General features: G+C 42.0%; 1 protein-coding gene, 2 long non-coding RNA genes and 2 pseudogenes across 5 annotated transcripts; 2 read left to right on the forward strand and 3 right to left on the reverse strand.

Moving 5' to 3' along the window:
- Positions 1-108,350: 108,350 nt before the first annotated feature.
- Positions 108,351-114,914, forward strand: LOC141133948 (uncharacterized; annotated as a pseudogene).
- Positions 114,915-167,905: 52,991 nt separating this feature from the next.
- ADAMTS20 (ADAM metallopeptidase with thrombospondin type 1 motif 20) lies at positions 167,906-431,528 on the reverse strand. Its single transcript, XM_073619942.1, has 39 exons — positions 431,045-431,528; positions 395,238-395,593; positions 389,638-389,803; positions 356,281-356,543; positions 329,794-329,877; positions 324,103-324,227; positions 311,763-311,803; positions 311,449-311,554; positions 309,830-309,976; positions 301,592-301,733; positions 289,356-289,460; positions 288,741-288,883; positions 287,893-288,074; positions 287,658-287,794; positions 284,553-284,670; positions 280,514-280,609; positions 279,883-280,049; positions 273,843-273,972; positions 269,075-269,201; positions 264,878-265,088; positions 260,267-260,431; positions 251,405-251,569; positions 250,912-251,031; positions 249,932-250,039; positions 247,797-247,961; positions 247,414-247,707; positions 246,851-247,012; positions 242,470-242,646; positions 199,824-199,988; positions 198,053-198,226; positions 194,026-194,196; positions 183,640-183,840; positions 182,435-182,564; positions 179,765-179,856; positions 178,092-178,186; positions 176,081-176,214; positions 175,425-175,516; positions 173,000-173,104; positions 167,906-171,582 (listed from the first exon to the last, which is right to left on the reverse strand). Exons 1-39 carry the CDS (start codon positions 431,133-431,135, stop codon positions 171,487-171,489), a joined length of 5,748 nt encoding a protein of 1,915 aa, XP_073476043.1. The 5' UTR covers positions 431,136-431,528; the 3' UTR covers positions 167,906-171,486.
- On the forward strand, positions 205,211-288,895 carry LOC141132008 (uncharacterized). 3 transcript variants are annotated; one of them, XR_012242848.1, is made up of 6 exons: positions 205,213-205,312; positions 216,309-216,328; positions 216,423-216,570; positions 234,994-235,033; positions 239,165-239,314; positions 288,789-288,895. It is a non-coding gene; the product is annotated as an uncharacterized lncRNA (long non-coding RNA). The 3 variants fall into 3 exon arrangements; XR_012242849.1 differs by lacking the exon at positions 288,789-288,895 and adding an exon at positions 247,799-248,029; XR_012242850.1 differs by lacking the exon at positions 216,309-216,328 and having other exon boundaries at positions 205,211-205,312.
- Positions 431,529-450,771: 19,243 nt separating the features above from the next.
- Positions 450,772-460,976, reverse strand: LOC141134511 (uncharacterized). Its single transcript, XR_012243181.1, has 3 exons — positions 460,614-460,976; positions 455,954-456,017; positions 450,772-452,807 (listed from the first exon to the last, which is right to left on the reverse strand). It is a non-coding gene; the product is annotated as an uncharacterized lncRNA (long non-coding RNA).
- Positions 460,977-576,254: 115,278 nt separating this feature from the next.
- LOC141135849 (U2 spliceosomal RNA) lies at positions 576,255-576,387 on the reverse strand (annotated as a pseudogene).
- Between the last annotated feature and the right edge of the window lie 329 nt (positions 576,388-576,716).

A 576,716-nucleotide genomic window follows, 5' to 3' on the forward strand; every position in this document is an offset into this window, starting at 1 on the left:
TATCTCCTAAACGTTCACCATTTAGGAGATATTCACCCTGAATGCAGCCTGTTATGTCGCCGGCGCTGTGAAGGTATGCCAGACTTTCAGAGCTTCATCCCGGAACTGAGAACGTCATCGGTAGCTCCAGCCAATTACATAGCTGAAGCACGCGAACCCGGAAGAAAGACGAGGAAACATGTCAGCCCTGTTTGCGGTAACAATACAGCACTGGAGGGCTTCGTTCCAAAGTGAGTATTTCATAACGTGCTAGTATGCAATGCATACTAGTGCATTATAATATTGCCTTTCAGGTGGGTTTTTTTTCACAAGCCACACAGCTACGGTTTACAACCGCTTTAAGAATCGAGAATATCATGCCATATAAAATAATGCCAGTCTGTCAGTTTCATGGGGGAAATTGAGATCATAAATTAAGTTGTAACATTATCTGAATTATGTGCTGCCTCCTTTGCATACCCCTGGACAACCTCCTTTGTCTTTTCTTTTGTGGTTTTCCTTTTGTTCACTGACCCATACCATCCTGTATTAATCTTACTCATCTCTTCACCCTTTAGCATCTTCACTGGCAACCAAACACTCTTCCTAGCAGTAATCGCTGCATTGGCGGTGCCTACTACAGTGATTTTCCATTTCCACTGAGATTCTACAGACATGGCATATACTGTACATACGGACATTGGTCCAAGCTAGACCAATGTAACTATGCCAGCATTTCTTGGAACCTGGAATTCATCTTTAAACATATTATCAAAAGACATTTTGTAATATATGTGTGATACATGCCTTGTAATGTGTTGTGAGCTGAAAATGCTGCACTGAAATCTCAGACAATGTTATCAACTCTGCCAACCCAACCAAGTGACCCACAGAACACCTCCTCCTATGTTATAGATCTGATGAGACAGTGAGGTGTTCTGTAGCCCAAATCAGGAGTAGGCAGGTTAAGGTAATCAAAGCTGCTCCTCCACAGAATTACTACAGTCAGAAAGCATTGTCACCCCTAGAAAGGAAGTGTGTTACTGGTGAAAAAAAAAGTGGAAAAAAAAAGTATGGTAATTGAAAGCTAATATAGCAACCACATCAATGGACTGGTCAACAGCAATATATTAGACATTTGTTCTTGAGTTTAGATACACTTTAAAAACATCGGTCCTGTATGCAGCCCACCAGGAACATTTTAAAAGTGCTGTCTTGGCAGAGCAGACCCACTTTGACTATTCAGCAGATAAACAAATTTAAACTAAACTACTGTTATGCATTCAATGGAATATCAGAAAAGGTAATAATTTCCAGATACATGTTTGGCCCCTGCAAGTATTTAAATATAGCTTAAAATTTGAATTCCATGCCGCTGTTTTGGCACACACCACACAAACATGGGTATCATCAGAAGCACAATTTCCACTGTAAAGGATCTACTTTGACCTACTGTTCACTGTACATATGTGTGCATCTTAAGATTCTTCATGTATTTATTCAAAAATTATTTTTATTGGATTATAACAATGTGTTAGAGCTAGAGCTAGTTAGAGGTAGAGCTCATTTTTATTTGAAGCTAACAAATACCATCTGCTTTCAATTTAAAAAGAATGAAATGCTTCATATATACAAATATCCTTTGCTGTAACCTAGAAACCCATCTTTGTAGTTCAAAAGGTTCTGATCCTCAATAGAAGAGTTTGAAATAATACATATATATATATATATATCAAGTAGTTTCTGTGAACATTCCATACAACTGAACACCACACATTAAAACCAGATCTGTATTTTTTAAGTATATATTAAAACACATAAAAACATATTCAGTTTCAAGTTTCTCTTTAAATATAAACTGAAATGTTTGGTAAAGAGTGAATACTAAATTACGAGCTTGAAGAGGCAGTATCACATATAATACACTGATACATTTTGTGGTGCCACCACAGGCTTCATTAAAGTGGTATTAAAGCTTTCTTTTGTTTTTTAATAACAAACATGTTATACTTACCTGCTCTGTGTAGTGGTTTTGCACAGAACAGCTACAATTCTCTTCTTTTTGGGTCCCCGCCAGCATTCCTGGCTCCTCCCCCTTGAGCAGTGTCCCCAGAGAAAACCGCTTGCCATGGGGGCACCGCTGCTCCCATACATTTCTTTCATTTTTCTACGTCACATGATTTTTTTGTTTTAGGAGTAAACAATATGTAAAGACATGTCTTCATTCTCTGCATGGCTGGTTTCACAAGTCCTATTTAGTTACCAAAAAAACTACTATAGTAGCCACAGTAAGGCTACTTTCACACTGAGGTGCTTTACAGGCGCTATAGCGCTAAAAATATCGACTGCATAGCGCCTGTAAAGAGCCTCTCCTGTCTCTCCAGTGTGAAAGCCCAAGTGCTTTCACACTGGAGCGGTGGGCTTGCAGGACGGTAAAAAAAGTCCTGCAAGCAGCATCTTTGCAGTGCTGTAGGAGCAGTGTATACACCGCTCCTAAAGCGCCCCTGCCCATTGAAATGAATGGGGCAGCGCCGGCGAGCTGTCGGCAAATTGCCGCTGCAGTGGCATTTGCGGGCATTTTTAACCCTTTTTCGGCCACTAGCGGGGGTTAAAAGCATCCCGCTAGCGGCCAAATAGCGCCGCTAAAATGACGATAAAGCGCCGCTAAGACGCCCGCCCGCCCCAGTGTGAAAGTAGCCTTACAAGGGTTGACTTTGGTAATGTAAACCTGGCAGAAGGCCTCTTTAATTCAGAGCCATTCAGCTTGTACTATCTAGCAGTCTGTGTCTCTCTCCCAGCTGTAATAGGATAGTGTGCCATAAAAAAGAAGAAAAGTGATTAGCCCCATTCGACTTTAGCTCTGCTCCACTCAAGCTACAAGCAGGGAGCGACAAAGAAGAGAGAAGGATGTATATTTGCAGTAACAGCTGGACTGCCCACAGGGCTGGCAGGTAAGGAAAGAATGTAAAAGTGTTACAAGGTAGTAATGGGCAAAAGACCTTAGCCACTCAGGGAGAGGGCCAAGGGTAATACGCACAGAAACAGAGAGGGTTGGCCATGAAAAAGTATTCATAGGAGGGTGTGGCCGTGCCATGAGAGCGTGAGGATGCGTCTCAGCAGAGCTCCCGCCGGCCCCCTTCTGTAATCCTCTTCTGTGGCAGCTTAAAGAGAGGACATACACCCGCACTGAGATGCTGCCGAAGCGGAAACTATCCCCACCACCGCAGCTGACAATACAGCTTTGTTCCAGCTCCCTGGACATCTATTTCTTGGGCGGCAGCAGACGCCGCAACTGGACCTGCGAATCCAAGATGGCGCTGGGTGAATGCTCCACAGCCACATGTGCAGTCTCCCCGAATCCTACCCCACAGCTACACTCAGCTTCACCTCCTCCCCCCTCCTCACCTGGCTCCTCACAGGGCTCAGTCAGGGACCTTGGCCTGGGAGAAGCCCTGGGGGAAAGAGACTTACGGCTGCACATTCTGTCCCTCCCCACAAAGGCTGATCTGGACAGTTTTGCAGCTAGGATGGAGAAAGTTCTGAGGCAGGATATTGAAGCCCTGCAAGCTGACACAGCCCACCTAGGGGGTAGAGTAGAAGCTCTTCCGACCTCTGTGGAGGACATCACACCCACCCTACAAGCCCTGCAGACACACTGTAAAACACAGGATCAGCATATTGACTCCCTGCTTGACCATCTAGATCAGGGGTCTCAAACTGGCGGCCCTCCAGCTGTTGCGAAACTACAAGTCCCATGAGGCATTGCAAGGCTGACAGTGACAAATATGACTCCCACAGGCAGAGGCATGATGGGACTTGTAGTTTTGCAACAGCTGGAGGGCCGCCAGTTGGAGACCTCTGATCTAGATGATGTTGAAAACCACAGCCGCAAGTATATTATTTGCATTAGAGGCCTGCCAGAAGCTACTGCACACAAGGACATAGTCCCTACCCTCCAAGGTATCTTTAAGCACATCCTGGGCAGCGAGGCGCCGGATCATATTGAAATTGATCATGCTCATAAAGCCTTAAGACCTCCCTTGGAAGACCCAGATAAGCCAAGGGACATCACTTGCAAACTCCACAAGTATTCGTTTTAAGGAGCACATCATGTCTCATGTCAGAGGTGGACTTTGATGGAGCCAAATTGTCCCTATTCCCAGACCTCTTCTGATGCACCTTGATGCAACGCAGGGCATTCAAGCCACTCTTAGAGGCCCTCCAAGATGCCCACTTAACCTACCGCTGGGGCTTCCCCTTCAGCCTTTCGATCACTAAAGATGATCGCCAGGTCACCTTGCACAAAATAAATCTGATCTGATTCTTTCTTGCCTTGGATTGCCTTCAATGGACATTCCAGATTGGTGCACCTCCCCGGAGAACCCTGTTCCTGCTCGCCCACAACCCTGGCAACCTGTTTGTCACAGGGGCCGGAACAAACCTCGCAATGGTCCAACTTGCATGGATGGCTCATCGCCATCTTCATCAGTGGTCCCCTGAGTGACTGTCTTAATCTTTAATGAACTCTCCCTTTCACATAGTGATGTTGTTTTTGCTGCTGCTGCAAATCACTTGCACACACACGCAGAACCTGGGTGTGCCTTTTCGCTGAAGCGGGCCCACCTGCTGGGCTCGCACCTGAAGTCTCCCCACCCACCCGCAATAGATTAACTCTCATGAGTTATGTTTCCTGGCTGGGGAAAACTGCGGCCCACTGATCGCCACCTCCTATTTGGCCAGGGAGCCAGGGGGCGATCTTTGTGCCGTCGTTACTGGTATTCTTTGATCGCCTGCCAGGCATTCTGTTTAGTGTATGTTATGTTTATTTGTTGTTTTTTATGCTTTTACTTGTCTTTTTTGTCTTCCCAGCACTCCTTCTTTCATGGTTCAGGCTGCTGCAGGTCTCTCTCCACCGTTCCTGATGATTTTAACAGATTTCCACATACGGGCTCCTCATGGCTTCCCTGAAAATTGTGTCTACAATGTCCGTGGCTTGGGCTCTCCGCATGAACGCAGTAAGCTGTGGCTTGAGACAAAGAGACTGGGGCACACATCCTTTTTTTGCAGGAAACACATTTTCGTACTGACTCGGTCCCCTGCCTTCCCACGCACCTGTATGATCAATGGCACCTTAGCAACTCACGTCGGTCAAAATCGAGTGGCGTGACAATAGCCATACATAAAAGCTGCCCCTTTATTCTCCTAGATCATTACGCTGACCCAGAGGGTAGGTTTGTCTTTCTAAAAGACACCCTATTTGAATGCAAAATTACCCTTGCCACGGTGTACGCACCAAAAAACCGGGCAACTTACATTCTTGGACAAGGTTCTGGAGTCTCTTTCCTCGTTTCGGGAGGGGCAACTGGTATTAGGGGGAGATTTCAACGTAAGCCCTGACCTACAGCTAAATACCTCCTCTGGCCACTCAGTACATTCCTTTGCATTTCTTAAACACTTTCGGAAGTCCCTGCATGCTTATCATCTGGTTGACTACTGCAAAATTCTTCATCCCACTGTTAAAGTTTTTAGCTAGCACTCTGCCACTCATATAGTATATACACCCATAGATCTTTTGCTAGTGGATCAACATTTCCTAGAGTTACTGTCCGGTGCATCCATTGGGTCTCTTACCATTTCTGACCATGCCCCTATCTCTATCACCTTAGCTTCGCTATCCCCAGAATCCAAACAATGGTCCTGGTGTTTAAATGAGAATCTGTTAGATGATGTGATGGCCCTGAAACGAGTCTCTAACACAATATTTCGCTGAAAAACAGGTGAAACGGGGGTGTCAACAGTGTGGGAGGGGCACAAGGCGGTGGTTCGGGGGGAATTAATTTCCCAGGGCTCCAGGCTAAAAAAAGCACGTAATGGGGAACTGCAGTGCTTACTGGCTAAACTTCGGGCTGCAGAACTTAGGCACAAGCATAGCATGAACCAGGCATTGGCGACGAAACTCCAATCCCTTAGGGAGGAGCTTTCTACTCTTTTAGAGACCCGAATGTATCCCATAAATTCTACGAGTTCTGGAACAAATCCGGGAGCCTCCTGCCCAGGGCTCTTAGACATCAGAACATGTTCGGTTATGTCCACAAGCTCCACACCACCACCCCAGGCCCACCGACCGTTTTTAACTCTAAGATAGCAGATGCTTTCAGGGACTATTATGCCCAACTCTACCAACTCCCTGATACCCTCTCCGGGTTGACGTCCACACAGAAATCGGAACTTCTCTTGCAGTATTTAGACGAGACGCTGTTTCCCCAGCTTACAACACAAATCAGTGAGCAGTTAGATGCACCCATTACTCTAGCGGAGATAGAGTTGTTATTAAGAACTTGCCAAAGGGCAAGAGCCCGGGACCTGATGGCTTCACCAATGCCTACTACTGCAAATTCCTCCCCCTCCTCTCTAGCCTCATGTGTGAATACTTTAATGTCTTGGCCTCGGGAATGATCGACTCCAAGGAAGCTCTGATGGCTCACATAACGGTCCTCCCTAAGGAAGGTGAAAGAGCCTACTGCCCCTAGTAATTAAAGGCCAATCTCACTACTGAACACCAATATCAAGATATTGGAGCACTTGGAGAATCGACTGAAGCCCATCTTGCCAACCATAGTACATCCTGACCAAACAGGGTTCATAGCAGGGCAACAGGGCTGATGCTATGTTATGCTATAACAAGATGCTAGTCCACCCTGTCTTTTCTATCTACTGATGCCGAAAAGGCATTTGATAGGGTGGACTGGGCATACCTACAAGCTGTGCTGGCTAGGCTGGGTCTCGGTCACAAAATGCTTAAATGGATAGGGGCCTTATATAGCCACCCGGAAGCTTGAGTCAAGGTGAGTGGAACTCTCTCTGGCTCCTTCCCTATTTGGAATGGGACAAGGCAGGAATGCCGCCTATCCCCACTCATATTTGCTCTTAGCCTCAAGCCATTGTTGAATATGATTCGCTTAAATCCTAACATTAGGGGACTTAGTGTGGGGACTACGGAGCACAAACTGTCAGCTTATACTGATGATGTTCTATTTTATGTGGCAGAATCGCTGATCACCCTTCCTAATATTATGGCTGAGCTACAGAGATTCCACTCACTTTAAAATTTCAAAATTAACTATAGCAAGTCGGAGATTCTCCACCTTGCCATTCCCCCTGAAATGTGTACTCCATTACAAGCCTCCTTTTCCTTCACTTGGTGTCGCTCTTCCCTAAAATATCTAGGAATTCATCTTCTGGCCCAATTCTCTCAACTATACACTAATAATTATGTCCCCTTGCTTTCAACGATTCGGTCAGACTTGCTAAAATGGAACCGTACCACTTTCTCATGGATGGGCCGAGTCAGTATCTTTAAAATGAATGTGTTGCCATGGATTCTTTTCTACCTACAGATGGTGCCTATATCATTGCCCAGGTCCTTCTTCTCAGCCTTCAACAGCCTGTTTCTAAAATTTATCTGGCAAGGGTCTGCAATGCCCTAAGAGATGGGGGGGATTGGGGGTTTCATCCCTCTGTAGATATTATGAAGCAATTGCCTTGCAGCAGATATTAAGCTGGCACCATAATGTACACACTAAATTATGGGTCCCCTTAGAGAAATTCCTGGCTGGATGCAACTTATCCCACTCCCCTTGGCCCTCCAGAGAACATTGTGGTCTTTCAGATTCTGTGTCCCATCCATCCATGCTCTGAAAATATGAGACACTCTCAATGCACAGGGGCTATTGTCTCCTCCTGTCTCCCCACTTGCTCCTTTAGGAGGCTTCCCCCGGTTCATTCCTGGGGAATATCTCTCCTATTTTCATACATGGGCAAGGGACGGAGAGGTGCGTTGTGGTAGATTCATACAAGAACAGGGTCTGGTATCCCTGGACTGGCTCTGTGACCAATTTGGTCACTTCCCCCTGGATGATTGACGCTACAGACAGTTGCATCATTTTATCCTCAGCTTGCCTCAGGGTATCAGACCCCCATCCTCCCTCACTTAATTTTAGAAGCTATGTATATCGGCAGCCCCCATTCCCCACTCAATCTCAGTCTTGTATGAGATGCTGCAATCGGCAGGGTCTAGGGGTAAGCTGGTCTGTATATGGGAGTGGGAGAGAGACTTGCAACATAGGTTTAGAGACTCAGTTGGACCACCTGTATCGCCTTACCCATGCAAGTTCTGTAGACACAAAGATGCAGGAAAATTGCTTCAAACTATTGACCTGTTGGTATAGAGTACCTGCTAACCTGGCTAGGATTTTTTCAACAGTCAAAAAAATAAGAAAAAAAAAAAAGTAAAAGTATTCACACCCCTTGACATTTTCCACATTTTGACATGTTACAACCAAAAACGTAAATGTATTTTATTGGGATTTTATGTGATAGACCAGCCTAAAGTGGCACATAATTGTGAAGTGGAAGAAAAATGATAAATGGTTTTCAACATTTTTTTACAAATAAATATAGTGTGGCGTGCATTTGTATTCAGCCCCCTTTACTCTGATAACCCTAACTAAAATCTAGTGGAACTAATTGCCTACAGAAGTCACCTAATTAGTAAATAGAGTCCACCTGTATGTAATTTAATCTTAGTATAAATACAGCTGTTCTGTGAAGCCCTCAGAGGTTTGTTAGAGAACCTTAGTGAACAAACAGCACCATGAAGGCCAAGGAACACACCAGACAGGTCAGGGATAAAGTTGTGGAGAAGTTTAAAGCATGGTTAGGTTATAAAAAAATATCCCAAGCTTTGAACATCTCAAGGAGCATTGTTAAATCCATTATCTGAAAATGGAAAGAGTATCCCTGCTAACCGGAGATTTGCAGAGATTTGAGCCGTCTATGACAGGTTTAAGAATCTCAGAATTCACCCTGTGTTTCATGTATCTTAATTGAAACAGACTGTATCCTATCCCTTCCCTGATCAGGAGCCAGGGACTCCAGCTCCACTGTTCGTTGAAGGGAATAAAGACCATTCTGGAATGCAGAAAGCAGGAGATCAGACTCAGTTCCTCATTAAACGGATAGGGCTACGGTCTGGAGGATAATTCCTGGGAGCATCCTCTAATGTTCATGCTCTACAGTTGGTGCAAGCTTATCTCTGACTTCACCCTAAAAACAGGCTCTGGTGGACATCCAGAGGCTGCCCTTAACAGGTGGGGGAAATGTCAGGGAATTCCTGTGAGCAGACTGGCTTGGAGACATGCTCATGAGCATGGTACCGCAAAAGAACAATGATCAGGTCCAAGTACATCCACAATCAATGTTGGCACCAGGTGGCATCATTAAAGGATGCTTTGTTCCAGTATCAGTGCAGACTGGTGTTCAGCTGTGTATTGAACCTTGTTTGTGTCCTGTGTATAACTTCTGTTTCTGATCCAGCCTGCCTCTGACCTGATCCTGGATTCTGCTTATACCTCTGCTGACCTAATACTGTTCTTGGCTCTTCATACAACTTTGATCCTGCTTATGTAGCTGTACCTCACTGACCTAACTGCTACTGACCTTGGCTATCCTTGTGACCACTTTTCTGTCTCTGATTCAGCTTTACGTTACTACAGAGTGCCTGCACTGGCTGTCATCTGCATCTTCTCCAGCCACCACTTTGTGTACCTAGCTGATCTGTCCTGCAGTGCTTCTGTTCCTGACCTAATGCCCTACCGGACCTTTGGGGCCTGCATCTCCAGCTCCAAGTTCTGCTATCAACATCTGCCAGCACTTAACTTCCTCCTGTCTCTAGGCACTGCCTGTATCCTTCCTTTTGGTGCCTGGGCTGAAGATACAAGAGAGACCAATCTCATCACTTCAGTTTCCTATCAGGTATGTAACACATACAGAGTGACCATCCAGACCCTGCGTGGAGACAGGTTTTCTCCACCTGTGGTTGCAGGTTTTCCACCTCTTTGGGTGACCACAACCTCAGCAGATGCAAGTCTACTCTTATCTCTCCTCTTCCCACTGTGGAATCTCTTTCCATTGTTTATACCTCCATTTTTGAAGCAATATATCCTGTTTTTGTATAAATCAACTACACCATAAGGGCTATCCCATCTCCCTCATTTCCGTTTTGGTAGTCACCCTGACCTATACCAGAAATCCCTGGCCAGCTCTTCAAGATCCTTCAGGCCATGCTTAACCACCACATCTTAGACCCTACACATTTCACATAAACCCATCGCTGGAAAACCTTAGTGCAAATCTGTATTGTAAGGATGCCTCTTCAGGGTATACTGTTTTTCATATACTCTTCTTCTAAAAAAAGAACAAAAATAGAGTTTTGTGTAACTTCACACAAGCTAGTATAAGTATATCAGTAAGTTGTCGAGCCTTACAGCTACAGAAATAGTAGTCAATATGTTTGTAGCCTGAGGCTTCTAGTATGGCTTATGTAAAAAGGTAAAGGTTGTGGTTGGGTGGCTGATCAAACCTATTGTTTGTCTTAACTTCTAATAATTAATAATAATAAGTTATAATAATTACTGACTGATTCTCTCTTTCACACTGGAAAGATGAAAGAGAACATCTCATATGTTGTTGGCATGAGCAAGAACCATTTTTCCTTCAGACACTAGTATTCATTATGGTACATTATGTCATAATTTTCCCTGTAGTCTGCTTTTACAACTATGGAATTCAGAGGAACAACCAACTGTACTAAGGCTAGTGGCTAAGGAGCTTACATTTTTTTTTTGTATTTTATTTACATTTTTTTTATTTTTACACTGTCTCTACATTTTTTTTAAACATTTTTTATTTTTTATGGAGAGAGCTCTCCTCTGCCCTTAAAAGATTCTGATAACACCAAGATCAGTATGATTAGATGCATTTTTCAAAAATGACTTGTTTACATGCTGGGGAAACAGTAAGGGAATTACTACCTCTTCATTGGCCTACCTTTCCGCAAGCTATCCCCTCTTCACTCTGTCATGAATGCCGCAGCCAGACTCATCCACCTTACCAACCGTTTAGTGTCTGCCACTCCTCTCTGCCAATCCCTCCACTGGCTTCCCATTGCCCAAGGAATAAAGTTCAAAACACCAACAATAATATACAAAGCCATTTACATGCCCTGCCCTGAGCTACATCCCCACTCTTATCTCCAAATCTCACCCAAACTGTCCTTTCCGCTCCTCCCAAGGCCTTCTGCTCTCTAGCTCCCTTGTCTCCTGATCCCATGCTCATCTCCAGGACTTCTCCAGAACCTCTCCCATCCTCTGGAACTCACTAACCCACTCTGTCCGGTTATCTCCTACTCTGTGCACTTTTAGGCGATCCCTGAAAACTCATCTCTTCAGGGAGGCCTATCCTACCTCCAGCTAAGAACTGAATCTTCTGCTTCCCTCATCAGTTCATCCCTCAGAGTCAATACCTTTCGTTTCACCAGCCCCTCCCTCTTAGATTGTAAGCTCGCAGGAGGAGGGCTCTTCTAACCCTCTTGTTTTTTTTTTAAAGATATGTTTATTGAGTTTTAAAGACATAAAAACACAAAACAGAACAGCAATGGAAACCCTGTGCCTGATCTGAAAAAATCACTTGTAAGATCAATTACAAGTAATAAACATTATTCGCTCAGCTGTCTCACATGTCTCTTGTGATCATTTGTCAGAATATGCAATCACACAAATATTACAGTGTCAGTGAATACAATAACTACCAGAGAGTAGTATGTACCAGCTAATAACACAGTCAAAACTCAGTTAGCGGTATAGGAGTCAGTGTCAAGGAACTCGCTATCCACTTGCCCCAAATCTTGTTAAATGTCTTGACTCTTTTACGTAGCTCGAAGGTGAGTTTATACAGGGGAAAAGAAGACATTAACCAGTTTCAGCCATTGGAACCATGTAGGTGACCCTGGTCCTTTCCAGGACAGCAAAAGGGACTTTCTCGCATAGAAATATAGAATACGAAGCAGTCTCTTGACATGAGAGGGAATTGTCAATTGCCTAGGATGCTCAAGAGGCAGTTTTTGGGATTTACTATATTAAGTGGACCCAGGGCGGAGGAGATAAAATAGTTTATGTCCACCCAGAAGTCATGAACCACGGGGCCGGTCCAGAAACAGTGCATAAAGTCAGCAATCTGGCCACAGCATCTGAAGCACTCATCTGAGGGGTATAAGCCCATCTTATGTAGGCAGGCGTAAGGTGGGATTTGTGGAAGATTTTAAGTTGAATAATACGGTCCATGGATGAAATAACAGAGGTCTTATAGGTACCACTAAATTCAGTCCAGTCTGCTTCTGTAAGGGGTATGTCTAGGGATGCCCATTTCCCTTGAGCAGTTTGGAATCTGGGATTAGACTCAGTCATAAGGGCAGAGTAGTAGGCAGAGATAAGTTTAGTGGGGTCTGATTGCCTCAGTAATTTCTCCAAAGGAGATACCTGGATAGGGTTGTCCAGGGACCTAAATTGTGCACGTACAGCATGTCGGAGTTGATAAAAGTAAATTAAGTAAGGAGTAGTAAAATAAGTAAGTACGGGGCAGATCAAAGTCCACACGTAATTGATAGAACGTTTTAAACCCCTGCGCATTAAAGAGGCGGCATAAATATTTAACACCTTTGGCAGACCACCTTTGTGGGTCAGGAGGGAATATAGTTCTGGAAGGCTAGGATTAAACCACAAAGGGTTATTGGGGGATGCTAGCCATGAATCAGTGGAGATGTTGGCCACAATGAACTTAAATAGGGATAGGGAGGTATGTAGAAGTGCTGTACCTGGGCGGGCTGGAACATAGCCTGTATAGATAATATTGTGAAGGGTCTCTAGGGAGGAGACAATGGCTGCCTCCGTAATAGTGCAAGCATTGGTGGAGGCTGGATGCAACCAGTCATGGATATAGACTAATTGAGAGGCCAAATAATATAAGTAAAAGTTAGGATGTCAAGCAAGCCATGTGGGTCGGGAGTCGTAAGGTTTCAAGTGCTTTCCCAAGAGGGTGGCCATTCCATAGAAACACCAGGCATATGGTGTTAATGCATTTGAAAATTGATTTAGGTATTCTGCATGGGGAGTTTGCCATGACATAAAGCATCATTTTAATAACATTTGCCCTCCCCATTAGATCTAGAGAAAGCTCCATCCATCGCCTAGTTTGAAGTTGTAATTGGGACAATAAAGGCCATAGATTGTTAGCTATATATGAAGACAGTGGTAATTGAACCGTAATACCCAGGTATCTAAATGATGAAACAACTTGATGAGTATGGCAAGGGGTTCCATGGCTAAGGCGAACAGGAAGGGCGACAAAGGGAAGCCCTGCCTGGTGCCTCTATGTATTGGAAAATCATCCGTGATATGGGAATTAACTCTGATGTGTGCCACTAGGGCAGTATAAAGGAGGTGTATCCATGCCACCATATGAGGACCAAAACCATAGAGTTGCAGAATTTGGAATAGGTAGGGTCATTTAACACTATTAAAAGCTTTACACATGTCAAGCGAGGCAATGACACAGGTAAGAGGGCAATCGTGTGGATATTGCATATTATGGAACAGCCTACGGATATTCATTCTGGTAGAACGACCGAGTATAAAGCCACGCTAATCACTGTGCACTCATTTTGCAACTACCGTGTTCAGACGATTGGCCAGTACTTTGGCTAAAGTCTTAACATCCGCATTAATTAGGGAGATTGGGCAGTAAGAGTCACATTTAAGGGGATCTTTATGAGGTTTCAATAACAAAATGATCAGTGCTTCATGCATTGTAGGTGGAAGGATTCCAACCTCTAAGGCTTTGTTAAATGTATGGAGAAGAAATGGGCATAATAACTGGTGGAAATGGGCATACCATTCGGTCGGAAAACCGTCTAGGCCAGGTGTCTTGTGCGCTGGTAGCTGCGAAATAGCTAGGGAAATTTCCTCAATGGAGAGAGGCACATCCAGTTCCACTCTCATGTGAGCTGAGAGGGAAGGAAGAGGAACCTGAGCCAGGTATTCACTTAATTGATTGTCCGAGTACTAAACTCTGGTATCATAAAGGTCTCTGTAAAAGGACTGGAAAGTCTCAACAATTTCAGTGGGTACGTCACTAACATGACCCTTGTGAGTCAAGATCCTAGGAATAGATATAGGAGGATGGTCAGGTCTAGGTAAATAGACAAGCAGATGACCAGCCTTGTTACCATGTTCAAATGTTTTTTGAGAGATATAAAGCATTTTTTTCTTGGTGAGATCCAGTAGGTGGGTCTCATATTCCCTACTGCTATGCAGCCATAAATCCCAGGCACTGGGAGTGGGGTCCGTTGCATAGGCAGATTCAGCTGCCAACATGCCAACATTACACAGAATGCCAGTGATAGCCATAAAAGTGCCCCGCAACGTAGTCTTAAAACCTTCCCACTCTGTAGAGTGGTCAGCAGTGCCCAAGTTCGTGTTCCAATAGGATGTAATCCCCTGTCTACTGTACCACCTCGTCCTCCAACCATTGGGAGTTTAGGCGCCACATCATGGAACTTGTATATGGGAGGAGGAGGAGGTCCACAGTAAAGGGTGCAAGGTCAGAAATGCCTCTAGTTAGATAAGATACATCAGAAACAAAGGGGGCAAAAGCCAAGTCTATGCAAGGCATGGTGCGGAAGCAGTCGGAGTGACAGGAAAAATGGCACACACCTGCATCCCATCAATAAAGGAGGGATAGGGCCTACCACAACCCCCTAAGCGGTCCACAGCGGGATCTAAGACAGCATTAAAGTCCCCTACATACAGCAGATTATCATCAAGTCTAAATAGGAGCAGAAGGGATCATTAAGACAGTAACTCAGGAGTAAAGGGGGGGACATAAATGTTCACCAGAGTTAAAAGCCACAGTGGCAATCTGCATGGTGAGTATAAATCGCCCCTCTGGGTCAGTCTTGACTATTAGGACCTACACTGGGAGGGATTTAGCTAGTAAAACAGAGACCCCGCAGGAATAGGGGGTATGGGTGGCATGAAAAGACTTAGCCAACCATGGGCAATTTTGTATTAGTAAGGTGAGTTTCCTGAAGACAGATTATATGGGGCTTATATTTTTTCAGGAAAGAAAAGGCCAAGGACCGCTTCTGGGGTAAATTCAACCCTCTGGCATTCCAAGAAATAATTTGCAATGGCTTAGACCTAGTAAATCAGTTAGTACATAACAAAACAGAATTAGAGTGGTAAATATGAGCATGACAACACAAGTAATACCACGCATGACAGTCAAGATTAGAGGCATGCGAGACAGTAAATAAGAAATGGACCAGAGCAACAAAAAAAAACTAAAACAATGAGAGTGTCCCACTGTCCAACCATATTCAGCAGAAGTAAAAAAAGAGGCCAAAAAGGAAAACCCAAAAACCAACCTACCCTGTTTAACTATCCCAATCACAGCAAGCTTGGATCCTGAAATGTAACAAAAGAACACTCAACTAAGGCTAAAAAGTCCTGAGGCCTCGCCACAAACCGGTGTGGGGGGTGTACTGAAGTCGGTAAGGCTCAATGGAGTGGAGGGATAGTCTACGTAGGGTAGAAAGTACATTTCCAGGAAAGGCACAGGGTATAGTAGGCACTTAGGTTGTAACCAGAGGTGGCCTATGAATGAGAGGAGGTAAGGTGGAGTCATTTCTGTTTCTAGACAAAATGTAGTAGTGGCCCATAATAGCTAGGGAAAGTTAGACGTATCCACCATAACATATACATAATAAACAGAAACTTACATGAGGCTTCTGGCTGGTATTCCCCTGTGGCAGAAAAGGCATCAGGAACAATTGTGCACAAAACAAAAAACCCCAAGAACAACCCTCCCAGAGGGAGGGAATGGAGAAATCAGCAACAAACAGGATCAGTTACATCTGCTTCAAACTTGTCATCCAGCCAGGCCATGGCATCCTTTGGGGTAGTGTAGAAGTGAGCTTTACCATCATGGATAATCCACAGCATAGCAGGGAAGAGCATAGCATAGCGTCTGTGCACTGAAATCCTTCTGTGCGCAGATGATGCTTCACAGCTGCGAAGCATGGGCTTTGACGTTGAACTTCAGCTGAAATGTCAGGGTAGATAGAGAAAGTATTGCCATTGTAGCAGAGCGGACCTCTCTCTCTAGCGAGGCGAAGGACAATGACCTTGTCTTGAAAGTTAAGGATTCGTGCAATTAAAGATCTCGGAGGGGCTCCTGCAGGGGGAGGGTGTGGGGGGGGGTACGGTGTACACACTCAATAACCATGCGGAAAACTCCTCTGCCCTTAATGTATCCTGCAACCAGGAACGAAGGAACCGTTCGGGGCAAATTCTCTCAGAATGTTTAGGGAACCCCACAAAGCGTAGATTGCACCTGTGGGAACGGTTTTCTAAATCATCTAATTTAGCTTTGAGAGCCACCATTTCATCCGTGGCCATGCGTACTTTGGCAGATAAAGGGTGGAGGGTGTCCTCTATAGAACTAATATGTTCCTTGGTTGCCCCCCGTTCTTTCAGGCAAATTTTGCACATCTTGCTTTAACAGAGAGAAATCAATACGGATTGTTTCCATATGTGTAGGAAGAAAGGCTTTGCAATCTTGTATGGCAACCATGATCTGTGCCAGTGTAGGTTCTGCCTGGTGTATGGTAGGATCATGGTCAGGCTCTTGGTTAGAAGGGATGTCCTGGCTGTCCTGGGGGGATAGAGGATTTGTTGGGGTAGAAAAGACATCAGAGACAGCGTCACTCACCCAGGCTGAGGAGGCATGTGCTGCAGAGACAGGAGGCTGCTGCGTGGTTGCACGCAGGTCTGTGGAGCCAGCGCCATCTCGCTTCCTAAAACAAGCCAGCTGCTCTTCCATGGATGGGGGCACCTGTGGCCCAAATTTCACCATTATGCCAGTGCCGGGAGGTGCCCACCGCTATTGGGGAGGACACAGTGCCGCTGAGCTGTACAGTGCAGGATGCCATTCAGGATGAAGGATATGAGCCAGAGCCACTGGATCAAGCAGCTGCTAGGTCCAACATCAAGCCACGCCCGTCAACTGTACTGTTGGTGTATTGTCTCCCTTTATATCCTTTATATTGTAAAGCGATGCGCAAACTGTTGGTGCTATGTACATCATGTATAATAATAATAATAATAATACTCATCTCTTTTAGTCTATAAAGCCATAGAGATGATCAGGGAAGGTCTGGTCCCTGATCACCGCTATGGTAAGCCAGGCTCCCCACCAGGACCAGAAAGCCTGGAGAAGCACCGGAGGGTCGCTAGGATTGCTTTTACATAAAACAAGAATCGGCTACTAAAAGAACAACACCGGGATGATGGCTGTAGGCATCATCCAGGTAGGACCTTCCAAACTGGCAATGTATTTTTACATTAGTCAATCTTCAATTGTTTTTAGGGGAATTTTTTTTCTTTTTTACAGAGCAGATCATCAGATGTCATCTATCACTGAAAAGTATTGCTAGCTATACTCAGGAATATACTGAAGGATGGGAGTTGAACAAAATGCCTTGTATGCCCTGGCCTTAATCTTTCATTGTATTACATATTTACTCTAAAACGTGTTAAATTTATCCTCAACCCAGATCAGTAAGTTCTTGTGTGTGTGCTGTATATTGATTGTTTTTAGAATTCATTGCACAGATCATATGCCAAGACAGCTAGAAAAAGATTTTTCGCATATGGGAACAGATTGGAGTGAACACTGATGATGGAAAGGCTGAGAGAACATTTGAGATGAATAATGAAAAAAATGAACATATGTAGGTGGATTTGGCGCAGTTGATGTTTGGAAGAAAACTGTAAAATATTTTGGGAGATAGCAAAAATGATGGAATAAGATATCTATGAAAAACAATAAGCTTACCTATAGGAAAGGAATAATTGAGGCAATCAAAGGAATGTGAAATTTAAATAGGGAAACAGAAGAATGTTAATGCAGACAGACCACTACACACTTTTATAATGTCCATTCTTTATTTATTAAAGTCGTTGTAGCAGGATATATTAGCTAAGCCGGAGCAGACTGTTTATAGTTTAAGTCTGCATAGGAATGGTTTTACAAATATGTTGCCTGCCAAGAAAGAAAATTCAAAACACATTTTCTAAAACATACAGACAAGTCTTAATGTTGTTATTATCTTAAATGGACAAGTGTTCACATTGTTCTTTGGTTTTTCCATTAAAACTTTACTAGGTCAGAGACAAGCAAATGGCAAACAGCTAAGTAAATTGAATGACTGTTCTACCTGTCCACATTAGGTTTGTCATATTAATAAGGTGGAAGGCCCCATTACCACCTGGTACAGCAACATCAACATTCTGCCTAGTCAGTTCATTTAGCAAATGCCCACTGGGCACTGGAAAAAGGCCAACATTGCACCTGCACAAGAAAACACATTGTTGCAGCCATTGTGTCAATTTTCCAAAAAACAATGCAGAACCAGATGGAACTATGCAATCAAAACCATGGAGCCTTGGATTAATAAGCTGCCCCCTAATGCATCTGGACTGCTGACAACCGATAAAGAAAGGCATTTCCCCAGCATTCTAAATGGAAATAGCTTTACTTGCAATAAAGTCTTAAAGACTAACTCCTGTGTTGTTAAGAAAGCAACAATCCCCTCCTTGAAAACTATGTATATTGCAAGCATATTAACAACCCTTTTTCTGATTCATATATTTCTCTGCTCTGAAGAAAATGCCATTTGTGGTAATGTAATTTAACCACATCCTTTCTAAAACTGGATTTGATTTCAGAGCGGGAGGGTCTGAGATCATTATAATCACCTGTATTCAAATAAAAAAAATCTGTATCATATGTATGACCTTTAGGTGAGGTTGTATCTACTGTGACTGTCCCTTTACACAATCAAGGCAAAGTAACAGGGCCAGCTGTCGTCCCACTGATACTTACCTTTGCTACACTCTCCTACTGCTTCATTGCTCCATTGGAACATGTGACCTCCTCCTTGGATCTATTAGTTGGGCTTGAGTGGCCAAGCCCAAACACTGTCACATGAGAACCATGAACTCATCAACCCTGAGTAAACGCTAACTCTATATGACACATAGTTTACACAGGGTATAACACCTGACTGTGATGGGGAATGAAAAGGCATGGAAGTTAGTACAGAAGGTGGACTTTCAAGAGATTTTGTAACTTTGCTCCAAAGCCACATTATACACACTAAGGCAAGGTAAAACACAACATTTACATTGCATTAGGTTGCACATTTCAACATGTGTACTCCAGCGCACATTATTACACAGATACTTTGAATGGCACCTTAACACACATATACAGTACGCCACAAAGAATCTGCATTTTAGTGCACACAATACACAGATGGAAACATGTCCATTTGAAGACCAGGCTTTTTCTGGCACTTTTTGTTTACATGTAATAATTTTTTTTTTTTGCTAAAAAATTACTTAGAACCCCCAAACATTATATAGTTTTTAAAGCAGAGACCATAGAGAATAATATGGTGGGTTTTACCATTTTTATGTTACTTGTTTTTGTGCAGCGGTTCTTCAAACGCAATTTTTGGGAAAAATACACTACAATTACAAAATACAATTTTAATGTAAAAAAACACAATACATAACCCAATTTTTTATAAAATATATAAGATGATGTTTCACCAAGTAAATAGATCGTTCAACGGTGACAAACAACATTTTTACTTTAAAAGCCTTTTTTTTTTTTTTTTTCCCATTACAATTTTTATTGAAAACGTTATTAAGATACAAACAGAACAAGGATGTGCGTTAATATGAAGAACAGAAGCACATGTGGTATAAAGTTTAAAGTAATGACATAAACTTGTGGATAAAGCGGTATCATGCCCCGTACACACGACTGGACATTGATCGGACAATCCGACAACAAAATCCATGGATTTTTCCGATGGATGTTGGCTAAAAATTTGTCTTGCATACACATGGTCACACAAAGTTGTTGGAATTTCCGAACGTCAAGAACACGGTGACGCGGATAACAAGTACGACGAGCCGAGAAAAATGAAGTTCAATAGCCAGTCTGGCTCTTCTGCTTGATTCCGAGCATGCGTGGCACTTCATACGTCGGAATTGTGTACACACGATCGGAATTTGCGCAAACGGATTTTATTGTTGGAAAATTTGAGAACCAGATCTCAAATTTTGTGCGACGAAATTCCGATGGAAACTGTCCGATAGAGCCTACACAGGGTCGAAATTTCCGACAACAAGCTCCGATCGCACATTTTGCTTCGGAAAATCCGACTGTGTGTACGCGAGTAGTATGGTATTACAGCGTTGGTAATAGCTTTAAAAGCCTTTAGAGGTTACCACATTAGATTTACAGAGGAGGTCTAGTGCTAGAATTGTTGCTCATGATCTGACATTCGTGTCAGTACCTCACATGTGTGGGACAATCGCTGTATGTGTGTGTGTGGGACTGACGCGCGCGTTTGCCTTTGCGTGCTAGCATGAGGGGACGGTGGTACTTTATTTTTTTTTCTTAATTATTTATTTATTTATTTTTTTTTTATTTTTACACTGTTGCTTTGAATATTTTTTTTCGTATTACTTTTATTGTGGTATTACTTTTATTGAGTTAGGTTAACATCCTTTGTGACAGCAATAGGCACGTAACAGGTACTGCAAGGTTTAGGAGATATTGACCTGACGCTGACAGCGCATGCGATCTGCAGGTCCGGCGTATCCTGACGGAACTTAATGGAACAAAGGGCTCCCGCGAGCATACACTCCAACCACTCACAGCGCTGGAGCCAGTGATCCCAGAAAAAACACAGAGGGAACATGTCAGCTCCCTCAGCAGTGACCGGGGCCACTGCAGGAGCTTCGTTCTAAGGTAAGTATTTCATAATGTGATAATATGTGATGCATATTTTTGTCAGCGGTTTACTACCGCTTTAATGAATGTCATGTAGATAGCAAGACGTTGTGCATTTAATGCCCTGTACATACGACCAGTTTTGCCGTCAGAACAAAATCTGAAGGTTTTTCCAACGGAATTCCGCTCAAGCTGTCTTGCATACACACAGTCACACCAAAGTCCGACCGTCCAGAATCAATCTCCTCACGCTGCTCACTGAATTCTTCTCGATACACACCTTGAAAACCAAAAACCTGCTGGTACTTGGGGATTTTAACCTGTGGGAAAACTCTGCCCAAGACCCCACCGCAACCGCCTGCGTCAACCAAATGGAAGAACTTGGCCTTCAACAACTGATAAACTCTCCCACGCATGGTTCAGGACACACTCTAGATCTCATCTTCAAACAGAATATGGACATCAACGTATTTGACAACACTCCGCTACCATGGACGGACCACCATGCTATCAAATTTAAAATCACCACTAACACCATCCTCCAAAAACAGAAACACGTAACAGCAACACACTGGAATAGATCTCAGAAGAAACTTCACTCTGATCTCTTCAAAACTACATTATCGAGAAAAATTCTTTTGCTAAACTCAAACCTCTCAACAGAGCAAAGGCTCAACTCCCTAAACAATGTATTACTACAAACAGCAGACTTCGTGGCGCCAAAACGTAGAACACTCATCCGCAAAAAAACTCAAGTTGGTTCAAAGGTACTCTCACCCTACTCAAGCAAGAACGTAGAAGAGCTGAAAGAGCATGGAGAAGAAATCCTACCAAGGAAAACCATGCTAACTACAAAGCACTCACGGGGAAATACCACAAGGCAATCTTCAAAGCCAAAAAAGAACATTTCTCAGACACCATCTCATCCGCCTTAAACCGTCCGCGGGAACTTTTCAAAATAGTGGCTCAGTCTATGAACTCGACCTGCTTAGAGCCCCCAGGAAACGATACTCAAGAATTCTGCAATGAGTTATCAGATTTCTTCATCGACAAAATCGACAACATTCGGAAATCAATCCATCAGAAAACAACTATCACCCTCACTGAACCAAAGCAAAAAGAGGATATCGACACAAACATCACTCAACCACCAAATTTCTTTTTGTCCCCAATCACCATAGACACAACTAAAAACATCATCAGAAGCCTTCGAGACAGCACATCACCGAACGACATCATCCCCACTAAACTGCTTAAAGAATGTTCCGACATCTTGGCCCCTATCCTAACACAGCTCATAAATCAATCATTCAAAGAAGGGACTGTGCCAACCTCCCTCAAGCAAGGCATCGTCAAACCTCTGCTAAAGAAAGCCAATCTCGACCCTAAGGACCCCAACTGCCGCAGACCAATAACTAGCCTCAACGCCATTTCCAAGATCATGGAAAAAGCAGTAGTACAGCAGCTACAACACCACCTGGACACACACCTCCTCCTGGACCCTCTGCAATCAGTCTTCCGCCCAGGCCATGGCACAGAAACAGCACTTCTCAAAATATGGGACGACGCCCTTGAAGCAGCAGACGACGGAGAACAGAGTCTCCTGGTACTGTTAGACCTCAGCGCAGCATTCGATACAGTGGACCACAATACTTTACTTGTCCGCCTCGCTGAAGTAGCAGGAGCTACAGGTTCTGCTCTAAAATGGTTTCATCCTTCTTAGAGAATCGCTCCCAGACAGTGAAACTAGGAACATTCACCTCGGAAACCCGGGCAGTCTCCTGCGGAGTCCCTCAAGGATCACCCTTGTCACCAGTACTATTCAACATATACATCCGCCCACTTCTCAATATCATCAGGAAAACCGATCTTTGCTTCCATTCATACGCTGACGACACCCAACTCTACCTTCGCATCAATGGACAAAAAGACCTTCATCAGCAATTACAGAAATGCCTCACCTTAATAGATGACTGGATGACCACTAGCTCCCTCAAACTTAACGGATCAAAAACAGAGCTTCTTCTCCTACATGCCAACAAAAATTCCAAAATAAAGACTCCGTGGACACCTCCCACCATCCTTGGACAGACCATCTCCCCAAGCACCAAAGCCAAGAGTCTCGGAGTAATTTTTGACTCAGGAATGACAATGGATGCACAAATAGGATCAGTGGTGAGCGGATCCCACCATCTCCTCCGCCAACTACGTAGACTCATCCCCTTCATCCCAGAAGAGGACAAAGCGGCAGTTGTGGGAACAATCATCAATTCCCGACTCGACTACGCAAATTCGCTCTACGTAGGACTACCCCAATATCAGCTTGCGCGCTTACATCTCATCCAAAACACGGCGGCAAGACTGTTAACAGGAAAAAAACCCTGGGAATCCATCTCCCCCTCCCTAAAGAGCCTACACTGGCTAACCGTGAAGAATCGGATCACATTCAAGACCCTCTGCCTCACCCACAAATGCGTACAAGGAAACGCCCCACCATATCTCCGCGAGAAAATAAAACACTACACACCGAATCGCAGTCTTCGATCAGCTAACCAAAACCTCCTTACCATCCCCAAATACCGCTACAAAGCAAAGGGAGAACGAAGATTCGCAGTCCAAGGACCTCGACTATGGAATGCTCTTCCAACTAACATCCGCATGGAAGAAAACCACCAGGCCTTCAGAAAAAAACTAAAGACCTTCCTTTTCTGAGAAGCTGACATCAGAGAATGCATCCAGCGCCTTGAGGCGATTCAGTTCGCATTTGCAGCGCTTTACAAATCATTCATTCATTCATTCATTCATTCATTCAGAACGCAGTGACGTACAGCACGTACGACGGGACTAGAAAACAGAAGTTCAATAGCCAGTAGCCAATAGCTTCCATCTCGTACTTGCTTCAGAGCATGCGTCGTTTTTGGTGCTTCGGAACAGCATACAGCGTTTTTTCCTTCGGAAAAATATAGAGCGTGTTCTCTATCTAAGTCGGTCTGAATTTTCAACAAAAAAAGTCCAATGGGGCATACACACGGTCGGAATATACGATGAAAAGCTCCCATATGACTCTTTCTGTTGGAAATGTGTAAGCGGCTGAGGGTTGAGAGAGCTGAGGGTTGAGAGATGGTTAAATTTTTCTTATTTTAATACATTTGAATGCTGCTACAGACTCTTTGCAGATTGTTCTTGTCCACATACACAGCAGTGATACCACAGGCCCTATTTCTGAAAAGCTTATCATTTCCTTTGACCGCATGTGACAGGGTAATTTACAGGCAGGAGATTGTGGGAGACAGAGATGGAATGTTGTCACTCCATAATGCCAAGTGCCCAAACAAGGACCTTTATATCAATATCACCAGCAGTTTTTTTTTTTTTGAAAGCTAGCGATAAAAAAAAAAAAAAATGTGATACTACCATATTAAAGCTTATACTGCATGAGATTTAGTAGTTGGGTTTAAATTTAGTTAAAAAGTGCAGACAAGTTTCTCTGCACCAAAGCTCCCCTTTTTCTCCTCCACTCCACAGTACTGTCAGGTGCAAGCCCCAGTAGCTTTTACTCCACGCCACCTGCAAATAGAAAGAATGGGGCATGCACCAATGACATCCTGACAATCTGGTTAATTTATTCATTAGGCTTGACATACCAACAAACATATGCCTCAAAGTGGGAGGTATGCAGTGTATTATCTGTTGGTATGTGTTGGTATGTCATTCTAGCCCACTGAATAAACTAAAAATATTGTAAGCATGACATTGGTGTGTGTCTCATTCTTTCTGGGTTCAGATCTACTTTAACAAACTATTCTTGAGTTCTTTGAATTACAGTGCTGGGCTACATTTTCCTATGTGTCCTGCCTTTGTGCACAGTTCTGTACACCTATTAATTCCTTAATTCCACCTATTAATTCCACCTATTAATTCCTATGAATTCCTGTAAACCCTTGTGTTTTTTCACCTTAATGCATCCTATGCATTAAGATTAAAAAAAAAAACCTGACAGTCATGGCCCCCCAGTCCCCCCGTTTTACTTACCTGAGCCTCTTCATCTCTTTGGCAGGGACGCGCTGTCCCTGTCTCCACGGGGTTTCGGCTCTTGATTGGATATATTGATAGCAGCCATTGGCTCCCTCTGCTGTCAATCAAATCCAATGACGTGGGCGCCGGGGTGAGGCCGTGTTCCGGTATTCGTGTCTGTGAGCTTATACAGCGGTTTCCCCAGGAACTGGTCTCCGGTTTTCAATGTAAATTGCTTGCTGCAGGCACCCTGGGTGCTGGGTGCTGGTTATGTTTGTTATGTGCTCTCTCATGCCTGTTGTCACTCCTGTTTCTGGAGGATACTGTATCCTTTAGGGATGGCCTGGAGAGAAAAATTGATACTGACTTCAAGCGGATCTACATTACAGCAGGTATGACCTGCAAACCATCTCTAGCTCTCATAGCTCTATCTAAAGCGATGGACCTCAGAAAAAGCCAAGATTTTCTAAGTGGGATCTTCCCCTTGTCCTGGATTTCTTCTCAGGAAGAGAGTTGGAACATACAGCTCAGTCCTCTATTAAGGAACTTTCTCTAAATGTTTCCCTTCTGGTGGCTATAACATTGGCCAAGAAGGTCTACGAAATCAGCTCTCTGGGATACAAGGAGTCATTTCTAACCTTTTTTCCAGATCGAGTAGTTTTGATTCCTATGTTGGGTTCAAACCCCAAAGTTTCATCTGTGTTTCAAGACAATCATGAAATTGCTCTTCCAACGTTTAGATCTACCGGAGATTCCAGTGTTCATCCCCTAGATGTCGGGAAAGCTCTGAGTCAGTATCTAGAAGCTACAGCTCCGTTCCGTCAGTCCTATCACCTGTTTGTTCTTCTTCATTGAAAGAATAAGGGAATGTGTGCCTCTTCCAGATCTATTGCAGCATGGATTGTTCAGGCCATTCAGTGGGCCTATAAAGCTAATGGCTTGGCGCCTCCAGAAGCGGTGACCGCTCACTCAACCAGAAGCGTGTCTACATCATGGGCGGCTTCACATCACGTGGCTCCAGAAGTTATTTGCAAAGCGGCCTTGTGGTCTTCAAATAACACGTTTATGGAGCAATACTGCGTATAGCCAGCCTTGTTATCTTCTGTTAAATTTGGTTTACGTATCTTGTCTGTTGATGCTGCCAATTAAACCTTTTTTCTTTTGTCCACCCGGGTGTGTGTGGCTAGTTATTTCCCACACGTAGGCTGCCATGGAGTCTGTCAGGAAAACGGAAAATTTCTATCAAATACTTACCGTAATTTTCCTTTCCTGATGGACTCAGTGGCAGCAGGCGTTCCCTCCCAGTGGCTGGAGTAGGCTAAATTATGGCATACGGCCTCTGGCCTGAAACAAAGATTTATGGGAGAAGGGTCCTATGAGATATGAGGGGGCGGGATTAAGCCACACGTAGGCTGCCATGGAGTCCACCAGGAAAGGAAAATTACGGTAAGTATTTGATAGAAATTTTCCTTTTTTTTAAGATTATAACTTTAAGCTTGGAGTAAGTAAAGCACATCCACAATTATTGCTGACACTTGACCCAAGAGCTGCCTTTTTTCACAACACCTCACTGCATCCTTTGAAAAATAAAAAAAATTAAAAACTGTGCACTCAAAACACCACACCTTCACCCTAGTTGCACCACAACTTCCTTCTATATCATACAATACATTGTTAAAAAAATTAATAAACAAAGGCAGGGCACTATGTAAGTTGCTCAAATAGGTTAAAATGTTTTAACACAAGCCAGCAAAAAGCCAGCAAAAAAGGAAAGAGAAGAAGGAAGAAATCTCCCAGGATGTGAAAATGTTGGCAACAGTGCCAGCAACAGTGAGAATAATAGGGAAATGGATTTGATTTTTTTCATAGATTAATGTATATAAAATAAATGTATTGAATTTATTAGTAACATCTGCAGTGAGTGTTTGGTAGTCCTTTCTGATCTGGGTCTGCTTCCCAGACATTGTACATGCAGCAGGGCAGACCAATATTTTGAGTGCATATCTGGCCACCTCCATGTAGTGGTACATTCTTGAGACCCAGCGGTCAAGCTCCCACAAACAAAACACAACTTTAACCACTTGAAGACCAGGCATTTTCTGGCACTTTTTGTTTACAAGTTTAAGTCAGTATTTTTTGCTAGAAAATTACTTACAGCCCCCAAAACATTGCACATTTTTTTAGCAGAGACCCTGGGGAATAGAATGGCGATCATTGCAATTTTTTATGTCACACGGTATTTGCGCAGCGGTTTTGCAAACACAATTTTGTGGGGGAAAAACACTTTAATGAATTAAAAAAACAAAACAAAACACAATATTTACCCCAATTTGTTTGTAAAGTGTGAAAGATGATGTTACGCAGAGTAAATAGATACCTAATATGTCACGCTTTTAAAGTTGCGCACGCCCGTGGAATGGCGACAAACTACATTATTAAAAAATCTCCATAGGCAATGCTTTAAACGCCTTTACAGGTTACATGTTTAGAGTTACAGAAGAGGTCGAGCACTAGAATTATTGCTTTTACTCTAATGTTCTTGGCGATAACTCACATGTGTGGTGCTAACACCGTTTACATATGCATGCGCGACCCTAAGTATGAGTTCAATTCTGTGCACAAGCACGGAGGGATGGGATGCTTTAATTTTTTTTTAATCTTATTTATTTTACTTTTTATTTTTACACTGTCCCTTGAATTTTTTTTGTTATCACTTTTATTCCTATCATGTACACATTCCTTGTAATAGAAATAAGGATGACAGGTCCTCTTTATGCAGAGATCTTCGGTCAAAAAGACCCCATATCTCCCCTTTACCTTTTAAAAGCAAAAGTTTTTTGATCTTTTGCTTAAAAAAAAAAAAAACTTGTCTAATTCCAACCTGGGCTCCAAGTCCATAGAGGCGATCAAAGCAGATCTACCAGCTGCACTGTCAGATCAATTCTTGGGTGAACTGGCAGAAATGATAAGCCCGAGAAATACCAGCGAGGGGAGGTCCCCCCCACTGCTCCTGAGAGCATTTCAGGGGCTCATGAGCCGCTCTGAACACTTTCATGAGAAAGCCATCTGCTGGCTGAGAAAAACAATACCGGGGTTAACCACTTACAAACCGCACCGTATATATATTGTACGTATTGCCGGTCGGCAAGTGGTTAAGTTGTTGATTTTTTACATATTTAAATTGCTGTCCTTGCAAGAAAAAATAAAATACATATAATTAAAGTGGTTGTAAACCTCAGTCTTGGAATTTGTGCAAAGCATATACAGTACATATGTAGTGTTTACTTATCTCTCTCCAAAGCTCTAAGTATCGTTTCTTTCTGGTGCTTCATTCCTCTGTTATCAGCATGAGTCACTTCTGAGAAGTTTTCCCGACACATGAGATAAATTTGTGTCAGGGGGGAGGGGGAAGAGAGCTCAAAACGGAGCTTGTCTATTCGCAACACAGTTCTTCTGCTGTGTGAGGGGGGGGGTGTGTGTTCCTTTCCTCCTATCAGATCTCACACACTGTAACTGGAGTCTCTACGCCCTCTCCTCTGTGCTGCTGACAGATGAAGGGTGTAGAAAGTAGAATACTGCAGATAAACAAGTAACACCTATGTAGGAGGATTTGTTTCATCTCTATGTATCATCTGAGGCTGTTCACTTCACTGGGTATATTTGAGGGTTTAAACCACTTTAAATTAAAACATGGTAAAAAGTAAATCATGAAAATATTTTTTAGAAAAAGTAAATGGTTGGAATATGTTCATGTAGAACCATTCAGGTCAGGAACTTTGCATTAAATGTGGGAAGAGTTTCAGAAAGAGTTGCTTTTTCTGTAAGTGATCCCATCTACTAGGCCCTGTAGCATGTGCTCAAGGGGAACACAAGCTGGATTGTGTCACTAATCCCTGCCTCATTACAGCTAAAAAGGGGCCAAAATGGTGCTAGAGGAATTGGTGGCGGAAGCTGTATAAACTTACCTAATCAAACGGCTCCCCGGTCTGGTCATGTGATCAACTCTCAACTCCAGAGAAAAAAGGGATAGCGGATGGGTGATGGGTGATGTCACCGCTCAGGCACTGCAGTCATTGTCTGCAGTGCCTGAGCGGTGACATCACTCATCACCCATCACCCATACGCTTTCCCTTTTTCCTCTGGAGTTGAGAGTTGATTACATGACCAGACCGGGGAGCCGTTTGATCAGGTAAGTTTATACAGCCTCCGCCACCAATTCCTCCAGCAAGTTCTCTCCTCTCCCATGAAGCTGGCCGCTGGGGAGATCACATGACCTGACTGGAGCACACTTACATTAGATAAGTATACACATCTTTTCTTTACAGGGTAGTTAGTATAGGGCTTAGAATGGGTACAGGTTTAAGCTTAGATAGGTAGACTTTGCCTTCAGTGCCCTGACTATAATTAAATAAATTATTATAAAAAAGCCCTACTGCCTGATGAGTGCCTAGGAAAAGAAAGTTTATGCTGGTAAAGCAGAGGAATTGTAGGCATGGCTGGCCTCTCCTGTGTACAACTCAAACCAATAGATTCACAAAACAAATAAAAACAAAAAATATAAATGCATATCGAAATAAAAGAAATTGTAGCTGAGAATCTGCCATTCTGAGTCAACCCAGGCCAGGAAATTTCCATTAGATTTCATGCGATGGGTTAGAGCACAAAGAGCTTGGACAAAGTTTTGCTAAGGCTGCCAGGCTTTCTGTTGGTCATAATGTAGCTTTTTATTGGCAGCTTCAGATGGCAGCTCATGCCGCTGCCATTTGGAGCTTCACTGTACAGCCACTGTACATTATTTGTGGTTATTATCTATCAAATAATACACTCTAAAATCTATTTCAAATTAAAACCTGGTTTGTCTCTTCCTCCCATTTTTTTTTTCCATAATGATTTTATTCAGTATAAAGAAAGCATGGAAACAGTTCACAACAAATGACACAGTAAGACATTTACCAAACTGGGTATAAGAGCAGAAAATACAGGATACAACTCGTGTAAGCCATAGTAATAAAATAACCGGAGACAAAACCAGGTATACAAATTGTGATAGAAGTGGGGTGGAGGCTCATTTTTCATTTCTCTTCTCCCCGCCCTGAGTGGTGGAACCCAACTAAGGAAAGGAGGTGGCAGATATGGTTGGTCCCAGTTAAAACATCATGAATGAGGTATCCTAGAGGGTGGGTAGTTAGGGCGTAGGTGAGTTGTGATTGTTAGGGTCAGCCATCAAGAAGGCAACCAAAAAAGGGGGAGTAAAAGCAGAGGGTGGGAGGGGAGAAGGAAAAGGTAGGGGAAAGGAGGGCAAGTTAGGAAATGCAGGAGAGAAAGGGAGAAAAGGAAGAAAAGGAGGGGGGGTGAAAAAGGGGAAGGGGTTGGGGAAAGGGAGGAATGAGCGGGTGTCATGATGGACACCCCTCAGAGGGCCCACTCCCCACCACCCCCCGCCGCCCGAGGAGAATCCACGATTAGGGCTGATGGTCATGTGCCAACTTTTACGAGACATATTGGCGATAACGTTCAGTGGTAGTGAAATGGGTCCAGCACACCCAGGTGAATGAGAATTTGTGCGTTCTTTCCTGGGATATATGGATCAATTCTTCTATTTCTTTTATTTTGGATAGTCTCCCGAACCATTCTCTGATCGTTGGAGTGTGTGTGGAGCACCAGTGGATTGGGATGCAGAGTATATGTAGTGACGTGTGAAATGACTTTACTGACTTCTTTCCAAAAGGGTTGAAGGCGTTCACAGTCCCACCAAATGTGGAGCATAGTTCCTTCCTGTTTTCCGCATCTCCAACATGTGTTAGAAATGGAAGGGGAAAATTTATGGAGCCGAGAGGGGGTCCTATACCACCTTGTGGCAATTTTGTAGCCATTTTCTTGAATGGCCAAATTTAGAGAGCATTTATGGGCATATTTATGGGCATATTCATAGATGGTATCCCACGCTTCTGCGGAGAGGGGCTTTTGAAAGTCCCTGTCTCAAGACACCTGTGAAGAAGCTGGAGGGGGAGTCAGCACAGCTGAAAGGAGAGCATATAGAAGGGATATCAAGTGTCTTTGCGATGTTTTGCAGTGACAAAGGGTTTCGAAAGGAGTGAGTTGCCTGGTCCAGCAAGACTGGTGCGAATGGGTCGAGAGAAAATGTCGAATTTGTCTATATGACCAAAAGGAAAATGAGGCAGTTTTAGAAATGTTCGCCAGGTTCTCAAAGGGGAGAGAGGATCCCTTTGAGAAAAAGTGGAGAGCTAGAATGTTATTGCGTGGCCATTTGTGGAGCAAGAAGGAGCGGGAATCCCTGGGAAAAAGGAAAGCTGGGTTTTCTCTTAATGTTGTTAAGGGTCCCGGGACCGAGACAGATAACCCAGACCTCGTTGCTCCACCAAAGGCCAGAAGGGAGGGGTGAATGAGCGGGTGTGTTGAGATCGCCTGTGGCCAGTGTTTAGGAGATAACCAGGGGAGTAGATATAAAGGACCCGGTATAAGTGATTTTTCCAGGGCTACCCAGGTCTTTCCAATCCACTATCCTAGTCTGGTGGCATGCCAGGTAGTATCTGTATAAATCTGGAAGACCGATGCCCCCACTGTTTTTCTGCAACGTAAGGTGGGCATATTTTATATGAGGTGGAGAGTTTCTCCAGATAAAGGCAGAGCAAGCTTTCCGGTAGGCTGAGATAAAGGCTGGGGGGAGGTGGATAGGGATGGTTTGCATTAGATAAAAGTATTCTTGGCAGAATGATCATTTTAATCAATGCAGAGCGGCCGAACCACGAGACGTTCAGGCCCATCCACTCCTTGAGGTGGTTTTGAACTGTGGTAAGGGCTATGTGGAAATTAGACATATAGAGGTCTGACAGTCGGGTGGTAATTCTAATTCCCAAATATGTGATTGCCTCCTTCTCCCACCGAAATTCGAAGGCTTCTTGACAGTGAAGTACTTCCTGAATAGGAAGAGTTATATTCAGGGTATGTGATTTTAAATGGTTAATCTTGAGGTTGGAAAGACTGCCAAAGAACTCAAGGTCTTTCAGCAAATTGGGCAGGGAGGTGAGGGGCGATTTCAGGGACAGTAGGATGTCATCTGCAAAAGCTGCAACTCTCCCTCCCATTTTTGCTATTTTGGGAATAATTGTAGTTATGGTAATGGGAGAGGGTTTAGGGAATGGGCAGATTTGATTTTAAAGTGCTTTGTGCACTCTGTTTTGATATTTTCTTAAAACTATCTGTTGTAAAAATTTTAAATGATCACATTTCTTTTCATATTGAATTTCAATTTATTCTAGCCTTCTCTTTTTAATTTGAATGATCTTGACGTTTATAAGCACAAGAATCACATATAGCAGGCATGAAGATACCATTTGATATGTAGTCCTTAGAAATCAAATGTAATCAGCAGAGGAGAAGCTTCAAAGCATGCAGAAATTCAGGAAGTTAATGAAAGTGATGACCAGCAGACAGACAGCAAATGGAAGGAAACTTTTCAAATAAGCTTATATTGAATTGTCAAAATAACTATTGTTTGTGTTGCTGATGTTTACAACACTGATGTTATAAAATGAAAATGTATGTTGTGAATATAGATCTTTACACTTTAAAAACAATACAGCGTGGCACTGTGAAAAAAAAAGAAGCTCATAAACTGTTGTGACACTCTATAATTTTATAAAAGTGAGGACTTTAGCTTTATCTGTTTAGGAGTAAACCCAGTGGCCACTATTTTCACTGTTCAATTCAAAACTATTACCAATTAATAAACAAAAGCATGTGTCAATGCCAAAACTACCTAAAAATACTTTTTTAGATAAGATAAATTGAATCAGATTGGGGTGTGCTGCTGCTGTTGCTGCTGCATTTACACCAAGCTAAATATAAACATATTAAAAGTATTAAAATAAATGACATATCCAAAAAGATTTATAACCTAGTGTCAATGACCTTGTCTGTGAAAATTGTACTGTACCATAACACAAAATACAACTTAAAGGCATCTCCCAAGCATGTAATTTAAGGACTGGTATTTTTTTCCATATCATCTATGGAGTTGCATTAAACGGATGAGCTTGCAGCTGTACAGTATCTTTAAAAAATATTTTTTTTATTCCCGAATTTCCCTCATGGCAATGCCTAGCTCCCCATGTTTTTTTTAACAATAACTTGTCTATTAGCCTTGAAAATGTACAGAATTTGGTATCAAGATTTACCTCAACAGACTTCAATAGGATTTTCTGCTAGGTTTGTGTTTCAAACAGCATTTGATGACCCCCCTTCATCTCTCCTGTAAGAGAATCAATCTTTTTCTCAAGTTGAAGTAGAAGGCTGCTTTAAAGGCCCTAGATATGTGAATAGCCAAATGCTTTCAGCAATCAAGGCATGTAGAACACATCACTCGCAGGACTAAACAATTGTCAGTGGAGTTGATATTGTAAAAGGCCATATATAGAAATCTGGGGCAGACTCATATCTCTAAAGCAGTATATTTCTGACCTTGAAGACAGATTTGTCTCTCACCTCTCATTTATTAGTGATCCATAAAGGCAACTAAAAAAAAAAAAAGTTTTTAAAATCAATGGATACAGACAATAGATTATGTATAAATAGCTTTATTCAGATCCCTCTGAATTTCATCTGCACAACCTTAACCCTTAAACCTCAGAGATAGAAGTCTTACCTTGTCTGAGACCCATAAAAAGGCAGAAAATAACTATGAGGAGTTTCTGTATTATGTTTTTTTTCACATTTCTCAAAAGTTCAGGCAAAAAAGCCATTAATTTCTGGATGTACAAGGATGTCTCTCTGATAAAGGGAATACATAAAGTAGGCTTTCCCCCTCCTTTATGAAATCATTGGTTAGACACTGCTGGTTGATTGCTGAAGTTATATCACTATGGTTGGGAATCTTTCCCTTAAAAGCCACACCTAGTAGCTATTTCTGTGACCCTTTTCCTTTCCCTTACAAGTTACCTTATAGAACTTTGTATTTTTATTGCTAGATTGGAATCCTATCTCCTACCTTATCAGCCAAGCACCGTCAGCATAACTAGCTCCAAATATCTGTTATGCATGTATTGGCATACCTGTTACTTACCAGTTCAAGAGTATACATAATGGTTTAAGGTCACATATATTTAGAGCTGCTTTATGTACTTGAAACTTGAAGCTATATTATCCACTACAATTTGACTGGTTTTATTAAAGTGATTGTAAAGTCTTGTTTTTTTTAAATTAAAATAACAAACATGTTATACCTACCTGCTCTGTGTAGTGGTTTTGCAAGAGAGCAGCCTGGATCCCCTTCTTCTCGGGTCCCTTTTCACTGCTCCTGGCCCCTCCCTCCTGTTGAGTGCCCCCAGAGCAAACAGCTTGCTATGGGCACCCGAGCTGAGCTGCAGCTCTGTGTGTCCATTCAGACACAGAGCTGTGGTTCTGCCCCGCCCCCTCTCTTCCCTGAATGGCTAACTGAGTTTGTTTGATAGCAGCGGGAGCCAATGGCGCTGCTGCTGTGTCTCAGCCAATCAGCAGAGAGTCCCGGACTGTCGAGGCATTTGTGGACATCCCTGGATAGAGAGGGGGCTCAGGTAAGTATTCGGAGGGCTGAAGGGGACTGCTACACACAGAAGGCTTTTTGTCTTAATGCATAGAATGCATTAAGATAAAAACCTTCTGCCTTTACAACCCCTTTAAGCCAAGCCATGTTCATATGGATGACTTTGGTTTGAGTATGCAAAGCTGCTACAGCCTGTAAAGCTTGGTTTACGAAGCTGCAGGGTGTTGTATGGGGTTGTGTTTATACCCTTCAAGTTTTTTGATCCATAAAATTTTGTAACTTTTTATGCACGTGCCTTTGGAAACTTTGGAGCTTCTAGTTCAATCTAAATCCAGGTTCTGACCAAATTTAGCTTGCTGCTTGTATACTTTTTTTGTGAATGAGTAGGAGTATTATGGACCCCTTAATCATTTATATGGGGAGACACAAACTGAAATCAAGCAGAATAAAAAATGTGTATTTTCAAATTAGTGGCATATCTTTAGCATTCATGACCCTTGGTTCCTATTTCCATAATTACTGCCCCATACAAATTGTTTTACTGCAGTTAATGTGACTAAATATAGTAATGTTTGTTTGTGGTGTTGAGCTTCCATGTGGCAGCATGATAGAAATCATACTTCCACTGCAGTTGGATATTTGTTAGCTACCCATCATTGATAAAGTATATGCAGACTTTTAAAGAATGGCACAGAATCCCACAACCCCAGTATTGTTAGGCTATTGCTGTTGTAGTACCTTACATTGAAAAATGCAATGACTCCTTAACTGCCTGTAAATATCTCCAAGGAAAATAAATCACTGGGCATAGTTACCCAACTGCTCTGCTATACTACGTTGTAAAACAAACCGGTCCCAAATTCCTTTCTGACCATAACCTTAAATGGCAGATCTGGAGTATACCTTTATGATGCTTACCTAATAAACTGCAACAGTATTCAGTGTCAGAAAGCACCTAATGCAAAACTACTCAAACTTACAACAGCATACATCTGAAATTTCAGTGTTCAGTCAGGGGCTATTATCCACAAGCAACAGTCCAAATACAAAAAAATGCACAATCAAATGTGTTCTTAATTGAAATGTACTTTAGATCCAAATAAAAAAAGGCAGCCAACAGAGCCTCTGTGAATTTTTCTTGTCAGTGAAATGAATCCGATGCCCTGTCGGTTGTCGTTTCCACTTGTTTTTTTCTAATAAATTTTAATAAAGAGCCAGTCACCAAGTGCAGTATTTATATTGTATCAGGATCAGCATGGAACTTCTGGTCAGGGTCAAGGAAGTTGGAAGCCTCTTGGACGTGATGTATGGTCACTTAGGGCAAAAACATTTGGTAACTACAGGCAACACCAAATATTAAGACAAGGTTTAAGAGGTAGAGATGGTAGCTAGCCAGAACAGAGGTCAGAGCCAAGACTTCAGCAATCTGAGTCAAGAGATCAGTGTAAAATCAGGCAATGAAAAAACAAGTGCAAGTGATAGAACACATCTTTGCCTCTATTGCATGTGGAAAGGCAAACCACAAAGTGCAGGATATAAGGGGGAATTATATTTTTACAGAGCATTTAGTGTTGAAAATAGATTTAAGCTAAAAGGCACTCCCATTCTGTGTACCTCATGTTTGTCTTGTCAATGAGAGTAAGTGAAGGACATGCAATACAGAAAGTGAAAACAAAGAACAGAATTTAGGCTATATTACACAACCGGGGAATATAAAGGGTTAACAGAAAAAGCCAGGTGAAAACAGAATGGTGTGAGAGTAAATAGTAGTGCAGAGACAGGAAACCACAATCAAACAAACATTGGACTGCTGGGAAAAAGAGACAAGTAAGATATTTAGCTAGATAAATAGCTAAGGCAATGAAAAAAAAAAATACTGGGTAAGGATCGCAAGCAAAATCACCAAACTCATGCAAAGGTAAAACCAATCCAAGACAAGATTCACAGTAGGGTGGGACAATAAAACGAAGGGATAAGGCAGGTGCCAAGAGCGCAGATTTAAAAAGGAACAATTGATCTGCCAATAATCAAAGCAACCTTTTACATGGCATGCTTAAAAATGCTACACAAAGAGCAATCATGTTACTTATAGGCTAGACAAAGATGACAGTATCTATGGCTAACAGGTGCATTATGGATGTTGGACAATTTGTGTTTGTTAACCCCCCCAGACAGACTTAAGTGACTGAAGGCTGTTGTATTATATTTGCAAGTCTAAATACCTTCAGATATAAATGGGCAACTTATGGCCATTGTTGATTAGTAGTAAACCAAAGACAACTTGAGACACATGGAATCTAATAAATGGAAAGCAACACACCACTTACTTCTTCGTTCAATGAGCGTTATTGTAAAAGTGTCAGGGACACTCCTACCAGTTGCTCTTCTTTTTCTATTTGGGCTAAATCTTGCCAGCCGTTCCATAAACTTAATTAAATGAAGACGTGTGGTCTTACATTTTTCTGATTGCTGGGAATAGGAATGATATGTGGAGTTTGACTGGTACCACAACTGATGCCTTCAGCTTGGAATGGTGTTGTGGAGTTCAGTAATTACATGGGACACATACTGCATATGAAAAAGCATATAACACTTATACCCTGTACACACGACCGGTTTAGCCGTCGGAATAAACTCCGAAGGTTTCTCCGACGGAACTCCGACGGAATTCCATTCAAGCGGTCTTGCCTACACACGGTCAAACCAAAGTCCGACCAAAGTCCGACCGTCCCGAACGAGGTGACGTACAGCACGTACGACGGGACTAGAAAAAGGAAGTTCAATAGCCAGTAGCCAATAGCTTCCGTCACGTACTTGCTTCAGAGCATGCGTCGTTTTTGGTCTGTCAGAACAGCATACAGACGAGCGGTTTTCCCGAAAGGAATTGGTTCCGTCGGAAATATTTAAAACATGTTCTATTTCTAGGTCCATCAGAATTTTCGAAAAAAAAGTCCGATGAGGCATACACACGATCAGAATATGCAATGAAAAACTTCCGTCTGACTTTTTCTGTCGGACATTCCGCTTGTGTGTACGCGGCTTTAGAGTTCATAAGTAGAGACACCAGGTATTATAGAATAAAATATAATTTGTCACAACTACTACTTACAAAACAACAATTGATCTCTATAGCTCTGAATTAAAACATATGTCAGGTCAAAATAAAAACATATTTTGTACATCTCTGCAATACGTGTACATTTCCCAATGTTTATTGCTTTAAACACTCAAAATAACCATTGATGTGCCATAAAAATACTGCGCCCCTATTTTCCTCTTTGACATGACAACACAATGTTTTGGCTCTGAATTCCAAAGTGCATGTTGTCAGCCCTGCCTACATAGAACATAGACCTTACCTCAGTGCGGCCCGTTCATAAGGGGCGCCGCCCCCCTAATCCATGCTTCCGGCCCCTAATCTACATGCAGGGTGCCGGATGCATGGATTCCAATGTGTGTGTTTTTTTTAGAAGCATGTGATTAGAGCCAGAGACTCTAATTAGCTTCAAAAAAGGGTGGGCTGGGGGCAAAGAGCATTGCCCCCCAAGACCACCCAGTTGTGTGATAATAGCAAATTAATATTCGCTATTGTCTTCCTTATTCTCCTCCCGGCCAATCAGGAAATGGATCCTGAGACCCGATTGCCCAAGAGGAGAAACGATCATTTTGGCTGCCGAGGAGGAGAAGGTGTAGGGGAAGCCGCCCTGATGCAGAGAAGGAGGAGACGCAGGGTGAAGCAGATGAGGAGGAAGCACTGCACACAACCTAGATGGGGTAAGGGTGGGGCTGGTGGGCTGACGATCGAGCGACGGGAGGGGACTGACCTACTGCCGTGGTGGGCAGTTTTGTTGCCCCCCAAAAAATTGAAGAACAGCTGTCACTGCCTCACCTCATCTTATGCCCCCCTCCTCATCTCCATAAGCCCTCCTTGTGCACAGGCAGAAAGATCAGGGAGTTATCAGCTCACAAGATTTCTGCAGGATCAATTGGAATGTTCTTCACATATCGAACAGATATAACAAAAAAACATCTATGTTTGATTCAGCAGACCAAAAGGGAGCAAGTTCACTGTTAGGGTTTACCTATACATATGTGTGACAGGGTACTGTTTACCAAACTTTTAGGCATGGAGTAACTTTTAACAAATTTGAGCTAGGTAACAAAATCTCTGAAATTTAGAAAAGTGTGCAAGTATATGTACTGCGTAAAAAGGGACTTCTGATTTCATTCTCAGATAAAAAAGAAAATTTGAGCCCACCCGGGATGCCTTTGACTTACAATAATATTGCAGCAATTGTTGGTATCTGAGAATTCATTCCAGTTTCTAACCCTTCTAACCCAGAATATAGCTATTTATCATAGAAAGGTCCATTTGTATTTTATTAGTAAAATAGGTAAAACAATATTCACAAAGGTAGTAGATACACAAGCTTGAGATAAATGCTATGTCCACAGTATCTTTAACCTCTATGACCAGGGAGACCTTTGCACAAAACATTGCAGGAATGCTAATGCTTTCAAGGGATATACAGTAAAACCTCGGATTGTGAGTAACGCGATTTACAAAGCCTCTGGGGTGTGCAGTACCGCATGTGGCCAGAGATGGGGGCGTGCCAGAGACACTCAGAGACCACTCGGAGATGCTCTGAGACACGCAGAGACGCTCGGTGACACTCAGAAACATTCATAAACACTTGGTTCCCGAGTGTCTCTGAGCGTCTCCGAGTGTTTCCGAGTGTCTCCGGTGCCCCCCCCACCTCTGGCCACATGTGGTACTGCATACACTAGCAGTGACACTGGAACAAATTATCTGAGTTTCCATTGATTCCTATGGGGAAACTCGCTTTGATATACGAGTGCTTTTACATTACAAGCATGCTTTTGGAACAAATTATGCTCGTAATCCAAGGTACTACTGTACATTCTTTTTCAGAGCTATTGACCCAGTCACTAAAATTAGTCAATAAGGGGATCCTAAGCACCTGGCAGAGTTCTCTCCAATTTATCTGCTCATGTTCCTGCAGTGGAAAGAAACACTACAGCTAGTCTTATAGAAAGGGTTTATGGAAACTTTTTTTTTTTTTTTTAAAGAACATATAAAATAACATTGCTTCTAAGAATTCTATATTGCATAAAACTTTCAATGTGGATTTGAATATATATACATATATCGTACATCGAAAGCAGTCCGCCATCCTATTTTGAGTTCTTCAAGAAACACTAAAATATGTTAACTCAAACACAGACATATTTTAACAGCATTTGATGTCCCTTTGATCATAATTATGTCTACTCTAATATTCTCTTTCCAAGCACTCCAGCTGATCTCATGGGATGGTAAAAAAATGGCTGTGCTTTGATACATGTTACAGAGCCAAGGCACATATCACTAGTCACTTCCTTTGCTACCACACCCTTTGAACACTTCTGGTTTCCTCACTAACAATCTAAACGGCCTTGGCAAAATTTAAATATGAAAGATATGTTTTATCCCAAACCAATTTAAGGAATTACATGTGATTCTCCTGAAGGACATAAAACGTACACTGTATCATTGTGAATATCTGCATTTATTAAATAGCTAAGCATGCAAATATTTTTCTGTAAAATTTTTATAAGGTGAATTGTTTTGCTCTGGTGGCTTACACTGCATAATTTGAGTCTTCTTTTTCGCAAACAAGTTTTAGGAATAAAATAAAAAACATATCTTACTATCAGCAAAAAAATGTATGTCAAAAATGTATCACCATGCATTAAAGTAACAAAAATGTATTGAAAACAAGATTTAACCCCTTCCCGCCGACCGTACGCAGATATGCGTACTTGGCTTTCCGGGGTTATACCGGGATGATGCCCGCAGCTGCAGCTGCAGGTACCGTTGTTCACAGCGGGCGATCGGCTACCCGAGTATAACAACCGATGCGGCTAAAAGCCGCTCAGGTGTTATACCGGAGGAGCGGGAGGGGACATCCCCCCCTCCCGCCGCCTCCCGCCGCTCTTACCGGGCCTCCCGTTCGATCGGGAGGCCCGGTGTCCAATCCTGTGCCTTCGGCGGCTGGGGGTGTGCTGGAACAAAGCCGTGGGCGGCTTCGTTCCAGCCTTCTCGTTGTAAACGCAGAAGCGACGTCATGACGTCATTTCCCGTTTACTCGGCTGCCAATGGCGCCGAATTTAAAAAAAAAATACAGTATTCAGAATCGCCGTTTTCGGCGATCTGAATACTTTGAAGTGCAAAGGAGGGATCGGGGGTCTTTTAGACCCCCGATCCCTGCATAAAGAGTACTTGTCATCACCTATTACTGTCACAAGGGATGTTTACATTCCTTGTGACAGCAATAAAAGTAAAAAAAAAAAAAAAAATTTTTTAAACACAATTTATAAAGTAAAAAAATAAATAAAATAAATTAAAAAAAAAAAATTTTTTTTAAAGCGCCCCCGTCCCCGCGAGCTCGCGCAACGAAGAAAACGCATACGGAAGTCGCACCCGCATATGTAAACGGTGTTCAAATCACACATGTGAGGTATCACCGCGATCGTCAGAGCGAGAGCAATAATTCTAGCCCTAGACCTCCTCTGTAACTCTAACCTGGTAACCATAAAAAAAAAAAATTTAAAGCGTCGCCTATGGAAATTCATAGGTACCGTAGTTTGTCGCCATTCCACGAGTGCGTGCAATTATAAAGGGTGACATGTTTGGTATCTATTTACTCGGCATAACATCATCTTTCACATTATACAAAAAAATTGGGGTAACTTTACTGTTTGGATTTTTTTAAATTCATGAAAGTGTCCCTTTTCCAAAAATTTGCGTTTAAAACACCGCTGCACAAATACCGTGTGATATAAACTATTGCAACAATCTCCATTTTATTTTCTAGATTCTCTGCTAAAAAAATATATATAATGTTTGTGGGTTCTAAGTAATTTTCTAGCAAAAAATACGGATTTTAACTTGTAAACACCAAATTTCAAAAATAGGCTTAGTCATGAAAGGGTTAACACTGTAATGCTGGTTTTGCCAACCATTATAGGTTCTTTTAAAAGAGGATATAAAACAGATTTTTTTTTTTTTTTTTGTTAAATCTGTCTTTCTGTAATTGAAAGTTTGACAGATACAAACAGGACAGGAAGAGAGGGGAAGAGTTACTCCCCTGATCATTGAGCTGTGTGTGAATTATGAGCTTCAGTGATTCAGCTCAGTAAACAAATCTTTCAGTAAAACAATTTAAGCGGCATTAAACCTAAACACAAAAAGGTAATATATTGCAGCTTACCAATCATTAGATGTGGTGGCTGCATTCATTTTCTATTTCCTGTTTTTTTTTTCCCTTTACTTCACCATCCAGCCAGTAACACACTTCCTGTCTGGGTGTCTGCGTTGAGTAAAGGACACCTTAGGACATTGGCATTGTCAGTCTGGGAATAAAGGAGAGGTTCATGTTAGACCAGCAGATTAAGATGGATTTAAAAGATATGTATTGTGTTTTTTTTTAGAATCATGCTTACCTAGGTCTGATGCTGCATCTGTCCCCTGGCGCCTCTAACACGGAGAACCGAGCGATCGAACACCGCTAATCGCTCAGTTCTCACGGCTTCCCGAGCAGAGAGCTGTTGTCAGTCAGCAGCTCTCTGCTCTGTTTCCCCACCTGTGCTTACTGGAGCGCTGGGCTGTGAAGGGGGCGGGAGTGGCCGGTGCAGGCTCTCAGCATTTTGCTGAGAGGCTGAGCCGGGTGCCAGTCCTTCATTGTCGCAATCTTGCCTGAGCCCGGACCGCCTCTGTGTCGTCAGACGACAGCGGGCTTCAGCCTGATGAAAACAGGTCACAGGAGTGCAGAATGAACTGCACTCCTGTGATCCCCAGGAGAAGTACAGCCTAACGAGCTTTGGCTGTACTTATCATTTAATCAATCATTTAATCAACTAATTGAAGTTAAACTCTGGCTAATACAGCAAACTGTTTTTTCCTTTTGTTATAAGGGTTTTACATAAATGGTGTGGGTGGAGCCCCACATGGCCACGCTGATTTTAAAAATTGACAACTAGTATGGGAAACTTCTTCCAGTACTGCTGCTACAGATTTGGAGGGGGGGGGGATAACGGTCAGTGGCTGAAACATTGGGAACATGCTACATGTTCCACCCTAAAAGCGGGTGGAACATGTAACATGTTTCCAAAGCTGAATTTATCCTTTAAATGATTTATCTTAAACCTCTAACTTCTACTTTTCCTGGGCAGCTTGGTCTGTTAAAATAAGTTGAAAAATAACAGACTTACTGCTTGGATCACCAGGAAAAAAGTAAAAACAATCTAAAAAGAAAACTAATGCATCCACCACATACAAAAAATGTTGAACTGAAATTTAATATGTTTTTGTTTTTGGACTTAATACCACTTTAACCTCCCAGGTGGTATGATTATGTAAGATGTTTGAATGTCAAAGCGGTACATTGTTTTGCATGGAAAGTTGGCGTTTTATATTGTAGGCCTGTAATTCTTAGGAATAACTCACAGCCAGATTTAAATCTGTCCAAACAAGAGTCTAGTAGACATCCCGGGTATGATAAAGTTTGAAACATGAAATCATAAATTATAATATAATAAATAACTATAAATAATTATAAAAAATAATAATACATTTTATTTAGTAATGTAATCAAATCAAAAACACTGAAATTTGTCCAAACAAGGGTGCAATATTACTAGTCACTGTAATGCTGGACACTGCATATTGGTTAAGTAAACATCCTGGGTATGAAACATTTCGAAATATGTCACAATCAGGACAATGGAAGGCGCCCCTCTATGTCAAAAGTAGGTTTAGGACTAGCTAGAAAACAGCGATAGTGAATTAGAATCACTTGCAGAATTGAGCGATAGTGATTTGTGGAGAAATTCGTCATCAAACACTAAAAGTGAAGACAGCAACAATTCTTCAAATGAGCTCAGTGCTGCGTGATCCATACCACAGTCAATAGAGGACCACGTTTGCACATCACTGAGCTCAGTGGCAGAATTGTTACTGTTGTCACTTTGTGTTTGATGACGAATTTCCCCACTAATCACTATCGCTCAATTCTGCAAGTGATTCTAATTTACGACCGCTGTTTTCTAGCTGGTCTAAAACCGCTTTTGATGTAGAGGGACGCTTTTTGGATGCCATGGACAATCTCAAGTTTCCAGGAAGAAAGAACGGTATATATAATATAAAAGTGCATGCAGGGTACTGGACAAAGCTCTAGGGACAAAATTGAGGTGAAATGATTTCATACAGTAATGTAATTTACTGATTACAATGTATTGTGTGTGTTATGTTTTTTGTATAGGGAACGGAGCCCGGAATACTGATACATCGGGCAGAGGATCCAGCCGGAGGATACAGCGGGAGGACATTGCAGGATCCTGAGGACAAGGTAAGTAACTGTATCTGGATACTGCGATGCAAGTGTGGCTCGGGGTTACCGCTATTGGTACTGAAAATTAACCCAGAGTCACACACGGGATTACCGCTAGTAAGGTTAAAGTTAACCAGGTAACCTCTGGTGGAGCATTCAGTTCTGCCTGCTAGCTGGAAACAGCATATTTATCTGACAAAAAAAATTATATGCAACACAGAATGAAAAAAGGTAATGCTTAAATGAGCTATGTAGAAACCTTGTCCACCAGTGATCGTGGAATTTTTGCAGATATCATGAACAAAGGCCAATTTCTATATTTTGCTGCTCATGTATTCAACCCCTTAAACAGGAGCCTTCAGTAGTACAAAGTAGTATTGCTTTATAAATGTGTTTTCAGTTTAATATCTATGAATCTGTTTTTGACTTCTTATATTGAGTTATTCGGATGACTGAACCAAGCAAACTATTAAATGCATAGTCACTATTGTGTGCACAGTCTACTGCTAAGTCAGTGTGAGGTGTGAACAAGACAAAAAGGTCTTCTCAACAACTTGGCAGAAGTTCTTTGAATAAAAGACTGAATAACACAATATTATAGGCCACCTGACCAGTTTGGTGATTTAAGACAAAAGTGTCATTGTGAATAGTTAATAACTAAAATAAAGCAACATACAATAGACGGGAGATACAGGCACTCTGCTGGGAAGGAAGGCCATAAAAAATAATGAGCAGCTTTTTACTTCCTCCTTTTTATTAACTTTCTGCACAAGACAACCTAGCACTTTATGTCTCAATGCTGTCACTACTCTGCGGCACTTTAATAGACTGATGGCAAAATGTCACACAGTCTTCTGTTTATTATTTGGAGTATAGCATTGTACATACACAGGTGGCTACAAGTGTGTAGTCTGGGACTGCATAATAGAAATCTATGTAAACATTACAGTTTAATTCATACGATAAACCGAACACAGCAAAAAAAAAAAAAAAAATTTTACCATGATATTACCCTATTATTTAACTTACATGTTGTGTTTAGTGCAGAGGTCAGCAACACGTCTATTGCATTCTACTTGTCGATCACGAGCAGTTGACGGGTAGATCACGTCCCTTCCTTGCCAATCCCCAGATAGAGCTATTCCTGGTTATTCTGTCTGGACAGCTGAGGTTGCAGAGATAGAGATCGAGGAATGTGTTCTTAATCTCCTTTCTCTTTCTCAACAGTGAGGCATCAGGGGTCTATTTAGACCACTGATATTTCACCAAAGCCCAACAGGGCTGATAAAAGATTGTAAAAAAATGAATAATAAGATTGTAAACTCTTAGCCTGTGAGATTTATGGAGATATACCTTGAATTTGATTTGTGTCTCATTCAGAATAACTTGGTGACCCTTTAGAAGCACCTATAGAGCCAAATTCATTTTGAGTCCAACTACGGGTCGGCCTTGGTCATTGTGGTAGCTTGATTTTGTCCCGTTTTCTAATGTTATGCTTTTTCTGTTATGTGACATGACTTGCCAAGGATCTGGCTATTGTACTGTTTGTTCTCAAAGTTTTATAATAAAAAAGATTGAAAGTAAAAACTAACATTGTAAAGAAAAGTGAGAAAAATAAAAATTAAAAACTACTGGCACCCTGCCTTACTAACCCCATCCACGGCTCTACTGACATCACCCTCTGCCCTACTGACAAACTATACTGCTCTACAACCAGACTCCATCCATTGTTCTACTGACTGACACCATCCATTGCCCTACTGACACCAACCTCTGCCCTACTGGCACGTCCCCTGCCCTACTGACAGCATCCACTGCTCTACTGACACCATCCTCTGACCTACTGACACCAACCTCTGCCCTACTGGCAAGTCCACTGCCCTACTGACACCATCCACTGCTCTACTGACACCATCCTCTGCCCTATTGACACCAACCTCTGCCCTACTGGCACATCCACTGCCCTACTGACACTGTCCACTGCCATACAGACACCATCCACTGCTCTACTGACACCATCCACTACTCTACAGACACCATCCACTGCTGTACTGACACCATCTTCTGCCCTACTAACACCATCCACTGCCATACTGAGACTGTCCACACACCGTCCAGTGCCCTACTGACACTGTCCACTGTTCTACTGACTGACATTGTCTACTGTTAAGGTAAGCTACATTTATATTTTTACAATGACATTTGTTTTATTATACTTTTCTAAGTTTTCCATACTATTTAGTAGGCCTTGATAGTTAATGGGTGCCAAACCCCAGTGATCTTTAATTTCTTTCATGTTGTTCAGGTAGATCTCCATCTCTCCAAGGTTGCCTACCACTGGTTTAGTGTATGCTTCTGAAATGTATAACAGGGAAATTTGGTACACCTATCTGGAAGGAAAAAAAAATCTTAACCTGCCTCCCTATCCTGGCATAGAACCCACCATATTAACCGCTTCAGCCATGGAAGATTTTATCCCCTTCCTGACCAGAGCACTTTTTGCAATTCGGCACTGCGTTACTTTAACTGACAATTGCGCGGTCTTGTGACGTTACGCCAAAACAAAATTGATGTCCTTTTTTTTCCACAAATAGAGCTTTCTTTTGGTGGTATTTGATCACCTCTGTGGTTTTTATTTTTTGCGCTATAAACAAAAAAAGAGCGACAATTTTGAAAAAAAAAACAATATTTTTTACTTTTTGCTATAATAAATACTCCCCAAAAATATATAAAAAAGCATTTTTTTCCTCAGTTTAGGCCGATATGTATTCTTCTACATATTTTTGGTAAAAAAAATCGCAATAAGCATATATTGATTGGTTTGCGCAAAAGTTATAGCGTCTACAAAATAGGGGATCATTTTATGGCATTTTTATTATTAATTTTTTTTTACTAGTAATGGCGGTGATCTGCAATTTTTATCGGGACTGCGACATTATGGCGGACACATTGGACAATTTTAACACATTTTTGGGACCATTGGTATTTATACAGCGATCAGTGCTATAAAAATGCATTGATTACTGTAAAAATGTCACTGCCAGGGAAGGAGTTAACACTAGGGGGCGATCAAGGGGTTAATGGTGTTCCCTAGTGTGTGTTCTAACTGAATCTGGGGGTGCCAGCTGTCAGAATACAATAGTTGTAATTGCACATTCCTTCATCCACATTGTTTAGCATATATGGAGAAATCTAGAGAAATCTTAACAAGTATGGCCAGCTTTACTTTTCAGGATAATGTTCCTTAAATTTTCCTTGTGAGCCTACCAGCAACACATTTTATGTACTAGGATGGCAATGCTCCCACAACATACTGTATATATGGAGGAGAAATGTTGTCGTTGGTATGACTACAGAGCACTTCCCCTTTTCCTTTTCTCCAGAAAATTGATGGGAGTTTTGCAGTTTATGGGGAATGCTAGCTGATAACAGTCAACAGAGGCAGAAAGCAAGAAAAGTATCAGCTCAGAAGAATCCTGGCAAGATCAACAAGTATTTTTTTGCATTTATCAAACAGCTAACAAAATGTTTTCGATGGTATATTTGAAGTACCAAAATTAAGCAAATAAGAGAAGTTTATTGTTAAGGTTTACACGCACTTTGGTGTCCTTTTATGAAACTGAGATCAGCAGCGATCCCGAGTCTCACCGCTGATCTCAGCTCATAACCAGTTTATGAAACTGAGATAATCAGTGGAGAACATGTTCTCCGCTGATTATCTCAGCACAGTGAGAATTTGTAACTGACTTCACAGAAACGGCCAGTTTATGAAGGTGCGATCTCAGCACCTCACTGGCGATCTGTGACAGAATTCTCACTTTCTGATTCACCATTTCAGAAGTGGAGAATCAGAGTGAGAAGCCTGAAACTGGTGAAATTTATAGTGTGTATATATATATATATATATATCTCTATATAGATATAGATATCTATATCTATATAGAGATATATATATATATATATCTATATATATCTATATAGATAGATATATGTATATCTATCTATATAGATATATATATATATATATATATAGATATATATATATATATAGATATATATATATATCTATATATATATATATCTCTATATATATATATGTGTGTGTGTGTGTGTGTATATATATATATATATATGTAGGAAGGCCAGTATGGTGGCCTGAATTTATGGGAGGAGCCCGGGGGGTACTTAAGCAGCCCGCTCACCTGTGGTGCTTGTCGGTTTCCTGTGCGCGATATACGTCACTAGGCCGACTATTCGATATACCAGCGTCCGCAAGTTCTTGCCTCGCAAGTTCCCGTATTCGATATTTCGTACTCAAAACCTTCGAAGTCCGCGTTTTTCGTTCGTATTTCGTACCACGCGTCTGGCTTGGCTGTCGCAGGTAAGGTCCCGTCGGACTTTTCGTTTTCATATCATGTCACTAAACCGTGATTTCAAATGTTCGTTTCACTCGCATTTCACAAACTGCAATGTATATCGCTCGTACGTTCGATATGTTACCATTTCGACAGCACCGCGACGCAGACGTCGCTTCATTTCTAGCATGTCGGTATTCAAAAAACGAAAAAAAAAATAAATATATATATGCGTCGGTAGACAGCCATAGCGAGTCGCAATTTGCAATTTATCAAGTCAGTTCGATAACAACCATTTCTCATTTCTGAAACATTTCTAAAAACTCATTTCTGACATTTCAAATCATTTCTCATTTCAGTCACTTACCGCGCTCCGATTCGAATCCAGTCGCACCAAAAGGTGCGCCGATTCGTTCCGGTGTGCCCCAGTTATTACGGCCTCATTTCTATACATGCTCCAGAGTTACGTTATCTTCAGTTATTTGTACCTCTGTCATGGTTATCATTTCATTTCCACGTATTCACGTTCCGACATGAATCCAGTCGCATGGAAATGCACCGATTCGTCTCGGCGTGTCCCAGGATTGGCCTCATTTCTATACATGCTCCAGAGTTACGTTATTGTCAGTCATTTGTACCTCTGTCATGGTTATCATTTCATTTCCACGTATCACGTTCCGACATGAATCCAGTCGCATGGAAATGCACCGATTCGTCTCGGCGTGCCCCAGGATTGGCCTCATTTCTATACATGCTCCAGAGTTACGTTTGATCAGTCATACGTACCTCTGTCATGGTTATCATTTCATTTCCACGTATCACGTTCCGACATGAATCCAGTCGCATGGAAATGCACTGATTCGTCTCGGCGTGCCCCAGGATTGGCCTCATTTCTATACATGCTCCAGAGTTACGTTATCATCAGTCATTCGTACCTCTGTCATGGTTATCATTTCATTTCCACGTGTCACGTTCCGACATGAATTCTGTCGCATGGAAATGCACCGATTCATTACGGCGTGCCCCAGGGCTCGGCCTCATTTCTGATACATGCTCCAGAGTCCGGTTCATAGCTAATAGCAGACATCGGGGGATTGATCCATATCTCTGTCATGCAATTTCTACCATTTCACTCCCACAACGCATCACCGTTCCGAAACCAGTCGCATCTGACATGCACCGATTCGGCACGGAATGTCTCGCTGGTTCCGATCGCATTTCATACCTATACCAGAGCTCGGTTGGTTGCCAGTCGCATACACGGCACAACCAATTCGAGCCTCGGTCAAAATAATCATTTCTCTCATTTCATTTCATATTGCGCTCCGATTCGAATCCAGATGCATCAAACAGGCACCGATTCGTCCCGGGTGCACCAATGTTTTCAGTTGCCTCATTTCAATACATGCTCCAGAGCCCGGTTCACGGTCGAATAAATCATGACGACCAGGCCGGACCTCTGTCATGGAGTTCATTCATTTCATAATCAAGGCAAACATTTCGAATCATTTCATTGTCACAAGATTGCAAGCACCATACAAATCGTTGCTTCAAGTTAGTTAGCAATCCCTTCACGAATTGTCACCTTTTCATTTTCCTCAGGTCAGTCAAAGTTCAGTAGGTCCACCCTGCACCAGGTTGGACGATATCCCCCCAGGTAAAAAAAAGAAAAAAAAAAAAGGGGGAATGGGAGAATAAGTCGGGTAAGTATGACTCAGCGGATCAAAAGAAAATCTTGAAATTCATGTCACCCCAATAGGTTACAGTCAACCAGGAAATAAAGCTCGAGAGATCCTCACCAGAGCAACCATGTCCCAGGCCGGCAGCGAAGACTTCACGGCCCCTCTGTCACCCTCTCCGGTTTCAGAAAGCGGCAGCGTGCAATCCCTCAGGGGATGGACTATCCCCAAACTGACGGCAGAGCTCAGACGCAGAGGTGTGCCCTTTCCCGCCACAGCGAGGAAAGGCGAGCTCTTCAAACTCCTCTTTCCCCCACCAGCAGCAGGACCCAGTACCCAACAGGCATCCCTCCAGTCCATATCATTGGCCATCTCGCAATTACACACGATGGTGTCATCTCTATCCACCTCTGTTGCAGACGTCCAAACCAGGGTTGCACTTCTGGAGGCCCGACCGGCCACGGCTGTCCCCGACCCAACTGCAACTCAAACCTTGACACCTCTTCCTGCAGGTACCTTAGGCTCGAGCGCCATTGTCTACCCCTCCCATCTGGTCCCAACCAGTATCAGGAAGGACATTTTGGACGGCAAGGACGTCAACCTGGCCTCTCTCCTTATTTCAGTGCATGATTTGGCAGAAAATAAGGCCTACTCCTGGGGCGACATATCGGTGGTCCTTAAAGCCAAAGACCCCAGGTTGAACCGCAAGCTATCAGTCCCAGAGTTTACCTTGGCCTTTGGCATGCTCAGAGATGTCCTGTGCTCAGCCACCCCTAGCAGGCGGGAAGAGCTGGACTTGTATCTCCATACTGTGGTAGACTTGGGCCACAAGTATGGAGGTTTTGCCTTTTAGATTATCATCGTTCCTTTTCAGCCAAGGCCGCCGCCAGATTCATACAATTCCAGACTACGACAGATTGGAGTCTCATGGACACAGAGCTCTTCTGCCGCCACTTTGCCGGCTTACGCTCACCTCTGTGTGCGATTTGCCAGTCTTCCACCCACACTGCCACCTGGTGCGCCAATACGGCGATCAGACGGCCCTTCGAGTTCCCCTCTACCTCAGGTACAGTACAGGGTCAGTCGATCCCTGAACCAACGCCTCAGGTGGACAAACTCGGACGCCCAGTCCGAACCGTGGGAGGGGCAGCCATCTGTAACAACTTCAACTATGGGTCCTGCAACTTCAGCCAGTGCCGTCTACTTCACATCTGCACCTTATGCCAAAGAGCACACCCTAGGAATTTGTGTGAAGTCAAGCAACACAAGAGGGCATGACTAAGCCGGATCAACCTCTTATGGTTACGACTGTATCTCACTTCACATCCCACCCCTTCCCTGGCCACCTACCTTATCCAAGGCTTCACAGCAGGCTTTCACACCGGCCTCATTTCACTACCCCACAGTACTCACGAATGTGCCAATCTTCGTTCGGCAGCCATTGACGAACAAGTCATAGATCAGCTCTTACAGGCAGAGGTAGATCGAGACTACGTGATAGGCCCTTTCACTTGCCCCCCTTTCAGCACATGGAGAGTCAGCCCTATTGGGCTTGTCAAGGGCAAGTTCTCAAATAAATTGCGTTTGGTGTACGACCTGTCTGCGCCTCATTCTTCCCACATACCCAGTCTCAATTCCCTTATCCCCTCCGAAGAGTTTTCCCTGAAATATTCCTCCGTGGACATGGCAATACAAGCGATCATCAAAGCAGGCACAGGTGCCTGGCTCTCCAAAGCCGACATCTCGGATGCTTTCAAGCTCCTGCCCATCCACCCATCCCTTTGGTGCTGGCATGGCATCAAATGGAAGGAAGCATATTATTTTGCTACAAAACTCACCTTCGGTTCGAAGAGTAGCCCGTGGCTCTTCGACACGTTCGCCCACTCCCTCGTTTGGATACTATTACATAAGGGTCAATGCCATGAAGTCATCCATTATCTGGATGACTTCCTACTGATAGAACCGCCCAGCAAGCCCCCAGGAGATCTCGACAAACTTAGAGTAATTTTTGGAAACCTCAATGTTCCTATCGCCGAGCACAAAGTCGATGGCCCAGCAAACATCATCACTTTTCTCGGGGTCAGCTTGGATACCTGCGCAATGCAAGCCAGTCTCCCCCCCGACAAATTAACACGCATTAGGGCAGTCCTTCACGAGTTTACACACACCAAGGGCTGTACCAAAAAACAGTTGCAGTCTCTCCTCGGTATGCTCAACTTCGCCATGCGAATTATCCCACAAGGCCGCACATTTGTATCACGCCTGCTCAGATTTCTGTCAGAAACTCAAGACCCTGATCAGATTTTGAATTTAGACTCCGCAGCTATAGCGGACCTATCTACGTGGGAGGAATTCTTGTCCGCCTGGAATGGCATATCTCTATTTATACCTATGGTTTCGGTCCATTCACCCCAGGTGGTGACGGACGCTGCAGCCTCCACAGGTTTCGCGGCAATTTTTGGCCATCATTGGTTTTCAGGACCCTGGCCTCAACAGATACTATTGATACCCGGCTTTTCCCAAACATCTGCCCTCTTTGAGCTTTATCCCATAGTGGCAGCCGCACAACTCTGGGGCCACCACTGGACAGGACAAACCGTAGTCTTCACCACCGACAACCAGGCCACGGCAGACATCATCAACAGAGGCAGGTCCAAGTCCCTAGCAGTCATGTCCTTCCTGCGCAGGTTGGTACAACTGTCCTTACAGCAGCAGTTCAATATACACTGTGCATTTATTCCCGGCAGATACAACTCAGCAGCTGACGCACTGTCACGTTTCAATTATCCCTCCTTTTTCAAACAGGTTCCCGATGCCGATCCAATGTCGGCCCCTATCCCTGCCTGGTCACAACTGACCCTGGACTAGTTCAACATCTACACGGAGCTACGCAACTCATAAATCATTCCCTCTCCTACAACACACTTAAAGCCTACCAGACAGCTTGGAAGGCCTTCAATAAATTCCTCACGTCCTGCCGTAAAGGACCTACAGATATCAAACAGGTACTGGATATGTATATATCTATATCTATATATATATATATATATATAGATAGATAAATAGATATTTATTGATATATATAGACTATATCTATCTATAGATATATCTATATATAGATACATCTATTATATATATTTTTACATATATATATATATAATATATATATATAGATAGATATATATATATCTATCTATATATATATATATATAGATAGATATATATAGATATATGTATATTTTTTTTTTAGATGTTCACGTCTCTGGCTGGGTTCACACTTGTGCAATGCGTGAACCAGCGTGATTCCTAAGTGGGTTTTCACATCGCACCTACATTGACATCTGCGCACCACTGCGGGTGTCAATGTAAAGTTAATGACACCCCCAGATCATTTCACAGATCGCAGTGCGAACTATGTAATGGTGCAGGAATCGGATCGCATGGGTGTTCACACCCATGCGATCCGATTCCAGTGCGGACCAAATAAAGGGTCCTGTACCATTTTGGTGCAAATGCAATATGATTTAGGGCCAGTTCCCACTGCTGCGGTGTCCGAGATCGGATGTGATTCGCACCGCACTGCAGTGCAAAATCACATCCGATCTCTGTGCAATGCGATTTCAGCCATACAGATAGTATTGCTAAATTTGCATTGCACTCGGACAAAACTCTTACAGGACCCTTTTTTTGGTCCACAGCAGAATCGGATCGCATGGGTGTTCACACCCATGCGATTCGATTACTGTCCGAGTTTGCAGATCACACTGCGATATGCGAACTGATTTGGGGGTGTTAACTTTTAGGCCCAGTTCACACTTGTGCGATGCCGGACATCGCACAGGCATCGCATGTAATTCGCAGCACACTGCCATTCACATTACATGCGATGTCTGTGCGTTGCGATATCAGCTGTACAGGTAGTATGGCTGATATCGCACCGCATTCGGTGCAAACGCGCACAGGACCCTTTTTTCTGTTCGGACCAGAATCGGATCGCATGTCCGGACTGTCAGTTCGCAGTGCGATATGCAAGCTGAACTGGGGGTGTCCTTAACAATGTATTGACACTCCCCAGCGATTCGCATATGGCAGTGTGAACTGACATGCGAGTCGGTGCGATGCGGGAACCCGCAGTGGATTCGCAGTGTTCTCGCATTGCACCAGTTTATCAATTTTTATGTTTATCAATTATGAAATATATTTTTTTTTAACTTATTAATAAATATTTATACTTGTATACTTTATTAAAATTATTTTTTAAATGATTATAAATGTATTTTGCATTTATATGAATGGTGTATAGCTGCATTACATATGTGCATTACATTAATTTACTATACACCATTCACATTTAAATAGGGACATGTATGATCTTTAAATATTGATAAAAACAATGTTTTTTTTATAATTAGGTTAATGTATATTGTGTAGGGGGAATTTAACTTTATTATTTTATTAATATGTTGGGGAATAATGTGTGCTGATTTGTGTTACACTTTGTATTTTATGGTTCCTCATACTGTAATCCCGCTATATCACGCGAGATTACAGTGAGAGGAGCCGTTCTCAGAAGTTCCCGGCGTTTGTAGATCGCTCCTCAACTCAACATGAGAAGCGATCTACATACTTTCATAAACAGGCACTCAGAGGAGAGCGATCTCCTCTGAGAATGCCTGAGAACTGAAAAGCGGTATTTTACCGCACTTTCATAAAAGGACACCTTTAAGCATTAAAACCATTCTAATAGGCAGGACTTCTTCGTCATTTTTTCCTTATGCTATCTTCATTCTTAAAAGCAAAATCCCAATGGATTATCAACGTGACAGGTTCATCTGTCAGTTAACACTTGGTGAATATACATGCTTACATATGGAAGTAAGAGATTCATTAAAGAACTTTGATCTAATCAAAAACCTTTCCATGGTTTCTAATAACTGTTAGATTTGTACATGTAGGCTATTAACAACTGTATCTCAATGTCTGCCAATATGATATAAGATATGTATTGTTTTAAATCAGATATCCAGAATTATTTGTTGCTTTTAAAATACCCATAGACATGAGATGACATTTTTGGGAGTGATCTACTTAGATTTTCTGCTCTGGGGAACTCGATTGGAAATCATTGTCTAATGTCTAAGGGCAGCCTATAGTTATTGGGAGTCAGTGGGAGTAATGGAGCATGGCCATTCGCACAATTGATGGTTATGATAATCTGAAGAGTAGTAGATGCACAGAATTACTATTTTTTCTTAAGTCACATTGATATCTGATTTTTCTACAAAATACGAGACTGTTTATTACCATTTATACTAAATCTTCACTAGGGTCATGTCATTCATTCAGTATAAATGTGGAGAATGCTTAGTTGAGCTCTTCTTTAATAACATGCAGAGTCATGACATAAATACTCTTGAGTCTCCTAACCTGTGTTTGCAAGTTTTTATTGAAATCCCCGGTAAGACTCTTGTTGATAATATAACATGATAATTAAGAGTGTAAGCATTTTTTTCAGTGTTTGTGCTGCAGGCATTTCAAATGTTTCCGAAACCTGTACAAAGGTTATATAAATCATTCTATCAACAATGTCTTCTAATACACACAACCCTTTTTATACACTATACTTAAAGTGTATGTAACATACTGGTCTGTTAAATATACAGTCGAAAGCATTTTGTTATATCTGTTTGAAAAATGGAACAAAATACTCTTAGGGCTCTTTCACACAGGGCGGATCAGTGATGATCCGCCCCGTGAACACCCGCTTGCTCAGCGGGGATCGCTCCGCCGATCCCCGCTGAGCAGAAAGATGACAGGTCCATCGATGCACACTGTGCAGCGACGGACCTGTCAGAGCGCCGCTCTCCCCTATGGGGGATCGGATGATGATGGACCGTAGAGTCCGTCGTCACCCGATCCGAAAATGGATGGAAAAGTAGGGTTTTCCTCCGTTACACTTTTCGGATCGGAGCAGGTCGGATGTCAGCGGACATGTCACCGCTGACATCCGACGCTCCATAGGAATACATGTATGTCCGTTTTTCATCCAAAACTGGAAGGATGAAAAACGGACATACGGATCGTCAGTGTGAAAGAGCCCTTAGATTTTGTCATAAACTCAGACCAGTCCTGTGTTATCTCAGAGAGGGTAGTAAGTCCTACCAGTTCTCACCTAGGACTACAGAACAATTATTTCCTATATTGATGAAAATAGTTGGATGGATTCATAGTTTAGCAAAAGACAATTAGGCAGGGCTAACACTATTCAGTCCACAAAAATGTTGAATGAAAGAAAAAGAAATTAGGAATGGAATTACAAAGGGTTACAGCATTGCAACATGTGCATGCATTGCAGAGATGCACTTCAAACTCACTTTAACTACTTGCCTACTGGGCACTTTCACCCCCTTCCTGCCCAGGCCAATTTTGAGCTTTCAGTGCTGTTGCACTTTGAATGACAATTGCGGGGTCATTTAAAACCCTGTACCCAAACAACATTTTTATAATTTTTTTTGAGACAGATAGAACTTTCTTTTGATGGTATTTAATCACCACTGTTTTTTTGTTGGTTTTTTTTGGCAAACAAACAAAAAAAGACAGAATATTTTGAAAAAAAAAAATTAGTTTCCATTATAAAATTTTGTACATAAGTAAATTTTCTCCTTCACTGATGTGTGCAGATGAGGCACTGATGGGCACTGATAGGCACCACTGAAGGGCACTGTTGAGGTGGCACTGATGAGGCAACACTGATGAGGCTGCACTGATATGCGGCACTGATGGGCACTGATGTGCTCATGGGCAATAATGGGCACTGAAAGGTGGCACTGATGGGCACTTATAGGCAGCACTGATAGGCGACAATGATAGGTGGCGCTGATAGGTATCACTGATAGGCACTGACAGACATCACTGATGTGCAGTGCACTGACAGGCAGCACTGATTGGCAGCACTGGTGGGCACTGTTGGTGCTGGACTGATAATCAGGACACTCTGTGAAGATGTCCCCGGTGTGCATTGCCGCTTATCTGCTCTCCTCTCCTCACGTTCTGTCAGTGTCTCCTGTTTACACTGTTATCAGCTGTGATTGGACACAGCGATCTCAGATCACTGCCGATACACACCGCAGGGGGCAGCGGGAAGTGCGATCATGGGAGGACATCATATGTCACCCTTCCGACAATGTGCGACCGCCCTGTAAAGCCATCAATCAGTGCAGCTGTGATGAGGTTAAGCACATTTATCTTAAAGTATATCTAAAGTAAAAATGTTATTTCTTTATTTTAGATAGAGTAGGAAATGGTTAAAACCCCTGCCAGTTTCCTGCAGACACAGTGGGAAGTGAGAGGATAGCTCTCTAAAGTGAGGGAAATTCCCTCCTTGAAGGTACTTTTCTCTCTTCTTGTTTAAATGTTGGTTCTTCCCTCACTTTTTCTGCCTGTGTCAGTTGCCACCATTGCAAATGGAGAGGGGAATATCCCTAACAGGGACACAAACACCAAACACCAGGGATACAAAAACCAATATAAATTTTACAGGGTCTCTAACTGCTCCCTACTAGTTTTGGCTTTAGAAACACAATACGTAGTTACATTTGTGTATCTGTAAAACACAATTAAAGAAGTACAATGCATAACCTCGGTTGGTGTAAAGGATGCCCCCAGAAATATAATGTGTGATTGACTCACTAATTCTCTCAGATGTCTGCACTACAAGTAAAATTTTGAGCATCTAATGCTATAGAACTTTCATTTTTGGTGAGATACTCCCTAAGGGTTAAAGCTGTAATAAATCCAAAATTAAAAACATACTGTAATATCTTGCAGCTTACTAATCATTAGATGTGGTGGTTGCATTCGTTTTCCTATTTTAGCCTTTTTAACAATACAAAAATTTATTAAAGGTTTTTTTAGAGTACAATGTATCATAACATGTCGGCTATTGCCACAGTTTAAGTATAAAATATAAGCACAATATAGATATGGAAGTGCATAGTCTGTATTAGCCTCGCAAAAATATAATTCAGAGACAAAAATGTTGGGGGCAATAAAGTGCCAGAATGTACTACTATAGAACAAGTTAAATAAGTTAAAAGAAAAGGGGGGGTGGCGGAAGGAGGAAGATGAGGGAACAAGGTTGAGGTAGGGTGGTGTGGAAGGGAGGGGGTCAAATGGAATCCATCCATGCAGACCAGATTTTTTCATATTTAGTTGGGCAGCCTCTATTCGTTTCCATTATATTTTATTAAGGAAATTCAAATAAGTGTACAGAGATGGCTGGATATAGAATACCAGAATTTACATGGGCCCAACGATCTAAAGATATAAATGCATAACATAACCATAACAGTGGTTAATCGTTTACTCCAAATATAACAACAAAAAGTTGTATAGCAACATTATAATGCACTTAAAGAAATACAGAAGAGTAGTAAAAGTTGTATGGTGAGTATTAAAGAACTATGTAACTCATAGGCCCGAAGGGACCTATTTTTAAGGAAGTCAAATCTGTGTTGGAGTTAACTGTGTTGTGAAGTAAACTGGTTTCTTCAGAGGGAAGCCTCTATTCATATACTGTAGGTCAATTAATACATTGGAAGTGCGTATTTAACAGCTGAACACCAATCAATGTAAGAGGATGTGGCAGCAAGTTTTGATTCAAGTAGGATTTCTCTCCTGGCATATTAGGATATGCAGAACAACACCTATTTTAGGCTTTGATGCTGGAATGAGACCAGCAGCTGCCATGGAACAGGAGCATTATAAGCTCCTGACACCATCACATTTAGGAATTGGTAAGCTGAAATATAATAAAAGTTTGCTTTTGGGTTTAATACAGCTTTAACTACTTCAAAAGGGATGCATACACTGCAGATTTCCTCATTAGAATGGTAAAAGTGGTGTTTTTGTTTACTTTAACCGGTTCAATACAGGGCATTTTCACCCCCTTCCTTCCCTGGTCAATTTTTAGTTTTCAGCGCTGTCGTACTTTAAACGACAATTGCGCAGTCCTGCAACGTTGTACCCAAAAAAAATTGACATCCTTTTTTCCCCACAAATAGAGCTTTCTTTTGGTGGTATTTGATCGCCTCTGCGGTTTTTATTTTTTGCGCTATAAACAAAAGAAGAGCGACAATTTTGAAAAAAACACAATATTTTTTACTTTTTGCTATAATAAATATCCCAATTTTTTTTTAAAGAAACAAATTTTTTCCTCAGTTTCGGCCGATACGTATTCTTCTACATATTTTTGGTAAAAAAAAATCGCAATAAGCGTATGTTGATTGGTTTGCGCAAAAGTTATAGCGTCTACAAAATACGGGATAGATTTATGGCATTTTAAAAAAAATATATTTATTTTTTTTTTAGCGGCGATCGCGATTTTTTTTCGTGACTGCGACATTATGGCGGACACATCGGACACTTTTGACACAAAAAGTGTGCGCGCCCCCGACGGCGCGCGCGCGCCCCCGACGGCGGCCGGGAATCCCAGGACGTCATGTGACGTCCACCCAGGATGGGAGATCCCATCCCAGGACGTCATATGTCTATGGCTGGGTAGGGAAGTGGTTAAACAGAATAATTACTGTGTAGTCCAACTTGCGTACTTTATTCTATGATTCCCCCGATACTTACTGGACCCAACAGACCCCTAACACCGTGATATTATTCCTGCTATAAATGTGAACAAAATAATTTTCTTAAATTTCAAGTTGACCACCATGGGACTGAATGCTACAATCTTCACCCTTTCTTTTTTCCTTTTTGCTTTCCCTTTACACCAGGGTCCTTTTCATGTAGTATTTAAAGTATTTCCTTATTACTCCTTTCTATAGTCTATGATGGCTACCATTCTTCAATAAATTTAAAGGGCTTAAATACTATCTGTAAGTTTACAACATATAAGGCAGATGAGCTACTAGTGCTGGAGATGCACCCTTTTCTCAGGTAAATAACATTATTTAGAAAACCTTCATTACCCAGTCTTACCTTGTTGTAGCAGTATTGCTACACATTGCTTTGCATTTCAAATTAAAGCCTCATACATCAGGGGAAAGTATGTACTTCTTAAAGGTCAATTGGTTCACACTTATCAGTTCCTAGATAAAGTTGACTTTTAACAGAACCCTAGCATCCATTAGGAGGAGAATTTAAACTTGAAATGTTTCCATCCTGTAATAGGACCTCTTTAGTTATAATGGCTCTATTTTATAATACTAAATAATCAGACAAACATTTAGAGACGTACTAAAAAGTACACTCCAGTCAAATTTTAATAATAAACCCTGACATATAGGCATATTAATGATGGCATATAGCATACCAGGGACGTGCAGTCAGGTGGTATAGGGCAGGTTAGGGTAGTATTGGACAGGTTAGGGTAATATAGGGCAGTTTGGGGTGGTATAAGGCAGGTTAGGGTGGTTTATTGGCAGGTTAGCACTCTATGTGGTCACAGTGTGCAGTAATTTACTTCACCTGGAGGTGAAGTAATCGGGCTGCTGTGTCCTCGCCTCTTTCTCCTCCTCCAGCCGTGGGATTAGCCAGAGTGAAGGAGTCTGTGGGAGGAGTGGAGGAGGCAGCCACACCCCCAGCTTACACTTGTAATTGCTCTCCCTCGTTTTCATGTCAGCTGCCGTTCCATGCGTTGCACTCAGGATACTCCTCACCGTTTCTCTACCACAGCTTGCTCCCAATTCCTCCTCCCATTTTTTAATAAATGGTGGTGGTTCCAGCCCCACTCTTCTCATCAAAATTTTATATATTTCAGAAATATTCCTCTTTGCTGAATCCCTACAAAATAATTTCTCTATCATTCTATAATCCGCTTCCTCCCTTAAGGGGCCAGGAAGACTTCTAACAAAGTGCGTGAGTTGGTTATAACGCCACCCATTTAGTAACATTAAATCCCCTTGTGATTCCAATTCCTGTAGTGTTCGAATTTTCCCTCTATTTATAATATCCCTTAATTGTGCTTCCCTGTTCAATATCCAATTTCCTCCCACTTTCTCCATCCCTGGGGGGAAAAACATATTATCTTTTAGAAAAATCAAGGGAGAATTATACTCCCACTTAATAATTTGGTGAATCTGGTCCCAGATTTTAAATGTAAGGTGTGTTATATAGTGCGTTACCTAAGCTCCTATAAAGCAGGGGATTCCATATCATGTGAATTAAATGTGCATTACTTAACCCTGTTTCTAAATTAACCCACCTTTTATTTTTACTACTCTTTCCCCACTTCCCGTGATATAACAATCGCTTTGTAATAGTTTCTGAAATCGGGGATAGCTACCCCCCCCCCCCTTTTTCTCTACTCAACACTGTGTACGCTATCCTAGGCTTCTTTTTATCCCATACGTATCTACTAATTAATTCTGTCAAAATTCTGAAAAAATCTTGCGGTATGGGAATGGGGAGCAGCTGCATCTTGTATAACACCTTGGGTGCTAATGCAATGCATTTTTATAGCACTGATCACTGTATAAATGACAATGGCCCCAAAATAGTGTCAAAAGTGTCCGATCTGTCTGCCATAATGTTGCAGTCCCGATACAATTCTCAGATCCATTACTAATAAAAAAAATTAAAAATAAAAATGCCATAAAACTATCCCCTATTTTGTAGACGCTATAAATTTTGCGCAAACCAATCAATATACGCTTGTTGCGTGTTTTTTTTACCAAGAATTTGTAGAAGAATACATATCGGCCTAAACAGAGGAAAAACTTTCTTTTATATATTTTTGGGGGGTATTTATTATAGCAAAAAGTAAAAAATATTGAGTTCTTTTTTGTTTATAGCGCAAAAAATAAAAACCGCAGAGGCGATCAAATACCACCAAAAGAATGCTCTATTTGTGGGAAAAAATGGACATCAATTTTGTTTGGGTACAACGTCGCACGACCGTGCAATTGTCCTTCCGGGGCTGAAGTGGTTAAGCCACCTGCTTGAGTACAGTTTTTGAAAATATAGTAAATTACCTTAAAAACAATATATAATAATTATTTGTATATAAATTACTTATGGTAATTAACCACTTGCCACCCAGGCCAATTCTGACACTTCTCTTCTACATGTAAAAATCATCATTTTTTTGCTAGAAAATTACTCAGAAACCCCAAACATTATATACATATATATATATTTTTAGTAGACACCCTAGGGAACAAAATAGTGGTTGTTGCAACTTTTTATGTTACATGGTATTTGTGCAGAAATTTTTCAAACGCGTTTTTTTTTTTTTCTGGAAAAAAACTGTTTCATGAATAATAAAAAAAAAAAAAAACACACTAAAGTTAGCCCGAATTTTTTGTTTAATGTGAACATATCATGCTTTAAAATTGCGCACACTTGTGGAATGGCGCCAAACTTCAGTACTTAAAAATCTCCATAGGCAATACTTTAACATATTTTACAGGTTACATGTTTATAGTTACAGAGGAGGTCTAGTGCTAGAATTATTGCTCTCGCTCTAACGTTTGCGGCGTATGTAATCTGTGTGTATCTGGGTCTGATACTAGCCAGTGCCTCACCTGCCACTGACCTCACTGCACGACCCTGTAGCATACCTAAACAGTAGTGATGAGCCAAACATACCTGGGTTCAGTTTGGGGAGGGTTGGCTTAACTTTACTAAAGTCCAGGTGCCTAATCTAAACCTCACTGAAGTCTATGGGGGCTGAATCTTGGAAACCAGTAATGGCCATTATTTAGTCTAATAGGCAATGGATTATCAAACAAATAGAGGCATGGGGGGCTGGGCACTGGCCTAGGGAAATGTACCAAAGCAAAAAAATTTTTTTTTTTGAGAGCAGTGATTTGAATAATGCTTAAAGTAAAACATTAAAAATGCACAATTCCTTTTAATAACATACCTGGGGGATGCCCTTAACCTGTCTGTGAAGTGAGGAATGATGGATACAACCTACTACAGAAAATCTGACACAAAAAATGCTATTTAAATTGCTGATAAATGACTCTTGATTGCTTTTATATCAGATCCTTATCCTAGGTCTTGGTCTGGTATAGAGGTTAATAGGGACCCCATGCCGAAAAGAAAAAACAGTGTGAGAGTCAACTAAAAAATACATACCATATCTCCCCAACTCTTTATGACTTGCCGAAAAAAAAAATCTGATGACTGTGACATCATTGACCATGATGGTCATGTCCATATTTGGTCAATGGCATCACCTGTCAGGGCCTGGGATCAGGCTTGGGGGCCAGTGGCTGTAGCAGTAGAGAGTTTCACGAGTAATCAGCTGGAAATATACAAGCAGATCCCCTAGCGGATGATGCGGCCTCTTCTGAGGTGTAGTGTCTAAACACTAGCCAGACTTCACCAGAGCTCCTTATGGTGGAAATGAGTTTCACTGCATGGTAATTATTATTATTATACAGGATTTATATAGTGCCAACAGTTTACGTAGCGCTTTACAATGCCAGCTCATCACTATCATCACTCTCTGGATTGCCAAGCAGGGAAAGAGCAAGCAGGGGTATGGTAAGCAAAATAAAAAATGAAGCAGATAAGGAATAAGCAGAAGCATAGTCGATCAAGCCAAAAGGTCAGTAATAATAGTGGCTGGATGGGATCAGACAGAAGCACAGTCAATGAACAAGCCAAGGTTCGATAACAGGTAGTAGTGAAGTTAAGGACAGCAGCAGTTATGCAAAGAGCAAGATATTGGCTGCAGAAATCACAATAGTATGGCAAACATTAAGTGCATAAAAATAGCTTAAATCATGAGGTTCATGGGAGGAGAAGAGTGTTCACTGTTCACCAAAAATTAGATACAAGGCAAGGTTTCCAAGGGAGGACAGTTACAGAATTCTTAGTCCATTCCAGCAGATGCTTCCACTTCCTTAATTGCCAGCAACTCCTTATTTTCAATGTCATGATTCTTTTGAATATATTAACTAAAAGAAATAAGCACATGGATGAAGCTGCATCTTTTCTCCAATTCGCATAGAAAGGATAACTCCCACAGCAGAATCCAAAGAATCAACTTCTATGATGAAAGGTAATTCTGCAACAGGATGTGCCAGTATTGGTGCAGAGGTGAAAAGAGTCTTTAGCTTACTAAAGGCCACCTAAGTCTTGTGTAACAAAAAAAGGGCATCCCCTTCTTCGTCTACTGCGTAATTGGAGCAAATACCTTGGAGAAATTCCTTATGAATCTTCTTTAAAAGTTGGTAAATCCAACAAATCATTGTATTTCCTTATTGTTTTCAGGGGAAAGCAAATCCACCCCTTTTTTGATCTTATCAGGATCCATGCTCACTCTGTCTAGAAAAACGATTTATTCAAGGAACTGGATCTGACTTTATTCAAACGAACACTTCTACAGTTTGATGTAAAGTCGATTGCTTTAATCTTTCGAAGACAGCGCAGACTTGATTGAGATGCTCCTCCAAGATGTAAAAAAAAAATTAGAATATCATCGAGACATTTTATCACAAACTGGTCGAACAGATTTCACAAAACATCATTAATTACATGTTGAAAAGTTGTGGGAGCGTTGCAAAGGCCAAAATACATGACCAGACACTAGAAATGTCCATATCTGGTATTAAACGCAATTTTTTATTCTTCGCCAGGATGAATATGGACAAGCTTGTATGCCCCCGTAAATCTAATTTGGTAAAGACTTTGGTAGAGCAGAGTCTTTGCAGCATTTCTGGTTCTTGTTCAAATCCCTGTAGTCAATACATAGACTGCGGGTGGAGTCCTTCTTCTCAACAAAGATTAAGGCTGTCCCAGTAGGAGAGGTTAAGTTTCTGATAAAGGCCTTCACTAAATTCTCACCAAGATACTCCCTGAGCACCTTTAGTTCAGAATCTGATAGAGAATAAATATGGCCAAAGTTTATTTCTGTGCCTGGAAGCAATTCCATTGAAAAGTCATATGGGCAATAACTATCAGGGTAAATGATCAGTCACCAAGAACTCGTGGCGCTTTGTCGTATGACGGGGTAATTACCACAACTACTTGTGAATCACTGGTCAGTGGAGGATTTGTTCGGTAAAATTCTTTACAATGTTCTTTGCTTTGTTTGGTGCTTAAAATGTATGGTCTGTGTACCCCAGTTGATGAAGGGATTTAGACAGAGAATCAAAGAATGCCCAGGATGATAAGGAACTCGGGTGATGTGATAAACCGAAGGCTTATAAAGTCTCATGATGGTCAGCCTTAATTTGAAGTTCGGGCGGGGCAGTCTCCTGGTAACAGGCCCTGAAGTTTAAGGGGAGCAATCCACAGTTTCCATGGCAATAGGGGCACGTTTACCCTATTTCTCAGTTGAAATTTTATTGTCTTAGGCAAATTCAATGTCCATAAAATTTCCCCCATCCCCAGAGTCCAGCATAGCAGAGCAAGGGATGTCATGGCTTTCAATGATAAGTTAATAAAAACAAAATGAGATGACAAAGAATAAACTTTATTTACTTCATGAATCAAGGTAGAGACAGCCCGAGAAATTAAGTTTATTTGTTCAAACACTGTAATGTCTGTTGCCACAATTGTCCACAATTGTCCTTTTAAATTTATTGGGGCAAATAACTGAGTAATGTCCAGAGTCTCCACAATAAATACATAAGTTCTCTGAACGTCCTCTTTTTTTCACCTGAGTAGAAATAGATCTTTTAATAACATCTACCTTCATAGGTTCAGGAGTGTCGGAATCAGGGAGAACTTTTGGACCCTTCTGAGCGAGCTGACTAGAATTTCCAGTCTCTCCTTCCTCCGCTCCGTAAGTCTCTGATCAATTTGAAGGCATAATTTAATAAAAGCTTCAAGATCATCAGGAGTTTCTACATTGTACTCTGGCAAGTTTATCTTTAACTTGTTCAGAGAGCCCTTGACAGAACTGACTTTTTTGCGCTGCTGAGTTCCAACTGGTATCTGAAATCCAACGTTGGAATTCAGTTGTGTACTCAGCAGCTGAGCATTTACGTTGTGCAACTTCACTTTGGCAGTAGCACGGTAGCTAGGATTATTAAAAAATTTCATCCATAGCAGTCACAAAAGAATTTAAATCATCCAGGATAGTATTATCATGCTCCACAGGGTAGGGTAGGCCCACACTAAGGCTTCCACAGTCAAAAGGTTTATAATAAACAGCAACTTATTCCTCTCAAATGTAAGTGCAGCAGGTTGTATCTGAAAGTATATAGCATTGATTAAGGAAACCTCTGTAATAACAACGATCTCCACTGAACTTGAATGATAGAGGCATATATACCTTGGAATCTACAGCAGTAGTATCTTGGGAAGATAATTCACAAAATTGTCTATGCAGATCACATATGTTCTCTTGTAGCCCTTTCAATTTGTAATTCATACATTTTTTCCTGGTAGTTAACACCAAAGGTTTGCAACTTGATTGCTGTTTGAGAGGAGCCACAGCAGCTGCTACAATGGCCTCCATGTTTTGGACTAGATTATTCTGTAATGGTCTGGGATCAGGCTCGGGGGCTAGTGGATGTAGCGGTAGAGAGGTTCATGAGTATTCAGGGAACCCACACTTTTTTTTTTTTTTACACATCATTTTCATGAAGTGCTGAGCTATATACATCCCAAAATGGGTCAAAAAGTAATGTTAAATTTAACATTCTGCCTGTATTTCTATCTCTGCCTCATTCAGAACCCTGAATAACAACAAAATACCAAAGAGGGTTGCTTCAGGTCATCCTTATCCTTGCTTTACTTATTCCTTATTTAGTGAGTCACTGACTTAAGCTAGTCATACACTGTTGGAATTTGCAAAGACTTTAAATATATTATCTACATTCTACAGTACATAATATCATCAAAAGATTCCAAGAATCTGGAGAAATCTCTGCGCAAGGAACAAGGCTGAAACTGAGTATTGGATGCCCATGATCTTCGGGCACTCAGACGGCACTGCTGTAAAAAGAGACATGATTTTGTGATGGAAGTCACTGCATGGGCTCAGGAATACTTCCAAAAATCACTGTCTGTGAACATAGTTCATTGTGCCATCCAAAAACACAAATTAAAGCTCCATCATGCAAAGAAGAAGCCATATTGAACATGATCAGAGAAACGCTGCCTGGGCCAATACTCATTTAAAATGGTCTGTTGCAGAGTGGTAAACTGCTCTGTGGTAGACAAATCGAAATGTAACAGTCTTTTTGCCAACCTTTTGCCTTGTTATCAGTTCTCAGTTCAAAAGCCTGTATCTCTGATGGCATGGGTGCACATCTGGAAAGGCAATATCAACGCTGAAAAATAAATATAGGTTTTAGAGCACTATATGCTCCTATCCAGAAAATTTTTCTTTTTCAGGGAAAGCCTTGGATATTTCAGCAGGGCAAAGCTAAACTGCGTACTGCATCCATTACAACAGCATTGTTTTTATAGTAAAAGAGTCTTGGTGCTTAACGGGCCTGCTTGTAGTCAAGACCTTTCACCAGTAGAAAATTTTGGGCACATCTTGAAACGAAAAAAATACAACAAAAGGCCCAGAACTGTTGAGCAGATAGAATCCTATATCCAGGGCCGATCCTAGGGTCACAGACGCCTGGGTGCAGAAATATTTCTGGCGCCCCCACGTGGGTGTGGTCATCTTACCAACTCCTCCCCTTTACAAATGTTACTATGGCAACGACTCAAACACAGAGATGCTCCCCTAAGAAGTCTTCATTACCCTAGGATCTTCCCATGATCTTTTAACAATAAAGAAAATACAGGAAGAGAGTACACTAATGAGACCTGGAGGGGAGTCTCTCTGATGCACACACAGAGGGCTGTCTGTTAGAAAGAGCCCCCAGACATAGTACAGGAGACGGTCAGAGACTGTAGACATGATACAAGAGACGGTCAGAGACTGCAATCATAGTACAGGAGATGGTCAGAGACTGCAGACATACTACAGGAGATGGTCAGAGACTGGAGATATAATACTGGAGATGGTCAGAGACTGCAGACATAGTACAGGAGACAGTCAGAGAATGCCGACATGATACAAGAGATGGTCAGAGACTGCAGACATGATACAGGAGATGATCAGAGACTGCAGACATAGTACAGGAGATGATAAGAGACTGCAGTTCCTATGGACATTAGTAGATAATGGGTGATCGTCCCTCTCACCTGAACCAGCGATACAGCAACAATGGTTCCTCTGATCAGGAGTCAGCTCACACTGAATTGCCCGTGGCGAGTCCGCTGAGTAGCACCCACATCTGTATTCTGGCAATGACTCCATTCCTTTCTCCACCAGGGATGGCGCCAGGCTGTGTGGCTTTCCCTCTGGTGGCACAGGTCAGCGGGGTTCTCTCTCTGATGGTGTTCCCTCAGCACTGTCCTCTCCCTCTGGAGTCCTGGGTGTACTTCCCTGAAAGCTTTCCCGGACTCCTGGCTCTCTCTCTCTCTCTCTCCCATTCAGCTGAGCATGCTGTGTGGGCTGCAGTTTCCGTGTTAAAGTGGGGCTGCCAGTCCTCGGGACTACATGTCCCACAATCCTCCTCTTTGCTCCTTTTTTTTTTCTTCCCTGGCCGATATGAAGGCGGGGGAAGAAACATAGTGCGCCTCTCACTAGTACAGCAGCGCGCGCGAAGAGGAGAGGGAGAGGGGTGTCACCCAGTGTGGTAAAACATGGTATCACCGCCCCTCCACCAACTATAGTCGCCCCTCAGTACAGATCCCCCTCCACTAAGTATAGACCCCCCTCCGTCAGTGCAGACCCCCATCAGTATAGACCCCCCCAGAACAAAACACCCCCCTCTATCAGTATAGACCCCCCTCAGGACAAACCAACCACCCCTCCATTAGTACAGACCCCCCTCAGGACAAACCAACCACCCCTCCATTAGTACAGACCCCCCTCAGGACAACCCACCCCCCCTCCATAAGTACAGACCCCCCAGAACAAACCACCCCCCTACATTAGTACAGAACCACCCCTCCTCCATTAGTACAGACCCCTCCTGAACAAACCACCCCCCTCCATTAGTGCAGACCCCCCTCAGGACAAACCTACCCCCTCCATTAGTACAGAACCATCCGACTCCATTAGTACAGACCCCCCAAAACAAACCACCCCCCTCCATTAGTACAGACCCCTCTAAAACAAACCACCCCCCCTCCATTAGTACAGACCCCCCAGAACAAACCACCCCCTACATTAGTACAGACCCCTGGGACAAACCACCCCCTCTCCATTAGTACAGACCCCCCCGGGATAAACCACCCCCCTCCATTAGTACAGAACCCCCTGGACAAACCACCCCCCTACATTAGTACAGACCCCCCCAGAACAAACCACCCCCCCTCCATTAGTACAGACCCCCCAGGACAAACCACCCCCCTACATTAGTACAGACCCCCCAGAACAAACCACCCCCCTCCATTAGTATAGACCCCCCAGGACAACCCCCCCTTCATTAGTATAGACCCCCCAGGACAACCCCCCCTTCATTAGAATAGACCCCCCCAGGACAACCCTCCCCTTAATTAGAATAGACCCCCCAGGACAACCCTCCCCTTCATTAGAATAGACCCCCCCTCCATTAGTATAGACCCCTGACAAAGCAGCCCCCCCTCCATTGAGCTAATTAAAAAACACCCGGGCGGCAGCTGGAGAGGAGAGGACGATGTGCAGCTGCGCCGCCCGGGTGGAGAGCAGAGCGTGTCAGGCTTGGGCAGCAGGCAGGAGTTACACAGGAGGAGGAGAGCTGGAACACGTCGGGAACGGACCGCCCCCCCTGTGATGTCACTGCGCGGCTGGTCTCTCTGCACACAGAGACACAGCCGCTACGATCTATGGCTGGTTCTGCTCTCCTCCTCTGACAGGAGGAGGGAGGGGGGGATAGCTGGGCTTCGGCAAGAGACACAGCGACGGCGGCTGCGGTGACTGGCAAAAAGAGCCACCTACAGACATGGAGAGGAGGAGGAGGGAGGGGAGCACTCTGGCGCTTCAGCGCCCCCACCTCTGTGGCGCCCGGGTGCACTGCACCCCGTGCACCCTGGCCAGGACCGGCCCTGCCTATATCAGGCAAGAATGGGACAATATTCCTCTCTCAAAACTCCAGCGACTGGTTCTCTCAGTTCCCAGATGTTTACAGAGTGTTGTTAAAAGAAGAAGGGATGGTACACCATTGTAAATATGGCCCTGTCCCAACTTTTTCTGAGACATGTTGCTGCCATCGATTTCAAAATGACCTTATTTTTTTGTTAAAATGGTACATTTTCTCAGTTTAAACATTTTATATGTTTTCTATTTTTTACTGTGAAAAAATATGGGTTTATAAGATTTGCAAATCATTGCATTTGTTCCCTTTATCCAAAAATGCCTCCGAATGTATGGATATATGTCAAAATTATCCTGCTTTCTGACAAAATGTCCATTCTTTAACAAACATTTATTCTTGTTACTAGGATAAGTCATCATCCAGGAGAGATGTTGTTTTCTGTCCCTAAGCACAGTCTGATATATTGATACTGAACAGAAATGTCATGCAGTAAGCCAAACGGAAATACGAGTGGGTAAGAGAAGCAGGAACTCAGAGCTGGGTGCATTTAAGGTAACTTTGTAAGCAGTCATATAAAATGGATAAAGATTATAATGAGTACAGGTATGTTTCCTGAGCAAGCTTTTAAAGCAAATGTTCTATAAAAAACATCTTTTTATATGTTGTTAAGGAAAGTCCGTAGTGTTATAAGTTACAAAATTACTTCGGCCATACCAGTAAATTCATTAACTCTGACAAACAGCATATGGCTTGAATTAAACATTTGTTTAATTTCGATTAGCATTTTTCAGAAAACAGAATAAAAAAACTTATGCCAGGGTTTTTTTCTGTTTCTCTGGCAACAAGATCAAAGGCACAATAAACACTGTTTGGAAGCCAGAGTACCATCTTACTCAATTGTTTAATTTATGCCACTCTTTGCCTTTGATATAAAATGCTATACGTTTTACATTTTTTATTTACAAGTTGTATATTTATATATGTGGTTTTAAAGATTTACTGTACTATTGATATTCACATTCTTTTGTATGGTTCATCTTGTTTCAATGATACACATAGTCAAATGTTATTGCAAAACCAACCATCAGAGGAAAGGAGACAAGAAGGAAGAAGTACACAAACTGCATTGTCAAAAAATCGACAGGAAAGGGACTCCAAGAACTCCTGCTACTTTCTGCAGTATCACTCATCCTGGCTAGCGAGAAGTATTTTACTACACCTTATCTCTGTAGAACTGCCTGATAAAACAGAACTCTGCCCAGAAAATAGTTTTCTATTTTAGATGGAACTAGCAAAATGGTACCCTTTCCTTCCAAGGGAATATGCAATAAAAATGTAATTCAGATGTATATTTAAGCAACAGAAATGTCTGTGTTAACTTCAAAATTAAGTGGTTTATTATGACTACTATAGCATAAGACTAAGATCTGGCCAGAATTGACTCAGCAATGGCAGAATTTGGAACCGGTTGCTGGGTTATTACTAGAGTCACTGAAACGCTGTATCACTCTTTGTTGTATGTGTGATGGCACTCACTGGCATGCAGAGCTGCCAGTACCGCGTATGCCGTTATGCGGCTGGGCTATGGTTGAGGAGGGAGGAGTCAGAGAGGAGTAAAGAGACTGGTGCACAAGGTTGCTGCCCACATGACTTCATGACCTTGGAATGCCTGGTGCCTGGAGCCTGGAATCTGGAATCATCAATGAAGGTGAAGCTCAGGAGCAACCTCAGGTCAGATGCAGTACCAGAGTGCATTTCCCAGAGTGAGGTGCTGGGAGGCAAATCTCTGCTGCTGTGAAATTTATTTTATTTTACAATTTTTTCATTTATATATACATATGATATTCTCCTTAGTATTCTCATTAGTAGGGTAAGTCTGTTGTAGCTTATAAAATAGTATTTTTTATATTGATTTATATTTCACTGAAGAGTCCACACCCTACCTATAAGCTCCTGGCACTTTTAGCCCAATTATCCACACCTCAAATTTGTTCCTCTCAGAATTTCCACTTCCACTGTTCCTCTCACAATTTAATGAATCACAATATTCAAAAGTTCCCAGGTATGTAATGTGGCAGAGAGCTGCTCTGCCAGGGTCTAGAAAGAGGTTATGTTTCAGAATTCTCAACCAGGCGGATTGAGGGGATCCAGGGAGCTTGTGTCATGAAGAGGAAACTGGCATTTCAGTTTTCTCAGTGCTTGGTAAAGTCCGTTTTGGGACCTGGAGCCTGGAGATTTTAAAGTGATCCAAGTAGGATGAAATCTCCAATTCTGGGTCCAGGTTTTTAGAACCTCCAGAACGCTAATTGGTCAGGTGTGTGCTGGGCTATTAGTAGTGACCTGACCTTGGTTCTGGGCTCCACTCTAGCAGACAGGAGGTTGTTGCCCAGGAGTCAGGATGGCTTCACCTAGGAGAGAGGTGAGAGAGGAATCAGAGCAGCTGGGGCTGCTAGCTGTGTGTACAGAATTGTGTAAGAAGATGGTCTGCGGGAGACAAAGGCCTAAAGGGTAAGGCCAGAGCAGGAGTGTTGCAGGAGGCTGCATGTTTGTTTGCTTTGATGGAAGATAAATGCTGAAAACCCCTGTGAGGGAAAACTCTTGTGTTTTCTGGATTTCTCTTTTAATAAAATTGGGCAAGAAAAGCTCTTAAAATGAAGAAGAAATCAAGTGGCTTAAGAGAGTCCTTAAAGCTCCACTGTTAATGCTAGACGACCCGCACCCATCCAGGACAGGTGGAGGTGTGGGTCATCCCAGGAGCTCTATGCAGTACTTTTCATATAGTGGATATCCAGTGGGGACCTTTATTACATCAAGGGACAGGGAGTCCCCATCTCCTTGTATGCAAGTAGCTGCTGTGGATTGGGACGCGTGGAAGGATACTGGCACCCATATAACCGGAGAGACAGGATTAACATCATACGCTCGTACCCCTGCAGGGGTGGAGTGCTCCGGTGAGTGTAACCACATTGGGGGGTGATTACCAGTGATTACAGCACGGTTCTTGACCACCAAAGAAGAAGTTTCTGCACAATTTCTACAGGGTTTTGCTGCATGGCACATTATACTACTGTTATGAACATTTTGCAACAAACAGTATATGGGATTATCTTTGATACATTGTTGCGGTTTTTACACATTATTAATGATTTACTATTTTAAATGGTTTTTTGCACATCAATGCACAATGGTTTGATAACCACAGTTTTTGGCACTTGTCACTTTATATTTATTAATTAGTAGATTTATATATGTTATACAATGATGATGATTTAAAATTTGTGTTGTTGTTTACACATATAGTAGCAAATTCCCTTCAGCACTAAATAAGGATTTTTCACTAATATAGGGATACATTGATTTTTGGGAGTTTTGTATTATAACAAATTTCTTCACTTTTAACAAGCAATTATATTACACATTTGAGCACTTGTTTAATTTACAGCCACACCCTTTGCTCTAACACAGCGCCACTCCCTATATTTTGACTTTCAATTTGTTTGGGGGATCACTTAGGTGTCCCCTTCTTACATAGGGGGGCTGCAGGTGTAAATCAGTCTGTAAGCGCGGATCTGTCGTTATATTTATACCTTATACGAATGACCGCTGCCTCTGTCTCTTCACTAAGTGAACTGGAACTGAGAGGGCTTCTTCTTCCCTCAGTTCCCCAGACTCAAGCAGTCTCCGCCTCTGATCCCCATTCTCCGATTCCCTCTTCCAGGGATCCAAATCGGTACTCGAATCTGGGTGACCCCACATCAATGATCCCTGCCTCCTCCTCACTGGATGAACTGGAGGACTTCAGCTTCTGGATCCATTGAAGCCCCTCTGCCTCTTTAAGAGTTAGACTTTCTGGTGCTGTGACTGCAACCAATGCACCCTGTGACTGCTGCCCATCCTTCACAACTTGTGTGCATTTCACCTCTGAAATGTGGGTCTCCCTTGTTTGGCAGATGGTTGTGCAGGTCTGCACCACTGGTCCCGGCACCAGCGATGTTCTCGGCATTCCCCGTCCTCTTCCAAAAGGAATAACCACTACAGGTGTTAGCAGTTAAGAAGTGGTCCCTACCTCCTAGTTTACATATTATCTTTTGGGCTGACAATCACTCGGCCCCACGCTCGCAGCCACATGAATACATTCTGGCATCTGCCACATACCACTCTAAGATCTTCCTTATGCCCTTCACTGCACAATGCCAGACTTCCTTTGGGCATTAATCAGACTCCTGTCCCTAACAGGGTAGGATTCTGCATCTCAGTCCTCTCTGCAGGCTCTCCGCCAACACAAGCGAAAGCCTCTGCATTCCAGCTTCCTCCGGTACCCGCCATCTGTCTGCTCTGCAGCTACACCCGATGGTGGAAGTGATGTCACAACTCCCTTCCTCCATTCGTATTAGCGGCCTGCGGACAACGACCCCCACCTACAACCCCAGAGTAGCTGACTCTCTGGTAGTGGCTCCTCCTGCTAAGCAGATCTCTTTGGTGCACTCTCTCCCGCACAGTACAGTAACCCCTTCGCTGCTGCCATAACACTGCTTAGCCTGCACGAATGGTACTGCAATGCAGATTGTGTTCCCTGCCACAGACGCACATACATCTGCCTCTTCTGCCTTTACTTGAGCTCTGGTTACACTTTCTTTTTCACATATCTACCGAACTCCCTCAGAGCTGCTGGAAACTGTTTTGCTGTTACTGACTGTTACTGACTGCACGGCAGACATTTTTTTCTACAGCACATGTACTGACACAACCACTGACGTGCCGATCCCTGCGTCCCGGGTTACTGCTTTCCTGAACACAACTTGAAAGCACACTTGCACTGATTACTGTGCAGCAAACATTACTTTCTTCTACAGTGCAACACATCCTTTCTTCACTGACACTCCAGCACTTTACATAAGAAGACATGGCATTTCTTGGGTATCTATCTGGCCGCTGCCGGTAGCAACCACTACCGTAGCTCAGAGGAAAACCCCGGATGACGCCCCCAAATGTAGCACTGTCCCCGTAGGGCTTGCTATATGTTGACTTCTTAGGCCTCCCTATGATTACATGCAGACATTTGCTTGGGGTTTTTCACATATCCCCCTTACTCCCATTTGCTCGTTACTCAATAAACAGTCCAGGGTATTTGGATTTTGTGATATTTATTGTGGAACTTGGGGTGGGAGAAGGGAATAGTGGGATACTCCAACTGAACTATTCATAATAGATAAGGACAACTTTCGCTCGGTCTCACCAGAATACTTTTGGAAGCAGACACACTGCTTTTATCATACTGCCACAGGTATGGAAAAATTCATTTTTCTTACTCTCTCTGGCAGCAGACTTGATGCAACTACTTTATCTTCAGGACACTATTTAGCTTTCCTTTGACTGACACCCATCCATTGACTCTTCTAGTTGAAGGGGTGGCCCTCACAGGACAGGCCCTGTGGCACAGATCTGTACTCACAGTAGACAAAATCAGATCCTTGCTGGTGTCTCCCTTCCAGTAAGCTCTGCAGGACCTCTAGGTTCAGCTTCTCTCTGACTTTCAGGCCCTTAGGTTAACTACCCAAGACTGCATGTCAACTTCTACAGAGGAGGGACAGCCGCCCCCTCCCTCTGGGACCCCGCTCTCCAGCTAAAGACCCCGAGCACATGCACCCTTGGCATTTATACAGTCACCCAACATGCAACAAGGCACTGTGCCCTTACTTGTTAAGTTTCCACCTACTGTCCAATATGCCTCCCTATTGGACCAGTGTGAAACATTCAGACAAGCTGAGCTGCACCTGAGCACCATGAGCAGACCTCAATAGATCCTGCTTCCTGGTAGGCAGAGAGCATTCAAAATTTTCCTAACAATCCCCCTGCTAGGCAGAAAGATCCAAAACTATACTCTATTCTAGAACCTATCCTTGATCCCACCTCCTCTTCTGCAGATCCCACCAGTATTCTCCACTCCTCCTTCCTGCGGATGGCCCAATAGCAAGCCCTGTGCTGAGGTGGCATCCATGCAGGCGCACTCCTGATCCGGGCTGCGTGCATCCATAAACACACACAGTGCTGGTAACCCTGGTAATACCCCTTCCCTCTCCTCACAGGAGTTTGACTGACAGCAGCATGAGCCTATGACTCCCATTGCTGCCTGTGTCTCCCATTAGACCGGGAAACGGGGAGAGCGTGGCTGCAGCCCAGAGAACATTGGATCATGAGAGGAGACAAGTGTAAGAGTTTAGGAATGTGGAAGAGCAAGTAGTGGTAGTAGTAGATTTTTTTACTTTAATGCAGTGAAAGCATGAAGGTAAAAAAACTTTTTGAGTTTAGAACCACTTTAAGGATAATAGTACAGCTTTCAATAAAGATTTTAATTAACCGCTTGCTGACCGGCTCACACCGATATACGTCGGCAGAAGGGCACGTACAGGCATACTAACGTACCTGTACGTTTCCTTTTTAGGGAGCGGTTTGCAGGTGCGCGCCGTGAGCTCCGTGAGTGTGATCACGGGTCCCACAGAAACTATGTCCGCGGGGATACCCGTGATCATCTCACGGAGAGGAAGAATGGGGAAATGCTGATGTAAACAAGGACACTGATCACAGCAAACCAATCAATAAATGCTTATTGCAATTTTTTTTACCAAAAATATGTAGAAGCATACGTATTGGCCTAAACTGAGGAAAAAAATGTTTTTTTTATATATTTTTTGGGGATATTTATTATAGCAAAAAGTAAAAAATAATGCGTTTTTTTTTCAAAATTGTCGCTATTTGTTCATAGCGCAAAAAAATAAAAACCGCAGAGGTGATCAAATGCCACCAAAAGAAAGCTCTATTTGTGGGAAAAAAAGGATGCCATTTTTGTTTCGGAGCCACGTTGCACGACCACGCAATTGTCAGTTAAAGCGACGCAGTGCCGAATCGCAAAAAGTGCTCTGGTCTTTTGCCAGCCAAATGGTCTTAAGTGGTTAACATACATGTAATGATATAATCATTTCTATCTTGCAAAAATTGCTTTAAATGTCTAGTCTGATTTATAAATAATTATTTTAACTGGAAAAAGCAGATCAGTGTTGGTGGTAAACACTGCAAATAGATTGTCCAGTGAATGTTCATTTGAAACTATTGAATATATGATTGACTGACTAATCTTTTTTAATGTATATGGCCAGCAATGACATACAGTATCTTTAGTGGTGCATATTTTGGTGGGACTGTCTTGAATTTAGATCTCTGTAAGGGCGGGATGTGCATGGACACACACAATGGGGTTGATTTAATAAAGGGAAATTGACAGTTCATTTTGCAAGGAAAGCTACACTTTGAAAGGGAATTTTCCCCAGCGCATAGTAAATGAGTTGAAGCTCTGCTGACTCCCATCATTGACTCATATGTAAACACAAATCCTTTTATTTTATGTGATTGGGTATTTTTTGCAGTGTGAAATTTCATCTCATTCACTCTCTGAGATCTGGGGAAAATTCTCCTGCTAAATAAACAGTCTATTTACTTTAGTAAATCAACCCCAATGTGTTTGCTGTTGACCAAATACCTGGGCAGAACTAAAAGTGTAAAATATGCTTGTAAAAAAATTCTTAACCCCCCCAGCCCCCAAATACTTAGATCTGGGCCCCTCTCCTGTAGAACTTTACCTACAATATCTAATGGCTGTTGCTTCTCATTCTGTCTGGAGCCAGGCTGCCTTTGCAGTAACATCCCATAGACTTGAATGCGACCTGTGTACATGTGCGGCAGGTGGGGCATTGGTGTTGTTGTTTGTCATGTTCTCCATGTTTTCTCATAAATTCGTTGGATGCCAAGTGCTGGGTCACATGGAAGGCCTACCCCACATGTGTTCTTCTGGGCTACATTAGGCACTAGGTTACAGGGTCACTTTACACACACACACACACACACACACACACACACACACACATTTAGTACCTTATCTTCGTGCCATCTTCACTAATGCTTTGGGGCAAGGCTGAGGCTGCTATTGGGGAATACTCAACCTTAAGGCAAACCTCTCCACTTAAATATGAACGTACACCATGTACACTGACACTGAAACTATTCTGTAGTTAACTCTCAGTTCACCATGACAATGTACACCTTCACCAGAACTTGCATTTTGGAGGGACACGCTGAGTCAATGTTCACAACCACCTGTCCAGCATTTTCCACTGCTACTCCCCAGTAGTGGAGTGGGCTCCGCTTTGCACTCTGCGTGGGCTCCACATGTGCACTCAACTTGACTCTTGAACCTTCTGTACCTCTGTACAGGATGGGGAACATCTGCAGTGAAATCCACTCTCGTTACTATTGGAGACAAACTGCTTGTGGAAGGAATGCCGGTATTATCTCCCTCACTGCTAGAGGCCATGCCCCCTATAACAGGTACACGCTATCGACATGCTGCTTGTTACACTTCCATTACTCTTGACAGCTACTTATGTCTTTGTCAGAAACCATGAATCAGACTGAGACAGAAGTACAGTTAAATCCCACTTGTTTAACCAGTTGCCGACCGCCGCACGCGATGTACGTCGGCACAATGGCACGGGCAGGCATAAGGGCCTACCTGTACATCCCTGCCTGCCCGCAGGCGAGGGGTTCAATCGGACCCCCCCGGTGCCTGCGGCGGTTGGATTAGCGTCAGGAGCGATCCGAGCTGAGGGGGAGGCCACTGATTCATGGCCACCCCCTCGCGATCGCTCCTGGCGAATGACAAGCTTCCTTGGCTTCTGTAATGTAAACAGAAGCGGAGGAAGTTATGTCATCGCTCCTCGTGAAGAATTTTCGTTACGGCTTCCAAGGAGAGAAGACATCAAGTAAGTTTGCACCAAACACTACACTTCCAGTAGAACAAGCAGGCACACTTTTCACCCCCCAATCACCCCCCTGTACCCCCTGTCACAGTGACACCAATAGCAGTTTTTTTTTTTCTGATTATTGCATTGGTGTCATTTGTGACAGTTATAAGTGGTAGGGCAGTTAGTGGTAGGCCCCTTTAGGTCTAGGGTACCCCCCTAACCCCCCCCAATAAAGTTTTAACCCCTTGATCACCCCCAGTGTCACTAAGCGATCGTTTATCTGATCGCTGTATTAGTGTCACAGATGACGCTAGTTAGGCAGGTAAGTATTTAGGTTCGCCGTCAGGTGTTTATAGTGTCAGGTACCTCCATATACTACCTAGTAAAGGTTTTAACCCCCTGATTGCCATCTAGTTAACCCTTCCACCAGTGATCACCGTATAACTGTTACGGGTGACGCTGGTTAGTTAGTTTTTTATAGTGTCAGGGCACCCGCCGTTTATTACCTAATAAAGGTTTAACCCCCTAATCGCCCGGCGGGTGATATAAGTTAGGTTTTAGGATCAAATAGGGTCTGCGTCGCCCCAAGCAGCGTCAGTTTAGTGCCAGTACCGCTAACACCCAGGCACGCAGCATACACCTCCCTTAGTGGTATAGTATCTGAACGGATCAATATCTGATCCAATCAGATCTATACTAGCGTCCCCAGCAGTTTAGGGTTCCCAAAAACGCAGTGTTAGCAGGATCAGCCCAAATACCTGCTAGCACCTGCGTTTTGCCCCTCCGCTCAGCCCAGCCCACCCAAGTGCAGTATTGATCGATCACTGTCACTTACAAAACACTAAACACATAACGGCAGCGTTCGCAGAGTCAGGCCTGATCCCTGCGATCGCTAACAGTTTTTTGGTAGCGTTTTGATACAGTCGCTAACAGTCAGGAGCTTTTTTACCTGTGAGTCACACTACTGTACCACTAAATTTAGAGCCCAAAATGGCAAATCGAAGGTACAGTAGTGAAGAGGCCTACATGTTTCTGAGCATGACAGATAGTGAAGAGGAAGTCACTCATCTGTCAGATTCAGGCTCAGAATACAAACCTGTAGACAGCAGCGGCTCCATGACAGATAGCTCTGAAGACGGAGTTGTGGTCCCTGCCAAGGTCAGGCGTACCAGACCTCAATCTTCTTCTTCTGCTGTTGAGGTGCAAGAACCGCAGAGAAGAGCAGAGAAGTACTAGCACCGCTATTTCTTCTGGTGAACTGGCAAGCACCAGCGGCCTAGTACACTCTGGTCGTACATCCAGCACTGCAGTAACACTTGATGACGTGGCGAGTCCCATAAGTGCAGTTCAAGCTGGCGAGGTGGCAAGCACAAGTAGTGTCCCGCTGCCACCAAGAAGACAAACACAGGCCTGTCATGCCCATAGTGCCCTTCCTGCTGCATTCGCCAATCCTAATTGGGAACCCACCACTTCTGCAGCACCCGTACTTCCCCCATTCACTGGCCAACCCGGCATTCAGGTGAAAACAGTTGATTTTACGTCACTTGATTTTTATTCGCTGTTTTTCACCGAAGATCTCTATAGATATATTGTGGATCAAAGCATTTAGTACGCTGGTCAACACATCACCACTATTCCTCAGTCCTCCCTTGCCAGAGATTGGAAACCAATCACGGTTTCTGAATTTAAGATCTTTCGGGGCCTATCCCTCCTCATGAGCATAACCAAAAAGAGTGAGTTGCGGTCATTTTGGTCCACTGACCCAATTCACCATATGCCCGTGTTCTCTGCCTCCATGGCCAGGGCACGATACAAGCAGATTTTGCGGTTCATGCACTTCAACAACAATGAACTCTGTCGTCCTCCACTTCAACCAACGTTTTGCAGACTTGTTTACTCCCCATCAAGTTGTCTGCGTTGATGAGTCCCTGATTAAGTTTTCTGGCCGCTTGTCATTCAAACAGTACCTTCCCAGCAAGCGTGCCAGATACGGGGTCAAGATGTATAAGCTCAGTACAGGGCCACAGGCTATACATGTAGTTTTATGGTTTACGAGGGAAGAGATAGTCACGTAGAGCCGACAAACTGCCCTGACTACATAGGAAGCGCTGGCAAGATTGTGTGGGACTTGGTGTCACCCTTATTCGGAAAGTGGTACCACTTGTACGTGGACAATTATTACACGAGCGTGCCACTTTTTAGTCACTTGTTTGATCATCAGATTGGAGCATGTGGCACCGTGCGATCTAATCGCCGGGGCTTTCCCCAGCGGCTTGTATTTATTTATTATTTATTTCAGGTACTTATATAGCGCCATCAATTTACGCAGCGCTTTTACATATACATTGTACATTCACATCAGTCCCTACCCTCAAGGAGCTTACAATCTAAGGTCCCTAACTCACATTCATACATACTAGGGACAATTTAGACAGGATCCAATTAACCTACCAGCATGTCTTTGGAGTGTGGGAGGAAACCGGAGTACCCGGAGGAAACCCACGCAGGCACAGTAGATTCCTTAGGCTGGGGGAGAGAGCCTGCTTGAAGTGTAATAACTTGGTCGCTAGGAAGTGGAGGGATAATAAGAATGTTTTCGTTCTTACCTCCCTTCACGCAGACACGACTGTCCAAATTACTACAGCGACTGGTGTTGTGGAGAAACCCCTCTGTGTCCACGAATATAACCAAAATTTGGGAGGGGTGGACCTGAACGACCAGTTGTTGGCGCCGTACCTAGTTGCCCGTAAAGCCAGAAGCTGGTATAAAAAAGTGTCTGTATACTTATTTCAATTGGCTTTGCTGAACACTCATGTCCTAGACAGAGCTTCAGGACAGACTGGATCCTTCCTTAAATTCCAGGAAGAGATCGTCAGAGCCCTTCTGTTTCCAGATGGTGCTCAACCTCACCTTCTCCAACCAAATGCAGTAAGCCGGCTGCATGAGAGGCATTTTCTTTATGTCCTTCTGAGTACCCTACCCAACGAGCCCCCCAAAGAAAATGTTGTGTCTGTAGAAAACACGGATATAGGCGTGACACCCGCTATTATTGTCCCTCCTGTCCTGACAATCCTGGTCTTTGCATTGGTGAATGTTTTGAGCACTACCATACACTAGTTGAGTTTTAGCATAGGGTACAACATTGCACAGACTAGGCGCAATTTCACAGGGTCTCCCAAGATGCCATCGCATTTTGAGAGACCTGAACCTGGAACCGGTTACAGTTACAAAAGTTACAGTTACAAAAAAAAAAAAATAAAAATCCACAAAAAAATATAAAATAAAAAAAAACAAAAATAGTTGTTTTATTGTTCTTTCTCTTTCTATTCTCTCTCTATTGTTCTGCTCTTTTTTACTGTATTCTATTCTGCAATGTTTTGTTGTTAGTATGTTTTATCATGTTTGCTTTTCAGGTATGTAATTTTTTTATACTTTATTGTTTACTGTGTTTTATTGTTAACCATTTTTTTGCTTTCAGGTACGGCATTCAGCTGCAGCGCGGATTTATTTATCTTGACAGCAACAGCGTTTGCTCCCACGATACATAAAGCCATGACTCTAGTGCTGTCGGAGGTGATTTCACCACCACAGTTAAAAAAAAGAGCATATATGCCAAGCATGGGGGCAGCAGGGGTGGAGGAGTGATTTGCTCCTACCTTTTGTGGGTGGATGCCCCCATGCTTCGGCATATATATATTTTAGGCACAGGTTGCGTTAAAAAATGTTTTATTTTTTACTATTTTTTTTGTATTTGCTTTTCGGGTATGGTAAGTCTTACTGTTATACTGTAATGTTACTTTGTTTTATTGTTAGCCATCATTTGCTTAGCAGGTACACCATTCAGTTGCAGCGCGGATTTATTCATCTTGACAGCAACAGCGTTTGCTCCCACGATACATCGATACATAAAGCAGTGACTCCAGCGCTGTCAGAGGTGATTTCACCACCACAGTTAAAAAAAAGAGCATATATGCCAAGCATGGGGGCAGCAGGGGTGGAGGAGTGATTTGCTCCTACCTTTTGTGGGTGGATGCCCCCATGCTTCGGCATATATATATTTTAGGCACAGGTTGCGTTAAAAAATGTTTTATTTTTTAATTTTTTTTTTGTATTTGCTTTTCGGGTATGGTAAGTCTTACTGTTATACTGTAATGTTACTTTGTTTTATTGTTAGCCATCATTTGCTTAGCAGGTACACCATTCAGTTGCAGCGCGGATTTATTCATCTTGACAGCAACAGCGTTTGCTCCCACGATACATCGATACATAAAGCCGTGACTCCAGCGCTGTCAGAGGTGATTTCACCACCACAGTTAAAAAAAAGAGCATATATGCCGAAGCATGGGGCAGCAGGGGCTCTTACCTATTGCGGGTGGATGCCCGCCTGCTTCGGCATATATATATTTTAGGCACAGGTTGCGTTAAAAAATGTTTTATTGAGGGCGTGGCTTAGCAATGGCTGGGTAAAGACGTGTGCTGAAAGAGCTCCCGGCCCGACCCGATCTTTACCGGTCGAACAAACAACCTGCACTACAGGTAGACACGGCATGAGCACCTCCAAACGTTACAGGACAAGAGCGACAACAAGAGGGACACGAACCCCAACCACACAGCTTGGTATTCAGCGATACCTCAGAGGCAGGCAGGATCTACAACCGGGCGCCATTGTATCCGCACCACGTGCACATCGCACTGAGAGCGGATCTACAATGTCGCAAACACCCCCCCTACACCCCCTACGGATGCAGATCCACACATGGGGACCCCTGCGGCGTTTCGATCTGGGTCAGCGGGCCCCTCACAGAGCCAAAGCCACATGGATGACGACTTCCGCACTATGCTGCAGGCCCTCCCCACGAGGGCAGACATTGAAGCCTTAATCCAGCGGGTGGAGGAAGCACACAGCAGGGACATGCAGGAGGTCAAAACAGAACTTCACACGATCAATCAACGTGTCACTGCCGGTGAGAATCTGACCTCCGCCCTGGAATCCAGGGTACAATCACTGGAGCAGGCACATGAAACTCACAATATGGAAATTCAAGAGATGCAGCTCCACCTAGAAGAAATAGAAGACCGTAGCCGCCGCAACAACCTGTGGCTGCGGGGGATCCCAGAGGCCACGGGATCTGAGGATCTGGCGGAGACGGTTACAGCCATAATTCATAGACTTCTGGAGACCCCACCGCCCACCCTGGAAATTGACAGGGTACATTGTACTTTAGGCCCAAAGTCTACAGACCCAGCAAGACCCCACAATGTACTATGTCGTCTGCACCGATATGCCGAAAAAGAGATCATCTTACGCAGCGCCTGGGAAAATGGCGACATTGAATTTGACGGAGCACACATACACATACTCCCAGATATCTCCAGAGCCACATTGAAACGCTGTGCTCTGTTGAGACCGGCATTGAAAGCAGCTAGACAACATGGCTGCAGATACAGATGGGGGTACCCCCTGGCGGTTATATTCCGCTCCAATCAATCCTCATTCACACTACGTACGCCAGCAGACCTTCCTGCCTTCTTCACCTTTCTGGGGTAGGACCCAATTCAAGTACCAAACTGACTGATGAAGATACCGAGACCGACGGGCCGTACAGGCTCGCTTACGAACAGACCCAACCAGCCTGCCCGCTCTCAGAGAAAACGGGGACGCTCTCGGGCCCCCACTGTTAACAGGTCACGTGAGTCATAACCACTTTACTTTTCAAGTTACTGGAGCGTGAATTGCAGGCATTGACATCATGTTATTTTCAGTGTTAAACCCCACAGACTGATACCCTTCTGATGTCTGTCAGTCCCGGATTGCCAGCCTACCCCTCACATGGTCCGATGTCAGGACCCGACGGAAGACGAGTGTCTACATACTTTGACCTGGCGAGGAACACCCCGCCACTCGACGGATACCTCCCCTCTGGCTCTACTATATGGAACCACTGTGCCGTTATTTGTAGTAAGCTGCAGTTTCCTAATTTATCGCCCGGAAACCCTGGATACAGAGGGGCCTTGTTACTGTTGCTATCCGGTTTTAGCGATGCTTTTGTTGTTCAGTTGCCCTGTGCTGTTTCTCGTGGAGAGACGTAGTTGTGTATGAAATGGCTGCTATGCTCCTTCCACCCAGCAGGACATGGTCGGAAGTGCCTCGGAGGCTTTCACATCCCGATCACAGTGCCTACACATAACTCTTGGGAAGCTTGCTGCTACCCCACCATAGGCTGCATGTCTGTATGGTCATATCGAGCAAACACTGACTTACTGGAAAATGCCTCCATATGATGCACGATAAACGGCTGTATACTGGGAACTTAACTTTTATCTTCCCGCAACTTGACTATTACTACAATTACGGTCCGCGCACCACCCAGACGGTTGGTAAGGATGCTTGGTCTTTGATACCACCGGGTGAACACAGTCATGTGATTCTTAACATATAATACACTCAAGTGTTTTGTTTGGCTGGGATGTACAGTGGTATATTGCGAGGAGGGAACTTTTACATACAGAATCCCTGGGTGTGCAGCCGCGCTGTGTTTCCGGGGGGGCGGGGCGTGACCTTGGAGGGGGACGTTGACCATGGTGGGAGCGGCTTGGGGGCTGTGGGGTGGGGAGGAGAGGGTGCGCGGGGGAAGCGTCCTTGGTGTCATGTCCCTCCTCCCGCCGCCGATCCCTAAACCGCAGCTTGGCCTTCGCCATCTGTTGAGGGGTAGTATAGGAGAAATGCCGACTTAGCTCTGGAAGGCAATGCTGGAAGTGGTAACTTATAGGGGGGATGTTTCAGTTGAAATAAATGTGGTAGATTACTAGCACAATCCTTACAAGCCCAAAAGTTAGCATCCTATATACCACATGTAACCTCCCCTACAGGCCAAAAAATTACTCTACCCCAACAAATTACAAATGAATTTAAATCTTACTACGAGAAACTATATAACCTTCCCACGACACAACTGATAGCAGAGCATATGACGGAATACTTGACTAATTCCTTAGTGCCCACCCTATCCACTGAAACACGTGACCTTTTAGAAGAACCTATAACATTGCCTGAGGTGCAACTGGCAATAGGCAATACCAAACCAGGGAAGGCCCCAGGCCCAGACGGCCTAACAATTTAATATTATAAACCATTACTACCATCCCTAGGGAATCACTTGTTGAAGCTATTTAACAGCCACACGGAGGGGAGTATGTTCCATGGCTCCACGTTGCAAGCCCAGATATCAGTCATTCCAAAAGAAGGGAAGGACCTGACCCAGTGCGGGAGCTAACGCCCAATCTCCCTGCTCAATACGGATCTCAAACTGTTCACCAAAATAATAGCCTCCAGACTACAAATACACCTTCCCCACTTAATACATTTGGATCAGGTAGGCTTCGTGCCAACCAGGGAAGCAAGGGACAACACCATTAAGGTCCTGAACCTGCTCCAAGCAGCCAACCTCACAAAAACACTGACGCTGAAAAAGCGTAAACTGGTCTTTCATGTTCGAAACGCTTCGACACGTGGGAGTGGGTAACAACATGCTAAGATGGATAATGACAGTTTATACTACATCGACGGCTAGAGTCAGGGCAAATGGGGTGACATCAGACATGTTCTCAATCACCAACGGAACGAGGCAGGGGTGCCCTCTCTCACTCCTCCTCTTTGCACTTTCTCTTGAACTTTTTCTGTGCCACGTTAGACTGAACCCCAACATCTCGGGAGTTGCGATAAACCGAACTCAATATAAGGTGTCTGCATACGCGGACGACCTTATGTTCTCAATTACGAACCCAACAATATCCCTCCCGGACCTACTTAAAGAGTTTGACCTATACGGAACCCTATCCAATTTGAAGATTAACTTCACCAAATCAGAAGCCATGGGGGTGGGAATCCCAAACTCACAGCTAGTACATCTCCAATCCAGCTTTAATCTGAAATGGACTAATATAGCTCTGAAGTATCTAGGTACACAAATTCCCCAAACACTATCACGGCTCTATGAGTTAAATTTCCCACCACTACTAAAAGCAGTCCAATCACTTCTAAACAACTGGGGCACGGGACTACACTCCTGGTTAGGACGTTGCAACATACTAAAAATGTCCATACTCCCAAAATTCCTTTACCTTACGCAGGCTCTGCCTGTAAACATACCGGCAGCCTATTTCAGGAAGGTGCAGTCGACATTTACGGAATTCATATGGGCCAAACAGAGACCGCGACTCACAAACAAAATACTGGTCCTTCCTAAACAATCCGGTGGCCTAGCACTTCCAGATGTCCATGCCTACTACTAGGCAGTACATCTGGGGAGGTTAATAGACTGGCGCCGTCACCAAGAAACCAAACTGTGGACCCATTTAGAACAAAATCAAAGTACAGTTCCTCTTCAGAGGGCTCCATGGTGCTACTCAGCTGTCCCGATAGGGATTAAACGACATCCACTAATAGGAAACACTATACAAATCTGTGCTCGACTTCTCTCTCGGGTAACCCTGTCCTAACCAAACTCCCCTCTATATCCCATATTGGGGAACCCATTGTTTACACCAGGCTTGCGGGATGCAGTCTTAGGAGGTCTGGTTGAGTCGGGTCTGTACCAAGCCTCCCATTTTAGCTCTGGAGGACGATGGAAAACAACCACAGAACTTACTGACCCCATGGGCCCGTTCAGACTGGACTTCTTGAGGGCGCTTCAGCTGAGCCATTTCCTTAAAACCATCCAACCTCCCATGAATGTACAAATACTCACCACATTTGAAGACATATGTTCGACCCCGGGGATACTACCACACACACACTCTCTCTGACCTATAGCCTTCTGAATACACCCCCACCATATTTTATCCCACCTGGCATACTTAAATGGGAAAAAGTACTAGATTGTGGTTTTAACATAACCAAGAAACAACAAATACTTAGATTTACAAATCCTCTATATGTGCCAAGACTCAGGAGACAAATTACAAAATTCTATCACACTGGTACAGAACCCCGGCACTGCTGCACAAATTCTTCCCGACGACATCTGACTTCTGTTGGAGATGCCAAACAGAAAAAGGGACACTACTGCATGTTTTCTGGTCGTGTCCTAGACTAACGAATTTTTGGCAAACAATACGGAGGACGGTGTAGAAATTCGCCGACTATGACATTAAGGATGACGCAGCTTTCTTTCTCTTACATGCATCAAATATTCCCACAAGGACATATAAAAAGTCTGTGATCCGACATCTTCTGGATGCAGCTAAAGCCTGCATCCCACTGCATTGGAAGTCCCCAATTCCACCAACCATAGATCTATGGATCAAAAAAGTAGAAGAAATTAAAGAATGGAAGACCTCATACATACTGCACAAAACAGACAGGAAAAATTCTCTAAAACATGGCAATTGTGGAACATGTTCATATACTCAAGCGAGGGCCAGGCTCTACGTGAAACCTCATCAGCTCATTGAACATCCACAAGGCAAATTCAATTCCTAAAATCTGTATACAGGATAGATAGTATCACAGTTGCATCTTAGCAACTACTCCAACTACCCCATGATCGCGGGGAACATTCCCCTCACCCCCTTCTCCCCCATCCCGCTCTTCTCCTCCTTCCACTCTTTCTCTCTTCCTAGTTATAGGACACTCCTACAACTCTTTGGAAAAAAGGAAAAAGATGGGAGGGAGCTCATGGGACCGTACTAACTTAACTCACCACAACTGGTAGAAACACATGGGTCTTCCACAAAAGTGAAAAGTTCCCTGTCATTAACATGCACACATCCCGTTGGTAACCTCAGTAATGCTGCACAGTAAATGAGAATGATCTTTGACAACTATATAACTGTGCATATCAAGATGTATATATTTACCTTTCAATCACTAGGCTTATTGTAACATATAGATGTGTTATGTAACTCTGTTGGATGAAGATCTACTGTATATTGTATTGTGTCGTTCCATGTGGGCCCCCTTGCCTGTTATAAATAAAAAATTAAAAAAAAAAATGTTTTATTTTTTACTATTTTTTTTGTATTTGCTTTGCAGGTATGGTAAGTCTTACTGTTATACTGTAATGTTACTTTGTTTTATTGTTAACCATCATTTGCTTAGTAGGTACAACATTCAGTTGCAGCGCTGATTTATTTATCTTGACAGCAACAGCATTTGCTCCCACGATACATAAAGCCGTGACTGCAGCGCTGTCGGAGGTAATTTCACCACCACAGTTAAATAAAGAGCATATATGCTGAAGCATGGGGGCAGTAGGGGCGGAGAAGCGATTTGCTCTTACCTATTGCGAGTGGATGCCCGCCTTCTTCGGCATATATATATTTTAGGCACAGGTTGCGTTAAAAAATGTTTTATTTTTTACTATGGTTTTTTTGTATTTGCTTTGCAGGTATGGTTGCGCCTCAGCGTGCACCTCAAATCATGGCGCAAACGGTTCGTAAATCAGCCCCCGTGTATGGGGAAATGAATTGCTCAGACAAATGAGTGTATTTAAAGGTCATCCAATCAGATTGCACAGTGTATGGGGAAATGAACTGTCCAGAATGCACAATACACAGACATGTATTGAAAAGATGTTTTCATGGAAGTTTCGGCTCCACCAAAGATTATAGATTATCCCCATAAAATGCACAATTACAAGTCCAAGGAACATCCGCACAGTTGTTGATAGGAGGAAGATCTCTAGAATGATTATTGAGTTGTTTCAAAAAGAAGTGAATGAATGGAATAAAACTGGAAGCAATATTCTCCATGTGATAAGGAAAAGCTCATTAACATGATTAGAACTACAATGAGGAAGTGCCCAATGTATAAGCAGTTGTGCACGCTGGAGAACGCAGATGCGCCTGTGTGCAACACACATATTTAACAAGCTAAAGCGTGTGCGCCCTGTCAGGCGAGGATGAAATGGTGAGCTTTGACAATGAGCATGTGCAGTTGAGTAAGCTGAAAGAAGGGTGTAAAAAGGCTTGATTAGTTGTACGACAGATCTACATGTTCTGGACAGAATTTGTGCATTTAAACAATATTATATACATACTTTAGCCTGGTAATAGAAGATGGTAAACTGTAGTAAAGTTATCCACAGTATTCAGACAAAAATGTAGAAGATTACATTGGCTGCGCTTGCTAATGGTAGGCGCGAAGGATTGCGCAAGTGTGCAATAGCGCTTCCTATGTATATATGGCTTGGTGCATGTAAGTGCACCATAATTTTTGATAAATGTCTTGAGTCCCGTTTTTTGTGCAATTGCTCCATTTTCTCCACTGTACCACAGGCGCAGGTCTTTAGTAAATCACCCCCCTAGGGCCTAATAGACCCCAATTTTTTCAAAAAAGAGTACCTGTCACTACCTATTGCTATCATAGGGGATATTTACATTCCCTGAGATAACAATAAAAATGATTAAAAAAAAAGAAAGGAACAGTTTAAAAATAAGATAAAAAAGCAAAAAAAAAAAAAGCACCCCTGTCCCTCCCTGCTCTCACGCAAAGGCGAACGCAAGCGTCGGTCTGGTGTCAAATGTAAACTGCAATTGCACCATGCATGTGAGGTATCACCACGAAGGTCAGATTGAGGGCAGTAATTTTAGCAGAAGACCTCCTCTATAAATCTAAAGTAACCTGTAAAGGCTTTTAAAAATGTATGTAGTTTGTCGCCACTGCACGTTTGTGCACAATTTTAAAGCATGTCGTGTTTGGTATCCATGTACTTGGCCTAAGATCATTTTTTTTATTTCATCAAACATTTGGGCACTTTTAAAAAAGTGTGTGTTTTTCCCAAAAAAATGCGTTTGAAAAATTGCTGCGCAAATACTGTGTGAAAAAAAAAATGAAACACCCACCATTTTAATCTGTAGGGCCTTTGCTTTAAAAAATATATAATGTTTGGGGGTTCAAAGTAATTTTCTTGCAAAAAAAAAAAATGTTTTCATGTAAACAAAAAGGGCTTTGTCTTCAAGTGGTTAGAAGAGTGGGTGATGCGTGACATAAGCTTCTAAATGTTGTGCATAAAATGCCAGGACAGTTCAAAACCCCCCCAAATTACCCCATTTTGGAAAGTAGATACCCCAAGCTATTTGCTGAGAGGCATGTTGAGTCCATGGAATATTTTATATTGTGACACAAACGTGCCATGGGCATGACACAAACATGCCCATGGCATGTTTGAGCAATATATCATTTAGTGATAACTTTGTGCAAAAAAAAAAGTTTGTCATTTTCCCGCAACTTGTGGCAAAATATAAAATATTCCATGGACTCGACATGCCTCTCAGCAAATAGCTTGGGGTGTCTACTTTCCAAAATGGGGTCATTTGGGGGGGGGGGGTTGTGCCACCTTGGCGTTTTATGGCCTTCAAAACTGTGATAGGTAGTGAGAAGTGAAATCAAAAATTAACGCCCTTAGAAATCCTGAAGAGGGTGATTGGTTTTTGGGGGCCCCGTACGCGGCTAGGCTCCCAAAAAGTCCCACACATGTGGTATCCCCATACTCAGGAGAAGCAGCAAAATGTATTTTGGGGTGCAATTCCGCATATAACCATGGCATGTGTGAGGAATATATCATTTAGTGACAACTTTTTGTAAATTTTTTTTTTTTTTGTCATTATTCAATCACTTGGGACAAAAAAATAAAATATTCAATGGGCTCAACATGCCTCTTAGCAATTTCCTTGGGGTGTCTACTTTCCAAAATGGGGTCATTTGGGGGGGGGGGGGTTGTGCTGCCCTGCCATTTTAGCACCTCAAGAAATGAGATAGGCAGTCATAAACTAAAAGCTGTGTAAATTCGAGAAAATGTACCATAGTTTGTAGACACTATAACTTTTGCGCAAACCAATAAATATACGCTTATTGACTTTTTTTTACCAAAGACATGTGGCTGAATACATTTTGGCCTAAATGTATGACTAAAATTGAGTTTATTGGATTTTTTTTATAACAAAAAGTAGAAAATATCTTTTTTTTTTCAAAATTTTTGGTCTTTTTCCGTTTATAGCGCAAAAAATAAAAACCGCAGAGGTAATCAAATACCATCAAAAGAAAGCTCTATTTGTGGGAAAAAAGGACGCAAATTTCATTTGGGTACAACATTGCATGACCGCGCAATTAGCAGTTAAAACGACGCAGTGCCAAATTGTAAAAAGTAGTCTGGTCAGGAATGGGGTAAAACCTTCCGGGGCTGAAGTGATTAATAATAAAAGTAAATCAAACAAATGTAGACAAAACATAGCCATAGTTCAGTAACCGGAACGGATAGTCAGACAAGCCACAAAGTCAGGAAGCCAGGAATCAGCGTAGTGGAACAGCAAGCAGGGTCTGGAGCCAGGAGGAATGTCAGCCAAGCAAGTCTTTAACAGGAGCGCAGGAGAAAATCTCTGTGATGTTGACCAAGGTGAAGGCAGAGATCATCTGGGCTGGACGGCTTAAGGAAGCAGGACTGACGAGCAGGGTATCATCAACAGGTGAGTCACTGTGGAGAGATAGGAGATGGAAATTAGCCGACAGACTGAACGACCAGCTCAGAGAAGGAAGGCCTGAGCCCAGCCCTGACATTACCCCCTCCTCAACGACCCCTCCCCCTTGGAGAACCACCAGGCTTGAGGGGAAAACGTCTATGGAAATCACGGAGGAGGACAGAGACATGTATGTCCAAGGGTGAGACCCCAGAGCATTCCTCCGGGCCGTACCCTTTCCAATGCACCAGGTACTGTGTGCACCCATGGAACCTACAGGAGTCAACAATGGACTCATGGTTCTCAACCTGTACAGGGTGAGGGTGTGGGGCCGAGGTGGTAAAGCGGTTGCAGACCAAAGGTTTTAATAAGGAGACATAAAATACATTTGAGATACGCATATTAGAAGGAAGGTCTAACACGTAAGCCACTGGGTTAATCCTAAGGAGAATACGTAAAGGCCCAATAAACCGAGGTGCAAACTTCACAGAGGGAACACGAAGTCGGAGGTTGTGAATTGACAGCCAGACCCTGTCCCCAGCCTGGTAGGAAGTTGCAAGCAGGGGTCTGCGGTCAGCATGGAGTCTGTACCTATCATTAGCATGTCGCAAAGCCTCCTGGACTTGTGCCCAAGTGGAACGAAGACCACGGAGATGCTCCGCTAACGCAGAAGTACTCTCCGGAACAAATGAGTCAGCCAACATGGAAGGTTGGAAACCATAGTTCGTTATAAACGGGGACAATCAAGAAGCAGAATTCAAGGCACTATTGTAAGCAAACTCTGCCCATGGTAAGAGGTCTGACCAGTTGTTATGATGGTCAGAAATATAGCAACGTAGGAACTGCTCCAAGGACTGATTGGCCCGATCTGCAGCCCCATTAGACTGCGGTCCCATTAGACTGCGGGTGATACACAGAAGAAAAAGCAAGCTGAATTCCCAACTGTGCACAAAAGGCTCGCCAGAACCGGGACACAAACTAACTACCCTTGTCCGAGATGATCACTTTGGGTAGGCCATGTAAGGGAAAGATCTCCTAAGCAAAAATGGAAGCCAGTTCGTTAGAAGAGGGCAACTTCTTAAGTGGAATACAATGAGATATTTTTGAGAACTGGTCAACCACCATAAGGATAACTGTGTTGCCCTGGGAGTTTGGTAACTCCACAATCAAATCCATAGACAGGTGGGTCCAGGGCCTCTCTCCATTGGGTATGGGTTGTAGGAGGCCCACTGGAAGGTGTCATGGAGTCTTACTCTGAGCACACAGGGAACAGGCAGCTACAAAGGCGATTACATCAGCACGTAGACTAGGCCACCAGAATTGTTGGGAAATGGCCCAAAAGAGTTGATTCTTCCCAGGGTGGCCAGCAGCCTTAGGAGAATGGTAAGTCTGGAGCACGGCAGTACAGAGACTCCCTGGGACAAAGCAATGGTCACAAGGTTTCCCAGGAGAAGCATGGACCTGAGCGGCAAGAATTTTTTTTCTCAAAGGAGAAGTGAGACCGGTGCAAACCGTAGCCAGAATACGATCAGGAGGAATCACAGGAACTGGAACTGACGCCATCTTGGAAGTGGAGGAAAATTGTAACAAAGCATCAGCCCTTACATTCTTAGTACTGGGTAAAAATGAGACAATGTAATTGAAACTTGACAAGAAAAGAGCCTATCACGCTCTTCTGGGAGAGAGGCGTTTAGCCTCAGACAAGAATGTGAGATTCTTATGGTCAGTAAGATTGAGAACCAGCACAGTGGTACCCTCGAGGAGATGTCTCCATTCTTTCAGGGCTAAAATGATCGCTAACAGCTCTCTGTCCCCAATCTCGTAATTGCACTCCGCAGGTGACAATTTCTTGGAAAAGTGGCCACAAGGATGCATAGTGCTCTCAGAGGTAGGACGTTGAGACAGAAGGGCACCAACTCCAGCCTCAGAAGCATCATCCTCAAGGATAAAAAGTAACGTAGGATCAGGATGTGCCAACACAGGAGCAGAAACAAAGACAGCCTTGAGACTCTCAAAGGCTTTAATGGACTCCGGAGACCAACTCTGTTGGTTACCGTCCTTTCTGGTCATATCAGTCAGGGGCTTGACCAGAGACGAGTAGTTATGAATAAACTTCCGATAATAGTTGGCAAAGCCAAGAAAACGCTGCAGAGGACGTAAACCTACAGATCGGAACCACTGTAGGACTGCTGAAAGTTTCCCTGGGTCCATCGAAAAACCAGCAGTGGAAATGACATAACACAGGAATTGAACCTGTTTATGTTGGAATTAGCACCTCTCCAATTTACAATAGAGATTGTTCTCTCTTAGTTTCTGAAGCACACAACAGACATCTGTGTGGTGGCTCTCCAGGGACTTGGAAAATATGAGGATATTGTCGAGATAAACTACCACACATAACTGCAACAAATCTTGGAGGACATTGTTAATAAATTCCTGGAAAACTGCCGGAGAGTTAAAAAGGCTAAATGGCATTACGAGGTACTCATAAAGGTCTGTTCTGGTATTAAACGCAGTTTTCCACACGTCGCCCTCCTTAAACCCCACGGGATTGTCTGTTGCTCCCTTGAGGCAGTAAAATAACTCCGTAATCAATGGAATCGGATAAGCATTCTTAATCATGAAATGATTGAGACCCCTATAATCAATACAAGGTCTCAGTTCACCAGTCTTCTTCTTCACAAAGAAGAAACCAGCACCAGCAGGAGACAAGGATTTGCAAATGAAACATTGAGAAAGTGCGTCTGCAACATACTCCTCCATGGCCCTATCCTCCAAGACTGACAAAGGTTAAACCTGGCCAAAAGGGGGTATGGCACCAGGTTGAAGTTCAATTGCGCAATCATACAACCGGTGTGGAGGCAAATTACCGGCTTGACTTTTGTCAAAGACATCGCTAAAATCGCAGTACTCCTCCGGCAGAGAGGAGAGTGAAGAGGTACACAGGACCTTGGCTACCTTCTGGAAACATGTCTTACTGCATTGTCGTGACCAGGAGAGAACCTCAGCACGGAGCCAATCAAAAGAGGGGTTGTGCCTGTGTAACCAAGGATTACCAATAACCAGCGGAAACTTAGGTGAGGAAATAACTTGGAATTGGATTATCTCATGGTGAAGAGCCTCTACGGCCATGGACAACGGAACAGTCTCATGAGTCACATGGGCAGGCTGTAGAGGAAGTGCCTCAATGGCAAGTGGAGTGACACGCATCTGCAGCAGAATCTAGTGCTTCAATACAAAGGCAGCATCAATGAACAGGCCAGCAGCCCCAGAGTCGATTTGAGCCTGTATCTCGACAGACAACTCAGCCCAAGAAAGGGTAACCGGAACCAGGGCCACCTAAGGTCTATCCATGACAGGACCTCAAGGTTCTTGCGTTTCCTGGACAGGTAGGACAAGAATTCAAAAAGTGACCTGCCTGGCCATAATAAAGGCACAATCTCTTCCTCCTCCTAAGGACTCTCTCATCCGCAGAGAGACGTGTGAAGCCCAAGTGCATGGGTTCACCTTCACTGACAGACTTGGTACCAGGAAGCATGGGAGGTGAGGGACTGCAAAGCTTGGAGCCAAAGGTACAGGAGACTTCCGCAAGCACTCCTTAAATGAAGGTCTCTCTCAGAGTCTGGAGTCAATAAGCATGGCAAATGAGATCAATCTCTCCAGCTCAGTGGGTATGTCTCGGGCTCCTATCTCATCTTTGATGTTATCCGAGAGAAAAAGCAGCCGGAAGGGCCTCTTTGTTCCACGCAACCTCTGCTGCCAGGGTATGAAAGCCAATGGCGTAATTGGCAACAGTTCTCGTACCCTGCTTGATGGACATGAGGCTTTTGGCAGCAGAAATGGAACTTGTGGGAACGTCAAATACCCTTTTAAAGGAAGCCACAAAGTCTGGGTAACTCAAGACAACAGGTTTTTGCGTCTCCCATAGAGGGTTTGCCCAGGCCAGGGCTCTCTCAGAAAGTAAAGATATCACGAAACCTACTTTGCTTCTGTCTGTGGGAAATGCTTGAGGCAGCATCTCAAAGTATATCTCAACCTTTTTTTTGAGAAACCCTCTGCATTGAACTGGATCGCCCCCAAATCGCTGGGGAAGGGGAGGGAAACCAGACATACCTCTTATAGAGGTAATACTCGAGGCGGGTGCCTGCACAGAGACTGGGGCAACAGCAGGGTCAGCCTGCAACACAGGTTTTACCGGAGCGGCCACAGTGGGAGATTCCAGGTGAGCCGTGTGACTCAGGAGCGTCTGTATCACCATGGCAAACTGATCCATGCAGTGATCCTGGTCATACAATCTGGAAAAAATATTACCAACAAGTGGATTAACTGCATCTTCTGATTTCATGGCCTTCGCCTACTGTCAGAAACCATGAATCAGACGGAGACAGAAGTACAGTTAAATCACACTTGTTTAATAATAAAAGTAAATAGAACAGACGTAGTCTAAACATAGTCAAAGTTCGGTAATGGATAGTCAGACAAGCCAGAAAGTCAGGAAGCCAGGAATCAGCATAGTGGAACAGCAAGCAGGATCTGGAGCCAGAAGGAATGTCAGCCAAGGAAGTCTTTAACAGGAGCACAGGAGAATGTCTCTGTGATGTTGACTAAGGCGAAGGCAGAGATCATCTGGGCTGGATGGCTTAAGTAAGCAGGCCTGACGAGCAGGATATCATCAACAGGTGAGTCACTGTGGAGAGATATGAGCTGGCAATTAGCCGACAGCTGAGCGGCCAGCTCAGAGAAGGAAGGGCTGAGCCCAGCCCTGACAGTCTTCGCATTATTCCATTCCACATGAATATACCTCGATGTGTAAGATGTGTTTGCCAGTTATTTGCAATACACCTCTTTAATAACGTCAGACCAGGCAGGGACAATGTTTCAATACTTTACTTTTAAACAGTGCAAAAATAGACATTTCACAGTCCAGCAGGCAAGACATGATACTTTCCTAATTCCTAACTATAGCTACAGACTTGTGTGCTGCCCTGGCATAACTGCAAAGGTGTAGTCCAGTAATCATAGTCCTTCAGAGGCACTCTCCAGGGCAAACCCCAAGTTAAAATGTTCTATGTCTGTGCAGTAGTAAGCGTCATCCTCCTGCTCCTACGGATCTCATTGCCCATCTCCTTCCCCTGCGGGTCTCGCTGCGCTGGAACTCTCTTGAAACTCTCCAGGGATTCTCTCTTCCCCAACTAGCTCTGGGGGAAGACCACGACTACTGTCCCTATCCCTGTCCCTATTTTTATAATACAGGACAAGTGGGCTGGATCCAGAGCAGAACCCACCAAAAAGACCAAGAAACCAGAAATGAAATTAACTCTCAACTCCCTGGGACAGCACTACCTAACTGGTTCAACCTGCTCACTTACAGGAGCAGTATATCATTCAAGTCCATGAGAAGTTAGTGGCACATACATAACAGTAGGCCGCTCCCCTCGGATAAGGTTAGTCAGGTCCTGTTGTAGGGAAATCCTGATCTATTAAGTGAACATGTAAATTTTAAATCTCCTGTTTGGAACTGACTTTGGAGATATAAAATTGTATTGGAAGCACACATATTAGACAAAATTCAATAAAATGTGTAAAAATGTATCTTTTTCTTAAAACCTTACCAAGGAGGTGTTATACACTATAAATGGGAAGGTTTACTTCTTTATCTCACATTTATATTCTTTGTTTACTCCCTACCTATTGTTGTGATATTCCAAAATTAGATGAAAACTCCTCCATATAATAAAAAAAACATATATACTGTATATATAGCTTTCTGGGTGGCAGCGTACAAGAAATGTGTTTTGCATCGTAAAAGATTTTCACTGTAAAAGAAGCAGTGATAGAAAATTATATTACACAATTGTTATTTCCTAGTGCTTAATGCATGCAGCACTTGTTTAGAAAATGACACATTTTGAAGCAGATGTAAAATTGTATTATGCATAAAATCCACTGTAGTGTTAGGGATAATTTAATATATTTTTGTTTTTTCCCCTACCAGCTGTTTCCAGCATTTCTTATTGCATACATTTTTTTTTTGGAGGGGGTGTCACTACGGCTTAATACAGTACGGTACATAATAAATACATTTTATATTATCTTAGTGCCCCCTAGTGTACACATAAAGTTGTTAATATTTTCTGCTTTGAAATAACTCCCATAAAATGGGAGAACTTAATTATTTAACATTTACTTAATATTTCATATATAATCATCATTTCTTCAACGCATTTGGATTAAAGCAAAGAGCTAGATGCAAAGTGCAGTAAAGATTGATCAAACTGTGGAATTAAACTATAGCCAGTTAGAATTTGACTATGTGAACTTTGATTCTTTGCCCATGGGTCACTGTACTTTATACATTGCTACAGTCTTTTGCATGATAACCATTTTACAATTAGCTTTCAGCCAGTGTATAGCAACAAAACATTTTAACTGTAAAAAAATAAAAAAAATAAAAAATTAGTATTAGACTCAATAACCCACATTCCAATGTTTTTCTAATTGTTACTATAAATAGTGCATATCCGACCAGATGGTAAAAATGCTTTTGACTTCTTAATGTTAGATTAACGCTGGTTATAAGTTATGAGAATGTGTGTGTGTGGTTTGTGTTTCTGTTACTATGTCCTCAGTCCAATAAAGAAGGCTTTGAGCAACTCCAACAGCTTTAGAGTATCTGCGGAAGTTATTAGAGGCTACATTGGTGGTCCCCAAGTTTAATCTGACTTTATACCTAATAGAAGAAAAACATGCAAAAATATTTTAGTGTACCTTGAAGACCGCAAAATATTCCAATAACATGAATATAGACTGTATTTTTCTGCTTGTAGAATATATTCACATGTTCATGATTAATTTTATGTTAGTATACCCTAGAACAGATCGAGTTTTGAAATTCATGTGTCAACATCATTTTTTTCTGTATTCTGTAACTGCATAACTTTATAAGACACTGGCATGAACAGGGCCCCAACTATGCCTTTTATCAAAATATTTATGGTCTGTATAAACATATTAAACTATCCCTGGCAGAAAACAGACAGTGAAAAGAGCTTTGCTGTGCTGGAAGATGGCAGCATAGCGTTAGGTACAGTAATTATGATCTAAGAATGCAGACTTTTCTGCTCCCTCCAATCACATTTAAACCAATTTTAGTATGAAAATGAATGTAGATGTACACATAAATATAGGAATAATGCTATGTAAAGTATAATCTTTTGTCATCACAACACTGATAAGAGGTGCGGAGGAGCCCAGTTTTGAGGAAAGATTATATGAACTGAATTTATTCTCTCTTAAGAAGAGGCGATTAAAGGGGAATATGATCAACATGTATAAATACATAAGTGGTCCATATAATGAATTTGATGTTTAGTAATTCACTTTCAGGTCATTACAGAGGACAAGGGGGCACTTTTTATGTCTGGAGGAAAAGAGATTTAACTTTCACATAAAAGGTTTCTGCACAGTAAGACCCCTTTCACACTGGGGCCGCGGCAGCGCTTTAGCGCTGTTTAAGCGGTGCTTTTCAGCCGCTAGTGGGGTGCTTTTAACCCCAAAAAGGGGTTAAAAACTCCCATCTTGTGTCGCTTTGAAAGCACTTTTAAGGTGCTTTGAAAGCGCTGCCCATTTATTCCAATGGGCAGGGGTGTTTTGGGAGCGCTGTATACAGCGCTCCCAACCCACCCCAAAGATGCTGCTTGCAGGACTTTTTTTCCCGTCCCGCAAGCGCACCGCCCCAGTGTGAAAAGTCACATTAGAATGAATGAGAGGAGGTTTGCAGGTGCTTAGCAAAGGCTGTTTTCAGCACTAAAGAGCCTGAAAACCGCCCCAGTGTGAAAGGGGTCTTAGAGCTGTGAAAATGTTTAATACACTGCCTCAAGAAATACTGTAGTTCTGGCCCATTCAGTATATTATTTTTAAAAAGAGCTGGATACATTCCTAAATGCACAAAATATATCTGGATAGTAACATTATAGGTAATAATGCTAGGGTTAGTAGATCCAAGGAAGATGTGATTACCTCTTGGGGGATCAAGAAGATATTTTTTTCCCTGCTGGAGCTCATCATTCTTGCACCAAAATGATCACACCTTTCTTCTTGCCAACGCTGATGTTAAGAAAAGGGGGGTGGCAGTCCTTATATCTAAACAAACCCCTTTCACACACTCACACACTATTAAAGATAAGGAAGGGATATATATCCTAGTTAAGGGACACATTAATGGTGAGCTGTATACGTTGCCAACCGAGGACAAGCATCCTTTTTCTCCTGTATGCTCTCTGCACTATCCCCCTACCTCGAGGGGTGGGTGATAGTTGGAGGAGATTCAAATATAGCCTTTGATTGCCTCCTGGACAAATCAAGACTAGGCCTCCCCCATCTACGGAGGCCCCCCAAACAAAGCCTTCGTATTGCCCGGCTCCTTCACTCCCTGGGTCTTATAGAATCATGGAGAGAACATAACCCGTCCACAAAAGATTATACCCATTTCTCAGCCCCACATAAGACCTATTCCAGAATTGATCACATTTTTATTCACTCATCTGACATCCACCTGACCTCTGGGGCCACGATCTGCGCGATCCCTTGGTCGGATCATTCTCTGGTCACTATTCGGATTGAGGTTTCCGTGACTCTGGTAGGCCCCCATCAGTGGCTCCTCAATGAATCCCTCCTTTCCAACCCTGTACACTGCACCCTGATTGAAAAAGATATCAAGGAATTTTTCTGTTTGAACGACTCGGAGGAGATCTCCCCGAGCTCGTTATGGGGGGCACACAAGGCAGTACTAGGGGGAAATTTATCCAACTAGCTTCCCGTTTGAAGAGGGAAAAACAAATGGATCTCATCACTTAGAAAAGACTTTTCAATCCCTTAGTAAGACCCACAAATGCAAACTTACACCTAATTCTCTTGCCAAACTAGAAGCAGCCAGACTAGAACTAAACCTGGCCCTCACTTCCAGTGCTGAAAAAAACCTATGGTGGACGAAGGGCAGATTCTATCCATTCAGACAAAGTAGGCCCTCAACTAGCTTCCAAACTTTCACTCAAACACAGAACGTATACTTTACCCAAAATAAGATCACTATCTGGCTCCCTGACCCAGAACCCGGAACGGATCCTTGAGACCTTCCACTCATTCTACTCTAAACTGTACTCTGGAACTGCTTACAACCCCCAAACTGACTTGAATACCTTCCTGAATGATGTCCCCCTTTCCAAACTATCAGACTCTCACAGATCTGCGTTGGAATCTCCCATTACTCAAGCTGAGGTCAGGGCGGTCGTCAAGGGCCTCAAAAAGGGGTCAGCCGCAGGCCCTGATGGCTTCTCTTCACATTATTATAAGACCTTCCTTGAGGTTCTCTCTCCTTACCTGGTGCGACTCTTTAATTCCCTTAGGCAGGGCTCCCCCCGTAACCAGCGGCAAATATAGCGTACATATTTGTTATCCCTAGACCGGGCAGAGATCCGAGTGAAGTTTGTAACTATAGACCCATCTCTCTCATTAATAATGATTTGAAGATTATGACAAAAATTTTGTCCAAAAGATTAGCCTTCTTTGTAGGAGGTTACGTTCATAGAGACCAGGTGGGATTTATTCCGGGGCAACAGGGGTCAGATCAGGTAAGGAGAGCTGTGGATGTTATCTCCCTCCTCAATTCAGGCTGGGACGGAGGCCCTTCCCAAGAAGGTTTTCTCCTTTTTATAGACCTCCAAAAGGCCTTTGACACTGTGACCTGGCCTTACTCATTTACCACCCTAGAAAAATGGGGATTTGGGACCAGCTTCCTTAATATATTGAAAGCCTTATACTCCTAATCAAAAGCCCAGGTTAGGATTCAAGGGCACCTCTCTGACCCGCTCCCAATCACACGAGGTACGAGACTGGGTTGCCCCCTATCCCCTCTCCTTTTCGCTATAGCAATGGAGACACTAGCGATTGCCATTCGAGGTTACCCAGACATCCATGGTGTCAAATGCAGTCAGTTATCCCACAAATGTGCGCTCTTTGAAGATGCTGTTCTCCTGTTCATTACCTCCCCACTCATTACCATCCCTAACATTCTTCAAATGCTAACCAAATTTGGTCAGGTTTCCAGCCTATAAGTCAACATGTCCAAATCTGTCGCCCTCAATATTTTGACCCCCCAGACATTATTAGACAGACTGAAAAACCACTTCCCATTCACTTGGAGTGACAATTCCATACCATATCTTGGCATAAATCTAACGAACAATATAAATCGGCTCTATAACAGAAACTACCCACCCATGTACAAAAAACTTAAAGAAGACTTGGAACAATGGTCCCTGTATAGGATGTCATGGTTGGGGAGAGTCAATGCAATCAAAATGACCCTCTTACCAAGAATCCTCCACCTTTTTCGCTCCCTTCCCATACCTGTTACTAAACTTCACATAGACAATCTCCAATCAGTCATAATCCGATTTATCTGGGGGAAAACTAACCACCGCCTTGCAAAAACAGTCCTCTTCAGACCTAGAAAGAAAGGGGGCTTAGGGCTACCTAACCACTAGTGGTATTACCAGGCGGCCCAATTTAGCCAATTATCAATTATCTACTCCAAGATCTCTAAATCAGACTGGGTGGGGATGGAATGACAAGCTGTCCCGAACTTTACTTTAGAATTCTTACTCTGGCAACCCTCCAATAGTAGGCCCTCAATCCTCTCCCCTACTCTATCCCACTCAGTAGTGTGGTGTGACTCTCTTCATAAAAGGAACCCCCTGACATCTAAGTGGCATCCCTTGGCTCACATCTTTCACAATCCCCTGTTCCCCAATGGGATGGACATTAAAGCCTTCCAATGGTGGCTAGATAAAGGCCTCTACCGTATAGGACACTTTTTCAACCCTAATGGCCCTCTCACACCTAGCTTCTGCACTTCAAAACTAGAGATGCCATCATCTGAGAAATTTCACTTTTCTCAAATTTCACATTTCCTTCACTCCATCTTAGCTCAACACTCACGCCCCCTTTCTGTCACCCCTTTTGAACAATGGTGCTCATCAGCCACGGATATGAAGGGGGGGAATTTCCTTGATTTACTCGGCCCTAGCTGAGCCAACGGAGAAAGCGACATACATGCTGAGATGGGAACGTGCGCTTACAAGGGGATGCTAAATATATCCTTAATAGAAGCTAATCTCAAGGTCATGTCCCTCTGGTACCTGGTCCCCATATGACTTGCAAAATATTACCCGCAATCATTACCTTTCTGCTTCAGGGGCTGTGGCCACTTAGGTACTGTTCTACATACATGGTGGCAATGCCCCGAATTAGAGGCTATTGCAACAAAGTTTTTCACTTGATTCAGAGGATCATGGACATTGCAGTCAACCAAGACTCGGCTATAGCACTCCTCAATCATAAGATCCCCATAATCCTCATATCCATAAGATCCATAAGATCCCCTCTATTCCTACTCAGATTCTGATCCATTTTATTCTCCTTGGAGCCAAAATCACAATGCCACAGGCCTGGAAATCTCCTTCTGTTTCCTTCCTTGCTACTAAGCAAAAAATCTCGTGGATTATGACCCAGGAGAGGATTTCCAATACCAAACCCGACTCCATGGAGAAATTCAAACGCATATGGGACCCCTGGGCTCGTTACATTGGGTATTATTATAGACCCGAGTCCTCTCATCAGGTCTTGGGCCCCGAGTGCACTTAGGCATCTTGCCCCCCATCTCTTATCTGTGTGGCCATCACCTCCAACTCCCTCCCCTCCTCCTTTCTCTTTTTTTTAATGCTCCTTCTATCTCTCCTTTGCCTCTCAATCTCCTCTATCTATTCTTGTTTTATCTATAAAGCAAACGTTTGCAAACAGTCATTATTGAAATACAAGCACTATTCGTATTCTCTTCTGTAGTAATAGATTTGAGAATTTCCTTGTTCTGATAATTTTGGTTAGGATGCATTGCCTTGGACAACCATGACCTGATTTTACAATGTTGATCTCACAGGTGGTTATAGATTGCCTTACCTTTCACATGTTTCTTTTTTTCCTAAGTAGCCTTTTTTTTTTTTGTTTTGTGTAAGGTTTTAGGCCAAGGGACCTGACTGCCCATCGCACAGCTTGATCTCATATGGGGTGCGGTGGGCAGCGGAGTAGCTCGCAGACACTAAAAAATGCATGCTACTTGTTCTCATCGTTCAATATTATTGGTTTTTCCTAATTGAACACCCTCAACTCTGTATTCTGGTCAATGATCTCATATTTGTATTCTTGCATATACTTAAAGCAGAGTTCCACACAAAAATGTAACTTCCGCTTTTCGGAACCCTCCCCCCCTCTGGTGTCACATTTGGCACCTCTCAGGGGGGAGGGGGGTGCAGATACCTGTCTAAGACAGGTATTTGCACCCACTTCCGGCATAGACTCCCATGAGAGTCTATGCCTCTTTCCGTCCCGACCGCGCTGTCTGCTGGGAACACACAGCTCCCAGGAGAGAGCGGGGACCACTAGGGACGCGCAGCGCGACTCGCGCGTGCGCAGTAGGGAACCGGGAAGTGAAGCCGCAACGCTTCACTTCCTGATTCCCTCACCTAGGATGGCGGCGGCAGCTGCCGAGAACCCAGCGGGTTCTCGGCGTCCCCTGCCGACATCGCTGGACCCTGGGACAGGTGAGTGGGCATGTATTAAAAGTCAGCAGCTGCAGTATTTGTAGCTGCTGGCTTTTAATATTTTTTTTTTTTTTGGCGGTGTGGGTGAACCCCCGCTTTAATAAAAACAATTTAAAAAAAAAAAAGAAAAAAGTCTTCTATCAACATTTGAAAGCATGTCATTAGAAAAAGTTAACCAAAACCTAGGGGAGGTTCAAGCAGAACACAGATTTACAGCACTTTTGGCATGAAGTACATGGTATCACCGTTACATTTTCTGCGTACACTCTAGAGTACACACCAGCCCAGTACCTCCTCTACTACTCATCTTATCTTGATCGGCCCTACTGTAAATCACTAGCTATGTACATGATTAATGCTGTCAGAATGTTTGGCAATCCAAACAAACCCCAACTATACAGGAGTGGTTTACTAGACTTAATAAAATAGTAGAGAAGAAAGAACTGATCCACGTAAGCCAGGCTTGCTAAGCTCACCCCCCTACCCTTAGGTCACATCCCAATCTGCCCTCTTTGCCCCCACTCCCAATCTATCCATCTTCTTTTTTTGCTTCCACAAATTTACCCTGCTCTATGTGCACACCCTTTATCCTGCTTGACAATCTATACTTTGGCCTCCACCCCATCCTCTTTCATAATACTAAGCATTTGTTAAACTCAACCTTGCTCCAATAACTTTGGAAAAGAGAAGTAATTCATTCTCTGCCACAGATTTACAAAGCTTCTGTGAGGGCACAATTGCATGCACACAAAATGCGTTGGGTAGGGCCTACACACTGACGTAATTTCTGCCGTGTCCTTATGCTGGGAGCTGTGGTCATCTTTCAATTACTTGGGTTCCTGCGTGTGAGCATTATTTTGCACAGTGCCAGTCTCCCATGAGGTTTACCCTGCTGTCTACAACTCTGGATAGAATGTCACCAGGCTCCAGGATATTGATACAAGGCTCATAATGGCATAGAATGGTGAAGGGATACCACAGCTAAGGAGCACTATGTAATACTCTGGATCTTCAATTTTTGAATCAAATGCTGGTTTATATTCACTGTCTGGTGAGTGTTTTGGCGAAATTCACTGCCACAGTTGATCTTTGGAACCTTTTACGGATTATTAGGGACTTTCTGCTGAATAGGATTGATTACACCTGGAACTATAACTAGATCTATTTCTTGCCTTGAACCATTCTGAGAAGAATATCAGAGCTACATTATATTGTTAAAAGTATTGGGACACCTGCCTTTACACGCACATGAACTTTAATGGCATCCCAGTCTTAGTCCATAGGGTTCAATATAGAGTCGGCCTATTTCCACCTAACTTTCCCTTGAAGACAAATATAATGAGCCTGATGTGGTGAAAAACTGTGTGGACCTGAGCATTGATTGTGCGCAGCTATCTGAATTGTATCCTCATAGTATTAACTATGCACCTGTAAAGCACCTGAATATGTAATCATATGTCATAGTAAACATATGGTGAATGTACTATGGAGTGTATGCTCCAGTATGCAAACATATGTCAGCTAAGCAGTGGCATGTCTACATTAAAACTGTGAATTTTCTAATGTTTTCGGGCCTATCTGAATTGCAATAGGAACAAGGGACACGTATTAGCAAAAGCATGTAGGCATAGGACACCCCCCCTGCCACACCCCCTTAAAGGAGAATTGTACAAAAAAAATGATTAGTTAAATCAACAAGAGCTTTTCTTACCGCTACTATTTCTTTATACTGGCTTTTGAAATTTACAAATGCAGCAATTTAGAAATTGGATGAAAGGTTTAGCACTGGGTAGCACTTTTTGAATGATAAATAGTACATTTTATATACAACTATATAGATCAGACCAAAATGAGGGACAAATGAGGTGCAACGAGGGACAGAGGGACATTGCTCCAAATCTGGGACAGTTCCTAGAAATCAGGGATAGTTGGGAGCTATGAGTACAGGACTTATTGTAGCTATGCCAACATGTTTCTAGTGTTTCAGTACAGCACTGATTATGGCTCTGCTGACATGTTTTTGTTGTCTCTGTACAGTACTGATTGTGGTTGTGTGGACATGTTTTTGTTGTGTCAGTACAGTACTAATTGTGGTTGTGTGGACATGTTTTTGTTGTGTCAGTACAGTACTAATTGTGGTTGTGTGGACATGTTTTTGTTGTGTTAGTACAGTACTAATTGTGGTTGTGTGGACATGTTTTTGTTGTGTCAGTACAGTACTAATTGTGGTTGTGTGGACATGTTTTTGTTGTGTTAGTACAGTACTAATTGTGGTTGTGTGGACATGTTTCTGGTGTGTCAGTACAGCACTGATTGTCATTATCTGAACATGTTTCTGATGTGTCAATACAGTACTGATTGTCGTTATGTGAACATGTTTCTGGTGTCAGTACAGTACTGATTGTGGCTATGTAGACATGTTTCTGGTGTGTCAGTACAGAATTGATTGTGGGCATGTAAACGTGTTTGTCGTGTCACTACAGTACTAATTGTGGCTATGTGGACATGTTTCTGGTGTGTCAGTACAGTACTGATTGTAGCTATGCAGAAATGTTTCGGGTGTGTCAGTACAGTACTAATTGTAGCTGTGCAAATATCTTTCTGGTGTGTCAGTACAGTACTGATTGTGACTCATGTGGACATGTTTCTGGTGTATTAGTATGGTACTGATTGTGGCTCTGCTGACATGTTATCAGTATGTCATTAGGGTACTGATTGTGGTTTCGCAGAGAGATGGAAGTAGATGGAAGACCTGTGATTAGCCGATGCGCATCTAGAAGGGAGGAGCTGATAGTCACGTCCAGCCAGGCACTGTGTATGTGGACACGGTGGTGTTACTCTGGAGGTCCTGAACTCATGGAATCTTGAGCCAAGCTGGGAGATGATCCGCTTCTTTGGATATTAATGAGCTGAGTTACCATTAAGAAAAGAGCCATCTGGATTACCCACCATTGATTGGGAAGAGGAAGTGAGAGCAAAGATCTCGTGGGGAGATCCGCATATGAGTTTAGACTCATCTGGGAGGTGAGCATGCATTTTTACTGGTGGTGGTGTGCACTCCTTTTGAGGACGAACAATCACTGTGGTGGAATTGTGTGGATACACTGATCACAAGAAGAGTTTTTCATGTTTTATTTCTTCATTTTTTCATTTTATAGACTATTCATTTATATGTAGGATTTATTTATTTTAGAGATTTGCACTTTATATTTATAATTTTACACATAGCGCTACATTTATTTATTTACTATCCATTTTGAAATTAGTGTGGTGTACCACTTGGAATGTTTAGCAGCTGTGCACGTTTATTATTCGGTTATCTTATTTAAACATCACAACATTTTTTTACTTGGACACTGATTGTTTCATCCCATAATTAGTATCGACTATAGCCTTTAGGGGTGTCTCTGCTTCACAGCTAGGACATTGAGAACCACTTGTATCTATCCAAGCCATTTGGTCCTTATGGGGTACCCTCTGCTCGGTCTTGTAGGATTGTTGATTCAATTCAGCTTCATCTACTTGCTGCTATTGGGTTAGAGGCTTAGCCCCCACAAGGAACGAGATTGCGGTCTTCCCTACTCCTCCCCTCTCCGCATTACTACCTATGGGCAGTAGATGCTAGAGCCTTTTTAAAGGCTATGAAAAGAGCGAAGACGTCAAGGAACCAGAAGGAAGCTGCCTAAGAACACCTGAAGCGTTATCCAACTCCTCGACGATGGGGAAGAGCGACAAGAAGACCAGCAAGGCAAAGAAGAACCCTGTTCCAGCCACTTCCTCCGAAGGGCCCAAGAATGCTGCTTCCTCAACCATCACCCCTACCCCGGCCAGTGCCAACCAAACGAGACCAGCCAAGCCAGACCTACCTGCAGATGGGCTCCCAACCCTGGAGCCTTGGATGAAGCAGACGGTCGTGCTGCAGCTGAAGGAGGTGGACGGAAGAGTCCCCGACATGTCCCCGGAGATCTTCGGAAAGAAGATGATCTTGGAGCAGGGGTTCAGCAAAGCGGAAACGCTTTCCGTGCAGACCTTCACAAAAGGTATTTTCTTCATAACATTTGTGTCTCTTCAGGTCTGCAGAAGATACTGGGAGATGGTGAAGACCAGTGGCCCTGAATCCCCTTTCCGTAAGTTTGTTGCGAACTGCCCTATAACGTGACGAAAGGCGGGTGACGGTGGCCATGAGGAACCCCCATACCCAAGGAAAGGACATAGCCACCTACCTCCAGAGGTTTTGCACCGTGGTAAAGGACCCAGTCCGAATCCTCGATGTCAACGGCTTCTGGATAGGTAAGTGGTCTGTGCTTTGCAAACTTAGGAAAGACCCTTCAGGGGACATTCAGCACCTGCAGCTGTACTTCTTCCTGGAATCATCTGCAGGAATCCTATTCTACTCCGGCATGCCCCACAACTGTAACAGATGTGGCCATCCGGGACACATAGGTAAGGATTGTACAGAGTTTGCTTGCAGGTTCTGTAGGGTTTCAGGCCACGAGACCAAGGACTGTCCGAAGCCTGCAACCTTTGCGGATTGGCAGAGCATGTCTTCAGACACTGCCCCCAGAGGACCCGGACCTATGCTGGAGCCCTGATCCAGGGTAAGCCATCCTCCAGCACCGGGAGGAAGCCGCCAGAAAACAAGCCAAAGGAGCCTCGAAAGGCCACAGGTAAGTCCACTCCCGCCCCCCCTGCCCCAACCCTTGCCTGCAGCACACCCCCACCTCTCCCCCTCCCCTGCCCCTTTTAAACCTATCCTCCCTGGAGGACTTCCCTGCCCTCCCACCTCCCACCACCCCCACCAGTGGCCCAACAGGAAGCCGGAAACGGAAGCAAGAGAGCCCAACAGCAGAGGAACCCCCAACCTCCACCAAACTGCCCAACAGGGTCCAGCGTGACAGCGATGGACCAGAGCGAGTAGTGGAGGATCTAGAGTCTGCAGGGGATGAGGAGGAGGTGGAGGAGGAGATCACGGCCGAGCCTAACCTCAACCTCAACATCAACCAGAAGATGATGGATGCTGTCCTTGAGGAGCTGGGTCTAACCCAGAACACAGGACAGGCAGAGGATGCAATAGAAGAGTCACCCCCCCTCCGGAGAGGTAAGTTCGGCCCCTTGCTGACTAGACCTCATACCCTTTTTCATTATGGCTGAGATCTCCATCTTTTCCATTAATGTGAGGAGTATCAAGGATACATCTAGAAGGCAAGCGGTGCTGACCTTTCTTTCTACTCAGCAGAGTGATGTATACATGCTTCAGGAGTGCGCCCTTCCTCCCTTGAGGAGGTACACTCATCTGACCTCCCAGTGGACCCTTGGTCCCTCCTACTGGTCCGGGGGTGGCGATTGTAAGTCTGCAGGGGTAGCCATTGTTGTCAGGGGTGGGCGCTTTACAGTTGACTCCATCCATGAGCTAGTCTGTGGCCATCTATTGGTCATAGATGGCTCGTGGGTGGAAGAGCCAGTTAGGTTCATCAACGTGTATGCCCCCCAGATAAGAATGCACGGCTGAAACTTTTCCAGACCCTGCGGACCCAATTTTCACCACCAGAACAGTAATGATCGGCGGTGATTTTAACTGTCCGATCCAGGAGGATGGGCGCAGCTCCAGCATGTACACAAAACTTGATGCTACTTCTAGGCTGCTCAAGGAGATGATCTTGGAGGCCTCCTTGCAGGACGCCATGGGATCCATAAGGAAAGGTACCGTGAACTATTCATGGTGCCAACCCGACAGATCTGTGTGTTTCAGGATTGACTTCGTGCTCACTTCAAGAATAGTCAAGCATCGTGAGTTCTCCATGTTTCCCTGCTTTTTCTCTGACCACAGGGCTATTCACTTTCGGGGTGACCTGGGCGAGGCTTTGCCCACAGACTGGGTTCCTGGTAGCTGAATAGTACCCTGCTGGAAAATGAGGAATTTATCGGGGAACTCTGGGAGGATTATGCCACCTGGACGAAGGAAAAGATATTCTTCGGAAGGGTAAGTGATTGGTGGGAATTTGTGAAAGTTAAGCTGCGCAGCTTCTTTCAGGCAAGGGGATGCCAGCAAGTGTGTGCCAGGAAGAGGGAACTCAGTTGCAGTCCCTGCAGGACCTTCATTACTGCGGCTGGGATGTTAGACAGGACCTGGAGGACACCAAGAAGAGCCTGAAAGGGCACTTCAAGGAAGAATCCAGGCACATTGTCTTCCGTGTCAAGGTGGAGAATCTTGAGAAAGGTGAGAAGTGTAATTCTTTCTTTTTCAGGAAACTTCACTCAGGACACACACCCTTGTCAGAGCTGCGTGACGAGACTGGAACACTCCAAAAGGGGAAGGAGGCTGTGATGCAAGTGGTCAGCGACTACTACACCAACCTCTACTCCCCGAAAGAAACAGACACACAGGTGGCTGACAGGTTCCTGTCAGGTATCTCTAACCAAATTGATCCTGCAGGTTCATCAGCCATCAACGCCCCCTTGGTGTTGGAGGAGCTGCACTCTGCCGCTAAATCCTTTAGACGGGGCTGGACCCCGGACTGCGATGGTCTCCCAGTTGAGCCCTATGTAGCACTGTGGGATCTCATGGGCCCGGACCTGCTCGAGCTGTATGAGGAGATGGTGGTGGAGGGAAGAATGCCTCCGTCACTGAGGGAGGGGATAATCACGATTTTGTATAAATGGAAGGGGGAGAGATCGGATTTGAAAAATTGGCGTCCGATCTCTCTTCTGAACGTGGACTACAAAATCCTTGCCAAGGTTTTAGCCAAGAGGCTGAAGTCTGTCATCGGACAGATCATCCACCTGGATCAGACTTGTGGCATTCCTGGTCTCAGGATTGCGGACAGCCTTGCGCTTGTCCGGGACACGGTCCAGTACATTCATGGCCACCGTGGCACGTGGCCCTGGTCAGTCTTGACCAGGAGAAGGCCTTTGACCGAGTCTCCCACAAGTTTATGTGCAGAGCTCTGCGCAGGTTTGGTCTTGGGAAAATGTTTTGTTTGTACGTGAATGTAATGTATAATGACATTTGTAGTTTGGTGTTGGTAAATGGCTGGAAAACGGACCCCTTTCCAATTCGGTCTGGGGTCAGACAAAGCTGCCCTCTCTCACCTCTCACCTCTTTTGTTTGTTGTATAGAGCTCTTCACCCAAAGCATCAGACGGAACCCAGAGATCAGAGGGATCACCGCACCAGAACCGGACAGACGGGAGGACAAGTGCTCACTCTACATGGATGATGTGACAGTGTTCTGTGCTGATCGGCGCTCCATCGACATACTCGCCCAGACCTGTGAGGACTTCGGCCAAGTTTCAGGGGCAAAGGTCAACTGCAGGAAGTCAGAGGTCATGCTCTTCGGAAAGTGGTTCCTGCCTTCTTCTGCACCCATCCCTTTCAGCATCAAAGTGGACTATATCAAAATCCTTGGGGTCTGGTTTGGAGCTGAGGGCGCAGCCCTGAAATCCTGGGAGGAAAGACTGGCAAAGATGCAACAAAAGTTTGTACTTTAGAGCCTCAGAGAACTCACCATCGAAGGTAAAACACTGTTACTCTGCAGCGAGATTCTCCCTGTGTTGCAGTACCTCGCCCAGGCCTGGCCCCCCGGGTCAACACCTGCAAGGCCATCACCAGGGCGGTGTTTCACTTCATCTGGAGCTCCAAAATGGACAGAGTGAAGCAGGTGGTTATGTTCAAGGAACCTCTCAAGGGCGGTAAGGGCGTGCCTGAAATCGCCACACTACTGAGGGTGTGCTTTGCTTGTAACTGCATCCGCAGAACTGTGGACTCTGGCAGTAACTCCATGTCCTGTTTTTTCCTCCTGCCTCTTTGGAGGTCCCTTGGATGGGACAAATTGGACAGTTCCATCCCCTATAACTGGGACACACCTTGGTATTACTTGGATACTTTTAAGTTTATCAAGGAGCAGGGGCTGCAGGGAGTGAAGCCCAACTTGTGGCAGCCAAAAACTATCCACAAGTTGATTAGAGCATCAGACATTATTGAGACTGTCCCAGGCCTCCCTTCATCCACTTGCAAAGTGGTATGAAGGAATGTTTCTTCAAAGAGACCCACCAACAGGCACAAAGATCTGGCATGGATGGCAATCCAAGGGGGGTTGCCACTCAGGACATTCATGCATGCCAGAAACCTGTGCAGATATAGGCACTGCCCCTTTTGCATCATCCAGGAGGAAACTGCTTTTCATGTTTTCTGGGAGTGCCCCTTTGCACAGGGCCTGTTGAGGGCCTTGGAACCTGAACTGAAAGACTTTGTACCACAGACTGCTATCACGCACTTTGGTGTGTTGAACAAACTCTTCTGTGGAACTCATTCACAGGAGGACATTGAGTGTGCCTGGCAGGTGCTGTGCTGCTTTAAGGGTGCTTTATGGTGCTCCAGAAAGTGCCTCATCCACCAGCGGTAGAGGATGTCCATCGAGGACTGTCGCAGACTGGTCCACAGTCTGCTCAGAGACTATAACTTGATGGACTTTAAGGATTAAGAGGAGGTCTGAAGATTTCCCCTTCCCCCCTCCTTCCCCCCCATGTGTATCCTTTGGCAGTTCAATAAAGCTTCGGGCCTGTGAACTCTTTTTTTCCTCCCCTACCCCACCTCCTCCACTCCCCATCACACCCGTTGCCCATTTGAATGCTATTTGACATGTTTTCTGAAGTAATGCTTTCAGGGTAATGCGGCGTCATGCATGATGTGATGTTTCGGGGTACTATTACTCTGCGCAACACATCAGGCATCATACCGCAGGATGAATGTAATTTAGTTGTATGCTTGGAACTGTATTATGTAGTATATTTATGCGATGCGTCGCAGTACAGAGTGGAATGTACCCTGTTGAAGTATTTGTTTTTTGTATATTTTCTTGCAAAATAAAGTATACATTTTCAACCAAAAAAAGTCAGGGGCACAATAAAAAAGTTCCAACGCATTTATGTGAATAGAGTGAAGTGAACTAGACCTTAATGGTAATTTTTTACAGTGTGATTGCAAGCAGATGCTGTCCTCTGACACAGAGAACACACATGGGTTGGCATATCGCTGGCCACAAAACTTCCTGTGCTCAAAAACCTTACAGAAATGTCTGGTAGTCTTAGAAGGGTGGGCAAGCAACTTTGTCTGACTCATTATGCTGACCCTAAGCTGGCAGGCTTAACATAAAACCATATTTCCCACCTGTTTATCAATTCCTGGCCACCAGACCTTTTCATGGAACTGGTGCATGGTGTTTATAACATCTTGATATTCCTTATGCAGGGGTGGAGCATGTGGGGGGCAAGCATCAGAAAGTTTTCCCCCATGCACCTCCACCCATACTCTGATTATTTAAGGTTACGTAAGAAAAATCCACCCTAAATTTCTGGCAGGTTTGGTTAAGAGTGAGGAGAGTATATCACCTCTAATGGATTTTGATCCATCACAAATCACAATCAAGTCATAAAGATATGTTGGAATCATTTTGATTCCTAAACAACAGCTAAAACCCCTTTTACAGCCTGGGTGCATCATTTCTCTGCATTAGTAGGTTTTCCAAAATTATATAGGTAGGTCATCCCCAGCAGGTTGTTTCTGAACTAGGGTGGCACCTAAACCCACAGAAAGTTTGGAGTGGTGCAGCCCAATCAAAATATTCCCTTCTTAGGGCTTACTAGATTTCTACTAGCAGAAATGCTTTGATTTTACTGTTAGCCCGTCCAATTCCTTTTTATCTGACTGGACATGAAGGAAAATCTTTTTATCTACTTGAAGCTTGCTAGATATTGTAACCTGGTCATATAATCGTCAATATTTTTCCCACTTTGTGTGCAACTTGTCTAAACATTTACTTTCATAAGTACTCATTGGGTCTTGTTTATAGTTTTGTCCTAATCTGAAACTTCCTCTGTTCCTCCCACGGTTTCCGAAATGACAAAATTTCATATCCCACCCAGTTCAGAAGAGATCTCTTAAAGTGTCTGCAGGTGCGCTCAATCCAGTTGCTGCAATATAAAAATTAAATTCTTTTTTTTTTTTTTTAACTTGTTTCAGCACTGTAAAAAAATAAGTAGAATCTCACAAAAAACATGTGGAACAGTTGCTGGCAGATCTAATAAATTCACCATTCTTGCAGCTAATATGCAGTTTATGAAACAGGTAATTAAGTCATACAAATAACGTTTCTTGCTTTATTCTCCATCCAGGCAACACGTTAACACTTTACAGAAACTGGGATGAGTCAGGTGAATGTAACAATTCTGTTTCTTTCCCAAAGTGTACATCAGTGCCTAATCGTTTTGCCAAGAAAACAAATTAAAGTAGAGTTAAACCTAAAAAATAAGAAAGTGCTACCCTGTTTCCCTGAAAATAAGACCTAGCGTGATAGTCGGTGATGGCTGCAATATAAGCCCTACCCCCCAAATAAGCCCTAGTTAAAGTCCTTGTAGGTCTTATTTTCAGGGTAGGGCTTAGTTTCGGGGGAAACAGGGTAGGGCTTATTTGGAGGTAGGGCTTATATTGCAGCCATCACTGACAATCACACTAGGTCTTATTTTCAGGGAAACAGGGTAGAAAGTAGATTATTTTTTGCAGAAGAGACAAGCAAGGTCTCTCTTCCAAAAAAAAAAAAAAGAAGCTTTGTCTCATCGTCTCCCTTCTAGCATTTTTGTATTTTCTGTGTACACTGTATGGTGCATGGACCGTCCATTGTATACTGGGGCTCATTACTCCGTAGGCTTTGAGCTGCTGTTCCAGTACTGTTACGATGAGACGGCCGCCTCCCTTCCCCTTTTCCTGTTAACTAGCCAATAGCAATTGGCTTTCGCCCTACTCAGTCCTAATTGTTTTTTTTCTGAATGTGTATATATATCATTCTCATTGTGTGGGGCGGGTTTGCCTGATGAATGAGGCGGGGCCTCAGAAACATGTTGCGGCCTGCCCCCCCACCTGTTCTACCAGCCTGTGGACACACTGTTAGAGCTCCAGACACACTTGGCATGTGCTATTGTGGCTATTCTCCAGCCCATTAAGACCGCTGCTCCATTCTACCAGCCCTGTGTGCAGTATACAGTGTTTTTAGCAGTGGCAGATGGTGTTTCTTTTTGGGGGGTGGCCAGTGCTGTGTTTTGGCGTAGGCCGACAAGGCCCAGGCCTAGGATAGCACTTTGCGGGGGACGGCAAAAAAGCCGCCCCCCGCACGAAAAAAAGCCTCCACACCCATCCTCTCGAGTGCCGCCTCCCACACTTATATTGTCCCCAACCACCGTTGTTCTGTCAAAAGTTCCGTACATGGCCGAGGGGGGCAGCGCCTGGCGCCCCCACAATGCGGCTGGTAACTGGCTACGCATTATTCCTTCAGCGGAGGCTCCGCCTACCTTCCTCCGTGCGGCCATTGCATCTTCACCCTGCCCAGGGGCGGGGCCTGTTAGTGATGATAGGAGAGAGAGAGAGGAGGATGAGGACGGTGGGAACCCCCAGGTGGCGGCCAGGACAGCAAGTACAATTAATACTTATGCCATGTCAGTCTGTTAAATTTGTAGCACAGATCACTGTATTGCTATATGGTCATTGACAGATCATATTGCAATACAGCGATTCGTGCTACAAACTCATTAAACAGTCCACATTAAGTGGAATTTCATGTACTGCAGTGTTCCATGCTGAAATCAATGCAAACTTTGTAGTACATGAATTTTCACTGAATGTGGACTGTTTGGTAAGTTTGTATTGATTTGTGCATGTGCAAAGTGCTTCATGGTGAAAGCAATGCAAAAACATTAATCCTAGGTTCACACTTGTACGATGCGTCGCATCTTTCCTGCAGGCAGTTCACACTGCCCTCTGCGAACCGCTGCAGGTGTCATTACAATGTTAAGTTCTTCAGATCCGTGCTATAGTCGAATGACGGCTACAGCGTGGACCTACTTTGCTGGGAGTACGTCAATAGGCATCCTCCCGTGCCTGAGCGGCCTGCGCGCGCCCTGAAGGGTGTGCGCGGCGCGCTCTGTGATCAGCGAGTCTATGAGACTTGGCTGATCATAGATTGGAGTAAGGGGGCAATCCCGACCCCCTACCACATGATCAGCTGTCAGCCAATGACAGAGTAATCGGCTATTTTTTCTCCTCACGCTATCAGCAGAAAAAAGAAGCCGATCACCGGCGGCTCTCAGAGGGACATCGGTCCCGATCAAGGAGAGCTCCTGCCACCTCATCTGTGCCCACCTGTGCCACCTGCCAGTGCACAACAGTGCTGCCTATCAGTGCCCACCAGCTCCACCTACCAGTGCCCACAGTGCCACCCATCAGTGCCCACAGTGCCACCTATCTCTGCCCACAGTGCCACCTATCAGTGTCACAAATCAGTGCCTCATCAACAGTGCTGCCCATCAGTGTCACCTTCCAGTGCCCATCAGTGTTACCTACCAGTGCCCATCAGTGCCACCTATCAGTACCCATCAGTGCCACCCATCAGTGTCCACAGTGTCACCCATCAGTGCCCACAGTTCCACCTATCACTGCCCACAGTGCCACCTCTCAGTGTCACCAATCAGTGCCTCATCAACAGTGCTGCCTGTCAGTGTCACCTATCAGTGCCCATCAGTGTCACCTACCAGTGCCCATCAGTGCCATCTATCAGTGCCCATCAGTGCCATCTATCAGTGGTACCTATCAGTAACACCTATCAGTGCCCATCAGTGCCTCCTATCAGTGCCACCCATCAGGGCCCATCAGTACCATCTTATCAGTGGCCATCAGTGCTGCCTTATCTGTGCCCATCAGTACCACCTTATCTGTCCCCATCAGTGCTGCCTTATCTGTGCCTATCAGTGTCGCTTATCTGTGCCTATTAGTGCCCATCAGTGCAGCCTATCAGTGCCCACCAGTGCAGCCTATCAGTGCCCACCAGTGCATATCAATGAAGGAGAAAAATTACCTGTTTGCAAAATTTTATAACAAACTATGAAACATGATTTTTTTTTTTGTTCAACATTTTCCATCTTTTTTTGTTTGTTTAGCAAGAAATAAAAAACCCACCTGTGATTAAATACCACCAAAAGAAAGCTCTATTTGTTTGAAAAAATGATAAAAATTTCATTTGGGTACAGTGTTGTATGACCGCACAATTGCCATTCAAAGTGCGTCAGTGCTGAAAGCTGAAAATTGGTCTGGGCAGGAGGGGGGTTTAAGTGCCCGGTAAGCAAGTGGTTAATGACACCCCCAGATCTGTTCACAGATTGCAGTGGGAACTGTGAAATCGCACAGGAATCGTATCGCATAGATGAGAACACCCATGCGATTCGATTTCAGTGCGGGGAAAAAAGTCCCTTTGCTTTCTTTTCCTGCAAAACGAATACGAGTTCAGCCATACAACGTATGGCTGAACTCGCATCTCACAGATAGGGCTGCACTGATTTGCTACACTGATGGGCAATGATAGGCTGCACTGGTTGGCACTGATAGGCTGCACTGATGCCCACTATTTAGGCGGCACTCTTAAGCTGCACTGATAAGGCAGCACTGAAATGCTGCACTGATGGGCACTGATATGCTGCAATGGTGGCCCCTGAGGAGGCCGCACTGATGGCCACTGATAGATGGACCATGATGAGGCTGCACTGGTGGGGCTGCACTGATATGGGCACTGATAGGCTGCAATGGTGGCCCCTGATGAGGCCGCACTGATGGGGCTGCATTGATAGGCTGCACTGATGGGACTGTACTGATGGGCACTGATGCCCACTAATGAGGCAGCACTCTTAAACTGCACTGATAAGGCAGCGCTGATGGGCACTGATATGCTGCAATGGTGGCCCCTGATGAGGCCGCACTGATGGCCACTGATAGGTGGCCCATGATGAGGCTGCACTGGTGAGCACTGATAAATCTGCACTGATATGGGCACTGATGGGGCTGCACTAATGTACAGAGGTGGAGCTCTAAGAGGAAAAGGTTGAGCCTAAAGAGGAAGGAGTGTGGTTTACAGATGGCAGGGCGGGTCTTAAACAGGAAGGAATGTGGCCTTGACTGGAAAGGGTGGGTCATAAAATTAGGGGTGCGTGAGTTTAGTCAGACCTAGGGAAGCACCAAAACTAAATATACCACTGGGGGAGGCAAACAACAACCCTCCCAGGGGCCGGCGGCACCTTAAACCCCCCAGCCCCCATGCTTGCTGTCTTACCCTATCTAGTGGTGGGTATTGGCCAGCGGGCATCAGCAGCGGGATTGGGCATCAGCAGCGGGATCGGGCATCAGCAGCAGGATGGAGCATCGGGCATCTCCTCCATTCCTTCACCTCGGCGGCCGTGCGTCTCCTCCCCTTCTCCTAGGCGTCCAAAAGGATTGCCTGTCCTTTCAGCAAATCGGATGACGGGTCTCACGACTCGCTTCCTGATTGGCCAGGAGGAGGATCAGTGTTTTAATAGCGAATATTCATTCGCTATTGTAACACATCGGGTGGGCTCCGTTCGCATTCTCTGCGCCCTGAGACCACCCTATTTTGAAGCCTATTAGAGCCTCTGGCTCTAATCAGGTGTTTCAAAAAAAACACTCACCCCCCATTGGAATCCATGCATCCGGCGTCCTGAAAGGGGCCTGACACATGGATGGGGGGACGGCGCCCGTGCGCTCTTAATGGACGGGCCTCCCCTGGTTTTTATATGTAAGTGTTTTCAGAATAAATTGCAGTTTATGTTTGACATATATCGATCTGGCACCTTCCTTTATGTTTAGATGTCTTGAGGGGACCCCATACCCATCGAGGAGCTGCTGGTGACTGCACATGTCTTTTCTCCTATCAAGCTTTCCACCCTCCTGCATGTTTTCTATGGATCTTAAATGACTATTTGTCTGCTAATTTAGTGAGTGATTTGTGTTAATTTACAGGATAAGTTCACCTTTTGAAGCACACATTACACTCATATTTAAGGTAGAAAGCTGAAGGGGGAGTGTGCAGGAACCAAAAATAGAAAAAATAAAAAAATAAATGACCAAAAACACACTGAAGAGTAAACTACACAATAATTTATTAGCTATAATAGGCAAAATACAAAAATATAATTCACAACCACCCCTTAAAAGATTTGGTGGGTATACCCAAGGCAATGGGACCCCACCAAACTATCTAACCCTCCCTGTAAACAGTATAATCTTACATGGATAAATGGAGAAGCCTGCAGTAAGGGAGCCCTCCCTTCCCCAATATATAGCACCCCCTAAGACACCTGTAATACCCCCAGCTACCAACGGGTGGAGGCTGAACTGTGAGATTCCAGAAGGAACAGCATGATTTTGCCAATGCAAAAATAATTCACGCTGTTTCCATAAACAAATATCTCAGTGGCTAGCCATACCTGCAGTCAGTCAGTCAGTCAAAAAAATGATGAGGAGTGAAGGACAAAAAAAAAAAAAAGTGTGCAGGAGCCTGACATTGCACCCACGATCTACTGACTGTGGGTGCAATGCTCTGCAGGATTCTGTGGGGAAAAAATTCACATTTTTCCCTACAAAAATATGTGCATGTATTTTTTTTCAAAAAGGTGAACTTATCCTGCAAAGCAAAACTCCAGCCAGCAATAACAAGACAACAAAAATAGCCCATTAAAAAATATTATAACAAAACCAACCTTTGCTGCAATATTCACATTCAATCCAAAGATTTCCTCTGCACATTTTTTTTTCTGCCACTAGATATTCTCAATCTGATGGTTAGTGTCAACAGTAAGACAAAAAAATAGTTAATTAAAAGATAAAATAACAAAACCAGCCTATATATTTACCTTCAATCCAGAGATTTCCTCCACACTATTTTTTTCTAAATAAATGATGCCTGCATCATTTGCTCACTTCCACTGAAGGCAGATCACCTTGACCCACTCACCATTCTCAGTAGTGGCAGGAAGGCACCACACACATTCCCACTGATCCCAAGGAGTGCTGCAGCTGCAGGAAGCGGGTGGAAATGACATCACCCGCTGTCACAGTGTGACCACTTCTGCTCTCCCTGCCAGTAGCATGGAAGCACACAGAAAGGCAGGGGGCGTGGTCATTGGCACAGTTGCGCCAAGGACCCATTCACTTATGCCATAAGCACCATCTGCCACCTATGCCATCAACACCAAGTTAGCAGAAAGGGTTAAAGACCATAATCAGGCAGAAGGGAAGGTCCACATACAAGAAAGAAAGAAAGAAAGAAAGAAAGAAAGAAAGAAAGAAAGAAAGAAAGAAAGAAAGAAAGAAAGAAAGAAAGAAAGAAAGAAGAAAGAAAGAAAGAAAGAAAGAAAGAAAGAAAGAAAGAAAGAAAGAAAGAAAGAAAGAAAGAGAAAGAAAGAAAGAAATATGGGGCGCATAATACCTGAAAGTGGACACCACCGTACCCAGAAAATGCAGCATCATAATGTAACATCAATGCAAATAATAATAGTACCATAAAATAATTTTACAAAAAAAGTTTTTTTTACAGCGTAAAAAAATATATACTGTATAATGATAAAGCAAATGTGTGGACAAAATGGGAATCCCTTAATTGAGCAAAAAATGTTGAATTTATTTAAAACTGATGAGGCCTGGAGCTTTTGTAGATTAATGTCACCTCCTGTTTCCGAACTGGTAGCATGGTCCAAAGCAAAAAATCTGATGACCGAACTGTCAAATCTATGATGTAGACCAGTATGTCTACAGTATGTATACTCACAATTCTAATCATCTTGCCATTGTCTCTTGGTTTGCCATTGTCTCTTGGTTTTTCCTATGTAAAAGACATTGCAATGACAACAAAATATACAACTACTGTTTGGCAGTTGATATTAGTTGTGTGTCGATGTTTGGACGTAAGATTCACTGCAGTACTCTATTATGATATTGAGCAGGCTGTCTAGAAATCTTGGCAATTTGGCTGTATGGTAAATAGTCCTTCAGAACTATCTCTTGTATATGAAATTCCTGGTCTAGGCCCCAAATATTTTGACACTATAGAATCTTCTATAGGTAAGCGCCAGTGTCTTTTAAGACGTATTTGTAGTTTAGCATTTTGTTGAAAGAAACAAGTAATAATTTGTGTTTAATGGTGAAGTAGATTCCTGTTTCTGAGAATAAATCTTTGCTATAGCCTCTATTGAGCAGTCAGTCGAGCAAATCCTTAGACCGCATATGGAAATCTTCCTCCCTCATGCAGTTTCTCTTCAGCTGTAAGTATTGTCCATAAGGAATGCTATTCACAAGTGGGCTAGGGTGGGCACTAGATGCATGCAAAATAATATTAGCTGGTGAAGTTTTTTGAAAAATCTGATAATAAATGATCACCATATTGTGGATATCCTAAAAAGTGACCTTTTTCTAAATTTCAAGTTGTAATTATTTTGTCCAAGTTTAATCATGAATATATCGCATGCCAGTCCAGATCATAAATAGGTCGTTGATGTATGTTACATAGTTACATAGTAGTTGAGGTTAAAAAACATTGTTTATCCCTGTATGTTGTGGTCGTTCAGCTGCTTATCTAACAGTTTTTGGAAACTATCGATGCCCCCCACTGAGACCACCGCCTGTGGAAGGGAATTCCACATCCTTGTCGCTCTTACAGTAAAGAACCCTCTACTAGATTAAATCTCTTTTCTTCTAATTTTAACGAGTGGCCACGTGTCTTGTTAAACTCCCTTTCACGAAAAAGTTTATTCACTATTGTGGGGACACCAGTACGGTATTTGTAAATTGAAATCATATCCCCTCTCAAGCGTCTTTTCTCCAGAGAGAATACGTTCAGTGCTCGCAACCTTTCTTCATAACTAATATCCCCCAGACCCTTTGTTAGCTTTGTTGCCCTTCTTTTTTACTCACTCCATTTCCAGTACATCCTTCCTGAGGACTGTCGCCCAGAACTGGACAGCATACTCCAGGTGCGGCCGGACCAGAGTCTTGTAGAGTGGGAGAATTATCGCTTTATCCCTGGAGTTAATCCCTTTTTTAATGCATGCCAATATTCTGTTTTCTTTGTTAGCAGAAGCTTGCCATGCCATTGTTGAACCTATCATCTACTAGGACCCCCAGGTCCTTTTCCACCCTAGATTTCCCCAATGTATAGATTGCATTCATATTTTTGCCACCCAACTGCATTATTTTACATTTTTCAACATTAAACCTCATTTGCCATGTAGTTGCCCACCCCAATAATTTGTTCAGCTCTTCTTGCAAGGTTTCCACATCCTGTGGAGAAGTTATTGCCCTGCTTAGCTATGTATCAAATACAGAGATTGAATTGTTTACATCCTCCAGGTTGTTTATGAACAAATTTAATAGGATTGGTCCCAGCACAGAACCCTGTGGGACCCCACTACCCACCCCTGAATATTCCCATTCCGAGTATTCCCCATTTATCACCACCCTCTGAACTCGCCGTTGTAGCCAGTTTTCAATTCATGTACTCACCCTATGGTCCATGCCAACGGACCTTATTTTGTACAGTAAATTTTTATGGGGAACTGTGTCAAATGCTTTTGCAAAATCCAGATACACCACGTCTACGGGCTTTCCTTTAGCTAGATGGCAACTCACCTCCTCATAGAAGGTTAATAGATTGATTTGGCAAGAATGATTCTTCATGAATCCATGCTGATTACTGCTAATAATACCTTTTCAATACGTTTTCATTGCTAAAATCTTGTATATAGTCCCTTATCATCCCCTAGAAGAGCTTGCATACTATTGATGTTAGGCTAACTGATCTGTAATTCCCAATATGGTTTGTCCTCCCTTTTTTACTGTTTACATACTTAAAGAATTTCTTGGCTTTTTTTTTGCTCTCCTCCACTTTGTGTCTTTCGTGTTCTATCTTAACCACCCTAATTGCACTCTTACATTTCTTGTTGCATTCTTTATAAAGTCTGAATGCTGATGATGATCCCTCAACCCTGTATTTTTTGAAGGCCTTCTCTTTTGCTTTTTTATGCATTTTTACATTGGAGTTAAGCCATCTAGGACTTTTGTTTGCTATTTTAAATTGCTCTTAAAGCGAACCCATTTCTTCTCCGTGTTCTTTGTTTCTAAGATTTTATTCCAATTTATGTGTGTCATGATAAGATGGGGCACAGGTCCATCGATGACTTCTGACTAGAGATGAGCCTGATGTTCAAATCGAATGTAAGTTCGACTCGAACATCAGGTGTTCGCCGTTTGCCGAATACTGAACATTATGGGGCAAGGAAAAAAAACTGAAAAACTCTGCCTCGATGGGAGGCGTCCTGTGACTGCAAGTAAACAAACAAATAGCGCAGGTTACATGGTTAATGTCATATGCAGATGTTGCTATAGAAATGTCCTTTTGAGCGTTGCGCTCTTTGTGAGATGCAAACAGCTTCTAGATAGGGCAGCCTTTAGATGGGAGGTGAAGCCACTCCAGATATGCAAAGAAAAAACAACAGGGAAGGCGCCTCTTAGTAAAACTGTATATTTAATGTAATATATGCATTAAAAACACTCACATTAAAAACTTAGATAGTCCGGCATGGGGAGTTCAGTAAAGCCAAACAGGATTGCGTCCTCCTATGTCCACAGTCTTATTCCTCTATTGCTGACGGCTGGTCCGTGTGGTAGAAGCTTCCGGTATCAGTAAAGATCCACAACGAGGCTTGGGCACCGCCGAGTAGTCAATTGGGAGGCTGGGACGCTGGAACGCACATCCAGAGTATGTGCTGTACTGCCGTAAGGCGACGCGTTTCAGAGCATGCGCACTCGGGCGCGCTCCTTTCTCAAGCTCTTGAGAAAGGAGCGCGCCCGAGTGCGCATGCTCTGAAACGCGTCGCCTTACGGCAGTACAGCACATACTCTGGATGTGCGTTCCAGCGTCCCAGCCTCCCAATTGACTACTCGGCGGTGCCCAAGCCTCGTTGTGGATCTTTACTGATACCGGAAGCTTCTACCACACGGACCAGCCGTCAGCAATAGAGGAATAAGACTGTGGACATAGGAGGACGCAATCCTGTTTGGCTTTACTGAACTCCCCATGCCGGACTATCTAAGTTTTTAATGTGAGTGTTTTTAATGCATATATTACATTAAATATACAGTTTTACTAAGAGGCGCCTTCCCTGTTGTTTTGTCCTGTGACTGCAGGCTTTTTGCAACGACAGCTGTTATATAGCTGAGGGCGGGGCCACCTGGTGACGTAAACGGGTGACCCCACCCCCCTCTGACGTTACGTGATGTCACCTGGGGGCAGGGGCACCCGTTTACATCAACAGGTGACCTCGCCCTCAGCTATATAACAGCTGTCATTGCAAAAAGCCTGAAGTCGCGGGATGCCTCCCATGGAGGCAGAGTTTTTCCTATTTTTTTTTCATCGAAGATGAAGTTACACTTTTTTTTTTTAATAAAGGACTTGTCTACTGTCATTTTTACCATTTTGACACATTTTTTGGTGAATTTGTAGGGGTACAATGTACCCGATACCCATTCACATGGGGGGGCAGGATCTTGGGGTCCCCTTGTTAAAGAGGCTTCCAGATTCTGATAAGCCCCCCCGCCTGGAGACCCCAAAACACCCTCCCCATGTTGAGGGCATGGGGACTGGTACGATTCAGGAGGGGGGGCGCTCCCTCATCCCCCCTCTTTCCCTGTGGCCTGCCAGGTTGCGTGCTCAGATAAGGGTCTGGTATGGATATTGTGGGACCCCCCCACCTGGAGGGCCTGGTATATATTTTGGGGGACACCCACGCAATTTTTTTTTTCACATTTTGGTGCGGGGTTCCCCTTAATATCCATACCAGACCCAAAGGGCCTGGATTGGACGGAGGGGGGGACCCATGCCGTTTTTTTCAATGATTTTTATCTATATTGCAGGGATCCGAAAATTCATTAGAGCCGTGAGCAGTTTTAAATTACAATTTTTCCTTTAGAAATGTAATTTTGCTGTGGTACTGTTCTAAACACGGGAAAGATGTACTACTTTACAGGCATACTAAGGACTCCCCCCGGGCATGACATTTAAAGGGATATTTCATTTTTATTGTTTCACTTTAAGCATTATTAACCACTTCAATACTGGGCCATAGTCATATGACGTCTGCAGATGGGATCCCCCATCCTGGGCTGGCATATGAGGTCATATGAGGTCATATGAGGTGTGTCCCTCGGACACAGCCCATCCTAGATCCGTGTAAAGAGCCAATAAAAAATGGCTCTTTACCATGTGACCGGCTGTGTCCAATCACAGCCGGTCACATGTACTGTCCACATGCACTGCGCCCCTAGGGTGCGCACAGAGTGGCGATCGGGGACGAGGCTTGTCACCCTGAAACAGCCCAACCCCGATCGCAGTAAAGAGCCAATGAAATTGGCTCTTTACCACGTGACTGGCTGTGTCCAATCACAGCCGGTCACAGAATGTCAACAAACTGCGGTAACAAGATGTTACCGGGTTCTCCTCCTCACACTGATCCTGTGTGAGAAGGAGATTGAGGTAACATCTCGTTACCGCTTACAGTGTACACCAACCACACTGATTGCCCCCCTAATAAACAGGACCTGTCACCAGCCATCAAAGTACCTGTCACCAGCCATCAAAGTACCTGTCACCACACATTAAAGTACCTGTCACAGTTCATCTGAGTACTCGAGTGCCTGAGTACCTGTCACAGCCCATCTGAGTACCCGAGTACCTGTCACAGTTCATCTGAGTACCCGAGTACCTGGGTATCTGTCACAGTCCATCTGAGTACCTGAGTACCTGTCACAGTTCATCTGAGTACCTGAGTACCTGTCACAGCTCATCTGAGTACCCAAGTACCTGAGTACATGTCACAGCCCATCTGAGTACCCGAGTACCTGAGTACCTGTCACAGTTCATCTGAGTACCCAAGTACCTATCACAGTCCATCTGAGTACCCGAGTACCTGTCACAGTCCATTTGAGTACCTGAGTACCTGTCACAGTCCCTTTGAGTACCCGAGTACCTGTCACAGTTCATCTGAGTACATGAGTACCTAAGCACCTGTCACAGCCCATCTGAGTATCTGTCACAGTTCATCTGAGCACCTGAGTACCTGTCACAGTCCATCTGAGTACCTGTCACAGCCCATCTGAGTACCTGAGTACCTGTCACCGCCCATCTGAGTACCTGTCACCGCCCATCAGAGTACCCGAGTACCAGTCACCAGCCCATCAAAGTACCCGAGTACCTATCTGTAGCCCATCAGAGTACCCGAGTATCTGTCACCAGGCCATCAGAGTACCCGAGTACCTGTCACCAGGCCATCAGAGTACCCGAGTACCTGTCACCAGCCCATCAGAGTAACCGAGTACCTGTCACCAGCCCATCGGAGTAACCGAGTACCTGTCTCCAGCCTATCAGAGTACCCGAGTACCTATCTGCAGCCCATGCCTCATAGTATATACGTTGGGGTGTTTGCTTTCCAAAATGGGGTAATTTTGTGGGTAATTATACTGCCCTGGTGCTCAAGGACCTTCAAAAGTGTGATAGGTAGGAATGAAATGAGATGTGTAATTTATGCTCCTAGAACGCCTGAAGGTACTACTTCAATGTTGGGCCTCTGTATGTGGCCAGGCAGTGTAAAAGTCTCACACGTGGTATTGCCATACTTAGGAGGAGTAGCAGAATGTGTTTTGGGGTGTGATTTTTGCTATATACATGCTACGTGTTAGAAATATCTTATAAATTGACAACTTTGTGTAAAAAAAAAAAAAAGATTTTAATTTTCTTTCCACGTTTTCTGAAGACTTGTGTAAAAAATTAACCTTTCAAAAGACTCACAATGCCTCATAGAATGTACGTTGGGGTGTTTGTTTTCCAAATTGGGGTCATTTTGTGGGTAATTCCATTGTCCTGATGCTCCAGGGCCTTCAAAAGTGTAATAGGTCGTTAGGAAATTAGAGGTGTAGTGTAGTGCTCCTAGAACCTGTGATGGTGCTCCCTGCATGTTGGACCTCTCTGTGTGGCCAGGCTGTGTAAAAGTCACACACATCTGGTATCGCCATACTCAGGAGGAGTAGCAGAATGTATTTTGGGGTGTAACTGGAATTATGCATATGCTGTGTGTGAGAAATAACTTGTTATTATGACAATTTTGTGAAAAAAAAAATCTTAATTTTCCCAAGAATTGTGGGAAAAAATTACAACTTCAAAAAACTCACCATGCCTCTTACTAAATACCTTTGACTGTCTACTTTTCAAAAAGGGGTCATTTGGGGGGTATTTGTACTTTCCTGACATTTCAGAGCCTCAAGAAATGAGATAGGCCACCAGTGCATCAGGTGTGATCAGGTGTGATCAATTTTCAATGATTTGCATTATAGCTTGTAGACTCTATAACTTTCACAGAGACTAAATAATATCCACTAATTTGAGTTATTTTTACCAAAGAGATGTAGCAGTATACATTTTGGCCCAAATTTATGAACAAAAATGATTATTTGCAAAATTTTCTCATAGAAACTAAAAAGAAGTGTTTTTTTTCAAAATTTTTGCTCTTTTTTTACTTATGTTGCAAAAAATAAAAAACCCAGTGGTGATTAAATACCACCAAAAGAAAGCTCTATTTGTATGAAAAAAAATTATAAAAATATTGTTTGGGTAAAGTGTTGCATGACTGAGTAATTGGCATTCAAAGTGTGAGAGCGCTGAAAGCTAAAAATTGGTCTGGGCAGGAAGGGTGTATAAATGCCCTGTATTGAAGTGGTTAAAATCACTGCTCCTGAAAAAACAGCTGTTTTTAAAACTTTTTTTTGCATTTATACATGTCCCCTGGGGCAGGACCTGGGGCCCCAAACATTTTTTATGGCAATAAAATGCATATAAGCCTTTAAAATGAGCGCCTTTGATTTTTCATGTTTGTGTCCCATAGACTTTAACGGTGTTTGTGTGTTCGCACAAATTTTTTACCTGTTCACAAGTTCAAGGGGGTGTTCAGCTCATCCCTATTCCTGACCAAAAAATAAGTTGCTCTTCCAACCCCCCAGGTACAGGTTGGAGTATGATGGAGCACACCAAGTCCACATGGCCATCCCCTGAACCTGAAGAAAGTGGAAGCCCTTAAACATGAACACATTCCAAGACAGAATGTATTGAATAGTTCCAAAATGAAGGCATTGTAAGGCCAAGCAGACTGTTGTTTTTCTGTCAAAAATTCAGCTACCCCTATACTGGGCAGTCCAGAATTTGAAAAAGGCCTCCGGAACCCTCACTTCCAAAGTTGGCTTCCTCCATCTCTGGGATTTTGTGGGATCTGATGGCCAGCTCTCCTCTACTGTCTGTTCGACTGCCACTGACACTCTTCTGGATTTCTGGAGCGCTCTCCAGATCCGTAATTTTCTTTGTCAGTGCTCTCAATCTCCGGGTATCTTTCAAAAGGAAAGCATCGGTCATAGGAGTGAACCGACCCGTCACTGCCTTTCAACTATCTATGCCTCTCTGATTCGCCCAGCGACAGGGTTTGTTCCTGCATTCCTTTCCAAATGAGAATCTGACCTTGATACCCATTTCGCTGATGCGCAGAAAGAGAAAATCCTCCACTTTGCACATATGTCTTCCATCGCCACCAACGTACAAGGGACCAGTTATAAGATTTCAACTAGATGGTACAAGGTGCCTACCACCATGCATTGTCTCTTTCCTCAGGTCCCAGTACATGTTGGCAGTGTGGCGCTGAAGGAGGTATGATGTTACATATATTTTGAGATTGCCCCAAACTCAGACCTTTCCAAGAGGTGATCTGTACAATCAAACATTTGACCAATGTTGATTTAGAGGTAAATCCTGCAGCATGCCTGCTACATCTCTCTGAGCGACCTCTTAGGAAATATAAGGCCTCTCTTACAATCCAGCTTTTAAACACGGCTAAGGATGCCATTGAGGATCTCACGGCTACCCCGAACAACCGGGAGGAGACCTTTCATGACACCTGGAGGCCCTGGCAATACTTTGTCTATACCGAGGCCTACCTGTAACCTGGTTGACTCCCTGGACTTATCCTAAGTACCCTGGGTGAGAGACTCTGCCTTTCTTACTTCTCCTTTGTGTTCCCCTTGTGTCCGGGACACATGGTTCCCTCCTTCGCCCCATCTCTGACTGTTCCCCCCCCCTCGCATATTTGGCCCAATTCTGGGGCATTGTGCCATGCAGGGATTTGATCCTCTATAATTTTTATTGACTCCATGTCCCTTTTTTGGGCTGTACTGGCCACGAGATGTCACTTGCACTCCGGTACACTGTTTTATGTATATATAGTTGCACTTTTTAAGCTCATGAGTGTGTCTTGGAGGTTTCTCTTGATGCTACTCTATACCTTGTTTTACCATGCCTTCATGCATTTGATCTAACTGTGAGACTGTCCTTGTTACATGTTTATGTTTTGGTTTACGCACATCTATAAACCAAAACTTCTTTGAAAATAAAGGAATTACAAAGAAAAAAAAAAAACTACCACCACAATGCCGTGTTGGGGTGGAATAGAGCTATATAAAGCTTCTGTATCAATAGTCACTAGCCATGCTCCCTGTGGGATTTTTAAATCCTGTTATTCACAACAAATCTCTCATATCTTGGGAATACAATGGCAGAGATAAAAATAAAATGTCTAAAATAATATTCAATAACCATGTTCGGAACTAATCGGTACTAATAATGTTCGGAAATACAACCTATTCCTGACACTATGGGGCCCTATGGAGGCTTTATGAACTTTTGGCAACACATAAAATGTGGGGGTGACTGGATGTTTAAAATTTAGAAATTCCCAAGTATCTGTCTCTATACGTCTACTGTAAACTGTGCTATTAATAATGTTTCTAAATTTTGCATTAAACGTTACTAGTTTGCCCCCTGTAATAAGCCTGTACCAATCTTGATTAGACAATATTTTATGGCACATAATAACATAGTGCTGTTGATCCAGGATCACCACATTTCTTTAAAAATAACATACATGTCATACTTACCTGCCATGTGTAGTGCTGTTGCACAGGGCAGCCCGAATCCTCCTCTTCTCAGGTTCCTCTTCGGGGCTCCTGGCCCCTCCCTCCTGTTGTGTGCCCCCACAGCAAGCAGCTTGTTATGGGGGCACCAGAACTGTGCCTCATTCATTCAGACATGGAGCCACGGCCCAACCCTGCCCCCTTTCTCTCCCCATTGGCTGACTGACTTTGATTGACAGCAGCCGGAGCCAATGATGCTGCGCTGCTGTCCCAGCCAATGAGGAAGGAAGTCCCGGGCAGCCGAGACACTGCTGCAACATTGCTGAATCTGGATGGGGCTCAGGTAAGTATTAGGGGGACAGAGGGGGGCTGCTGCACACAGAAGGCTTTTTATCTTAATGCATTAGAATGCATTAGGATAAAAAAAAACTTCTGCCTTTACAACCGCTTTAGTAACCTCAAAATGATCAATTTTCTAGTAAGGGCAAAAGCTCAGACCTAAACGCAATATCTTCTCCTCCTCTATAGACAGTTTGTAAGAGGAAAAATTAATGATCTATAAGTAATATTTTCCAATGGGACACTAGTTCTGGTGACCCTGGTGAAAAACAGGGATTCCCTCAATTTGGACAGATTTCCTTTCACTTCCTGTTTTGGCGATGGAACATACAATGAAGGGAAGTCTCCCCAGAAGGACACAGATGGCAAAAACAGGGGTTAAAACCCTCCTTTACTCTTTCCAAAGAAAAATGTTTGCCTTTAGTTCTACTTTTCGAGTCATGTAAAATATTTATTTTAGGTAAACATGACCTCTTTCCCTTTAATGCAAACACTGGAATATTCACTTCACTTTCTGTGGATTGTGATGATATTGTTGTAGTTTTCTTTGGGGCCAACACTAAGGTGCACAAACCAGGAACTTCACGCAGAAGATTAGAGAAAAGGGGCTGCAACGGTGATTAGGATTTTTAAATTATATTATCTTCAGTTCAGATTCATGTTGCATTGACTTTAATACTAGCAGAAGCTGAGGATTCTTTGAAAACCTGTTTCAGATGCAAAGAAAAAAAAACACTAAAATGTACTCATCTACATCAGCTAGATTTTGATTAAACTCTCATCATTTTTGTGATAGAGCTGCATTAATAAAAAAAAAAGTAGACAATGTTACCATGATTTTTTTTTAATTGTTGAAAGAATTGTATTCTTAAAAAGGTTAGACTTGAACACCGAAGTTCTTTTTCCTTGCAGCAGATAGCTTTCTGCAGGCACAGCTGCTTGTGTTTAAGCATTCCTTACAGACATAAATACTGTATGGCTTGATCTCCATGTTTGTACAGGGTTACATTTATCAGAAACAGAACACAACTATGGCTATTAAAGCCAACATAAACAAAACCAAGAGAAGATTATCCAGCCAGAAGTTCATGAAATGTGAACGTACACATAAAATAAAGTCTACGTTGTAATGCTAAGTAGTTAAACTTGCTGCTGTAATAATAAAAAAATATATTCAAACATTTTAGTAGTTATATTATGTACATTAATGAGGGCCTGAACACCTAAGAAAGCCTAAACAAAAATTACTTTTCCAACCTATGAGTATGGGAGGGTAATACACAAATACGTACAGGAAAAAAAAATAATTGACTGTGCATGTTCTACTTGTGGGACCTTTCATGAAATTTCAACCCACAATTCCAAAAAACAAACAAAAAAAAAACATATACGTTAGTGGAACCTAAAGCAAAATTATCTTCAGTACTTTTTCCCCAAATGTTTTTTTTACACACTGTCTAGCAAGAGGCATGTAATATGACATGCCCTAATAAATATGATATCCTAGACAAAAATAATATAAAAATTGCAAAACAGTATATTTAAATAAACATAACTTTATACCCCATGCAGCAAAAGGTTGTTGCTTGGCCGCCAGCTGCCTAAGTCCAATCTTTCTAGACCCCATACAGTATCTCACAAAAGTGAGTATACCCCTCACATTTTTTGTAATTTTTTATTATATCTTTTCATGTGACAACACTGAAGAAATAACTCAACACACAGCCATTATCGTTTAAACCGCTGGCAACAAATGTGAGTACACCCCTAATTAAAAATGTCCAAATTTGGCCCAATTAGCCATTTTCTCCGGTGTCATGTGACTCGTTAGTGCTACAAGGTCTCAGGGGTGAATGGGGAGCAGGTGTGTTAAATTTGGTGTTATTACTCTCACTCTCTCATACTGGTCACTGGAACTTCAACATAGCACCTCATGGCAAAGAACTCTCTGAGGATCTGAAAAAAAGAATTGTTGCTCTACATAAAGATGGCCTAGGCTATAAGAAGATTGCCAAGACCCTGAAACTGAGCTGCAGCACGATGGCCAAGACCATACAGCAGTTTAACAGGACAGGTTCCCCTCAGAACAGGCCTCACCGTGGTCGATCAAAGAAGTTGAGTGCATGTGCTCAGCATCATATCCAGAGGTTGTCTTTGGGAAATAAACGTATGAGTGCTGCCAGCATTGCTGCAGAGGTTGAAGGGGTGGGGGTCAGTTTGTCAGTGCTCAGATCATACACCGCACACTGCATCAAATTGCTCTGCATGGCTGTCGCCCCAGAAGGAAGCCTCTTCTAAAGATGTTGCACAAGAAAGCCATGGATTACTGGAACCATGTCCTGTTGTCTGATGAGACCCAAATAAACGTATTTGGTTCAGATGATGTCAAGTGTGTGTGGCGGCAACCAGGTGAGGAGTACAAAGACAAGTGTGTCTTGCCTACAGACAAGCAAGGTGGTGGGAGTGTCATGGTCTGGGGCTGCATGAGTGCTGCCAGCACTAGGGAGCTACAGTTCATTGAGGGAACCATGAAGGCCAACATGTACTGTGACATCAGTGAAGCAGGGACTGGGCCACAGGGCAGTATTCCAACATGATAACGACCCAAACACACCTCCAAGATGACCACTGCCTAAAGAAGCTGAGGGTAAAGGTGATGGTCTAGCCAAGCATGTCTCCAGACCTAAACCCTATTGAGCATCTGTGGGGCATCCTCAAACGGAAGGTGGAGGAGTGCAAGGTCTCTAACATCCACCAGCTCTGTGATGTTACCATGGAGGAATGAAAGAGAACTCCAGTAGCAACCTGTGAAGCTCTGGTGAACTCCATGCCCAAAAGGGTTAAGGCAGTGCTGAAAAATAATGGTGGCTACAAAAAATATTGACACTTTGGGCCCATTTTGGACATTTTCACCTAGGGGTGTACTCACTTTTGTTGCCAGTGGTTTAGACATTAATGGCTGTGTGTTGAGTTATTTTGAGGGGACAGCAAATGTACACTGTTATACAAGCTGTACACTCACTACTTTACATTGTAGAAAAGTAGCATTTCTTCAGTGTTGTCACATGAAAAGATAGCATAAAATGTTTACAAAAAAGTGAGGGGTGTACTCAGTTTTGTGAGATACTGTACATGATGTGTGTGCAAAGTCTTTTTGGCCATGTAATATGGAAAACCTTTTCATTGCAGGCCAGGAAAAACAAACATTTGGCAGTGACATTATTTTTACCCTTTATAAAAAATTGTGATTTTTATCGTCTGTTATGGCTAAGGGTCTGTTTACAAAAAAATTATGTTTTTGCCTTACTGCACTATGCTCCTAATTTATATGATTTTGTAAGTACATTTTTTTTTCTTACATATTTATAATGTTTCAAAATAGAAAAGTTGCTAGTACAAAGTTATATATACAGAGCAGGGCAATTAAAGAAGCAAACTAAAAAGAAATATTATCACCCAGAGGAAAAATGATAATAATTATAGTAATAAAAAATATGACTCCAGATCTACAATATTAAAAAGTTTTTTTTTGCAAAAATGAGAGGTGGCATCCTTTGTCAGTTCACAAGAATGCAAGCAGGTTTGATAAGAACCTTCACTTTAAAATCCTTTTTAAAAAATGCACTCTTTTTTGCAACCACAAATTGTGTATAGGACTTACAAGAAATCTCCTTGCCCAAGTAACTGTAAATGTCACCTCTTTTCCTAAAAGTCTGTTTCGAGCTTGAATTAAAATTTCAGGCATTCCTAGCAGTTCATTGAGGTTTACTGCATTAAGTCTTATCTCTGAAATATTCGTCAAGGTTGCTGCACATCATTTTGTGATTATAGAAGGCAGACCCTCCCCTATAATACTCACTTTCAGAATGTGCAATGGGATAACCCATCTCAATATCTCCAGAACAGAAGATAAAATCTGCAGTTACGGTAAATTGGCAAAAATTATTGCAATGAGTATAACTGAATTACAGAGGATTGCTTTTTACATCAGTAAGGCATTTTAAAAATAGCATTTCTTTTTCACTAATGTCGTGCACCAGCACAGAAGTCATATTGGGAGCAGTGGCTGTGTCCATGCAGCCGCTGTATTCCACTTGACACAAATTTGACTACCGACACAGGGATGCATGCAACACCTGGTAAAACATGGCCCTGCATGGAGCATGGAATGAACACCCTGTGTGAATGAAGCCTATAAGGTCATATCACAAGGATGCTGAGTTTACAGCATGCATATTAGGTTATACAGTATCTCACAAAAGTGAGTACACCACTCACATTTTTGTAAATATTTTATTATATCTTTTCATGTGACAACACTGAAGAAATTACACTTTGCTACAATGTAAAGTAGTGAGTGTACAGCTTGTATAACAGTGTAAATTAGCTGTCCCCTCAAAATAACTCAACACACAGCCATTAATGTCTAAACTGCTTGCAAAAAAAGTGAGTACACCCCTAAGTGAAAATGTCCAAATTGAGCCCAAAGTGTCAATATTTTGTGTGGCCACCATTATTTTCCAGCACTGCCTTAATCCTCTTGGGCATGGAGTTCACCAGAGCTTCACAGGTTGCCACTGGAGTCCTCTTCCACTCCTCCATGATAACATCACGGAGCTGGTGGATGTTAGAGACCTTGCGCTCCTCCACCTTCTGTTTGTGGATGCCCCACAGATGCTCAATAGGGTTTAGGTTTGGAGACATGCTTGGCCAATCCATCACCTTTACCCTCAGCTTCTTTAGCAAGGCAGTGGTCGTCTTGGAGGTGTGTTTAGGGTCCTTATCATGTTGGAATACTGTCCTGCGGCCCAGTCTCCAAAGGGAGGGGATCATGCTCTGCTTCAGTATGTCACAGTACATGTTGGCATTCATGGTTACCTCAATGAACTGTAGCTCCCCATGACACTCCCACCACCATCCTTGACTTTAGGCAAGACACGCTTGTCCTCTTACTCCTCACTTTGTTGCCATCACACATGCTTGACACCATCTGAAGAAGATAAGTTTATTTTGGTCTCATCAGACCACAGGACATGGTTCCAGTAATCCATGTCCTTAGTCTGCTTGCCTTCAGCAAACTGTTTGTGGGCTTTCTTGTGCATCATCTTTAGAAGAGGCTTCCTTCTGGGACGACAGCCATGCAGACCAATTTGATGCTGTGTGCAGCGTATGGTCTGAGCACTGACAGGCTGACCCCCCACCCCTTCAACCTCTGCAGAAATGCTGGCAGTACTCATACATCTATTTTCCAAAAACAACTTTGGATATGATACTAAGCATGTGCACTCAACTTCTTTGTTCAACCATGGCCAGGCCTGTTCTGAGTGGAACCTGTCCTGTTAAACCACTGTATGGTCTTGCCCACCATGCTGCAGCTCAGTTTCAGGGTCATGGAAATCTTCTTATAGCCTAGGCCATCTTTATATAAAGCAACAATTCTTTTTTTCAGATCCTCAGAGAGTTCTTTGCTATGAGGTGCCATGTTGAACTTCCAGTGACCAGTATGAGAGAGTGAGAGCGATCACACCAAATTTAACACACCTGCTCCCCATTCACACCTGAGACCTTGTAACACTAACGAGTCACATGACAATCTGCAAGGTCTGTGACAGCTCTGTGTGTAAGGATGATTTTACACACAGAGTTTTCACAGATCCCCCCCCATACACAGAACACCAAGCATCACTGTCCCTGTCCCCATACACGTGTCACAGTACCCCCACAAAAATCTGTACCAGTGCACAAAACATCTGTCAGTGTCCCATCATATCTGTACCAGTGCACATAACATCTGTCAGTGTCCCCATCACATCTGTACCAGTGCACAAAACATCTGTCAGTGCCCTCATCACATATGTACCAGTGCACAAAACGTCTGTGAGTGTCCCATCACATCTGTACCGGTGTACAAAACATATGTCACAGTGCCCCATCACATCTATACCAGTGCACAAAACATCTGTCAGTGTCCCATCACATATGTACCAGTGCACAAAACATCTGTCAGTGTCCCATACCATCTGTATGTCAGGGCTGGGCTTAGCCCTTCCTTCTCTGAGCTAGCCGCTCAACTGTCGGCTATATGCCAGCTCCTATCTCTCCACAGTGACTCACCTGTTGATGATGTCCTGCTTGTCAGGCCTGTTTACTTAAGCCGTCCAGCCCAGATGATCTCTGCCTTCGCCTTGGTCAACATCACAGAGATTTTCTCCTGCGCTCCTGTTAAAGACTTGCTTGGCTAACATTCCTTCTGGCTCCAGATCCTGCTTGCTGTTCCACTACACTGATTCCTGGCTTCCTGACTTTCTGGTTTGTCTGACTATCCGTTCCGGTTACCGAACTTTGGCTATGTTTTGACTACGTTTGTTCTATTTACTTTTATTGTTAAACAAGTGAGATTTAACTGTACTTCTGTCTCGCTCTGATTCATGATTTCTGACAGTAGGCGAAGGCCATGAATTCAGAAGATGCAGTCAGTCCACTTGTTGGCAATATTTTTTCCAGATTGGATGAGCAGGATCACCGCATAGATCAGTTTGCCATGGCGTTACAAATGCTCCTGAGTCACACGGCTCACCTGGAATCTACCACTGTGGCTGCTCTGGTACAACCTGTGTTGCAGGCCGTCCCTGCTGCTGCTCCAGTCTCTGTGCAGGCACCCGCCTTGAATATTACCTCTATAAGCGGTATTTCTGGTTCCGCTCCGCTTCCCCATCGATTTGGGGGTGATCCAGTCCAATGCAGAGGGTTTCTTAACCAGGTTGAGATATACTTTGAGATGCTGCCCCAGGGGTTTCCCACGGACAGAAGCAAAGTAGGTTTTGTGATACCTGTGCTTTGTGAGAGAGCTTTGGCCTGGGCAAACCCTCTATGAGAGAAGCAAAAACCCATTGTCCTGAGTTACCTTTAAAAGGGTATTTGACGTTCCCGGACGCTCCGTTTCTGCTGCTAAGTGCCTCATGTCCATCAAACAGAGTACGATAGCTGTTGCCGATTATGCCATTGAATTCCGTACTCTGGCATGGAACAAAGAGGCCCTTCCGGCTGTTTTTTCTCATGGTCTCTCGGATACCATCAAGGATGAGATAGCAGCCTGAGATATACCCACTGAGCTGGAGAAGTTGATCACGTTTGCCATCCTCATTGACTCCAGACTCAGAGAAAGACTGTCTTTTAAGGAGCGCTTGCGGAAACCTACTGTACATTTGTCTCCGAGCTTTGCAGTCCCATCCTTGCCTCCCTCACCTCCCATGCCTTCTGGCACAGAGTCGGTCAGTGAAGGTGAACCCTGAGGTCCACACCTTAGGTGGCGTTGTTTCATCCCCAGTTATCCAGAAGCATAAGCCCCTGGTTCCAGTTACCCTTTCTTGGGCTGAGTCGTCTGTCGAGGTACAGGCTTTAATCGACTCTGGGGCTGCTGTTCATTAACGCTAGTATCGAAGCACTCAATTCCGTGCCGCTACACTTGCCATTGAGGCTCTTGACGGGAGACCTCTACAGCCTGCCCATGTGACTCATGAAACTGTTTCGTCGTCCATGGCCATAGGGGCTCTTCACCATGAGATAATCCAATTCCAAGTTATGTTCTAACCTAAGTTTCCACTGATTATTGGTTATCCTTGGTTACAGAGGCACAATCTCTCTTTTGTTTGGCTCTGTGCTGAGGTTCTCTCCTGGTTGCCACAGTGCAGTAAGACATGTTTCCAGAAGGTAGCCAAGGCCCTGTGCACCTCTTCACTCTCCTCTCTGCCAGAGGAGTACCGCGATTTTAGCGGTGTCTTTGATAAAGTTCAAGCCGGTAGTTTGCCTCCACACTGGTCGTATGATTGTGCAATTGACCTTCAACCTAGTGCCATACCCCCTCGTGGCCGGGTTTCCCCTTTGTCAGTCTTGAAAGATAAGGCCATGGAGGAGTATGTTGCAAACACACTTTCTCGAGGTTTCATCCACAAATCCTCGTCTCCTGCTGGTGCTGGTTTCTTCTTTGTGAAGAGGAAGAGTGGTAAACTGAGACCTTGTATTGATTATAGGGGTCTCAATCATTTCACGATTAAGAATGCTTTTCCGATTCCATTGATTACAGAGATATTTGACCGCCTCAAGGGAGCAACGGTTTTCACAAAGCTTGATTTGAGAGGGGCATACAATCTCTTGAGGATTAACCCCTTCCCAACTGGCGCACGCCGATATACGTTGGCAGAATGGCATGGCTGGGCAAATGGACTTACAGGTCATTTGAATTCCCCGCCATGCCATTGCGTGTGCGCCGCGCCGACCGGGAGCTCCGTGAGTCGGGTCGCGGGTCCCACGTACTCGATCATTGCGGGGATACCCGCGATCGCCTCATGGAGAGGACGAACGGGGAGATGCTGATGTAAACAGCATCTCCCTGTTCTGCCTAGTGACAAGTGTCACTGATCACAGCTCCCTGTCATCGGGAGCAGCGATCAGAGTAATGACACTGCTAGCCCATCCCCCTACAGTTAGTAATCACTCCCCTAGGACATACTTAACCCCTCCCCGCCCCCTAGTGATTAACCCCTTCACTGCCAGTGTCATATACGCAGTATTCAGTGCATTTTTAATCGCACTGATCGCTGTATAAATGACAATGGTCCCAAAAATGTGTCAAAAATGTCCGACATGTCTGCCATAACGTCGCAGTCACAATAAAAATCGCTGATCGCCGCCATTACTAGTAAAAAAAAATTATTAATAAAAATGCCATAAAACTATCCCCTATTTTGTAAACGCTATAACTTTTGCGCAAACCAATCAATAAAAGGCTTATTGCAATTTTTTTCTACCAAAAATATGTAGAAGAATACGATCGGCCTAAACTGAGGAAAAAAAATGTTTTTTTATATATTTTTGGGGGATATTTATTATAGCAAAATGTAAAAGATAATGTGTTTTTTTCAAAATTGTCACTCTTATTTTGTTTATAGCGCAAAAAACAAAAATCGCAGAGGCGATCAAATACCACTCAAAAGAAAGCTCTATTCGTGGGGAAAAAAGGAAATCAATTTTGTTTGGGAGACACGTCGCACGACCGCGCAATTGTCAGTTAAAGTGACGCAGTGCCGAATCGCAAAAAACGCTCTGGTCAGGAAGGGGGTAAAATCTTCCGGGGCTGAAGCGGTTAAGGAGGGCGATGAGTGGAAAACTGCATTTAATATCAGAACAGGCCATTAGGAGTACCTCGTAATGCCATTTGGCCTTTGTAATGCTCCAGCAGTTTTCGAGGAATTTATTAAAGATATCTTCCGAGATTTGTTGCAGTTATGTGTGGTGGTTTATCTCGACAATATCCTCATATTTTCCAAGTCCCTGGAGAGCCACCACACAGATGTCTGTCATGTGATTCAGAAAATAAGTCTCACTTCTCCTTTGGGTTACAAAATTCTTGCCGCTCAGATCCATGCGCCTCCTGAGAAACATTGTGACTGCTGCTTTGTCCCAGAAAGTCTCCGTACTGCCCTGCTCCAGACTTGGGTTTTTTTCATGTCAAGTTTCAATTACATTGTCTCATTTTTACTAATTGTACTAAGAATGGAAGGGCTAATGCTTTGTCACGACAATTTTCCTCCACTTCCAAGATGGAGTTGGTTCCGGTTCCTATGATTCCTCCTGATCGTATTCTGGCTACGGTTTGCACCAGTCTCACTTGTCCTTTGGGTAACAAAATTCTTGATGCTCAGGTCCATGCTTCTCCTGAGAAACCTTGTGACCACTGCTTTGTCCCAGAGAGTCTCCGTACTGCCATGCTCCACTCCAGACTTACAATTCTCCCAAGGCTGCTGGCCACCCTGGGAAGAATCAACTCTTTTGGACCATTTCCCAACAATTCTGGTGGCCTAGTCTACGTGCTGATGTAACCGCTTTTGTAGCTGCCTGTTCCGTGTGTGCTCAGAGTAAGACTCCACGACACCTTCCAGTGGGCCTCCTGCAACCCATACCCAATGGAGAGAGGCCCTGGACTCACCTGTCTATGGATTTCATTGTGGAGTTACCCAACTCCCAGGGCAACACAGTTATCCTTATGGTGGTTGACCGGTTCTCGAAAATGTCTCATTGTATTCCACTTAAGAAGTTGCCCACTTCTAAGGAACTGGTTTCCATTTTTGCTCGGGAGATCTTTCGCTTACATGGGCTACCCAAGGTGATCAACTCGGACAGGGGTTTTCAGTTTGTGTCCCGGTTCTGGCGAGCCTTTTGTGCACAGTTGGGAATTCAGCTTGCTTTCTCCTCTGTGTATCACCCGCAGTTTAATGGGGCCGCAGAAGGAGCCAATCAGTCCTAGGAGTAGTTCCTATATTGCTATATTTCTGTCCATCATAACAACTGGTCAGACCTCTTACCGTGGGCAGAGTTTGCTCACAATAGTGCCTTGAATTCTGCTTCCCGAATGTTCCTGTTTATGGCGAACTATGGTTTCCAACCTTCCATGTTGCCTGACTCATTTGTTCCGCAGAGTATTCCTGCGTTAGAGGAGCATCTCCGTGGTCTTTGTTCCACTTGGGCACAAGTCCAGGGGGCTTTGTGACATGCTAATAATAGGTACAGACTCCATGCTAACCGCAGACGCCTGCCTGCGCCTTCCTACCAGGCTGGGGACAGGGTCTGGCTGTCATCTTGCAACCTCCGACTTCACGTTCCCCCTCTGAAGTTTGCACCTCGTTTTATTGGGCCTTTCAGTATTCTCCACAGGATTAACCCAGTGGCTTATGCATTAGACCTTCCTTCTAACAGGTGAGTGACTCACCTGTTGATGATATCCTGCCTGTCAGTCCTGCTTACTTAAGCCGTCCAGCCCAGATGATCTCTGCCTTCGCCTTGGTCAACATCATAGAGACTTTCTCCTGCGCTCCTGTTAAAGACTTGCTTGGCTAACATTCCTTCTGGCTCCAGATCCTGCTTGCTGTTCCAATACGCTGATTCCTGGCTTCCTGACTTTCTTGCTTTTCTGACTATCCATTCCGGTTACCAAACTTTGGCTATGTTTTGACTACGTTTGTTCTATTTACTTTTATTATTAACCACTTGCTTACTGGGCACTTAAACCCCCCTCCTGCCCAGACCAATTTTCAGCTTTCAGTGCTCTCACACTTTGAATGACAATTACTCAGTCATGCAACACTGTACCCAAATGATTTTTTTGTCCTTTTTTCATACAAATAGAGCTTTCATTTGGTGGTATTTGATCACCTCTGGGTTTTTTTTATTCTTTGCGCTATAAATGAAAAAATAAACATTTTGAAAAAAAATGCTTTTTTCTTTGTTTCTGTGATAAAATTTTGCAAATTAGCAATTTTTCTTCATAAATGTTGGCCACAATTTATACTGCTACATATCTTTGGTAAAAATAACCCAAATTAGTGGATATTATGTGGTCTGTGTGAAATGTATAGAGTCTACAAGCTATGGTGCAAATCATAAAAAAATTATCACATCTGATGTACTGAGACACATCTCATTTCTTGAGACCCTAACAAGCCAGGAAAGTAGAAATGCCCCCCAAATGACCCCTTTTTGGAAAGTAGACATTCCAGGGTATTTAGTATGAGGCATGGTGAGTTATTTGAAGTTGTCATTCTTTCCCACAATTCTTTGCAAATTAAGATTTTATTTTATTTTTTATATTTCTTTCAGAAAATTGTCATTGTAATAGCTTATTTCTCTCACATGGAATGTGCAAACCACAGATGACACCCCAAAATACATTCGGCTACTCCTCCTGAGTATTACAATTCCACATGTGTGGGACTTTTTCACTAACTGGCCACATACAGAGGCCCAACATGCAGGGAGCATCATCAGGTGTTCAAGGAGCATAAATTACCCATCTAACTTGTTGACTACCTATTACACTTTTGAAGGCCCTAGAGCACCAGGACAATGGAAACGCCCACAAAATGACCCCATTTTGGAAAGCTAACACCCCAACGTATAATCTATGAGGCATAATGAGTCTTTTGAGCGGTTCATTTTTTTCCAGAAGTTTTTGGAAAATGTGGAAAAAAATAAAAACTTTACACAAAGTTCTCCGTTTATAAGATATTTCCAACACATAGCATTTACATAGCAAAAATAACACCCGAAATACATTCTGCTACTCCTCCTGAGTAAAACAATACCACATGTGTGAGAATTTTACACAGCCTGACCACATACAGAGGCCTAACATTGAAGTAGCACCTTCAGGCGTTCTACGAGCATAAATTACACATTTCATTTCTCACCAACCTATTACACTTTTGAAGGCCCTGGAGCACCAGGACAATGGAAACGCCCAAAAAATGACCCCATTTTGGAAAGCACACACCCCAACGTATAATCTATGAGGCATAATGAGTCTTTTGAATGGTTTATTTTTTTCCAAAAGTTTTTGGAATATGTGGAAAAAAATGAAAACGCATTTTTTTTACACAAAGTTGTCCGTTTATAAGATATTTCCAACACATAGCATTTACATAGCAAAAATAACACCCCAAAATACATTCTGCTACTCCTCCGGAGTATAACGATACCACAAGTGTGAGACTTTTACACAGCCTGACCACATACAGAGGCCTAATATTGAAGTAGCACCTTCAGGCGTTCTACGAGCATAAATTACACATCTCATTTCTCACCCATCTATTACACTTTTGAAGGCCCTGGAGCACCAGGACAATAGAAACGCTCACAAAATGACCCCATTTTGGAAAGCTAACACCCCAACGTATAATCTATGAGGCATAATGAGTCTTTTGAACGGTTCATTTTTTTCCAGAAGTTTTTGGAAAATGTGGAAAAAAATGAAAACACATTTTTTTTTTTTTACACAAAGTTGTCCATTTATAAGATATTTCCAACACATAGCATTTACATAGCAAAAATGGCACCCCAAAATACAGTCTGCCACTCATTCTGAGTATGGCAATACCACATGTGTGAGACCTTTACACAGCCTGGCCACATACAGAGATCCAACATGGAAGGAACACCGTCAGGTGTTCCAGGGACACATAGCATGCGCATACCAAGAATTAGACCCCAAAATACATTATGCTGAGCAAAGGGTAAACAAAAGATTACCTGTTGTTTTAGTAGCACAGTTGTCCACAGGAGGATAGCACTGGTCCAAGCAGCAGGCAGGGACTTGGTCAGCAACAGCGAATGCAGGCAGGAATACTGTCCATAGTCAGTACAGGCAGCAGGCAGGGATACTGTCCATATACAGTCCAGGGTCAGTGCAGGCAGAGATTGTCAGCAGTGCCAAAATATTGGTCTTGGTAGTAGGCAGGAACATGGTCCATGTGCTGTGGTCAGTGCGACAAACAGAGGCATGATGGCAGTAAGTCCTACAGGCAGCAGGCAGAAGTAGGGCCTCTTTCAGGACAGAATGGGGACAGGGGTAGAGGCTTCTCCCACCCAAATCTCTTTGAAGCCTCCGAGTCTCCAGACCCTAATCTAGGAATGAGAAAACAAAGAAAATAGTTTTCTTCATCAAGCAAAACTATTCTGGAGCCCCTCACATATGTGAGACCCCTGTGTTGAATCCCACTAGTCCAGTTGCAGGGTACAAGATCAGTCCAAGATGCAAGAAGCATGGTCAAACAGTCCAAGGTCAGTTCCAGATCAGGCAGAGGTATGTACAGAATTGTTAGGCAGAAGCATGGTAGAATAACAGTCCAGGGTCAGTCTTTGGCCTGTCGGTTTGGGAGGGAGTTTATCTGGAAAGTGGCGTTCGGAGAGTCGACTAACAACATCTGATCGGATGTTTTCTGGTGGGCCGTTCGGGAATATAAGGGCAGTGTAAATTTCCTCCTGGTAGCCAAGGAAGGGTTGGGGGTTTTGGGTGGAGTTGCGGTAAATGATATAGGAATTGAATATGGCCAATTGAAAAAAATAAATTGCTACTTTTTTGTACCAATGGTATGTCCGTCTTGTGGCAAGGCATGGTTCCAACATTTGATCGTTGAAGTGGACTCCCCCAATAAACAAATTGTATTCATGGATGCATGTTGGTTTTTGGATGGGGCCATTCCTTCTGGGGATTTTCACATAGGTGTTATCGTGGATGGAAGACAACATGTACAACATGGAAGACAACATGTACACATCCCTTCTGTCCCTCCACTTCACTGCCAGAACAAAATTTGTTACGCAGACTTGCCGTTTCTCCTTTTCTCAACTTCTTATTAACAAGACTTTGAGGAAAGCCCTTCCAATTCTTTTTTACGGTGCCACATGCTGGTGTCTCCTTCCGGTGAAGGTTGTGGAACAGGGGCAGAGATGTGTAGAAGTTGTCTACATACAGGTGGTAGCCTTTCTCCAGTAGGGGGTATATGAGGTCTCAAACAAGTTTCCCACTGGATCCCAAGTAGTCCGGGCAATTAGGGGGCTGCAGCTGGGTGTCCTTCCCTTCGTACACTATGAAGGCATATGTGTACCCTGTGGCTCGGTCACATAATTTGTACACCTTCACCCCATAGCGGGCCCCTTTGCTGGGGATAAATTGCTTAATTTTAAGCCTGCCGCTAAATTTAACAAGGGACTCACCACACATATGTGTTGGTCCGGGGTGAACAGGGGGGGAATACTTCAGAAAAATAATTTAATATTGGCCGAATTTTGTAAAGCCTGTCATAATTTGGATCATTTCGGGGAGGGCACTGGGTATTGTCACTGAAATGTAGGAACCTCATTATCATCAGATACCTGGTTCTGGGCATTACCGCGGAGAAGAGCGGCATGTGGTGGATGGGGTGGGTTGACCAATAGGAACGGAATTCATTTTTTTTTGGGATTCCCATATTAAATGTGAGGCCCAAAAAAACCTTGAACTCCTCCACTGTCAGGTCTCTCCACTTGTAGGGACGGGCATAATATGATGTGGGATTTTGCAAAATAAATTGCTGTGCATACAGGTTGCACTGGGCCACAATTGACGCCAACATGTCCTCTGTAAAAATTGAATTAAAAAAATTAATTGGGGTAAAATTCTTTGTGTCCACCTGGACTCCTGGTTGGGTAGTGAAAGGGGGAACGCTAGCTTCTCCTGAATTAGGAGGAAGACACAAGGGGTTCTGAAGGGCATAGGGAAGGCTGGCATGGGACCTAACCCTTTGGGGCTGAGGTGACACCCCACTGGTACTTGGCCTTTCTTGCCGAGGTACTGCAGTGCTGGCGGATGGCACTGCGGTGCTGGTGGATGGCACTGCGGTGCTAGTGGATGCCACTGCGGTGCTGGTGGATGCCACTGCCTCCTCACCAGAATGCCTTCGTTTGGCGGGTCGAGTTTCTTCCTCCTCTGAGTCAGTTAGTGTTCCACTACTGAGGACTGGCTCGTTATTTGAATCAGACTCAGAATGCGAAATGGAAAGGGAATCCGAAAAAGAGAGCTCCCCGTTGCTCTCGTCGGCCGTGGAAAGAATTTGGAATGCCTCCTCGGCGGAAAAGCTTTTGTTGGACATGGCTGCTGGTGGTTATGAGATTGCACAGGTGTGTGCTAGGCCTGCACTGATGAGGTGGCACTGATGAGCACAGATGTGCACTGATGTGCACTGATTGATGGCACAGATGTGCACTGATGAGGCGGCACAGATGGGCACTGATCGCACAGATGGGCACTGATGAGGTGGCACAGATGGGCACTGATGAGGCAGCACAGATGGGCACTGATGAGGTGGCACAGATGGGCACTGAGGCAGCACCGATGGGCACTGAGGAAGCAGCACAGATGTGCACTGATTGATTGCACAGATGTGCACTAATGAGGCGGCACAGGTGGGCACAGATATGCACTGATGTGGCACTGGTGAGGTGGCACAGATGGGCACTGATGAGGTGGTACAGATGGGCACTGAGGCAGCACAGATGGGCACTGAAGAAGCAGCACAGATGTGCACTGATTGATTGCACAGATGTGCACTAGTGAGGTGGCACAGGTGGGCAAAGATATGCACTGATGTGGCACTGGTGAAGTGGCACAGATGGGCACTGATGAGGCGGCACAGATGCACACTGATGAGGCAGCACAGATGTGCACTGATTGATTGCACAGATGTGCACTGATGAGGTGGCACAGATGGGCACTGATTGGTACAGATGTGCACTGTTGACGTGGCACAGATAGGCACTGTTGAGTGGCACAAATGGGCACTGATGAGGCGGCACAGATGGGCACTGATTGCACAGATGTGCACTGAGGCGGCACAGATGGGCACTGATTGGTACAGATGGGCACTGATGAGGTGGCACAGATGGGCACTGATGAGATGGCACAGATAGGCACTGAAGAGGTGGCACAGATGCGCACTGATTGCACAGATGCGCACTGATTGCACAGATGCGCACTGATTGCAGATGGGCACTGATGGGCACAGACGGGCACTGATGGCACAGATGGGCACTGATGGCACAGATGATGCACTGATGGCACAAGTGGGCACTGATGCGCACAGGTGGGCACAGATGGCACTAGATAGATGTCACTGTGGGCACTGTTGGGCACTTTTTGGGCACACTTTCTCTTTTATACTGATAAAATTTACTCACACACTGTTCATAGAATCTCTCTCTCCTCACACGCTGTCTCTGTGTGAGGAGAGAGAGCATGCAATGAGAGATGATCTCAATTGTTTACATTTGAGATCATCTCTCATTGGCCACGGCGATTGCGCTGTAAACAGCCGCTGTGATTGGCCGTTTACAGCGATCTGTGATTGGCTGTGTCGAAGGGACACGGCCAACACAGATTTTCCCCGAGGCGCGCTCATGAGAGCGCGCTGGGAACAAGGAAAGGGGACGACGTCAATAGACGTCATCCCGGTAATGTAGATCCGCGCTGTTGCCGTCATTTGACAATAGCACGGATCTGAAGAGGTTAAACAAGTGTGATTTAACTGTACTTCTGTCTCGGTCTGATTCAAGAGAGTTTAATAAGACTTGTGGCCACTCATTACAATTAGAAGAAAAGAGATTTAACCTTAAACTACGTAGAGGGTTCTTTACTGTAAGAGCGGCAAGGATGTGGAATTCCCTTCCACAGGCGGTGGTCTCAGCGGGGAGCATTGATAGCTTCAAGAAACTATTAGATAATCACCTGAATGACCGCAACATACAGGGATATACAATGTAATACTGACACATAATCACACACATAGGTTGGACTTGATGGACTTGTGTCTTTTTTCAACCTCACCTACTATGTAACTATGTTTTCTGATACTGTACCAGTTCACAAAACATCTGCAATAGTGCACCATTGTGACCATCATCTGTCAGTGTCCGCCACTGGCCAATCAACATTTGTTATGCCCCGTACACGCGGTCGGATTTTCCGATGGAAAATGTCCGATCGGAGCGTGTTGTCGGAAATTCCGACCTTGTGTGGGCTCCATCGGACATTTTCCATCGGATTTTCTGACACACAAAGTTGGAGAGCAGGAGATAAAATTTTCCAACAACAAAATCCGATCGCGTCAATTCCGACCGTGTGTGGCCTGTTCCGACGCACAAAGTGCCGCGCATGCTCAGAAGAAATTCCAAGACAGAACAGCTCGTTCTGGTAAACTTAGCGTTCGCAATGGATGCAGCACTTTCGTCACGCTGCAATGTTAAAAATGGTTTAATACAGCGCACTCTCTTCTTCTTTATAATGTGACAAGAATTAAGTAGTTTTGCTGCTCATATTCACACACACTTCTCACAAACTTATTTCGTTACTATTTATCGTGATTCCCTCAATATATTTTGATTTCTCACATCTGACAACATATTTTTGTATATTTTTTATATATTTTTTGGCTTTAATGTAGATTCTTTTTTTGTGTTTGTATTTTATTTTTATTTTATTTGCGATTTTGATTTGTACTCCCGAAAATGTTTGTGTGTGTTTTTTGTGACAAGTTCCCACAACACCATTGATATGTTGTTCTATTTAATCTGTAGGAGATTGTTTGGTGTTGTTGTCTCTTGTTAATTTCACATTGTACTTTAGAAATGTATCTGAATCCTCACCAACAAACTGTCCTTTTTGGATGAAAACACACACAGGAGAGTATAATTTACCTAAAAATTTTTATTAACGGCTCACAACTAAACAAAGAGGGAGGCAACGCTGGAGAAACTGCAGAAGTGGGTGAAGCCTTGTACCCCAGGGCAGACATCAACTATTTTTAAGCAAAATTGGTGGCCTGAGGAGTCCTTATCTAAGGGAGGGCAGTCTGGTCCAGAAGTCCCAGAGATCCGGAAAGCAGCAGATGACATCTGTGTCCCCAGGCTGTGGTCATACGAGAGACTGCATCTTCTGTCAGACCAGACTGAACCCAGGGCCATCACTCTTTGGTCTTCTTTCCACGCCTCCTTCCACGCGGTGGCTGTGGTGGTGGAGTTGTGGCAGCAGGAGGAAGAGGAGGAGGAGGATGGTCCAACTCAACCACGTCGGTCTTGGGTGTTAGTTCCCCACTCACTCCCTTACGTACGACTTTATAAAGCAGGTCCTCACAGAGCCTGCATTGACCCTCCTGCATGCCCTGCAATTTGGTGGCAGCCATGCAGGCAAAGGCCCCTTCAGGAGTTGGTAAGGCTCTGAGGGACGCCGAAGCCTCCTGGATCAGCCTGAACGCTGAATCCTGCACGGGACTCGGAGTGGCCTTCCTGGCTCGTTTATATGGCAGGCGGAGGGGAGGGACCTGAGACTCAGTCAGGCTGCGACTGGTCCCAGGCTTCTCTTGGCTGACACTTAGCCCCGCCTCCTCCTGGCTGCCACTAATCCCTGCCTCCTCCTGGCTGCCACTAATACCCGCCTCCTCCTGACTGCCACATTCCACAACCTCCTCCTGGCTGAGGTCTTCCCGTGTATGAAAAAGGGACATAGTTTTAGTTTTTTCTTCATCAATCACACACAATTTTCACCTCCTGACTGCTGCAAATTGAATGTTAACAAATATAACAGACTATCCTTCTGAGCCCAGCATTTTTCATTCTTGTCCCAATTTTGGGTGCCCACTACTGTCTATTGATATGTAAAACACTTTTTTCAATCAGCAATTAGTGATCAATAATAACATCTAGTAAACATAATTTATTTATTGCCCAGAAATCTGTAGAAAAATGCTATACCTGACTCCAGCTGGGCTCCTCCACTTCTTCCTGGCTGGAAGGCCCAGGTTGGACATCAGATGCCTCAGCTGGGATGGAAGGAAGCGTGGAAGGAAGAGTAGAGAGGAATTCCCTGACTTCAGTGTGGTCTGACAGAAATCGCAGTCTCTCATAGTACTACAGCCTGGGGACATAAACGTCATCTGCTGCAGCTCCGGATCTCTGGGAATCCGTGACCTTCTTGCGCTCCCTAAGATAAGTGCTCCTCAGGCCACCAATTTTGGCTTTTAAATAAGGGATGATTTCTGTGGGGACCACCGGCTTCACCAACTCCAGCAGTTTCTCCAGCACTGCCTGCCTCTTCTGTTTGTGATTATAGTGGGGGTGTCTGACCTGCCACAGACAGGGCAGCTCCCTGTATTTGTCAATGAACAGGGGCAGGAAATTGTGGTCGTTGAACCCATCCTTTTTCTCTGCAAGACACAACACAAGACAAACCCTAATGTCAGGCAAAACTCCCCTAATCTTGTTACAATATAGGCTTCCATTTCGAAGCAGTATAGGCGCAAGTTTAGATCTTACCTTCGTTATCACGGTGTCTCCGATGCTCCTTCCTCCGCTCACAGATCGTACGTAATACGCACGTGTGTTACGCTTTATACACACTGCGCATTCATATAACTCCGCCCGCCCCTGACGTTCTTTCTAGTCTATTCCCCGCCCCTTTTCGTTCGGCGCAGTGGGGGAAGAGCACATGGCGGATAGACAGCAGGTGCGTGCTAATTGTAGCAATGAGGAGGAGGTGGAGGAGGAATGGCAGGAGCCTGAAACGTCCCGATCCAGAAGGTGATTTAAGGACTCAAATATGTCCTTTGGGGAGATGTTGGAAATGGTGGACATCCTGAAGAAGTCCGACTATGATGGAAAGTATGGGCCTTACCCCAACCCCAATATCCGAAAGGCCAAGATCATGGCGAAAGTGGTCAGGAGTCTGCACTGGAATTTCGGGGTACGATGATCGAAAGATCAGCTCAGGAATTGGTGGTCGGACCTAAAATTACGAGAACATGAGCAGTACAGAAAGATCCGGAGAGTGCTGCAAAAAAGTAAGTAGTTGTGCTGTGTTCCTATTATTTTTGTCTTTATTACGTTCGTGCTGCTCCATGTGCTTTTAGGAACTGTTGTACAGTTTAAAATGGCAACTTTCATGTTCATGGGCACATTATTCGTTCGGATCAAACATTTTTCGTTCCAACTATAAAATACCATTGTTTAGCCCATATGCATTTGGCCACCATTTTGACGCCCTATACTTGTCTTCAAAGAATTGGGTTGTGTAGATGGCTTTGTTACTAGAATGAAATGCAAACTAGATTCTGTGTAAGGAGAGGACACTGAGCAGCTGTTTACACATCTGGACACTGGAGCACTATAGTGTGGGACAAAAGAACACAATTTTTATTAGGGGGGCCACACAGGTGCTCCAGTGTATACTATAGGGGGGTCTCCATCTGTGAAGCTTGTACTAAACAGGTAAAGTATGGCAGCTTGGCAAAGGACACTAAAAAAGCGACATCTTGGAACTCTGCTAAAATTGACAATTGTACCCCACTTCCAAGCAATGTTTCATCTTTATAGTTCTGACATTAAATATCTGTGTGCTAAGTATACCTTTTTTGTTTTACATAGGGGAGAAAAGACTCGGAGGACACCCCTCATCCGAGGAGACCAGAGCCCCCCCCCTCTGGAAGAAGGGGAAATCCCCCCAACACAAGCTGAGCAGGAGGAGGAAGACGTGGTGGAACTAGTCACCACAACAGGTGAGTGTCTGCAACCACAGGCTCAGATAAGAGATGGATGGCGGCATTTTTTTTAAACCAAATTTATTTTGGGGTTCCTCTCTTTTTAGGTGATCGTGATGTTGTGGATCCAGATCCTTTCACATCCGAAAGTGCCCAGATCCTGATCGGGGAGATCATGGGGTGTAATTTACAATTGGAAATCATCAAGCAAAACATTAATGATGTTATTCCAAAATATAAAAACATCATTGATGTTTTGGGGCAAGTTTAAAACCCCTCCAAATCACTTTCTTCTTTTGTGTGCTACAATGTGCTAAATGTTTTTGTGATTTTTCCCAAAGCCAAATTTGGAGGATGCACACAGTGTGCCAACATGTGCTATCTGCCATCACGGGAGATCAATGGAGGCGTTTTGGGGGTGCAACCCCTTCCTCAATAATAAAGTAGCGGTGAGGAAGGGGTTTCTCCCCAAAACACGTCCCTTGATCCCCCGTGATGGCAGGTCGCACATGTTGACATTGGGAAATTTGTGTGCATCTTCCAAATTTGGCTTTTCCTGGGGTGATTTCCCCCCATCTGAACGCAATATCAAACACAGTTCCTAAATACTCATGTCTGATATTGCCTTCAAATTCGACCAAATGTGACGTTTGTAAGTTTAAGATTTGTGTCTTTCTTGTTGGTTTTACACAGGCCTGTTTTCTATAAAATGGACATTTTGATTTTGGATAATGCCACCACAAAAATTGTTATACAACAAACATGTTGGTTTGTTTGAAAAACCTTTGGTAAATGCACATGTGATTGTGCAGGTATTAAAAAGATTGTTAATCAAGAATGTGTGGATTATTGTCTCAACGCTACAACACTTTTGGGGTGATGTAATTGTTGTTTTCTGAGAAAATGGGGGTTATTTCCTAAGGGCAAATCCACTTTGCACTACAAGTGCAGTTTCAGTGCAGTTGCAAGTGCACTGGTAGTGAAATGTGTTTTTGCATTTAGTAAATAACAGCCAACAGTGCTTTGTATAAGGTTACACAATCACGCCATTTTCTGCACTCAAAACATTTCTGTCAGGGTCAGCTAAAACAAACACAAGCAGTAAATGTCCACAAAGACTTTCTTTTTGTTTTTTATTATAAAAAGGCTTCACAGATTTGCTGGCATATTGATAGCCCCCCTACTCGCAAAGAACTCCAGGTAGCGTAACCAGACATCACGGGCACTCAGGGAGGGCAAGCCAGGACGGCCACTTTCAAGCGCCGTCAGTGTGGTTTGATGTATGATTCCGGCCTCAGGCCCAACTGAGCCAGCATAGTTGGCCGAATGTTTCCTTAAAAAGTTATGGAGAACACAGCACGCAAGTATAATATGGTTCAGTTTATACTCCGCCATATGGATGGGTGTCATAAATAGGCGGAACCGGCTGGCCAGGATTCCAAATGTGTTCTCCACCACTCTTCAGGCTCTGGCCAGCCGGTAATTAAAAACCCTCTGTTCCGGGGTGAGGGTCCTCATTGGGAATGGCCGCATCAGGTGGTCCCCCAGCGCAAACGCTTCATCAGCAACTAACACAAATGGGAGTCCTTCAACATTGTCCTCTGGAGCTGGCAAGTCCAAGCTGCCATTCTGGAGACGCCTGTAGAACTCGTCTGGGCGATGACTCCACCATCGGACATCTGGTCATTCTTCCCCACGTCCACATACAAGAAGTCGTAATTAGCCGACGCCACCGCCAACATCACTATACTATTGAACCCCTTGTAATTATAATAGTACGACCCCGAGTTGGGTGGTGGGACGATGTGGACGTGTTTCCCATCAATTGCCCCTCCGCAGTTAGGAAAGTCCCACCACTGGGCAAAGTGGGAGGCCACAGTCTGCCATTCCTGTGGCATGGAAGGAAACTGTTGAGGAAAAAACAATAAACATTACTATTTTTTCACAGAAACATGGCAAGCAGATTAGACACAAACATTATGGGGCAACCTCCAGATAGCATTTAGTAAGGGGAATTTAACAAGGCCAAAGTATAAGGTAAACCTATCATATTCCCACTCCCCCCCTCTCATGGGCCATTTCTAACATTATAGGGGGTGTGTGGAAATCTGGGACAGGTAACCCTCTTCACTTCATTGAGAGATGAATGCCTAAATAATGGGTATTACTTGGAACAGCCCCTCCTTAGTTACACTATTGGCAGCCCACTGGACAGGTAAGAAGTGTCATAATACAAAGATATAAATACACATTGTACACATTTGAGGACATTTGGACATTCTGCTATTACCTGTCAAGATAATAATAGGACACAAAAACTTTAAACAGTACAATTGGAAAGTATACAGGCAGGCCCTTGCACTACATGCTTTGGGGAATTCCTCCATACATCTGACCACAAAAGAGGTGGGTATAGTGTGTATGGGTTTGGCAAAGTCAGCAGATAGATGATTGAGGATAGATAGAGAATTGGGATCAGCTGACTTAGCAGTTGGGGGAGTGAGGGTTACTAAAAATTATTTGGGGACACCACAAAAAAAAGCCTCTGGCACTCTGCCTGAATTTAAATCAAAAATAACATTTCCAAACATTTTAGGGGGTGTTTGGGGTAAAGCACTACTATAGAGCTGATAAAATACATTGTTAAGTGACTACATGAGGTGAATATAGGGCAGGAGACACCATGCTGGGGAGGTTATTGAAGGGCAAATATGTATGAAGTACATAAAATAATAATTACATACAAATCCAGCATGAATGAGGACAAAGGGGACATTCACAGCATACTACAATCATGTTAATTAGGGAATGAGGAAAGAAATACAAGATATTAGCAAACATTCAATACAATAAAATGTGATATAAAAGGATAAAAATCTTACCTTCATATACTCCTTCTGCAGGACCTGTATGATGGCAGAACAGGTCTCTGGGATAATGATCCCCAGAGCCTGGGGGGAGATGCCTGTCGAGAACTTGAGATCTTGCAGGCTTCTCCCTGTGGCCAAATACCGCAGGGTAGTGACCAACCTCTGCTCCGGAGTGATGGCTTGCCTCATGCAGGTATCCTGCCTGCTGATATAGGGGGTCAGCGAAGCCAACAGACGGTGAAACACGGGGGCCGTCATCCTGAGAAAGTTCCTAAAATCATCAGGATTATTCTCACGGATCTCACGGAGCAAAGGCATATGAGAAAACTGGTCACGCTGAAGCAACCAATTCTTGGTCCATGAACTCCTCCCCACCCTGTTCATGGACTGGACTTGTGTCAAGGTCAGGACCCCAACACCAAGTCCCCGCACAGCACGAACTCTACGAGGAGTATGCATACGAAACATGGCTAGAAAACGGTCGGCTGCTCAGAACGAAGTAACAGAACGCACTGAAGAACAGCAAGGCCTGTGAAGAGCGACCTGAAAACCAGTAACGAACGAACAAGAATACAATGACTACCTAAAGTCACGCGGAACTTGCTTGCACGCACTGAAGAGCAGATACAAACCCACAAGCACAAACTGAACGGCAGAAAACGATCTGAAAGCCACGAGTCTGAAAAAGCGCGAATCGTCTCTCACCAAACTTTTACTAACACGAGATTAGCAAAAGGAGCCCAAAGGGTGCCGCGCTTTGTTCTGAACCGGCCTTTTCTAGTCTCGTCGTACGTGGTGTACGTGACCGCGTGGTTGGCGATCGGAAATTCCGACAACTTTGTGCGACCGTGTGTAGACAAAAAAAGTTTGAGCCAACATCCGTCGGAAAAAATCCTAGGATTTTGTTGTCGGAATGTCCGAACAAAGTCCGACCGTGTGTACGCCCTATTAGAGTACAAGTGCACAAAAACATCTGTCAGTCTACCAGTGTCCCACCAATAAACTAATTAAACCTTTTAAAAAGTCCCCTGTCCCCCTGTGCTCGCATGCAAAGACGAGTACACACAATGGCCCTGTACCCATATGTAAACAGTGATAGCACCACACGTGAGGTATCGTCGCGAACCTCAGAGCGAGAGCAATAATTCTAGCACCAGACCTCCTATGTAACTCTAAACTGGTAACCAATAAAGGCTTATAAAGCCTATGGAGATTTTCAAATACTGAAGTTTGGCGCCATTTCACAAGCGTGCACAATTTTAAATCATGATACGTTTGGTATCTATTTACTGGGGCGCAACACCATATTTTATATTTTACCAAAAATTTGGGTATTATATTTGTCTCTGTGTGCACTGAAAGTCATTAAAATGTATTTATGTATTACTTTTGAAAAACTGGGGCGCAAATACCATTTGACAAATTTGTAAAACCCAGCATTTTATTCTCTAGGGCCTCTGCTACAAAAATATATAATGCGTGGGGGTTCTACATCATTTTCTAGTAAAAATACAGATTTTTACTCGTAAACAAAAAGTGTCAGAAGAAGGTCTGGTCTTAGGCTACTTTCACACTGGGGCAGGAGGGCACTTTTAACCTCCACTAGTGGCCAAAAAAGGGTTAAAACTGCCCGCAAAGTGCCGCTGTAGCAGCACTTTGCCGGCAGTTTGGCCCCGCTGCCCCATTGATTTCAATGGGCAGCGCTGCAAAGATGCTGCTTGCAGGACTTTTTTTACCGTCCTACAAGCGCACCGCTCCAGTGTGAAAGCACTCTGGCTTTCATACTGGAGAGACAGGAGAGGCTCTTTACAGGCGCTTTGCAGGTGCTATTTTTAGCTCTGTAGCGCCTGTAAAGCGATTCAGTGTGAAAGTAACCTTAAAGTGGATAATGGCTGAAGGTGCTACTTGGATGTTGCACTTCTCTATGTGGCCAGGCTGTGTAAAAGTCTCACATGTGGTATTGCCATACTCAGGACAAGTAGCAGAATGTGTTTTGGGGTGTAGGATCAAGTATGCCTATGCCGTGTGTGAGAAATAACTTGTTAGGATGACATTTTTGTAAAAAAATAAAATGTATTTCTTAGTTTTCCAAAGAATTGTGGGGCAAAAATTAAAACTTCAAAAAACTTGTCATGCCTTTTACTAAGTATCTTTCACGCAGACCAAATAATATACACCGATTTGGGTTATTTTTACCAAACAAATGTAGCAGTATAAATTTTGGTCAAGATTTATGAAGAGAAATTACTTATTTGCAAAATGTTAAAACAGAAACTAAGAAAAAAGCATTGTTTTTTTCTACATTTTCGGTCTATTTTCATTTGTAGCGCAAAAAATAAAGACCCCAGTGGTGATTAAATATCACAAAAAGAAAGCTCTATTTGTATGAAAAAGATGATAAGAATTTCTCATTCAAAGTGTGAGAGCGCTGAAAGCTGAACATTGGCCTGGGTAAGAAGGGGGTGAAAGTGCCCAGTATTGAGGTGGTTAAAGTTTTTATTAAAGTATTGGCTTTTAAACAATTCCGCACTATGTTAGTTCTCTGATTTAGGAGTGTTGGAGTTAGGCAGTGCTGGATCATTTGATGTGTTTTTTTCATCCACCTATTGTTTATTATTTTTCTTCACTTGCTTTATTTGTTATGATCATGATCCACATTATGTATTAGAGTTTCATTTTTTGTCATAAGGCAAAATTATTGTACATCGGTCATTTTATTCACCTTTTAAGTATACTTGTTTAATTTTTATGCACTTACTTAGCATGTTAGAGGGTAGGGCTTTACCTTTTACTATTCACAATTTCAGTTTATGTGGGAACACATAAAGGTGGATAGCAGCAAACCCCACATTTTGTTAATTCTTCCAGCATTTTGCTTTGCACATAGTAGCGCAGGGGATCAGGCACAATAGTTTAGTCCGTGGGCTGAGATTGCGCAGTGAGAGTGCTCTCAGCACGCAACCTTCTGCCACCATGAATGTATATGTGCAGCGGCAAAGTATTAAAGCCCACCTTTCTTGCCACCGCTTATATGCGCTACCATGTCAGTAAGAGGTAAAAGTCAATTCATAAACATTATTACATCTCAAATACCACTACATTCTGTTGACAATATATTTATCACTGCCATAAATCAAGTTGAAACCTATATTTCAATAGGGTAAATTTAGCCCAGATGAAGGGTTGGCTGGACAGCATGAAAAAGTCAAAGATTGGTTTTCTGTATTGCTAGAACTGCTCTTTAGGTAGCCATATTTCAGCAACCAATACTAAATAAAGCATTTTGCTAATATTGCTCAATTGGAACACAGAATGTATTTGTTGAAATCATAAAAAGTATATGTAGTTCCTAAGTACAACTAAATATATTTTATATGAATTTATAAGCAGTATTCTGTAAAACATTAACACCAAACATGACAGAAATAGAAAAGTGATATACAGTTCTGTGTGTTCACATCTTAGTGGAATACACTTCAGACAGCATTCCTTCCATCTCTTTCAAGTCTTCATTTTAAAGGAATGCCACACACTTCCAAGAACAGATAAAATGCTCTTGTATTGTAATTTTTAGTTACTTTGAAGATCTGCCTGTCAAAACAATTCAAAATAAGTAAAAAGAGAAGATAAATAAAAGGTGCCTCTAGACATACCTCATCACAAAATGCCCTTTCATTTACCAAATGTATCACCAAAAAAATCTGAAAAATAAAAATGGTGAATTTATTTGACAGTGGGCAAATATGTTTTTCACAGTGTGCAGCAAAAATAATTATGTTATAGTTTGTGCTGGTCAACATCTGTGCATCAAAGACATTTTACGCAGCATATGCACTATGAATAACCTACTTTTGAGCCACACCATCTTAAAGTATTGCTAACATCTGCTGGGAGTGTTTTAGAACATCTGTGCTGACAAGTGAGATGTTATTCTATGCAGTCAGTTCAGAACACCACGCGCCTGTTTCTACCACTGTCCAAAAGTCTAGTGAATGTGTGTTCTTAAAGAATTGGTAGTTTGTTTTTAAGGCCAAAGAATATTCTAAAGCTAAAATTCTAAAGTGTGTTGGTTAACAAGCTATCACATACTTTAGGTTCCTGATAAGGCTGGGTTCACACCTATGCACACTTATGCGAATTGGATTTCTCCGCATCCAATTCTATGGAGCCGGTTCACACACCTCCGGGGTGGCCGCGGTCCGCATTTGGAAAGGGTCCTGTGCGTCTTTGGCTCTGAATCAGGTGCCAATTCAGGCAGAAATTTGTAACTGATTCACACCTGAACTGGTAAACAGGGATGCACCAGACTCTCTGCTGTGAGCCATGGCCTCAGCAAGTGTGAACCCAGTCTTACTGGAAACCAAAGATCCACAGGCAGCATTTTGGTACTTATTGTGCAGCCCTTGGACCCCAGCAGTTACTAGTATGAGCATTGATTTGTAAGGGGACTATAAAAAATATCTCTGTCTTGCAGCATGTCTCCAGTCACCAACTAAAACTGTAAAATATCTGAAGTCTCTAGTCTTTTTTTCTTTTTTTTTTAGTCTTTTTTTAAGCCATTTCTTGGTAGATTTTCAAGTGTGCTTCTGATCTTTTTTCATGTTGAAAGATTATTTTCCACCTCATTTTTACTTTTCAGACAGGTGGCCTTAAATTCTTATCAATCACACTTTGATACAATATATTACCAAAATTAATGGGACGCCTGCTTTTACACACACATGAACTTTAATGGCATCCCAGTCTTAGTCTGTAAGGTTCAATACTGAGTTGGTCCACCCTTTGCAGCTATAACAGTTTCAACTCTTCTGAAAAGGCTGTCCACAAGGTTTAGGAGTGTGTCTATGGGAATGTTTGACCATTCTTCCAGAAGCACATTTGATACAATTTGTATGTGTAATTTGTTCAAGTATGTCACCTTTATCTGTAGGCACTGTATGAATGAAAATCTAATGTTTGCCTGTTCATATAATTTGAAAGTGTCAACAACTGCCATGGGGTGTACTTACTTATTCACATGATTGCATGTACTTCTGTATTAAAACTGAACTCCAGCCTTACCTTCAGGCTTGGTTCACACTGGTACCAGCTGTGGATCGCACAGGAGCGCTGTGCGTCCCTGTTCCCAGTTACAAGGACGAATCAGGGCCGAATCTATGCCTGAATTCGGCCCTGAAACGAAGCCAAAGTCGCACAGCGTTTTCTGTGCAGTGTGCTCCGCAGCTGCAACTGAGATATGTGAATCGGCTCCATAGGGAGGCAGTCACATTCTCCTGCTATGCGAATTGGATGCGGGGAAACCCGGTCTTAGTCTTGAACAGTGGTACAAGCTCCTCTCCTGAATTTCTTCCTCTGATTTCATTGCACACTTTCCTCCCATGCATAATTGTCCCTGGCCTAGCCCTTGCTCTCACTGGATATCAGTTTTTTTAAAATCATGGCGGCTCAGAATTACACGTGGGCATTACCTAGGATAGTCTGCATTTTTTGCAGCCTGCCTAATAATGTTCACTCCTCCAGAATGACATCCACCCATGAAGGCATTTTATTACGTGCATAACTTCTCCCAAGAGTCAGCCCACTGCTTGCATCTTTCTTAGCTCTTGAGAGGTGTACTGAGCCAGAGTGCTGTGATGTTTTCAGGAAGCTATGTATAGCACCTTGACAACACCTCCCACCAGCCACGATCTGCCTACATTGCGTAGAAAAGCTTCAACACCCAGTGATGGCTACACTGGGTTTAAAATAACTTATGCAATGAAAACAAAAAAGCTGTATTTGAAAACCATTACATGGTCATTACCATGCTATTAGAGAGGAGGAAGGCAAAGCATTAGTAGTTTAAAACTTCAGCTTTGAGGTCATTGTTCAACAGAAAAGGCAAAAATACATTGTAAATTGTGGTGGCAATAAGAGTGTCAGTTAAGCTAAAGCTGCTGATGTCATTTCTGGATGTCAAACTTCTACCATTTAATTTCTGTGATATCTCTGTATCAGGATCTCTGTGACCCAGACTTCTTACTGTTTGAAGTTTGGCACAGCTTACACATCTGGGAAACTGTACAAACCATAGGGATCACTTTACTAACAGTATCTAAAATAATTTTCATTTGTGTTTGCAACTTCTGCTGTAGGTCAAAGAAACACGATCAAGCAGCTTGAACAAAGAGTCTCTATTCCAACACGTCTGTTCTACAAATCCTCCAATAATTAAATAATCAAGCATATAAAGAAAAAGAATCCCTAACAAAAAATCATGTCCCCTATTTACACATATAAATAATGACTTATAGAAGGTACATAGGGTGCTATTAGGTAACAGCCGCTTCCCCTTATTTATCATTTGTGTGTCTGCATTACAGTCTGTTTGGTATACATTATGCAGTTTATTTTTATCTGCTTCTATTTCATTAGGCTAGTTTCACACTATTGTGTTTTTTGAACCTAGCCTTAAAGCGGAGGGCCATCCGTAAAAAAAAAAAAAATGCCACCAAAATTCCTAAAAAATAAAAAAAAAAAATTTGGAAAAAAAAAAAATTATACTTACCTAAACCCTTGTTGCTAGGCAGTCTTCCTAATCTGCCTCTTCCTATTCCGCGGCGTGTTCTTCTCCTCGGTGAGCGGCCCCGTTGTCTTTTGGGAACTGTGTGTGTTCCCAGAACACCACGGGGCCATTCACAGATCGCTGCGCCACTCGTGCGTGCGCAGTAGGAAACTGGCAGTAAAGCCGCAAGGCTCCACTGCCTGTTTCCCTTACATAGGATGGCGGTGCCGGGACCCGAGAGCCGAGGGACGGTTCGGCCTCGGGCGGCCGACATCGCGGGCACCCAGGACAGGTAAGTCTACTTATTTAAAGTCAGCAGCTACAGTGTTTGTAGCTGCTAACTTTAAATTTTTTTTTTAGCTGGCCAGAATCCCGCTTTAAGGAGTATGTTTATAAAGTGATCAGTGATTCGACTTGCCAAATGCATATCAGTAGAATTCTCATACTTGTCACAAACACTTTCGCTGCCAATGTTTATCCAACATTTGGATTTCCCATTCTTCAAAGGGAAATCTAGGTCTCAGTAATATTTTCTGCATCTACAATGTGAACAATGTCAATTTCGCTGCCAGCAATCTCTGTAAAACTTTGCCATTTTCAAATGGTAAATTAGTAATTTTGACAATGATACACTATTGATTTCTGTAAAGATCAGCTGCAATTGATCCTTCATACTCTGTGATTTGCTTTTCCCGCCTTGTGACTTATGAGGAAGTTTCATTGTTGAAGTCTTATCACTGGGGAGGTAAAATGTTTTCTCCTGTCTGCAGACGACTAGTGACATCATTTAATCCTTGGCAAAGTTATTTTACAAAGCTTAAAGCGATATTAAAGCCTTGTTATTTTTATTTTTTTTAAATAACGAACATGTCATACTAACCTGCTCTCTGCAGTAGTTTTGCACCAAGCAGCCTGGATCCTCCTCTTCTCGCTGGTGCTCCTGGCTCCTCCCTCCTGCTGAGTGCCCCCACGACAAGCAGCTTGTTAAAAGCCAATCAGGAGTGTGAGTCCCAAAGAGGCAAGGCTCTCGTGGACATCGCTGGATCAAGAGGAAGCTCAGGCAAGTACTTGGTGGGCTAGGTGTACTGCTGCTCACAGAAGGTTTTTTACTTTCATGCATAGACTTTATGAAGGTAAAAATCTTTGTGCCTTTACAACCACTTATAGGACTGATAAATGCTACAGTTCTTTGGAAAAAAATTAAGCTGTTGCTGATATATATTGTGACATACAGTATATAGAATTTATGCATGCAGACTGTAGCAGGGTCTATGTGACCCAGACTTCTAACTGTTATGCCCCGTACACACGGTCGGACTTTGTTCGGACATTCCGACAACAAAATCCTAGGATTTTTTCCGACGGATGTTGGCTCAAACTTGTCTTGCATACACACAGTCACACAAAGTTGTCGGAAAATCCGATCGTTCTAAACGCGGTGACGTAAAACACGTACGTCGGGACTATAAACGGGGCAGTGGCCAATAGCTTTCATCTCTTTATTTATTCTGAGCATGCGTGGCACTTTGTCCGTCGGATTTGTGTACACACGATCGGAATTTCCGACAACGGATTTTGTTGTCGGAAAATTTTATAGCCTGCTCTCAAACTTTGTGTGTCGGAAAATCCGATGGAAAATGTCCGATGGAGCCCACACATGGTCGGAATTTCTGACAACACGCTCCGATCGGACATTTTCCATCGGAAAATCCGACCGTGTGTACGGGGCATTAGAAGTTTGGCACGGCTAAGATATTTAACAAAATGTACAAGCTGTAAGGATCAGTGTACTAATATTATCTAACATGGAATAACTTTAATCCTTTTTTCAAAACTCTTCCATATATGTGCACTAAATATGTACAGCTTTTATTTAGTGAAAACTATTTTGTGGCACTGGTCACAAAACTACTGTGCATGCTGAATTAATCCCAAACCAAGTGTGTCTGAAATAATAAATTAAGTATATATAAATTGAGATCATCTAAAGGTCTAAAAAATGCTTTCAGTAAGAAGAAAAAAATGATCAAATATGAGATCCATTAACAACTACAGTTGTGCTCATAAGTTTACAGAATTTATGATTTCTTGGCCATTTTTCAGAGAATATGAATGATAACAGAAAAACTTTTCTTTCACTCATGGTTAGTGTTTATTATCAATCAACTGTGTTTACTCTTTTTAAATCATGACAACAGAAACTACCCAAATGACCCTGATCAAAAGTTTACATACCCCAGTTCTTAATACCGTGTATTGCCCCCTTTAACATCAAAGAGAGCTTGAAGTCTTTTGTTGTATTTGTGGATTAGGCTCTTGTAAAAATGCCCATTCCTCTGGGCAAAAAGCCTCCAGTTCCTGTAAATTCTTGGGCTGTCTTGCATTAACTGCACGTTTGAGATCTCCCCAGAGTGGCTCAATGATATTGAGGTCAGGAGACTGAGATGGCCACTCCAGAACCTTCACTTTATTCTGCTGTAGCCAATGAATGACAGGTCGACCTGGCCTTGTGTTTTGGATCATTGTCATGTTGGAATGTCCAAGTACGTCCCATGCACAGCTTCCTGGCTGATGAATGCAAATGTTCCTCCAGTATTTTTTGATAACATACTGCATTCACCTTGCCATCAATTTTGACCAAATTTCCTGTGCCTTTGTAGCTCACACATCCCCAAAACATCAGCAATCCACCTCCGTGTTTCATAGTAGGAATGGTGTACCTTTCATCATAGGCCATATTGACTCCTCTCCAAATGAATTGTTTATGGTTGTGGCCAAAAAGGTCATTATTGGTCTCAACACTCCAAATGACTTTGTGCCAGAAGGTTTGAGGCTTGTCTCTGTGCTGTTTGGTGTATTGTGAGTGGGATACTTTGTGCCATTTGCGTAGTAATGGCTTTCTTTTGGCGATTCAACCATGCAGCCCATCTTTCTTCAAGTGCCCCCTTATTGTGCATCTTGAAACAGCCACAGCACATGTTTTCAGAGAGTCCCGCATTTCACCTGAAGTTATTTGTGGGTTTTTCTTTGCATCCCGAACAATTTTCCTGGCAGTTGTGGCTGAAATTTCAGTTGGTCTACCTGACCGTGGTTTAGTTTCAACAGAACCCCTCATTTTCCACTTCTTGATTAGAGTTTGAACACTGCTGATTGGCATTCTCAATTCCTTGGATATCTTTTTATATCCCTTTCCTGTTTTATACAGTTCAATTACCTTTTCCAGCAGATCCTTTGACAATTCTTTTGCTTTCCCCATGACTCAGAATCCAGAAACGTCAGTGCAGCACTGGATGAAAGATGCAAGGATCTGTCAGGAGTCTAGAAACTAATTGACCTTTTATACACACACACTAATTACAAGCAAACAGATCACAGGTGAGAATGGTTACCTTTATTAGCCATTCAAACCCCTTTGTGTCAACTCGTGTGCATGTTATCAGGCCAAAATCACCAGGGTATGTAAACTTTTGATCAGGGACATTTGGGTAGTTTCTGTTGTGATTATGATTTAAAACGAGTAAACACAGTTGATTGATAATAAATGGCTTCAGCCAAACACTAACCATGAGTGAAAGAAATATTTTTTGTGTTATCATTCATATCCTCTGAAAAATGGCCAAGAAATCATAAATTCTGCCAGGGTATGTAAAATTATGAGCACAACTGTATGTAGGAAAGTAACAGCTTGCCTCTTTTGTGTTTTCTGGTTATCTGTGGAATGGCCAAATATCTGGTATTTAATTGCATCATTAAAAATATTCTGTTCAATTCTGTTAAGCTTCTGACACTTTTTTCAGCTCTAGCAATGTACAGGGCCACCAATAGGGGGGTAGAACTGGCCCAGGAACAGAGCAGTAGCAGGAGCAGTGAGGGTATTTTTATCTTTATTTTTGGTGAAAAAGCACCAAGCAATTATAGTTCTGGCCCACTGGCCAGCACAGGTTATCTCTGATAAAGTGATATGTATCTTAGTTATTAGCCTCAGTAGGTACTGTGATTAAAGTGATGATCAAAGTGGCCTCAGGTGCACTTCCGGAAAAGGTAGCATATGCCTGTACTGTGATCATGATAATGATGAACATAAGCAGACTGATGTGTTTCCTTTAGGGCTTTATTTGAATGTGTCACATTTGCAGGGCAGTACTTAAGCCTTACTTTAAGTTTTAGGGTACATGTACCTTAAGGCTTAAGGAATGTCTATTAGGCCCTGAAGTCAGCTGCAGCATCCTCATTAGTTGTTGTCAAAAAAGTTCTAAATTAAAGGGGTTGTAAACTTTTGTGTTTTTTCACCTTAATGCATCCTATGCATTAAGGCGAAAAACACCTGTCAGTGACCGTCCCCCCAAACCCCCCACCCCCCGTTTTCCTTACCTAAACCTTTGAACTTGACCCGGCGGAGACACGCTGTCTCTCTGCCCGGGGTTCTCGGCTCTTGAGTGGATAGATTGATAGCAGAGCAGCCATTGGTTCCCGCTGCTGTCAATCAAATCCAATGAAGCGAGATCCAGGGGCCGGGGCCGAGTCCTGCATTCGGCCTCTATGGACGCTGAATGTTGGACTCGGGGGAGCACCCGCAAGGTAACCCTCTCCTGGAAGCGTTTCTCCGAGGGGGTTATCAGATGTGGGGAGGAGCTGCGAGAGCCACCAGGGGGACCCCAGCAGAGCAGGTTCGGGGCCACTCTGTGCAAAACGAGCTGCACAGTGGAGGTAAGTATGATATGTTTGCTATTTAAAGAAAAAAAATACCTTTACAATCACTTTAAGACATCTCTGACGCTTATAATCTGATCATGTTATGTATATACATTATAACATGTGTAATAAGTTTATAATAATAATAGTCTTTAATTTTGTAATAAGTATTTACAAGAGTGACCAGTGGAAGCTATAAGGTAGGCTGTACAGAGCCCCATGATTTCTAATGGTGGCTCTAGCACTGCGTACTGACCCTAAAATGGGAAAAGTAAGAAGGCATGGCAGCTGGGCAGATGAAAAAAAATCAAGAATACTGTTAAGAAGAGAAAAAAATGTAGGACGGGTATACAAATATGCAGACATCAACACAGATCCAGAATTTCAGTTTAATTCCAAAAAACAAGTAGAAACATATGCAATAATAAAGCCAGTGCAACTCCCATAAATATTTTTATAAGTTACAAATTATTTTACAATGGGAAACATTTCATATTAAAGTATACATCTTACTTAGTGCAAAACATTTGTTCCTGAAGATGACTTTAGACAAAACATCATCATTTATTACTGCAAGTTTAGAACCAGATTTTCATGGAAACTCCACCCAGTTTTACTGAAAATGATTGACCGCCCCACCCAAAAAAAAAAAAATTCATTTGGCATTTTTGTGTAAACATTTTATGGTTTATTCTCCTGCTACAGTACCTTTTCCAGGCTCGTTTCTTCAGCTTATATGCTGATTTCAGCCAAATTTAATAAATAGAGATAAATGAATCTTTTATAATCAGTTGTGCTTATGGTTCAATAAGAGCAGCTGAAATAACTGTGGATTGGTCAATTAGTTAAGTTTGTTCTGGCAATTAACCAGTCAGGGCACATTGACCATTAGGAAGATCACTAATGTGCTCATTGGAAGAGTGTTATTCTATTTCAGTATAATTAGTAATGCCCGTGCATTCTGTACATAAATCCACAAGAAGTAACAAAAATATATTGATTTTTTTTTAAACTATCTTATCGTTGTTTTGGCAGTATAAAAAAGTTAAAACTGGGTGGAGTTTCATATTATCCTAGGATTACATAGCTGATTACATCTCTATACTACTGCGATACTTTGTTTTTTTTCTACCGAGTGTATCAATTTCAGTTCAGCAAAAGGATTTAATTGTCTATGTAGCCCTAGACTTAAGCCGGGCATAGACGGTGCTCGATTCCCCCATCAACACAGTCAGTGTTGATGTAGGTATCCATCCCGCCAAGATATTGTGTTCTCCCAGAGGGGGAGACCATGCCCATACATGGTTTGAATCTCGACAGGTTCCTGCTGAACCAGCCGAGATTCGAACCTATGGCAGACTTTAGTGCAAACCTGTACTTTGGTAGGATTAGGAAAATTAACAGGTTCATTTAAAAGCAGACACCACAAGGAATTAATATTTACCTTCCCTGAGCCTCCCTGCAGCCAAATCCACCAGTACAGCTTGCCAATTATCTAGTACATGTAGGAAAGGCAAAGGTGATAAGCCTGGCACTTCCCACAACGTACTTTTAAGGGCCTAAGAGGCCTTGGCTGGCATCTGGGGGAGGCCAACTTCTAACAGCACTGACTTAATATTACAGCTTTACTCAATTACTGTAGCAATGCAGCTCACAGTGGCCATAAGTCTACAGTAACCATGTAGGACCCCTGAGTCAGTGGGGTTCTGGTGATTCACCTACCACTCCTCTTATGCAGCTTTTTCATGATTTGTCACATGACAATATATGTACCTTTTTGTGGAACTTACATGCTTGCCTTCATATGTAGTTTTTATTTATTTAAGAGTGCTCTGTTGGATTCTAAATTAGTACATTATGTAGTAATTGTACTTTTTCTTTACTCTGGGAATGTTCTGTATAGGTAAGGTGAGGATAAAGACTTTTTTCTGTGGCATCTTAGTTTCTAGAAAGCTTTGTCATATCATAGTACAAATAATAAAATTCAGAGATGTGCTCTGTTTTTATGCTAAAAAATATGAATTTATGATATTATCTTGTTGATAGCATGGTGTTTTATTTGTTATCTGGTGTGTTATTTTAAGTGTAAACAATAGAGAAAGAAAATTATTTTATAATCTATTTGAATGTTTCATGGTTAGATTGTTGTGCGATAAGGCCTCCCGGTATCATTAATAGTTTCTTGCTTCTACAGTTAGCATATTACTGAATATATTTACTTGTCAAACATTTAAACTTTGGGGTCCTTAGTTTGAGTTCTGTCGGAATCCGATTAAAAAGATTTCACATCAGGGGAGATGGAATAGGCCTAAGCAGGTTTCTACTTTTTGGAAGGAAAAACTTGCACAAGAGTTTTCTGGTGCTCCAGGGGTGGACTTGAGCGATGGATGGTAAAGGTAAGTACAGATTTCTTGTGAAGCCTGAAATTGAGTAAATATTTTACCTTGTTCAACCCAGGCAAAGTACAAGTTTGTTTAAAAGAAAATCCTCACGAGTGAAAAGGGAAGGCTGTCTTTGCTGAAATCTCCTTAAAAATGCCAATTGCTTCTTTGTCATTCTAATGCTTTGGCTTCAGTACTTTGATGAATATAAAGATACAGAACCCTGCCTTTTCTCTATTATTTGCTACATGCTTGTTCTAGGTGAGTGATTTAGAAATGCTGAAGCCAAACACAGTCATATTAACATTTCCAGAAGAAGGACAGCAATGGCAGCCTCCCCATTTTTCTCAACATAGATGCACTTTAAGGTAACATTTTTGCTAATACTACACAGGGGATTTTAATCACATGCTACTAAGAGATGTAACCACTTGACAGTCACCAAATTTGCAGTGCAGTGTAATCAATGTGCTGCTTATCAGATGACTATCAAAAAGTGGTTAAACTTCTAGCAAAAACATAAAAATGCTTATGTAACCCTAGCATTTTAATCTTTCAGAGTACAAACATACTAAGATTTCTTTACTGCTTTGTTAGGTAACAGCTGCCATGATGACCAGTTGATTACTTTTCATCAAAGGTCAGTTAATAAAATGTAATTTTTTGTCTAATAAACATATTTTGTAAAAAAAAAACACCAAAAAAGAGAGAGAAAAATATATTAAAAATAAAGAAAAATCACTCTCCTTTTAAAAGAAAGATAATACCTGAGAATATGACCTGATCAAATTTAATCCAAGGCACCATATTTAATCCATCTGTAAATTTAAGTGTTCTCTTGTCTGAGAGAGACATTTGGTTTTGGTTTCTCGGTGAAGGTTTTCATTTATCCAGGTCATGTTATATCTAATAGTAGTTAACCACATTTCATTGAACCTTATCTGTAATGTATCTGTATAACATCTCACTGCTTATCCAAGTAGCTTCTTGGAAGAGTGGTTAAATGCCTTCAACATTATAGAACAAGTCAGTTAAAAGTAACTAACTACTACTAGCTACAGGAGCCTGGTTTACTAGCTGCAAAACTGTTTTATAATATCCTTCAATTTAATGCCTCATAAGTTTTCCATCATTTGCAGTAGTTGATATAAATCTAAAAATAATTTAAATAAATACAAAAATATAGGCAAAAAAAGTAAGCAAATTACATATATATCTTTATAAAGAACTTACTTAAGAGGTAGGGTATGTACTAAGATAATCATTTTATACACACTTGCCAACAGCCCCAGTTGTAGCCATGTCAATGCACTTTCAGTTTTCAGAAAACATAGGGGAAGGCCTGGTGGAAAAGAGATGCCAATTTGCTGTAAATAGAATTTTGGTGTAACAGAGCACGTGGCTTAATTTTCCCAAATGTTCCAACTGTGAATACCAGAAGATCAAATCATTCAGACCAAACAATGCAGGACTTATTGACTGTAGTGTGTGTATGTGTAATGTGTCATAGTAACATATTAAGTAGCTAGAAGCAATACAAGCACTTTGCAGCTGACAACTCTAAACACAGTAGACGTCTTGGTAATTTGCAAGGATGTTAAAGATCATCTACTCTAAAGGCTTATACACACAGGCATTAGAGAGAAAAGCAACTCAAACGCAGTATGCTTGCAGGAAGAAAAATAAATGCTGCTGAGTTGTTTTATTTGTCTTTGGCTTGCTTAAGTAGTTTCTTTAAGATGTTTTTAGATGTTTTTTCATTCACATTGACTTGTATGGGGAAGAAAACAGTTGAAATGCAAACAAATGCCTGAGTACAAGAGCCCTAAGTGTAATTTAAGGGGTTGTGTGGGAAAAACATATAATACTCTCAGAAAAATGCTGGGGATTAATAGTGCCCATTTTCACATATTTAACAAGGATTTCCCAACCAGTCCATCACTGGTCTCACATCCTGTTATCCATGTTGTGGGCATTGATACAGTGTAATTTAATGATGGAGGAGAGATTAGCTTTGAAAGTCTTTGATATTACAACAGAATGCAGGTGCACAGTAGGATTGTCAAAGAATACCTTAAGCTCTCCCGCACAGTACCTGATCTGAGTCACTGCCCAAACCCTATCGGGCCATTCTAACTTCCAGGTATGTAACAATTGAGTTCATCCCTCCTCCCAACATGCGGTTCATAATGCCTGAGCAACCATTTGCCAGGATTAAGAAATGTCAATTGGGGAGGAGGGGCTGGGTGTGCCCAGCAATATGGGATCATGTACTTTCTGAAAAGCTAGCATTTATATAGCAACTTTGGGCATTAAGGCATCATGTAAAACACACAGTTTGGTGCTATTAAAAATGGAGAATGCCTCCTATGCACCCACGGGGGTCACTGATTTCTGTGAGCCTGTGATAGATAAAATTTAGGAAAGGCCCAGCAGTGCTTGGATAGATGTAAGCCATACAGAGGACAGCAGTAAATCGCTATTGGCATTCTCTGTATAGATCTGTCAGAGCACTTTAACAATCTCTGTCACAAGCAAGGTAGAAAACCAATTATAAAAAGATCTCCTGCTTTGCTAGGGGTCACATATACTTCATTTTCATCCTTATCAAAATCACAAGTTAAAATAATGTACTTTGTCCATTATAGCCCCTCTGTGAAATTTGATTTATCCTGTAGCAAATGCCAAGGAATGGCCAACAACATTTACTTCTTATTAGGTCAAGAACATGGTTGATCAAAACTATAACTGTATTTTACATATCCCCAGCCCAAAAAGCCTAAACTATAAATCTAAACTCCCACATTGATACCAAATTAGGGGTGTCACTGTCCTGAAAATGGACATTACTGCCTATGAAAAAACTTTTATAGCAGTAAATTTATAACCAGAACTGGGATGTTTTTTTTTTAAATCATTTTTCATGGCAATGTTCCCATGTAAGTAACAGCACCAATTAAAAATCTAGTAATATGATCCAGTGTCTCTACTCAGATCTGATGGTTATCGTTATTGAACAAGTCCTAAGACAACTACGATAATGTGTTGAGTTGATTCGTGTACCTTCAATACAAGCAGGCACTGACCCTTTACAAGTCATATGCAATTATTTGAACTTTACCAGTCGTACTATTGACCAACTGACTGTTCTTGAAAAGATCTGAATTGAGAACTTTTTAGGGCCACAAACGCTGTGATTGTTCAGTCATTTTCAATAATCAGAGCATTTATATGTAACCCATCTGTTCTTTTATTAACGCTCTTGTACTTGAACCTGGAGGCCAAAAGCTGAATTGGGAATGCATTTCCCACAATACCCTCCGCATCTTCCATATACTTTAGTCCCATCCTAAAGAGAAAACACACACACACTTAACATATGTGTCACAGAATACACAAAGCAACAGAAGAATTTCATGGCATTCTTTTTCTCAAAATGTAGCAATCATCAAGTCTTCGTCTCTACCTCAGCAACACACAAAACAATAGGCTTCACTTTTTAAAAGGCTTTTTGTAAAAAATGGTCTGTATTGCCCAGAAACAGCCAATCGGTTTTGAACTGCCATTTTTCAGTTCAGCTTTTTTGACTGCCAGAGGGGATACACAGACAGTTCTTACTAAAAGTATACTGATAAATTAGAATGAATGCATTTACCAATGATGTGTTCACACTATGCTATCTTGATAACAGCTACTTTAACTGATGACAACAAGAATGTGTAAAATCTTGTAAGTACAACAAGAAATTACAAATGCTGTTAAATGAAACAATAGATACTATGTTTCTAAATGTTATTTTATTAACCGCTTGCCGACCAGCCACCATCATTAAACTGCAACAGGTCGGCACGTTCCTGCGAACTGTCGTAGCTGTACGTCGGCCCTTTAAGCAGGGATAGCAGGCGTGGGGGAACCGATGCGCATGGCCGGAGGTCGCGATGACCGCCGGCCCGCACGATCGCGGGCACGAGAGCCAGAACAAGGATGTGTGTGTGTAAAGACACAAATCCCTGTTCTGTGAGGACAGATGAGACAGATCGTGTGTTCCTACTAGCTAGGAACAATGATCTGTCTTCTCCTCTAGTCAGTTCCTTCCCCCTACAGTTAGAACACACAGTTAACCCCTTGATCGCCCCCTAGTGTTAACCCCTTCCCTGTCAGTGACATTTACACAGTAATCAGTGCATTTTTATATCACTGATCACTGTATTAATGTCAATGGTCCCAAAAATGTGTCAAAAGTGTCCGATCTGTCCGCCACAATTTCGCAGTCCCGATAAAAATTGCAGATCAGCGCCATTACTAGTAAAAAAAATAATAATAATAAAAATGCCATAAATCTTTACAATAGTTGTAGACACTATAACTTTTGAGCAAACCAATCAATATACGCTTATTGCGATTTTTATTACCAAAAATATGTAGAAGAATATATATTGACCAAAACTGATGAAGAAATTAGATTTTTAAAAACATTTTTGGGGTATTTATTATAGCAAAAAGTAAAAAATATTTTTTTTTTCAAAATTGACGCTCTTTTTTTGTTTATAGTGCAAAAAATAAAAATCGCAGAGGTGATCAAATACCACCAAAAGAAAGCTCTATTTGTGGTAAAAAAAGAACGTCAATTTTGTTTGGGTACAGCATCGCAGGACCGCGCAATTGTCAGTTAAAGCGACGCAGTGCCGTAGCGCAAAAATGGCCTGGTCAGGAAGGGGGTAAATTATTTTCTGAAGTGGTTAAGGTCATCGTTGCCTAAAACTCACCTGTGATTTGTGCACATTTAGAGTTGCATAATTTCCTTGAGCCATCCACTTAGTTGCATCTGATACTTGAAAATCTGTTCCTGAGAGATTAATGCTGAACTGCCCCTGTAAAAATGAAGAAGGATGTAAGACCTATTTTTCTTTCTTCACAAAAACATGTACAGCATTGGCATGCTCAAGTCTTAGCTTCTCAGTAATTGTAAAGAGAAAAAAGGTAGGACCTTTCCTAAAGCAGGGTTGCATGGTATGGCTTATTGCATATCTGAAAAGTCATTATGAAAGCCACATAAAATTCAAATATTGGCATTTCTTACTATTCACTTACTGAAACCAGTGCTTTTGGAAGCCATGGTTGACATCGGGGCCGCTGATAGGGCAGGGCCCGAGTAGCTTTGTGGTTAATTTCTTGCTAAAAAAACAAATTAACTAAAAAACTTTATTAACCTGCACCTACTTGATTAGCAAGGTATATAGTACCTTCCTGGGCCCCATCAGGTTAACAGGGGCCAAGGAGGTGAGAGAAGAAGAGGGACTTTTTCTCCATTTTCAAGCACAGGCATACAATACCTGCTCTGCACCAGTGTACCTTGTAACAAACTAAAGTTCTGGCCACTCACTGTATGCTTTCCACGACGGATGGATTAAATTGCAATGAGGCTCCCTTCCCTCAGTAAGTGTCATGCTGCTGCAGCCTGAGGGAGAGACTAATCACTGAGGTGGCTGAGACAGTAGTGCAGAAAGAGTAATCCCAACGCCGGTCCACAGGCAAGCAATCCCCCTGCATACACACTGACACATCACACAGGCTGAGGCTAAGGTGCAGTCCCCGGACTCCTCATTGTGTGCTCATGGTCATCATCATTATGTCATTATGATGATCAGAGCACAGCAGGTGCTGTATGGCTTTGTCAGTGTAACACACTGTTGGGTGCTGACTTTCTTAATATATGGCTGTACTGTGTGTTACAGACTATAACACTGTACAGCCATAACAAAGTCAACACCCAACAGCATGTTACACTCACAGAGCCATACAGCACCTGCTGTGCTCTGATCATCATAATGACATAATGATGATGACCATGAGCACACAATGAGATGCTACTTTACATGTGTGTTGAAGGGAAGGGCCAGTAAAAACACACAGCCAAGCTGCATTTTTACCACCCCAAAACCATTCCCCTTTGACAATTTTTCATCCAAGCTTTGCAATCAGGTCCGCCTGTCAGTTTTTCATGTAGACCTGATCGAAAGCTCCATGTAGGTCTACAGGAGTCCAGATATGAATTGACTTGTGTGCATTTAGATCCGTCTACCTCCGTGTCCATTCAGGTAAAAAAAAAATGGAAAGGAACATCCTTTTCTATTTTTCCAGACCTAAATGTGACAGATCAGAGGTAGCCTAATGTAAATGGACACAAGTCTGTGGTGTATGTGGACACAAATTGAACGGGCACAGATGTCAAAACTCTGACATCTCTCCCATTCAGATCCAGTTATGATTGGTGGGGTGCTGTAAAGCTTCCTGGTGGTATCGCTAAGGTAGGTTCCGACTACGGTCCGAACACGCCTAAGCTCATCCCAGCTAATTAGTTGTTGTCAAAAAAGTTCTAAAATAAGACATCTCTGCTGCTTTATCATAGTATAAAAAGTTTAGAATACTAATGGTTATTAAAGGTTCAGCTTTTGGAATATGTTATATGTTTCAGCTCTTGCCACCATTCCCCCAGACTTCGTGATAGCGTGGGGTCCGGGGCAGAGCCAGGGGTGGGGTTATGGGCGGGGCCAAGGGGGCCCCGTCAGGTAGGCTGTATGGGGCCCCTTGATTTCTAACAAGGGGTGCCCTGGTTGACATGGAACTTGGCAGATTTTTATATGACAAACCTAAGCCTAAAGCAAAACAAAATAGTACACAACATTCCTGCTTTTAGAGTTTAGAAAAGTAATTAAAAGAGTAAAAATGCTTTAAAATGCTTTAAAGGAAATGTGAGGATAGATTTACAGGAGCTGATGTTGCTAACTTTATTTGACATACTGACAAGTTATTACAGTCTGTAGTCTATGCATCAGAACATGAGCAGTGCAAGGCACATCTGAAGTTCAGAACAGTAAATAAAACAGTGAAAAATATAGGAGCCTCAAAGGGAGTCTGTGAAAAAATAATTATGGAACCTGCCAATGCTAGCATATTTTAAAGATGCAGACGCCGAGGCTGTCATCCTGATCCTCATTAGGCAGTGAAATTGGTTTTAGGTTTCTCTGAAGACATCTGGAAAAAAGTATTTAGAACTTAAAGTGGATTTCCAGACAACAAATATAGGCAGGTATCCTTTGAAACCTGTGGATACTACTGTCACCATTTTTTTTTTGCCGTGACCTCTCTTCTCATAAAAATATTCTGAAGAGGATAAAAAAGTGGACATACCTGTGGACACTTGGCAGCACTGTAGCAGTCACCTGCTGTGGCAAATGGAACAGCTCTACCAAGGATTGTTCGAGCAAACAAAAGATCTGTAGCTATAAATTTAAAACAAAAATCTTTTTAGACAAGCAAACACTCACAGAATTGTACTACTTATCTATTTATTTAGCTTTTCATTATTTTGTTTCATATCTAATCATATATTGAACTAATGTATGTTAGTTGGCCCTGTTGGCAAAGTATTATTTTATCCTATTTTTCTATGTATATACCCTGTGACAGTCAGCGTGACTTATCTAAATAAAATACAGCAGCGAAAGTACACATGTGAAAACAGTACATCATTCCCTTATAGAGACACTTTCCTAAGAAAAACATGGAAGCTGCCAATGGTAGCTTCTCCTTCTGCAAATGAGCGATGCCTGCCTCTTACATCAATTCTTTGAGCTTCTGAACCAGAACAAGCAAGCCGATAAGGAGGTCTTACTTTAATCTGACTTTCCCAAGCTGCATATTTGTTCCAGGTCAGTGTCTCAGATAGTATTGAAGCCAGTGAGTCAGCATAACAGCCAGCTATGTAGCATTTTCAGAAAAACATTAGTAATAGTAGCCTTCATATTGCCCTTAGAAAGATTTAAATGCTATTTTTGAAAACTCACTTTTGATTTGCATTGAGATGATATCCAATCGTATTTTACCGAAGACAGTGAGGCCAGCAGCAAGGTAATCATTTTTACACACACAGTCTTGTTTTCTGCTCCCATTAAAAGGACATTCATATGGGTTTTTTAGCCTACAAAGACATAACTGTTAGAATTTACATTTGAAAAGGTGGCATACTGGATGGAGGCAGTTTGTTAGCAACAAATATTGTGCATAAGCATTACGAAATGCTTTAGTCACTGACAATATGCTTTGCACCTTGTTAGTATTAAAGAAAAAATAATATCTCACAATCAACATTAACTATTTGTAATGTTTATACTGCTAGCATTGTTAAATATATAGGAAAATATATCATATTTCTTTGTTTTAATCAGTTTTTTTACATTTCTTCAATTACTTCCTGGTTTCCAGGTCTAGGCAAATTATGTCATACGTCTCCAGAGTCTTCAGGAAGGGAGGAGCTAAACACACCCTCCTGATTGTCATGCCTGAACTAGGGGCACATGGATTCCAAGAAGTAAATGCTATATTAATCATCTGCGCTTACTCAAGATGGCCGTGGTCAGAAATGCTGGGTGTTTTTTTCAAAGTGATTTCTCGGCAAAATAAAGCATGGAGAAATAGATAGATGGGGGAGTTTGCTTTGAATATTAAAACAATAAATTAAATGATGTTTTTGGTGCTCAGATACAGTTTAGTTCCACTTTAAGTAAACTGGGCCAAGAATAAATTATGTAAAATTGAAACAAACTATGGATATATACCGTACATAAATGCATGTTTTTTTTTTTTTTAAGAACAGAATCAGAAAAAAGAAATATATAAAATATAATATACACTTACTACAGGGGGACTTAATAATGTGCATGCAACCTTTGTAAAAGCATCCTCATTTTTATTATGGACTGCTAAGGACAACAACAATTAGTTCAGATCTGTCACTTTGGTAAGGAAACTTAGTAGTAAAACAAACAAGGAAAACAGATTGGCAAATGTGATACTGATACATAGAGACGAACAAACCAATTTGCCTGATTCAAGATTCAGCTCAGATTGTATCAGATTGCTTGAAAATGACTTTGGTTATTGGAGGTTTACACCAAAAATTTCAGCATCTATGCATCTTGTATACAACTGGCTGACTCAAACATATTTTCTTGTATGTCAAGACATCAGGAACAGCATTCATGTAGAAGTGTAACAGGAGCACATTTCCAATTTTCCAAGTACAACTGAGGCTGCATTCAGCTTTGGCACTGCTCAGAACTCACACAGTGCTTCTCACATTACAATGCACTGCAGCATTTACTACAGCAACTGTTGCTTACAGTTGTCACTTCTCAGTGGTTTAGAAATTGTAACCTAGCTGCAGTCTCTAGTCTGTTAGAAGCTGGAAGACCTGCTAGTGGTACTGGGCCGATGGACCTAAATAGTGCAGTTCCAGTGTCCACCAGCAGATGTCTTCCAGCAGTCAGCAGGTCCCAGGACTTAGTCTTCACCTGATGCTGGCTGCTGGGAGGGTATTTAGCCCCTCCTTAACATTTTACCTTGATGCCCATACTGTCTGTTTGCTCTTTCTACAAACCTTTTGATCTTGGTCCTGTTGCCTGTACCTGCTCTCTGTCAATCTCCTTATGAAACTGACCCCCACTTTGACCCTGTTCCTGACTTGTTTTAACCACTGCTCCTTGCATCCCCTTGCACCCCCTGCCTGGAAACGCTTTGTCTGATTTCCTCCTATTACTAACTAGTTTATATATAGTTAGTTAAATTTAACTATCTATGACATAAAATCTATTTACAATAAAAATATTAACAAAATCAGTGTCAGTATCATCCATGGTATTAGCTACAGTAGCAACAGCAGTGTTGAAGTTTCCAAACTTGTCACCAAACGGCAGAAAGCCAATTGATTCTATCCGTGCTGATGTCATTGTCTTCTGTATAGACTGTTCATCTTTTACGTCTAAATAAAATCACATTTTGCATAAAGTATCAACATACCTGTATCCAAACACCTCAGAAAAGTTGTCAGCTTCACCTTTTATTAAAGTTATATATTCTTTTGGGCTATCTGACTCCATGCCTGCACAATAGATCTACAAGGAATGCAGGGAAAATGCATACAAAATGGATTAGCAATATATATAGTAGTACAATAATGCACCGAATGATCTTTAGTGCTGAAAAGACAGAGGATCTTTCTTCATATATAAATATGCCAACAAAATTCAATCCTGTCCTACTTTCTCTGGATCACTGTTTTTCACTACCATTAACCACACATCTGAATTTATTTTTCTTTAATAGGAAACACAGGTCACAGGTAACACTTGACCTATTTATAACACTGGGGATCTTGCAGTCGCCAGTCTTGTTTGATTTCTAACAATTGCAGTTTTCAGATGGCAAATCATTGATTTGGAGAGGAAGAAAGGATCTTCAGAGGTAAAAGCTCTAAGCCAAATCCAAGGGCTCTTGCAAGGGGCAAAGCCCCTAGCCAAAGTGAATGAAGATATTGAAAGATGCACTGCTCATTTTTCATCATGAATAATACATTTTTTGAAGGTCTACAGTAAATGTAACTTGGCAGGTTTCAGGCATCTGCGTCCCCTTCTTCAGGGCAAATTGATGTGTTTAAACACATCAATTAGAAACACAATGATTGAGGGTGCTCTCCTGAACTATGAAGCACTTATAATCAATTTGTTTCTGGGCAATGTGGTTAGAATCTTAGACAATTAAGCTATTCTTCTGATGTTCTCTGTTTACACACATGAATAAGCCCTGAGGTAGCAGAGGCAGATCCCTGAAACGGGTCAGATTACCATCAGATTTTCGATAAAATAGTCTATATGATGAAAAAGACCAATACTTCTTTAATTTTCTTCATTCACCTTAGTTATAGGATTTGCCTCTAGTGTGGAGAGCTTGCATATTTACGAAATACCATCTGAACTTCATTCCACTCAATAAGGATATTAGCCAGAACTCAACATTTGCATATGAATGCATCTTCTCTCTGCATCTGGCACTATGAAACATAATAAATGTGGAGACTGTCAGCAAATTACCATATTTATCGGCATATAACACGCACAGGCGTATAACACGCACCTTCATTTTAAAAGGGAAGTTTCAGGAAAAAAACTTTAATTTTAAATAAAGAACTTTGAAGCAAAATAAGGGTCAGTGCCCATCAATGCAGCCTGATCAATGTCCATCTGCAGCCTCAAAATTGCCCATCAATGCAGCTTGATCAATGCCCATCTCAGGAAGGGGGCGGAATGAGCGCCATCAGATTACATACAGGGAGAATCTCCTGTTTACTCGGCGGCCACTTTAATACAAAGTCCCGCCTCCTGGACCAGATTCTATGATAGACAGAACACTGGTCCAATGCTGGCCCAGGAGACGGGACTTCCTATTACAGGGGCCGCTGTGTAAACAGGAGATTCTCGCTGTATGTAATCTGACGGCGCTCGTCCCGCCCCCCTCCCCGTTCTCTCCGAAGCAGCCCAAATTGCAGTATCGGCGTATAACACGCACACACTATTTGCAACCGATTTGCAGTGTGAAAAAGTGAGTGTTATACGCCAATAAATACAGTATATACAATTCTATCTAGGCTTAGTACCTGTTTCCATAATTATACAGTGTTCCTTTAACTTATTTACCTTGACTTTTCTGTTATTAATTTTTAGTGTATATTCACCATCAACTTGTGTGTTTTTAATAAGACGAATTTCCTTGCAGCTCTTGTACTCACCTAGGAAGAAGAAAAGAAAGGCACATGAAAAATTAAGAAATATCATTAAGCAATAGATGTAAAATATAAGCCACACAGATAAAAATAGTTTTCAGTGGGTTGGCAAACCCCTTTTATTGTGAAAAAGCATAATGAAGGGCAACCATGGGTAGGTCTATAAAGCAGGAAGAAAAGCATATATATGTTATGAGCAAATATGGCTGCCCCATGTACATATATTATTACAAATTACAAGAAACATGTTTTAACATAATAACACATACTATATTGTTAAGAGTATATATTTCAAACAGATCTTTTATACATGTTTATCTAAAACAACAACGGAAAGAAAAATGTATTACCTTGCCAGTGGTTAGTCATTGTTATCAATGTCACAATCAGGACTAAGGAACAATGACAAAGTCCATAATAACATGACTATAGCTAAGCAATACCTGAACCTGAATTTTAGTTAAAAAATCTAATCATAAACAATGGAAAAATATATTACAAAAACTACAGCCTAAGTAAAAACTGTTGCAATGTATAATGCCAGTCACAAATAGCATTCATGATGAAATGAAGGAAATTGTCCTTACATTTTACTAGAACTGAAATGAAGGAAATTGTCCTTACATTTTACTAGAACATAATTTAATGGAAAGAGGCTACTATGCTAAATTGCCAGTTGTCATTATGAATAGGGACACAATTACCAACAGACACAGTAAATCCAAAACTTTAGGCCACTGCAGTGGCTTCTGCAAAGGAGGTATACTTTGTGTGACTATCGCACTGAGAGCAGATCAAGCAGCTTCTCGGTCACCATACATTGTTCAGAAAGTCTACACAGTGCCATAACTAACCTCTCTGTACTCTTAAACTGCTGATTTCTGCTACTGGAAGTTCTGAACTTCCAGCGGGGCAAGCAATCATCTCCATAGAGCAATGGTATGGGATGTCAAAGGTATGTCATTAGCAATGACATGCCATGCTGACTTAGTCTTGCTTCTTCCTGTCAGCTACCTATGCTAGATGATGGGGGCGGGGGGAGTCTATGTGGTTGAAAGGGAAGGAAAGGGATGGGGTGGTGCATGCAATTGCTGGAGAAAAGTTTGTTGTTGGGGGACTGATACTTAACTGCACGGAAAAACAAGGGGCTCCAGTAAAGGGACATGATATTGCAAGGTGAGTTATTGCTGCAGGAGGGAAAAGATAAAATTGAGAGGGAAATGTGAAACTGTGGACATATGATATGAGCAAAGTTTAAGAGGTTTAGAGGTTTTTTAGAGGTTTTCTCAGATTTAAATTGAGCCATGAATTTGTGCTAACCAACAGTCTGGACTGCATGATGCAATTAGCAGTAAAGTGAGCAAACATTGAGCTAGCTATAAGAGAACAAACCAATTGTGTGACTTCACAGGGGCCTCTGAGGTTCTGTGTTCCCATAAAGAACGCTTTATTATTTAAATTTGAACTCCAGGCAAACCTCCTAAACCCATACAGTAGATGAAATGCATTTATGAGAATTACTTTATCTAACAAAGATTTTATATTTCCCATCCTGTTCTGAGATTTGCAAAGCAATCTTTGCCACGGCAGGAGACCTAGTTTTTCCTGCTGCAGTTCAGTAACACTTACAGGTCTTCTCCACACCCTCAGCCAGTAACTGGTCTGTAAAAGGAGAACCAGGATGCTTATGAGCTCGTCTCTCTGAATATCTGCTTTCTCCACATACCAATGCTCCTGTACTGCAGCACAACTGATTATCCTTGTACTGCTGCTACCTCAAAGTCTAAGCTCTGCTGCATATTGGACTGTAAGAGGCTGATACTAAACCAAATTTAGGTACTTATTTGTATTAAGGGACATAATAATGAATACAGAACTTTATTCATTTGGGGTTTTAATATATGCTTGGAGTTCTGCTTTACATAAGTTACCTTGATTGTAGCCTATACTACACCAGTTTGGGGCCACCATGCAGTAGTCACAGGAAAAATCTAAGTGGAGAAACTCAAGACAAAAGCTTCTCTTTCAATGTATGGTTGATTTCTATCTTATATATGCCCATTTATGAAAATATCCAATGATCTTTGCCTAGAATCAAAACATGTCTTGCATGAAAGGCTTTTTATCTATTGACTGATAAGAATTATATTATTTATATACCATACACTTAGAGTTGTATTTATAAAATTCACCCAGTGAAAGTGCATGTTTATTTAATCTGTGTGAATGGGACAAAAAAATGAATGTAATCAGGCTATTTCCTGTGCTGGTTGAATGTTTTCATTGATTTAAAAGGGGAAAAGACCACTTTTGTTAACTAGATGGCACTAAGTATTGTAGAAAATTCCCATTTGACTTAGTGCCATCTAGTGGTCATATGCAATATTATTCATTTTAAATCAAGGACAATCTTGGTGAATCGCTATGCAAATTTCTTTATAATTGAACCTCTTATTGTTTGCTGTTCAACATTTACTCAAGCTGCAAATAAAAAGGGGTCAAGCATGCTTTTAATTAAAAGGTTATTTGCACTATTTCTAAAGACAGACAGTGACCGTTTATGTATACAAAATTGAATACTTACAGTATTTTGACAAACATGACCTCCTAGATCTTGGTTTCACATGTGATGGGCACAGGTCACTTGAGCGGTTGTTCTCTGTCATGCATACCACTTTTCTTTCGATAATTCCAATACCGCATGCAGATGAACACTGTTTACAGTGGGAAAGTAGATGTTTACAGATCAGAAACACAGTTTTAATATGTTGATTCAGGGAATATCCAATTGCCTTCAGAGGATCAAGAAGGACCCTGTATATGGATGGTTTCTATTTATTTATTTATTTTTCTATTGGTTGAACTAGATAAACGTGTGTATTTTTTTAACTTGACTAACAATGCAACTATGTGAGGCACATTTTTCACTAACAAGATAAATGGCAAATATGTTAGTTCAGTTACAGCATATGTAATAGAGCAACTGCAAACAGTGCACACATGAAGCAAATCAATTTTAAGGCCTCATGCACACAGGCTGTTAAAATAACGTTATGAAAACGCCAGCATCTTTGCAGTGATTTTTTTTAACTTTTTTCAGCTTTTTTCAATGTTTTTGCAATAGCAGTTTTTAGCGTTTTTGAGCGTTTTTGAGCGTTTTTCCGCGTTAGCGGTTTCTTTGCGTTTTTTAGCGTTTTTTTTTTTTCAAAAATTTTTTTTTTCAATGGATCAAAAACGTTAAAAAACGTTGGTGAATGACGTTTTTGAGTGTTTTTGAGCATTTATCAGCGTTAGAGCATTTGTACAGCTGAAAAAAGTCTCTCAGAACCCACTGGTCCTCGGTTTTTTTTACAGCTTAAAAACGCCTATGCCATTTGCAGCTCAAAAACACCTAGGTGGGCATGAAGCCATAGACTAACATAAACAGGCCATTTTAAGCTGAAAAAAAAGCTCAAAAAAGCAGCTGTAAAAACATCCGTGTGCATGAGGCCTAAATGTTTATTACTGGTTTAATTTTTTTCAGAGTTCCATACACTTGCATTCTGGCTGTCTTTGCTACGGAAAAATGCTGCAGGCACACATCACATCAATGGTAATCTGCAAAATCATATTCTCAACCAAAGTGTTCAAGAGGCATTTCAATTAAAAAAGCAATGCTTCTCAAGGTGGGAACTTCTGAGGTGCTATGGCACCACTCTTAGTTCACTCTCACAGAGCTCCTTCATGTGACACAGATTAAAAATCAATTTGCACACATCTGAAAGATTTAGGGCTTTTGATATAGCGCACCTTGCTCCATTTCCCGACTTTCCAAAATACTGTTTGGATGCAGTTCTTTCCATTGCATTTGTGATCCAATGAATGTTGTCGTAAAGGACAGCTTTTATAACTGGCAGTTCGTAAGCCATTCATGTACTGATTTTGCTTTGACAGTACTGTTCTACAATAAGTCAATTTTTGTTCGTGGCCAAACCAGCAACTTCTGGAACACTGAAAAAAAGAAATAAATGTATTGTCATGGAATGCTTGCTATAGATTTGTTTTAAGTAAAGTGCAATTAAACAGTTTTGACAGATACGTTGGATAACGTGTCCCACACATACTTCTACATAAAACAATCTTAACAAATAGGTCCAGCAAATACCTTCCATCATTGCTCTGATGGTTTGATATCCTGCCACTATCTGGTATGATTTCAATTACTGCAATACACACAAGGACATTAAAACTGCTGTCTTTCCTAGTGCTTTAAAAACTGCATTATTCTGACTGCATTCCCATTTCCAAAGGTATAACAGGAGAGCCAAAAATATTCTTTATAAAATCCTATTAAGCATAAGGTTCTCTGTATGTAAGTGCCCCAAAACTGTTATTCCAGCTTTCAATGTATGCTGATTTATGGAAAGTATATCCACAAGTGGGCTTCCTTGTTTAATCCCAATATAACTCTGGTTACAGCTGACAAGAAAAACATAAAGCACATAAAAACTATATCTGATGCTAAATTCTAAACTATTAAAAAAGTAATCAAATTATTATTTACTTTAATAAGTAATCAAATTAATATTTTACTTTGCAAAAAAATACCAAATTACAGTACGTGCAAAGGAACAACACAAAAACTTGCATGTGATTGGATGATGTTAGTCAGCCAAACTTACATTAATTTACTAAGCTCTGGAGAGCTAGTCAATTCAATTTTAAAGGATATAGTTGACTTATTTGTCTTTAGTAAATCATCCTGTGTGTGTCAGAGAGCCTGTATAATCTCTAATTATGTAGACAATGCATGTGGTATCGCATTTTCCCTTGTGAAATATGATATTTAAGAAAAAATGTTAGTGTGTTTATATACCAAAAAATGTATACACACTTCAACAGTTATTATCTAAGCCCTTTATCAAAACCTGAATTGAAATATGGAAGCAATGTGTAGTGCTACGTTTCCCCTAAAGATGTCAGTAGTTGCACCATTGTTGATGTCATCATGTTACTGGCCATTCGTTCGGTTTATGCAGATTTTTTGCAGCAAGATGGCGCACGACTTCACTACCACCGAGACGTGGGAGCCTATCTCAATGACATTCTGCCAGGACGCTAGTTAGAACGTAGAGGTGCTGTTGAATTCCCTCCATGTTCCCCGGACTTACAGTAACACCCCTCGATTTCTACAGTGTACTGTAGAAAATAACCTACACTGATTGCACTACGGGAAGAAATTGAAACATCATGTAGAGCAATTCCTGAGGACACTCTAGTCAATGTTGTTCATGCAGTAGTTCGCCAAAATGAAAAGTGTCAGGATGCTCATGGTGACCACTTTGAGCACCTAATGTGATTTCATAATTCAAACATGACTTACAGCTACCCTTTGATGTTTACATCTATGTAATAATAACATTTTTATGCATATCATTTTAATGTTGAAGTATGTGTACATTTTTTGGGCCCCTCTGAATATATATATATATATATATATATATATATATATATATATATATTATGACAAAGGGAGACACTGTTACTATAAGAATATAGGAAAATGTGACACAGGATTCACAGTTAGGGTTAATGGGAGGTTCAGAAAGACCATTTCTGAGTGGAGAAAGCTGTGTTTTTGGCTTTCTCCAGATTCTATAGTTCTGGAGTCAATCGTCTGGGTTTTGCTAGATGCCTGCAACCCGGCTGACTACACAGGCGTGCATGTTCATTATATACTCAGGTCTGAGGAAAGCTCAGAGCTCCCAGTTTGGAGACAGCTTCCAGTTTGGAGACCGCTCTCAGTGCGAGAGATGTAAGGTCTCACACGGGGACAGTGGGGCCCCAGTCAGAAGCCACGAGACAGAGGTCCCATCGAGGGGTCAGAGGGCCCAGCCAGAAGCCAGCAGGTCTCAGTTCCAGGAGTCAGGTTGGCTCTTATGAGGGGTGTCAAGAGAAACCCAATTCATAAGCCAGAGGTGGTCAGTGCAGTGGGGCGCTGTGACTAAAGGCTAGAGAACCAAGTGTTCCAGAACAGAAGAGCTGGGCAGCACAGTCAAAGGGACTGGAAAGGGGAGCAGCAGTGAGCCAGCCCAGATAGCAAGCAATTGTGCTACAAGTTTGAAAAGGACTTGCTAAGCTATTGCTAGATTTGCCAGGCTTCACAGGTTTGTTGCACATATTGCAGCAAGTTTGCATTGTATGATCAATTTCTTTGCAAACAATCTGCAAGTCTGCTGCAAGTTCTGGTTTAATTATGTTATGCAATAGTCATCCCACTACAGGGGTCACTGTGCCTAAATTTTCATGCTGTAGACTTGCAGAGCTCTTGCTGTAAACTCACCAATTCAACTTGCTCTTGCTAGAGACTTGCCATGTAAATTTGCTACAAATTGGAAAAGTGTCAACTAGAACTTGTGCTTCAAGTGCTCTGCAAGTGTACAACTTGCCAGTGAAAATGTGCAACCAATCAACAGGCTTATAGTTCAACACTGGCAAGTTATTCTTACTATCTGGGAGGTAAATTCTGTACTTTCGTTTGTGCACATTGTGTGGGAGAAACTCCTGCATGGGCAACTTTTCGTTCTTGGAATAAAAGTGGGCTGCCATGCCCTAAAATACAGTTTCGGACTAGCACAAATCAATCTCACTTTATATATACCTGTATATATTGTTCAGGATGCCAAGGATGGGTTCTGGACAGGTGCTATGTGGCACCAATATTCATGTTTTGGTCCCTTTAGGGAAGTGTGTGTGCTCACCCACGATGGATGATGAATTCTGGGGTAGCCATGTAAAGGAGAGGACTGACTCGCAGTCCTCTCTATATTAGTAGAGAGGTATTTGAGCCCCGGAATTTTGGAGGATCTGAAGAGATATTCGGGAGGGAAAAGGGCCTCCACTCCTGACTACAGGGAATCCAGTCCCTACAGAGTTAAGCAGCCTCCAGGAAGCAGCACTCAAAACAGGAAAACAGGAAGCAGTATTAGGTGTTGTGGTGTGAGTAGGTTTTGGAGAGAGAGACCTGTTGGAGTGCTGCACGTGTGCTGGGAACTGCCCGATAGCCAGAGTGGGACTGTGTTAACCTTGGGGTAAATCCCATCTATGAACTTTGCGTTTCCTTATGTTTCCTTTATGCTGTTTGTGCTGAAGATAAGTATACTTTTTCTGTTGCATTCTGTTTTGCTGCTGGAAGCTCGGTTGTGTTTGCCTAAAGAAAAATAACACCTTTATGTTTAAGACAAACGGCTTTGCACATGGTCCCGTGGAGCTATACCTCTAAATCTATATATACACAGTATCTCACAAAAGTGAGTACACCCCTCACTTTTTTTGTAAATATTTTATTATATCTTTTCATGTGACAACACTGAAGAAATGACACTTTGCTATGTAAAGTAGTGAGTGTACAGCTTGTATAACAGTGTAAATCTGCTGTCCCCTCAAAATAACTCTACACACAGCCATTAATATCTAAACCGCTGCCAACAAAAGTGAGTACACCCCTAAGTGAAAATGTACAAATTGGGCCCAATTAGCCATTTTCCCTCCCCGGTGTCATGTGACTCATTAGTGTTACAGGGTCTCAGGTGTGAATGGGGAGCAGGTGTGTTAAATTTGGCATTATTGCTCTCACTCTCTTATACTGGTCACTGGAATTTCAACGTGGCACCTCATTATTATTAATATACATGATTTATATAGCGCCAACAGTTTACCCAGCGCTTTACAATGTAGAGGGGGGGCAGCACAATTACAGTACAGTTCAATACAGAAGGGACAGGAGGGCCCTGCTCATAGAGCTTACATTCTAAAGGGAGGGGGTGGTGGTTCAAAAGGTAATAGATGCAGGGAATGATTTGATGTGGGTAGCTCGGGGACAGTTGTTAGGTGGGTGTGGGATAGGCTTCCCTGAATAAGTGAGTTTTCAGGGATCTCCTAAAGGTGGACAGGTTAGGGGCTGATCAGATATACCGGGGCAGGGAGTTCCAGAGGAGGGGAGAAGTTCTGGAGGAATCCTGAAGGCAAGCATGAGAGGAGGTAACAAGGGAGCTAGAGAGCAGGAGGTCCTGGGAGGAGCGGAGGGGATGATTTGGGCGATATCTGCAGATGAGGTTGGTGATGTAGCTGGGGGCGATGTTGTGGATGGCCTTGTATGTTGTGGTTAGCATTCTGAATTTTATACGGTGGGGTAGGGGAAGCCAGTGAAGGGATTGGCAGAAAGGGGCAGCAGTCACGGATCGATTAGTGAGGTGTATTAGTCTAGCAGCAGCATTCATAATAGACTGAAGGGGGGATAGCCTGCGTAAGGGTAGGCCATTAAGGAGAGAGTTGCAATAGTCAAGGTGGAAAATAATCAAGGAGTGAATAAGTTGCTTTGTGATGTCATTAGTCAGGAAGGGTCGAATACTGGAGATGTTGAGGAGGTTAAGGTGGCAGGATTTAGCCAGTGATTGGATGTGGGGGCTGAAGGAGAGGTCAGAGTCAAGGGTTACACGCAGCCCCCTGGCATGTGTGGAGGGACCAATGGTTGTGCTGTTGATCTTAATGGTAAAGTCATGGGGATAACCGGGAAGGAGGAAATATTACAAGCTCAGTTTTAGAAAGATTGAGTTTGAGAAAGTGGTGTGACATCCATACCGATATGTCATTCATAAAGTTTGAGATCCGTGAGGTGATCAAGGGGGTGAGCTGAGGAGTGGAGAGATAGATCTGGGTGTCATCGGCATAGAGGTGGTATTGGAAGCCATGGGAGGTTATCAACTGGCCCAGGGAAGAGGTATAGAGTGAGAATAGGAGGTGCCCAAGGACGGAGCCTTGGGGTACCCCAACAGAGAGAGGAAGAGGAGCGGAGAAGATGGAGTTGTGACACTGAAAGTGCACTGAGATAGGTAGGAAGAGAACCAGGATAAAGCAGAATCACAGAGGCCAAGGGAGTGTAGTTTGCTGAGGAGGAGCAGGTGGTCAACTGCGTTGAAGGCAGCAGAGAGGTCTAAGAGTATGAGTATGGAGTAAAGGCCATTGGTTTTAGCAGTTAGTAGGTCATTGGTTAGTTTTAGTAGGGCAGTTTCAGTGGAATGTCGTGGACAGAAGCCGAACTGTACGGGGTCGAGAAGGTTGTTGTCCGTGAGGTAGCGACTCATTCGGTCAAGGACAAGGCGTTCGATGAGCTTGGAGGCATATGGGAGCAAGGAGATGGGTCTTAAAGCGGGATTCCACACAAATTTTGAACATTATCTCTATGCATTCTCTTCCTTGCCTAGATGCTGACATGCTGTGTAAAAAAATTTAAATCGCCGTAATTACCTTTTTTTTCTAATCTTCTTAGCACTTCCTGGTTTTCCTCCCATGGGAGTAGGCGTGTTTCTAGCCTCTCCCAGACCTCCCACAGTCCCCTGGGAGCTAGTCACAGGCTTCCCAGCATGCATTGTGCAACAGCGTTATCACAACATCTCGGTGAATGCTGGGAGCACAGCATTCACCGCATCCAGGAAATACATGCTTGTGGGCTTCAAATGTCCACAATGAAGATGGAAACCGCCTTCAGTGAATTTTATAAGTTATTCTTTACAACGAAATCAGACACAGGCGGACTTATTACATAGAACATGTGATTAGATAATCATGAGAAGAAAAGTTTGTGAATGAACTCCAAAAAAAAAAAAACGATAGATAGGTGGACCCCCGCTTTAAGTTATTCAAACAAGTGGGGTCTAGTGAGGGTTTTTTAAGTATGGGGGTAACCAGTGCATGTTTGAGCGGGGAAGGAAAGGTGCCGGAGGAGAGAGAGAGGTTGAAGATGTGGGTTAGGGTGTTTAGGACAGAGTGGGAAGGTGGTCGCAGTAATTGTGAAACACCTCACAACACCTCATGGCAAATAACTCTCTGAGGATCTGAAAAAAAGAATTGTTCCTCTACATAAAGATGGCCTAGGCTATATAAAGATGCAAGACTCTGAAACTGAGCTGCAGCATGGTGGCCAAGACCATACAGAGGTTTAACAGGACATCAAATTGGTGTGCATGGCTGTTGTCCCAGAAGGAAGTCTCTTCTAAAGATGATGCACAAGAAAGCCCGCAAACAGTTTGCTGAAGACAAGCAGACTAAGGACATGGATTACTGGGACCAAGATAAACTTATTTGGTTCAGATGGTATCAAGCGTGTGTGGCGGCAACCAGGTGAGGAGTACAAAGATAAGCGTGTCTTGCCTACAGTCAAGCATGGTGGTGGGAGTGTCATGGTCTGGGGCTGCATGAGTGCTGCCAGTACTCCGGATCTACAGTTCCTTCGAGGGAACAATGAATGCCAACATGTACTGTGACATACTGAAGCAGAGCATGATTCCCTCCCTTCAGAGACTGGGCTGTAGGGCAGGATTCCAACATGATAATGACCCCAAGCACACCTCCAAGACCACCACTGCCTTGCTAAAGAAGCTGAGGGTAAAGGTGATGGACTGGCCAAGCATGTCTCCAGACCTAAACCCTATTGAGCATCTGCGGCGCCTCCTCAAATGGAAGGTGGAGGAGCGCAAGGTCTCCAACATCCACCAGCTTTGTGATGTCATTATGGAGGAGTGGAAGAGGACTTCAGTGGCAACCTGTGAAGCTCTGGTGAACTCAATGCCCAAGAGGGTTAAGGCAGTGGCCATCAGTGTGGCCTGATCAGTCCAGCCTTATCAGTGGCCATCAGTGCAGCCTCATCAGTGGCCATCAATGCATCCTCATTAGTGGCCACCAGTGCAGCCTATTAGTGCCCATCAGTGCAGCCTATAAGTGTCCATCAGTGCAGCATATCAGTGCCCATCAGTGCAGCATATCAGTGCTGCCTTATCAGTGCAGCCCCATCAGTGCAGCTTATCAGTGCTGCCTCATGGTCATCAGTGCCGCCTCATCAGTGGCCATCAGTGCAGCCTCATTAGTGGCCATCAGTGCAGCATCATCAGTGCCCATCAGTGCAGCATATCAGTGCTGCCTTATCAGTGCAGCCTTATTAGTATCCATCAGTGCAGCTTATCAGTGCCCACCATTGCCGCCTCATCAGTGCCGCCTCATCTGTGGCCATCAGTGCCACATCATTAGTGGCCCTCAGTGCAGCATCATCAGTGCCCACCAGTGCAGTCTATTAGTGCCCACCAGTGCAGCCTTTTAGTGCTCACCAGTGCAGCCTATTAGTGCCCATCAGTGCAGCATATCAGTGCCCCTCAGTGCAGCAGATCAGTGCTGCCTTATCAGTGCAGCCCCATCAGTGCAGCTTATAAGTGCCGCCTCATCAGTGGCCTTCAGTGCCGCCTCATCAGTGGCCATCAGTGCAGCCTTATCAGTGTCCATCAATGCAGCCTAACAGTGCCCATCAATGCAGCCCATCAGTGTCAGTGCCCATCAGTGCAGCCTCATCAGTACCCATCAGTGCAGCCTTATTAGTGCTTATCAGTGCCCATCAGTGCAGCCTATCAGTGTCCATCAATGAAACAGGGAGGAATCGAGAGGAGAGTTGGCCAGATCATACAGAGCGGGGATCACCTGCTGTAACACAGCTTGGAGATGAAACACTGGCCGCTGTCAAAGTCCCACCTCCTGCACCGATTGGGACCAGTGTGCTGTCTATCATAGGAGCCGGTCCAGGCATCAAAACTTTGTTTGACAGCCAGCATTTTATCTCCAAGCTGTGTCACAGCAGGAGATCCCCACTCTGTGTGATCCAGCTGGCTCTCCTCTTGATAGTTTCCTGACTAATCGCTTCAGAAGCCCCCCGCTCTGGGCAGCTCTGATGGCTGCAATATTTCTGCCAGAAGCGATCAGCAAGGAAACTGTCAGCCCAGTCCACCTTTGCTCCACACTCGCCCTCAGCTAATTTCCACTCGCCAAAAAAGAGCAGACGTGTGGACATTTTGAGGGCTGTACAGTATATATAGATATATATACAGTATATATATCTATATATATCTATATATATATATATATATATATATATATATATATATATATATATATATATATGTCTATCTATATATCTATACAGTGGATATAAAAAGTCTACACACCCCTGTTAAAATGTCAGGTTTCTGTGATGTAAAAAAATGAGACAAAGATAAATAATTTCAGAACTTTTTCCACCCTGAATGCGACCTATAAATTGTACAACTCAATTGAAAAACAAACTGAAATCTTTTAGGGGGAGAAAGTAAAAATAAAAAACGAAAATATGTGGTTGCATAAGTGTGCACACCTTAAAACTGGTGATGTAGCTGTCTTCAGAATTAAGCAATCACATTCAAACTCATCTTAAATAGAAGTCAGTACACACCTGCCATCATTTAAAGTGCCTCTGATTAACCCCAAATAAAGTTCAGCTGTTCTAGTAGGTCTTTCCTGACATTTTCTTAGTTGCATCCTATAGCAAAATCCATGGCCCGCGGAGAGCTTCCAAAGCATTAGAGGGATCTCATTGTTAAAAGGGATTATCAGTCAGAAGAAGAGTACAAAAGAATTTCCAAGGCTTTAGATATACCATGGAACACATTGAAGACAGTCATCATCAAATGGAGGAAATATGGCACAACAGTGACATTACCAAGAACTGGACATCCCTCCAAAATTGATGAAAATACGAGAAGAAAACAGGTCAGGGAGGCTGCCAAGAGGCCTAGAGCAAAATTAAAGGAGCTGCAGGAATATCTGTTATGTACTGGCTGTGTGACAACAATCTCCTCATATGTCTGGGCTATGAGGTAGGGTGGCAAGACGGAAGCCTTTTCTTATGAAGAAAAACATCCAAGCCTGGCTAAATTTTGCAAAAAAACATCTGAAGTCTCAAAAAAGCATGTGGGGAAATGTGTTCTGGTCTGATGAAACCAAGGTTGAACTTTTTGGCCATAATTTCAAAAGATATGTTTGGTGCAAAAACAACACTGCACATCACCAAAAGAACACCATACCCACAATGAAGCATGGTGGATGCAGCATCATGCTTTGGGGCTGTTTTTCTTCAACTGGAACAGGGTCCTTAGTCAAGGTAGAGGGAATTATGAACAGTTCCAAATACCAGTCAATATTGGAACAAAACCTTCAGGATTCTGCTAGAAAGCTGAGCATGAAGAGGAACTTCATCTTTCAGCATGGCCATGACCCAAAGCATACATCCAAATCAAGAAGATTAAAGTTTTGGAATGGCCCAGGCAGAGCCCAGACCTGAATTTGATTGAAAATCTGTGGGGTGATCTGAAGAGGGCTGTGCACAGGAGATGCCCTCACAAACTGACAGATCTGGAGTGTTTTTACAAAGAAGAGTGGGGAAATATTGCAAAGCCAAGATGAGCCATACTGAGTGCTGTAATAAAATGAAAAGGAGCTTCAACAAAGTATTAGTTTAAGGGTGTGCACACTTATGCAACCATATTAATTTAGTTTTTTATTTTTACTTCCCTCCACCTAAAAGATTTCAGCTTGTTTTTCAACTGAGTTGTACAGTTTATAGGTCACATTAAAGGTGGAAAAAGTTCTGAAATGATTTATCTTTGTCTCATTTTTTTACATCACAGAAACCTGACATTTTAACAGGGCTGTGTAGACTTTTATATCCACTGTATATCTATCTATCTATACATATATATCATCTTCCATTTTAGACTGAAAAACCTCAAGATTTTGTTTTTAAAGAAACTTGAGAAACGTTGCTTTATAGTTATGCATAAAGGATTAACCATATTTTTTTAATCTAACACGTTTTTTTGGTGTGATACATTTTTTGCAGGTCTATTTCTTGATTTGGCATTGTTACAAACATTTTCATATACTGTCAGATGACCTAAAATGAATATATTAGTATTCAGTGTATCCTGTCTTAAAACACACTCTACCTTTCTGCAGTTCTCAGGGAAGCAGTGTGACTTTATGGCTGAAGTTTCCTGTCTCACCATTTCCCACAAGCTAGGGAGTATCACTCCTCTTGCTTCATTTTGGGAAATATATAAAATTATGATATTATTTGTGCAAGCTGGTGGTATAAAGAAAAGGCAAAGTTGCTTTTGATTTGTGAACTTCCAAAGATTACAGTTGTATATTTTATGCAATATTGTGCAAAAGTACTGATCAATATAAAGATAATAAATCCATAAAAGAGATGCAAGACTGCTAACTATAAACTAAAAGCTAAGGCTATGAGAAGCATAACTACTTCATTGCATATGAACATACCTGAGAAACATCTTTAGTGACGAGTATGTATTTGCATGCAGCATTAGTGCATTTCCTAGTGGCAGGTGGTTTAGCCGCAGAATCACAATATGATTCATTCACTGATCTACCATTGCCATCCATACATTTTATCTTCCTTCTGGACTCCTCCTGTTTACAGTCTGCAGAACACTAATTAAAACAATAAAATGAGGAACATGCTCAATACTGTAGTTTACATAATAAATATTACAACTGTAACTGTTACACAATATTCATTAATCAAATCTATGTAGAACGGTACTTCGCACAATACATTTTCTATAAGATTTAGTGATAAGACCCCTTTACCGCTGCAAACCCTTTCCACAGTATATCCATTATACGCTTGTTGTCCAAAATGAGTACCTTTATCCTTTTCTAACTAAAATAGTCAGTGTATTGGTATTGAAGAGTGCAAGCAATGCCAACAATGAAACATTTGTGCTGACTCTCTATCGTTCAATAGCTATAATTGAGTTATTACGGGTGATCCACTCATCTTCTGGCACATTGAAGCCAGTGGGTTTAGAACGAAACATATGTTTTCATCCAAATTAGAAGACAATTATCTCTCACAGGCGGTAGCCAAGTCAATATAGCTTTTGGGTTTATATACACTTTAAATATTAGTACAACTTTACTGTACATCAGCCAAGCCAATATAGCTTTTGTTTTTTTTTTTGCACTTTAAATAATAGTGCAACTTTACGATAAAAATGTGGTGCTGCGCTAATCCAATCTGAAGAATGATATTTAAATTATGAAAAATATAAAACCAAAGTGACAGTGCTGATGTCTACAGATCAAAATATCCTCAAATACTATAAAGTGACTTCATCAGGGCAACCCCTGATGAAGTCATGTGGTCTGTGACGTCATGCGTAGGGACGGGATAGGCACTCTCTGTTGATTGGAGATACGAGCTCACCGCTCGTTGGAGTCAGGAACTGTATATTTATTTTTAAATGTGAGTACCTGTATTTATTAATAAACCCAGCTTATTGTCTAAACTTTATTACACTATGGTGGGACTTTCCTTTGTTCTTTCCCATTGGTGACCCCCTCCATATTTGTGGAGGGACGGAGTTCCCGTATGAGGCTAGGGCGTATAGGATTAAAGGTTATCGCCCCCACTACTGGTCTTTCGCTGGTACCCCGCCATCTAGAAGGATTTAACCCCTGCACCACGGGAAAAGGCCGCCATGCCTAAAATTGGTCTATGCTGTTGCCCCATTACCCGCAGGTAAAGGGCCACTACTTACAAATGTGTGTTGTGTTGCACGAAGAGGAAAACTTCACTGTGATATATTTGTTCCAGTCACCTCACTCCTCCTAAGAGGACCACTATACGCACCTTATCTTTGGACATTTTAATCATTTGTCAAAAAAAAATTTTGCTTGTTTGCACCAGTCACTTTATTTATATTTTTTCTGTCTGCTTGTTGTGCACTTGGTTTGCACATTATCCACATGATTTTTACTGTATTTAAAAATTGTGGCTGTTTTTTGTTAATTAGATTCACCTCCACTATCCTGCACATGTTGTAGGTCACATGTGAATTTATATGTTATATTGTGCTGTATATTATTACGTTTACATTAGCACAGTCACTTTATAGTATTTGAGGATATTTTGATCTGTAGACATCAGCATTGTCACTTTGGTTTTATATTTTTCATAATTTAAATATCATTCTTCAGATTGGTTTAGCGCAGCACCACATTTTTATTGTTTTATCATTTATTAATAGGGGCAGGGTGTACCCTATCCGGTGTAGGCAGCTTCTCCAGTCTATACATATATATATTTTTTTTTTTATTTCTTTCCCTCTTCCACACATGGTAGCACAGGAATAACTTTACTTATTTGCAATAGTGCAACTTTGCTGTATATCAGTCATGTTCCAATTGTGTATGTAAGAAAGAAGATTTTACCATCAGTTGTGAAGAGGTTCTTTATAGTAAGTATTGTTAAGCAATGGTAAATCAATAATTCAGAAAGTTTGGAGTTTAAAGAGGAACTGCAGTCTGCTCACATAATGTGTAATAAAAACATCTTTGCCATTCTGAAGCTTCCCTCCAATCACTTTGCATATTATTTTATATATGCTGTGATTTTGTACTTGCCAAATATGCTGCAGAAATCTCCCTCCACTGAGTCTGGCTGCATCCATTTTAACTGTGGGCAGCTGAAGCTGCTGCCTGTTCACTTCCTGGATTTACACAGACACACAGAGACACACCTCCAGCTCTGCAGCCCTGCAGCTCTCATTGGCCCTCTTATGACTCATCCCATCTCTCTTAAGAGATGGGATGAGAGAGCTGTGCATGATGTCATGAGCCTAGGCTAATGACCAGACAAGAAACTGGAAGTGGGCTGTATAAGGAATTTAATGCCAGAAAAAAAAGGTTTTACTATCCAAAGTTAAAACAACAAGGGCAGAGGATTTAATAGATGGAAAGATGAAAAAATGACAGAAGGTCCGCTTTAAGTGATACCCTTTTGTTGGCTAACTTATATTATTAAGGATGCAAGATTCTTTTTACTTCAGTCTCTTCCTCAGGCATTTGTATAAGATGATTGTATAATGTCTGGGGAAAGTCCTGAAAGACTGCATCTTTAATTACTTAAGTTAGCCAATATAGGGTATCACCTAAACTAAGACATTCTGCATTAAAGTATATGTGAACCTTTAACTTGTAAAACAATCCATTCAGTTTAAAACAGAAATGAAAGGCAAACACGTGTGTATATATACAAACAGCAGTACAATGATCTTCCCAGTGAATGGCTGTTCAGGGGGCATGTCAGAACAAGTCTTGGCCATTGGATGACAGGCAGGCTGTTCTCCCAGCACAGCCAGAAAACTGACCACGTTGAGATGGATGACCTCTTTTGCTTAGCGTGGTCAGTTGGAAACAGGAAAGCAGGGAAACTGGCAGGATCACCAAGTATTTCACACAAATGAAACAATACAAAGAGAACAGGATACTTTTTAACACAAGTACATGGTACAACAGACACATATCAGGCATATGTAACGTTGGGGTAAAATACACTTTAAACAATGGGTACCATGGTGCAAGACTTTACTACTTGGAAACAAAAAATAAATAAAAAAGACTATCTAATATTCTTATAGTCAGTAATATCTCAAAGTTATTATTTCTAAAAGATAATATGGGAATGAGTTCCAAATTGGAGTTTTGCTTGACTTTTCTCTGGACCAAAACTGCAGGATCTGTGAGAAGTTGAACTCCAGACAAATAAAAAAACATCAATGCAAGCAAATATGTATTCTTCAAAAAGTGTAAGGCACCTTCATTTGACTTGGTATGTATAACTCCCTGTAAATCAGAACATACAGTAGACAAAGAGTGGAATAGGCAGCACTAGGGGCCAACTTTACACATGGACTGCCAGGAAACACATTGACAGGAGAGAGCAGAGTGAGCAAAAATATACCTTTACTGTCCAATCACAGGCTGGGGTAAGGTAAGGTGCCTCAAGTGTACTGCTTATTTGTATTAAAGAAAACTCCAGACCACCAATCTGGTTCTGCTGTTTAGCAGGGCTGTTTAAATCTTATTTGTCAGGAAAATGAGCTACATACTGTATATGTAATTCAATTGTTTATTTAGCTGCTTGATTGCAGTTCAGCTTTAGTAAACATATTTTTTATTCTTATTAAAATGGAAGTCGAGAATGTGTCTGTAAGCTACACACCACTATGAATGCATCTATGGATAGCATAGTTTCTACTCTGACCTATGTGGTTCCAACACTAAAAAATGTATAAGAATAAACAACCTTAATGCACTGACCCTCCAGTGTGCATCTGTGTGCAGATTGGCAGTTATGTTTTCTCTCATAATCCAATGTATATGGCAAACTTCATTGAAACACAAATGATATTCCCAAAAGATTATTGAAATGGCTGACTTGTTTCTAAGAAGGTGGTAAAACTGTAAATAAAAGTTGTCAAGGGATAATAAATGTACTTACACTAGGCCACTCATCTGCAACCCAATAATACTGGATACAGTCTGGTAACATACAGGATTGTTGACTGTCTGGACGAGCAGTGTGATTGCAAAGCATATCCTCAATTCGGCCTTGTCCTTTCTTTCTACAGTACACATGTCTGTGTTGAATTCCCACTCCACAGGTCACAGAACACTAGAAAAGAAAAAAAAGATTTGTTTGAACCTGCACACATTTATATTAAGAATTGCCATCCATAAAAAACAACCTTTAGCAGATTAACAAACTATTGAGAGTAAGAATATATATCCTATACATTGTTACATAGGGGCATATTCTTGTGAGTGCTGTTACATGAAATATGCACATTACATGTAATTGTCTGCATTACACTTGACATCTTTACTGCAATCAGGCTCACAATTTCCAGCTGAGTATAGATTAACACAGCAAAACCACCCCCTTATCTACCCCTAGCACTTCCCCTAATCAAAAAAGATCTATATAATACTTAATTATAGTTCCCTATGTTTATCAAAGTAAGGTTGGGCTACCCCATTGTATAGTCTACCAGAGATCAGAAGCCTGTCTCAGACCATCATATGTTTAAACATAGAACACAATTTTGTAAAGATATTTTTTGATGAGGGAAAAAATGAGTAAAAATAGAGCTTTCAAATAAATATTTTTTTTTTGTATATAAAAAAATTATATTGTAATTATTTTGACATAAAGAATAAAGACCAGGGTTGGTACTGTAAAATAAATGAGCACCATTTAGTAAAGAGCTTTTCACCTACTTCTGACAAGTAAATGTTGTTGGCATCTTGAGGGAGCAGGTCAAATGAATCAGGTCACATTCCTCACACATAAAGGGGTTGATTTACTAAAAGTGGAGAGTGCAGAATCTGGCGATGCTCTGCACAGAAACCAATCAGCTTCCAGTTTTTCTTTTTGTCAAAGCTTAATTCACCAAGCTGAAGTTATATGATTGACTGATTGACTACCATGCACAGACACACCAGATTCAGATTTTGCACTCTCAACTATTAGTAAATCAATCCCAAAGTGTTCTCAAGTGATTACTTTACAGAAAAGCCATTTTGAATGTTCCATAGACATATTATGCTGTAATGAAGGACCATTCCACACACAAGTGAAAATAAAGGTGGCGTTTGAGAACAAGATTCATTTTTGGGGGACTCCAGTGGCTTTCTTACCATTACCACATTTTTTGCTAAATGTGTGAGATTTAAAGTGAATCTCCAGACAAAATATTTCCTCTTGCACAGAAAACAAAGTAGAGTAGGGAATGGTTAAAATCCTTGTGAGTTTATTTTTGCTGTTATTCATTAGGGATATTTTCCTTCACTTCTTGTTCTGATGACATAAAAGGAAGCGAGTGTAAATCTCTCCAAAGTGAAATAAATTCTCCTTTTGGACATTTTTCACCATATCAGGTGTTCTCATTAGAAGATTTCCCCTCGCCTCCTGTTAAAGTAATAGCTGTAAAATTTTGATATTCCCATCAGATACTGTAACAGTAATATTGGCCACCAAGACAAACAGAGAGGGTAAAACTTCTTAGGGGGAACACATAGCAATAGAGCATGGAGAAAGAGGGACCCGTTAGTAATGGTTGTGGTGTATGTGATAGTTTGGGAGTTGAAGCATAGAGACCTGACCCTCAGATCTCCTGAGAGATATATGAAATATACTTTATATTCTCTAACATGTGCCAAAATCTTATTTTATTGTAAATAATAATAACAATAGACAGTACATTTCTTACCTCTTCCCACTTCCCGGTTTTCCAAGAAGGACATCTACCCATCCTACATATCTTCTGTACACGAGGCTTCCTAGTGTGTTTACAGTGTAAGTCCTTTACAGGCTGGCCATTTAGCATACATAGAATATCTCTATTTTTCACCCCTTTTCCACAAGTGACAGAACACTGAAATAAGAGAAAAATGCATCTGTAAATGGACTTTACATGCCATCAGCCTGTAACCTAAAACAATGTCACTTGTGTAATCTGAAGAGTACATTGAAATTTGTGTCCCCAACAGTAATTTATTTTGCAGTTTAACCTAAAGTTTTGTATCCTTTTATCATAAAAAGCTGATACTCTATAAAATGTTTTATGGACAACATTAAAATTGTTAACCCCCTAGAAGAAGTTTACAATTCTGTCTCTAAACCACAGTCATATATGCAAACACAAGTCCACCCAAAGTAGACAATTTTGCAAGACAACATACAATCGTTAAGACAGCAAGAGGTATGGAAAATTCATAATTACAGCCAACTAAACTGAAATCCAATGATGCCATGAGGTGCAAAACCAAAAACAGAACTTCAATATTCCTCATTAAGCAGTGGATGTAAAGTGACAGGAAAGGAGGACCCCCACCTTGCCAACATCCAAATATTTAGAAAAAAGGAATTAGAAAGTAACCTAAACTTTCTCAAAGAAAAAACGGACTTTATGGGCACAACATCAGCCGGTACGTATATTAACAAAGTACGTTTTATTACAAATATCAATAAGACCACAATTAATAAAATCACTACAACACCCACTACTTAACAGTAGTTTAATAGATACCCATTTGCAGACATGAAGGCATGGATCCAATCACATGAGGCATTTAAAAGTCCATTAATATACAAAAGAATATGAGTAGATATAAAAAAAAGGTCCAAAGAGTCATGGACCTGACTTTTTGATATCTTTTCATATTTTTGTGTAAATCGATGGACTTTTACATGACTCATGTGATTGGATCCATGCCTTCATGTCTGCAATTGGGTATCTGTAAGCCACTTAAGCCCCGGACCATTTGGCTGGTCAAAGACCAGAGCACTTTTTGCGATTCGGCACTGCGTCGCTTTAACTGACAATTGTGCGGTCATACAACGTGGCTTCCAAACAAAATTGACGTCCTTTTTTTCCCACAAATAGAGCTTTCTTTTGGTGGTATTTGATCACCTCTGCGGTTTCTCTTTTTTGTATTATAAACAAAAAAAGAGCGTCAATTTTGAAAAAAAGCAATATTTTTTACTTTTTGCTATAATAAATATCCCCAAAAAATATATAAAAAAAAAATTTTTTCCTCAGTTTAGGCCGATACGTATTCTTCTACATATTTTTGGTAAAAAAAATCTCAATAAGCTTTTATTGATTGAAATACCAAATTGGCCATTTTTATTAACGTAATTAAATAGCTTCAGCTTTTACTTTCCATTGAAGGCTTAATAAGGGAAGGAATTGTTGTTATGGGCAATAGTTCTTATATCAGCACTTTTGTGAAACTTTCACAAAGGTTATCTGAATATACACATATTAAAACATTCCTTGTAGTTTAACCCCAACAGCATTGGCCAGCATTTTACTGAACATATGTACAAAATTATAAACATGTTCTCTGCCTTGACAAGCTGTGATTGTTGAGTCTAGCTGCTTTGCAGTACTTTTTTGAGCTGGTATAAAGTTATCTGAAAGTCATTTTTTTTTTCTAAAACTATATTTTTGTGTCTTCAAAAAGAAACACTGCTAAACAAGTAAAAAAGAAACAGATGACCCACAGAAAAATCAGTATTTGCTTTTTTCAGTCTTTTTCAATAAAGAGCCCAAAACCAAGACCAAGATCAATGCATTTTGCATTTTGAATGTTGATGTAGAGCCCATCAGAATGTACCTAGGTTCTTTGCAATGGGCTACCACACTTAGGAATTAGTGCTTAAAGTAGTAATAAACTAAAAAACAAGAATGTAATTGTAACTGTAGTTTACCAATCTTTAACCACTTGCTGACCACCTGCCGTCGTTTGACTGCAGTAGAATGACTCCCCTGCACAAATCGCTGTAGCTGTACGGCGACGGCCGCGTCAACGAGGAGCCGATGCACGAGCCCAGTGGCCGCGATGTCCACCGGGCACCTGCAATCACTTGTGACAGAGCAGGAATGGGGATCTGTGTGTGTAAACACACAAATCCATGTTCTGTCAGGGGAGAGAACACCGATCGGTTTCTTCCCCCAGTCGGTCCCATCCCCCCACAGTTAGAACACACAGTGAGGGAACACATTTAACCCCTTGATCGCCCCCTAGTGTTAACCCTTTCCCTGCCAGTGACATTTATGCAGTAATCAGTGGCTATTTTTAGCTCTGATTGCTGTATAAATGTCAATGGTTTAAAAAAAGTGTCAAAAGTGTCCGATCTGTCCGCCGCAATGTCGCAGTCAGGATAAAAAAATCGCAGATCACCGCCATTAGTAGTAAAAAAAAAAATAATAAAAATGCCATAAATCAATAACCTATTTTGTAGGTGCTATAACTTTTGTGCAAACCAATCTATATACGCTTATTGCGATTTTTTTTACCAAAAATATGTAGAAGAATACATATCGGCCTAAACTGAGGGAAAAATTCAATGTTTTTTTTTAAAAAAAAAAAGTGTTGGATATTTATTATAGCAAAAAGTAAAAAATATTGTTTTTTTTTCCAAATTTTCGCTCTTTTTTTGTTTATAGTGAAAAAATAAAAACCGCAGAGGTGATCAAATACCACCAAAAGAAAGCTCTATTTGTGGGAAAAAAAAGGACATAAATTTTGTTTTAGGTACAACGTCGCACGACTGCGCAATTGTCAGTTAAAGTGACGCAGTGCCGTATCGCAAAAAATGGTCCGGTCAGGAAGGGGGTAAATCCTTCCAGGGCTGAAGTGGTTAAATGCAGTGGCTACATTAGTTTTCTTTTTTCCCCCTTTATTTTTACCTTGTAATCTGATCAATAACACACTTAGGCTGTCTTCACACCTGATGGAGGAGAAATGAAGACATCTTTGGAAAGCAGCATTGCCAGTCAGGGGAGTTGGTAGTGTTAGGGGCACTAGCAGATCTAGGTGGACTAGACTAACAAAATAAAACCATACTCCAGCTAACACTTTTTGAGCAGACACAGCAATAGTTTTTCCTTTTGAGATAAAGATTTTATATATATATAAAAAAAGCTGAGCATTGTAAGCACCTCTGTCAGTGTAGAATGGTTTGTCTCAACCCTCTAACTTTTACAGGACAGCTTGGTCTGTTAAAGGAAGGTGAAAAAGAGAAGTTGAAACATAACTCCATGAATCCCCAGGTAAGAATAAAGGGGGGAAAAGGCTTAAGAATGAAAATGATTGCAGCCACCACATCTAGGGCTTGGTAAACTGCAATAGAATACATTTTAGTTGTTGGGTTTAGTACAGCTTTAACCACTTAAGGACCAAGCCTCTTTTTGACACTTGTTGTTTACAAGCTAAAATAATTTTTTTTTGCTAGAAAATTACTTAGAACCCCAAAACATTATATATATATATTTTTTCGGACACCCTAAACAATAAAATGGAGGTCATTACAATACTTTATGTCATACCGTATTTGTGCAGTGGTCTTATAAACGCAATTTAAAAAAAAAAAATACACTTTTTAGACTTAAAAAAAAAAAGACAACAGTAAAGTTAGCCCCAATTTTTTTTATATTGTGAAAGATAATGTTACGCCGAGTAAATTGATACCCAACATGTCACGCTTCAAAATTGCACCGGCTCTTGGAATGGTGACAAACTTTGACCCTTAAAAATCTCCATAGGTGATGTTTAAAAATTTCTACAGGTTACCAGTTTTGAGACAGAGGAGGTCTAGTGCTAGAATTATTGCTCTGGCTCTAACGATCGCGGCAATACCTCACATGTGTGATTTGAACACCAGTTTCTTATGCGAGCGCGACTTACGTATGTGTCCGCTTCTGCGCGTGAGCTCGGCGGGACGATGCGCTTTAAATTTATTAATTTTTTCCCTTATTTATTTTACTTTTATTTTTACACTGTCCTTTTTAAAAAAAGGTTTTGGGTTACTTTTATTCCTATTACAAGGAATGTAAACATCCCTTGTAATAGAAAAAAAGCATGACAGGACCTCTTAAATGTGAGATCTGGGGTCAAAAAGACCTCAGATCCCACATTTACACTTAAATGCAATAATAAAAAAAAATTTGATTGTCATTTTTTTACAATTTTTTTTTTTAAGACCATTGGGCGTAAGTGACGTTTGACTTCGCTTCTGCCATTCAATGTTATGGAGCCGAGTTGGGGCCATCTTTCCCTCACTTGGCTCCAGGCCTGTCAGGGGAGAGGATGCAATCATCTCCGCCGCTACCGATGGCTCCGGTAAGCGGCGGAGATGACCAGAACGTGGCGGGGGGGCCCTCTCCCACCCCTGATAAAAGTGATCTTGCGGCGAATCTGCCACGGAGACCACTTTTATCTTAAAGCGCACCCCCTGCAGTTTCAGAAAATACCAGGGTTTTGGCAGCTAGCTGCTGCCATAACCACAGTATTTAGCATCAAAGTACCAACGTACAATGATGGCGATTTGCGCTAAGTGGTTAAAGTCCAACCCTGGGCACCATTATTTTTACAGCTTTTGAGTGCTTACAATGTGTTTACTTCTGTTGTATAGTTATTGACTTTGTACTGTCTAAAACTTGTATCTGCCTCCTGCTGACATAACAGATACTGGTGCTGGTGTTATGACCCCGTTCCCTATTAATCGTTCCCAAAACACACTCTGTAATGATGATGCAATCAATCTAAGTGGGAGGCAGAAGTACAGTGCAAGTAGTACTATACGGGGAAACAAAACAGATACTGTTTCATAAGTTTACAGTAAGCACTTAGTTCATAACTTAACAGCAAAGGTAAACACATAAGTAAGATAGTAAGCACTCAAAAGCTATACGTATAGGGGGACCTGGAGTTGGGCTTTACGGAAAAAAAACTCTTGAATAATGTCACTTATGTAACATCGCAGAATCTAAATTCTTCAGTCAACAACTTTCCTGTCTTCAAACATAAAGTGAAAAAACTTCCCGTAAACCAGACAGCAAACATGGGAATCATTATCACAGCTGCAAGCTATCATGCTTTAGACACTTATATAGAGCACAAAAAAAAAAAACTTTCATGAACATTAATATCTTCAGAAATGCTTCCAGCTTTGCTGACATCAGCAAACAGACATTCAGGCACTTTTCTCAAGATGAATTGGTAAGACACACTCACATAATCTGGGCCCCCTTCTCCTCCCCTAGAGATTTCCATCTGCCAAGAAGCTGAACTCCTCAGCAGTAAAGTCTTTACATACAGAACCTCCCTGCTGCACTTTTCATCTCTCTGCTGCACAGGCTGGAATAGTCCAACGCTTTTCTTTCTTCTCTTTTTTTACATACAAACACAGGTAAGCAGCTCAAAGGTGACTTGCATAATGCATATTTACTAAGCTTTTCTTTACTTTGTGCAATAAATGTATAGTAGGCTGGTTACCAGATCAGGCACAGGCATTAAGAGATTTTTGCCACCTGGTTGTTGTGAATATTATGCAGTATTGTTTTATATATTATTTGCATAGAGTTGTTAAGCATTTCAAATTTATATTAGTACAAAGCTAACCATAGGTTTCAATAATATAGTTATTAATTTGTGTTTACACATTCCATGAATTCAATCATTCCTGCAAAGTGGAAAACTCAGATTTACAAGTAGATGAATCCTTAGTGCATTTATCCAGTGTTGGCAAGCATATGCAAGGTGTTGTGGTTAGCTATGGTGCTATGTCTAGAGAATCACTGTAATCCTTTTGTGAAAACTGCTAACAGTAAAGAGATACAAGTGGCAAGGAAACCCACTTGCATTGGGATGCCAGTATTTGCTGCGTATTAATGTCAGGTGTGGTCTGTATATGTTCACATTGCCAGCAGAACGCATTCTGTGAGTACTGCTTCATGATGAAGAGGCAAAGGAGGGGTATCGGGAAAGCTGCTTCTTGCCCAACTTAAACACCTAACAAACTTCCACAACGATTAGATGAATTTTATGAAAAAAATAACAAATTAGGTGAGGGAAAGGAAGGAAGGGGGTAGGGAGCAGGTCCCTCTTCTGAACTATCCAGAAGCTAAGTTTATGCTAAAAATATGCTCTCCATAGATTTGTAATTATTTTTAATAAACAGATGTTAAAATTCAGTGATCAATACCTTTCACAGGATGGCACCATGTGCCGCCACACAAATCCCAGTTATAAAAAAAAAAAAAAAAAAAAAAAAAGATGTTTAGCATAATGAAAATACCAATAATATTATCTTAAATTAACATACAGTATGCAGGCATGTTTATGGTGACAGCATGACTTATATGTACTGAAATAGTAAGCAAAAAAATAGTCCTGTCTGTCCTCTTTAAAGTTTATAAAAAAGCCAAAAGTTGTGTATCGGGCAACCATCCGCAATGGCAATACAATACATTTCTTTACAGATATATTCCTATTCTCCTTTAAATGCAACATAGTATCTGTCCTTACAATGTATGTCCAGCCAAACCTATTTTTCTTCGTTTTGCATACAGTGGGGAAAGGTTAGAACTGCTGTCAGATCTTTACTGCTATCCGGGGGGGCTCTATTCCTGTCCTGCTAATAATCTTTTATCATGCTTGAAGCAGTAGATGGATGGTACTGGAACCTTAGGTAGAAACACAAGGGTCATAATTGATGCATTTGACAAAAATGTACTGGTAGTGTCCCAATAGGGCATCCAGGCAATGGATGGGCTCTTCCTGTGAACCAAGAGACCAGTTCTGTGGCCTTAAACAGTAGAAATGGTGTTTGAGTGTGAAAATGGGTGTGAATGGGGCAGAGCTTAGTCCTCAAAATGTGTTTGTTTGTGTATACAATTTACATTTGGAATAAACCGTGAAGCTTCAATTTTAAATCTATCCAGAAATAAAAATCTGACAGTTCTAGCCTTCCCATACTCTACTATAGAAGACCATTTTTATTTGCATCTATATTGCCTTTGGAGAGTTATCCTCATTTCCTGTCTGATAAAAGGTCGATTGAGTGTGAAAATCAGAGCGCCACACCATGAAAGAGCCCAAAATGATTTTTTTTTTTTAAGAAAAAAAATAATTTGCTGAAACACTGCTGGGTGCTCGCAACACAGTTTTAAACTCTCAGTTTGAGTCCCTATCAAGAGATACTGTTGATTTAAAGGTAACACAAATTTGCACATTTGCAAAACATTGGCTCTTCCAACCATACAGTACAGTATATCTTAGCACCTTATTTTAATGCCGACTGTTCCAGTGCACATAGGATAAATGAAGGGTACAATGTGTGGTCCCCAAAATGCATTGGCTGTAGTACCTGCTATATGTTTGGAATAGAACGCTCAGATTTTAACACCCAAACAACCTTTTATCAGACAGGAAATTAGGGTAGCTATCTAATAGCAACAGAAGTTGCTTCTATAGTAGAGTATGTAAAGGCTAGATGCCATGTCAGATCCAAAATTGAAGCTTCAGACTGTATTATTCAAGTCCATATCATAGGTTTATTCCAAATGTAAATTATATACACAACCCAAAAGGTTTCAAGGGCTAAGCTCTGCCCCCTTCATCAGGGCTGTAATGTAAAATAAAAGATAAAAAATATTGGAAATTGGAGAAAAGTCAATGTAGCACCAATATTTAAAAAGGGCCCAAAATACATCCCTGGGAATTACAGACCAGTTAGCCTAACATCAATAGTATGCAAGCTCTTGGAGGGGATGATAAAGGACTATATACAAGATTTTAGTCATGAAAACGGTATCGTTAGCAGTAACCAGCATGGATTCATGAAGAATTGTTCTTGCCAAACCAATCTATTAACCTTCTATGAGGAGGTGAGTTGCCATCTAGATAAAGGAAGGCCCATAGACGTGGTGTATCTGGATTTTGCAAAAGTATTTGACACAGTTCCCCATAAACGTTTACTTTACAAAATACGGTCCGTTGGCATGGACCATAGGGTGAGTACAAAGATTTAAAACTGGCTACAAGAGCGAGTTCAGAGGGTGGTGATAAATGGGGAGTACACGGAATGGTCAGGGGTCCCACATGGTTCTGTGCTGGGACCAATCCTATTTAATTTGTTCATAAACGACCTGGAGGATGGGGTAAACAGTTCAATCTCTGTAATTGTGGATGATACTAAGCTAAGCAGGGCAATAACTTCTCTGCAGGATGTGGAAACCTTGTAAGAAGATCTAAACAAATGAATGGGGTGGGCAACTACATGGCAAATGAGGTTTAATGTAGAAAAATGTAAAATAATGCATTTGGATGGCAAAAATATGAATGCAACCTATACACTGGGGGGAGAACCTCTGGGGGAATATAGGATGGAAAAGGACTTGGGGGTCCTAGTAGATGATAGGCTCAGCAATGGTATGCAATGCCAAGTTGCTGCTAACAGAGCAAACAGAATATTGGCATGCATTAAAAAAGGGATTAACTCCAGGGATAAAGTGATAATTCTCCCACTCTACAAGACTCTGGTACGGCCGCACCTGGAGTATACTGACAAGTTCTGGGCACCAGTCCTCAGGAAGGATGTACTGGAAATGGAACGAGTACAAAGAAGGGCAACAAAGTTGATAAATGGTCTGGAGGATATTAGTTATGAGGAAAGGTTGCAAGCACTGAACTTATTCTCTCTGGAGAAGAGACACTTGAGAAGGGATATGATTTCAATTTACAAATACCGTACTGGTGACCCCACAAAAGGGATAAAGTGTTTTTGCGGAAGGGAGTTTAACAAGACACGTGGCCACTCATTAAAATTAGAAGAAAAAAGGTTTAACCTTAAACTAGAGGGTTCTTTACTGTAAGAGCGGCAAGGATGTGGAATTCCCTTCCACAAGCGGTGGTCTCAGCCAGGGGCATCGATAGTTTCAAAAAACTATTAGATAAGCACCTGAACAACCACAATACAGAGATATACAAGGTAATACTGACATATAATCACACACATAGGTTGGACTTGATGGACTTGTGTCTTTTTTTCAACCTCACCTACTATTTAATAAAAAGATAACAAAAAATATACTGTATATTTTATACTTCAGTGCTAGTATTCATCTAGACATCTTTCAAATAGAATATAAATGTAATTAAACATTCTGAATTAAAAGTAACGCAAGGTATGACTCTAGGAATCAGTCATTCTAAACATATTTTCCATGTGATTACTATAGTAGTTTTTTGTTAATAATTTTTTATCCTTGTTGTCACATTTCAGTCCTGATGAGGTGGCGGAGCTTTGGCTTTTGCATACAATTTATGTTTGGAATGTACCTATGTTTTGGACTCGAATATTAGGGTGTGACTTCAATTTTAGATGAGGTCATACCACCATCATACCGTTGTATGAAATAACAATACAAAATGAATATTCCATTAAACGTCAGGGTTTCAGTGTCATTAATCTACCCTTCAAAGATTTTTTCTGTCTGTGTCCTTATTACAGATTTTTTGTTTGGCAAAACGTCAGCAGGACAGGAAGCAAGCAGAAATCTCACAAACAGAGCCCTGAATAACAGTAGACAACAGGAATAATAACCTGCCTCCCATTCTATCCAAAACTAGGAGAAAGTTTTGGCTTGTCATACACTGTCAGAAAAAAGAGGAGAGGACACCTTAATTCATCCAAGAATAGGTTCAGGGGAAGACGGATAGGGGAAAGGGGGATTTACCACCCAATGAAACAATTAATCAAATTAATTATACCCCTAAGGTTACCCAAATCATTTGTCAATTAACTCAATGGTGTGTAGCTAACAAGCTATCAGATAGTTGTTCAATGGACCATAAAGATATATATGAGAAAAAAGAAAAGGGGGCAAGAGGAGGCCTCCTAAAAAAGATGGTCCGCTCAAGAACAAACTGTTGTGAACCTGAAAAAACTTTATTGTGTCAATTTACTAAATAGAAACATAATCCACTAACCATGTATATTTAAAAATAGGGCAAAGAAAGTCCTATTGTGTGCTGGTGGCCACCACAGACATTACACATACATCAAATTTTCATGCACTCCCACTCATCAAATTAATGTCACTGAAGACCCGGGTCTGTACAATTTTCATGGGATTCCAGAGCAAGGAGATGGCTTCATGAATAATAGACATTCGGTCCTTCTAGGATAAAGTGCAAGTGCTGGTGAAAAACAAGGGTCCCATACAGATGTGAGCCAATAGCTGATTAGGCATATATGTGTGTCAACCGACAAGGAGAAAGGGGGGGAAGAGCGTCCTGATTGATTAGTGAACGACTGCAACTCCAAGGGGGGGAGGGGGAGGAATGGTGGAGAGGGAGCAGCCTCACATGTATAGCATTGAAGATAGACGGAGGATAGCCATAGATAAAGTGCCTCCTATATGTAAGGGTACATTTTAAGCTCACCGTCTGACGTCTTCAGTAAAGTCAAGGACTGCTTAATCTACTAGGTATGAAATGTCAGTATGTTTGAACCTTGTGACTCACCGCACATCTTGCTGGAGGATACCTGGAAGTAACAGCTCACGTCTACAATAAACTTATACGCCGCATGAACGTGTCTTTTACCCACATGAGTGCGGTCATCAGCAGCCCTTGACTTTACTGAAGACGTCAGACGGTGAGCTTAAAATGTACCCTTACATATAGGAGGCACTTTATCTATGGCTATCCTCCGTCTATCTTCAATGCTATACATGTGAGGCTGCTCCCTCTCCACCATTCCTCCCCCTCCCCCCCTTGGAGTTGCAGTCGTTCACTAATCAATCAGGACGCTCTTCCCCCCCTTTCTCCTTGTCGGTTGACACACATATATGCCTAATCAGCTATTGGCTCACATCTGTATGGGACCCTTGTTTTTCACCAGCACTTGCACTTTATCCTAGAAGGACCGAATGTCTATTATTCATGAAGCCATCTCCTTGCTCTGGAATCCCATGAAAATTGTACAGACCCGGGTCTTCAGTGACATTAATTTGATGAGTGGGAGTGCATGAAAATTTGATGTATGTGTAATGTCTGTGGTGGCCACCAGCACACAATAGGACTTTCTTTGCCCTATTTTTAAATATACATGGTTAGTGGATTATGTTTCTATTTAGTAAATTGACACAATAAAGTTTTTTCAGGTTCACAACAGTTTGTTCTTGAGCGGACCATCTTTTTTAGGAGGCCTCCTCTTGCCCCCTTTTCTTTTTTCTCTTGTCATACACTGTAACTTGTCACTAAGGTTTATTATAGTGAGACTGCTAAGAGGAGTACATTTAATCATATTTAGATTCATATATAGGACAACAGTTTTGCATTCAGCACTAGAAAATTAACTTTGCAGTCCTAATTTTGAAATCTAAATTGTACCTTAACTTTTAAATATTAGTATTTATCAAATCTATAATACAGTATATTAGTACATTATGATGTAAACCCATAGCAAGATTTTAATTTTCAAGTTTAAGTGATTGTAAACCTCAGACATGAAATATGCACAAATCATTCCTCTATAGTGCTCTATAGTGCTTACTTGGCTCTATTCAGAGCACTAAGACAGGCCATACAAGGAGCCAATTTCTTTCTGCACCCACAGACTGTGTTGACAAGAGAATCCCTCCCGCCGAGCCATTGTATTCTCCCGGTGCGGGAAGCCGTCCCCGTCGGGAGAAGACAGTTATTATTACTAGCAGCTATATCAGGCTGGCTGGTTGTACCCAAGTTGATCAATTGATCAACTTGGTACATTCAGCCTACCCAACATGGTTTGAATCTCAGCTGGTTCCTGCTAAACCGGCCAAGATTCGAACCATCTATGGCTGGCCTAAGTGTCATTTCTGTCTGCTGCCCCACTTCACTGCTATCTGCATGAGTCACTTCTGACAAGTTTTTCTGACACCAAGAGAAAAATGGTGACAGGGGAGGGATCTCCAGCTGAGTGATAGCTTCAACTCTGTATCTGTGTGCTGTATAAAGGGGGTGTGTCCTTTCCCTCAAATCAGCTGTCAGAGCTCACCTCACTGAGCTCTGCAGAGTGTACTTTCTGTTAACTACCTCCTGTTTTCTGGCAGCTCAGACAGACTTTGTAAATTCTGGACTTTGAACAGATGTAGAGAAGAGAAGACTGCAGATAAACATGTATAACTCATGTAGAAGGATTTGTTTCAGCTCTGTGTATCACCTGCCAGTCACTTCACTGGGTATATGGTATATGGAAGGGTTTACAACCACTTTAAATGGAGAAAGTTAAAATCGGTCAGGTTTGTACTTCTGTGTGTTCATGAGAAAAAGTGAAGGTAGGTATCCCCAAGAGGGCAAAGGACAACTATAGAAACCTATAATAGGAACATTAAAGAGAAACTTCATTCCTTGTTTTAAATTAGGTGTCAGCAGCTACAAATACTGTAGCTGCTGACTTCAAAATATATGGTACTTATCAGTGCTTGGAGTTTACTGCTGTCTTCCTGCAGCTGCTTCTTCTTATCACTGCAGGTTCCTGGCACCACCATTTAAATCTGGAATCACAACCAGCTTTCCACTCGCATGTGCAAGATTGTGTGCCACTGCGGGACTGGTCCTGGAGCCTCCTAATGTGATGTGTCCCAGAAGGCTGTGGGCAAGGGGCGGCCTAAGTGCATGTCATTCTCACTATGTGTGAATTAAGGATGTCGGAAAAGGCACCTGTGGAAAAGTTAGGGATGAAGGTGGGGAGTTGAATAAGCAGCATTTCACTTCTGAGTGAAGATTTGCTTTATTGCTGCATCAGAAGCTGATTTTAACATATAAAAGGCTGTGATTTTAAATTTCCAAACATAGACTAACAAAAAAGTATTGGCAAAAAGGCTTAGAAAGTCAGAACCAAACAATTTGTAAAAAAAAAAAAAAAAAAAGTTTAATTTTTTTAATCAAAATTAGATTAGATTCAGATTATCTGTTCCAATAAGAAAATCTTACATCAAAAGCATATAAAGCACCACCTACTGAATAGATGAAATATGTGAATACAATATATATTATTTACTTAGTAAAAAAAAAAAAAAAGAATATATATATATCCTGTCCAATACCTATTTCAGCCTCAGTAAAGAGTAAAGAGGTAAGTACCACCCATATCCTGACTGCTATCTGCACACTGCAACCTGCACTATGTTTGTGACTGCAGTTCTGGATGGTGCCCAGCCACTGAGCACTGTAGGAAAGCATGGGAAATTTGATGTGTTTAACCATAACTGGAACTACAAGGATTTTATAGGTGGCAACAGTCGGGATCAAACTGGGTAGACAAGTGCAGAAAAGGGTAGCTACAGCACTTTGGGGCACTAGTAGGTGCCTGTTATAGTTCAGGGTTTTTTTTCTTTTTTTACACAGTCACTTTAACTTGATTATATACCACATCTAAAAAGAAGATGACTGTTAAGATGACCGTAAGATGACTGTTATATAGTTATAAAGCTAAAGCTGGCCTTCCATGAAAATATAAGGTTTACGTATCTTGCAGCCCCCACTCCTGAAAGAAAAACAATTAGATAATTAGATAAAACTTCAAAAGGAAAAATGTAGAAAATACCCAATTTATATCTCTGCTCCCATGACACTAACCTAGGCAATAGTGTCACTTATGCCCTGTACACACGACCGGACTTTCCAGCAGACTAGGTCCGACGGTCTTCCCGACGGACTTTCGGCGGACTTCCGACGGACTTTCCAAGCGAACGGACTCGCGCACACACGACCAGACTTTCCGGCAGAATAGGTCCGAAGGTCTTCCCGACTGACTTTCGACGGAGTTACGGCGGACTTCCGAACGAACGGACTTGCCCACACACGGACTAAAGTCTGTTCATTTTGAACGTGATGCGGTACGACGGGACTAGAAGAGGAAGTCAATCTCGCCGCTTTTATCAGCGAGATTAACACCTTGCGAGCCCCATCGCAGAGCATTCCAGGCCCTCAGGTCTAGTATGGATTTTAAGGGGGAGCCCCCTTTAATAATAGGTTATAAAAAAAAATCCAAATATTTGATGATATCTAGGAGCACCATCAAATCTATCATAACCAAATGGAAAGAACATGGCACAACAGCAAACCTGCCACTCACGGACTGGGCAAGGAGGGCATTAATCAGAGAGGCAACACAGAGACCTAAGGTAACCCTGGAGGAGCTGCAGAGTTCCACAGCAGAGACTGGAGTATCTGTACATAGGACGACAATAAGCCGTACGGTCCATAGAGTTGGGCTTTATGGCAGAGTGGCCAGAAGAAAGCCATTACTTTCAGCAAAAAACAAAATGGCATGTTTTGAGTTTTTTGCGAAAAGGCATGTGGGAGACTCCCAAAATGTCTGGAGGAAGGTGCTCTGGTCTGATGAGACTAAAATTGAACTTTTTGGCCATCAAAGAGAACGCTATGTCTGGCGCAACCCCAACACATCAAATCACCCAAAGAACACCATCCCAACAGTGAAGCATGGTGGTTGCAGCATCATGCCATGGGGATGTTTTTCAGCAGTCGGGACTGGGAAACTGGTCAGAGTTGAGGGAAAGATGGATGGTGCTAAATACAGGGATATTCTGGAGTAAAACCTGTACCAATCTGTGTGTGATTTAAGGCTAGGAAGGAGGTTCACCTTCCAGCAGGACAATGACCCCAAACACACTGCTAAAGCAACACTTGAGTGGTTTAAGGGGAAACATTTAAAGTGTTGGAATGGCCTAGTCAAAGCGAAGACCTCAATCCAATAGAAAATCTGTGGTCAGACTTAAAGACTGCTGTACACATGTGCAAACCATCCAACTTGAAGCAGCTGGTGCAGTTTTGCAAGGAGGAATGAGCAAAAATCCCAGTGATAAGATGTGGCAAGCTCATAGAGACTTATCCAAAGCGACTCGGAGCTGTGATAGCTGCAAAAGGTGGCTCTACAAAGTATTCACTTTAGGGGGGTGAATAGTTATGCACATTGACTTTTTCTTTTATTTTGTCCTATTTGTTGTTTGCTTCACAATAAAAAAAATAACATCTTCAAAGTTGTGGGCATGTTCTGTAAATTAAATGATGCAAATCCTCAAACAATCCATGTTAATTCCAGGTTGTGAGGCAACAAAACACGAATAATGGCAAGGAGGGTGAATGCTTAACAGGAAAAATGCCAAGGGGGGTGAATACCTTTACAAGGCACTGTAGCTAAAGCAGAAGCAAGATGAACTAATTACTGTTGCTTTATATGTGGCAGCTTCTCAGTCCTAAAGAACATACCCAGATGTGCTTGATAACAGGAAGCTGTTAAACGTGCGTTCAGACGCAGTTGGGTGCTTTTTTCAACTGCCCCTGAACTTATTAAATGTTATCCTATGTGACCATGTACACAGTCTCGTTTATTGCCGTTTTTTTACAGTTGCGTTTAACAGCGTTTCTTTGGAAGCAAAAAAATGGGTTCAGACGAAGAAGATTTCCACGTTTCAGACGCCAAACACGGCTAAACGCGGGTACCCGCGTTTAGACGCTTTTTCGCTTATAAGCGTTTTAAAAGGCCCTATATTTTAGACTTGAAAAGACAAAAATATGATGGAAAACAATGAAAAAACATAAAAAATATAGTTTAAAATGTTTTAATTACTTGCGATGATTCATAGACCATATATAGCCATATATAGTCCATATATAGTTATATATATATATATATATATATATATATAGTTTTATATATATATATATATATATATATATATATATATATATATATATATATATATACATATAGCCATATATAGTCATACTTTTTCAAGTAGAAGGTCAAATGTGGCAATGGACATGCGTGTGAAATTAAAAAATTTGTCGGGGTAGGTACGCAGCTGTACATGCATGTTTACAAAATATCCTGCCGACATTCGCTGCGCAATCAAAGGATGGGTCCAATAGCGACGAACTCTGACTCTGGACCTCCCACGCAATTTTCAACGTCATTCTAGCCTCATCAAGAGCAATGTCAGGAGCATTTCCTGACATATGCTCATTATGGGATCCATTGCAAAAAAAAGCACAGAAATAGAGGCAAGTACAACTAGACAACTGCTCTCTCTGCTGCTGCTGCTGCTACTCACTCTGGTCAAAATGGCTGAAATAGTTAACTACAATGTTTTTTGAGCTTGGGGAGGTTCTTTAATGAGGTAATCTTAATAAACGCTTCTAGACACAAACGCGGTTAAACGCGGCTAAACATGGCATGCAAACGCGGCTAAATGGGTGTTTTAAATACAGGTTTCAAGGTGTCAAAAAAATCCTTCAGAGGACTTTGCCTCAGCGTCCCGTGTACATGGGGCCTAACTGTAACCCTAATGTTTAAATAATAACCTATTATTTTCTCATCCTTTGTTCTACAGATAGTGCTGGACACCCAGAGGTATCCTAAGGTTGTAGACAACTTTCAAAACAGTAAATATATTTTATATTAATCTCTCTGAACATCACATGCCCACTTCTTTTTATTGTGATAGAGAGTTGATCTTCACAGAAGTGTTCCAGGACTCTGAAGTCATATGTCATCAACCATGATGGGATCTGGTATCCAACATATCCATGGCGGTTAACATAAAACCATTCTAAAAAAGTTTACACAAAGCACTGAGTTTCACTGCACAAAAGGTAAATCGCTGTTTAGATTATTTTATACTACAATTTTTTTCATGTTAGCATGGAAAGATCAATTATTAATACGTGTTCACATCAATAATAGTGGGGACATCTGGAAGCTCATGGAAAGCCATCAGCGCAACCTAAATTAAAGTAGAACTGAATGCAAACTTTTTTTAAATCTTTGCCATCTGTTTGCATATTGAGATTTCTGTCTTCACTTCCTGTCCCATACCCAAAACAGGAAGTGAAAAGAATTCCCCTAAAGTGAGGGAATTCCTGGTTGTCAACAGGGTCACCAGAGTTAATGTCCCCATTGGAAAGTTTCCCCTCTATTTCTGGTGACAACCCAACATTTGGGATTTTCTTTTAACCAATTGACCTGAAGGTTTTACCCTAGAGGCGTTCTATACACAGGTGGTATATGAAATGTAATTTCCTGCTTGTGAGTTTGTCTCACTGATTTTTCCAGAAGTCTACACTAAGATAAACCAGAAGTCTACACTAAGATAAGTCAGATTTTGAGCATCCCCTGCAACGAAAATGTCATATTTGGTAAAATACTCTAAGAAGGAAATCACATCTAAAGGGATGCGGATCCTGCAGCTTTCCTCATTAGAGCCCTGCAGGTGCAGCAGCTGATTGATAATTACAAAACCCCTCCATACAGATTAACTCACGCAGACACAGACAAATAAATAGCTTTTTCTTCAGAATAACAAAAGGTAGGAATCTGCAACAAAGTTTGTTAAAATCTTTGCAATGTACATAGGTCACCCAGAGGGGAAAGTTTTTTCTCAACAAAAGTGGAGGTACTCTTTAACTGGCAATTGCTTGGTCATGCAACACTGTACGCAAATGTAATTTTTATAATTTTTTCACACAAATAGAGCTTTATTTTGATGGTATTTTATCATCAGTGTGTTTTTTATTTTTGCCATACAAACGAAAATTTGGAAAAATATAATTTTTTTAGTTTCTGTTGTAAAATTTTGCAAACAAATAATTTTTTTCACAAATTTAGGCCAAAATGTAGTCTGCTACATTTCTTTGGTAAAAAATTACCCAACTTAGTGTATATTATTTAGTCTGTGTAAAAGTTACAGAGTCTACAAACTATGGTATATATGTTTTTGAAAATTGATCAATCCTGATGTACTAATAATATACTAATTTATATTATTTTAAGTGGAAGCTGGATTAACAAAACATACCCGTCAGAGCAGCATCTATGGATGTTTTAATTCTTCAACATATGGCTATACTGTATACTGATTCTGGTATGGTGAAACACCTATTCAGATTATTTGATTGTAGGAAGCTCTTGGAACAGATACTTATCCAAGTCAGTAAAGTATTGTAAAGACGGATTTCTTTCAAAACTCACAACTGGAACACATTATATTTGTTAGAACATTATTAAATGCACTTTAAATAAAACTAGCATTAACCTGAATCTATCTTTATATTAGCCTCCTGTAATCTCTTACACAGCAGTATTCAGTCTGGGTGAAGGAAAGGTAAGAACTCTGAACCAGAAAGTGCTCTATATCTTTGAACCGTGGTATCTATATGCTTGCCTAAAAAAGGTAAGAGCAAGGGAATTACCTCAGTTGTTTGAGAATGCACATTTATTGTTCTGTCACAGGTTGGGGCCGTTGGAACAGGCTTTTTTTGTGTACAGCTGAATTCCTGGTAAACCACTACATACTGTACATATGAGAAATGCATATATACTAACTGTCTTTCCATTTAATGACAAGTAATTATGTTCAGCCAGTCATGTGATGTAGACAGTCTTACTCAAAAGCATAGTTACATCATTGACCACACTTTTATCCACTGTAATTTGGTAGTGCAGTTTGATGAACAGCCCACCCAACTTGCTGAATGGAGAATAAAAGAGCAAGTCAATGTTAATCCCTTTCCTTTTTCTTCTGTAAGCAAATTAAGAAAGAGGGACTGAGAACTCTGTGCAATATAGTGTTGACCCTCAATTCTCCAGCAAGAGGCTGGCCATATATTAAAGCGGGGGTCCACCTATCTATCGTTTTTTTTTTTTTTTAGTTCATTCACAAACTTTTCTTCTCAGCATTACATACTCACATATTGTGTGTAATATGTCCGCCTGTGTCAGATTTTGTCGGAAAGAATAACTTATATTATTCACTGCAGGCGGTTTCCATCTTCATTGTGGGCATTTGAAGCCCACAAGCATTTATTTCATGGATGTGGTGAATGCTGTGCTCCCAGCATTCACCGCTCGTTCCCGCACATGCTCAGTGGCATCCTGGGAAGCCTGAGACTAGCTCCCAGGAGTCTGGGAGAGGCTAGAAACACGCCTACTCCCATGGGAGGAGAACCAGGAAGTGCAAAGAAGAATAGAAAAATAAACGGTAATTACGGCGATTTAAATTTTTTTAAACGGCATGTCAGCATCTAGGCAAGGAAGAGAATACATACAGATATTGTTCAAAATTTGGGTGGAACTCCGCTTTAAGCAATTTTCTTTCCTTTAACTACAGGTTGAAGGAAATATAATTGCTCGATTCCCCCATCAACACTGACTAAATCCCTCCTGTTGGCTTATTGTATTCTGACAGCAGGATGTTTCCCCCCCAATCTAGGTAGATAGACTTCAATACATGGATACATCAAAATTTGATGGGTTTCTGCTGTACCAGTGGAATTTCGATCTTTCTATCTTTCTATGGTTGGCTTGACTGTCCAGGGAATAGAGGAGGCTGGTATTAAAACAGGTTTAGGTATATATAGTAGTTATATGTAAAAAAAATGTGTTTTTTTAAATAATAATGCATCCATCAGTTGGTAGCAGGTGAGACATTGTCACAGGAGTGGCTGAACAGAAATACAAATCCTTTGAAATTATTTATGCATTTCAATTGTGTATTTTACTGTTCACCTGAAAATCAGCTTAAAGCTGGCCATACATTAATCGTTTTCACGTGATTCCACCATCCACACATTTGAAGTGGCTGGGGGAAACACTCCCACTGAGCTATTGTATTCTGACAGCAGAGAGACTTCCCTGCCTACTTGTGTGGATGGGGCAGGCCATTCATTTTTTCAATTAACCTGCTGGCTGAGTTAAAAGAACTCACTTATGTATGGCTTACTTAAGACTTTGAAAGGGAGGGACTGTACAGGATCTATCAAGAGTTCTGTGTTCACTTTTGCTAAAAAAATGGAATATGCAAACACAAGATGAGAGCAGATAGATGACTTCATCAGTCCATTGCTCTTCATTCACTGATCAGTCTTTAGACTAGAAGCAGCGAGGTGATATAGCTGTGCTGGTTTACAGAAGAGAACATCAGGATACCAGGCTTGTTGTGCTGTCTGTCAGGACTGTGTAAATCTCAGAACTGAGGTGACAGAAACTCAAGTCTTTTGGCAAGTAAGATGAATACCATAAATGTATTTCATCTGTGTATTTGGATGTTTACCTAGAGTTCAGCCTTAAGCTGCTTTAGGCTAAGGCCACACATTTACTTTTCCATGTGTGTTTATATATGGTTACATGCTTTTAACTAAGAACATATAAATTATAAAGCACCAATTATTTTACACGTGTTCCTTTTTGGCTAAAATGCATTTTTCAATTTCAGTTTGTTGTTTATAGAATCTAATAAAGGAAATCTTGGACGACTGCTTCTCACAACACCAGTATAATCAAAACATGGATCATTTTTTAAGCACAAAGTAATACATTAGGAACAGAAGGAAGCATGCTCATGCCTTTTAATAATACTTTATGCTAACCTCTCAGCCTTTGTTGTGCAGTGGTATACTCACTGATGTACTTGTGGTAAATGTTTTGCTTAGTGTACATATTGTAAGTAATGAAATAAGTTTCTCCGCGCTACCCAGTGAACAAAAAAATGATTGCAGCCCTCACTGACATGCCTTCCCGCACTAATTGTAAAACTATTCCTTGAAAAAGTGCACTGCAATCACAATATAATAAAAAGAAACGCACTACTGGCATGTGTTAATGTGCAAACCCAACTTATAGTGGTTCTAGTGGCTCAAGGTTCTTTACCTTCATGCATTCTATGCATGAAGGTAAAAAACCTTCTGTGTGCAGCAGCCCTTCAGCCCCTCCTGAATACTTACCCGAGCCCCAAAGAGATCTAGCGATGTACACGAGAGCCTTGGCTATCCAGGGGCTCTCCCTCCTCTTGGCTGAGGCAGGAGTGGAAGCCATTGGCTCCCGCTGCTGTCAATCACAGCCAGTGAGCCAATGAGGAGAGAGAAGGGGCAGGCCCCAGCCGCGGCTCTGTGTGTGAATGGACAGCGTGTCTGTTTGGGTACCCCCATTGCTAGCTGCTTGCTTTAGGGGCACTCAGTAGGAGGAAGGGTCAGGAGCGCCAGCAGAGGACCTGAGAAGAGGAGGATCTGGGCTGCTCTGTGCAAAACCATTACATAGAACAGCTAGTCTAATGTGTTTTTTTTGTTTAGTTTATTTTTGTTAATTGCCTTTAATACCACTTTAAATGCAATATGACCTAACAGTTTAAAGTGCTATTATATGAATTCACGTGCAAATAAATGACACGATTAACATGTATCACAAATCATACTAACTAAAAATATTACAATGTAAAATGCATATATAAATATAAATAAAATATAATATGTACAAAAGTCCAATCCACAGTTTAGTTGATATACTCCACAGGTGCTCAGTGTCCAAAAACTATTTTTAGTGATAATGATTCAAGATAAATTATCGTGTACACCCAGTGTAATCCACCACCAATTACACTAGCTTCACACTTCACTGATGTAAAGACAAGCGCCTTGCCCTTTAACTGGGCTGCAACAGTTCTCCAGAACTCTCCAGATGTGCTCAGGATCTTAATCACTTAACAGTCTCTTCAATGAAATGGTGTTCAAAAAGAATTAATAATACTCATTGTGCAGTATTAACAACCAACGGCGGCCGGTCCATAAGGGGCGCAGGGGTGCTGCCACCCTAATTTCCATGACGGGCGCCGGACTAATAGGTTTCTATGAGTTTTTATTGTTAGCACATGATTAGAGCCTGATGCTCTAATTGGCTTCAAAAAGGTTGGGCTCGGGGCACAGAGCACTGTGCCCTGAACCCACCCACTTGTGACATTAGTGAATCAATATTCGCTATCGTCTTCTGGCTTCTCCTCCCAGCCAATCAGGACAGGAGGTGGATCTTAAGACTGGATTAGCTGGAAAGAGAAGCCGGGGAAGCCACATCCATGGATAGGGTGAGTGCGGACCTAGCGGGGGGTTCGTTTGCGCCCCCTCCAAAAAAAAATTGAGCACCAGCCCCTACTGTTGTAAACACCATAGATTTATTAAGATATTAAAAAATCCAAAGGAAATTTACTCACATCTTCCAGTGCACAGATCCTGTGCACTGGAACAATTGCCTCTTTAAAACAGTGTTGCCGGCTTAAGGAACAATGCCAGCACAGATTTCACATATCAGTGTGCCTCCGTCCTGCGTAACGTACTGCCATCATTAAGGTACGTCCCCGACATGTTTTGCCATGCCCACCATGGCTTCCTCACAGAAATTGTGGATATTTTAAATAAGCAAATACATTTAAAATTATGTGGCTATCTTGTATAGCACTTTAATGTTAAAAGCTAAGTCCAAACAAAACAGGTATTTAGGTCTGCATACCTAGCTGTTACAACAGCTATCCCAGTGAGATTTTTCATTACTTTGCTTAAGAGAGAATGTTAAAGAAGGTGTGGGAACACCCTATGGTGGAAGAAAAAAAAATGGTAGGGAGATTTTACTGTTCAGTTCCAAAGAAAAATGATCATAACCTAACAGGACAATCAAACATATAAAGGTATGTGAAATCTATTCTTAATATCTGAAACCAAGCAATGTGCTTTTTATGAAGCCATAAGGCACTAGACAAAACACTTTCTAATGGTTCCCCAGGTTCTATGCAATATATTCTATACTGTTTTACCAGGGACTAGGGAAAATAGGGTTGGATTCACTAAAGGGCAATCATTTTCCCCAGAGCTTAGGAAATGTGGTAAAGCTTCACATTGTAAAGCATACCCAGTCAGGTGCAAGGAGAATAACATTTTTTTTTAAAAAACAGCATTTTTGCTTACACATGATTGAATGATGAAAATCAACAGAGCTTTACCACATTTACCAAGCTCTGGGGAAAAGTTCAACTGTTCTTGCAAAGTGCACAGTCTATTTGCTTTTAGTTAATTCACCCCATATTTTTGGGGGGCAAATCAGTCATTGATGCAAAATAAATCTGAAGGCTAAGCGAGCTTTAAAATTCTATACAAATACATTATATTGTGATCTTTGAAAAAATGTATAATTATTTAGAAGGATGGAACAATAGTGGTGTGACCACATAGCAACAATTTCTGAGGACTGGAGAATAGCTACCATATCAAAGGTTTGATGTAACAATAAAAAAATAATATGTAAATAACTGCTACAATATTAGGTCATGATATAAAGATTTATTACACTGATAGACACTTGGAAATTTACCAGAGGTCAGTGCCACAGTTCTAGCGTTAATGAATTCACACTAATAATCTCTGATCCAGATGTTATTAAAAGAGTTGTCAATGAAATATGATCAAACATATTTGCACCACTACTTCCCACTCCTTAGCTGTTTTTGTGAGTGGGGAAGAGGTCACCGATGCCCTCTAGAGGTTCCACAAAAAGCTGGTACAGCTGCAGCTTGAGAGCTCAGTTTTCCAAGAAAATGACACACATACTGTATGTCAAGAGTCATTCTGAGGACTAAGGACTCTGATACAATGAGACGGACTTATACTACATTGAATTGGGCTTTGGAACCACAGACTAGGATAAACCGTGTTATCCACTCTAATGCCCTGTACATACAACAGGATTTTCCGACAACAAAATCCATGTTTTTTTTCTGACGGATGTTGGCTCAAACTTGTCTTCCATACACACGGTCACACAAATCTTGTCGGAAATTCCGAACGTCAAGAACGCGGTGACGTACAACACGTAAGACGAGCTGAGAAAAATGAAGTTCAATAGCCAGTGCGGCTCTTCTGCTTGATTCCGAACATGCGTGGAACTTTGTGCGGCGGAATTATGTACACACGATCGGAATTTAAGACAACGGATTTTGTTGTCTGAAAATTTGAGAACCAGTCCTCAAATTTTGTGTGACGGAAATTTCGATGGAAAATGTCCGATGGAGCCTACACACGGTCGGAATTTCCGACAACAAGCTCCTATAGAACATTTTACGTCGGAAAATCCTATCGTGTGTACAGGGCATAACAGTACATTTCCATCTATGTAACTGTTGCCTTTTTTTATATACCTTTTTTGTGTAAATCAGGTTTGCCCTTTTTTTCTTGCCTTTTTAGTCTTATTTAGATAAAATATATCTTTATTAAATTTTTAGCCATTACACTTACATTACAGTAGAATGTTAACAGAACAATAAAAACTGCAAAAGGGAAGGGGGTAATATGAACAAAAAAGAGTGGGAAAAAAATAGCAAAAAGGTAGAAAAATACCATGGTCAATCAGTAATGTATGTTGTACTAACCATGTCTAATTTAATAGATTTCACAGTTTCTGCAAATTCTCATCTGGGTCATGGACAATGCCTTGAATCAGTTTAAAACCTTCCTAGTTGCCACAATAAAGTGTAGCAGGCCTACTTGTAAAATAGTAAATTGATATTTTACCATTTTTGGGGCACATTTTCTAAAAATTTTTTCCCAAATTTGTCCCCATACCCCCCCCAAAAGAAAGTAACCAGCAAAGTCGTTTATCGTTTCAATTTTAACAATGTATACTTTATTAAATTTTTGACTGAACTGGGGACTGGGGACCAGCTAAAGTCTATACATTATAGTAGATCCTGCTTACTGTGGCTTGTTGAATGTATAAGAGGTCTGGCTGGAAACCCCACACTTTGAATGCCATTACCCAAAGGTGAACAGGTAAGTTATGCAATCATTTGTGTTTAGGGGGTTTAGAGACTTGGCAATTGACATTGGTGGCTCAGGGCAGTCAGACTGTCCCCCTGTAAATTTGGTAAAGTGTATTACTTTTTATGGACCGAAGCAGAAACATTACTAAAAATATTCTTTTTTTGTTTTTCATATTTTTCTACATTATATCATTTTGTTTTTCAGTTTGTCTACTTTTACCTATTTTGCACTCCCTTTCAGATTACTTTATTTATTAAAGTGTTTGTTACCCCAACATTTTATATTCCTTTTATATGGCTGCTGTACCATGTACTTGTATGAAAAAAGTATCCCGTTCCCTTAATATTGATGACTTTGTGTGAAATCCCTGGCGTTCTTGCCAGCCCCCCTGCTTTCCTATTTCAAAGTGACTACACTCGGCATAGAAGCACATCCTTCACAGCGTGGTAATCTTATTTTTTATACCTATACACAAATGTTTTGCCTTTCATTTCTATTTCAAAATTAAAAGGTTGTCTCACAAGGTTATTGTTTACAATCACTTTACTTACACCCTGGGCATTTAAGCCACATTTTCACAATCATAATTAATTTCTAATGTGAATGCAAGCTGTAAAGCGCATTGGTCAGTATTGCAAAAAATCTCAGTAGATAATATCTGCACAGAGCTCTATCTCTTTTCAGATCTACTAAGATTTGTGCACATTACAGCTTGCATTTAAAAAAGTGAGGTATATGTGCTGATATGCAAGTGCTAACAGTTTTAAGCAATACAGGCTTTAATGGGGATCAAGGTGTCCAAGCTTTAGTGGGGATTAAGCTGGCTATAGATGGATCATTTTTTTCCTGATCAGCTGGACGGCTAATCACAAAAAATATACAAACTGATTTTCCATTCACACATTCGAGGTGGATGGAGGAATCCCCCCACTGAGCTACTGTATTCTGGCAGTGGGACTCCTCCACTGCCAGAATATACTGATCAGCACTGTAGTTGACTGGCTGAAGCACAGATCGGGGGAAAGTATACCGACAGTCCCATTCAGGAGGAGTCGATCACTAGATCAACTCCTCCTGAACAGAAACAGCCACACATGTATCGAAATTTGGTTGGTTCCTGCTGAAGTAGCTGAATTTTGATCCATGTGTGTCCAGCTTTAAAAAAAATAGGGGAATAACAGAAGGGACAAAAAATCTGAGTAGGCTAAATACATATCGCTAATTTTTTTTTCCAGTAAATCTAGACTGCAGATGGAATGCACCTATGTAAACAGTATTAACTTCCAAAGGATTTGTATTTGTGTCAGGCTTTTTTGGTACATCTCTGCCAGACAGTACAGCTAGGAGGGTTGAATGATTTATTCAGTTAAGCTAGCAATACATGGCTCGAATTTTGGTTGATTCCCACAGAATTGGCTGAAATTCTTGCAGTTGGTTGCCCTGTCAAAAGTTTTCACCTGAACAATGACTAAATCCTATCAGGTGCAGGCACTGTGTGCCCATTCAGCCAGCCATGCATGATTACAATAGCCAGCTTTCTTTTTACACTGCTCTTTCTTCCTTTTCCTTATCAGCATAAGCGTATGCAGTAAAGCCTGGGTAGCACCTAGTTATGTCCCTCCTTTTTTCAGTCTGTTATGCAGAGTGCTGTTATGCAGACGGATGACAGAAGATTCATATGAAGAAAGAATTACATACTTATGCTCTTTTGTAATGTAAAAATACATTTAATTATTTTTGCAATAAAATATAATGTTGGTAAATGGTGTTTTTTCTATATCTGACTGTTGAACTTATTTTTTAGATAGCATTAGGCCCCTTTTATACCCAAAATGTGTGTGCTGTAATACATGTTAATGCTTGTTAAGCACATATTGTGCTTGTGCATTGTGCATGCTTCTTTAGGGGCACATCCATTCACCTCTAATGGGTCACCAACATGCTGTAATGTGTGCACATAGGAGTGAAAGGGCCTTGGCCACATCTAACAGATCTTTCAACCCCCAGCTAATCTTTCACATTTCCTAGGGAAAAAGGAAAACATAAGCGGATCAGGTCATTGTACAATCAGATTTTCCAAGTTAACTACTTGCCGACCAGCCGCCGTCATTAAACTGTGGCAGGTCCGCTCGTTCCCGCAAATCGCCGTCATTGTACATTGGCTCAGAAACACTAGTTTGTGGGCGTGTACGCACCCACTGGCCAGTGGGGGAGCCAATCAGCGGGTGGGGCAGACTCGATGTCCACCGTCCACCTACGATCGTTCCCCGCTGTGACAGAACGGGGATCTGCCTGTGTAAACAAGGCAAATCTCCGTTCTGACAGGGGAGATCACACAGATCCTGTCTCTGCTATGCAGAAAGACAGATCTGTGTGTTTCCCCAGGCAACCCACCCCCCATACAGTTAGAACACACCCGTAGGGAACACATTTAACCCCTTGATCGCCCCTGATGTTAACCCCTTCCCTACCCATGTCATTAGTACAATAACAGTGCATATTTTTAGCACTGATTACTGTAATAATGTCACTGGTTCCCAAAAAAGTGTCAAAAATGTAAATTAGGTGTCCGATCTGTCCACCACAATGTTGCAATCCCACTAAAAATCACAGAACACTGCCATTACTAGTAAAAAAATTAAAAATAATAAAAATGCCATAAATCTATTCTCTATTGTAGACGCTATAACTTTTGTGCAAACCAATCAATATATGCTTATTGCGATTTTTTTTACCAAAAATATGTGGAATATATATCGGCCTAAACTGAGGAAGAAATTTGTTTTTTTATATTTTTTGAGGGTATTTATTATAGCAAAAAATAAAAAATATTCCTTTTTTTTTTTAATTATCGCTATTTTGTTTATAGCACAAAAAATAAAAACCACAGATGTGTTCAAATACCACCAAAAGAAAGCTTTATTTGTGGGAAAAAAAGGATGTAAATTTTGTTTGGGTACAGCATCACACGACCGCACAATTTTCAGTTAAAAGTGCTATATCGCAAAAATTGGCCTGGTCATTAAGTGGGAAAATCTTCTGGTCCTTAAATGGTTAATGACAAAATAGCAAGAAGGGTGCAACAGCCTCAAGATACCAGAGCCACATCAACAGCAGTAGCAAGAGATAACGTGTTGCAAAGGCGTTCCCTCTTCCTAAGAGCTCTGAGAAAGAGGGTATACCCTTGAAACACATCTGTTGTTGAGTGGGGTCCTGGTCTCTATATTAGGTATCCATCCCCTGCCCATTAGTTGCGATAGTGGTTCAGTCCATGTTATTATGCTTGCAGCCACATGGCATTTGTGAGTATATTTTGCATGTCATTCAATAAAGATATATATATTTGTAAGGTAAGGCACGAGGCTGTCACACTCTTCTTTCTATTTTGATGTTTAGAAATAAAAATCCCCCAACTGGAACAGGACAGCATAACCTAAAGCAATTCCTGCTAACGCACTGAAATCTTGGGTCATCTAGTCCTTTACTTTTAGGCTGCCTAGTTTTCTTTACATAACTTTAGCATCAATGTGATGATGTTTTTTGTCTGCTATTGGTTCATACTTGACCTAATCTGGTTGATATCAAGAATAATGGCTAAAAAAATGTAAAAATTTAGACACATTATAGTCAAGAATTGCTAAAAGTAAAAGAAAATTCTGACTTGCAGTTTAAATGTGTGTTCATCACCAAGGTGAATCTGTTCATGCTCATGAACAATGTAACCACACCACAGATTTAACAAGTCTCGGAAATACAAACCACAACACCTGGATGCCAGCTGAGTATATAGCAGATGTTCCGCAACTATATACAGTATATTTGTTAAATAAATTGTTATATTACCATTTATTAATACATATTCCTGTAACTCTCAGAACAAATACTGTAAAAGTGGTTAAACTTCTATACTAAAATCAAAGTATCCTTAAGAAAAGAAAAAACATGACCACAAAATTTAACACAACTGTTTATGGACTTACTGTACTGTGAAATATTGTGTCATTGCCAGAATTGAAGAAAAGGTAAACGCATGAATAAAATTATACGGAGAAGAATGTTTTACAACCAAATACATAGGGGTATTGTATTTTACCAGGTGATATTTCTTAGTAAGACACTGCAAGATTTAAAAAAACCTGTATGATGTACAGGTTTACTGCATCCTATTCTTTTTATTCCAGCATCTGTCTGAGTGCTTCTTTACCCTTTTCACTGATGATACTATATATATATATATATTTTTTTTTTTTTCTTTTTGCTGCACACATTTTACATGCAAATGCACTTAAAACTGCAAAAAATATAGACATTTCTAAAAGTAGAGGACCTGTAAAAAAAAAACTGGTGGTAGCTACAATGTTTTATGTCACATGATATATGCATTACGGTTTATGAAATCTATATTTTCAGTCAAATTCACATTACTGCACCCAAACATAATAAAAATCCTTTTTTGGGGAAAGTATAAAAGATCAGGTTGTGTCAAGTGAATAGATACCAAATATGTCAAGATTCAAAACTGCATAAACCTGTGAAGCCTTTGACACCTAAAATTATCTCTACACTTTAAAATGGTTGCATTCAGCTTTTTAATTAAATTACAATATAAAACATACATTACCAAAAATGTAATTTCTGTTTTACATTAAACTAGTACTTAAAAAAAAATAACTGACACTTAAAATACTTTATTGTAAGCTATTATAAATTAACATTCTATGTTTTGCCAATTATGAATATTTAGTTAGGAAAACTTACATTTCGTGAGTCATACGAATTGAGAATTGCATGTTGTGTTAGCAAATCGTTGCCTTATTACAGGCACTTATTTAGCATTGAGGCACTCAAGTGCTTACAATCTAAGGCTCCTAGTTCAAATAAATATGCCAATTGTATACGAGGAAGGTCTTTAGACAGAAACCTACGCAGGAACATGCAAGCAGAAACCTATGCAAGAAAAATTAAACCTACGTGACTTAGTGGTTAGCCTGGCAACAGTAGGGACCAGCATTTTGAACCTTGGCCAGGACACTATCTGCAAAATGTTTGCATGTTCTCCCTGGGCTTGCATGGGTTTCCTTTGACACTCCAAAGGCCTTTCTGGTAGGTTAAATTGAAATCACCTTTAGGGCAGGGACTAATATGAAAGTATGTAAGGTGCTGCATAACATTTTCAGCGCTATATATTTGCCTATAATAAATAAGGGGTCATTTTACAAACAAGACATAAAATTCTAAATTCATCTAATGTATGTTTTATAATGTAATTAAAAAAAAAAAAGCTGAATGCAAAATGCTGCCATAGTTATTTTAAGTGAGGGCGGCACAGTGGTGTAGTGGTAGCACTCTTGCCTAGCAGTAAGAAGGGTCACTGGTTCAAATCCCAACCACGACACTACCTGCCTGGAGTTTGCATATTCTCCCTGTTCCTGCGTGGGTTTCCTCCGGGTACTCCGGTTTCCTCCCACACTCCAAAGACATGCTGGTAGGTTAATTGGATCCTGTCTAAAATTGTCCCAAGTATGTATGAATGTGAGTTAGGGACCTTAGATTGTAAGCTCCTTGAGGGTAGGGACTGATGTGAATGTAAAATGTATATGTAAAGCGCTGTGTAAATTGACGGCGCTATATAAGTACCTGAAATAATAATAAATATTAAGTGAATCTAACAAACCATTTTTAGAGTGTAGGTGATGCTTTGAAGTCTTTACACCTCATAATTTTAGAGTTAACCGTAAATGATGGTTCTAGAGTTATTTTACTCACTCTGGTATGTATGTGTTTATGTTCACATGTGCACATTTGTATGTGTGTGTACATTGGGGGGGGGGCTTTTAAAACATTTGGGAATAGCAATTACTCTACTTTCTTAAATGCTTACAAATAAATTAAAAATCCAGACTGTTATTCAAGATTTGATTTATGATGCCACATTGCATGTTAATCATATGGATTGCCTTTTTTGTCCAACAGCCACAAAAAGATTCATATTCTCAGATTCCAACTGTAATATTTTGGGTATGGGTGGGTGGGGGTTAAGTAATACATATATTATTTGGGACTGAGACTTTGATACAGGAGACCCAGAATGAGGAGGCACTTTACTCAAAATAGGGACCTCATGCAAGTTCTTGAGAAAGAAGAGAGAAAATTCCTGAGCATTTTAATAAATCTATTTTGGAATGTTATTCAGTTTTAGTGTGTTCAAGAAGTAGCAGATTAGATCATTTATGAAAGTGATCAAGAAATAGCAGATACAATAATTAATCATAGTGATCAAATAGCAGCAGATAAGATAATTTATGAAAGCAATCAAAAAGTAGCAAATTCGATAAATTATGAAAGAGATCAAGCAGTAGCTGAATGAGATCATTTATTGAAGTGATCCATGTATAGCAAACTAGATTAATTTATGAAAGTGATCCGGAAGTAGCAGATTAGATCATTTATGAAATTAATCAAAAACCACCAGATATTTTATAAAATTGCTAAAAACCCACTGACCCTGCATTCAGATCATTATTCTTGAGAAACATGGAATAAAAAAAAATGGTCTCTTTTTTAAATTTAAATCCCTTCTCCCCTTTGCTAAACAGTGTCTCCTTCTCCTGTCAGGAGTACTAGAAAGTTCTTGCAGATATTCAGCTTTACACTCTGAGGGTCTACCGCTCTTCTCCCCTTCTTTTTGTGGAACTTCCTCCTACCTCTTATTCTTTGAAATGGCAAATTCTGTCCACACAAATTCCACTTATTAATGTTATAATAAGCATTGTTAGAACAGACTTTTCTCATTTCTGACCTTAATGTAGCACATATTCTTGCATGCATAATTAACGTGCGCATGCAATGGCAAATTCTGTCCACACAAATTCCACTTATTAATGTTATAATAAGCATTGTTAGAACAGACTTTTCTCATTTCTGACCTTAATGTAGCACATATTCTTGCATGCATAATTAACGTGCGCATGCAATAAATTGATGTCCACATGCATATGTAACTGTTGCATGTCTGCAAGGTGGTAACAGGTGGTTAAAGTAGAAGTCCACCCTAACACTAAAATCCCTGCATCTACAGCCATTGACAATCTAACACTAACCTATCTAACCCTGTAAAGAAGAAATCAGAATACATACCTTTTCTGAAGCCGATCCGACCTGATCCCACACTGAGGTATCAGCTGCGGCTTCGCTGTGGAGGCGGGTGCAGAGGACATATCCAACAATGGAAGCCCCATAGTAACTCTATGGATGACGTCACTCCCCATTCATTTCACAGTCGTTGTTGGCCGTGTCCTCTGCAGAGCTTCTGCTGCTGGAGACCAGATCGGATCGGCTTGAAAAAGGGTATGTATACTGATTTCTTCTTTACAGGGATAGATAGGTTAGTGTTAGATCGTGGCTGTCTATAGATGCAGGGATTTTAGTGTTAGGCTGGACTTACACTTTAGGCAAAATATTGTGGCTTGGTTGGCACACAAGCACAATGTGTTCAGTACATCAGGAAACAAGCATTATACACATGGTGTTTCTTCATAAATATTCAGGTTGTAAGCTCAGGTCACACAATACATCAGCAACATTGTGCTTTCCAAAGGGCTAAGGCAGGGGTCAGCAACCTTTTGACATTTAAGGGCGGGATTCAATGTATGTAAATGCATTGAGGGCCACATTCACCTGCTAATAAATTAATAGTCATGGCTGTCTGTGCCCTCAATAAAAGATTAGACATTCCACCCAAAGAGCACGGTCAGCGACTCAGAAAGCATTAAAGGAAGAATCAGTTGGGCAAATGGCATTGGGGGCGGAGGTCAGCAATGGCATCCCCTGGATTGTCTGTAAGTGCGACTTTAAGCCCTCAAACCTACAGTGAATCTTTTACTACCATTCTAACACATTGGTAGTGTTGAAATGGACAAAGTGATCAAGCAAACTTCTGCTCAAGCCTGCATGACCTTCTGTTAGTTCAGAGGTCCATCCCATCTGGTAAGAGTTTGGATTTGGTGGTGGAGGATCAGTCACTCAGACTATTCAGCAAAACTGAATTGTGTTTCTCCTCATGAGGTATCCCTGCCTTTTTATTGCTGAGAACTGTCTGCTTTTTCAATACCGGTTTATGGACTTATATATTGCACTGCATTAATTTTACTTTTTTAAATTTTAATAAATGAAGATAATAAAAATCCTAACACAGTAATAAACAGTATAGGTTTACCTCACTGCTTCACTAATACAAAGCCAGTTCACCCTGAGGGAGTATGTAGCTGGGGATTAGGATTTTACTGCCCCCCTACCCCATCCTGGCACCAAAGGGCTGACACCAGCCCCGCTAGCCAGCATGGTATGGAGATGGGGTTCCTGTCCCTAGGGAAAATGGGGGCCCTGTTCTTGCCCTTAGGAGAGATGGAGGCCCCGTCCCCAGGGGGGATGGGGGCCCTGTCACCAGGGGAGAAAGCGTCCCTGTCCCAAGGGGAGGAGTCCCTGTCCCCAGGGGTCATGGATTCCCTGTCCTCAGGGGAGATGGGGTTTCTGTCCCCAAGCAAGAAGGGGTCCCTTTCCCCAAGTGAGAAGGGGTCCCTGTCCCCAAAGGAGAAGGGGTCCCTGTCCCCAAAGGAGAAGGGGTCCCTGTCCCCAGGAGTGATAGGAGTAATAGGGTCCTCCCATTGCAGTGTCCTCTGTACACCTATAGCAGTGTCCTCTTCCCTCTGCACCCCTCACTGTAGCTTCCTCTGTCCCCTACACCCCCCACTGTAGCTTCCTCTGTCCCCTACACCCCCCACTGTAGCTTCCTCTGTCCCCTACACCCCCCACTGTAGCTTCCTCTGTCCCCTGCACCCCCCATTGTAGTGTTCTCTGTCCCCTGCACCCCCCCCTACTGTTGTGTCCTCTGTCCCCTGCACCCCCCTGCAGCAGTGTCCTCTTTATTTATCACAGGCACTGACATTCAGCGGTGGCAGGCCGGGTGCAGCGTGGGTTGCCTACCCCTGGGCTAAGGGGACAATATACAGTACATCACTTCCAAAAATATATAACTAATGATGCTTTACACTTAAAGTGACATTAAAGGTTCATAAAAAAAAAAAAATAAGTAACAAACATGTCATACTTACCTGCTCTGTGCAATGGTTTTGCACAGAGCAGCCCTGATCCTCCTGTTTTTGTGTCCCCCCGCCAACACTCCTGGCTCCTCCGCCTCAGCCAGTGCTCCCAATAGCAAGCCATTTGCTCTGGGGGCACTGGTCCGTGCTTGCTCCAAATCTCTGTGGCTTCACCTGCCCCAGCTCTCTCTCCAATGGCTCCTGCTGCTGTCTCAGTCAATGAGAAATGAGAGACCCGTGAGAAGCTCAGCTCTAGTGCACATCAATGGATTGAGAGGGGGCTCAGATGAGTATTGGGGGGGCTTGGGGGGAGGTGCTGCACACAGCAGGTTTTTGTTCTTGAGCCTTTAAAACCACTTTAAATTAAACACACCTTTCAAATGAGGTTTTCTAGAATTGGCACACTCAATTAGTAAAATATACGTTAAATATGAGGTTAACCACTTTCTGACCAAAGTTGTTTTTAGGTTCTGTAGATATAAATGTTTGAATGTCAGTGGCTCATCTGTTTTTCATCCCAACTGGATTTTGATGATAACCACTTAGTTTTGGTGAACCTGACCTTACTGATCAATACATTAATACAGAGGACATTTTCCATATTAACCTGTCATATTCACATTTTGGTTCTTCTTTTCAGTTTTGTGCTCATCCCCCACATATTCTGTTTTTAATTTACTATTAGTTCTTACATTGTATGAGCTGTGTTAAAACTGGCTTTTTTTTTTTGCGTTAAGCACATTTTTTCAGTCCAATATATATATATATGAAGCAGGTCAAATGCAATCCAGGAGGAGGTCAACTGCAGGTTAAATGCATTGAATGATGACAGAAACATATCAAACTGATGTCATCTGGTGTCAATTAATACCAAAAACAAGCTGAAAGCCCATCAACATAGGCCCTTAGGTATCAACCTATTAAAGATACAATGCCCCTCTAATCTGTGTCTGGAGCCACATGTGCTTCAGCTGTCATTTCTCAATATAGACTTTAATTTGATAAGGAACTACAAACAGCTTGAGGCAATCATTCTCTAACACAGTATGGAGTGAGACATTGAGGGTGAGTTTCTGGAAAATGTAACATTCAGCACTAATCGCCAATGTTGTAGCAGTGTGGATGGGTAGAGAATAATATTTTGTTGAAACTTTGACACAGAAAATGTTCTAACTACACAAAAAGAACAACATAAAAATGGAAGAAAACCATAGCCCAACACAAAAGACAAAAAAGCCATTCAGTTTAAGTTTTTTTTATATTTTCTTAAAACAGCCATAATGCACATGTTAGGAACTGTCAGCCTGCCATTTGAATCAAATTAACTTTTATATTTTCTTTTTTTCAGGCAAAATGCAGATGTTAAGAACTGTCAGTCTGTAGTTTAGGTAAATCATCAAGTTACTTGCAATTTGTTAAAATATGTAGCACAAGTTAAAAAACATGCTCTATGCAAACATATCTTGAACATGAGCTGGATGGCAAACATGCAAGGCTATAAATAATATTAAGGCACACTTTCCAATCTTTTTTGAAAATGTGACTTTGGTGATATTTAGTACAAGTAGTTATTATTTCTTTACAAACCTATTTTTATTAATTGAACACAGTATATATACATATATATATAGATATATATATATCTATATATATCTATATATCTATCTATATATATGAATCTATCTATCTATCTATCTATCTATCTATCTATCTATCTATCTATCTATCTATATAGAGAGAAAGAGAGAGAGGGATATTTAAAAAGAAAATAATAATCTAGTAATTTATAAAAGCTGTAAGGCATAAGAGAACGGATTACAAACTCTGTGAAATAGCCTATTGGAACAACACATAAATATTAAATATACCCATGGTTGGGTAGCACTGATCAGATTTGGGTTTCTCACTTTATATTTTATTCGTAATAAACCTGTTTAACAATATTTACGTTTAATTTGCAAATGGGATGTCACGTCACCAAAGATAAAAATAAATATTTCCATTTAAAGGAATATCACACAGACTGGCCTTTTTTTATATGGAAAAAATCAGGTGCAAATCAGTATTGTCACAGCACTGTAAAAACATAGCTTAAGTTGCCCAGACATCTAAGGTATTCATATTCAAGATATGCTTGAATAAAGCAAGATTGCTACAGTACAACCAAGTACAATGTTATAAACACAAAATACAACAATTAAAAAAATAAAGAAATTGACACAGGACAAGACAAACTGAACATTGTATAATTATTTGTTCTGAGCACTACTTGAGTGAATTTCATTTCAACTAACCACCCAGAGTAAGTCAAAACAGTACACTATGAATTCTGATTAGCTGCTATAGGTACTTAACCACTTGAAGACCAGGCTTTTTCTAGCACTTGTTGTTTACAAGTTTAAATCTGTATTTTTTTGCAAGAAAATTATTTATAACCCCCAAACATTATACATTTCATTTTTTTAGAGGCTGATCTGCTGACAGCCTTAAAGCAGAATGAAACCCTCCTATCCTTTACAGCCAAGGAAGCTGCTTCTGTTTGATCTGCAACTTCAGGTCTGCATTTTTGCCTGAATTCCCACCTGAACTGGACCCAGTAACGCATAGGATCCTTTTGGAATTCGCACTGCGTGTGTCCCAGACATGTGTGAACCAGCTCCATTGAGAACTGGTCACACTAGCATGTCATGCGAATTGGATGCAGTGAAAACCGCATCCAATTCACAGATATGTAAACCCGGCCTAAATGTTTCTCCATAATGTCTTTGTTCTCTGGAACCTTTTATTGCCTTTGTCCTGGTTGCAAAATAGCATGCTGCAGTGTCATTCAAAATAAATGGTAGGGTAACGCAACACATAAACCTTTTTATTTACATGTATTACCTCAATGCATAGATTTGAACCTGCCCTAAATGCATCTACATCGATTAGAAAGCAGGGACTGGTTTATTTTCATGTCGATTTTACTGATGCAATAGATTTTATTCACTTAAAATCAAATAATTATTCTCCTAATTTCAAACCCCATCCCACATACCCACACAGGATGTTCGGCCTAATCTATATTTTTTTTGTCCAAAAAGGCTCCTGTAACATAAGAGGAGCACTGTCAGTGTGTAATAAATAGCTTGTCATATCCTTGTAGAAGGTGAAAAAATAAGGTGATTTTAATGCTCAATTTTGTGGATTCCCTGTGAAAAAGCTTTGTGAATAAGCTTTGCAAAGGAAACAGTCTATGCATTATTACTGTAAAATGTTCTACCTTTGATGAGCCAAGCAATATTATTAAAGCAGAAGAAAACCCATCCATAAAACAGTTTCATTTCCAGCACGTGCCGGAAATGAACACTCTCATTGGTTGTGCTCTCAACCAAACTGTCAAACCATCCAATGGCTGGTGTCATAACTGATCACATGTGCAGCATCATGGCAGTTGTAGATTAAACAGAGGCAAAGATGGCAGCTTCCTTGGCTAAAAACGATAGGAGGGTTTACTTACACTTACTTACACTTTAAGTTTGATGATATTGCTTGATGTTTAACTACTGGCATGCAATATGTGATACCATGGAGTGGTAAATCAGGCTCCAAATTCTTTACATAATTAGCTAAAGCGCAGTGTGTAAATTAACATAATCTAAGGCTGCCAGACAGATTAAAGTGGTTGTAAAGCCTTATAGACCGCTTTTTACTACAGGTAAGCCTATAATAGCTACCCTGGATATCTCCTAAACCTGCACGGTTTAGGAGATATCCCCTATATCAGCATGTGCCGACATCATCAGGACATGCGCACTGAAGCAATGGTATGTCCGTGCCGTTGCTACAGTTAGTGTGCCATCACTGGCGGCTCCCGCGCACATGCGTGACCTCATCACGGTTTCGGCCAATCACAGCGCCGGAACCCGCGATACCCGGAAGTAACTCCAGAAGCGATGTCGCCGACTGGAGCTGTGTACGGGGAGCACTGCGGGGGCTTCAATCTAAGGTAAGTATTTCATAATGAGCTGGTATGCTATGCATACTAGCTCATTATGCCTTTGTCTTGCAGGTTTTTCTTTTGTGGGTTTACAACCACTTTAAACTGCTAAAAGATACAATATAATTCACTGTTATGAACAAGCACTTGCTGCTAACTGATTATATGTATTCTGTTTTCTGTATATGTATTTTCAAACACATTATCTATTCTAATGAGCAACATACTCAAGTCACAATGCACATCACTGTAAAACGTAATAACAGGTGGCTTCAAGAAAATGGTGCAGCACTGAAGATATTGGGGTTGATTACTAAAGGCAAATAGGTTTTTTACTTTGCAGGTGAATATTCCTTTAGCTTAGCTCTCAAGATGAAGCTTTGCTAACATCCGTCATCTGTTCATATACAAGTAAAAATACTGTTTTTAAATTTTTCATTGCATGTAATTGGGTATGCTTTGAAATTTTCACCGCATTCACTAAGTTAAAACTCCTTTGCAAAGCCTTTTTGGTTTTAGTAAATTAACCCCACTGTCTCTTGAAAATTCTATGGTATATAATTGTATGATTTATTGAGGTATATGAGAACAATGTATTATAATATGCACATTACTAGTAAAGAAAATGGTAAAATTTCTTTGTTGTCTAATACAGAGCAGACTTACATAATAATTTTTTAACAAACTATAACTTTTTTTAATAGATAAACATACTATAACTTTTTAATTTTATATTCTGAGCAAAGCACTCTTTTAAAACCCTACATTCAGTCTTGATCAAAGAGACCAGCTTTTAAAATAGTGTAGATTTTCCACAACACTTTTCCTATGTTTCAAAAAATATGTAAAATCCTGTTCAATATTTACAATTTTTTTGCAAAAGTATAATTTGATATTTTCATTACCTACCAATATATAAGCTCCGCTTGTTTGCTTCCCCCCCCCCCCCTCCGGTGCCACATTTGGCACCTTTCAGGGGGAGGGGGAATGGGTACCTGTTTTTGACAGGTACCCGTCCCCACATCCGGGGGACTTGGCTGCGGCAAGATGCGGCGAGGTCCCCTGGAAGTTTGGCCCCCCTCCTCCTTTCCCCATTGCCGGGCCAGTTAGAAAGCACAGCACGCTTTGCGCATGCGCAGTAGGGAACTGGGCGTGAAGCCGAAAAACTTCACAGCTGGTTTCCCTTGCCAAGAATGGTGGTGGCACCCGTGGGCGGATCGGAAATTTGGCTGGAGTGCCGACATTGCTGGAACCCTGGATAGGTAAGTGCCCTAATATTAAAAGTCAGCAGCTATAGTATTTTTAGCTGCTGACTCTTCATTTTTGGAGGGGGGGGGGGGGGCTGGAGCTCCAATTTATCAAGAAACAATAAGACCCTATTCAGTTCTGGCTAACAACTGTTTTGTTTTACAAAGCATGCACATTTAAAGTGTGATTTAGAGGTGATGCAGAACTGTTATGTATTTAAAAACATATTCAACCTTTTTAAAAAATAATAAATGCTCCCTGAGTCTACATTCATTAACTTTTTGCATTTCAGCATGCAAAGCATTGCAACCATGGTTAGTGGACCCGTGGAGCAGTGCACAGAAGTACCAACCTGTATGCAGTTATGGAGTTGCAGGAAGTATCAATGAACTATGAATGCGTGATCTCAGAATTCAAAAGTAAACAAAAGCCTGCAATTCAGGTAAGTGGAGGGGGGCAGTTTAAGTGTTGGGGGCTGTGGACTAACATGGGTGTAATATGAAACATGCTGTGAAAGGTGGAGTTGGCTGACCTTACTGAACTGATTTTAGTGGTTTGGTGTCCTATTGATTATCTTCATCTAGTGAAGCAATAGGTTAACTACTGAAGGTAAAAAGTATGTAAATCATTATCTACTATCATTGACCAACATTTTCAAAGTGAGTTGAAATTAGAACACTGGGGAGCACCAAGTCAACAGTCTACCTTAAGCTGAGAGATTGAAACATTAAAAAAAATGTAAACGGATGTTTCTTTTCATTTCTGGTCAACTAGGCAACTAGCAAGGGACAAAAACCCATTTTATCTACGCCAACACTAGACTCACCCCCCCCCCCAATAACAACATTTTAGGTACCCAGGGTTGCATGGAACCCACCCAAAACTATGAGGTCAGTTTTGGATGGGTTAACCGTTACAGTGGTAAAATTTACACTGTGATAAAATTAAATATATTCAAAGAAACCTTTTTAATGTGTGTACCAATGTGTCCAAATGGGCAATACCACCACATTTCAGGTACCAGTAACTATGATGTGTCTCTAACTAATTACTGTTTACTAGGGTTGTCCCGATACCACTTTTTTAGGACCGAGTACAAGTACCGATACTTTTTTTCAAGTACTCGCCGATGCCGATTACCGATACTTTTTTTTTAATGTCACGTGACAGTTTTTTTTTTGCTAATTTTTTTTTGGGGGGGGGGGGGGTGAACGCTGTATGTGTGTGTGGTTTTTTTTTTTTTCTTTTACAATTTTTATTTTTTACAATAATATTTTTTTATTATTTATTGTTTTTTTTTTTTTTTTTTTTTTAAATCAGCCCTGTTGGGGGGCTTTGGTGAGATATCAGGGGTCTTAACAGACCTCTGATATCTCCCCCTTGAAACAGAGAAAGAGACAGAGGATAGAGATTCCCCAGTCCCTTTCTCTGCAGCGTCAGCTGCACTGAGAATGAATGGAGAGAAGACAGCGGCTTCTCTCCATTCATAAACTGACACATCGTAATCACAGAAGATTACAATGTTTCAGTTATGTGAATGGACAGAGTCAGCTGACTCTATCCATACACAAAGGAAGGAGGGGGAGGACGGAGGAACTGAGGGGGAGAACGGAGGGAACAGATGAGAGAGGAATGCAGGGGACAGATAAGGATAGAGGAACGGAGGGGGAGAGATAAGGAGAGAGGAACGGAGGGGGAGTACGGAGGGGGACAGATAAGGATAGAGGAACGGAGGGGGAGTACGGAGGGGACAGATAAGGATAGAGGAATGCAGGGGACAGCGGAGAGGCACAGAGGAACAGAGGGGGCACGGAGGAGGATGCAGTGACAGTCAGCTGTGAGCGATCACCGCTGTATGTCACTAAAGCTGGTGAAAGCCGCTGGGGGAGAATCTTGTAACTCCCCCACGCGCCGATCACAGCTGTCCTCCAGGTATCGGGGGAAGCATCGGGAGCATTTGTCCGAGTACAAGTACTTGGGCAAATGCTCGGTATCGGTGCCGATACCGATACTAGTATCGGTATCGGGACAACCCTACTGTTTACCCAGGGAGTATGAAGTGAGCCTCTAGATCCCAGATGTACATAGCCTTGACTTCTGTATAAATTGAGACCCTCTGTATCGAGATAAGGGATTCTACCTGTACACAGAATTTGATTAGGGAATAAACAAAGGTACTTCCAGACACCACAAGGTACCTGTACTCAGGCAGCAATCTGAATTTAGATACACTAATGTACCTTACATGTTGCTTTTAATATTACATTAATTCTTTTTAAACTCAAGAATTATACTTTGATAGCCTCAATAACAAGCTCCAAGCAGCATTTTATTTTTAGGAAAATTATAAAAGGACTCTCTGAGTGTGTTGCTTCAAATAACTCTAGTTTTCAGATTGTCAAATGTTAATATTAGCATGTTCATGGGTAAGTGTTGTAGCATAGCCCTTTTGACCAGGAAGGGGCACCCATTCCAAGGAGCTAGACTAATCAGGAACAATTATGCCACTTCTAATATATATATATAGATATAGATATATATCTGCCTTTACAACTGTATTTCAAACCTATTGCAAACCTTGGGGATGTCAGAATGTTACTCTGCTGAGAGACATAGTGTGAGGGCAGTCTTAACAAGAATAAACTACTGTTCTGGAGAGTTGGATATTTCCCTGGTCCATGGAAATTTTGATTCTTTGGCTAATGTCAAACAGACTAGAAATTATGTGTATGTTTTATGTTTTTTTTTTTTTTTTTTTGGCTGTGGATGAGCTTTTTAATGTTGTATGTGACATTAAATGGGCAACAAAGATGATTTTGGACAATTTCTGCAGTATGGGCTCCCACTAGCTAAAAAAACAAAAGCAAGGCTGCTGTCATTACAGTGTGATTAGCTTGTACTAAATATTTTCAAACCAAATGTATATGCAAGTTACAGCTACAATATGAAATGTAATAAAAATAATATGAATCTTTCCTTTTTTATCTTGTATCAGTACATGTTCCAGTTTACTACACATCACATAATATGAGTGCTGGCACTGCATATTTTCTCCTGTCATGTAAAATAATTAACTTAAATTAAGTTACAAGAATACAGGTAGAAAGTAAGTTAAATTAAAATTAATTTTTCGTCTAAGGATGCTCACGTTATCTCAGTGTGTTCTGAATGGTGATGAAAGTGTTCTAAAATAATCATGTGCAAAGAACTGCATATTATGTAAATCACCTTAATTAGTAAAACAATTGTACTGAGCCTTAACTTATTTCTTTCCGTACAACTATTTTACAGTTTTTTGTTTTTTTTTTATCAAAACCACAAATCATAATTATTAAACTTTTAGGATCTCTCTCTTAACATGGTATTAAATATGTGCTCCTTATTTAAATAAACTCTGAAAATGAACATTTACAAATGATTTAAACACATCTCCGTGTAGCTACATATACATATATTTTTACACAAAGAAATGCCCCAAGTATGAATATATTATTCAAAATTAAATATACTAGATTTAAATAATTATACTGTACATCAGATATTTGTTGATTTCCGCACAAACTGTTTCATAGAAATACCATAAATATGCTATCGTACCGATTTCCATGGTCGTGGATGCCAAGAAGCATCAGCAGGGCATGAATGTGTGTTACACTGTGCCACATTTGGTGGTTTATCAAGAATTTCACAGTTTTGATCATCCAACAATTGTCCGTTCGTCAGCTGACAGATCACTAATCTTGTTTTCATTCCACCTCCACATGTCTGGGTGCACTAAAATATAGACAGAATTCAAAAGTTTAATATCAGTGTATTTAAAAGAATTACTGATGTATACAGCTCCATCATCTTCCATAGACTATACAAAATTATATAAACAGGAATTTAATTTTCAAACTTCTTTAGTAAATCAGCCTCACGTTAAGGCCTCGTGCCCACGGACATTTTTACAGCTGCTTTTTTGAGCGTTTTTTGCAGCTTAAAAACACCTCTCAATGTTAGCCTATGGCCTCATGCCCACCATGGCGTTTTTGAGCTGTAAGTGGCATAGACGTTTTAAGCTAAAAAAAAACCCCAGGACCAGTGCATTCTGAGGCTCCAGTGCTAGAGCTGTAAAAACGCCAGACACCGGTAAAAGGTGTTAAATGCGATTTAACGGGGCTTAACGCTGTATACACAGCGTGGGGGGTGAGTGCTTTGAGGCGGAGGGGGCCCCTGCGCCCCCCCCACCCCAAAGCACCTTGTCCCCATGTTGATGAGGACAAGGGCCTATTCCCAACAATCCTTGCATGGTGGTTGTCAGTGTCTGCGGACGGGGACTTATCGTGATCTGGAAGCACCCTTTAATAAGGGGGCCCCCCAGATCACGGCCCCCCACCCTAGGTGAATGAGTATGGGGTGCATCGTACACCTACCCATTCACCTACATAAAAAAAAATGTCAAAAATAAACACACTACACAGGTTTTTAAAGTATTTTATTATAAGCAGCTCCGCTTCTTCTCCTCTCTCTTCTGCTCTTTTGCTGAGTCTTCTCCCCTCTCTGGTTTTTCTCCTCTCTCTTCTTCTCTTTTGCTGGGTCTTCTCCCCTCGCTGGGTCCTCTCCCCTCTCCGGTTCTTCTCCTCTCTCTCTGCTATCTTCTGCTCTTTTGCTGGGTCTTCTCCCCTCGCTGGGTCTTCTCCCCTCTCTGGTTTTTCTCCTCTCTCTCCGCTATCTTCTGCTCTTTTGCTTGTCTTCTCCCTCTGTTCTTCTTCCGATGTTGACTCGATGCGATCTCCCGGTGTAATGCTAGGTCCGCCGTGTGCAATGACTTATATTGGCATAGGGCAGAGCCACCCTATAACGTAAGTAGGAGGACACACCCCTTGTGACATCATCACCCCATCATGCCCTGGGCAGTGACATCACAAGGGGCGTGCCCTCCTACTTACATCATCGGGTGGCCCCGCCCCATGCCAATATAAGTCATTGTACATGGCGGACCCAGCATTACACTGGGAGATTGCGTTGAGTCAACATCAGAAGAACAGAGGGCGAAGACCCAGCAAAGGAGCAGAAGATAGCGGAGAGAGAGGAGAGGAACCGGAGAGGGGAGAAGACCCAGAGAGGGGAGAAGACCCAGCAAAATAGCAGAAGAGAGAGGAGAAGAACCGGAAAGGGGAGAAGACCCAGCAAAAGGGTGGGGGTACGATGTACCCCATACTCATTCACCTAGGGTGGGGGGCTGTGATCTGGGGGGCCCCCAGATATTGTTAAAGGGGGCTTCCAGATCATGATAAGTCCCCACCCGCAAACCCTGATAACCCCCGGGCAAGGGTTGTCGGGAAGAGGCCCTTGTCCTCATCAACATGGGGACAAGGTGTTTTGGGGTGGGGGCGCAGGGGCCCCCTCTGCCCCAAAGTACCCACCCCTCATGTTGAGGGCATGTGGCCTGGTATGGTCCAGGAGGGGGGGCGCTCGCTCGCTCCCCCCTTTCCTGAACCTGCCGGGCTGTATGCTCGGATAAGGGGTATGGATCTTGGGGGGAACCTCACGCAAAATTTTGTCGGGGTTCTCCTGCAAGATTCTCAGCACACAAGTTGCACCGCAAGTCGGATCATCTTGATCCGACTTCTGGGTTGACTTCTATTCAAATCAATGGGCTCCCATAGGGAACCATTCATTTTGAATAGAGACAGAGAAACGCATCTGAAAGATAGCGTGGCTAAACGAGCATTGACGCCAATGCAAACTGCAAAAAAAAATCATGTTGTTTTTTTCCTGGCGTTGGTACTAGCGCTGCAGCTCGTTTTTTAAAACGTCCGTGGGCATGTAGCCTAAGAATGCATCCAGCTAAAAGTATATACAATTGTATAGCAAACACCTAGTAGCTACAAGATACAGTAAGGGAACCTCCTGCCTACAGATTCAATCAAGAGAAAGGCACACAAACACAAAGTATGTAGTTGAATAAGCGGCATATTAGGTAACAGTTTATGTCATTTTAAATTTTGTAGGAGAAAGCAGTGCAAGAATGGGAAATAAACAAAATGAGCTTGTTCAGACTATATCCTTGCCTGAAGAAGCAAAGTTTAGGGGTCTACTTGAATTTAGTACATGTCTCAATATACCAAATGAAGCATATATGAGAATTTCAAAGAACTGGATAGAATTGTGGATTTCTGACATAGCATAAAATCCTCTTCTCTAGTAGTTCAATGGGAGACATATCAGGCCTGTGAGTATATGTTCTCTCTCTAAGAGGTTGAGCACAATGCAAATCAAAAGGCACTCTGCTCAGAACACGATTTCTCCTGGCAGAGAAGTTTCTGACGGGAGGCAGTGCAGTGCCTGGCTTGGGAATAAATGACTGTAAGACTGTCATGGGAAGGAAGGGGTTTAAAACAATAAGTGTAACTGTAATAAAAGATCATCAAATCAACCTAAATCAATCATTACACTATAAAGAAAAATCATCTACAAGTGGCGTAGGTTTCAAACAACTGCTAAACTATGCAGGACTTGCTGACTCAAATTCAGCTCAAGAGCTGACCATTTAATGCTAAAAGAAGTCTCCATGAACCCCAACTTTTCACTGTGGAATCTACAGGTAAACTACAGTTTTTGTCAAAGTGCATGAATCTACAACAAGAAAGAGATTGCACATTTTTTAACCTGTATTCTTTATGTACCAAGAAATGAATTTGCTGTCAAAAAGAACATTAGAGCAAGAATATTGTTTGCCATTGAACATATAAGCAAAGACCAGGTCTTCTAGAACAATGTGCTATGGACTGATGAATCAAAAATAGGGTTTTATTGCCACAGTAGCTGTAGGCATGTTTGCTTTTCTCATAGATTCACAAACCAAAGACAGCCTGTAAAGCAATGGTGGTGGAAATGTTATGGTTTGAGATTACTTTGTTTCAACAGAGAATTCAATAGACTTGTCATCGTCTTTTGCTATAACAGAGTCATATAAAGGCACATGTTTATGCAAATTGGAGTCACACTTGGAAACATTGTCATGATCGGGATCCGAATAGGACTATAATAAAGGCACATGACTGGTACTGGCCACACAAGAGTTATAAATGGGCAACTGGTCAGCAGTTTTAATGCAGTTCTGGATGCAGGTCTGGGACCAGGACCTAATCTCTTCTGTAGCCCAATCTATGTGCAGATTGTGAAGTTGAAGCCAGGGATACCCTAAGATAAGGGGCTAAGTAGGAGATGAGATCAAGTAGAAGCTGATTGTCTCCCTATGAAAATCCCCAATGGTCAGGGTCATAGGTACAGTGCACAAGGTGACCAGGCCCATGGATAAGGGAAAGTTATCAACAGCTAAGACTGAACAAGGTTTGTGAACCTTAGTCACAGGAATCTGCAGACGGTGTGCTAGGCCCCTAACAGTGAAGTTGCTTGCAGCGCCAGAATCTACGAATGTCAAGAGATGGTCAGAAAACTTGGCAGAGCTAAGCTGTGCAGGAAAAAATAGTTTATCTCTGAGGGAAACTGACACAGTATAGTCTATCGAAGCGGACCCCACCCACACTAGACTCTTGGCATTTCTCGGCTTATTAGGGCATCTGGCAACAAAGTGGCCATGGTTGCCACAGTATAAGCAGAGTCCCTGAGATCTTTTTCAAGCCTTTTCCCCAGAGGATAAATGGGTGCTTGCCAACAAGGGTTTCTCCACCAAGTACTAAGTCATGTTTTGCTTGGGGATCAAATACTTATTTTACTCACTGAACTGCAACTCAATTTATAACATTTGAATCATGTATTTTCTGGATTTTTGGTTTATATTCTGTCTCTATCAATTAAAATACACCTATAATGAGAAATATAAACCCTTCATTTCTTTGTAAGTGGGCAAACTTACAAAATCTGAAGGGGAGCAAATGATTATTTTCCCCACTGTATATACTATGGTTTCTCAAAGTGACAACATCACTGTACGACTAAGATATATATATATATATATATATATTCTTACTTCTCCCCAGCTTCCATAGTTCCAACGAGGACAGGGTCCAGAATTACAATGTCTTGATTCTGCAGGCTTGGTTGTCTCATCACAAAAATGACTAATCCTTCCTTCACTATCTTGGCATACAACAACCCGGCGCTCAAAACCACCTGCGCAAGTGCTGGAACACTATATAAGAAGTTTAAAAGGAATTAATTATTAATATTAAAATAGTTACAGTTACCATGTGTGAAAAAGGCTGAGATAAAAGATACATGGATAGAAAGCAATGAACAATCAAATTTAAAAAGTGTAAGGCAAAAAGTGTAAAATATAACGTTTCTTATAAATATAAAAAAAAAGCCCATCACCATCACACATTTTTTCTAAAGAGTATAAAGTGAACTAAGTCACTATGCTTGTCTGTTGTTGCACTGGTAAAACTAAAATATGTAAAAATGACTAACACAAAGACCAAATTATTTACCAAAATCAGCAAAGATAAGAAAAGAATGTAGGACAAAAAATGCTATAAAGGATATGTAAGGTTGGCTGAATTCACACATGTCAAATTCAATAAAATAACTTACTGCTCCCCATGGTCCAGTCCGCCACTGGTTCCCTCGAGCAGGCTTGTTTTTTTGGTTGATGGAATTGTGTACATCATTTTCTCTAGACTTTTGTGGGCTTTCTGGTTGTGGAAACAACATTGGATGGTTATGATTACCGGGAAAATGATTGTGTATTTGACATGGTGCTATATTGCAGTCTTGTTCTATAATAGGCTTGTTCTCAGGATCACAGTTGTCATCATCAATCCTTCCATGATAACTTGTGCAAACAACTTGTCTCATAATTTTTCCTTTTCCACATGTTACTGGGCACTGTTGAAATGTAAGAACGTCATCACAAGTTAACTCATTATATAATGAATTTTATATAAAATTATCTTTTCACCTGTACTTATACTTACAGGAGACCAGTCACCAGATTGCCATTCTCCACATGGTGTAAAACAGCTAGAGACTTCAGACGGTCGTGGTAAATATGTACAAAAAGATTCTTCAGCTACTCCACCTAGTGCATCTCGACAGCTGACATATCGAGCACGATTACCCCTTCCGCAAGAGGCAGAGCACTAGAATTACACAATAAATTGCAGCATGACCTACTGAAATAGCTCAAAGCTTTATATAAGATAGTAAAACGTGTGATCATCGTACATCGTACCCCTACCCATTCACCTGGGGAAAAATGTGTCAATAAAAAACACACTAGACGGGTTTTTAAAGTGATTTATTAGGCAGCTTTGGGGGTCTTCTTCCGAATTTGGGGGTCTCTCCCGACTTCTCCGCTCTCTCTGGCCTCTTCTCCCGTTGTCCAGTTCTTCTCCCGCTCTCCGGCCTCTTCTCCTCTTTCCGGTTCTTCTTCTGCTCTCCGGTTCTTCTGCCGGGCTCCTCCACTATCTTCTGCTCTTTTGCCGCTCTCTTGCTAGCGGTGGCCCAGTCTTCTCTATCGTCTTCTTCCCTCTTCTCTTCTTCCGATGTTGACACAACGTTCTCTCCCGCTGTAATGCCGTGTGGGAGGTGCGCAACGACTTATATAGGCATGGGGCGTGGTCAGGGGGGGCCCGCCCCTTATGATGGCACAGTCCCAGCATGCCCCGGGACTGTGATGTCATAAGGGGCGGGGTCACCGGGTGACATCACCTGGTGACCACGCCCCATGCCTATATAAGTCGTTGCGCACCTCGCACATGGCATTACAGCGGGAGAGAGCGTCATGTCAACATTGGAAGAAGAGAAGAGGGAAGAAGACGATGGAGAAGACCGGGCCACCGCTAGCAAGAGAGCGGCAAAAGAGCAGAAGATAGCGGAGGAGCCCGGCAGAAGAACCTGAGAGCAGGAGAAGAACAGGAAAGCGGAGAAGAGGCCGGAGAGCGGGAGAAGAACCGGACATGGGGAGACAAGGCCAGAGAGAGCGGAAAAGTCGGAAGAGACCCCCGAAGGCGGAAGAAGACCCCCGGAGCTGCCTAATAAATTACTTGTCTAGTGTGTTTTTTTATTGACAATTTTTTCCCCAGGTGAATGGGTAGGGGTATGATGTACCCCATACTCATTCACATAGGGCAGGGGGGCCGGGATCTGGGGGCCCCCTTATTAAAGGGGGCTCCCGGATTCCGATAAGTACCCTGCCTGCAGACCCCAACAACCAATGGCCAGGGTTGTAGGGAAGAGGCCCTTGTCCTCATCAACATGGGGACAAGGTGATTTGGAGTGGGAGGGGCCGCAGGGTGCCCCCCTTCCCCAAAGCACCCACCCCCCCATGTTGAGGGCATGCGGCCTGGTAGGGTTCAGGATGGGGGGGCGCTCGTCCCCACCCCCTTTCCTGACTGGCCGGGCTGCGTGCTTATATAAGGGTCTGGTATGGATCTTGGGGGGACCCCCACGCCTTTTTTTCGGCGTAGGGGGTTCCCCTCAAGATCCATACCAGACCTAAGGGACATTGTCGCCTCTCTCTCGCGCTCGCTGCAATAGGAAAATGTGTTTGCGAGATGTATAGTACCCTGTCGCCGAGAACCAGCGCGATAGGAAACATTCTCAGGGCAAGTGCTGTAGCTGCCCTTGAGGCATATTTGGTTCGTCGGACCAGCATACAGACAAACGGGCTTCCCGATAGGAACTGGGTCCGGCCGAGCTCTGGCGGGAAGATTTGAAACATGTTTCAAACCTAAAGTCCGTCGGATTTTTGACCAAAAAGGTCCGTCGGAAGTCCGATGAAGCCCACACACGGTCGGATTGTCCGACGGATTCGGTCCGTCGGACCAGTCCGGTTGAAAAGTCTGCTCGTGTGTACAGGGCATTAGGATAAATCTGCTGGTTTACAGACTCTGAAAAATGGTATACAATAAGGAAACTTGTGTTCACATCATAGTTATTTCTGGCATTTATATGAAATCACCTTAAAAAAAGAAACAAATGAAAAGTAGATTTTGTATATTATTCCTGGCACAGCCCATATAATTGCTAGACACAATCAGCCTATGCAGGGGCAGATGTGTCCAGACAGTTTGTAATGTAGACCAAATAAGGATTGCATGACACTTACTGGCGTCCATGACCCATATCTCCACTGTGCATTCTTTTGTACTTGATCTGCAGGAGAGATAGTTGGTAATATACGGGACTGTACCGGACAAGGAATCCTTTCACAATCCTGCAGATATAAAACTAACATAAATACAACTTTACTAACGTCAATATGAAAACAAGGCAATATTGTGTGCATTCGTTTTTATTATACTCTTATTTGGCAGAATTCAAATTAAAATTGAATATTTGTTAAGTTCTAAACAGTAGATGAAATTGTGATCTAAACAGTACTCATGCCCATACCCACGATTTAATATGAAAATGATAGAGGTTGTGGAAACTATAGTGCGGCTTTGACAGTTGATGGTATGTTGTCAGACATAAAATTGTTAATGATTTGTTATTATTTACATAGGGGGTTATGTACGAAAGGCAAATTCACTTTGCACTGCAAGTTCACTTGAAAGTGCAGTTGCTCTAAATCTAAGGGGTAGATCTGAAATGAGTGGAAGCTCTGCTGATTTTATCATCCAATCACATGCAAGCTAAAATGCTGTTTTTTATTTTCCTTGTATGTCCCCCTCGGATATACAGCGACTGCACCTCCAAGTGCACTTTCAGTGCACTTTCAAGTGCACTTGCAGTGCAAAGTGGATTTTCCTTTAGTAAATAACCCCCATAGTGTTACTTATGATACTAGGGTTTAGCTTTATTGTTTTTATTACTGATTGTTATGGTATTCTTCATTTTGTCCTAGTTGATGTACAAAGTTGAGATGAACCCAACTGTGGCATATCTTTTATGTAGGTAATATATACGTATACATACTGTATGCCTTATGCAGATGTTATGCCTTATTTGATATCATTGTACATCATATGCTATGCTAATTTTGCCCCTTTCATATGTACAACCATTACATTCTCGGTGTGCTTGTAATTGTTTGCACATCTCAATAAACAGTTTGTTTTAATGAGAAAAAAAAAGAATATTTGCCTGGCTGTCTGTTGGTCGAGAAGCTGCATTGCATTCACGTTCATCCAAAGCTGGCTCATAAGTTCCTGTACTGCACTTTACAGTTCGCAGTTGGTAGCCTTGTCCACATGTAACTGAGCACTGTTAAAGAACATTACAGTCACACTGTTTTTTAAGGATATCAAGAATACTCAATCAGATACTACAACTGAAAACAATATTATGTGGGTTTTTTAAAAAGATAGAAAACTGTTTATATTTCTAACATCAGACAACTAGAAATGTTTTTAATCTGTTGATTTTTGTAATTCAGACCCTGTGAGGCAAGGGTAAAAGCCCAGCAAACACACAATTGTTGGTCTATATATTTTGAACACATCCACCTTTGGCCAAACCTTGTGTAAAATAGGTACAAAGTAGCTATATGTACACTATAAAACCATTCTGACTAAATATACAGTGCTATTTACACAATGTAAGACATGAACAATGCATAGATTTAATTCATACATACTGGTCCCCAAGGTCCCATATGCCAATAAGCACATTCTTGAAGCTCACAGGATATGACTGACTCAGGTTTGTTGTTTGGGTCACAATAATCGTCTTTCAGTTGTTCATCATTTAACTGGCACATCACATGACGGCGTCTTTTACCTTTTCCACATGTCACCAGGCACTTAAAAATAAATGAAAAAAAGAAAAAAGAAATAAAAAGACCTTCAGTCTGAAACTTGTACTATAGGATACATGGAGGTTGCTACATTGCAGGTGCTTTCCAACAAGGGCCTATTTACAGTTGTATGCAAAAGTTTAGGAACCCCTGACAATTGCCATGATTGTCATTTATAAATATTTGGGTGTTTGGATCAGCAATTTCATTTTGATCTATCAAATAACTGAAGGACACAGTAATATTTCAGTAGTGAAATTAGGTTTATTGGATTAACAGAAAATGCGCAATATGCATCAAAACGAAATTAGACAGGTGCATAAATTTGGGCACCCTTGTCATTTTGTTGATTTGAATACCTGTAACTGCTTAGCACTGAGTAATTGGAACACGCAATTGGTTTGGTGAGCTCATTAAACCTTGAACTTCATAGACAGGTGCATCCAGTCATGAGAAAAGGTATTTAAGGTGGCCAGTTGCAAGTTGTTGTTCTCTTTGACTCTCCTCTGAAGAGTGGCAACATGGGGGCCTCAAAACAACTCTCAAATGACCTGAAAACAAAGATTGTTCTACATTATGGTTTAGGGGAAGCCTACAAAAAGTTATCACAGACATATAAGCTGACAGTGTCCACTGTGAGGAACATGGTGAGGAAATGGAAGACCACAGGCACAGTTCTTGTTAAGGCCAAAAGTGGCAGGCCACATAAAATATTGGAGAGGCAAAGGCGAAGGATGGTGAGAAAGGTCAAAAACAGCCCACGGACCACCTCCAAAGACCCACAACATCAATTTGCTGCAAATGGTGTCACTGTGCATCCTTCAACAATTCAGTGCACTTTGCACAGGGAGAAGCTGTATGGGAGAGTGATGGGAAAGAAGCCTTTTCTGCACACACGCCACAAACGAGTCGCTTGAGGTATACAAACGCACATTTGGACAAGCCAGCTTCATTTTGGAATAAGGTGCTGTGGACTGATGAAACAAAGATTGAGTTATTTGGTCATAACAAGGGGCGTTATGCATGGAGGCAAAAGAAACAGCATTCCAAGAAAAACACTTGCTACCCACAGTCAAATTTAGTGGAGGTTCTATAATGCTGTGGGGCTGTGTGGCCAGTACCGGTAGTGGGAATCTGGTTAAAGTTGAGGGTCGCATGGATTCCACTCAATATCAGCAGATTTTTGAGAATAATGTTGAGGAATCAGTCACAAAGTTGAAGGTACGCCGGGGCTGGATATTTTAACAAGACAACGACCCAAAACACTGCTCAAAATCTACTCAGGCATTTATGCAGATTAACAAGTGCAATGTTCTGGAATGGCCATCCCAGTCCCCAGACCTGAATATCATTGAACATCTGAGGGATGATTTGAAACGGGCTGTCCATGCTCGGCAACCATCAAACCTAACTGAACTGGAGATGTTTTGTAAGGAGGAATGGTCCAAAATACATTTATTCAGAATCCAGACACTCATTACAGGCTATAGGAAGCGTCTAGAGGCTGTTATTTCTGCTAAAGGAGGCTCTACTAAATATTGATGTGATTTTTCTGTTGGGGTGCCCAAATTTATGCACCTGTCTAATTTCGTTTTGATGCATATTGCGCATTTTCTGTTAATCCAATAAACCTAATTTCACTACTGAAATATTACTGTGTCCTTCAGTTATTTGATAGATCAAAATGAAATTGCTGATCCAAACACCCAAATATTTATAAATGAAAATCATGGAAATTGTCAGGGGTTCCTAAACTTTTGCATATGACTGTATGCTTTGGGGTTGATTTTTTTAAAGGCAAATATCACTTTTCAAGGGAAATTTTCCTTTAGCTTAGTGAATGAAGTGAAGCTCTGCGGACTTCCATCATCTAATTATGTGCATAGAATAGGTGAATGTGAATGTGACTAGGTTCTAAGTTTGTAATACAGCATTAGGAATTGGGAGACTGTTTGCTACAGGAATAGACCATTAGGCTAAATTTTAATCAATATTTTTTAAAAAACGCCACGCTCAAATGTGTTACACACAATTCAGAAAATATACACTAGAAAACTAATTGCTACTAAATAGCAAAATGACATAAAATGTACAAATAATTTTCAAACTATAAATAATACTTTGATATAAAAGTCCACAGGGTGAACCTGTAAACAATAAAGTTCTTGTATGTAAAAATAATGGTGTCTTATTCCTTGAGTTCCACAAACGAAGAGATGTGGAACACCCAGAGTGCACACCACTATGCACTCAATGGATATAAACTTTCACCACGAATATCATCAGATGATAATTAGACTATTCCAGAATTACTAGGTCTTCATCATTCACCACCGCAGGGACCTCCCATGACCAATGACAGGCACTATGTGGGAAGAATCGCTCGTGCAATGGAGCCACAAAAACTCTTACAGTGTAGTATTTTTATTATTAAAGTGGTTGTAAACCCTTACAGACCACTTTTACCTACAGGTAAGCCTAGATTAAGGCTTACCTGTAGGTGCAAGAAATATCTCCTAAACCTACATGGTTTAGGAGATATTTTCAAAAGACAGGCACCGATGGCTACGGCACATGCCCCGTAGACAATGGCGTGCAGGCGCACTGAGCGTGCCGTTTCTAATGGCACCAGCACGCATGCGCGGGAGTGACGTCATCGCGGCTCCGGCCAATCACAGTGCTGGAGCCGCGATACCCGGAAAGAAGATGGACGCTTTGTGGAAAAGGGGACAGCGGTGACATCGCAGGCTCCTGTGTCAGGTAAGTGACACATAATGGGCTACTATGCGATGCATAGTAGCCCATTATGCTTTACCTTTGCAGGGAAACAAAGAGGAAGTAAACCCATCAGGGTTAACTTCCTCTTTAAGAAATCAATGTAGCTCAATGGAAGTTAAAAACAGAATAATCCAGCCAAATTGGTAAAAATTACAATAATGTAGCTTCAGAAGTGATTACATCATAAACTTGTGGAGAAAGAACTTGCTGCAATCCCTGAGGACATGCCCTTGCACGAAACACGTTGGAGAGGAGCTATGTGTGATTGCTCCTGGAGCTATATTATTGCAATTTTTACCAATTTGGCTGAATTATTCTGTTTTCTTTAATCTTTTATTGAGATGCATTGATTTCTTAATAATCACCCCCCCTGTAATTCTAGAATAGACTAATTGTCATCTGTTGCGTGGTGCAAGTTTATATCCAGCGAGTGCATAGTGGTATTGGCTTGGAGGACACTCTGGGTGCTGTACATCTCTTTGGTTGTGGAACTTAAGGAAAAAGACACCATTCTTTTTACATAAAAGAACTTTATTGTTTTAATTATAGGAAGATTGAACAAAGGACTGTTTTTCAACTTTGGTGGTGGACCACAAGTTCACTCTGTGGACTTTTCAATCAAAGTTTATTTATCTTTTGTACACTTTATGTCATTTTGTCATGTACTAACATTTTTTTTCCTGGTGTATGGTGTATATTTTCTGAATTGTGTTACACATATGAGCGTGGCATTTTTTGGAAATATTCTATTTGAGGTTTATATATTGACCTTTAATACCAGCTGTCACTCAGTTTCTCTAGCACTGACTTTTTTAGGTTTAAGCCCCTTTCACACGGGGCGGATCCATCCGAGCGGAATCCACCTGCTCAGTGGGCGATCTCTCCGCTGATCCCTGCTGAGCAGGTGGATGACAGATCCATGTCCGCTCGGCTATGCAGAATGGACAAGGACAGAGCCTGGGGCGGTCGGATGGAAAGGGACTGCATGTCCATTTCCTTTCGATTGTCATCTCATCCAACCTGCTGGAAGGATGGCGAACGTATCGCCATATGTCTGTTTTCAGCGGATTTTGTTGGATCAGATACCCAGCGGCTGTCAGCAGACACATGTCCGCTGACATTCACTGCCCCATAGAGGACAGTGGGTGGCACGATCAGGTCCGCCTGAAAAACGGACAGGCGGACCCGATCGGTCCACTGGTGTGAAAGGGGCCTTAAGCTTTAGTGAATGGTGACCACAATCACTGGACCTAACTAGCTAATCGCAAACTAATGTTATATGCCTGTAGTGCAGTCCTAGTTTGTCACACATGTTTAATGTAAAAAAATGTTGCTATTGTGCCTTCTGCACTTATAATGTGCACCGCAGAATGCACATGAACACATTTTATAAAAAGTTTTTCAGCAAAAAAAAAAAAATTTTACCAGTACGCTAAGCAATAAAACATGCATGTGCCAAGTTATACGGCATAAAAGAAACAGGCTATACTGTTGGACTAGTCATATGTACATACAGTATGTGTACTTATATGTACAGTGAGGGAAAAAAGTATTTGATTCCCTGCTGATTTTATACATTTGCCCACTGACAAAGAAATGATCAGTCTATAATTGTATAGATCGGTTTATTTTAACAGTGAGAGACAGAATAACAACAAAAATATCCAGAAAAACGCATTTCAAAAAACGTATAAATTGATTTGCATTTTAATGAGTGAAATAAGTATTTGATTCCCTATCAATCATCAAGATTTATGGCTCCCAGGTGTCTTCTATACAGGTAACAAGCTGAGATGAGGAGCACTCTCTTAAAGGGAGTGTTCCTCATCTCAGCTTGTTACCTGTATAAAAGACACCTGTCCACAGAAGCAATCAATCAGATTTCAATTTCTCCACCATGGCCAAGACCAAAGAGCTCACCAAGGATGTCAGGGACCAGATTTTAGACCTACACAAGGCTGAAATGGGCTACAAGACCACCGCCAAGCAGCTGGGGGGAGGGTAACAACAGCTGGAGTGATTAATTGCAAATGGAAGCAACATAAAAAAACTGTTAATCTCTCTCAGTCTGTGGCTCCATGAAAGATCTTACCTTGGGGAGTTTCAATGATTATGAGAACGGTGGGGAATCAGCCCAGAACTACACGGGAGAATCATGTCAGTGATCTCAAGGCAGCTGGGACCATAGTCACCAAAAAAACAATTGGTAACACACTACGCAGTGAAGGACTGAAATCCTGCAGCACTCACAAGGTCCCCCTGCTCAAGAAAGCACATGTACAGGCCCATCTGAAGTTTGCTAATGAACATCTGAATGATTCAGAGGAGAACTGGGTGAAAGTGTTGTGGTCAGATGAGACCAAAACCAAGCTCTTTGGCATCAACTAAACTCACCCCGTTTGGAGCAGGAGGAATGCTGCCTATGACCCCAAAAACACAATCCCCACTGTCAAACATGGAGGTGGAAACATTATGCTTTGGCTGTGTTTTTCTGCTAAGGGGACAAGACAACTTCACTGCATCAAAGGGACGATGGACTGGGCCATGTACCATCAAATCTTGGGTGAGAACCTCCTTCCCTCAGCCAGGGCATTGAAAATGGGTTGTGGATGGGTATTCAAGCATGACAATGACCCAAAACACATGGCCAAGGCAACAAAGGAGTTACTCAAGAAGAAGCACATTAAGGTCCTGGAGTGGCCTAGCCAGTCTCCAGACCTTATTCCCAAAGAAAATATGTGGAGGGAGCTGAAGGTTTGAGTTACCAAACGTCAGCCTCAAAACCTTAATGACTTGGAGAGGATCTGCAAAGAAGAGTGGGACAAAATCCCTCCTGAGATGTGTGCAAACCTGGTGGCCAACTACAAGAAACGTCTGACCTCTGTGATTGCCAACAAGGGTTTTGCCACCAAGTATTAAGTCATATTTGCGAAGGGGTCAAATACTTATTTCACTCATTAAAATGCAAATCAATTTATAACTTTTTTGAAATGCGTTTATCTGGATATTTTTCTTGTTATTCTGTCTCTCGCTGTTATAATAAACCGACCATTAAAATTATAGACTGATCATTTCTTTGTCAGTGGGCAAATGTACAAAATCAGCAGGGGATCAAATACTTTTTTCCCTCACTGTACGGTCAGTGCTGCTGGTCATGGATCTCTCCTCTAGGATCGCCTGCTGTGACTTCTAAAATAGCTCCAGCATAATCAACCCGGACAGGGTTGATGACCACTGTATTAAAGGACTGTGGAGCCCCCTCTTTTTCTCTCCCTTCTTCACCCCCAATACCGAGCTGATTATGCTGGAGCTATTTTAAAAGTCACAGCAGGCGATCCTAGAGGAGAGATCCATGACCAGCAGCACTGACCAACAGCGGTGACAACATCGATGGATTATTACTCATAACAGCTATGACACCATAGCTTTGAGGTGAGAGTTCTGAGAGACCATACTTACAGAAAGTTCAGAAGGGCAACACCACCATAGTACTTTATTAAGGAACCTTACATTGGATTCATATCACATTCCTATTTTGGACTTTCTATTATAGTTTACCCATCGCTAAGGACTATATCTCTTTATCTATTATTGACTAGAATTTTTACTATATACCAGAGTACATGTACTGATGTGTCTGTTAGTACTAGCTTTGCACCAGCATTTATATGTCATCAGTTAGCACTAGCTTTGTCATCAGTTGCTTATTACTTTTACCACCTAAGAGTTTACTATAGAATGTTTTTATACTTATTCACTTATGCAAAATAATATTATTTTCACATCACTATTTATTATCACTTATTTTATGTACCCTTTCCAAACATTACTTTACCTAGAGGAGGGATCCCAGGGTATGAAGATCACTGCGCGAAATCACGTTTTGATTTAGTATTTTCATTTTATATGTGTCTCAGCACACATTTGAGATTTTGCTGCATTTATCTTATTTAATATTTAATATTTTTTACACGGTAGTGATAGCGCGAAGGACACTTCTACATAAAATAAAGTGACTTCATATTTTCCAGTCCTTAACCTCCCTGGTGGTATGATTATTTCAGATTTTAGGTGCTGAAAGCGGTACAATTATTTTGCATGGAAATTTGGCGTTTTATATTGCAGGCCTGTAATTCTTAGGAATAACACACTTAAATCTGTCCAATCAAGAGTCTAGTAGACATCCTGGGTATAATAAAGTTTGAAACACAAAATCATAAATTATAATATAATAAATAACTATAAATAATTATAACAAATAATAATATAATAATAATAAAAAATATTCAATAATGTAATCAAATCAAAAACACTGAAATTTGCTCAGTTGCAGAATTGTCACTGTCATTACTTTCAGTGTTTTATGATGAATTTCCCCACAAATCACTATCGCTCAATTCTGCAAGTGCTTCGAATTTATTATCACTGTTTTCTTGCTGGTCTAAAACCACCTTTGAAGTAAAGGGACACTTTTTAGTTGCTATGGACAATCTCCAGTTTCCAGGCAGAAAGGACAGTATTTATAATATAAAAGTGCATGCAGGGCACTGGACAAACCACTAGGGACAAAGGGAATGTGTCATTATTTTATACAGTACTGTAATCTGTAAGATTACAGTATACTGTATGTATTGTGTGTTTTTAATTTTTTGAATTTGGCGCCGAAGTCCGTCCCCGTGCGTTGCAACGCTCACAGGGAACGAAGCTCAGCACTCGGCACTGTGAATCAAGCAAGATGACAGCTCGCAGACACAGTGGGGAGACAGCGCAGGATCCAGGGGACAAGGTAAATTACTTTGCCTGGATACTGCGATGCGATCCCGAGTCTGGCTCAGGGTTACCGCTTTTGGTACTGAAATCCCACCTCGAGCCAGACTCAGGAATACTGCTAGGGAGGTTAACACTGCTGTTTAGTCGAAAGTGGTTGTAAACCTCTGACATGAAAAATGAGCAAAGCATATCCTTCTATGGTGTGTACTTGCCGCTATCCGAGGCACCTAGTATAACTTCTCTCTACTGTCTCTTCCCTCTGCTATATGCATGATTCACTCCTAATAGGTTAAGCCAATGCAAGAGAATCACAGGTCATGGCCCACCCCACCTCCAGCACACAACAGTTGACTGACAGTCTCAGCTGTGTATATTTCCCTATGATTCTATGTAAAGGGTGGTATGTCGGTGTCCATTCCCTCCACTCAGGTTACACTGATCTCTGTGCTCTAGCTGTGAAGTGTGTGAGATCAGATCCCTGTACCCTGTCTTCTACTGCTGAGAAAAATCATTTGATCTATGCACTTTGCATTTTATAACATCAGCATTGTATTGGCAATAGAAATAATAGTTATTTTTGACAATACAACATAAGCTTACTTGAAAAATCTCCATGCATGTGTGAGTGCTGCCTGTATGCTGGCTGTCTCTTTCCACAACTTACTGCATCCTCTACATGCTTTGCAGCTTCCCCTCTGCTGTTTACTTTTGATTTTTAAGGACTACTTATCCCATGGTAATTTGCTGCCTGCAATTAGTGATTCCTATACTGACTCCGCCTCCTGTAACTCCTCCTCTGAGCACCTCTGTAGTTCAGAACACACGCTTTGTGAATTCTGTAATACAGCAGTGCCCATCAACAGGGTATAGTAAATACGTGTCATAGAATTTAAGGAGGTAACTGTGTGGGGATCTTTACAAAGTTTACAAACTTCAAGATTGTTCAGATTAATATGAGTAGACTAGAAATTATTAAAATATAATGTGGAAATTAATATATGATTTTTTATTTTGACTATAGATATGCTTTTACAGAATTCGGAGTTCTAAACAGTCTGACAGACCTAAAATCATCTGTAGTAAGGTGTGCGAACACAACATACTTAGCTGTAACATGTAACACCTTTAGAATATGAGTTTGTCCACAAATCCTACCTCACTCCATTCACTGGTAATCCAGGCAGGGCAAGAGTGTTCGTTACAAGTCTGGGTTACAATTTTATGATCTTCATTGCACTCTCGATCAACCAATCGGTATTCAAGGTTGTTCATACAGTAGGCTTCCCTTGACTGCACGCCATTTCCACAACTCCGAGAACACTGCAACATGCATTTATCAATATGTATAATGCACAGTTCAATAAAAAATTTGTTCAGGAAATATGCTTAACTAAATCACATGATCTGATGAAATTCATATTTGTAGCTCATTAAAGTTCAGTCCACCCAAAAGTGTATTTTAGTAGATGGATCCTAACAGGTTGTGAAAACCCCTGACGTCTATGTTCTAGATACTCCAACAAAGGGATCTCCCAGCCATGGTTCCTGTCCACCTGGGAGTTTTTGGTGTAATTAACGTAGCATGTTCTAGCATGTTCTTTTACATTCTGAATTTACAAAAAAATGAAAATTCCAACAAGGAGATTGGGAAAAGGTGGGGTGTGTGGCGCTACCCTATTAACTATCAGGCAAGGGTTATTATAAATGGTGGGGTAAAAAGGGCTACCCAAAATACTGGAGGGACACTCTCCCTACTGTTACAGAGAGATGTGTGTCCCCTCCCCCTGATAGTGCTCAGATATAAAGTAGGGAAATGATAAAATAATGTGCAAAAAAATGATAGATGCCCCAATCATAACCACATATAGTATGTAATGTGTCCAAACCAAAAAAAAAAAAAAAAAATGTGCCATGACCAATCTGATCATGTGAAATAAAAACCATAAGTGTAACATACCATAAATAGTTCCCTACATCATCAAAAGTTACATAAGTGAAAACATTCATCAAAGAAAAAATGAAAAAAAAAAAAAAAATGATATATATATGTGGGGAAAAGTTCATCAAGGAAAATATATATATAGGAAATATATATATATATATATATATATATATATATATATATATATGTGTGTGTGTATATATCAGAAAATATATATATAATATAAAGTCCCAAAAACAGTAGGTGTAAATAGTGAAGCTCCAAAAAACGATCAAAGAGCGATCAAAAAACGTTCTGGTGACTCTTGTGCTCGGCAGCTCAGGTGACTTGTGTGCTCCCCCTTTTGAGTCCCCACTCACCAGCTCCCATTACCCCTGCAGGGGTGATAGGCATGTATAGGTAACCGTGGATGGTATCGATGGTCCGCCCGTGGCCTATCGGGCCTCTACAGCTCACTCCACCAAATCAAAGTATCCAAAACGATCATCCAATCATCGTATCCATGAGTTCTATGCAGCAGATTATCAAGGTTGGGTCCTTCAGCATTCAGGGTCTTCCAACTCCATGAGAGGCTGAACATGGAGGGGTCATGTTACCCCACCATTTATAATAACCCTTGCCTGATAGTTAATAGGGTAGCGCCACACACCCCACCATTTTATTCATATTGTTGTTAGTTTCCTGAGAGAACTGATTAGGGGAGGCTGCAACCCTTTAGTTTCCTGAGCACGGAGATACCACTACTTTCAACAAGGAGATTGGGACCCCCTCATAATGGTCATAGCAGGTGCACAGGCTCAGGAAGTGCAGAATTCACACAAATAGCATCCCACGCAGAGACTCAACTGGTTTAAGTGTCCAGCATCTGCTAAAGCTGAAATTGTTTTTGATTTAAGACTGATCCTTTAAATTAGGTAAGTTAGAGACAAAATGTAACAAAGATGGTTTATTAAGGGGCTTATCTTGGAAAGAATAACTATTTCCATTTACATAGAGGGAAAACTCTGTAAGTAGAAAGAGTTAAACTTTTTTTTTGGAGAACCATTTAAAATGAACCTGTTCTCAGCAAATGCAGCCACTGTCCAGCACGGTGTATGCTCTTACCTTCTTAATGTCTCCAGCCTTCCTTTTTAGTCACTGAAACACCTACTGTAACACTGCTATGCAAAGATTAACTTTCTGAAAGTTGGTATTCATGTGCACTCACTGTCCTACACATAAGAGTGCTTGGGCCTAGCAACTTACCACTAACGCTTCCAGAACTTAAATGTGAGAGGTTGGAGTATTGCAAATGAGCTTTATACCTTAGAGCCCTTGCACACTGGGGCGGGGGGCGGCGTCGGCGGTAAAACGCCGCTATTATTAGCGGCGTTTTACCGTCGGTATGCGGCCGCTAGCGGGGCGGTTTTACCCCCCGCTAGCGGCCGAGAAAGGGTTAAATACCACCGCAAAGCGCCTCTGCAGAGGCGCTTTGCCGGCGGTATAGCCGCGCCGTCCCATTGATTTCAATGGGCAGGAGCGGTAAGGGAGCGGTATACACACCGCTCCTTCACCGCTCCGAAGATGCTGCTGGCAGGACTTTTTTTACCGTCCTGCCAGCGCATCGCTCCAGTGTGCAAGCCCTCGGGGCTTGCACACTGGATACACAGCAGCGGCACTTTCGGGGCGGTTTGCAGGCGCTATTATTAGTGCAAGGGCTCTTAAAATTCACATTGTCAAAGAAGAAATATTTTTGACTTCAGATAGTTAGCGTTTTTTGTAATTAAAATAGTAGGCTGGTACAGGTACATCAAGGACCTACTCATCATCTGGCAAGGAACAAAAGGTTCAGGAATTTATAGAGAAGTTGTATATAAACACTTCTAACTTGAATTGCGAAATAATGGGACCTTGAGTTCTAGATTATATAGAAAATCTACATGTACTAATAATCTTTTACATGCAGATAGATTCCACCTGGAACCTTTAAAGAGAGGCATACCAGGCAGGCCAATATTTTAAAACCTATAGAAATTGTACACGTCTTGAAAACTTTTAAAGGGAAGCAGGGAAGAGTCCCAATTGATTTGGGAACTACACAACCATACCTTCCAGGAGTGAATGAAAATTTAAGTTCTAGTCCGTTTTTGAAAATTTTTAGTGTTTAACTTAATTGATTTTTTTACTGCTGTATTTTAAACCATGTTCCCTGGGGACTATTATCTCATGATTAAACAATTATGGTTTATTGAAGGATGATATTGAAGGCAGTGGATCACTCCATTGACTCAAACAGGGAACAGGTATGCATGTATAAAGTGCTTTATGACTATTTATTGATTGAGCTGGTTGGATTTGATTATCTTTGTGTATATCTTCTCTGTTGAGGACACAGGTAGTTGTGTCGTGTATTACTTTGCTTGAATTGTGTGCTCTCCCAGAGGTTATGTGGACTAGGATTCCCCCAGACCATTTGTGCATGCACCGCAACATCATAGATTGCAATGGTGTGATGTGTGCAGAACTGGGAAGGAGACGCATGGAAGTCTAAGATTGTTGGTTTGCCCCTTGGCGTGAGAAGTCGTGTGGCCCCTTGCCAGCTTCTGCCAGAAGGGGGGACCTACCAGGACCTACGGGGTGATCTCTGACATAGCCAGGTGTGACTGGCAAAACTGCTTAAAACCTGTTTTGGCACCCACCTTATGCTCCTTCAAAAAGGATCTCCAAGATGCGAATCTCTCCCAGTTCACTATGCTGATTTGAACACTAGAGTAGTAGTAGCAGTATACTGCCTGTTCCTGATCTTGAACTTGAACTTAGCTTGTGACCTGACTCCATAATGCCACTGGAAGGACTCCTGTGTTTCAAAAGCTCTAGTTCACTGTTCCCGATTCCCAGCACCTGAGCCCTTCCACTGTCCTAGCTGTCCCTGTCTTCACTACCAGGGGTGCTTGGACTAGAATTGCACAAGAGGCCACGCTCATCATCTTGGGCTCTACAGTCAGATATATGACACTACCACTCATATATTTGGGTAGCATCGGCGTTGTGTCACCAGTGGTATCAACATAATGCTGTTAAATCTCAACAAGCACTTGCTGTATACTATCTGTGTTCTATCAGTGCCATTATTCAGTCAATATTGGCCTTTTTGTTGCCATTGAATTATTTTATGGGAAGACCTCTACAGGCCACTAAAAAGCCTACCTCAAAGTCAACTAGAAGACTTAATTCTGGCCTTGCGACAACTATGGAGACATCTGACTGACCCACTTAATTATTACATGATGATTGTTAGTCGTTGCCCAGTGTTTTTTTTGGACATGATCTTATGTCATTTTAGAGAAAGGTGTACTCTGAGCACTATTGAGACTATATAGTTTCTGTCATTTATCATTATTCATTATGCTTTACAGTATTATGACATAGACGTGATTTTGACTCTACTGGTTTTCTTCATACAAGCACTTTTGGTCACTGCACATCAGGACAGTTATCTTATTGTCCAGGGAGTTTGGGCTGATAGCACTGTTGAGAACAGCATATGGTAGAGCTCTTCTAGAGGGGAAAGGGAGGGAGGGGGATTTGGTGGGATTTTGAACCTGTTATATCTTTGGTATTTTTATTTATTGTTGGGCAATTAATGGTCAGTAGATAGGGACATGATTAATTAACATTTTTTTTTTTAATTTCTCTTAGAAGTCTAGCCTTGGTGTGTTTGTCTTACTTGGCTCTTTGATATAAAAGCACTAAGGACTCAGGACTGGTGAAGGGGTGGTAGGATTATAGTCTGGGTTTGTGCTTCTTTTTGTTACATATTACATTTATGATTTCTGCGTACACACCTGGGACCAGTCTGAATAACGCCAGTTGACAGAGTGGCAGTCCCCATGGCAAGGTTCTCGATGTGCAGGTTTAGGATAGCTGTTACAGTACTTATCTTCTACTGGAGTAGTCAGGCCTCTTACAGAAGAATATTTTATGCAGCGTATATCTAAAGATCGATGTCCAGGTCCACATTGTGATGAACAATCACTTTTACTAATCACATACCACCTGTAAACATAATCCATTAGACAGAGCCAAATAGATGTATATTTATATAACCACTATAAGAAATTAGTTACTGATACATAATTGTATCTGATAGATCATTGTATTTTTTGACTCTCTTATAATGCTTTACAGGTGAATATTTTTGCCAAAGGCTTATAATTCTGTTTAGCTAGTCACATCTACTAAGGATGTAACCTTCCAGCACACTACCTTGGAATATGGAATATAAATTGGTCAAAGACCCATTTTGATATTTGCCCACTCAATAAAAGAGTTCTGGCTAGCATCTGGGGGGTTTAATCACACTTTGGAGTCAAGGGCCTATATACAGCCAGGGACTAGCATCCAGGATTCTTCCCAGGCACACAGCAGTAGTGCTGAATAGGGATGAGCCGAACACCCCCAGTTCGGTTCGCAGCAGAACATGCGAATGGGCAAAAAAATTGTTAGAACATGCGAACACCGTTAAAGTCTATGGGACACGAATGTGAAAATTCAAAAGTGCTAATTTTAAGGGTTAATATGCAAGTTATTGTCATAAAAAGTGTTTGGGGACCTGGGTCCTGCCCCAGGAGACATGTATCAATGCAAAACAAAGTTTAAAAATGGCCGTTTTTTTGGGAGCAGTGATTTTAATAATGCTTAAAGTGAAAAAATAAAAGTGAAATATTCCTTTAACCACTTGCTTACTGGGCACTTAAACCCCCCTCCTGTCCAGACCAATTTTCAGCTTTCAGCGCTGATGCACTTTGAATGACAATTGCGCGGTCATGCTACACTGTACCCAAATGACATTTTTATATTTTTTTCCCCACAAATACAGCTTTCTTTTGGTGGTATTTGATCACCTCTGCGGTTTTTATTTTTTGTTAAAAAAATTTAAAAAGCCCGAATTTAATTTTTTTTTTTTTTATATTTTGTTATAAAATTTTGCAAACAGGTCATTTTTCTCCTTCATTGATGTACTCTGATGAGGCGGCACTGATGGGCACCGATAGGTGGCAGTGATGGGCACTGATGGGTGGCAGTGATGAGCACTGATCGGTTACACTGATAGGCAGCACTGCTAAGTGGCACTGATTGGCACCACTGGTGGGCATTGATAGGTGGCACTTGTGGGCATTGACAGGTGGCACTCATGGGCATTGATAGGTGGCACTGGTGGGCACTGGCAGGGGGTACTGGTGGGCACAGATGAGGCATAATTGCCTCTTCCTCTTCGGGACCGATGTCCCTTGCAGATATGTCAGCGTGAGGAGAAAAAAAAAAATTACCGAGCTTTTGTTTACATCATGTGATCAGCTGTCATTGGCTAACAGCTAATCACGTGGTAAGGGGCCGGGACCGGATCTTTGATCACCCGAGTCTCAGTGACTCAGTGATCACCGCACGTGCCCTGCAGGGGGCGTGCAGGGCGCATGCACAGGGGAGGCCGTCTTATGACAGCCTCCCGGAAATTCAGGTCCGCGCTGTGGCTGTCATTGGGCTATAGCGCGGACGGCAAGTGGCTACATTTCGTACCTGGGGGTGTCTATAGTATGCATGTAAAGTGGCATGTTTCCTGTGTTTAGAACAGTCCCTGCACAAAATGATATTTCTGAAGGAAAAATAGTCATTTAAAAGTACTCGCGGCTATAATGAATTGTCGGGCCTGGCAATACAGATAAAAGTAATTGAAAAAGGACCCACAATTTTTTTTTTTCAATTTTGGTTCGGGTTTCCCCTTAATATTCATACCAGACCCAAAGGGCCTGGTAATGGACTGGGAGGATCCCATGACATTTTTTTCAATGACTTTTATCTGTATTGCCGGACCCGACAATTCATTATAGCCGTGAGTACTTGTAAATGACTTTTTTCCTTTAGAAATGTCATTTTGTGCAGGGACTGTTCTAAACACGAGAAACATGAGCAACTTTACAGGCATACAATAGACACCCCCCAGGACACTTTTTATGACAATACCATGCATATAAGCCTTTAAAATTAGCACTTTTGATTTCTCCCATAGACAATTCATTATAGCTGCGAGTACTTTTAAATAATTTTTTTTTCCTTTAGAAATGTCATTTTGTGCAGGGACTGTTCTAAACACGGGAAACACGCATCACTTTACAGGCATACTATAGACACCCCCTAGGTACGAAATTTAAAGGAATATTTCACTTTTATTGTTTCACTTTAAGCACTATTAAAATCACTGCTCCCGAAAAAACAGCCGTTTTTAAAACTTTTTTTTTGCATTGATACATGTCCCCTGGGGCAGGACCCAGGTCCCCAAACACTTTTTGTGACAATACCAAGCATATAAGTCTTAAAAATTAGCACTTTTGATTTCTCCCATAGACTTAAAGGTTGTTTTGTGGCTTTCGAATTTGCCCCCAACACCCCAAATTGTTTGCTATTCGGCTAACAGGCGAACACCCGATGTTCGAGTCGAACTTACGCTCGACTCGAACATAGGGCTCATCCCTAGTGCTGATTAATACACTTTGGTCAACATAAGCAATTCAATTTAAAGGTAAAACAGAAAAAAACATAACTGGAGAAGCAGTACTGGCTAATAGTAAGCTGAGCAGTAGCAGCCAAGGGCAAGCATAAGCTGTAAAATAATTATAAATGATAATTCTGTATGTTAACTGTACAGTCAGGTCAAAGAAAAATGCTTGCTTTGATGCCTTTTCAGCAGCAGCACATACACACCTTTCCTTTACTCTTTTTTCATAATGTTTAGTTGCTGAAAACAAAGAAAGTACTTTGTTATAAAGGAGCATGTGACAGCCCTAGTGCTTGATGGCTGGCCAAAAGCTGTCACAAGTTGTTGAGAAGACAGCCCTTAGCCCTATGCAAGCTGCAACTAGAGCAACTTAGAGCTTACACACAACTTCCTTTCCTTGCTCCCTGAAGCTGATAGAACAACAAGAGAGAGGAGGGAGAGGCATATGTGATGCTTGGGAGGGCAGTCATTTAAGTGAACATATTGCTTAGCTAAAGTATCTAAACACTGCTCCAAGTCAACCCACACCACAGGACTCAACATCCAGCATATAAAGGGTGCCAGCCCAGCTAGCAACTGGTCTTCTTATACAATCTTTAGTAGAACAGTAAATTCATAAAAGCAGTCAAAACTAACAGTAGAAGGTGAGTGAAACAGTTGACACGCTTTGTGCCTGAGTATTCACAACATGAGTAATCACTGAGTGCTCATAACCTGAGTACTCATAACATGAGTAAGCGCTGAGCACAGCACAAAATGCATTAAAGGAGTTGTAAAGGTAGAAGGATTTTTATCTTAATGCATTCTATGCATTAAGATAAAAAAACCTTCTGTGTGTAGCAGCCCCCTCATCACCCACCAATTACTTACCTGAGCCCCTTCTCTCTCCAGCATCCCCTCAGTCATCAAGGACACTCCTCCTGATTGGCTAAGACGAAGCAGCAGCGCCATTGGCTCCCGCGGCTGTCAATCAATGTCAGCCAGCCAATCAGGGGAGAGAGGGGGCGTGGCCAGTTCAGGGCTCCATGTCTGAATGGATACACAGAGCTCTGACTCAGCTTGGGTGCCCCCTGTAGCAAACTGCTGACTGAGGGGCACTCAAAGGAGGGAGGGGCTAGGAGCAGCAAAGAGGGACCCGGGAAGAGGAGGATCGGGGCTGCTCTGTATAAAACCAACTGCATAGAGGAGGTAAATATAACATGTTTGTTATTTAAAAAAAACGAGCCTTTACAATCACTTTAACTGTTTCTCTCTTCCTTCACTGTTCGTTTTGACTGCTTTTATGGATTTACTGTTCTCATAAATATTGCTTAGCTCATTGACATTAAACAAGACCACTCAACATTTCACGGTATAATTTAATTACTGTGCAAGACGCTATTTAAATTTCCGTTTTACTGTACTTTGATAATGTATGCAAGCACAAATAATGAAGGTTTATTGGGGAAGATAAGTAGGGAGTATACAAGCATCCTATGTGTATATTTACCTTAACTGACAGTCTGTATTACATGGCTCAGTTATGGATTCTGGGCGAGGTAAATTCTCACACCTCTGCTCAGAAACAACAGCACGGTCATTTCTACGTAGACAAGTTACCTTTCTCCTGCGAACACCTAAAAGTTAATATGATAAATTAAATACTTGTGACAGTAAATGTATGATTACAGTTTGTAGTAGCACTAAAGGGAGTTTGATTTTTCCCGTGATTTCACCTGCTCTGCAATTCCCAGGAATCTTCCTGGAAGGATGGTGACATTGTGTCCATCAATGCGGAAGAAAGGGGTAAGGTATATAGAAATGCTTATTTTTTTATTTTATTTTCAGGTACCTTTAACACATACTAAGAGTTAATGAAGTTTACAGGGGGAGGGCCAGACATTATAAGCAGATCTTGCAATTTACTACAACATTTTTGCTGTAAAACACAAAATACCTGCTGCTGTAACTTTTGGGGATGGAGGGAGGGGGCAGCCATGGATATCAGTATGCTCTTTCCTCTATAATTGGTAAGTTTAGTGGCACATACCATCCATTGTGGACCATTCACTTTTCAAATTATTACCCAGTCCCCAGGTCTGGACACAATTTGGGATTAAGATGCTTTGGAATATTATGCCTACAGGTACCCTGCTGTCCTTTCAGGATCTTTCTTCTAAATTTAGTCTACCCAGGTGGATGTATTTCTGCTACTTTCAACTTTGACATGCAGCTCTGTCACAATTCCTGCACCCTCCCAGACCCCAGGTAGATCTGACAGAGGGCCTTCTTTCCCAGGACTCCCTCTTTCTTCCTTTATTTAAGGAGAAGTATGACCACTGCTAGTTTTGGCCCTACTTCTCCTATGGATCACAGGAGTGCAGTTCATTCTACACTCTTGTGACTCGTTTTCAGCTGAGAGTGGGCTGACGTCACTCAGCCAGCTGGGTAAAGACTCTGAATTTACAGTCGGGATCCACCCAGATGCCTGGACTGGCAGCTGGCTCATCCTCTCAGCTGTGCTGCTAGGAGACTAAGCCAGCTGCTCCCTCCTTCCCCCTGGCTTAGTGCTCCAGTGAGCACTGGAGGGGCAGAGCAGAGAGCCAGGGACTGACATTCATGGCTCTCTGCTCAGAACAGAGGGAAGAACTGAGTGATCAGTGGTGTTTTATCACTCAGTTCTCAGTGCAGAGGCGGCAGGGGACAGATATAGCATCGGATCAATGCTGCATCTACCTAGGTGAGTATAACTTTTTTTTTTTAATACCCCATACTTCTCTTTTAGCTCTCTTTAGTGTGTCTCCTAAGATGGATAAACTGTGGGAGCAGTGGAAGGGGGATATTTTGGCACTGGACAGGGAAGATTGGGAGGATTGCGTTGAGGATAGTTCCAAACTTGTAATTTCATTGAAGGATAAATTGATTCAGACAAAATGTTTGCATAGGCTGTACTATACTTCTCAGCGAATGCACCAAATCTATCCTCAGAGGTCTCCTTGCTGTTTACAATGTCAAATACATTTTATAAGATAGTACTGCGTAGTATCTCTTATTTATCATATCCTTTGCGACATGTGTAATGCCCTGTTATGCAAAATAAATATAAATATAAAATAATTCATATCCTCCACAATTGTAAAACAACATCAACAGCATCCTAAACATCATAGCTTTTGCTGGGTCTTAAGTACAGGCTCCACAGGCTCCATCTTGATACTGAAAAAGCAAAACAACAATAAACAAATAATACTAGTAGAGAGAACATATGTGTTCCCTTCAACCCATTATTGTGACCCCAAAAAGGGAACAAATCTTTCTCATACACGAGACTGAATGATAAAAAAAAATTTTCCACAGATCTTGTAAGGTCAAAAATCATAATCGATGGATCAACTTCAATACAACCAGCCTGTCCACAGACGGATCAAAATTCAGCCGGTTCCTGCTGAACCCGCCAAATTTTGATCCGTCTATGGCTGGCTTTAGCTAAAGAGACAGCACAATTTGTTTTGACACTCTGTTTGTCTGATTGAAAGCTTTTATTTATTTATTTATTTAAATGTCCAAATCATTTGTATATATTTTGTAGCCTGTTGAAGGTGTTACTTTATGATATCTGACTACACAAGGCTTGCACAAATACATTAATATCATCCCATATGTCAATGAACAAATTGGTAAAAAAAAAGGAAGGATTACACCACATATTATAAGGTAAAAATTAAAACTCATGGAGGCTGATATGCTAAACGATTTAAGAATATTCACATGATCAATTGTGTTAATAGCCACTTGCATTATCCAGTCATGTGCAGATAAAATAAGTAAACAAAGATTTCCTTTTCACATGACTGAATAACTGAAGTAAATCTTCACACATTGTACTGTATTAACATCCTCAAATCATTTTGTAAACGAGCCCATCAGTGACATGTGGGGTACTGTGTTTCAATAATTAGTCTCTACCAATTCACTACAAATTCCTACATAGAATATACCTAACACTAGGTAGATTAGCGAAAGTGTTTGGGAACCAACAGTCTCTTTGCTGGAGATGCTCAACGCCTATGGCAAATTTCATGCATATATTTTGGGACTGCCCTCATATTAAAACATACTGGCAAGCTATAGCCCACTGTATTAAATCGGTCACCTCTATTTCAATCCCCCTGTCCATTGAAGTGTGCTTGTTGCATTTGGTTGAACCTTTGGCCACTACTAGGGCTATACAAACTCTTCTCACCCTATTATTGTTTTATGCTAAAAAATGAATTGTGCTATCGTGGAAGAATTCGTCTACCCCAACCTTGGAGACCTGGAAATCCCTGGTCAACAAAACAGTGCCATTTTATAAAGCTACCTATCTAAGCAGAGGGGCTCTAGCCAAACTTGATAAGGTTTGGTGAGGATGGATGGCTTCTGTGGACACAGTTTCAGAATAACTACATGATCAGCTACATTCACTGATCCTGGGGTTTCCTGCAGAGTTCTGAAGGAAAAGTTTTTGGAGTGCTAGGTGAGTGCAGGCTAGCTGGAGACCAATGTAAGGATTTTCTCAATAGGCGGCCTATTCATATACCTAGAGGTTACTGTATTTCCTGGTGAGGGTATGGGGGAATTGAGGAGGGAAGGACCACATAAGCAGACATTCTCCTGTACGATAGAGCAGGGAGTCACTGCACGGAATCACTATAAATCACAACTCTGGCTGGAGGGTAATGTAGTGAGCATCAATATAAAATATGTTGGTGCGCTTATCAAACTATCCCCATCTGTTGGAGTGGTGCTTATATATAAAATCCTAAACCATAACAATACCCTGATATCATAATCAGTAAAGTGAATAAGTACAAATAAATAATCAATCAATAAAGTGAATGAATGCAAAAAAATGCATCAAAAAACATATACCCTGATATCACAATCAGTAAAATGAATAGGTGCAAATACATATATCAATCAATAAAGTGAATAAATGCAAATAGATGCATCATCAAACATATAAGGGAACACATATCCCTAGATATATGTAGATGGGAAAAAAAATCAATAAATAGTGTCTGTTTGTGTTAATCCAGCTGAGGTCTAAATGTCCAATCAATTGCCTTTATTGAACTTGCTTGTATTTCAATTCTCACAGATCACAGTTGCATGATGAATACATTTTCAAGGTGATGATTCACATAAAGATAAAAGAAAAACCATCATTGCGCAGTGTTTTTAAATGCTACAAGACTGGGCAAACAATGTAATCCACTCACACATTTGCAGTAGCTGAATTGTTTTTGTTATAATGGTCAGACAGCTTCACCGCTCATACAGCTATGTATGCCGAACACTATGCGAAGACGTCACTGACTCCTTCCCCGCTTATTTCTTTTTTTTTTTTCATCTACATATATCTAGGGATGTGTGTTCCCTTATATGTTTTTTGATGCATCCATTTGCATTTATTCACTTTATTGATTGATATATTCATTTGCACCTATTCACTTTACTGATTGTGATATCAGGGTATATGTTTTTTGATGCATTTTTTTGCATTTATTGACTTTATTGATTGATTATTTATTTGCACTTATTCACTTTACTGATTATGATATCAGGGTATTCTTATGGTTTAGTATTTTATATATAAGCACCACTCCAACAGATGGGGATAGTATGATAAGCACACCAACATATTTTATATTGATTTATAGCAACAGGTGTCACAGCACTAATTGGTTGGTTGCAGCTTACATATGTCTTTTTGGTGTTTTGTTATTTTATAGAGAATCCACATCAGCACTTTAGTTTTCTTTTTTTACAATGTAGGGAGCATATCTGTCTAGGCAAGACTTTAGGCAAGACTGTACCGGGGCTGGGTTATTACCCCTTTTTGTATTTGTTGTGGGGTTTTTTTTGCGGGGGGGGGGGGTCTCTTTTATTGTTTTACACTGGGATGTTTTACTCTGTAACCAGTGTCTGTTTCCACTTACGCAGGTTACTGTTTGTTTGTATGGAGGACAAGAATATATTAAAAAAGTAAAACCTCAGCAATCACATTGCAACAGCTTTCAGAAGTTCTATATAATTACTGTTGACCTTACCGATATAGACCATTATTTTCACGTCACCAAGCAAATTATGAATTTATAAACATTTAAACCTTACGACATAGTATGATATGATTTAGGTATATCTTAATCTTACAATATAATGATTTCATTTGTGCTTAAGATTGTTATAATTTGCAAAACAGAAATTTGCTTCAAAGTGTAGCTTGATATCAGTACCTTGGCATATGTTATTGCAGGGTTGCCAAGGTCCATACCAATCCCAATAAAACTGGTTACTTTTATCTTCAATGGGAATATTAAATGTGTATCGTACATCAGGATTGTATAAATTTCCAACACATAGGATCTGAAAAACAAACATGAACCAGCAATATTTCATATCCTTAAAACAAGTATAGGTAACAAAATAGGAAAATCACTTGATTTTCTCCTGAAAGCTAAGGAGAAATAAGGCTACTTTTAAATAAAGACTAATGCATACAGTCACAAAAATAAATCAACATCTAAAGTCATACTAAGGCTTGGCTGCAGGCACCATAAAGTGCCTCAATTTACCTTAAAGTGTGTTACCTTAAATATATTTACTATGTGTGTGCTCACATATGTGTAGTGTTGGGCAAACATTCGTGCTGAGCAAAAGTTCGGTCCGAACATCACCCTTTCATCGACCACCCAAATTTTCTGTGTGTTCGGCGCGATGTTAGCCCGCCGAACGCACAGTAAATATGTTGTTAGGGAGTGGGGCTGGGAAGCCGGCCGCTGCTTCTTTAACAACTAATGAGTCATCAGCTGTCAGCAGGCTTCCCCACTCACAGCCAAAAGAAAGAAAAAATTTCCGGCAATATAAAATAAAAAAAAGGCAACATTTTTTTTTTTAAATGGCATGGGGCCCCCCCAAAATCCACACCAGACCCTTATCCGAGCACGCAGCCTAGTAGGCTAGGCAAGGGGGGGACAAGCAAGCCCCCCCGAACCATACCAGCCCACATGCCCTCAACATGGCGCTCGCCCCCCCCCCCCTTTCCTGGCCTGTCAGGCTGCGTCTGGTATGGATTTTGGGGGGACCCCAAACCATTTTTTTTGTATTGCCAGGTGCCAGCAATAGCTTGCAGTTGTGAAGTACATTTAAATGCCTTTTTTCCTGTAGAAATGTCAGTTTTGCTGCAGCAGGTTCTATATACGTTACACTGCACTATATTTAAAGGAATTTTTCATTTTTATTGTTTCACGTTAAGCATTATAAAAATCACTGCTCCTTGATAAACAATTGTTTTTTAAAAAACTTTTTTGCAATGATACATGTCCTCCAGGGCAGTACCCCGACCCTCATATCCTTTTTATGGCCAATAACTTGCATATAAGCTTGTAAGCTCTAACGAGCAGGGCTCTCTGATTCCTCCTGTATTGAATTGTATTGTAATTGTACTGTCTGCCCTGATGTTGTAAAGCGCTGCGTAAACTTTCAACGCTATATAAATCTTGTATAATAATAATAATAATAATAATAATAATAATACAAGCCTTCAAAATGGGGGACTTTTGATTTTTCAATTTCGGGTCCTATAGACTTCAATGGGGTTTGGTGTTTGGTCCAAACTTTTTGTGATGTTTGGCTGTTTTGGTGGGAACCAAACCGGGGGGGGGGGGGGGTGGTTCAGCCCATCTCTACATATGTGTATTTTCCAAATTATGGTCATAGTCATCATGAAATTCTTCTATCTGAAGTAACTGGTTGATCCTGTCAGTGACCTTTCTTTCTTGTTATAAACTAATCACACAAAGCAAGAAAGATGATCTGCCACATAGCTGGTTTGAATGGCACTTTTAGGAATCATTAGCAGCAGATGGAGGGAGTTAGGCAGTGCAGTTAAGGCAAGGCAAAGTAAATGCACCTCATTTTGTGTTCTATTCAGCCTTAGTGTTATTTGATATTTTTGACCTTTGACTGGCAAAAGTGGAGGGGGGCAAATACTGTAAATGCATTAAGATAAAAATGCTTATTCTTTAGTAGTATATTATTTTAATATTAAAAAGACTGTGTGAATGAAGCGGTCTCAAGGTGGGATATTGACCTCCACATCTAATGCCCTGTACACACGACCGGTTTTGTCATCGGAATAAACTCTGAAGGTTTTTCCGACGGAATTCCGACGGAATTCTGCTCAAGCTGTCTTGCATACCCACGGTCACACCAAATTCCAACCATCAAGAACGTAGTGACGTACAACATGTACGACGGGACAAAACGTGCGACGTCTCGTACCTGCTTCAGAGCATGCGTCATTTCGGAACAGCATACAGACGAGCAGTTTTCCCGATAGGAATTTGTTCCGTCGGAAAAATATAGAACATGTTCTCTATCTAAGTCCGTCTGAATTTTTGACATAAAAAGTCCGAGCATACACACTTTCGGAATATACGATGAAAAGCTCCCATCTGACTTTTTCTGTCGGAAATTTCGATCGTGTGTACGGGGCATAATGGTGCTATTTTTCTTATATGTTTTCTGTTTCTCTTCATTCATATGCTGTGTTATCTATATATAGAGTTTGGTAAGCAGTTTTTATAAATGTTGATGTCTTTAGATATGAATTCTGGATCCCGTTTGATAATCTAGTTCAGTGATTATCTTTATCTTGCCTACTTTGGTGGGTAGGATATAGGGGATCTATCCATACTTTGCTACGACTAAAGCCAGTATTGGCTGAAATGCATTATCATCTGTATGATTTTTATCCTGTACTCACTATGGAGAAATATTCTTGCATTGTTGAAACTTCAAAAGTGCTTGTGAATCAGATTAGAGGGGGAAGAAGTATAGGGATTATGGCGGTGCCAAGAGAAACAGAATACAATACTTGAGAATAAAAAATTGTATTTATTTAACAAAAATCAATAAAATTAGACATGACAATCACATAGACAAGGTGTGCGGAAAATTCTAAAATCAATTCTGTAGCAAAAGATATTTCACATCACTTGGCCTGATGATTGTGACGGCCAGTTCAGTGAGTGGGTATTCAGATGCCCGACATGTTTTGCCAGTATTGGCTTCTTCAAGGACAGTTGTTTGATACCTAAAGCGCTACAGAGCTTTCTATGAAGAGAAATATAACAATCAATGAATGTTTTAGAACAATTGATACACTAAAGTACAAAAAGATATATATATATATCCATATGTTTGCGAGCTGTCCGGGCAAACTATCCCCCACCACCCAAAGTGGCCCCTAAGAGCCCACCCACACCACAGGGTGCCAAAAAATGCCCCAACCAGGCTATCCAAGGATGGTAAAATACCTGCAATTCACCAGGGATGGATGCTACATGCCTCCGGAGCAAGGCCTCAAAAACAGAGCTCACAGTAAATGGCTGCAGGGGACAATAAGAGGGACCTGACGGAGAATATGCCTAAAGAAATATATATACAAACACATTATGTACATATAGCGGGGCCCGAGGACCACACATCAATTTAAAGTGAGAAATGTAATATTGGACTAACATAGTCTCTAATTTACTTACAAGTAAGCTATTCAAATTGGGAGACAGGACACCGGAAAACAGACATTATTAGGAGTGGTTCATCATAGGATGAAAGATGTAGAAGGTGTCACTGGAAAATGGTAGAAAAAGAGGGAGGCGGGGGAGGGGAAGACATTTATATGCCAGGTAATGCTATCCAAAAATGCAGGTCTGAAAACGCTAATTGCGATTCAGCTGTAACCAATGACAAATTTAAGTATAAACGGATTTACACTCACCAATAGTATAATCAAGTAGTATAATCCACCCTTGATTATACTATTGGTGAGTGTAAATCCGTTTATACTTAGATTTGTCATTGGTTACAGCTGAATCGCAATTAGCGTTTTCAGACCTGCATTTTTGGATAGCATTACCTGGCATATAAATGTCTCCCCCCCCCCCCTTTTTCTACCATTTTCCAGTGACACCTTCTACATCTTTCATCCTATGATGAACCACTCCTAATAATGGCTGTTTTCCGGTGTCCTGTCTCCCAATTTGAATAGCTTACTTATAAGTAAATTAGAGACTATGTTAGTCCAATATTAAATTTCTCACTTTAAATTGATGTGTGGTCCTCGGGCCCCGCTATATGTACATAATGTGTTTGTATATATATTTCTTTAGGCATATTCTCCGTCAGGTCCCTCTTATTGTCCCCTGCAGCCATTTACTGTGATCTCTGTTTTTGAGGCCTTGCTCCGGAGGCATGTAGCATCCATCCCTGGTGAATTGCAGGTATTTTACCATCCTTGGATAGCCTGGTTGGGGCATTTTTTGGCACCCTGTGGTGTGGGTGGGCTCTTAGGGGACACTTTGGGTGGTGGGGGATAGTCTGCCCGGACAGCTCGCAAACATATGGATATATATATATCTTTTTGTACTTTAGTGTATCAATTGTTCTAAAACATTCATTGTTATATTTCTCTTCATAGAAAGCTCTGTAGCGCTTTAGGTATCAAACAACTGTCCTTGAAGAAGCCAATACTGGCGAAACATGTCGGGCATCTGAATACCCACTCACTGAACTGGCCGTCACAATCATCAGGCCAAGTGATGTGAAATATTTTTTGCTACAGAATTGATTTTAGAATTTTCCGCACACCTTGTCTATGTGATTGTCATGTCTAATTTTATTGATTTTTGTTAAATAAATACAATTTTTTATTCTCAAGTATTGTATTCTGTTTCTCTTGGCACCGCCATAATCCCTATACTTCTTCCCCCTCTAATCTGATTCTCAAACTATTGGGATGAGGTGTCGTATCACACCAAGGGTTGCTCAGCCAGACTCTAAAAATTCAAAAGTGCTTGTGTTTTGTTGATAGTTAATTTGTAAATGTGTTGTCATGCTTTCTGCTGATGGCACTATAGATGGCACGATCTGAACTGTTCCCAGTAACATAGCGAAGCTAAATTAGAGGAGGGTGCAGAAAAGCCTTAATAATGTAAAAGTGAGCATTTTGTCGTATCTGCTCTTAAACAAGACATTCGTTTTTGCAAAGATTAACGTTTAGTAACTTCATATTAAATGCTTTTTAGAATGCCGTAACGTGTAACTATTGGAAAATTAAACGTTACATACATAATGCTGCCTGTCAAAACTGACAGTTTTTGGTTTTCTGAGTCTCTCCTATAACATACTTTTATTATCTGTTCATAATGCCAGTACATCCTTTTTTATTTCCCACTGTTTAGTAGGGTGACAATACTGTTTATTCTGCTGTAAAAGTTTGCATCAGCAACCGTAGTCTTAACAAGTAGTTGCAGGAAAGAAAATAGCTTGCTTTCCCTCCCGCTGAATCCCTCCCGCAGAGCTTTTGCGTTCTCCTCGTGGGGGGAGCACACAGTGATTATTGCTAGTGGTTGTAGCTGTTGCCAATAATCACATAAAAAATAAGACATGCTGGTCAACCTGCCCATACATGGTTTAAATCTTGGCCAGTCCCTGCTGAACCAGCCAAGATTCAAATGTCTATGTTCAGCTTTCTTTTATACTGCACTTTTGTTGTCACTTGTTCTTTTTTTTTCTTTTTTATTAATCAGCTGCACCAAAGCCCCTAAAAGCTACAGAACCATTATCCAGAGATCTTTAGTGTTCAGCTTAAAAATAGCAGCTTTATACTGTATATAAGTGCCACAGCCCCTTTTATTCTTATGGGATTCCATACTCATGGCCTTAAATGCTTGCTTGGAATACAGCCCACCCATAAAAATGAATAGGGCTGCAGAGGAAAGACTGTAGAGCTCCAAGTAGGGCTGCACAGTGCAGATCGCTGGATCGGGGTTGATGGTAATTATAACATCTAATGAGGAGCATTTAAGGGTTGGGACAACTAATTAAATAACAAAAAAGGTCAACAAAAGTATATTTGTCTTTTAAATAAGAGACAAACAAATTGCAACCCAGCTCCAGTTAGCACTTTTTAACTGGTTATTGCAACTGTTTGTTTTTTATTTTACTTTTGGGAAAAAAAGGGTAAAACCATATGGATAAAAATTGTTCTAAGCACCTCCCTCAGTGTTATTTGTTTTTTCCCAAATTACTCTTTTTCCAAACAATTGGTTGTTAAAGAAAGTGGAAAAGAACGAACATAATGGCAAGATTGACAGCCAATACAGTTATGTTACACGGGGAAGAATAAGCATCAATGACTTTAACAATGAGATAAAAAGGAAAAGTCACATGATTATTTAGTATTATTATACAATATATTTAATGAGTTACCTGAAGAATTAAATCCTCCTCCAGACGGTCTGTGCAGTTTATTCTTTCTACAACATTGTCGGAACCACTATATTCCAAAACAGCACCTCGGGCATTTATTTCCCTTTTAAATCTGCTTACAACAAAATTGCCATTGAGGACAAAATTTCCCTGACTGTCAGATAAAGCTGAAATAAACATATATGAATGACAATATTAGAAAAATATACCATATCTGTTACATAATAGCCTTGATATAACATAATGTGCTGTCCCTTACCACAAAGTGAAAATTCATATATGTGCTATCTGTGCTAATATAATACTAAATAAACACCAAAATATAACAGCAGCTTTCAGAAAGATTATTACATAGAGTCTGGTAATATCTATATTGACATTAATTACTCCCACTAACCAGTGATGCATGGGTAGTTATTACTCCCACTGACCTTCAAAACTGAGGCCTCTTTTTTAATCTTACTGACCACAATTCAGCCCCCCCCCCAAGCAGTCTGAAGGACAATTCACTGGCCCTTTGCATAATAAGTCTGAAGACCCCTGCTCTAAAGATTATTTGAATAACACTTGACCCACTTAACCCCCATGATCAACGAATGGTCATATAAATGTTGTGCTTACTTATAATTACCTAAGTAATTGTCATCATCAGGTCTTCCTGAATAACTATGTTGATGCACATCAATATTTGTTGCCCCAGCTGGAATTTTAACAATGGTATTATATCCTGAAAAAACAAAAATAGTTTCAATTTTCTGTTGGTGATATGAGCTGAAAATAGCTGAAGGGATCATTTTCTTTTTTTTTGCAAACTATTACTACTTACTGACAAAAATAAAATTTTTACCTAAGGAGTAAAATGCGCTACTATGTAGACACCGGGATAAGTAATGACTAAAATTTGTTTTTATGCCATACGGAATGAACCTTGTGTATCTGTTGCTGACAGCAAAGCGTTTAAATGTATGTTATCCAAAATAAGCTAACAATATTTTGAGTCACATCACAGACAAACATTTGTACAAATTATAAATGCATGTACTATCAACACAAGCAAAGGCATAAGACCACATTCATAGTTTTAAATAGAGAATTTCCAAATTTTTGCAATCTCAATGATAACACTATATTTATCCTTACCTAGAAAAATCACTGTGCAAATAAAATTGCAAACAATATATTTGTAAAGATTTACCACCAGATGGCAGCAGTCTCCAACAAAAAAAAAAAATCTACTGTGGCTGGCTAGAGTTTTATTTGGGGGGAGGGGGTTATAAATAGAGCACAATGTTTAACAAATACAGCTTTCAACATTTAGTTCTGTTTGTAATTCATATATTATCCTTGTTAGTAGACAGACAAACATGTCAGTTAAAAATCAATATTACTGGAAAAACAAATGAAGTGTACAATGTACCTTGTTATGGCTGTTATTTAGATATTAGAGAGAAGGTATTAGAAAGAAATACAAATGTTTCATATTTTTTTAAATGTAGGGAAGGGCTAGTATCTCTGCCTTTTTTTTATTGCTGTCTGCGGGCCTGTTAGAGAGACTTACCTTCTCCATTTATTCTGCTGGCCAGCAAGACAAAAAGTGATGGAAATTCAAAATGTTATGGTTGTCACTGGAACAGAAGGTGAGGGGAAGTCATCAAATGGGGACACTAGTTCCAGTCACAACACAATGAAGAACCGCAGCGCCAATCTAAGTGTAGCATATAGAGTGGTCACAATTACTTGAAAAGTACTTGAAAATAAATTGTGACCACTCAGGGATCCCTGAAGAAGACAAGTGACGCAACGCATTGGATGGGGCCAGTGACATCATTTCCGGTGTCTACAATACCCCGAATATGTAAAGTGGAGGGGTTCAGCCAAGTCGTTTCTGGTTTAATTCTGGTTTTAATCTAAAGATGTTTTAACTGTGTGTACACATTATATTCTTAAGATAAAAAATGGATAGTTTTAGCAATATTGCGCTATGAACTCTTTTTATATATTCTGAGAAAAAAACGTGAGGCGTGAGGAGGGGATCTTGATAGTTCCAACAGGGGGACTGCTGGTGAGAGGAGTGGATTGAGATAATCCCAACAGGTGGACCTCTGGTGAGACGGATCGTATCAGGCGGGACCACAGAACCTGAAGACCTTATATGTAAAAAGGCGCTGTTTGACCATTCTGGTCATTCATGAAGGTGAGCGGCCATTTCACTTAATGGTGGCTGGTGGAGGTACCTATTCACTAATCTGTGGATTAATTACTTGCACATTTTTATTGGATTATCACAAAAAAGTTTTTTTCCTTTTAGATTTTTTTGATGTTTGTTGTTTTTTTTAAATAAGTGCTAATACTGCATACTGGATATGGACATCTTTTAGTCATAATTCTGGTGGATTATTGATTCATCGAGTATTTCTTCTATAGTCATGATATGGTATTGGGTTTTTCTTTATACGACACAAGGATTTTGAATAAGTGCACCATTTATTTATAGTTATTTTTCCCTTTTAGCTTGGCACACCACTCTGTTTAGCCACTTAGCTCTTTCCTGTATATTTGCATTTTTAGTTCCAGCGACAGTGACTGTCTATGAGGAGATTTCCCCGCCTTAGGAAATATGTCTACACAATTCCTGGTATTCTCCAGGAGAGGAAGTAAGGGATATCACCTCAACAGCACACAGACATAAAAAAGAGATCTTCTAACCATTCCCTAATTAATCCAATACTACAGGAAAATAGCTTTGAATGGAGATAAGCTTGGAAGAAGACTGTTATTGAAGCAAACAGGCTGCAAATGTGGACCTCCCTTTGAAAATGTTAGTTGTCTGGCTGTCTTTGGCTATAAGTAGGCAGCAAGCGACCGTTCAGATCCACCTGAAAAAACTGACAGGCGGATCTGAACGGTCCGCATGTGTGAAAGAGGCCTGAGGTTAAGTGGTTTTAAAGTACCGTACTTTGATCATTTAATCAGCCAACGTTCAATGCGACTAGCATTTTTAGGAAGAAAAGTTAGACATGGCAGCCAACATATTTCTCTTATTAGAAGATGCTTTACATGTAACCTATAAATGTGCATAGGAACAAAAGACAGTAACAGAAACTATAAAACATAAGCCTGAAAGTTAAAATTATACAAATATTTTAGGACTTTTTTACAGACAGTAATATATTCGTAGGATTAGATGTATACGATGAACAGATTTTTTTTTTCAGCCATCTGAACAATTTGTAATCTGCTATCAGATTGTCTGATAAACTAAACAAGCCATATAAACAGTCTTCTTAAATTGATGTTTCATTGTATTGCAAGTCAGTCTGTCAAGGTGTTCTAGTTAACTACTTCAGCCCTGGAAGGTTTTACCCCCTAATGACCAGGTCATTTTTTGCGATATAGCACTGCATTATTTTTAACTGACAATTGCGTGGTCAAGCAACATTGTACCCAAATAAAATGTATGTCCTTTTTTTCCCACAAATAGAGCTTTCTTTTGGTGGTATTTGATCACCTCTGTGGTTTTTATTTATTTATTTTTTATAAACAAAAGAAGACTGAAAAAAAAAAACCCAATATTTTTTACTTTCTGCTATAATACATATCCAAAAAAAAATGTAAAAAATCAAAATTTCTTCATCAATTTAGGCTAATACGTATTCTTCTACATATTTAAAAAAAAAAAATCCCAATTAGCGTATATTGATTGGTTTGCGCAAAAGTTATAGCGTCTACAAACTATGAGATAGATTTATGGACTTTACATTTTTTTCATTGTTTTTACAGGTAATGGCGACGATCAGCGATTTTTAGCGGGACTGTGACATTGCGGCGGACAAATCTGACACTAAGTGACACTTTTTGAGGACCAGTGACACCAATAGAGTGATCAGTGCTAAAAAAAATGTACTGTTACTGTATAAATGACACTGGCAGGGAAGGGGTTAACATCAGGTGCGATCAAAGGGCTAAGTGTGTTCCCTCCTAGTGCTTTCGAACTGTGTGGGGGATGGACTGACAAGAAGAACACAAAGACTGAATGTTCCTGCTTAACAGGCACAGAAAAGCTCTGTGTACTTCCCTGTCAGAACGGGGATCTGCCTTGTTTACATAGTCAGACCCCATTCTGCCTCTCTGTGGAGCAATCGCCAGTCCGCAAGACCCGCTGATTGGCTTCTGCTCCGTGCAGCGGGCGTGCGCACACGTTGTCCACAGTATCTATTGCACGAAATGACATACAGGTACATTGTTTCATACAATAGAGCCACCCTGCCGCAGTATATATGCGGTGGGCAGTCTTTAAGTGGTTAATCAGTCTACAAATTCTGCAATAGTTCAATAAATAGTTCAATAAAAATCTGAAAAATAATTCACTTCAATTGACTGGAGTTTTCATGCATGGTATCATTTCTGACAAAAACAGTTATTAGTTATCTAAATTAGTTATTTAGATGATAAGAAGGCACCATTATATATGGCTATTAACATCACACTGAAACTTAGATGTACAGTATATGGCTGCTGTGCAGTAGAGCAAGTCAAGCAAACAAAATCTATTTGACTATTTACAAAATATACACCAACAAGAGCTCAACTAACAGTTTAACTTGGAACTGTACAGTAATAAAACATGCTGAGCTTTGTAAACCCAGTGAGGATACTGCATATCAACATACCATACTGAGCTTTATTGAAGGTTCCTGCCACAGTTTTACAGGAGGAATTATCACCGCCACAAACACCACATTTATCTTTTCTTGCTTTGGAATTTAAAACATGATCACAACCTGCTTGCTAGAAGAAATGAAAAAAGGTGATGAAATGCAGAGCATAGCACACATGAAATATAACCTGCAAACTCAATTTATTTTTCTTTTCTGTGAAACAGCCTTCATAACATGGACTGGTACTGGAAGTTATCATTGAAAAGTACTTAGTTCTCTCAATTTTCCAACTACTACAGTTATAAAAGTCACCCTGTGAACAAGTTTTATGATATAATAAATAGCAGGAAATGATGTGTGAACAAACCAAGAATTAAAGGATAAGTACACTTTTACCAACCCCCTTGCCTCCCCCAAAACTTTGACTATATATTTCCCAGATCTTGACTTTGCATCTTGCCTCATGCCACACAGGGCTCAATTCACTAACGTTTACCGCATGCGATAACGTAGTCACATGACTAAATTATCGCATGCAGTAAAGTAAGCCCAATTCATTAAAAAAATAACAATTATGCGGGATTTACCGCAAAAAAATGTGCCCGTAAATATTGTTTAAAAAGCTTTTGAGGTCAATTAACAAATGGACTTGAGCGTAAAAAACCTGCTATAATTACCACCAGGGTTTTGCTGGCGGTATCACATGCGGTATTTGTCAAAGAACAGCGTCGGGCTTGGGGGCCACTCACTCAAGCCCCCCTCTTTCCTGACCTTCTGAGCTGCATGCTCGGATAAGGGTATGGTATGGACTGGGGTGAACCCCACTCCATTTTTTTTTCATAATATTTAATTGTCTGCAATTTTTTTTCACATTCAGGTGTCAGCGAGGAACACGCGGACAGCTGATGAGCCATCTGTTGTTAAAGACTAGGCGACCGGCTTCCCGACCTGCTCCTTAGCAATCAGCTCAATGCGGTAATTTACCGCATTAAATAATGCAGTAATTACCGCTAAATCAAACAAATGCCGCATTCGGTGTTTAACGCAAAATTCTTAATGAATTTAACACTTGCACAATTGTTACCGCATGTGGTAATTTATGACATTTTATTAGCCGTTATTTAACTCTTAGTGAATTGACCCTACAGCCTCTGACTTATGTCTTCAGTAATAATCCAAGGAGTATTGGTCTCCATTCAGATCAATGGAAAGTCCCTCTATTGGCCTGTGAGGCTGCAATGGGTTTTCAACTGTAGTGAATGGAGGCTGTGATGTGTATGTGTGTGCCAGCAAATGGAGGTTTTCTGAAGAATTCAGCCAGATGCTGTGTGGCACAAGTCAGGTCGCATATCTAATATCTGAAGACAGATGTTGTAGGTAAGTATATTCTAAGCTGAAAGTACTGGAGAAGGGGATATGAGTAGAAAAAGATAACTGTACTTCTAAACTTTTCTACCATTCAATATACAAATTGAAGGACTTGGCAGTTTTAAGATAAATCAAAGCTGAACTGCTGTTTCTGATAACAGGATAACTGTCTTATATAATATTTTCTTGTGAGCTGAAGCAAAGGGTGCCTCCTCATTTTCATTTTTCATTTTCAATTTATCCTGAATATCTATTTTTTTTTTAAATGAATTTGTCTTAGATTTACTTGGAACTGTCTGTTGGAAGTCTTAAGGCAAAGCATGTTAAAGTGTATTCAAGGCATGTCAGCATCATCCCTAATGCTTTACCCTGTCCTAGGTGGAACAGGGCTATTTGGAAATACAATGTTAGCACATGTGAAATGTAAGCCATCCATCTCTATCTCAGTCTTAGAATTGAGATAGGAGTGTTCTTCAAAAGAAGCCTGCTGTTGGCTGACGTCATAGGGACAGACCAGGCTCTGCAGGGATCCCAGCAAAAATATTGGGATCTGTCCAGATGTCTGACTGGCAGCTGGCTCACCCTCCCAGCATGCCATGGAGAGCCTGAGCCAGCCTCTCCTGCCCCCTCCAACGCCCGCCACTCCAGTAAGCACTGAAGGGGCAGAGCAGAGGGTTGGTGTAGAGAAGGTGGGAGACAGATGCAGCATGGATCCATGCTGCATCCACATAGGTAGAAAAGAATGTTTATTTTTTTAGAATCCCACACTTTCAAGTAAATAAAAGATGACAGTAAGCGCAGATAAATGTGGAATGCCTAAAACACAAAGGTATGGTTAAAGAGGGGCTCCACCCAAAAGGCAAAGTTCCGCTTTAAGGCCTCTTCCCCTGCTACTGTTTGTGAAATGGAGCTTTTGGAGAGGAGGGGGGAGCAGGTACCAGATTTTGACAAGTACCCGCTCCCACTTTCGCTCCGAGTGCCTAGGCGATCGGAAGCAGACATTCTCCTCCCCCCCCACAGTCTTCTGGGACATGTGACAGGTCCCAGAAGTGCACGGGACCATACACAGTGCGCAGCGCCATTCGTGCATGCACAGTGGGCACCCAGCTGTGAAGCTGCAAGATGTCACAGCCAGGTGCCCATAGTAAAGAGGCCAGTGCTGGAAAGAGAGAACATAGGGTGAAAACGTCTGGGCCAAGCACAGTGCTGGATCGTGGAACAGGCAAGTGGCTGTTTATTAAAAGTCAGCAGCTACATTTTTTGTAGCTGCTGACTATTCATTTTTACATAGGAGACTGAAGCTCTTCTTTAACCATGTCTGAACAAAAATCTGAACTAGACGTAGAAATGGCTGAGTGCATTCCCTGTGTCACAGGTGTGCTTAGTTTAGCTGACAATGCTCATGCATAAGGTGAAAATGAGTGATCAAATAAAGCATTAAACACTGATATACCAGGAAGGTCAGCAAACACCATCTGCATCACACTCATAAAACACATCTAGTGCTGTCATATAAGTGCTAAAAATGTTTGGCACAGTAACCAAGCAATCCTATCAGTGAGTAGAATACATCATGCACTTTAAGCTTTTTAAATATCCTGCCATAAAGTGAACTTGAACTACTTTTCTTCTTAATTTAGTAAAGCCAATTAGGAGACAAAATAAAAAAGCAATCTTGGCAAATATAAAAAAGTGTAATAATACACAGACACATATATACATAATACATACACACATTTTTATTCATACCCTGCACAACCCTTGAACACACAAGTCATCCGTTTCAGGACCACAAGGAGTACCATCAACAACTCTGTCTTTCAGCTGGTAATAGGACGACGTCCCAGAAACACGACAAAATAGCTTGCAGCGATCTTTCATTAAGACTGTACAAACAATACAACATTTTATTCTGTTACTGTGAAGCTTCTGCATCAAGCGCTGTTTTTATTTTTCAGGAAAAAAGATCCCTCTTAATACTTACTGCCACTATATTTTGGAATCCAGCGTACATTGGTCGTAAGGCCATTGATGTTGAAATGTTTGCCATCATATTGAGAACACTGCATTTCTCTAAAATCTTTCTTTCCTTTCAGACAGGAATCGGTGCTACAAGATCTAAATTTTAGTCTCCTCCCTACACAATATTTGCCACCATTTCTTGGTCTGAAAAAAAAGAACAGAAATTACCGCCAACCCACATTTTGAAATGTGAGCACAAACATTAAAAGTTGTTAAAGAAAAAGGTAAAGAAAATGATCTGAACATATGGTGGCTTAGGTAGATGCACATGAAGTAATAAAAACATGCAGCAGTTAAGTTTAATAAAGTGGTAAATAACCAGGAAAACACAAAAAATGTATCTTAAATAGTTAAAGGAAGCCAGAACTACAGTTCTTCTAAATTATTGTCAGTCTACTAAGACGGGACATGAAAGAAGTACACTACATCTGATTCTTTCTATGATTTTACAATGCAATCACAATACAGATTCTAATAAAAACCAATCCCAGTTAAAGTTAGCCATTGCTGTCAAAAGCAGAACAGGCTATGTCTTTTACCAAATAGCTTACAATCTAGGTACATTGGGACATTAGAGATTATATACAAGAATTCTGGTTAAAAAATAGTTTTTAATGGCTAATGGGTTCCAATGTAGAGCACAGGAGCTTAGGTCAAACAGTAGTGTGAAAAATTATAAACGCCTATAGCAGATTAATATCAAGTTGGAAAAGGTTCTGGCAATGAACAATGTACCAATTTTAAGATTATAAAAGCTTTACCTCAAGAAAAGTAACATAAATAATGCATAATTCATCTTGCAAATCTTACTCAGGTTGATTGCAGCTTCTTGAAGATGTTTTAATTCCACCTCCGCAGGTTCTCGAACATGAACTATATGGCTCCCATGGTCCCCAACCACCATCCACAGAACGAGCGTCAACTTTGTCCACACAAAGACCACTGCGACAATGCTGGTCAGTGCAAACATAAAAGCAAAGGTATTTCAGAGACAACCAATACATAGTAAGGTGTTGTTCTAGAGCATCTAAATAGAAGAAACATATTCTACTATTTTTCATAAACACTTGATGAAGTCTTTTTGATGATAATACACGTTGGAAGGAGGAGCAGGTGACAAAAGTGATGTAGCACTTGTGGATGTCCAAACTACGGAGCCATTGAGCGACCGAGCCATATATACCGGCAACGAGGTCACTGTTAACACATAGCAGCAGTGAGCTTTTTATGTGTGATACAGCTAGTGCTTGCTAAAGCACAGAATCATGACAGTGCTTTTTATACTGTTTTTATATATGTTTTAATTAATGTTTCATGGTGGAATCTAAAAGCAATAAAAAGTTGAACAGTAGAAATATACAGTATAAAAGTGCTTATAAAATGTCTGTATAGTGAAAATAGATAAGAGACCATGAAGAAGCTTACCCTTCCATGTCCACAGTCACTTCCATCAGCCAAAGGCATGTGATGTGTAAAACATCCGTTATGCGCTCCTTCAGTACTGGTGCACCACAGTCTCTTGCACTGTTTCTGATATAAAAAAAAGAACGATGTTTATTAACAAAACATAAACAGTGCCTTGAAAAAGTATTCATATCCCTTGAAATTTGTTGGTCTATCACATAAAATCCCAATAAAATACATTTACATTTTTGGTTGTAACATGACAAAATGTGGAAAATTTCAAGGGGTATGAATAATTTTTCAAGGCACTGTATATATATATATATATATATATATATATATATATATATATATATATATACAGTATCTTACAAAAGTGAGTACATCGCTCACATTTTTGTAAAGATTTTATTATATCTTTTCATGTGACAACACTGAACAAATTACACTTTGCTACAATGTAAAGTAGTGAGTATACAGCTTGTATTACAGTGTAAATTTGCTGTGCCCTCAAAATAACTCAACACACAGCCATTAATGTCTAAACCGCTGGCAACAAAAGTGAGTAAGCCCTAAGTGAAAATGTCCAAATTGGGCCCAGTTAGCCATTTTCCCTCCACTGTGTTATGTGACTCGTTAATGTTACAAGGTCTCAGGTGTGAATGGGGAGCAGGTATGGTAAAACTGGTGTTATCGCTCTCACTTTCTCATACTGGTCACTGAAAGTTCAACATGGCACCTCATGGCAAAGAACTCTCTAAGGATCTGAAAATAATAATTGTTTCTCTACATAAAGATGGCCTAGGCTATAAGAAGATTGCCAAGATTCTGAAACTGAGCCAAAACACGGTGGCCAAGACCATACAGTGGTTTAACAGGACAGGGTCCACTCAGAACAGGCTTCTCCATGGTCGACCAAAGAAGTTAAGTGCACGTGCTCAGCATCATATCCAGAGGTTGTCCTTGGGAAATAGACGTATGACTGCTGCCAGCATTGCTGCAGATGTTGAAGGGGTGGGGGGTCAGCCTGTCAGTCTCAGACCATATGAAGTACACTGCATCAAATTGGTCTGCATGGCTGTCGTCCCAGAAGGAAGCCTCTTCTAAAGATGATGCACAAGAAAGCCCGCAGTTTGCTGAAGACAAGCAGACTAAGGACATGGATTACTGGAACTGGGAAGTACAAAGACAAGTGTGTCTTGCCTACAGTCAAGCATGGTGGTGGGAGTGTCATGGTCTGGGGCTGCATGAGTGTTGCTCTTCAGAGACTGGGCCACAGGGCAATATTCCAACATGATAACGACCCCAAACATAGCTCCAAGAGGACCACTGCCTTGCTAAAGAAGCTGAGGGTAAAGGTGATGGACTGGCCAAGCATGTCTCCAAACCTAAACCCTACTGAGCATCTGTGGGGCATCCTCAAACGGAAGGTGGAGAAGTGCAAGGTCTCTAACATCCACCAGCTCCGTGATCCCATCATGGAGGAGTGGAGGAGGACTCCAGTGGTAACCTGTGAAGCTCTGGTGAACTCCATGCTCAAGCGGGTTAAGGCAATATTGATACTTTGGGCCCACTTAGAGGTTTACTCACTTTTGTTGCTAGCGGTTTAGACATTAATGGCTGTGTATTGAGTTATTTTGAGGGGACAGCAAATTTACACTGTTATACAAGCTGTATACTCACTACTTTACATTGTAGCAAAGTGTAATTTCTTCAGTGTTGTCACATGAAAAGATATAATAAAATATTTACAAAATGTGAGGGGCGTAATCACTTTTGTGAGATACTGTGTGTATATATATATATATATATATATATATATTATCTATATATATATTCCATCTACATGTATTTATTTTACAAGTAATCAGAGCAACATTGTAAGAAGCAAAATAATAATTAAAATAAAAGCAATAGCCTGCTCCATAAAATGTTTATTCCTAGTGAAAGTAATTCATTTTTTTTTTTTTTTCGCAGCAGTAGGGGTTGGGAGGGAGAGGGGTGGGTTGGTGTAGTGAAGGATGAGAGTAATGTTAAGGTTGGTGTCGGGGGTCTTTTTGGCCCTCGGGGTGATAGGGTCACAGGGGATGAGGGGGGAGGGGGAGGGAAGCGTGAGAAGGGATTGACAGCTAGGACAAGCGAGTTATATCTAGAGTGGGGGATAGGGGAGTGGATGGATTGGGTTGCGGGGGTTAGAAAGGTCACAAGGAATGCCCCTAGGGCACGCCAAGTTAGGCAATGTGGGGGAAGAAGGGTTTATTTATAGGATTGGGTATCACAGTTGTAATAAAAATGTTAAAAAGTTGCAGAGCACTGTTAATAAAGTTTGGGAAGGTGAAAGAAATGAAATGCAAACACTTAAACTTCACAAGAATAAGAATGAATAGGAAAAAAACCTTAGATAGAGGTGGGAAAGGGGGGGGGGGGGTATTTTCCCCCCAAACTCTCCCTGTCCCCGCCTCACAATATTAGCATTGAGTGAAGTAAGAGGGGTTATTGTTGATTTGATGCAAAAGGCTATGGGGAAAAAGGGCACATGTGGTAAATTGGTATTGTCAAAATAGAGGTTGGAGATTTTTTCTTTGTAGTTTTATATATAACAGCGCTGGTTTAGAACAGCGTCGTCCTATGGCCGCAACTTTTTTATTACCAAGTAGGAGGTTAACTTCATGCCGGTTCTTATATTGCTGGTATTGTTCTTTATTGTTATATATTTGAATGCAGCCTAGAACATTTGGTATAAGTTCCTGGAACATTAGGGGGAAAAGCGAGCCTATTAAAAAAGCTACCGTATTTTTGGAATTGGAATCCTGTGCTACCGAACTGATATGCCTGCAGGAAACTCACTTGACTGACGAGACTAAATTATTAATTAGAAATAAAAAATTTCAGACACAATATCACTCAGTGTACTCCTCTTACTCAAGGGGAGTGAGCATTTTGGTCAGGAGGGGGTTGATGTTTTCCTGCAGGGATGTCAGTATTGATAGGTTGGGTTGTTTTATTTTTTTGTATTGTTTAATTGAGGGTAGGCCATTTGTCATAGCAAATCTGTATATCCCTCCCCCATTTAAGATGGAGATTCTGTCCCTGCCATTGGGGTTTCTGGAGGATAAAAAAGATGTTCTGGTTATTATAGTAGGGGACTTTAATGCTGTGCTGGATAGCAGGCTAGATAGGTTCCCGCCTGGGCCCAGTGGAGGTAGAGTGTCGGAGGGCAGGTTGGCACAGTTCCTCAAGGAGGTCAGGTGGTGTGACTTGTGGAGAGCACGTAACCCTAGTAGTCAGCAATACTCTTGCTTTTCGGGGTCCCACCACACTCTCTCCCGCATCGATATGGCCATTGGTAATCAAGAAGTCCAACCCTTAATAGGTAAAATCGAATATCGGCCAAGGGGGGTGTCCGATCACTCGCCACTGATAGTAACAATAACTGTGCGGGATAATAGCGGCCAGAGAATGTGGTCATTAAATCCAACATGGTTGGAGATAATAGGGAATAGGGACGAAATAAACATAAGATTGAGAGAATTTATTGAATATAATACTGGTACAGCCTCGGGGGTGTGATCTGATCTACCATCATTCCTTGAAAGCATACCTCAGATGGCTTTTAATTCAACAGATATCAAAAGTAAAGAAGCAAACAAGGGCAAGGGGAGAGCTTATTAGAGAAGAGGTCTTGGAGTCAGAAAGAAAGTATGTGCTAGATCCAACCCCGGAAAATCAAGAATCCTGGGTAATGAAGCAACAAGAATATAAAATGGAAGAAATTAGAAGAGCAGAAAATAGGAAATTTTTCCAGAGGCAGAGGAGCTTTGAGGAGGGGGAAAGAGTGGGTCAGACGTTGGCCCTATTGGCCAAGACTAATTCACCCTCTTCAATAATTCCTATGATTAAGACAACTGAAGGGGAAATTTCATCAGATCCTCTGGTAATTAACGGAATATTTTCAGAATTTTTTTAGTGATTTATATAAGACGCGACATTGCCCAGAACAGGGAGAGATGGAGAAGTTCTTGGAAGGCACTAAGCTGCCGGTGTTATCGGACACAGACATGAATAGTCTGGATGCTCCAGTAACACTGGAGGAACTTCGGCAAGCTATAGGGAATATGCCGAACCAGAAGTCCCCAGGCCCCGATGGATTGCCCTCTGAAGTCTATAAACAATATGGGGAGGTGCTGGCCCCTGAGCTTTTGAAGACATTGAACTGGTCAGCTGCAGTCGGTAGACTACCATCATCAATGTCTGAAGCTATTATAGTACTAATCCAGAAAGAGGGGAAGGACCAATTAGATACATCGTCATACAGACCAATCTCGTTGCTGGGTACCGATGTCAAGATTTTGGCAAAAATCCTGGCAACTAGGCTAAACAAATGTATCTCTACCTTGATCCACCCGGATCAATCTGGGTTTATACAGAACAGGTCTACCAGTAAAAATATAAGAAGGACTTATTTGAATCTCCAGACTCCGGTAGAGAATTAAGGTTCCAGAGCTGTCTTGTCCTTGGATATTGCCAAGGAATTCGACACTCTGGAATGGGGCTATTTATGGTGGGTAATGGAAAGATACAGGTTTGGCCCCCTATTCATTAATTGGCTTAAAATATTATATCAGCACCCCAGCGCTAGATTAAAAATAAACAACGTATACTCAGAACGGATCTCCTTTGAGAGGGGAACCAGGCAGGGGTGTCCGTTATCGCCCCTGCTGTTTGCCCTAGCAATGGAGCCTTTTGCGGAGGTAGTAAGAAACTCATCCGGTCTGCAGGGTTATAAAAGAAAAGGGGGTGAGGAAAAAATAGCGTTATATGCCGACGACGTTCTGTTTTTTCTGGGTGACATGGGGCCATCACTAGTAAAGGCAATGCAGTTGGTGGAAGGATTTGGGAGGGTATCGGGGTTGATAGTCAACTGGGAGAAATCTACACTTCTCCCGATTGACTCGACTACTGGCTCTCTCCCTCAGGGGATACCCGTTTTAGGGTGGTGGAGAAGTTCAAGTATTTGGGTATAGTTTTAGCTAACAACCCAACCCATTATATTAGAGATAATCTAGCTCTGCTACTAGAAAAATTTAAAAGGAAGAAAGACATCTGGTGTCGTCTCCCCCTATCTGTAGCAGGCCGTGTAAATTTGGTTAAGATGATTTGGATGCCACAACTAATGTATATACTACACAACTCACCGGTTTGGATTGGGAGGGACTGGTTTGTAAAAATAAACTCTCTCTTTTGTGAGTTAATATGGAGGAAGGGTCAGGCCAGGATTAGCCTTCAAACCCTGCAGCATCCTACCAGGGAGGGGGGATTGGTGGTTCCTCATCCATATAGGTACTTCCTGGTGGCCCAGTTGCAACATCTGGGTGGGTGCGAACGTGGGGGAGAGGCGAACACCAGTGTAAAAATCATGTTATCAGGTAACCCGCACAAATCCTTAGCAGGGGCACTGGAAGCTGGGTCTCTAAGATGTGAACTTCCAACATATAAATTGGTTACAAAAGTCTGGCAGTTAGTGAAGATCGAGATGGGATATAGGGCCTCATGGAGTTTTCACCTATATGGCAGAATGGGCAGCTGCAAGAACTACAATCTATAGGAACAAACAGGCTGTGGGAAAGGTTGGGTATAAATAGGCTGGCTCAATTATTTAATGGCAATATTTTAAAGTCTTTTACGGACCTGAGACGGGAGTTTGGAATTCCAAAAGAAACATTTTATTGTTATCTCCAGATTAGGCACGCATTAGATAAACAATTTAAGACTAAGGCGATGGAATGGTGTAGTGCGTCGCTTGTTAATAATGTGGTACGGATATCTAGCCTTAAAGGCCTAATATCAGGAATTTATGATCAGGCCAGGGCGACGAGATTAGAACCACTTTCGCGCACCAGGGAGGGGTGGGAGGCTGATGTGGGGGAGTTGAGGGATCATCAGTGGGAGAGAATCTTGGAGCTTGGCCCACTGGTGTCCCTTTCTCCGTCGCAGCAGGCTTCGCACCTCCTGTTGGTGCACAGAGCCTACTACACCCCCAAGAGGCTGCACAGATTCGGTCCAAGATCAGACGATAAATGCCCCAGATGTCTAGAGACAGGCGACCTTATACATATAATGTGGAGATGCCTGAAATTAGCCAGGTATTGGACTGAGATCCTAAACATTATAGAAACTAGGTTTGGGATAAGACTGGAACACGAGGCTAAGTCTTGTGTGCTGGGGCTAATTAGTCAGAATATTGGGAACGGGCTTATAGATATAGCAATTGTACGATGCTTATACCAGGCGAGGAAACTGATTGCGAAAGCCTGGTTATCAGCAGTGCCCCCTACCCCTGAAGAATGGGTCAGAACAATGAACTCAGTGGTAAGAACAGAAAGGACAATCTATACCAGAAGGGGAAGCTACAGGAAGTTCACAATGATATGGGGATTATGGTGCCAGGGAATGAGCAATGAAATATGAAACCTTACCGAGGGTATGAATAAAAGAACGAGGGAACAGACGCATGTGGTAGTAAGTACTAAGTACTGATTCCCTAATTGGATAACAAGATTTGCCAGGCTTAAGATAAGGTTATTTTAATAGAAGTAAACTGTTTGGGGTGGAGGGTGGGTACTAGGGTTACAGGGGTGGGGGGCAGGATGGGAGGTGGGTGGGGTAAAGCATAAGTCATGGTTAAGACAATGTGTTTATGATGAGTCTGGCTGTGTTATGCGTTACTAAATGTTATAAAGGGGTATGTTTTCTACTGTTTATGATGAATAATGTATAATTTGAAAAAGTAATAAAAAGGATTTGATTAAAAAAAAAAAAAGAAAGTAATTCATTTCAGGAACATACTGTAGCTTCAAAGTTAACCTGTGATTTGCACATGTAGGATATAGGGAAGCACTGTGTGAAGCAATTGTTTGGTAACGCACCAGTGCTGCCACTTAAAGTCGCCTGTGCAAGCTTCAACCATGATTAACATGTCATTCACACAGAAATACTTCTCCTGAATCCTGATCCTGAATGTGTAAGTGATAAGAGAACAAGATAAATATAACTTGCTGCGGGACCCCAATTTAAAAAAAAATTCTGGGCATGGTATATTTTTACATAATTACATTGGTTCAGCTTGGACCAATGAAGCTACAGTGCCTTGAAAAAGTATTCATACCCCTTGAAATTTTCCATTTTGTCATGTTATAACCAAAAATGTATTTTATTGGGATTTTATGTGATAGACCAACACAAGGTGGCACATAATTGTGAAATGGAAGGACAATGATAAATGGTTTTCAATTTGTTTTTACAAACAAATATGTGAAAAGTGTGGCGTGCATTTGTATTCAGCCCCCTGAGTCAATACTTTGTAGAACCACCTTTCACTGCAATTACAGCAGCAAGTCTTTCTGGGGATGTCTCTACCAGCTTTGCACATCTATAGAGTGACATTTTTACCCATTCTTCTTTGCAAAATAGCTCAAGCTCTGTCAGATTGGATGGAGCTTCTGTGAGCAGCAATTTTCAAGCCTTGCCACAGATTCTCAATGGGATTTAGGTCTGGACTGTGACTGGGCCATTCTAACACATGAATATGCTTAGATTTAAACCATTCCATTGTAGCTCTTGCTGTATGTATACGTTCATTGTCCTGCTGGAAGGTGAATCTCTGCCCTATTCTCAAGTCTTTTACAGATTCTAACAGGTTTTCTTCTAAGATTGGTCTGTATTTGGATCCATCCATCTTCCCATCAAACTCTGACCAGCTTCCCTGTCCCTGCTAAAGAAAAGCATCCCCTCAACATGATGCTGCCACCACCATGTTTCACGGTGGGGATGGTGTGTTCAGGGTGATGTGCAGTGTTAGTTTTCCGCCACACATAGCGTTTTGCTTTTAGGCCAAAAAGTTCAATTTTGGTCTCATCTGACCAGAGCACCTTCTTCCACATGTTTGCTGTGTCCCCCACATGGCTTCTCGCAAACTGCAAACGGGACATCTTATGGCTTTCTTTCAATGATGTTTTTCTTCTTGCCACTTTTCCATAAAGGCCATATTTGTGGAGTGCATGACTAATAGTTGTCCTGTGGACAGATTCTCCCACCTGAGCTGTTGATCACTGCAGCTCCTCCAGAGTTACCATGGGCCTCTTGGCTGCTTCTTTGATTAATGTTCTCCTTGCCCGGCCTGTCAGTTTAGGTGGATGGCCATGTCTTGGTAGTTTTGCAGTTGTGCCATACTCTTTCCTATTTTCGGATGATGGACTGAAGAGTGCTCTGTGAGATGTTCAAAGCTTGGGGTATATTTTTTAAACCTAACTCTGCTTTAAACTTCACCACAACTGACCTGTCTGGTGTGTTTCTTAGCCTTCATGATGATGTTTGTTCACTAAGGTTCTCTAACAAACCTCTGAGGGCCTTACAGAACAGCTGTATTTATACTGAGATTAAATTACACACAGGTGGACTCTATTTACTAATTAGGTGACTTCTGAAGGCAGTTGGTTCCAATAGATTTTGGTTAGGGGTATCAGAGTAAAGGGGGCTGAATACAAATGCACGCCACACTTTTCAGATATTTACTTGTAAAAAAAATTGAAAGCCATTTATCATTTTTCTTCCACTTCACAATTATGTGCCTCTTTGTGTTGGTCTATCACATAAAATCACCAATAAAATACATTTATGTTTTTGGTTGCAACATGACAAAATGTGGAAAATGACAAGGGGTATGAATACTTTTTCAGGGCACTGTATGTAGGATGCTGGAAATCACTGAAGTAGACACCGCTACTCTACTTGCTTCTGCATCCTGTGGTGAGTGGCTAGCCTGATGCTTTCTGAACAGAAGAGATCAGACGCTCGGCATGGGTGCCATTCAGGGAATTTTTTGCATTCTCTGAATAAATGCAAAGTGTTCTTTGATTGGATGAGACAGAGAGGTGGGGTGGTGCCATCGGCAAGGTATATTATATACATAGGTAAAGTACATTGGTCCAAACCGAACTGATATAATTATGTAAAAAAAAAGACCTTGCCTGAAATATATATTTACATTTTTAAAGAACAACTAGGGGAACATATTGTAGTCTGGCAGTTTGTCTACAAATGCCTTCAAGGTCTAAACCATTCCTTTTAACCAGGGTGCCCAGGCACTCTGGAGTGCCTATAGGGTTTCTTCAGGGGTGCCTTGGCAAATGCCTAAAAATTGCCCATAAATTGTATACAAGCCAGCAGGTGGATCAAGCCTGCCTTTTTGTTACATAAAGCCACAGGGTTTTATTGCGAACCCTTACAACCTTCTAGTTGCTGGCATCCTAACAACCAATGACGTCATTGGGTGATAAAAAGGATGTTGGGTGACCACACAGCATCCTTATTTACCTCTCTCCTGCTCCTCTCTGTCAGAACTGGGGTCACATTAGCAGAGAGAGGGAGAGAAACTAAAGGAGGAGAAACACTGGAAAATTAGTCAGTACCAGTGTGCAAAGATGTATTTATTCTGGAAGAAAAAATCCCTTCTAATGTTGGGTGTCCTACATGTTTGGATATTGCTGCATTATGCAAAATGATTTGTTTAGTTTTTTTATGTTTTAGAAAGGGGTGCTTCAAGATTGTGTATAGTTTTAACCACTTGACCTCCAGAAGATTTACCCCCCTTCATGACCAGACCATTTTTTGCGATACAGCACTGCATTACTTTAGCTAACAATTGCACAGTCATGCACCGCTGTACCCAAACAAAATAGATTTTTTTTCCCACAAATAGAGCTTTCTTTTGGTGGTAAATCGAATTACTTCATAAATTTAGGTCAATATGTATTCTACATATTTTCGGTAAAAAAAGTCCCAATAAGCGTGTATTGATTGGTTTGCGCAAAAGTTATAGTGTCTACAAACTATGGCATATACAGTGGGGCAAAAAAGTATTTAGTCAGCCACCAGTTGTGCAAGTTCTCCCACTTAAAAAGATGAGAGAGGCCTGTAATTTTCATCATAGGTATACCTCAACTATGAGAGACAAAATGTGGAAACAAATCCAGACAATCACATTGTCTGATTTTTTAAAGAATTTATTTGCAAATTATGGTGAAAAATAAGTATTTTGTCAATATCTAAAGTTCATCTCAATACTTTGTTATATATCCTTTGTTGGCAATGACAGAGGTCAAACGTTTTCTGTAAGTCTTCACAAGGTTGTCACACACTGTTGCTGGTATGTTGGCCCATTTCTCCATGCAGATCTCCTCTAGAGCAGTGATGTTTTGAGGCTGTCGCTGGGCAACACAGACTTTCAACTCCCTCCAAAGGTTTTCTATGGGGTTGAGATCTGGAGACTGGCTAGGCCACTCCAGGACCTTGAAATGCTTCTTACGAAGCCACTCCTTCGCTGCCCGGGTGGTGTGTTTGGGATCATTGTCATGCTGAAAGATCCAGCCACGTTTCATCTTCAATGCCCTTGCTGATGGGAGGAGGTTTGCACTCAAAATCTCACAATACATGGCCCCATTCATTCTTTCATGTACACGGATCAGTCGTCCTGTTCCCTTTGCAGAGAAACAGCCCCAAAGCATGATATTGCCAACCCCATGCTTCACAGTAGGTATGGTGTTCTTTGGTTGCAACTCAGCATTCTCTCTCCTCCAAACACGACAAGTTGTGTTTCTACCAAACAGTTCTACTTTGGTTTCATCTGACCATATGACATTCTCCCAATCCTCTTCTGGATCATCCAAATGCTCTCTAGCAAACCTCAGATGGGCCTGGACATGTACTGGTTTAAGCAGGGGGACACGTCTGGCACTGCAGGATCTGAGTCCCTGGCGGCGTAGTGTATTACTGATGGTAGCCTTTTTTACGTTGGTCCCAGCTCTCTGCAGGTCATTCACTAGGTCCCCCCTTGTGGTTCTGAGATTTTTGCTCACCATTCTTGTGATCATTTTTACCCCATGAGGTGAGATCTTGCGTGGAGCCCCAGATCGAGGGAGATTATCAGAGGTCTTGTATGTCTTCTATTTTCTAATTATTGCTCCCACAGTTGATTTCTTCACACCAAGCTGCTTGCCTATTGCAGATTCAGTCTTCCCAGCCTGGTGCAGGTCTACAATTTTGTTTCTGGTGTCCTTCGACAGCTCCTTGGTCTTCACCATAGTGGAGTTTGGAGTGTGACTGTTTGAGGTTGCGGACAGGTGTCTTTTATACTGATAACAAGTTCAAACAGGTGCCATTAATACAGGTAATGAGTGGAGGACAGAGGAGCCTCTTAAAGAAGAAGATACAGGTCTGTGAGAGCCAGAAATCTTGCTTGTTTGTAGGTGACCAAATACTTATTTTCCACCATAATTTGCAAATAAATTCTTTCAAAAATCAGACAATGTGATTGTCTGGATTTGTTTCCACATTTTGTCTCTCATAGTTGAGGTATACCTATGATGACAATTACAGGCCTCTCATCTTTTTAAGTTGGAGAACTTGCACAATTGGTGGTGGCTGACGAAATACTTTTTTGCCCCACTGTATATATATATATATATATATATATATATATATATATATATATATATATATATATTTACTAGTAATGGCGGCAATCAGATACTCAGATACTTATAGTGGGACAGCGATATTGCAGTGGACATTCTGACTAACTGACACTTTTTGGGGACCAGTGAAACTAATACAGTGATCAGTGCTAAAAGATATGCACTGTCACTGTACTGTGGATGTCAAGTAGTTAAAGGATGCCTTAACTGAAAAAAAGTCTGAGAAACACTGCTCTAAATGTAAAACATAAATTCTGAATTAAACAAAGTTTCAACAGACCTAAATTATGTTAAATAGTTTCATGGAAACCATAGTTTTCTAGTATTCTACCAGTTATTCTATGTCCACATCTTTACTAATTTAAACCTGCTGTCACCTATGAGCGTTGTTGAAACAAAATTGGAGCCTGAAAATCTGATTACCTTACCTAGGAAAATAGGATACTGCTTTTTAATCTTTCTTACTCAAAAAAAGTCTACTTTTTTCATTTCAAATTTACATATTTTTTTCGGAAGAGTTTTTTTTATAATTTTGAAAGCACATAATTAAAGATGTGATTAAAACAACAAAAATCAACAACCATGGCACATTTAAACTGAAAGACATACATACACATTTATCCTTTCATGCTTTCATCTTTATAGTAAATACAGAGAAGGGGCATTGGGCAAGTAATCCACATCTTTTTTAGCATCATTAACTATTGCAGCTTTTCAATAACTTACCATATAGGGACAAACTTGTGAGCCGCTGCCAAACATCAGTTCACATTGCTTATTAGCATCATAAACTATACCAGGTAACTGATGTGAAAATTCATAAACTCGTCCACTAGGCTTATCAAGTAGACATTCCCCATAACCTGTGCTACAATGAAAAATTGTAAGATTAATATATATATAAAAACAAATTAATGTGCCCTATCTGATGTACCTACAAAATATTGGACATTAATGGGTTGGAAAAAACTGATTCTGCTTCTCTAATCAACTAATGCTTATTTTTAGACAGAAAGAAACATGATTCTTATGGCTAATCCAGTTAAAGTGATATTAAAGGCAAAAAAATAAAAAATAAAAAACATGTCATACTTACTTGCTCTGTGCAGTGGTTTTGCACAGAGCAGCCCCCATCCTCCTCTACTTGGTTGCCCCGCCAGTGCTCCTGGCCCCTCCCTCCTGCTAGAATCTTGCTATGGGGGCACCCAAGCAGGCATGCTCCTGAGCCACTGCTCTGCGTGTCCATTTAGACACAGAGCTCGGCCTCGTCCCCTCTCTCTCCCCTCATTGGTTGTGATTAACTTCCTGTTCTCTCTGCTACCTCTGCTGCACAGAAACCCCAAGCAGTGTTATTAGCCTTGCCTAGTTCATCTCCACCACCTCTGACTAAGGCGTGATTCACACCTATGCAAGTTTCAGTTTGCATATTGCAGGTGCATTTTGCGTTTTCCAATACAAGGTTTTGATCCATTGAAGACTATGGAACCAAAAAACTGAAAAAAATCCCTGGCCCTTTCCATAAAATGCACAGATGTGAAATAAATCCATAAGAAAACATGTTAAATGGACTGTAGTGTGTTTCTGAAAAACTGAAAATGCACTAAAAAATGCATAGGTGTGAACCGGGCCTTAAAGGATAAGTTAACCTTTTTGGGCAGAATTTCAATTTTTTCAAAGAGTTTTCCAGTGCCATTTCTGGCCCAGCCACCCCAATATACTTTTCTCTCACATACCTTATCCACAGGAGGTTTAAAATCCTGTCAGTTTGTTTGAATTTTTAAAATGTATTTAAGATTCGATCACTTCCTGTAGATACTTTCTCAGCATTCACTTCCTGTTAGGTCTCCTAGGAGCCTTCACTTGCTTCTTGCATCACAGAAGAGGGTGTGATAGGGTGTGTTCACCACTCTGGACCACACCTCCCTCATTACTATACCATCTTCTACCCACTTCCTATAAATCTGATTGTACAATTTCCTTTAGCTCTCCCATCAGCTATGTAGTACAAGGGCCTGTCTGATTGGATACAGATTGAATGGATTGTTCAGATGGGTCCTCCTATTCCGTAGTTTTGGTAAATCTAAAGGAAATTGTACAGAGATTGTACGATCAGATTGCATAGTAAATATGATCAGCTTTATACAAGAAAATAGGAGGGAGTAAACAGAGACACTCAGTTGTCAGGCCTCATTCACATTCCCACATGTGTTTTCTTTTTTTTGGATGTTTTGAAGCATTTTTCACTCATCATGCATAAGGCAGACCATTCACTTGAATGTGCTGCGCCACACACGACAATCACACCAGAGAAGCTCCAGGACTTTTTTTGGAGCCGCAGTTTTTGGGGTGTTAGCTGCACTTGGGGAGACTAACATGTAATGACAACACAAACACGATGCACATTTGCAGCGTTCCTGAAACGTATGGCAAAGCACGCATTTTCTGTGTGGTTTGCCATGCATTTGGAAACAAACAGATGTGAATGGAGCCTCATTGTTCTTGTGTAAATGCACCAATTTTACTTTCAGACCCCATTCACACCTAGAGTAGAGGGAGCGTAAGTTTTTTGGCTTGTTTCTCCAGCGACACATTGATTTCAAAGGGCTGCACTACAAGTGGCAAAGTAGCTCATGGGACATTTTGGCATAGTGGTCTCCCTTATACTTACCAAAACTATATTACAGGAGGACACAACATCTAGCCAATCACTCTGTATCCAATCAGGCAGGCTCTTGCACTACACCAAGGTTGTCCCGTGGGCTGCATGCGGCCCCAGGGAGTTTAGCATGTGGCCTGAGCCCATCTGGAGGGGTGCTAGGGAAGCCAGGCAAATGCACGCGTGGAGAGATATCGGGGATGTTGTGCAAACATACAGTAGTTGATGGGTGAAGGGTGTGTGCTAATGAGGTCAGCTGGTAAACTCCTTCTTGTGTCTTACTTACCCATCCCAAATCTACATACCAGCAAGTGATGAAGCTTTCTAAGAAATATAGCAAGGGCTAAGGTAAGGTCTTGTTCTCAAAATCAAAGGAAACTTTTTCTGCAACCGAGATACATTAAGGCTCTGCGTTTTGAACCCACTTTGATTCACAAAACATGTGAACTGGCATCCTTCTCAAGGCAGCCAGGTTCACACATGTGCAGCCAAGGTACGGCTTTAAGAGTCCTGTGTTTTTCAGTCTGGTTCAGGTGCAATTTCAGATACAAATCTGCACCTGAGTTGCACCTGAACTGGTGAACAGCACTGCACCGGACTGCTGCGCTGAAACCTTGACCGCATATATGTGAACGGAGCTTAAAGATATATTGGTACATAGGGAAGCTGTTTTGTACAAAAAAAAAGAAAGGCAAACTTAACCTTTAACCACTTCCCGCCCGCCCTATAGCGGATTGACGTCCGGGAAGTGGTTCTGTTATCCTGACTGGACGTCATATGACGTCCAGCAGGATAACATGCCGCAGCGCGCCCCCGGGGGCGCGCATCGCGGCGATCGGTGGAGCGGTGTGTCAGTCTGACACACCGCTACACTGATCTTGGTAAAAAGCCTCCGGCGGAGGCTCTTTACCACGTGATCAGCCGTGTCCAATCACGGCTGATCACGCTGTCAATAGGAAGAGCCGTTGATCGGCTCTTCCTCACTCGCGTCTGACAGACGCGATTAGAGGAGAGCCGATCGGCGGCTCTCCTGGCAGGGGGGGTCTGTGCTGATTGTTTATCAGCGCAGCCCCCCCTCAGATCACCACACTGGACCACCAGGGATCGCCACTAGGACCACCAGGGAAGGGGCAACATGTGGATGGCCAGGTATGTACCCCATGGCCATCCACATGTGCCCAGTGTGCCCAGTCAGTGCCAATCAGTGCCCACAAATGGGCACTGATTGGCACAATTATGTTGCAGTGATGCCCAACAATGCCACCCTTAGGGGCATCACTGCAAACAACCAGTGCCGTCAGTGCCACCCATCAGTGTCCATTCATGCCACCTGTCAGTGCCCATCCGTGCCCATCAGTGCCCATCTATCAGTGCCCATCCATGCCCATCTGTGCCAACTATCAGTGCCACCTATGAGTGCCCATCAATGCCACCTATGAGTGCCCATCAATGCCACCTATGAGTGCCCATCAGTGCCGCCTATAAGTGCCCATCTGTGCCACCTATGAGTGCCCATCAGTGCCGCTTACCAGTGCCACCTATCAGTGCCCATCAGTGCCGCCTATCAGTGCCCATCAGTGCCGCCTATCAGTGCCCATCATCAGTGCCCGTCAGTGCCACCTCATCAGTGCCACCTCATTGGTGCCACCTCATCGGTGCCCATCAGTGCCGCCGTATCAGTGCCAGTCAGTGCCCGTCAGTGCAGCCATATCAGTGCCCGTCATTGAAGAAGAAAACGTACTTAATTTACAAAAAAATTTTAACAGAAACAAAGAAAAACTTGTTTTTTTTCAAAATTTTCGGTCTTTTTTTATTTGTTGCGCAAAAAATAAAAACCGCAGAGGTGATCAAATACCACCAAAAGAAAGCTCTATTTGTGGGAACAAAATGATAAAAAATTTGTTTGGGTACAGTGTAGCATGACCGCGCAATTGTCATTCAAATTGCGACAGCGCTGAAAGCTGAAAATTGGTCTGGGCGGGAAGGTGTCTAAGTGCCTGGTATTGAAGTGGTTAAAGATCGCCTCCTCCCTATGTGCTGGAGGTGAGAAGGAGAGTTTTTTTTGTAATTAAAATCAATAGTGAGCATCCTAGGGTGAGACCACTGAGTGTGTGTTTTCAAATACAACAAATTAATTTTCTAAGGATCATTGCATTAAAGAGAAACATTGAATATGCTGTAAATAGGAGGGGAGTTATTGGTAATGAAAGTATGTTTAATTTTATAGATGGTTTGCCTACCTGTTTCTATATCTTTAGATCTTTCAGCTTTCCACTAAGATGTCTTCTTAAACATAACTGTCAGTCTGTGTCTGACTTTGTTAAGATCTGTCTACATACGTCTCCCAAATTATCTTTAATTCTTGTGCATGTCTGTCTTTCAATATACGAATATCTATAGATCTGGCTGTCTGACATTTTCTTTTTGAAGTGCACATAATCAAGTCTCAGTATTTCACAGTATGTAATTTTACTTTCAGTAATGTGTAGATTTCAATAAATGTTATTTGTCTTGGAAATTGCAAGACTTATTTGTGGCTGTGAATTCAATAGCTAAAGTTATGATGTGAGAGAAAACAAATCCTAAACAAGGATGCTTGCCTTAAAGTGGTATTAAACCAAAAAACAATAATTTATTATAGTGCAGCTTACCAATCATTTAATGTAGTGGTTGCATCAGTTTTGTTATCTTTGGCTTTTTTCCCCTCTGTTTTCACCTGGTGATCTGGCCAGTATCACACCTCCAGTGTTAGTGAGACACAACTCTGGAGGAATGATAACAGGTGGCACAGCAGAGAGCAGCATTGCCAGTCTGAAGGGGGCAATGGTAGTGCAAAATGTATTAGCAGATTTAATTACATTGAAGCCAAACTCCAGATCACACTTTATAATCAGTTACAGCAAACATTTTTTTCATTTTGGAATAAAGGTTTTGCATGAATAAATAAAAGCCGATCATTTGAATCACCCCCCGGCCAGTGTTAAGTCGTTTGTCTCATCTATGTAAACTGATGAAATCTGCTGGAGAGCTTAAGCTTGAGAAAAACAACAGACTTGCTGGCTAGATCACCAGATGAAAATAGAAGAAAGAAAAGGGAAACTAATACAACCATCGCATCTAAGAATTTGGTAAGCTGCAATATAATACATGTTTGCTTTTTGGTTTTATACTGCTTTAAAGCTAATATTAAAATATTACAGTTTGAGTTTTTTAATTGTTCACACACACTTTTAAATCTGCACTGTAGCTTGAAAAAAAACAAACATCCAGACAACTATATACTGTGTATATTTATATTTATATGTGTATAGATATATAGATAGATATATCTATCTATATAGATATATAGATATATATCTATATATAGATATATATCTATATATATATTTTTTTTTTTTTCATTAGAGGCCCTGTAAAATAAAATGGTGCCACTAGCAATTTTTTATGTTGCACGATATCTGTGCAGATGTTTATCAAATGCATATTTTCATTAAAAAATACAATAAAATACAATTTAGTGTACACAAACCCACAATATAATAACCATTTTTTGGTAAAATATAAAACTTGGGGTTGCACTGAGCAGATATCAAACATGTCAAGCCTTAAAATAAGGCTGACCGTGAAATTGCAAAAAACTTTGGTACCCAAAATTGTCCATAGACAACACTTTAAAACCCTTTACAGGTCATCATTTTACAGGTAACCATGAATAATTGCCCTAGAATTGTTGCTCTCACTCTGGACATTTATGGCAATACATCACGTGTGGCGCAATCAGTTTTTACATCTACATCGACTACATACCCTACGTGTGTGTTTGCATTTGTGTGTGCACAGCTCGATGGAGATGGTTTTTTAAAAAAAATATTTTGTTCTAATTTCTTGTTAACATTTTTTAATCACTTGACCTCCGTAAGGTATTACCACCTTCATGACCGGGACATTTTTTGCTATTCAGCACTGCGCAAATTTAACTTACAATTTCTCGGTCATGCAACACTGCACACAAATGAAATTTATATAATTTTTTTTCACACAAATTGAGCTTTCTTTTGGTGGTATTTGATCACAACCAAATATTTCTTCATAAATTTATGCAAAAATATATTCTGCTACAGTATATGTTGCAAGTGCCGGCAATGATCTGGGGCTGATCCTGCTAACACTGCGTTTGTGGGAACACTATGCTATTGGGTACATAGTATAGTTCTGATGATGATGACGATATTGATCTGTACAGACACTACACTAGTACTGACGGTGATAAGTGACTTATAGTGAGACTGTGATAGTGTAGTGGACAATCTGGCTCTAACTGATACTGTCTGAGAGGGACACTAACTGATTAACTTACGTCACTAGTGACACTAATACAGTGATCAGTGATACTACTGTACACGGATGCTATATTAATGGAACTAGCTGGGTGACATAGGTGATCAGGGGGACAATCAATGGGTTAACTGTGTTCCTAACTAGTGAATACATGCTGCATTTACTCACAGATGTGGCTGGGTTTCTCTCCTTGCTTTCAGTTGTGAATGGCAGGGAAAAATACAGCCAAATCCTGTGTTTACAAACACACAGATCTGTGCTGTGATTGGCCACAGCTGATCAGCAGATATACAGTCAAAATGACTGGCTTAACTTGCTGTTAAATTTGTGCTGTGTCCAATCACAGCACAGATTAGCAGGGGGCACATGCCTCTAAACCAGGAAGTACACCACAACATATAGGTACGTCACAGTGCCCAGCTGTTCTGCCCTCTAGCAGTAATTGTACTGTTAGCGAGCAGCAGGTGGTAATCTGAATTTATAGGCCCCTATATGATAGCATCAGTAAGTGACAGGTGCTACTTATGGAGACATCAGGGGTCTATTAGACCCCTAATATCACCTATGGCCTCCACTGCAGCTAATCAGAGATCATGCTTGATTAGCTGTTTAACCGACCACAGTAGCTAGGGAATGACAACTTTGAACATGGAAGTGACAAAATGCTTGTTGCTTTCAGGTTCATACATCACAGAGGAGATCGGGGAACAGATGTTCTCTAAGCTCTGAGCTTGAAACCCATGATGGCCAGCAGCAGCAAGTTGGAGGGGGGCACCTTTAATTTGCAGTACAAGTGATCACTTTTACTGAAAAGCCAAGAGCTGGCTGAAAGCAATGGTACAAGCTCACAGCTGCAGCACCGATAGTATAGCTTTTGCTATACTGTGGCACTCATATTGTGTGGCTGTGCTACAGCAGAGATGTACAAGAGAGATGTGGCTATGCTACACAGCAATTGCACTACCACCCCTCCTCTCCCCTATAAATTCACAGAACACTTTGTATTTTGTTAATGGGTGCACAAAATACAAAATATTTTTTGATTCTGCAAGAGGAGCAGTGATGAGGGGTAGGGAAATGATGGGATGATTGCTGTGTAGGAAACCCAAAGGCCTCCTTTCGGAGCAACTGAAGTATACCAACAGATATAATATCGGCGCTCTTTTGTAAATAAGGAAGAGAGCTCCAGGAGGTAGCATAGACCTTGTTACACTTTAAGTGGAAGTAAACTTCCATCTCTTGCTTTTACCTATAGGTAAGCCTATAATAAGACTTACTTATAGGTAGTGTAAATATCTCCTAAACGTGTTTAAACTGTTTAGGAGTTATTTAGTGTACATCCAGCCAGTGACATCACTGGCGCTTGCGTTCTGAAGGAACGGCCACCCGTGCCGTTTCTTCAGAGCCCTGTGCCTGAACGGAGGCTCCCATGTATATGCAATGCATACTAGCACATTATCACATTACCTTGCAGGTACAAAAAAAAGTCCAGCGGTTTACAACCGATTTAACTATTAGTAAGTCAGCAGATTTTAAATAAAGATATCATTCCAGTTCTTTTTCAAATTTGAACACTAGGAAGACATAAAAGACAGCAATTAAAAGGTTTGTAAACCCTTGTTTTTTTTTTTTGTAAAAATAACAAACATGCCTATACTTACCTGCTCTGTGCAATCGTTTTGCACAGAGCAGCCCCAATCCTCTTCTTCTGGGCTGCTTTCACGTTCCAGAGACAAGGCAAGGCAAAATCGGCTCAAAGGAAGTGCTTTAAATAAGTCTCGGCATCGGACATCTAGCATTAGGAAAAAAAAAACTGCAGGGAAATCTCTGGATTGTAGTTGAATATTGCAACAAAAGCCAGTTTTGCTGTTTTATCTTCTATTTGGGCTATTCATAGTTCTGATTTAAATGCACTTCAGCAAACACCTAAAATGATTAGCATTAATTGATGGCCTTAAAAAAATACTCACTCTAGGAACTCAGTAACATATTTCTGGCTGCATTTAGACCATGTCCATGGGCTTGTGTCATGACTTAAAATCGCAGACATCACATGAAATTCGTTTTTAATTCCTATGTCTTTGCATTTTGAACTGTCATCGTGCGGCATATTAAAACTAAAACAAAAAGTAATAAACAAGCCATTAGAGCAGACTGCCACAATTCAAAAATAAATGTTTACATCTTAAATTAATCCCATCAGTGTTAATCAACAGAACAAAATCATTCGTTTTTCAGCTCCTTCACTTACACATTTTGCAAACAGCAACATATTAGCTGTATGTAGCCAAACAGCGTAGTGCTGCTCTGTGTCTGAGACTTTAAGAGAATAATACAGCATCACCATGCACAGAAAGAATTCTTTTGTGGGTAACGGTACAGTATAAAACCACTTATTACATAATACATATTTTATATCTACAGTTGACAGTATACTCTAAACATCTTTAAAGTTAACTGAAGTCTAAAGCTGGCCATAGAAGGCTCGAATTTCAGCAAATTCTGGCCTTGGGTATCCCTGCATTTAAAAAATTGAGTAGATGAGTAGAGTAGAAAATAATCGACCAATCAGTGACTACATCTTGTCAGATGCAGTCACTGTTCGGCGGCACCACTATATTTCAGCATCCATGGCTACTGAATACAATAGTCAGCAATGGGAACCAATTGATTTTCTCTTGTTCCGTGGGCTGAATGAGAAACAAATAGCCATGTATGGCTAGCCTTTTTTTCCCTCTTTGTAGTTCTGTACCACTATATGTTAACATTACGCAACTGATTTTATTTGGAAGTGCCTCAGAATCTGTTTTTTATAATTGAAAATGTACTTTCTACCCACCTACTCCAGTGCTCTATGCTGGCATAGATTAGTACTGATCATAACCCTCCTTGCAAGATTCCTCATGCAGACTTATAGTACAGAGGAAGACTGGGAGATGTTGGTGCCTGACCAGGTCTGCTAGATTATGTAGTGTACTGGTCAGTGCAGTCAAACTATGATAAATATTAGGCTGTGCAATCATATTTAGATATATTGCACAACTGCTAAGTGGGGGGTGGGGGGGGGGGGAATAGAAGTAAGACTTTTAAATATGTTGGTTGTTAGTATAATGTCTCTCTGACTAAGTATGTACCTCTAAGACTTCAGTTGGGCTTTAAGCTAAAAAAGTTATTGAGTACGTAAAGTAACATCAGTAATGAAATACTAAGGGAAACTTGCCATCTGAGAAACACAAAGGCTGCCATTACTCATCCCCTTCTAAAAAGGCCTGACTCCCTGACTCTGCCCCCCACCCCATATCTTCTTTTTTTTTACTTGATCTGGCACATCTGTAGCTAGCGCAGTCAGAGGACATCTGATTTTTATACTTGATCTAGGTCACCGACATTTTTCAAACAGGAAGTTTACTAATGGCAGCCTTCACTTTTTTAGTGCTCCAATTTTCCTTTAAATAATTAAAAGAGAGTGAAATATGGACTTGATTTGTGTATCTTTTTAAATTGGTTTATCTGAAACTTTTATACTCCAGCAAAATTTGCATTCAAGGAACATGTTGCCATTGCTTGACATGAAAAAGGTAATACTCACACATGTCCAAGTTCATGAGCTATAGTGAATGCAGCACCTAAGCCATTTTCTTCGCTGATAGAGCAGCTGCGGTGAGGGTCACACATTGTTCCTAATTCAGCTAGTCCTGTAAAAGTATATGCAGAATAATTTATTGGACTGTTCTTAGCATAATCCCTCAGGGTCAGTTTATGAATACATTTTCTAAGAAACTATTCAACGGTGCCTGAACATAAATGTTAGCATTAGGCATTTCTGAAGTCAGTAATACTCCTTAAGTCCATAAAGTATAAACTCAACATCTCCTGTAAACATCATGTCAAAAAAGGACTTACCTAAAGTATCACATTTATTACTGGCTCTGCATATGTCTTCTCTGCAGAAAAGAGACACATATGTTTGTTAAAGTAATTCATAAGTTATATTTAATACTATTTTATATTTACAGTATGTCAATGTCAATGTATACATGTAACATCCATTAGCATGTCATTCTATGTTATAATGGAATTAATATGGCCTATGCTAAGAATTATCAGCATCTAAACTAACCACAATACATAAAATACTATTTATGAGGTTTCAATACATATATTACCCATACACCAGAATACAAAAAGCTATAATCTGCTTCTCCACCCCCACTTGTCATAGCTTTCCTAGGTTGGAGAAAACAGATACACTATTTGTACCTTCTTCAGCTAGTAAAGTGTATATTACTGTAAAAATACCCATTACATTTCTGCAATTAAAGAACATTTTGCCATGTTTTCATATTTTTAAACCCACTGCAAGAATCCTTGGGATTTTGGTGCAGCAAAGGCAGCCTTGTGAGTTTACTACAGAAAGATAGGCACTCACTGGATTTCTGGCAGATTTCATAGATTTTTTTTCTGTACTGTAATGTATTAAAAACAGCATGGGGAACTGTGCATATACTTCAAAAATATAGTGAATATGTTTTTTTCCCCTAAACATACAATTTAAAAATTCACTGTGCAGTAATGACAGGAGAGGCAGATACCACTTGCACCAACCAGTTGTTTAAATACACCTACCAAGCAGCTCAAAGGCAAATGCTACTCAGGGCTGGTCATCTCGTCATTACAACACCTGGACAGGTTGCGACGCACAAGGAAAAAGCTGGTAGCAGCAAATCTAGTTAAAGAGTTGATCAGTAGGGGCAAAAGTAGCACTGCTCCCTCTAGACATAATTTCACACTAAGGGCTCATTTGCAGTAGGCTGTTTTAGTGGGGAACTGGGAAGATGAAGGTCATCCTGACTGGCACCCTTGTGCACCTGCACTGCACTACACCGCAATGCATAGTGTGTTCTAGCCTATTAATTTTGAATGGGCTACACAACACATTGCGCCAAATGATTGTAAAATCTCAGTTTTTTTTCAATAAAAATGACAAACATGTTGTACTTACTTGCACAAGGGTGCAGTGGATTTGCACAGAAAAGCCCAGATCCTTCTCTTCTTGGGTGCCTCTTTGGTGCTCCTGGCTCCTCCCTCCTGTTGAATGCCCCAATAGCAAGCAGCTTGCTATGGGGGGAACCGAGCTGAGTCACAGCTCCCTGTGTCCATTCAGACATGCAGCTGCGGCCCGGCCCCCTCCTCTCTCTCCTGATTGGCTGACTGACTTTGATTGACAGCAGTGGGAGCCAATGGTGACGTTGCTGTGTCTCAGCCAATCGGGAGGGAGAGTCTCGGACGGCAGAGACACTCGTGGACATCGCTGGACAGAGATGGGGCTCAGGCAAGTATTAGGGGGGTGGGGGCTGCTGCACACAGAAGGCTTTTTATCTTAATGCATAGAATGCATTAAGATAAAAAAACCTTCTGACTTTACAACCCCTTTAACCACTTCCAACCCAAGGTACATACCTGTACGTCCTTGTCTTTCAGTGTTTATACCGGAATGATGCCTGCACCTACAGGCATCATCCCGCAATCATTCTTTTCATCCGGCAATACTCTTACAGGCAGACGTGATCGAAGTGGCTAATTAGTCACTTGATTACTTCTGCAGGTGGTGGAAGGGGGTCCCACCCACAGCCCCTCCCGGGCTCTCCTGTCCCATCAAGGAGGCCGGGAGCGATGCAGCCAGCGGTGATGGCTGCCCTGTACAGAGAGAGAGATGAACTGACATCGTTCCCCTCTCTCTGTAACCCTGGAAACCGGGAGCGACAAGTAGCTTGTCACTTCCGGTTCTGCCCCTTTGCTTACCTGGCCGTCAATGTGTTAGTCAAAAATGCACAGTTAAAATGCACATTGCCAGCAATTCTAGGTTTAGAAGTTAAGACAAAATAATTAGTATGCAGTAAGGTTACACAAGGCTAACTTTGGCCAACACCACGAGGATCCTGTTCTGCTAGCACTATTTGCTCTCCCAGTCCCCCACTAAAACCTTTTATAATGTTATGAAAATACTGACTTTGCGCTTGAGTATAGTGATAGGTTCCTTAGTCAGTGAGCACTGATTGGGGAAAGAGGGAGTGTTTTTTTCTTTTCTTATAAGGCTCCAGTAAAATTCCCAAGCGACACAGTAGAAATAGTAACAGGCACCTTACTGTGTGTTTGAAAGACAAAACCAGAGAAAATTTTAAGCTCAACTTACCAACCAGTCTGCTGATCAACCGAATTAACCTGTCAAAAACAGGGGTTTAGTTAGCATGCATTTACAAACACGTGCGTAAACTGCAAGGCCTCGGCAAGGCACCCTGTGCATTGCTTGCAGTCCTACCACTACTAAATTTATGAGTATATCCACAGTGGGATCACATTCATTCTAATGTCTTTCATGCATTTACCCATTTATGTGCTCTTTGCTGTGAAGGTCAGTTATAGGTGGTGGCAGGGGCCTTTTCTTTATTACTGGTGTCAATTTGGTCAGGGGACAGGCTGGACACCTTTGCTGCCATTGTGCTATGTGCTGGGTGTCAAGTGTGCCCCCTGTGCCTTTAAGGAGGACCAGGCAGCCTCCTGGCTCACCTGCTCCTCATCTATCTATTAGAAAGTATGTGATCCTACTGTGGATACACTCATAAATGTAGCAGTGGTAGGACAGCAAGCAATACACAGGGTGCCTTGCCGAGGCCTTGCAGCTTATGCATGCATGTGTAAATGCGTGCTACCTAAACCCCTTATTTTAACGTAGATTGTTAGACAGGTTAATTCAGTTGGTTAGCAGACTGGTTGGTAAGTTGAGCTGGGAATTTTCTCTGGTTTTGTCTTTCATGCGTTTGCTCAGCCATGTGCTCCTTGCTGTGAAGGCCGGGACTTTTCTTTGTTACCTTACTGTATGTTACCTGCTGTACAGACTAAGCTTTAGTTGACTTTGTACAACTTTATTATGAGTTTAGTTTAAAAATATAAATTCCCACTAGAAATGATAAAATACATTATTTAGACTGTAAAGTATTAATTTTAAGAAAACAAAATCATTTTAACTTATCTGTAGTATCTTAAGTGATGAGGCATTTGCCTTTATCTGAGGAAGACAGCCGTACAGACAAAACAAACTTTTTAAAGAGACATCATTCTACTACTGCTTTGTAAAAATACAGCTTCAGGTTTACTACCAATACCTGTTTTTCAATTTAGTACAAGAGTGTGGTTTGATAAAAACACTTTTATTATCTTTTTCTTCAACTCCAATTTCCCCCTCCAAGCTGAGGGGATTTAAAGCTATTTTTTCTAGGGGATGATATAACATAGTTTACAAAGTAAGCATTAGTGACTTTAATCAAGGGTCCCATGATCTTTCTCCCCACTGGATCCAGTTGTGATGACCAGTCCCCTAAATCTTCTCTTTTTGCCAGTCTCCAATTGGCCTTGTAAACACTCATCTCACCAGCACATTGTGTACAATACAGTGCCATCAACCATTGCTGGTCCTGCATTGTAATTGATGACATAGGAGTGCCCATCCACATTCTGGTGCTAAAGGGGGCTTTCACTCAAATTAAACACTTGGCATAATTCTAACCCCCTCCCCCCAACCTGTTACTTTTTCATGTTCATTTTTTGGGGAAAGCAAGTACCTTTATTAGCATACTTGCTCCCACTTCCTAATTTCTCACCTATGTGAGGGTTACATATCCCTTGGCCCAACCACCCCACACACTGCCTCCAGGACTATCATGTCACACATCCCAAGAGGCTTTAATACAGTCTCAGGAAGTTGGTCCAGAGCAATGGTACTGTATGTGGCTGACATTGAAGTAGGTGCCTGCAGATAGAATTTGGCTGAAAGAGGCTGAAGAAGCAACACTGAGATTAAAGATTATAGCGGTATTGAACCCAAAAGCAAACATTTATTACATTGCTTTCATTTTATTTTCTAGGCTTTCTTTCTTCTATTTTAGCCTGGTGATTTGGCCAGTAAGTATATTTTCAAAAGAACAAGCTGTTCTGCAGATGTAGCAGGATACAGGGTTGAGACTAACCATTTACTACTGACAGGGGTGCTTACAATAATCAGCTTTTATTTATGTAAAACATTTATCCCAAAAAGGAAAAAAAATGTTGTTTGTTGTAACTGCTAATAAAGTGTTAGCTTGAGTTCAGGTTCAATTTGTTAGTGTAACTAAATTTGCAAGTAGATCTAACATGCCACTCCCCCCAGGCTGACAATGCTGCTTTACTCCTTCATTGAGAATGGGGGAAATCTAATACAGGAGGTGTGTTACTGGCCAGATCACCAGGTGAAAACAGAGGGAAAAAAGCCCCCCACCCAAAAAAAGAGAGCGGCTGTCACATGTAATGGTTGATAAGCTGCAATATATTACATTTTAGGTTTTTGGTTCAACACTGCTTTAAAAAAAGGTGAGAACTGTATTATACCTTTTTTTTTTTTTTTTTTTTTTTAATCAGTTTTAAAGCACTTTTTCATGAGGCACAGTGCTTGGCATAATAAAGGTTATCCAGTTTGGGTTTAGTTCTAACACAATAAGAATTAGTTTAGGGTCCTTAGATATTTAGAAGAAAAAAACCTGCAGCAGCAATCAGTCTTATAACAATTCACATTTTTATTTTTTTGCTAATTATTTATTTATCAAAAAGAGTCCCTTATGACAATTTACGAACACAAGGCCACAACCAAAATATGGTAAATCCCATCAAGTAATTATACTTAGTAATTTCAAAACGTAAATTCAGTGCATTAAAAGTTACAGTCCAATAACAGACAGTATTATAAGAAAAGTAGTAGTTGGGATTGTCTTTTAGGAGTAGCAAAAATCGAGGCATGTCTTTTAGTAAACTTTAGTAAAAATTAGGACATCCTCCGATGACAAGTATGAAGTGAAAGGAACACAGATGTGTGGGTCCACCGGTCTGGTAGGTGGGGTGGAGAGTGGAAAAAAACAGGGAACGGAGGTTAAAGCAAGTAAGCAGGGAAAAAGGCAAGAGTGAGTAAAAGACTAGAGGAAGTTGAGAAAAAAAGGAAGAGGAGAGACAGTAGAAGGGGTGGATTAGGTAGGGAACCTATCAGGCCCGTCCTCTCGTCTTAGAAGGAGAAGTCAACTCAATTAAACCACATTTTTATATAGATTTTTTGTTTACCGAGTGAAGTAAAGGATCCCTCCACTTTAGTGGGATGCAGGATTTAGCTGCGTTAAAGAGGTGGCAGAGGATCAATTTTCTTACAGAGATGCGAGAGTTATGTAAAACAAAAAAAAGATAGGCCTTCAGGAGTACGGGATGGTCCTGACTATTCTCCAAAAAAGGCAGCAATTTTAAACAAGACCAAAACATTTGGAGAATGGTCCCCTTTTCCAGATCACATGTCCAACAGCAGAGTGATATACCAGGGTAACATTTGTGAAGGACAGTAGGGGTCCTGTGCTACTGTGTTAACATTTTGTAGTTGGTCTTCTGATATTTGAGAAGATAAAGAATTTACTGGAGAAACACAGCATTTTCTGACACTGTTCTGTAGTGAAAGATTGTTTTAAGCCATCTTCCCAGTATTGCAGGTAGGGGCCCTATATTGCTCTTGTGGAAAAGAGAACACGTTATACAGGATGAACAGTGAGAACTGGGTGGGATCAGAGGTGGGAGAGAAAATAATAAGTGTTGAATCTATAATGTGTAGCACCCCCTAGCGTGGCTAGAGTGCTAAAGATAGGATTGTTGTTAGAGTAGGTAAGTTGTCAGGCTTGGCTGGCAGCCAAGCCTGTGTGTTTTTCGGGGTTTGAGCGACTCAGGTAGGCTGGATGACTCCTCCCTGCTTGCTTGAAACTAAGAGAAAGTTTCAGAAGCAGTTGAAAGGGGTCTAGGAGGAGCTAGCTGGAGTGTTCTGAGGGCCCTGGCTAATCCCCAACAGAAGGGTTGGCAGGGAGCAGGCCCCCTCAAATACTCAGGGTCAGCCCAGCTAGGGAAGTGTGGAATTTGGGTGGAAGATGGAGATGGAGTGTTATGCTGTTGGGGTCTTTGAGAGTAGCTCCCCAGTCAGGGAGGGGTGAACTCAGGCCTGGGCTTGGGTGGGAAGGGACCCCTTCTCATGACACATGGAGGAATCCTGACCAGCAGGCACAGGAGCAAGGAAAGGACAGTGGGAGAACACTACTGGGCAAATCTTCAGGGAGGAAGACAGCCAAGAGGGCTGGTGAGTGTTACACTCAAAGGACTGAGAGGCATGTCTGAAGGGACTGGGTGCAAGCAGTCTGGGATGGATGCAGAGTCGGTCTGGGATAACTGTGGAGAAGTAGCCAGGAGGGCTGGTAAAAGGGGCAGCTGCAGCCAGGCGGGCTGGCAGTGCCTAATGAGGTGGTACTGGGAGCAGTAGCCACAGGAGAGGACAGTTAGCACCAAAGACTTCTATTTTTGCTGCACTACTAAAGGTGTCTGCGGCCCCTGCCTGCAAAGGGCATTTGCTTGGATCTAACTGAGATTTTGTTGGATCAAAAATTCCTAGCTGGTCCTGGGAGTTGTAGTTCTACAAGCAAGTCTGTGCTGGAGGTAGAAGAAGAGGTGTGTGCATATATCGGATGTATATAGTTTGTGTCCCTGAAGAGTTTCCTACTGATCAAATGGGCATCTCATAACAACCCTTACCCATCCAAGTTTAATCCCCCTAAATAAATAAAAAAAACAAAACAAAGATGCAAAGACTGCTTCTTGACTCCAGAGTGAATGGAAAATTAATGTGCCTGGCTGTGCAGAGTGGGAGATAACCCTATTCACCACCAGCTCCTGTGGGGGTAGCATTACAAATGCCTTCAACAGATTTAGACCAAAACTGCCATCGGGGGCAGTCAAATCACCCCTGGAGTGCCAGTGTCAGATTATATAAAATGAGGCACTTGATATTTTTCCAGGGAAATCAAACCTAAGCCTGGGCCATCTCTTGAGTGAGTTAGTAGGGGATAACCCAAAGGTCTGACAGGCCTTGGGATGAGCCCACCTTGGGGTGCACCTTCAAAGATGGGTTAAGACACCACACATGGACACCTTGAAGAGGCATGTCAGAGGCTGCCTTTTCCAGTCACAGCCATTGTTTAGGGTCCAAGGGCTCCCACCAGTAAAGAAGTCATATTAGATGGGATGCTAGCTGATATGTGACAAGCCCCGGAAGGGTGATTCCCCGTATTAATTTGATAAACATAGACAAGACCATTTAAATTGAGGCCATGGCCATCAGCCTCAAATTTAGTGAAAAGTACGTTGACCTGTTTTTTTTTGTTAAGTTTGTGAGGATGTGGGCTTACATAGCTTGTATGAGATATAGAAACTAAGGTTGGATTGCCATTCACATTGCAGTGGTCAAACCAGGAGAACATCCCCACTGCCACCCCCACAGCAGGGTCTGGATTTTGTGAAAGTGTCACCAATCCAGAGACCTGAAATAATTAGATTGAGCTGATTTTTGATGAGAAAGAGTTCAAAGGTAAGCGTTAACAAGAGAAGGGAGAGCGGGCATGACTGTTTTGTTCTATTGCATATGATCAAAGAATCAGAAAGGATCAGTGGACAAGGAGATAGAGTGGACCACATTGATCCACTTTAACATAGTCTCCTCAAGCACAAATTGTTGCAGGACAGATGTGATGAAGGCCTATTTGACCCTATCAAGCACCTTCTCGTCAGTCGCCAGAAGGTAGGGGGTTTCAGAAGAGGCGGCTGTATGGATGAGATTAAGTACTTTGATGATGTTGTCACAAGCCTCACAAGTTGAGGTAAAACCCACTTGATCAAAATGCACTACTTTGGTGAGAAATGGGAGAAGGTGATTAACCAACGCATCTGTGAGCCATTGAAGATCTATGTTCAAAAGTGAAATGGCGTGGTAACAAGTACAGGAGGTGTTGTCCTTACTTTCTTTGAAAGTAATGGTTATATATGTCCGAAGGGCATTTAACGTGCAGTGGGAACTTTGGGACAACGTATTAAGGGCCTTCATAAGGTAGGATGCAGGAAGAGTAATTTGTAGCACTGTGTTGTGAAACCATCCAGATCTGGTGATTTGCCTGATTTGAGTGACTGTATCCCAGCGTAATTCGAGGCATTGGCATGTTATACATACGTAGGTACATTGGTATATGACATACGTGACTGGAAGCTGGAAATCCCTGAAGTAGATAATGCTACTTCAGTGATTTCTGCTTGCTTCCGAGCCTGTGTCAAGTGGCTGCTCTCCCACATTGTAAACACATTAGGTTGGACAATTAACACGGGTGCCATTCAGAAATTCAGCACATCACACAGCTCCCTTTTTTCTTTTTGTACTTTGTGCACAAAAGTAATGCTTCATTCATGTGCTGGCCTGCTCTACAGTGACAAGGGATCCTGTACAATGCGCTGTGATAAAATGCTGCATGTCTGCATTTTATCACAGCTTGCTGCAGCACAGCAACGGGCTGTGTTGCAGTGTGAATAGGACACACAGAAAACAATTGTTTTCACAATGCACATAGTGTAAATTAGCCCTAAAGTGAATCCACTATAATAGGAGAATCAAACTTCAATCATAGGGAGGAATCCAATTTCGATAGGTAAGATGTTTGATTGTGTTCACTACTGTTTGGCATATTACAGATGGGGTGAGGGATGGAAAGTTATGTAATTAGAATAGAATTCCCCAAATGCATTAGCTATCTCTTTGGGGAGATGGAATTTCTTGCGCCCTTGGCTGTAACAATGTGGGGAACATACTTTAGGACAAAGTTTCAGTGATCTTGGACATCTGTACCTAGAAGTTGGCCTCATTTATTGCCATGTTACTAAAAGAGGGGGCAATGTGTAATGGCTGCCTTGACTTTAAATTTGTTAAGTGAATTGATTAAATTATATAATTCTACAAGCTCGTTTTCCATCTGGGGGTCCAAGTAGTCTTGTGTGTAGTTTCCAGAAGGTAAAGCTCATAATATGAATCAGCAAGATTAGCAATACAGTCACATTTATTATTATTATTATACAGGATTTATATAGCGCCAACAGTTTGCGCAGCGCTTTACAACATGGGGCAGACAGTACACTTACAATACAAATCAATACAGGAGGGATCAGAGGGCCCTGCTCGTTAGAGCTTACAATCTAGAAGTACATTTAAGCTGGGATCCATGTTTAATCAGAACATCCCAGATGTAAGCCTTATTGGCTTCTCAGACAAACATAGTGTGACACTCTGTCATGGTGTTTGTGTCAAAGTAAAAGGTTAATTCTTTGACTATCTGGTACAATTTGAGGGTCTTGGAGCAAACTTTCATTTAGTTTCCATAGCCACAGTTGAGGGGTTCTGAATTGTGAGAGCTAAACGGATAGCTATGGGTGAGTGGCCTGACCAGATAAAATTCCCTATTTGGTGACTATATACCACCATGTGGAAGGGGGCAGTAAAAGATAACATTTCTGGTGATAGGGTGATGGAGTCGCCAAAAGTGAACTAGTTGAGCCCAGTGTAGGATTTGTAAAATATGTTTACGAGAGGGAGGGAAATAGAGGGAGATAATAGAGGGAACACTTGATGAGATATCCGATCTGGGGTCAAGAGCGATATTGAAATCCCCACCCACAATAAGAGTACTTTCCACAAATGCAGAGAAATTATCCAATGTGAATATCCTGATTTGCGTTTGGACAGTACAGAGCTACTAGAGGGACGTTACCAGATCCGACCAGCAATTTCCCTCACTGCAGGAAACTAATAGGGTCCAATGGACCAGTTTTGATATTACAATAGCCTAAAGATTTAGATTTAGTTTTATAATTGTGATAAGAAATAGGGAGGTGGCAATCTTGGCGAGAAGGAACCCTATCATCTCTAAAGTCAGTTTTCTGATTACAAGTGCCCAATTGTTTCAGGTTAGAGGGAATAATTATCTGTTTCTCACAAGAATTAAAGTGATACTACACTCTCAGATTTTTGCAACAACTAATTTAATCCCTTACTGAGTATGCAGTTTATCTCTTAATCCTTGTCTATCTTCCAGGTAACACTGATGCCATGACCACTGTCCCAGGTTTCCTGTTTCAGAGTGGCAAATTTTGCTTGCAGCATTCTATGAAGTCACCCTTGCATGTAGGGATTAGAGTTGTGTCTCCCTACACTTTGAGTATCAATAAAAACACCTAGCCTCATAACTCAAGATAGCAAGGCACTTCTCTGCTCCTCCCTTCTTCTGCCTCCTGCCTTTCCCAAGTTTACAGACCAGCTTAAGATTGTGCTGTCCACTGTTAACTCCTTCCTGTAAAGACTCAAAGTTCAGGGAAGAAGCATTGGGAGAGTAGCACTGAAAGTTGTAAACTGCAAGTGCTGAGGTAAGAATTTTAATAAGTAGTTTACTGCAGAATGTTTATTTTATTGTGTGATAAGATGGAGGTCCACCATCTTGAAGTCAGAGGGAGCCTAGTAGCAGAGTAGAAGAAGAGGGGGAGCTAAAAGGGATAGTCAGTGGGAGGTTAGAAAGGCAGAAAGAGGCTAAAGGGAAAAATGGTACTTTAACTGGCAAAAAGGTGAGGATAAGGAGGGTACAGGATGGAAAAGCCTCTCTTGGCTTTCTAACCTCCCACTGACCCTCCCTTTCAGCTCCCCCTCTTCTTTTACTCTGCTACTAGAAGAATAGGGAGGACAAAGCCAACAAAGAAAGAAAAAGAAAGGTACTAGGGCAGGGAAAGTGGAGCAAGGAGAGTAAAACTAGTAAAGGGGGCAGAAGTCAGGCAATGGGAAATACTTTTCAGAGGGTGTAGGAATTCGTGGCCTATGTGGGGGAAGTAGGAAACATTTATAAATGAGGAGGTGGACTGCAGGCAAACATCCCAAAAATAAACATTAAACAGTTCATGCCAGAGGAAATAGTTTAAGAACTCCAACTTTTCCTCCCCCAAAAAACATATGCATTGTTCATGTAAATTAATCACAATCCCCCAGTCAGTTAGTTTGTAACTTACCTCCTTGAGCCCCCCTCCCCTGCTCATGATGTGCAAGCTTAGGGGATCCTACCATGCTCAGCAGTCACTTGTTTGTCAAAATCACCTTGCAATAGAAGGAAGGCACCCCCCAGTAAACCATTGCATTCAGGGCAGCACCCACCACTTGTCCCAGCCCAGGTTTCTGGCCCTTCATGTGGGTGGTGAAAGATGTAAATGTGTCATACCTCCTCCTGTGTCATTCCTGTCTTGCTCATGCCAAAGAATAATAGCTTACTGCCATGGGAGTAAGGGCCATGGGAGAAAGGGTTGTTATTATGAAGGTGTTTCCTTCAGATGAAAATGAATCACTACACAGAGAGCAGGGCTCTGAGAGGGCGGGATCTGAGGGACTCTCTCTGATCATACTGCTCAGCATATTTAATTGGGCAGGATTGAATTCTAATTGTGATCCATTCCACCCTGCCCAGCAGCAGCACAGCTAGATTTCAGAACAGGCTGTGTATGAAGGTGTTTCCTTCTTGAATAATGCTGTGATTTGTGAGGCGAGACTTGGGAGGTTTATACTCTTCCTGTAGGTGTGACTGGGCAGGATTGAATGGTAATTAGGATGTATTCAATCCCATCCACCAGCAGAGCTTTGAAGGAAAATACATAATTTTCAGAGTCTAAAAGACTACATAGGGGAGTGTTAAAGACTCTAGTTTATCAGCAGGATATACAGAGTGTCACATGATACAAAGCCACAACTATACCCAGAATATCAGGGGATCTGCAGACAACAGAGCAACGTGGCACACAGGTATGATCTGTGCTGGGATTGTTCATTATATTCAGTTCTAGTGAAAAGAAAGTTGGAATTCAGCTTTAAAGTAGAGATCAGACCTAATAAGCAGGTGGTATTAAAAGGAACAAGAGAAGGCTGGGATAAAAGAAATCAGTAGAATGCAATGACATTAAAAAATGTCAATATCAGGTAGTGGGTGACCCAAAGAGTGCTGACAACAGAAATCAAGCAGGTTCATGAAAGCTCAGCAGTGGGCCTCACAAGTTGCCAGCCCAAGCCAAGCAAGCCATTCAATTCCAGGTCTAAACCAAGTTACCAGGTCAGGGAGGAAGTTCCACTTCCACCTTACAAATAGCATCCTGCTGAGCAGCCTTGAATTTTAGTAACATAACTTCATAGGAATCAGCATAATTCAACCTTGTGCAAAAAAAATCTTCAAAATATACACACTGAACAGCTGTTTTCTGACATGTTCATTGTCTTCTGTAGACATTAAAAGCCAAATTATACCTTGTAAGGAGGACAGCTGTATCATAATGAGAGGGATGAGAATCATCAGGCATATTTTGCGTTCTTTGCCAAACACAAAAGTTGTGAAGAGTTGTAGCTGCATTAAAGCTGATTACTGGTCCATCCTTAAAAATAAAAAAAAGAAAGAAAGGAAGTTACATTTCTATATACTGTGTGTGTGTGTGTGTGTGTGTATATATATATATATATATATATATATATACACTGGGCAACATTATAAATGCAAAACTTTTGTGTTTGCCCCTATTTATCATGAGCTGAATTCAAGGATCTACGACTTTTTCTGCGTACACAAAAGGCCTATTTATCTCAAATATTGTTCACAAATCTGTCTAAGAGCCCTTTCACCCCGAGCCGCGGGGGGAGTCGGCGGTAAAGCGTCGTTTTAGCGGCGCTATTTGGCCACTAGCGGGGGGGGGTTTCACCCCCCCGCTAGTGGTCGAAAAGGGGTTAAATCCGCCCGCAAAACGCCGCAGGAGCGGCGTTTTGCCGGCGGTATCGCAGAGCTGCCCCATTGATTTCAATGGGGAGCAGCGGTGGAGGAGCGTTGAGTTCACCGCTCCTTCACCGCTCCAAAGAAACTGCTGGAAGGACTTTTTGTGAAGCCCTGCCAGCGCACCACTCCAGTGCGAAAGCCCTCGGGCTTTCGCACTGGAGTGAAAGGAGACACTTTTTTCAGGCGCTATACAGTTGCTATTAAAAATGCTGGCAGTGTGAAAGGGGTCTAAATCTGTGTTAGTGAGTACTTCTCCTTTGCTGAGATGATCCATCCACCTCACAGGTGTGGCATATCAAGACATCGATTAGACATCATGTTTATTGCACTGATGTGCCTTAGGCTGGCTGCAATGAAAGGCCAGCCTAAAAAGGTCTTTCAGATGAACTGTTAAATAAATGGCACGGCCTAAAACATCGTACACACGATAAGAATATTAAACGAATGATCACCTGTTTTTTTTTGCATGCTAGTTTCATACCAAAGATGAAGAGCTTACTAATTCTTGTACGACAGAATACAACTTCAGAAGTGATGTAATGTGTAGTATTGTATTGTAATGTAAATGGTACGATCTGGTATCATACCAGAAAAATGTTCGTGTTCGTCCCTTCGGATAATTTCAGATGAAGTGTAGTGATTGGTTCTTGAAAGCTGTATAGTAACAATCAAATTATTGTACGATTGCTTTGGAAGCGGTATTTTCCATGTATACTAGACAGAAACGTGGTAGTTTTATCTACAGGCTAAAGACTTTCATTTTTGTCAATGGAACCATCACTCTGATTGATTCCTGATCGTCAGTGGCTGTCTGACAACCAACAGCCACGTGAAGTGTAAAGAGTACTGTACTGTGCAAAAGATTTAGGCAGGCATGAGGAAATAATGTAAAGTACGAATGCTTTCAAAAATATATATTTGAACCGTTTTGAATCAATTTACAAAATGCAAAGTGAACGAACAGAATATCTAAATCAAATCAATATTTGTTGTGACTACCCTTTGGCTTCAAACCAGCATCAATTCTCCTAGGTACACACACAGTGCATGTGTACACAGTTTTTAAAGGAACTTGGCAGGTAGGTTGTTCCAAACATCTTGGAGAACTAACCACAGATCTTCTGTGGATGAAAGCTGCCTCAAATCCTGCTGTCTCTTCATGTAATCCCAGACAGACTCGATGATGTTGAGATCAGGGCTCCTGATCAGAGCCAAACCATCACTTCCTGGACTCCTTGTTCTTCTTTACACTGAAGATAGTTCTTAACTCCTTGACGCCGGCTGCACGCATTTATGCAGCTGCTTGGTGGGTGGGCCTTAACACTGAATGGCCGCATATGAGCGGCCCTGTTAAAACTATTTATTATGCTGAGAGCGCACTCCCTGCTTGCTCACAGCATGGTAGCTGATGGGTACCGGAAAGTTCCTGATGCATACTAGCGATTGGGAGCTTTCCAATCATGTGATCGCTGTAACAGCCAATCACAGCAGTCACATGATCAGAAACCCCACCCCAGGTCCTGGCACCTGAAATCCTTAAAAGGGCCAGGAGCCAATAGCATCAAGGGGTTAATAACATTGCCTGTATGTTTGGGGTTGTTTTCCTGCTGCAGTATAAATTTGGGGCCTGTCACACATTTCCCTGATGGTATATCATGATGGGTAAGTATCTGCCTGTATTTCTCAGCATTGAGGACGCTATTGATCCTGACCAAATCTCCAACTCCATTTGCAGAAATGCAGCTCCAAGCTTGAAAGGAACCTCCACCATGCTTTACTGTTGCCTGCAGACACTCATTGTACCGCTCTCCAGCCCTTCCCAAACAAACTGTCTCCTGCTACAGCCAAATATTTCAAATTTGAACGCATCAGTCTAGAGCACCTGCTGCCATTTTTCTGCACCCCAGCCCCTACGTTTTCGTGCATATTTGAGTCACTTAGCCTTGTTTCCACATTAGAGGTATGGCTTTTTGGCTGTAATTCTTCCGTGAAGATCATTTCTGGTCAGACTTCTCCAGACAGTAGATGACAAAGGGAAGTAAGCATAATGTGTATCTGCAGAATTAAGTTTTATTGGTCAACCACTGCATCTACAGTACATTCCTCAAGAATGTCCAAACAATGGTGTTCTCAATGCTAAGAAATACAGGCAGACACTTATCCAACATGCCATACCACTAGGGAGGTGTGTGATTGCCCCCAAATGTATTCTGCTGCAGGACAACAACCCCAAACATACAGACAGTCTCCTTAACAACTATCTTTAGCATAAAGAAGAACAAAGAGTCCTGGAGGTGATGGTTTGGGCCCCACAAAGCCCTGATCTCAACATCATCAAGGTTGTCTGGAATAACATGAAGAGACAGAAAGTCAAACCAAAAAAAGGGAATACAGGGATTATGGCGGTGCCAAGAGAAACACAATATATTCGATTTTAGAATTAAAATTAATTTTTATTATTTGACAAAAGTTGTTTAAAAATGGACATCAGAATCACAAAACATGGTGTGCATGATTACTAAAAACATATCTGTAGCAAGCTTCACGTTACTTGGCCTGAAAAGCGTGGCGGCCAATTCAGTGGGTAGGTATTTTAGATGCCCAACATGTTTCGCCAGTGATGGCTTCCTCAGGGACAGATTATAGATACCTAAAGCGCTACAGTGTACTCTAAGAGAGAAATATAACAATCAATATACATACTAAGACAGATAATACATTGCATACAAAAAGGATATAAATATTATAATTATTATAAATGTACAACATGTTTGCCAGCCGTCAGGGTAGACCAGCCCCCACCAACCAAATTATGCCACAAAAGACCTCCCCACAACACCAGATAGCCAGGAACCCCCAACCAGGTATTCTAAAGATGGAAAATAAGTACCTGCAAATCACCAGGAAAGGTGTCACACACCTCCAGAGCGGGGCCTCCAACAAAGATCACAATGGGTAGCTGCAGGGGGCAATAGGAAAGGCCTGGCCGAGTATATATCTAAAGGATACAGTTATTTATAGATAAGTTCATTATAATGGGTTCTAGAAGGGTCTTATGGCCCCCCATTAGCAATAAGCAGAGTTAGTTTAACACGCACCACTAAGTAGATATGGAATAGAATAGTAGGCTGAGAGAGAACCTACAGCCGGTTACAGCGCCAGATGAGGCAAGCTGAAGGACAAGAGACAATGTCAGCAGGGAATGAATATTTTGGAAAGAATAAACCAACTACCTCATGCACAAATGCTCAACAGAAATACCTACCAGAACAGATGGCAGTAAGTGCAACGGTGTCCTGTAACATCCCTGGCGTGTGTACTGGCCTGGGATGCCGGCGTTCTTATGCCCCCCACACACGAGCGGCGTCTGACGTCACCGCACGTGTGAGCGGACAAGGAGGAGCCACTGCGCATGCGCCAATCGCAATTCCGTCCGGGCCTACAAGGTCCAGAGGGCATTGCGGTGGTGTCTATGGTGATGTGTAAACACATCAGAGACAACCCGCAGTATCCAAACGCTGCATCCCGCAGCGTAATACCTGGAAGATGATATTAATTTCCAGTGTGCCGTGGCTGAGGCGGGCAGAGGAATTCCAGTGCCCTTGGGTGTCCATTTATACGTTTATAATAATTATAATATTTATATCCTTTTTGTATGCAATGTATTATCTGTCTTAGTATGTATATTGATTGTTGTATTTCTCTCTTAGAGTACACTGTAGCGCTTTAGGTATCTATAATCTGTCCCTGAGGAAGCCATCACTGGCGAAACATGTCGGGCATCTAAAATACCTACCCACTGAATTGGCCGCCACGTTTTTCAGGCCAAGTAACGTGAAGCTTGCTACAGATATGTTTTTAGTAATCATGCACACCATGTTTTTGTGATTCTGATGTCCATTTTTAAACAACTTTTGTCAAATAATAAAAATTAATTTTAATTTTAAAATCGAATATATTGTGTTTCTCTTGGCACCGCCATAATCCCTGTATTCCCTTTTTTTGGTTTGACTTTCAAATTTTTGGGATGAGGTGCTGTATCACACTGAGGGCCGCCCAGCCACATAGTAATATGAAGAGACAGAAGGATTTGAGACAGCCTACACACAGAAGATCTGTGGTTAGTTCTTTAAGGCGTTTGGAACAACCAACCTGCCGAGTTCCTTCAAAAAATGTGTGCACAAGCACTGTGTGTACCTGAGAGAACTGATGCAGGTTTGAAGCCAAAGGGTAGTAACATCAAATATTGATTTGACCTAGATTCTTCTGTTCACTCACTTTGCATTTTGTAAATTGATAATAATTAACAATACAAGTATATATATTTGAAAACATTCTTACTATTCTTACTATCATTTCTTCACACCTGTCTAAAACTTTTGTACAGTACTGTATATTATTGTATTCTTGGGCATCCTGCTGAGAAACATTAATATACAGACTGCAGGCACCAAATGTCTAAAGGATAACTGTACTTTCAAAGAAACAACAACAATTATCTTGTTTTCCATAGCCTCCCCTTAAAAATAAATAACCCACCCTTCCCCACCCTAGATGCATACTTAAATGAATCCGATAAGCGCAGCCTGTAGCATTCTTCTCTGCCTCCAGCCAAAATCTTTTAGCCACTGGATGCTTAAGCACAATTAATCCCCATAGACCTTTATAGACCATCTCCTGAGCATCTCTTGTATTGGGAGACAGCTCCATAAAGGTCTATGGGGATCGACTTTGTAGTCACAGCCAATGGCAAGAAGATTTCAGCCAAAAGCTGTGAACATTGCTGCAGGCTGTGTCTGTCGGGTGCAGGTAATTATGTATCTGGGGCAGGAGAGAGTGGCTACATTTTGTTAAAGGGAAGGCTATGTAATATGGATTACTGTACTTTTTCTGAAAAAAAAGTTATCCTTTAAAGACGAAGCATGTTTCTAAGCAACAGATATACAGTTGTTAGTCAATGCTGCAACAAAAGTTGTCTTCAAGGCCCCTGTCAAAATCTAGACACCATACAGTAAGACAAAAAAAAAGGAATCGCTATCATGAAAAAAAAAAATTCAGTTTATTCTGAGAACATAACAAATGCTTGCATTTAGTTAGATTCGGATGCTTATTGAAACCAAACTGGTCTGAACTTTATTTGTAAGAAAGTAAGCAATCAAGTACTAATAGCATACCTGTTCACTGTGAATTACTATAAGCTTTACAATCAAGATATTAATAAGATTTCCAATGCTTGGATCTTTATAAATAGCAGCAACCTGTCAAAAAAACATGCAAAAATGGATTACTGAACTAAAAACTCAACACCTGAATTGGTAATACATTTTTTTTTTGCATTAGTTAAAAAAACACCAAACAAACTTCCACAATACCCAGTCTATTCTTTTACACTATTCTAGCTGTATTCCAGATGTAAAATCTTGTTTTTGTTAAGGCCATTTACACCTTTGTGGTGTGTTAACACGTGCACATTAAGCCATATGATTTTGCACAATAACATGTTGCATTAAGGCATCTCATTCAAAATGAATGGGCAGCCAACACACCCTAACATGCTTAAAATTGTGCATGACCCTTTTTTCTAATGCACAACATGTGTGTTGCCTTATTGCTTTGGGATGCCATTAAAAATGAATGGCAACACAATGCAGTAACATATACAGTAATGAAGTGTAATCTGGAATTAAGGTAATTGAGGACATATGATGCTGCAATACATACTGCTAAAGCCACATAAATAACTTATTTGAAGAGAACCTTTCCTCAAACCTCATAAAACAGCAGGTTCACTGCACGGAAGATATATAGGCAGGCTGTACTTACCATCCCTAAGCTCCCTCTTCCTGCCTTGTCCAGTGTCAGAACTCTGAAAACACCAGATACTTCTAGGTATAGGGCAACATGTGACAATTTTCAGTATCTCCCACAATTCAGCATTCAGTGCTGGACTGAAAGAAGCTGAAGAGTCAGCCCAGCCAAAAGTATTTTTTGTTTTAGGTGTAGCGTGATTTCTTATGTTGTCTGCATACGCCAACTGAAAGATCTCCATACAATTGTTCTTGTCCATCTAGGAGTTTTACATGTTCTTGCCCACATTTGTACATTCCTGCATCTCTAGCCAGGAGAGTAGGACTCCATAATAATGGGCACAGCAGTTATACAGATTCAATAATGTAGTAACTTTACCAATAGCGTCTCTGAGAGATATAAGAAATTGATAGGTGATTTATATCTCCACAACCTAACAAAAGATGAATCTAGTTTTGGGTTGACTTGGTATTTATTACTGATGTCAAACTCGCGTTATCTCCACCTCAAATTTTAAAAAGGCACTATTGCTGAGCAGTAAATCCACCCATAGAAACACAGGTTCTGAGGATTTAGAGATCTGGCAAGTACAACCATTGTTTTTAAAGCGCTTTCCCAGCGTCACATTTTGAATTCAGTGAGTTACAGTCTGTTATCTTCAGTGGTTGGTCTTGTCATTGCTTTCCCCGCAGGTAATTAAATTTTTAGAATGCTCCAACATGGTACTCTGCCTTTTCAAGGCTCTAGGTTCTTCCCATTGCTAAATCCACACAGGACAAATACAATTGAAAGATAATGTAGTAAATACAGAAAACTGCACTCTTGCCTTTCAAACACATACATTGTCTTTCTGCATTCTGGCAACTGAGCAATTTATAATGGTAGTGCCTGACAAGAACCTTTTTGGTTTATGTGTTTGGAAATCTGAAACACCTAACCCTATCATGAACTATGCTATACAAGGAAATCTTCTAAAAGTGAATAATCATGAAATTCAAAAAGAAGTTTTGGGATATTGGTTGCACCTGCCCATTTGCCATTCTGGGAATGCTTAACTATCAAATGATATAACAAGTATGAAGGGAAAAGGGGGGGGAATAGTTACTAACCCCCTCTTCCCTCATGGGATTGCGGCAGCGGAGCTTCAAGTATCCCCTTAAATTATAAGAAATTTTACAGCTATTTATTTATTTGTTTATTGTTAAAGTCAATAATAATAAAGGCTGCGGCCAACTTTATCCAACAATAAAGGTGTGTGGTGATTTTCCTTTCTGTTTTAAATTCTGCTGTCTGCTGTCCCATGAAGGGAAAACTGTTTCTAACCCCACCTTCCCTCATGGGATTGTAGCAGGGGCATTTCAAGTATCCCCTTAACTTAGAAAACACGGGAAGGTGTGCTATTGGTCACCTTCCCCTGTATAGGTCAGCTCACCTAGTATCCAGGCAGTTTGAGAAAAGAACGGGAAGGTGCTCTATTGGTCACCTTTTCCTAGGTAGGTCAGGTGATCTAGTATCCAGGCAGTTTGGAAAAAGAAGAATTTGAAATAAAAAGGGGTTCCGAGCCCCTGAGGTTCAGTGGCCCCAGTAAGCACAAGCTGTAGTGTTCCCTCCCTCCCCCCCTATCCGTTGCAGCTAATTATTATGTGGCGTTGTCACCTTTGTTAAGGGGAACAGTTTTTTTAGCCTAGGTTTTTTACTGACTAGGTCTCTTAAAGTTTATATTATCTGAGTGATTTCTGGTTGAAGAATGTTTTGATGTTATGGGTAATTTTACCCCCAATTGTATGTATTCCAGCTCAAGCCGTAGTGGCTGAGCTGATGGCAGGTGTTTAAAAGAAATTTCACAGCTATTTATTTATTAATTTATTGTTAAAGCCAATAATAATAAAGGCAGTGGCCAACTTTATCCAACAATAAAGGTGTGTGGTGTTTTTCCTTTCTGTTTTAAATTCGGCCCCCAGATCCGTTGATGTAGATCCATCATCAATCATGATGCCCACCGCACCGCCGGACCTGAAGTAAGAAAAAAAAAATGCCTGCTCTGCCATTTGACATTTCTTAAATAGGTAAAGGGTGGGGCCACCTGGTGACATCACCTGGTGGCACCGCCCCCTTTTGATGTTACTGACCCAGCATGCACCAGATTCCGATAAGCCCCCTGCCCAAAGACTCCCACAACCACAGCCCAGAGTTGTCGGGAAGAGGGCCTTGACCCCATGGGGACAAGGTGCTTTGGGGCAGGGGGGCCATGTTGAGGGCATGCGGCCTGGTATGTTTCAGAGTGGGGGGATCGCTCGCCTCCCCCTTTCCTGACCTGCCGGGCTGCATGCTTGGATAAGGGCCTGGAATGGATGTATGAATGTATGGTCCCACCCCGTTGTTTTTTTAATTTTTGTATTGCCAGTAATGGTATTGTATTGCCGGCAATTTAAATGCCATTTTTTTTCTTTAGAAATGTTAGTTTTGCTGCAGCAAGTTCTATACATGGTACAGATGCACCACTTTACAGGCAGACTAATGGGACCCCCCAGGCACTATATTTAAAGGAATTTTTCATTTTTATTGATTCACTTTAAGTATATCAGAAACCATGAGTCAGACTGAGACAGAAGTACAGTTAAATCACACTTGTTTAATAATAATAATAATAAGGTAAACAGAGGAAACATATTTAAAACATAGCCAGAGTTCAGGAACTGGAGCGGATAGTCAGACAAGCCAAAAGGTCAGGGAGCCAGAGATGAGTGTAGTAGAACAGCAAGCAGGATCTGGAGCCAGAAGGAATGTCAGCCAAGCAAGTCTAACCGGAACACAGGAGAGCATATCTAGAGATGTGACCAAGGCGAAGGCAGAGATCATCTGGGCTGGATGGCTTAAGTAGGCAGGACTGACGAGCAGGATATCATTAACAGGTGAGCCACTGTGAAGAGAAAGGAGCTGACAATTAGCAGACAGCTGAGTGGCCAGCTTTGAGAAGGAGGGGCTGAGCCCAGCCCTGACAGTACCCCCTCCTCAATGACCCCTCCCCTCGGAGGACCACCAGGCTTGAGGGGAAAATGACTATGGAAATCAAGGAAGAGGACAGGGGCATGTACGTCCGAGGATAAGACCCAAAAGCGTTCCTCCAGACCGTACCCTTTCCAATGCACCAGGTACTGTATGCGCCCACGGAACCTACGGGAGTCAACAATGGACTGTATTTCATACTCCTCATGGTTCTCAACCTGTACAGGGTGAGGACAAGGCACCGAGGTGGTAAAGCGGTTGCAGAGCAAAAGTTTTAAGGTTTTAATAAGGATCAACGTATGAGTAGCGGAGGGGGGGGGAGCATGGGGGCCAGTGGTGTTTTTTTTTTTCTCCTCTTAATACGGGCTGGGGTTGTATGTTGTTTTTCATTTTTTGTTGTGTTTTTTTTTGTTGTTTGTATATAAAATGAATAAAAAGTTGATTTGATTCAAAAAAAGTTTGAAAAAGGAGACATGAAATATATTCGCGATATGCATATTAGAAGGAAGGTCTAACGCGTAAGCCACTGAGTTAATCCTGTGAAGAACACGGAAAGGCCCAATAAACCAAGGTGCGAACTTCAGAGAGGGAACATGAAGTTGGAGGTTGCGAGATGACAGCCAGACCCTGTCCCCAACCTGGTAGGAAGGCGCAGGCAGGCGTCTGCGGTCAGCATAGAGTCTGTACCTATCATTAGCATGTCGCGAAGCCTCCTGGACTTGTGCCCAAGTGGAACGAAGACCACGGAGATGCTCCTCTAACACATGAATACTCTGCGGAACAAACGAGTCAGGCAACATGGAAGGTTGGAAACCATAGTTCGCCATAAACGGGGACAATCGAGAGACGTGAGACTGGTGCGAACCGTAGCCAGAATACGATCAGGAGGTATCACAGGAACCAGAACATTGTCATGACAAAGTGTCAGCCCTTACATTCTTAGTACCGGGTAAGAATGAGACAATGTAATTGAAACTAGACAAGAAAAGAGCCCATGGCGCCCTTCTGAGAGAGAGAGGCGTTTAGCCTCAGACAAGAATGTGAGATTCTTATGGTCAGTAAGAATGAGAACCGGCACAGTGGTACCTTCAAGGAGATGTCTCCATTCTTTCAGGGATAAAATGATCGCTAACAGCTCTCTGTCACCAATCTTGTAATTGCACTCCGCAGGTGACAATTTCTTGGAAAAGCAGCAAGGATCCATAGCGCTCTCAGAGGTAGGATGTTGAGACAGAAGGGCGCCAACTCCAGTCTCAGAAGCATCAACCTCAAGGATAAAAGGTAACGTAGGATCAGGTTGTGCCAACATAGGAGCAGAAACAAAGGCAGCCATGAGACTCTCAAAGGCCTTCATGGCCCCTGGAGACCAACTCTGTGGGTTACCATCCTTTCTGGTCATATCAGTCAAGGGCTTGACCAGAGACAAGAAGTTGCGAATAAACTACCGATAATAGTTGACAAAGCCAAGAAAACGCTGCAGAGGATGTAAACCCACGGGTCGGGGCCACTGCAGGACTGCTGAAAGATTCTCTGGGTCCATCGAAAAACCAGTAGTGAAATGACACTGGAATTTAACCTGTTCACGATCGAATTCGCACTTCTCCAATTTACAATAGAGATTGTTCTCTCTTAGTTTCTGAAGCACACGACAGACATCTGTGTGGTGGCTCTCCAGGGACTTGGAAAATATGAGAATATCTTCGACATAAACCACTACACATAACTGCAACAAATGTCGGAGGACATCGTTAATAAATTCCTGGAAAACTGCTGGGGCGTTACAAAGGCCAAAAGGCATTACGAGGTACTCATAATGGCCTGTTCTGCTATTAAATGCAGTTTTCCACTCGTCGCCCTCCTTAATCCTCACGAGATTGTATACCCCTCTCAAATTAAGCTTTGTGAAAACCTGTTGCTCCCTTGAAGCAGTCAAATAACTCCGTAATCAATGGAATCGGATAGGCATCCTTAATCGTGAAACGATTGAGACCCCTATAATCAATACAAGGTCTCAGTTCACCACTCTTCTTCTTCACAAAGAAGAAACCAGCACCAGCAGGAGACGAGGATGTGGATGAAACCTCAAGAAAGTGCGTCTGCAACATACTCCTCCATGGCCTTATTCTCCAAGACCGACAAAGGGTAAATCCGGCCACGAGGGGGTATGGCACCATGTTGGAGGTCAATTGCGCAATCATACTACCAGTGTGGAGGCAAACTACCAGCTTGACCTTTGTCAAAGACATCACTAAAATCGTGGACAGCGGAACAGTCACATGGGCAGGCTGTAGAGGTCTTCCCGTAAAGAGCCTCAATGGCAAGTCAAATGGCATGCAGCTGCAGCGGAATCGGGTGCTTCGATACAAAGGCAGCTTCAATGTACAGGCCTGCAGCCCCAGAGTCGATTAGAGCCTGTATCTCGACGGACGACTCAGCCCAAGAAAGGGTAACCGAAACCAGGGGCTTATCCTTCTGGATAACTGGGGACGAAACAATGCTACCTAAGGTCTGTCCGTGACAAGACCTCAAGGTTCAGGCGTTCCCTGGACGGGTAGGAAAAGACTTCAAAAAGTGACCTGCCTGGCCACAATAAAGGCACAATCTCTCCCTCCTATTAAGGGTTTTCTCATCCGCAGAGAGACGCTTTAAGCCCGAGTGCATGGGTTCATCTTCACAGACCGACTCGGTACCAGGAGGCATGGGAGGTGAGGGAGGCAAGGGTGGGACTGCAAAGTTTGGAGACAAATGTACAGGAGGCTTCTGCAAGCGCTCCTTAAAAGGAAGTCTTTCTCTGAGTCTGGAGTCAATGAGGATGGCAAACGTGATCAACTTCTCCAGCTCAGTGGGTATATCTCGGGCTAGCTCATCCTTGATGGTATCTGAGAGACCATGAGAAAAAACAGCCACGAGGGCCTCATTGTTCCAAGCAACCTCTGCTGCCAGAGTATGGAATTCAATGGCGTAATCGGCAACAGTTCTCGCAATGTTTGATGGACATGAGACACTTGGCAGCAGAAGCGGAGCGTGCAGGAACATCAAATACCCTTTTAAAATAAGCCACAAACTCTGGGTAACTCAAGACAAGAGGTTTTTTCATCTCCCAAAGAGGGTTTGCCCAGGCAAAGGCTCTCTCAGAAAGCAAAGATATCACGAAACCTACTTTGCTTCTGTACGTGGGAAACGTCTGGGGCAGCATCTCAAAGTATATCTCAACCTGGTTGAGAAACCTTCTGCGTTGGACTGGATTGCCCCCAAATCGCTGGGGAAGCAGAGCGGAACTAGACATACCTCTTATTGAGGTAATACTCGAGGTGGGTGCCTGCACAGAGACTGGAGCAGCAGCAGGGACGGCCTGCAACACAGGTTGTACCGTAGCAGCCACAGTGGGAGATTCCAGGTGAGCCGTGTGACTCAGAAGCATTTGTAATGCCATGGCAAACTGATCCATGCGGTGATCCTGCTCATCCAATCTAGAAAAAATATTACCAACAAGTGGATTGACTGCATATTCTGAATTCATGGCCTTCGCCTACTGTCAGAAACCATGAATCAGACTGAGACAGAAGTACAGTTAAATCACACTTGTTTAATATTAATAAAAAGGTAAACAGAGTAAACATAGTCAAAACATTGCCAGAGTTCAGGAACCGGAACGGATAGTCAGACAAGCCAAAACATCAGGGAGCCAGAGATGAGCGTAGTAGAACAGCAAGCAGGATCTGGAGCGAGAAGAAATGTCAGCCAAGCAAGTCTTTAACAGAAACACAGGAGAGTGTCTCTAGAGATGTGACCAAGGTGAACGTAGAGATCATTTAAATCACTGCTCCTGAAAAAATGATCTTTCCAAAAAAAAAAATGTTGGCATTGATATATGTCCCCCAGGGCAGTACCCAGGTCCCCATACCCCTTGTATAGCCAATACCTTGCAAATAAGCCTTCAAAATGGGGACTTTTGATTTTTTAAGTTCGGGTCCCATAGACTTTAATAGGGTTTGGGGTTCAGGTCCGAAGTTTTGCGATGTTCGGAAGTTCTGGCATGAACCGAACCGGGGGGTGTTCGACCCAACTCTACTCTCTATATATAGTGGCTGGGTTCCAGTGTGCAGCTTTTCAATCTTCTGTCTTCAGATTCATTTATACAAACTCACAAATATCATCTCAGCAGTGGAACTCAGAATAGGATCACTAGTTGCAAGCACTATAGATGAGGGAGATGACTGACTGAAGCTAAGTATTACTGTTATATTTGGCAGCTCCCCTGATAGAAGAGCTCAGTTTGATGAAGTGCTTGGATATAGTAAAAAATACTCTGCAAGTGATCTGAATATAGCTCTTGTTTCAATCAAAGAACAATTTTGTCATTCATTGATGTAGACGCATTATACAAAAGTATATAGGGCTTGCATTTGGCAATTAAACCCTACAGTAATTTGTCCAAGAAATTCTCATTTATTTTATGCCACTATTATGAATTGTTCTACTTTCACAAGAGCAGCACGTTCCAAAAACATTGTGGAATAAAGACAAATAATTGTGACCTCCAAATCTTAGTTAGTTCTGTTATTTGGCACAAATATAAATGTATCATGTAAGATGCCAGGGAATTGTGTTTGATATTATGGGGCATTGGAACAGCTGGAAAAGTATATCTACAAAAATACCATTCAGATGAGGAATTTGAAAGGGTTATCAAAAGTACACAAAAGTGCACAAAACTTTGCGGAGAAGCAACTGGTGGTAATTTTCAATCTGTTCAAAATGTTACAAAATGTCAGACAAATGAAAACCTTTTGTTTATAAAGTAGAGGGTGAATAAATCACTGATGTAAAACAAGTTCTTCTTCCATGTTCTAGACTGTGCACAGCATCTAGTAATGTAACATTAACTGCAGATCAAGGAACACAACAGAGGATTTGGATTACTCTGTAAAAAAATATTAGGTTAAAGAGGAACTGCAGTCTGCTCACATAATATGTAATAAAAACATCTTTGCCATTCTGAAGCTTTCCTCCAACCACTTTGCATATTATTTTTATCACAGGTGTGCGTAGCCATTTGCATTGGGGCGTGCACCCCAAAGCTCAAACACACATGCCTTTCTCTGCAGCCTCAGCTACACTGGACAGTGAATGAATAGGAAGCATTCTGTGCTGAGCGGTTTCCTGTTCATTCACAAACTGAAGCACAGAACACAGTTTACTATGCTTCAGTTATGATTGAACACAGTGACTGAGTGTGCACTGTATTCATTTAAAAAGGGAAGGCGATGGTAAATGACATATTTACTAGCCTCTTCCCCCAATCTACATCCTGAAACATCCCCTTGCAGCTTTCATTGGCCCTCTTATAACTCATCCCCCCTCTCTTCCTGGCAAACTCTTGTGAGAGAGAGAGAGCTGTGCATGATGTCATAAGCCTAGGCTAAAGACCAGACAAGACACAGGAAGTGGGCTGTATAAGGTATTTACTGGCAGAATAAAAATGTTTTACTAAAGTTAAAACAACAAGGGCAGAAGATTTAATAGATGGAAAGTTGAAAAAATTACTGAAGGTTTGCTTTAAGCACTTGGCAACTGAAGAAATACCCCCTTAAAGTAATCAGATGGAGAATATGCTTTCTTAGAACTAACAATCGGATATTGGCACGGCTGACATTTTATGAGCTGAAGTTTTCTAGATAAGGGGTGTAACTATAGATCAAGGGCCGCCTCCATATTAATTATTATTATTATCACAACTACTCTAAAAACCAAATAAAATATTCTTTAAACTGTGTTATTTTTTTGCAGAACTAAAAACAGCTGTCAATTTTTAGCCAAGTACAAAGCTACACTCAACAAATCTTTACAGTCTCAAGAAGAATGTGTAAGGCATATTAATTTTCGTGCTGGCTGTGATTACCAGAATCTCTGAGGGCATTATATTTACACAACAAAGACAGCTAAATTCTCCCTGTGCCCCCTTCCACTACTCACATCCACACCGCTTATCCCCCGCACCCCTCCAACCTTTGCACCCTTACCCACCATTCACCTCTGCACCCCCATAAAACCACTGCACACCTTCTCCAAAAACTGCTAACATCTGCAACACACTTTCTTTACACCACTGCACCCTCATTCCACCACTGCTAAGATTAAGTGAACATTCACTTTAAATATTCAAAGTGAAACGCAAATTCCAGTTTATTTATTTCATCTGGACATCATTGTTTATTTAAAGTAAGCTCAAAGTAAGCTAAAACATATTGAGGACCAGAACGCGGTGTGGGAACAATGTGCGGGTGTCGATGTTAACTTAATGACACACCAAATGCAAGTCACAAATGCAGTGCGTTTGCCTGCACCAGATCGTATTGTACAGTAGTACCATGCGATTTGGTTGCTGTGTGTTTTTTAAAGTAGTGCATGGACTAATTTTGGTGCAGTCCAGTGCGATTTCAGCTCATTCAAATGAAAGGGCTGAAATCACACTGCACCCAGATCACATGTGAATCTCACAGGACCATACAGCATGTTCCTATGTGATTCATGGTGTAAACTGGCCCTAAGCCCTGTTTCACACTAAATGCAGCCTTGAAATTATGTGACTTCACTTGAAATTGCACAATTTCAAAGCCGCATGTCAGTGCGACCTCAGGTGCGTCTTGGGTAACATATGTGCGACTTTATGCACAGATGTCTATGCAAGTTGCACCTGAAATCGCTAAAAGTAGTGCAGGAACTACTTTTTCGAATCGGTGCGACACCACAAAGTTGGAGTCAAACCAATTTTAACAGTTCCATTGCTGACAATAGGGTGTGACTTGTCATGCGATTTGACCTGTCAAATCGCATGACAAGATGCACCAGTTTGAACAAGGACTTAATGAAGATTCTCAACTCCTTTAGCAACTCAACCTAATTTTGTTCCCACTTAAAGTATAAGTGCACTTGTTTGTTCAAAGTCACTTATGGGGTATACACACGGTCGGACTTTTCGGCTACAAAAGTCCGACAGACGCCGACGGCCCAAATCCGGTGGGCAATCTGATCGTGTGTGGGCTTCCCTGGACTTTCAGCGGACTTTTCCAGTCGCAAATCTGACGGACTTTAGATTTGGAACTTGCTTCAAATCTTTACCTCGTAACTCCGCCGGACCCAGAAATCCGCTCGTCTGTATGCTAGTCCGACGGACAAAAACCCACACTAGGGCAGATATTGGCTACTGGCTATCAACTTCCTTATATTAGTCCGGTGTACGTCATCACGTACGAATCCGTCAGACTTTTGTGTAATCGTATGTAGGCAAGTCCGTTCATTAGAAAGTCCGCCGCAAGTCTGCCAAAAGTCCGTCGAAAGTTTGTCGGACAGGCTGTCGGACTTTTGTAGCCGAAAAGTCCGACCGCGACCGTGTGTACGCCCCATTAGGCTAGGATCAGCAAAAGGGAGGTCAGGTTTCAGGTTAGGCCTGCTTTCTGTAGCTTCTTTCCTCTATCCCATAACTGCTTAGTGGTTAGCACTCCTGCTTTTCAGCACTTGAGTCCTCTTTTCAAATAGTAATCAGGATGTTACCTGCATGGAGTTTGCATGTACTCCCTGTGCTTTTTCCCACAAATAAAAGACATGCTGGTAGGGTAATTGGCTCATGTCTAAATTGACCCTAGTATGTGTTTGTATGCATAAGAGGTAGGGACCTTAAATTGTAAGTTCCTTGATGGCAAGGATTGATGTGATGGTACAGTGTGTCGTGCTGCATCAAAATAGCATATTTTTTCCTTTCCCCCCCCCCCTTACCAGGTCCTTCTCAAGTAGAACTGTGGGTGGGCATGTTATAAACACCTAAATATTTAAATACTTTTAACAAGCAGAAAATTAGCAATAAAGCTTAAAGCGGAGTTCCACCCAAAAGTGGCCACATTTGGCACCTTTCGGGGGGACAGGAAACCTGTCCTTTACAGGTATCCTGTCCCCACTTCCGGGTGCCTCAGCTGTGGAAATTTGCATCCCGCTCGGGCTCCCTCCTCCTTCCTCCTCCTTCCCCAGCTGCTGGGCCAGTAGGAGAGAGGAGCGAGGAGGAGAGGGGAGCGGAGCCTCACGCATGCGCAGTAGGGTTCCCGGCGTGAAGCAGTAAGGCTACACTGCTGGGTTGCCTTAGTCGCAATGGAGGCAGCAGCACCCGACAGCTGATGGAAACATCAGCTGCGGTGCGGCCGACTTCGCTGGACTCCAGGACAGGTAACTGTCCAATTATTAAGTATGTGCAGCTGCTGGCTTTTAATTTTCGCAGCGGCGGACGGACCTCCACTTTAAGTTTAGTGAATTTTTATTCTTACAATGCATGAGTGTGCCCCTTGTGCTGGTGGCTGCTGTGTTATTTGAAATCTTCTTACGGTGCTGTGGGATTAATACAAGCGGCTGCACCTGCCACCTTGTCAAAAGTGCTAACTATGCACCCCCCCTTCCACCTCCTGTTCCATTCACAGAAGTTGTACTATCAGTTCCCACAATGAAAAGCACTCTGTGAATGGAGGAGGTGGGCCTTTCATTCATCTGCCCATTGTCCATTCATACAGTACAGTGCTTTTGATTGTGGGAACCAGTAGTACAGCTTCTATGAATGGAGCAGGGAGATGGAAAGAGTGGCACTTGATGGTTGCCTGGGACAGCTCCATTCACTCATATTAACCCCCATGGCAACAGAAGACCATAGCTAAGGGAATATCCAGGGGAAGAGGACTGGAGACTTCAAGCAACACAGTAGCCACCACATCAAATTACAATCACAGTCATTCTAAGATGCCAGAGTCACTTATTGTTTGAGAGATGTCAGAATCACTTTTCAGAGTCAGGTGTCAGAGTAAAGTATCAGGGGCTAGAGTAAACAGTCAGGTGTCAAAAACACTAGTATTTGTTGGGTATGATGGTCACTAGTCAGTGTCGGTTGTCAAAGTCAACAGTATGTGTCAGGGGGTTAGAATCACTAGTCAATTTCAGGCGGTAGAATCAATAGTCAACATCAGGTGTCACAGTCAATGGTTAGCGAGTCGATAGTCAGCATTCGGTGTCAGAGTTACAAGATACTTTTGTTATTTTGCATCCCCATGTCCTTTCTCCTGCCTCCCCTTCCCCTTTGTCCCATTTAAATGGCTCCTTAAAAGGAGTCACTATAGGCATTCATACCTCTAATACTAGATACTTTTGTTACTTCTCATCCCTTCTCCTTTGTCTTGCCGCCCCTTCTCTTTTGTCTCATTTAAATGACCCCTTAAAATGAGTCAATATAGGTAATCAAACCTCTACAGTTGAGTAAGTCATAATAAAAAGCCCTAAAATCCCAACTGAATGTAAAAAAAAAAATAATATGTAGCTTCATGTTGTAAAGTTTTCAATAAATGTAATTTAATTTACCCCCAATGTACCTGTCCTCCATTTTGGAGTGGAAGGGAGAGAAAGCTAAGCCTAAGGTTCCATACAGGCTGTTCTGTTAGCTAACACTTGTATTGTTCTAGGAAACCTTATGCCTGGTACACACTACTAGTTTTTTTTTTTTGTTCAACCTGCTGGGTTGAATAAAACAAAACTGTAAGCACCAATTGGAGCCGCTGTACTAACAATCCAACGTTAGTACAGAGATCCCCCCCACACACACCAGAACAATCCGATCAGTGCTCTCAGCCATCGACTGATTGGCTGCTGGTTCCAGCTTCTGTCAGACAGGGTGCCATACACACAGGGCGAATTTCGGACGTTTTTTATTGAACTGGCCACTGTATATATTACACACACACACACACACACTAAACAAACTGTTTTAAAAAAGTATATATACACTTTAAAAAGCTAAACAAAAACATATATATGTATATATATATATATATATATATATATATATATATATATATATATATATATATATATATATATACACTGTATATATTACACACACACACTAAACAAACTGTTTTAGAAAAGTATATATACACTTTAAAAAGCTAAACAAAAACATACATATGTATATATATATATATATACACTGTATATATTAGACACACACACACTAAACAAACTGTTTTAAAAAAGTATATATACACTTTAAAAAGCTAAACAAAAACAAAGCAATGATTACTTTCTCTACCTTTTTCTTTGCAGAATTACCTCCACTAAAAAGAGTTGGACTCAATTGTAAAGAAAAAGATAACATTTTGTTATAAAGTAATCACAACACAGTACTGTGTATTCTTGCAAGCAATGCTTGCTAAATTATTTATAGTGCAAAATACAAGTGCTACTTTCTCTAATCTTTGCTTAATGATACATTTTATATTTGATCATTCTAACCAACACACATTTATTCCAGTACCCTAGTAATTGAAATAACTTTCCTGAAATGTTGATAGTAAAAAGGGCTTGAAAGGTCATCAAAAAAGCAAGAAGAATTAATACTGTGTTATTTTAAAATGCAAAGCCTGGAAATGTACGGATTTAAGTATGCATTTCTTTATCTAGTACTGCTGCCCACTGCATTTCATTGTGCGTAAAGTACAGAGGCTCTCAATCATGGGTGGGTGCAAGCTTCCAAAGAGAAGTGATCATATCAAATGTCACGCTACGTTCCTTGTAACACACAACATAGTATTTATATATAGAATCCATCTACTCATACTACTGACAAAAAATAAACCAAATCATTCTGTACAGAGAAAAGTAGCAGCCTGCTCATGGAACTGTTATTCATTCAAATCAGCAAGGTTAACTGTTGCTAGAAACATAAATTACCTCTATATTTTACAAATATTTTAATTAGGTCACCTTAATTATGGAAAATATGGAAATATGGAAAATATGCAAATATGTGTGATTAATGCACAGGACAGCTGATATAAGGTGCATCTATATTTTGTATAGTACATAAGATAATAATATTGAAAGGGATCAACAACACACTGAGCGGTAGCCTAGGTCCATTTAAAACAGTATTAAATCCAAAACAAAAAAATGTAATATGTTGCAGCTTACAAATCATTAGATGTGGTGGCTGCATTAGTAGTGTTAATCTGTCTCATCACTGTAACTGCAAGAGAGCTTTTCTGTTGAAAAAAAAACAGACTTACTGGCTGGATGACCAGATAAAAATAGAAGAGAGAAAGAAAACGAATACAGCCATCACAGCTAAGAATCAGTAAACTGCAATAATAATGAATTTTTGCTTTTGGGTTCAATATTGCTTTAAGCAATTTTCTTCTTCTGGTAAGAACAGCTGTTCCACTTTTGCTTTTGTTTTCTTTTCACTGGAGTTGAAATAAAACAGCTCCAGTGTCTATGTTGATAATCTCTTTTAATGTAAGTATTCTATGTATGTGGACACACTTATATCGCTATGGCATATCCGCTGACCATACATTGCATTCCACACATTTTAAAGCAATTGTTTTCCATAAAGAAGCTCACCAACATTTGATATTTGGAATATATATAGATGGAGGGGCAGGAGGCGGAGCCTAGCGGAGCAGACATGCATTGTTAGAGCTCCACACCGCTGAGGAGAGAAGAGAAGGACAAAGCGGAGCCTGCAGGCTCAAAAGGTATCCATTTGAACCTTTTTGCCCCAGGGAACAAACTGTGAAAGTTTGGGCAGGAAATATGGTACTGGGAGGAAACCGTGACAGAAATAAAAATCACCTCACAAAGAGCTCACAGGCACTCACTGCAGCTGAAGCAGCTCCAGTCACCTCACAAGATACAGCATCAGGGCGCTCTCACAGACAGAAAATGTCACAGCAAGACTCTCCATTTGAGTCAGATACAGAACAAATCCTCTCACAAACTTCTCCACAAGCCTCCTCAGTATCCCCAGTAATATTATTACAATTTGAAAAGATGCTTCATAAGGCTTTAAAACAAACCTCAGACCAAATAACAAAAAGCCTAACCAAAGAAATAAGAGAGCTGGGAAACCGCACCACAGCCTTAGAAATAAAAATGGATGAAATTGAAATTACAACCCAAGAAAATATAACAGAATTGGAACAATTAAAAAAAGAGAATTTAATACTTCAAACTAAGCTCGAAGATTACGAAAATAGAGCCAGACGTTCAAACTTGCGCATAAGGGGAATACCTGAAACTGTGACAGACCTGCAATCTACTATTACTGCTCTATTACAAGAACTAAAGCCAGATATCCCTATTGAACGTTTAGAACTGGACAGAGTACACAGAGCCCTCACAGCCAAAAAGAAAGATGGACCCCCACGTGATATAATCACAAAATTTCATTATTACAGAACGAAAGAACAAATACTAATTGCTGCAAGAGAAAAAAAGGAACTTAATTTTCAAGGACACAATTATCAAATTTTTGCTGACCTATCCCAACTTACTATTACTAAAAGACGATCCATGAAACCCCAACTAATGGAACTGCAACGCCACAACATTATGTATCAATGGGGCTTCCCCTTTTCAGTCAGATTTAACTACCAAGGTACAATTTACAGAAGCAGATCAGCAGATGAACTACAACAAACCCTTTTAAAATTAAATCTGACAGAACCCACAAGCAGCAACTCTCCCACACGCAGAAGAATGGCATCATCTTCACCTTCAGGCAGCACCCAGAAAATTTCAGAACAAAATGGGAATCATCATTCTCACAAAAGAGGCCGTTATGCCACATCATCCATGGACCAAGAAGATTCAATGGACTGACATCCTAATTCCTGATATCTCTTCATTTATTATACTAAGAGATGGTTCTCTATAAAAAACCTGTATTTATAACTGAATGTAACTGCATTCTGATAGTCACACACTGTGTGGGATCATGTTACATTCCAGTTATATTTCTTATTACTTCTGATTCATATAGCCTTAGAATATATAAGTGAAATAAGGAAATTCTTGTTCAGTTATATATTATCAGGTAATAACAATAGATTTATTACTTTTTAGGACAAATATGTTCAATAATCCAGAAGTAATGGAAGCTTTTTCTTTCTTTTCTTAAAACAAATATATTATTACCTAACTGGTTCCTAGAATTATGTTTTTGTTTATTCTAATCTGAAGCAATACAACCTCAATTTTATGAGTTAACATATCTAAACAGTTACATATGAATAAAATATGTAATTGTTTACTCTAAAAGGGTTAAAATCCCAAAATAATTCAAACTATCTTCATCAATACCAAAGTTATTAACAGTACCTTTCTAACTGAATTATTTAGCCTAGGGCAAGACTAACCATATACAATCACCCTGGAATAAATAATTTCAACAAAAACTATATTCTGCACTCCAATTAATGAAACATCATTTTGATGTCTTTTGACATAGCACTTCTCTCCTGTAAGCGGAAGATCCGTGTACCCCCATTAGCCCTCCTCATTCTCCCAACCATATTATGTGGGAGTGTGACGAAGGCACTTATTCCCCTGAGAGAGATATTTATTCTCTTTCACGGGTAAATTGTGATTACTTGCAAAAAATAATTTATACAATGTATCATCTAATCTCATATGTTTTTTGTTTACTCTTTACTCCAGAATTCACTGGTTTCTTTTCTATCTATTCATCTCTTCAGTCCACACGGGTTGATCTGCGCAGTCAGCTCTGCATAACAAAAAGTAAGTCAAAACTATTTGATCTATTGCCATGGCACCACTGAATATACTTTCCCTGAATGTTCAGGGAATAAATGTCCCTCAAAAAAGGACCAAAGCCTTCCGTACTTTCCATAACAAGAAGGCTCACATAGTATGCCTCCAAGAAACACACTTCACCAAAGATTCTACTCCAAAATATATTTCTCCTTTTTATCAACAAATTTACACGGCTTCTGCCTGTACCAAGCAAAGGGGAACTCTAATTGCATTTCACCGATCCACACCATTCACCTTATCATCAGAGATTAAAGACCCAGAAGGTAGATACCTGATACTCATGGGTTATATAATGGATACAGCCATCACGGTGATTTCCTACTACGCTCCTAACAAACAACCTTCACCATTCCTCTCACATATATTACAAGTGATTAATACACACAAAATAGGAACAGTGATAATGTGTGGGGATTCGGACCAGGTCCTCCTCCCATTTCTAGATAAATCACCTTTTACACCATCCAAAATAACCACTAGATTACCTTTTTCTCAACTTCTTTCCAAATACAATCTGGTAGATTCATGGAGAGAAAGTAACCCAATGAAAAAGAAATTCACTTATTTCTCGCACCCTCATCAAACCTTCACCAGAATAGATCATATTTTTCTAACAATAGGAATGATACCAGAAATTATTGCATCAGATATAATTCCGATTCCGTGGTCTGACCATAATGCAGTATACACTACTATAGCCTCAGCCATACCAAAAGCGCATGACCCATCGTGGTACTTACCGGACATAATGCTCAAACACCCACTACATCAGATGGCCATTGAACAAGCTTTAAAGGAATACATATCAATTAATAATACAACAGACATCTCCCCAATAACACTGTGGGAAGCTCATAAGCCTGTCTTGCGTGGTACAATACAAAGACAAATGGCACTATTTAAACGGGAACGCAAAAATCTAGCAAAAAAACTAGAACTCAATTTTAATGCAGCCTACATATCATTTCAAGATAATCCATCCCAGAGTACAAAATCTCACCTGTAAAAATCTAGATTGGAATACGATCTATTTCTCACTGAGTCAGTTGATAAATCCCTCAAACGCTCCAAACACAATTTCTACATGAATACAAACAAACCAGGTACATATTTGGCTCGGGCATTAAATTCAACTAACAAATCTTTCAAACCAATACGTTTGAAATTATCAAAAAATGTTTACACTTGTAATCCAGTTAAAATAGTCCATAAATTTCACTCACATCTCGCAACTTTATACAAGACAAACAATGAGTTTAATCCTACAGAGGCTGAATCCTTCTTCTCAAAAATAACCTTACCTGAGTTATCTCAGAATCAAAAAAGCAGTTTGGATGAGCCTATAACTATAGATGAAGTTGCTAACGCCATAAAAGACCTAAAACTTAACAAAAGACCAGGCCCAGACGGCTACTCGGCTTTATACTATAAAACATTCTCAGAAATACTCTCTCCCATTCTCACTGAAACTTTTAACAAACTTCTAGATGGACATTCTTTTCGGCAAGAAACACTAATGGCAATTGTTTGTATGATCCCAAAACCCCTTTCTGATGATACTTCCTGTGTGAATTATCGGCCTATCTCTCTGTTAAACCTCGATATTAAATTATTAGCAAAAATAATAGCAAAACGCCTCAATAGCATTATAGGAAAATTAATACATAGAGATCAAGTAGGCTTCATGCCAAATAGACAGGCAGGCGATAATATACGCAGGGCAGTGTTATTGGCACATATTGCTAAAAAACGGAAAATCCCTTTATGTTTTCTATCTCTCGATATTAAGAGGGCATTTGACACAGTATCCTGGCAATATATGCAATATTCATTACAAAAATGGGGTTTTGGACCCCACTTTTTAACATGGATCAAAGCATTATATAATAAACCCAAAGCCTATATAAAATATGCTGGATACAAATCTGAAGCCTTTAATATCGAAAGAGGTACCCGACAGGGTTGCCCATTATCTCCCTTATTATTTGCCCTTATACTCGAACCCATGGCCCAATACATCAGAACAAACCAAACTATAACTGGCATTGAAGTAGGAGGTATTACACACAAATTATGTATATTTGCAGACGATATATTACTTTTTCTATCATCACCACAGGTCTCTGGTCCTAACTTAATACCAGCTCTTGATGGATTTGCAGCCCTATCCGGCCTTATGATTAATCCTAAGAAATGCCTAGTGCTTAATATTTCACTCACAAACATGGAATTGATCCCGGCTAGGGCTGCACTCCCATTCACATGGGCAGAAAAATCAATCCCGTATCTTGGAATTCATTTAACAGCATCTCATTCTGACTTATTCTCAACCAATTATCCTCCTGTATTAAGACAGATCACAAATCTAATAAAACAATGGTCGCAACTTCCTTTATCCTGGATAGGGAAGATTAATGCAATCAAAATGACTATTCTACCCAAATTGCTTTATCTATTCAGAGTCCTCCCTATTCCAATTCCTTCCTATTTTTTGAGAATAGTACAAAAAAGAGCAACTTCGTTTATATGGGGCTCTTCTAAACCACGTATACCTATACACACACTACATCTTCCCAAAAATAAAGGAGGCCTGGGATACCCTAATTTTACTAACTACTACAGAGCAGCACATTTGGCCAGTCTGTCCAAATACCATGCAAAACAGGAAATCCCATTATGGGTATTTATAGAGGCTTCAGAAAATGACCCTCTATTAATATCAAATTTATTATGGCTTGATCCTAAAGACCGCTTTAAAATTCATAATCCCATAACTAAACACTTCTTATCTCTCTGGGATAAACTAAAAACCAAATATCAGTTACAATCTCCACACAATCCTCTCCTTTCTTTTATCAGAAATCCGGCCTTTTATCCGGCATGGATCTACCCAAATTCTTTTAAAGCTTGGACAACATCAGGCATTCAGACACTAAATGACTTCATAGCATCTAAATCATTCCTTTCATTCCCATCGCTTAGAGAAAAATATGATCTACCAAACTCTGAGATATTTAGATATCTCCAAATCAAAAATTTCTATACACCATTCCTAAAGGGAGATACACCATTATCCCAATTATCCATTTTTGAATCAATCTGTACAAAAGATCCATTTGCTAAAGGTACAATTTCATCACTTTATAATCAATTATATGGAGTAGCAAATCTTAATAGACCCTCTTACGTTCAGAGGTGGGAGGAGGACCTAGGACGAACTTTAGAAGACACGGACTGGTCTAACATATGGCTCACATCTAAGTCATCTTCACCCAACATCTTAGCACTGGAGACAAATTATAAAGTCCTAACTCGCTGGTACCTTGTACCCGCTAGAGTGGCAAAATATTCACCTAATACCTCAGCTCTTTGTTTTCGAGGATGCCCAGAAATAGGCACATATTTACACATATGGTGGACGTGCCCAGTAATCCAAACCTTCTGGAAGGAAGTCTTCGTGATTGCATCTAAAATATTTTAAAAAATAATACAACCAGATCCATATTTAACTTTACTTAATCTAAAACCGGAATGGTTAACACTCTCTCAATTCAAACTTATGATCCAACTAATAACGGCTGCAAAACAAACAGTGGCCAAGGCATGGAAATCTCCTACATTGGTACTAGCAGAAACAATTCACAGAATGAATAATACAATGTCCCATGCTAAGATGGTAGCCATCGATCAAAATCAAATTCCAAAATTTGAAAAACTTTGGCATCCTTGGATAAAACAACAGTTTCTGTCAAACTTCAATGACTCTGTCCTGTTGCCATGGTAACAGATTAAATGACTTACAGAGACACCCATTCTAAGGCTTCAAAGAGAACTAAAAAGAATAATAAACTGACGAGCGGGACAACCTTGTGGACCATACCTCTACCTTTCAACCCTTTTTCTTCTTTCTCTTTCCTTCTCTCCACCTTACGATTAAAGCTCATTATCAGAATTTATTTGACCTATATACATTCTACTTGTAAACAATATGTATAGTAGGTATAAATCATTTAAATACCTACAAAAGTAACTAAGGAAATTATATATATCTTTAATTTAGGTTTACGTGAACCCAATGTTTAATATTTGAAATTTCATGATATTTACCTATATAAACCCTACTGTAAAACAATGAGCTTACTTTATAGATCCTTGTAAACTTACTTTATGTATCTTTATAACATTGTATACTCAATAAACTTCTTTTGACAAGGAATATATATAGATAGATTTAAGGAATTATGTAATTGCAATGCTACTGAATCTGAGGAATTATGAGCACTAAATTCCACAGCATTTCTTGAAAGACTTGAGATGGCAATGTCAGATGAATAAAAGTAGGCAATTCCATTATTTTAAACTTGCAACAACTAAGTCTTGCAGAGTGGAGGTCAACTAATTCTAAACAATGGAAGCAATCATTATTGTGCAAAAAGTGTTTTTAACATTTTTTTGAACGTCATGTTTCTTTAACCACACGCCGACCAACGCAAGACAATGTAAGTTGGCACAATGGCACAGCTGGGCAAATGGGCGCCCCCTTTAAATTGCTGCATACTCCATGACCATGCCCACGGGTCCTGCGGACTCGATGTCCGCTGGGTGCCCGTGATCGTGTCACGGAGCAGCAGAACGGGGAGATGAGTATGTAAACAAGGCATTTCCCTGTTCTGCCAAGTGACATGACAGAGATCACTGCTCTCTGTCATCGGGAGCAGTGATCTCTGTCATGTCAGTGGTAGCCCATCCCCCCCACAGTTAGAATCACTCCCTAGGACACACATAACCCCTTGATCGCCCCCTAGTGTTTAACCTCATTTCCCTGCCAGTGTCATTTACACAATAATCAGTGCATCTCTATAGCACTGATCATTGTATAAATGACAATGGTCCCAGAATAGTGTCAAAAGTGTCCGATGTGTCCGCTATAATGTCGCAGTCATGATAAAAATCGCAGATCGCCGCCATTACTAATAAAAAAATTAATAATAAAAATGGCATAAATCTATCCCCTATTTTGTAGACGCTATAACTTTTGCACAAACCAATTAATATACGCTTAGTGCGATTTTTTTTTACCAAAAATATGTAGAAGAATACATATCGGCCTAAACTGAGAAAGAAATTTGTTTTTTTTATATATTTTTTGGTGGATATTTATTATAGCAAAAAATAAAAAATATTGCTTTTTTTTTCAAAATTGTCGCTCTTTTTTGTTTATAGCGCAAAAAATAAAAACCACAGAGGTCATCAAATACCACCAAAAGAAAGCTCTATTTGTTGGGAAAAAAAGGATGTCAATTTTGTTTGGGTGCAATGTCGCACGACCGCGCAATTGTCAGTTAAAGCAACACAGTGCCGTATCACAAAAAGTGCTCTGGTCAGGAAGGGGGTAAATCCTTCCGGGGCTGAAGTGGTTAAGACTAATGACAAAATATTCTCTTTTCAATCGAAAAAGCAGCATGAAACCTTGATAGCACTTGTATCACAAATATCCATCAGCCATATGGGCCAATGGCTGTAAAGGGGACATTTTGATGTACAGCTGGCATATCTCTCAGATATACTTCCCCATATATAGTCTGGGCAAAGAAAACGTTCATTGAAGTCAAATTAAAAAAAATGGTATGGAGATTTAAAGGTACCTGCAATTATTTTTTTTTCACATGCTAAGATTCCTTGAGTGTTCCATTTCAGACAATTATTTGGCTATTTTCAACTTTGTGTCTCGGGATTCTCCAATCCAGGTATCTACAATTCTGCCTACCAAAGTCACTTTGAAGTCTAATTATGTATACCCCCTGAAGTATTTTTATTCTAGACACAGACAAACATTCAGAAGATGCGACCTCCAAGTTATAATTATAAGTAACAACTATAGCATAAACTTACATGCTTGTACTCGCTGAGTTAGCTTATTTATGCATAGTGGAGATACCTCCAATGTTGACTCTTCCTGGACAAAAAAAGTGAAAAGTCCATTTCAACCAATGAATTCTTCCTCTGTGATGTATCAGCTTAGATTTTTCTGCAAAGTTCTGGGTAGTCTATAGACATACAATTGTCTGCCATCATGTCCACAGGTTCTTCCACTAATCGTGCCTTTTGGAACATGTTTCACTGTGGAAGTGTTTTACTGTGTGGCATACATGAAGATGTGGAGATGATATGAAGATATAATAGGACTGACTGATGCAATTTTTGGTCATCTCATATTCAAAATACAAACGTGACTGCTGAGATAGAAAGCTGCACTGTCTTCCCTTCTTTTCTATGATGTTGACATACTGAGTACATAGAGCATTGCCTACTTGTGGGAGTGGTGTCTGCTGCGGGAGTGACGGTCTGTGGAACAGTAGTGTTGGTACCTGCAAACTGGGTTACTGCTGTGATGATGTGACAGATCCATTCATCTTACAGTGAGCGTTGTTTGACCACTCTTTATTGGGGGTTGTTATATTCTAGTAAGTCTCCACCTGCTTCACTTGGGTGGTGTGATCTGCTGACTTACTGGGATACTCTGTGATCCATGTCTGCTGCTGACATCAATCGGTTTCTCATAAGATTATTTTCTTCCTTTAGACTCTCCATTGAGACCAATATCACTATTTATGTGACTTTAAATTTCCTGATATTTTATTAATTTATGCATGGAGATGTACAGTATATATATATTTTATGTGACATATTAATTATATTGGTCACTATTTGAAGTTTTGGGATGGTGTAAATATTTCATGCTTTCACCTTTATATCCATTTTTAATGACCACTATTCACTTAGTTATTTTAGCGCTGCATTTTTTAGTTTGAATTTTGCTGTTCTCTGTATCTGGGTATAGTGTCAGCCCCGTTACATTGTTTCACAATTAGGCCCCAGCACATTATTTTCTCTTTTTGTCTAAAAACAAGCAGTTAACCCATGCAGTGCAGGCACATCCACACTGCATAGAAAAGAAAAACTTTATCCCACAGTTCGTCTTTCTTACTTTTTGTGAATCTGTTGCAAAGTTTCTTACTTGGAGATCCACCAGTAACAGCACTTCCTGTTGGAGACTTATAATGATACTGTCTTGCTATTAGCAGCAGCGAGGTCCGCCTTTTGTAAAAACTTCTTCAGTTGGCAATTGGTCTGCCCATTTGACAACCCTGATAGGCACTCTAATGGTCAAATGAAGAAGTGTGCGTGGGTAAAAATGCTGCAGTCAATTGAAAGACCAGTGGCTTTATAGCAGATTCAATTGTATGAAGTGAGGAACTTTGCGAAACATACTGAAAAATATATATTTGGTTTACATATGCTTTAACAACTTGCCTAAACTATGTATTTATAGAAGATACAAACATCAATATTGGAATTAAAAGAAAAAAACAGACATGAGTAATAAATATGAAAGGCTGTTTTGTAAAAAAAAAAAAAAAATTTTAGTCAATGCAAAGTTCCTTGTGCCGATGACAGCGATTTTAGTTAGAAAATCTAAATTCTCGAATCCCTCCTTCCCCCACAGCTGTAATCTTCCGGTGCTGCAGGGGTTATTGCAAGAAAATAATAAAAGTGTAGCGCTATATTACACATCCATATCATATTACATTAGTGCATATATAAAGTGAATGTATATGACCAAAAATATGGATAATATCAGATAATTGTATGATTAAACAGTGTTGAACACAAGGAGAATTATATGAAACAATGAAAATACTTTGTTGGCAAATATACCAGTGACTAGTAATAAAGTGCCCGTGCTGGTTCTATGAACTTAAACACGAATAAAAACATAAAACATAACAGTCCATTTTATGTGCATGAAAATTATGTGAAAAAAAATGTTTTTTCTTTTGGTGAAAAAAACGTCACAAAAAGTCTATGGGGGTAATGGATGCCCAGAGATGGAAAAAAACTCCCAAATTCACAGATGGATGATTTAACCAAGTCTAGCAAATAGGTAGAAAATGAGAAGACCACAAGTGTGCAGAGATTTTACATCAGTGCCGGGGCCATCACCAGGAATAGAGGAGGCTTACCGAAGCAATATGACCTGAAATGGCGTACGCCAAACAAGTCGGAAAGGCTTAATAACCCACGGTTATGAGGGGTGCGTCAGGTCAAATGTCATCAGCACGTAGTAGAGACAAAGGTAACAGCACGGCTTCCTCACCCATGGACAATCCAGTATAAGCCAAACGTATTTTTCATATGTGAGGAACAAAGAAAACTCACATAGGGTGCTGTCTCCATGTGTTCATCTCTAGAGGGGTTATTGCAAGGACTGGACCTGTCACAAGCACATGTGGAGAGAGGGAACTATGCTCATCCTTTCTCTCTCCTCCATTCAAAAAAGCTGTACTGTAGCTATCTATAAATAGAAAATGGACAGATGAATGGAAGGTCCACCTCCTTCATTCACGGAGTGATTTTCATTCATGAAATCTAAAGTGCAGCTGCAATGAATAGAAGAGGGGGGGGTTTAAAGGTGAGGCATAGTTGGCACTCTTGACAAGTGCCTGTGCTTGGCTTGTATTAACCCCCGCAGCACTAGAAGAGGACTTCAAATTATAGACTAAACATAGGCTTTAAATATTTTACAGTTAACAAGCAACTCTCGCTGATTATTGTAAAACCATTTTAATTCAAAACATAAAACCTTATAAGGCAACTTTATAGGGCATATTTATCACTGATTCTCAGTTTGCACCACACTTATTCATTTTCCAAGAAGATTCTGAATACCAACATATGTACTTCAGGATTTTGGGTTAAACACCTCAATTATATGGAGTCAATTGTAAGGCAAATGCGTGAGTTGACGAGGGAGTAAGATTAATCACATTGGGTCTTCCACAGGATTCAATTGTGCCTTACTAGTAACATTCATGATTTACCAGCTGAAAAGAGCAATGTTTCTGAGACCCCAACTACCAGTTTAAAAAAGGAAAATGTATATATATAGAAAATAGTGGTAAAAGATTCTCAATTCAGCAAGGGTTGGAGTAGATCTGGCCAGGTGAATGCAATTTATAATTACACAGAAAAATCCAATGCTCATTTGGCAGCAAATGACTGCCTAACTGATAGCTTTCCACTTGATAAATATGCCCCTCATTTATGTGTCAATTAATATGTGTAGATCAGTATGTGTCTTCATTTATATTAATTTTCTTTCACACAACTTAGTTTTGTAACTATTTCTCCCAGCCACTTACTATTGACATCAGAGTTAAAATGTAGTGCTGTAAATTTCGGCCGTGATGTCGCACCATTTTTACGTCTGCTGTAACCATCAGTTCCACATATCTGGGATAAGATATAAAGCGTTTTCTTCTGACGTGGATCCTGTTTACATCCTCTTCTTTTGTGGAATTTTGTAGTAAAGACAGAGAATGTTCCAAATTTGTAAACATGGCAATATCGTGTCCTAAGTTACTTGAAACATGAACAGGCACCACATCATTCTTCATCTCAGACTCTGCAAATAAATCATAAGATAGCATTATGATATTCTGACTTTTTTATCAAAATATATTTAAAAAACTTGGATGCCTTGTTTGCAAAAAAAAGAAAAGTTACAAATAATTTAAAATGCTCTTTATATGGAGATATAGCCATGACCTGTTTTCATAAACACTATACACAAATCAGTTACCAAACTATCACACCAGTTTGTATCTTAAGTCTCCTGTTTACTTGGATTCAACTCCCATGTGCAGGAGGGAAGCTTTACACTCCACCACATTTTTCACAAAGCATAAGCATACTTTTCTTCTGGCTGGGATTTTTATATAGCTTCATGTAAATGTTCTAAACAAGCCAAACTTTTAAAACATTCCATATTTAATGGCTTGGCAGAATCTTGTTTATGATTCTTAATCCAACTATACAACCAAAGTGTTTCCTAACTCAAATGGGTCATTACAGTCATTATTCATATGCTAAGGTAGGACAAGACCCCTTAAATGTACTATATCAGCAGAATGTTTGCATGTGAGGCAGTGAATAGTAAAAAGAAGATAAAGAAGAATAGAGGAAAAGAAATGCTGTGTTAAATGTATGGGAAGTGTTCTACTTGGTGTCCACTTAATTCTGTACCTTAAAGTGGTTGTAAACCTCTAAAACGTAAAATGTACAAAACATATTCTTCTATAGGGTGTACTTGCCTCTATCCAAATCACATAGTCTGTCTCTCGCTCTCATTCCTTTGCTGTCTGCACAAGTCACTTCTGACAGTCTATGCCAACATTAGACAATCCTGGGGGATGGCCCAATCCCCCCTTCCAGCACACAGCAGGTGACTGACAGCCTCAGCTGTGCACATTTCCCCATGAGACTGTGTAGAGGGTCGTGTATTAATTCTTTCCACTCACATCTCAGATTACACTCAGCTCTCTGCTGTGCAGTGTGTGAAATGAGATCCCCGCCAGCACCTTCTGAAAGTGGTTCTAAAGGCAAAAAGTTTTTTACCTTAACACATTCCCTGCTCCCTGCACAGCTCCACAAGATGTGCAGTACAACTAATACTATTTAGGCGTTGCTAGTTAATTCCTTTAAAATTTGATTATTTCGTTAATTACACCATGCAGTGTATTGCTGTCTCCCAGGGGCACGCTGGATTATTTGTATCCTGAATATGCAGCGATGGGATTGTATTGAGTCTTCAGCATTGCTGATACTAAATCCAGGATCTAATTGGTGCATCCGGTGTTGGCCTCCTCCCTCTAATGGCTGCTCCCATAATTAGGAATATTGTTTACATGCCCCTGCTGAGATATTTAGCTATATCTAATATACTTTCTTACTGCTGATTGAACTTTCTCATTCTACCGTGACTTGCATGATTTTGCATTTCAATTTAAGATAGAGAGACATATTCCCTTCTCTGTCTCATCTGTGAACCTTGGCCGTGTCCTGAGGAAGCCTAACGGCGAAACGCATAGACATACAAGGGCTCACTACACAATAATCATAGATGCTATATGTTACAATTGTCATTGTTTTTTAGATATTTGTATTTTTCAATAAATTTATATTTTTTATACTGCTATATCTTCTCCACTGTTTCTTAGCCTAAAAAGTCTGCCTCCCTGGTAATACTCAGTACTACCTTATTTTGTATCCTCAATGATTTATGGACGTGGCTCATTTTTGGTGTACTTTCCTCGCTTTTTTCATGCTAGACCACTGTATAATCCTGTCCCATAAAATAACAGAAATAAAAGTTAAAGACCAATTTGTTAGTGTTTTTATTTATATCAAGCCATTTCTGTGACCCTTATACTCGGTGTATTTATGGCTATACAAACAGATTCAGTTACAAGTGTCACAAAAATGTCTTGATATAAATAAAGACACACTTATTTATGAATGGTCCCTGTCACAGAGGTCTCTTACTAAATTTTAATTTATAACTCTTTTTTTTTTTACTTTTGTGTTTTACTTTTCATTGTGGATTATTTGAGCCCGGTCTAATAAGATCATGAGGAACAAATCTTTCTTCTCCTCAGTTCTGTTACATATTGTGGTTGTTCAACCACAAGTCCATTCACTTCTCTTCTCAGTCAGAGAGGAAAATTATCATTTTAAATAAACACACTCTTCTCTGTGTACTTAATATGCAGTGAATAGCTAGTTAACTTACTTAGTTAGCTAGTTAATAAACTGACATCTTAGAGCTTTTGCAGGGCTTCCTCTCTTCACTACTTGCTCCAAACGATTTGTTGTGGATTAAAGAGACAGTAGCACTAGTGTAGCACCTTCTACCATAGGTAGGTGCTAGAGTGAAGATTTTGTAAGGGAAACTGCCAGTGCAGGTAAATTTGGGCAGGCCTATGCTTCAGGCTAGGCCTGCTTGTTTTAATCTGGCGGGCAGGGAGTGGTTAATGCAGCAGTGGGTGTGACCACCTGTGCTTTAGTTCTGAGGTGCCTCCCCTGCTTCCAGGAAGAATGATCTGGAAGGGGGAAGGGCCTAGGACTGGAGTGGCAGGCAGCTCATGTGAGGAGCTCTGGCCAATCCCCAACTGGAATTGGCAGGGGGCAGGCCTCCCATATAAGTTGAGGTAACAGCCCACTGGGGGGGAGTTGCCGGCCAGGAGACGTGGAGAATGGAGTACTAGGCAGCAGCAGGGGCCCCATCCCCATCTGAGGGGGTGCAAGGCCTAGCGGAGGAGCATGGGAGAGCTGGGAGGGAGCTTCATCTTTACACGGTCATGGATGAAGTGTTCTTGAACAGAGGGGCTGGAGAACCTGCCAAAACGTATGTCCAGTTAAAGTTCTTCATCATGGACTAGGGGCAGGAGAAGGTCGGTGAGTGGACCACAGTGGAGTTCTGGATGAAGCATGCCAGGGGATCTGGGTGCAAGGCCAGAGGAGAGACTGTGGGGAGAGTGTCAAATCGTTGCACAGGATTTGCAGGCCGGACTAGCTGGGAGCAGTAGTCCACCAATCAGCACATGTTACTAAATTACTAGTCCGCCGGGGAGAGGTACTGCAGACCTCTGGCCTAGTAACAGTGCAACCAATTCTAGTCAGCAACTGAGACTGTTCAGAGTGGTCTCTTTTTTCAAAAGAGGATGATGTGACAGGAAGAATAATGATCTACAGTGGAAGTTTGTGCAGGAGGGTGGAAGTCCTGGGAGCAACCGCCTGCAGGAGATACGCAGAGGAGGAGAAATAGTCTGCATGGTGTTATGCAGGAGAAGCGCCTGTAGATATTATGTGTACATCAGTACTTCACGGCTCAACCTTTTGTTCTAATTCTTAAATATGATGGCAAAGCAATTGTTCTATGAGCATCCCATATTTCCTTTCCCCCAACCAAGTTATATTCCCCAATAAACAAAACAAAAACGCAAAATGACTGTTCATTGCCTCAGAAGTGATAGGAGGTCTGGCAGCAGGGTGACATGGTGGATGTTAGTTACTAGTAGCAACCAAGCGCTACACTAGCATGAGCAAAGCACAAGTTCACTTGAAAGTTGCTTCACACCCCTGAAACTTTTCCAATAAACTACAACCTTGACAGCAATTGGCAACAGTCATTTCCAATCTACTGGTACTGGTAGGAGTGATTCTATTATCTACTTCACATTACTGCAACTAACAGCTCCATGCAGTGTTGTGAAGACCCAACTCCAACCAAAGCCTGTTTTTAGATTTGGATCAGATTCACTGATTGTGAATAGCAGGGAAAACACATACTGCATATCAATAAATGACATCTGACTGCAGTAGAGCATGTCTATTACATTATGCCAAATACGCCTAAGTGATAACTGTTAAACATTTGCTGAAAATAAGTTAAACATTATATTGGGAATGTATTTAAAAAAATCAAAGAACTGGGGTGAAGACTGCTATTCAGTCTTCATCTAATGTTTGTACAATTATCCCTGCGGAGACCCATTGCAGATGATATATGAAATTACAAATCCTGAGTTCAAGTAAAACCTCAGATAGGGCAAAGGTCCACTATGTAAAAATGAACTGGGTTTACAAACAAGCATGGGATTTCTCACGTATCCTATAAATCCATCCTAAAATTCCACCCATGTGAAGAATATATGCATGTAATAAACTGTATTCAGATAATGGGATAAAAATATATGCTACTAGCTCATAACATTTTACTTCTGGTCTTGCACTAGATTATATTATAGGCTGGGGAACTGTATATTGAAGGCAATTGCCTGTAAAAGGGCATGTTTACTAGGTACAGTAGCTAACCAGCTTTAGAAACTACAAAATAGTAACTATGTATTGTGACCACTAAATGTTAGAATTCAATGTGGAATAGAAACTGCAAATTACATCTTATGTTGTAAATCTCCAAAAAAATTAGAATACCCATAGTCTGTTATTCCAAAAATATAGTAGGAAAGGTCAAAAACCACTACACTTACAAACAAGAATCAGAGAGTATCTTTACAAAACAAACATAAAAACATTTATTTCAGTTTTGGATAGAGAATGGAAGGGTTAGGGTTATAACCTCTATCAGGTTTTTACTGTTATCTGGTTTTTACTTTTTTGCAGGACAGAAAATGATGGAAAATCCTACATTTTGGGAGTCACCAAGTGGGGGGGGGGGGGGGGGGCAAATGTGAGTAACAAAACACTTCCAATAGGAGCACCTATTCCATGGACAACTGTCCAAGAGGGGCTCTCCTCTTACTTTACAGATATGTCCACTTATTACCTGTAGTGTCATCAGGACATGAAGTTAAGGAAAATCTACTAAACAGAAACGAAACAGCAAAAAACTTGACTCTTCAAAAACATATATACATGCGTAAGGCAATAAAGCATTAAATAAGGCTCAGGACAGTGGTTCCAACCCTACCTTACGAGAACCTTATGTTTTATGTATTTTAGAAAAACCAAAATCATTACCAGTAACTTGGTGCAATTTACTGTTTCACCTGTTATTCTGGTAGGAGATGTGGGAAGCATAAATCTAAAAAGAAGAAACATATTCAGAAATGTGCTGCACTCCTGCTATATTCAACAGATGGAAGTACATGAAGTTCACAAGAAGCTACAGCCCTTTCTCATAGCACAGTTTTTAGAACATTACATCATGTGCACTATAAAGAATAAAAAGTATAAATGTCTGGCATGGAACCAGCTGTCAGTTTTAAACAGAACCATACTTTGTCATCAGCTGTGCAGTGTCAGAATTTTTTAAATACGCTTAGCAGTGGCTACATGGAATGTAACCAAAAGAGATACTAAAATAATGTGAACAAAGACTTGATGATATTATCCCTGTTTCTAAAAGTCAGTAATTTAGAATTTGTGTATAAATTAGTTTAGTTTCTAAATAATAAGAACAAAAAAATAATAATTGTCTGCTTTAAATTTCTATGCTGTACATGTAGTTTTCATGAATGTGCTTAATAGATCACAAACCATTAACAACGATCAAGGGGTTAATACGGCGCACAATGGAGGTAGCCGAGTACATATAACTAAAAATGGTGGGGGGAAGGGGGTGGGTTGGGGGTTCCTGAGAGGGGGAACTTGGTGGTGGTAATTAATGTTTCACAACAAGTTCAGGTATTAGTCCATGTAAGGATAAAATGATGCTGAATAAATGGAAGGCAGCCAGTCTATAAAAGCTAGAAGAAGCTCTGGAACAATAAAAAAGAAAGAAGGACGGAGCCCTCTAAGTGCAGCATGTATGTTAAAACTATTTATTACAATAGAGAAAAACACTCACATTTGAGTTGCTAAAAACCAGCATGTAAAATAGTTTCATCTCTCGGGGGATGTGGGTGTCACGGGCCAGTGGGGGGGTTCCTGGGATGTGAGTCCTGTGACCTGGGTCCTGGTAGCTGTTCCGGTGGTGCCGAGGGTCCTCAGAGCCACCAGGCGGCCAGGATGTCGGTCATGGATACTCCGTAGAGCGCCGTGCTGACCTGCGTCTTCACTTCCGGGAGCGGGGTGAGGCGGGCGGTGCTTCGCGTTCGGAGCATGCGTGCTCCTTCATCAGGCTATGCTGGTGGCCATATTCAGTATGGGAATTTATACCATAGGCAATGGGAGGGGTGGAGAGGTAATTGAGAGGAGGGCGGGACTATGTATAATGATTGGGCGCGTAGGTAACCATGGAGATATATATATATATATGTATATGTGTGTGTGTATATATATATATATATATATATATATATATATATATATTTTGTTCCCGTCCACTATGATCAATACAACATTCCTCTTCATATAGACCGCCTTCTCCTTACCCCACGATCCATATACACACATATATGTTCTTACCACAACATACTCATTTGCATATCTCCTTTTCCCCCCCTCCTCACTCCCCGCCCGCCCACTCCCCATCTTCCTTCACTCCCCTTCCACATTGTGTACACCCCATCTCCATGGTTACCTACGTGCCCAATCATTATACATAGTCCCGCCCTCCTCTCAATTACCTCTCCACCCCTCCCATTGCCTATGGTATAAATTCCCACACTGAATATGGCCACCAGCATAGCCTGATGAAGGAGCACGCATGCTCCGAATGCGAAGCACCGCCCGTCTCACCCCGTTCCCGGAAGTGAACACGCAGGTCAGCACGGCGCTCCACGGAGGATCCATGACCGACATCCTGGCCGCCCGGAGGCTCTGAGGACCCTCGGCACCACCGGAACAGCTACCAGGACCCAGGTCACAGGACTCACATCGCAGGAACCCCCCCACTGGCCCGTGACACCCACATCCCCCGAGAGCACGCGGATGAAACTACTTTACATGCTGGTTTTTAGCAACTCAAATGTGAGTGGTTTTTATCTTTTGTAATAAATATTTTTAACATACATGCTGCACTTAGAGGGCTCCGTCCTTCTTTCACAAACCATTATAAGCAGCCTTTGTACTCATGTGAAATAAGCCAGTGTTTATTTTGTGTATAGATTGGAAACCTAAGGAAAAAGAGAAAGTTTTAAGTAAAGTTCAATTAAAAGAACCTACATACTAAACTAATTATATGCAATATACCTATAATTAAATGTGATAAGCAAGCCTTTTGTTTTAGCAGCACTGAACGTTGGTCACATGAACTATCTCTAAGTTACAGATTGAAATGACAAATGTGTGGCTAACATGCTGGTATGATGAGCAGTGGTCTCAGTTTCCTGCCAAATTCAAGGTATTCTGTAACAGGACGCGTGCAGGCACAAGATCAAGACTAGAGATGTAGAAATAGTTCAAGTTACTACAGAGCATTAGGCAGTCTAAAAGCATGGCAGGACTACATTTAGTATCTGAAAAAAATTACACTGTGGTTCCATTCAGATTTTGCCAATACGCTGGGGTGTATTACTGCATGCACAATAATGTGTAATATTTTGTATTTCAATCTTTTTATTAACCACTTGCCGACTGCCCTATAGCACTTTTACTGCTACAGGACAGCAGCTGTGGGCAGAATCACGTATATATAAATCATTTTGCATCTCCGTCTGCAGGGGGCGCACACACGTGCTGACGGCTGGCTGCCTCTGCTGAGATGATTCACAGCAGAAGCTGATCTGTGGGTCCCAGGGACTTGAAGTCCTCTGGCACCCGCCAATGGTTAGTAAAACACAGAGAACTGAGATATGCCTATGTAAAAAAGGCTTATCTGAGTTCTGACAGGGGGGAAAGGGATGATCCTGTGTCTCTGCAAAGCAGAGACAAGAATAGATGTCTTCCCCTAGTGAAAGCACCAAACTGTGTAAAAAACATTGGCTTGGCACAAAGTTAACCCTTTGATTGCCATAGATGTTTAACCCCTTCCCAGTCAGTGTCATTGGTATAGTGACAGTGCATATTTTTAGCACTGATCACTATATTAGTGTCACTGGTTCCCGCAAAGTGTCAAAAGTGTCAGTTAGTGTCCGATATGCCGCCACAATATCGCAGTCCCACTGTAAGTCGCCAATCGCCGCCATTATTAGTATATTAAAAAAAATAAAACTTCCATAAATATATCCCATAGTTTGTAGACGCTATAATGTTTGTGTAAACCAATCAATATACTCTTATTGAGATTTTGTTTACCAAAAACATGTAGCAGACTACATATTGGTCTAAATTTATGAAGACATTTATTTTTTTACATTTTTTTATTGGATATGTTTTTTTAGCAGAAAGCAGAAAATATTGTGGTTTCTTTTCAAAATTGCTGGTCCTTTTTTATAGCGCAAAAAAAACAGTGGTGTTCAAATATCACCAAAAGTAAGCTCTATTTTTGGGGAAAAAATTTGCATAAATTTTACTTGGGTACAGTGTTGCACAATTTTTTTAATCGAAAAAATGGTCTGGTTGTGAAGGGGGGTAAATCTTCCAGAGGTCATATGGTAAACGTAACAAGAGTACAATCATAGAAAACATAGTGTGGTGAATAGGTTCTCATACAAGTAAAACATAAGTTTAATTTGTAATGCGTGGAAAAGTGATCAAAAAATCATTATAACACATAGACATAGCAACCAGAGGTCCCTCTGGTAGGACTCATTAGATAAAGAGATGGGCAGCAACCGCCATCACTGACCTGATATAGATAACACCAATCCATGTTGAACCGAAATAGAGTCAGAGAGTTCTTTGGCATACACGCAAATTAGTGTAATGAAAACCGTAACGTATTGGTACAGAAAATAGGAGGGGGAGGGTGGCATGGGGGGACCAAAGGGAAAGCAAATATTTGAACACATGAGAATATGACCATAGAAGCGGCCAAGTAGAGAAAGACAAATACACCTGGAAGTAAGAATAAGACCGAGAATTGAAAGTAAGAAGCAAGAAAAGAGAAGAAAAAAAAATGGTGTAGAAGAGGGTCAACCAAGGACTCAGTAAGGGACAGACAGGTATTGAATCAATAGGTCCCACAATTTATCAGGACCTCCGCAGGTAATTTTTAGAAAAGGGCTAACTCCGGTGATCTAGGAATATTCACTCCCATCACCGAATGAATGAAATGAAACATCCAAATCCACAATCTGTATACTATAATGTGTGATATTTTGCCTGTTAATGTGCATTGTGGTAAGGCAGCCCAATCAAAATGATATAATTTTGAATAGGCTGCTCATGCAATACATTGCATACTTTAACAACCATGCATCTTTTTTTTTTTTTTTTTTACCACAACCCACAATGCAAAGATATTATGCTGTGGAGTTCTAAAATGCATGTATGTTTTTATGAAGCTAAACCCCACCATATTTCCTGTTACCGTGTCCTTTTGTAATTTTCTGTATAAATGCACATGGGGCAAAAAAACCCAAATGTTATTAGGCTATTTCCTGTGCTGGACAAAGGTTTTTCATTAATTTAACACCTCACCGCCTGAGCTATAGTAAAATGATGGCCTGAGGGGACATTTCCTGTTCTGGGTGGACGTCATATGACGTCTACCCCAGAAAGCGCCTCGCCTGCAAAACAATGACAGATCAGTGTACTGGCTCGCTGCTGGTACCATGTGATCGCTGTGACCAATCACAGCAGATCACACGACAATTGTACATAATGGATGACTTCCTTTCATGCCATTTATTGTGTACTATTGTGTTGATCTCTGCCATTGGTCACAGTGATCACATGATTCAGACAGACAAGGTACAGAACATCTGTGGCCATTCACAGCTAATCACAACAGTAAGCACTGAACGAATAGTTTTCATTCAGAAAAAATGGTTGCTTATAAAAGTAAAAGTCACTGCTATAAGCAAATACAGTGTGTAAACTAAAAAATCCCAATCACCTAGACAGAATAGAAGTATTAGTATGGTAACACTGTATAGCTCTGGTCACAGTATGTAAAAAATTGTAACAAAGAAAAAAGAATGTAATAAAAAGAAAAAATGTAATTAAATTTTTTTTTTTTTTTTTTTTAAATACTGTCACCAGTCACTATCCCTGATCACTGCCACACCAGTTATATGATGATGCTGTACTGCACTGGTGACACTATGTACACTACACTTTTCATTTCTTAATTTTCCAAAAAATTGTGACAAAAAAATACAAATTGAAAAAACTTGCCATGCCTCTTATTAAATACCTTGGAGTACTTTCCAAAAGGGGTCATTTAGGGGATATTTATACTGTCCTGGCATTTTCGGCCTCAAAAAATTAGGCTGTCAGTACATCAGGATTGATAGATATTCAGATATTTACAGGTGCATCTCAAAAAATTAGAATATCATCAAAAAGTTAATTTATTTCAGTAATTCAATTCAAAAAGTGAAACTCATGTATTTTATATAGATGTGTTACATATAGAGTGATATATGTCAAGCATTTGTTTCTTTTAATTTTGATGAATATGGCTTAGAGCTAGTGAAAACACAAAATTTTGTATCTCAGAAAATTTGAATATCATATAAGACCAATAAAAAAAGGATTTTTAATACAGAAATGTTGGCTTACAGAGAAGTATGTCCATGTACAGTATAGTATGCACTCAATACTTGGTCGGGGCTCCTTTTGCATGAATTAGTGTGTCAATGAAGCGTGGCATGGAGGCGATCAGCCTGTGGAACTGCTGAGTTCTTTTGGAAGACCAGGTTGCTTTGATAGCGGCCTTCAGCTTGTCTGCATTGTTGGGTCTGGTGTCTCTCATCTTCCTCTTGACAATACCCCACAGATTTTTTATGGGGTTTAGGTCAGGTGAGTTTGCTGGTCAATCAAGCACAGTGATACCATGATCATTAAACCAGGTATTGGTACTTTTGGCAGTGTGGGCAGGTACCAAGTCCTGCTGGAAAATGAAATCAGCATCCCAATTAAGCTGGTAAGCAGAGGGAAGCATGAAGTGCTGACTTTGGACTTGATAAAACACAGTGGACCAACGCTAGCAAATGAAATCCTCACTGACTGTGGAAAATTTTGCATTTCATTTGGAAATCAAGGTCCCAGAGTCTGGAGGAAGAGTGGAGTGGCACAGAATCCAATTCGCATGAGATGCAGTGTGAAGTTTCCACAGTCAGTGATGATTTTGGGAGCCATGTCATCTGCTGGTTTTGGTCCACTGTGTTTTATCAAGTCCAAAGTCAGCGCAGCCCTCTATCAGGAAATTCTAGAGCACTTCATGCTTCCCTCTGCTAACCAGCTTTATGGAGATGCTGATTTTATTTTCCAGCAGGACTTGGCACCTGCCCACACTGCCAAAAGTACCAATACCTGGTTTAATATTTATATACAGTATATATATATATATATATATATATATATATATATATATATATATATATATATATCTGTATATATATATATATATATATATATATATATATATATATATATATACTGTATGTAGAGTGACAAAAGCACTCCCTGGTATTTTTGTTCAGCCTAAGATGTTTTTCTTGACCTTAGGCTCAAAATTATAAAATCAGTTTTCTTACTGGATTGTGAAGTGTCTACTGTATCAAATACAATATTTAATATTTAATTGATATTAAATTTAGTACAGGTATAACAAAAGAATCAGAGTGTATCCTGCTGCGAATCCTGCACTGGGCTATCATATGCATTGGAATCTCAGGTCCAGAATACAGCTGGCTTAGCTTTACCTTGGTTCCTTCTAATAAAAGATTAACATGACTTGAAAGTTTCATTCAGTAAACAGAGAGCCTACTAATGATAGCTGAAAAGACACAATAAATACACAGCCAAGGCAGACAGGATTTTGACAACCATCCAGAGTAGTCTTTCACCAGATTCTCAAATTTCATTCACAGCAGTTGAACGACAATGCAGTATGGGTATTCATGTAGATGAACCCTGGGTTTCAATTGTTTATATTTAAATCTAAGTCTTATACTCCAAAAGTATCTTGAACTGGTCAGATAGGTGTTAAAATAGGAAAGAAAATGTTCCAATCCAGCACTCAGTATCCTAAGTTTCCCATAATGTAAATATAGCGTCTATGAAAAATAATTTACCTTCTTGGGAGTGTTCACGTTTTAATGCCATAGAACATTAAATCACAGTGGATATAATTTTATTTTCACTGATCAAGAGGAGGTTCATTCATATCAAAGTAAAAAAAGGTCTTTGAAAATGTATTTCACACTCCCTTAAAGCGGACCTTCAATCTGCAGATCCGTTTTAGTTGCCGGAACTTCCTTCCTATTCCACAAAATAAACAGCCGTTTTTTTTTTTGTTTGCTTACTTTTTTTTACTATTTTTCTCCTAAAAAAAAATAAGGTGTCCCTGCTCTCGCAGTATACAAGGCTATGCATGTCACATGTGCCCTTTATTCTATAACAGCAGAAACACACAGCAGCCGGTGAGTGAAGCTGACATAAGTCATCTGAATAGAGAACAATCCTGGATAACAGGTAAGTAAGGATTAAGAAAAAAATAACAGAAGGGTGAGTGAGATTCCTCTTTATGTCAGTATTTAATAAATGTGCCTTTGACAAAAAATGAGCGCCTTGATTTTACATCGGTGATTCAGCTTTGCACATCTGGACACAAGCCTTTCAGGGTGGAGTGCAGGGAAACAGCAACCTCCACAGTATGATACTGCCACCAACATGCTTCACGGTTGGGATGATGCATTTATGATGATTTTCAGTTTGGCCTATGTCAAACAAACTGCTTTATCTGATGGCCTAGAAGCCTAATTTTGGCTTTATCTGGCCTCCTTCCAACTGAATAAAGATGTAAAAAATGTAAAATACATTTTTGGTTGCAACATGAAAAAATTTGGAAACTTTCAAGGAGTATGAATACTTTTTCAAGGTACTGTACTAACAACAACAGTGTTCATGGAGCACATAAAGCAAACTGTTACTTTACAAACACAAAGCTGCACATCTAAACTTTGCAAATGCATTTCCCACAATATATGAATGCCAATGCTCTACAAATTCTTTTACCAGCAATGTACAGTACATTATTTTTGCTGGTTTGCTGACTTTTGGCCTGCACAAGTTGGTATACGGAAAACCATGAATACAAAATTGCATTGACAAATTTTACAAGAAAACAGCAGACATGAATGCACCTGAAGCTTTGTACTAGTTGGCTGATGCAACAAAATACTGATTTGAAAAACCGGTAAAAAACAATAAAATGGATTCAAGAGAATGAAATGTATATACCTGAAAAAGAAAGGAAGAGCATAGAACAACTATTTGGTTGGGAGCTGACAAAAGCACACTGGCAATGTGTTTAAAGTGTTTCAGTTATTTTTCATCTTTCCATCTATTAAATCTTCTGCCCTTGTTGTTTTAACTTTGTATAGTAAAACATACCTTAACCACTTTAATACCAGGCACTTAGACACCTTCTTGCCCAGGCCAATTTTCAGCTTTCAGCGCTGTCACAATTTAAATGACAATTGCGCGGTCATGCTACACTGTACCTAAACACATTTTTTATCATTTTGTTCCCACAAATAGAGCTTTCTTTTGGTGGTATTTGATCACCTCTACGGTTTTTATTTTTTGCGCAACAAATAAAAAAAAACAAAATTTTGAAAAAAAACAAGTTTTTCTTTGTTTCTGTTAAAATTTTTTGTAAATAAGTACGTTTTCTTCTTCAGTGATGGGCACTGATATGGCTGCACTGACGGGCACTGATACGGCGGCACTGATGGGCACCGATGAGGTGGCACTGATGAGGTGGCACTGACGATGGGCACTGATAGGCGGCACTGATGGGCACTGATAGGTGGCACTGATGGGCACTGATTGGTGGCACTGGTATGCGGCACTGATGGGCACTCATAGGTGGCACCGATGGACACTCATAGGTGGCACTGATGGGCACTCGTAGGTGGCATTGATGGGTACTTATGGGTGGAACTGATGGGTACTTATGGGTGGCACTGATAGGTGGCACAGATGGGCACTGATAGGTGGGCACTGATGGGCACAGATGGGCACTGACAGGTGGCACCGATGGACACTGATGGGTGGCACTGATGACACTGATTGGTGGCACTGATGACACTAATGGGTGGCATTGCTGGGCATCACTGAAATATAATGGTGCCAATCAGTGCCCATTTGTGGGCACTGATTGGCACAGATTTGGGCACAGACTGGGCACATTGGGCACATGTGGATGGCCATGGGGTACATACCTGGCCATCCACATGTTGCCCCCTTCCCTGGTGGTCCTAGTGGCGTCCCTAGTGGTTCAGTGTGGTCATCTGAGGGGAGGCTGCGCTGATAAACAATCAGCGCAGACCCCCACTGTCAGGAGAGCCGCCGATCGGCTCTCCTCTACTCGCGTCTGTGATTGGACACGGCTGATCACGCGGTAAAGAGCCTCCGCCGGAGGCTCCTTACCAAGATCGGTGGAGCGGTGTGTCAGACTGACACACCGCTCCACCGATCGCCGCGATGTGCATGTTATCCTGCTGGACGTCATATGACGCCCAGTCAGGGTAACGGAACCGTCAATCTGCTATAGACCAGGTGGGAAGTGGTTAAGTAAGCATTTAGTAAATACCTTATACAGCCCACTTGCTGTTTCTTGTATTGAAAAAAGCCTAGGCTTATGACATCATGCACATGTCTCTCTCTCACTCTCGTGAGATTTTGCCAGGAAAGGAGGGAGGATGAGTCATAAGAGGGCCAATCAGAGCTGTGGAGTTGGAGGTGTGCCTCTGTGTGTCTGTGTAAATCCAAGACGTGAACAGGCAGCAGCTTCAGCTGCCCATAGTTAAAATGGATGCAGCCAGACTCAGTGGAGGGAAATTTCTGCAGCATATTTGGCAAGTACAGAATTACAGTATATATAAAATAATATGCAAAGTGGTTGGAGGGAAGCTTCAGTATGGCAAAGATGGTTTTATTACAAATTATGTGAGCAGACTGCAGTTCCTCTTAAGTAATGTGCTTACTTAACTAATAATTAAATTGGTCGTTTTAGTTCAGAAATAAACTGTTCATGCAAAGAAGTTGATTTATTAAATACAAACAGGCTGCTCACTTTGCAAATGGAATTTGAACTGTACAATGGAATTTTTCCTTAGGTTAGTGAATGTGGTGAAAGTTCACTTTGCAAAAATAACCCAAACTTTTTCAAGGAACAAAAAAAACAGTACATTTGCCTGCCCACAATTTGATAACGGAAGTCAGCAGAGCATCACCTCATTCCCTAAGCTAAGGAAAATTTCCCTTGAAGAATGCATATTCCCTTGCAAAATTAACAGCCTGTTTGCCCTTAGTAAAAGAATTTCAACAAGTCCCAGTCAATATCAACTGTATTTGTATTTGCAACTTAAGCTGCAAAGGCAGCAGAAGGGAGTGTACATATGCCACGACCAATGCACTTGGCATCGCAAAGTGGTAAAATGCATCCCTGTTGTCATGCTTGGCAGGAAGTGCTGCCAGCTGAATGTGACCCATTCAACTGATTGGGGCAGCGGTGTGGTGGTACAGGTTTTTGAGAGTTAAAAAAGGAGGTAAGGGGGCAACACAATGCCTCCTCATTGGCTGTTAAACTCCCTATGAAGAATGATCCCCTGCAGACCACTATTCAAAGGACACCCCAAGAGTAATTAAGCCCTAATGCCGCATACACATGACCGGTTTTGCCGTCGGAATAAACTCTGAAGGTTTTTCCAACTGAACTCCGACGGAATTCCATTCAAGCGGTCTTGCCTACACACGGTCAACCCAAAGTCCGACCAAAGTCCAACCGTCCAGAACGCGGTGACGTACAGCACGCACGACGGGACTAGAAAAAGAAAGTTCAATAGCCAGTAACCAATAGCTTCCGTCTCGTACTTGCTTCAGAGCAAGCGTCGTTTTTGGTCCTTCGGAACAGCATACAGACGATCGGTTTTTCCGATCGGAATTGGTTCCGTTGGAAATATTTAGAACATGTTCTATTTCTAGGTCCATCAGAATTTTCAAAAAAAAAGTCCGATGAGGCACACACACGATCGGAATAGACGATGAAAAGCTTCCGTCTGACTTTTTTCTGTCGGACATTCTGTTCGTGTGTACGCGGCTTAAGAAAGTGTGATTAGCAGTTACTAAATGCAAGATTTTACATTTTTCAAACGGACTGTTAATGTTTAACCACTTGCCGACCAGCCACTGTCATTATACGGCGGCAGGTCGGCACTATCCCACGAGCTGTAGTAGCTATACGTTGGCTCCTTTAAACGGGATAGCAGGTGCGTGCGCACTGCGGGTGTGCCGATGCTCGTGGCCGACGGTCACAATGACCGCCGGCCATGAGTGATCACGGGCACGAGAGGTAGAACAGGGATGTGTGCATGTATAAACACATAAATCCCTGTTCTGTTCTGTGAGGAGACAGATTTGAGTTCCTAATAACTAGGAATCACGATCTGTCATTTCCTCTAGGTCAGTCCCCTCCCCCTACAGTTAGAAACACACACAGGGAAAACAGTTAACCCCTTGATCGCCCCCTAGTGTTAACCCCTTCCCTGCCAGTGACATATTTACAGTAATCTGTGCATTTTTATAGCACTGATCGCTCTATAAATGCAAATGGTCCCAAAAAATGTGTCAAAAGTGTCCGATGTGTCCGCCATATGTAACAATGTAACAGTCCCAATAAAAATCGCAGATCGCCGCCATTACTAGTAAAAGAAATAATAATAATAATAAAAATGCTATAAATCCATCCCCTATTTTGTAGACGCTATAACTTTTGCGCAAACCAATCAATATACGCTTATTGCGATTTATTAACCAAAAATATGTAGAAGAATACATATCGATCTAAACTGAGAAAAAATTTGCTTTTTTTTAAAAAAAATGGCGGTATTTATTATAGCAAAAAGTAAAAAATATTGTGTTTTTTTCAAAATTGTCGCTTTTTATTGTTTATAGCGCAAAAAATAAAGCCGCAGAGATGACCAAAAGAAAGCTCTATTTGTGGCAAAAAAAGGATGTCAATTTTGTTTGGGTGCAGCGTCTCACGACCATGCAATTGTCATTTAAAGCGATGCAGTGCCGAATCGCAAAAAATGGCCTGGTAATTTAGCAGCCAAATCTTCAGGGGCTGAAGTGGTTAAACAATATGTGTAGTAAAGACATGAAAGGGTACACTTGTGTGGGTATTATTCATTTAGACAAATTGAGTTTGTCTATTAGTGTTATAAGGTTGAAGATCAGACAGCTGCTAGGAGGCATTCATGTTCACATACAGGTCATAAATATTATAAAAATCCCCAAATCTCTGCAATGGGACACAGAAAAAAAATCTGACAGGTTATAACCCTCCTTTGCTCTATCCAAAATTTAAAAAAAAAGTTGTTCCTGTAGTTCTATTTTAATTCTGATCAGATACATATATAAACATCATTATGAATACATGGTATGTTAACATTGAGAGGGATTAAATCCATTAAAACTTCTTTATGTAAGCATCAATAGCATTGCTCCCAACTGTCCCTGATTTAGAGGGACTGTCCCTGATTGGGAACAAAGTCCTTCTGTCCCTCTTTCCACCTCATTTGTCCCTAATTTTGGTCTAATCAATATAATTGTATATAAAATTCACTACTTATCTTTTAAAAAGTGTTTCCCAGTGATAAAATCTTTTATGCAGTCTCTAAATTGCTGCATTTGTAATTTTTTTGTGTTAAATTTTCCTTTAAGGAGGTGTGGCAGGGGGTGTGTCCTATGCCTACATACTTTTGCTAATAGGTGTCCTCATTGTAATCTAAAAAAGTTGGGAGGTATGCAATGAGATAGTAGAGAATTAAAATATTATATTATCAGATGATTATGCCACAAAGCCACCATCCTATGGATACCTCCAAAAAATGAATTTCATACAAATGTAACCTTTTGGCGCCCCCCGGGCTCTTTAAGGATTTTCAGATGCCGGGAGGCAGGACAGGGTCTATGATCATGTGAACGCTGTGATTTGCTGTCACAGCAGTCACAAGATCGGAAAACTCTTGATCACAAGCAGCAAACTGTGTCGGGAGCATGCAGGGCACGCACTCTCAGCACAGCTTGGTTTGCAATGTTGTGCGTAAATATCCAGGTGCTTGCCGCCAGGCCACATATTTGCATGCCGTCGGTGCCAACAGGTTAAAAAACAATTATGTTCATAGGAGTTAATATTTTGAGATAGCGAGGTTAGGGTTACCTATTGAGCCACAGAAAAATAATTACTGCAAAATTTTACAAGATTAAAAACACAAAAGTGTTTTTAACCTCCCTGGAAATTTGGCATTTTATATTGTAGGTCTGTAATTCTTAGGAATAACACACTTAAATCTGTCCAAACAAGAGTCTAGCAGACATCCCGGGTATGATAAAGTTTTAAACACAAAATCATAAATTATAATATAATAAATAACTATAAATAATTATAAAAAATAATATAATAATAATACATTTTATTCAATAATGTAATCAAATCAAAAACACTGAAATTTGATCAGTTGCAGAATTGTCGCTTTCAGTGTCTGATGACGATTTCCCCACTAATCACTATTGCTCAATTCTGCAAATGATTCTAATTTACTATCGCTGTTTTCTAGCTGGTCTAAAATAGCTTTTAATGTAGAGGGACACTTTTTGGATGCCATGGACGTTCTCAAGTTTTCAGGCAGAAAGAACGGTATATATAATATAAAAGTGCAGGCAGGGCACTGGACAAAGCACTAGGGACAAAACGGATCTAAAATGATTTGACACAGTAATGTAATCTACAGTTTACAGTGTATTATGTGTGTTATGTGTTTTGTACTTTTTTGAATTTGCCGCCGGGCTCCGCCCCCAAACGTAGTGACGCTCGCAGGGAATGTAGCCTGGAACAGTAATACATCGAGCAGAAGATCCGGCGGAGGATACAGCGCGGGGACATCTCAGGATCCTGGGGACAAAGTAAGTAAGCTGTAATTGAAAATTAACCATGAGCCACACTCGGGAATACCGCCTGGGAGGTTAAAGAGCTTAGTTTATGGGGGTTATAATTAGCTGTATACCTTGGGTGTACGTACTGTATATTTATACAAGCGCACATTTCTCTATAAGGGTTGGTTTATGGTCCCCTCATTCTACCAGTGAAATCTGTGTCATTTATGTAGGTGGCACAATCTAGGTCATTTCAAAGGGTTTACAAACACGTTCTTGCTGTAAAAAGCAGCATTAAACCCAAAAGCAAACATTTATTATATTGCAACTTACTATTACTTAGATGCAATGGCTACATTTGTTTTCTTTTTTTAAGCTTTCTTTTTTTTTAGTTTCATCTGGCGATCCAGTCAGCAAGTCTGTTGTTTTTTAAAAGAACACGCTCTCCAGCAGAATGAATAAGTAACAGAGATGAGAAAAACCATTCAACACTGAAAGGGGTGCTTACAATGGTCAGCTATTATTTATTAACGTAAAACCTTTATCCCAAAAGGAAAAAAAAACTTTTGCTTTAACATCTTATAATGTATTAGCTGAAGCCTGGCTTCAATGTGTTAGTATTTTTAAATCTGCTATTGCATCTAACACTCACCTCCCCCCAGGCAGACAATGCTGCTGTCCAAAGGTGACCCTGTGCTCCTTCATCCAGAGTGGAGGCACTCTAATCCCCAGGTAAAAACAGAAGGGAAAAAGCCTAAAAAAAAACCAAAAAACGAAGGTGGCCACCACATCTACCGTATTTGCCGGCGTATAAGGCGACTGAGCGTATAAGACGATCCCCTATTTTTCCAGTGGAAACATAGGTTTTGGGCTATACTCCCCGTATAAGACTACCCCCACTTCTGAGGCAACACCATTTAAAGAAATACATTAGAAACATTAAAAAACACAAAGCAAGAATGCCAGCTACTCATTCACCATGCTGTGATATGTCATACAGTAAATCAAACATTAATAACACAGACAGAGATCTCTTGAATGCCACACCTCTGGAAAGTAGAATTTTCAATAACCAAACCTATGCCACTTTTGGGTTACATTCTATGGGAATTGTCCACCAAAATGCATTTAAAAAATGTATTAAAATTCACTAGTAATACAACCACCCCCTGTCCTATGTCCCAGATTCACCTGTTCCTCTTGGGTGCCTGGGACCTCAAAGGCAAACAGCAGGATGTATAGTAGTGGGAGATCAGTGAATGGATATACCCTGTGAAGTATGGTGAGCGATGTATTCTTTTAATGAATACAAAGCCTGCTTGGATTGGCAGAGGCTGTAGCATCATCAGCCAGTGCCTCTCTCTCTCTCTCAAAGCCAATCCGAGCAGGCTACTGTATGTAACCTGCTCGGATTGGCAGAGGTTGTTACTCCAATCCGAGCAGGCTCTGTATTCATTGGTAGAATACATCGCTCGCCGGGATTGGCTGAGGTTGTTACTCCAATCCGAGCAGGCTCTGTATTCATTGATAAAATACATCGCTCGCCGGGATTGGCTCAGCTGCGAATACTGAATGTGGCTGAAGCCACATACAGTATTACCGGACATCCAGCGGGCATCCAGGGGGCTGACATCCATCGGGCAGCATTCTATACCCGGCGTATAAGACGACCCCCGATTTTTGGGCATTTTTTTTAAGTGTAAAAGGTTGTCTTATACGCCGGAAACTACGGTACTAATTGGTAGGCTGCAATGTATTACATTTTGATTTTGAGTTTAATATCACTTTTTTTTTTTTAACAATCAGGAGTGCTTTATTGAAAAGTATAAAATGCAGTACAAAAAAAGTAGGTACATACAGCGGGACATGTGTAGACAGGTACATCAAAAAACGGATCATATAATCGACTATAGGTAAACTCTTACTCACATAAGATTTAACGTACTGTATCCAACGCCGCTATATAAATACATTTTGTATTGGATTGTTGATCATGCTTGCTATGCCTATCAGGCTTGTCATTACATCAATAGATAAGGAGTCATGAGAGTCGTCTGCTAGACCAGAGAAGGAGGCATGTAATAGTTTAGTTACATCCATTATATCAGCATAATCGCAGGTCATTCATCCCCTCCCGCCCATAAGCCAGTTACCCAACACCCCACTGAGAGAAATCAAGGACAGTATTATCCACCAATCCATGGCAGCCAGACCTTATCGAACTTCCAAGAGCATCCCCGACTAATATAAGTCAGCCTGTAGAGGGGCAGAGCAGAGTTTACTCTCTTTTCCCAGGAGGAAAGGGTCGGAGGGTTAGCCGAGGTCCAGCCAGCGAGGATCTCCTTTTTAGCATAATAGAAGAGGAGTGAGATTAGAATTTTACTATGATGTGTCCTGTGTTCATCCTCGTGTATTCCCAAAAGGGCTATCTCAGGTGTTTTTGGAACAGATAGGTCCATTCTAACATTTAGATGATCATACACTCCCATCCAAAACTTTGACAATGCAGGACAGTCCCAGAACATGTGTATAAACGTGCCTATCTGAGTTCGACATCTAGGGCAATGTGAGTCCCTATCAGGGTATATTTTGGATAATCTTGCGGCGTAAAGTAAATCCTGTGTAGAAATTTTATTTGTGTTAGTTTATCTCCAGCTGATATTACCAGTTTGGGGCCTTGTTCCAGACAGGTTTCCCAGTCCTCCCTTTCCAAAGTGGGAATATCTGATTTCCAGGCATTCCATAGCCTGTCCATCTTGGGTATCTCCCTAGGGAGCAGCGTGGTATATATAGCTGACAGGGGCTTTGTTAGGTCACTGCTAGAAAGCAGGTCTTCCAACGGGTCTAATTGTAGGAGAGGAGGGGTAGGAAATTGTGCCCTAGTCGCGTGGCGTAGCTGTGCGTATCGGAAGAACATCCATCCCGGGAATCCATACGTCCGTGACATAAGTGCAAAGGACATCAGTTCCCCATTGGGCATAATGTCTCTGAGGGTTTTAATTCCGAATTCCGCCCAGAGCTGAGGATCAGGTATTGTACGGAAATGGGACAACTGAGGGTTTCCCCAGAGAGGCTGCACAGGCGCCCATCGCCCCACTAGGGAAAACCTCCTTCTAGCCATCCTCCACACTTGCAGTGTTGCCCTGGACGGAGCAGGAAGCCCCTCATATGCCTTTACTCCCCTATAAACCAGATTTTGCAGATCCTGTATAGATCCTAAATATGCCGCCTCCACACAGACCGCGGCGTTGGAGCGTTTCCCCTCAAACCACCAGTACGCCGTCACCAGCATCGCCGCCCAATAATACAGTTTGAAATTGGGGAGGGCAAGCCCCCCCAACTGAGTCGGTAGTTGTAGGGTGGGTTTGGCTAATCTTGGAATGGCTCCATTCCAAATAAAGGAGATAATTTGTTTATCAATTTCCCGAAAAAAGGATGCTGGTAGCCAAATCGGGCTATTTCTAAAAAGATAGGTAAACTTGGGTAAAAGCATAATTTTTAGGATATTTATACGTCCTAGTAAATTAAGTGGCAATTCAGACCATGCACGACATCTTTCTTTGAGGAGACGGAGCAGAGGAATCATATTTAATTTATAATATTGGGCAGTGTCCCTGGATACCCGGACCCCAAGGTATTTGAACTCTGAGACCCACTGCAGGGGCGTAGCGGCCGCCCCAGCAGGGATCCCGCCATCCAGAGGGAACAGGACTGACTTAGACCAATTTATTCGAATCCCTGATGCAGCACCAAATCTGTCGAAGATGTCCAGGGCAGCCAGCAGAGATGGTCCCGCATCATTCAAATAGAGTAATGCGTCGTCCGCATAAAGGGAGATTTTCTCTTCCAGTCTACCAACCTGGAGCCCCCTGACCTCCGAAGATTCTCTGACTAAGATCGCTAACGGCTCTAAGGCGAGAGCGAATAAACTAGGTGACAGCGGGCACCCCTGGCGAGTGCCTCTGTGGAGTGGGAAGGGATCAGAAACTCTATTGTTGGTGCGCACCCTAGCTCTTGGTGCTCGGTAAAGCAACTGTATCCAACGGAGAAACCCAGGGCCAAAACCAAATCGCCCTAGCACTTCCCAAAGATATTCCCACTCCACAGAGTCAAACGCCTTTTCAGCATCCAAGGAGGCGATCACTCTATCCCCACACTTTTTATGAGTAATGGACAAATTTAGGAAGAGACGTCTAATATTAATATCTGTCCCCTTACCCGGCATGAAGCCGGTCTGATCGACTTAATATCACTTTAATAGAAACAATTAGAAGAACTCTGGTCTAAAGAAAGTAATTCTGCTGTTTTTCCAAATCCTTACTGATGATATTCTATTTGATAGTTTAAATGGAAGTGGAGTTTTTATTCATATCACCCTTGTAATTTCAAATGGGATGCACCTTATAAATCTACTATACTGAGCCTACCCAATATCCTTATAGCAAATACTGTCACAGCACCACCTGTTCAGAGTGTAAAAACGATAGGACTGAACTTGGACTGAAGATATCAGGTCAGCAAATGTCACAACCAAGTTCAGTTTCAAAGTGTGATCACTGAAGCCCAGAGGAAGGAAGAAGTAGTGTAATAGTAAATGAGATCCACTGAATGGATATGTAATAGACTCACATTTTCCTATGGCCATTTTACCAGAGAGGCTAAACAGAAATAAATATACATACAGTATATTAATATTTATAATGTGTACTTTTTTTTACTAATTTTATTTAGACAAAGGTATCCAGCACCCTGCAAGTACTAAAGTGTGTTTAGTTAAAGTTGATATTTAGATAAAAAAATCTCTATACTTTAGTAACCTAATTGTAGTGAAGTATGTCCCATGTCATGCAGGCAGCTGGATCCTGTATAAATATTTTGTGCAGGGATGCCCAGTCCACTTTCTGCTGCTAACATTCCGCTATGGGAGGTAAGTCCTCTGTGAAGCCGCAGTGAACAAGCTCCCAACTGGTACCCACCCCTTCCTCCCTCCTCCTGCTCCATTGGGAAAAGTTGTTTCTTTGTGTACAATGCATGTAACATGATCTCTAAATGGGGAGAGCCTGATGATCTGTTAACATTCTACGAGGAAGTTAGCTGTTATCTAGACACAGGGAGGGCCTGTGGATGTGGTTTATCTGGATTTTGCAAAAGCAGTGGATACAGTTCCCCATAGATGCTTAATCTACAAGCTGAGGTTTGCAGGCATGGACCATAAGGTTTGTTCTTGGATAGAAAATTGATTACAGGGGCGCGTCCAAAGGGTGGTGATAAATAACGTGTACTCAGACTGGTCTGAAGTGGTAAGTGAGGTACCCCAAGGCTCTATCTTGGGACCAATTCTGTTTAATTTATTCATAAATGATATAGAGGATGGGATACACAGCACAATCTGAGTTTTTGCGGAGGACACAAAAATAAGCAAGGCAATAACTTCACAGCAGGAAATAGAAAATTTACAAAAAGACCTGAATAAAATAATGGGGGCAACTACATGGCAAATATGGTTTAAATGCTTTAGATCCGCGCTATAGCCGAATGATGGCTACATTGCGGATCTGCTGAAGTCAATGAGACTCGGGTGATCACAGATCCGAGTAAGGGGCCGATCCCGGCCCCTTACAACGTGATCAGCTGTCAGCCAATGACAGCTGATCATGTGATGCAAACAGAGGATTGGTAATCGTTTTTTTTTCTTCTCACGCTGACAGCGTGAGGAGAAAAAAAGCCGATCTCTGGCTTCTGTTTGCAGGCACATCGGTCCCGAAGAGGAAGAGCCTCATGTGCCCACCAGTACTGCCTACCAGTGCCACCTTCTAGTGCCACGAATCAGTGCCCACAGTACCCACCAATCAGTGCCCACAGTGCCCACAACGTAAATGCCAGCAATCAGTGCCACCTATTAGCGCCCACAAGTGCCAATAATGCCCACCAGTGGTGCCAATCAGTGCCTCATCAGTGCCACCTAGCTGTGCTGCCTATCAGTGTCACTTTCCAGTGCCGATCAGTGCCCATCACTGTCACCCATCAGTGCCCATTACTGCCACCCATCAGTGCCCATCATTGCCAGCTATCAGTGCCACCTATCAGTGCCAGCTATTAGTGCCCTTCAGTACCACCTATCAATGCCCATCAGTGCCGCCTTATCAGTGCCCATCAGTGTTGCCTTATCAGTGCCCATCAATGCAGCCTATCTGTGCCCATCAGTGCAGCCTATCAGTGCCCATCAGTGTAGCCTCATCAGCGTACATCATTGAAAGGAGAAAAACTACCTGTTTGCAAAATGTATTAACAAAATACAACAGTTTTGCATTTTTTTTTTTTTAATTTGGTCTTCTTAAATTTTTTTAACAAAAAATAAAAAACCCAGAGGTGATCAAATACCACCAAAAGAAGCTCTATTTGTGGGAAAAAATTGATAAAAATTTCATTTGGGTACAGTGTTGTATGATCGCGCAATTGCCATTCAAAGAGTGACAGCGCTAAAACCTGAAAATTGGTCTGGGATCATGGTTGGATCATGGTAAGAATGTAGGTACAGATAAACTTGTATTATTTATTTGTTTGTTATTTATTTTTATCTGCTTTTCATATGCCTCTGCAGTGCCTTGCGAATTATATTTGTATCTAATGTTACAAAAGGGGGCACAGCAGAAATAACATACTTTGCAAGTATGAATATATGCACAATTTGAATCTTGCATTATAAAAAATAATAATTCTGAAGTTTAAAAAACAAGATAGACACTATGGGCCATCTACAGTATCTCGCAAAAGTGAGTACACCCTTCACATTTTTGTAAATATTTTATTATATCTTTTCATGTGACAACACTGAATAAATTACACTTTGCTACAATGTAAAGTAGTGAGTGTACAGCTTGTATAACAGTGTAAATTTGCTGTTCCCTCAAAATAACTCAACACACAGCCATTCATGTCTAAACCGCTGGCAACAAAAGTGACTAATGTCAAAATTGGGCCCAAAGTGTCAACATTTTGTGGCCACCATTATTTTCCAGCACTGCCTTAACCCTCTTGGGCATGGAGTTCACCAGAGCTTCACAAGTTGCCACTGGAGTCATCTTCCATTGACATCACAGAGCTGGTGGATATTAGAGACCTTGTGCTCCTCCACCTTCCATTTGAGGATGCCCCACAGATGCTCAAAAGGGTTTAGGTCTGGAGACATGCTTGGCCAGTCTATCACCACTGCCAGCTTCTTTAGCAAGCAGTGGTTGTCTTGGAGGTGTGTTTGGGGTCATTATCATGTTGGAATACTGCCCTGCGGCCTAGTCTCCAAAAGAAGGGGATCATGCTCTGATTCAGTATGTCACAGTACATGTATGCATTCATGGTTCCCTCAATGAACTGTACCTCCCCAGTGCCGGAAGCACTCATGAAGCCCCAGACCATGACACTCCCACCACCATGCTTGACTGTAGGCAAGACACACTTGTCTTTGTACTCCTCACCTGGTTGCTGCCACACACGCTTGACACCATCTGTGCATCATCTTTAGAAGAGGCTTCCTTCTGGGATGAGAGCCATGCAGACCAATTGGATGCAGTGTGCAGCGTATGGTCTGAGCACTGACAGGCTAACCCCCACCCCCTTCAACCTCTGCAGCAATGCTGGCAGCACTCATATATCTATTTCCCAAAGACAATCTCTGGATATGATGCTGAGCACGTGCACTCAACATCTTTGGTCAACCATGGCGAGGCCTGTTCTGAGTGGAACTTGTCCTGTTAAACAGTTGTATGGTCTTGGCCATCATGCTGCAGCTGTTTCAGGGGTCTTGGCAAACTTCTTATAGCATAGGCAATCTTTATGTAGAGCAACAATTCTTTTTTTCAGATCCTCAGAGAGTTCTTGAGAAGCCATGTTGAACTTCCAGTGACCAGTATGAGAGAGTGAGAGCGATAACACAAAATTTAATACACCTGCTCCCCATTCACACCTAAGACGTTTTAACACTAACGAGTTACATGACATCGGGGAGGAAAAATGGCTAATTGCGCCCAATTTGGACATTTTCACTTAGGGATGTACTCATTTTTTTACATTAATGGCTGTGTGTTGAGTTATTTTGAGCTTATTAAGCTGCACACTCACTACTTTACATTGTAGCAAAGTGTAATTTCTTCTGTGTTGTCACATGAAAAGATATAATAAAATATGTACAAAAATGAGAGGGGTGTACTCACTTTTGTGAAATACTGTATATGACAGCTCTGCGTTGGCGGATAGCAAAGCATCCAATGTTACCTAATATCTCAAAACTGCTTTGCTAATTGGTGATCTCAAGCTAGTTGCACAGGGCTGAAGGTCAACTATTTGTATGTGTTTATATTTTTCCTGTAGGAGATGTACACGTCCCACCCTCATGCTTATCCATAGTTTTTAATAGGAACAAAAAATATAGGAACTATTAAGAAATAAAAGCCTTTAGCAAGATAGGTGGGCCAAGCAAATAAATGTAAATTTCTAACTAGTTGCTAGGGTTTATTGTATACCATTGGGCATATTCCCAGTGTTGAATTCAAATGATTCTGTTTATTCAAATATGAGCAATCAATCTATCTGAAAATCATTCTTTCATCTGACACATCCATTGTTAGGTGAAGAACAGGCAAATTTATAATGATTTTACCAAAATGCTCAATCCCAGCACATTTGTTATCAACATCAGCCTCCTAAGATACTCTTTTTAAATTATTGGCAATCCATACACTGTGAGATTGCTAAACAGATGGTCTGAACACTATGAGTTTTATCATATGTGATGTCTCCTGGGCACCATGCATGACGAAATGCGTAAGACAGAGCTACGTGCTGACACTATCGCATCTTTCCGCAATCCTGGAAGGGCAGGTGTTTGTTACATCACCGGCGAGGAGATATATTGTACAGCACTCTTATTTTGCATCCTGATGTAAGTGTAATTTTAACATTTTCATAAACAATTTAAAAGGGTTTTATGCTATTGTTTTGCATGTCCATATACATTATCCATTGAGAGGATGTTTGGCGGAAGATTATTCTAAAATCATTGTTCCTTGAGACAAAATGGTTGGAGTCGCCTTAATGGTCTCTAATTGGATGTTTCTGTTTTAAGCCCTTATGACCTGTCTAGGGATAGAAAGTCATATAAAGCTGGTAAGCACATAATTTCTCTACAAAGTGGTGGTGATTTACACAAGGATGCTACCTACTATTGGGTGATGGACATTCACTAATTCAATGAGCACTTAGGAGGAAGATTTTTTCATTTACGTGGACTTTTTATGGACTTATGTTCTCTTCTTTGTTTTTCATTAATTTTTATTACATGGTGTATATTTATTAATTTAAGCTATTTTGTTAGATTACTCATTGTAGCGCAGCTCCTGATTTGAGTACTGTGTTAAATATGCTACGGTTGAGTTTGCTGCTTTAAATATTATTGTTTTTCATATTTATAATTTTTGGGTCACATATTTGGTTTAGATACACAAGCGCAGTTTCTTTAGTAATTTTTACATATGTATGAATAGGATAGCAGGGTCTGTGACACAAAAGATACAAGATTTTGGTATTAATCCAGGTGATCTTCACAAACCCATAATTTCTTAGACAAGGGCCACATACTAAACATTAATGCAAAAACGAACTTGTATTACGAAATAACTGAATATACTAACTTCACTTCTTCAATTCTGTAGTGTTTATACATTTTTTTAAAACCGTTACAACATATAAGGTTGACTACACAAAGCTTTAGGCTCCGTTCACATCTTGGCATTCTGAATCGTGGGCAGAATCGCCACAATTCCGCCCGCTATTCGAAATAGCGGCAAATCGTGGGATGCCCCTGCATTCCCTGTCACTTGAAATGGCACCCCAATCGCTGCGTGATTTTGCCGCAGTTCGTCGGGCGACATTTGCGGTAAAAATCACGCAAATATAATCGCGGGACGCCTGCCACCCAAAAGAAGCTCTTGTACTTATTTTGGGTGACAGGCATCCCGCGATTCTGTTTGCGTGATTTTTACCGAAAATGACACCCGACTAATCGCTGCAAAATCACGCCAGGATTGGGGTCCCATTGGAAGTGACAGAGAATGCATGGGTGTCCCGCGATTTGCCACTATTTCAAATTCAGAATGCCAAAATGTGAACAGAGCCTTAGTACAAGCTTAAGAATAATAATTGTATCCACATGACACTAATTTTGAAATCGTATAGTTCTCAGCTAAAAACAACTGTCACTTTTTTTTTTTTTAATAGGAATCTTTATCCTGGTGTGTTAGCTACGTGAATTGAACCTACCAGCATATTGTTCCTTGTCTTGCTAAAGAAAGGCCTAAAAATGAGATCTGAAGATTACAGAGAAAACACTAAGCTGTCTGTTTGAGTTTGTAAAAGACCATCATTGTCTGCCTACAAAAGGTTAAATAATGGATGTGTTATAATATTAAACTTGACATTTTTAAAGAAAGAAGAAAATAAATAATAATAGTAATTACAACAGTAGATACCATCAAAAGATATTGTAACAGAAAAGATATTAATTTGTAAAGTTGATTCCAGCATTGCAAGCTTCTGTTCTCACATTTCTCCAAAGTCTTATTACTCTTCAACATTCATGACTGTGTCTTTATTTGTGAGTATGAAAGGAATAAAAGAAAAAACTAGGTCAACCTGCTTTTAGTGTCTAGAAACCAAAGTAAAAACAAGTGAATTGTCTGAAGAAGTAGCCGTGATGTGCATGGTGATTTAGTTCATATTACCTCGCTGTTTTCTCAATTAAGTGGACCCCATGGCAGTACACTAAAATACTATAACAAAAAAAATAAAAATAAAGGTCTTTTTCATGTTCCCATTGTTAGGAAAGGTGTAAAACTCTTACTGAGTTGGTATTTCACAAAGCCAGTGATTCTCTTAGACCAACGGCAGTCTGATAAATAGGAATGAGCGAACTTTTCTGGATTTTGGTTCATGAACAGTTTTTAAAATCTCACTCAAAGTTCACAAACTGTGCAGTGAACCCCACTCAAGTCTATGGAGTGGCAAATGTTACTTAATTCTGGATATCTATAGGGGTAATAAACATGCTATTGTCAAACAAACGGCATAGAATACCAGGCAATGCCATGGGGGACATGTACCAATGCCACAATTAAAAGAAACAGTATAAGAGAGTATCTCTCCCTATACAGAATTGTCAACTTTTCTTAACAACACACACTGACAATTTGGCTGCTGCAATCCACCCTTTACAGTGAATGGGCTGGTTTACCCATTTCTTCAGATTATTGGCTCTTGTGACTCAGCTGTCTATAGAAATGGCTATGTAGGGCATTATGGGGATTTACCATACTTATCTCTGGTACTTAACGTGCAATGTTTTCGCCAAAAGTTCACAATTTACAAATCCAGTGATGCCTGTGGATTTGCGGCAAACTTAAGGTAGTAACAAACCCAAACCTCAGCTCTACCGATAAACACGGTCTGTAGGCTCCAGAGTGTTACGTACTAACTTTAGTTTGCTACAGTAAAAACAGACTATTTCCAAGGACCATCTGGCCCCAGGAACTGAGAACAGATTATAATTAGTCTTTAAGTAAAGAGGTCTTCTGCTTTTTGGAAAATTACACATAATTATCCAAGTATACAATTGGAGAATTGCATACATTTGTAAAAAATGATAAAAATCTATCCCTATTGTAAAAACATACTTGTACATGCTGTCGACTCGTAGTTTTGCAATCATCAAGTTACACAAACGAAATTTGAAAAATGGCAAAATAATCTATTGTTTGCACACACTTCTCATATACCATAACCTTCTGAAAAAAGAGCAATATAGATCAGATGTTGAGAAACGACCTAACACTAAATCATAACTTCTGCTAAAAAAAAAGTTCAGACACACCTACTTAATGTCTCAAGCTCTTCCATATACAGTATATCAGCATGCAAGCATCATCCTATACAGGCCAGAGTCCAAAGACATGTCATACCAGAACAAAATATATATAGCACTAAGTCATTTCCAGTTTACTATATTATTGTCCTAGCCTGTATCCTCCAATTGTACTGCCATTAGTTTATAATAATAGAAATATATGCCTATACGTTATTCTAAATGCTTTGCCATTGTTATAGCCTATGGAGTTGAATAGACTGTTCATTTTACAAGGAAGGTTGCACTTTGCAAGGGAATTATCCCCAGAGCTTAGTGAATGCCTACCATCATCCAATTACACACAAGCAAAAAAATGTGTTTTTTTTTTTTTTTAATTTGATGGGGTATTTTTTGCAAAGAGAAATTGCACCGCATTCACTACGTTCTGGGAAAATTCCCTTGTACGTTGCAACTGCCTTTGCAAAGTAAACAGCCTCTGTGTCTTTAGCAATCAACCCCAATTTACTAACTTTTGTATCTCTTTATAAAAGACAACTTCTAAACCAACCAACTAGATAAATTAATAAACTGAAAAACACTACTACAACTAAGGCACCCATATCAATGAGATCTGCATATCAATCTACATTTGCCCCAAGATATCTTAATCTCCATTCCAACTGAAACTCAATTAGGCCATACACCTGCCTTTGCAGGCCCCACTCATTTCAAGGTTGGAAACTCTGCATTTTTAGGAGCTATGATCCCTGGCTGCTGTTAATGAAAAGGCTTTTGAGAGTTATTCTGTGGGACAACTTGATGCTTAAAGTGGATGTAAACCTGAATTTTTTAATTTTTTTTAATGAAGACTTCTACCTGGTACAGTAGAGAATGTCCATTCATCTGTGCCCAGTCCATGAAGAGGTAATCCAGCTCTTAGCAATTCTCTTGTCTTTTTTTCAGTAAGATAAAAAAGGACACACAGATAAGTTTGTGTCACCACATCCCCCACTGCTGTGACTGACATCTGATTTCTTTATCTCATGAATGAGCATGAGAGAAGAGAGTGTGTTATGATTCCATCTTCACATCCCTCCTCCTTTCTTCTCCAGCTCTCCTAGGATTGGCTGCTCCAGACTGAAGTCATGTGGTGTCTTTCCTGAGTTTTGACTGGATGTTACTCATCATGGGGTGTGATCAGTGTGACTGAGGAGGATATTTGTGGTGCAGTCAGCTCCCAGAGCCAGCAGAAAGAGTAGGAGAGTGTAGAGGTGGGTGGGAAGTCTTGTTACATCACAATTCCACCCACGAGCTCCGGCAAAGAGACCCACCCACTAATTCCAGAGTTTTGCGGGGCTCCTCCTGCTTAAGGGGGTGATATTTGCAAGGTAGGGATACATGCAGGAGGCTTGCATGTATATATACATTAATACTGTGCCATTAGTATATACTGGGTGAGTGGTGGGTTTACATGCACTTTAAAGTATATATAAAGTCAAAAAAATTTGTTTAATTTTGGATAGAGTGGGAAAAAAAAGAGTACATTTTACCTACTATCTTGTAGACACAACATGAAAAGAGAAAATCTCTCTAAATTGATGGAAATCTTTTAGACAGTTGTTACTGAAACAAATGATCAGAAGATCTCTCCTTTTGCCGCGTACACACGACCGGACTTTCCGTCAGAATAGACTTAGATGGTCTTTACGACGGAGTTCCGATGGAGTTCCGCTGAAACGGACTTGCCTACACATGATCACACCAAAGTCTGATCATTTAGAACGTGATGATGTACGACGGGACTAGAAAAAGTAAGTTCAATAGCCAGTAGCCAATAGCTGCCCTTGCGTCGTTTTTGGTCCATCGGAATAGCATACAGACGAGCGGTTTTCCCGATAGGAATTGATTCCGTCAGAAAGATTTGAAACATGTTCTATTTCTAGGTCTGTCAGAATTTTAGAAAGAAAAAGTCAGATGAAGCCCACACACGATCGGAATGCCCGATGGAATGATTCCGTCTGACCTTTTCTGCGTGTGTACGCGGCATTAGTCCTGTTCCACTGACAACTCAAAATGTTGGAATTTCCTTCATCATAATCCCAGTGATAGTGGCAATCAGGCAAATAAAGAAAGTAAATATTCCTAGCGAGGACAAAGACAGCAAAAACAAACCTGACAGACATTTCAACCTTTCCCTGCTTTATTCACAACTAGGAAAGTATGTTTTCGAGTAAAAATTTTGCAATGTAGAACCTCACAGAAAAAGATTATGTAATTAAAACTGTTGAATATTATGTTATACATGAATGAAATAACTAAGGAATTAAATGTCTTTACTTTTACATTTTAGTCTATAAAGTAACTGTACCTGTAATCTCACAGTTTGGACCTGAGTTTCCAGAAGGCTCTCCTAGCTTTTGTTGCTTTTTGTAGAGAAGATGTGGTTTGCTTTGCTCATCTTCATGTTCTTCATCGTCATATTCTATCAATGGTTCTAAAAAATATTCCCCATCATGTGCTTTAAAAGTGCCCATCTACAAAACAAAAAAGTTAGTGGGCTTTTATTAGAATCATACTAACAATATATTTTTTATATAATCTTTATTTTATTTTTACATTAGCAGTAACAGGTAAGAGACGGGAGTGCATTTCACCATTCAAGCATTTTACGCAGTTACCAGTTTCAGTGAAGAATATACCTGTATTTATCTAGTACATAAAGATCACTGCCTATATTACCTCTACAATAAATAAAAATTTACTTCTAAGAACTCTATACTGCTTTGGTGTGCATCCTAACAATGCCCCACTGCAGTGGGTGACATATCTGTTATCCATTATCCTCTCTATCTAATAACTTAAAGCGTTTGTTAACCCAAAGAAAAAAAAAATGCAGATTCTGGTCCCTTTAAGCAGATTGCACAGCACAGCGCTTGTGCTGTGTAATCTGCCCCCCTCTAAACTGTAAAAAAAAAAAAAAAACCCTGAACCTGGCACTTCCTGTATGGCCTCTCTAAATAGACCACGATATCCAGGGCTGCTCCGCCCTGATCACTGTGGTCAAAGTGCCTCCCTCCGTGATAGGCTGCCTGCTCTCTGCTCTCCTCTCTCCCCCCTCTTTCCTGCCTGTCATCCCCCTCTGTGTCTGTCTCCAGCCGCCCCGCCCCCCCTGCCACTATTCCTGTAAAGTAAAATTAAAAGTGTTTCACTGCCAGCCCCTCTATTAGAGGCTGGCATAGCACACTGTGTCACTAGTTTTAAAAAACAAGCAGTGTAAATACCTAATTTGAACTGTCTTCAGGCCGGTCACGTGACTCGCAGCCACTTTACAGCTACAATACACGGCTTCTGCGGAGGAGACAAGCGGTCGCGTGATATCCCCATCTGACGTTAGAGGGAGATTATGACCCCTCCCACAGAAGCAATAGATCAGAACTGTAAAGCGGCCATGAGTGATGTGACCGGCCTGAAGACAGCTGAAATTAGGTATTTACACTGCTCGTTTTTTAAAACTAGTGACACAGTGTGCTATGCCAGCCTTTAATAGAGGGGCTAGAATAGTTTTATATAGATGCCTTTACAACCACTTTAACTAACAAAACCAACAAATAAACAAACAAGGATCATCATCCTTAGTATCTCACAGTTCAAATAAAGAGTTTGTGTGTCTACTGTTTTACATATCCCTGTGCATTGAGGGAGATTTACTAAAACTGGAAAACTCAGAATGTGATTTAGCTGTGCATGGTAGCTAATCAGCTTCTAATTTCAGCTTATTCAATTAAGCTTTGGTAAAAAAAAACCTGGAACGCGATTGGTGTCTATGCAGAGCTGCACCAGATTTTGCACACTCCAGGCTCCAGTTTTAGTAAATTCTTCCTATTACGTTCACTTATCTACCCTCTCTGCTGAGACCACCAAATGTGTAAGGGAGTATGTCTGCTTTTAATGTTAGTGGGAAAGATGTCCATGTGTATTTGACTGCTATTTTGCTGTCTACCTAGAACGAAAGGATAAGTTCACCTTTTAAAAAAAATAATAAATGCACATATTTTTGCAAGTAAAAAAATGATGCATTTATTATTTTTTTTAGCAGCCTGAAGAGCATTGCACCTGCAATCAGCAGATCACGGGTGCAATGTCAGGCTCCGGCAGACTCTCAGTACAGCTGTCTGCTCGTACCTCCCATACAGGCAGACAGTTACTGAAGAACAGGAAGAATGATATATGAGAGCACTCATTAGTGCCTTTTCAGTTCATTGAGAACTACAAACCATCTGCTGCAGTGGAAGCTGGTACTTGTAGTTCATTCATTCACAGATTGCTGTGAATGAATGACACGGCTGTGTGGGCGGAGCTCTACACAGCCACGCTGTTTTTAAATTGTGACAGAGGGTGCGAGGAGAAGATTCCCACTCACTGTCACAGGGGAAGGGAGCAGGGGGGGTGTGGACAGGGGCTCTTTAGTAACATGTTACATGTTACACCCTAAATATAGAGTACTTATCCTTTAAGGCCTTTATAGATATCTGTAAATATAAGTTGAAGCCAAAGAGCCCATCATCCTCCCTGAACACCTCTTTTTGCAAAAAAAAATGGCAGTGAGACACAATGTACAACTGGATATAATTGAAAAAACAGCTCATCCTGTGAAATTCAATCATAGGGCACGTTTGTAATATTTCTCGGTCTGAACTATGAACAGATTGTTACATTTGTATCACTCATCCCAGTTTGTGCAAAGCATGTTCAGTAAAAATCTTGCTTGACTGGAGAATAAAGAAAGTGGTCTGATGTATTTTGCTAAGTTAGCTGTGTCGTACACCAAATCTGTTTGTACCGAGATACAAAAAAAGTAATACAATCTTTTTTTCTTTTTATTGCATGCAGCTGCAACCCTGAAGAAAATAGCTTATAGCATGACCTAGAATTGTAGGATGGGAATGTATATGGGAAGCTTTAAACAGCTTGCCCACACAATATAGTCTTTAATTAAGATGTGACACCTCACACACTGTCAGATCTTCAGTAGGAAACCAGCCCAAACTTCTTTTTAGTTTTGGAAAGAATGGGAAAGGGTTAGAACCTGGGACAAAAAGTAAAGAGAAACTTCCCCAATGGGACACAGACAAATAACAAATAGCAAATAACTTCACACAAATGCCAGTTAAACGTATTTACACAGATCACTGATCTATTGGTTTCACTGTATGTATTGCGCAAATGACCAAAAACAGAGGTGAATCGATATGGTATGCTTGCATTGTGGGTCCACATGGGTACACAGATGTAAGGCACACAGGGCTTGATTACTAAAGGCAAATAGGCTGCCCACAGTTCAAGGAAAGATGCACATTGTACTTTTCAAGGAAATGTAAACCTTGCAAGAAAATTTTCCCCAGAGCTTAGTGAATGAGGTGAAGTTCTGCTGACTTCCATCATCTGATCATGTGCAAGCAAAAATGCTGTTACATGCACATGATTGGGTATTCTTTGCAGTGTGAAATTTCACCACATTCATTAAGCTCTAAGGCAAGTTCCCTTGGAAATTGAACAGCCTATTTGCCTTTAGTAAATAACTCTACTTTGTTTGCAATCCCAGAATCTCTCTAGCTGATTGTTCACTGTGGGAATAAAAAAAATGCATAAACATACATACTCACCTCTATGGCTGCAGCCTCGCTATGATGCTGCAGCTGTCCACTGCTCTAAGCCCTAGTCCAGGCCCAAATTCCGTCTCTTCTGAGCAGAGAGCAGTGGCTGTCAGTCAGGTGGCCCTCCACCACTCACTGGAGTGCCAGGCTGGGGAGAGGGTCAGAGTGACTGACACAGGCTCTCAGTGGTCAGGTATCTGGATATATCCTGACATTATTATCAAGATCCTTTCAGAACTTGGAGTGGCTCTGTGTTTTAGCCCGCTGTTGGCTAATTCTGGGTCACAAGACAAAAGTAAGTGCACTTCTGTGATCCGAAAGAGAAGTATGACGAAAAAACATGGCTTAGCTGGCACTGACTCAGGTACTAGAACATAAATTCCTTAAAAAAACATATTTGATGATAATCAGGGTGTCTTGCAAATACATATATCGTGTATTTTTATAAATAGTTTTTTTTTTATAAAGTTAGTCATAAACTGTTATCACATTTTCTTCATTGAATATTTGAGAGACATACACAAAGTATTATATGCTTGTTTTCATGGCATTGCCCAACTTGAGCTAAACCTTTTTTTTTTTTTTCTTTTATTCCAAAGGCAGTGCCTTCATCTATTTTGCAACTTGACATAATACCCAGTTTCTGAGAATCTATCACACTCTTGCTTCTTTATAGTACATAACCATTTATTTCAAGATTCTTTTTAGACAGTTAGGGTAGTCAATATTTCTTCTTGTGCTGAGATGTAACATAGACTCAAAAAATTAGGCTTACTTAATGTTAAAATGTGTGCATTGGTCTTCACAATATGACAGCCCGGTTGTGAAAATGTCTAAAACCAGGAATAGCCAAAAATGTTTAAAACACAATACACCAAGCTGTTTTATTAGATCTTTGACTTAGCAAGCTTTTGAGGCTGGGTTCACACAATTGGGAATTGGATGTGGATTTCCCCGCATCCAATTCGCATGTCAGGAGCCACTGACTGGCTCTCAATGGAGCCGGTTTACACACCTCCAGGATGGCTGTGGAGCAAATTGCACAGGGGTCCTGTGCCTCTTCTGATCTGTCTCAGGTCTGAATTCAGCCAAAAAATTCAGACCCAAATCAGGGATGCACCGGACCCTGCTGTGAGCCACTCCACACGGAGGTGTGAACCCCGCCTTAAAGTCATTAGGAGAATACAGATGAAGAGAATTTAACTGAAAGCATTACTGAACCACAAAGCTGTTAGAAAAGGCTTCAACCAAAAAGGATCAATGAGGATAGGGAATCAAGTTGGCTTTCACACTCACCCATAAAATGTCAAAGTCTTCATATTTTCAGGAAACTAAAACATTGTCTCCTTCTGGTATCATACTTACTCAGTTAGGTCATATCTATCCATCTACCTCCAGTTAATGTTGGAGATGGCCTGAAGATCAGATACTCAGATACACATTTGGTGGAATGTACTAGACTTCCTCTGTTTGGGGAAATGTTTTCTCTGTCTACAACAAAATGTACATTTGAGGCATTGGGGTTGAGAATTTAGTGAATGAGGTAAAGCTCTGCTATACAATAATGTGCAAGCAACATGCTGTTTTTTATTTTCCCTGCACTTGATTGGGTTTACCTTACAAAGTAGAATTTCACCATATTCACTGAACTCTGGGGAAAAGTCTCATGCAAAGTGCAATGTTTTTCACAAAGTGAATAGCCCATTTGCCTTTAGTAAAGCAAACTCATTGTCTCCTGGCAACTAGAGTTGTGATTTCTTGCCACTGGAAATTATCCATGCCACCTTCCATTATGGAAAGGGCACAGGTCCTTAATGACATAATGTCTACAGAATGTCTGGTGGCATTTGACCACTGACTTAGGCACTGACTTAGTAAGAATTAGTTTGTGGTGCTCTTACACTTTCTGGTAAATACCTACCATTCTCTCTCTGCTCAGTTCCTCTACTTTGCCGACCCCTCCAGGACAAGATGTTAGGCATTAGCATCTTATGGCAAGCATAACCTGCTGTATGTCATATACCTGTATTTGACTGCTGTATCCAGTGTTATTACCCTTTTCCCCATCCTCCCCCTACTGTATTATTATTCAATTTTGTGTCATCTGACATTGCACTATTTTTTTATATTGGATAAAATATGAATAAAGACATACTGGAACTAAATAGTGGTTTGTAATACTCAAATATAAAACAGAAAAAAAGATTAGTCTATGACAAAATGTGTTAAATACAGGAGACCAAGAGGAAAGAATAATGACAAATGTTGTATAGATAACTCAAACATTATAAGTTCATGCAAAAGTAAAACTCACCATTCCACCACAAAGACTCATGGCAGCTGTATGTTCCTCTAAACCATTAACATGCCCACTGTAAAAACAATGTTTGAAGTCTGATGAGTCAAGGTGACCATAACTTGGTTTTCCAATATGGACAACACTGTAAGAGTCTGCAATAAAATTTGCATTGATGGTAAGGTTAAAATGAAAGAGCTGTCCATAGGCAGAAAAATAATAATTTGTTTTGTTGACATGAGTCTGTGAAGTTTGAAAGTCAGTGCTTCTTTTCCTTCTTTTGAAATGCTGGTTATGTGGGAAGGCTTCTCCAAAGTCATTTACTCGAGAAGGTATGACAATTTCGTATGATGAAAGGGTTTTCACAAAATTAGCTGCAAAAAAAAAAACACACGCAATTCACTAAAAATAATACAAAGAAACTGCCCACAAAATGTAAAATGTTCCTAGACTTTTCAGTTAAGTGTTAAGCTCCGAGTGTTCCATCAGTGGGCAAAGTGATGGCGTGAGTCTGCTGGGGTGTGCAGCAGCACACCCTCAGAATCCCAGAAGACTGTCGCCATCACTTTGCCAGATGATAAGACACTCCAGGCCTTTTTTTCCACTTTCTCCACTTTCAACTGTACTAGAGGGGTGCCAACTTTTGGAAGCACACATATAGCACACATGTGCTATTTTCAGCATGGAACATCTAGGAGAATGGCTTGTTGCAGTGATAAAGCTTTATGGCTGTCTGGTCACTTCCTCCATGTTGGGCTGTGAACATTTGGGATGCCCCTCGTATGAAAAAAAACATTATTTGTTAACATAAATGCAGCATGTGTATGTTAATCCAGGGAAGCACATGGTAGTGGAACAAAATAAATTGGCACAGCTAAGGTACTGCACAAGGGGATCCTTTGTCACAGATTTACATCTGGTTGTTAACCATAGTCAACTGAGTTAAGTGAATGCAATATCCACGTGGAATTAAATGGTATGGTATATTTCAGATATTGATTAGAGCTGAGGAAGCTACTTGAATTGGCAGCAAAACCTCATCAACGTTACAGAACAAATCCAGTGGAGTGTGACATACTATTACTAGCTATGCTCTCAAAGGAATCAGAATCTTCACAGGCTCACCGATGTACAATAGAAGATCATAAAGTTATGTCTAAATATTTTACAGATGAATTACACATTAGAAGTCACATAATTAGCTGAATAGAGTACACCTCTGTGCAAGATAAAAAAAAAATACCTGTTTCCGGAAGGTACCAGATCTTGTTCACACTTGCATCTCAAGAGGCAGTATGTGCATGATTTGCTAGAAACCACATCAAAGATACAGCAAACAGGACTTTTTCTAATGCAATGCACACACAATAGATCTTAGTAATCTAGCCACATTGTGAATCCCAACTGCAAGAAACATTTCAAAACAAGTCCGAGATAAAGATTTGGAGAAGTACCAATTATTAGGGACATGTTATTAAAAATTTGAATTCTGAACATCTCCCAGAGCCCTATTAAAGTTATAAAAAATTGAAAAATATGTGGGCTACAGTAACTCTTCTTGCCTATTTAGCCAAAGGGATTGATTTACTAAAACTGGAGAGTGCAAAGTCTGGTGTAGCACTGCATAGAAACCAATCAGCTTCCATTTTTTTTTGTCAAAGCTTAATTGAACAAGCTGAAGGTATAAGCTGATTGGCTACTATGCACAGCTCCACCAGCACTCTCCAGTTTTAGTAAATTAACCCCAATGAGTTTTAAGATTAAAGAGTAGTTCCACATTTGTTGAGAAAAAGAAACAATCCTCTCTGGCTGATCAACGTCTTTTGCAAGGATTTTAACAAACTTTGTTGCAGATTTTTACCTGTTTTAGCTCTGAAGGTATAGTTCTTTGTTAGACAATGTTCTGTGCACAGTGATTCTAAATGGAAGTGACTAATTAATTTTAATCTTACTTTGAGAGTTCTGATGAGAAAAGTTTCAGTGTTTACATCTTTTTAGATGTGATTAACCCTTAGTGAGCATTTCACCAAATATTACACTTTTATTGCAGAGAATGCCTAAAACTTGACATGTATCTTAGTGCAGAGTTCTTTAACCACTTGACCACTGGGCACTTAAACCCCCTTTTCAGCTTTTAGTGCTCTCACATTTTGAATGACAATTACTCAGTCATGCAACACTGTATCTATATGAAATATTTGTCCTTTTTTTTCACACAAATAGGGCTTTCTTTTGGTGGTATTTAATCACCGCTGGGTTCTTTATTTTTTGCACTATAAAAGAAAAAAGACCGAAAAATATGTAAGAAAATGCATTTTTCTTCGTTTCTGTTATAAAATTTTGCAAAATAGTAATTTTTCTTCATATATTTTGGCCAAAATTGATACCGCTACATATCTTTGGTAAAAATAACCCAAATCAGTGGATATTATTTGGTCTTTGTGAAAGTTATAGAGTCCAAAAGCTATGGTGCCAATATCTGAAAATTGATCACACCTGAATTACTGACGGCCTAATTTCTTGAGACCCTAACATGCCAGAAAAGTACAAATACCCCCCAAATGACCCCTTTTTGGAAAAAAGACATTCCATGGTATTTAGAAAGATGCATGGTGAGTTTTTTGAAGTTGTCATTTTGTCCCACAATTCTTTGCAAAATCAAGAATACAATGGCGGTCATTGCAACTTTTTATCTTGCATGGTATTTGCGCAGCAATTTTTCGAACGCTTTGTTTTTTTTTTAAAAAAAAACAGTTTTGTGCTTTAAAAAAAAACAAAACAGTAAAGTTAGCCCAATGTTTTTGCATAATGTGAAAGATGAAGTTTCGCCGAGTAAATAGATACCCAACATGTCACCTTTCAAAATTTCACACGCTTGTGGAATGGCGCCAAACTTCGCTACTTAAAAATCCCCATGGGCGACGCTTTAAAATTTTTTACTGGTTACATGTTTTGAGTTACAGAGGAGGTCTAGGGCCAAAATTATTGCTCTCGCTCTACCGATCGCAACGATACCTCACATGTGTGGTTTCAACACCGTTTTCATATGTGGGCGGGACTTATGTATGCGTTCGCTTCTGCATGCAAGCACACGGGGACAGGGGCGCTTTAAATTTTTTTTTTTTTTTTTTATTGTTCATTTTACTTTATTTTTTTTAGTTTGACGCTTTTTTCCAAAAAAAATTTTTTGATCACTTTTATTCCTATTACAAGGAATGTAAACATCCCTTGTAATAGGAATATGGCATGACAGGTCCTCTTTACAGTGAGATATGGGGTCAATAAGACCCCACATCTCACCTCTAGGCTGGGAAGCCTGAAAAAAAAAAAAAAAAAAGATCCTGGCTTTGATCATAGCGGTGAGTCAGTAGAAGCACCGGAGGGCGGCGGGAGGGGGGGACGTCCCCCTCGCCTCCCGTAAGAATGATCAAGCAGTGGAACAGCCGCTATGATCATTCTTATGGTGTAGGGAATCGCCGGCTGAAAAAGCTGATATCTGAATGATGCCTGTAGCTGCAGGCATCATTCAGATATCCCCGCACAAAGTCAAGGACGTCGAATGACGGCGGGCGGGAAGTGGTTAAAACGCATTTTTTTTAACACAAAGTTGTCCATTTATACAATATTTCTAACACATAGCATGTACATACCAAAAATGACACCCCAAAAAGATTCTACTACTCCTCCTGAGTACGGCGATACCACATGTGTGAGACTTCCACAGCCTGGCCACATACAGAGGCCGAGTACAGCCGAGTATGGCTGGGTATGGCTGAGTATGGCAGGGTATTGCAGGGTATCGCCGAGTATGACTGGGTATGGTAGAGTATGGCTGGGTATCACCGAGTATTGCAGAGTATGGCTGGGTATGGCAGGGTATGGCAGAGTATTGCAGGGTATGGCAGAGTATTGCAGAGTTTTGCGAGGTATTGCAGAGTATGGCGGGGTATTGCAAAGTATAGCAGGGTATGGCAGGGTATTGCCGAGTATGGCTGAGCATGGCTGGGTATGGCTGGGTATGGCAGAGTATGGCTGGGTATCACCGAGTATTGCAGAGTATGGCTCGGTATGGCTGGGTATGGCAGGGTATCGCAGAGTATTGCGGGGTATGGCAGAGTATTGCAGGGTATGGCAGGGCATTTCGGGGTATTGCGGGGTATTGCAGAGTATTGCGGGGTATTGCAGAGTATTGCAGGGTATTGCAGAGTATTGCGGGGTATTGCAGAGTATTGTGGGGTATTGCAGGGTATTGCAGAGTATTGCGGGGTATTGCAGAGTATTGCGGGGTATTGCAGGGTATTGCAGAGTATTGCAGAGTATTGCGGGGTATTGCAGAGTATTGTGGGGTATTGCAGAGTATTGCACAGTATTGTGGGGTATTGCAGAGTATTGCACAGTATTGCAGAGTAGTGCAGGGTATTGCAGAGCATTGAGGCATGGCTGAGCATGGATGGATGGCAGTTGTCACTGAGCAGCACTGTGGGCACTACAGATCCAGCCCACAATGCTGCTGCCATCCGATCTCTCCCCATCTCCTCTCACAGTGTACCGATCGGTACAGAGAGGGGAGGAGAGGAACCGGGATCATGAGATGACGCCGGTTTGTTTACATGTCAAATGACGGAGCGATCACATGGTAAACGGCTGCGATTAGCGGCCATTTACTGGGATCCTTGATGCGCCGGGTCCCGGATGCTCTTGGGTGCACGCCCCAGGGGGAGCACGAGAGTGGAATTCTGGGAGGATGTCACTGTACGCCCTCCCAGAGTTAAGCAACCGCCCTGGTAGCCTTCATTTGGCTATGGGCCGGTTGTTAAGTGGTTAATCAAGCAAGAAATTACATTTTTGGGAGGGATTCTGTACTTGTCCCCAAGTTGCCATATTGCATTGGATTTTACAGAACATTAAAGTGTAACTCCACTTTTGTTGAGAAAAAAAAACATTCCCCTCTGGGTGATCTATGTGCATTGCAGGGATTTTAACAAACTTTGTTGCAGATTCCTACCTTTTGTTATTCTAAAGAAATCACTGTTTTTTTCTCTGTGCCTCTGTGCTGAGTGAGTCTAATGGGAGTGGTTTTATAATTATTAACCAGCTGTTGCAGCCGTAGAGCTCTAAAGGGGAAAACTGCTGGGTCTGCATCCCTTTAGATATGACATCCTATTGGGAGTAAAAAATTACATTTTTGTTGCAGGTAATGCCAAAAACCTGACTTGTATCTTAGTGTAGGCTTCTGGGAAAATCAGTGAGCCAATCACACAAGCAGGAAAGGATGTTTCTGGGGGACGTTCTCTACACATTCTGTGTACAGAACACCTCTAGGCAGCCATATTGCATTGCATTTTACAGAAAATTACAGCAGCTGTAGATTGAAAAGGAAAGGTATTTTTATATAACATTCAACTGCACAATGACTTGTGTAGCAATTGTATATGCTATAAATGTTTTTTTTTTGTTATTTGCTATTTTTTTCCCATGAAAATAAAGTTACCCTTTAGGTCAAAGTTTAAAAACATAATATGCTGAAGTTTAAAACATAAGGTCATTTTTAATAACATTAAATGACAATATGGCTTGTGCATCAATTGTATAAGCTATAATAGTTAGTTCTTTTATTTGCAATATTTTTCTTCCATGACAGTGCAGTTACCCTTTAAGAAGGAGTATTAGTCAGAGATGCAATAAAGTTGCTAATGGTAATATCTCTCAAGCTGCAGAAATGCCCAGCTAAAATAGGAGAAACTATTCAAGAAATGACTCTAACCCAGTTGCTCCACAAAATTGGGCTCTAGGGAAGAGTAACAAGGAGAAAATCATACTGAAAAAAACAGTACACAACATGATTTATTTTGGTTTTATGGCATAATGTGGTGTGTAGAAATGAAAAGTGAAAAAATGTGCCAAAACACAGGATTTATTTTTGACAGCAATATCAGATAAAGTAAGCAAACTCTAATGGTCTAAACACTGGTGTTAAACTGTTTAAATTCACTTCAAGCCATTTTAGCTCATGAATGCACTTTCACATGATGTGTACAGTTGTATTTAAAAAAAACTTTACAATTTTACTATTGAATGGATCAGGTTTAATAGTACCACATGGAAAATACAAAAGCAGGAAATACGCTTACCTTAGAAATGCATACAGAAAATACCTTTCAATGCATTCAGAAAACTCTTAACTCTCTTTTCCAATGCAATAGTTTAGGTACAGTATATCTGGGTGCAGGAATAGATAGAGCAAACAAAAAAAACTCACTTGTGAATGATAACCTACTTAATCAAAAAAGTGAATAATCACAGCATGAAATAAAGAAGTCTCAAGCCTGAAAAAATTAAGTATCACACATTAAAATATATTTTCCCAAACCCTTGCTTGAAACCTCAAATGAACCCTTGTACAATCAGCAGGTAGCATGGTCTTTGCTGACTGCACTACTGTAGGGTTCACAAGGCGGGAGGGGCGAGAGCATGTTGGACCACTTTACAGAGACCAATGTCCTCAGAGAATGTGCCTAGGTCTTTAGCTGCAGTCTTCAGTGAACATAGAGGTTCCTTCTGGGGCTGGGAGAGCTTTGCAATCATCTGTATTGAAGTATATGAAGACAAGAGAGAGCGCACGCCAGCCCTAGTGTGTTATCGTTTAATAGATGAAGATAAGTGTATAAAAAACGAGGGTTGCACTCACAAACATCCAGCGTTAAATGGCATAAATAGCTCCATAATAGCCTCCTCTCCTGGTCTGTAGGGATCAATTAGCTCACAGCAACTAGCAGCGTGGTAAAGTATTTCAGTAAGCACAGACCACCTGCTTCCTTGTAACACACAACGCCCAAAGCACTCGCACAGACCAGCCGGCACTGCCTGACGTCACTCGTGGCCAGGGAGGGGATGCACAGTGATGCAGCTGACTCCTCTCGTAAGCTTCATGCAATTTCTAGGACAACATGTTTCGGAGGCGTGGCCTCCTTCTTCAGGTAACGCCCTCATCTCCTCTAGTGATAATATATGCTCAAACCCCCCGCCCCTTCTATCTATGAACCAATGGCATCATAACAGACCAGGAGCACGGAGTACACAACAAGAGATATCTACAAGACGGAGGGGTTTATATAGCAACAGCATCCTAAAATAGTGTTTAGTACAAATAAACATAGAGAATTAGCACTATCTTTAATATAAATCTAAATAAAAAGAGTTCTTGTCATATGTAATTAAAACTTATTTAAAAAGTACTTATGTGAACAGTACTATAAAATATACTATAAAATATACACTATATATTAATTAATATCATCAACAACAGAAAATCACGCTGCAAGGGCATAATCATACATATCAAAATACATAAATAAATGATATATAATATATAAATAATACAACATCATTTCGATAAAGATGCAAGCTGTCATGGCATATCCAATGTAGAAATGAATTTTATTATATTATATGGTTTTTAGGTGGTGAAGAAATAAAGTTATATTAAGCTATAAAGTATATGGTGGGGTCCCATACTAAAATGGACCCCTATCTGATAAAATTATAATCTGATTCATACAAAACGAAAGTCTAAAACTAAAATAACGAATATGGAGGATTTATAAATTGAATAAGTATTCAGGGCAGCACAGTGGTATAGTGGGTAGCACTCTCAACCGGCAGCACAAAGGGTTGCCGGTTCAATTCCCATCCACAACACCACCCGAATGAAAGGCCAAACAAAAAAGAATATCTTATACATTGGGTAATTTCATATGAGAGTACCTATTTCAAGTTCTTTGTTTAACCCTTCTAGTGCCATACTGTTTAGAGTGAAAATCCAATAGGATTCATGTTTGCATAAACGAGCAAAACGTTCACCTTTCGGGATAGACATAGGTATGTATTCTATACCAAAAAGTTCCAACCCTGTAGTGCTGCCATCATGTTTATGCTTAAAGTGACGTGGCACACTATGCTTCTCAACCTTTTTTTCTATGAACCTATGGTGTTCACCAAAGCGGTCCTCATCGCACGCACCGTTCTACCTACATAGAGGTACCCACATGGGCACCTCAACCCATAGATAACAAACTGGGTATTGCAACATATAAATTGTCTAATGTAGAAGCTACGGCCATCTTTACAACTAAATGACTTCTGGCCATGAGAGATAAATTTACACGCTTTGCATCTAATGCCTTTACATCTATAACATCCAGTAATGGTAAAGAATTGAGGGATGTTTTGCATTCTCTAGCTTTGTTTGTCTTTAAGGCGACTGGGGGCAATTAAACTTTTCACATTTTTTGCACGTCGGAATACTACCCGAGGTTTATTGGGGAGGATTTTTACAAGTGTATTGTCCTGCCCCAAAATTGACCAGTGCTTTTGGACAGCTCTTTTTATCGCCCAGTGCTGATCGTTGAATGTTGTAATAAAAAGAATGTCATGTTGTTCTTTTGCAGATGTAGTCATAATCTTGTTCTGGATGCCTTCTCTATATTGATCTCTCGCCTTTTGAATGTGATGATCTGCATATCCTTTTTCCAAAAACTTTTTTGACAATATGGTTGCCTGATCATCATAATCTTTGGTGCTACTACCATTCCTGCATAGCCTACAGAACTGACTGCCATCTGCCATTGCACTAAGTTTGCCTTGGAGAGGAATTATTTCTCTTTCCAGGGCAAATTTTATAGACAGATAGCTGGCACGGCTATGGGTGCACATTTTGCACCATGTTTTGCAAATCTGTTCATGGGGTATTGGGAAAAATCCTGTATTTGGCAGCACAATCCATTTGCCAAACATCTGGTATACTATGGGAGGTAAATCGATGATATACTGATTATTTGGGATGGACCACCTGATATTATTGACAAATTTGTCTCATATTGCAATAAGAATATGTTTGGTATCCAATTTACCCATGTAGTAGACATTCATTCCCTGGTATTCTTGGACCTTGAACTGGGTAGTGATGGAGATGGCAACATCACATCCAAAACCCACTTCAAAGAAACTGCTGGCAATGCCTATTTGCATCAGAGGAGTTGCCAGCACTTTAAATGGAAAGATAACATACCCTACAGTCAGTTCTGTAGGCTACACAGGAAATGTAGTGGCACCAAAGATTATGATGATCAGGCAACCATACCTTCAAAAAAGTTTGTGGAAAAAGGATATGCAGATCATCAAATTCAAAAGGCGAGAGACCAATATAGAGAAGGCATCCAGAACAAGATTATGACTACATCTGCAAAAGATCAACATGACATTCTTTTTATTCCAACATTCAACGATCAGCACTGGGGGATAAAAAGAGCTGTCCAAAAGCACTGGCCAATTTTGGGGCAGGACAATACATTTGGAAAAATCCTCCCCAACAAACCTTGGGTAGTATTCCGACGTGCAAAAAATGTGAAAAGTTTAATTGCCCCCAGTCGCCTTAAAGACAAACAAAGCTTGAAAATGCAAAACATCCCTCAATTCTTTAACATTACTAGATGTTATAGATGTAAAGGCATTAAATGCAAAGCGTGTAAATTTATCTCTCATGGCCAGAAGTCATTTAGTTGTAAAGATGGCCGTACCTTCTACATTAAACAATTTATATGTAGCAATACCCAGTTTGTTATCTATGGGTTGAGGTGCCCATGTGGGTACCTCTATGTAGGTAGAAAGGTGCGTGCGATGAGGACCCTCTTTGGTGAACACCGTAGGTTCATAGAAAAAAAGGTTGAGAAGCATAGTGTGCCACGTCACTTTAAGCATAAACATGATGACAGCACTACAGGGTTGGAACTTTTTGGTATAGAATCCATACCTATGTCTATCCCGGAAGGTGAACGTTTTGCTCGTTTATGCAAACGTGAATCCTATTGGATTTTCACTCTAAACAGTACGGCACCAGTAGGGTTAAACAAAGAACTTGAAATAGGTACCCTCATATGAAATTACCCAATGTATAAGACATTCTTTTTGACATTGTTTGGCCTTTCATTCAGGTGGTGTTGTGGATGGGAATTGAACCGGCGACCCTTTGTGCTGCCGGCTGAGAGTGCTACCCACTACACCACTGTGCTGCCCTGAATACTTATTCAATTTATAAATCCTCCATATTCATTATTTTAGTTTTAGACTTTCGTTTTGTATGAATCAGATTATAATTTTATCAGATAGGGGTCCATTTTAGTATGAGACCCCACCATATACTTTATAGCTTAATATAACTTTATTTCTTCACCACCTAAAAACCATATAATATAATACAATTCATTTCTACATTGGATATGCCATGACGGCTTGCATCTTTATCGATATGATGTTGTATTATGTATATATTATATATCATTTATTTATGTATTTTGATATGTATGATTATGCCCTCGCAGCGTGATTTTCTGTTGTTGATGATATTAATTAATATATAGTGTATATTTTATAGTATATTTTATAGTACTGTTCACATAAGTACTTTTTAAATAAGTTTTAATTACATATGACAAGAACTCTTTTTATTTAGATTTACATTAAACATAGTGCTAATTCTCTATGTTTATTTGTACTAAACACCATTTTAGGATGCTGTTGCTATATAAACCCCTCCGTCTTGTAGATACCTCTTGCTGTGCACTCCGTGCTCCTGGTCTGTTATGATGCCATTGGTTCATAGATAGGAGGGGCAGGGGGTTTGAGCATATATTATCACCAGAGGAGATGAGGGCGTTACCTGAAGGAGGCCACACCTCCGAAACATGTTGTCCTAGCAATTGCATGAAGCTTACGAGCGGAGTCAGCTGCATCACTGTGCATCCCCTCCCTGGCCACGAGTGACGTTAGGCAGTGCCGGCTGGTCCGTGCGAGTGCTTTGGGCGTTGTGTGTTACAAGGAAGCAGGTGGTCTGTGCTTACTGAAATACTTTACCACGCTGCTAGTTGCTGTGAGCTAACTGATCCCTACAGACCAGGGGAGGAGGCTATTATGGAGCTGTTTATGCCATTTAACGCTGGATGTTTGTGAGTGCAACCTTCGTTTTTTATACACTTATCTTCATCTATTAAACAATAACACACTAGGGCTGGCGTGCGCTCTCTCTTGTCTTTATATATTTTCAGAATCATGTCTACCACCCAGTGGACTTTTGGGAGAGCTGCAACACCTTAAGTGAGGAATATACATACAGACTGTTCATTGTTGGAATAGGTATAGTGGGGACAGCGCTAAACTTGGTTTGTTGTGTGTGTTTGATCTGTATTGAAGTATTTAACACTGTTTTCATGCAGCCTCACTTGTTGATCTATTGTTTTAAGTTCAATATATATACAATGTATATTATTTTACTATGTTTTATAAAATCTTTATTCAAAAGAAATACAGTGCATTGAAAAAGTATTAATACCCCTTGAAATGTCTACATTTTGGCATGTTACAACCAAAAACTTAAATAAATTTTATTGGGATTTTATGTGATAGACCAACACAAACTGGCACATGATTGTGAAGTGGAAGGAAAATGATAAATGGTTTTCAATTTTTTTTTTTACAAATAAATATCTGAAAAGTGTGGCGTGCATTTATATTCAGTCCCCTTTTACTCTGATACCCCTAACTAAGATCTAGTGTAACCAATTGCCTTCAGGATTAAACTAATTAGTTAATAGATTTCACCTGTGTGTAATTTAATCTTACTATAGATACAGCTGTTCCATGAAGCCCTCAGATGTTTGTTACAGAACCTCAGTGAACAAACAGCATAACGAAGGCCAAGGGACACACCAGACAGGTCAGGGATAAAGTTGTGGAGAAGTTTAAAGCAGGGTTAGGTTATAAAAAAATATTCCAAGCTTTGAACATCTCACAGAGCACTGTTCAATCCATCATCCGAAAATGGAAAGAGTATGGCACAATATGACTGTCCACCTAAACTGACAGGCCGGGAAACGAGAGCATTATTCAGAGAAGCAGCCAAGAGGCCCATGGTAACTCTGGAGGAGCTTCAGAGATCCACAGCTCAGGTGGGAGAATCTGTCCACAGGACAACTACTAGCCATGCATTCCACAAATATGGCCTTTATGAAAGAGTGGCAAGAAGAAAGCCATTGTTGAAGGAAAGCCATAACAAGTTTAATTTGCAGTTTGCGAGTCATGTGGGGGACTGTCAGGGGATGCCATACACAGACATCCAATACAGGTGATCAGATCATTGGGCTGCACCAAGGAATCAGGAACAAATGAGTAAGTGAAAAAAGTAAGTTTATTTAAGATAAAGACACACGTGCAAACAGCAAACTATAACCAAGTAATAAGTGCAAGACACAGCAAAACCCCAAAAACACCTAACTAACTATCTAACTAATAATTATATATTCATAAGCACAGGAAACAAACATAAATAACCCAGGCAGGGACAAAAGCAAAATGGGAACAGAAGCCAGGTATGAGGAAACAGACCATAATGGGAGCAGGTAGAGGGAACAGGTCTCAAGCACAGGGTACATGGAATGGAGTCCAGGACAAAAGCAGGAACAAAAGCAGGTTCAGGCAGGGACAAGGCTAGCAGATGGAATTCTGAAGTATTTGAGCCTTGGTTAAGGGCGGGCTTATATAGTCCAGCAGTCAAGGTGTCAAGGTGTGCTTGATAGCTGGTTGGTAGTCTTGGCAGGGAGATACCAGAACTACACCCTTTGGTGCTGAGTGTAACAGTACCACCAGCAGGTGAAACCAGTAATGACACCGTTCCTGACAGGGACACAGCAAACACATGGAAGAAGGTGCTCTGGTAAGATGAAACCAAAGTTGAACTTGTTGGCCTAAAAGAAAAATGCTATGTGTGGGGGGAAAACTAACACTGCACATCACCCTGAACATACATTCCAACCATAAAACATGCTGGTGGCAGCATCATGTTCTGGAGATGGTTTTCTTCAGCAGGGACAGGGAAGCTGATCAGAGTTGATGTGAAGATAGATGGAGCCACATACAGGGAAATCTTAGAAGAAAACCTGTTAGAGTCTGCAAAAGACTTGAGACAGGAACGGATGTTCGCCTTCCAGCAGAACAATGACCCTAAACACACAGCCAGAGCTACAATGGAATGGTGTAGATCAAAGCATGTTCATGTGTTAGAATGGCCCAGTCAAAGTCCAGACCTAAATCCAATTGACCTAAATCCAATTGAGAATCTGTGTCAAGACTTGCTGTTCACAGAAGCTCCCCATACAATCTGACAGAGCTTCAGCTATTTTGCAAAGAAGAATGGGCAAAAATGTCACTCTTTAGATTTGCAAAGCTGGCAGAGACATACCCAAAAAGACTTATAGCTGTTATTGCAGTGAAAGGTGGTGTTATAAAGCATTGACTCAGGGGGGCTGAATACAAATGCACAGCACACTTTTCACATATTTATTTGTAAAAAAAATTGAAAACCATTTATCATTTTCCTTCCACTTCACAATCATGTGCCACTTTGTGTTGGTCTATCACATAAAATCCCAATAAAATACATTACGTTTAAATTTCAAGGGGTATGAATACTTTTTCAAGGCACTGTATTTAGACTGCATTCAGTCACTGGAGACAGAGCATTATGGATTTTCTAAAGTGGGGCTCATAAACCCATTAATTACACTAAGGCTGTGATGGACCCCGTCATGCCACCAGCTTTTGACCCAGCTGTGCTGCCTCTCAGACCTCAGATCAGAGTGGCAGAGAGGCTCTTCCTCGGCTCTGACATGTCAAATGGCTCAGCCAAGGGCTGACCTAGGAGGACTTCTCTTAATTTGCCAGGGAAGGGATGTGTGTCAGTTACTCCTAAACTCTGCACACTGTGCTACTCTTGACCCCAATACCCTGCATTATATACTACTGTCCTCTAAATTCTTCATTACTTGCTCTTGACCCCTGACCTCTGGGGATCTTTGAGCTCTTCTATATTCAGGTAGATCTCCACTGCTCCAGTTTTGCCTATCTCTGTTCTAAAGAAAGAGCACGGCTAAAGCTGCTTGTCCTTAGACTCTCTCCTCCTCTGACTGAAACATCATAGAGCTCTATCTAAACACAACAGCCAGGCCGAGGATGGGATGATGAATATCTTCTCTGACATTTATTAATGTGTGTAAATTGGAGATTAAAGGTGTTCTTCGCCCTGGAAATAAACTTTCCTCCTCTCCAACCCTCCCCCACTCCACTACATAAATATGTCTCTCTCTTTTTTTTTTTTTTTGCTTACCATTTTTTTTTAATGTACAGGTGTACAGGTTTGGGTCCAACCCCCACCCCCCTCCATTCTGGCCTGAGCAAATGAAGTGTAGTGCTTTCAATACATTCTGGAATACAGTATGCACTCTCAGGCATCATAGTCCTCCATTCACAAAAGCAGGAGGGGGGTGGGGGGGGGGGTGCAGGAGGTGGCTGCCTGAACCCGAAAGTGACAGCAGCCTCCTGATGATGTTACAGAAAAAAATGGCAGCTCAGGACCCAAGTGGTGACAGCACAGAAACAAATCTCAGTGGGACAATGCTGGATCTGCTAAGTAGGTGAGTATCTGAATTGAGGACAACCCAGCCTCAGGTAAGCAGAGTTTAAAAAAATAAATACATGGGGGGAGTTCCTCTTTAAGCTTATTGAAGACTGTAAACAGGCTTAAGCTGTAGTGAAATTTAAAAAAAAAGACTCATCTATGGCCAGCTTAAAGGCCACATTTGCCCCTGCACCCTTAAAGTGGTTGTAAACCTTTACATATACCTAGTGAAGTGACTGGCCTCAGGTAATAAACAGAGATGAAACAGAATTTATACAGCTACTCTTCAGAAAGCATGGGGTGGGAATCTGAATAGTGGCGGCCCGTGCAATGTGGGGGCACTGGCGGCGCCCCTCCCCCCCCCATCCATACGTCCAGACAATAGGGAATGAATTTTCACTATTTTCACACTAACGTTCCTCTCCGCCAATCAGGGAGGCAGGTCATCAGACCTGTTTCCCGATTGGCCAAAGCGCCAGGGCATCCTATTGGATGGCTGGTGCTTAGGAAGAGGTGGCACAGAGGAGACACGAAAACAGACATCCCCGCCGTCACAGCTGCTCTGGTGGACTCAGGTAAGTGGCGGACCACCTGCAGGGGGGCCATCAGAGCCGCGAGCGGTGTGTCAGAGTCGCGAGTGGGGGGACTGTCAGAGCCACGATGGGGGGTGGCACCAGAGCTGTGGAGCGAGGGGGCCGCCAGCCGCGAGCGGGGGGCCATCAAAGCCGTGAGCGGGGGGCTGTCAGAGCCACGAGTGGGGGGGCTGTCAGAGCCTCGAGTGGGGGGGCGTCAGAGCCGCGAGTGGGGGGGCTGTGACAGCCGGGAGGGGGGTTGGTGGGCACAGTGGCTGCATATGATGGGCACAAGTGGCTGCATATACTGGGCACAAGTGGCTGTATTTGATGGGCACAAGTGGCTGCATTTGATGGGCACAAATAGTTGCTTTTGATGGGCACAAGTGGCTGCATATACTGGGCACAAGTGGCTGCATTTGATGGGTACAATTGGCTGCATTTGACGGGCACAAGTGGCTGCATTTGACGGGCACAAGTGGCTGCATTTGACGGGCACAAGTCACTGCATATACTGGGCACAAGTAGCTGCATTTGACTGGCACAAGTGACTGCATTTGACGGGCACAAGCGGCTGCATTTGATGGGCACAAGTGGCTGCATATGATAGGCACAAGTGGCTGCATATACTGGGTACAAGTGCTGACATTTTACGGGCACAAGTGGCTGCATTTTACGGGCACAAGTGGCTGCATTTGATGGGCACAAGTGGCTGCATATACTGGGCACAAGTGGCTGCATATACTGGGAACAAGTGGCTGCATATGACAGGCACAAGTGGCTGCATATGAGGGGCACAAGTGGCTGCATTTGATGGGCACAAGTGGCTGCATTTGATGGGCACAGTGGCTGTGTTTGATGGGCATAATGGCTGCATATGATGGGCACAAGTGGCTGCATATGATGGGCACAAGTGGCTGCATATGATGGGCACACATGACTGCATATAAAGGGCACATGTGGCTGCATATGATGGTCATAGTGGCTGCGTTTGATGGGCCCAATGAGGCTGCAATTGATGGGGGGTTTCAGTATTTTTCCGTTTGTTTGCGCCCCCCCCAAAAAATTTTAAGCACCAGCCGCCACTGAATCTGAAGTTACACTCAGCAGAGCTCAGTGAAATATGATTGGAGGGACGGGACACACACACCCCTTCATACAGCACACAGGAACAGAGCTTAGGCTCTCAATCATAGGCTGTGTGCTGGAGCTCCCTCCCCTCACACCTTTTTAACTCTTGGAGTGAGGAAAACTTGTCTAAAGTAATAGAAATAACACTTAGTGCTCTGGATTGAGACAAGTACACACTATAGAGAAAAATGCTTTGTTCATAATTTATGTTAGTGGTTTACTTTAACCCTCCAAACCTAATCTAATGGTCAATGTGGGTGCCCATCAGAATGCGACAGAACTATCAAAAACTGTTTGCATTTGCATAAAACTTTGGGTGCCTATTAGAGCTGCACGATTAATCGTTAGGAATTTTTTTCCCCGTTGCGATCTTGACAAAGTATTTCCCGATTCTTTCTATGCAGAGAATGCTCTGCTGAAGCCGACAGCCGTCAAAAGAAAGGAAAAAAAAAAACGGGCAGTCTGCCAAGAATCACAACATTCTTTAGCAGTGGAACTTAAGTATAAACATTGTAAGGATTTGTCCTTTAGATCAAAGGAATACACTTTGGTGTGTAAATGAGGGAAGTTTAACCACTTAAACACTAAACCTGTTTCTGACATTTGTTGGTTTCAAGTTAAAATCTTTTTTTTTTTTTTTGCTAGAAAATTACTTAGAACCCCCAAACGTTATATATATATTTTTTAGTAGAGACCCTAGAGAATAAAATGGTGGTTGTTGCAATATTTTATGTCACACTTTGCGCAGCAGTTGTTCAAATGCATTTTTTGGGGAAAAAATTACACTTTAATGAATTTAAAAAAAAACTAACCAGTACAGTTAACCCAATTTTTTTGTATAACGTGAAAGATTTTATGCAGCGAGAATCATGATCTTTTTATTCTAAGCAAAAAAATCGTGATTCTCATTTTGGCCAGAATTGTGCAGCTCTAGTGCCTATATATCTGGGCTTAATTATCATTGACATACATACAATTATCACTGTAGGTAACAACTACTTATGCATTTTTGTTACCATTCTCAGGTTAAATTGTCCAGGTTTGTGGCAAGTTACTGTTACGTTATACAACTAAAAAAAGCTCTAAAAGTCAGCCTAGTGTTGGAATTATCTTTCACGATTCCTCATATAAATTCTGTCTACTAACGCTAGCTTCCTGATTCACACTGATGCCATCAACACTTTCTAGGTCACTGACCTGGAACAAGTAAGAAGATAGGGAATTCTAAATCTTCTCTGAGTTTCACTTGCTTCATGTTTGTTTGAAAGCTGACATTTAGCTTTAGTTAAGTTACTTCCGTGTAATGAAGTATGTTCTACGATGTGCAGGCTTCTGTAGAAATCTGCACTGCTAATGAACTTTAAAGTGTTACTAAACCCAGGACCCTGCATTCACTATATCTGGTCTCCCACAGTACACAGAACACAGAAATGCAATTATTTTAGTAAATATAAACTGCTAAATACCTTTTCTCATCATCAGTGTATAGCAGTCTTGTGACTTCTATCAGTGTCTGTTTAAAGCTTGTAGGAGGAGTTTTCATTCTCCTCTGACTGTCCTATGAGGCTGCATGGCCCCTGATCCTCTGTCTAGACAGTGCTGATTGACCCTGTGATAATCACATGCCCCTTCCAAGAAAAAAAAAACTCTCTAGCAATACACACCAAACTGAGCATGTGCAGAGTGACTCCAATGGCTCTGTCTCATCAGGAGGTGGATTTGGCACAGTGGAAGAAGGGGAGGATCAGAGAAGACAGGACCAAACAGCTTTTCTACACAATGCGGAGGATTACCCCTTAGGTTCCACGGTGAGTATAGCAAGCATGCTTCACTGCATACTGTATACAGACTGTTTTACTATTGTGGGTTTAGTAACACTTTAAGCGCTATGGGGGCTAACAACTTTGTGCTCAGCTGTTTTAAAGATAATCTAACAGGGCTAAGCTCTCTGCTGCCCTCTCCTCCATTGAGAAAAGTTCTTTCACTGATTAAACTCTCTGTAACATGATTTATGAATGGGGGGGGGGGAGTCTGGTGAGTCACAGGATCCTCTCCTCCATTCATAGATCATGTAACAAGCAATGTAATCAGTGAAAGAATTTTTCTCAATCAGATCATATTTAGTGCAGCTGGGCCCAGGGACAAGAAGCCGTTAACCCCAACAGCGCTGAACATTCAGCAGCAGGATGAGTACAGGGCAACAGTATTGAATACTCCTACAGAATCCAGCAGCCTGAACATTGTGGAGCATACGTCATTACAGGTAAGTAATATAACTAAAGCTGTATGGAAAAAAATTATTTTTTAACTAAACTTCACCTTTAGGTTTGTGACTAATTCTATACTAATGCTGCTTTCACACCGAGGCGTCAGCGGCATCGGTGGTAAAGCACCACTATTTTTAGCGGCGCTTTAATGTCATTTTTGCGGAGGTTTTCAGCCACTAGCGGGGCGCTTTTAACCCCCGCTAGCGGCTGAAAAAGGGTTAAGACGCAAGGGTTAAGGTGCAAGAGCATTCTTCAACTGTGTATATCATGTCTGCTATGCGTTCCATGTAACTTTTGTTACACCACTATTGTGTTTTTAACATTTGAATCGAATAAACTGTATTTTTACTACTACATTTTTAACCTTGTTTACGTGCCTTAAAAGTCCACCTTTAGGGGGCCCCTCTTCCTGTTTAGACAACACGCAAGGCGCATTCATTTCAATGGGCAGGGGAGGTTTAGGAGCGGCTCTTTCACCGCTCCGAAGATGCTGCTTGCAGGAATTTTAATAATAACATATAATATGTAATAATAACATATAATATGTCTAAAAGAACAATCTTGTATAGAGATAATATGTTTCACCCCTCCTTCCAGGATAGCAGGGGTGAAACATATTATCTCTGATCTCTATACAAGATTGTGTGTTGGTTATCCTTCTGTGAAGATGACTTATTTAATTTGACTGTGGCTTGCACCTATTTGTCTGAGCCAACTGGGCCCTATTTGGGAATTTGAGTTATTGCTAATGTCCCAACACCCATTCTCCCTCTTTGCTACTATATACGGGTGATACCCCTGATACCCCTGTGTTCACATGTTTTCAATATAGCTACACTCCTTCCCACAAACACAAATTCCTTGCATATGTAAATGGCAAATAAGGCTACTTCTATTAAGGCTAATTACTACTAAAAATAGCGCCTGTAATCCGCCTCCTATGCCACGCCTATGGGGTGGTGCGCTTGCGGGATGGGAAAAAAAAGTCCTGCAAGCAGCATCTTTGGGGCGGTTTGGGAGCACTGTATACAGCGCTCCTAAACCTCCCCTGCCCATTGGAATGCTTTGGCAGTGCTTCCAAAGCGCTTCATAAGCGATTCAGAAGCACTGCAACACGGGCAGCTTTAACCCTTTCTTTGGCCGCGAGCGGGGGTTAAAAGCATCCTGCTAGCAGCCGAAAAGCGCCACTAAAACTACAGTAAAGCGTCGCTAAAACGAGTGGCGCTTTACCACTAATGCGGCCTAGACCCAGTGTGAAAGTAGCCTACATAACCCAATACTTGTATGAAGGAAAAAATGCAGCTTTCGCTGCATACTTACTTATTTTTTGTGCTCTGCATTGTATTGTTCTATCAACTGTCCTGCCCAAGTGCACCTTACTTATGCTAGGTATTAGATTTATGCAGAAAGGCACTGGAAACCTTTAAATGGTTCTAAAGGCTGCAGGTTTTTTACCTTTATGCATTCAATGCTTGAAGTTAAAAAATCTTTAGTGTGCAGCTCCCCCCTCAGCCCCCCCTAATACTTACCTGAGCCCAAGTTCCATCCAGCAATGTGTATGAGGGCAGCGACTCTCCCGGGTCTCTCCCTCTTATTTGGCTGAGACATAGCAGCCAATGGCTCCCGCTGCTGTCAATCACAGTTAGTGAGGAGGGAGCGGGGATGAGCTGCGCTCTGTGTGTCTAGGGGTTGCAGGGCTCTGCGGTGCTCCTGAGCGAGCATGCACGAGTGCCCCCAGAGCAAGCGACTTGCTCTGGGGGCACTCAGAAAGGAGGAGGGGCCAGGAGCACCAGCGGGGATCCGAGAAGAGGGGGATCGGGGCTGCTTTGTGCAAAACCACTGCACAGAGCAGGTAAACCTTTAGCATCACTTTAAGCTGCCATTTAGCTAGGCTGGTCTTTAGATATCTTCAACTTTAAGGAGAAATGGGGGACCAAACTTTTCAGAGGTGCCCTGACTCAACAGTGTGGCTCTTTACATATAAATCCACTATTGTGCAAAAGTTCTGCCATTTCTCTCCTACATGTAAAAATCATAATTTTTTGCTAGAAAATTACACAGAACCCCTAAAAATTATATATGTTTTTTTAAGCAGAGACCCAAGAGAATAAGATGGTGGTCGTTGCAACTTTTTATCTTGCACGGTATTTGCGCAGCAATTTTTTAAACGTGTTTTTTTGGGTAAAAAAAACAGTTTCATACATTAAAGGAAAACAAAAAACAGTAAGTTAGCCCTATTTTTTTTTATAATGTGAAAGATGATGTTATGCCGAGTAAACAGATACCTAACATGTCATGCTTCAAAATTGCACACGCGCATGGAATGGCGCCAAACTTCGGTACCTAAAGTGGATGTAAACCCGATTCATGAAATTTGAGCTGGGCACATATATCTGTAGTGTTTTCTTATCTCTCTCCAAAGCACTGAGTCACGTGGCTTTCTCCGGCTCCGTAGCTCTGTTATCAGCCTGATAACTTCTGATAAGTTCTCCAACACAGGAGATAAAAGCAGCCTGAAATTTGTGTCATGGGAGGTTGCTATAAATAGATTAGCAGAAAGCTTGCCTTCTCACAGCAGAGCTCTGCACATTACTGCCTTCCTTTGCCAATGTGGAGTGGGGGTGTGTGCCTTTCCTCCAATCAGCTGTCTTGGCTGTATGCCAATATTCCACTGCCGGTGCAGAACAGGAATAGAAAATCTGTAACACAATGTGCACTTTCTAAATCATGTATAAAGCTGAAGACAGCAGATATACATGTAACAGTTATGTAGGGAGATTTGTGTATCATCTGAGGGTGTTCACTTCACTGGGTATATGTGAGGGTTTACATCCACTTTACCCATAGGCGACGCTTTAAAATTTTTTATAGGTTACATGTTTTAAATTACAGAGGAGGTCTAGTGCTAGAACTATTGCTCTCGCTCTAACGTTTGCGGCGATACCTCACATGTGTGGTTTGAATGCTGTTTACATATGTGGGTGCGACTTGCGTATGCGTTCGCTTCTGCGAGCGAGCAATATAATATATAATAATATTTTGACTCATCGGTCCAGAGCACGTGCTGCCATTTTTCTGCACCACAGTTCCTGTTTTAATACATAATTGAGTAGCTTTTTGGCTGCAATTCTTCCATGAAATCCACTTCTGGCATTGCTTAAAATCTTCCGATGTTGAAGGAAAGTAAGGATGATGTGTCTTTCATCTGCTGCATTAAGTTTTCTTGGCTGACCACTGCATCCACGGTCAATGTTGCCCATTTATTCAAAAGAGCTTGAACAGCACATATTGAAAACCCAGTCTGCTTTGAAATCTTTGCCTGGGGGAGACATTGCTGATGCAGTATAACTACCTTGTGTCTTGTTGCTGTGCTCAGCCTTGCCATGGTGTATGACTTGTGACATGAAACTGACTTTCACAACCTCACTTTAGTAGCAGAGTTTGGCTGTTCCTCGCTTAGTTTCGATCTAAACCATTCCATTGTAGCTCTGGCTGTATGTTTAGGGTCTTTCTCCTGCTGAAAGCTGAACCTCCACCCCAGTCTCAAGTCTTTTGACTCCAACAGCTTTTCTTCTAAGATTGCACTGTATGTTGCTCCATCCATCTTCCCATCAACTCTAACCAGCTTCCCTGTCCCTGCTGAAGAAAAGCATCCCCACAACATGATGCTGCTACCACGTTTCACAGTGGGGATGGTGTGTTCAGGGTGATGTGCAGTCTTAGTTTTCCGCCACATATAGTGTTTTGATTTTAGGCCAAAAAGTACAATTGGTCTCATCTGAACAGAGCACCTTCTTCCACATGTTTGCTGTGTCCCCCACATGGTTTCTCGCAAACTGCAAATGGGACTTCTTATGGGTTTCTTTTAACAATGGCTTTCTTCTTGCCACTCTTCCATAAAGGCCAGATCTGTGGCCAGACGACTAATAGTTGTCCTGTGGACAAATTCTGCCACCCGAGCTGTGGATCTCTGAAGCTCCTCCAGAGCTACCATGGGCCTGTTGGCTGCTTCTCTGATTAATGCTCTACTTGCCCAGCCTGTCGGCCATGTCTTGGTAGGTTTGCAGTTGTGCCATACTCTTTCCATTTTTGAATGATCAACTGAACAGTGCTCCGTGAGATGTTTAAAGCTTGGGATATTTTCCTATAACCTAACCCTGCTTTAAACGACTCCACAACTTTATCCCTGACCTGTCTGGTGTGTTCCTTGGCCTTCATGATTCATGTTCTGTTTAAGATTAAATTACACACAGGTGGACTCTATTTATGAATTAGGTGACTTCTGAAGGCAATTGGTTCCACTATATTTTAGTTAGGGGTATCAGCGTAAAGGAGGCTGAATACAAATGCATGCCACACTTTTCAGATGTTTATTTGTAAAAAAAAGGGAAAACCATTTATCATTTTCCTTCCACTTCACAATTATGTGCCAGTTTGTGTTGGTCTATTAGATAAAATCCAAATAAACTACATTTACATTTTTGGTTGTAACATGACCAAATGTGGAAAATGTCAAGGGATATGAATACTTTTTCAAGGCACTGTAAGTAATGCACTCAAGCGACATGGTCTGTATGCACGTTCACCACTCAAGATTCCATTGCTGAAAAAAAAAGTATGTTGAAGCTTGTTTAAAGTTTGCTTCACGACATTTAGACAAGCCTGTGAAATACTGGGAGAATATAGTCTGGTCAGATGAGACCAAAATTGAACTCTTTGGATGCCATAATACAGACCATGTTTGGAGGTCAAAAGGCACTGCACATCACCCCAAAAACACCATACCAACAGTGAAGTTTGTAGGTGGGAAGAATATAATGGTGTTCGGCTGTTTTTCAGCATACAGTACTGGCAAACGTCATATCATTGAAAAATGTACCAAGGCACTCTTGATAAAAAATCTGCTGTCATCTACCAGAATGATGACGATGTAAAAGTGTGGACATTACAGCAAGACAATTATCCCAAACACAAAGCCAAGGAAACTCTCAATTGCTTTCAGAGAAAGAAAATAAAGCTGCTAGAATGGCCCATCCAATCACCTGACTTGAATCCAATAGAAAAGTTCATAAAGAGATCATAGAAGAGGTCCATTGAACCTTCAAGATTCCAAGACTGTTTGTGTGGAAGAATAGGCCAAAATCACACCTGAGCAATGCATGCGACTAGTTTCTCCATACAGGAGGCGTCTTTACCAACAAAGGATTTTGTACGAAGTATCAAATACATTTCAGTTAACGTGTTCAATACTCTTTCTGTGTTATTCCATTTTATTACACATAGCTTAATTTCTGAACCTTTTGTTGTGGCTTCTTTGTGTGTATATAGATCATATGGGTTGTTAACATGTGGTGAAAATTTCATGTCAATAGCACCTTTAGAAATATATTTACCTAAAAAAATGGTGACGTGTTCAATACCCGCTGTTTTTTAACACAAATTGTTGAAACAGTTTAGATTTTATTTTTGTACCAACAAGCTGGTAAGTGTAGTGGAGAACTTTTGTTTCTTATTATTCTGTGAACTGCCCTGACCAAGTACAACTTACTTAATACTATATAACTTGATGTAACTGCCATTTTTATAATACTCAACTGCTTCCTGGAGCTGCACCCCCAGGACACTGTTCGTCTGTTCAGCAGTGCCAGTCCTTATTAGGATGACTCACACTTAGCTTCATGTAACCCACTTATGAGCCCAGAGGTTCCTGAACACCTTAAGGGTAAATGCTGAAGAGTACAGCATTCATCCTACAACATGAACAGAATTTCTCACCACCAATGAAAGAAGGAGCTGGAAAAGGAGGGCCTGCTCATCAGATGATCCGCCCTATAATATATGGTATTTAGGTATGTAATGGGAAAATTCATAGAAAAATATTGGGTTGGGCGATGTGAGATGGGGACCTCGAGTTGGGGTTTAAAGCCTAAGTTGAGTAAAAAAAACAATCAGCACCAGGGACATTACTTACAATCATTGTAATGTGTCTGTTGTTCTGCTGGCTGGTGCTTTTGTTGAAATCTTTGGTCCTCTGAAGCCTCCCATCCCCATCTTCCCATGCAGTGGGGGCTAATAAGAGTCGAGGGACTTGTGATTATGCACTCATTAAGACCATGTCCACCCTTTATGCCCTCCTTGTCCATGTACTCCGTGTCTGTATTTTTCTGTGCTTCTCTGTTTATTTCTGAGCTTTTATAAATAAAAAGCGCTCTTTGAATGGGGGGCAGGCAGATATTCAAGGTCCACTTCCTTTATTCACAGGTTGTTTTTTTTATTTCATGGAAGAAAAGTAGTGCAAAAAACGAAATAGTGTAAAATTATGTTCAGAGTGTAATTGTATGCCTTTTTAATTAGCATTCTCCTCGTTTCTTCTGTAGTTAAGGATAGAATGTACAGCTAAGGAGGGGAAGAAAAAAACTTTTGATTTGCTTTAAATGAAATTGGTCAGCAGAGTTGGGTTTCGAGTGTGGGTAAACCATGGCTTTGACCTAAACCCAAGTCGTTCGCAGTTCACCAAACAGTGAAATCTTGATTGGGTCAGTTTGCCCGAAACCCCTGCCTGCTGCAGCTGAAAGTCATTCATTTAGAGGTATTATCATTATTGTAATAGTTGTAAAAAGACCAACGAGCATCTCTGGTGACATCATTGGCCATATACTGTATGTGCATTGCAATATACGGTCAATAACATTAGCCTTCTTCCCTGGCCAGTTTGTTGACATTCAACAGCTGCCCAGATAACTGTCAATTGCGACGGAGCATCAGAATGGCGAAGAAAGGGGATTTAAGTCACTTTGAACTTGGCATGGTTGTTGATGCTAGAAGGGCTTGTCTGAGTATTTCAAAAACTGCAGATCTACTGGGTTTTTCAAGTACAATCTCCTCTAGGGTTTACAGAGAATGGTCAGAAAAAGAGAAAATATCCAGTGATCTGCAGTTGTATGGATGAAAGGTCAGAGGAGAATAGGCAGACTCTTTCGAGATTATACAAAGTGAACAGTAACTCAAATAACCACTCAATACAACCAAGGTATGCAGAATAGAACACCGGGTTCCACTCCTTTCAGCTAAGAACAGGAAACAGGCTCACCAAAACTGGACAAGAGAAGATTGGAAAATCACTGCCTGGTCTAATGAGTCTTGATTTCAGCTTTCAACATTCAGATGGTAAGGTCAAGAATTTGGCGTAAACGACATTATTATTATTATATAGGATTTATATAGCGCCAACAGTTTAGGCAGCGCTTTACAATATAAAAAGGAGACCATACAGTTATAATACAATAAAATACAAGAGGATTAAGAGGGCACTGCTCAGAAGAGCTTACAATCTAATAGGGTGTGGCAGGTGGTACAAAAGGTTGTAACTGTGGGGAATGAGCTGATGGAAGTGGTAGATTAGTTGGAGACGTGATAGGCTTTCCTGAAGAGATGAGTATTCAGGGATCGCCTGAAGGTAGCAAGAGAAAGGGATAGCTGGACCGGTGGAGGTAGCGAATTCCAGAGGATGGGAGAGGCTCTGAAGAAATCATGGACACGAGCATGGGAGGAGGAGACGAGAGAGCTTGAGAGCAGGAGGTCTTGAGAAGAGCGGAGAGGACGATTTGGGTGATATTTGGAGACAAGATTGGTGATGTAGCTCGGGCAGATTTGTGAATGGCTTTGTATGTTGTGGTTAGTATTTTAAATTTAATTTGCTGGGTGATTGGGAGCCAGTGTAGGGATTGGAGGAGAGGGTTGGCAGACACTGAGCGGTTGGTAAGGTGGATAAGTCTGGCAGCAGCATTCATGATAGACTGAAGATGGGATAGCCTATGGAGAGGCAGGCCAATGATAAGGGAGTTGCAATAGTCAAGGCGAAAGATAACAAGGTAGTGAATGAGGAGCTTGGTGGTTTCATTTGTTAAAAAGGGGCGAATTTTAGAGATGTTACGGAGGTGAATTCTACAAACTTTTGACAACGATTGGACTTGGGGCTGAAATGACAAGTCAGAGTCTAGGATTACACCTAGTACTCTGGCGTGAGGGGAGGGACTGATAGTTGCATTGTTGATTTTGATGGAAAAGTCATGGAGGGGGGCACGGGCGGGGGGGAATATTAATAGCTCCGTTTTAGAGAGATTTAATTTAAGGAAGTGGTGTGACATACATGAAAGCATGGATCCATCCTGCCTTGTTTCAACCGTTCAGGCTGGTGGTAATCAAGTGGGAGATATTTTCTTGGCACACTTTGGACCCCTTGAGTACCAATTGAGCATTGTTTAAATGCCAGGGACTACCTGAGTATTGTTGCTGACCATGTCCATCCCTATATGACTACAGTGTACCCATCTTCTGATGGCTACTTCCAGCATGTCACAAAGCTCAAATCATCTCAAATTGGTTTCTTGAGCATGATAATGAGTTCACTGTACACCAATGGCCACCACAGTCCCCAGATTTAAACCCAATAGAGCACCTTTGGGATGTGGTGGAATGGGAGATTCACATCATGGATGTGCAGCTAACAAATATGCAGCAACTGCGTGATGGTATCATATCAATATGGACCAAAATTTCTGAGGAATGTTTCCAATACCTTGTTGAATGTATGTCATGAAGAATTAAGGCAGTTCTGAAGGCAAAAGGGGGGCCAACCCTGTACTAGCAAGGTGTACCTAATAAAGTGGCCGGTGAGTGCATATTGTGGGGCATGTTTCTTTATGTGTTATATTTACTACATACATTTTGTTGTAAAAAGGGGTAAAAAGTTCTGTATGTTCATTTACATGGAGAGGGCGCTGAATATCTGGGAGCCCTGTTATTTTAAAATCAAGCCCCCCTTCTCCCCCAAACCCCCACATTCACAAGGCCAAGGTTGTGGAAAAGAGGTGCTTGTCGGTACCCTCCCCATGTTCATGGCATGTGGCCTGCATGGTTCAGGAAGGGGTTGGGGCTCACTGTCCCTCCTTTTCCTTGCCGGCCAGGCTGCATGTATGGCCAGGTAGGGATCTGGTATGGATTTTACGGGGGATACATTTTTTTTTTGTGCATAGGGCCTCTTATAAACCTATACCAGACCCCTATCTAGGATAGAGGTGATATAAGAAATCCACATGATTTTTTTGCAGGGCATGTTGACTGGGATGTTTCAAGATGGCAGGGAACACATTTTTGCTGCCCCACCTCTTTTCCTGGCCATTCATGCTGCATGCGTGGATAAGCTTCTGCAATAGATTTTGGAGGGACAAAATTGTGAAAAAAAATACACATTTCTCTTCTTCACAGTTTTTTGATAGAAAATTTTGCAAACAAATAATCTTTCTTCATAAACATAGGCCAAAATGTAGTCTGCTACATTTCTTTGGTATAAATAATCCAAATCAGTCTATATCATTTAGTCTGTGTGAAAGATATAGAGTGTACAAACTATGGTATATATATATATATATATATATATACACTATATTACCAAGTATTGGAACGTCTGCATTTACATGCACGCGAACTTTAATGGCATCCCAGTCTTCGTCAGTAGGGTTCAATAATTAGTTGGCCCACCCTTTGCAGCTATAACAGCTTTAACTCTTCTGGGAACGCTGTCCATTAGGTTTAGGAGTGTGTCTATGGGAATGTTTGACCATTCTTCAAGAAGTGCATTTGTGAGGTCAGGCACTGATGTTGGACGAGAAGGCCTAGCTCACAGTCTCCGCTATAACTCATCCCACATATGTTCTATCGGGTTTAGGTCAGGACCTTGCTTTGTGCACTGGTGTGCAGTCATGTTGGAACAGGAGAGGACCATCCCCAAACTGTTCTCACAAAGGAACAGTTGGGAGCATGAAATTATCCAAAATGTCTTGGTATGCTGACGCCCTACGAGTTCCCTTCACTGGAAATAAGGGGCCAAGCCCAACCCCTGAAAAACAACCCCACACCATAATCTCCCCTCCACCAAATGATTTGAACCAATGCTACATGAAACATCTACCCTTACTGAAGATGGCCAGAAATGCTGGGGGTGTATTTCAAAATGATTTCTCAGCAAAAAAAAACGCACAGAGACATGGATGGGTGGGTGCGCTTGCTTTGAATAATAAAAATGAATTAAATAGCATGTTTGGTTTGTGGTGCTCAGGTGAAGTGTAGTTCCACTTTAATGTTGCCTAGCTTTTAAGCCTTTCTAAAGTCCTGTTCTCCGCAGAATGGTATGAAAATGTTTTCACTGTTATATGTCCTCGATGGCAGCGCACAGTCACTCATGTCCTTTTTTACCAAAAGAGTGCAAAGTGGACTTGAAAAATCAGCAGAAAAAAATTACAAGATATAACTCTTATGGATTTCAGTGGGGTTCGAGCGCTATGTTTGTGGATTTTTTAAAGTGTTAACAAATGTCCAGTAAATTAAACCTTGCTCAATTTGCTCATCACTATAGGTCAGGTATATGTCACTTTCATCCTTTAGATGACTTTAAAAAATATCAATACATACACTATTGATACAAAGAGGTAATAAATAATTTTAACAATTCAAACAGGGAAGTATAAGTCTAGCAGATGTTTAAAGGAAACCTCCCATATAGACATAGGTTTTGATGGTGCATGCTCCAGGGCTATCCTCCATATTTCTAATTCGGCCCATGCTGTCACTGACCTGGAACAAGCATGTGTATATTAAATATTAAGACATCAGAAGACATTCACATGCTTGCTCTGGGTCAGCTAATCAATAAATTATAAAGCAAAGATAAGCAGAACAGCTCACGATATGCACCCTCAAAAGCAAGTCAGCCAGAGCAGCACTTATATTTCTACCCCGACAGATTCCCTTCAACTAATATTATTTATATCTCAAAACAATGCTTTCCCAACCAGTTGCATGGCACCCACATGTAACTGTACTCTGAGTGATGCCACTTGCTACACCCTATCAGCAGGTCCTCATCTTACACTACTCGTGTCACAGCACCTGCTTCTGCAATATAGAGCACTTATAAATCAGAAGCAAATTATAGCTAATCCATTTCATATATTGACATGCAAGTTTTAATAAGGACAGGTTTTACATGCTATGTGTTCATATTCGCTTGTTTTTTACCCAAAGGTGATTTACTTTAGAAAATATAGTGGATCTCTGTCAAAGAATAAAACTAAAAGTAAAACAGTGTATGCTACCTATTACTGATGTAGCTTATGCAGCCTTAATATTTTACACAGCTCTACAATAAAGCAAACCTGCATTTTGCCCATTAATGAAGGTGAGGAGCCTGAACCTGCTTTCCATGAGCTCCCCTTTTGTCACTTTTACTAGAGCACCCTAAGCTTCTAGTGTCAGATCTTCCAGGATTTCCAGGATTCCTAGGTCCTCCAGTACTCACAGGATTTCTTCTGGATCTTCCAGGATTTCCAGGACACCTAGGACCTCTAGTATTCACAGGATCCCTGCTGGGTCTTCCAGGATTTCCAGGATTCCTAGGACCTCCACTGCCTTCAATGTTCCTTGTAACAATGCCTGTGTGTCCTCTTATCAAAAGGGTATTTAAGCATCAGTCTTTAACCACTTCCCGCCCGGCCTATAGCAGAATGATGGCCGGGCAGTGGTTGCATTATCCTGACTGGATGTCATATGACGTCCAGCAGGATAAGCTGCAATCGCATGCCCGGGGGGTCTGCACAGCGCGGTGATCGGTAGTGTGGTGTGTCACTCTGACAGACTGCAACTCCGATCTAGGTAAAGAGCCTCTGACAGAGGCTCTTCACCACGTGATCAGCTGTAACCAATCACAGCTGATCACAGCTTGTAACACAGACAGGAAGTGATGTCAGATACAGGAGGTACGAAGTAGAGAGGAGACATTGCTGGAAGTGACAGCAGAGGAGGAACCTCAGCAGGGGATCCTGGAGGAGAAACTTACAGTCTACCGCGCTGACATACCGCAGTGGCAACGTCCACGGACCCGAACTCACAGATGCTATAATTTACCAGCCTTGAGGTGAGAGTTCTGGGAGACCATATTTACATGAAGTTTTAAAGGGCAACACCACTATTACCCATGTTTAAGAAATCACCCATTGGAAGCGCACTGCATCCCCATCTAGGACTTCCTATCACAGTTCAACCATTTATGAGGACCTAGCCTTTCCATTCACCACATTTTTGGACTATTCACTATTTATTGTACTCATCTATTATTATTGGCACATTTTTTACCAGCATTTCTGGGAACACTTACCAGTTATTCAGATTGATCTATTTTATATGTATTAGCTGTGTATTTATGAATATACTATTTGATTATATATTTATTGTGTATGCACTTAGGCACTTTTATGCAATATAATAGTTTTGTGTCACAACTTTTTCAACAACACCATACCTATAGGAAATTTTTCCCAGGCTACTAGATCACTGCTCAAAATCACATTTTTGTTTTTTGTTTTCATTCATTTGTGTAACCAGGAAGTGCCAGTAAATGGCTTTGCTCGGTTCGCGCTGACAGGGAGAGCCAATCGGCGGCTCTCCCTGTCAGAGGGGGGTCTGTGCTGATAATCAGCACATTGGTTATCAGCTCAGCCCCCATCAGAGGTGCCCATCACATCTGCCAATCACTGCCCATCAGCTCCCAGTAAGTGCCCACCAAAATGCTAGTCAGTGCCCACCTGTGCCCTTCACAAATGCCAGTCAGTGCCCATCAGTAAAGGCTGTCAGTACCTCATCATCAGTGCTGCCTATCAGTGCCATCTATTAGTGCCCATCGGTGCCATCTATTAGTGCCATCAGTGCCGCCTGTCAGTGCCACCTATCAGTGCCCATCAGTGCCATTTATTAGTGGCCATCAGTGCCATTTATTAGTACCTATCAGTGCTGCCTGTCAGTGCCCATCATTGCCACCTGGCAGTGCCCATCAGTGCCACCTATCAGTGTCCATCAGGGCTGCCTATCAGTGCCCATCAGTGCTGCATATCAGTGCCGCCTATTAGTACCCATCGGTGCCACCTATCAGTGTCCATCAATGCCGCCTATCAGTGCCCATCAGTACTGCATATCAGTGCCGCCTATCCGTGCCCATCAGTGCTGCATATTAGTGCATCCTCATCAGTGCCACCTTATCAGTGCCAACTCATCAGTGCCCATCAGTGCCACCTCATCAGTGCCCGTCAGTGAAAGAGAAGACAAAATTTTAATACAGAAACAAAGAAAAACATTTTTTTTCAAAAATTTCAGTCTTTTTTAGTTTGTTTAGCAGAAAATAAAAACCCCAGTGGTGAGCAAATACCACCAAAAGAAAGCTCTATTTGTGGGAAGAAAATGATAAAAATTTACAGTGTTGCATGACCGCGCAATTTTCATTCAAAGTGTAACAGCGCTGAAAGCTGAAAATTGTCCTGGGCAGGAAAGGGGAAAATTGCCCTGTATTAAAGTGGTTAAAGTGGCAGGTGCTGTCTTATTGCCAGTTACCTGAGAGCAAAAATAATATAATACTTACCTGCCAGTTGTCTGCTTGCTGCTGACCCAAACCGATCTGACTACTCTCTTGCGTGCCACCTTCCTAGACCTCTTCTGGGGCTTGACTACTTTCCTGCTTGCCTCAACCCCTGCCTGGACCTGACTACTCTCTGGTCTTCAGCCCTATGGACAGTTACCACAACCTTTCTATTCCAACCACCCCCTCCTTGGTGCTGTCATCCTAAGTGCCATGACCTAGTGTGTGTTTGCAGCAAAGAAAATCAGGACCACTATGGTTTTCTGCCTATCTCCACCATCAGGAGCTCTGGTGAAGGCCAATTGTCACTTGGAGTCTGCGCATCGAATCAGTCCATGACACCTGTCAGAGGGGCACCATAGCAATTTGCCCATTACTCTCAATGCCCAACTTCAGCCTAGATTTATTTAAAGTGGAAAAGCAAACTGCCCCATTCATGTCCCCATGCTTTATTTAGCTAAGAAATCACTTTAAAAAACCGCCCCCTCACCACCCTAGCATTTTTGGCCATGGCCATCTTGGGTAATGGCAGATGATTCATGTAGCATTTACTTCCTGGAATCTGTCTGCCCTTAGCTCAGACATGCAGACAAGAGGATGTGCTTAGCTGAGAAAGCCCACCCTCCCCTCCTGAAAACTCCTGGGATGTACGACATTATTTGCATAGGCCTGGAGACCAGGAAGTAACTGAAGAAATCTAAAAAAAAACAAACTTTCCTATCTACTTACTAATGCTAGCAGCATACAAATTAAAAATAGTCAATGATGATTGAGTAAAGTTCAATTTTTGAGAGGAGAAGATATCTGAGAAGGCTCTACTTTATCAAGGTAAGCTTTAATACCTTCCTGACACCAAGGATGGGATTTTGTAACTAGAACAGAGTGGTTCCACAATATTTACAACTGCCATCCTACTCTTGGACAATCAATATTTAGGCTAGGTTCACACTTGTGTAGGTAGTTGCAGGTGTGGGACAGCGAGTAAATTGCACTTAGTCCCTCACCTGCAGCCAACCGCAGCCAAAACTCCCAGCGTCTTTGCAGACGGGGGGGGGGGGGGGGGCTGCCATTCATTCTCTCATTCATGAGACTAATCTATGTAACTCTGTGAAGCAAAAATTGCTATACATACCTTTTCTGAAGCCGCTCCAGTCCGGTCTCCAGTGGAGGATGCTGTGTAGAGGAGCTTCCGTTGTCGGCTGCCTCTCCTGCACACACCTACACAGAGAAGCAGCCACTGACAACTCAGCGTGAGACTGGACCAGCTGCAGGAAAGGTAAGTACAGCGATTTTTGGTTTACAGGGTTAGATAGATTAGTCTTAGAATGTGGTTGCCAGTAGATTTAGAGCTAGGCTGGCCATACATGGCGCAAATTTATTTCCTGCAACCGAGCAATTATCTTCTCCTGGCAGGGGGACGGGGGAAGCCATCTCTGCCAGAAGAGGACAGTGATCATTGCTAGCAGCTTTAGGAGCTGCTATCAATGATCGCAAGATAATCCGGCAGGCTGGTTGTACCTAAGTTGATCAATTAATCAACTTGGTACATTCAGCCTGCCCATGAACGGTTCGAATCAGCAGAAACTGGCTGAGATTCGAACCGTGTATGGCCGCTCCTTAAGCAGGCCATACACGGTCGAATTTCGAACTAATTTTCTTTTCAAAATCAGAATGTTCGTTTTTTTGTGATCCGATGATGCCACCATTGATTTTCGAAATTCGGCAGACAAAGCCTTCAATTTCACCGCATGTTGCTACAGAAAAGAATTTTCGTGGCCGGGAATCTTCTTTTCTCTCCGTAAATTTTCTTTTCTTATTACATTTCTCGCATGATTCTCCCATCATTGATTAGAAAATCGTTCGTTTTTCTAAAAATTTCCAACATGTCCGAGTGCCGCACAAAAATCGGCTGTTGTTGCAGCCCACTAACGGTGCGAAATTCATACGAAAATTCTTTTATACGATTTTCGAAAGAAAATTCTTACGAAATTCGAACCGTGTATGGCCGGCATTAGTTAGTTTTTGGCTGAACTTTTACTTTAAAGGGACCCCCACGAATTTGAAAACGCAGCGCATGGTTGTTTGTGGGAAATTGCATGGTACAAAAGCACCATGCCATTTCCCTCGGCTGCATTTTTTAAAAAAAGGTGCAGGAACACAGCAGCTCATTCACCTAGAGCAGAGCCGCATAGGTGTGAACCTAATCTTAGACATTTCATGATGGTTGTGTCTGTGCTACCTGTGTGGGTATAAATACTGGGATGACTCTTTACATATATTCTGGACTGATAGGTGGGTTATAGCACCACATCCCTTAGAAGTTCAGCACATTATTAACAAAATAGTAGTGTGCAGTTTGTAAATAATGTTGTAACACTCATTAGAACTCAGGAAGTGGCTTGAAGAAGCTACAAAACATTTTCAATACAGATCAAGTCCAGGTGAATGTGACTTATTTCTACTAGAGATGGAGAAGACCTGTCACGTTTTGGGGCTGTCTGAGACAGGAATTGATAAGAAATCTCTCCAAAGAAATCAGCAAAATCACTCTTTAAATAAAAACTCTGAGTGGGTTTTATTAGCTCCTGTTTATGTGATTTCCCACAACATACAAATAAACAAGTCCTTTTGAAGGTGCACTGCGGTGCCATTATTCTGTAATAGCATTCTAATGCACCTTGCTAACATGGATGCATTGTAGCACCTCTTTAGTGCACCTGTCATGCGTTGGGCAGCCCACATGTGTGCTGATGCCCACTCACAGGTGCGAACCCAGGCTTAGTCTAAGCCCCTCTTGTCCCAGTGACCCTTGTTCCCTTCACATGTTCTGGTGTCACAGGAATAAAAAATCAAAAGAAATCTCCCCACTCTATTGAAAGCAAGAAAAAAAAAAAAGAGAGAGAAAAGAAGAAAACAGCTTTTTGTTGGATTTGAGCTTTCCATTTATACAAGGCTATACCAAAACAAATTCTAATATACAAATACAAGAAATAAAAAGCCTTGCCCAAAGGAGCTTACAATCTCTTGGTTCATTAGATGTTAATATGATTACATGTACTTCAGTGATAGTATATAGCAGCAACATGCACTAGCAGACAGTGAGAAATTAGTGTACGACTAGTAATGAATGGTAACGAAGGACCTCATCTTTGGCACTTCTTAAAAACCAAGTGAGCCATCACGATAGGACATCTTTTGCTTTGAATGATGTGCACTTTGCTTTTTACTTTCTTTTGGGTTAATGATTGGTCAGCCGGGAACCATTAGAGTCGCTCTCATCTCTCTGGGAGGTGCACTCTATTTTTATCTGGCCAAATACAATGGTGTCCATGTTATGGTGGGCACGGTCCAATAATGGACAGCTACTGGGAGGATGACCTGAGTAGGGTGGGGGATCCTTGGCTGTTTTTATTACTATGACCCCTCTGGGGTGATCCAACCTCAGTTTTGTTGGCTTTTGTCACCTTAAAAATGTTGGAAAATGCAAAAAATGTAACGTTATCCCCAGTACAGAAACAGAAGGTTAATCTTCCATTGGGGACAGAATTTCCCTGACTTTACTGTTGTGTCTCCATGAAAGGAAGTGAAGAGAAATCTTCATAAGGGGACTCAGCAAATAACCTGACAGGGGTTTAAACCTCTCCTACTGTATCCAAAACTGAGAAAAGTAAGGTATAGGTTATCCATGCACTTTAATAGAAGTTGTAGCATTGCTTGCTGTACTTGTGGTTCCCCAGACTGTGCCCCTCATACATTCCATAAGGTTGGCACCAACTTCCATTCATTACAAGAACGTGGGCCACATCAGTAGATTGGGGTTAACCCTCGCCATGCAGGCCGGCTCACATACAGGCTGTTAGTCCCATGCTGTCAGTGACTTGTTGCATTACCTTGCTTGGGGTGAAGCCGGCTTTCCAAGGACCGAGTGTGCAGAAAGCATAGATGACAGATCAGCCCCGCCAACCAGTTTGTAACCAGCATGTTCTCCCCCGGACACAGGGGCTAGGGACCCTCTCCCCTTCACTCCGCTCTCCCCTTCACTCCGCTCTCCCCCAACCTGAGCCCCTCCAAGCCCCGCTCAGCCCTCACAGCTTCTCCCTCTTCAGCAGTGCCTGCCTCTCCTCTCCGGACATCTCTTCTCAGGGCAAAAGCCGCTCCTCAGGGCAAAGCCCGCTCCTCAGGGCAAAACGCCGCTCTCCGCCGGTACTACGAGGTCACAACTCCCAGCACATGTGTGTCACCTCACCCGAGGGAGAGACACGGAGCGAGCGAGAGACAGAGAAGTGCCAGCAACTCTCTGACCAGCCCACGAGCCGACCGACATCAAACGAGAGCCCGCCTTCTGGGCCAGCCCCTCACAAATGTACAGCAGACCCCTTCTGACTGGAACTCACACTATCTACTGCACACCACTCCTATATAATGAGCCTATCTACTGTGCACACCCACTCGTATATAATGAGCCTATCTACTGTGCACACCACTCATATATAATGAGCCTATCTACTGTGCACACCACTCGTATATAATGAGCCTATCTACTGTGCACCACTCGTATATAATGAGCCTATCTACTGTGCACACCACTCGTATATAATGAGCCTATCTACTGTGCACCACTCGTATATAATGAGCCTATCTACTGTGCACACCACTCGTATATAATGAGCCTATCTACTGTGCACACCACTCGTATATAATGAGCCTATCTACTGTGCACACCACTCGTATATAATGAGCCTATCTACTGTGCACCACTCGTATATAATGAGCCTATCTACTGTGCACACCAATCGTATATAATGAGCCTATCTACTGTGCACACCACTCGTCTATAATGAGCCTATCTACTGTGCACACCACTCGTATATAATGAGCCTATCTACTGTGCACACCACTCGTATATAATGAGCCTATCTACTGTGCACCACTCGTATATAATGAGCCTATCTACTGTGCACACCACTCGTATATAATGAGCCTATCTACTGTGCACACCACTCGTATATAATGAGCCTATCTACTGTGCACACCACTCGTATATAATGAGCCTATCTACTGTGCACACCACTCGTATATAATGAGCCTATCTACTGCACACCACTCGTATATAATGAGCCTATCTACTGCACACCACTCGTATATAATGAGCCTATCTACTGCACACCACTGGTATATAATGAGCCTATCTACTGCGCACACCACTGGTATATAATGAGCCTATCTACTACGCACACCACTGGTATATAATGAGCCTATCTACTGTGCACACCACTCGTATATAATGAGCCTATCTACTGCACACCACTCGTATATAATGAGCCTATTTACTGCACACCACTCGTATATAATGAGCCTATCTACTGTGCACACCACTCGTATATAATGAGCCTATCTACTGCACACCACTCGTATATAATGAGCCTATCTACTGCACAGCACTCGTATATAATGAGCCTATCTACTGCACAGCACTCGTATATAATGAGCCTATCTACTGCACAGCACTCGTATATAATGAGCCTATCTACTGTGCACACCACTCGTATATAATGAGCCTATCTACTGTGCACAGCACTCGTATATAATGAGCCTATCTACTGCACACCACTCGTATATAATGAGCCTATCTACTGTGCACACCACTTGTATATAATGAGCCTATCTACTGCACACCACTCGTATAAAATGAGCCTATCTACTGCACACCACTCGTATATAATGAGCCTATCTACTGCACAGCACTCGTATATAATGAGCCTATCTACTGCACATCACTCGTATATAATGAGCCTATCTACTGCACACCACTCGTATATAATGAGCCTATCTACTGTGCACACCACTCATAAAGAGAGACCACTGATCTATAGAGACCATCTACTGCACACCACTCAGAGAGAGACCACTGATATATAGAGAGCCTATCTACTGCACACCGCTCATATAGAGAGACCACTGATATATGGAGAGCCTATCTACTGCACACCACTCATATAGAGAGACCACTGATATATAGAGAGCCTATCTACTGCACACCACTCATAGAGAGACCACTGATATATAGAGAGCCTATCTACTGCACACCACTCATAGAGAGACCACTGATATATAGAGAGTCTGCACACCTCTCCTGCGGGCTGGTACTGGGGAGAGGAGACCACTGATAGAGAGAGAGGCCACAGATATATAGAGCCTATCTACTGCACACTACTCCTCCAGGCTGGCGCTGGGGAGAGAAGACCATTGACAGAGAGAAAGACCACTGATATATAGAGAGCCTATCTACTACACAACACTCCTCTGGGCTGGTGCTGGGGAGAGGAGATCACTGCTAGAGAGAGACCACTGATATATAGAGAGCCTACCAGTGGTCTCCTCTCCCCAGCACCAGCCCGGAGGAGTGGTGTGCAGTAGATAGAGAGAGACCACTGATATATAGAGAGCCTATCTACTGCACACCACTCCTCCGGGCTGGTGCTGGGGAGAGGAGACCATTGACAGAGAGAAAGACCACTGATATATAGAGAGCCTATCTACTGCACACCACTCCCCCAACTACAGCTTCATACAAGGCTGCTGGGGAGAGAAAACCGACACTTCTATATAGAGAACGTACCTCTACTGTACATAGAGGGCCCACTGCTACGGAGATACCACTTCTATATAGAGAGACCACTGCTATAGAGAGAGCCCACTTCTATATAGAGAGATCACTGCTACAGATAGAGCCCACTTCTATATAGAGAGATCACTGCTACACAGAAAGCTCTATATAGAGGGACTACTTCTACAGAGAGAGCCCACTGATATATAGAGAGCTTATCTACTGCACACCACTCCCCCCGACTACAGCTGTGGCTTCATATCAGGCTGGTGGTGGGGAGAGGAGACCACTGCTACAGAAAGAGCCCACTGCTGCATACAGAGAGAGCACTACTACAGAGAGTCCACTACTAGAGAGAGAGTCCACTGCTGTATAGAGAGCCCACTCACAGAGAGAACACACTGCTACAGATAGAGCACTACTACAGAGAGCCCACTGCCAGAAGGAGAGCACTACTATAGATTGCCCACTGCAAGGGAGCCTACTACTATATAGAGAGCCCACTTCTAGAGCGAGAGAGCACTACTACTGAGTGCCAACTGCTAGAGAGAGAGCCCACTCATACAGGGAGAGCCCACTGCTACACAGAGACCACTGCTGCACACTGTTGTAGAGAGAGCCCACTCATAGAGAGAGTCCATTGCTACACAGAGCACACTGCTATAGAGAGAGCACCTACTACAGAGAGCCCACTGCTACACAGAGCACACTGCTAGATAGAGCACTACTACAGCGAGCCCACAGCTATAGAGAGAGCCCACTCATAGAGAAAGTCAACCGCTACAGAGCAGCCCACTCATAGAAAGAGTTTGCTGCTACAGAGAGACCACTCATAGAGAGAGACCACTGATATATAGAGAGCCTATCTACTGCACACCCCTCCTCTGGCTACAGCTACATACCAGGCTGGTGGTGGGGAGAGGAGACCACTGATGTATAGAGAGCCTATCTACTGCTCACCACTTCTCCGACTACATCATACCAGGCTGGTGCTAGGGAGGGGAGACCACTCATAGAGAGAGACCACTGATATATAGAGAGCCTATCTACTGCGCACCACTCCTCCGACTACAACTTCATACCAGGCTGGTACTGGGGAGAGGAGACCACTGATATATAGAGAGCCTATCTACTGCACACCGCTCCACTGACTACAGCTGCATACAAGGCTGCTGGGGAGAGAAGACCGACACTTCTATATAGAGAGACCACTGCTACAGAGAGAGACCACTTCTATATAGAGAGACCACTTCTATATAGAGAGACCACTGCTACAGTATATAGAGAGCCTATCTACTGCACACCACTCCCCCGACTACAGCTGTGGCTTCATACCAGGCTGGTGGTGGGGAGAGGAGTCCACTGCTGCATATAGAGAGCACTACTACAGAGAGCCCACTCACAGAGAGAACACACTGCTACAGATAGAGCACTACCACAGAGAGCCCACTGCCAGAGAGAGAGCACTACTATAGATTGCCCACTGCTAGAGAGAGAGCCCACTACTACAGAGTGCCCACTGCCAGAGGGAAAGAGCACTACTACTGAGTGCCAACTGCTAGAGAGAAAGCACACTCATAAAGTGAGCCCACTACTATACAGTGAGCCCACTCATAGAGAGAGTCCAATACGACAGAGAGCCCACTCATAGACAATGCCCACTTCTAAAGAGCCCACCACTAGATAGACATAAATAAAATTAGAGAGAGAACCCACTACTAGAAGGACCCCACTGCTAAAGAGACCTTACTACTAGACACCTCACAGCTAGAAAGATTCACTGATAGAGAGATCATACTACCAAAAAGATAGATACACTACCAGAGATCCCACTGCTAGAGAGACCCCACTGCTACAGAAAGAAAAGTACAAGGGAGATCCTAATGCTAGAGGAATCTCACTACTAAAGATCTTACTACTAGAGAGAGCCTAATCTAATGCCGCGTACACACAATCGGACATTCCGACAACAAAATCCTGGATTTATTTCAGACAGATGTTGGCTCAAACTTGTCTTGCATACACACGGTCGCACAAATGCTGTCGGAAATATCAAAAGTCAAGAACGCGGTGACATACAACACATACGACGAGCCGAGAAAAATAAAGTTCAATAGCCAGTGCGGCTCTTCTGCTTGATTCCGAGTATGCGTGGAATTTTGTGCATTGGAATTGTGCACACACCATGGGAATTTCCGACAACGGATTTTGTTGTCGGAAAATTTGAGAATCAGCTCTCAAATTTTTGTTGTCGGAAATTCCGACAACAAATGTCCAATGGAGCCTACACACGGTCGGAATTTCCGACAACAAGCTCACATCGAACATTTGATGTCAGAAATTCCAACCGTGTGTACGTGGCATTAGAGAGATCCCACTACTAGAGATCTCACAGCTAAAAGATTCTCGCAGCTAGAGAGATCCTACTACTTAACAGTCATAATAACTAGAGCCCACACATAGAGAGATCCCACTGATCATACATCCCACTGTTAGAAAGATCTTACAGCTATAGAAATACCACTGCTAAAGAACCCACTACTGGAGAGAGCCTACCCATAAAGATATCCCAATGCTAGGGAGATCGAATGCTAGAGAGATCCCACTGCTAGATATCTCACAGCCAGAGAGATCCCATTGTTAGAGATCTCATAGCTAGACAGACCCTACTACTAGACATCTCACAGCTAGAGAGGTTCCCTGTTAGAGAAATCCCACAGCTAGAGAGATCACACTACTAGAAATCTTACTGCTAGTAAGATCCTGCTAGTATAGATTCCTAAAGCTATAGAGATCCCACTACTAGAGAAATGCAACTGCTATAGAGATCTCACTACTAGATAACTCACAGCTAAAAGATTCAACTGCTAGAAAGATCCCATTAAAAGAAAGTCCAATCACTGGGGAGAGTAAACTGCTAGAGAAATCCCACTACTGAACATTCCACTGCTAGAAACAGAGTACTCATAGAAATATCCCACTACTAGAGAGACCCCACTTATTGACAGAGTTCATTCATAGAAGTATCTCACTATTAAAGATCTTACAATAAGAAAGATTCCATTGCTAGCAACAGCCCACACCAAGAGAGGTTCCACTACTAGAGAGCTCACAGTAAGAGATATCCCACTGCTAAAAAGAGTCCACATATATAGAGAAATCCTAGCAGCAGAGAGAGCCCACTCATATCTCACTGTAATGCCCCGTACACACGGTCGGACATTGATCCGACATTCCGACAACAAAATCCATAGATTTTTTCCGACGGATGTTGGCTCAAACTTGTCTTGCATACACACGGTCACACAAAGTTGTTGGAAAATCCGATCATTCTGAACACGGTGAAGTAAAACGCGTACGTCGGGACTATAAACAGGGCAGTAGCCAATAGCTTTCATCTCTTTATTTATTCTGAGCATGCGTGGCACTTTGTGCGTCGGATTTGTGTACACACGATCGGAATTTCCGACAACGGATTTTGTTGTCGGAAAATTTTATAGCAAGCTCTCAAACTTTGTGTGTTGGAAAATCCGATGGAAAATGTGTGATGGAGCCTACACACGGTCGGAATTTCTGACAACAAGGTCCTATCACACAATTTCCGTCGGAAAATCCGACCGTGTGTACAGGGCATTAGAGTGATCCCACTACCAGAGATCTCATATAGAGAATTCCCACTGATAGAGAAACCCCCTTACTAAAGACGTCACACCCAGAGAGATCCCAATACCTGAAATCTCACAACTAGGGAGAATCCACTACTAGAGAAAGCTCACAGTTAGAAGGAACCCACTGCTAGAGAGATCCCACTATTAGGGTGAGCCCACTACTAGAGAGACCACATTACTAAAAAAAGATTCCATTCTTTAAAATCCCACCGTTACAAAAACAGCTTGCCAAAAGAGAGAGCTTACAGCCTAGAAAAATCCCATTGCTAGAGAGACACCACTAATTAGGAGAGCCAACTCATAGAAAGATCTCACTGTTAGCAATATCCCTCTACTAGAGATTGCACAGCTAGAGAGACCAAACTACTAGAGATCACACAGGTAAAGAGATCTCAATGAACGATCCCATTAATAGAGAAACCAAATACAGGAAATCGCCCTGGGACTTTAAATGAGGTGAATGCAGTTAGCCAACAATTGACAGAGTAAATGCAGTCTCAAAATGTATTAAAATTGTCATGCAAACATAAACAACATGAATCATAGCCAAGCCACTGAAATGATACATACAGTAAAAAAATGTCATTACACATATCATGGTATAAAATGTAAATTGTAAAGTACACAGGCATGAAAAGTATCCCAACGTGTTTCGCAAGATTATGCTCGCTTCATCAGGGGTAGATGCATGAGTAGTACATCTGTAGGGGGTATAATGAACCAAAGAAGTATCAACACAGAGATGGTATAGTGACAATTAGTCAAGAGGGTCCAAAGGCATGGCCCTATACTCACCAAAGGCTGGGTCAGACTACCAAATGCTTAATACTCAAAGGCGGCAATAATGAGCGTCCAGCTCGAGAGCTGAGGAGGCAGAGGAAAAACAAACCCAACAGAGTACATACGGGGGGCAGACATGGCCGGGATGGGGGTGTGTGTCCCCAAAGATCTCCCAGTATCCATTAATAATGTCAACTGAAACATAAACGCATATGTATCAACAGATGCTGCCATAACAGCATAAAAGTAAAGTAGTATATGATATAAATATGTATATGCATGAACCAATCTGGTTCAATAATGGTATTGGCTTAGAATCTACTGGACAATATAAAAAAATAAAATAAATAAAATAAAATAAATAAATAAATAAAATGTGTAGATTAAAAAAAAATGACAAAAACTGTGTGATAGAGTGTGTGTCCCGCATAGCATGTATCCAAGTCCATTGTATATGTCAGCTAAAATAATAATATATGTATATCAGTTGGTACTATACCAACAGAGTAACCATGAAGTATACATTTTTTTTCTATTGTCCCCTAGATTCTAAACCAATACCATTATTGAACCAGATTGGTTTATGTTTCAATTGACATTAATAATGGATACTGGGAGATCTTTGGTGACACACACCCCCATCCCGGCCATGTCTGCCTCCCGTTTGTTCTCTGTTGGGTTTGTTTTTCCTCTGCCTCCTCATCTCCCGAACCAGATGCTCATTATTGCCGCCTTTGGGTATTTAGAATTTGGTAGTCTGATTCAGCCTTTGGTGGGTATAGGGCCATGCCTTTTGGACCCTCTTGACTAATTGTCACTATAAACACATGATCATGTTAACTGAAACCATCATGATTATGGATGAACACAAGTGAGTTATTTCATAACATAAAATGTGCACATAAATCACATGCAAGAAATGATGAGTGAAACATTCAGTGAACAAAAAACGATTAAATAATGTCCATATAGTCATAAACTGGAAGTCTTGTGGGTATAGAAATTGATTGGATAGAGGGAGAAAGACACCCTTCCTTCAAGTGATATAAAGGTTATCTCCGTAAGGAGCGTGATGTTTAAAAGGAATTCCTCCACCTCAAGTAAGGTAAGCCCCTTACCAGATCCAAAGATCTCCTGTCAGAGAGATCATGCACACAGGTGGCTGTGTCCCCCAGCCACTGGGTCTCTGTCAGTGTGTAGATCAAAAGCCACCTCTCCAGGGAATCAACCTAAAAGGTGATTTATCCACTCACAGACCATGGATAAATGAAAAAGAAATACTCCATAGCGTAATCCAGTTTAAAATCCACTTGTAGATGTTGTGATTGTTAGGAGTGAACACTCCTAACAATCACAACATCTACAAGTGGATTTTAAACTGGATTACGCTATGGAGTATTTCTTTTTCATTTATCCATGGTCTGTGAGTGGATAAATCACCTTTTAGGTTGATTCCCTGGAGAGGTGGCTTTTGATCTACACACTGACAGAGACCCAGTGGCTGGGGGACACAGCCACCTGTGTGCATGATCTCTCTGACAGGAGATCTTTGGATCTGGTAAGGGGCTTACCTTACTTGAGGTGGAGGAATTCCTTTTAAACATCACGCTCCTTACGGAGATAACCTTTATATCACTTGAAGGAAGGGTGTCTTTCTCCCTCTATCCAATCAATTTCTATACCCACAAGACTTCCAGTTTATGACTATATGGACATTATTTAATCGTTTTTTGTTCACTGAATGTTTCACTCATCATTTCTTGCATGTGATTTATGTGCACATTTTATGTTATGAAATAACTCACTTGTGTTCATCCATAATCATGATGGTTTCAGTTAACATGATCATGTGTTTGTACTAGCAGCGCAGCCTATAAATTGTACAGTTAGTAAGGTGGAGGTTGTTTCACATCTAAGGTTGCAGCAGCATTTTACATTTCAATTTTTGGTTTGAGATATTTGTTTTTTATTTAACACATGTGGGGATCATTTCCACTTATGGGATAGCGCAGTATTTTCTATGATATTACAATTGTCACTATACCATCTCTGTACTGATACTTCTTTGGTTCATTATACCCCCTACAGATGTACTACGCATGCATCCACCCCTGATGAAGCGAGCATGATCTTGTGAAACGCGTTGGGATACTTTTCACGCCTGTGTACTTTGCAATTTACAATTTATACCATAATACGTGTAATGACATTTTTTACTGTATGTATCTTTTCAGTGGCTTGATTCATGTTGTTTATGTTTGCATGACAATTTGAATACATTTTGAGACTGCATTTACTCTGTCAATTGTTGGCTAACCGCATTCACCTCATTTAAAGTCCCGGGGTGATTTTCCTGTATTTTGCTGCATATATTGGGATGGAGGTGGTTTGCGGGTGACACCAGACCTTTTCCTTTTTTGTCCATTAATAGAGAGACTTCACTGCTAGAAAGATACCACTACTAGAGTTCCCATTTCTAGAGGAAGCCTACTACTAGAGATCTCACAGCTAAAGAGATCCCAATGCTTGAGACATCTCTCTAATAGAGAGACCACTACTAGAGATCCCCCTGCTAGCTAATACCTCCTACTAGAGGGTGCCTACTGCTAGAGAAATCCCACTACCAAAAATCCCAATGCTAGCGTGAGTCTACCACTTGAGAGATCTCACTGCTAAAGATATTACTGCTGAAGAGACCCAGACATTAGTAGATCCCAATGCTAAAGGGAGTTTACCAATAAAGAGAGATCTCCTAGAGAGATCTCACTACTAGAGATTTCACAGTTAAAGAGATCCCATTACTAAAGATTAGGGATGAGCTTCGTGTTCGAGTCGAACCCATGTTCGACTCGAACATCGGCTGTTCGATCGTTCGCCGAATTGCGAACGTTATGGGCCGTTCGCGCTAAATTCGTGTGGCGCGTCACGGCCCATAATTCACTGCGGCATCGCAGTGCATTGCTGGCTGATGATTGGCCAAGCATGCACTATGACCCGCATGCTTGGCCAATCACAGCGCTGTCAGTAGAGAGAGCTGTAATTGGCCAAAGCCAGGGTGGCTTTGGCCAATTATGGCTCAGGGGATTTAGTACACACCCCACACTATATAAGGCCGCCTGCACGGCGGCCCTGTGTAGTGTGTGTTCCGGTGTGCTGAGAGATAGAGAGAGAGAGAGACAGTGTCATTTGATTTGAGTTAGATAGATTAGGCAGAACAGTCAGTCAGTTAGCTGCACTTACAGTGTATTGTGTATATATATGCATCCCAGGTGTTGCATATATATATATACACTGTATTCAGTTTAGCTAGATCCGTTCCTGTTATCTTCTATCTAGACTATTTACATTTAATGCAGTGCGTCCTGCTCACAGTGTTCAGCTAGATCCGTTCCTGCTATTTACATTTAGTGCAGTGCGTCCTGCTCACAGTGTTCAGCTAGATCCGTTCCTGTTATCTTCTAGACTATTTACATTTAGTGCAGTGCGTCCTGCTCACAGTGTTCAGCTAGATCCGTTCCTGCAATTTACATTTAGTGCAGTGCGTCCTGCTCACAGTGTTCAGCTAGATCCGTTCCTGCTATTTACATTTAGTGCAGTGCGTCCTGCTCACAGTGTTCAGCTAGATCCGTTCCTGCTATTTACATTTAGTGCAGTGCGTCCTGCTCACAGTGTTCAGCTAGATCCGTTCCTGTTATCTTCTAGACTATTTACATTTAGTGCAGTGCGTCCTGCTCACAGTGTTCAGCTAGATCCGTTCCTGCAATTTACATTTAGTGCAGTGCGTCCTGCTCACAGTGTTCAGCTAGATCCGTTCCTGCTATTTACATTTAGTGCAGTGCGTCCTGCTCACAGTGTTCAGCTAGATCCGTTCCTGCTATTTACATTTAGTGCAGTGCGTCCTGCTCACAGTGTTCAGCTAGATCCGTTCCTGCTATTTACATTTAGTGCAGTGCGTCCTGCTCACAGTGTTCAGCTAGATCCGTTCCTGCTATTTACATTTAGTGCAGTGCGTCCTGCGCACAGTGTTCAGCTAGAGCCGTTCCTGCTATTTACATTTAGTGCAGTGCGTCCTGCTCACAGTGTTCAGCTAGATCCGTTCCTGTTATCTTCTAGACTATTTACATTTAGTGCAGTGCGTCCTGCTCACAGTGTTCAGCTAGATCCGTTCCTGCTATTTACATTTAGTGCAGTGCGTCCTGCTCACAGTGTTCAGCTAGATCCGTTCCTGTTATCTTCTAGACTATTTACATTTAGTGCAGTGCGTCCTGCTCACAGTGTTCAGCTAGATCCGTTCCTGTTATCTTCTAGACTATTTACATTTAGTGCAGTGCGTCCTGCTCACAGTGTTCAGCTAGATCCGTTCCTGCTATTTACATTTAGTGCAGTGCGTCCTGCTCACAGTGTTCAGCTAGATCCGTTCCTGTTAAATTCCTACTGACCGGCAGGCTTGTCTGGTTACAGTATATAAAGCTACCTGAAGAAAATTACAGGTGTTCTATTTGATCCTATTAGTACCACGGTCAGGCAGCTAGACTATTTACATTTAGTACAGTGCGTCCTGCTCACAGTGTTCAGCTAGATCCGTTCCTGTTATCTTCCTACTGACAGGCAGGCTTGTCTGGTTACAGTATATAAAGCTACCTGAAGAAAATTACAGGTGTTCTATTTGATCCTATTAGTACCACGGTCAGGCAGCTAGACTATTTACATTTAGTACAGTGCGTCCTGCTCACAGTGTACAGCTAGATCCGTTCCTGTTATCTTCCTACTGACAGGCAGGCTTGTCTGGTTACAGTATATAAAGCTACCTGAAGAAAATTACAGGTGTTCTATTTGATCCTATTAGTACCACGGTCAGGCAGCTAGACTATTTACATTTAGTACAGTGCGTCCTGCTCACAGTGTTCAGCTAGATCCGTTCCTGTTATCTTCCTACTGACAGGCAGGCTTGTCTGGTTACAGTATATAAAGCTACTTGAAGAAAATTACAGGTGTTCTATCCCAGCTTAGTGCAGCTACAGGCCATTAGTATGTCTGGAAGGCCAAGAAGGAGAGGCAGACAGTCACAAGCCAATAAGAGAGGGCAAGCAGGCTCTGTGTCTAGTGCTGGTCGTGGAGACGGTGCATCCTCATCAGCACGTGGCCATGGGACACGCTTGGCCTTTTTTTCGGCAGCTGGCCATGTTGAGCCGCAACATGCGGAAGACTTGGTCGAGTGGATGACCAAGCCGTCCTCATCCTCCTCATCCTCTCTCACCCATGCCCAGGGTGCTTTGTCTGGCAAAGCAGCGGCCTCTTCCCTCAGCTCAATGTCATCAGTGACTCCTTCCCTAGCTCCACCATGTCCTCATGAGGATTCCCTCGAACTGTTTGACCACAGTGTTGGGTACATGCTCCAGGAGGATGCCCAGCGTTTGGAAGGCTCTGATGACGATACTGAGCTCGATGAAGGCAGTAACATGAGCGCGGACAGAGGGGGTGCCCAAGAAGGACAGCAATCTGGCAGTCATGCTCCCCCTGCTGCAGCATACTGCCAGGTTTGCTCCAGTGATGAGGAGGGAGGGGATGATGAGGTCACTGACTCAACGTGGGTGCCTGATAGGAGAGAGGAGGAGGAGGAGGAGGAGGAGGAGGAGGCGGCAGCACATCACCAACGAGGCAGGATGCCCTCCAGGGGCCAGCCTAAGGGCAGCACATTGACTGCATCACACCCCAAAGCTCCACATGTGCAGGGCGCTGCAGTCTCTGCGCGTTATTCAAAAAGTTCTTTGGTGTGGGCCTTTTTTGAGACGAGTGCATCAGATCGCACCGCTGCTATTTGCAACATATGTCTCAAGCGTATCTCGCGTGGCCAAAATATCTCCCGCTTGGGTACCACATGCTTGACCAGACATATGTTGACCTGCCATGCAGTTCGTTGGCAAGCGTATCTAAAAGACCCACACCAAAGAACAAAGAGGATCTCTCCTTGCTCCTCATCAGCTGAGATTTCCAACCCCACTAGACCTTCAGTCCTCTCTGAGACCTGCAGTGAGAGGAATGAAGGTGTAGAATTAGGTGTGTCACAGCCAAGTACTTGTGGGCAATCTGCTTTTGGTACACCGACGTCAGATTGTACCAGGCAAATTTCCCTGCCCCAGCTGCTGCACCGCCGAAAGAAGTTTGCTCCCAGCCATCCACATGCCCAGCGGTTGAATGCTAGCTTGGCAAAATTGCTAGCACTTCAACTGCTGCCTTTTCAGTTGGTAGACTCTGCCCCCTTCCGTGAGTTTGTGGAATGTGCGGTTCCTCAGTGGCAGGTACCCAAACGCCACTTTTTCTCACGGAAGGCGATTCCGGCTCTCTACCGGCATGTGGAAGGCAATGTCCATGCCTCGCTGGACAGGGCGGTCAGCGGTAAGGTGCATATTACCGCTGACTCATGGTCCAGCAGGCATGGACAGGGACGTTACCTAAGTTTCACGGCGCATTGGGTGACTCTGCTGGCAGCTGGGAAGGATGCAGGACAAGGTGCAGTAGTGTTGGAGGTTGTTCCGCCACCACGCCTCCAAAATGCTGATTGTGACACACCTCTCTCCTCCACCCCCTCCTCTTCTTCTTCCTCCATGGCCTCTTCCTCGGAACCAGCGGTGCTCCGTAGGCGTTCAAGGGGCTACGCAAGTACGCAGGCCAAAAGATGCCATGCGGTGCTTGAGCTGGTGTGCTTGGGGGACAGGAGCCACACTGGGGCAGAGGTTCTGTCAGCTCTGCAGGGGCAGGTTCAGAGGTGGTTGACGCCACGCCAACTTAAGGCAGGAATGGTGGTTTGCGACAATGGCACCAACCTCCTCTCTGCCCTCCGACAGGGACAAATGACCCATGTGCCCTGTTTGGCTCACGTCCTTAACTTGGTGGTGCAGCGGTTCTTGGGCAGGTACCCGGGCTTACAGGATGTCCTGAGGCAGGCCAGGAAAGTCTGTGTGCATTTCCGCCGGTCATATAATGCCAGTGCTCGGCTGACGGACCTCCAAAAGGAGTTTAACCTGCCCAAGAACCGCCTAATCTGTGACATGCCCACCAGGTGGAACTCAACGTTGGCCATGCTGCAGCGGCTGCACACGCAGCAGAGGGCCATCAATGAGTACCTGTGCGACTATGGCACCAGGACAGGGTCAGGGGAGCTTGGTTTTTTTTCCCCACGCCAGTGGGCCATGATCAGGGATGCATGCACTGTCCTGTCACCATTCGAGGAGGCCACGAGGATGGTGAGCAGTGACAGTGCATGCATCAGTGACACTGTCCCCCTTGTCCACCTGTTGGAGCACACGCTGCGTGGAATAATGGACAGGGCACTTGAGGCAGAACAGAGGCAGGAAGAGGAGGACTTCCTTAGCTCTCAAGGCCCCCTTTATCCAGACAGTGTTCCTGCGTGCCCGCCGATCACACAGGAAGAGGACGAGGAGGAAGAGGAGGAGGAGGAAGATTGTGTCAGTATGGAGGTGGAGCCTGGCACTCAGCATCAGCAGCAGTCTTTAAGGGATCAGTCCCAAGAAACACATGGACTTGTACGTGGCTGGGAGGAGGTGGCTGCGGACCATGTCGTTCTTAGTGACCCAGAGGACTCCGGACCGAATGCCTCAGCAAACCTACGCTGCATGGCCTCCCTGATCCTGCAAAGCCTGCGTAAGGATCCTCGTATTCGTGGTATCAAGGAGAAGGACCAATACTGGCTGGCAACCCTCCTTGATCCACGTTACAAGGGTAAGGTTGCGGACCTTATCTTGCCATCGCAGAGGGAGCAGAGGATGAAACATCTTCGGGAGGCCTTGCAGAAAGGTCTGTGCAACGCGTTCCCAGAGACTGGGAGGTTACAAACTCCTGTTTCTGGACAACGTGTTGCTGAGGCTTCGGTCAGTCAAAGAAGGAGCGGTGGAGAAGGTGGCCGTCTGACCGATGCGTTCAGACAATTTTTTGGTCCGCAGCCCCAAGGTATGATCGGTTCCAGCAACCATCGCCAGCGTCTGTTTTACATGGTGCAGGAATACCTAGGGGCAAGATCAGACTTGGACACCTTTCCCACCGAAAATCCTCTGGGTTACTGGGTCTTGAGGATGGATCACTGGCCAGAGCTTGCACAGTATGCAATTGAGCTACTGGCCTGTCCTGCATCCAGCGTTCTTTCGGAACGCACATTCAGTGCTGCTGGAGGCGTGGTAACCGATCACAGGGTGCGTCTGTCCACCGACTCGGTCGATCGGCTGACCTTCATAAAAATGAATGAGTCTTGGATCACCACCAGCTACCAAGCACCTGATGCTGATGTAACCGAATAATTTTTTTTGAAATCTCAGATCCCTTCAAAGACTGCCTATGCTGATGCTGAGTGACTATCCCTGAGTAATTATCCTCTTCCTCCTCAATCATCACGCTGATAGCTTGTAAGAACATTTTTGGTTCTGGGCGCCACCACCAGTGCCTAAGGCACAATTTTTCAGCCCCTGTTTAACAGGGGCGTGTAATTACAATTTTTGATGTAATACTTTGCAGCAGGGCTCGTTCCTGCATTCCAACTAGAGTGTCTGTGAGGGGTTGCAGTGTTGTGGCACCAGCACCAGTGCCTAGGGCCCAATTTTTCTGCCCCTGTCTAACAGGGGCGTGTAATTACAATTTTTGATGCAATACTTTGCAGCAGGGCTCATTCCTGCGTTCCAACTAGAGTGTCTGTGAGGGGTTGCAGTGTTGTGGCACCAGCACCAGTGCCTAAGGCCCAATTTTTCTGCCCCTGTCTAACAGGGGCGTGTAATTACAATTTTTGATGCAATACTTTGCAGCAGGGCTCGTTCCTGCGTTCCAACTAGAGTGTCTGTGAGGGGTTGCAGTGTTGTGGCACCAGCACCAGTGCCTAAGGCCCAATTTTTCTGCCCCTGTCTAACAGGGGCGTGTAATTACAATTTTTGAAGCAATAATTTGCAGCAGGGCTCGTTCCTGCGTTCCAACTAGAGTGTCTGTGAGGGGTTGCAGTGTTGTGGCACCAGCACCAGTGCCTAAGGCCTAATTTTTCAGCTCCTGTTCAACAGGGGCATGTAATTACAATTCTTGATCTAATATTTCACAGCAGGGCCCTGTGAGGGCTTACAGTGTTGTGGCCACAGCAACACCTAAGGCCCAAATTTCTGCTGAGTATATAGGGCAGGACCCTACTTTCAAACATCTAACTTACAAACGACTCCTACTTGCAAACGGAAGGAGACAACAGGAAGTGAGATGAAATCTACCCCTAGGAAGGGAAATTCTCTCCTGTAAGAGTTAATATGGGAAAACAAGTTCTCCTTTCCACTGATGCTTTCCAATCCTTGTTCCACAAAAAAACCCAAATTTTCAAAAAACATTTTTCATTGGGACAAAAAAGTGAGGTGAAATCTTCTGAAGAGGAGGAAAGACAGCAAAACAAATGTCACAGGGGTGATAACCCTTCCCTATGTTTTCCAAAAAGCTTAGAAAAGATTTTTTGGCTGGAGCTAAACACGTTAAAAATGTTCAAAATTACAAACAGATTCTACTTAACAACAAACCTACAGTCCCTGTCTTGTTTGCACCGCCTGTATACTGCTGTTCAGAGTATATAGGGCCTGGTGGCCCCACACCTTTCCTTATTTTAATTTGGGTGCGGGGTTCCCCTTAATATCCATACAAGACCCAAAGGGACTGGTAATGGACTGGGGGGTACCCATGCTGTTTGTCTCACTGATTTTCATCCATATTGCCATGACCCGACATGACATTAAACCCGCAAGCAGTTTTAAATGAGATTTTTTCCTTTAAAAATGACATTTGGTGCAGGGACTGTTCTAAACATGGGAAACACGCGTCACTTTACAGGCATACTATAGACACCCCCCAGGTACGATATTTAAAGGAATATTTCACTTTTTTTTTTTTACTTTAAGCATCATTAAAATCACTGCTCCCGAAAAAACGGCCGTTTTTAAAAGTTTTTTTTGCATTGATACATGTCCCCTGGGGTAGGACCCGGGTCCCCAAACCCTTTTTAGGACAATACCATGCAAATTAGCCTTTAAAATGAGCACTTTTGATTTCGAACGTTCGAGTCCCATAGACGTCAATGGGGTTCTAACGTTCGTGCGAACTTTCGGTCCGTTCGCGGGTTCTGGTGCGAACCGAACCGGGGGGTGTTCGGCTCATCCCTACTAAAGATCCCCATGCTCGAAAGATCCCACTACTAGAGAGATTCCACTACTAAAGAGATCCCATTACTAGAGCATCCCACTGCTAAAGAGATCCCAGTGCTAGAGAGAGCCCATCTCTAGAGGGAGCCCATATTCTGAGAAAGACCCTACTGCTAGAGAGATTCCACTGATAGAGGGACCCCACATTACTAGAAAAATCACATTCCTAAAGAGATCCCTCCACTGCAGTTCCTGGATTGCAAGGCGCATCTCTATAATATACATTTCTATTACTGGTTGACTGGATATATTTTCTTCATGTTAGATTACTATTTATAAAAATGTGTCAATATACATGTATTGGCAAAAAAGTCCTTCACTGGAAAAGGTGGTTATTGAACATATGAGGATTTGGACTAGTCTATTAAGAACAGAGCACAGTTAGTAAAATGCATAAAAAACTCCTGGTTGCTGCTCCTTTGCTGTGGTCTTCAGCAAAATGGTAATGTAAGTAAACACATGTAAAAAACACACTGCATGGCAATGGCATTGCATGAAAACTGCAGAGATATGTTTGCAGTTTTAACGCATACTTTGGCCATGTAGAGTAAAGAAGATTTTTTTACCAATACCTTTTTTTTTGGTACAATTTTTTGAATTTTCAATTTATTTCTATGTTTTTCCAAAAGGTTGTAGCAGAAAAATGAAATCTTCAAAAGACTCATCCTCTATCTCAAAAAATACCTTGGGGTGTTTACTCTTTAAAATGTGGTAATTTTGTGGATGTTTCTATTGTCTTGGCACTCCAGGGCTTCCAAACACATGATAGGTAGTCAGTAACAGATGGATATGCATTTTGGGGTGTCATTCTAAATAAGCCTATGCTGTTTGTGAGAAATATACAATTCAATTGTCTGCCACTATTCTCCACAAAGTTGTGCCAAAATATAAAGACTTCTTATGCATTTAATGAAATATATTGAAAAGCCTACTTTGCAAAATTAGGTCATTTTGTGAGTAATTCTCCTGCTTTGCCACTTCATGGCCTCAAGAAATATGATAGGTAGTCAGGAAATCAGATGAATTATTTATGAAAAAGCCAGAAGGTACTCCTTGGATTTTGAGCCCCTTTATGCAGGGAAAAAGTCTCAAACATGTGGTATTCACATACTAGGAAATAGTATAAGAATTTGTTTTGGAGTATTTGTAAGTATGCCCATGCTGTGTGTGTTAAATATTTTGTTAAAATTACAACTTTGTGAAATAAAATCAAATTTTATTTACCTTCTTCATTTTCCAAAAAATTTTGGCAAAAGATTACAACTTCAAAAAAATCACCATGCCTTTTACTAAATACTTTCTAACAATGGGTCATTTTTGGGGTGTTTGTACTGTCCTGGCCTTTTAGAGCCCCAAGAAATGAGAAAGACAGACAGTACATCAGGGTTGTTAAATTTCACATATATACCATAGTTTGTAGACTCCATAACTTTCATACAGACTGAATCATATTCACCTATTTGTTATTTTTTTTTTTTTTTACCAAAAAAAATTTAGCAGAATACAATTTGGCATAAATTAATAAAGAAAAGTTATTTTTGCAAAGTTTATCAGAAACTAAGAATTTTTTAATTTTCGGTCCTTTATATAGTAAACAATAAAAAACCCAGTGGTGACTAAACACCACCAAAAGAAAGCTCTATCTGTCCCAAAAAAATATATAAAATTCAATTGGGTACAGTGTTGCATGATCCTCAGCTACTACGAGCGGACGGGCGGAGCCACGCCGAGCAGCACGAGCAGCACCCGCAGAGCTCTCCCAGGAAAGTGTTTCGGTTACCTTGAGAGAGCGTATAACTTGACCTTATATCCCTGTGGAGAAACCAGGCTCATATAACTATTCATTGTGGCCAGTGCATCACCAAAAGGGGTGTTCACGTGGTGGATCAGTGACAGTTTCTGATGGGACACTACACCACACACTTTAAGGACTTTTGCATGGACTTTTTATATCACTCATTCATTTGTGCTTGGCATGTTCAGCCCACTGAATCCTATCATATTGCACTGAATGTCTTAAAATATATTCATTTAATGCTGCGATTTTTATCCATGCGATTTCTATCTAGGCATATTCCATTGTATATTTTGTATTTTTATAATAGCTGCTTTAGTGTGTGTTTCTTTAATCCTTTGAGCGCTGAGATCAGTTACACTTGTTGTTACTGATATTTTGTACTACAGTGTTGCATGGCTGAGCAATTGTCATTCAAAGGATGACAACACTGTAAACTGAAAAATGGCATGGACAGAAAGGGGGTTTAACGTTCTGTTCTTTAAGTGGTTCAGTTTTAGGTATGCTGCATGCATGGCACATAACATACAGCGGGGGGGGTCTCAAATTTGTTTGCAAAAGTGGAAATAGACTTTAACCCTTTCACTGCCAGGTCCATATATTGTTCAAGTGATTGGTAATCCGCAATATATTACACTTTAGTTTTTGAGTTTAATATCAGTTTGGGAGCTAAGTGCATTTCTGGAAGATCAATGGGTATTTTTCTGCACTTGCAATTCTTGGGGAAATGTGCATGTACATGTATATGTACTGCGTATGTTTTTTTTTATATACACATACACTTTAATTTAGTAGCCTTTAGATTCAGTAAGCACTGAGTCAATCTGCACATAACAAAAGTTTGTTGTGGAATCATTGGCTTAGAATATAGCTAAAGTAAATTTATTTGCTGAAGAAGAGTCTCTCGAGTCTTCAAGAGCAGACTGGTATCATTTATGTACACATGCAGTTGATTGCACTAAATGTATTAATATACCGTAGAGCTACCGCTGAAGGAGCCACTGGTTAACAAGGGTCCTCAGTTTTTGGCCTCAACCTCCTCAAAAACCTCAGCCCCTCTGACACACCAGGTTGAGAGAAGACAAGCAAACTAAGTAAAATACAGCAAAGTATTCCTGTAACCAAATTTTAAGGCTGTCTTGAAAGCTGACAACAAAGCAATCAATAAGGGTAAACCAGATGTATTATTACACAGGACAGTTGAAAACCAGGAAAGTACAAACAAAGTGTCAGTCGTGGTGATACAGGTCAGCACACAGAATGGTTAACAATTGGAGCTAAATATAAATGGCATAGGACAGCCAGGCCAGCAGGGCCACCCAGAATGCAATAATGAGCAGTAATGAAATGGAATCTAACAATACCAGAGCTATACTGACAATATGTACTAATGGTGGCTATGCTAGGGCTAAACTGACTGGGTAGGCACAGTCAGAATTGAACAGCATAAACAGTGTAGGAGAAAGAGGAAAACTTGTAATATGGATGTCAGGGGCGTTCTCTGATGTTGATGTTCTGCCAGATAACATTGGGGCCCTTTAAATCAGCGTTGGTGCACTTATGATACATATTAAAACCTGAAGGCAGTTGGCTGGCAATAGGTGCAATATCATCAGTGATACATTGTAGACAAGATACAATCATGCAAGAAATGGTGATGATGCGATACAGCCGCAACTCAGAGGTGACAATGGTGTGGCAGAAACTTGGTGGCAATGAAATACAGAATAGAGGTTGATTTAGTGACTGGAAGTCTTGCTCTCAGTGGCTTGACTACTGCTAACAGTACAAAGTGAGTTAACAGCCTTCTCACTGACTCCCGGAGGTAGCGATAAGCTGTTGCAATGGAAGGTGCCCCTTTGATTCTGTATTGGTGTAACTGCAATGTGGTGAACTCTCTGGTCTCTTGACTACAATTTTGTAGGGTCAATTGGGTTAACAATGCGACTGGATCCTCAGCATTCTCACTCTTCACCTCAGGCTTTCTAGGGCTGGCTCCGTCTTCTGCTCCCACAAACCAGTCTGGATCTCTTGCGGAGTAGTGTCCTTTCCCAAGCAAAAGAACATGAGGTCCCCTAAGGCTCCTCTTGCCACTCTCAGTCCATCTGAACTTTCTGTAGTGCAGAAAGTCTGTTTTTTTCTAATTACATGGCCGCTGCTGCTTTGGACTACACCTTCCAGAATTCCAGGTGCCTCACAGAAAAGTCTATGAGTTCACTTTGACTTCGCCTTACCCCTGCTGGCCAGAAGAGGATTGTGCAGCACAACACCAGAAACTCAGAGGAGAAATTGATACAGAGCAGTGTTTTTTCTTTTATCCTGTTGTAGTCCAGTACCTGACTACAATACTTATTGTCAAGTTTTGGAGCTTTACTGTATATCTGAAGAAGAGTTTAAACTGTTCTGGACAATTGCTAATCCTAAAAACAAAGCAACTTGTTCCAAGAGGTTTTATTGTATATGAGGAAGTTTAGCAGTAAGAAAATGGTTCTATAGCTATACATCTATACATGGCAAGCAGCCTACCCCGAGTTATCAAGGAAATAAATGCAGCTTGTGATGGAATATTCAGCTGTTCTGCAAGAGATTAACATGTTAAACAAGGAGGTATGCAATAAAACACCATTTAAGGGTCTAACAAGAAGTAGCAAGGAGACAACTTTTATATGAATACAGAACAAAATAAAAAAAATAGCCATTTTTTTTTTTCTTTTAGAAGTAGAAATTACTTTTCCATGGGCCATATTTTTTATACAGTTTCTTGGATTTATTTTAAAAATCAATTACTGAATGAGATAAATTAAACAGTTAAATACAAAATTGAGGTACGTACATACACATTTACTGTTTTGCCTGCCAAAAAAATTGTAACTTCATGTATTAGTTCTTACGCTACATATACCATATGTATGCTAGTCAGTAGGACTACTCTAATTCCTGATTTACAATTACTGCTTCCTGGGTCAGCTCCCTGCACAAAATTAATGATAATGATGACTTACAGTCTAGTGAGAAGGCTGAAGGTGAAGTGCTGACATAGCAGGCAGCATGGCTAAACCAGGAAAATCAATTGTCTAGGCTACATGCACATGGGCAGTTTGGTTTATCAGTGTCAAACTCTGACATTTTTGGGCACCCAAGGAGGCACAGGTGCAGCACCCAGTAGTGATGCCAACAGACTGAAAAAAAATCTATGACAGGCTGAAATATATCGCGGCTGGATGCGAGCGCTACTCACATTTAGGGCCATATGTATTCAGGGGCATATGCCCTGAATGCAGGAATTCTATACTTCTGTAGCATAAACAGAAAAGTCAGTGCTACTAACCATACATCACATAGACAGTAGAGCTTCCAGGTGCTTGATCCACAGTCGCTGGCTGAGTAGAGTAATGTAGGAAAAATGATCTGCACTCCGGTTGTTGCTCTTAAAATTTCTTAATTTTATTGAATAGCCACAGTGAACAAATGCTGATTAAATCAGTTGACGCGTTTCAGCCTATAAGGCCTTAGTCATAACCCATGATGGTTATGACTAAGCCCTTATAGGCTGAAACTCGTAAATTTTAAGAGCAACAACCGGAGTGCGGATCATTTTCCTACATACTTCTGTAGCACCCTCTAGTGTGCTACTAGTGGTAGTGTAGGTAAAATATAGTTTGGCTCAGGGCTAAGCCAGAGCCATGGAATCTGGGTCAGGGTTCATTAAAATTCAGGGCTGGATGACTCATCCAGGCAGCTCTCTGGTGACTCTCCCTGGTTCTAGAATGTTGGAGAATATTCTAGAAATTAGTAGGCGGAGGCTTGTAGGGTTGTCCTGCATATTTAAGGGAAGTTATCCAGTCCCCAGGTGGTGGGCCTGGCAGGGGACTACGTGAGCCCTTAAATATGATTGATTCATGCCAGCAGGGGAGTCAGATGGAAAATAGAGATGCAGTTCTGAGGAGACGGTCAGTGGCCTTTGAGGGAGCCCTGCCAGGGAGGGGTTTTACCTCGGACCAGGGCTCAGGTGGCAGGCCCGGAAGGATCCTACCACAGGAGAAGTTGGAAAGAGGCTTTCCTGAGAGGCAGCAGGAGCAAGGAAGGACAGTGTGAGCACATCTGCACGGTGCAGGGACTGACAGGGGAAGAGACTGCCACATGTAGCATGTCTCTCTTGAAGACAGCACGGTGCAGGGACTGACAGGGGGAGAGACTATCACATATAACATGTCTCTCTTGAAGACAGCAATGTGCTTAAGTCTTGAGCCTTGCCCTGGGAGAGCTCCGGAGTGTCAGTTGGGTAGACTGGGAAGAAGGTGGGCTGGTGAGGAGGTAGCCAGGTGGGCTAGCATTTCCTGCAGTGGTAGAGCTGGGATCAGTGTCTATAGGAAAGTTGGAGGTGCTCTAGCTCACAACACATGTGCTACTTTTCTCAAGGGACTGAGAGTTCCTAGCCTGTAAGGGGATGTTGCTAAGCTAACAAGAAACTGTGAGTTTCTAAAAAAAAAAAAAAATAAGGGATCAAGCTATTGTGCGGGAGGATCAACAGGAGCTGCAAATAGGGAGGAAGTTGTCCCTGGTTTTGTTACTGTCAAGTTGGGCATCCCATAATTCCCATCCGCATCCAAGTTATTACCCCTCAATAAAACAACAAAAACAAAGCTCAAGTACTGTTTTCTCTGTCTTACAGCAAGTTGAAGATGCTATGTGCTTGGCTGTGCAGCAGTGGGGAACCCTGACATTTGCAACTCCTATGGAGGTAATGCTAAACTTCCCAGAACACATAAGATCCTAAACCCGAGTACTACTCACAATGGTATCCATCTGCTGTTTATTTCAGCCTGTCATACACTTTGATGGAATTCAAGCAGCAGGGCTGGACATTGCACCTACAGTATGCCTCCTCGGCACCTGAAAACATTGGGATTTGGCACTGAAGGTCCAAAACCATCCATATACATAAGGCCTTAAAAAGATGTTGTTGGAATGGGTAGGTGGGTAGGGGAAACTGTCACAGGTATGAAATATAGGTATGAAGTGCACATAAATTGCTTACTCATACCTGCAGCAACCACCTTGTAATCACTGCTGAATCTCAGGATATTCTGACAGACTGTTCCAAAACTTTTGGGTAAGTGTTGAAACTAAGCTCTGCTTCCCACATTACTATTGGCCCATAGCTGTTATGGACAGCCACACTAGCCAATAGAAATGTACAGGTGGTAGGAGGGGCAGGCTTTGGCATCATCAGGAAGTGCCGAAGCTTTGTCTAGTAGAATGGCCCAAGTTTGGCGATGACAAGAAGGTTATGGAGGCTGCTGTAGATGAGTGCCAGCACTTTATACCTGCTACTATTTTTTGGGGGGATGGTGTCACCTCTATAGGAAACTGCTCCTCTGCTACTATTTTTTGGAACACCCTGAAAAAGTCTCTAGTTCAGGATTAATGTTACCTCATTTGCTGAGCAATGTAGAAAATGTGTGTAAGCCACATGTAAATTCTTTGATTGTAAACATACTGTAAATATACTGTATATGTATTTTAAATGTATATTTAACGGTTTGCCCTGAGTTTTCTTTGAAGGCCTGAAATAGATTAGCAATAGACAGAGAGAAATGTGACTAAGGTGGAATGTAATTCGTATCCAGACCCCATAGAGAAACCTGTAAATATGGGATGCAATATGATGGTATCACTATAACTGGGAGGCTTTATGCCAACATAACCAAACGTTTACCTACCTGTTATTGCCATCTGCCCTGACTACAAAATACCAGGGACCATTGCTTTGAGGATGAGGGGTAGCTGTAAAATAGTAAGAATTATGGATTATTAAAGGATTGTAGTCCTGTTTTCCCAAGAAGGAAGTCTTGCACTGTTACTGAATGTAATGAAAATTTAAAAATTGCACATTTATGCTCAAACTGGAATTCCATTGCTATTGGGCAAAACACACAGAATACAGTTGCATTTCACTTTATATAAAGTTATAAATTTGCTACATCAATGAATAATCAAATATTGATATTTAGCTCTTTATAAACACTTGTATCTCGTACTCGTTCTTTAATGCTTTTTGACAGGTTCCCTGTCATCTAAAAAGCAGCTGTCAAAAAAGTGCACGTGGTCAAACTCATCTCTGTATTTTCATCTTCCAGGAACTCTAGTGCGAAGTACCAGACCTCTGACACCAAAATTATTGTTTAGCCTCCCTGTTGCACCAATCTGCTAGCTTTGATAAGCCTGACTCTTTAAATTTGTAAATCTGAAGTATATATTTATTAACATCAACCCCATTAAAAACTGATATTTCAGCTTTTGATAGGCATCTTCGGGTTGACTTACCTGCCAACTTCTTAGGCCCCAATCACACATGAGCAGTTTATATGCATTTAAGGGACTGTGCATTAAAAAAGTCCTGCATGCTGCATCTTTGATGTGCTTTCATGAAAAGATAAATACTACAGTGTTCTACTGTAATGTGCCTAAAACGCAACACACCAAAATGCACCGCACAGATATAAACCTGCCCTATTTCCTTTTAGTAGTTTGTGCCTCCATATCTTCCCATAAGGTGAAGGTGTGCATCTGGATGCCTAATTATTTGTTAACTCTCTTTTTTAAAGAACTCATTGGAAGAACATGACATTTCAAATTACTTTGTGATAACCATGGAAATTGGGCAGAACTGGAAATTCTGAAATATCCTCTTTAAAGTACGTAAGAAGCCAATATGTGATTTAACGTCAGTATCCACCTGTTATTAGTCTTTGCAGTTTAGTGTAGAACATGGACAAAATTCAGATATGAATTACACAACCATAGTAAACAGTTGTGACTAGCGTTCTTGGATGAGGGCCAGTGGCAAAGATTAAATGACCTTCACCCAGACTTGTTTATAATTCCATATATGATAACCTAAACATGCAATAAAACTGTAAAAATGTTCTTACTAGCCAGCTATCATTGTGTGCTGATTTACTATATATTTGCTGTTTATAAATAAAGGGAGTTCAATTTTTTTTTATTATCGTGTACATTTTTATGTGATATTAATACATAGTTTTGCAGGAGTAAGAAACTTGGCAATGATTATGATCACTAGTATTAAAGAGGAACGTTACCCTTATCTTAAAAGTTACAACAAAAGCACCTGTTAGAAATGTTTAGTAATGGCAAACTGATATTTATAGATAAATGTAGGATTTTTCTTCTTTGCATACCATATTTTTTTCTTCTTTGCATACCATATTTTTTCTTTTCCTCTACATTTTTTTCTTCTGAGGGAGAATGAACTGGTGATGTATCCTTCCCATCTCTGAGGCCCTGGTTACACTATCAGTGCCTTACTCAATAATTGTAAGTGTAGCGAGGTTCTAGGGCCCCTGAGGCCTAATGGTGACCTTCAGGATTAGGGACAGCCGACATCCTTCTGTGTAGAGTGGGTTGCAAGGTATGGTGGGTGTGATGCAAGGTGGATTAATGGGAGCCAGACACTTCTTGAATGCAAAAAGATTTATTGTCTCTTGAACAGAACTGTGGGAGATAGGTTGGGGCCAGGACACCCTTAAGTAGTTGCAATGTTAATTGGCAGACTCTGAGACTTCTATAGGCAAACAGCCATGCAGGGAAAGGCATCCAGCAAGACACCACAGCTGCACAAGTAGGATCACTGTCTCCTATGGCAACAGTCTTGTAACAGTTTCTAACACAAGTTGTAACAAACTCCTTTACTTCCTCTACAATCTCCTCTTGTAGATCTTCACTCAACTGAGCTCCCAGTCTCTCTCACTAGACTTGCTGATCCACTGCCACTGGATCTCCTGAGCTCTTCCAATCTTCTCACTCAGTATCTTCCTCAAGCGTCACCCCCGCATCCCTGCTGGGTCCCTAGCTTGGCACTCACAGATACTCCTCAAGCGTCACCCCACTGACCTGCTCGGTCCCTGGCTTGACACACACTACTGCTCTGCAAGCGTCACCTCTGCTGGCTGGGTTCCTGACTTGGTACCTGCTGAAGTTTCCCAATTCTTCACAATCACCGGTTGGTGAGAACACTGCTCTGGTACTTGCTTCAGCTACTCACAGTAGTCTCCGGTAACAAGGTGGATGGTCCCTTAGTGGCGACAGCTTCCCCTCTACCTCCGACCACAACAGGTTCTCCGGCCGGCAGAACCATGAATTTTAGTTGGACTGCAAGCCGCAATCCCAACCCTACACTGCTCTCTTGCTTCTGGATAGGCCCTCAGATAGTCAAGCAGCCAGATGTCCCTGGGATAGGCCTCGGGTCTTTGGCCTAGCAGCCCGGGGCAATACAACACACGTCCACCCAGACAGCCATCCAGGTGGCACAGAACCCCGATCACCTGACTTCACCCAAATAAATTGGCTATCCCAGCAGGTCAAGGGATCCAAGAAAATCTATGCCCATTGGCTGAGGCACCCCTTTCATTCCTAATCTGTCCTTGCAATACCCTTGTCTTATCTAATGCCACCAGATACCCGGCCATTTAGTGACAGAAGAGAGAAGTGCAGCAATTCCAGAATTAGGGTAAAATCAATTGACCTCCTATCAATTGGCCAAGGCAATTATCACTTGGCACATAAATTTACTAGCAACTCTGCCTAAACATCAGGGTGCTACATCAGTAAAAGCAAAAAGTGTTTTACTATCGAATGTACGATGATTTCATATCAGCATGCTGAGCTTCATGATGATGTGATTTTTAGTGAAAGGGGGAAAAAGGTCCAAGGTGTGCTGAGACTGTACTAGGCCCAGCCCTAGACAAGACAAGGCAAAAAGCCTTATTTCCTATCATGTCAGTTCACACGACTTTGCCGTATTGAGCACTAAAAAAAAAGGAATGCACACATAAAAGTTTGGACACACAAAAGTAAGTAACACTGTTCCTGCAAGCACACATGAGCAGCCGGCTCTCTGGTTTGAAAAAGCCCTTCGGATAAATGCAATATGCTAGTCTAGTCCCCCTCCCTGCAGGTGAATAATTACATTGGAATCGTACTTGTGACTACCGCATAAACATTCTGGTGTCAAGCGTGTGCAGCAGATTTGGGAACCCCTGTACTGTCTGGCAGCCGTGCCCAGGTCACAAAACCGAATGCTCAAAAATCTGAATGCTTTAGTAGGTCAAATATTACTTATAAACTTCAATTGTGTATTTACCTAAAGTTTATCTTTAAAACTATAGTGATAAATAAATATGCAAACCAACTAAATAATGTGAAACCAAATACGATAGAGAAGTGCATTGCTTGTAAGAATATGTTCCACAAGATCAAAAGTTGGCAGTATGCTTCTGCATTCTGCCAGGATTGAAACAGCAACTGCATTGGACTTCACCCTTTTTGGTGTTCCATTAGACAGTGCAGCTGTTGTATCAGCCAGTGGGAATGTCAGCTACTGTACAAATGCAAGAGTGAAATGTAGGTCAGAGCTATAACTAGCGGAGTACACTTAACAGAGCACTAGATTTGGAATACATAAATGGTTTTTATGATTTTATACTGAACATATTTTTGGCAATAAAAATACATGTATTAATATTTGCATAAAAAGATTTCAAAAACATAATTTCAGATTGCTGTAATCTTTACATTTTATTGTTAAAATATTGTTTCTCATACTTTTGAGAAGCTTTTTATTGTACACTGTATAGTTTGTGCATCACTTTATTTGATTCTTAGCATTTATTTTGCAAGAGTTTGCTTGGGGGTGGTAATGCTAGAATCTAGAAGAAAAATTAAGTTCTCAATAGGATCTAGTAGCCACTAAGACAAGGGAAAAGTAATGATTTTTCTGTTATATGGAATCTTTGGAAAAAAAAAAGATAAACAATCTGCTATCTCGCTTAGCCTGATTTACTTCCAGGTGATATCCGGACATCCATATACACTATGTACAAAAAACAGATCTCATTCATTCAATGGGGGTGATTTACAAAACCTGGAAAGTGCAAAAGCTGGTGCAGCTCTGCATAGAAACCAGCTTCCAGTTTTTTGTCAAAGCTTAATTGAACAAGCTGAAGTTAGAAGCTGATTGGGTACCATGCAAAGCTGCAGATTTTGCACTCTTCAGTTTTAGTAAATCGACCCCACGGTGTCATGTCAAGTGTGCAGAGAAATAAAATAAAAAAGGTAGCTCTACCTAAAATACTACACTATGCCCCACTATACATAACATACTATACTATGCACTATACTATACAATACATAACATACTATACTTACCTAGGGATCATTTTAGTTCTGCTTGTGTAGCCTGAACCCCATTTTCTATAATGAAAAGCCTGTCAGCAGGTTGGCTACCTGTAGATGGGTTTTCCATTTAGATGAATAGAGATTGGGCTGTATTATGCACTAAGAACAAGATGCAGGCCTTACCAAATTCTGAAGTTGTGTGGATCTGTACAGTCCTTGCATAGTTACATAGTTAGTCAGGCTGAGAAAAGACACAAGTCCATCTTGCGGAGAAGCTGTATTTTAGGTAAGCAACTGTACATAACAAAAAATCCTGTGACATACAAGGAGAAGAACGCTTCCTGTTTTTTTGTCAGCAGCACTGAAAGATTTTTTGCACCTATCTAATTTTACACCCTCATGTGCACGATCCATCTCCTTTCCTGCTCTCTCTCTCTCTAATTTATACAACCGCACCTCTTGTCTCCTGACAGCAGCGCTTGACGTTTTACTCCCTCAGGCATCATGCATTACCAGTCTCTCTGCTCTCTTCACAGTGGGTAACTCACCTCCAACCCCACATATGTACTCCTTGCAATGTTAAATTCACCTCCTATGTGGTTGCTTCTGTCTTCATTCATTGTCCCCAAAATACACAGACTCTAGAGTAAATTTATGTCTATTGCATACATAGAACACACAGATTGATTACACATAGTCAAAGCAAAGACATTGCACAGCACAGACACTGCCCATATAGGCAAAGCAAGTAGGCAAAGCATATGCAGTCAGAGCATTACAGACAGACCACACACACATCATAAACAGTCAAAGCATGCACAGTGAGATCACATACAGTCAAAGAACACACAGCAGGCACTGCTGTCATAGTATTTTCAATCAGAAAATGCACAAACAGAGCATACAACCACAGTCAAAGAACATGCAGACAGAGCATTCACAGCCAAGACATTACCATAAGAGTATACAAGTCAAAGCATGCACACACAGTCAAAAAACTCAAAAGAGAGGCAACAATCATAGAATAAACATAACTGAGACACACATTAAGATATCACTGAGACAAAATGCATAAGAAGACACATCAAATGTGGTCAGAGAACACACAGACCGAGCACATACAGATAATGCAGTCAGAACCTACTGGTACTATAGGACATTTAAAACACTTTTAGTACTCAGAGCAGTATAACGTATAACTAAAGACAAAACCTTTTTTTTTTAGTTTTGGATAGAGTGGAGAGGGATTAGAATGCTTGTCAGTTTTAATTGCTGTCTGTGCCCACCATTAAGGAGATACATCCTCTCTATTTGTCCTGTTTACCATTATCATTGATATTGAAAGTAAAAGAAAATCCCCAAACTTTAGGTTGTCAACAGAAAAGTAATAGGGGGGGGGGGGGGGATCTTCTAATGGGGGCAATAGTTCTGGTGACCTGGGGGCACCAAGGAATTGCAGGGATTTGCAATTTACTTTGCAGGGATTATCTCTCACTTCGTGTTTAGCTATGGGACAGGAAGTGAAGAGAAATCTCAGCAGAGGGACACAGATGGCAAAAAAAATCTGACCAGGGTTATAACCCTCCCGTGTTCGATCCAAGATGAGAAAAAAAAAAAGCTTTGTCTATAGTTCTACTTTAAGTGTTTTTAGATGCCATCTGTCAACAGGAATCTGAACATCTCTTTTGATGGCAGTCATACTGTACAGTACTACAGTACAGATCATCATACATATTACTTGTATCCCATTATCTAGAAATTATCTGTTTCCACCTTGGGGCATAAAGCATAACAAATAAATTAAGAGCAGGCTTACTTTGAGGTAGCTTCATAATTCTTAAGGGTTGGTTTACACCTAAATTGCACAGGAACGCAGTCCGCAACTGAGTAAGGTGCAATTTTTAAATCATTCACTTGAACTAAGTATCAAAAATACAGTTACTGATTTCTGAATGAATATAGAGTATATTTGGACTATAGGTTGGCTGTTTGCGTCTGGCTGGGATTCTGTTCAACTTTTCTAAGTCAGTGCTAGTATGAGCCTGTCCAAAAGAACAAATTACAGACTTCTATGATCACAGAAAGGGGAATTTCTTTCAAATAGTAAATTAGAGATCATTACAGCCACAATAATTAAACATTGTATAGTCTGCTTCCTTAAAACTGGAGGAAAGAAAATTAGTTTTTGGCAGCGGCAGCCAATCAGCTTTTACCATTCTTCTCTCCATTTTTAAAGGAATACCAAAAAAAAAAAAAAAAATAGTTGCCTGTCTCTATCATTATTACTTTTAAGACCCCTGACCTAGGACACACATGCCGATTAGGAAGTCACACAAAGGTCAAAACTCCTGATTGCATACTTTTTCCAGGCTAAACACTCAGAAAGCATTAAGGCCAGTGAATCAATCTGACAGCCAGGCAAATAGTATGCTCAGAGAGAGAGGTCAGCAATAGCACTCTCTATGTTCTTGCTTACTTTAATGCGTTGGTCCCTTGGAGTCCACTGAAAGAACATAGTTTTATGGGGCAATGCAGTATACTGGCACATTGCCAAAACATAACCTTATACTCTCTCTGGTAACTTTGAAAGCAGTTATTAGATATGTCATCAAGTGGACTGCTATTAAAATCCATTTACAGACTTCAAAGTATCCTTCATATATATATAAATGGCTCCTATATTACATGCAGTGTAACACATCCAGGGTTATTCAGAAAGGCTGCAGAAAGAGTAATGATTTCAAAGCAGAGCAGCATATAGAGAGAAAAGATTTAACAAGACTTGCATAAGATCTGCAAAGAATGACCTACTATGTATATAGTTCTGCCTCCAGATTTGTGTTATCACTCCTAGTATAGCTGTTATATATTGTGCATGCATGTCAAAAGTACTACAAATCATCCATGATGTGAGTATGAGAGTATGTTCTTGCATTATCAGTTTATCATTATCTAGCTAGGGGCAGTATTAAGGAAAATTGTTATCCATACTTACCGTAATTTTCCTTTCCTGGATCCTCCCCATGTCAGCCTACTATGGGTTAGCTCCGCCCCTCTGACCCCTTCAGGACCACCTCTTTTCTAGCCCATAAAAGGGCGGCGGTCTGCCCACACCAGTGTTAAAAAAAAACCCGCCTCCCGACGGATAAACTGAGTGGGAATCCTCCGGCTGACATGGGGAGGATCCAGGAAAGGAAAATTACAGTAAGTATGGATATCAATTTTCCTTATTCCTGGACCTCCCTGTGTCAGCCTACTATGGGATGTACCAAGCAATTTTAAGAAGGGAGGGAAGACAAAAAATGAAAAATAAGCCAAACCCTTAATGCAATGCTACTCAAAATTTTTAATGGGCAATAGCCGCCGTAATAACCGTAGAGCCAAATGTTTCCTCAGGCGGACAAGCCATATTAAGCCTGTAATGCCTAATAAAAAGGGTCTGGGCACACTCCAGCTTGCTGCTCTGCAAACCACCTCAGAGGTGACCTTCACGTATGCCCAGGATTCTGCCATACCCCTCGTCAAATGTGCTTTGATCTCTAAAGGAGGAAGAAGGTCCAGCATTTTGTATACAATATGCATGGTCTTGACAAATCAGGTAGACACAACTCTGGATGTTGCTGGCATAACCTTTTTAGGCCCCATTGGGAAAACCTTCAGCTGACCTACAGCTTGTTTTCCAAAGCTTTTAGTCCATTTCAGGTAGGTTGAAACCACAGAGACCAGGTCTAACCTACTCCACTCATCATTAGCTGTATGCGCCGGAAAGGCTGGGAGAATGACCTCCCAGTTCATATGAAATTATGTGGCCACCTTAGGTAGAAAGCTTGGTATCGGCCTAAGGACTATCTTGTCTGAGAGCACCAAACAATATGGTTCTTTAGATGAGAAGGCGCACAACTCGGAGTCTCTTCTGGCCGAGACCACGGCTAGTAAAAAACAAAAACAAAAAACTGTTAAAAGAAATAATGAACAAGAGAAAGCTTGATCAAACGGAGGAACCAGCAATGTTCCCAAGACTAGTGTTAAGTCCTCTTTTGGAAAAAATGATTTCAATGGAGGTCTGATTTCTATGGCTGCCCCTAAAAATCAGATCACCAACGGATGTAGAGCAAATCTTGTACATGACATAGCCAACAAGGCAGGGATTGGACCCTTCAGGGAATTATAAGCTAACCCTTGGAGACTACTCTGCAGAAACACCAAAATGTTAGATACTGAAGGAGATCCAAGGTCCCAACCCCTTTCAGTAGTATTTCAGATCCGGTGATAGGTTACATTAGTTCTGACGAGCCTGTAATAATGTCATGAACTTTATCCTCCTGCGGTTCGGGTGTCAGGCCCCACTCTGCAGAAAGGAGATTTTGACAAGGAGGCAGAGGGATCGGTGAGCCCAACTTTATCCTCCAAGCCAGAGGGAACCACAGCTCCCTGAGCCAGTAAGGTAGGACTACTATTGCTGTGACCCTTTCTCACTGAATCTTCAGCAGGATTTAGAGAGCCAATGGAAGCGGCGGGAACACATACACCAAGGGGAAGTTCCAAGACCTGGACAGAGCACCCTGACCCAATGCCTGTGGATGCTAGGTCCAGGAGAAGAAGCAAGGCAGTTGACACTTTTCCTCCAATGCCATAAGATCTATCGAAGGCGTCCCCCAGACCCTGAAGATTTTGCATAGATACTTGAGGTTGAGGCCCCATTTGCTGTGATCCCCAAAACCTCAACTCAAGCGATCTGCTAAAACATTGCCAGGCCCTGGGAGTTAAGATGCTGTAAGAGAGCCGAGATTCTTCTCTGTGCATAGGAAGATTGACATGCCACCTGAAGGAGAGGGTGACTTCTTGTGCCCCCTTGATGAGACACATAAGTTTTGTTGTCCAAAAGAATCTTGACAGCTCGACCTCGCAACATAGGTTGGAATGCTAATGCCCCGTACACACGGTCGGACATTGATCGGACATTCCGACAACAAAATCCTAGGATGTTGGCTCAAACTTGTTTTGCATACACACGGTCGCACAAAGTTGTCGGAATTTCCAATCACCAAGAACGCGGTGACATAAACCACATACGACGACACTAGAAAAGGCCAGTTCAGAACCAAGCGTGGCACCCTTTGGGCTCCTTTTGCTAATCTCGTGTTAGTAAAAGTTTGGTGAGAGACTATTCGTGCTTTTTCAGACTCGTGGTTTTCAGATCGTTTTCTGCTGTTCAGTTTGTGCTTGTGGGTTTGTATCTGCTCTTCAGTGCGTGCAAGCAAGCTACGCCTGACTTGTCATTGTGTTCTTGTTCGTTCGTTACTGTTTTTCAGGTCGCTTTTCACAGGCCTTGCTGTTCTTCAGCGCGTTCTGTTACTTCGTTCTGAGCAGCCGACCGTTTTCTAGCCATGTTGCGTATATGTACTCCTCGTAGAGTTCGTGCTGTGCGGGGGCTTGGTGTTGGGGTCCTGACCTTGACACAAGTCCAGTCCATGAACAGGGTGGGGAGGAGTTCATGGACCAAGAATTGGTTGCTTCAGCGTGATCAGTTCTGTCATATGCCTTTGCTCCGCGAGATCCATGAGAATAATCCTGATGATTTCAGGAACTTTCTCCGGATGACGGACCCCGTATTTCACTGTTTGTTGGCTTTGCTGACCCCCTATATTAGCAGGCAGGATACCTGCATGAGGCAAGTCATCACTCCGGAACAAAGGCTCGTCGCCACCCTGCGGTACTTGGCGACGGGGAGAAGCCTGCAGGACCTCAAGTTCTCGACAGGCATCTCCCCCCAGGCTCTGGGGATCATTATCCCAGAGACCTGTTCTGCCATCATCCAGGTCCTGCAGAAGGAGTATATTAAGGTAAGATTTTTATCCTTTAATATCACATTTTATTGTATATAATGTTTGCTAATATATTATATTTCTTTCCTCATTCCCTAATTACCATGATTGTAAAATGCTGTGAACGTCCCCTTTGTCCTCATGCATGCTGGATTTTTATTTTTTTTGTTTTTTTGGTCCTTCATACTTATTTGTCTTCACTTACCTCCCCAGCATGGTCTCCTGCCCTATATTCACCTCATGTAGTCACTTAACAATGTATTTTATCAGCTCCATAGTAGTGCTTTACCCCAAACACCCCCTAAAATGTTTTTAAATGTGATTGGTGCTTTAAATTCAGGCAGAGTGCCAGAGGCTTTTTTTGGGGGGTCCCCAAATCATTTGGAACCCTCCCTCCCCCCAACTGCTAAGTCAGCTGATACCAATTCTCTATCTATCCTCAATCATCTTTCTGCTGACTTTGCCAAACCCATACACACTATACCCATCTCTTTTATGCTCAGATGTATGGATGAATTCCCCAAAGCATGTAGTGCAAGGGCCTGCCTGTATGCTTTCAAATGGTACTGTTTCAAGTTTTTGTATCCTATTATTATCTTGATAGGTAATAGCAGAATGTCCAAATGTGCTCAAATGTGTACAGTGTGTATTTATATCCTTGTATTATGACACTTCTTACCTGTCCAGTGGGCTGCCAATAGTGTAACTAAGGAGGGGCTGTTCCAAGTAATACACATTATTTAGGCATTGATCTCTCAATGACGTGGAGAGGGTTACCTGTCCAAGAGCTCCCCCCCCCATAATGTTAGAAATGGCCCATGAGAGGGGGGGAGGGGGAATATGATAGGTGTACCTTATACTTTGGTCTTTAAAAATTCCCATAAATCAATGTTATCTTGATGTTGGCCAAGAATGTTTGTGTCTAATCTGCTTTCCATGTTTATGTGCAAAAAGCCTAATTTTTTTTGTTTTCCCTCAACAGTTTCCTTCCACGCCACAGGAATGGCAGACTGTGGCCTCCCACTTTGCCCAGCGGTGGGACTTTCCTAACTGCGGAGGGGCAATTGATGGGAAACACGTCCACATCATCCCACCACCCAACTCGGGGTCATTCTATTATAATTATAAAGGGGTTCAATAGTATTGTGATGTTGGCGGTGGTGTCGGCTACTTATGAGTTCCTGTATGTGGACGTGGGGAAGAATGACCGGATGTCCGATGGTGGAGTCATCTCCCAGACCGAGTTCTACAGGCGTTTCCAGAATGGCAGCTTGGACTTGCCACCTCCAGAAGACAATGTGGAAGGACTCCCATTCGTCTTCATTGCGGATGAAGCCTTTGCGCTGGGGGACCATCTTATGCGGCCATTCCCGATGAGGACCCTCACCCCGGACCAGAGGGTTTTTAATTACCGGCTGGCCAGAGCCAGAAGAGTGGTAGAAAACACGTTTGGAATCATGGCCAGCCGGTTCCGCCTATTTCTTACACCCATACATATGGCGGAGTATAAACTGAATCACATTATCCTGGCATGCTGTGTTCTACACAACTTTTTACTGAAACATTCTGCCAACTATGCTGGCTCAGTTGGGCCTGAGGCCGGAATTCAAAATGAACCAACCCTGACGGCGCTTGAAAGTGGCCGTCCTGGCTTGCCCTCCTTGAGTGCCCGTGATGTCCAGCTAAGATACCTTGAATTCTTTGCGGGTAGGGGGCTATCAATATGCCAGACAATGTGTGAAACCTTTATCAAATAAAAAAAACATTAAGCAAATCTTTGTTGACATTTCCTGCTTGTGTTTGTTTTAGCTGACCCTGACAGAAATGTGGTGAGTCCTGAAAATGGCGTGATTGTGTAACCTTATACAAAGCACTGTTGGGTGTTATTTACTAAAGGCAAAGACACTTTGCACTACAAGTGCACTTGAAACTGCACTTGTAGTGCAAAGTGTATTTTCCCTTAGGAAATAACACCCATTGTCACAGAAAACACCAATTAGAGCACCCCAAAAGTGTTGTAGCGTTGAGACAATAATCCACACATTCTTGATTAGCACATGTTGACACACTGTGTGCCTCTTCAAAATGTGGCTTTTCTACAATTGTACAAAAAATTTTAAAATTGTAGCACACCATAAAAGAAAGGGATTTGGAGGGGTTTTAAACTCTCCCCAAAACATCAATGATGTTATTATTTTTTTGAATAACATCATTGATGTTTTTCTTGGTATTTTCCAATGCAACATTACACCCCATGATCTCCCCAATCAGGATATGTGCACTTTCCGAGGTGAAATGCCCTGGATCCACAACATCACGATCACCTAAAAAGATAGAAACCAAAAAAAAACCATGTATTATAAATATGCCGGCATCCATCTCTTACCTGAGCCTGTGGTCGCAGACACTCACCTGTTGTGGTGACTAGTTCCACCACGTCTTCTTCCTCCTCCTGCTCTTCTTGTCTTTGGGGGATTTCCCCTTCTTCCAGAGGTGGGGGGTCTGTGGTCTCCTCGGATGAGGCGTGTCCTCCGAGTCTTTTCTCCCCTATGTAAGAAAAAGATGGTATACTTAGCACACAGATATTTGATGGCAGAAATATAAATATGAATCATTGCTTGGAAGTGGGGTACAATTGTCTATTTTGGGAGAGTTCCAAGATGTTGAATTTTGAGTGTCCTTTGTCAAGCTTCAATACTTTCCCTGTTTTGTGCAAGCTTCACAGATGGAGACACCCCTATAGTATACACTGGAGCACCTGTGTGGGCCCCCTAATAAAAAGGGTGTTCTGGGGTCCCACACTAGTGCTCCAGCGATGTGAAAACTGCTGCTGAGTGTCCTCTCCTTACACAGAATCGAGTTTGCATTTCATTCTAGTAACAAACCCATCTACACAACCAAATTATTTTTATACAAGTAGGCCCTAAAAAATGTGGGCAAATGCATATAGCCAAAACAATGGTGTTTTATAGGCCGAAAGAAAAATGTTGGATACGAACGAATAATGTGCCCATGAACATGAAAGTTGACATTTTAAACTGTACAACGGTTAAGAAAAGCACATGGAGCAGCATGAACGTAATAAACACAAAAAGAATAGGAATACAGGACAACTACTTACTTTTTGCAGCACTCTCCGGATCTTTCGGTACTGCTCATGCTCTCTTAATTTCAGGTCCGACCACCGCTTCCTGAGCTGATCTTTCGATCGTCGTACCCCGAAATTCCGGTGCAGACTTTTGACCACTTTCGCCATTATCTTGGCCTTTCGGACATTGGGGTTGGGGTAACGTCCATACTTTCCATCATAGTCGGTCCTCTTCAGGATGTCGACCATCTGCAACATCTCCCCAAAGGACATATTTGATGCCTTAAATCTTCTCCTTCTGGATCCAGACGTTTCTGGCTCCGGGCTTTCCTCCCCCTCCTCCTCGTTACTATAATTAGCACGCACCTGCTCTGACTCCGCCATGTGCTCTTCCCCCACTGCGCCGAACGAAAAGGGGCGGGGAATAGACTAGGAAGAATGTCAGGGGCGGGCGGAGTTACACGCATGCGCAGTGTGTATAATGCGTAGCACGCGTGCGTAGTACGTACGATCTGTGAGCGGAGGAAGGAGTATCGGAGGTGCCGATCTTGATAACAAAGGTAAGATCTAAACTTGGGCCTATACTGCTTCTAGATTGAGGCCTATATTGTAACAAGATTAGGAGAGTTTTGCCTGACATTAGGGTTTGTCTTGTGTTGTGTCTTGCAGTGAAAATGGATATCTTGAAAGATAACGACTTTATGGCAATCTTCATTGATATGTTCAGGGAGCTGCCTTGTCTATGGGAGATAAACCACCCTGAATATAAGGACCAAACAAAGAGGAAGGCAGCACTGGATCAATTGCTGGAATTTGTGAAGACGGTGATCCCCACGGCAGACATCACCTATTTGAAGATCCTAATTGGTGGCCTGAAGAGCACATATCTAAGGGAGCACAAGAAGGTCCAGGATTCCCAGAGATCCGAAGCTGCAGATGACATTTATGTACCCAGGCTCTGGTACTATGACAGACTGCATTTTCTGGCAGGTCAGACTGAACCCAGGTCATCACTCTCCAGTCTTCCTTCCAGGCTTCCTTCCTCCCCCGGCTGAGGCTTCTGACGCCCAACCTGGGCCTTCCATGCAGCAACATGTGGAGGAGACCAGCTTGAGCCAGGTATAGCATTCCTCTAAATATTTCTGCTTGTCCAATCAATGATGTTAACTAGATGTTAGTTTGGAGTACTAATTTATGATTGTGATTGATGATGCAAAAACTAAAACCATGTCCCTTTTTCATACACAGGGAAGTCTCAGCCAGGAGGTGGCTGGGCCAAGCAGGCTGCCTGATACCCAGGTCCCTCCCCTCCGCCTTCAAAGAAAAAGTGGCAGGAAGATGAGTAACCTGGAGGAGGCTGCCATAGGCCTCTTTTGGAAGGCTACAGAGGCCCTGAGAACCCCCCACACTGTGGAGGAGGAGTTTGCTTGCATAACTGCCTGCAAAATGCTGCAGATGGAGGAGGGCCAACGACTCCTGTGTGAGTCCTTAATTTTGGAAGCTCTCAATAAGGGGTTGAGGGGCCAAATAACATGTGCTACCCACATTTGTGACCTCACACATAGTCCTCCTCCTCCTCCAGGTCCTACTCCTCCTCCTCCTCCTCCTCCTCCAGGTCCTACTCCTCCTCCTCCTCCTGCCACATCTCCAACACCAGAGCCACAGCCAGGAAGGAAGCATGGAAAGAAGACCAGAAAGTGATGACCCTGGGTCCAGTCTGGTCTGGCAAAAGATGCAGGCTCTTGTAGTACCACAGCCTGGGGACACAGATGTCATCTGCTGCTTTCACGATCTCTGGGACTTCTGGACCAGACTGCACTCCCTTAAATATGGACTCCTCAGGCCACCAATTTTGATGTTAAATAATTGATGTCTGCCCTGGGGGTCCAAGGCTTCGCCAATTTCTGCTGTTTCTCCAGTGTTGCCTCCCTCTTTGTTTGGTTCTGAGCCCTTAATAAAGGAATTTTTGTTTCAATTCCACTTGCCTATGTGTGTTTTCCTTAAAAAAGGACAGTTGGTTTGTGAGGAGGCAGGTACATTTAAAAAATACAATGTGAAATTAACAAGGGACACCAACACCAAGCAACCTTCTTGAGATTAAAAATAATATAAGATATCAATGGTGTTGTGGTAACTTGACACACCAAACACACACAAAAATATTAGGGAGTAAAACTAACCAAAAAATAAAACAAAGATCAGCCTTGAAAAAAAAAAAAACAAACCCAGAAAAAAAAAAAAAAACAGCCTTTAAAAAACAAAAAAAACAAAAAAAAAACAAAAATAATTTTGTCAGATGTGACAAATCAAAATATATTGAGGGAATCCCGATAAATAATAAAGAAAGAAGTTTGAGAGAGCAAAACTACTTCATTCTTCTCACATTATAAAGAAGAAGAGAGTGCGCTGTATTAAACCATTTTTTTACATTGCAGAGTGACGAAAGTGCTGTATTCATTGCAAACGCTAATTTTACCAGACCGTGTGGTTCCGTCTCGGAATTTCTTCTGAGCATGCGTGGCACTTTGTGTGTCAGAACTGGCCACACACGGTCGGAATTGACGCAATCGGATTTTGTTGTCAGAAAATTTTATAGCCTGCTCTCAAACTTTGTGTGTCGGAAAATCCGATGGAAAATGTCCGATGGAGCCCACACACGGTCGGAATGTCCGACAACACGCTCCGATCAGACATTTTCCATCAGAAAATCCGACCATGTGTACGGGGGCATAAGAGCGCGTCTGACAGCATCCAATCCCAGGAAATTTGAACTCTTCGCCCCACAAAGGTTCCATTGGCCTTGAATCTGCTATCCCAGGCAGTGTGGACAGCAGCCTGCCAGACTTGCAATGGTCGGCACCACTATTGGTTCTGAGGCCTTCAACGGAACTCCGCGGGAAAAATTGCGAGCTACTGACCACCAAACCAGGGACCATATTATCGGAATTGGCAGACGATCCCACTGAAGAAGAAAGTTGCATTGAAACCTCTTTCTGCACTATCTGACCCATGTGACTACTGGAACTGTGGCTGATAAAACCCCCAGATACTGCATGCATTGCTTCAGCATCATAGAAGGCCTGGCCATCACTGCTTTGTCTGAGACTGGATCTCCTGGACCTTAATCTGAGGAAGAGAAACACGACCCCAATCCTTGTTGAATTGTACTCCTAAATACTCCAACATTTGGGTCAGATGCATCTGGCTCTTCCGAAAGTTGATCAACCAACCGAAACGAGCTAGTGTTTTGCAGGTGAAATTCACATGAACTAGAAGGAGCTCATTTGACGGACCCAGAAGTAGCATGTCGTCTAGATAATGGAATATTTGCACTCCCTTGACCCTGAGAGTCACAACGACAGCAGATAGTAGCTTTAAAAAACGTTCTTGGAGTCGTGCAGAGACCGAATGGGAGAGACGGAAGGCCTGAGAAAGCGATGGTGAGATGAGTCTATAGAGACATGAAGATACGCATCCGCCAGATTGATGGAAACCATCCAGTCTCCTGACTCCACAACCGAAACGATCGTTTCCAATGATTCCATTTTGAATGGTGGAACCTTCTTGTAAGAATTCAGGGCTTTGAGGTCCAAAAACTGGTCCGAAACCCCCTGAAGCCTCTGGGACCAAAAACAGAGGGGAACATACTCTTTGACACAATTCGTGCCTTGGAACTGGAAGGATGGCCCTTGCTGCCAACAGCTCCCCTATATATCCTTGCAAACATTGCCTCCTTTCCAAATCTGTAGGAAGTCCAGTTTCTATGAACAAGGTCTGAGGGAGCCTTGTTCTGAACTCGAGACGATAACATGATCGAATGACGGCTACAATCCAGGCATCATGTAATTTGTCCACCCAAACCCCCCCTGAATTGGGCTAGTCTTGCTCCTACTTGAGAGGGTTAAGCGGAGACAGCTTCAGAAGGACTTATTTGAAGTCTTAGGCTCTGTTTCCACTACTGCGAGTTGTTGTGCGACTTGACACATGCGAAGTTGCATGACAAGTCAAAACCCATGTAGTTCAATGGCTCCCGTTCTGAATGGTGCGACTTCAGTTGTAGCGACTCCAAAAAAGGTTTTTGCACTACTTTGTTCCGTCATCTGTGCGGCTTGTTCTCACATGGTTTTCACAGGTCAAATGACATCGCATCACAAATCGCACAAAGTCGCAGTGTAAATCGTGCGACCTGGGGACGCAGCAGTGGAAACACAGCCCCAGGAGCTTTGTTGGCCCTGGGCTTGGAAGGTTTCTGGAAGGTTGAACCAGCTCCCATCCACTGTCTGAAAAACTGTCTGTAAGCCCTGGCATCTCTGAATCCTTCTTTGGATCCCTTGTTAAACGAAAGGACTGCTGTGTCTTTTTCTCTTCTGTGGGATTAGGCCAGATCTGCCGCCGGAAACTCGCTGAATTGCTGATTCCAAGTCTTCCCGAAGAGTAGCTTCCCATCAATGGAACCGAACAAAGACTGTGCTGAGAAGCCTTATCGGCCGACCAATGCTTCAACCATAAGGCTCTGCGGGCTGTGACTGAATGAGCCATTATCTTTGCGGTCATCTTGACCTGGTCGACAGCCACTTCAGCCACAACTCTACAGCAGTTTTAAAAACTGCAAAGGAGAAGAACTTCCACTTCCCAGACTTTCATCCAAGCATCCATCCACCAGCTCCGCTACCCACACTCTAAGGCTGGATTCACACCCATGCACTCCAATCGCATTCCGCAGAACTGCACCACAGAACGTGTTCCATAAGAGACCATGATAAATGGATGGAGTGCAAATACGCAAAACGCAAAAAGCACCAGAAAACGCACAGGTGCGAACCCAGCCCAAGTGCTGCTGCCACAGGTGTGAGTGCTACCACCAGTCTGCAGGCTGCTGCGACCAAACTATACAACCTTTTTAGGTCTGCGTTTATTTTGCGATCCATAGGATCCCTAAAAGAGACTGCATCCTCCAGCGGAAGCGTAATGTGGCGGGCGAATACACATAATGAAGCATCCACCTTAGGCATAGTGTCCCAAGGGGTACAGCTCCATTATGCACATTGATCTTCTTCTTAGCCCCCCCCCCACCACTCATCATCAATTACTTTTTTAATTTCATAAATGAAATGGGAAGGAAGGTAACGATTTCTTTAAATACGGGTAGTATCTTTGCTGTTTCTTTGGAGGTGACGATTCTTTGCAAAAATCAAACGTATGCGATTCTGAGACCATCTCAGCCTCAGATGGATCCGAATCGCTATCGACTTCAGAGTTAAAACGCACTGAAAACACATGATCTGAATTTGCAGATGAGGAAGATACAGCAGGATGAGCAGGATTCCTTGAAACACTCTTTAACCCTTCCTTGACTGCGTGCTTAATGTAGGATTTAACCTGGCGTGCTTTCGCAGCATTTTCCTGAGCCGTCTGATGTCTTGACCTCTCTTGGTTTGGGTCCGAGCGACTAAAGTGAGGTAAGAGCGAGGGAGATTTGGAATGCTGTGACAACAGGCGTCTATCCAGCTGCATGCGACTCTGCGATTTGTCATGTCTAGTCCCTTCTTTACCCTTGTAGGCTGGAATGCTGATTTGGAACCTCTTTGTGGGAGTTTATCTCGCAGTGGGCCCTTCTCTCTGTAAAACAGAGGATGTGCTCTCTTTTAAAAAATAAATAAACAAAAAAATGTTTTTTTTCTTTTTAAAACAAAAATAAATAAATACAATTAAAATAAACTTCTCCATCCAAATCTTCAGTGCTAAGGCAGCTAGGCAAAATTCCCCAGTCCTAGAAGGTACAGGATAATAAAAATACTCTGACAGACAAGTAACACATTTGAAAGTAATGAGAGACCTGGAAGGAGGCTTACCAGAGCAGAGCAGAGTAGCAGATTGACCAGGTGGAGACTGAGTTCAGCATAGAGGACAGAGGCTGCTGCAAATCAGCAGTGAGCATTCTGGTGTTTGCTAGGCAACCCAAAGAGGAACTACCTCTGACCTTACCTGCTCAACTCTGAGCTTCCTGAAAGGAGTACATGTGGAGGCGGTGAACTACAAGTCCCAGCGAGCCAAACCACTGCGTGAACACACAAAAACATGGAAGGAGAGAGTGCCAGCACCTGCCTGACGAAAGTATATACAGTCATTTTTACTGCCAGTGACCTTTGCCAGAAATACACAGTCATTTATAGGGATGAGCCGAACACCCCCCGGTTCGGTTCGCACCAGAACCTGCGAACGGACCAAAAATTTGTACGAACGTTAGAACCCCATTAACGTCTATGGGACTCGAACATTCAAAATAAAAAGTGCTCATTTTAAAGGCTAATTTGCATGGTATTGTCTTAAAAAGGGTTTGGGGACCCGGGTCCTGCCCCAGGGAACATGTATCAATGCAAAAAAAAGTTTTAAAAACTGACGTTTTTCGGAAGCAGTGATTTTATTGATGCTTAAAGTAAAAAAAGAAAAAGTGAAATATTCCTTTAAATATCGTACCTGGGGGGTGTCTATAGTATGCCTGTAAAGTGGCGCGTGTTTCCCGTGCTTAGAACAGTCCCTGCACAAAATGTAATTTTTAAAGGAAAAAAAGTAATTTAAAACTGCTTGCGGCTTTAATGTAATGTCGGGCCCTGGCAATATGGATGAAAATCAGTGAGACAAACGGCATGGGTACCCCCAAGTCCATTACCAGGCCCTTTGGGTCTTGTATGGATATTAAGGGGAACCCCGCACCCAAATTAAAAAAGGAAAGGTGTGGGGCCCCCAGGCCCTATATACTCTGAACAGCAGTATACAGGCGGTACAAACAAGACAGGGACTGTAGGTTTGTTGTTAAGTAGAATCTGTTTGTAATTTTGAACTGATACATTTTTAACGTGTTTAGCTCCAGCCAAAAAATCTATTTTAAGCTTTTTGGAAAACCTGGGAAGCGTTATCACCCCTGTGACATTTGTTTTGCTGTCTGTGCTCCTCTTCAGAAGATTTCACCTCACTTTTTTGTCCCAATGACAAATGTTTTTTGAAAATTTTGGGTTTTTTGTGAAACAAGGATTGGTGATAAAGCATCAGTGGAAAGGAGAAAACTTTTTCCCATTTTGGAATTTCGCTTCCTAGGGGTAGATTTCATCTCACTTCCTGTTGTCTCCTTCCGTTTGCAAGTAGGAGTCGTTTGTAAGTTGGATTTTTGAAAGTAGGGGCCTGCCCTATATACTTAGCAGAAATTTGGGCCTTAGGTGTTATTGTGGCCACAACACTGTAAGCTCTCACAGGGCCCTGCTGTGAAATATTAGATCAAGAATTGTAATTACATGCCCCTGTTGAACAGGGGCTGAAAAATTGGGCCTTAGGCACTGGTGGCGGTTGTGCTGATGCCACAACACTGTAAGTCCTCACAGATACTCTTGGTGGGTGCAGAAACGGGCCCTGCTGTGAAATATTAGATCAAGAATTGTAATTACATGCACCTGTTAAACAGGGGCAGAAAAATTGGGCCTTTGGTGGTGGTGGTGCTGGTGCCACAACACTGCAACACCTCACAGATACTCTAGTTGGAGCGCAGAAACTAGCCCTGCTGCAAAGAATTGCATCAAAAATTGTAATTACACGCCCCTGTTAAACAGGGGCTGAAAAATTGGGCCTTAGGCACTGATGCTGGTGCCACAACACTGCAACCCCCAGATACTCTAGTTTGGGCGCAGGAACTAGCCCTGCTGCAAAGAATTGCATGAAAAATTGTAATTACATGCCCCTGTTGAACAGGGGCTGAAAAATTGGGCCTTAGGCATTGGTGGCGGGGCTGGCGGCGCCCAGAACCAAAAATGTTCTTACAAGCTATCATCATGATCATTGAGGAGGAAGAGGATAATTACTCAGTATAACAGGATAGTCACTCAGCATCAGCATAGGCAGTCTTTGAAGGGATCTGAAATTTCAAAAAAATGTATTCGGTTACATCAGCATCAGGTGCTTGGTAGCTGGTGGTGATCCAAGACCGATTCATTTTTATGAAGGTCAGTCGATTGACCGAGTCGGTGGTCAGACGCACCCTGTGATCGGTTCCAAAGCCTCCAGCAGCACTGAATGTGCGTTCCGAAAGAACGCTGGATGTTGGACAGGCCAGTAGCTCAATTGCATACTGTGCAAGCTCTGGCCAGTGATCCATCTTCAAGACCCAGTAACCCAGAGGATTTTCAGTGGGAAAGGTGTCCAAGTCAGATCTTGCCCCTAGGTATTCCTGCACCATGTAAAACAGACGCTGGCGATGGTTGCTGGAACCGATCATACCTTGGGGCTGCGGACTAAAAAATTGTCTAAACGCATCGGTCAGACGACCACCTTCTCCACCGCTCCTTCTTTGACTGACCGAAGCCTCAGCAACACGTTGTCCAGAAACAGGGGTTTATAACCTCCCAGTCTCTTGGAACGCGTTGCACAGACCTTTCTGCATGGCCTCCCAAAGATGTTTCATCCTCTGCTCCCTCTGCGACGGCAAGATAAGGTCCGCAACCTTACCCTTGTAACGTGGATCAAGGAGGGTTGCCGGCCAGTATTGTTCCTTCTCCTTGATACCACGAATACGAGGATCCTTCCACAGGCTTTGCAGGATCAGGGAGGCCATGCAGCGTAGGTTTGCTGAGGCATTCGGTCCAGAGTCCTGTTCCTGTGTGATCGGCGGGGCACGCAAGAACACTGTCTGGATAAAGGGGGCCTTGAGAGCTAAGGAAGCCCTCCTCTTCCTGCCTCTGTTCTGCCTCAAGTGCCCTGTCCATTATCCCACGCAGCTCCAACAGGTGGACAAGGGGGACAGTGTCACTGATGCATGCACTGTCACTGCTCACCATCCTCGTGGCCTCCTCAAATGGTGACAGGACGGTGCATGCATCCCTGATCATGGCCCACTGGCGTGGGGAAAAAAAAAACAACTCCCCTGACCCTGTCCTGGTGCCATAGTCGCACAGGTACTCATTGATGGCCCTCTGCTGCCTGTGCAGCCGCTGCAGCATGACCAACGTTGAGTTCCACCTGGTGGGCATGTCACAGATTAGGCGGTTCTTGGGCAGGTTAAATTCCTTTTGGAGGTCTGCCAGCCGAGCACTGGCATTATATGACCGGCGGAAATGTACACAGACTTTCCTGGCCTGCCTCAGGACATCCTGTAAGCCCGGGTACCTGCCCAAGAACCGCTACACCACCAAGTTAAGGATGTGAGCCAAACAGGGCACATGGGTCAGTTGTCCCTGTCGGAGGGCGGAGAGGAGGTTGGTGCCATTGTCGCAAACCACCATTCCTGCCTTAAGTTGGCGTGGCGTCAACCACCTCTGAACCTGCCCATGCAGAGTTGACAGAACCTCTGCCCCAGTGTGGCTCCTGTCCCCAAAGCACACCAGCTCAAGCACTGCATGGCATCTTTTGGCCTGCATACTTGCTTAGCCCTTTGAACGCCTACAGAGCACCGCTGGTTCCGAGGACAAAGCACAGGAAGAGGCCATGGAGGAAGAAGAAGAGGAGGGGGTGGAGGAGAGAAGTGTGTCAGAATCATTAGTAGTGGCATTTTGGTGGCGTGGTGGCGGAACAACCTCCAACACTACTGCACCTTGTCCTGCATCCTTCCCAGTTGCCAGCAGAGTCACCCAATGCGCAATGTCCCTGTCCATGCCTGCTGGACCATGTGTCAGCGGTAATATGCACCTTACTGCTGACCGCCCTGTCCAGTGAGGCATGGACATTGCCTTCCACATGCCGGTAGAGAGCCGGAATCGACTTCTGTGAGAAAAAGTGGCGTTTGGGTACCTGCCACTGAGGAACTGCACATTCCACAAACTCACGGAAGGGGGCAGAGTCTACCAACTGAAAAGGTAGCAGTTGAAGTGCTAGCAATTTTGCCAAGCTAGCAGCAGCTGGGGCAGGGATATTTGCCTGGTACAATCTGACGTTGGTGTACCGAAAGCAGATTGCCCACAAGTACTTGGCTGTGACACACCTAATTCTACACCTTCATTCCTCTCAGTGCAGGTCTCAGAGAGGACTGAAGGTATAGTGGGGTTGGAGATCTCAGCTGATGAGGAGCAAGGAGAGGTCCTCTTTGTTCTTTGGTGTGGGTCTTTTAGATACGCTTGCCAACGAACTGCATGGCAGGTCAACATATGTCTGGACAAGCATGTGGTTCCCAAGCGGGAGATGTTTTGGCCACGCGAGATACGCTTGAGACATATGTTGCAAATAGCAGCGGTGCGATCTGATGCACTCGTCTAAAAAAAGGCCCACACCAAAGAACTTTTGGAATAACGTGCAGAGACAGCAGCGCCCTGCACATGCGGAGCTTTGCGGTGTGATGCAGTCAGTGTGCTGCCCTTAGGCTGGCCCCTGGAGGGCATCCTGCCTTGTTGGTGATGTGCCTCCTCCTCCTCCTCCTCTCTCCTATCAGGCACCCACGTTGAGTCAGTGACCTCATCATCCCCTCCCTCCTCATCACTGGAGCAAACCTGGCAGTATGCTGCAGAAGGGGGAGCATGACTGCCAAATTGCTGTCCTTCTTGGGCACCCCCTCTGTCCGTGCTCACATTATTGCCTTCATCTAGCTCAGTATCATCATCAGAGCCTTCTAAACGCTGGGCATCCTCCTGGAACATGTACCCAACACTGTGGTCAAATAGTTTGAGGAGGACATGGTGGGGCTAGGGAAGAAGTCACTGATGCCATTGAGCCAAGGGAAGAGGCCGCGTTGGCAGCTGCTTTGCCAGACAAAGTACTCTGAGCATGGGTGAGAGAGGATGAGGAGGATGAGGACGGCTTGGTCATCCACTCGACCAGGTCTTCCGCATGTTGCGGCTCAACACAGCCAGCTGCTGAAAAAAAGGCCAAGCGTGTCCCAGGGCCACGTGCTGATGAGGATGCACCGTCTCCATGACCAGCACTGTTGCTTCTAGACACAGAGCCTGCTTGCCCTCTTTTATTGGCTTGTGACTGTCTGCCTCTCCTTGTTGGCCTTCCAGACATACTAATGGCCTGCAGTGAGATGTGGCTGCACTAAGCTGGGAGATATATATATATATATATATATATATATATATATATATATATATATATATATATATATATATATACTGATACTGCAGCTAGCAAAATCAACTGCCTGCCTGTACTATGAGAACACCACCAATCTCCTACAGGTAGTTTTAGATGAACACTGTACAGAGGTTGCACTACACTAACTTGTAGCTTTAGCTGAACACTGTGCAGAGGACGCACTACACCAACATTAAAATAATGTAGCTGCCTGCGGTAGTGATAGGATCAGAAAACACCACCAACCTTCTACAGGTAGCTTTAGCTGAACACTGTGCAGAGGTCGCACTAGACTAACGTTAAAATAATGTAGCTGCCTGCGGTAGTGATAGGATCAGGAAAACACCACCAACCTTCTAAAGATAGCTTTAGCTGAACACTGTGCAGAGGATGCACTACACTAACTTGTAGCTTTAGCTGAACACTGTTCAGAGGACGCACTACACTAACTTGTAGCTTTAGCTGAACACTGTGCAGAGGTCGCACTACACTAACTTGTAGCTTTAGCTGAACACTATGAGGAGGACGCACTACACTAACTTGTAGCTTTAGCTGAACACTGTGAGGAGGACGCACTACACTAACTTGTAGCTTTAGCTGAACACTGTGCAGAGGACGCACTACACTAACTTGTAGCTTTAGCTGAACACCGTGAGGAGGACGCACTACACTAACTAGTAGCTTTAGCTGAACACCGTGAGGAGGACGCACTACACTAACTTGTAGCTTTAGCTGAACACTGTGAGGAGGACGCACTACACTAACTTGTAGCTTTAGCTGAACACTGTGCAGAGGTCATACTACACTAACTTGTAGCTTTAGCTGAACACTGTTCAGAGGATGCACTACACTAACTTGTAGCTTTAGCTGAACACTGTGCAGAGGTCATACTACACTAACTTGTAGCTTTAGCTGAACACTGTGAGGAGGACGCACCACACTAACTTGTAGCTTTAACTGAACACTGTGAGGAGGGCACACTACACTAACTTGTAGCTTTAGCTGAACACTGTGCACTACACTAACTTGTAGCTTTAGCTGAACACTGTAAGGAGGACGCACTACACTAACTTATAGCTTTAGCTGAACACTGTGAGGAGGACGCACTACACTAACTTGTAGCTTTAGCTGAACACTGTGCAGAGGTTGCACTACACTAACTTGTAGCTTTAGCTGAACACTGTACAAAGGTCGCACTACACTAACTTGTAGCTTTAGCTGAACACTGTGCAGAGGTCACACTAAACTAACTCGTAGCTTTAGCTGAACACTGTGAGGAGGATGCACTACACTAACTGTAAATAATCTAGCTGCCTGACTGTGGTACTAATAGGATCAGAAGAACACCAGCAATTTTCTTTAGGTAGCTGTAAATACTGTAACAACACAAGCCTGCCTGTCAGTAGGAAGATAACAGGAACGGATCTAGCTAAACTGAATACAGTGCATATATATATATATATACCGTATTTATTGGCGTATAACACGCACTTTTTTCCCCTTAAAATCAAAGGAAAATCACGGGTGCGTGTTATACGCCGATCCCCCACTGACTGTGACACTGCCGACATACGTACATAGCCGAGTGTAGGCTAGGTTCAGCTAGCTCCGCTCACAGTCACGCCAAGTCCCGCCCTATGATGGACATAACACAGGGACTGGGCGTGACTGTGAGCGGAGTTAGCCGAACCTAGCCGAGTACACTCGGCTATGTATGTATATCGGCGGCGCTCGGTTCTGCCCACAGGACTACGAGAGGAGCCAAAAGCAGCCGAGAGCCGCCGAGAGACACAGGACCTGCTCAGTGTCTCTCGGCGGCGCCATATTTAAAAACTGCAGTGACACTGACAAGTCTGCAGTGTCACTGGACAAAGCTGCAAATGACACTACAAGGCTGCAGATGACACTACAAGGCTGCAAATGACACTACAAGGCTGCAGATGACACTAAAAGGCTGCAGATGACGCTACAAGGCTGCAAGTGACACTGAAAGGCTGCAAATGACACTACAAGGCTGCAGATGACACTGACAAGGCTGCAAATTACACTACAAGGCTGCAGATGACACTGACAAGGCTGCAAATGACACTACAAGGCTGCAGATGGACACTGATAAGGCTGTATTGATGGGCATTTAAATGTAAGTTTTTTTCCTTAAAAAGTTTTTTTCCTTAAAATTTCCTCCTAAACTTGGGGTGCGTGTTATACTCCTGCGCATGTTATACGCCGATAAATACGGTGTGTATATATATATATATATATATATGTATATATATATATACAACACCTGGGATGCATATATATATACACAATACACTGTAAGTGCAGCTAACTCACTGACTGTCCTGCCTAATCTATCTAACTTAAATCAAATGACACTGTCTCTCTGTCTCTGTCTCTCAACTCCGGAACACACACTACATAGGGCCGCTGTGCAGGCGGCCTTATATAGTGTGGGGCGTGTACTAAACCCCCTGAGCCATAATTGGCCAAAGCCACCCTGGCTTTGGCCAATTACAGATCTCTCTACAGACGGCGCTGTGATTGGCCAAGCATGCGGGTCATAGTGCATGCTTGGCCAATCAACAGCCAGCAATGCACTGCGATGCCACAGTGAATTATGGGCCGTGACGCACCACACGAATTTGAGGCGAACGGCCCATATCGTTCGCTATTCGGCGAACGGGCGAACAGATGATGTTCGAGTTGAACATGGGTTAGATTCAAACACGAAGCTCATCCCTAGTCATTTATATTGTACCGTACAATCCCAGCACCACAGGAACCCACCTCCTCAGGAGATTTACAGCCTATATGGGGGGGTCTTCTGAACCGGAAAATGCTGAACCCGACAGGATGGATGGAGAAGAAAAAAAAATTAAAAAAAACTTTTAAAGGCGTCTGGAGCGAGGACGAAAAAAGAACCCTGGTGTGGGCAGACAGCCGGCCTTTTATGGGCTAGAAAAAAGGTGGTCCTGAAAGGGGGTCAGAGGGGGCGGAGCTGACCCATAGTAGGCTGACATGGGGAGGTCAAGGAAATATATATATATACATATATATATATATATATATATATATATATATATATATATATATATATATATATATATATATATATATACATATATATAAAGTGGGGACAGAAAGCATTCAGATCCCCTTAAATTTAAATTTTTCACTCTTTGTTTTATTGCAGCCATTTGCTAAAATCATTTAAGTTCATATTTTTTCCTCATTAATGTACACACAGCACCCCATATTGACAGAAAAACACAGAATTGTTGACATCCCCACATATATAAAATCTCTTTTCATGACACTTTGCTACAATGTAAAGTAGTTAGTGTACAGCTTGTTTAACAGTGTAAATTTGCTGTCCCCTCAAAATAACTCAACACACAGCTATTAATGTCTAAACCGCTGGCAACAAAAGTGAGTACATCCCTAAGTGAAAATGTCCAAATTGGGCCCAGTGTCAATATTTTGTGTAGCCATTATTATTTTCCAGCACTGCCTTAACCCTCTTGGCATAGGCGTGCTCAGCCTTATGCATTAGAGTGTGCACCCCAAAGCCCAAACACACATGCGTGTGTGTGTGTGTATATATATATATATATATATATATATATATATATATATATACACTATATTACTAAAAGTATTGGGACGCCTGCGTTTACACGCATATGAACTTTAATGGTAGCCTGTCAGGGAGTATCGGCTTACCCTTGCAGGTAAGCCGATACACCGACAGTGTACATGAGACCTGCATGGCATCAGTGATCTGCCATTTTCTGCAACAAAAAATAACAAATGCACATTTTTTTTATTGATGGGCACACTGGCAGCAATTGATGGGCACAGTGTCAGCAATTGATGGGCACAATGGCAGCAATTTATAGGCACAGTAGCGGCAATTGATGAGCACACTGGCAGCAATTGATGGGCACACTGGCAGCAATTGATGGGCACAGTGTCAGCAATTGATGGGCACACTGGCAGCAATTGATGGGCACAGTAGCGGCAATTGATGGGCACACTGGCAGCAATTGATGGGCACAGTGGCGGCAATTGATGGGCACAGTGGCAGCAATTGATGGGTACAGTAGCTGCATTTCATGGCACAGTGGCGGTAATTTATGGGTACAGTGGCTGCGTTTGATTTGATGGGAGCAGTGGCTGCATTTGATGGCACAGTAGCGGCAATTGATGGCACAGTGGCTGCGTTTGATGGACACAGTGGCTGCGTTTGATGGGCACAGTGGCTGCGTTTGATGGGCACAGTGGCTGCGTTTGATGGCACAGTGGCTGCGTTTTATAGGCACAGTGGCTGTGTTTGATGGGCACAGTGGCTGCTTTTGATGGGCACAGTGGCTGCGTTTGATGGGCACAGTAGCTGCGTTTGATGGCACAGTGGTGGCAATTGATAGGCACAGTAGCTGTGTTTGATGGGCACAGTGGCTGCAATTAAAGGTTTTTATTTTTTCAGTTTGTTTGCTCCCCCCCAAACTTTTGAGCACCGGCCGCCACTTTTGGGGTCGTTGTCATGATGGAATACTGCTCTGCGTCCCAGTCTCCGTAGGGAGTGGATCAATGCTCTGCTTCAGTATGTCACAGTACATGTTGGCATTCATGGTTCCCTCAGTGAACTGTAGCTCCCCATTGCCGGCAGCACTCATGCAGCCCCAGACCATTACACTCCCACCACCATGCTTAACTGTTGGCAAAACACATTTGTCTTTGTACTCCTCATCTGGTTGCCGCCACACATGCTTGACACCATCTAAACCAAATAAGTTTGTCTTGGTCTCATCAGACCACAGGACATGGTTCCAGTAATCCATGTCCTTAGTCTGCTTGTCTTCAGTAAACTTGTGGGGGCTTTCTTGTGCATCATATTTAGAAGAGGCTTCCTTCTGGGAAGACAGCAATGTAGACCAATTTGATGCAGTGTGTGACGTATGGTCTGACCACTGAGCACTGACAGGCTGGCCCTCCACACCTTCAATCTCTGCAGCAATGCTGGCAGCACTCATACGTCTATTTCCCAAAGACAACCTCTGGATATGACACTGAGCACGTGCACTAAACTTCTTTGGTCGACCATGGCGAGGCTTGTTCTGAGTGGAACCTGTCCTGTTAACCACTTGCCGACCGCCTAACGTATATATACGTCGGCAGAATGGCACGGGCAGGCAGAATCACGTACCTGTACGTGATCTGCCTCCCGCGGGCGGGGGGTCCGATCGGACCCCCCCCCGGTGCCACCGGCGGTCGGCATCTGACTAGGAGCGTCGGGAGGCGAGGGGGAGACCATCCGATCGTGGCCCCCCCCTCGCGATCGCTCCCAGCCAATAGGAATCCTCCCCTGCCTGTGTGTAGTTTCACACAGGCAGAGGATGTGATGTCATCTCTCCTCGGTCTGGCAGTTTCCGTCCCAGCGCCGAGGAGAGAAGACATGTAAGTGCACACAACACACACACACACAGTAGAACATGCCAGGCATACCTTACACCCCCGATCGCCCCCCGACCCCCCCCCCGATCCCCCCCCCCCCCTGTCACAAACTGACATTAGCAGTATTTTTTTTTTTTTTTTTCTGATTACTGCATAGTGTCAGTTTGTGACAGTTACAGTGTTAGGGCAGTGAATATTACCCCCCTTTAGGTCTAGGATACCCCCCTAACCCCCCCTAATAAAGTTTTAACCCCTTGATCACCCCCTGTCACCAGTGTCACTAAGCGATCATTTTTCTGATCGCTGTATTAGTGTCGCTGGTGACGCTAGTTAGGAACGTAAATATTTAGGTTCGCCGTCAGCGTTTTATAGCGTCAGGGACCCCCATATACTATCTAATAAAGGTTTTAACCCCTTGATTGCCCCCTAGTTAACCCTTTCACCACTGATCACCGTATAACTGTTACGAGTGACGCTGGTTAGTTCGTTTATTTTTTATAGTGTCAGGGCACCTGCCGTTTATTACCGAATAAAGGTTTAGCCCCCCGATCGCCCGGCGGTGATATGCGTCGCCCCAGGCAGCGTCAGATTAGCGCCAGTACCGCTAACACCCACGCACGCAGCATACGCCTCCCTTAGTGGTATAGTATCTGTACGGATCAATATCTGATCCAATCAGATCTATACTAGCGTCCCCAGCAGTTTAGGGTTCCCGAAAACGCAGTGTTAGCGGGATCAGCCCAGATACCTGCTAGCACCTGCGTTTTGCCCCTCCGCCCGGCCCACCCAAGTGCAGTATCGATCGATCACTGTCACTTACAAAACACTAAACGCATACCTGCAGCGTTCGCATAGTCAGGCCTGATCCCTGCGATCGCTAACAGTTTTTTTGGTAGCGTTTTGGTGAACTGGCAAGCACCAGCCCCAGGCAGCGTCAGGTTAGTGCCAGTAGCGCTAACACCCACGCACGCAGCATACGCCTCCCTTAGTGCTATAGTATCTGATCGGATCAATATCTGATCCGATCAGATCTATACTAGCGTCCCCAGCAGTTTAGGGTTCCCTCAAACGCAGTGTTAGCGGGATCAGCCCAGATACCTGCTAGCACCTGCGTTTTGCCCCTCCGCCCGGCCCAGCCCAGCCCACCCAAGTGCAGTATTGATCGATCACTGACACTTACAAAACACTAAACGCATAACTGCAGCGTTCGCAGAGTCAGGCCTGATCCTTGCGATCGCTAACAGTTTTTTTGGTAGCGTTTTGGTGAACTGGCAAGCACCAGCGGCCTAGTACACCCCGGTCGTAGTCAAACCAGCACTGCAGTAACACTTGGTGACGTGGCTAGTCCCATAAGTGCAGTTCAAGCTGGTGAGGTGGCAAGCACAAGTAGTGTCCCACTGCCACCAAGAAGACAAACACAGGCCCGTCGTGCCCATAGTGCCCTTCCTGCTGCATTCGCCAATCCTAATTGGGAACCCACCGCTTCTGCAGCGCCCGTACTTCCCCCATTCACATCCCCAACCAAATGCAGTCGGCTGCATGAGAGGCATTTTCTTTATGTCCTCCCGAGTACCCCTACCCAACGAACCCCCAAAAAAGATGTTGTGTCTGCAGGAAGCGCGGATATAGACGTGACACCCGCTATTATTGTCCCTCCTGTCCTGACAATCCTGGTCTTTGCATTGGTGAATGTTTTGAACGCTACCATACACTAGTTGAGTATTAGCGTAGGGTACAGCATTGCACAGACTAGGGCACACTTTCACAGGGTCTCCCAAGATGCCATCGCATTTTGAGAGACCCGAACCTGGAACCGGTTACAGTTATAAAAGTTAGTTACAAAAAAAAGTGTAAAAAAAAAAAAAACATACAAAAATATAAAATAAAAAAAAAATAGTTGTCGTTTTATTGTTCTTTCTCTCTCTATTCTCTCTCTCTATTGTTCTGTTCTTTTTTACTGTATTCTATTCTGCAATGTTTTATTGTTATTATGTTTTATCAAGTTTGCTTTTCAGGTATGCAATTTTTTATACCTTACCGTTTACTGTGCTTTATTGTTAACCATTTTTTTGTCTTCAGGTACGCCATTCACGACTTTGAGTGGTTATACCAGAATGATGCCTGCAGGTTTAGGTATCATCTTGGTATCATTCTTTTCAGCCAGCGGTCGGCTTTCATGTAAAAGCAATCCTAGCGGCTAATTAGCCTCTAGACTGCTTTTACAAGCAGTGGGAGGGAATGCCCCTCCCCCCCCAACGTCTTCCGTGTTTTTCTCTGGCTCTCCTGTCTCAACAGGGAACCTGAAAATGCAGCCGGTGATTCAGCCAGCTGACCATAGAGCTGATCAGAGACCAGAGTGGCTCCAAACATCTCTATGGCCTAAGAAACCGGAAGCTACGAGCATTTTATGACTTAGATTTCGCCGGATGTAAACAGCGCCATTGGGAAATTGGGAAAGCATTTTATCACACCGATCTTGGTGTGGTCAGATGCTTTGAGGGCAGAGGAGAAATCTAGGGTCTAATAGACCCCAATTTTTGCAAAAAAGAGTACCTGTCACTACCTATTGCTATGATAGGGGATATTTACATTCCCTGAGATAACAATAAAAATGATTAAAAAAAAAAAAAAAAATGAAAGGAACAGTTTAAAAATAAGATAAAAAAATAATAATAATAAAGAAAAAAAAAAAAAAAAAAGCACCCCTGTCCTCCCTGCTCTCGCGCTTAGGCGAACGCAAGCGTCGGTCTGGCGTCAAATGTAAACAGCAATTGCACCATGCATGTGAGGTATCGCCGCAAAGGTCAGATCGAGGGCAGTAAGTTTAGCAGTAGACCTCCTCTGTAAATCTAAAGTGGTAACCTGTAAAGGCTTTTAAAGGCTTTTAAAAATGTATTTAGTTTGTCGCCACTGCACGTTTGTGCGCAATTTTAAAGCATGTCATGTTTGGTATCCATGTACTCGGCCTAAGATCATCTTTTTTATTTCATCAAACATTTGGGCAATATAGTGTGTTTTAGTGCATTAAAATGTAAAAAAGTGTGTTTTTTCCCCAAAAAATGCGTTTGAAAAATCGCTGCGCAAATACTGTGTGAAAAAAAAAAATGAAACACCCACCATTTTAATCTGTAGGGCATTTGCTTTAAAAAAAATATATAATGTTTGGGGGTTCAAAGTAATTTTCTTGCAAAAAAAAATTATTTTTTTATGTAAACAATAAGTGTCAGAAAGGGCTTTGTCTTCAAGTGGTTAGAAGAGTGGGTGATGTGTGACATAAGCTTCTAGATGTTGTGCATAAAATGCCAGGACAGTTCAAAACCCCCCCAAATGACCCCATTTTGGAAAGTAGACACCCCAAGCTATTTGCTGAGAGTCATGTTGAGTCCATGGAATAATTTATATTGTGACACAAGTTGCGGGAAAGAGACAATTTTTTATTTTTTTTATTTTTTTTTGCGCAAAGTTGTCACTAAATGATATATTGCTCAAACATGCCATGGGAATATGTGAAATTACACCCCAAAATACATTCTGCTGCTTCTCCTGAGTACGGGGATACCACATGTGTGAGACTTTTTGGGAGCCTAGCCGCGTACGGGACCCTGAAAACCAAGCACCGCCTTCAGGCTTTCTAAGGCCGTAAATTTTTGATTTCACTCTTCACTGCCTATCACAGTTTCGGAGGCCATGGAATGCCCAGGTTGCAAAAAACCCCCCCAAATGACCCCATTTTGGAAAGTAGACACCCCAAGCTATTTGATGAGAGGTATAGTGAGTATTTTGCAGACCTCACTTTTTGTCACAAAGTTTTGAAAATTGAAAAAAAAAAAAAAAAAATTTTTTTCTCGTCTTTCTTTATTTTCAAAAACAAATGAGAGCTGCAAAATACTCACCATGCCTCTCAGCAAATAGCTTGGGGTGTCTACTTTCCAAAATGGGGTCATTTGGGGGGGGTTTGTGCCACCTGGGCATTCCATGGCCTCCGAAACTGTGATAGGCAGTGAGGAGTAAAATCAAAAATGTACGCCCTTAGAAATCCTGAAGGTGGTGATTGGTTTTCGGGGTCCCGTACGCGGCTAGGCTCCCAAAAAGTCCCACACATGTGGTATCCCCATACTCAGGAGAAGCAGCTAAATGTATTTTGGGGTGCAATTCCACATATGCCCATGGCCTGTGTGAGCAATATATCATTTAGTGACAACTTTGTGCAAAAAAAAAAAAAAATTTGTCACTTTCCCGCAACTTGTGTCAAAATATAAAACATTCCATGGACTCAACATGCCTCAAAGCAAATAGCTTGGGGTGTCTACTTTCCAAAATGGGGTCATTTGGGGGGGTTTTATGTCATCTGGGCATTTTATGGCCTTCAAAACTGTGATAGGCAGTGAGGAGTAAAATAAAAAATGTACGCCCTTAGAAATCCTGAAGGCAGTGATTGGTTTTCGGGGCCCCGTACGCGGCTAGGCTCCCAAAAAGTCCCACACATGTGGTATCCCCATACTCAGGAGAAGCAGCAGAATGTATTTTGGGGTGCAATTCCACATATGCCCATGGCCTGTGTGAGCAATATATCATTTAGTGACAACTTTTTGTAATTTTTTTTTTTTTGTCATTATTCAATCACTTGGGACAAAAAAAATGAATATTCAATGGGCTCAACATGCCTCTCAGCAAATTCCTTGGGGTGTCTACTTTCCAAAATGGGGTCATTTGTGGGGGTTTTGTACTGCCCTGCCATTTTAGCACCTCAAGAAACGACATAGGCAGTCATAAATTAAAGGCTGTGTAAATTCCAGAAAATGTACCCTAGTTTGTAGACGCTATAACTTTTGCGCAAACCAATAAATATACACTTATTGACATTTTTTTTACCAAAGACATGTGGCCGAATACATTTTGGCCTAAATGTATGACTAAAATTGAGTTTATTGGATTTTTTTTAGAACAAAAAGTAGAAAATATCATTTTTTTTCAAAATTTTCGGTCTTTTTCCGTGTATAGCGCAAAAAATAAAAACGGCAGAGGTGATCAAATACTATCAAAAGAAAGCTCTATTTGTGGGAAGAAAAGGACGCAAATTTCGTTTGGGTACAGCATTGCATGACCGCGCAATTAGCAGTTAAAGCGACGCAGTGCCGAATTGTAAAAAGTGCTCTGGTCAGGAAGGGGGTAAAACCTTCCGGGGCTGAAGTGGTTAAACAGCTGTATGGTCTTGGCCACCGTGCTGCAGCTCAGTTTCAGGGACTTGGCAATCTTCTTATAGCCTAGACCATCTTTATGTAGAGCAACAATTCTTTTTTTCAGATCCTCAAAGAGTTCTTTGCCATGAGGTGCCATGTTGAACTTCCAGTGACCAGTATGAGAAAATAAGAGCGATAACACCAAATTTAACACACCTGCTCCTCATTCACACCTGAAACCTTGTAACACTATTGCGTCAAATGACACTGGGGAGGGAAAATGGCTAATTTGGCCCAGTTTGGTCATTTTCACTTAGGGGTGTACTCACTTTTGTTGCCAGCAGTTTAGACAGTAATGGCTGTGTGTTGAGTTATTTTGAGGGGACAGCAAATTTACACTGTTATACAAGCTGTACACTCACTACTTTACATTGTAGCAAAGTGTCATTTCTTCAGTGTTGTCACATGAAAAGATATAATAAAATATTTACAAAAATGTGAGGGGTGTACTCACTTTTGTACTTTTGTGAGATACTACATTATATATATATATATATATATATATATATATATATATATATATATATATATATACACAGACACACACCTGTGAAAAGTTTTAGAACACTTCCATTTTTCCATTTTTTTATTGAAATGTACGCAGTTTAATATCTCAATGTACTCAATGTCAAAATAAAGCATAGAACAAAAAACGTAAAAAAGAAATCATGTTTTCTTTAACAAAATGTTAGAATAATATTTGACTCATCAGAGTAGTCAAAGAAATTTTTGACTCATCGAAGTAGTCACCTTTTATGCCCCGTACACACGGTCGGACTTTGTTCGGACATTCCGACAACAAAATCCATGGATTTTTTCCGACGGATGTTGGCTCAAACTTGTCTTGCATACACACGGTCACACAAAGTTGTCGGAAAATCCGATCGTTTTAAACGCGGTGACGTAAAACATGTACGTCAGGACTATAAACGGGGCAGTGGCCAATAGCTTTCATCTCTTTATTTATTCTGAGCATGTGTGGCACTTTGTCCGTCGGATTTGTGTACACACGATCGGAATTTCCGACAACGGATTTTGTTGTCGGAAAATTTTATCTCCTGCTCTCCAACTTTGTGTGTCGGAAAATCCGATGGAAAATGTCCGATGGAGCCTACACACGGTCGGAATTTCCGACAACACGCTCCGATCGGACATTTTCCATCGGAAAATCCGACCATGTGTACGGGGCATTACAGATATAATGGCCAAAACACTCATATGGCATTCTTTCTACAATGGAAATCAAATATTGTTTGGAAAGTTTTTCCCAACGCTGTTGCAGATTCTCCCACAAATGTGTTGCACTTGCAGGTTGCTTTGCTTTCAGGCTGGGTTCACACTATTGCAAATTGGATGCGGTTTTCCCTGCATCAAATTCACATGTCAAGAGATTGCGACCCACTCTCAATGGAGCCAGTTCACACATTTCCGGAGTGGCTCCGGAGTGAATTGCACAGGAGTCCTGTGTGTCTTCTGGTCTGTTTCAGGTCCGAATTTAGACAAAAATTCAGACCGAAATAGGACCTGGAACGGTGAACAGGGACACACCAGACCTCTGCTGTGGGCTGCTCCAAACTGCAGTGTGAACCCAGCCTCACCCTTTTGTCCTGTTCATCCCAAATCAACTCGATGGGGTTTAAGCCTGGAGACTGGCAATTCCATGATTTGAAGCCTACTGTAGTTCTGACACAGCCTAGAGGTATGTTTTGGGTGATCTTGCTGTAGGACGAACCTCTGACCAACTAGGCATATTCTAGACAGTATTGCATGGCTCTGCAAAATGCTGTGATTGTAGTTTTGGTTTAGAGTGCCACTTACTCTGTGCAAGTCACCAACTCTGGATCCTGCAAAAGAGTCCCAGACCATCACACTTACTCCTCCATGTTTGACAGTTGTGACACACTGAAGAATCATCCTTTCACCTACTTGACAGCATTTGATTAATCGATCCATAAGACCTTCTTTCAGGCTTCAGTTGTCAACTGGTGGTGCTTCATGGTCCAGGCAAGCCTTTTTTTCTTATTTTGAGCAATGGCTCTGTTACAGCCACTCAAACTGTCCAACCTGCAACTTGAAGTTTTTTCTTCACAGTTGAAACTGAGACTTGTTTATTTCGATCAATGTTAAGCTGTACTTGAAGCCGTTGTCCATAGAACTGTCTGTTACACAAGCTGTCGACTCTCCATAACTCGGTAGATTCAACTTTACTATCACTGTCTGCTGCACTTGAGGTGGCCTTGCTACTGTTTATGCTGATCTGGATGCTAGTGTTAGGAGCCTGCGATAGTGAGCCTTTGAAGATAACCAGCTCGGAGTTCCCCAAGGTGTGGCGTCTAAGCCCCAGCCTGCTTCTTCGCCAGGGCCCTTGATGGTGGGGTTGTACTTGCAACAAGCTGGAACCAGGTCACAGCCCCAGGTACACCCAGCTGAGGGTGCGGAGACCACTAATATATGCAGAGTACAATGACAAGTGACAGAAGGAAATCCATGAACAAGCAAAGGCCAGGGTAGGTGGCAGGCAAGCACAAATGGTAGACAAAGACGTGGTCAGTACACAGGAAGTCAGACACAGAATACAGGCAATAACAAGGAAACAGGAGTTCAAAGAACTGTGAAGTGGCTCGGGCAATGTGGATTGCAGGGGGCACATGTATATATAGAAAAGCAAACTAGGAAGTGGGCCAGGAAGTGATGGAAGGAAAAGGAAATATAAACCCACAGAATAGCAGGTGATGCCCATAGGTGAGCGCGGAAGCCAACAACACATGTTAAACGAATCAGAGGACTATGAGAAGCACTGCAGCAAGGAGGTAAGAATTACAGAAGCAGGAAAACTGTGGGTTAAATCGCGACAACTGAATGTCATCTTATGTCTGGTCCTTACTGTTAATAATTTTGTATGCTAAATTGTGTTATTACAATTGTTAATCCATTTTATGCTTGCCTAGTTATCAACCATATTGTGTGAGAATATATTAGGTTTGCCTTTACTACCTGGTTTGAGACTTGTTTTCTTTGATATATCACTACTTCTATGTACTAAGTATTACTTTCAGTGATTTCCTGTGACATTGCATGTTTGTAAACTAAACCTGCTTTGAGGGGCTGAGGTTCTTTAAAAAGTTGCAATAAAGTATGGAGGACCTATCCTAATTAGCGGCTCCTACACTGGGAACGGTACATGTGGGGGCAACTTCGGGATTCCTCTCTTCTAAGTGCCAGTGTTGCTTGTACCTACAGTATGTGCTATTAGAATGGAGAAGGGTCATTGCCACCCGTTTCCTGGTAGACAGTGTCCACCTAACAGAAGAAGTCGATGTGCACTTAAAGAGGAGCTTCAGACTCCTGCAGAAAAAATCAAAAGTCAGCAGCTACAAATACTGTAGCTGCCGACTTTTAATATTAGGACACTTACCTGTCCAGGAATCCAGCAGTGTCTTTACCTTTACAATTGGTTATCGGGTGCTGCCACCACCATCTCCACTAAGGGAAACCAGCATAGAAGCCATGCAACTTCACAGCCGGTTCCCTACTGCACATGCGCGAAGCGCGCTGTGCTTTCTAATTGGGCTGGCTGCGGGGGAAGAAGGAGGGGGACCAAGAGTTCGGATGAGTCAAAACCAAGAACCCGCCCCCCCCTTCAGGGGCAAATAAGTGGAGCTTCCCCTTTTGGATGGAGTTTCGCTTTAATCCAGTTACAAGTGTCAGGCGTTAACCCTGAGAGTTTAACCACATGCCGACCAGACCATAGCCAAATGACGGCTACAGCGCAGTCAGCTAATTCTGGGAGGGCGTACAATGACATCCTCCCAGAAATGCACTTCCTGCATGCCCCCTGGGAATGTCTGTGACTGTCAGGTCCTCCCCACCAGGCGCTTTGTAGATAGGTTAAAGCGTTCCTTTACGACGTGATCGTGGTAACCTAAGGATGTCCGGTTCAGCTCCTCCCCTCTCCTCACACCGATCAGCACACTGTGTGAAGAGAGGAGGGAGCCGGGTGCAGCAGCGCTTGTGGGCTGGATCTGAAGTGCCCACAGTGTTGATCTGTGCCCATCCATGCCCATCCATGGCTCATCCGTGCTCATTTATGCCCATCCATGGCTCATCCGTGCCCATCCATAGCTCATCCGTGCTCATCCATGGCTCATCCTTGTCCATCCATGGCTCACCCATGGCTCATCCATGTCCATCCATGGCTCATCCATGCCCATCCATGGCTCATTCGTGCCGATCCATGGCTCATCCGTGCCGATCCATGGCTCATCCGTGCCCATCCATAGCTCATCCATGCTCATCATGGCTTATCTGTGCTCACCCATGCTCATCCATGGCTCAACTGTGCCCATCCATAGCTCATCCATGCTCATCTGTGCCCATCCATGGCTCATCCGTGCTCATCCATGGCTCATCCGTGCCCATCCATGGCTCATCCGTGCTCACCCATGGTTCATCCATGTCCATCCATGCTCATTCATGCCCATCCATGGCTCCTCCATGCTCATCCATGGCTCAGCCATGCCTCATCCATGCCCATTCATGGCTCTTTCATGCTCATCCATGCCCATCCATGATAATATGACAATTTTGTGGAAAAAAATCTTCATTTTGCACAGAATTGTGGGAAAAAATTACAACTTAAAAAAACTCACCATGCCTCATACTAAATACCTTGGGATATCTGCTTTCCAAATAGGGGTCATTTGGGGGTATTTGCACTTTCCTGGCTTGTTAGTGTCTCAAGAAATGAGATAGGCTGTCAATACAGCAGGTGTGAGCAGGTGTGATAAATTTTCAATGATTGTCACCATAGCTTGTAGACTCTATATCCTTCGCAAAGACCAAATAATATACACTTATTTGGGTTATTTCTACCAAAGATATGTAGCAGTATAAATTTTGACCAAAATTTATGAAGAAAAATTACTTATTTGCAAAATTTTATAACAGAAATGAAAAAAATGCATTTTTTTTACAAAATTTTCAGTCTTTTTTCATTTATAGAGCAAAAAATAAAAAGCCTAGTGGTGATTAAATACCACCAAAAGAAAGTTCTATTTGTGTGAAAAAAGCTCAAAAATGTAATATGGGTACAATGTTGCATGACTAAGTAAATGTAATTCAAAATGTGAGAGCACTGAAAGCTGAAAATAGATCTGGTTAGGAAGGGGGTTTAAGTGCCCAGTGGGCAAGTGGTTAAGCCAGATCACCATCAGGGACTGAAGCGAACAATATCACTCTTGCATCTACTTCTACCACCTACTTCTACCTCCTGCTTCCTTCTTCACTGATGTAGGGAAGCCAGTTGAGAACTTTGTCAAGAATGGTTCTGTGACCATCAATCATGGATATCGGAAGCTATAGTTCTTCTTAGAGAAGACTACAGATACATCTGGGGAAAAGAACTTTGAAACATGGATGGACTAGGCTTCCCAAGCACAAGAAGAATGGGATTTCTCTGAGGCTTTAAAGAAACAGAGAATTGATGAGAGTGCCGGGGGCCCTGCTGCTGAAGTGATCCATAACTTAAAGCTGTGAAAGTAGGACTATGTCGCTCTGGACTACACTGAAGTGTTGCATGCTGTGTTTGGATGAGTAGAGGCAAGTTCAAACAAACTCACCAGTGTAGAGAAGAGAAGCTTTCTGACTTCATAACTAGAGTAAATAAGATATTACATCAAATCCTTTAAAAAAGGGTATAGATCCACGAGCGGCTGACCACGTTCAATTAGATCTAGTCTTACAAGGAGCCCACCCAAATCATCCTATAGTGCTGAAGCTTCTTCTCAAAGGATCCAGATTTGCTCCCACCTATCTAAAACTGGTGAAGGAAAATAGAGAAGAGGAGGCTCTGTTAGACAAGAAAAATCAGGAACAAGCTTCTCAGAGCAAGTCTTCACCTAAGAATAAGAAAATCTTCTCACAGGTGGTTCAAAGGGGTGGCTATCTATCAGAAGATGACGATGAGTTAACGATGGATTTAGAAGCTGAACAGACAATCCCAGAGCTTCAATGGAACCAGCAACATCTGATCTGCTGACCCAGTTGGCACAGCCAACAGTTGAAAATGCAACAAATCATGATGCAAGTAATAAGGGCCTATGAAAGAATGTAAAAGTCTCTGATAGATATGAAGCAGACTGTGTCTACTCTAACTTCAGAAAAGGGAACCAAATAAGGGAACATGTTACTACCCCCCAAAAGAAGATGTCCAAGGTACTAAAGCAAGACTCCCCTGTGACTCCTGACCAGCGATCCAACTTGCACCCTTTGCTTTCAGACAGTCATAGAAGGTCAGCGCACACCGTTCCTTCAGGTCTGAAAAGCTCTGCTGGATACCGGGACACAAGTGGATTTACAATGCGAAGAATTTTATGACATATCATATACCTCTAAAGAAGCTGGAAGACCTGGAGATTTGAGGTATCGGAATGCAGAAATTCCCATATGATGGATACCTCCCAATCCAATTGACATTCGGTCCTTCTGCAATTGGGAAAACAGAGGCATTTGATACTTTAGCAGTTGTGTTTCCTTGTCGTCCTGGGACAAAACAGATCTCTTTGCTGATAGGAGCAAACACCGATCTAATGAAAAGACTACTTACCCCCATAGCCAAGAAGAGCAACTCATCTGTCGAAGATATTCACCCACAGCTAAGTCAGGCCTATCAACATGTGCTGCAGGAGCAGAGAGCCCCAATGGAAGAGATATGAAAGATCTGGAGACTTGACCCTAAAAACAGAGTGCTGCAACCCAGGGAAATAGCTTGCTTGCAAGCCACTGTCAAGTTAACCTGGGAATAGCCCAGACCCTTTGTTGTCCTTTAAAGCTAATATGCGGGGGAAAGACCCCTGTCAGTATTAGAAACAATACTGATCCTCCAGTCAAGCTAAGATCTCTAATGCTGCTCTAATGCAGCTGTCACCATCTGATCTGCTGGGGGTAGCCACGGACAAAATATCAGAAGACAGGTTCTACCTTCAAAACTCTCCATAATCGCCTGAGTGGAAGGATAGGGTCAAAGGTTGGCTCCTAAAATGTTCTTGAAAAATGATTACGACATGGTAGCCCAACACAGACTTCAACTCCTGAAAGATAAACCTTTCGGAGAGGGAGCTCGGCGAATCCTGTTGAGTGACCTGGAAGATCTTCAAGAGCAGCTGGCTAAGTTGAATCGGATGGGAATGATGCAAGAGTCCTTACACCTCTTCCATTTTGGAATGGCTCCTTTAGAATGTGTGTTGATTATCGAAACTCAACAGGAGAACACTTCCTGACCAGTACACCACTCCATGGAGAGAATATGCTCTGCAGTGCCTATCAGGAGATAAGTGGTTCAGAGTGATAGATTTGAAAAGTGGGCATTACCAAATCCTCATGCATCCAGATGATAGGGGGAAGACTGCTTTCATCTCCCCACTGAGGTTATTATATTATTATTATTATACAGGATTTAAATAGCGCCAACAGTTTGCACTGCGCTTTACATCATGAGGGCAGACAGTACAAATATACAATACAAATGTATAATACAAATACAATACAAATCAATACAGGAGGGATCAGAGGGCCCTGCTCATTAGAGCTTACAATCTAGAAGGGAGGGTCAAGTGGAAACAAAATGTAATAATTGTGGGGGATGAGCTGATGGAGAAAATGAAAATACAGTTGTTAGGTCTGAAGAGAAAGGTTTTCAGGGATCGTCTAAAAGCTAATAACGTAGGAGATAAGCAGACATTGGATTGGATTGGGGTAAGGCATTCCATAGGATTGGAGAGGCTTTGGAAAAGTCTTGGAGGCGAGCATGGGAGGAGGTGACGAGGGAGCTCGAGAGCAGGAGGTCTCGAGAGGAACGAAGAGAACAAGTAGGTTGGTATTTAGAGACTAGGCTAGTGATGTAGCTGTGTTCGAAATTGTGGAATGGCTTTGTACATAGTTGTTAGTATTTTGAATTTAATTCTTTGGCTGAGTGGAAGCCAGTGGAGGGATTGACAGAGAGGAGTAGCAGACACAGAACGATTGGTAAGGTGGATGAGTCTGGCAGTAGCATTCATGATGGATTGAAGAGGTGATAGACTATGTAGAGGTAAGCCAATAAGAAGGGAGTTGCAGTAGTCGAGGCGAGAGATAAACAGCAAGTGAATTAAGAGCTTTGTTGTGTCATTGGTTAAAAAGGGGCGTATTTTGGAGATGTTGCGGAGGTTGAGGCGGCAGGATTAGGACAGTGATTGGATGTGTTGCTTAAAGGAGAGTTCAAAGTCCAGGACTAAACCTAGAATCTTGGCATGTGGGGATGGGCTTATAGTTGTGCCATTGATTTCGACAGAGAGATCAGGAGAAGGGGCATATGGGGGAGGGAAAATTATAAGTTTGGTTTTGGATAGATTGAGTTTGAGGAAGTGGTGTGACATCCAGACTGATATATCTGATAGTAAATTAGTGATACGTGAGGAGACAGAGGGAGTGAGCTGAGGGGTAGAGAAATAGATTTGGGTGTCGTAAGCGTAGAGGTGGTATTGGAAGCCATGGGAGGCTATCAGGGACCCAGGGAGGAGGTGTAGATTGAAAATAGGAGAGGTCCAAGAACAGAACCTTGGGGGGACCCCAACAGAGAAAGGAAGAGGAGAGGAGGAAGTAGAGTTGTAAGAAACGCTAAAGGTGTGGTTGGATAAGTAGGAAGAGAACCAGCGAAGAGTACAGTCACGGAGACCAAAGGCGTGGAGTTTTTCGAGGCGGAGGGGGTGGTCAACCGTATCAAAGTCAGCAGAGAGGACCAGGAGTAGGAGTACAGAATAGTGTCGATTGGTTTTGGCCATTAGTATATCGTTTGTTAGTTTTAAGAGAGCAGTTTCTGTGGAGTGTTGAGGACGAAATCCAGACTGAAGGGGATCAAAAAGGCTATTATCAGCGAGGTGGACTCTCAGTCGGTTGTAGACCAGACGTTCGAGGAGTTTGGATAAGAAAGGGAGAAAGGAGATGGGGCATAGGTTGTTAAGACTGGATGGGTCCAGTGAGGGCTTTTTAAGTATGGGTCTGACAAGTGCATGATTTAGAGAGTTGGAGAAGATGCCAGAAGAGAGGGAGAGATTGAAGATGTGGGTTAGAGAGTGTAGCATAGAGCCAGAGGGTGAACATAGCATTTGTGAGGGAACAGGATTCAAAGGGCAGGTGGTAAGGCGGACATTAGCAAGTAGTTTAGCAACCTTGTCTATAGTGGTGGGGTTGAAAGAGGGAAGTAATGATTGTGCCTGTGGGCATGAAGTGTAAAGCATGGAGGGTATCGGAACAGTAGAGATCTCCTCGCAAATTGTATCAATCTTCTGTTTGAAGTGATTGGCGATCTCCTGGGCAGTGAGTGAGTTGGCGGTTGGAGGCGGTGGAGGACGAAGTAGAGAGTTGAAGGTAGAGAAGAGTTGATGGGACGGGATGACAAGTTGCTAATAAGAGTGATAAAATAGGTCTGCTTGGAAGAGAGGAGGCTGGAATTATATTTTTGGAGGGCAGATTTATATTGGTTGAAATCTCTCTGAGACTTAGTCTTATGCCACAGGTGCTCATGAGCACGATTACGTTTTTTCAGACTTCTAGTTTCATCTGTTTGCCAAGGTTGAAGGGGTCAGGGCCTGATTATGTGTGCAGTGAGGGGGGCCAGTGCATCCAGTGAGGCTAGAAGTGAAGTGCTGTAGACAGAAGTGGATAGGTTGGTGCAGGATAGGGGTGAGATTTTGTTATAGAAGTTGTCGATAGCAGAGTAGAGAAAAGAAGGGTTGAGATGACAAAGGTTTCTGCGGGTAACTTTTAGGCGGTTGGAGGGAAAGGAGGTAGAGGAGAGGAGAGGGAGAGAGTGAAACTAATAAGGTGGTGATCAGAGAGAGGGAATGGATAGCTAAAGAGGTTGCATGGAGTGCAAAGGTGAGAGAAAACGAGGTCAAGGGTATTGCCTTTGGAGTGAGTAGGAGCATGTATCCACTGCTTCAGGTCAAAGGAGGAGGTTAGGCTGAGAAGTTTGGAAGGGGCAGGAGTGTTAGTCTTAGTAGGGATGTTGAAGTCCCCGAGAATGATTGTGGGGATTTCAGAGGAAAGAAAGTAGGGTAGCCAGGCAGAGAAGTCATCAAGAAAGGTTGATACTGGTCCAGTGGTTCTTTGAATTTAACAGAGGAGCCCCAAGGACTGTCTGGAGCCACTGCAACCTTTCAACAGCTAATGGGACATATGGTAGAGGACATGAACGTGATTGAGGTGCTGGTGTATCTCGATAATATCATTATTTTTGGGAAGACTCTTGAGGAACATGAAGAGCAACTGGAAGACTGGAAAAGGTACTGCAGAGACTACATAAAGAAGGTTTAAACTGTCATTGGAGAAATTCTGATTCTATTGACCCTCAGTCACCTATCTGCAGCATGTTGTCTTCGCAGATGGAGTAGCCACCGACCCTAAAAAGTTGAAAGCTTTCATGGCCTAGACCAAATAACGTCACTGAACTAAGGTCATTCTGAGGATTCTGTTCCTTCTACAGGAAGAAGATTTTGATCCACCAAAGCCAAGCAAGCACACTAAAGGGCCTAGAAGACCTTGAGAATTTATCCAAAACCAGTGGACAGATCAGTGTAAGCAGGTATTCCATCAGCTGAAAGAAGGTTTAACCAATGCCCCTGTTCTAGCCTATGCCGACCCCTCAAATCCATATGAACTGCACATTGGTGCTAGCAGACTGGATGGGGTACTATACCAAGAGCATGATGGACATCTGCGACCAGTTGCATATGTGAGCAGAAGTCTGACCCCTGTTGAGAAGCACTACCCCACTCACAAGCTGGAGTTTCTGGCCTTAAAGTACCTATATACTCACCATGGCTGGGTTGGATGTCACTCGGCTTCATTGGCTAGCTTCCCTGTCTGGGCTCTACTTTAGTCTGAAGTTTCATCTTCGAGTCAGAAACAGAGATGCCAATGCTTTCTCCAGAAGGACTTATGGTTCACCAGAAAGTTGGACACAAATAACTCCAGGATTGCAAGGAGTACAGACCCTGTGTCAAGGGGCAGAGTGTTGCTCCAAAGAGATGACAGGAGCTGAAGTTGTTGAAGTCACCACAGCTGGTGTCCCTAAATATTACTGTGACCTCTACCAAATAAGAGATAAAGGCCTGCCCAGGTTGTAAAAGAAGGACCTAAGGAAAGACCAACAAGAAGATCCCCTCTGCAATCTAATGCGGAAAGCTCTAGAGAGTCAAAACCCAGACATGCTACTAACAGATACCCTGAAAGAAGCAAGATTCATCCACAGGGAATGGATTCAGTTGTAATTAAGAGATGGGTGGTCTACCAACCGGGCCCCTAAAACAAACCTGAAGACAGATGGCAACTGTTTCTACCAGAAAAACATAGGGAGACTGTATTAACTTCTTTACATGATGAGCATGGTCATCCAGGGCCTGAGAGGACTTTCAAGCTAGTTAGAGACCGCTCCTATTATCCTTATATGAGAGCTGAAGGCTACTGTCATTCTTTTTTAGGATGTACTCAGCAAAAGACTCTACCAACCAAAGCCACCCCGTGGGCCATCTTCAAAGTCAAGGACCAATGGGATTGGTGTGCATTGACTTCCTATGTCTGGACTCTGACTCACGTGGACAAGGAAATGTCCTGGTAGTAACTGGCCACTTTTCCTGGTACTCCCAAGCGTTCCCAACCAAAGACCAACAAGCCTCAACTGTCGTCAAAGTTCTTTGTCCATTATGGCCTGCCTCAGTGTATCCACTCTGACCAGGGAGGAGATTTTGAGAGTCAGCTCATTAAACGACTGCTGTATCTACTTGGAATTCAGAGATCAAGAAAGATCCCCTACCAACCTCAATTAGATCTCCAGCCAGGACAATTTAATCGCACTGTTCTAAATATTCTTGGGACTCTTTCGCCAAAAAGAAGTAATTTTGGAGCAGACACATTGCAGCTATAGTGCATGCCTATAATAATAAAATGATGCCAAAGGTTATTCACCGTACATGATGATGTTCGGGATGAAAACTCGACCACCTGCCGGCCTAGCTTTTGGTACTTCCGTAGATTGGACTTCAATAATGTCTCCCTGGGGATTTGTAGATCCCTTAAGACAAAACTTGAAAACAGCATATGAAAAAGCTTTGGGCCCTCAGATGCCTGGGGCCAATGGAACAAGAAGAACTTTGATCACAAAGTAAGAGTACAAGACCTGCAACCCGAGGAAAGAGTATTGCTAAGAAATATGGTAAAGCCTATATGTTGGAGCAGCGCTAAATCTAAATACAGCAATATAAAATATTAAAACTCAAGAAACCTATGCAAAGACAAAAAAAGTGCAATGTGCAATGGCCGCTCACCTCAAATCCAAGGATTATGCGCATCAAACTACCATAGCAATCTCCACATGATGTCATCCATCAATGGCCATTGTACATGCAATAAGGAAAACATCTCCTCATGGTGTAGTATGAAGCAATGGTTTATTTTAAACAAAAGTAGACTTACGTTTAAAATTGAAGATATACGAGTAGCCACATAGAGTGGGGTCACACATCAGCAAGAAGCTGAAAATGGAAAAATTCTGGTTTCGGCCGTAACCGGAAGTGATGTCACCCAGCTCCTTCTGACGCATTGAGCCACTGTCAAGTGACTTTATTAACCCTTGCATATGGTGGCAGATTTGTGATCTATTTGGGATATAGAACTCATATATGATCGTTGACACTGGGATCTGTTTGTCAATCACTCACCATTTATCTTGGAAGAAGGACTGCACTTTATTGCTATTTGATTTTTAATCATTTTTGCACTCACCATTTACTTTGGAAAAAGGACCGCACTTTATTGATATTTGACTTTTAACAATTTTTGCACTGGACTTTTAATCTGATTCATAGGAAAAATGGGGGTGTGACCTGGTACAGCCGAATGGCAGGCCTCCATCCCAAACTATTTTTAATCTGATTCCTTTTACATTCAATATTATATTTTTTCACTTTTTCTTTGCATGTTTCTTGAGTTTTAATATTTTATATCGGTGTATTTAGATTTAACGCTGCTCCAACATATAGGTTTTTATCAACATTATTGGTGTTAGTGACACTAAAGGAGTTTGGCAGCTTTATCCTCATTCTTTTGCACCGCAGTTTATTATTTGATCATAGTTGTAATCCACACACTGAGTAGTGCATACGTTTATTTTCATTTTCTTGCTAAGAAATATGGGTGTTCCTAGGAAACACAAACTAGCTGTAAGTCTTATCCTTATATCATCTGCAGACAGCTGCCAGGACTGCAAGCCTATCAAATCTGTTCAGAATGGAAATCAGGCCCATTAAGAATATGGCAGCGAAATCATTACTTGCCTATAGCAGAAGCAGTTTGGATGCTTCCACAAATTGATGCCAATTTCACACCTATTGCTTCCTGTAGACCCCATCCACCAACTCGGTCTCAAGACAATGTTCTAAACACAGATGAGGAAGACAGTGTGGAAGATGATATGGACATAGATTGGTTGTGGGCACCTCCACCTCTGGATACTATCACCTCTCTTCTTGCTGAGGAAAAAGATACCGGAGTCCTAAGACCAGAGGCTGTAAAATTGATACTCCCAAGTCAGTCATTGAAAGTTCCATTGTAAGTTTGGAAAGATGCCTCAATTTGCCTGATTGCAGATGATACAGAAACAACTGAACCACCCATAGAGTCAAAGAAAGAAATAGTTGAGGCAGAATTGACAGAGCCAAAAGAGCAAAGAGTAAAATGAGCCATTCGACCTCCCAAAAGACTCACATATGACACACTGGAAGAAAGCTCAGAAGAGGTAATTATTATTATACCACTCAACTAACTAATAACAAACCAACCTTCCTCACTACAAGTTTAGTAGGAGGTGACCTACAATCACCCCCTGACACACCTAGGTGGGCCATCTCTACATCAATGCTTATAAGCAAGGTGCTCTTGCCCCTTCTTGCAATTGATGGGAGGTTCCCTTGTTGAATTTGTTTCGTCTGGGACTATGTACATGTTAATCTGTGTTTATATATTTAATTACTTGTTTAAGTTATTCTAATGTCATAGACATTATTAGACTGACTTACAAAAACTGGAGAGTGCTAAATCTGATGCAGCTATGCGTGGTAGTCAATCAGCTTTTGACTTCAGCTTGTTCAACTAAGCTTTGACAAAAAAAAACCTGGAAGCTGATTAGTGTCTATGCAGAGCTGCACCAGATTTTGCACTCTCCGGTTTTGTTAAATCAAACCCTATGTTTTTCAAAGGACTTTGTTCCATCTTTGGGGACCAAAGATTTCTGGTGGGGGGAGTATGTAGCCAGGTGCTGGACTACAGAAACATGGAGAAGCTAACATTTCCCTCTTTGCAATCAGTTTATTTTCACTTTCTGCTGTTATGCTGAATGTTGTCTTGCATCTCCTTCAGTCAGCAGGGGGAAAATATAGGCATGAAAGCCTATGAACTTCTATGCAGAAAGCTGAGGATCATGGAAATTGTAGCCTCAAACATTAATCACAGAATGGGACTTATGGACCTTCACAATACAGTTCCTATAGAACAGTGAGGAGGAAGGGGAATGGTGGAACAGTTTTTACTAGACTGACTGGAAACCGCTTTCTCTTTTCAGCATGGGAGCTGAGGTGTGCACATTGCTCCTGATGCATACAGATTTTCCATGGGGTGAGTGACCAGAGCCAGAGACTGAGACCTGTGGGGCAGAAACACCCAAGGCAGCATAGCATAGACTACAGCAATCACATCTGCACTGTTGTGAATGAAGCATCCTTTCACCCTTTACTTCCCAGGACACCAAGTATACCAATTCCATACCACGCCCATACTGCACTCTGTACTACACCTATTCCAAACCTAAACTGCACCTATACCAACACTATACTGCGTTATACAGAACCTTTACCACATCTGAAACACATCTATTTTACACCTGTGCCAAGACTTTACCCTACATGTAGTGTATCTATATTGCATGCAGGTTAACTGGGACTGTTGTTAAGTGCATTAACACTCTTAAAGGGCCCCAATGTTAACCAGCAGAAGAAGATCCCACAGGACAGCCCCTCCTGTAATAATAATTCTGCAAATCAGCTTTGTTCCCTGCCCCCCTCATCCACCATTCTCCTTTTATTTTGGACAGTGCACACACAGTCAGTCTAGGACTAGCATCGCCAGCATAAATGCGCTATGGCAGTATAGTTCCAGCACTCGGTAGAATAAACTTTACTACTGCTCGCTGCTGCACGTAAGGTGGCCTTGCTACTGTTTATGCTAATTTGGACACCAAATGTCATCTTATGCCCAGTCGTTACTGTTAATCATTTTGTATGCTAAGTTGTGTTATTACCATTTTTAGTCCATTTTATGCTTTCCTAGTTACCAGCTATATTGGGTGACAACATATTAAGGTAAGTTCCTTGATATAGCGCTACTACTGGGTACTAAGCATTAATGACAGTGATGTACACTCTGCCTGGTGTGGTGTTAGAGGTTCTTGAAAAGGTTAAGGCACAGAACAGAGGATCCATCCAAGTCAGCACTTATGACGGCGTTAGCAGTGTGTATGTGTGTGTGTATATGTATGTATGTATATATATATACAGTATATATATATATATATATATATATACATACACACACATATAATTGCACTATGAATTTCAGTAAAAAATAAAAGTTCTTCCACTCTTCTACCTACCTACTATTGTTTTGTAGACAGCAACAGTACATATCTCTAAGTCTTGGACTAGTATCTCAGATTTAAAGCAAATGTGTAAACTTGTCATTTTATTCAGCCCATACAATATGTCATCATAGTGGTAAGATTAAAGCCAGACTGTTTTCCTTATTTTGTTTTTAAAATTTGGAACTGGTCTTCCTGTCTAAACTTCACTGATTCTTTACTACTTTCCATTGGGCAACCTGTGGCTGACATCTGTTAGTGATAAGATTTCTAATGCAGGGCTGTTTGTATGGTGATCCATCTTGTCCTTCCCAAACCTTGGATATTTTTTCAAGAGGGTTCATAGCAGAACTGACATCTGGGGGTAGACAGGTAAGAAAGATTTATCAGGCTGGTGAAGTATATCTACAGATGTGTATTTAATGATGAGTATGAATTTTAAATGTAAGCATGTATTGAGTTGGAATGTATGAAGTAATTAGTCTAAATGCAAGAAAGGGGCTAAGAAACATTGAGGTGGTTGTTATCAATTGTACTATGTAGTCTTATTTAGAATATGAGCCAAGATGATAACAGGAATTGATAACTATGATAAGGGATATTTAATCCATGCTGCCAGTGTTTTTTTGTGCTTTTGACTTATTTAATTTAGGTAAAGGTAACTATCATTAAATACTGTATCACTGGATTGGGAGGGATTAATCCCAAGGTAGGGAAGAGCACATGCAGGCCATTAAAAACTGAATATCTGTTTTAATGGGTTTTAGCGTGCACAGGGGAGGAAGAAGCTGAGAGCCTTTGATTTTCTATTATTTTCTCATAGTCATGAAATATTAGAGAACTTATCTAGGACCTAAAAAAGGTTCAGTAATGAGGCGATAGAGTTAAAAATAAGTAGGGTTACATAATTTGCAAAGAGGCAAAGTGTGTGCTGGTGACCCACTAATACCAGCCTGTATATGCCACCGAACAAATAGCTTCCACTTTTCATGATTACTATTCTTCAATATACAACCTAAGGGATACACCTGTATCTACATCAGATACAGCCTCGGCCACTCCCAATTCTCTGACTATATTCATCACACTGCTGTACCCAGTCTGACAGAGGAAAATGTGAAGAGCCTCTTGACCCCTTTTTCAATAGAGGAAGTTATTCAGGTCATCAAATCCTTAAAACCCAGGTAAAAACCCTGGCCCCAGTGGGTTTTCCGGTGCCTTCTATAAGCAATTTGGAGACAACTTCAATCCCGTTCTGTGCAATCTTTATAATGAAATTAGGCCAGACTGTCCATTCACCTAGCAAACCCAGGAGGCTCAAATTACTCTTATAGCAAAAGCAGAAAAAGATCCTTCTCAATGTTCTAGTTATAGGGCCATTTCCTTGATAAATGTGGACCTAAAAATCATTGTTAAACTCTTGGCCATGCACCTACAAACTATGATTCCCTCCTTAATAGGCTTAGATCAGACAGGATTTGTGCCAAATAGGGAAGCCTGTGACAATATCTTAAAGACAAGCTCCTTGATGCGCCATGCCCGAAGATCCCAGAGCCCACTTTGTCTTCTATGGGAACTGCAATCTCTTAAATATTTAGGGGTGAATATTGCCCCTTCAGAAAAAAAATCTATGAATTGAATTATTTGCCCATGTTGAACTCCACGATCAGTAGGTTGCAATCTGGGTTAAGGAGAATGGCAATATATATAAGATGGATCTTCTACCTCATTTTCTATATCTATACCAAATGTTACCTATAGCCCTTCCATGAGCTTTCTTCCGGTCGCTACGATCTAGCCTACTTCGGTAACTTTGGCCAAATTCCTCGGCTAGGCTTCATCACAATATATTAGTAATGTGGAAGACAGAAGGGGGAGCAGGCCTACCACATGGAATTCTACTATATAGCACCTGTATTGACCAGAATAGTGGACTGGTTCTATCATGGCCAATCAAAACAGTGGGTAACTATTGAACAGCAAACAACATCTGTCCCTGAGACCTCGCTTCATGGATTGTGCTTATATCTCGTCCATCTAGACCAGAGATCTCCAAACTACGGCCCTCCAGCTGTTGCAGAACTACACGTCCCATGAGGCATTGTAAAACTCTGACATTCACAGACATGACTAGGCATGATGGGAATTGTAGTTCCTGAACAACTGGAGAGCCATAGTTTGGAGACCCCTGATCTAGACAAACACTCCCACCTTTGGCGCAATCTCCATAAGGAGTAAGGTGTTGGCAGCTTCTCCTGGAACAGGCAGAAATAGACAAACATGGGGGATACAGTATGTATTTCTGCATTGTAGATTGTTTGATAGGTGTTTTTTGAATGCCAATGTGTATATACCGCCTTCATATTCATGTGAGGTACTTCAACTGTTCGCAAAATGTATTGCTGATATATCGCCTCTCCCAGTTTTGTTGATGGGCGATTTCAATAATGTTTTTAATAGCATCCAGGACAGGGTCCCTCCAGCTAGGTATATTAATGCAGACAGATTGACCCCCATGGGCAAGTTGTGCGGGGAATTGGGTCTGCACGATCTGTGGTGTAAATTGCACCCTTTGGTGGCCCAGTATACATGTTTTTCAAGGACCCACAACTCACTTTCCCATATTGATTTAATGTTGTGTACTTTTGAAACGTTTAAGCATATTGTTTCTATGGACATTTTGGCTAGGGGTGTGTCAGATCATTCCCCTTTGATGGCTAGCCTCAGGGGTATCTCAACAGGACCCAGTCGAGCCATGTGGAAATTCAATCCATTTTAGCTCTAGATAAATAATATCCATGAATCTATACAACAAGCTTTGACACCACTTTTAGAAATTAATTTAAACACTGCTTCTCCTATGACTGTGTGGGACACTATGAGGGCTTACTTGAGAGGACTCCTTATTAAAGAAACCAGCCTGGTTAAATCAAATAGTAGGAGGAAGATAAAGTAAGCAAATGAGCAGGTCATTGCGGCTGAGACCACCTATGTTTTAGATCCAACACCTGCAAACTGCTCTTCTTGGGCAGAGGCACAATTTCAACTTGAATTCCTTATGCAGAAAAGTGTTTTACTAAATGCCTTACTTGGGCAGAAGGAGAGAGGGCAGGTAAACTTTTGGCCACCATCACCCGTTTACAAACCAATACTCCTCATATAACTGCAATAAAGTCAGCGACCGGGTGACTCTACACTACTTCTGAGAATTTTCTGGCAGTCTTCAAGTCTTTCTATCAGGGGCTTTACAGATCCAGGGTAACCTACATCAGTGCGGATCTGTCTCAATCCTTAGATGGTATTATTCTTTCTTATGTATCCCCATCGACAGCTGTCTGCTTCGATAACTATAGAGGAGCTTAAAACTGCCATGGCATCCCTTCCTAAAAGGAAGGCTCCTGGGTGGGATGGTCATCCCAATGAAGTCTACACACAATATGGAAGTATACTTTTGTCCCTTTTGGTACAAATTCTAAATGCAGCTTTGGTGTCTGGTAGCTTCCCTCTGTCTATGTTGAAAGTCATCATTGTAGTTCTACCTAAGAAAGGAAAGGATCTATCATCTCCTGGTCTCTTAGACCAATTTCACTGCTTACTTCAGATATTACAATTTTAGCTAAAATCCTGGACAACGTCATTACATCTATTATTCATCCAGATGAGACTGGATTTATGCCCAACTCTTTAACTGTTGTGAATATAAGACCCAAGATAAATATACAAATCCTTGTAGATAACTCGACAAATAGAGCACTGCTGTCTCCGCTAAGGCGTTTGACAGTAAAGAGTGGAGTCATCAATGGAAGGTGCTCGAGCGCTTTGGTTTTGGTAACATTTTTTGCAACTGCTTTTATATACGTGCTCTTGTTCGAGTCAACAGGAGCCCTGCTGAGACAAACTGCAGGGGTAAGGGGGTTCTGTAGAAGAAAATATGAGGAAAAAATTGCTCTATATGCAGACAACATTTTGTTATATCTAGCCCATACCCAGGGATCACTATCCACCACAATGTCTGCTATAGATAAATTTGGCATTTTCTCTGGTCTCAAGATAAACTGGAACAAATCTTTGAAAAGAAAAAAATTGTTTGGAACTTTATGAGGTCAAGATCAATTAGGTCATGTACCTCCATCCCTATCTATTGAGAAATACAGGAAAAGGGGGGCAATGAGGGCAAGTGGGACTTTGTATGAAGCATGCAGTCTCAGGGACAACCAACTATCAATAGTATGTAAATACAAATATGTTTATTTTGGTACAATAGGACCATGATTAGCAAGATAAAAACAATAATTGAAGTGGTAATATAACCCATACATTTTATGTACACATACATGTTGTTATTAACATCAAGGAAATGACTACGATTACGATAATTGAAATAACCTCCAAACTCTCTAATCTGCAAGGTGTATTAGGAAAGAGACCCTAGGTTGATGGTATCTCAATCCTACACCAAGATTTGTATAAAATATAACCTTGATATGTTAATAACCAACATGTATGTGTATAAAGATGAAATTTATGGGTTATATTAACACTATCAATTATTGTTTTTATCTTGCTAATCATGGTCCTATTGTACCAAAATAAACATATTTATATTTATACTATTGATAGTTGGTTGTCCCTGAGACTGCATGCTTCATACAAACTCCCACTTGCAGGCACTGCCCCCCTTTTCCTGTATTTTTCAACGGAACAAATCTTTATTACTCCCATTGGACCCTTTACAGGTTCCTCTTCCTCCTGCAGTGTGAAAACCTAAAGTCGATGTAAAAATTAAATATCTTGGGGTAATTATTTCTATTTATCTTAGAGAATATATTTCTCAAAATCTGTCACCACTAGTTCAGAAATTTCAATCACAAGGTAGATCCTGGTGCATGCTGCCACTTTCTGTGGCTGGCCGCATCAATCTCTTAAAAATGATATGGATGCCTCAGTTAATGTTCTACTTACACAATTCTCTCTGTTGGATGCTGCCTAACCACTTCAGCCCTGGACCATTTGGCTGGCAAAAGACCAGAGCATTTTTTTGCGATTCGGCACTGCGCCGCTTTAACTGACAATTGCGCCGTCGTGCGATGTGGCTCCCAAACAAAATTGACGTCCTTTTTTTCCCCACAAATAGAGCTTTCTTTTGGTGGAATTTGATCACCTCTGCGTTTTTTTTTTTTTTTTGCACTATAAACAAAAAATAGCGACAATTTTGAAAAAAACTAATTTTTTAATTTTTGCTATAATAAATATCCCCAAAAAAGATATGATTTTTTTTTTTCCTCAGTTTAGGCCGATACGTATTCTTCTACATATTTTTGGTAAAAAAAATCACAATAAGCGTTTATTGATTGGTTTGCGCAAAAGTTGATAGTGTCTACAAAATAGGGGATAGTTTTATCACATTTTTACTAATAATTTTTTTTTGCTAGTAATGGTGGCGATCAGCAATTTTTATTGTGACTGCGACATTATGGCGGACAGATCGGACACTTTTGACGCTATTTTGGGACCATTCACATTTATACAGCGATCGGTGTGATTAAAAATGCATTGATTACTGTGTAAATGTGACTGGCAAAAAAGGGGTTAACCGCTAGGGGCCACTGTAGGGTTTAAGTTTGTCCTAGGGAGTTATTCTAATGCCCCGTGCACACGGTCGGACATTGATCGGACATTCCGACAACAAAATCCTAGGATTTTTTCCGACGGATGTTGGCTCAAACTTGTCTTGCATACACACGGTCACACAAAGTTGTCGGAAAATCTGATCGTTCTGAACGCGGTGACGTAAAACACGTATGTCGGGACTCTAAACGGGGCAGTAGCCAATAGCTTTCATCTCTTTATTTATTCTGAGCATGCGTGGCACTTTGTGCGTCGGATTTGTGTACACACGATCGGAAATTCCGACAACGGATTTTGTTGTCAGAAAATTTTATAGCAAGCTCTCAAACTTTGTGTGTCGGAAAATCCGATGGAAAATGTGTGATGGAGCCTACACACAGTCGGAATTTCCGACAACAAGGTCCTATCACACATTTTCCGTAGGAAAATCCGACCATGTGCACGGGGCATTACTGTGGGGGGATGGGCTATGTGCGACATGACACTGATCACCGCTCCCTCTCCGTGAGACGATCATGGGTATCCCCGCAGACATCGAGTCCGCGGGACCCGTGATCACACTCCCGGAGCTTGCGGCGGGCGCGCGCCCGAAAGCCGCTTCTTAAAGGCCAACATACAGGTACGTTAATATGCCTGTACATGCCCTTCTGCTGACGTATATAACCGTGAGCTGGTCGGCAAGCGGTTAAAGAGGTTGTAAACCCTGTTAAAAAAAAAAACCTGCAAGACAAAGGCATAGGTAAATGTAAGCAGAGGAAGTTTACTTCCTCTTTAAATACTTTAAAGAATTTACTATGATTTTCTGGAACCTGATATATAGTGTAATAAGCCTGTTAGAATCAAATATGAATTTCTACAATATCCAAATGATCAAGGGGGACTATCAGCACCAAATCCTTGAGCATACTTTTTGGTGGCTCAACTCCAGCACCTTGTGGTTTACACATGTCCTCCTATAATATACTTACCTATTTATTTCCCAATGGCAATCCTTTGTTGGCTTTAGATTCCACTATTCCACCTTTTAATCAACTTAGTTATCCAACACTATATGTGATATATAAGGTCTGTCAGTCTACTAAAAAAACACTGGGCATTTTAGGTTACACTAAATTTACACCATTATGGTCGAACAGAGCATTTCCGGAACGTGCAGGGATTACTACCCTGGTACAACTGTACTCTGATGGGGTATTGAAAACGTATCAACAACTCTGTTCTGAATATAATTCAGATCGAAAATGATCAAAACACCATTCCAAGCAGTATCAACATTGATGCATTTAATACAAAAGGATATTCAAAAATATTCGCCCCCACCCGCTGTCGCTGCCTCCTTAGCACCAGCTGCTGTATACAATAGAACACGCCTTTTGTATACAGTGGCCGGTGCTGAGGAGGCAGCAGTGGGCAGGCACATGCAGCCCCAGGACACGTGAGTGGCAGGGCATCAATCAGTACATGGGAAGCGATCCAGTGACTACTCTGGGGCATGCCAAATTTATATGAGAGAGGCTTGAGGCAAAGTTGGCTGTGAGAGTAAGCAAGTGGACTGGTTCTATCATGGCCAATCAAAACAGTGGGTAACTATTGAACAGCAAACAACATCTGTCCCTGAGACCTCGCTTCATGGATTGTGCTTATATCTCGTCCATCTAGACCAGAGATCTCCAAACTACGGCCCTCCAGCTGTTGCAGAACTACACGTCCCATGAGGCATTGTAAAACTCTGACATTCACAGACATGACTAGGCATGATGGGAATTGTAGTTCCTGAACAACTGGAGAGCCATAGTTTAGAGACCCCTGATCTAGACAAACACTCCCACCTTTGGCGCAATCTCCATAAGGAGTAAGGTGTTGGCAGCTTCTCCTGGAACAGGCAGAAATAGACAAACATGGGGGATACAGTATGTATTTCTGCATTGTAGATTGTTTGATAGGTGTTTTTTAAATGCCAATGTGTATATACCACCTTCATATTCATGTGAGGTACTTCAACTGTTCGCAAAATGTATTGCTGATATATCGCCTCTCCCAGTTTTGTTGAAGGGCGATTTCAATAATGTTTTTAATAGCATCCAGGACAGGGTCCCTCCAGCTAGGTATATTAATGCAGACAGATTGACCCCCATGGGCAAGTTGTGCGGGGAATTGGGTCTGCACGATCTGTGGTGTAAATTGCACCCTTTGGTGGCCCAGTATACATGTTTTTCAAGGACCCACAACTCACTTTCCCATATTGATTTAATGTTGTGTACTTTTGAAACATTTAGGCATATTGTTTCTATTGACATTTTGGCTAGGGGTGTGTCAGATCATTCCCCTTTGATGGTTAGCCTCAGGGGTATCTCAACAGGACCCAGTCGAGCCATGTAGGGTAACCTACATCAGTGCGGATCTGTCTCAATCCTTAGATGGTATTATTCTTTCTTATGTATCCCCATCGACAGCTGTCTGCTTCGATAACTATAGAGGAGCTTAAAACTGCCGTGGCATCCCTTCCTAAAGGGAAGGCTCCTGGGTGGGATGGTCATCCCAATGAAGTCTATACACAATATGGAAGTATACTTTTGTCCCTTTTGGTACAAATTCTAAATGCAGCTTTGGTGTCTGGTAGCTTCCCTCTGTCTATGTTGAAAGTCATCATTGTAGTTCTACCTAAGAAAGGAAAGGATCTATCATCTCCTGGTCTCTTAGACCAATTTCACTGCTTACTTCAGATATTACAATTTTAGCTAAAATCCTGGACAACGTCATTACATCTATTATTCATCCAGATGAGACTGGATTTATGCCCAACTCTTTAACTGTTGTGAATATAAGACCCAAGATAAATATACAAATCCTTGTAGATAACTCGACAAATAGAGCACTGCTGTCTCCGTTAAGGCGTTTGACAGTAAAGAGTGGAGTCATCAATGGAAGGTGCTCGAGCGCTTTGGTTTTGGTAATATTTTTTGCAACTGCTTTTATATACGTGCTCTTGTTCGAGTCAACAGGAGCCCTGCTGAGACAAACTGCAGGGGTAAGGGGGTTCTGTAGAAGAAAATATGAGGAAAAAATTGCTCTATATGCAGACAACATTTTGTTATATCTAGCCCATACCCAGGGATCACTATCCACCACAATGTCTGCTATAGATAAATTTGGCATTTTCTCTGGTCTCAAGATAAACTGGAACAAATCTTTGAAAAGAAAAAAATTGTTTGGGACTTTATGAGGTCAAGATCAATTAGGTCATGTACCTCCATCCCTATCTATTGAGAAATACAGGAAAAGGGGGGCAATGAGGGCAAGTGGGACTTTGTATGAAGCATGCAGTCTCAGGGACAACCAACTATCAATAGTATGTAAATACAAATATGTTTATTTTGGTACAATAGGACCATGATTAGCAAGATAAAAACAATAATTGAAGTGGTAATATAACCCATACATTTTATCTATATACACATACATGTTGGTTATTGACATCAAGGAAACGACTACGATTACGATAATTGAAATAACCTCCAAACTCTCTAATCTGCAAGGTGTATTAGGAAAGAGACCCTAGGTTGATGGTATCTCAATCCTACACCAAGATTTGTATAAAATATAACCTTGATATGTTAATAACCAACATGTATGTGTATAAAGATGAAATTTATGGGTTATATTAACACTATCAATTATTGTTTTTATCTTGCTAATCATGGTCCTATTGTACCAAAATAAACATATTTATATTTATACTATTGATAGTTGGTTGTCCCTGAGACTGCATGCTTCATACAAACTCCCACTTGCAGGCATTGCCCCCCTTTTCCTGTATTTTTCAATGGAACAAATCTTGATTACTCCCATTGGACCCTTTACAGGTTCCTCTTCCTCCTGCAGTGTGAAAACCTAAAGTCGATGTAAAAATTAAATATCTTGGGGTAATTATTTCTATTTATCTTAGAGAATATTGATAAGCGGTGCTTCTAGGTATAATATCCACCCTATACTTAGTTGCCCACCACTGCGCCTCGGAAAATCAACCTAGTTGATGATTATCTTCAGTTGGTATAACCTAACTATAGCTGCCACTTAGTGAATATAAACTGTGTAACGAATATTTTCAAATCTTGTGACGTGTCAATGGTGCACTACACCCCACGTGAAGAATTAAAAACTGTCGCGCTATCCTAAACTTAACACTATATACAGTGCAAAAAGTCCTAATCTAGTGGACACATATTTACAAGTGTAAATTAAAATGAAAAAAATAAATACACCAAATAAATACAATACCTAAAGTGACTCAGTGCTAATACTACTCACAAAGTATATGTGTCACTCCTTCTCCGATAAATAAATATATAACAAAACAGCAAATAGCACCATGTACATATTACATAATGACTAAGTGACTGATATACAATAAATAAAATCTGTGAAAAATGCACACATATGTGTAAAAAGTCCGTGATAGTGATTCAATGAATATCAACTGTGCCACAGCAAGTCCTTAGTGTTTCTTGAAGTTAAATGGAACCTTCCACCACACCTATGTGTTCAGTGCTCCCTCTCCCAATAGACAGTCTCTCACCAGCTTTCACTGCCTCCACTTTCGTATGAGGCTAACAAGCATAGGAGTTTCCAGGCTACCAGTAGGGGTTAAGTGTATTCCATCCAGAGATTCGTTCCATATAAAAATGAAAAAAAGCTCCCAATAGTGTGATAACGTAAAAACTTTTAATAACGCACACTCCAAATAACACTTCAAAAGATGCACTCACATTGTGTAAAACACTATAAAAGCACAGCACAAATCCACGGCAATCTGCACACTGTAATATCAACACAGCAACCTGGACAAGCCTTCCTAGGGGGTATGCGGTCACGGCGGACCCTGCCACAGCTGACGTGTAAGAAGTCTCTCTCACCCTCTCCTCAATCGCTCGTCCACCGGACCCACCGTCTCCCCTGATAGGCACACCTCAGAGAACGCTTCCTCCTGTCACCAAGTATGTGGTGTTTAATCCTCGCTCGACCACGCCCCCGACATGTTTCGCTACGCCTGTAGCTTAATCATGGGATCCCATGATTAAGCTACAGGCGTAGCGAAACATGTCGGGGGCGTGGCCGAGCGAGGATTAAACACCACATACTTGGTGACAGGAGGAAGCGTTCTCTGAGGTGTGCCTATCAGGGGAGACGGTGGGTCCGGTGGACGAGCGATTGAGGAGAGGGTGAGAGAGACTTCTTACACGTCAGCTGTGGCAGGGTCCGCCGTGACCGCATACCCCCTAGGAAGGCTTGTCCAGGTTGCTGTGTTGATATTACAGTGTGCAGATTGCCGTGGATTTGTGCTGTGCTTTTATAGTGTTTTACACAATGTGAGTGCATCTTTTGAAGTGTTATTTGGAGTGTGCGTTATTAAAAGTTTTTACGTTATCACACTATTGGGAGCTTTTTTTCATTTTTATATGGAACGAATCTCTGGATGGAATACACTTAACCCCTACTGGTAGCCTGGAAACTCCTATGCTTGTTAGCCTCATACGAAAGTGGAGGCAGTGAAAGCTGGTGAGAGACTGTCTATTGGGAGAGGGAGCACTGAACACATAGGTGTGGTGGAAGGTTCCATTTAACTTCAAGAAACACTAAGGACTTGCTGTGGCACAGTTGATATTCATTGAATCACTATCACTGACTTTTTACACATATGTGTGCATTTTTCACAGATTTTATTTATTGTATATCAGTCACTTAGTCATTATGTAATATGTACATGGTGCTATTTGCTGTTTTGTTATATATTTATTTATCGGAGAAGGAGTGACACATATAATTTGTGAGTAGTATTAGCACTGAGTCACTTTAGGTATTGTATTTATTTGGTGTATTTATTTTTTTCATTTTAATTTACACTTGTAAATATGTGTCCACTAGATTAGGACTTTTTGCACTGTATATAGTGTTAAGTTTAGGATAGCGCCACAGTTTTTAATTCTTCACGTGGGGTGTAGTGCACCATTGACACGTCACAAGATTTGAAAATATTCGTTACACATCTTAGAGAATATATTTCTCAAAATCTGTCACCACTAGTTCAGAAATTTCAATCACAAGGTAGATCCTGGTGCATGCTGCCACTTTCTGTGGCTGGCCGCATCAATCTCTTAAAAATGATATGGATGCCTCAGTTAATGTTCTACTTACACAATTCTCTCTGTTGGATGCTGCCTAACCACTTCAGCCCTGGACCATTTGGCTGGCAAAAGACCAGAGCATTTTTTTGCGATTCGGCACTGCGCCGCTTTAACTGACAATTGCGCCGTCGTGCGATGTGGCTCCCAAACAAAATTGACATCCTTTTTTTCCCCACAAATAGAGCTTTCTTTTGGTGGAATTTGATCACCTCTGCGTTTTTTTTTTTTTTGCACTATAAACAAAAAATAGCGACAATTTTGAAAAAAACACATTTTTTTATTTTTGCTATAATAAATATCCCCAAAAAAGATATGATTTTTTTTTTCCTCAGTTTAGGCCGATACGTATTCTTCTACATATTTTTGGTAAAAAAAATCACAATAAGCGTTTATTGATTGGTTTGCGCAAAAGTTGATAGTGTCTACAAAATAGGGGATAGTTTTATGACATTTTTACTAATAATTTTTTTTTGCTAGTAATGGTGGCGATCAGCAATTTTTATTGTGACTGCAACATTATGGTGGACAGATCGGACACTTTTGACGCTATTTTGGGACCATTCACATTTATACAGCGATCGGTGTGATTAAAAATGCATTGATTACTGTGTAAATGTGACTGGCAAAAAAGGGGTTAACCGCTAGGGGCCGCTGTAGGGGTTAAGTTTGTCCTAGGGAGTTATTCTAATGCCCCGTGCACACGGTCGGACATTGATCGGACATTCCGACAACAAAATCCTAGAATTTTTTCCGACGGATGTTGGCTCAAACTTGTCTTGCATACACACGGTCACACAAAGTTGTCGGAAAATCTGATCGTTCTGAACGCGGTGACGTAAAACACGTATGTCGGGACTCTAAACGGGGCAGTAGCCAATAGCTTTCATCTCTTTATTTATTCTGAGCGTGCGTGGCACTTTGTGCGTCGGATTTGTGTACACACGATCGGAAATTCCGACAACGGATTTTGTTGTCAGAAAATTTTATAGCAAGCTCTCAAACTTTGTGTGTTGGAAAATCCGATGGAAAATGTGTGATGGAGCCTACACACAGTCGGAATTTCCGACAACAAGGTCCTATCACACATTTTCCGTCGGAAAATCCGACCGTGTGTACGGGGCATTACTGTGGGGGGATGGGCTATGTGCGACATGACACTGATCACCGCTCCCTCTCCGTGAGACGATCATGGGTATCCCCGCAGACATCGAGTCCGCGGGACCCGTGATCACACTCCCGGAGCTTGCGGCGCGTGCACGCCCGCAAGCCGCTTCTTAAAGGCCAACATACAGGTACGTTAATGTGCCTGTACATGCCCTTCTGCTGACGTATATAACCGTGAGCTGGTCGGCAAGCGGTTAAAGAGGTTGTAAACCCTGTTAAAAAAAAAAACCTGCAAGACAAAGGCATAGGTAAATGTAAGCAGAGGAAGTTTACTTCCTCTTTAAATACTTTAAAGAATTTACTATGATTTTCTGGAACCTGATATATAGTGTAATAAGCCTGTTAGAATCAAATATGAATTTCTACAATATCCAAATGATCAAGGGGGACTATCAGCACCAAATCCTTGAGCATACTTTTTGGTGGCTCAACTCCAGCACCTTGTGGTTTACACATGTCCTCCTATAATATACTTACCTATTTATTTCCCAATGGCAATCCTTTGTTGGCTTTAGATTCCACTATTCCACCTTTTAATCAACTTAGTTATCCAACACTATATGTGATATATAAGGTCTGTCAGTCTACTAAAAAAACACTGGGCATTTTAGGTTACACTAAATTTACACCATTATGGTCGAACAGAGCATTTCCGGAACGTGCAGGGATTACTACCCTGGTACAACTGTACTCTGATGGGGTATTGAAAACGTATCAACAACTCTGTTCTGAATATAATTCAGATCGAAAATGATCAAAACACCATTCCAAGCAGTATCAACATTGATGCATTTAATACAAAAGGATATTCAAAAATATTCGCCCCCACCCGCTGTCGCTGCCTCCTTAGCACCAGCTGCTGTATACAATAGAACACGCCTTTTGTATACAGTGGCCGGTGCTGAGGAGGCAGCAGTGGGCAGGCACATGCAGCCCCAGGACACGTGAGTGGCAGGGCATCAATCAGTACATGGGAAGCGATCCAGTGACTACTCTGGGGCATGCCAAATTTATATGAGAGAGGCTTGAGGCAAAGTTGGCTGTGAGAGTAAGCAAGCTGGCTTTATAATCACATGGTGGTTGGTGCACACTAGATATATGAAGATTTTTTACACTTACGGTGGACCTAAGTAATTGATTTAACACTGAACTTTATTATTGTTTAAAATACAGGCAGTCCTCAAGTTACAAACAATATTGGTTCTGTAGGTTTGTTCTTAAGTTGAATTTGTATGCAAGTTGAAACAGGTGCATTTTTAAGTGTAACTCCAGCCAAAAAATACATTTTTAGGATAGCATAGGGAAGGGTTAACACCCCTGGACTGTTTTGTTTGCTGTCTGTGCCTCTGTTCAGAAGATTTCACCTCACTTTCTGTCCCTGTGACAATTGAATTTTGAAAAATGTGGGTTATTGTGGATACAAAGATTGGTGATAAAGCTTTGATGGAGACACCTTTGTCCCATAGTAATTCTTACAGGAGTGAATTTCCCTTCCTAGGGGTAGGTTTCCTCTCACTTCCTGTTGTCTCCCGCCATTTGTTGGTATGAGTCATACGTAAATTGGTTGTTTGTAACTTGGAGACTGCCTGTATTTGGATTATAGATTATTTATTGTACTTATTGATTTTGTTTGACAGTGCAAAACTACTTTGGAATTACATAGGTACATAGTCTAGTTGAAAAAAGACACAAGTCTATCCAGTTCAACCAATAAAAGGGAAAAAAAAACTAATTTATACAATCCTTTATACACAATCCTATACCTACATTTGATCCATAGGAAAGTAAAAAAAAACAGCAAAGCATGATCCAATTTGTTCCAGCGGGGGAAAAAATTCCTTCCTGATCCCCCAAGAGGCATTCTGATATTCCCTGGATAACTTTATTTATAAATCTTAGTATCCAGTTATGTTATGTACATTTAGGAAAGAATCCAGGCCTTTTTTTCAAGCAATCTACTGAGCTGGACAGAACCAGCTCTTATGGGAGTCTATGTTACATTTTCACAGCTCTTACTGTAAAGAAACCTTTTTCTGTATTTGGAGATGACATCCTCCAGATGTAAAGATTGCCCCCTTGTCCTCTGTGATGACCTTAAAATAAATAACTGAACACCAAGCTCACTATATGAGTAGTATACTGTTCAAGGTACCGGAACCCCTTCTACTCCACTTCCTCTGCATTTAATGTGGGTGCCGGCCCTGCATGCATCAGAAATATGTGGTGAAAAAAAGTCTGGATGGCCGCACTCCAGTTAAATCCCCTCTACTGATCCATGTAATAAAACGACAATCCATACAGCAAATAGGAGTAAGAAGTACAGCACAGCTAAAGCGTTTCACACCTCTCCTGGTGCTTAATCGTATTGATTAAGCACCAGGAGAGGTGTGAAACGTGTTATATGAACCACTTATGTATTTATAAATGTTAATCATATCCCCCCCTAAATTTACTCTTCTCAAGAGAGAATAAATTCAGTTCCTCTAAACTTTCCTCATAGCTGAGCTCCTCCATGAACTTTCTCCAGTTCCATAAATGCAAATTCAGTTCTTGCTGTTTTAATTGTACAGACACCTCGTACACCTCGTACACAGGCTTTCAAGGAATCCCAGACTACAAGAAGGGAGGTGGAGTGTTCGTTATGTTCCCAGTACTGTGTGACCTTTTCTAACATAAGTTCCTTGACTCTGTGACCATGAATCCATCTGGAAGCTAACTGCCAACAACAGGGATTCCTCCGTCACACTGTCTCTGTAACAGTTTCAGGTGGAGAGTGGTCAGATAAACCAGCAGGTAAGTAGGAAGCTGCACAAATAGAGACTAAGGCTTGATTGCTACAGAACACTAAGTCAATTCGTGATCAGATCTGTGTGTGGTGGAGACATAGGAATAGGCTCTTTCATTAGGGTGTTTCCATAGCCAAATTTCGTTAGGGACTAAGGCTCAGGCCCCGTGTAACAAATCTGGATTAAATGTCCACAGGAGATTAGATGTATCTATCCAACATGTCATTAAAGTCCCCTGCTGCAATTATTCTAGATACCTGAAAAGGGGTTAATTTCTTATAAATGGTGTACAAAATAGCGTGATCAAATGGCAGCTGAACATACTTTAAATATTTATAAGTGCATATGGGGTTACCTGGATCCCCAGGATGAGCACAACATATCTACCCCTGGGTCGGTGAGAACATGCAACACCTTGCAAGGAAGTGGCCTAGACCAAGAATGGCAACTCCCCTTACATAACTGGAAGTCACATGGAAGGCCTGTTGAACCCAGGATCTACAAGGGGCTAAAATGTTCTTACCCAAAATGTGCATCTTCTGTACAAATAAAATATGGACTTGATGTTAAGTCTCCGTAAATTCCATGACAATAGTTTAATCTCCATATGTAGGTGGAAGTGAGTTGAACAGGAGAGGTATAGAGGCGTGGCAAAATCTAATAGATTGAGCGAGAGGAGTTACTACCTCCAGAAAGTGGGTGGAGCAGTAATATACATACAAGAAATCTTGCAATACAAATGAGCTTGGGCAAGTAATCAACATGCACTGACACTTCGACACATCTGTGTAATGCACTAGAATGCATTGGCACGCACTTCTGGTCACACTGGTGCACACCCACACCCGATTCTGAGAATGGCACCAAGTTAAATATTTAAAGGAGGCCCTGATGTGTGCTAATTGCTGGATGTTCTTCAACTTCTTGTGACCTGTGTTCCTGCGCTTCTGTTTTCGCTGACTAACCTCTTGTTGCTGACTCTGCTTGCTCCTGACCTTGCTCTTTGGATTCTGGATACTGACCTTGGCTCATCTCTGACTCTGCTCTGCCTGCTTCCTTGGTATTGAACTTGGCCTATGCTTCCTTCTGCCTTACAGTGTATGATCCTTGCTCACCGTGACTACACTTCTGTCCCCGGCAGCCACCTGCTACCAAGCTATTGGCACCTGTGCTTCTTTGAGCCTTGTACCTCCGTCACTACATTCAGGAGTACTTGAACCGCAGCTGCAAGGGAAGCCCTTTCGTCAGCTCAGCCTCCAACCAAGGCATGTGATATTTATGTAGAAGTGTTTAAAATACAGAACCTGCCACTTCAACTGGGAGGTCCAGTGTGTGATAGAGTAGCTCAGTTCAGGCATAAGTCCATTCTACAGAAGACAGACAGGCATGGGGGGCGTCAAGGAACACAATGGCATAGCATCCAGGTGGATAGGCCCCTAAATGACAAAATAATTAAAGGGATGAAAATCGGCTTGATCAAAACAGGAGAACCAAAGCTATAAGAGTGTAGACCCCTTGTGGTGGAGGAGCTAAGAAGTATGAATGTAATAGTGGAAATGAGGGGTGGTGAGGAGTGACTATATCCTAGGCCCACAAAACAGAAAAGGTGACAATCCCAAAAAATGGAAAATACAAAACAAAGGGTTATAAAGTGCACCATGTGTACAAGTTACAGGACAGAGGTAGAATGAACAGTCTTTAAGGCCAGGGACAATAGAACAGGACAGCAGGCAAAAACAGGAAGAGCTTCACTGGCATTTTGTGCAGATCTTACCAGAGCATAGTGAGCCAGGAATCTGCTTCAGTAGTAGTATCAAAGAATTTCACAATGCCAGCTTGTTGAATACAGAGGCAGCTAGGGTAGATCATGCTGTATTTCACATTTTGTTCCCGGAGACATTGTCTAACACCAATGAAGGTCTTCCTTTTCTTCTGAAGCTCCACCCAGAAATATGGGAACAAAAGTATGGTCATGTTGCCATAAGGAAGGAAAAAAATGCTTTCTGGCTTCAATAAGGATTCTGTCCCAGTCTCAAGAGTTAAGAAATCTCACCAGTAAGAGGCATATTCATTCTACAACATAGGTGGGGGGACCTCCGTCAGCCTAAGAAGGTCTTTAAAGAATTCTTCCCCAAATTCTGGCAGGTGATTCCCTTCAGCCCCCCTCCCAGGAGACAGAGAAAACAGGCATTATTCTGGTGCAGTCTATTTTCCGCATCATCAAATTTGGCCACAAGAATCTGTACCATGCATACCATCTGCCAGTGTACCTGAATGTTGGGCAGTAAGATCCCCTGTGGTAGCGAAACTCCGTCTTCGTCAAGAGGCTGCAGCTTTTATCCAGATCATTTTTAATTAAGCTGCATTCCTCAATCAGATGATCTATCCACACCAACAAGAGGTTTTACAATGGCAGATAGGATGTTCGTAGTGTTGTCTGCCGGTGGGTTCTCAGGCAGAGGAGGGCGCTGTGCTGTCCGCCATTTCCATCTCAGCCAGAAAAGCATGGAGTTTACCCACCAAGATGGCATCAGAACACGGGGTCAGAGCTGCATCAGCTGCTTACCTGTTTGCTGAGAGGAGAAGAGGTTCTTAGAAGGCATATTCAGGGGACCCCAAGCAGACAGGATGAAGGAGAATAAAAGAGTCAGGAGCTCCACGCAAACACATCTGCCCCGCTCTACATCTCAGCCGCGCCTCCTGGAAACTTTTTTTTTTAAACTAATGCAGTAAGTGTCTCAGATAGTATTGAAGTCAGAGGATAAGCAGCCAGGCAATTGCATTTTTTTTAGCAGACAAGCTGTGCTAGTTAAAAAAATACAGTATCAATAAGCAATATTTCATGATTTCATATGCCAAAAACAGTTTTTAATGTATTTTTCTATTACTGACTGTAATAAACAAATAAACATAGAAAATATGTTGTTTTGTAGAAGTTACCATCCTGTCATCTAACATTTAAAGGCTGCTATGTCTCTAGAAGTGATGTATCATTTAGAAAGTTTCACCATAGGTTCCTACTTTATAAGCCAAATCATTTACTTTTGTGCCAGAGAAATTACACAGAAATATTTAACAGTAGAAAAATAACAATAAGATCAATGGCTAACCTAAGCTGGTATTAGCAAAACTATGCAATTACAAAATGGAAGTTTGGCTGCCCCATTTTTTAGTTTAGTGGCTTTAGTCATGGAGTTTGTAAGCTGAAGAGATATTTGTTCCAGCTGTAAAAGATTGAGACGGTTCAGGGCTTTATTTTATCCTTTAGTGAACCCCACCAAGTCTTGTACCGACCTACAATATCTTTGCACTACATAGGTTATATCCCTCCTTTGGTCATACTCTCATTTTAGTGGTTGCCATTTAGTTCAGAAAGATGTGTCACAATGTTTTCACTGCCAACAGTCAAAAACCATGCTAATCTCTTTATAGGCATGATTTTCACTTATCGGGTATACATTGTCTCCGATAGAAAGCACATTTTGTATCTATTTTTGACAGCTATTGGGCATTGATCTGACTTTCTCTTCTGCTTATCACCTCCATACCAATGTGCACAAGAGAGGGCAAAGTATTAACTAAAGCAATTTTCTCCTCTTGTATTTCAGATCACTGACTTATCTGTCTTATAAGTGATTTCCCAGCAGGTAAAGTGTATTGTACCATGCAATCCATCAATTAATGCAGAAAGTTTGGAGTTTAAGTGATATCCCACGTTGGCTAATTTAAGTTACTATAGATGAAAGCTTTCAGGATGCCTTAGGCTTTATACAACTCTAAAAATTGTTCTGAAACCCACATATTTATAGACAGAGTTCCAAGAAGGAGCAATGAAATATACATATTTAAATACAACTGATTGTATAATTAAGGTAAAAAATGTTTAGGCATCAGTATCCCCCCTCATCCCCTCCCCCCTTTTTTTTTACTTACAAGAGCCCTAATTCAATCCAGCGCTGTGCATGTCTGCAGCTCATCTCTCCCCTCATTTCCTGGTCTCTTGGCCTTTGCTGCTGTCAATCAAAGCCAGTGGCGAGGAATCAGGGGGCGGGATCGAGTCCTACTGTCTGTGTCAATAGACACAGACAATGAGGCTCAGGAGTGAGCCCGCACGAGTGCCCCCATAGAAATCTGTTTTCTATGGGGGCATTTCTGGGAGGGGAAGAGCCGGGAGTGCCAGCTGGGGCTCGAGAGGAGGTGGATTTGGGCCGCTGTGTGCAATTCCTTTTCAGAGAGCAGGTAAGTATGAACCTTTCTTTTTTTTTTTAAAAAACAAAGCATTTGTCATCACTTTAATATCAAGGACTGTGTCCCTAAAAAAGGTTCTAGGTATGGTGTGTAGTTGTACAAACTGTGAGAGGGCCACAAGTTACATGTTTGATTTGCACATTAACTAAAGGAGAGATAACCATTTGGAACCCTCTCGATGTCCACCTTATATTGGTAGCAGAGAAAGGAAACGTAGGACCTTTTGTTAGCCTTATTCCATCAGAATACGAAAAATCAAATAAATATTAAGCACACTTCCAAATATTAAGGCCCCAAGCACCGATGGTTTTTCTCTACCTTTACTACAAAATGTTTTTCCCCATGCTAGGAAGTGGAACCCCACTTACTATTTTTTTCAACAGTTTTCCGAAAGAGAATCCCATCCCCTGTCGACGTGCAACTCCCACATGATAATAATACCCAAAAGTAAGGATCCCCACAACTGTGCCAACTATTGCCCAATCAACATTCTAAACACTGATCTAAAAATCTTCACTAGCATCTTATCAAAACAGACTCACCACTCTTTTTCCCAAATACATTTACAAAGACCAAAGGCGGTTTTATCCCATCATGACAGGCAGGAGATAATATGTGTCATGCTACCGACACAATTAACAATATCAACAAATCCAACAAAGGAGCCCAGACACTGAAAAACCCTTTGACAGGCTTAGCTGGCCTGTTATCACATCTGTCTTTAGCCACATTGGTATCACAGGCTCTTTTCTACAAGCAACATCAGCCCTTTTTAATCCCCCCTCAGCAATGGCAATAACTCCGCATGCTACATCTCACACATTTACACTGTAAAATGGCACATGACAAGGCTCCCCCTCTTACGCATACTTTTTGCTTTCTGCATTGAACTTTTAGCAGTTCACATGAGAAAATCCCTAATAGCATAGGCGTTCAGGAGAAAAATAAATATTTGACTCTATTAATGCTCACACAATATTTCACCACACTGCCTAGTCTCTAAGGCCTAGTACACACGGACCGAATGTTGGGCGGCATCGGCTGCTTCAATAGAAACTGGCTGATATTCAACCTTTGCATACTGCAGCCGGTCTGACAGAAACCGGCCTTTCCGCCAGCTTCTGTCGAAGGGGCATGACCAAAAAAGGTCTGCCTATCGGCTGACCGGAGTGTTCTAGTGAGGTGGGGGGGGGTCAGACCCCACTGTCAGAACACAATAGCCCAGTAGGGGAGATCATTGTACTAACATTGCATAGTTAGTACAGCAGCTCTTCATAAGCTGTCAGATTTTTTTTCATTCAGCCCTGCTGGGTTGAATGAAAAAAACGTAGTAGTATGTACCATTCTTTACAGGAGTCAACGCAGTAAAGTTGATTATCAGGTTACAAAATCAGCACAGCTAAGACCAAAGCCCTCCTACTGAATATATCCTATTCTGTGACTCTCCATTTAGAAACCTGCTATGCCCATTTCTGAAAGACCAACTCCCTTTACAGCAGAACATTTTCGCCTCTTTTTAAGAGCATTTTTTAGACAAAACCAAAATAGAAAACCTTACTACCTTACCAAACTAAACCTTATCACTCCTAGACCATATAGCTTTGGCTAAAATGACCATTCTCCCTAATAATTTCTTTTGGTAGATTTTATTTTGAATTTAAAAGCCACATACTGCCCAGCTCAGTTCTAGATGCTCCTAAGCAATAAGGTGGACTGGCAGTAGCAGACATATCAAAATACTACTCTGTACTACATTTATTCATGCTAGCATCTTGGTTTACTCTCTATATTTACAGCAAATGGATGGAGCTGGAGGAGCTAAGGATAGACTTAACACACCAAAACTCCATGTTATGGAGCTCTTCTATTACATTCTGGACATAGACCTACTCCAACCTGTGGCGTTTGCTAAACATATTTGGAGGCATTGTGGAGATTCAGTAAATACAAACTTAATTTAAATAGGAATAACCTCCTTCCTACTGACACCAGCAATTTCTGACAGTCTTTCATATGTTATGGTTCACTAATGAGTGAAAACGATGCTCTTTTAAGCATGGAGATTTCTTCTTTCCCCTATTTTTTGCATAGTACAGTTACTAGTATTTTGGGGAACTTATCGCTTATTGGTAGATCTTTCCAATAAACATAAAGATGGTCCCCTGGTTTGGGTTTTTTGTTACCTGCCCCATCTTTTCTTGACCTTGGGACAGTTTCTGGGGTGTTCTCCCTCAAGTCCTGGACAATATACAGGATCTTTTTGTACTTTTACCATGCTATTTATTGTTTACCCTGAGGTCTCCTGAAGAAACAATCAACTTTGAAACACATTGGGACTATCCTCTACATTCTACAGACTAGCAGTAAAAAAGGGTCGCTGGTTCGAATTCCAAACACGACACTACCTGCCAGGAGTTTGCATGTTCTCCCTGTGCCTGTGTGGGTTTCCTCCGGGTACTCTGGCTTCCTTCCACACTCCAAAGACATGCTGGTAGGTTAACTGGCTTCTGTCCAAAAAATTGGCCCTAGTATATATATGAGTTGGGGACCTTGGATTGTGGGCTCCTTGAGGGTAGGGACCGATGTGAGTGTGCGATGTATGTGTGGAGCACTGTATAAAACTGACAGTGCTATATGGTTACCTTAAATAAAATAATAGTAATAGATGAGCATCTTAATGAGACACAAGGGATAGGGACAATTGTAGACATGCACCCACACTCATACAGTTTGAACTGGATGGACTGGTGTCTTTATTCATCCTTACTAACCATGTAGCTTTAATAAATCGAAGACTGTTTTATCTCCATATATTTTGTGTAGAGTACAAGAGTATGATTTATAGACATTTGGTTCTGGTCTGTTAGAGGTGGAATATACAGGGTGAGACACATACTCCAAATCCAAGGTATTATTGGGTACACCATTGATAATTGGGTTTTTAATAATATCTTACTATTATGTACACAATAAAATGTTTTTTTTTAATTCTATATTTTGTAGTTGTGATTCTATTCCAGAGACTGCAGCACCTTTAAAGATCCCAGCTTTCTTATGTTTGTGTTTATACTGACAATTGTAGAGGGGCACAAATCATACCTAAATATATTCTTGCAAGACTACTGGAGTGGAAACTTTCTATTCAAGCTAGATCAAATGGTGGACAGGAAGAGAAGACTATTCTCCTTCTCTAAACTCCAAGAAAAACACTCCATTCATAAACATGCACTTCTCCCATGTTTTCTCACCAACCTTCTCTCCACCTACACAATTTGAAATGATCTACAAAAAAATATAGAAAAAACTTGAGATCTATGGACATCGATTGCGTATTGATGTGGCTGATTAGGAGTCTCCTGCTGGGTGACTTCCTATGACTGAATAACCCCCTCGACCAACACCAAAACCATAAAACTATAATTTCTCTATTTTTCCTAGTGCATCCTCAGCTGTTCCTCTCTGTCATAAATAATTCCATATAAAAATAAAATGTAAACCCTAATGCCCCGTACACACGGTCGGACTTTCCGATGGAAAATGTCCGATCGGAGCGTGTTGTCGAAAATTCCGACCGTGTGTGGGCTCCATCGGATATTTTCCATCGGATTTTCCGACACACAAAGTTGGACAGCAGGAGATAAAATTTTCCGACAACAAAATCCGATCGCGTCAATTCCGACCGTGTGTGGCCTGTTCCGACGCACAAAGTGCCACGCATGCTCAGAAGAAATTCCGAGACGGGACAGCTCATTCTGGTAAACTTAGCGTTCGCAATGGATACAGCACTTTCGTCACGCTGCAATGTTAAAAATGGTTTAATACAGCGCACTCTCTTCTTCTTTATAATGTGACAAGAATTAAGTAGTTTTGCTGCTCATATTCACACACACTTCTCACAAACTTCTTTCGTTACTATTTATCGGGATTCCCTCAATATATTTTGATTTCTCACATCTGACAACATATTTTTGTATATTTTTTACATATTTTTGGGCTTTAATGTAGATTCTTTTTTTGTGTTTCTATTTTATTTTTTTTATTTTTGCGATTTTGATTTGTACTCCCGAAAATGTTTGAGTGTGTTTTTTGTGACAAGTTCCCACAACACCATTGATATGTTGTTCTATTTAATCTGTAGGAGATTGTTTGGTGTTGTTGTCTCTTGTTAATTTCACATTTTATGTTAGAAATGTACCTGAATCCTCACCAACAAACTGTCCTTTTTGGATGAAAACACACACAGGAGAGTAGAATTTCCCCAAAAAATTTATTAAGGGCTCACAACTATAAACAAAAAGGGAGGCAACGCTGGAGAAACTACAGAAGTGGGTGAAGCCTTGTACCCCCAGGGCAGACATCAATTATTTAAAAGCCAAATTGGTGGCCTGAGGAGTCCTTATCTAAGGGAGGGCAGTGTGGTCCAGAAGTCCCAGAGATCCGGAAAGCAGCAGATGACATCTGTGTCCCCAGGCTGTGGTCATACGAGAGACTGCATTTTCTGTCAGACCAGACTGAACCCAGGGTCATCACTCTCTGGTCTTCTTTCCACGCCTCCTTCCACGTGGTGGCTCTGGTGGTGGAGTTGTGGCAGCAGGAGGAGGAGGAGGATCGTCCATCTCAATGACATCCGTCTTGGGTGTTAGTTCCCCACTCACCCCCTTACGTAGGACTTTATAAATAAGGTCCTCAGAGAGCCTGCGTTGGCCCTCCTGCATGCCCTGCAATTTGATGGCAGCCATGCAGGCAAAGGCCTCACCAGGAGTTGGTAAGGCTCTGAGGGACGCAGAAGCCTCCTGGATCAGCCTGAATGCTGAATCCTGCACGGGACTCGGAGTCGTCTTCCTGGCTCGTTTATGTGGCAGGCGGAGGGGAGGGACCTGAGACTCAGTCAGGCTGCGACTTGTCCCAGGCTTCTCCTGGCTGACACTTAGCCCCGCCTCCTCCTGGCTGCCACTAATCCCTGCCTCCTCCTGACTGCCACATTCCGCAGCCTCCTCCTGGCTGAGGTCTTCCTGTGTATGAAAAAGGGACATAGTTTTATTTTTTTTTATCAATCACACACAATTTTCACCTCCTGACTGCTGCAAATTGAATGTTAACAACTATAACTGACTATCATTCTGAGCCCAGCATTTTTCATTCTTGTCCCAATTTTGGGTGCCCACTACTGTCTATTGATATGTAAAACACTTTTTTCAATCAGCAATTAGTGATCAATAATAAAATCTAGTAAACATCATTTATTTATTGACCAGAAATCTGTAGAAGAATGCTATACCTGACTCCAGCTGGGCTCCTCCACTTCTTCCTGGCTGGAAGTCCCAGGTTGGACATCGGAAGCCTCAGCTGGGGTGGAAGGAAGCGTGGAAGGAAGAGTGGAGAGGGATTCCCTGACTTCAGTGTGGTCTGACAGAAATCGCAGTCTCTCATAGTACCACAGTCTGGGGACATAAACGTCATCTGCTGCTGCTCCGGATCTCTGGGAATCTGTGACCTTCTTGCGCTCCCTTAGATAAGTGCTCCTCAGGCCACCAATTTTAGCTTTTAAATAAGGGATGGTTGCTGTGGGGACCACCGGCTTCACCAACTCCAGCAGTTTCTCCAGCGCTGCCTGCCTCTTCTGTTTGTGGTTATAGTGGGGGTGTCTCACTTGCCACAGACAAGGCAGCTCCCTGTACTTGTCTATGAACAGGGGCAGGAAATTGTGGTTGTTGAACCCATCCATTTTCTCTGCAAAACACTACACAAGACAAACCCTAATGTAAGGCCAAACTCCCCTAATCTTGTTACAATATAGGCTTCCATTTCGAAGCAGTATAGGCCCAAGTTTAGATCTTACCTTCGTTATCACGATTGGCGTCTCCGATGCTCCTTCCTCCGCTCACAGTTCGTACGTAAGACGCACGTGTGTTACGCTTTATACACACTGCGCATGCGTATAACTCCGCCCGCCCCTGACGTTCTTTCTAGTCTATTCCCCGCCCCTTTTCATTCGGCGCAGTGGGGGAAGAGCACATGGCGGATAGACAGCATGATCGTGATAATTGGAGCAACGAGGAGGAGGAGGAGGAGGAAAGGCTGGAGCCTGAAACGTCCCGATCCAGAAGGAGATTTAAGGACTCAAATATGTCCTTTGGCGAGATGTTGGAAATGGTGGACATCCTGAAGAAGGCTGACTATGATGGAAAGTATGGGCCTTACCCCAACCCCAATGTCCGAAAGGCGAAGATCATGGCGAAAGTGGTCAGGAGTCTGCACCGGAAATTCGGGGTACGATGATCGAAAGATCAGCTCAGGAAGCGGTGGTCGGACCTGAAATTACGAGAACATGAGCAGTACAAAAAGATCCGGAGAGTGCTGCAAAAAAGTAAGTAGTTGTGCTGTGTTCCTATTCTTTATGTTTATTATGTTCGTGCTGCTCCATGTGCTTTTAGGAACTGTTGTACAGTTTAAAATGGCAACTTTCATGTTCATGGGCACATTATTCGTTCGGATCAAACATTTTTCGTTCCAAATATAAAATACCATTGTTTAGCCCATATGCATTTGGCCACCATTTTGACGCCCTATACTTGTCTTCAAAGAATTGGGTTGTGTAGATGGCTTTGTTACTAGAATGAAATGCAAACTAGATTCTGTGTAAGGAGAGGACACTCAGCAGCTGTTTTCACATCTGGACACTGGAGCACTAGTGTGGGACACAAAAATGCCATTTTTATTAGGGGGGCCACACAGGTGCTCCAGTGTATACTATAGGGGGGGCTACATCTGTGAAGCTCACACTAAACAGGTAAAGTATTGCAGGTTGACAAAGGGCATTCAACAAATTACAACTTGGAACGCTGCTAAAATTGACAATTGTACCCCACTTCCAAGCAATGTTTCCTATTTATAGTTCTGACATTAAATATCTGTGGGCTAATTATACCATTTTGTTTCACATAGGGGAGAAAAGACTCGGAGGACACCCCTCATCTGAGGAGACCAGAGCCCCCTCTGGAAGAAGGGGAAATCCCCCCAACACAAGCTGAGCAGGAGGAAGAAGACGTGGTGGAACTAGTCACCACAACAGGTGAGTGTCTGCAACCACAGGCTCAGATAAGAGATGCATGGCGGCATTTTTTTTAAACCAAATTTATTTTGGGGTTCCTCTCTTTTTAGGTGATCGTGAGGTTGTGGATGAAGATCCTTTCACATCCGAAAGTGCCCAGATCCTGATCGGGGAGATCATGGGGTGTAATTTACAATTGGAAATCATCAAGCAAAACATCAATGATGTTATTCCAAAATATAAAAACATCATTGATGTTTTGGGGCGAGTTTAAAACCCCTCCAAATCACTTTCTTCTTTTGTGTGCTACAATGTGCTAAATGTTTTTGTGATTTTTCCCAAAGCCAAATTTGGAGGATGCACACAGTGTGCCAACATGTGCTATCTGCCATCACGGGAGATCAATGGACGCATTTTGGGGGTGCAACCCCTTCCTCAATAGTAAAGTAGCGGTGAGGAAGGGCTTGCTCCCCCAAAACACATCCCTTGATCCCCCGTGATGGCAGGTAGCACATGTTGACATTGGGAAATTTGTGTGCATCTTCCAAATTTGGCTTTTCCAGGGGTGATTTCCCCCCATCTGAACGCAATATCAAACACAGTTCCTAAATACTCATGTCTGATATTGCCTTCAAGTTCTACCAAATGTTAACTTTGTAAGATCAAGATTTGTGTCTTTCTTGTTGGTTTTACACAGGCCTGTTTTCTATAAAATGGACATTTTGATTTTGGATAATGCCACCACAAAAATTGGTATACAACAAACATGGTGGTTTGTGTGAAAAACCTTTGGTAAATGCACATGTGATTGTGCAGGTATTAAAAAGATTGTTAATCAAGAATGTGTGGATTATTGTCTCAACGCTACAACACTTTTGGGGTGATGTAATTGTTGTTTGATGAGAAAATGGGGGTTATTTCCTAAGGGCAAATCCACTTTGCACTACAAGTGCAGTTTCAGTGCAGTTGCAAGTGCACTTGTAGTGAAATGTGTTTTTGCATTTAGTAAATAACAGCCAACAGTGCTTTGTATAAGGTTACACAATCACGCCATTTTCTGCACTCAAAACATTTCTGTCAGGGTCAGCTAAAACAAACACAAGCAGTAAATGTCCACAAAGATTTATTTATTTTTTTTTTATTATAAAAAGGCTTCACAGATTGTCTGGCATATTGATGGCCCCCCTACCCGCAAAGAACTCCTGGTATCGTAACCGGACATCACGGGCACTCAGGGAGGGCAAGCCAGGACGGCCGCTTTCAAGCGCCGTCAGTGTGGTTTGATGTATCATTCCGGCCTCAGGCCCAACTGAGCCAGCATAGTTGGCCGAATGTTTCCTTAAAAAGTTATGGAGAACACAGCACGCAAGTATTATATGGTTCAGTTTATACTCCGCCATATGGATGGGTGTCATAAATAGGCGGAACCGGCTGGCCAGGATTCCAAAAGTGTTCTCCACCACTCTTCGGGCTCTGGCCAGCCGGTAATTAAAAACCCTCTGTTCCGGGGTGAGGGTCCTCATTGGGAATGGCCGCATCAGGTGGTCCCCCAGCATAAACGCTTCATCAGCAACGAACACGAATGGGAGTCCTTCCACATTGTCCTCTGGAGCTGGCAAGTCCAAGCTGCCATTCTGGAGACGCCTGTAAAACTCCGTCTGGGCGATGACTCCACCATCGGACATCCGGCCATTCTTCCCCACATCCACATACAAGAAGTCGTAATTAGCCGACAAAATCGACAAAAATCACAAAAATCACAAAATCACAAAATCACGCCAACATCACTATACTATTGAACCCCTTGTAATTATAATAGTACGACCCCGAGTTGGCAGCCCACTGGACAGGTAAGAAGTGTCTGAATACAAAGATATAAATACACACTGTACACATTTGAGGACATTTGGACATTCTGCTATTACCTATCAAGATAATAATAGGATACAAAAACTTTAAACAGTACCATTGGAAAGTATACAGGCAGGCCCTTGCACTACATGCTTTGGGTAATTCATCCATAAATCTGACCAGTAAAGAGGTGGGTATAGTGTGTATGGGTTTGGCAAAGTCAGCAGATAGATGATTGAGGATAGATAGAGAATTGGGATCAGCTGACTTAGCAGTTAGGGGATGGAGGGTTACTAAAAATTATTTGGGGACACCACAAAAAAAAAGCCTCTGGCACTCTGCCTGAATTTAAAGAAAAAATAACATTTCCAAACATTTTAGGGGGTGTTTGGGGTAAAGCACTACTATGGAGCTGATAAAATACATTGTTAAGTGACTACATGAGGTGAATATAGGGCAGGAGACACCATGCTGGGGAGGTTAGTGAAGGGCAAATATGTATGAAGGACTTAAAATAATAATTACATAAAAATCCAGCATGCATGAGAACAAAGGGGACATTTACAGCATATTCCAATCATGGTAATTAGGGAATGAGGAAAGAAATACAAGATATTATCAAACATTCAATACAATAAAATGTGATATTAAAGGATAAAAATCTTACCTTCATATACTCCTTCTGCAGGACCTGGATGATGGCAGAACAGGTCTCTGGGATAATGATCCCCAGAGCCTGGGGGGAGATGCCTGTCGAGAACTTCAAGTCCTGCAGACTTCTCCCTGTCGCCAAATACCGCAAGGTAGCGACCAACCTCTGCTCCGGAGTGATGGCTTGCCTCATGCAGGTATCCTGCCTGCTGATATAGGGGGTCAGCGAAGCCAACAGACGGTGAAACACGGGGTCCGTCATCCTGAGAAAGTTCCTGAAATCATCAGGATTATTCTCACGGATCTCACGGAGCAAAGGCATATGAGAGAACTGGTCACGCTGAAGTAACCAATTCTTGGTCCATGAACTCCTCCCCACCCTGTTCATGACTGGACTTGTGTCAAGGTCAGGACCCCAACACCAAGCCCCCGAACAGCACGAACTCTACGAGGAGTACGCATACGAAACATGGCTAGAAAACGGTCGGCTGCTCAGAACGAAGTAACAGAACGCACTGAAGAACAGCAAGGCCTGTGAAGAGCGACCTGAAAAACAGTAACGAACGAACAAGAATACAATGACTACCTAAAGTCACGCGGAACTTGCTGCACGCACTGAAGAGCAGATACAAACCCACAAGCACAAACTGAACGTCAGAAAACAATCTGAAAGCCACGAGTCTGAAAAAGCGCGAATCGTCTCTCACCAAACTTTTACTAACACGAGATTAGCAAAAGGAGCCCAAAGGGTGCCGCGCTTGGTTCTGAACCGGCCTTTTCTAGTCTCGTCGTACGTGGTGTACGTGACCGCGTGGTTGGCGATCAGAAATTCCGACAACTTTGTGCGACCGTGTGTAGGCAAAACAAGTTTGAGCCAACATCCGTCGGAAAAAATCCTAGGATTTTGTTGTCGGAATGTCCGAACAAAGTCCGACCGTGTGTACACCCTATAACAATTAACTCCCCCCATTTGCTCACTTGGTCTGTTAAATATGCCATGTTGATAGAAATTTTAAGCTGAGAAAAAAGCTTAGCTAAGCTGAGCTGAGAAAAAAATTAGCAGAAAGGCTAGCACACCGTCTAATCTTTACTGAGAACCTAGTTGTAATAATGTGGTGGCTGTACAATTTATGTTGCACAAACTATGTTGTTATCACAGTAAAGACTTAGGACCTGTTATCGTTAGCGTGTTGATCATTTTAGCTATTTTAAGAATTCAAAGCTGTCCTATGTCTTGTGCACACCTTCTGTGTTATCTCTAGAAGATGAATTAGCCCTCTTACTGCTTCTCTTGGGACTACAGTACGATTAGTGTTTATGTTGTGTAGATAGAAAAGTGGATGGTTTTGAGTAGAGTAGCAAGAGTGCTGTCATAACTCAATCACACAAATGCAGTGTGTTGTCAGCTCACAGCAGGACTCAAAAATGTATTTATGGCAGATCAACAGATATTTTCTTTATTTGCAGGGTTTGCTAGAGGGGTAAAACATGGGGAAACTTGCAAGTATTGCATAGAGAGACACTGCATTTTTTTTTTTTTTTTTTGCCTGACATACACTTTAAAAGGATTTAAGTCAAGATGATGTTAGGTAAACACACAATGATGAAGAGAATATTATTCTCACTTTAGTGAATTTAGTGAATTAAGGGATGCTACACAGTATACATATGTACAGCACTCAGTATACACCCCTGCCTCTCCTAATTATTGAATAGCCCCCAAAAAAACAATGTGCTAAACATTTATCTGATAATAATCATACTAGGTTTGCACCAATACCGGTATCGGTGCCGATACTAGGCATTTGCACAGGTATCGATACTCGTGCAAATGCACTGATACCCGAAACCGTTACCTTCTGGGTCGGTCCTTTTAGCTGTGAGCGGGATTTCCCTGCTAACAGAAGAAATATAAAGAAATGAATGTCAGCAATTATTGGTTGTTAAGGAGCAGGACTGCTGCGTCCCTAAAAACCAATGACATTTCAGCTGTCCGTGGGATTCCCCTCCCTGCCTCCTCCTCCCCTCCCACCAGCTGTCACCCTTGTCCCTTGTAGAGAGAGCGGGAACTTCAAATGTCTGTGTACCCGTGCAGCTATTTTATATTTAATAAAAAAACTTCTCCAGGTACCCTATGTTAAGTGCAGTGGCAGTTGCCACCATTAAGTAGCACTGTGGTAGGTTAGGAGGGGGGAGCTGCCTGAATGCTTTTAGATTGGCCGTACACTCACAGGCAGTGGAGAACTACAACTCCCACCATGCAGTGTGGGCCTGACGCTGTGAGCGAGCTTCCCAGTTATTGAGCAAGCGGACAGGTGGCCCCTCCTGTCACTGCTGGCTATGACTGCTGTAGCGGGGCTATGAAAGTGAGACTGTAGTGAGGGAAGCGCTGGCAAAGATGGGGCAGGACAGGACAACAATGTCTTCCCAGACTTTGGAGCTCCTCCAGCATCAAGGAGCACTGGAGCTGCTGTCCTTCAACTTTTCTGCTCATCCTCTCTATCTGGCTCTTCAGGTTTCTGCATGAGAATGAAGAGGCCATGATGTATGGTAGGTGCATAGGTCAGCACTTTAGGGGTTAGACCTGGGGGGAGGGGCAAATTACATAGACAGGAAAGAGAAGTTCTCTGCTTCATACTCCTCACCCCTATGCATCTTTATCCTCCTCACCCCTGTGCTTCTTCATACTCATTACCCCATGTGCCCCTTCAGGGTCCATTCTCACCAGATGTGGTGGGACTGTATTTGGCGGCTATTCCAGCACAGTCCCACCGCAAATTGCCTTGTCTACTATCTGTCCTGTTCACACTACTGCTTTTTGGTGCACAGAATTTTGTAGTCTCCGCATGCTCTACCTCTGGCCCCCCCACTGAGTTCCCCTTAGCCCCAGTTGCCCAGGAGGATATATCAGCAGTGCTCAGCTGGTTCCAGGCTCCCAGCTCTAGAGGATCTACCTGCATGAGAAGTTGCATCCCAACCACCCCACCCTCAACTACCCTGCCCTCACTTACCCCCCCTACTCCCCCCACCCTTCCCTCACTTACCCCTCTACTCTCCCCCTGCCCTCACCACCTACTCCCCCTCCACCCTGCCCTCACTTACCCCCCTACCCCCCCCCCCCCATCCTGTCCTCACCCCAGCCTCACTCAACTCCATAATTCCCCCACCACCTCCCAAACCAGCCCTCTACCTTCTCTTCCTAGGTGATAGGTATCGGTAATTGGTATCAGCGAGTACTTAAAAAAAAGTATCGGTACTCGTACTCGGTGTTAAAAAAAATGGTATCGGTGCATCCCTAAATCATACTGTACATAAATAAAATGCAGTCTTATAATCATCCCTATTTTATTATAACCTGACAAGGTGTATATATAATATGTGGCTTCTTTGCTGCTCTTCTTGACACCAGGTTATCTTCCAAAAAGCTTCTCCTTACAGTGCGTGCCGATGTACTCACACCTCCTGCTGCCATTCCTGAGCAAGCTCTGCACTGGTGGTGCCCGATCCCGCAGCTGAATCGACTCTAGGAGACGGTCCTGGCGCTTGCTGGACTTTCTTGGGCTCCCTGAAGCCTTCTTCACAAATGCAGTGGAAATGTTTTTTTATGGGATTAAGGTAATTTTCATGGCAAAGAGGGACTTTGCAATTAATTGCAATTCATCTAATCACTCTTCCCAACATTCTGGAGTATATGCAAATTGCCGTCATAAACACTGAAGCAGCAGACTTTGTGAAAATGTGTATTTGTGTCATTCTCAAAACTTTTGGCCACGGCTGTACTGAAGTAGTAAGATTGCATTGTAAATTTATCATAGCAAAAGCTGACAGAACTTATTTCTGTGTTTTGCAAAGCACTGCACAATGTGTGTTAATGAAATTGAAGAAGTTACATTGCTGTACTTTACTGTATATACACTATATAGAGAGACCATTCACATGAGTTCTTGCCCCCCAAAGGAGCTTACAGTTCTTACCATGCATTACCAGTAGCATGCTTTCTCTGGGTTATGAGAAGGAAACTATAACACCCAAGCAAAGTCTATTCAAATGAAAAGGACATACCTACTTGCAGATTCTGTCCATGGTTGGTGCTGAACCCAGAACTGAAACACAAAAGTGATAACCAATTGTTTAACCATTGCTCAAAAATATTATCCTGTATTTAAAAAAAAAAAAACTCATGTTCTTTTACAGAAGCATTATTGTGAAACGGATTTCTTTTGAAAACATTGTAATATAAAGGGCATATAGCAATTGCTTATGCTATCGTATTTACTCATGTGCATCATGTTTACTATTTAAGTCCTTAGTTAAAAGAAAGTGTCATCGTAAAAGATTAAACACAGAGCTAAAAAGTCTTATGTCATCCTAATATTTGATCCTGTCTGCTAGTAAATGTGTTTCTTTATTTGGTGTAATCAGAAATATGACATCAAGCCATTAGATCCCAATGTGAATCGAGAAAAATTGTTGCCACCTGTCAAGAATATATGATCAAACATGACCCTCAAAGTGCTCCAGATGTTTCAAGGTATGTTTTGTCTTTCTTTCTGATGATTTTGTATGCTTCATTACAGCTGTGTTCATAGACATGCTCAAATATTGTGTCAGTGTTTTTATTTTATATGTTTTTAGACCTACAGCTATCAATATACCACTGTCGGAGGAAATCTGGTTTGCACAACTTTTGTTTTTAATAAAAATATGCAAAAGACAGCAACTTGATATGAATAATTTATCAATGTGTATGAATTTTTTTTAAAAACTTTGTTTCTATGTATGGTTAGTCAATACATACCGTATTTACATGGGGCAGCCATATGTTTTTATTGTATATGCAAGCTCTGCTTCCTCCTTTGCAGCACTACACTGGTTGTGCTTTACTGTTCATTCTCACAATGCAAGTTGATGAATCAGCCGACTCTTCTAAAGCAAATTCCCTATTTGGCTGATATGTTATCTCAGAAGTGCAAGCAATGGGGGGAAAAGCGAACTTAGGACTTTAATTGGGACGCAAGGGAAAGTTTGCGCCCCCATCCTTAATATCATGAAAAAGAGGGGGGCGGGGGGTTGGGACTTTGAATGAGGTGCGCATGAAGCAGCCCAATCACACTCACAGAGGTGCAAACATATGTATGTTTATTGAGGACCAATGATCAACATGGCATAAAAACGCATTGCATTAGACATAAAATAATCACATATAGACAATGAAGAAAGAGCGTCTAGATCAAAAAAGTTGAAATACCAAGTAAAAGTACCATCATCCCAAATGTCTAGTACAGAAACAAAGGGCAGGGGGTATGGAGCGGCCGCAGTTAGCTGCTTCTGTCGGCCAGTATCTCAATACCCCATGCATGGGAGAATACGCCCCTGGGGGGGGGGGGGGGGACTATTGCGGTACTAGGTATAGTCAAGTATTCAGTACAGACAGATAAAGAAGGAGATAATAATATAAAAAAATTACATTTTAATAGAAAACATGATTAAAAGATTGTAATAGTGTCACATACAGTTGTAATTAAAAACGGAAGCAGTAAATACAACCAATTGGATTACAACCCATAGTGATAATGGACACAAATAAAGCTTGGATTCTCGACCGGTTTCGCGGTTATCACCGCTTCCTCAGGAGAGCAATATCTGTGGTACAACATACAATAATTATAATAGATACATAACACAAGAAAGACATTTGTCGATGCAGCAAAAACGTTAAACAATACATTAAACACTTACATACAATTTAAGTAGAAAAAGGATGAGCTCACCCGTTCAGTAGTTCTCTGTGGGTGTGTAAGGCCCCAAGCAGTTCCCCCTGCGGCGGACACAGGGGATAACAGACAGCCTCTAGATGGATAAATTTTAGATGATAGGATTATCGGATTATAGGATTATAAAAATCAATAGACTAGGAAATCAGTCGAAGGGAGAGATAGAATAGGGGGGTGCCAGAAGTGTGCCTCTCAAGTTAAAACCAGTGTGCAAAAAATAGAAAACGAGGAAACAGTGAAGGTAGGTAGCGGTGGGGGGAAGGGAAGAGGAAAAGGGGAGGGAGGGGGAGGGAGAGGGGAGGGGGAAAGGAGGAGGAAGGGGGGAGGGGAAGGAGAGAGGAGGAGGGGAGGGAGGGGGAGGGGGGGAGGGGGAAAGGAGAAAGAGGGGGGGAAAAACGAGGGGGGAAGGGGAAAAGGAGGAGAAGGGGGAGGAGAGAGGGGGGGGAGGAGGAAAGGGGAAAGGAGGAGGAGGTGGAGGAGAGAGGGGGGGGGGAGGGGGAAGGAAGGGGGACGGAAGGGGGAGAGGGGACAGAAAGGACGGGCAGAAAGGGAAAGGAAAAAGGGGGACGGTGAGGTCAGTGGAGGGAGAAGCCACTACTCAAAGGTGTAAAGAGAAAAAAACAGGTTAAGAGGAATTGCACACAAAGGTAAAGAGCTGGCACTCACCCCTGAAGTACTAAAATATTGTAGACGCATGTGCTGGAATGGATGAGGACCATATAACAGAGGATCATGTAGCGAGCGAGATAGAGTCGCCAGCCGCTGTTAGGTTGGCACTAAAAGCACCCCCCAGGTGGGCTAGAAATATTGGTGTATGCAGGGGGAGGTCACAGCGACAACTGCAATCAAAAATTGTAATGAAATTACCATATCACCGGGGTAATATGGAAAGTTAACCCACCAGTCAAGAAAAACCAACCAGAAAGGGTTAAAATTGCAAGTTAGAAACAGTGTAGAATAGCAAGAGTATCGGAGAGGTACTCTAGTATAACAATAAATACATATACAGGGAGCGTTGTATAAACAGATTACATGCAGTGATGTTAAATTCAGCAGGGGTGCAGACAGGGAGGAAGGTCTGCCTGAGAGCAAAAGAGATAAAGGAGGAGGGGGGGCGCGATAGCACTTACCCACAGCGGTGGTCCTCAGTTGGCACAGCGTCAGGAAGCTGTAGGCTCACATAGCGGCCATAACCGGCCGCTATAAGAGCACCCCAACCCGGAAGTCAGGGACGGCGCGAGAGGCGATCCCTGACGTCACCGGATCTGTTCGTCCGCGCTGCGCAGGTGCAGTGTTAAGTGCTACTGCGCAAGCGCGCGCTCCTGTCAAAGGGAAACAAGTTCCCGGACATGGAGACACAAGCAGCTCTGAGGCTGCCAGGGCGAACATGTGTCCGCCACAGAGAAAATGAACTCGAGGCGAAACAGAACCACAAAAACCTGATCACGGGGAAGGTCATCCTTGCACAGCAAATCACATAAGACAAAATGCAGTATAATAAAAATGAACAAAAAGAACGGTATATAATGTTGTATCTAGGCAACAGAAAGTCAATACCAGCAGCATAGAGGAATTCACTTTAAGCAGAAAGGTATCATAGAAAGTATTAAGGCCCAGTAGTGAGAGGGGGGAAAAAGGGAGGGAGGGGGGAAGGAGAGAAAAACAGAGGGGGGGGGGTTTTAGGGGGGAAAAGGGGGAAGCAGGGGGGGGGAAGAGGAAAAAAAGGGAGGAAGGAGGGAAGAAGGGAGGGGAAAGAAAGGGGGGAAGGGGATAGTGACCAATGGATGGGGTGAAATAGGGGGGGGGGGGAACAATGGAGGGGAGAGGGGGAAAGGGAAAGGGAGGGGGGGGGGGAAGGGAGAGAAGGATGAAGAGGGGGAAAGAGGGGGGGGGTAGGGGGAAGGGAAGAAAAGGAGGAAAGAAGGGAAAGAAAGAATAGGGGAAAGAACCACATAGAGACCTCATAGGAAGGCCCTATAGGACACTGATTCATTTAGGCCAGGGGGAATGGTGGCGTTGAGTCGCTCAATCCACAGGGATTCTCTCTGGAGTATCGAGCGATCCCAATCGCCACCCCTGGGATTGGGTTGGACAACCTCCAGTACCAAAAATTTAACCACGGAATTGTCGAATCTATGATGTAGGCCAATGTGTCGGCCGATAGTTGTCAATTTGCCATTTTCTGAGTCATATAAGTGGTCACCGATTCTCTGCCTAAGTTCCCTAATTGTTTTGCCCACGTAGAAGGCTTTGCATACGCAGTTCATAAGGTAAACCACCCCTCTTGTACTGCAGTCGGCGAAGGTCCGTAGGACCAAAGTCTCGCCGTTGGGTAAAACCACAGTTTGGTTTTCATGGATCCAAGGGCACCGGGGACATTCCCCACACTGGAAGGTGCCGTTGGGGCCACTCCTAGTAGGTTTGGTGGGGTTATAATGGCTGGCAGTTAGTCGGTCACGTAGTGACCGCGCTCTACGGAAGACCACTTCCGGTGTATGTCTAATATATTTGGTTAGTACGTGATGGTCAGCCAAGAGATGCCAGTGTTTAGTTAGAATATTACGGAGTATATTGTGGTGTGCAGAATAGGTCGTGATAAGTCTTACAGTTTCTAAGGGGGGAGAGGGTTTGTTGCCTTTAAATAATAGAGAAGTCCGTGGACGTGATAGGGCCTTATTAAATGCTTTGCGCAAATTGGTGGAAGAATAACCTCGTCGTAGGAGGCGTTCGCGTAATGCTTTAGCCTGGCGTATGAAATCACTATGATGTGTACAATTCCTGCGTAACCGTAAATATTGGGCATAAGGAATGCTCCGTACCAGGGAATTCGGATGAGCACTGGTGGCAAATAACAAGGTGTTACCAGCCGTGGGTTTCCTATACAGGTCGGTGCCTAGCGTTCCGTAAGGTTGTTTCATAATCAGTAAATCTAGGAAGGGGATTTGTTCAGTCTCAATTTTGAAAGTGAATTTGAGATTTAGGTCATTGTTGTCCAGTTGACGCAAAAATTGTAGAAGTTTGTCTCTGGGACCCGTCCATACCATGAAAAGGTCATCGATAAAGCGATACCATAGAAGGATATCGTCTAGGAATTCTGTATATTGGTCATGGGCATGGATATGTCGCTCCCAACCGCCTAGGTATAGATTTGCATATGCTGGGGCACACGACGTCCCCATTGCAACACCTTGTATTTGTAGAAATAATTGATTGTTGAAAGTAAAATAGTTTTTAGTCAGTATAAAGTGCAATAATGTCAGTATGAACTGATTCAACGGCCAAGTAGTTGTATCTTGTTCGGCTAAGAAGGAACCAGCCATCCGTACGCCCTGCTCGTGGGGGATACTGGAGTAAAGAGCCTCAATATCAACAGCCACGAGCAGGGCGTCCGGAGGGATCTGGATTCCCTCAAGGTGTTGCAATAGGTCGGTGGTGTCCCTAATATAGGACGGGAGGCTGCGGACATGGGGCATTAGAAAAGCGTCAACAAATTTGCTTGCGTTATCTGTTAGAGAGCCTATCCCAGACACTATGGGTCTTCCCGGTGGGATACGCGCGGCTTTATGGGTCTTGGGTAGGGAATAGAAGGTGGGGGTGCAGGGAAATTTGGGGACCAGGAACTCCAGGGTGTCTTTGTCAATGAGGCCTATAATGTAGGCCTCAGTGCAAAGAGCCCGGAGTTCCTGTGCAAAGGAGGAAATGTGTGTGGCAGGGATGGGTCTATACCAGTGTTTGTTACTGAGGATAGCGAGGCACATAGATTCGTATTGGTGATTGGTCATCAAGACAATGTTTCCACCCTTGTCCGACTGTTTAACCACGACATCGGAGCGTTGCTGCAAGGACCGAAGAGCTCGGATCTGACTGGGATCAAGGTTTGAGGGGAAATCGGGCCATTTTTGTTTCTTGAGGTCACTGATGGTGGCTCGCAGAAAAGCCCATATCTCAGGGCAGGTATTCAAATCAGGGAATCTCCGGGATCGTAAACGGAAGGACTTGGGTAAAGGAATTTGTTTGGGGGTAACTGGAAGACCAGACCTATTAGATGCAGGGGGGGTAGGTGGAATTATCCCTGCTAAGGGTTCGTTTGAAGGGACAGTGTCGGGGGCCCCGCAATCTTGTGAGGACGCGGGGTCTCCAGTGTCACCTTCATCGAATAAGAGCATCAGATCGCGGAGTGCCCTAAACTCATCCATAGAGAAGCCTTTGGTACGCTCCGCGAGCTCACGTTCCAGTCCTAGGTTAACACGATCCTTATCGTAAATAAACCTGAATGTTAAATTGCGTGCAAAAAGATACAAATCTTTAATTGTTTCAGTGACCTTGAGTGCATCCAGGGGACAGAAACCCAGACCTAACTGTAGTAACGAGATTTCCTCGCTGCTAAAGGTATAAGGGGTAAGGTTTATGACGTTACGGTCGGTGTGGTCTGGAGAGGAGGGTTTGGTTGGGACAGTGAGGGTTTCAGGACGTAAGAATCTAGATTGGTCTGTTGTTTTTTCAGATCTAAAAAAATGGCGTCCTCATTGATTTTCGTATATTTGTTTGTCATTAAAGTAGAATTTAGAATTTTAGGGATTGTGCTGTGCAGTGTGGAGTGGCCGGTGGCCCCTTCTACGGAGATGTTGGTATCGTGTGAAATTTGTGTAGGGGGTGCTTGAGTGGATCTCGGGCCTTTAGGGCCTTTTTTGTCTTTTTTAGGGTTCGTTGGTGGGGTGTTACCCCCAAAACGAAGTCTCTTGCGTGATGAGTTGAGTGCAGATGAAATGTTGGGTTGGGTGATACTTAAGGAGGATACAGTGGAGGATAAGGATGAATCTGATTCAATATCAGTAGTGAAGTTTCTATTGTTAGTGCGAGGAGGGCCTCGTCTACCCCGGCCTCTCCCCGGCCAGTGGTAGGCCAGGCCCTCAGTGAAGGCAGCTTTGTCCTTCCCAAATTTAATCTGTTTTTTAATGATAATGTCCTTATTCATGATTTCCAAGCGTTCTCTAAGTTCTTTCCACTTGGTTTTAAAAACCATATTGTCAGTCAAATGGGAGTACTCGGTGTTGAGTCGTTTTTCTCTTCCCTTCCCCCCACCGCTACCTACCTTCACTGTTTCCTCGTTTTCTATTTTTTGCACACTGGTTTTAACTTGAGAGGCACACTTCTGGCACCCCCCTATTCTATCTCTCCCTTCGACTGATTTCCTAGTCTATTGATTTTTATAATCCTATAATCCGATAATCCTATCATCTAAAATTTATCCATCTAGAGGCTGTCTGTTATCCCCTGTGTCCGCCGCAGGGGGAACTGCTTGGGGCCTTACACACCCACAGAGAACTACTGAACGGGTGAGCTCATCCTTTTTCTACTTAAATTGTATGTAAGTGTTTAATGTATTGTTTAACGTTTTTGCTGCATCGACAAATGTCTTTCTTGTGTTATGTATCTATTATAATTATTGTATGTTGTACCACAGATATTGCTCTCCTGAGGAAGCGGTGATAACCGCGAAACCGGTCGAGAATCCAAGCTTTATTTGTGTCCATTATCACTATGGGTTGTAATCCAATTGGTTGTATTTACTGCTTCCGTTTTTAATTACAACTGTATGTGACACTATTACAATCTTTTAATCATGTTTTCTATTAAAATGTAATTTTTTTATATTATTATCTCCTTCTTTATCTGTCTGTACTGAATACTTGACTATACCTAGTACCGCAATAGTCCCCCCCCCCCCCCCCAGGGGCGTATTCTCCCATGCATGGGGTATTGAGATACTGGCCGACAGAAGCAGCTAACTGCGGCCGCTCCATACCCCCTGCCCTTTGTTTCACATATAGACAATAAATCTATGTTTATACAACCATGGGACATGGGTAGGTACAATTATGCATCTTAATCCCCCAAGCAAGATAAAAGTCATGTGAGGTAAAAAACATCTGAAAATTGACTATGTGTGTTTGATGCATCAAAGGTAGGCCCGACGCTGCGTTTAATGGACTTCAATCCACTCTTCAGGAGCCAGATGCATCTAAATTCTATAAGAAATGTATAATAAGCAATATAGTATCATGGGTCTGACAAAATCAGCAGAACAGGGGGAAATTTGGGCATAATGGGCCATGCCAAAAAGGTTACTCACATGATAGCCAAAACTGGGACTGTGCGACAAAACAAAGCCAGGGGTAAGCCATGGAGCCTGGCCTGGAAGCTGAGAGGAGGGCCTCAATGAGGAACACTGGACCGCACACAACAACACCCCGCAGTGGAGGGGACTTCTATAATGTAGGAAATATATAAAATGTATCTATGATGATACAAGTAACAAAAAACGAGATGATATAAGCTGCGGATATCACCAAGGTGATTGAAAAAAGCACATGGAAGATTACCTTGAAGAATGCATGTGATGTTTGAAGCCACATAGATAGGAGAGGATCCGGGTGTGCATAGGTTGTGTCAGCACCATCTCTGAATACCATTAAGCAGGGAGTGAGATGCAGCCCCAGTGTGGAACGCCAGCTCCCCCTCAGCGTCAAGCAGGCATGACACAGTGGAGCAAAACCTAGGCGAACGCCAGAGAAGCTCACCGCATGTCAGCCCAGCTGATATACCGGACGTCTGTGTGTGCGACGCCCAACACCTGGGTAAGGAAGGAAAAATGCAGTGGTGAGGCAGGGGGGTGGGGGGGGGTCAGGTGGAGATTAGAGAGGGAGGGTTGTTGGGGGGGTGGCGCAGATTGGGAAAAACCTTCTTTGAAAGTTTTTTTGTATAAATAAAAGAAAGGGACTTTTTTTTTTTGTTTTTATGTTTTGTCTTTCTCTTCTTTCTTTGCTTAACGCTACCACAATGATGTGAACTTGAGAAGGGACAAGTTTTGAACGTCAAGTTGAAATAAGTCTCTCAAAGGTAAACACTGAAGTGGAAAAAAAAAAATAAAGGCACTTCCGTGGGGGAAAAAAATAGCAAATAAAGAAAAAATAATATAGCATTTACAATTGCAACACAGGTCATATTGTAATTGAATGTTATTAAAAAATGCCTTTCCTTTTCAATCTGCAGCTGCTGTAATTTTCTGAAAATGCAATGCATATGGCTACCTGGAGTTGTTCTATGCACAGAATGTGTACTAAACACAACCCAGAAACATAATTCCCTGCTTGTGTGATTGGCTTACTGATTTTCCCAGAAGTCTGCCTAAGATATAAGTCAGATTTCAAGCATCCCCTGCAACAAAATGTCATTTTTGGTGAGATATTCCCAATAGGAACAGGGCTCAGAAGGGTTCCTCATTAGTGCTCTGCAGCTGCACGGCTGGTAGATAATTATGAAACCACTCCTATTAGACCCAGAGGAACAGAGGCACAGACAAAGACACATGGATTTCTTCAGAATAGCAAAAGATAGTAATCTGCAACAAAGGTTGTTATAATCCTTGTAATGTACATAGATCACCCAGAGGAGAATGTTTTTTTTCTCAACAAAAGTGGTTACGCTTTAAAGCCACCCAAAAGTGGAACTTCCGCTCATTTGTCTCCTCTCCCCCTCCTGTGCCACAATTGGCACCTTTCGGGGGGGGGGGGATAGGATACCTGTCTTTGACAGGTATCTTGTTCCCACTTCCAGGATTCTGTGCCGCTGCCCATGACGTTACTGTGGGGCTCTCTCCTCCTCCCTTCTCCTCCCCCTATCGCCGGGCCAGTAGGAGAGAGGAGCGGAACCTCGCAAATGTGCAGTAGGGTTCCCAGCGTGAAGCAGTAATGCTACACCGCCGGGTTCCCTTACCCGCAATGGCGGCGGCAGCACCCGATAGCTAATGGAAACATCAGCTGCGGTGCCGACATCGCTGGACTCCTGGACAGGTAAGTGTCCTATTATTAAAAGCCAGCAGCTGTAGTATGTGTAGCTGCTGGCTTTTAATTTTTTGTTTTTTTGGGCTGACCACTGCTTTAAAGAAAAAAAAATATTTTGACAGATCCCTCTGAGCTACAACTCTTGTGCTTTGTTCTTTTCTTATAATGAACAAGAGTGCTGTACAAGTGATAGTTTAAATATAGATTTTTAAATAATTGGTAAAGGTAAAAGTCTTTTCAGTTCCAATGAATTTTATTACCAAATCAAAAGTGAACATAAATAAAAAACAGTCACAATTTTTAAATGCAAATGACCTAGGTCCAGAGTCGTACAAAACTGCAATTGCACATTTAGGTAAAATAACATATAAATAGTGTCAGTTCCCATTTTTGCTTTTCGAGATTGTAACAAGAAAAAAACACCAAGGCCTTAGGTGGTAGCAAATGATATTGGTCTATTCTTTGGCAAGGCAGCATCATGCAGTGCCTATAAGGTTGGAGGGGGCTCATCTCAAGATCATGGACATGTGGGTGTCCAATATGTGTGGATGTTGCTGCATTATGTAAAACTAAATTAGTTTTTTAGAATGGGGTGCCTCAAGATTGTGCAGAATTTTAAATGGCGCCTGGCTGATGCTTAATTTGTGATGCTTACACTGGATTTTGTGGTTTGACTTCTTAGCATGTCCTTGCTGTATTCCCTATATATATATATATATATATATATATATATATATATATATATATATATATATATATATATATATATATAGAGGTATGCTTTGCCTCTCATCCATGCCAACAAATGCAGTGTCAATGATATTCACCCCTTAGCTGGAACACATCCTATCCAGATTTTTAAGGTATACTCATATCAATATATCATTTTCTTTTGTTTTTTGTCCCCATTTCTACCAGGGGACAGCGTGTTTTGTGTTTTTGTATCTGTACATGTATATATATTGGAATAAATGTATGATATCCTATATAATTATTAACTCTGTTTTTGTTAATGTAAATATTACACACTTTGTGTCAGACATGGACACATGAAGTCTTGAAGAAGCGGTTTGCACCGCAAAACATGTTGGCAGTTTACATTTGACATGTGTTACACCTTGTCTGATACATTCAAATGTTTTTATCTTTGTGGGCTGACTTGTTGCCCTTGTGTTTTGATATGATATATTATAATTAAAAAAAAGACCCTATTTTATATATTGATATGTATTTTTGTGACACACTTAGACATACCCATGGGAAAAACCATTAAAAGGCCCACCTCTTACAATACCCCTTTTCCTGGTGCCTCCATGGCAGCATACCTGTGATAAGCTCCGCCCCGGACTCCTCCCCTCAGGATAGTTAATACATTATAAAAGTGACAACCATACCCCCCATTAGCATTCTCCTTTTTTTCCTCACACCTGATGGATAGTGGTGATGTGTGTCCTTGCCTCTGCTTCATGCAGCTTCCATCTGGGTTCATGCCTCTCCCAGACGCAGTCCCTATCCTTGGGCTGCTAAAAGCGCTGTTAAGGTAGGGAGCTCCTTCTGAAGGTCTTTTGGAGCGGCAGCTGTCTCCTTTCCTGGAGCATTAGTTCTGCTTATTGGTTTTGGCTAGTACCACGCTGTGGGGACAGGTAAGGCAACTGCTTTTGCTCTTTGTTTTCTCTATCCTGCATGGCTTTCTTTGGGTACAGCGACATGACTCCATCTCATCACATACTGGAGGGTGTGTTTTTAAGACCATTGTAAGGAGGGGGCTCTTAAAAAAATTTTTGATTTTGGATGTGTTCCAGCATCGGCTGTTTAAACATTCAGCTTGATGCAAGTCCCAGCTGGAACATAAAGTTTTGGCCTGTGGAAAACGAAGTTTAGCGTATCTGGCGTCCCTCGTGCAGTGGAGAGCACATGCGCGCGAGCGCGCCACCGATTTCTCCCTTTAACTGGTCGCCGTGTCTCCAGAATTCATGGGCGGGTCCAGAGCGGCGCGGTCGGCCTTACGGCGCATGAGCAGGAGCCTGACTTCTCGGCGCCATTTTGCTTGAGGGAAAGACCTTACTGTTTTTCCCTCACTGCAGGTATTGAAAGGGGTGGGGCCTTAGGTGGAATCTGTGTCTTCCCCTCCTCCCCTTGTCCTCTGCACTCTGCATGCGATCTGGCAGGGCCTGTCTCAGAGTGCTCTTGGTTCTTAAAAAAAACAAAAAAAAAAACGTTTTCTCTGGTGAATAGCTTCTCTGTTGTAAAAATGTCTTTAAAAAAAAAAAAAAAAAAAAGAAAGGTAAAGGAAGCAGTATTAGGTTTTCAGGAGCCTCAGTATTGTGTATGTTTTTAAAAGGGAAAGATTTTATCTTACTTTTCCTTTTCTGTTATTTTCTCTCTTCTAGTCTGTTTACACTTTTTTTTCTGCTGCCTATCTGCTACTGCCTACCCCACAGTAAGGAGTCAGCCACCTTTTAATTAAGACCTTCACTGTCTTAGGTAAGGAAATACACTTTAATGTCGTGTTCCTGAAAAAAAAAAAAAAAAAAAAAAAAACTTTTTTCCTTTTTTTGGTTTTCTTTTTTTTTTGGAATTAAAAGAGTGCCTTATGCTGTTAGGTTTGTTTCAGCCCTATACGCCAATACAAGTCTAACAAGACTTCTGGGCGCTGCAGCGGTCATTCCCAGCCAAGCTCCAAACACAGACGTTCTGGTGAAAAGTCCACATTTAAGAGACACCGGTCATCAAATTCTCCCAGATGGGAAAGCTCTGAGAGGTGTTGAGCTTGCGGGCATCTCTGTGGCAGATATACTGGTCTACAAGGACTGTTTCAGAGATGTCACTGATGTCCAAGTAACAGAAAGTCATCAGGGACTAGGTGGCATTTATGTCATTCGCAAACACCATAGGGGTCTGGACAGGGGACATCGAGGTGGCCATTCGGCAAGTGGTGCCAAAGAATGATATCATAGAGACACTGGGGGAGCTCAAAATGGCTATGCTGCATATGATTATGGCCAAGCAGGACCTATGGCTGAAGCCTTGGGCTGTTTAGGCATCCTCTAAACGCAAAGTTTCCTGTCACGAGAAGGCATACTCCCGGGGGTCAGGGTTTTCTTCCTCGAGACGGAGGTCATACGTTCAAGTTTTCCTCAAATTCATTCCTCCAGGAACAGGAATGTCTCACGGTTCCGGCAGATATCCTAAAAAGATTTGGGAACACTCAAACCACTGTCTTGAAATCTAGTAAGAGGCAGGGCCACCTCAAGCATTTCCGGTCGGGGCCAGGTGGAGTCGATTTCTGGGGTCTGATCCAGCCATTGCAAGGATTCCTGAATGGTGTCCACCATCCATTTTGGACATTTCTGGACTTCTCAGACCATCCCCCGTAAGTTTGGTTTCCTGGGCAAAGTCCCAGCCTCCCTGCAAGGGCAGGAGACTCAAAGGGCTCTATTTAACGCTTCTGGTTGTGTTCCCCAATAGAATGGGGAATGAAGTCCAGGAGTATATTTGAATCCTCTTTTTCTCTTCATTCGCTTAGTTATCTGCAAGTTGGAATCCTTACTAACGATCGTCCAAGTGCAGCTGTGAGTTTTGCATGATCCCAGAAGAGCCTCAAGATGTTTTTGTCCAAGGGTGATGGTTGGCTCGCACATCTCCAGTTCCAGTGCCTCTCCTTCGACCTCTGCTTCTGCTAGTGGGGGCCTTCAAGTCTTCACTGAACAGTGATTGTCTTCTTTGGATGCCATTAGGCCTACGGAGCCTATCGTGTTTCCCTTGAAGAAGGGTCAATTCTAGGTCTCTCTTCAATGATGATCCTATTTTCAATGTTTGTAGTACTTCAAAGACACTTTAGTTTGAACATGCCAAAAGAGGATGATGTTCTAACCCAGGCTACAAAGATGCAGACCCCTGTACAGGGTTCTCAGGCCTAGCACCTCTCAGGAGGAGAGGTATGAGAGTGTTTCATTTCTTGGTCGGCATCATATTGCTCCCTCAATCTGCAGCAGCCTCTGTTTCGCAAGAGAAGTCCTGCTTTCATCCCTTCCAGAATTCAGGTGGCTAGTAAAGCGGGAAAAGAGGGTCTTCTCTTCCCATCCCGCTCATTCATTTACCTAAATGCTCTTCTCATCGCCTCTTCCAGAACATTGTGTTTGCCCACCCAGAGGGGAGCAACTATTTTTCAGAAGATATGTTGCGTCAGCTCGCTCTCTCACCTTTCGACGTCAGGTTGTTTAGGTTGATTCAGGATCATGTCATTCTGCATCCCGATGCTGCCTTGGGTTCATTGGCTCCTGAACTTTTTGTTGTCAAGGAGGCTTCTTGTCACAGTGGAAGGGCCGATACTAGGAAGATGGGTTTTTCCAACTTCGAGAATATCTTCAGATGCCCAGGAGAGGTGTGCGGCCTATCTAGCCCTAGTGGACTGGGGAGTTCATCTTAAACAGAGGCTGGTCCTTTTTTCGCTTGAACAACAAGGTGGCAGTGCCATATAGCCAATGACAGGGTACTCACAAAATCCCTTTATTTTAGGGGGGGACCTGTTGGTATTAGGGGCAGTTTACCTTCTAGATCACCAATACAAGGAGGCAGTTAATCTGTTCTGGAATCGGCAAGACAGCAGCGAGTGGTCTCTTCGCCCCTCGATATTCAGCTGGGTCATGACTCTCCAGGGTCCTCTGGAAGTCATTCTCTTTGCCTCATCGAGGGAGGCCAAGTTACCAAGTTTACTTTTGCACCTGCCTTCACCCTCAAGCGAATACGGGAGATACCCTCTCGGGTCCTTGGCGGTGCAAGTCAGCCTTTGGCATTTTTCCAAACCTGTATTCTCTGGGTTTTTTCCTCAAATTGTTGGAGGAACCAGTCGAAGGGGTGGCAATACTCCCCTTCTGGCCAAAAAGGCCACGGTTCCCCGGCCATTGTATCTTGGAGCCGGTTGCATCATCAAGATCCCGATTCTACCTCCATCCTCTCTCTCAAGAGAGGTTTATTCGCTCAGCACCTCACAAATTGAGCCGGCATGGGTGGATACTGAGAGGGAGGAATTTCCAAGGCCCTAGGCGCCTCAGCAAAAGTAATGTCAACACTTGTGGAGGTCAGAAAACCATCCACGAATTCCGAGTACAAAGGGCTGGAATGGATTCAAATTGTTTACAACTTACAGGTGTTCAGATCTCACGGTCCCTTCTTCCTCACTCCTCTTAATTTTTTGTACAACCAGGACATATCCTCGTCTCAAGACCAAGTTCTCTGGAGGTCCAGGTAGCAGCTATTTCTATAGCGACGCTAGAGAGATGGGGGAGAAGACTTGCCTTTCATCCAAATTCTTCGAAGCAGTTAAGAAAATTCGACCACCTGTGAAGTTTTCTTTTCCTTCTTGGGATCTACCCTTTGTCTTGGGCTGTCGGATGGCTCAGCCTTTCGCCCCAACAGAATTCTCCCGTCAATGGAATCTGGCACACAAGACTACCTTTCAGTTGTGGTAGCTTCTGAAAGAAAGGCTCCGGAAGTACAATCCTTTAGAGGAAGGAGATGTACACATATCCTTTTCTGGTAAGAGTGGAACTGCAGACAGTGCAAGATTGTGTCCCCAAGGTACCTGCCCGGGCTACTCTCTCGGTCACAGCCCATTGTCCTTGATGTAACTCGTTCCCATCTAGGCGTCTTTGAAATTCAGTGACTTGGGAAAGGTGCCTCCACTTCTTTGATGCGACTTTGGAGTCACGCCAATGGAGACTCGGCCCAAGAGGGTGTTTCCCGCATGTTCAATAAGTGTGACAACCCTTTGCGGGTCATCAAGATACATTCGGGGCATCGCCTGCTAAGGAATAAATGTCGCGGGACCAATTTAAGCCAATGGTTGATGGTGGCCAAACCAAATGGACTAAATGTTAAAAGCCCATGGTTAAATTCTCGGATACCTGTAAGAAAAACTCCTTTCCTGAACTGTGCCCATTGTTTCCTTGGCATCATCCGGATACCAGGAAAAGTTGACACTCTTGGCTTAATATAAGCAAGTGGATTTACAGCAAATTGACAGTAAGAGAGACAAGGAGGTAGCTCTCTTGGAAGCTTGGGTCCTACTTACCTTTTCAGTTCCACGATCAGGATCTTTTCAAGGTTTGGCCATTTCCAGTGTCCTAAGATGTTACCTACAGCCTACAGCACACTCAGCTGCATCAAACTTTGTGTTCATACTCCCTTGGGGTGAGAACAAAAGGAAGGAAACAGCTTCAAGAGCGATTTGCTTCCTGGGGGTGTAAGCTGGTTCAAGAGCATATAGGGCTAGAGGGTTGGATCCTCCGGTGGTTAGAATCCACTCATCAAGGGCAGCTTCTTCGTCCTGAAAACGTCTCTCTGGAAACAATGGGCAGAGCAGCTACTTGGAAAATCTCAGTTCACGTTCATTTGCTCCAAGGGTACTCTCCTCAGTGGAGTTTGGAAAGGGGACAATTGAGTCAGCTCTTTCGATTACTTAATATATTATTATTTTTTTCCTTATATGCATTTCCCACCAAGTTTTTTGTAGCTATGTATTTTATCACAGGTATGCTGTCATGGAGGCACCAGGAAAACGGAAAATTGTATCATACTTACCGTAATTTTCTTTTCCTGGTGCCTATCCATGGCAGCATACATGCCCTCCCATGGTATTCGATATAATAGGAGAATGCTAATGGGGGGTATGGTTGTCACTTTTATAATGTATTAACTATCCTGAGGGGAGGAGTCCGGGGCGGAGCTTATCACAGGTATGCTGCCATGGATAGGCACCAGGAATGGAAAATTACGGTAACTATGATACAATTTTCCTTTTTTTTTTCTTCTTTCATCACTAATCGGGCTGGTGCTCCCTATGGTTTGAGCCATTTGGCTCAGTAGGCCCTCATTTTATATTCCACTTATTTATATTGGCTGAAAAAAGGTTGAGAAACACTGGATTAGACTCTTGAGGTAATCTTTGGTCAACAAAAAATAAATCCCATGTTCTACGTAGCTCTTGTATTTAATGGACTATAATTTGTGATTTTTAAAAGAAACTATAATAGATTTGGGGCAATTTTATTAAGCATTTTACATTTTTAAAGTGTGGATTTATATCTCTTTTTTTTTAAAAACAGGCACAGGTTTTATAAATAGGCAACTAATCGCTATGTTAAAATGTTTCTTTATCACCTACTTATAAATAGCCCATATAATTTATGCAATATGTTCGCAGAGATGAACAAAAACTTGATTAAAATGTGACTGCTAGTACATTTTAAGATGTTTTACGCTATGGGTTGATTAAAAATAATAAAGTCTCTACTGCATTTCACATTTATGGAATTCCAGAAAATGCACAGTTTTGGTTTTCTCTAAAAAAAAAAAAGGAAAATATACTTCTTACTGGACATTTATTAGAAAGAAATATATGTCAATTTTCATTTAATAGGTAATGCCTCAAATCAAACAGAACAGTGACATGCGATGTAGTTAAGGTATATCTAAAGCCTGGCTGTCCTTGCTGAATAGCATATAGAAAATTGGGAAAAAAATATTTTTGCTATTTGTCCAAGTGACTATTGTCACTGAGAAAATCAGAAAGGGGAAATACTGAATTCTGAGTTGTTACTCAAACATGAAGTGATGGAACGTTTTCCAATGGGGAAATTTGTTATGGTGACAACTAAGGAATTATTTTTCTAATTTTGAGATTTCTTTTCACTTCCTGATGTTTCTGCAGTACAGACAATGGGGTTTATTTACTAAAGCTGGAGAGTGCAAAATCAGGCTCGCTTCTGCATAGCTTCCAGGTTTTATTGCCAGGCTTAATTGAACAAGCTGAGGTTAGAAGTTGATTGGACAGTTTTAGTAAATCTGTCCCACTGAGTTAAAATACCCAGAATGGAACACAAACTACAAAAAAAAAACTTTCCTACTCTATCCAAAACTAAATTTAAAAAGTTTTGGCATTAAATATACATTACTGTAGCAAATGCATGTCATGAGTACAGATTAGTGAAAAGATTGATTACTTATTAGTTACTGTAGTTTGCTCTTTACTTTATTATACTGGGCCTGGGAGCAGTTATAACTTACAACTGAACAAAATTACTTTTGCTCTTGGCTGTTCTTAAAAATTCAATTGTGAATTATTTCCTCACATGACTTATTAAGGGGAAATATTACTTTATTCTTTCCAAACTACAAATTCTGTTGAAGTTATGAATATGCATAAAGGATTTACATAAAGGAAAGATCCAGTATATTCCAAAAAAGTTTAATTTAATTCATAGTGTGTGGCTGACATTCTACAGTAGTTCAGCAACACATATCCATTATTGCATGTACAATGAGACTGTGACTTAAAAGAGGAATGACACAAGTTCTTTGTTTTGTGGAATTCATGACTTACAGGGGTTGGCAGACAATCATTTCTAGTAAATATTTCCATGGTCACAAAATAGCCACTGTGTTTTCAGTAGTTCATACCCACTGGTGTCAGGATTTTTAAATTATTGCATCAGCCTCCTATTCATGTAGCGCTAATAAAATAAGAAGAAATATGGGAGTGTTACAAAACAAGCCATTTATTTAATAAAATAAAAGCAGTAGAACAATAGGCACCAAGTACAGAATAAATAAAATAACCCCACATGTCAAAAGAAACAATGTCACCCAAATAAAGGACATCATAACTTTTTTTTATTTAACGAAGCAGCAATTTAGGTTTGTCTTTACCTGTACTTGTTAGCTCTTCTTTTTACATTTCCCCATAACTGATTCATAGAATGCAGCCTGACAACAAAGCTGCCACAAAAAATCTAACATAAGGACACAAAGAGCATTCAAATATAGCTGCCTTACTAAAATCTTAACACCTTACCTAACACAGGTCATACAAATAGCAGGGACTAATTTAAATGGTTAGTTCACCTTTGATAACATTTGCAAAAAAAATAAAAAATCACTGTGTACTACAGAATCCTCGGTACAATATTATGCAGTCACCCGTTTGGTAGACACATCCTTAATTTTAAAGTTGTTTGTTCCATTGCACTTCCCTCTCCATCCTGCCTAGATGAAAAGAGGTACCGAGCGTTAGATGCGGAACCTTGGCAACTCAGGAAGGACCTCTCGGCTTCATTCCCTACCTTTGTACCCTACATGAATGCGCAGTATATTGTCTTTCACTCTTGCAGGGACAGGACAGAGAGGGGTGGCCAATGGAATAAGCAACTTAAAAACGAAAGGCCCGTATACATGATCGGACTTTCCTAAGGGAAATGTTCGATGTCAGGCTGTTGGCAGTAAATCCGACTGTGTGTATGCTCCATCTGACAATTGTGGTCGGACTTTCTGCCAAAAATGTTGACTAGCAGATTTTCAGATTTTCTGCCAACAAATATGTGTTGTCGGATTTTCCGATCATGTGTACACAAGTCCGTCGGACAAAAGTCCAAAGTACAAACACACATGCTCGGAAGCAAGGACAAGCCGGAAGCGCTCGGTCTTGTAAAACTAGCGGTCGTAATGGAGATATCACATTCTTGACACGGCAAATTATGAAATCTCTCAATGCAGCGCATTCTCTTCTACTTTATAATGGTATAATAATGAAGCTGCTTTGCTGGTGATATATTCACAGAGTTCTGCCAACATATTTGATTTTTTTTTTCTAGTGATCTCCAGAATAATATATACTTTTTTGGGGTCAAGTTACCAGAACACCATTATTATCTCATATTTTTAAAGCTCAAAGATACAACTATGTTGGTGTCCCTTGTTAATTTGGCATTGTATTTTTGAAATGTACCTGTCTACTCACAAACAAACTGTCATTTTTTAAGTAAAACACATAGCCAAGCATTTTGCAAAAAAAATATTTTTGATTCAATAGGGAGCACAAGGTCATATAAAAATCAAGAGGAAGGCAACAATGGAGAAACAGTTGGAATTGGTGAAACGTTTGTACCCCAGGGCACACATCATTTATTTGTATTTCAAAATTGGTAACCTAAGGAGTCCATTTAATAGGGAGCACAATAACGTCCTGGACTTCGAGAGATCGGGAGCAGCAGCAGATGACATATATGTGTCCCAAGGCTGTGGTCTTCCAACAGCCTGCGTATTTTGCCAGACCAGACCGAACCCAGGCCATCACTCTCAACACTTCCTTCCACACAAATGAAAGAAATTAAATCAAAAAAGCATTCGCTGCACCAAAAAAAAAAAGAAAAACTCAAATTAAAGAAAATTATAAATCATAGTGCTGATAATCCCTAACCCAGTGGTCTTGTTGGGGGTGTTGTGGCTGCATGCTTCTGTGGTGGGTGGGGTGGCTGTTGTGTTGGTGGTGGAGGAGTATGATCGAATTTGCAGATGTGCGTTTTAGGGGTGATTTGGCCCCTCTTCCCCTTGTTGAGGAGCTGAAGTATGATTTGTTCGCACATACTGCGCTGGTCCTCCGCCATCTCTTTTAATTTGTTGCCCGTCTTGCATCCAAAAGCCTCCTGGGCATCAGGGGCCGTGCTAATAGCATTTGTGGCATGCCTGAGAAATGCAGCCATGGCCTTTTTAAGGTTTCTCGACTCCCTAGCCCTTTTAACAAAAAAGATATGTTTGAAAAATGGGACTTTGAATAAACACATGGTATAGTTGGGCCATGTATTCCATCCCTCGGGACTTAAATGGAATGATGGCCTGGTAAGGTCAAACATTTCAGTCCCTGTAGTTGATCATAAAAGGGCAGGGCAGGGGAATGGGACTTTGAGTGAAGCGTGTGATTGATTGTTGTTCAAATTTATTGGTTAAATGCATGTCATGATACAATAATGATGTCAATAGTAAACACAGGATGAAAGAAGATGGTAATGCAGTACACAGATAATACTTGAATATACAACACTATGACGGGCAATAAATAGAAAGTTCATCAGAGGCAAAATTATCATAAAATCATACAATTTGATAAAACTTGCAAAGCCTAGAAGCCTTATAGATCCTGAAAAGGGTATTGAGCGGTAGACTAATAATGTGAATAGATATGGATGAAGAGTTTAAACAGCAGGCAGCTCTACGCGTTTCGTGGCTGGTATGCCACTCGTCAGAAGCAAGCAGCATGATGGATCTATAGATGAAAATAGTGATTAAGATAAAATAATAGGGAATGATGAACTTTGTATTTATTGCCTGTCATACTGTTAATACCATCTTCTTTCATCTTGTGTTTACTATTGACATCATTATTGTATCATGACTTGCATTTAACCAATACATTTTAACAACGTTCATCCATTTATCTTTTTTGCTCAATCAAACGCTTCACTCAAAATCCCATTCCCCTGCCCTTTTATGATCCCTAGCTCTTTTAGTTGGAGAGCGGAGGGGAGGAACATGAGATTCAGTCTGACTGCTCGGTATGGCCTCCTCCGGGCTGAGACTTTCCTGTATATGAAAATGGGACATATTTTTAGGTTTTTCGTCATCAATCACACACAATTTTGAGCTCATGACAAATGTTAACAAATAGAAAAGACTATTTCTCTGACCCCAGCATTTTTAATTTCTGTCCCAATCGTTTTTGGCCACTACTGTCTATTGATATGGAAACCACTTTGTTAAAGCAGAAATTTTGGGGGCGTGGCCAGGCAGCGCATGTAGCAGGACGCACTTCTCCTCTGCTCCGCCGAGAATCCTGTCTCTAATCCTGCGGATTGCCCATCTGACCCGAAAACACCCCCGATCGGAACCGCATACTGTGGGTGCCTCACCCGGTCTATCTCGCCGTTTGATCCGCGGCTGATTAACATGCTAAAACGGGGCAAAGAAGGCGCCGGCCCGCCCGTGACTCAGGCCCAAGATGGCGCTTTGCCACAGAGATTGCAGAAGGAGAAATACAAGGAGGCTGCCCAGAGACTCCTGTTTGGTAATAAAACCTCCAAGGAGATACCCTCACCCACATCCGACCTTAGTGAAGAGGAAGGAGGCCAGCTGGAGATGGATAACACTATTCCACTGGAGGATGGCACTGGATCTTCTGCTGACTGGGCCGCAGTAAGTACAGCATCACACTTATATCAGGGCACTCAGACACCAATCCTCCCCTTGGATAATACTGAACCCACTCTCAGGGACATACTCTCAGCAGTGACTATATGTAACAGATCCATAGCAAATCTGACAGATGAAATTAAAGGCGTTAAAGCTGAGACAGGACATGCAAATGCTGAGAGAGCGCACAGCTGCAATAGAAAGCAGGGTTAGTGTGATTGAAGATGATCTTGTACCCATGCAAAGGGACTTAAAGTATAACTGCCATCTAACAGACCAGCACGCAGCTCGCTTGGATGATTTAGAAAATCGCATGCGTCGCAACAATGTACGCGCCCTGGGATTTCCGGAAAGGATAGAGGGTAAAGATCCAGTCACCTTCATTGAACAATGGCTTCTCACTACATTTGGAAAGGAAGCTTTCTCTTCGCTATTTGCGGTTGAAAGAGCGCACAGAGTGCCATCCTGCCCACTACCCCCTGGCAATCATCCTCGCGCTTTTCTCTTTAAGCTCCTCAACTACAAAGATAGAGATGCCATTCTTGCCAAGGCCAGAACCATGGGAGGTAAGCTAGTTGTGGAAAACTCCAAGATATCCCTGTTCCCGGATTTCTCGGCTGAACTCCAGAAACAGCGAGCAAAGTTCATGGATGTTAAACGAAGATTATTATGCGATGTTGTATCCTGCCCGCCTATGGGTGGTCGCACTTGGGGAAACCCGTTTTTTTGATCGACCGGACATGGCGGCTCAATGGCTAGATCGAGAGGACAGAGCCCTTAAAGCTGCCAGACCACAAAGAGATGTCCCCGCTTAAGCGATGTGTCTTACATTAGCGATGGCCTGACGGGATCCGGCTTCTTCCTTTGGGGCAGATGCTTGAGTCGAGTGTGGGCCTTAAGACCTGAGTTTTCTGATTGATGTGGACAGTTCCTGCACCCATATCCGTTGTTCAGGCGGACGAGGAGTTCTGTTTATTTCAACCCCCCCCCTTCTTTTTCTTTTCCTTTTTGACTACAATCAAAGAAGGATTACGTGCCTGCCGTTGTTGTAAAACCCCTACAAGAACTAACCTGTTGGTTAACCGGGAGTTTTCAAGGCTCTTACCCCCCCCCCCCCCGCACCTGTTGTGCAGGGAGAAGTTAACACTGCAGCCCAATGTTTCTAAAACAAGATGGGGATGGTTAGATTGACCATTGTGACTTGGAATGTCAGAGGGCTGGGCAGTCCAGTAAAACGGATGGCGGTCCTCAGACATCTCAAGTCGCTTAATGCGGGGGTAGTTTGCCTGCAAGAGACCCATTTCTCTGTAGATCCTACTCCCAGCTTTAGCCCACGATTGTATGCGAACCAGTTTCATGCAACTCACTCCACCTATTCTAGGGGAGCAAGTATATTGATCAGGAAAGATGTTCAATTTAATTGTATCAGAAAACGCATAGACCCGGCTGGCAGATATGTATTTCTTTTATGCACAATCTCAGGCCTAAGATGTATTCTTGCTAGCATTTACATTCCCCCACCGTATACCTCAGAGATTGTCAGGCACCTGGCAAGTTTTATGGCCCAATACCCAGAGGTACCCTTACTGGCAATGGGAGACTATAACAACTTTTTAAACTCCCTTAAGGATAAGTTACCTACACCCGCTGCTAGTGCAAGTCAGATACAGGGTAATACTCCCTTTGCTAAAATGCTTGAAGAAATAGGACTGACAGATGTGTGGAGGTGTAAACATCCTAATGACAAAAAATACTCCTGTTACTCAGCCTCATATGCCGGATTATCTAGAATAGATCTGGGCCTGGGGAATGATAAGATGCTACATTTAATTTTGGGATTGGGATATACAGATAGGAATATATATGACCATTCCGCCTTCTGGGTGACCATTTCACTGCCAAATAGAATCAGACGCCCAGTCTGGAAGCTTAATCCCTTCTGGCTCTCGCTGTTTGCTGAACCAGATCCCATACGAACAGCGCTTAGGCTGTTTCTACAGGATAATATTGGTACTGCTAAATTGGGGGTGGTCTGGGATGCAGCGAAGGCCTTTTTGAGAGGACAGCATATTAAAACAATTTCACAGATTAAAACTGACACTAAGGCCTGGGAATTATTGGTACGGAATATGGTCACCGAGACTGAGAACATTTATACTAATGACCCAACAGAAGATACTAGAAGAGCATGGTTAAGCGTGGAGACAATGTCTGGCCAACTAGCATTGCAGCTGGCAGAGAATAAACATTTTTTTCTGCAACAATCACACTTTGAGGAAGGGGAGACAACTGGTCATATGCTCGCAGTAATGACAAGGTCTCAACAATCATCCTCTCTTATCCCCGCCATCTGTGATGAGCAGGGGACTCTGAAATGCTCTACTTTTGATATCCTAAAAGTCTTTAGCGATTTTTATGCTGATCTATATACTTCCAAAGTTACACCCACTGACAGTGCAATAGAAGATTTTTTAGGAAGTTGCGAGCTCCCCAATCTCTCAATAGAAGATAGGACCATGCTTAATGCCCCTTTAACAGCAGAGGAACTAGACATCGCTCTATCCCAAACTAAAAATAACAAATCACCAGGCTTAGATGGTCTCCCGTCAGAGGTATACAAACGCTACGCTGACTCCATGCTTCCCACACTGCTGAAAGTTTACAATGAGGCACTCGATGAACAAGGCGATCATTGTTGTCATATTAAAACCGGGTAAGGACGCAAACTCCCCTGGCTCTTATAGACCCATATCACTGCTCACATCTGATATCAAGTTGCTGGCTCGGATGCTAGCAAATAGACTAGCCAAAGTAATTCATAAAATAGTACATAGAGACCAATCCGGGTTCATCCCCACGATATCCACGGCCCAAAATATAAGACGATTATTCCTGAACCTACAACTCCAAGTGGATAATACAGGCAACAGAGCAATTTTCTCACTAGAAGCAGCTAAGGCCTTCGACAGTGTCGAATGGCCTTATCTGTGGAAGACACTACAGAGCGTGGGATTAGGAGACACCTTTATCCGCTGGATAAGGCTCCTGTATGCCACACCCACTGCCAGGATACGGATTAATGGGGAACTATCAGAACCTTTTCCTTTATTTAGGGGCACCAGACAGGGGTGCCCTTTGTCACCCCTGCTGTTTGCCCTGGCCCTAGAGCCCTTGGGGGCAAAAATCAGAGGGGACTCCAGAGTAGTAGGTTTCCAGAGAGGTATGAATAAAGATGTAGTGTCCATGTATGCAGATGATACCTTGCTGTATTTAGGAGACACAAAGGATACATTACAAACAGTCATGTCCCTCATTAAGGATTTTGGAGAATTATCAGGCTTTTCCATCAATTGGGACAAGTCGGTGTTGATGCCACTTGACCCCCTGAATACTCCACTGCCCTTAGGTGCAGAAATGGTACAACAGGTGAGCTCGTTTCGTTACCTGGGGATTCAGGTGACATCGAATCCGGCCACCTATATTGATCAGAATCTGACACCCCTCTTAACCAAATTCCGTGAAAAATGTAGGGCTTGGTGTAAACTACCCCTGTCAGTAGCTGGTAGAGTTAACCTTATTAAAATGGTTTGGGCGCCGCAACTGCTATATATTTTTAATAACTCCCCAGTGTGGATACCTAAAAGATGGTTCGATAGGATAGAAACCCAATTTAGGGAGCTTATTTGGAGGAAAAAAACAGCAAGGATAAAATTATCAACATTACAATACAGCAAGGAGGAGGGGGGACTTGCTGTCCCTCATCCCAGAATGTACTATTTAGCATCCCAATTACAACAGCTAGGAGGATGGGGCTTACTGGATCCCTCAGACCCGATTCGTAGGCTTATAACATTAGATGAAAATAATTATTCAGCCCTGGCAAACTTGGAGGCGGGGTTCCTACATTTAGACCCGGAAACTCTTACAATTAAACTGTTGATTATGCTCTGGTCCTTTGTTAAGAAATTACTAGGCGTTACAGGTTTTTTGTCCTGCACACCTCTTTGGCGAAACAGACAACTTAAAGAAATACAAAAATTAAAAGGTTTTAAGAACTGGGATGATGCAGGCATCAAATATATTTCACAATTATACAAAGATAATACCCTCAAATCATTCCAGCAGATTCAAATAGAGTTTGAGATCCCGCGCAATAACTTCTATAAATATCTTCAACTGCGCCATGCCATGCAAATTCAGAATAGAACTGTCAGGATTCATCACACAGAACATCCGATTATTCAGGAAGTTTATATGGAGGAAGCTAGAAAGGGGATGATATCTCGCTGTTATAGCACTCTCCTTACACGAATACAAGACTCCTCTAGACTACCATGTAGACAGCGATGGGAGGAGGACATAGGGGCGATAGATGGAGACAGTTGGGATATATGCCTGGTGAATGCCCCCCTGGTATCATTATCTGCATCCCAGAAAATCTCACACCTCTATTTACTACATAGGGCATACAGAACTCCTCTTCAACTTTATAAATGGGGAATTAGAGACTCTCCCCTGTGCCCAAAATGTGAACGCGATCATGGGGACTTACGCCATATGATCTGGAAATGCCCCAAATTGTTCAGGTACTGGAAGGAAATACTAGATACGATCTCGGAAATATATATGATACCTCTTGAAAGAACCCCAGTAACATGTATACTGGGAGGAATAGATGATGAGTCGATACCCCCACCCACTCGTATAGCGCTTAATCGTCTATTGTACATGGCAAGGAAACTAATTGCTCAGTGGTGGATTACTCCGCGAGTTCCCACCAAGAGACAATGGATAGACAGTGTTAATAGGCTTCTAATAAGAGAAAAGATAGCTTACCAACATAGAAAGGTCCCACAAAAGTTCCTATCAATATGGCAGGCGTGGTTGGACGTTCCTGGTCTGGTCCCACACCAATTAATTAAAGATAGATTACTCCTGAGCTGATGTAGACATGACCATCGCATGGAAAATGAACATATGCAAAGGAGAGGGATATATAGGGCAATACGCTCCCTGTGAGGTATAAGGCAGAGTGTGTTATGTTGCAATGTATGGCATGGTTTTGCTTTGTTTTGCTACTGTTTTTCTCTTTTCCTCTTTTCTTTCTTCCTTCTTTTCTTCCTCTTTTCATGTTTTCTTTTCTTCTCCTCTACCAGAGAATATTATATTGACCTAAATATAATAAATCTAAACAAGGTTAATAGAGTCACAGTGTACTGGGATTGTCCCCACTGATCTGTTAGATGATCACTATGTTCTCCCTTTTTATAGATTAAGGTTATTGTAGATCATTGGAGTTCTTATTGTATAACGGTAATACTATCACAGTTGGAATCTGGTTATATTATACCACATCTAGATACATATTCTTTACGAGTCATATTACAAGCTGGATTTATTGTTAAAAGATAACAGTATACTAGTTTTTACCTCTGATAGAATGCAAATAGAGCTTCCTTCTGGAAACCTTGAAATGCTGATAACTGTATCCATAAAGTGATGTGTTAGAACTCCAAGATGTGTATACACTCAGTATTCTTACCTGTATGCTATGTAATTTTGTTCTTTATACAAAATAAAAACCTTTCTGATTTAAAAAAAAAAGCAGAAATTTGGGATCAATAACATCTAGTTAACATCATTCAATTTTTGACAACAAATATGTTCAACAATGTTATACCTGGGTCAAGCTGGGCTCCTCCACATCTTCTTCCTGTGTCAAAGGACCAGGGTGGACCTCAGGAGCCTCAGCCAATGTGGAGGGAAGTGTTGAGAGTGAGGGGCGTGGTTCAGTTTGGTCTGACAAAAAACGCAGGCTGTTGTAGTACCACAGCCTGGGGACATATATGTCATCTGCTGCTGCTCCTGATCTCTGGGAATCCTCGACCTTCTTGCGCTCCCTATTATATGTACTACGCAGGCTACCAATTTTGGCCTTCAAATAATTGATGTCTGCCATGGGATACACAGGCTTCACCAATCCCAACAGTTTCTCCATCCCTCCTTCCTCTTGATTTTGTTGGAATAATCCCTGCATTTAACTTGCTATAGACATGGCAGGTCCCGGTATCGCTGGATAAGTTCCATTAAAAAATCAGGGGCTTTAAATTTATCCACCATTTTGCCTGCAAGACACAAAACAAGACAAACCCTAATGTCAGGCTAAACTCTCATAATCTGGTCCCAATATATTTATTATTTATTTATTTATTTCAGGTACTTATATAGCGCTGTCAATTTACGCAGCGCTTTACATATACATTGTACATTCACATCAGTCCCTACCCTCAAGGAGCTTACAATCTAAGGTCCCTAACTCACATTCATACATACTAGGGACAATTTAGACAGGATCCAATTAACCTACCAGCATGTCTTTGGAGTGTGGGAGAAAACCGGAGTACCCAGAGGAAACCCACGCAGGCACAGGGAGAACATGCAAACTCCAGGCAGGTAGTGTCGTGGGTGGGATTCGAACCAGCGACCCTTCTTACTGCTAGGCGAAAGTGCTATTCACTGTACCACTATGCCGCCTATATAGGCCTCAATCTATAAGCAGTATAGGCCACCAACCACTGATGCCCCAATTTACAATTGTACCTTTGTTTGAACATTCCTTTGCGCGATAACGATCTTACGTCCTCCACGTAAGGAGAACGTAAGATCGTTCCTACGGCCGTTACAGCGACCGCGCGTTATGGCTTTAAATACATTGCACATGCGTCAAACTCCACCCCTGTCCTTCTTTCTAGTGTATTCCCTGCCTCTTCTCTTTTGGAGCAATGGGAGAGCACATGGCAGAGAGACTGGAGGTGTGTGCTGAAAGCAGCAATGAGGAAAGCCCGGAGCAAGGCAGTTCCAGATCCAGGAGTAGATATAAGGCCTCAAATATGTCTTTTGAAGAAATGGTGGAGATGGTGGAAACCTTATTGAGGACAGACTATGATGGGAATCATGGCCCTTACACAAATGTCAGAAAGGCCAAGATCATGGCTAAAGTTGTGAGAAGTCTGCAGAGGACTTTTGGGGTACGACGATCCAAGGATCAGTTGAGAAAACGCTGGTCAGACCTTAAATTGAGAGAGGAAGATCAGTATAGAAAGATCAGGAAAGTGCTGCAAAAAAGTATTTGTCGTGTGTTCCTATTATTATTAATGCTTTCATGCTGGTCCATGTTCTTTTCTTTACTGTTGTACAGTTTAAAATGCCAAGTTTTAGGTTCGTAGACACAGGACTCATTTGTGGGACATTAAACATTGTTTGTTCGACCACCAATACTTCGTTTTTGGGAGATGCAGGTTAACTACATTTGTTCAGGCCTATTTTGATTAAAATAAGTTCATTAGATTGTTGTCTAGATGTGTTTGAAACTATAATGAAATGTCAACTTTATTCAGTGTCAGGAGAGGACACTCAGCAGCTGTTTACGCATCTGGACGTAGGAGCACTAGTGTGGGACACCATAACACCCTTGTTATGGTGTCCCACACAGGTGCTCCAGTGGATACTAGGGGTCTCTCCATGTGTGAAACTTGCACAAAACAGGTAAGTATTTCAGCTTTTGAAAGTGAAAAAAATCATGTATTCAGCTTGGAACTTTGCCAAAACAGACAAATGGAAGACACTTCCAAGCAATGTTTCATATTACTATTTCTAGCCTAACATATCTGTCTGCTAAGTATACCTTTTTTGTATTCACATAGGGGAGAAAAGAAGAGGGACATCTGAGGTGTCTGGGGACACTAGTAACCCCGCACCTACTGAAGAAAGGCAACTCACCACACACCCTGAAGATGTTGATGCTGATGTGCAGGAAGTACTGGGTGAAGTTGTAGAAATGGTGTCGACCACAGGTCAGTGTCTGAGACCACAGCTTCAGGTAATAGATGGATGCCTGCATATTTTTAATACTTGGTATGTTTTTTTTATTTTTAGGTGATGTGGATGTTGTGGAAGAAGAAAATCACTTCAGCAGTGCAAGTGCACAAATCCTGATCAGTGGGATCATGGTATCGTGATTTGGAACAAGTGAAATAAAACATCCATGATGTTCAAAACAGACTTAGCGACATCATAGTTATTTTAGGGAAAATCTAACAAAAAAATTTTTTTATAGTTGTCGTTATGTCGTTCGTGTTTGTATAGTTTTAAATGAATCGCAAAGTCAAATTTTGAAGATGCACACAGTGTATCAACATGTGCTATCTCCAATCATGGGATATCAATGTACACGTTTTGTGGGTGCAACCCCTTCCTCCAAACTAAAGTAGGTGAGAGGAAGGGTTTGCACCCCAAAAACACATCCATTGATCCCTCATGATGGGAGCTAGCACATGTTGACACACTGGGGCTTTTTTCAAAAAGGCAAAACCACTTTGCCCTACAAGTGCACTTGTAGGGCAAAGTGGATTGGCCTTTCTGAAATAAACCCCAGTGTGTCAACAAGTGCTAGCTCCCATCATGGGGGATCAATAGACGTGTTTCAGGGCTGCAACCCCTTCCTCTCACTTCCTTTAGCTTGGAGGAAGGGCTTGCACCCATAAAAGACGTACATTGATATCCCATGATGGGAGATAGCACATGTTGACACACTGTGTGTTTTGGGGCTTTAGAAAAATAGATGTAGGGAAAAGACACACATTTTAGGCATGGGATCATGAGGGATATCCAAATTTGGAGTCCCAATTTGTGTGCATCTTCAAAATTTGGCTTTTAGAGGGGTGAGATCACCCCATCTGATGAAGGCAAGATCAACACAGTTTTGAGATACTAATGTCTCATATGGCCTTCACTTTAGCAAAGTCGAACTTTGTAAGTTCCTGAGTTGGGGATGTGTATGTTATGTTGTTAAACATAGAAACAAGATGAAGCTGCGCTTAAAATAAATGATGTAAAAACAAACCAATGGAATTAAGCCAATGCGTGTAACAATAGTGAACGGTAAAGGCAACTCTGTAGTGGGGAGGCAGGTAAACCCCAATGGTAATACCAAGTGAATGAAACACAAAAATGATAATAACAAAAATAGGTGTATATAAAGATGGGTTAATAAAACCCAATAACTAAATTAATAACAAAAATGAAGTGATAAATATGAAAAATGATGAATCATGATGATAAAAAACAATAAAGGTGAGTCCATATATCATATGAAATCAAATGGAAAAAACAACAAAATAGTTCATGCACAATGTGTATACTTGATGTGGTGGAAGAAAATCAAATCAAACCACCACAGAATCATGCAGGGAATAGGAAAGATGCCTCCACCTACAGACACACTGCCGCTTACCGGAACTATGTGGTCCCTTATGACAGGGGACCTGGGAGCACAAGTGGCTAATAACCCAGCCTGGGGTCTCAATAGCAGACATACAGCTCCTCACTTCCAGCAGCGGTAATCACAATGCAGTTAGATGATGATATCCCCAAGAAAACAAAAGAATGCTCGCATAGTGTAAAACCTTACAAAATTTAACAAAAAAAAGAACGAATGGACACTTACAAGATCGTGGAATAAAATGCGCAAACAGAAAACAATCGAGCCGGCTCTCGACAACCACCCGTTACTTCCGGGACTGGCGCAGCACGCAGTGACATCAGCACGCCACTCCTCCCAAAAGGAATATGAAATTTCTTCCGGTGTGCGGCTGTCCAGACTTCTTCGCCCATTTCTACCTTTACAGCCAGCACCCGGGGCTCTTCCCTTCCTGGAGGTAAGGATACGTGTATGTTGGCTCAGATCTACCTGAGCAGTGGAATCTATATTGCTACATTAGGTGAGGAAATAACTTGGAATTGGATTATCTCATGGTGAAGAGCCCCTATGGCATGGATAACGGAACCGTCTCATGAGTCACATGGGCAGGCTGTAGAGGTCTCCCATCAAGAGCCTCAATGGCAAGTGGAGTGTCACCCAGCTGCAGCGGAATCGAGTGCTTCGATACAAAGGCAGCATCAATGAAAAGGCCAGAGTCGATTAGAGCTTGTATCTCAATGGACTAATCAGCCCAAGAAAGGGTGACCGAAACCAGGGGCTTATCCTTCTGGATAACTGGGAATGAAACAACGCCACCTAAGGTCTGTTCGTGACAGGACCTCAAGGTTCGGGCGCATCCTGGACGGGTAGGACTCGACTTCAAAAAGTGACCTGCCTGGCCACAATAAAGGCACAATCTCTCCCTCCTCCTAAAGGTTCTCTCATCCGCAGAGAGACGTGTGAAACCCAAGTGCGTGGGTTCACCTTCACTGCCCGACTCGGTACCAGGAGGCATGGGAGGTGAGGGAGGCATGGGTGGGACTGCAAAGCTCGGAGACAAATGTACAGGAGGCTTCCGCAAGCGCTCCTTAAAAGTCTTTCTCTGAGTCTGGAGTCAATGAGGATGGCAAACATGATCAACTTCTACCAGCTCAGTTGGTATATCTCGGGCTGCTATCTCATCCTTGATAGTATCAGAGAGCCAATGAGAAAAAGCAGCCACGAGGACCTAATTGTTCCACGCAACCTCTGCTTCCAGAGTACGGAATTCAATGGTGTATTCGGCAACAGTTCTCGTACTCTGTTAGATGGACATGAGGCACTTGGCAGCAGAAGCGGAGCGTGCGGGAACATCAAATACCCTTTTAAACGAAGCCACAAACTCAGGGTAACTCAAGACAACAGGTTTTTGCATCTCCCATAGAGGGTTTGCCCAGGTCAAGGCTGTTTCAGAAAGCAAAGAAATCACGAAACCTGCTTTGCTTCTGTCCGTGGGAAATGCCTGGGGCAGGATCTAAAAGTATATCTCAACCTGGTTGAGAAACCCTCTGCATTGGACTGGATCACCCCCAAATCACTGGGAAAGCAGAGCGGAACCAGACATACCTCTTATAGAGGTAAAACTCGAGGCGGGTGCCTGCACAGAGACTGGAGCAGCAGCAGGGTTGGCCTGATACAACATAGGTTGTATCGGGGCAGCCACAGTGGGAGATTCCAGGTGAGCTGTGCGACTCAGGAGCGCTTGTAACGCCATGGCAAACTGATCCATGCGGTGATCCAGTTCATCCAATCTGAAAAAAATATTACCAACAAGTGGATTGACTGCATCTTCTGAATTCATGTCCTTTGCCTACTGTCAGAAACCATGAAATCAGGCTGAGACAGAAGTACAGTTAAATCATACTTGTTTAATAATAAAAGTAAAAAGAACAAACGTAGTCAAAACATAGCCAAAGTTCAGTAACTGGAACGGATAGTCAGCCAAGCTAGAAGTCAAGGATCAATGTAGTAGAACAGCAAGCAGGATCTAGAGCCAGAAGGGATGTCAGCAAAGCCAGTCTTTAAACAGGAACACAAGAGATAGTTTCTTGTGATGTGACCAAGGTGAAGGCAGAGCTCCTCTGAACTGGATGGCTTAAGTAGGCATGACTGACGACTGGCTGTGGAGAGAGATGGGAGCTGGCAATTAGCTGACAGCTGAGTGGCCAGCTCAGAGAAGGAAGGGCTGAGCTCAGCCCTGACAGAGCTGAATGTATAAATATTGTGTGTTACTTTGGCCATCCCCCCCCCTTACTTACACTATTGGCAGCCCACTGGACAGGTAAGAATTGTCATAATGCAAAAATATGGATACACACTGTCCAAATTGAAGCGCATTTTTACATTCTGAAATTACCTATCAAGATAATAGGAGACCAAAACTTTCAACAGTATCATTTGAAAGAATTTAGGCAGGCCCTTGCACTACATGCTTTGGTGAATTTATCCATAAATATCACCGCAAAAGAGGTATAGTGTGTATGGGTCTGGCAAAGTCATCAGATAGAGTATTGGTATCGGCTGACTTAGCATTTGGGGGTTGGGGGGGCGGGAGGGTTCAAAATTAGTTTTGGCACCAAAAAAATAGCCTTGGTACACATTTTAGGGGGTGTTTAGGGTAAGCACTAAAATGTAGCTGACAAAATACATTGTTAAGTTACTAGGCTAGGTGTGTATGGGCCCAGGATAGCATGCTGGGGAGGTTAGTGAAGGCAAATATGCAAAAAAGGACAAAAAAGGAGCATTAAAAGCTTACAGCATGCATGAGGACAAAGAGGACATTCACAGCATATTACAATAATGGTAATTATGGAATGAAGAAATTAATACAATGCATTAGCAAACATTAAATACATAGAATGTGATGTTAAAGGCTAAAACTTACCCGAATATAGTCCTTCTGCAGGACTTGTATGATGGCAGAACAGGTCTCTGGAATAATGATTCCCAGAGCCTGGGGGGAGATTCCAGTAGTAATCTTAAGGTCCTGGAGACTTCTCCCCGTCGCCAAGTACCACAAGGTGGCAACGAGACTCTGCTCGGGAGTGATGACTTGCCACATGCATGTGTCCTGCTTAGTAATATAGGGGGTCAGCAAAGCCAATAGACAGTGAAAGCAGGGGTCCGTCATCTGGAGATAATTCCTGAAATCATCAAGATTATTCTCCTGGAGTTCGTACAGCAAAGGCATATGACAGAATTGGTCACGATTGAGCAACCAATTCTTGGTCCAAGAACTCCTCCTCCCCCTGTTCCTGGACTGGACTTTGGTCAAAGCAATAACTCCAAGCCCAACAATAGCACGATCTCTCCAACGAGAACTCCACATGGCTAGTAGATGAACGGCCGTTCAGAAACTAACTGACAAGAACGCACTGAAATCAGAAAGGACCTGACAAGCACCACCTGAAAATCAGAAACGACCTGAGAAGCACGCACTGAAAATCAGAAGCGAATCAAAAAGAACGCACTGAAAAACAGAAATGAACTGACAAGCATGCACTGAACAACAGAAATGAACCGACAAGCACAAACTGAAAAACAGAAATGAACCGACAAGCACAAACTGAAAAACAGAAACAAACTGACAAGCATGAGGCTGAAAAGCACGAATCAACACTCACCAAACCTTTACTAACACGAGATTAGCAGAAGGAGCCTAAAAGGTGGGGCACGACTAATGAACTTTCTTTTTATCGGCTCGTAGTACGTCTAGTACGTCACTACGTTCGTAATTGTTGGCCAACATTGGTGTGGCCATGTGTATGCAAGACAAGTTTGAGCCAATGCCCTTCGGACAAAATTTCACGGTTTTGTTGGCGGAAAGTCCGATCGTGTTTAGGAGGCATAAGTCTTCTTTTACAAAACAGAGAACTGCATATTCATGAACCGAGAAGATGAAATGCATAGCATTTTTTTGGCAAGTGTCACCAAAGGTGAACTAACCCAAAACACACCCAAAAACTTCCACCCGGTGCCAAAAAAAGTGCGCACACATAAAGAGTGAAACACAAAAGCGTGCAAAGGGTGTTTACACTGATCCTCCACTAGGGAAGGACCTTACCCTGATCCCCCGGGGCATTAGGCTCCAGACAGGGACTGAGGTACTTCACTTGGGTCCATCTAGCTGAAACCAGACATATCCCCGTTCTCTGGAATGTCTGCCGAAACAGACCCACCCAAGTACTAGGTGGGACTCCCCCGAAGGGAGACCCCATGAGAGAGGGCGAACCAAGCCAGAAGGCCTATTATCCGCCCCCTCCCAAGACTTTCAGAGTAGGCCCGAGGACCCACACCCTACTCATCACACAGTGACAAACGTGTATACACATCAAACAAAAAATACAAAAAAGTGACAAACAAGGGAATGAATAAAAACAAAGTGGGGAGAAGGAAGGTGGGAGAGTGAAAAGTGAAAGTGTGTAATACAATGGCCGGCCCTCAGGCCAGGAATAAAAATTTCCCCTGGTCCTAGCCAAAAGGCTCGGTCCTAGAGGCAGGTACGAAAAACGTGTGTTGTGGTGAAGTGACCATGGTGCCATAAATCAAGTGCCGAAACACTGTGACTGTACGGCACCCCTGCACTGCCACTTCAGGGGCACATTCACCACTGGCTTTTCGTGCAACCCTGACCCCCAACCCAGACCACAGCAGCCCCCACCCCAGGCAGAAAGGCATGAAGTTCTGATAGCTTGGTGAGAGTCCTTTACCATCAGACCTCACCGTTGTTCCGTCCCTCCTACCTAATTACATTCAGGAAATACTAGCCGCTCCCCCGGTGGGAGAAAGGGGAGCCAGTGTTCTCTCCCGAAAAACTGTCCGGAGCTAGAGCTGCCCCAATCTAGGCCAAAAATCCAGGGACCCGACCCTTTAGCCGGACCCAGTGGTTCTCCATCCCCATCAGAAGGCTTCCCTTTTGGCTACGAACCGCTCCAGGTCACCTTTACTCCAGCAGGTTTTGCATAGCAACCGCCATCCCATCTCCACCTCGCCGTAGATCAGGGACGGAAGCAAGCGCCACCTCCTGGAAACTGATAAGAATAGATACTACACTTGATCTTAGCCAAAAGGCCGAGAAGCGATAAAGGTGAACTAACTCTTTAGGTACAATTGCCACTTATGTTTGGAAGAATCATTTTAATTTGGCAGTGACTTAGATTGTTGAACTACAGGCATGTTAAAGCTATCGGAGACTGACTTTGGATGTATCAATGGCCCAAAGTAAATCCATAGCCAAAACTTTTTTGCAAATTTTGGATAGTGTAGGGAGGGGGTTACACCCCTTCCAGGTATTTTTTTTCCTCACTGTGTACCATTGGGGAAATTTTCACTCACTTCCTGTCCCAGAAATTCAACAGGAAAATAGAGAAAATCTGAGGGGAATTCATCATGTACAATACATCTTCTAAACT

The sequence above is a fragment of the Aquarana catesbeiana genome, linkage group LG03 (genome assembly GCF_042186555.1).
Source record: "Aquarana catesbeiana isolate 2022-GZ linkage group LG03, ASM4218655v1, whole genome shotgun sequence".
Classification (NCBI taxonomy): domain Eukaryota; kingdom Metazoa; phylum Chordata; class Amphibia; order Anura; family Ranidae; genus Aquarana; species Aquarana catesbeiana.

What these genes read in the sequence shown, in the direction of transcription:
- ADAMTS20 (XM_073619942.1), bottom strand. Translation starts at nt 431,135, where the DNA reads ATGCTGGTTACAAACTGGTTGGCGGGGCTGATCTGTCATCTATGCTTT. An exon ending in GCTCATGAACTTGGACATGT is followed by an intron (nt 309,977 to 311,448) that starts GTGAGTATTACC and finishes TTTTTGTTTTAG; the next exon opens with TTTTAATATGCCGCACGATG. An exon ending in ATATGGGACCTTGGGGACCA is followed by an intron (nt 251,032 to 251,404) that starts GTATGTATGAAT and finishes GTTCTTTAACAG; the next exon opens with TGCTCAGTTACATGTGGACA.